The sequence below is a fragment of the Myotis myotis genome, unplaced genomic scaffold (genome assembly GCF_014108235.1).
Source record: "Myotis myotis isolate mMyoMyo1 unplaced genomic scaffold, mMyoMyo1.p scaffold_m19_p_1, whole genome shotgun sequence".
Lineage (NCBI taxonomy): Eukaryota > Metazoa > Chordata > Mammalia > Chiroptera > Vespertilionidae > Myotis > Myotis myotis.
The window spans coordinates 29,353,871-29,786,382 of record NW_023416313.1 but is presented as its reverse complement, the minus strand read 5'-3'; the positions used below and the strand labels follow the sequence as shown (position 1 = coordinate 29,786,382).

Sequence of the window (432,512 nt, the reverse complement as noted above, 5' to 3'; positions counted from 1 at the left end):
CACTTCCAGCCGGTTTGGATTGCTTAAATCAGTGGTTTTAACAAGCTACACATCAGAGTCAACTGGGGAGCTTGATGCCAAGGCCCCACCCAGGCCAATTAAACTGGAATCTCAGGGGGGTGGGGTTCTGGCAATTTCCTTTTTTCTTTTTTTACGCTCCCCAAGTGATTCTAATCTGTAGCATGCGTTGAATCACTGCTTAAGAGGTAAATTGTCTTAAAGCAGTGGTTCTCAACCTTGGCTGCACATTAGAATCACCTGGGAATCTTTAAAATCCTGATTTCTGGGCCCCATCCTCCGGAAATTCTGTTTCTTTGTTACTAATGTTGTGGCCTCACCCCATAACAAAGAAACAGAATTTCCGGAGGATGAGGCCCAGAAATCAGGATTTGAAAAAGATTCCCAGGTGATTCTAATGCGTAGCCAAGGATGAGAACCACTGTCTTAGAGGAACATCTACATTATATTTAAGTAAAACCAAAAATGCACTAGCAGATTATGTGAAACATTTTGAAATCCAACTTATCCTTATATATATTTGTATATTTTAATATGAATGAAGAAAATATGTGGTAAGATACACATCAAAATTGCTTAGTTAGTGTGGAAGCGTGAAAGTGTGAAGGGATATTACTAGCGTCCTATTTGTGTCTGTATCATTTGACTGAACAAAAGGAGTATGTATCCCACGTATGATTTAAATATACCTAATCAAGTTTTAAAAATGAATGCTCTGAATGTCACTGAAAGTAAGCACTATGAAAGTGGGCTTCAGTTTGTTCCTTTTTGCAAATGTTTCTTGAATATCTAACTTTTTTTTTTAAGGGTCACTTCTATTTTCTAACAAAATAAATAAATAAATCCATAAAATCTTTGATTAACACATTAGCTACCAAAATGTAAGTATTAATCCATGCAATCATTGCCAAATTTTTGCAGTTACTTTCTTATAATTTCAGAAATATATTCAATTTTTCATGTACTATCTTCTCATGAAATTTTTAAAAAACTAATATTCAAACTATATCGTATAGATATAAGGAAATTTCATCTTTTCCAAGTGAAAAATTATTTGTAATTAATATCTCAATACTAATAGCTTTATAATTAGTTGCCAGTAGGAAACATGTAACATAGTAGTCAAATATTTAGTTTGATCTGGCTTTAAATCTTAGCTCTGCAAAAGTGTAGATATATGATCTTTGGTACCATCTCTAAGCCCCAGGAATAAGGTGAATCTAATAATGTCTACTTCAGTGTTATTAAAATTACATTAAGCCATGCAGCTAAATTGCTCATGAATGTGTAAAGCAAGTAACAGGTGCTTGATAAGTGATAGTTATCAATTTACTGACTTCTATTTTTTCCTCTCTTTTCTAAAACATACTAAGATAATTAACATGGCAGCAGTGAACTAAAAATTTATTAGAAAACAATTTCATAAAGCAGTAAGCATAATTATCCCTATGACCAATGATACTGCTTATCTAGTGATGAAGAAACATTCTTTCAGGCCACTGCTTCCACATGTAACACATAAAACAATGTTTTGTTTGTTTGCCTCAAAATATTTGACATATACCACTGTTTCCTAAACACTGATATTTTCTAAACACAAGCTGGGTTTTCATGGTTCATAATCAACCATTTTTTCCCCTCTGTATTTATCTTATTGACTTAAGCACAGATGAGGTTATTTCCCAAGATCAGCTTTCTGGTTAACTTTGGACCAAAAAAAGGAAGTAAATGCCTCAAGCAATAAAGGCTTATTACTTATAGATGAACCCTGATTTTAATAGCATCATCACTGCATTTTTTTTCCTCTTTTTTTTCTTGCCTTCATATTTACTGAGCAGTAATAAAACATTTGTATGTCAGGCACTGTTCTTAGTAGTTTACAATTCTTCCCTCATTTCATCCTCTTATCAGAGTAAGGAGTTCTATTTCTCTCTGAAGTTCATATCTTTGGCTACTAGCTCTTGGCCAGGGCGTTATGTTATCAATTATGGCCTCTTTTTTTAAATCACCACTTTGTTGCTTTTCACTGGATTATTCCTCTCAGCCTACACACATTTAATTTAGAGATGACTATATATGTTTTATATACCAACAAGAACAAAGGATAAGAAGAAGAGAGGAACAAAGGAAGGGAGAGAGAGAAAGAAGGAATTTTAGGAAAAGAGGAGAGGAAAAACAAACCTCTCTCTTGATCTCAGTCTTGGTCAATCTCTGGTTTTCTCTTTCTCCCTGCCACATTCCCAACATTTACTAGAACTGTCTGAACGTTTACTAACTCCTTAAGCCTCTGCGGCCTGGTTTCCTACCTTTTCTCCCCTGAAATCTATCAAAGGTCACAATTCCAGCTGTCAGATTTGCTTCTCTCCCATTGCCCATGGTCACAACTGACTTTCATGACCCTTCCCTACACCTGGAGCTCCTCATTGAAGAGTTGCTGGTGTTCTTCCTGATTTTTTCTTTTTTTAAAGACTCCTGGCTCATCTGCTTTTTTGTTTACCTCAGACACAGGTGGTCTTTCCAAGGACTGAGGTAATCTTATTTATTATCCTGGATTTAGTTTTGGTCTCTTGGCTCAAGATTTCCAAATTCCTTTCTGCCCTCTGCTGAGCTTCAGGTGGGCATTTCCAATGCCCGGGAAGCACCTCCTCCTGCTGGCACTGTCATCTTGGTACCTCCAGAGCAATGTGCCCTTCTTTCTATGCCTGTTCCTTCCATTTCTTCTTCCCATTTCCCTGTCAGTCATGTGTAGGCAGGTCTGGAAAACTAGTGGGGCCCTCTACCAGAAGCTAATTAGCATGGGAGACCCAAGAACCTCTTGGGACTTAGGCATTCAAAAACAAAACAAAAACAGGCCGAGTTGATTGGCCCAGTGAAACATCTTACTCCTTGTAGGGGTTGGATGATTCTAAGTGAACATGGTATCTTCCCCTTAGAATTATCTTTGATCCTTTCCCTTAACATATCACCACAGAACCTCAATACCAGCTTGCAAAGTGCTAATAGAATAAATTTTTACAGTGGAGGTATGAATCAGGCATATGGGCATATACAAGAGAGGGAATTAATCCTCCTAATGGTACAGGGGAACTAGCAAGTTTTAGATAGGATTTGTCATTTGAGTGGGCCTTATGACATGACTAGGAATGCCCTGATGGGGAAATAAGGAAATAAAGAAAAGGCCTCTAGCAAAATGCAAAACAACAAACAGATACGAGGAAAAATACAAACACATTGGAGTATATGGCACCTTTGAGAATGTGTTAGTTTTTATGTGACCAGTGCACATCAGAGAAGGAGAGAAAGAAAATTGGGAGTCCACTGTGAAGGTTTTTGAGAAGAAGGACAGTTGTATGAACCCAGAAGCCCAGGGTAGGACAGACACTGCAGAATGAGAATGATGAAATGACGGCCTGAAACGAGGAAGTAGTATGGAAAGGAAGGCATGCATTCCAGAGTCTTTGCAAGGTCAGATCTTCCCTGTTTTGATAAAAACAGAACTGCACCCAACAATAGAGGTTGTGTAGCCTGCAGGAATGTTACTGCCCTGCAGTGATGGGGTCATCAGGGAGGCCTGAGCTCCTCAGAAGAGCCCAAACTGGGCAGGCTGACTGGCAGAATCCTAGCTGCTGCATTTTTGGTCTGACAGGTGATACAGGACTTAAAACGGCGATAGGAAGTGACATTCATTCATTGAGCCTAGTGCAAGTTTCCATGCTGAATGTAGTGATATTCGTGCCATCTACTGGGTCAAGTGCCAATTCTCTTCCTTGAGTGATTTTGCTGATCAAGTGTCTCTATTACCAGGAAAAAAAAACACAATAGAAAAGTCAATATGACCAGGGAGGGGCACTCAGTGGAACTCAAAAGTTCAGAGGATGTTCTATTATTTCTTAAGCTCAATAGTGGTGTATTAGTCAGGATTCTCCAAAGAAATGGAACCTAAAATATGTATAGAAATATACAGAGAGAGAAAGATGGAGAGATTTTTAGGAATTGGTCAAAACAATTGTAGAGATTGGCAAATCCAAAATCCGCAGGCTGAGCGGGCAGGCTGAGACCCAGGGAAGAGCTGGTGCAGCAGTTTGAGTCCACCGGCAGCCCGCTGCCAGAATCCGCCCTCTTTTGAAGGTCAGTCTTTTTCTATCAAGGCTGTCGACCAATTGGGTGAAGCCCACCCGTATTGTGGAAGTTAATCTGCTTTACTCAGAGTCAGCCAATTTAAAGTTAATCGCATCTAAAAAAGTACCTTCCCAGAAGGATAATGTTCAACCAAACATCTGGCTACTGTGACCTACCAAGCTGACAAATAAAATTAACCATCACAGGTGGGTAGATGGGTGGCCTTTAAACTGTTAACATACATTAAACATTAAAACACAGTCAGTATCTTCCTTTCTGCTGGAGATTGAGATTATAATGTGGAATACAAGCTCCCAAGGTTGGCCAAGACAGTTGTGAAAGTCCCCATGAGCAAATAATAAAATAGACTTTAAAAAAAAAAAAAAAAAGATACTCCAAACCAGGGCCCTTGGAATGCAAGGGAGTCAAATATGTCAACAAGCACCTCCACAACAGAAGGCTAGGACAGGCAGGTCTTTCCTGCTCTCACTTGCTTGGTCCTGGCCCACGTTATCATCTCCAATCAATAAGCTCCCAATTGCAAGTTCCGGGCATTTGCTGAAGTGTTTGTTGAAACCTGAAGGGGAGAATCAGAAAATATCCTAGCAATTGCCGTCCTGGATCAGACAAGCAGAATGGAGAGGCAGAAAAGCGAGCTGGCTAGACCCCAAGTGGCTGATTCCCTTGCTGTGCCTAAAACTACTTCTGTTGACACATGCTGGCACTGACTATTCCTCTGAAAACTGTTATTGCTCAAGTCTACCCAGGGCATAATGTTTCATGTTTAGCCTAATTTGGACCATATGTCATCCAGGAGAGACACATGTACTAAATGCACAGTGAGTATAGAGCAAGACAAACATTTATTTTTCTATTTAACCAAAATATGTTTCTTAACATTCATGTGCTTGTTGATGTCCCATAAATCAGATTTTAGTTCACAGGCACTAGAGAAGTTCATCATTAAAGGAGCCTGGTAATGAATCCTTTTATGATGTTAAATTTTGTTATGTCTCTTTTCTTAAAAGAGGGCACTACTTATGTGCAGTGTGCTTCATGGGCCTGCTAAGTTCTGAGTGGTCCTTCACCTGGTCCCCTGGTAGGTTACTAGGGTTTGCATAAGATCCATTTGCTGTCATTGATATAGGGCTCTTATAAGAATTCTTAAAAATGTTATGTGTGTATGCATTCCATTAAATCAGCTCTTACAGATTCTAAGAGGTTTTATGTTATCCTTTTATACAGTCTAAATTTGCCTAGTTTAATTTATACTAACATTTCTTTGATTTTTAAAAAAATAATCTTTCTTTGCACATAGATTAGAATAAAATAGATTGAACAAAAATGAATTTACAAAAGTGTCTGTGTTTTATCTGTGGATTTAAAAAAACTTACCATCTAGAGCAGGCAGGGGTGGGGAACTTTTTGCTGCCAAGGGCCATGTGGATATCCATACCATCATTCGTGGGCCATATAAAATTATCATCCTAAAAATTAGCCTGTTATCTTGGTCAAACAGTTAATTAACTTAGCCCTAATGCCTTGGCAAGGCCAGACCAAATGATTTCACGGGCTTCATATGGCCAACGGGCTGGACGTCCCCCTGATCTAGAGCATACGTTATGACTTCCACTCATCTTTCTCCTTATGTAGCAGCATGTCAATTGGATAACTCTGCTGTACCATAGAAGAGAGTCAGACACGACTGTCTTTACTGAACTGTGTTCTGATGACTTTGATGCTATGGTCAGAGTCTGCGTCGGACTTGACCACTGTGGCTTTAAATCCTGGGAGTTTGTCCCTCTTCTGTAAGAGGAAGTGAGATTAGCTGCCTTCTGAGGCTAAACACTGTAATTGCCTAACTGAGTTCTTGTTTCATCCTGCTCAGCTCTATCATTTAGCAAAAATGCCGACAGTGGGGTCATCTCAGAAAAATCTACTTGCTTTGCTCTGGATCTGAATATTCCTCATAATACTATATACAGAAATTTCTTTTTTGGCATCAAATTTTGATTTACAAATTTGCTCACTTGGGGGTATATTCTGACTTTGGGTTTTATTATCTATCCTGTTGGTTTGTGTGATTCCTTGCCACTGAATTGCTACGCTCATCCTTCCTGCCTATGGGTTTTCAACCCATCTCTCAACCTATCTGCTCATTCCTTCACCACAAGGAGTCAGACTGCCCTGAGAGTGCGTTCCCCTTCCTCCCAACTCCTTGCTTGGGCCTGTCATGGGAACTTTACTTTCATTTTTGTTTTGTTTTGGGAAGTTTGAAAGATCTAGAAAAGTATAAAGAACATAGAGCAAATGTACACTGTCCTACCATGTGGAACCAATCACAGTTGCCATTTTGGATTCTGTGCCTCCAATCTCTTGTTTCTTCAATGAAATATTACAAATATCAATAGAGTCCTTTTTAACACTACTCCAAGTCTTATTTCCAGAAGCTGCCAATATAAGTTGTGTAACTTTCCAGACCTTTTAAAAACATACACATACATATGCTGTGGCTATTTTTTAAAAAATATTTTAACTAATGTACATTGTGGTGATGATTGCATAAATTTAGGAAACCCCAACACACTATACATTAAATGGCAGGATTTTATGATATGTAAATTACAAAGCTATTTAAAAAAAACAAAACAAAAAATGTAGCACATTTAAAGTGAAAAATCATCACTCAAAAATTTCCTGGGGTGACTCTAATGTGCTATCTTCTTGATTAAGAACCACTGGCTGAAATCCTAACAGCTTACAGATGTGGAGTTCTCAGTACAGTGATTAAAAGAGGTGGCAACTGAGTAAAGGGAGGTCTTCTAGGCACAGAACCTTCATCAGAAAGACTAATTGAGCAGTTGACATGCCATTAGAAAAGACAGCCAACCCCTGAGGATACTGTGTAGATTACAATGCATTATGTCTAAAGTCCCAAATTGCAGTTCACTCAAGTATTTCACTTGAACAGAGCAATTTCAGAGCTTTTAAGATGTTGCATTCCTTAGTGGTACACTGAAATAACTTGTGTGCGATCTCTACTGCCCTTTTAAAATCCAAATGTCTGTCTTAAAGATTTATTTAATGGAGAACTCAGATGGCCTGAGATAAAATGTTTTTGATAACAAAATAGGGAATAAAGAGGTGTTAAAAGCATTTCTTAATTAGTACAAAGCTCAGAAAAAGGAGACATAGCCCTTCAGTTTCTTAAGTTTGTTCGCCAGAATGAAATTATTTATGCAACTAACTTTCTAAGAAACTGTTTTTACAGACAAGATCAAACACAATACCTCCCAAATCTTTACAAATTAGCTATTCATAACTTTTTTCAATGCAATAGAACCAAAGCCAATGTAACCTTTAAATATTTCCTGTATGGGGGGGAGGGGGAGGTTAGGGGTTAATGGGGGAGAGGGGGATGAGGACACATTTGTAATACCTTAACTAATAAAAAAAAAAAATATTTCCTGTATGATATACAATACTTTCAACAATAAAGATTTTTTAAAAAATTCCTGTATGGTTATAAGATAATAATAAAACTCATTTAAACTTGAAGGTCCCTGTCTCTCAACAATGTATGAACAAGAATCATTTTACATAGATTGTAATGCAAATCACTAAGCACATCTATATTGTAACATATCTAAGTAAGGTGAACAAATTAGTCAACTTTAAGTCATAACGTAACATGAAAAGCAGGTTTGAAATGACTGAATAGGTGTGAAAAGTCACAGACTATTTCTCTTATTAAAGGATGTCATAAACTCTGAATAATGAATTAATAGCTTTTCCTGATTCCTCCAACATTTGTCAGAAATTATAATGAATGAAACTAATGTGGTCAGTTCATGGGTGAAAGTTGAGAGCTTAGAATTTAGGGACAAAGGAAAGTTATCATTTAAAATTTACTACTAAGACTCAACCCACAATGATGCAGAATAGAAATTCCCAGCGTAACTCTGTGGAAAAGAAGTGTTTCCTAAATCTTGGTCCAGGGTCTATACCAGCGGTTCTCAACCTGTGGGTTGCGACCCCTTTGGCGGTAGAACGACCCTTTCACAGGGGTCGCCTAAGACCATCCTGCATATCAGATACTTACATTACGATTCATAACAGTAGCAACATTACAGTTATGAAGTAGCAACGAAAATAATTTTATGGTTGGGTCCCAACATAAAATTATTTTCGTTGCTACTTCATAACTGTAATGTTGCTACTGTTATGAATTAGCAACGAAAATAATTTTATGGTTGGGTCCCAACATGAGGAACTGTATTTAAAGGGCCAGAAGGTTGAGAACCACTGGGTACGAAACAATAATAAGGGTATATGACATCTGGTGAAAAGGAGAGTCAAAGAAAGTTATTTTTCACAGTTGAGATGAAAGAATGCTTTGCTCTTTCTTTACCCCAAAAATGCCCCTAGAATGAAAATAAATAGTTTATCACAATTTGGAGGGAACATATTTTAGATTTATCATTAAAGTAGTTAACCTACTCCAACCAATACCAAAATTGGTATGAGTGAGAGGCTGCTGAACCATATCCTAAAATACGTAGTTAGTGGTTGGCGGAGGCCTGAAAGCTAGGATTCATGCTACTCAGTGCCTTTGACAATTTGGAAGGCAGAACCGTGCTGAGACTAGTTCTAGACAACAAGGTGGGAAAATAGGTCATTATCACTGAATATTGGTTATTATTGGTTGCATTTAGTAAGATGTTTGAGGAGGAGGAGGGTGAGTTCAGGCAAGGTCTGGCTATTTTTAAAGCAGAAACCAAGGTATTGGCACTATTGGTCCCTTCTGAGGGCTGTGAGAGAAGGGTCTGTTCCAGGCCTCTCTCCTTGGAGAGCCAGGCCTGTGTCTTTTACATCGCTTTCCCTCTGTGTGCATTTCTGTGTCCAAATTTCCTCTTTTTATCAGGACACTGGTCACACTGGATGAGGGCCCATTCTAATATCCTCACATTAACTTGATTACCTCCATAAAGACCCTGTCTCCAAATAAGCTCACGTTTTGAGGTACTGGGGCTCAGGACTTCAACATATGAATTTTAGTTGGGATAGAATTCAAGCTGCAACAAAAGAAGAGATATTGGGGGACAAATGGCAGTTTGTGCCACAATGCCCAAATTATGATGACTCCTAGCTTAAGCTTGGATGATTGGCACAATCCATCTACCCCTGCCCAGGATTTATGGGCGTTCACAGGGATGAATCAGCTCCACTTCTCTCTTCAGCTTTCCTTATCAAGCCACCACTAGCACAGACGTGCTAGCATAGGGTGTATGTGTGTGAATGACTACTGCTACCAGCTAAAAACAATAGCTAAGCTTGACTAAGGGCAACTTACATTCTAGATGCTATGTTAAACACATTGTATGCATTATTCCATTTGAATTTCACCACTTTATTAGGTGGGTGGTAGTTTCTTCCCCATTTCCAGGAAAAAAACAACAACAACAAACAAAATCCCAGAACCAAAACCAAATGAAAAACCCTGAGATACAGAGCATTTACCCAAGGTCATGTGGCTGGTAAATGACAGAGATAGAATTAGAACCCAGGTCTCTCCCAGCTGTGATCGCTGACCTATATTGCCTAAACCAGCCGTGGGCAAACGTACCCTTTTATGTAATGATGTTTACTTTGAATTTATATTAGTTCACACAAACACTCCATCCATGCTTTTGTTCCGGCCCTCCGGTCCAGTTTAAGAACCCATTGTGGCCCTCGAGTCAAAAAGTTTGCCCACCCCTGGCCTAAACAGTACTATAGAGCAGCCTAGATGGGTTTCAGAATCAGATCACATCCTGGGAGCTGAGACTGCCCAACACCCTGCTTTCTGGAACCTACTGATCTTTGGCCAGAAAATAGGAATAAGGACACATAGAAGGGAATCTAATAATGTTTTCTATGTGCCAGGTCAGACTCATTTCAAGAACTTTACATATGTGAACTGACAACGACTGTAAATTCTGTGCTGTCATTATAACCAATTACAGATGAGGAGCCAGAGACACAGAGAGGTGAAACAGCTCGCCTAACATTATTACGTGGGCAGTAATTTGCCAGTCTGGGGTTTGAACTTTAGATTAGCTTCATGTTTTTAACCATCCTTACAAGTAAAATTTGGAGGTTGGGGACTAGAACACTCGCATCAATAGGACTAGAAGAGCCAGAAATATGTTTTGAAAACCTCTTGGATTACACACATAAGAACATCTTCTTACTAATCAAAGCGTAAATAATAAGCTCTCTTTCTCTCTCACTTTGTGAACTATTTAAGCTGTATTTGTTAAAAGTTGAATTCCAAAGAAAAATTCTTGGCACCCAGTGTTGTCTGAAAGTGAAACCAGGACCTAATGCTTCGTCCTCCGACTAACTCTCTTGCCCTGCTTGCTGTGCCTGTTTGCTTTGAGTAACCTGCTGTATGGCATTAGGTAGTCACATCACCTCACAATGCCTTTCCTTCTTCATTAGGGACATGGAGCCTGAAGACTGAGACCACCAGTTCCAGACTCAGACCAGTGACTTCGCAACTACTGCCTATGTGACCTTGTTTCCTCATCTTTAAAGTTGGGATAATACCCACCACACAAGGCTGTAGAGAGGATTAATAAGATAAAATATATAGCCGAAACCGGTTTGGCTCAGTTGATAGAGCGTCAGCCTGCGGACTGAGGGGTCCCGGGTTTGATTCCGGTCAAGGGCATGTACCTTGCCTGCGGGCACATCCCCAGTAGGAGATGTGCAGGAGGCAGCTGATCAATGTTTCTCTCTCATCGATGTTTCTAACTCTCTATCTCTCTCCCTTCCTCTCTGTAAAAAATCAATAAAATATATTTTAAAAAAGAAAAAAGAGATAAAATATATAAATTGCTTGGATATAGCAGATTTTTTTAATTTCAAAGAGACAGAGGGAGGGACAGTGGGAGAAAGGAAGGGAGGGAGGGAAGGAGAGAGAGAGAAAGAGAGAGAGAGAGAGAGAGAGAGAGAGAGAGAGAGAGAGACATTGATCTGTTGCCTCCTATACACACCTAACTGGGGATGGAACCCACAACCTGGGCATGTGCCCTGACCGGAATCTGGTGACCTTTCAGTGTATAGGATGATGCTCCAACCAATTGAATCACACTGGCCAAGGCAGCATATAGTAAATTCCTGATAAATATTATTATTCCAATTATTACAATAGGTAAAATTAGGTTTGTCTTAGGAAATAGACCTTGCCTTCAGTAGACTTATTAACAGATATAAATTAAATAGTTTTCCAGATTCTTCCTCATTTACTAAATATTACTTGGGGGAGCCCTTATGCACAAACACAAAACATCTTAAGACAATTATGTTTCAGTTGGAACAACAGGAGTTGTACATACTTACCTATATTAAGAACTAGAAATATTTTAGGTGAGGGACCGTCATGAAGATTCAGAAGAGGGAGAAACTGCTTTCACCTCCAAGAGTTGGGGCACAGAGTAGAGAAAGGGCATTAGAGCTACACCTTAAAGCATGTCAATAATGAGTAATTCGTCTCTGCATAGCCAACAGACTAAAATAATTACTTCCTCCTCTATGGTATGCTTCATTACTTTGAACTGATTTTTAAAATTAAATGTACATTAGACTGTAATTCCTGCTTCTATGTCCTCCTTATTGTGCACTCTCCTCCTATGGCAGGGACTGTCTTATCACCGCTGAGTTCTAGACCTGAGGCCCTGAACCTAACTGCTCCCTATACCTGGGCTCCTGAGCATTCAAGAGAAAAAAACCAACATGATATAGAAAAATGTTAGTTACATGCAAACAAGTGGTTAGAATAAGTTGGAACTTGGAGACATTGTAGAAAATAGGTCTACCTTTCATCAACCTTTCATCTAGCGCCAATATTCCACCTTTGTGTGGAAATTACCTAAAAATCGGTACAGCAGTCTGGTAGGGTTAAAGGAATAACTGTAATAATGAGAGAAATACAGAAAAGCTGTTGGGTTTTAGGGTTAGTCCAATGTTGAGTGTGGCTCTAGAATCTGATTGATTTTAATGTCATGCTGAGCCTCTTAGCTCAGGTAAGTGACTTCTAGGATTGACAGATAAAAACAGGACACCCAGTTAAATTTGTATTTGAGATAAACAACAATACATTTTTGGTATAAGTGTGCCCCATGCAATCATTATGGCACACTTATAACAAAATATTATCTTGTTATAATATTTTAAGAAGTTAAAATATAAGTTGTTGTTTATACATTTTTGGTATAAGTGTGCCCCATGCAATCATTATGGCACACTTATAACAAAATATTATCCGTTGTTCATCTGAAATTTCTTATTTAACTGGGCACCTGTGCATTTTACTTGCTTAAATATGACATCTCTAGTGGGTCCTGGCCCCGTAGCTCAGTTGGTTAGAGTGTGGTCCCATAAGCCAAGGTTGCAGGTTCTATCCCCAGTCAGGGCACATACAAGAAGCAACCAATGAATGCACAAATAAGTGGAACAACAAAGCTCTCTCTCTCTCTCTCTTCCTGCCCCTCTCTCTCTCAAATCAATAAATAAAATTTTTTAAAAAATGACAACCATAGTGACTTCTCTCTTATCTGTTACTAGGAAATGGGATAATCTTGCCCATATTAAACCCTTAATTCACCTTCCAAATCAGAATACTTTAGTAAGAGATACATATCAAACCTCCAGGACAAATGGGCCCGGTGCAATCCAAATACGGCTTTCTACGGAGTGCAGAAAAAGTTCAGTAAGACTCTCAATGAAGGTGAAAACTGCTTTGAGAGATTTGCAAATTTACCTTCAAAGTAATCATACAACTGTGCTTAAGCAGTGCGGCAGCAGGCAGAAAAGGCTGGGCTGTGACTCTGCGCACGCGCACCAGAGCGCCAGTCACACCGGGCCCCGCCCACCGGGGTCACGCGGGGGAGGAGCGGCCTGGTCTTGTCACGTGATCCGGACGCCTGCTCGCCCAGAGATGGAGTCCGAGGAGGGGACGCCGCTGTGGCGGCTGCAGAAGCTTCCCGCCGAGCGGGGCCCGCAGGTGAGGGGTCAGGCCCGTCCACCCGAGACGCGTTCGCGGGCTGGGCTCGCGGCCCAGGGAAGGGAGGGTCAGGGGCGGGGTTTCGGGTGGCCGGCCCCCTGTTCCTCCGGGGAAGCGGTGGAGGCCGCCACCTCCTCGCCGTGGCCGGGAGTTGCTCCTCGGGGCTTTGAGCTCAGACTCCGCCGGGCCGGCCGCACCCACACCCTGGGGGGGGGGGGGGGGGGAGGCCCTTTGCTCCCTGGGGAGGCCCGTTGCTCCCTGGGGTGGCCCGATGCTCCCTGGGTGGCCCGGAACCCAGTGACCCCGGGGGGTGCGGAGCTGTCACGTAGTCTGGGAAAGCTTACCTCGTGGGCCGATGGTTTGCAGCTTCTCACCTAAGTTTCGTTTCATTCATTCATTCATTCATTCAACATATACCTCCCAAACGCTGCCTCGCTCTAGGCACAGTGCTAAGTGCCGGGAGGAGCATACCTGGGCCCCTTGAGGGAGCAGGAAAAAAATGGGTAAGTGCTGCCAATGACTGGGCGACTGGACTAGGTAGTGTGTCCCAGGGCGGCCTTTCCCGCTGGAGTCTAGAGGACATGCAGGCTGGCACCTCCAGCCTAAGCAGAAAGCCTCACCCATTTGTTCACCCAGCTGTTCCTGACGCCTGCCCCTCGCTGAGTGCCCGGGGGTCAGGCCAAATGGTGACTGAGACCCAGTCTGTGCCCCGGGGAGCTGGCTGTCTAGGAAGGAAACCTGGAGTTATCCAGTCATGCGTTTGCGGAGGGGTAGCAACCCAGATTTGAAGGGGCAGGGGAAGGTTTTCAAAGCAGGAGCATCTAGATTTATTTCTAGGTTCAGTCCTGAAGGATGAGTAGGAACCAGACAGGCTAGAGGGCGGGGGAATGTTTCAGACGGAGGAATAGCAGCTACAGAGGCTGGAGGATGGAAGTCTCCCCCCACCCGCCCAGGGGGGCTTTGAGGACCTGCTGTAATTCTTAGAGCTGAAGTGCAGAGTGAGAAGCAGAGGAGGGTAGCGAAGGCAGGTGAGCAGGAGTCAGAGGCTGAGTCAGTCTGTGCCGTGCTCCTGTGTTTAGCCTTACTACCCAAGGCACTGGCATTTTGAAGTACCTATTGCTTAGGGCAGCAGCAAAACTTTAGTGAGTTTGAAAGATGAGAGAAATGTGGAGACAGTACATATAACGGTATGTTGACTGTGAACTGTGAAAGGAAGAGCGCCCAGTGGTTGCTATAACAGGAAAATCTGACTGAGAAGTAGGGCTTTTTCCCCCCTTGAACTTTCAAGCAAAAAACTTAGCGCCCCAAGTATTAGACCTGAAGGAAATTTGCTGACTGCGAGAGAAAGCAATATATGCGATATGGAGCTTCAGCATTAGCTTTGGGAGCTGTGGTTCTCTTTGCCTACTGACCGCAGTCCACGACTGACACTTGGTGCTGTAATTAACATGGTAATATGTTTACTCCCACCATCTCCGTTCCCCTACAGTTCAGGCCTTGTGAAGTCTTCCTTGAACACAACTTCTTAGCTGGTCCTCCTGCCTCTGGTCTCTCTCCTACTCTGAACTCCTTCAGGGTGGATACGTGTTTTATATCTCCAATTCTTGAGACTTGTGTCTGGCTCAAGGTGGTTCTTAAATCGGTGTTTGTTGAGGACAGTAATCAATTAATGCACATTAAACTCAGCGTTATCATTGGGACAGTCGTCTGGACACCAGTGGTGGGCAGCTTTGCAAAAGTCCCTATTCTGTTCCATTCACTGTGGGTGAAGGGTGGGCATGGGTGCTTAACCTACATATGGTGATAGAGGGGTGTGTGGTAAGTACCTTTTATAAGTTCCAGAGTTTGGCCTGCCTTTTATCTCTATTCCATTTTATAGTGGGGAGAGTGTGGTGGTGGGGTGGGGGTGGGGGTGGGGCAGTGAATAGAAGGGATGAAATTACTTAATTCCTGCCAGGATAAACAACAATAAAATCTTCTTAACCCTTTCCTTTGATTTTACAAATGAAGAAATTCATATGGCGCATTAGCCAGCTTTTGGAAGTGGGGTCACCAGTCGCTCATCTCTGTTCTGATACGTGTGGTGTCACAGAGAAATTATTCCTTAAAATGGAGTCAGTATGATCCAGGGGGAAAGAGTTGAAAGACTTGCTGCTAAAATGCATTTCCAAGTTGTTTGGGTTGAAATACTCTTCGTATAAGACATAAATAGCCCCCGCGGAAGAATACCATGTTAACCATTTGCCTAGAATAGTGCAGACATAGTAGGTACTCAGTTAACATCTTAAAGGCATGGAACATTAGTAGTAGTAGTAACAATAGTGATACTAATAATGATGACGATAATGGCTAGCAATGTTTAAGCATCCTGTATAAGCCAGCCATGTGGCAAGTGATTTGCATGTTTTCTTATTTAATCCTTACAACATTTCGAGGATATGGATATTGTCCTCTTTTATACATCAGAAAACATGCACAGAACTTTTAAATAACTTGACAAAACTAGCTAAGTAGTACAACTAATATTCAGACTAGCCAGTTCATTCCAAAATTTACAGTCTTAATTACTGTGTTCAGTTATGTATGTGTTAGGATTTCCATTCCTGATATTAAGGTAGGATAGAGAAAAAGGAGTGCAAAAAAGAAAAAGATAGGTACTGAGGGCTTTCTTGGATGGACCAAAAGAAGTAAGTATGAATGTTGTGAAAAATGGAGGCAAGGGAAAATGAAGTTGTAGATCTACAGTAAAAGACTTTGCTCTAAGAGTTAAACACTTTTTGTTGTTGTAATTGGTATAAATACAATGTCTAAGGAGTCCCAAGATGAATCCTTTATACTCACCATCTTCCTTTCAGTAACATTGGAAAAACACCAGTGTATCTGTATAACTTTTTAGCTTCTGAACATGGACAAAATGATACTTTGTGTGTGTGTGTGAAGTTCTAACTTTTAATTAATAAAATAATGTTAAAAGTAGGTACACTTCACCCTGGCTCAGGGGTTAGAGCAGGGGTGGGTAAACTTTTTGACTCGAGGGTCACAATGGGTTCTTAAACTGGACCGGAGGGCCGGAACAAAAGCATGGATGGAGTGTGTGTGTGAACTAATACATGTTAACACTGCTGCTGGTGAAGGAGCGGAGGGGAGAGCAAGAGAACCCTCCGCTCTTTCGGCTCCGCGGGCCGGGCCGTAGTTTGCCCACAGCTGGGTTAGAGTGTTGGCCCTCACACCCAAAGGATCACGGTTTTGATTCCCTGTCAAGGGCACATAAACCATTGGGGTGCATGCGGGAAGCAACTAATCAATGTGTCTCTCACATAGATATTTCTCTCTCTCTCTCTCTCTCTCTCTCTCTCTCTCTCTCTCTCTCTCTCTCTCTCTCTGTCTCTGCCCCTTCCTCTCTCCCTTTCACTCTCTCTAAAAATCAATGGAAAAGATATATTCCGTGAAGATTAACAAAAGTAAATAAATAAATAAATAAATAAATAAATAAATAGTTACGTTTCAACCTCAGCTGCTCTTTCAGATGATATGAACTTCTTTCAACAAGAGATGTTCATGTTTGCTGTAAGGGAGATAAATCTGTTTTATAATTTTACTCATAATTACATTTATTTCGTTTTTACTCTCTAGCTTCTTCACAAAATAATTGATGGCATTTGTGGCCGAACTTATCCTCTCTACCAGGATTATCAAAGTGTTTGGGATTCCACAGAATGGATGCATGTTCTGGAAGATATTACCAAATTTTTCAAAGCTGTAGTGGGCAAAAAATTATCTGATGAAGAGGTAACTGTAGTCTAAATTCCTATTTGTTATAATAAATAATAAATAGTGTTCAGAGTTTTTATTAAGTTGGTCTTTAGGACACTATATAATACAAGGGCCATCGTAAGTAGCTAACGAGAAAAACCTCCTTATTGTGAGTAAGTAGAAAATCTGATTGTGGAAGTTCTGGATTTTTGTAGTTTTATTTTGTTTGTTTATATTTTTTAAGTTGTGAAACATTTAAATGTCATAGAAGAAAACTGAAAGTTAAGTAGCTGACACCTACATTCCCATACCACAGTTACACAGTTGTTAACATTTTGATATATTAATATAACTATACCAGCTTTTTTTGGTAGTCTCCAGATGTAATCACTTTCATGCTCTTCATCAGTCAGCCCTTTTCCTTTACTTTCTGTTTTGCAAAAATTTGTTAAAACCTAGTTTTCTGGTTATGCATTCTCACCTTATTCTTTTCATAGTGAGAGAAGTATCTTTTTTTTTTTCATTTACTACCATCTTAAAGTGTATGTGAAAGGAGAGTGGAACTGTGGGTTTACACTTTAGATGGAGAGGTCCTTTCACTTATTTTATAACCATTTATTTTTTATGTTCATAGATATCTCAGCAACTGAATCAGTTGAATTCGTCTCATCAGGAAACTATCATGAAATGCTTGAAAAGTAGAAAAGATGAAATTAAGCAGACTCTGTTAAACGAAATAGTTGGTATTTCCTCTGCACAGCTACAGGATTTTGATTGGCAGTTAAAGGTGAGAATCTGTTTATTTAGGAGTATGGTTTTATTTCAGTTTTTGAATAGGACGAAATGTTTATTTTTTTATAGTACACATCTAAAATTTCATTTTGAGGATGCAATGTTCCATAAAGATATCAAAGATAATTAAAATTATATCTTTTGTATTAATTGGACATCAGTATATTATAAATATCCAAACCAGGTGTAATAACTTTACAATGATAAATTTCATTAACTGGGGCTGTAAATCATTACATGTTTCAAATAGCGCAGCTATATGTATATATTTAACATATATTTCGGGCTGGAATTTTCTAGACCTTATAGTCTTCCCAGTATTGGTAAATGTGTTTCTACCTCCAAGAAAAATCTGTAATGTGTTGTTAAAACAGCATTTAAAAACATTTTTCAAGTAGAGTCATAAAGAATAGTTTTCATATCTTAGATCCATTGGATGCTACTTCTTCCACCTTTCCCTGTACTGGACAGCGAATAGGAGTACTTTTTTTTATAAAATGTGTTGTTCATAAGCTCTGATGCATATTTAACATAGGCCTGTTTAATATCTATTAATTACTGTTTTCCTCATTTTAACCAGCTTGCACTTTCCAGTGACAAGATTGCAACATTACAAATGCCACTTTTAAACCTTCATCTAGATGTAAAAGAAAATGGTGAAGTCAAACCATATTCTATCGAAATGAGTAAAGAAGAGCTACAGAACCTAATAAATTCCTTGGAAGCAGCTAATAAGGTATTTGCTTTAATTTTGTTTTGTGGTTTAAATGTTTAAGTTTTGATAGATACCAATAGAGTCATGTAAGAAAAAACTCAGTTTGCTGTTAATATTTCTTTTCTTCCTGATATTTTATGTCAGGCACAGAAAATACTTTATGTTATATACATGGTATCTTTAGATTTAGACATTAATCTAATTATAACTTATAATTTTAATTACTTTGTTTGGAGCATAATTTATCAAGTAGTTATTTTCGAGAGAATAATAGTGCCGTTCTAACAGCTAGATTTGTTTTGCTCTAGTGCACATTAATGATAAAAATTAATTTTTTTACCTTGGGAATATGATATTAGTTAATTCTGAAGAGCTTTTATGATTTAAAATAGCATAATCTTGAAGAAAAGAGTGTCTTATTTAACTGGACAAATAATAGAAAATTGCTTTAACTATAGGAGACAAAAATATGCCTTATAGTTATGACAAAATCCAGTTGAGACAAGATAGAACTAATGAATGACAGTGACTAACAGCTTTACATTTACAAAGGAAGGGCTAAATAACAGTAACCATTCCCAGTGTTCAATTAATGAGAAAAAGAATATTTAAATTGTAGAAACTGCTGCTGTGAGGAAGAAATAAAAATAATTATCTTTGTTATGTATGTTCCCTTCATTATTGCTCAGCATTTTCTCTAGTGATCAGTCTCAGTGATTAAAGTCAGTTTTTCTTACCAATCTCTTGCCACTAACCAATCTTCTAGTGTCTGTCTTTTTTTAAACCCTGGTATACTTCAGCTTCCCTTCATACTCTGCTGTTATTCAGCCGTTTTGGTGCCTTGATGACTGGTCCACCTGCCCAGTCACCAAACTGGTACTGGCTTGCCTTTGAATGGGGCTGAAGGTCTGATGGGGTGTGTGGTAGAGCCTGGTATAAACGTGAAATGATTCTGAACCATGGACCTGGCAGGCCTGCGCCATCACTTACTGAGCAGTGTATTTGTTTTCAGTTCTTGAGGCACTTCACAGACTATAAAGCATCTCGTACAGCAGATGTTGGCATCGTTCTGGTATAAACTGATTCTCCCCTGTCCTCTTTGTTTTTAAGGTCATTCGGCAGTTCAAATAACTGGAAATGATGAATACCAGCATTATCAGATTCCACTGTTACAACTGATATGACAGGGAAGACTGTGTGTTCAGAAAACCTGCAATATACTATTATGCCACGCTGAGAAAGCAGCCGTGTTGAGATGACAAAGATAAAAATTTATCAAGTTCCCTAAAGAACAGGAAATTACATGGTTGATAGGAAATGCATTAAAAAATTAAAGATAAAAAGCTATAGTAGCAGTTTATATTTTCATAATGACTGTTCTGCTTCATTTATTAAATATTTGACAGGTCTTTATAGATACCGAGTTTTACTGAAATCTAAAAATAGGCTCTAAAGTAATGTTAACATACAAAGCACAAATAAGCTTGAATCTTGCTAAAAGAAGTATGTGAATATCAAAGATGTGTATTATGGATATATATATGACTAATTTGTAATATTTTAAAAATAACTTTTAAAGACTATAAGCTATAAATAACTCAGGAGATTCCATATCTTACTCATACTTCAAAGGAAAGATAAAATGTAAGAATGCTTAGAGAAAGAAGCTCTTCAGACGAATAAGAAAAAACTGTCTGTGGACAATTTTGAGTTTATGAATTCTATAAACTAAAATCTTACACTAGAACATAGGAAAAATGCAATAACACTGCTACTCTTGTATTTCTATGTCTGGGAGAGCATGAGCTGATAAAAAGAATATATGTCATTGTATAGTTTATATATTACTATTCAAATAAGTAAAATTATGTCCATTTTTTATAAACTCAATATTGAATTTAACAGTTTTGGATGTTAACTTTTTTGGCAAACAGATCATTTTTAATTTCAGTTAAGTTTAAAGATAAGCATTCTGAACAAATAAAAACAATTTTATTTGATTGTATTGCTTTATTTCAAATTACTTTCTACATAGTACAATAATACATAATTAATTGGTACCTCCTGTTTGTAAGTTTTATAGCTCATGAGAGCATCAGGCTATTATTTGAGGTGTCCAGAGCAATTATTACTATTCTCATTATATATAGATGAGGGTAGACTTAGAGAGGTTAATACATATCGGAGTGTAATCTAGATGGTGCTCTCAAAATGTATCTTAGACTTCTGCCAGTCAGCTATTTATAGGTTAACTAGAGGCCCGGTGCATGGATTTGTGCACCGGTGGGGTCCCTCACCTGGCCTGCGGGGATCAGGCTGAAACCAGCTCTTTGACATCCCCCGAGGGGTCCCAGTTTGCGAGAGGCTCGTTTTTGGATGACGTACCCCGGAATCGGGCTCTCTCCTCTCTGGTTCCGGGTGCATCACCCAAGAACCGCCACTGCCAAGTGACCGCAGCTAGGCAGCTCCTGTGTTGAGCGTCTGCCCCCTGGTGGTCAGTGTGCAGCCGGTCACTTAGGCTTTTATATATATACTAGTAGACTAGAGGCTCAGTGCACAAAATTCCTCTGCTGGTTGGGTCCCTAGTGGCTGCCGGCTGCTGGCTGGGGCCTCCCTTTCCTCCCCTGGCCAGCCACACCCCGTGGTCAAACTCCCTGTTGAGGGGATAATTTGCATACTATGCTTTTATTATATAGACTAGAGGCCCAGTGCACGAAAATTCATGCACTGGGGGGGTGGGTCCCCTCAGTCCAGCCTGCCCCCTCTCATGGTCCAGGAACCCTCAAGGGATGTCCAACTGATGGAGCGGGCCTAAGCCACAGTCTGGCCTCCCTCTGCGGGAGGTGACCAGACTGATCAGGGGAAGACACTGCCCCCATCACCCCGCTGCTGCTGCCACTGCTTCCCACAGCAGCTGCCAAGGTGTTCTCATCAACACAGACTTCAGTCCCTTCACGAAAAAATTACAACTTTAGGCATTTTCAAGATGTCTCTTTCATAGGATATGACCTTTCTCTTTTTTTTATCTTCACCTGAGGATATTTTTCCATTGATTTTTAGAGAGCGTGGGAGAGAGAGGGAAAGACAGAGAGAAACATCAATGTGAGAGGGACAGGTCAATTGGTTGCCTCCTGGATGAGCCCTGACCTGGGCCCCGGCCAGGGAGGAGCCTGCAACCTAGGTACATGCCCTTGACCAGAATTGAACCCGGACCCTGCGGTCTGCAGGCCAAGGCTCTATCCACTGAGCCAAACCGGCTAGGGCAGGATATGACATTTCTTAGCCCCTCTAGCAGCAGACCTTCATTTTTTCCTCCCGGAGTGAGGTGGAAAAACCCTAGATCACCTTCTTGGAGTGGTGTACCAGGAGCTTAGACAATGAGCGGTCAGAAAAGGTGTTTCCTGTGCAGCTCACATGCAGAGGTGGGACTGCTGGTGCACTGTGGCTGGCAGGCCCTCTTCTCTCCAGTCCTGCGCCATCCGTGGCTTGCCTCACCACACACACAATCCCCTCCTGCCCACCTGCACGTGCAGCCTCCTGCTGAGCGGTCATGACGTTACGACATCCTGGACAATTTGCATATTACCTCTTTATATATATATATATATACTAGAGGCCCAGTGCACAAAAATTTGTGCACTGGGGGGGGGGGGGAGGGGGTCCCTCAGCCCGGCCTGTGCCCTCTCGCAGTCTGGGACCCCTCGGGAGATAATGACCTGCTGGCTTAGGCCTGCTCCCGGGTGGCAGAGGGAAGGCCCAATCCCTAGGTGCAGCCCCTGGTCGGGCTCAGAGCAGGACCGATTGGGGAGTTGGGACGCCGCCCCGTCATGCACAGAGCAGGGCAGATTGGGAGGTTGCGACTCGGTCACGCTCAGGGTAGGGCCGATTGGGGGGTTGGGGCACTGCCCCCTGTCACACTCAAGGCAGGGTCGATAGGGAAGTTGCGGCGCCACCCCCTGTCATGCACAGAGCAGGGTGGATCAGGGGGTTGGGGCGCTGCCCCCTGTCATGCACAGAGCAGGGCCCATCAGGGGGGTTGGGGCTCCGTACCCTGTCACACACAGAGCAGGGCGGATAAGGGGGTTGGGGCGCCACCCTCTATCACCCACAGAGCAGGGCCGATCAGGGGATTGGGGGCGCCACCACTGTCACACTCAGGGCAGGGCCGATGGGGAGGTTATGGCTCTACCCCATCACACACAGAGCAGGGCCCGTGGCGGGGGGGTGGGGGAGGGTTGGGGTGCCACCCTCTATCACCCACAGAGCAGGGCCGATCAGGGGGTTGGGGCGCTGCCCCCTGTCACGCTGATCCCGGTGCCGGGAGGCATATTACCCTTTTACTATATAAAATAGAGGCCTGGTGCACAGGTGGGGGCTGGCTGGTTTGCCCTGAAGGTTGTCCTGGATCAGGGTGGGAGTCCCCACTGGGGTGCCTGGCCATTCTGGCTGAGGGGCTGAGGGCCGTTTTCAGGCTGACGGGTGGCTGAAGCTCCCAACCGCTCCTTTTTTTCTTTATTTCTTTTTTTTTATTCTGGGCCAGCTTTAGCTCTGAGGCCTCGGCTGCTGAAAACAGGTTTCTGGCCTTTGTTTACCGTCTGTATTTGATACAATGTTGCGGTCCGGCTGGCTGAAGCCTGGCTGAGTAAAGCAGGTTTCTGGAGTTTTGTTTAGCTTCTACATTTGCAACATAGTTGCTTAGAGTTGCAGCTGAGAGGCCGGCAAGTCAGGCGGGGAACGTTGGAGTCCTCCGTCACTGAAGCAAGCAAGCCTCATGTTAGTTTCAAGCTGCCTGGCTGCCGGCCGCCATCTTGGCTGACAGTTAATTTGCATATCTCGCTGATTAGCCAATGGGAAGGGTAGTGGTCGTACGCCAATTACCATGTTTCTCTTTTATTAGTGTAGATGATTATAGATGACCTGGTGCCAGAATGTTCATCAATATACTTTCTTCACTGGAAATTTTGATTATGAAAAAATATATATCAGCTGAACTAAACAGTGTACTTAGGGAGGTAGTTGATTGATCTTGTGCAAGTTCCTCATGTCATTATTGAAAGTCCTGAATTTCCACCCTCCATACAGAACTTCCTCTCTGAGAAGAAAAAAAAATCTTGGTCTACTTAGTACCACATTATCACTACATTAGCATATTGAAATCTGACTGATATACTATAAACTGCACATATAAAATCTGACAAGTTTTGATATATGTACACCCAGGCGAGTATCACCTCAATCAAGGTGGTGAACATATCAGTCACTCCTGAAAGTGTCCTATTCCTTTGTAATCCCTGTTCCTGTGCCCTTTCCCCCCAACCAGAGAACTGCTGATCTACTTCCTGTCATGAACGACTCCAATTTATTCACATTTTCAGGGGTTTAATCTAAACAAAATCATGCAGTTGATACTGTCTGTGTGTGATCGGCTCCTTTCAGCATTATTTTGAGCTCATCCATGTTGTTGCATATAGCAATAGTTCACTCCTTATTGTCAAGTATTCTGCTGTAGAAGTCTACCAAGATTTGTTTATCTACCTATTAATGTATATTTTGGTTGTTTAATATACATATATATACCTATAAAATTCTTATACATGTCTTTCTATGGACACTAGAGGCCCAGTACATGAAATTTGTGCATAGGTAGGGCCCTTAGCGGCTGCCAGCCTTGGCCTGGCACCACCCACTCACCTGCTCCACCATCCCGCCATGGTCCTGCTCTTGTCGGGGCCCATCATATTCCACACCACCCCCTGGTGGTCAGGGCACATCTAACTCCTGGTCAGTTGAACTCCTGTCTGGGGGACAATTTGCATATTAGCCTTTTATTATGTAGGATAAGCTTTCCTATGAATACTTAGGAACAAAATGACTGGACGTGTGGTAGGTTTATGTTTTCAAGAAGCTGCTAAACTATTTTCCAAAGTGATTTTAGCATTTTACATTCCATACCAAAATTTATGAAAATTCCTTCTCCACTTCCTTACCAACACTTGTCAGTCAGTCTTTTTAATTTCAGCTATTCTAATAGGTGTGTAGTGGTATCCCATTGTGGTTTTTAATAAAACAATGATATTGAGTGTCTTTTCATGTGCTTATTTGCCATCTGTATATCTTATTGTAAACATTCACAGGTGGGTTTTTATGTGGACACAGGTTTTCAAATTGACTGTTTAGATCTGTTGCCCACTTTTAAATGGGACTGTTTTCTTATTATTGAATTTGGGATGTTCTTTATATAGCCTGGCTATAGTCTTTATCATATGTATGTCTTGTAAGCATGTTTTCCCAATCTGTAGCTTGTTCTTTTCTTTCTGTAAGTAGACTATATTTGTTTAGAACACTTTTAGATTTACAGAACAATTGAGCAGGTAAGTACAGAGAGATCCCATACACCACACATGCATTTTTCCCCAGATTATTAATGTGTAATATTAGTATTGTACATTAATTATAATTAATGACCTAATATAAGTATATTATTTTAAACTAAATTCCATAGTTTATTCAGACTTCATACCTAATGTTCTTTTAATAATATGTTCCAGTGAGGTTGTTTTATATATTTGTAATACAGTTAAGTTTTTTTTTGTTTTGTTTTTATTTATCATTGTCTGTATTCCTTGCAAATTGAAAAATCACCCGGTTTCCTAAGTGATTTTTCAATTTGCGCACATTAAGGTTCACTATGTTGAATAGTGCTGAGTTTTGACAAATGCCTAAGGTCATGTATCCTCTGCACAGAATAGGTCAATTCCCTAGAAATCCCCTGTGCTTTACCTATTCAGCCCTTTACACCTTCCTCTGAACGCCAGACAACAAGTGATTTTTTTTTAAAATATATTTTATTGATTTTTTACAGAGAGGAAGGGAGAGAGATAGAGAGTTAGAAACATCGATGAGAGAGAAACATCGATCAGCCGCCTCCTGCATATCTCCTACTGGGGATGTGCCCGCAACCCAGGTACATGCCCTTCTCCGGAATCGAACCTGGGACCTTTCAGTCCGCAGGCCGATGCTCTATCCACTGAGCCAAACCGGTTTTGGCAACAACCAGTGATTTTTTAAAAAACGTCTATAATAGTTCTACCTTTTCCAGAATGTCATATGGTTGGGATCCTACAGTATGTAGTCTTTCCCAACCGGCTTCTTACACTTAGCAATATGCATTTAAGATTCTTCCATGTCTCTGTGTGGCTTGGTAAATCATTTCTTTTTTCTCTGAATAATATTGCGCTGTATAGTTGTACGGCAGTTTGGTTATCCATTCGTGTATTGAAGGACATTGGTTGTTTTCACTTTTTGCCAATTATTGTAAACATTCACAAGTGGATTTTTATGTGGACACAGGTTTTCACATTAACTGAGTAGTACCTAGGAGTGTGATTGCTGGATTTTATTGCATAATTATTGTAAGAAACTGCCAAACTTTTTCAAAGTCACTGTACCATTTTTTTTTTAACTGTGGCAAAACAAACAAACAAAAACCACACAACAAACCCCACCTAACATGAACCTTACCTTAACAAAACTTTTAGTGTTCAGTACAGTATTAACTATGCACATCATTGTACAGCAGATCTCTCGAACTATTACATCTTGTGTCACTGAAACTACGCATAGCACAGCAGCTCTCCAATTCCATTCCCTAGCCCCTGGCAACCACCATTCTGCTTTCTGCTCCACGAGTCTGTCTACTTTAAATACTTCATATATCGCTTCTCGGCCTTTTGGCTAAGATCAAGTGTAGTATCTGTTCTTATCAGTTTAATACTTCATATGAGTGGAATCATGCCGTATTTTTCCTTTTTTAACGACCTGTGTCCTCCCTACTCTGGAATTTAGACGCTTACCACCAACTAATGGAGAAGAAAGCTTCACACCTTCAATTTGTTAATTATTTTACTGCCAACATATTTCTGAAGGGAGAGAATGAGTTTGGAGGTTGGAAGTTTTCAAATTAGGAAAGGCTGACAAGTAGGCCAACTCTAATGAATATATTTACAGTGAAGATTTGAAAAGAAATTTGCCATAACACACCTCATAAATGGATGTTATTAAAATCTGCTTTAGGCGTCATTTTTTAATATAAGAGGACTTTTTTTTCCTAATTTACCAACTGTCCATTTGTTCAAATGTTTGTAAGGTGTGTTAATATATATACTAGTATAGTTTTTTTTTTTTTTTAAGTCCAAGTGGTACAGAAATAAGCTCCTGGGAAAGTGTTGGTGTTTCCCCCCAATTGTTGGATAATACTGCAAAGAATTTCTTCCAAATATAAGGGTTTTGCTTTGTATTAAATTTTACCATAAAAGCTCTCAAGCCGAAGCCGGTTTGGCTCAGTGGATGGAGCGTTGGCCTGCGGACTGAGGGGTCCCGGGTTCGATTCCGGTCAAGGGCATGTACCTGGGTTGCGGGCACATCCCCGGTGGTGGATGTGCAGGAGGCGGCTGATAGATGTTTCTCTCTCATCGATGTTTCTGACTCTCTATCTCTCTCCCTTCCTCTCTGTAAAAAATCAATAAAATATATTTAAAAAAATAAATAAGTAAAAGCTCTCAAATGATAGATTCAGAATTTTAAACATTTTAAATATTATACAAATATATCTGAAGTTGTGCATGTTTTTAAAATAGTACAAAGTAAACTTTTTACAGGTAGGCATTTTTAATAAAAAATTTTTATTTTAGGAATAAACAAGCGAACATAAATAGTACATATTTACAGCAATAAACTACATTTCAGAAGCTGCACAACGGCTTTCAGAGGAATAGCTGATGGTTTTTGAGATCAGCCTTCAAATATGTTTTCTTTAATTCATTGCAACATTTAAAATCTTAGAGTCCAAAGTAAAGAAAACAGCAACTTAGTTTATAGCAAAGCCACATCGTTAACACAACTATTGAGTGAACTACAGTCCTGTGACTGCTAGGGTATCTGTGAGTCCTGAAATTGAGGGCACAAGTGTGTCTTGTGTCCTTACCTGATTGCATGTAAGTTGATTTTGCATTGTACAAGAATACACGATTACTCAATGAATGATTACGAATAGAAAAAAAGGCCATGAAGGGTAAAAGGGTCAGGAATCAGAGGATGCTGAACAGTTTCTTATTCACTGATTCACTGCTTAGAGGAAAAATCTATTTTTTCTTTCATGTGTATAGATCACAGTCGGCAGGCTTCATGGATTTTGTCCACAGATAGTTTTTGAGATGGCAAAGGCATAACGTCACATATTTTAAGCACATAACAAGGAACAACTGAAACAGCTAGAATAATTTAATCAAATCCCTAACAGAAAGGAGACAATCAAGCACACTTTAGGAAAGTTTGCTTCCAAATGTAAAAAGCAACTACAGAAAATCATACAAGTCTCATTAGACAAAGCCGCAGTTTCAGTCAGAAAATGCTCATAGATGAATACAAAATAGAAACTTGAATTATAAAAGTAAGGAGTCTACCCCTCTTTTCTTGACATTTGTTAAACCTGTCTCCTTTTATTAAAATTTCATAAGTTTCCAGAAATGCTCACTCTTGCCATTTCAGCTTTATTTGGGATCTGGTAGATATACAAAAGTATCTGTTTATATAAGAAGGCAAATGCTTTTATGTCAAAAGAGCAAAAGAACATTAAGATGTTGTGATTTATGTTTCTTTGCAATGAAAGGAGTTCTGCCTGCTGACAAAGAAGGAGAGAGCATTTGCAAGAACTGTGACACCAATCTGATAGGGACGAGCTAAATCATGTTTGGTGGGAGGGTGACTAGATAATTCGGCAAATTGACTAGTGGGGTGTTGAAATCACAAGGAACCAAACAACTAACATTTTCTAACCTATTTGGTGAGTTTAGCATAACGGAACTGGAGAGGCAACGGAAGTTGTGAATTTCTTTCTGTAGATAGGTAGCACCTGCTTTGGAAAGCCCCAGCTACTTAGTACAGGGTGCTGTAAATGAAAATGGCAGGAGTCTGATTTGGAAAGTTTAGCTGATTTTTGGATTTTCCATGACACTGCAGTGAGTTAGAACAATTTTTGGATTTAATCAAGGTTTAGGTGAGGTGGTAGCCAAAGAGGTGTTCCATTGCTGGCAGGATAATAATCTTCTCATTCTTTAGCCTAATAAATCCTGCTTTCTCAAACGCCCAGAATCACCATGCACAGACCTTTGCCAGGTCTCCCCAGATCAAGGAGTGAAATAACCATTCAGGCATGATGGACAGCCAAGAGAATTTTTCAAGCAAGCCACCCTAACCCAGATGCACTACTCTCAGAAACAGTGTTATTTGGATTTATATAATATTAATCTTTCCAAGTTACATTTCCATTGACCTTTTAAATGACATGTCAACATCGTTTCACATTAGTCATTAGGTTCCAATCACAATGGCATAAAATGCTGCCTGGTGGTCATTTAAAGATGTCAAACATGTTTTGCTCCTTGTAAACATTTATATCATTTGGGATTTCCAGAAACTTCATGCAACCTAATGACTTTGTAGTAATGCCACATGGTCGTTTTATCAAGAGGGTTCCTGGTCCTCTCTAAATGGAGAAGTAGAGCAACACAGTCAATGAATATATGCATATCTGGTCACAAGAGTTCCTTACTTAGAAGAGTAGTGGATGTTCTGAATGGGAAATGTCACTTGGATGTATAATTCTGTTTCTATGACACTGCAGTAAGATAAAATAATCAAGACGCTTCCTTAAAAAATGTCTTAGGGGCACTGTTGCAAAATATAAAATATTTCAAGCTTTATCCAATGAGTATTTTTAAAATATGTAGGAAACAGATTAATGTGAGTTCATTAGCTTAAAAAAAAAGAAATTCGGTGTATTTGGGGGAAGATTAAGTAGAAAAATATGCTATCTAGTGAAAGTGGGGTGGCTGGTTGCCACTTTGAGGTAAGGCTTGCAAATGATATATTTCCTATGCTAACGTGTAAATAATATAACAGGAGAACAGGAAAGTTAACTACTGAAAGGGGGGAGAAAATGTATTTTACTGTACATCTATGTATGCAGTCTTGAGGGACAGTGATGAACGTCAAGAACTGCCCATTCCTCTAGATAGTTCTAAACTTCTGTTTATTTCTTGGCAGGACTGAAATTTGGTGTTCAATGCTCTCTGTAAGTATTATCTGAATTCTCAAGTTTCCTAACTAGGCAGTGTACTCCCAGCTTCGAGCACAAACAGCCCCACAGAACCTAGATTTAAAAGGCGTTTAAGAAGGCAAACATGGGGAAATGAGGAAAAATGAATTTTAAGTAAAGATTTCCCTTTTTCCATAAGGGAAAGCAGTAGTTATCAGCACAGAATGTTCCATTCTGCCAGAACTGGTAGAATCTAGAAGGGTGGTATTAGGATTCTGTCTGTTTAGTCATAAGCAATGGGAAAAAAATCTCAGTGACCACTATGCACAGACCCCAGCCTGGGTTCAATGTAACTTTGACTGCAGCTTTTAAACTCACTCAGAGATCTGTAGACATACCAGTAGGCTCTATAGAGCTCAAACAACATGGGGGCGTGTGGAGAAAGCACCTGCCTCACAGAGTAGTACGTGTAATGTTGCAGTATTGCCCCTTAGAGACATGTGTTTTTCTATGGCTGCAATCACCAAGGCGGGTAGTTTAATCAGCATTAACAGACCTTCTACCATGTGCAGAATAATAGATGCTTTGGGCAATACAACAGAATGAGAAAATGGGGCATTCACCCTTCAGGATCTTACACTTTATTTAGGGAGGCAGAGCAGCTATTTGCAATAGTACCGGGAAATGCACAAATGAAGTACCTATTATTAGGACAAAATGGTCATAAGAATTGAGGGAGGACTAGCAGGAGAGTGAACAGAATGTGGGAAGGTTGCGCATGGTTGGCTTTTGGATGATGTTGGCCTGATTTATAACCCTGTTGGGAAGGAGCTAGGAAGAGGGGAGTCTGGGTAATGGGGATAAAGTGTAAAACTTCAAGCATAGCAACAAGAAGCTTTTGGGATGTGTGCCATGGCGGTGGAAGGGTAGGGAAAACCTGAGGATTAGCTTGCTGGATGCTGAGAAGGGGAACAAGGAGAAAGAAGGTGCCCATGAGTGGTGGAGAAGACAGGTCAGACTTCACAAACGATTCCATAGGGAGCCAAGACATACATTTTCTCCAAGGTGTTAACATGAAGTTATTAATATGTCTCATACCCTCCAGGTATGGGAATTATGAGAGCTGATTATTAGTGTGACTCTATAACATCATGTAAATGGACAATTTGGGAGTGAAAGGTGGTTCTGTTGACCATTATGCACCCCTGGGACTGTTTTACTACCTTAGGAAAGCTGGGTCATATGTTCCTTAACAATGTCATCCAAAAAGAACCAGGGCACAATTTAGGCTCTTCAGTTGCTGTGAAAACGATTCCTTCTGGGCTTTCCTTCAAGGGAAGAATGAAAGGCTTTGGCGTGAGGGCTGGGGGAAAAGTGGAGGAGAAGGATAAAAGGAGAACTAGGCAGTTTACTGGGCATGCATAGAGTCTAGCTGTTGGGAGTGGAAATTGTTCTCTTTCCTCCACTCAGTTTTGAACTAATCAAGACAGGGATCATCCAGGCAAAAAGAACACAAGACAGCGATGGGGTCCAGGAACGGGGAGCAGCATTGAAGGGGATTGCAACAGCATTTCTGCTCAGATGTTACCTAGAAGTTAGCTTTTCCACTCATGAGGGGTATTTCTTGGCTTTTCCTGGCTGAGTGACATCTTCTGGAAACCTGAAAGTAGAGACCACCCTGATGTACTTTATCTGAGGGTCTCCAATGCTCTTAAAGGGAAATACTGTAGACCATTACCAAAATAATAAAATAATTTTTTTGCCACTTGCCTGCCAACTTAACTTTATGTTCTATATATTTTTAAAAGGAACATAGAAAAGTATTAAATTCAATTCACTTGACACCTGATGGCTTACTCCCAACGACACGCAATAAGGAACATCATTAAATTTGTGGGGCTATGTTAGCAGAGGCCATGGTCCTCCTATGTATTTCTGGGACTCTCCTATACAAATGAAAACAACTCCCTCTGAAACTTAGTTCTGGAAGGGAGGTTGGAGCTCATCTGATGGCATGTCCAAAGTCACACAATTGGGCGGTGGTAGAGACAGCACAAAGGCCTGGTCACACGGTCTGAATTCCAGGGTGTTGTGTATCCCACTATAATTTCCCTCCGCTGACCATGCAGCTCATTTATTGTTAACTTTTAACGTTGGGTTGCACATTGCTAAGTATAATGTTTAGAGAACTCACTGTTTTCTAAGTATAGAAATGCTATCTAGAGGAAAAAGAAGTTCTACATATTTTATAGGGGAAAATCAGACAGTTTGCATTATGACCTGTCCAATTACTAACTATATTTAGTGTCTGCTAGAAGGTTAAGGCAGAGTAGGTAGGGTGATGCACAGGGGTGAAAATCTGTAATAGGAATAAGATGCAGAAAGGGTAAAATGGGTCAAGTTCCTGGAGGGTGGTTTGTAACTAGTCGTGTGCTACTTGAATGATAAGCTATTCTGGGAGGAATAATAGATTGTTAAATGGTGTACAATTAAGGCTGAAGGAGGGTATGAATAACGAAAAAGAATTGATACTGCATGAATTCACTGTATTACAGCTATAAGGTAAAGAGATGGTATTATCATCAAACATTGGTGTAGATATAAATTTTCCTAGGCTTCAGCTGATGATTTTATTTCCACTTTAGTTTGAATTACACTGGGAGAGAGAAGGTTTATGTAAACACATGTACTCTTCACATCAAGGCTGAAAGCAGAAAAAAGTAACCAAGGCAGTTCAGAGGAGGCTATGTGAGCACACAAGCTGCATCCCAAGACCCCTTAAAGGCAACAGGAGAAGGAATTTGGGAAAATTATTAAAATTTATTATTTTTGTGTGGATTCAATTGAAGACGTGCAATATAAGCCCACAGAAGCTGAAGCTTTCAGGGATTCGTGGGCAGAATAGCTTTTGAGGTTGAAATGAGAAAGAGGAAAAATACACGAATCAGTTTCATTGGGCTAAGGCATGAGGGTTAGGGTTCTATGGCGATGCGAAGGGGTGAACACAAGAGAGGTAATCTATTTCACACAGCCACACCTGCAAAATGCACACACACATCACATTTTAATACTTTTCACTTATAAAAGTTATACTGGAAAATGTTCCCCCCTCCCTCATTTCTCTTCAAAAGGAAGCCCAGGGGAACTACGGGCCAGATAGCAACACTGGCTGCTCGTATTTGTCCTCTGGCTTCCCCTGGGGCTATTTTAAGCTAGTGAATCTGTGACCCTGTATACCTAAGGCAAATGCACCAAGTTATTTGGCCTCTCTGTTAATGATTTATATATTTATTTTTTATTGTATTTGTTTATAATTTATTATGGTGCTTTATATACAAAATGAGTAAAGAAAAGGGTTATCCTCAGCGTTTTTACTAGTAGCTTTGAGTGCTAATAGGAAGTGTACCCTGCCATTACCGAGTGGCTCATCAAAGCACTTACTATTTTTCCCCCTCTTGTATTGTTTATTTGGCCTGCCTCAGTAGGCAGAAATTCGGATAAGTTGAAAGGCTGAAGTGGATGAGTGAGGAGGGGGAAAGACTTTTTCATCTTTTTCCTTCTTGCCCATGCCTGTTAATGATTCATTTTTATTCATTTATTTTCCTATTGTCTGCAGAAAAAATGCAGGCAGAGTTGGAATGGAGTTCTTTCCCAGCTGGCTCAGAACTACTACACCGACTTTTCCCACACTTACTTCCTACTGAAGCCTTTGTGATGAGTGCTGGTTGCTCCAGGATGTGCAAGGTATGTAGGGGCCAATCAGGGACGGTTGTGAGCCCCTTGATGTACCAAGGACTTTTTGATTAGGAAAAACAAAACAAACGTTAGACATCTTGAGTTCCAATCAGGAAATTCTTGCTCCTGGAGAAGTAAAAGCGAACTCCAAACTCTTTCCCGCACCCTACCAGGACCTTAGTATTTTCCGATTTGCAACTCTTGTATTAGAAAGCTTTCCCTTTCAAATGTTTGCTTTTGAGTTGTAAGCTCTAACAATTAATTTTCTGCCAGTGTCATTGATTTCAGTTAACTAGAAAAAGCACGTTTAAAGTAAAAAGCACAATGTAGTTTGAATGTAGAAATTGATTAGCTCTAACAGGATATTTTTCTTATTCAATTGATGGTAGACTCTCATTGGCACATCTTGGAACCAAAAATGTCTCACAGTGATGGCTCCCTGCACCCTTCTGGCACTTAAAATGCTGGCACAAAAAGCCCTGTCTTGCCAAGTTCTGACCTCTGAGAAAGACATTGGACACTCTAAGACATTACTAAGGAAAATACCAATCTATGTCCCTGCTTGCCTGGATATTATGAACTTCTGTGGACACTACCACCCTCTCTGGGACTGCCAGTTTGCATGGAAACACATCTATGGCATCACATCCCACCATTCTGACTGTCTTTTCCAAGCACATCAGGACTGGGGAGAAATACATTTGAGAATACTTAATTATCAAATTCTCTTTTAAGTTTAATTAGCATACATCAAACATATCTTGGGCCCCCCAGTTGTAAAACACCTGTTTTCATTCCCAAGATTTTTCTTTTCCTTTAAAAATAGTGACATGATTCCCTCTGGGTCTTCCAGAAGTGAGTCAGCCAGCTTGTGTTATCAATGTCATTCGCTATCTCTTCCTTTTCTCCTTCCCATCATTTGGACAGTTGACCGTTGACCCTGATGAAATCCATCATCCGCTTCTAGTCTTAGGAAAAGTTCCCGGAAACATTGTGGAAGGGAGAAAGTTCAAAGGTAAAGCATTGGTGCAAATGAAGCTTTGGGTTACCTGTGGGTTTTGATCATCTCTTCCACTCCTCACCCCCTGAAAAGCACAGGTAAGTCGGTCGAATGACTCAGAAACACGTCCACGTTCCAGGACGCATTTCCAGGAGCAGCTGGCTACAGATTCTGTCTCTGCTGGTGCGCTGTCCCCGAGCCCCACAGGGGTGCAGCCTTCCCCGCAGTTACTGTCCCTTCCGGTGGGGGTGGGGCGTGAGGCAGTGGTCACAGACACCTGGCAGTTACACAAGTGCACACAGAACATGGCAGCGAGAGAGCAAGAGCTAAAAAGATTCTGGTTTGGACCCAAATCACTAGTCATTTCACTTCATGGAGAAAAGCAAGTGCCTTGGAAGCTGACATTATTTACAATGCTCAGAGTTTCCAGATGCCCACCCAAAGCCGAGGGCCACCACGCAGCAGAAACAGTTCAATGAACTATGTACAGAATTTACAAGGAAGTTTACATAATAGTCTACATCCCATTACCAAGTGTACCTTCTTGTTTACTTGTCTGCGTTCAGAAAACGGAGATAGTTTTGTTTGTCCTCCGCATCCCAGTAACTGCTGATTGAACCACCATGAACAAATGCTGGCACATGCCTTTTGCTTCCCTCTGGGATAAACAATTACACTTTGATTAGAAAAAAAAAATGTGGCATATCACCCTTTGGTCAGATACTATTCAAAATTGTCCATATAAGAAATCTTGAAGATAGTTTCCTTCTAGCATTATAAATATACCTTATTTTTTTGTTGAACTTGGCAAATTTTAATTGCGCTCTTTTTTGAAATGAATATTTATAAAGTAGTCATTGGTTTTAGAAAGTTGGAATTTAGTCAACATTTCTGTGTGTTGTACATACTGTTTGTCTAAGGAAAGTCTACTCTTGGATCCCTAAACCAAACTTTATTCTCCGCACCGCATTTTTCTCTTGGCACTTTCAAAATTCTTCACTGATTGTAATGCACAATAAGATGGTTTGTATGAAAACACGTATCATTGACTCAGCAGAATGACCATCCAGTCTGCTGTTTCTATTTGGCAATGTAGAGAATGGAGGCAACAGTCCTGGGTAATTCAAGCCAAACGCATCTTTACCTGGGTCTTTGCTTCATGAAGCTGGTAGGTGTAACCCACGTCACCCCTGACATTTTAAGCCAAACAACATGAGTGGAAGGGATGAATGTGTAGTCATCACTGTCCAGTGAAAGATGGGATGCATGCTGGGTTTCACAGGTTACGTTTATGACACAATATATGTCACAGTTTATGGATTGTGAACATGGGGTCCCCTGGACATGACGGTAGCATAAGAGAGTCCATACAATTTTCAGCCTTGCTGCCACTTCAGTAATGAAGGAGATTATGGCTATTTTCATGGCAAAAAAAAAAAAAAAATAAATAACCAAATAATAGTTGAACAGCAGTAACCCCTGTTTTAGGCATGGGTCTGAATCTTTCAGCAACAGGATCCGTGTGAGGGCACTTAAGAATGTCTAACAACTCTCATGTTTTATGTACATCATTTTGGGCAAAACAAGGTAGAGAGGCAGAGAAGGACGGGTATGTTTCCATGCATTTTTCAGCCTGGAGGGAGAGTGGGTGGGGTCCAAGGAGGGGAGGGTTCAGCTGGGAGGCGTCCAGAAGAAAGAAGTGGGAAAAGAGGTCATTAAAGAGAAATATGGCAGCTTCTTTTTTTTTTTTTTTTTTTTTTTTTTGGCTGCCATGGCCTCTAAAATCAGAGCTATTGAACAGGACTTGCATGATGGTGGCTGGGACCCCTTACCATCTGGAGGGCCAGACAGTGACACCATTTCATGCCTGACAGAATAGTCAGGCTTACGAATTTTACAAAGGTTAATATATAAGAATTCAAAATGTTCTTTTTTTTTTTTCCCATTAGAGATACATTTTCATCTACAAGCATAAAATTCTTTAAACTTTTAAGGCAAGATAAAAAAATAATAAAAATATAAATTACCTCAATCTTTTCCAAGAAGAATGATCTAAACGGATAAAGAAAAATTGTTTTGTTAAGGAACATGGATTATGGGTACTCCTTTCTGATTTAGCATTTCACCTCTAAACACTTTTAAAGAGCTTTGACAGCAGAATGATTTATTCCTGTTAGGCATTAGCCAGAAGTCTCCCTTTCTGTGTTTAAAATAGATGGCTACACAGTGGTTCCTGGGCGGTCATTGGAAATATTAACCTTACAGTCATTTGGGGGATTTTTACAATGGCAGAGCATCTCACCTGCCAAGGAACTAATTAGTTTCAAAATATTTATCCCCAGAAGCTAAAGATTTCCTTGACCAGGGGATTGTGAGTATACAACTAAAACCCGAATGAAAATTTGGTCCCCGTAACCTTATTAATTTCTTATGAAACCATTGAGACAATTTTCCCAGTTAAAGCAGAGTTTTTACATTTTTACTAGCGGATATTGACTACAGCCATAACCATTCATTTATTCTGGGATTCTCTTTTCCTCTTGCTTTCTAGAAGAATATCTTACAACTCTCTCTCCTTGGGCTCATCGATAGGAATTCAGCCTTACCTTTCAACGCAGACTATAATTTCTAGCAGCTGATGCTATTGTAAACATGGACCCTCATCACAGCCTTAGGAAGAAAGCCAGGTCTTTAAGTGAGGCAATCATCCTATTATTTCCTCAACCCTTATTTTACACCCAAGGAGTAGGTCCCAATCGCCTCCATAATTCATTGGTAAACTCAGGGTCTCACACAACCATGCAAATAAAGATACAGAATTCTTTGATGCTCAGCTAAAGAAAAAAAAAAAAGCAATGGGTCTTTAATGACATAAATGGTATGAGTCTCATCTGCAGCTGGTTAGAGCGATTTAGAATCATGTGTTGGGCTACTCAGAGACGCCCCTCCTATGATGACCATGACCAAAGCAACCTATGAACAGAGATAAGGCAGAGCAGTGATGACAGCGATTAATGAGTGTAGCTAGGGTCTGGTGTAAATGTTTGAAGGCCCAGTGAGTTTGTCATTGTTGTTATCTGTGGTTTTGCCCTTTTGAAGGTTTCCTTTAAAATAGAAATCTGGCCTCAGAGAAGTCTGACACCAAAATGGGTGCAATGCGCATTTCCTGAAGCAATCGTTTCCTATTTTGGAATGCAGAGCTCAGAGAGCAGAGCCATAAGGGGCCAGTTGACGCTGGTGCAACTAGCCTATCACCATTAGAAACTGCTCTCTGGAAGGCTTAAGAAATATATACTATTTGATTTAAGATTTGGCAGTTCAGGTAACTGCCCAGGCACCCTTTTCACAGCAGATAAGTCTTGCCTTCTTCATGGAAAGAGCAATATTTTTCTGAAGCAAAAATTGCTCACGATCCCCATCTTTGAAGCCCTCTTCTCCCACCCCCCTTCCTCTCACTCTCTCTGGAGCAGGAACCAGGGAAATGTGATGGCATGGCTTCATGTCAGCGTCAAGTGATTCCAGGCTAATGAATGAGTTCAGGGCTGTTCATTTGAAATAGTTAAAAAAAAAAAAAAAAGTCATTAACCCCCAAACTCCTCATTCTCAAGAAGAAAGGAAAAATGTTCTCAATGGTTACCAGGGTGGAGTCTAATGTTAATTTTAAATCAGCCAGGAAGTCTGAGAAAGAATATTTTTCAGAATGTCCGGCTCAATGGGGAGGTGAAACTGGCAAGATTGGGTTTGCATGACCTCCACCAGTGCCTGCCAATCCTCCCCCCTCTTCCTTGAGCTGAGAACCCTGCTGAGAGAATTAGGGGTGGGAGGAGTCTTTCTCTTCTAGGCTCCTCTTTGTTTCCTTCCTGGAAATCTGTAACTGGTCAATGGCTTTGTGTGTTTTTTTCTTCTGAGATCCTGGAAATTGTGTTGTTGTTTTTGGCAGTATGAGACTGTTACAGTTTACCAGGAAGCAGCTTGCACAGAGAACTAGGCCCTCTTTTCATTCTTATTTTAAAAATGAAGCGATAAAATCCAGGGCAACTAGGAAGGACTGCTCAAGAGCTGCCTATCTAACGTCTCTCTTCGAGGGTGTTTGTAAACATGGCAATTATAGAGCTCGAAAGAGCTGATAACCTGGACCACAGTAGACTGGAAAAAAAGAGGGTTGTTGTTTTCCTTTTTTGAAGTAAACATGGTGCAGTAATAAAATTGATATGCAAGACCTAAAACCAATTAGATGGCTGAATCTCTTACCTCAAAAACACAGCAGTCTCGCTGCTGGGGACCTGTGGGGTTAAAACTCAAAAGCGGAAAGCAGTCGTTTCCGAACCCTTAGGACAGACCTTAGTGTACATAGTAAAGCCAATACACGACGTTGAACAGAGAAAAGGTGATGGGGAAAAACATTCGGGACCACTTGTCTATGGAGTTCACATCAGTCAAGTCGGGGATCTTGACTTTGAGCTGCGAGGCGCGCCTGCGGATGCGCCCCTTGCCGTGCGCGTGGCGGTCCAGCGGGTGCCCGTAGGCCTCGCGGGTGGCCCGGGGCTTGCGGTAGTGGATGCTGGCGCTGTCGTAAGAGTACATGGTGGTGTTGGGGTCGCTCATGCCCGTAAGCACTTCCGAGCCGCTCGTCTCGTTCCTGATTTCCAGGGTGCTGAGGATAATGTTGCCGTGGGTGTCGACCTGACGGAGAAAGAACATGCTCAGGCACAACTGCCGGGATATTAGCTTGTTTTCATTAACTTGTAACTGATGACACCACATGCGGTTCATCTAAAACGGTCAAGAAGTCATCTTGCTCTGTGTGCGTCCTGGATCTGAGGATCTATCTATCTATCTATCTATCTATCTATCTATCTATCTATCATCAACTACCTATCATCCGTCTATCTACCATTATCTTTATCCATCCATCCATGGATCTCCACCCACAAAACACATGCATGTGTGTATACATGCATTAACTATATATTTATATTTGAATTTATAGTTACACCAGTGGCCTGGTGCATGAAATTTGTGCACGGGGATGGGGGGGGCGGGGTTCCCTCAGCCCAGCCTGCACCCTCTCCAATCGGACATCCCTCTCACAATCTGGGACTACTGGCTCCTAACTGCTCACCTGCCTGCCTGCCTGCCTGATCGCCCCTAACTGCCTCTGCCTGCCTGCCTGATTGCCCTTAACTGCCCTCCCCTGTTGGCCTGATCACCCCTAACGGCCTCTGCCTCGACCCCCACCACCATGGCTTTGTTCAGAAGGAAATTGAATGTCTGGAAGATGGCTGGTCAACCTGGTCTAATTAGCGTATTACCCTTTTAGTAGTATAGATAGATTATATAGGATAGGATTGCTTAAATGGGGGTGGGGGGGAGCCTTTTTCAGCAGGAGGAGATGCTCTTGGCAGACAAAAATACATAATCCCTGTATCTGGACTGATAGCCAGCCATACTCACTATACCGTCAAACTGGTCATTAAAAAATTGAACCGCTTTCTCACACCTTACACCAAATAGCTGTTGCCCTTAAAACCCCTCCTCAGCCCCCACCTTAGGTTCTGCCTTCACAGTTCACCCAGATTAGGTTCTGATTGGTCGGTTTCTATGCCAGTCAGTGTCAAAAGCTCCACCTCCTAGGCAGCCATTGGCTCCTTGCAGTTCACCCAGATTTGGTTCTGATTGGTCGGTTTCTATACCAGTCAGCGTCAAAAGCTCCACCTCCTAGACAGCCATTGGCTTCTCACACTTCACCCAGATTTGGTTCTGATTAGTCAGTTTCTATGCCAGTCAGCATCTCCGGGCCTATCAACAGGCCTGATCAGAGAGGTGGGACTGATCATCAGCCCCAGCGGAGGCCTGAGAGAAAGAGAGGCATGGCTGCTGGCCAAGCCCAAAGAGAAAGAGAGAGAGGCAAGTGCTGATCAACAGCTGTCACAGAGACTACAGATCATGCCCTGCTTCTCTCCAGGCCTCTCTTCGGGCCTGATCCACAGCCCCCTTGGCAGTCAGTGCTGGTTGGGGGCCTGCAGTGGCGCAGTCAGTCGAGCCTTCAGTCGTTTTGGATGTTACGGACCCTGGGTTTTTATATATTAGGATACTATTTTTGTTGTTAATAACTACCACTTATTAAATCCCTAGAGGTACAGGGTATCCCAAAAAATGTATACATACTTTAACAGCTGATAGCTAAATTTTGAAAATAAGTTGTATTTTAATAAACACTACCTTTATAATTATTCAAAGTGTGAGTATACATTTTGGGGGAACAGCCATATATACATATATTGTTTGTCTATATGTATGTATATACACATATGGTATTTTTTTTTCATTTCACAAAGGTGGCACATAGAAACTTTTGAAACTAGAAACAGGAAACAAAATAAAAAGTAAATATCCATTATATCACCTCAGAGTCCATTATTTTTAACATCTTGCTCACCTCCCACTCTTTTTTTCTGTTCATATATATTTACACACACAGGTTCTCTGGGTGTATTTTGCTTTGCAATCTGCTTTTGTCAGTTAGCAATATAACCTGGTAATCTTTTCATGTTAATAAGTATTCCTGTGATATCATTTATTAATAGCTGATATGGATAAAATATAATTGAATTAATATATTGTTAGATGTCAAGGCTTGTTTTACTTTTGTAGTGTCATGTAACCAAGCCTTCAAGGAACATATTTAAGCTAAATCTTTGTGCAAGTCCATAATTATTTCCTCTGGCTAAAGCTATTAAACCTAACCTTGAGACCTCCTGACTACAGGCGAACCTTGGAGGGGCTCACACATAAAGGAAAGCCTGGGATTTCACTGCATAGACATGGATTAAGGGCCCCTCTCCTTCCTTCCTGCAGTGCATTGCTTATCAACCACAACTGTTGTTTTTAAATTCTGAGGACACATGTCCTGGGAAGATAGTAGTGAACAAAACAGGCAAGTCCTTGAACTGTGGGTGCTTACATTCTTAGGGAGAAAAATGTTATCACATGGGAAACAGTATGGAGGTTCCTCAGAAATTTAAAAATAGAACTACCATATGACCCAGAAATTTCACTTCTGGGTATTTAGCTGAAGAAAATGAAAACAGTAACTCAAAAAGATATCCGTACCCCATGTTCATTTCAACAGTATCCTATCTAATAAAAGACAAACATGTAATTAGCCGTACGTCCACTACCCTTCCCATTGGCTAATCAGCGAGATATGCAAATTAACTGCAGCCAAGATGGCGGCCGGCAGTCAGGCAGCTTGAAGGGAACATGAGGCTTGCTTGCTTCAGTGACGGAGGACTCCAACGTTCCCTGCCTGCCGCCGCCCGGCTCTGAGCTCCTGAAGCAACAGCTCCAAAAGATACAATGTTTCAATTATAGAAGCTAAAAGATGGCAGTTAATTTGCATATACCAGTTGCGAGGGAAGACAGGACAACATGGAGGCAAAGCCGTACAGAAGGGAGCTAAGCAGAGGCCTCTAGGACAGAAACAGAGCCACGGCTGCGGAGGTGGGAGGCGGGAGGTGGGAGGGCAAGCCCAGCCACAGCGGCTGCGAGCTGGAGGGGCAGCGGCTTGGAGGGGAAGGGGCAGTGCCTGGGAGCGGGAGGGGAAACCCAGTAGGAGCGCCTGGGAGCAGGAGGGGAAGCCCAGCTGCAGCGGCTCGGAGTGGGAGCGAAGCCCGCCTCAGCAGGTTTCGCTCCCCTCTCTGCTTCGCTCCAGCCGCTGGAAGCCCTATTCTTGCAGGAATCTTCCTGCAACGGGCCTCTAGTCTATAATAATAAAAGTGTAATATGTTAATTAGACTGGACATCCTTCCAAGGCTGCTGCTGCAAGGGCTGGGGTGGCGGCCGGGGCGGCAGTTGGGGTTGCTGCTGCAAGGGCCGGGCTGCTGCCTCGGCCCTTGGAGCTCCTTGCATGAATTTTGTGCATCAAGCCTCTAGTTTACTATAACAACCTGTGTCCATGGATGGATGGATGAATAAATAAATTATCCCATATAATAAAAGCCTAATATGATAAGTGTCTGACTGTTTGACCAGTTGCTATGACATGCACTGACCACCAGGGGGAAGATGCTATGACCAGTTAGTTAGCTTGCTGGTGGGGTCCGGCTGATTAGGACTGGGCAAGATTGGCTGGACACACCCTGGAGCCCCCCCGCAGTCCCTACCCAGCTGGCCAATCTCCTGTGGTCCCTCCCTGGCCCCTAAAATATTTCTTTTAATTAATTTTCTTTCAATGTGCACAAATCTGTACACTGGGCCTCTAGTGTGTGTGTGTGTGTGTGTGTGTGTGTGTGTGTGTGTATATATTTCAGCCATAAAAAAGAAAGAGCTCTTTCCATTTTCTACAGCATGAATGGGCCTTGAGGGTATTATGCCAGGTGAAATAAGTCAGACAGATACCAAATACCAAATGATTGCACAAAAAACAAAAAGCCAAGAACGCAGAACAACCCAAGCTCACATAAAGAGAAGCAATTGGCAATTGCCAGAGGTGGGGGGATGGGAGGTGGATGAAATGGGTGAAGGGAGTTAAAATATAGACTTCCAGTTATAAATAAACTAGAGGCCTGGTGCATGAAATTTGTGCACTCGTGCAGGGGGTCCTTCAGCTCGGCCTGTGCCCTCTTGCAGTCTGGGAGTCCTCGGAAGGTGTCTAACTGACAGTTTAGGTCCACTCTCCACCTGCTCCCCATGGGGAGCAGGCCTAAGCCAGCAGTCGGAAATCCTTAGTGCTGCCACGGAGGTGGGATAGGCTCCCGCCACTGCCATTGCACTCACCAGCTGTGAGCCCAGCTTGTGGCTGAGCATTGCTCCCTGTGGGAGCTCAATGATCCACCAGGGTGCAGCTCCTGCATTGAGCATCTGCCCCCTGGTGGTCAGTGCGTGTCATAGCAACCAGTCGTTCTGCCGTTTGGTCGATTTGCATATTAGCCTTTTATTATATAGGACTATGGGTCCCTCAGCCTGACCTGCACCCTCTCCAATATGGGAACCCCTTGGGGGATGTCCAACTGCCGGTTTAGGCCCCTTTCTCTGTGGGATTGGGCCTAAACCAACAGTTGGACATCCCTCTCGCAATCCGGGACGACTGGCTCCTAACTACTTGCCTGCCTGCTGGCCTGATTGCCCTAACTGCTCTCCTCTGCCAGCCTGATCGCCCCTAACTGCCTCTGCCTCAGCCCCACCACCATGGCTTTGTCCAGAAGGATGTCCGGACATTTGCCAGGAAGATGTCCGGTCTAATTAGCACATTATCCTTTTATTAGTATAGATAAGTCATGGGGATGAAATGTACAGCATAGCAGCTATGGTTAATAATACTGCATTGCATATTTGAAAGTTGCTATGAGAGATCACAAAAGTTCTTATCACAAGAAAAAAAAGTCTGTAAATATGTCTGGTGATGGATGTTAACTAGATTTGTGATGATTTCATGATATATACAAATATCAAATCATTATTTTATATACTTGAAACTCATACAATGTTGTATGATGATTATACTTCAATAAAAATACAATAAAATAGAAATTATGTGAAACCTTAACATCTTAAATAGAACTGGTCAGAGGAAAAAAATAAAAGCAAAACTGAAGTTGTGCAACGAGAAGAAAGTCTACCTCACAGCTGTAACGTAGAATCCCGCCCCAGTCTCCAGCCTGCCTTACAGATTTTGGACTTGCTGTTTTCCACAACCACATGAGCCAATTCCTTAAAATAAATCTCTTTTTGTGTGTAAGTTTGTTCTGTTTCTGTTGGTTCCCTTTCTCTGGAGAACCCTGAGTGATAGAAAGGCTAGCGTAAAATTCATAAGGGTGATTTAAAATTTTTTTAAATTTATTGATTAAGATATTACATATGTGTCCTTAAATCCCCCATTGCGCCCCCCCCCCCCACTCATTTCCTCACCCCCCTGGTGTCTGTGTCCATTGGTTAGGCTTATATGCATGAATACAAGTCCTTTGGTTGATCTCTCCCCCTTACCCCCACCCTCGTCATAAGGGTGATTTTTAAATGTCTAAAATCCACAAAACATTGATCTGATAGCTGTGTTTTATCCCTCAGTGGAAACCCTATGCAAACATGCAATTCATTTTCTAGCTTGGGTCTATCCTTTCTCCCACCCTCTCACTCTCTGTCTCCCTCATCCTCCCCTCTCTGCCCCAACAATATCCCCTAAACAGTGCCTTAGGCTGTGAAAAATGTTGCCACTCACTGAATATAATTGTTCCAGATATTTCAAATATATAAACATAGCAGAACTCATTTCAGTGTAATTGGAATAAAATATAATCTTGTTTTCAGTGGCAGTTTTAAAGCCCTGTTGAGAAATACCTCCAGGCTCAATCTACTTTGCAAACAGAAAATCATTTCCTTCTTGCTAACCGATTCAATTAGATTCATATTCACTAAGTGGGTCTGAAGCACAGAGCAGGAAGCTGAGGGAAGTGATGCTGGCCACAGACTGAGCTGCCCTCCAGAAGCCTGCAGTCTATGCAGTGCAGCTGTCCAGGGGAATGACTGCTCCCCCTGCAGAGAACCGAGAGCCACACAGCCCAGCTTCCATCTGCCCATCCCACTCCTAAATGCACCACATTTACGCTGTTGCTGTTACTCATTTGTTCTTACCAGGGCTGCCCACCCTCAATCCCTTGGTATCAAATTCCTAAAATTTTTTTTTTTTTGGGGGGGGGTGTGTGTAAAGGGAATCAGAGGCTTTGCAGGAGATGATTTACATGTCTCTTTACTTGTCTTGACAACTACGGGCAGAATTGGAAACTTTAATATTCCTAGAAGCAATAAAAGGTTAAGCATAAACTTACATAAACCTAAACACTGCATATATTCAAGAAACAGAGAAGATAAAAGATGAAGATAAAATGAAACAACTGCCCATTTTCCAGAACATTGCTCAGGTAGACACATTTACCCTGGATCTCTTTATTTCCCTCACTTCTCTCATTCAGTGGATTAGCAGATCCTAATGGCTCTATTTTGGAGAAGTAGATTCTGACCATTTGTCGCCACCGTCAACTCTTGATGCATAATTGATCTCCCTCTTTCCAGGAATGAGCCCTCTGGTCTTTTCTCTGCATAGCAGCTGGAGTTATCCTTTTCAAATGTAATAGAGATCATGTCTCCTCTTTTTGGATCTTCTTGCTACTTCCCAAGAATAAAATAAATAGAATAGAATAAAACCCGTATTTCCCATTTGAATCCACAAAGCACCTGTGATTTGGCTCCTGCAGGCACCTCTGCCTTCCTTTCCTACCACTCTACTCTGCTCCTTGAACTCTCTGCTCCAGTCATACTAACCTTTTGTTGGCTGTCCCTTGATGCCTCAAGTCCTCAGGGTGTTTTTCACCTGCTGTTCCCTCTCTCCTGCAATGCTCTTCCCCGGGTTGTTACCTGGCTAGCTTCCCACCATTTTCTTCACCACAGTTATCATCATCTACCATTAGATCATGTGCCTACACAATTGATGACCTCAACTGAAATGTAAGTTCTAGGAGAACAGCTGCTTTTTTGTTGCTGTTGCTGTTCATCATTGTATATTCCCCTTGCTCTTCCAGAACCACACCTGGGATACTCCAAAAGAGGGGCTGACAAATGTCTGAAGAATATGGAACTCTGAAACTCAGACCTGGAGCCATCTCTCTGAGCTCTGTTTGAGTTTCAATGGCCCAGGACTTCTGCAAAACTGTAGGAGGAGCACCAGCTCAGCCTGAGGCACGAGGGAAAACATCAGTCAAGCGGTGCCTCTGGGCAACAAGCCAAAGCAAAGGTTCCACAGAGTGAAAACATGGCAATTTGGGAAAATTATGTTCTAATTCTGGAGCCCAATGTTGGTGAAGGGGAGAGGGAGAAGAAATGAGGCAAAAGAAGAAAGCAGAATGAAACCATGGTGGACCTTGTATCTCACATTAAGGAGTCTGGATCTTTTTCCTCCAGGCAAAGAGTCTGAGATGGATTATGGTGAATGGCTATTGGTTTGACATACCTGGTACTATCCCACCTTCCTGAAAACATTGCCCTGACAGTCTTTTGGTGCATGTTATTGAGGTAAGCTTCAGGGATCCGCATGCCAACGTGAGCCTTTAATGTTTTTCATCTTCCTGGTCAGAGGAATTAAATTTGTCCTGAGACTATAACTCTCTCCTGAGACTTTTTAAGTGTAATTAAATGATGGAAGAAAGTACTTTTGTGGGATGACCATGTGAGAAGAGTCTACTGTAAATAAAGCCAATATAAAGGAAAGCAGAATTATGAGATGAAGAGAGGTGCTATCTAATGACACTGTTTGAATACCTGGATATAACCACATGTGAACCCATCAGTTATACTGGCTCAAAAATCCTCCTCTCCCTTTCTGTTTCTTAAGCCAGTTAAGTAAGTTTGATTTCTTTCTTGTTTACCAAAATAATCCTAACTGTATGTAGAAGAAAATAAGCAATAGAAAATATGATAGAAAATAGAAAGATACAGAAACTAGATAGAAAATAAGAAAGATAAGAGACAGATGAGATGAGATAGTTGAGGTGTGTGTGTGTGTGTGTGTGTGTGTGTGTGTGTGAGAGAGAGAGAGAGAGAGAGAGAGAGAGAGAGAGAGAGAGAGAGAGACTTGGAAATTATTATTTGACATTTGACTGTCAAAATTAGATAGGATTAAGCAAAGGCTGAACCAAGTCAGATTTGGGCAGGGATTTGAGGACCAAAGGTCATGAACTGTCAACACAGATTTATCTGCAATTCAAGATGCTAGTCAGAATAGCTAAAGTTTCATCAAGGGCTGAGGGAAGTATCCTAGTGGCTTGAGGGCGATGCAGTGATGTGGCCCTGGGCCTAGGCTCAAAGGCTAGTATAGATATCCAGCAGTTGCAAGCTAGACTTAAGGAGAGAGCTGTTTACTTTCATATGCCCTTTGTACCTTAGAATTAGTCATAATACAAAGCTGATTTACATTTACAAATTTGTCTATAAGTGTAGGTGTCTAAAATGGAGATGACTCACCACAGAGAATAAACATCTGGAGAAAACAGTAAAGATTACAGTATCAATATCTAATTTGAAGGGAAAATTCTGTTTTTTTGTTTTTGTTTTTTTACTTCTGGGGTTGCAAATGCACATTTGGTATGAATCTTTGGCAGATCCTACCCATGTCTTCCGTGACTTAAAATGATTTTGAATCAGTCTCTGATCAAGGACCATCCATGTAACAACAATCATTTAATCTTAGGTTGATCTGTTGCCAAATGGGCAGGCAATATGGCCAGTAGATACAACCATATATGTTCCAGGTTAGTATAAAAGTGGCCCAGGACCAGAAGTGGCTTCCTTACAGTCTCATTGTATTATGAAATGTGTCTTTCAAAACTCTAAATACCATCTCTAGTTTCAAATGATGCCCGAGGGGTTCATGAATCTACAGCCGTTATCACCTTGGAGGTTGAAACTCTCCTAATGTCTGGATTCAGCATCTGTACTCATATAAAAAGATGTTTCAGTGTGGCTGGCAGCACAATAAATCAAGACAAAGCAAGCACTTCTGAGGCTTCAGTAGAGCTGCCCCTTGACATGACTGTCCAGCCAAGGCCATCAAAAGTAACGTGTAATAAATGATCAATGCCACTCTATGCTCCAGGGCACCAAGGCAAATATTAGGGAGCCCTCAGATGAACATTCTCTGGGACCACAGCACATATGTAATTTAATTCAACTGTGTACAAGTATCTAAAAGGAAAGACAAGTATCAACCAATCATTAAATGAAAGGAAAAATCAAATTTTTTCTAGTTTTAAAAATTCAACCAGGGGGTAGCATTTTTAAATACCACACAGCTTGCATTATTATCTCCTCTCCTGGAGATGATACACTGAACAGATGAAGTAATACATTTGTGTTGTTATTGGCACACTGTCTGTCTGAGCCCCTGGTTTTAGAAGAGGACAAGGAAGTTGGGATCTGGAAAAGCTGAGCAGCTGCAGGGATGACTATAAGTTGCCTGAGATGGAAACACTGTGTTACTATTCCATACAAATATGAAGAAGGTTACAAAATCTTAGCCATGACACTCCTTTAAAGATTATATCTATCTGAAGTCATATGACACTGTGATTCCCAAAGAATAGCAGAGGTTGATATAAAACATCTTTAGGAAATGTTAAAAATCAAAGTGATAGAAACAGTAAGAAAGGGCAGAAATTAAAGGGGACTATAGTCTCTTTTTCTTACTTTTATGACTATATAAGGATTTTATAAGACATTATGATGTACTACTTAATACCTTGCGTGATATCTAAGAACTCATCTTGAACAATTACTATTTGGTATTTTCTCTGTTCCAGGAAAGAACAATAAACATAATAGAGTGCCTACCCTTGGGAAGCCTATCTATCATAATAAAAGTGTAATATGCAAATTGGCTGAATGATTAAACAGCAGAATGACCGTCCGGACGACCTTCTGGACGACCACGCTATGATATGCACTGGTGCCAGGCCAGCCAAGGCGGGTGTGATGTGATTGGTCAGGGGGCCCTGCCATCGCCCCACAATTGCCCCGCAGAGGAAGGCCCAGGCCACCGGCCAGTAACGCTGTGGTGGGTATGTGGGGCTGGCCAGCGATCGCCCCACAGAGGGAGGCCCAGGCCAGTCAAGTGATCGCACACCACGGCTGTTGTCCACAGAGGGAGGTGACCAGTGGCGGGGGCGGGGGGGGGGGGGGGAGGCAGCGCTGCACAGATGGGAAGCAGTGGCAGTAGCAGGGGCGGAGCCAGCTGCCAGCAGATGGGGGAAGAAAAGCCCCAATAGGCCCTGATCGCCTGCCAGGCCTAGGGACCCTACCTGAAGGGTCCTGGATTGTGAGAGGGCACAGGCCAGGCTGAGGGATACCCTCCCCTGCCCCCATGTGCGAATTTCATGCAACAGGCCTCTAGTACTCTAATAATGAGTTAGGCATTAAAAGATAACTACACAGATAAATATATACTCAATAGAGGTCGGGTACATGAAATTCGTGCACTGGCGGGGGGGGGGGGAGGGTGGTCTCAGCCCAGCCTGCACTCTCTCACAGTCTGAGACCCCTCGCTCCTTACCGCCCACCTGCTCACTGCTCCTTACTGCTCAGCTTGCTGCTCCTCTGCTCCTTAGCACTGCTGTGGAGGCAGAGAGGCTCCTGCCACCGTTGCTGCGCTTGCCAACAGTGAGCCCAAGCCTGGCTTCTGGCTGAGTGGTGCTCTCCCTGTGGAAGGGCACTGACCACCAGGGGGAAGCTCCTGTGTTGAGCGTCTGCCCCCTGGTGATTAGTGTGCATTATAGCGACTGATCATTCTGGTTGTTCTGCTGTAATGGTTGCTTAGGCTTTTATTATTTAGATAATTGTGATAAGTCCCAGGAGGAAGAACACAGGAAGTCATGAGCATAAATAATAAGGGTACCGACTGCAAACTAACAGAAGGTTGTCAGTTAAGGCATCCTTTGAATTAGTAGCATTTATGGAAAGAACTGGTATATTGGAAAAGTTGAGAGAAAGCTAATATTGTCTTCAATTTTACTAATTCTTTCTTCTGCTGTATAAAATCTGGTACTAATCCATCTAATTCTTTTTCAATTCTATAATTTCCATTGCTTCTTTGTTATAGTTTCTTTTATTTTTCTCCTGAGACTCGCCATCTCTTCATGTATTTTATTAATCTTTTCCTTTGGTCTTTATTTTAACCATTAAACAAATATTGTAGATTCCTGAAAAGTTTCAAAAATAGCAGAGAGGTTCCATGTGGCCTTCACCCAATTTCTAACTCCTGGCAACCACTAATCTGTTCTCCATCTTTATAATTTTATTTCAGGAGTGTTAGATAAATAGAACCATACAATATGTAATCATTTAATACTCAGCATAATCCCCTTGAGAGCTATCCAAGTTGATGCATGTATCAATAGTCCATTATTTTTATATTATATATATTATAATATATTTTTATATTATATATATTATACTAGAGAGGGAGGAAAGGAGAGCGAGCAGGAGGGAGAGGGAGAGAAAGAGAGAGAGAGAAACATTGATGTGAGAATAAACATCAATTATTTGCCTCCCGTACATATCCTGACTAAGGATTGAATCTGCAACCTAGAAATGTGCCCTGACCAGGAATTGATCCCACAACCTTTTTGGTGTATAGGAGGATGCTGCAACCAACTGACCCAGCAAGCTTAGCTAGATGGGAACATTTAAATTATTTATTAGCTAGTCAGTAAGTTCTCTTCAGAGCAATATATATTACCTGTATACATCTAGATATGATGATATATTAAGTTTTTTTCCTGTCTTTATTTTTCCCTTAGCACCTTAGAAAATTCTCATATCCTGGTCTGGAATCATGGCAAATGCTCCACAAAACTGGTTAAAATTTGTTTTATAATCTTTTTATTTTATTGAAATAAATAGATTTCAGTTTGCTTGACCTTTCTATTTAATTACTCTCTATAGAACATTGCTTTTCTAGCCAATTGAAAGGGCATTTTCTCCTTTGTAACTTCACAGTTCTACCTATCTTTTAAGTGTCTACCCAGTTCATATCTTCTGAATTTTCCTACCAGTTCTACTCTGCCACTTTATGTAAGGCATTTCTTTATGTTGTATCAGTTAACAGACATTCCAAGCTATACAGAGTACTAGCTAATAGAGTTACGAGACAACTGAGATGGGGATGGGAATAGAAAAGAGGTGGCCTTGAAAACTACGGCTAAAATACTTCTCTAGCTATTAGGGCTGCAATCAGACAGTGGGAAGCTTCTTCCTTTCAGATATATTCCTCAAAATAAATGCCATCCGGCCTCATTTTATAATCCCATCACCTCATAGGAGTATACTTTTCTTTCCCAGCAAGATTAGAGGATTCTTGAGGGCAAGTATCATGCCTATTCCTTCACTATTAGCATCCAGTTTAGTGTTTCACACAAGAATAAAAATTTATTTGAATGCATTGGTTGGAATTTTGACCATGTGGCTGAGTCTGCATGTTTCCTTTGCTTATAACTTTCTGATTATCTGGCAGTGCTTGTCCAAATTTGAGATCCTACGAAAAAGCATGAAGATACACCTTGAAGGCTCATAGTCTGGCTTCTGCCTGATTCTCCAGCCACATTTCTTAGTCTATTTTCTCTCTCATTTACTGTGCTCTCACTACATTGTTTTTTTCTCAGTACTTTACGACATCTAGCAATTCCTGACTCAGAGCCTCGGTACTTACTTCCTTTGCCTACATGGGACAGAGTATGGTTGTTGCTTCTTAACTCTGAGGTCTCAGATCAAATGATAATTCCTCAAAGATGACTTCCTGGTCACCTGATTAAAGTCCCCTATTGCCTCAACCTGAACCAAACCATGCTCATCCCCATTACTGTTTTTACTTTCTTTATAGCACGTACCTGTACCTGAAATTATCCTCTTAGTGCTGATGTGTGTGTATATTGCCTGTCTCCCCACGCTAGACTCTAAACTCCACGAGGGCAAGGAACTTTGTCCCATTCAGAGCAGTGCTCAGAACACTGGTTAAATGGATGGATATTTGAGTTGTCACCTTGTGTGCCGTCTTGAAAACAATTTGTAGTGAACACAGTATTTCAAAGTACATAATTTTAAACTGATTCCAGTAAAAATGGCATAGAAGATGAGACTACAAAGATGTTTTAAAAGAATAAACAGTGCATTAATTTTAATTTAATGCCACCCACTGGGAGTATAAGTCATAAGATTGACTAATAAACAGCAAAAAGAAAAAGAGTGACAATATCTTGTATATAATGATAATAGCTAACACTTACTGAGTACTTACTATGTTCTAGGATTTGTTTTAAATAATGAACTTAAAAAACACCTCATTTAGTTCTTATAACAAGTCTGATATAGGTATGCCATAATTGTCTCCATTTATGGATGATGATATTTAGAACTGACATTAGATGAGGAGTCATATAGGTTGATTGGCCTGAAGTTATAAAGCCAGTGACTGGCAGAGCTGGGAATCTAATACAAGCAATTTGATTCCAATCTGTGTTTATAACCACTGTGCTCTATTGTCTCATTTCCACTTCCAGAGTACAGTGCTTATTCACTTTAGTTCTCATTTATTTATCAAGCAGACCTGGAATTATTCTTTTGCATATAGTTTTACAACTATGTAATTTAGAATAAAGAATAATGAACTTGAGGTTGAATTTTAGGTCCAGGTGTGATATTAATATATGAAAACATCAACCTAACTTCTTCCAGCCTCAGTTCTCAAATACGTAAAATGAAGGAGTATTTGAGCCTTATTAAAGATAAATTAACATTTTTCCCCCCGTGTTGTGGGAGCCCTGAGCACCATGCTGCTGCTAAATTTCAGAATATTGTTAAGAATATTAATCCTCACCCAAGGATATTTTCCCACTGAATTTTTGAGAGAGTGGAAGGGAGAAAGAAAGACACACAGAGAGAAACATCGATGTGAGAGAGACACATGGACTGGCTGCCTCCTGCACACATCCCAACAGACAGAGGCAGGGATGGATCCTGCAACCAAGGTGCATGCCCTTTACCGGAATTCAACCTGTAGGCCGGACTCTCTATCCACTGAGCCAAACCAGTTAAGGCTTAGGAATATTTAATACATTACCTGGACTTTATTCATCTCCAGTTTGTTCTTATCATTGGCACTCTGGTTTTGTTTGCCAGCTCCCTTTTTCCGGGGGCCTTTTCCGAAGAAGATGTAATTTACAAAGGCGTATTCCAGCAGAGCCAGGAACACAAACACAAAGCAACCCATCAGGTAAATATCAATTGCTTTGACATACGGGATCTTTGGCAGGGTCTCCCTGAGGTGAGTGCTGATGGTTGTCATTGTCAGCACCGTGGTGATTCCTAGGAGATGGAAAGATACAGCTTAGCTGAATGCACTTGTTAAGTTGTCCTTTTTAAGATTGAGAAGACAGATGCCATTTCCTTATTGAAGCCCGAGAATGATGGCAGTAATGCAATAAACCACTGGGCAGAAAGGGCAAACATTTTGAAAGACAAAACTGCAGACTCCCTACATAGTCCATGAACAAATCATAGAGTGGGATGTGGCACTAATGGAGAGTTAAAAACCATTAAAAATAATGCACCAAGAAAAAGGACAAGTGGATGGAAAGGCATATCAAAATCCCATTGATATGCCTACTGACTAATGCCCAATACCCCTCATTCTATTATATGTTACATCTTTCTTCTTCTTTCAGCATCTTATCTCCCTTCTAAATCTGTTTTTGTGATACTAATCCCCACAGCAGCCACTACCAAGCTGCAAGTTGGTGACCAGTTTGAGGAAACCTACCTCATTCCATGAATCTGTAATGCACCTAGATCACAAGGTCAGTATTACATTTTAAAATAAACTGATAGAGACAACACTAAAAGAAGAAGCATATAGGAAAGTTATGATTTTCATTAATCACTTGATTTATGTATTTTTTAGCTATAATAAAATCTTGTTGCATTGGATTTTCAAATATTACCTCTAGTTTCTTGATTCCAGAACCTAGAATGAATTAGTTCCTTGGAGCCAAGAAAAGACTTCCTAAAAATTTCAACTTGGCTTTGTTAAAGAAGTTTAAGGCTGTAAGATCTTAAAGGAAAGATTTCACATTACCAACTTTGTTAAATATAGCATTCTTAACCATATAATGTTGTGTGACTGTACAATAAGTATTTGGTATTAATGAAATGGTAATTGGAAAAACTAAGAAGTGCAAAAGAGGTTGGAATCTCATGTACATAGTTTGTGCTGTAATACTAATATTACACATTTGTATAGTGTTTATAGTTGTTTATGAGTTATCTTATTTGGCTGTTATAAGACCTTGCTGAGTGCGATAGGGCAGGTATAGTATTTCCATTTTATAGTTGAATAAAGATAAACTCTGAGATTATTTTGGTGTAGATCACACAGCTAGGGACAAAAAAAAGCAAGGAGCTGTTAAACAAAGGCATTTAAAATAAAAGCAGAGATAAAAAAACAACACCTGAAACTTGATGGCAGTCCTTAAAAATAAAGACAGAAAATATGAGTTGAATATTACAGACAAAGGAAAGCTGGCAACAGGTATGGAAGGTAGAAAATGAAAAGGGAAAAAAATAGTTTAGTAATCATTTGCTAAATAGATTATTCTAGATAGATTCCCTGATTTGACTATTCAACATTAGGAAAACAGATGAAGTATGAAGTCAAGACTACCATACAAAAAGTTAAATTGGCTTAGATGGGTGATGAGCTCAATTGTGCTGCAATGATATGAAATACCATCATGAGTGGTCTTACTTTTGAATAAAATTTTAAGTTTCACCTAATATAATTCTAGCTAATAACAAACAATTCATTTACAAATCCACTAATTGTATTTCTATTTTCACTCCTTGGTTTAAATTTTTAAAGCAAGATGGGTTAGTAAATGAATGTTTTTTCTAGTTAGATAAGTATTAAAATACCACAGGTTTTACATCTCAAAGTACAGGTTAAGTCAGCATATTTATATGCTGATATCTCTAATCAAAATATCATTAACTCTGAGGATAGAAGTGTAGGGAAAACCACAATTTATGGCCTCGGTAGTTGTTATTCCCCACTCTGGACATCATTCAGTGAGTTTTCCTTAACCATAGCATACATATATTCATATGCACATTAAAGTAACATGCAGCTACATACATATGATGTAATAAACTATTAGTTTACTTTTCTTAGTCTTGGAATATTCAAAGGTTAATAAGGGACTGTCAGCACTTGACTTAATAAGGGACTGTCAGTACTTGACTTTATGAGCTTTATGTACCCAGCCGTTAGAAATAAACTGGAGAGATGACAATTAGTCTAGGCATGATAGGGTATCTGATCATCTTACCAGTTCAGTAATCTCGGAAGAGAAGAGATGTGTGTTAGCTTAGCCAGAAATTATGCTCGTGTGTGTGTGTGTGTGTGTGTGTGTGTGTGTGTGTGTGAATAAGCCCCAGAAAGTGGTAATTGAAATGGCTCTATGATAAAACAATGAGACAGATCCACATATTCTCAGATTCATCAAACAGACTATACATTCTAACTTTCCAAGGAACCATTTAAAGTCTCAAATATAGCCTTACAGCTTGCAGCAACTACTCAACCATGGCAAGATTAATTCTGAATTTTTTCCCCCAGGGATGGAAACCATTTTCATTCTGTGCTGATCACAGAATAGAGCTGTGAATGATCTGTGCCCAGCTCATTACTATAGCTGATGAATTATCTGTGCCTTACTCAAGTATGATGAGCTCCATTAAGGGAGACTCAGACCAATAAGATTTAACTTCAGTTAATGTTCGAGAGAGGGTATTTCCCAACATTCAACATAGCTTGGTAATAGTCATGACATCTATCTTTCTTCAAATCCATTTGAGAATAATGCACTGTAAATATTCTCCGCTGCAAAAAGTAGGGACTGAAGAGGAAATCATCACACCGCTAGTAAAAATTAGTCCAATAAGAATTTAAAAAATATACTCTAAGAAACACTTACATAGTATTGAACATACTCCAAGATCCTTTTTTAAGAGCAGTATTTTTAACAAAATGCTGAAAAGGTACGGCATTGTAAAACATTCACTCTGTAAGAGCTTACACTTAGGTGCTTTATCATCAAGGACTCTTATGTTAGTTGCATTCTTTGGATTGCTATGAGAGAAGATCCTTGTCTATAATTCCAAACACTGGTTATTTGTTTAAAGCTAAACCCCACCAGCTCTCTGTGGTGCTAGCAGTGCATTACCTAGTGCGACTCTGGCTGCAGAAGCATCATAGTTGATCCAAAAAGACACCCAGGACAGAATTGTAATCAGTGTGGAAGGCATATAGGTCTGCAAAATGAAGTAACCGATGTTTCTCTTTAGACGGAAACTTAGTGATAGTCGTGGATATGACCCTGAGTTGAAAAAAATAAGAGAAAGAATCAGATCATCACTTGGTTGAAAACATCTTCTTTCGTTCGCAGTGCCCTAGTTTATTTTGGAGGAAACATCCTCACCAGTTGTGAACTCCACCTTCTTGGACACCATCTTGTAGTCGACAATTGAAAACTGAGGAAGCTCAATTTTATTTACTCCGGTTACTGCTCCCTCTCCTCCATTCCAGTAAAACTCGATGTCATCAGTAGTATAGCCATCTGAAACCAAGAATACAGCATAGTTAAATATAGTCCAGTTGGTCTATAGTGGTCGGCAAACTGCAACTCGGCAAACCGCGGCTCTTGAGCCACATGTGGCTCTTTGGCCCCTTGAGTGTGGCTCTTCCACAAAATACCGACTTCTGTGCATGGGCCACGAAGTTTTCAATCGCACTGTACGTGCGTGCCTGCATGTGGTATTTTGTGGAAGAGCCACACTCAAGGGGCCAAAGAGCCGCAGGTGGCTTGCGAGCTGCGGTTTGCCGACCACAGGCTAGGAGTTCATTTGAAGACTGGGAGCTGAAGACACAATTCCCAGCAAGTGATGGTAAGATGACTGTGCTTTAAATCAGGATTCTAAGTAGAGTTGTAGTGAAATGCAAATTTCCCCCAATTCTCATTATTCTACAGCTTAGGCTCATCAGAAGGGACTGAGTGCACTGTGGCCGAGATTCTAGTAGAGATGAGCCATGCCTACGATGCTGTTCTTTTTAGAGAATCGAATGGACATTAGTGTGATGATGTGACTGTGTGATAATGGACGCCCTGGTGGAAGAGGTGGGCCCTGTCAGAAAGGCATAGCCTTAGGAACCAGCAGCTGGGACCAGCCTGTGTTTCTATCCACTTAACTCAGATCCACTGAGTCTGCTCCCTGCCAGGATGAAGGAAATGAGCTTTCAGGATCATTTGGACCTTTCCCTCTTCATAGCCATAGAAGTGCCTTTCTATCACAGAATCAGATCAGTTAAAAAATTCACAGTCCATGAGTTAGAAACAAACCAATTGGCCTGGAAGAAGAAGTGCTGGTGCCAGGCCTGGGGGAAGTTTCTCCCATGGACCTTTTTTGTAGGATGAAAAATGCCCCAGCATCATCCATTTAGGAAGCTGGCATGAGAAATAAGCTTTTTCAAAAAGATGGATGGAATCAACATAGAGTTTAGTTTTAAAAAATCCTTTAAGAAGCCAAGACAATATATCCAAAATTTCAAGTTGTCTTCTTGTCCGGCTTGATCTGAGTGTGGATTTTTCACTAGCCTGTCTCATACCCTTTGCTCACCTGTATGTGGGCCTGGGTGGTCTTTCATTCAGGCAGGTTTTTGGCAGGCTCCTCACCTTGCACAAATGAATAGCTCACCTATTCTGAGCTAGACTGAACACGAGTTTTCTTTTAGTTGACAACATAGAATATTTGAATTACAAGTATTTTTTAGGGAGAAAGTTCTTAAACCCAGTATCTAGCAACTCTCTGTGGAGAGAAACATTATTTATAGATCAAAGCCCAAATACCAACCTTTGCCCTCATCTCAGTTTGGGGCTGGATTCATTCACCTATAGTTTTTGACCTCATTATGCCTGTCATTAGCTTGATGATGATCCTGGGTGTCCCCTCTCTAGTAGGCAGCACACACACAGGGCTGATAGAACACAACTTCTATATGCTTCCCAGGAGAGGCACCTGCTTGCTTACATCCCCTTCCCGCGCCCTCTAATGTGGGCTTTGCTGACTCTTCTATGCTGCCATGGACAACTCTGGACTCAGCCTCTTGTCTTCCTAGACATCCACCAGGACTCCTGCTGAAGCATACAACACCACCACCTTTAAGCTGGCAAGGCAAATGAATGGAAATTATACTCGATATTCCAGTACACATATATTGAGTGCCTACTATGTGTCAAGCACTATCTAGGTACTAAGCATGTAGAGTGTCTAGGAATAGACCTAGTTCTGCTTTCCAGGATCTCATGATCTAACAGCAGTCTCAGCAAATTATCGACCTGAGGGAATTAGAGATGGCTTTGCAGAGGGTTTGGCCAGATGGCTAGAGCAGACCTGCCGGCAGAGAGATTACTTATTACATAGAGTAAATAACATAAAGGAAGCTGATGTCAGTGTCAACCTGATTTACTTCATAAAGTTTATTCAGTAAGCAATTTAATGTTAGCAGGAAAACGGAAACTTGCAGGGCAAAGTTGAATACATACAAACACTGTAACATCCTTAAAGATTTCAGTATGCAAAGGTAAAACTGAGCTGAGAAGGATAAAATAATTAGGTAGCCATTGCCGGGAGCCGGTCCATGCTTGCTGTTTCAAGGGACCTGGCATATATGGCATACTGTTCTTAATATGTTTGCTCACCTTCTTGGCACTATGTGTTTTAACCAAGGTCTCTGAGAAAGGGTGTTTCCCCAGGTAGGGATTTTCCCCTGAAGTTAGGGAGGGAATAAAACCTCTTAACTAAGTGCCAGGTGGGTAATTAATCACTTTAACTACGAACAATCGTGCTTAAGCTACATAATCTTTACTCCCTGGAATGAAGATAAGAAACGCCCTAACCTTTGTAATAGAGATTGGTAGGATTGAATCAACTGGTATAAATACAGATGTAATAAGACAGCAAGACACAGAACTTAGAACACAGAACTTAGAACACAGAACTTAGAACACAGAATTTAGAACACAGAACTTAGAACTCAGAACTTAGTATACAGAGCTTAGAACACAGAACCAAGAGAGACAGAACCTAGGCACAGAACCTACACAGAACGTTCTCTAGAGACAGAAGAACTTCGCTGGAGAGAACATGGCAAAAGTTCCTGGACAGAAACTGGCCTCAGAACCTAGAGACAGAACCTAGCGAGAGAACATGGCAAAAGATCCTGGACTGAACCTGACTACAGAAATTGGCAAGAGAACCCGACTAGAACCTGGTGACTGAACCTGGCTGGAGAACCTGGACAGAACCTGGCTGGAGAACCTAGCAAGAGAACATGGACACAGAACCTGGCTGGAGATCCAAACCAGAACTTCACTGGAGATCCTAAGCAGAACTTCGCTGGAGATCCAGACCAGAACTTGGCTGGAGATCCTGGCTAGAGATCCTGGCTAGGCTGCTGATCAACTGAACGCTGTCTCCGTGTCCTTCCTTCTTCGCCAACTCCGTCCTCACCTATGGGGAACCCCTGGACCTGCTGGGGCTGGACCCCGGCAAGCCATGACGAAGTGTAGGAAGAAGTGTGGACAGATACCCAAGGCAACTAGTCACAGCCCTTCTTGCCCACAATTGCCTTTTATCACTTAGGCAATGTGCTTGCCTTGAACAAAGCACAGAACCGGGATAAAATGGACACATATGTAATACCCTTTGTAATACTTTAAGCAATAAATTAAAAAAAAAAAAAAAGCACAGAACCATGCTGAATTTTACTTGCTTTATCTGTCTTTCACCCACCAGGCTCTGAGTTCCTTGATCAGGGATTGGTTCTCATTCCTTTCTATACCTCAGTGTCTATGTACCAAGCTCCTAGCATATGGTGGTATCCAATAAAAGTATGTAGAATATTGCATTCTTGCTTCTCATCATCAAGACTCCCGGCTTTGTGTTACCAACCTTAACTTTACAACCAGGCACTAACTTATGTACATGTCTCTACTCATTCAACGAGTAGATATTTATTGAGTACTGAGTAAGTGTCAGATGGTGGAAACATCCTGGGAGTATAAAACTGGCCTGGCTCTTGTCCTCTTGGAGCCTGCAAAGAGTATCTTAAATGTTATACATTTCACAAAATTCCTTCCATGGTAGGTATCTGTCTGGACTGGCTTCCGTTAGCATGTTCTCATCTCCTTTAGGAAAGATAAAAACTACAGATTCCCTTGCAACTATGGTTGTGGATATGATTTAGGTTCCCTGGATCATACAGAATTAAATGATGTCAGAGGTGGTGTTGGAGGCACTCATTTGTTGGTGCAACTCCTACAGTATACGTATCTCTGGACCCAGGAATTCTGGTTTTAGCTTTGGTGGTCCACAAGTCAACACCAGCTTCCTGATTGTGATGGAGCTATCCGTAGGACAGTCGGCACTGTGGTCTGGGAGTCATTTCCAGTGGCCCTGCCTGGAGCCTACTACTTTAGTTCTTTAATTTTGTAAGCACTACTTCTCTGTATTAAATCTCTTTCTGCTTAAGCTAGCCAAATGGACTTTCTTTATCTGCAACAGAACTGCATTCTCTCTTCTAGGGAAGAATTATTTGCTCCAGGTTTGGGATTACCAGGGCTTTAAATTGAAACCTCTGTTGTGGGGTGTGCCAGCTATTCATTTGGTGTTTCTGAATCTCATATCTTGCTTTCTACATGTTGCTCTGTACTGTTGGGCCTAGGCTCCCTGTCTCTCCATCTTCATGTTAGGTGCTGTCTTTCAGAAGAACTGGCTGGAGATTAGAAGGTGGAGGGGAGGGAAGGCTCTTGGTTCTGGCTCTGGAAGTAGTGGTGCTGCAGTTGCTTGTGATTGCTGCCAGGGCGGTGGGGTGATTTCAGACTCTCACAGCTGAAGAAGGGGCAGCACCTCTTTTTGCAAGTTCATAGACATCTAGAACAGCATCTCTCATAGGAACACAGCAGATTCAGGCCCATGGGCTCCAGGACAGGGCTATTAGCAGCTTCTGCCCTTTGCACTCTTTTCTCCTCCTTCCTTTTGCTTTTCCAGCCTTTCCTATTTTGTAACCGATTCTCTCAATTAAATTCCCTTTTGAAAAACCTTGAATGGTTTCTGCTTTCCTGATGAGATCCTGTCAAATATACAGTATATCGTAAATGCAAATATTTTATCTGTGTATATAACTGTGTTTACCTCTGCCTTTGTCATCTCTATTGTACTAGTATATTATTATTATACTACTAGAGGCCTGGTGCACAAATTCGTGCACAGGTGGGGTCCCTTGGCCTGGCCGGCGATCAGGGCAGTTGGGGCTGCAGGAGGTTGGCCAGGGGGGAGGGGCCATGAGAGGTTCCGATTAGGGCCGATGGGGCCAGCCGGCTGAAGATATGGAACATGGGAGGTTGGCCAGTTGCGGGAGGTTGGCTATGGGAGCACACTGACCACCAGGGGGCAGCTCCTTCATTGAGTGTCTGCCCCCTGGTGGTGCATGCGCATCATAGTGACCAGTCGACAGGTTGGTCATTGGGTTGTTCTGTTGCTTAGGCTTCTATATATATGTTATATTATAAAGTTTTGAAAGCAAGGACTTTTTTTATTCATTTAAAAAAATTCCTGATGCCTAGAACAGATTTTGTCTATAGTAAGTACCGCATGCATATTTTTGAATCAATGAATTAGTGAATACTCTTTGCTGCTTAGAATTCTAAGTATTGTCCCTAACCACTAACCTGATATAGGTAACTTATTTGGTAGAGTTCATGAGCTACATTTATTTCTTGATAAAGATGATTCTGCTCACAGGGGGCTTATAGGTAGATCTAGACACCAACAAAATGGAAAACCTGCTTGTTAATTTTAGGCTAACTGAGTAACGAAGTGATAAATTACAACCTCAAGCTGGTTTTTGAGATATAGAATCCTAGGGGAGAAACATAAGTGATAATTAGAGTTGAGAGTCCAGAGATGGCTTGCAGTTTGGAGGTGAGAGGGGTGAAAGCAGTGGGTGGGCCAAAATGGCACTCCTCAATGTCTCCCACCTGTGAAGAGTGACAGAACACCTCAAGGCCAGGGACAATCAAAAAGCTGGGCTATGGCTATCAATAAATCAATGCAGATTTTAATAATATTCAGCAGTTTATATGGTCAGTGGTCTGGGTCTAGATTTCCAAGCTCACTTGCACTTTGTTTAACTAAAACGCATTAGGCTTAGTGTTCACGGCACTGAGATAATTGTGGATGATATGGAGGGAAGAAAGAATGCTCACTCCATTTCTGTAGAAGTTTGAGTTCTCCTGGGAGCCATAATGGCAGCTGGATTCAAAGGAAAGAATAAAGGCCTACAAATACACTATTATTCAAAGGTTACACAAGAACATTTGCTACAGAGAGAGAGAACATCAATTTACTCACACCTAAACAACCTATTTACCAAAGGTTTTCCTTTATGAACCAGTGGCTTCACACAGTGTCTCAAAGCTCAAACACTTAGATACCAAGGATGTTGTTTCCTAGCAACAGTAACTACATAGAAGCTCTCAAATTTTCCCCTCAGCCCCCAGGGACTTCTTAGTGATGCAGAAAGTACAGATAAAATTAAGTTGATGTCAGTGGATAAAGATGCATGGAGCTAGTACAAATGCAGAAGTGTCTGGATGTTATTGTTCTTCTTTGCTATTTGAAACACTCTATTTAGAATGCATTTTCTAATCTGGAAATAAAAATTGCTCCCTGCTGTGCTTAATAGAGCTAGGAGGATGGTCTAAAATTGTACTTAACTGAATTTTAGATAATGTAGAAATTTAAGCTTTTAATCCATGAGTGAGCCTAAGTAAAACGTATATCCCTTTGTGGAGCAGCCAGAGCCTCATCTTTGGTTTCATGGTGTGGGGCTTGATTGGCTTAGGCCAATTATCCAAATATCTTCTCTATGGTATTTTGCTATGGTGACTGGCTCATGGTTTGGCAATAGACAAGCCTAAGACAACTAGTTCATAGCAATGCCCTAGCCAAATTAACTGCTTAAAAATAGACATGTGACCCAAGTTGGTCCAGTCCTAGAGAAACCCAGGACTTTTGTCCAAACGTTGGAGGGCAGAGATCTCCCCCTTTCTTTTAGCTATTGGCAAATAAGAAATGCTGAGTGAAGAGTGGCTAAGCTGGTTACAGGGGCCAACATGTTCCCTTCCTGCTTTCATAGTCATTACTAGCACCTAATTGAAGTAAACTTGTGATCAACATTTTCTTTTTTTTTCTTTTTTAATGAATTTATTGGGGTGATATTGGTTAATAAAATTGTTTAGGTTTTAGGTGTACAGTTCAATAATACATCATCTGTATATTGCATTTGTTGCATTGTGTGTTCCTGCCCCAAGTTAAGTCAACTTCTGTGATCAGCATTTCAACTGTGGTTAGAAAATGACCCAGTGAAATAACCTTAGTTGTCTGCTACTCCCCATTTCCTTCTACTCCTCCCACGTGAGGGCAGAAATATTAGAAATTTCTCAGTATCACTGCTCTGTATATGTGCAGATCCTTCCCATGCCAAGATGATTAGATATTTGTAATTGTGCATCTAGACAGAGGATAAGAAATACAACTGGATCAAAGAAAGCCAAGTGGCTCCCTATCTTATAACATTTATTCTAAAGTCTATTTGAGATTCCTTTCTCACCCATATCTCAATCTCCATGATATTCTAAGAAGCAGCAAGCAAACCATGGAAGCCAGATTTGTAAAGTTCTCTAACAGCACTGAAAACCCCTAAGTACAGATCTATTCAACAATCCATAGACTGTTTGTCTTCTACCTGACCACCCACCTTCTGAGTGGTAAGTCATTCAGTTGTTAGAGATGGCCATCTCACTATTTTCTCAATCAACTCAATAGTTGATTAGGATTTTAGGTAATAATTAGAGAGCATGACCGTATAATAAGTAAAAGTTCATCTTCGTGGAGAGCATTCACCACCTGATCCTTGTCTACCCCCAGTTTGCTTTTCTGCTCCTTGAAGTGTGAAGTCCTAAGCTGAGAAGTGGGCATGTCTACCTGTCTCTTCTTCCTTCGGAATTATCTGGCTCCTTTCCCTATCTTGACACTCCCGAGGTTACTCCTGCTCTGGTCACTGAGCCACTTCTGACTGGTTTAGGAATTAAACAGCAACAGATTTGGAATTACTTCATGTCCTTGAGATTTAGAATCTTAGAGTCTAGACATGGTTCCTGGTTTCTTAAGCATCCTCTAAGAGGCCCCCTGATTTCCAGGCAGGCAGGCCTAAGAACTGATTCACCAGGAACTAAGCCAGATTCTCAGGTTTTTCTCATTCTAGGCAAGCCTTGGCATCCCCTATGTTTGATCAACATGTAAATTCTCAGAATGACTTTTCTAGAGTCTGCTACTTCATATCTCTTTGCTTAACACTGTCCCAGCGGTTCTCAACCTGTGGGTCACCAACAATGAAAATACATCCTGCATGTCAGATATTTACATTACGATTCATAACAGTAGCAAAATTACAGTTATGAAGTAGTAACGAAAATAATTTTGTGGCTGGGGGTCACCACAACATGAGGAACTGTATTAAAGGGTCGCGGCATTAGGAAGGTTGAGAACCACTGGAACCTTGACTACCCCAGATTATCCTTATTTAAAGTCTTTTTGCCCCCACGCACTTTTGCTTTTGGATAATAAACCTTTGCACAGTATAACAAACACATTAAAATGCATTCACAGTCATGTTAAATATTATTTACATGTCACTATAAAAGCTTTAGATTGCAGCTGACTTGATATCACAATGTTACATTAGTTTTAACATTGTAGTTTTCTTTATGTATTTTGGAGCCAACAATTTAAGACACTTGAGAAACTCATAGCATGTAGACATTTTGCCTACAGTGCTTGGTGGCAGAATGATTTGGCTGAGCCCCAGATGCCAATAGGACCCTAGTGCACTGCCTAAGATCTCCTTCCAAGCTTTCTTTATTTGGAATACAACCAACTCCTCTTAAATTTCCCACTGGTGGGAATCCTACTGCCATCATCAGATCTCTTGACCTTGACTGTGGCCCATCTTGACTTCTCAATTAGCCAGCTACTTGAAACATCTCAGGATCAAACTGCCTTCCAGGTTGGGCTGCATGTATTAGCTATCTCCTTGGGTTGTCCAGTGCCCTTTCTGAGCCTCTGTCTGATTCTATTCTGACCTTCTCTACCATTTCTCTGGCTTCATGCAGATACATTTTTTAAATGCTTTATGTCATGCCTGCTCTACTCATGATGTTCTTGGCTAGCAAAGATCAGGACTTTTTTTTTTCTAGTCATCGGTTTTCTATTAAAACAGCACAAGTTCAAATTAACTTTTTAACAGTCACATCATTATTTTTCCTTTGGATTCAAATATAAGATCTAATATAGCCCCCAATACATTTTATCTAATTCAATTTGAGTCGCTGTTCTAGCATGTTGATTTTTTTAATCCTTATTTGCTCATCCTCTTAGTTTCATGTTATCTCCAAATTTGACAAACATGCCTTTTATCATTACTTTCTTGATTGAGACAAATGTGGAATGGCAGAGACAAAGACAGAGCGCTGTAACACTCGCTTGGCAATATCCCTGTAGGTTGATATCAAATGTCTGATCAGCATTTTGCACGGTGGCACCATCGTTTATCTATTTAATATCTGTCTAATTGCTTTAGCCTCCAGTCTGTATCTCAGTATTTATCACATTTTCCTGAGTCACTGATTTTGTAATCCTATCAAGTAAGACAGTGAGATACTTGTGTTTAGAGAAATTAAGCTGCCTCCACAGATTATTGATTCCCCTTCTATGGGATCCAGGGCTAGAATCTTGCCCAGACTCAATCTCATCAGCGATAAGTTTCTTAGAGTATACCTTTCTTACCTTCTGGAGCAATGAGATGGTGTATTCCATTCTGTCAACATCAGTGACCATTTGGTATACTAATTTAAGTGTACAGGCTCATGATAATAACCTTCCCTTTACAATACCCAACTTCCTTTAGTAAATGCTAATAGAACTATATTGCATTAATGTATGTAGGTGCAAATGTTTTAGGAAAATTATTGGTCACAGATAAGAAAGCATCAGTGTTTCTCTATGGCCCAAATCAGTGGTGGAGTCAAAGATAATCACACATAGAAGTGCTAAAATCTTATTAATTAAATGTCTTATATAGTGTTTCCAATAAAATTTTCTCAAAACAAACTGCTACCAGCTATCTACATCTGATTTGTCTTAAAAGTCAAGGAGAGAATGGTTTATATCTCAGGAAAAAATCCTTATCGATTTCTTTCCAATTTCTATTAACAATACCAGTAGTTTTTTTCTGGGATATTTATAGTCAGATTATCTTTTCTAGTCTTGAAACCCTCTTACCCTGTTTATAGATTTAATGACCATCTGAACTCCTTGCACCCTTCCTCCTTTAAAAACATAATTTGGGCAAAAGATGGAATAAACTGTAACTATTAAATCTTGTTCCGAAGTTCTGCCAAGATTGAGTACAATTTTCTCAAAAAGATGAACTTCACACTACTGCAACCAAATAAAACCTATATTCATTACAAAGTTGAGTAAGAAATGTCTTCAAAAATTGAGACAGCCTTTTGCTTAATATTGTTATCATGGAGTGGGGAGGTCCTTGATTGTTTAACTCACCTCAGATGAGGTCTTAGAGTTATTGTGATTGAATGTCATCTCTGCCAGTTATTTCTGCATCAGATAAAAAGGAAGATCAAAACCCCTCTCCAGCCCTGGCCAGTATTGCTCAGTAATTAGGCAGGGGTGGGGAACCTTTCTCTGCCAAAGACTATTTGGATATTTATCACATCATTCATGAGCCATACAAAATTATCAACTTAAAAATTAGCCTGCTGTATTTGGTCAAACATTTAATTAACTCATTCCTAATGCTTTGGTAGAGCCATACCAAATGATTCTGGGGACCAGATGGTCCTCACCCCAGATTAGAGCATAGGTCCATGCACCAAAGGGTCATGGGCTCATTCTGGTCAAGGGCACATACCTGGGTTATACGTTTGATCCCCAGCCCCAGTTGGGGCATGTGTAAGAGGTAATAATCGATGTGTCTTTCTCACATAGATGTTTATCTCTCTCATTGATTTCTCTCTCTCTCCCTCTCCTTCTCTTCCACTTTCTATAAAAGTCAATGGGAAAAAATATTCTTGGGTGAGGATTAACAACAACAACAACAACAACAACAACAACACTCTACATGCCAAAACAGTTGCTTGGTTGTGGGCAAAGGCCTTTAAACCTGTATTTTCTAAGCAGTGGAGTAACCATATTCACTTGAACATATAAAGAAAGAACTCCATAAGCAGGGGCTCTAAGTAGTGTGTCAAAATCAGGATGTTGTGTAAGATTGTTTTAAAATCTGCTTTAAGATTATGTATTATTTAAGAATAACTAATCTATTTGGCATCCTTAAAAATGTGCATGACTGCTTTGTTTAAAAGAATAAAAGACAAAGTCAGGCCTAATCTAGATAAACGAGTCAGTCCACTTCTAATTTGGACAAGCACCTAATATGTCCCATTTAGCTTTCTTTTCTAAAGTGTATACTTTGAAGGAGAAAAAAGATAATGAACAAGTATAGTAGAAATCTATGCAATTATCCAGCTAATTCAAATGCAGTATTATTTTAACCTTACTACTCTGGCAATGTTATTGTTGGCCTGAAATCCTAGATTAGTAGTTTGGATGATAACATCAATTACATAGTTTAATTTAATGACCACTTTATATCTGAAATGTAAAAAAATTATTCATAACATCTTTAAGATATTTTTATTTGAAATCCTATCAACTAAGAAAATGAAGCCTGGTTTGAGTTATGTTTAGAGAAATCAAGATACTCCCATGGATTATTGATTTTCCTCCTATGGGATCCACTACTAAGTGGTTATTAAGTTTTATTTTATTTTATTTAAGTTCTTCTCCCCCTCCCCCACCATTTTTTTGGTGGGGGGAAGGATCACTTTTCACTGAGAAATCCTGATGATAAGAAATGATGATTTGGCCTCCCTTTGAGACAGACAGCATGGAGGGACCTGGAGAGTATCATGCTAAGTGAAATAAGTCAGGCAGAGAAAGACAAGTATCAAATAATCTCACTCATATGTGGAATTTAATTAACAAAATAAACTGATGAATGGAGAGGATCCAAAGACATGGACACAATGGAACAGAGTACAGAATCTCAGAGGGAAGGTGAGGAAGGGAGGGAGGGTTGGGGGTGGGAGGGTGGGAGGTAATCAACTAAAGACATTGTATGCATATATGCATAACCCATGGACACAGACAATAGGGTGGAGAAAGCTTGGGGTGGGGCGCTGGAGGGGGTCAATGGGGAAAAGGGGGAACATATGTAATACTTTCAACAATAAGGATTAAAAAAAAAGAAAAAGAAATGATGATTTGTCAATAAAACACATTTTGGAGTAATACCCAAACTAGTCATAGTAAAATATTTACAGTGTGTTTTAAGGTAAAAAAATCCTAAAAATGTATGTGCATGTGTATATTAACCAAGAATATATATGAAAATAGTTAATAGTGGTTATCTCCAAATATTAGAATTAAAGGTATTTTTATTCTAAAAATTTTATGTGGTGAACATGTAATTCTTTTAAAAATAAAACCCAAATAAGTTACTTTTATGTTCTAAAATTACCCAGATATATTTTGGGAGAGTAAACGCCAAATCTGTGAAAATTATTTAGATAACCGGTAGAGGGCAATCAAGATCTTTCAGATTCACAGGCAGAGAGATTCAGGATACTGCCTGAAAATGTATTCCTTTCAGTTGCAGGAGTTTTGGATTTTTTGTGACGATTTTAGCTTTGGATCACTGATTCTCACAAGGTTTTATTTTAAAATTAATTTATATTAAATAACACCAGAACAATTATGATTAGTATACCTTGTCACAAATTCAGATTTCCAGCTAGAAATATGTTTATATACATTCAACTCTAATTGATTACTAAAATAAGTATAAAAAATTGCCTCTTTTGCTATATTTAATGTTTAAGTTACAATCTTTTCACTAACATCTTGAAAAGGACAGTCTATGCCCTTTTAACTAAACATATGAGTTAACAAATATCTATGTGCAGCAAGTGATATGGAATCACTCTTCATATCTCAGTTATTATGATTATGCAGCTGGTAACAATACAATACAATAAATTATAAATTACCATTTTATCAGATCTGAGTTTATTTTCAATTTTTACTAATTTATTTGCCTAGTTTCTGATTTCTTTTAGGTATATGTTTTTTAGTCTCAGATCCCTTATTCACTCACACTTAGATGACATTTATTGAGACCCATTCAATTCAATTTGTAAAGCTGATTGATGCCTTCCGCATTTGGAAGACATCATGTAGTCCCTGGAATTATGTAGTCCCTACCCTGTGTTTTCACAGGTGCACTGCATACAACCTGCAATAATCACATAGTAGCAAGCTTTCATATTTAAAAAAGCTGTATTTTATTTCCCAACAAGATAAATTTTTCTGGCAATTCTCAGCCATCTTAAAATATCCCATATTTTTTAAATGGGGGGGGGGGAGGAGGGGGAAAGGAGACTTATGTAATCCTTTAAACAATAAAGAATTTTAAAAAGTCCCATATTTTTTTGAGTTCCATCTAGGATCAGGTTGGATAACCTTAGCAAAAATTAAGCCATGTACCATTTTATACTTGTTTTTTAATCCTCACCTGAGGATTTTTTTAAATTATTAATATTTTTTAAGAGAGAGAAAAAGAAGCATTGATGTGTGAGAAACATCAATTGGTTGTCTCCTATCTATGCTCTTACCAGGGATCAAACAGCAACCTAGGGATGTACCCTGACTGGGAATTGAACCAGCAACCTTTTAGTGTACGAGACAATGCTCCCACCAACTGAGCCACCTGGACAGAGCTGAAGCCATGTACTTTTGTGACTCACAAACTATTATATGTTCTTGTATAATTTCCTGGCCTTTGAAATCCATGTGAATAGTGTAGTAGAGCCAACAGTTCACAGTTGTTTGTAGCTATAGCCTATCTGCACTCATTCCCAAGTGCTAGATTGGTGTCACAGAGGTTACCATGGTACGCTTGTTGGACACATGAATATCTGTTTTAAAAATTGCATTGTGTCTGGGCATGATGGAAAAAACTATTCGATTATTACTGGTTTTGCTGGAATTGATTTTTCACTCCGTGAAATTTGGCTGTTACATTGATGAAACATGTGCCTTGCTGCCATTTTATTCATGTTGAAGGCTTTATTTCTGATGCTCATGAAATAGGAAGACAGGCAAATATAAATTTATCTTTGAAGCTGCCTGGTGCAGCAGTGTGGGAATCGCAGTTACGAAAGGGCAATTCTCCCTAGTTATTGTTCTACCTGAGGCCAGGGAAGAAAAACAATGATTATCATTTTCATTTTTCAGAGGGGGGAAATTAAAGCCCGGGCTTCCGTGACCTGATTGGAAAGCTGAATGCCTCGAAGGTTCCATCTGTGGAAATTGGGCTAATAATCTGCTACCTGACTCACAGGGAAGATAAAAAAAGGTCGTTTGGCATAGTTATAGCTACAGAGTGCTTCTCAGAAGCACTTTATCATAGAAATACTTAGAAGCATGACACAGGCATCACATGTTGCTTCAGGATGGATTTTTGCAGTGGTTCTCAATCCAGGGTGGTTCCCTCCATCCAGGGGCAGTCAGCAACATCTGGAGACATTTGGGGTCATTATAATTTGGGGATGGGTGCTGCTTAGTATCTAGTGGGCAGAGGCCAGGGATGATCCTAAACCTCTCCAGTGGCCAGGACAGCGTTCTACAAGAATTATCCAGCCCAACATGTCAACAGTGCTGAGGATGAAACACCTGGCTCATAGCTACAGAATGCTGTGGTTGGCAGAAGGGTTCATATTAAAATCATTCGTACGAGTGATGCGACAAGTGGTTCATAATAATACCTAGGTCTCATTCTAAGTAAATAGTACTTTTGGGAAAGGAAGATACAAAATGTACTGTAATAAAATGGTAAGTGGAATTTCTTCACTGATAACCTAAGGGCCTCATCCCCAACTCTGGCCGAGGTAATATGACTGTGATCACACACTACTGGGGGTGGGGATCTAAATAATAAGCATGGCAGGTTCTTGGTTCTTTGGTTTAAGAGATGCTAGTCTGAAAGTCAGATAGAAGGATGTCTACACATGCAAATTTTCTGAAGAATTCTCTTCACCCTGAACTCCAACAACACAAACACTAATTAAAGACACTCCCAGGAAGGAAAGAGGGGAAAGGTAAGTAGACAGGAAGAGAGGAAGGAGTCAGATGTGAATTTGGGAAGCTCTGTGTCTGCCTCTGCCCCTTCAAGCTGGGTTCTGGGGTGCGGGAATAATGCTAGATAGCCTCCTAAAGTTTTGGATATGAGCAGAGCCTGGGCCTTATGCTACAGGTAAGCATAGAGAAGGCTTGTAGAGAAGGCTTTCTATTCCACCATTTGGGACAGGCAGTATGGTCTGTTAAGGCTGCTGAGTGCCAGAGACTACATTGTCTGAGCTTCCTGTGGGTTTATAATAGTGAGGGAGGATTTCAGAGGGTCTCTGGTTACAGACTTGCAGTGGGAGAGAACCCATGGTCCTCTGAGAACTCAGGGTTACCTCATTGAAAGGATGCAGCAGGCACATGACCAGTGCTAGAGATTTGAGTGGGAGCTGAGTCAGCACCATTGCAGTGAGACCCGATTTCACTCGTGGCTGAGTCCCAAACAGGATAACTTACCTCTGAGGTAACTTGAGGTTAGTCAGAGGCCCAGGACCCAACAGACTGAGCATGAGAGATGGACACCTCCTCCTCAACCCACTCCCCTGCTGGGGGAGGGTGTCACAGCTGAAGTATGAATTGGCTAAGGCACATGTCCTCTGTTCTCCTGGTAGCATTTACTTTGTTGCCCTCTGAGCTCACTGTCAAAGCCAGTGGTAACAGCAAGAAGATAAAAAACAATCCTAGTATTACTGCATTTATATATTAAGTGTCTGAGAAATTAATTGGTGAATTTGAGAGTATGTGGAAGTTATTAGGTTGAGCCACACAGTCTAAAATTAAATTGTAGAAGATGAAGAATGCATTTTGACATACTTTAGTTTGTAAACTAAAATTCTTACTCATTTTAGCTGTATCTGTGAGAAAAAAGTACAGACGTCATAAAGTCTATTCTTATATACAATTTCCATATAATATCCAAGGGCATATTAGAATTCTATCAAGAAGACATACAGTTAGATTCCCATGAAACAACATGTTTGGGGATTTAAGAGCAGACTGAACTACTTTATTCTCCCCCAAAGAATCTCCATTTTCAACTTTCTCAATTATATAGCTGGGTGCTCAGTTTCCAGAAACTCATATTACTGAAACATAGATTTTAAAATAAAATAATACTGTTATCATTTTCAGAAACAATTTAGTTTTGTCCACATACTGCTGACCAAGAACTCTGGGAGCGAAGATAATGCTGGATGCTTATCTAGATTGCTTTTGGAGCAGCCATGTCTGGTTATTAATTTTCATTTCAAAAGGAAGATTTTGGCTAGGTTATTTTTCTAGCGCTCAGAGCAGTCAATGCTCCTGAGAATTCTTTGAGAAATTTCATATGAATATTTTTCCTTGAAACCCTACGGCTAAAAGGTATTGCTTGATAGGCAGCTACTTGTTACATGCCTCATATAATGGAACTTTTAATTCTGAGGCAAGTAATATGCATTATCACAAGAAGTTCCAAAGAAACAATATAAAATTTATGTATAGAAAGTTAGAAAATCTCTGAATAGACCCTGGGAATAAATATCAGTGACTAAATAAACACCTTATCTCAAAAGCATCCATGTCCTCTTATGATCATAATTATAGCTGCCATTGATTCAGTGCCACTTCCAGGTCAGGTCTAGAGCTGGGCATTTTATACATCTTCAATCTTTGTAACAGCCATTTTAGAAGAAATTATTATCTCCAATATAATGACTAAGAAACTAGGTTTAAAAAGTTTAGATAACAGGGTTCCAAATCTTTTGATCTATTTCCAAAATCTTTCTTCCCCACCACACTGGTTAGCTTCATACTCATTAATCTGTATTACTAGCTCATACTTGTAGCTTCATACTGTAGAAAGAACTACTCTAGTAAGTTGAATCACATGAAAATGCTGATATTTGAACTTTTTTTTTGGACATAACACAGCAATTTCATAAGGTTAATTTCAATACAGTATTGGCTCAGCCCAGTCACGACTATAGATTTGGGCACTGCGGGAATCTGCCGACTGGTGTTTTTTTTCTCCTTTCCTTTTTTAAATGTTTTTTGTGCTATCCACATCTCGAATTGCACTGTTGATCTTGAATAGAGTGAGGTAGTTGAAAAGCAATGAATAAGTCATTTTGAATCCATCACCCCAGGAGAAAAGATGTCAAGGCAATTCTGTATGATCACGAGAAACAGGCATGGATCCAAAGCCTGGATTTTGGTCTCAGTTCTGCCGCCTACTGCTTGTGACCTTGGGCAAGTTGTAGCTGCCCTGAAGTCTCACCAGCCTCCTCTGTGAAATGAGGCTAATCATAACTATCTCACAACATTGTGAGGATTAAATAATTTAAAAATTTATTGCATGCTCACTATACCCAGGCTTGTGACGAGCTTTTGGTATAAACAGATCAATTAAATCTTTCTCCTGTCTTTATCCCCAAAGAGTGCATTGTCCTAAGAGAGATATGAGGAAGAAATAAACACAATATGATGTTATAAGTGCTAAATTACAGGAATGTACAAAATGTTACAGGAACAGCAAAGAGGAAATGTAATACTCATCCACTAAAACAAAATCTCAAGAGAAGAAAACCCAGGCGTCTTGTTTGCAGCTAGTAAGTCCTTCCTGAATACTGGTGAAATGAACAAGTGATTCCTAGGGTTGAGGAATCAAACTTCACTTTCTTTGCCTCTTCCATTTTCTCACTGCCCTCTCACTGATCAAATCACATCAGCCTAGCTTGTGTCTACTCCTCTCATGAACCTTTTCTGCAATAGCTTCTTCTTCTTCTTTCTTTTTTTTTTTTTGCAATTGAACAAAAAAGAAAAACATATCCCCAGTGTGCTTTTAAACAGGCAAGACTAGGAAATATTTCAAATAGCCAGCAAAGGAAACAATTAAACAATCGATGGAGTGAAAAGGCAACCAATGGGATGGGAGAAAATATCTGCAAACCATTTATCTAATGAGGGATTAATCTCCAGAAGATACAAGAAATTCATGCAATTCTATGACAAAAATCCAAATAACCCAATGAAAATATGAGCAAAGGACCTGAATACACATTTTCCCAAAGAAGACATACAAAATGGCCAACAGGTATATGAAAGGTGCATGGCATCATTAATAATTGGAACTGCAATTCAAAACCACAATGAGCTATTACCTGCTACCTGTTAGAATGACTGTTATCAAAAAATCGAAAGATATGTGTTGGTGAGAATGTGGAAAAAAAAACCCTTGTGCACTGTTGGTGGGAATGTATATTCATACAACCATTATGAAGATTCTTCAAAAACTTAAAAAAGAGAAACACCTTATGATCCAGCAATCTCACTTCTGGGCATAAATGCAAAGGAACTGAAATCATGATCTTGCAGAGATATTAGAAATCCCATGTTCACGATAGCCAAGATATGGAAATAACCGAAATGTCAATGGTTGAATGCATAAAAAAAAATGTAGTACACATACAATGGAATACTATTCAGCTTTTAAAAAGAAGGGAATTTGCCATTTGTGATAACATGGATGAACCTGGAGGACATTGTGCTAAATGAAACAAGTCAGAGAAAAAAGAAAAATACTGCATGATGTCACGTATCTATGAAATTAATGAATTCCTAACTGCCAAGTCAACTGGGCCCTTTCTAGCACCTGACTTATTAGTGTGTTTGTTGTTGCTGATTATGTTTTCTCAGAAACTCTGAAATCATTTTTTTTTTTTAAAAAAATGACACTTCTGGGTACTCTCCTGTCTTCTTTTTGGGGTTTTCGCTCAACTCAAAAATCTGATGTTCCTTAAGGAACATCCTGTTCTTCTTGGATAGTACTCCCACTATTGGTTTTAGGTGTTGATGATGATTCCTAAATCCTATTCCCAGGATTTCATTCTCTTTTAAGAGAGAGACTTTACATTTCCAACAATCTACCTGTCATCCTGAAATGAAAATTCTTTTGGAACATAATTCAAAATTCTCAAAAATGGGAGTCATCATCTCCTCTCCCAAACACTTTGTCCCTCTTCTGGGACTATCGTGCTCCCAGTACATGGTACTACCATTCACATAGTTGCTGGTGAAAAACATCCTTGATGCTTTCTTCTTCAGTTATGATAATGTTATTACTGATATTTGATTTTCCTCCCATTCCCAGGCACATGGAAGGTCACATTTCCAAGACCCCTTGTAATTAGCCCGGGGGTCTAATTCTCGTCAGTGTGCTATAACCAAAGTGACAGGTGTTACTTCAGATCAAACCTACTCTCTAAATCTCCATGTTCTTTTCAAGTTTGTAATGACCCAAGAAGCTCTCTTTTTCAGATAGTGCTGCCAGAATCTTCACCATCTGGATGATCCTGTGGAACAGGACCGCCCTCCCGCCCCGCCCCCCCAATTAACATATGATAGACATTCAGTGTAACAGGGTAGAAACCTTTGTTGTGGTAAACCACTGAAATTTTGGTGTATGTTTGATGTGTGCCTCTGGCCACAACATGACTTAGCTCTCCCACTTATATATTTACCTCATCTATTATGTAGAAGCTCCTTTCAAATTTTTCTTTTTCTCATATCTATTATCTTATTTCTATTCAGGCTTGCTTTTCTGGATTACTTCCACAGCCTCCTGGCTGAGTTCACTAAATACTCAAATTTTTATCCTTTCAAATTTATCTTCTACATATCTACCAGAGTGCTTAATTTAAAATACAAATATAATAATGTCACTCCCAGCTTGAATCTTTTAATGATACCTCATTACCTATAACAGTAATTTTTAAAATTCATTCCCTGGAACAGTTAATTGGTGTTCTGGAAAAAAAACAACAACCCTAAAAGACTAATGTCCCCAGATTCAAAAAGGTTGAACCAATAATGCACAGTGTCTTGGAGGTTTACAAATGCACATCATTAGAATATTAAAATATCATGTGGTAAAAAAAATTAGTAGAACTTGTTTTAAATTGTCTTTCCCTGATTGCTGGACCCCTAACCATTTTTAGAAGAATGGCATTTAGTATCCAAATATCAGAATATTGTCTAAACGCTTCCCTTGTCTCCAAGGCTCTTTATGATCTCCCTCTGTCCATCCCTCCAGCTTCTTCTCCTACTACCTTCTACTTCACAGTTTATGCTTCAGCAACATTAAATGCCTAAAGATCTTGAATACATGGTGCATGGAAGAAATTTGCTTTCAGCAATGCTGTTTATTCCAACTGGAATGCCATGACTTCAAACCCATGCTAATCACTCATACAACTTATGGTCAGTCTTTTAGACCAAGTTCAGATAATGTTTGCTGCAAGAGGCTGTGGTGTAAAACCTAGAATTAAGGCTCAATATGATGTGCTGCCCTGATGTCTAGTGAAGTCAGGTGGGCCTTGACTTGTTCCTGTGGATAACGGCCTATAGACTAATAACCCTCCTTATCAGGGGGACCAGGCACAGGTTCTGCTTCTCCCTAAATAATGGGTTTCAATTCCCTGCCAGCCTTGTTTGAATAATCAAAGAAACCAATCATATCCATACCTCCTCCCTGTGGAAACCAGGGTGCACCTTACTCTCTCGATGCCACAAAGCCTACCTCCCAGACCCTAATTGTTCGTTGTGTGCCCAAGTGCAACCCTTACATGACCTTCATGGACACCTGTATGATTAATAAACTGCTGTTGATGTCTTCCATCTGCAGTCAGGTAGCGCATGTTCAGCCACTCCAGGGCAGGAATCCTTCTCTTGCTAACAGAATGAATAGGCAACTAAATCGGAGATTTTCATAGACATCTTGCCTCACAGTTCCCTTAATTCAACCTGACCTAATAGGCACTTTGTATGTCCTTTTCCTTGCACTTGACACATTTTATTGTAATTATGTCTTTATGTGTCTGTCTCTGTATTAGATTGTGGACTCCTTGATGTCTGACACCAAGCCTCACCTACTCAGTATCTTAAACATTGTTTTCACAATGCTGCTTGTGAATCTAATGGGAATATTAAATAATGTGTCTTAATGAGCATGTTTGTAAGTCATAGCTCAAGGCTCCACAAGGTTGATATGGTCCTTATTGTAGAGGATCTTGATCTTTTATTGAGCAATTTGCCTTAAAACCACACATGTTAAGAGGCAGGGCTGGATTTTTAACGTAGATATATCTCTAAGACTGTGGTCTTTGTATGTAGATGGATGTGCCCAATGACTTGGTGATGTGGGGGTAAAACTCATGGAAATGTGACTTTTCTTTTGCCCCCCAGTTGGTGATGGAATCCAAAATTGGGCAAAAAAAGGTACAAAGAGCCTCACATTCTGAAGATAAGCACAAACAGGGGGGACTACATGTTCCTTCCTGGGTGTACTGAGCAGCAGACACTGCCCTTTCAGTCACCATTCCCACACCAGCCTAAATAAAAAGAATGGAAGAAGAGAGAAAAGAGGGTATGGAGACAGAGAAAGTAAAGGAGGAACGAATCGCTTGAGGTAATTCTCAGGGTGTGAGCTGTCAGCTAGTGGAGAAGGTTACGGCTTTCTTTCCACCTCTTCAGAGGAAGAATAGAGTAAACCACTTAAAAACTTGCAGGAAGAAACACTTTGCACCTCCTTCCTGCAGGGACTCTTTACTTAGCAACAGACTTGTTGATATGCCCCCATGCTGGCAGGGAAAGGGTGCAAGACCAGGTAGAGAGGAAGAGGGAAAACAGGGCAGCAGCCTGTCCTCCACTGTTTAGCAAGGTCAAGTTTCCAGAGGCTCAAGTGGACCCTCTAAGAGGGCTGCCTGTAGGGCAAGTGGACCAGCGGAAAGAGGTTTGGTGATTCTCAGGGCCAGGATATGTGTGTGTGCGCGGGTGTGTGTGTGTGTAGGGGGTGTTGGTGGGAGCATGTTCATTGGTGGTGGTAGCTGTTTACCTTCATATCAGGGAACTGTGTAATGAGGAAGCCCCCATCTCCCCAGAACTTATACCCAAAGAGACAGGCAGTCTTTGGATGCCTGCCATGCAGAGGGCATGCTTGGTCAGACTGGGTAAGCTGGAGAAGCACTGCCATCTGGCACAGGTTGCAGTCACTTGGCCATGAAGCACAGACCATTTTTTTTCTTGGTACACATTCCTCCTTCCAATATCTAGTCCCAGCGAAGAAGGCAGAGTGACAGCACAGACCCCGCCCCTTTTCCCTCCTACTAGGATTATGTGAACTACAGGGTGGGAAAGGGAGAGTTATTGGGAAGCACTTGGAATTTTATTTTATTTTACTACATGAATAAAAGAAGCTTTATATGACAAAGATAGAGACAGAGAATGGGATTGGAATTTTAAACAGGACTGAGTTTTGTTGGTAAGTAACTGAACGTGGACAGAGAGTTATGGAAACAGCTTGAGGCAAAGGGATTGAAAGGGGAGAATCATTAGCATATTGAGGGCCAGGAGCAGAGAAAAAAACACAAACTTCTGTTTGAATCCAACAAGTTCTGGCTGTTTAGTTAACCAGCCACCTGAAGAGACTGTTAAAGTGACAGCCTCCTTGCTTCACACAAAGTGAATTTAGTTCAGACAGTGGAATGTGGGAAAACGTTTTCTATACTTCTCAGGGGAATGCCTAAGAACTCGTTCCTGTCCACTGTAAGGATCCACTTATGAGCCGCTTGGTGGTGTGCCTGATTAAAGGCAACTGCTTGCTTCTTCTGGGAGACCCCGGGAAGACAAGCAGCTGAGCACAGCTGTCCGTCTCTAACGGTCCAGGTGTTAGCCCACCTTGGAGCACAGTAAACACCTGCAGGGCGTGTGGTGTACACAGCAACTGCCCAGAAATTTGGAAGTCACAGGTATCGTGATGTTTCTTTCCTCATAATCCTTAATTTTAGCTTTCAGCGGTTCTCAACCTTCTGGCCCTTTAAATACAGTTCCTCATGTTGGGACCCAACCATAAAATTATTTTCGTTGCTACTTCATAACTGTAATGTTGCTACTGTTATGAATCGTAATGTAAGTATCTGATATGCAGGATGGTCTTAGGCGACCCCTGTGAAAGGGTCGTTCGACCGCCCAAAGGGTCGCGACCCACAGGTTGAGAACCGCTGGCTTAACTGAATCATTATTCTGAGTGTCGCCTAAAGTCTCCCGTAATATATCCTTAAACTGTATATGCATTAGTGGGATACAAAAGATTTGCTTATCAAATCCTAAACGGCCACTACAAACTTTGAGGACAACAATAAAACGATGTACACACATGTGAAGAGTCCAACTCTTCACTGTAATGAATGGGACGCCTGAGGCACGGAAGGGCTATGGTCTGCTCAGGATCTCACAGCTGGTTAAATGGCAGAACAAGGTCTTTTTTTATGACACAGAAAAGCAGGTTTGGGAGAGTTACTTGGAGAACTAAAGAGAAGCATAGCTATGATACTGTCTATATTTAAATTTGATTTTTGCTCTCTGTTTCTCTTAGTGTGGGTTGTAGAGTAAAAAAAGGAAAGCAAGGACTGCAAAGATAAAACCACAAAATACCTACCCTTTGTTGCATGTTCATGGCCAATCTTGAAGTTATCAAACATAAGCCTTTTGCTACTGTTACGTTATGCAATGCCGATGTCTTCACTTGTGAAGGTGATTATGTTTTCATGACACTAATCATCCACACAGGTGTGGGAGGGTGCGAGGTTAGGCTGAAAGAGGTTCTGGGTAGGCAAAGTATATCAGGACTGGAAGGGAATTTGGAAAGTGACTCTCTTACTTTGCCAAGTGGAAGCTAAGGCCCAGAGAGAGTAAAACTTGGCTGAGCTCACACAATTAAGATGGACCACCTACCCACCTCTGAGCTGCTAAACGGGAGAGAAACAAGTGTCTGTGTGAGCCAGTGAATTGTGGGGTTTATTTGTTCTTGCAGCATAGTCTGTGTTCTACCTACATGGCAACATGACAAGATGACCAGCGAGGAGATGAAGGCTGATGACAGGATGGGAACTACAAATTACTGCCCAGCAGCATAGCAAAGGGATTCACTGGACAGAAGAGCCCATGAAAGGTTTCCAGGAAAGCATAACATCTACCTGATTAGACGTTTCCTGCATTCATTGCATGTGGTCAGATAGAAGGTCAATTATCAATATTTTCCTAACAGTTTAGGGTCTCTATGAGCAGATAAGGGATGTACAGTGAAGTTATCCCTTCTCTGTCAGGGTGAGAGGTCTGCCTCCTTAGAGCTGCCTTTCATAGCTAGAGGAAGCTTTGACTTGAGCTATAAATTATTTATTGAGCTTCTATTTTTGGTCAATTCTCGGGGTGGTGTGCTAATGTGGGATAGAGAGAAGTATTAGACAGGGTAGCTCTCTAAAGGCACTTACAGTCTAATCAGGGAACCCTGAGCTATATTAAGAGACATATGCAATAATGTAGTATATGAGAAATTCACCAGTCCGCAGCAAGGTGTCTAGAGAATGATGCCTGAAATGAGTTTTGAATGGAAGGTAATAACAGTAATGCCTACTAATTATTTTGCACATGCCATGTGCCAGCAGTATTTGGATAAGCAGACAGGAACATAAAACATTTCAGGCAAGGGAATAGAAAGGCTCAGAAGGAAGGGAGTCAGATTGCACGTGGTGGGCATGTCCAGGTTTTGCAGAAGGAATGCAGCATTGGGTGTGGGAGACATTACACAATGTTGGTACCCCAGGTGATAACCCACTTACAATGCGACAATCTCATATCACAAAATCTCAGAGAGCATTTTAATAGTCTAAGATGCAGTAGAAATGAAAACGTGATAGCACATAGAATCAGTTAGGTAAACATGAAGTGTAAGTCACATACTTTTTGTCCATGTTGTAGTGTAAACCTTGCAACTTTTCATCATGATAGAAATTAAAATCAAAGAATTATGAAAGCTAGCTCATGGAGGAGTCCACTCCTGCCATGTGACGCTATTCTTCTGTTATTGAAGAATACGACGGGGAAAGAATGGTGGTGGTGTTGAGATTCTTTTCCCTGCCTACGTCATGCTATTCTTCTAATGCTAGGGCTCTCCGATAAAGGGAAGACTTGCTTGAAGCCAGATTGTGAATCTTACATGGTTGAATTTATCCCTCGGACAATGAGAAGCATTTTAAAATCAGTTGGTGGCATAATGAGAATGTCTTTATGGAGAAATTAATGTGTGGGGGACAACACTGAAGAAAAAAATTGTTGTTTTTTTTTCATTTTGCAATGAATAATTCATTGCAATGTAATCTGAGGGCCATTAGGAAACATCCCACTATCAGGGCAACAGATGATTCATTTTCTGGCAGAGACTAGTTACAGGGATTTTCCTGCATGCACACTGAAGATATCTGGGTCTTGGAAAAATGGCTCAATATATAGATACATTTGGATGAAAGAGGAAGTCAGACACATTCTACATGATACAATAGCCCTATAGGCATACCAAATGGGGACCTATGACATAGGATACTGAATGTTATAGTGGAGACCGCCAAAGTTAAATTTGCCTATGACATACTTTTATCTACTGTGTCAATCAGAGTTCCAGCAGAAAACCAAATGGCATACTCAATGTTCAAGAGTTAATAAAAGGGTTATTTACAACCTCAGTGACAGGGCTAAGAGAAACCAGCAAGGGCCAGCCAGTTCAGCATTCCAGGGCCAACGATAGCTGGGGAGCCAGTTACCAACCACTCCTAGGATGGAAGGGTCAAGAGGAGAGAGCAGGTTACCTGTGCTCACAATCCAGAGGTATTGATTCTGTAGAGGAAGACTGCCAGCAGGAGCTGTGTGGCCTTGGTCAAGGGATGGAATCAATCCATGGCAGTGAGGGAACCACAGGAATAAATACACTGATCTCTCTCTCATCTCATTCTCTGATATCCTGCCCATGCCCCCCATTGGTAAAATCAGCCAGAAGGCTGAGGGCAAGCAAGCCATGGACACAGTCCATGAAAGTCAACCTCCCAGAACACTGAGCAGAATGGAGAAGGGTGGAGAGAGATGGGGAGTGGTGGTGGGCGGTGGGGGTGGAACACAGGGAAGACATCTAACATGAAACTTCCTGGTGTTACTAATCACTAAAACCTAGGATGGGAAGAAATGATTCTTAGCCAAAATACCTCTCCAATGGGCCTCCTTTTAAAACACAAGATAACCTGGAAATAGTAGAACTAAATTAAGTGAAACTAAGTGACAATTAAATAATAAATGAATAATAGGTTAAAAAGTAGGAGGATATTGAAAGGATAAACCAATTAAAAAACATAGATTATGTATGTTTTGCAACTTTACCTAGGACTAGCCATACCTAAGCTGTTGAGGTTTTGTCTGTGCTTCTTTTTTATTTTTTAAATATATTTTTATTGATTTCAGAGAGGAAATTGAGAGGGAGAGAGAGATAGAAACATCATTGATGAGAGAGAATCATTCACTGGCTGCCTCCTGCTCGCTCCCTACTGGGGATCAAGTCTTCAAGCCAGACATGTGCCCTTGACCAGAATCAAACCCGGGACCCTTCAGTCTGGAGGCTGACACTCCATCCACTGAGCCAAACCAGCCAGGGCTTATCTGTGTTTCTTTATTGTAAGCAGTTGGAAGGACTGAGTTGAGGATTAGACAACAATAGTATTGGCATACCTCGTTTTATTGCACTTTGCTTTATTGAGCTTTGCAGGCATTGCATTTTCAGCAACACTGGGGCAAGATCTTCCACCAGCAAAAAGATTACAACTCACTGAAGACTCAGGTAATGGTTAACATTTTTTTAACAATAAAATACGTTTAAATTAATGTAGGTTCATTGATTTTTTAATCTAGTGCTATTTGCACACTTAATAGACTATAAACGTAACTTTTATATGTGCTGGGAAACCAAAAATTTCCTGTGACTTGCTTTATTGCAATGATATGGAATCCAACCCACAATATCTCTGCAATATGCTTGTCTTTCTTTCTTTCTTTTCTTTTCATATGAGAATTGAAGAGGTGAAAGGAAGGACAGGAACCAAGGATACGCTTTCAGAGTATGGTTTTCTAGGAGTTCATTTCTTTCCCTTTTTTGGTTTATTGCTTTTATTTCCTATTGCATCAAGAACACGTGCTGACATACAAATCAGCATCTCAATATTTTATAATTTCTTGTTGCCACGGTGTATGCTGATTACTTATTTTCCCCCTCTAGTTCCATTTTAGTTTGTTCTGCTTAATTCTTTAGGATTCTTTTTTTTTCCATTGTCTTCACTTCCTATCTCAGATTCTTTTCTATTTTGTTTTAAGAAAAAAAAAATTGGAAACAATCTTTATTTTATGCTCAACTTGTAAGTATTGCTTTTAACTTGGCTACACTTGTTTTAGCTTTTACTTGTCATCCCTCTGACTTTCATGTTTCTAGTTTTTTATCTCACTGGCTCTAGGTCTTATGTTTTTTTATTTATGCTGGGTTACTTTAAATTTTTATGCCTCTTATTTTTATACCTCTTATATTTTGATATTTAAAAATTACTGGTTTTAGATAATTTTTCCTTCTATTCCTTAGGTTTATCTTTAATAAACTTTAAAGTTTTAGACTAATTTTTTCTGTATTTTGTTATCCTTTAATTTTACTTAGATTTAATTTTATGCTTTTATTTGCTTTTTAAATTTCTTCTCTGCCTTCATCATTCTACTATAACATTCTTGCTCCTCTCCCCTCCTCCACAACCCCTTCTCCTTCTCCTACTTTTTATCCTTATTCTTTCCTTTATTTTATACCTTGTTTTTATCATTTTAAGAAGGGTTTTATAATTTGAAGAAAACCCATAAATTAAATGGAATTTTTGGAGGCCTTCTTCTAGCCACCTGTCCCTCAGCCACTTTTTTACTATCCCCCTAATGACCTCTCAGTTCATTGAAAGATAATTTCCCCAAATCCTCTCTCCAGAATCCTAAAAAACAATCTACATCAATACCAGCTTCTTTTAGCCACTTCTCTGTTGGTTGATTCTCTGACTTAGTCTGTGTAGGCTATTATAACAGAACTAGAGGCCCGGTGCACGAATTTGTGCACCAGTGGAGTCTCTTGGCCTGGCCTGTGGGATCGGGCTGAAACCAGCTCTCCGACATCCCCTGAGGGGTCCCAGATTGCGAGAGAATGCAGGCCAGGCTGAGGGACCCCACCAGTGCATGATTGGGGCTGGGGAGGGACACGGGAGTTTGGCCAGCCGGGGAGGGATCGCGGGAGTGCTCCAGGGCATGTCCGGCCCATCTAGCTCAGTTCCGATAGGCCAGACCCCAGCAGCAAGCTAATCTACTGGTCAGAGCATCTGCCCCCCTTGTGGTCAGTGCACATCATAGCAACTGGTCGACTGGTTTACTGCCCCTTGGTGGTCAGTGTACATCATAGGGAGCAGTTGAGCAGCCTTAGCATATCATTAGCATATTACACTTTGATTGGTTGAATGGATGACCGGACATTTAGCATATTAGTCTTTTATTATATAGGATACCATAGACTGGGTGACTTATAGGCAACAGAACTTGATTCCTCATGGTTCTGGAGGCTGGGAAGTCCAAAGTCAAGATGTCAGCATCTTCCGTGTCTGGTTAAGTCCTGCTTCCTGGTTCATAGAAGGTCCTCTTCTTGCTGTGTCTTTACATAAGACCTCTCTGAGGTTTCTTGCTAAGGACACTAATCTTATTTATACCCTCACACTGGAGATTAGATTTCCATATATGAATTTTGCAGGGACATAAATATCCAGTCCACTGCAGGTCCTATGGATAAGGCTTCTGTGATGCTGCTTTCCCACTGCCTGCAGTTTCCATGGTGCGATTTTAGACCCTTTCTATCTTCAGTCATTAGATAAGAGTAGCATTGGGGATAAGTCAATTAGCCTCTTTCCTCCCTTGACCTTCGGATTGTTACTGAGGTCCTCGGCTCATAAGATAGAATGTTCTTCTCTTCTGATTCAGCATTTCGAAAGCTAGCCACGATTGATCTTGATGTGCACCTTCCCCTGTCAAAGTGAACAGTGCTTCTCTTCTTTGATCTTCTGTTTACTTATTCTTCACAGCCTCGAGTGGTGTTAATCACCTATGTTGCTCTAAGTGCCATGACTGCCAGGTGGTCTGATAGAGCCTAACTTGGAGTCATTAGGGAAAGAGCAGGATTGCTTCCCTGTGAGCTGTTTTTCTCAATATGGGCTTATTAACCTAAATAAAAAATTATCCTCCAGTCCATTCTCACCGAACTTTACTTGAGAATAGACAGAACCTGTTGTTCATTCTGTTTCTATGCTATATTGGTAATGAGAAAACAGAGAAGAGTTAAGATGGAACAATTTTAAGGCCAGTGATCTGTCCTCCCTACTTCCATTATCCCATTGCCAACACACACAAAACTTGGCTAATTTCTAATTTTATGTCATGGCATGGTGGTACAGAAGACAGGCTCTGAAGGAAAACTGGGTTTGAATCCCAACTCTCATACTCATTAGATAGTTCTATCATGAACAAATTACTTAAACACTTTCTGCCTCCACTTCTTTATCTCTAAAATGGGTATAATAACTTGGTTAAGATATAAAGTGCTTACCACTTTACCTGGGACAATATAATTTCTCAATAATGTAACTTGTTGCTATCATTTAAGACTCAGTTCAGGGGATTTTATCTCCATGAAATTGTCCATGACTGAGCCCCATAGGAGCTCACACATGTGCATAATCAGACACATACCCTCTTTTTTTCAGTCTGGTGCTTCACATACCCTTTCAACATAGCATTTTGTGCAAATCTTTTTATGGAATTTTACAGTGTACTAATGGCATCTCTTTACATGTATTCTTCTGTTATTAGATAAATATATTGAGTTCAGGGATTATGTCTTTTCCACTTTGACATTCTCAATAGCAAACATAGCTAGTACATAGTGTGTTTAATAGATATTTAATAAAAATGGTAATGAATGTTTGATGCCTTAAGGTTTTTAATAACTATGCCCTACGTAACTTAAAGGAAAGGTTCTTCCTATTAATTCTTAAGCAACAGATGGATAATAACCTCAACTTCTATATACTCCTTCTTTCTTCCTTTCTTTCTTTCTTTCTTTCTTTCTTTCTTTCTTTCTTTCTTTCTTTCTTTCTTTCTTTCTATTTATTTTTAATTGTTTTATTCTTTTTTTTTTTTTTTTTTTTTTTTTTTTTACAGTGGCTTAGCATTTAATTTCTAGAGACCAGATTTTGCTAGATTATTCCAGCAGCTCAATCTAAGTGCCCAGGACAGAAGTGAGTAGGAGCCTATGGAGATATAGAGGCATGGCACAGCGGTCTGCAAAAGCGCAGAACGGGCAGTGAGGTTTCTAGGGAATAGTTAGGCATTACTTTGTTATTTTGGTATCATGGGAACCAAGAGGCTAGATGGGGAAAGGATGGTAGCAGTTTGTAAATACTTCAGAGGAAATCTTACCCTGCTGAGAAGAAGGGTCAATTTTGAAGGATAGGAGGTTAGATAAAGTAGTCACGGAAGGAAAAGTGAAGGTGGCTCTCTTCACAGTTGGCAGGAAGAGTGGTGGGGAACTTGAGGAAATGTGCATAGATGGGTCCTTATTAGCAACTTTCACTGCAATGCTACCCAGGACTTGTTTTTTTCATAAATGTAAAATGGAATAGTTAGCCAAGTGAGTTAGCCAACTTTATTCTTATCACTACTGATAACATTCAAATCCAATTTACATGACAGCAGTTCTATAAAATAATGTATTCTATTGCAATTTCCTGTAGAAGGAAGATCCCTTCCTGACCTTTCTCCACCACCTTTCAGAGCCCATAACAGCTTCCACCCCAATGCAGGAGCGCTTCACTTGGTCCTGCAGGTCAGGAGAAACTCATCAGGAAGAAGTTTCAATCACCTCGTTGTGATCTTCTGCAATTTTCATTTCTTTACAGCCGGTAATCTTCAGGTGGAGTCCACAATCTTGGGAAAGCCCCTATTTCTTCTTGTGTGTACTCATCTAGACGTTTGGGTACTTTTCGTGGTTGTGGAAGCTCTTCCACTAAATTCTTAAGAATATCTTCTGGTATATCCTCATCTGGGAAAAGATGCAGCCTCTCCATCATGGTCCTCCTGTGAAGGTTTTTTGGGAGCATGCCATAAATAGCTAGTTTTACAATTGCCACTGGATCCTTTCGGTGAAGTTGTGCAGCTGTTACTTGTGTGAATCCACCTGGGTAGCCAGTATGTGAGGAGTATACTTTTTGTTCCCATTTGTTTCCAGAAAATGCTATGTGCCTTGTGTTCATTATGACAACATGATCACCACAGTCACTCAGTTGATGATACACAGGTTTATGCAATCCTTGAAGTTTAATTGATGCCACAGCAGCAAGTTTGCCAGGGGGCTGCATTTTCCCATCTAAGAGATACCAAACTCGAGCAGAAGTGGCCCATTGCTGGGGCGCCCTAGAGAAACTCGACATGCTACCCGACTCGCAGGGCCGTCCTCCAGTCTCCGGAGTCCGGGGCGGTCAGCGGCATCACGGGCCCGGCGGGAAACGCACCCAGCCAAGCAGGACAGTTCCTGGGCCGGCCAGCACTCGGCCGCTTCTCCGCTTTTCCCGGGTCCCCTCCGACCTTCCTACGCCAGCCATTTCGTTACGAAGGATGAAATCATGTGGCTCTCTCAAGAGTAACTCCCAAAATTCACTCTCTGCTGGAAAAGCTGCGGAAAACCAACGGCGAGAACACCATTTCCAGCCGACCTCAACAGAAGGGGTAATTGTTTTATTCTTAAAGTATTACAAATGTCTTCTTTTTCCCCCGTCCTTGACAATCCCCTGGCCTCCCCTACCCCCCAGTGTCTTATGTCCATTGGTTATGCTTATATGCATGCATACAAGTCCTTTGGTTGATCTCTTACCCCCCCCCCCCCATCCCACCCCCAACCCTCCCTGGTCTTCCCGCTGTAGTTTGACAGTCTGTTCGAGGCTGCTCTGCCTCTGTATCTATTTTTGTTCATAAGTTTATAATGGTCTTTATTATCCATAAATGAGTGAGATCATGTGGTATTTTTCCTTCATTGACTGGCTTATTTCACTTAGCTCTCCAGTTCCATCCAAGCTGTTGCAAATGGTAAGAATTCCTTATTTTTTACAGCAGCATAGTATTCCATCATGTAGATGTACCAGTTTTCTAATCCATTCATCTACTGATGATGTTTCCAGATCTTAGCTATGGTGAATTGTGCTGCTATGAACATAGGGGTGCATAGATCCTTTCTGAATGGTGTTTCTGTTTTCTTAGGATATATTACTAGAAGTGGGATCATGGGGTCAAATGGGAATTCCATCTTTAGTTTTTTGAGGAAACTCCATACTGCCTTCCATAGTGGCTGCACCAGTCTGCATTCCCACCAGCAGTGAACGAGTGTTCCTTTTTCTCCACATCCTCTTCAGCACTTGTCGTTTGTTGGTTTGTTGATGATAGCCATTCTGACAGGTGTGAGATGGTACCTCATTATTGTTTTGATTTGCATTTCTTGGATAATTAGTGACTTTGAGCATGTTTCCATATGTCTCTTGGCTTTCTGAATGTCCTCTTTTGAAAAGTGTTTATTTAGGTCCTTTGCCCATTTTTTTTTTTATTGGATTGTTTATCTTCCTTTTGTTAAGTTGTGTGAGTTCCCTATAAATGTTGGAGATTAAACCCTTATCGGTGATAACATTGGCAAATATGTTCTCCCATGCAGTGGGCTTTCTTGTTGTTTTGTTGATGGTTTCTTTTCCTGTGCAGAAGCTTTTTATTTTGATGTAGTCCCATTTGTTTATTTTCTCTTTAGTTTCCAATGCCCTAGGAGCTGTATCGGTGAAGAAATTGCTTTGGCATATGTCTGAGATTTTCTTGCCTTTGGATTCTTCTAGTATTTTTATGGTTTCCCATCGTACATTTAAGTCCTTTATCCATTTTGAGTTTATTTTTGTGTATGGTGTAAGTTGGTGGTCTAGTTTCATTTTTTTGCATGTATCTGTCCAATTTTCCCAACACCATTTATTGAAGAGATTATCTTGACTCCATTCTAAGTTCTTGCCTCCTTTGTCAAATATTAATTGAGCATATTGGTTCGGGTCGATTTCTGGGCTCTATTCTATTCCATTGATCTATATGTCTGTTCTTGTGCCAGTACCAGGCAGTTTTGAGAACAGTGGCTTTGTAATACAGCTTGATATCTGGTATTGAGATCCTTCCTACTTTGTTCTTTCTCAGGATCGCTGCAGCTATTTGGGGTCTTTTTTTATTCCAAATGAATTTTTGGAGAGTTCGTTCTAGGTCTGTGAAATATGCTATTGGTATTTTAATGGGAAGTGCGTTGAATTTATAGATTGCTTTGGGTAGTATGGACATTTTAATGATGTTGATTCTACCAATCCATGAACATGGTATGTTTTTCCATCTGCTTATGTCTTCCTCTATCTCTTTTTTCAGTGTCTTATAGCTTTCTGAGTGCAGGTCTTTTGCCTCCTTAGTTAACTTTATTCCTAGGTATCTTAATTTTTTTGGTGCGATGGTAAGTGGGATTGTTTTTTTAGTCTCTCTTTCTGTAAGTTCATTATTGGTGTATAGAAATGCCATAGATTTCTTGGCGTTAATTTTGTATTCTGCTATATTGCCAAATTCATTTATTAAGTCTAATAGTTTTTTGATGGAGTCTTTAGGGTTTTTTATGTATAATATCATGTTATCTGCAAATAAGGACAGTTTTACTTCTTCTTTTCCAATTTGGATGCCTTTTATTTCTTCTTCTTGTCTAATTACAATGGCTAATACTTCCAGTACTATGTCGAACAGGAGTGGTGAGAGTGGGCATCCCTGTCTTGTTCCTGTTCTTAGGGGAAATGGTGTTAGTTTTTGTCCACTGAGTATGATGTTGGCTGTGGGTTTGTCATATATGGCTTTTATTATGTTGAGGTATGATCCTTCTATTCCCACCTTGCTGAGAGTTTTTTATCAAAAATGGGTGTTGGATTTTGTCAAATGCTTTTTCTGCATCAATTTATATGACTATGTGGTTTTTTTCTTTCAACTTGTTTATGTGATGTATCACATTTATTGATTTGCGGATATTGTACCATCCTTGCATCCCTGGGATAAATCCTACTTGGTCATGGCGTATGATCTTTCTGATGTACTGCTGGATCCGATTTGCTAAGATTTTGTTGAGGATTTTGGCATCTATGTTCATGAGGGATACTGGCCTGTAATTCTCTTTCATTGTGTTGTCTTTACCTGGTTTTGGTATTAGGGTGATTCTGGCTTCATAGAATGAGCTTGGAAGTGTTCCTTCCTCTTGAACTTTTTTGAGTAGTCTGAGGAGGATAGGTTTTAGTTCTTCCTTGAATGTTTGGTAAAACTCCCCTGTGAAGCCATCTGGTCCTGGGCTTTTGTTTGCTGGAAGCTTTTTGATGACTGCTTCAATTTCTTCCATAGTTATTGGCCTGTTGAGATTTTTAGATTCTTCCTGATTGATTTTGGAATGTTGTATTTTTCTAGGAATATGTCCATTTCCTCCAGGTTGTCTACTTTGTTGGATTAGAGTTGTCCATAGTATTTTTTTTTAACAATCATTTGTATTTCTGTGGGGTCTCTTGTTATATCGCCTCTATCATTTCTGAGTTTGGTTATTTGGGTACTCTCTCTTTGCTTCTTGGTGAGCCTGGCTAGAGGTTCATCAATCTTGTTTATCCTTTCAAAGAACCAGCTCTTGGTTTCATTGATTTTATGTATTGTTTTTTTGGTCTCTATGTCATTTATTTCTGCTCTAATCTTTATTGTCTCCTTCCTTCTGCTCACTCTGGGCTTTTTTTGTTGCTCTCTTTCTAATTCTTTTAGATGTAGAGTTAGATGATTTACTACCATTTTTTCTTGTTTTTTGAGATAGGCCTGTAAAGCTATAAACTTCCCTCTCAGGACTGCTTTCATTGTGTCCCATAGGTTTTGGATTGTTGTGTTTTCATTGTCATTAGTTTCCAGGATGTTTTTAATTTCTTCTTTGATCTCATTGGTAATCCAATCAATATTTAATAACATGCTATTCTGCTTCCAAGTGTTTGAGTATTTTGGGTTGTTTTTATTGTAGTTTATTTCTAATATTATGCCATTGTGGTCTGAGAAGACGCTTGGTATGATTTCAATCTTCTTGAATTTGGGAAGACTTTGTTTGTGACCCAATATGTGGTCTATTTTTGAAAATGTCCCATGAGCACTTGAGAAGAACGTATATTCCATGGCTTTGGGGTGAAATGTTCTGAAGATGTCAATTAAGTCCATCTGATCTAGTGAGTCATTTAGGATTGCTGTTTCCTTGCCGATTTTTTGTCTAGAGGATTTATCCAGTGATGTCAGTGGTGTATTAAAGTCCCCTACTATGATTGTATTGTTGTCGATCTCTCCCTTGATATCTTCCAGGAGTTTTTTTTATGTATTTGGGTGCTCCTGCATTGGGTGCATATATGTTTATCAGGGTTATATCCTCTTGTTGTATTGATCCCTTTAGTATTATGAAGTGGCCTTCCTTATCTCTTGTTATGGCCTTCACTTTGAGGTCTATTTTGTCTGATATAAGTATTGCTACCCCAGCTTTTTTTTCATTTCCATTTGCCTGAAAGATATTTTTCCATCCCTTCACTTTCAGTCTGTGTGAGTCCCTTATTCTGTGGTGGGTCTCTTGTAGACAAGCAAATATATGGGTCATGTTATTTTTATCCATTCAGCCACTCGATGTCTTTTGATTGAAGCATTTAGTCCATTTACGTTTAAAGTTATTATTGAAAGGTACTTGTTTGTAGCCATTTCTATTTTTTGTGCCTTTTTTCTTTCTTAGCTTTTTATTTCTTCTTTTTACACCAGTCCCTTTAGCATTTCTTGCATTGCTGGCTTGGTGGTGATAAACTCCCTTAACCTTTTTTTGTCTGTGAAGCTTCTTATTTCCCCTTCAATTTTGACTGATAGCCTTGCTGGATAGAGTATTCTTGGATTCAGTCCTTTGCTTTGCATTACTTTGTAAATTTCCGTCCATTCTTTTCTGGCCTGATGTGTTTCTGTTGAGAAGTCATTTGATAATCTAATGGGAGATCCCTTGTATGTAACTTTCCGTCTCCCTCTTGCAGCCTTTAAGATTCTCTCTTTGTCTTGAACATTTGCCATGGTAATTATGATGTGTCTTGGTGTGGGTCTTTTCGGGTTCAACTTGTTTGGGACTCTCTGTGCTTGTGTGACTTTTTTCTTCCCCACATCAGGGAAGTTTTCTGATATTATTTCTTCAAATAGGCTTTCTAACCCTTGTTCCTCTTTCTGTTGTTCTGGCATCCCTATTATTCGTATGTTGTTTCATTTCATGTTGTCCCATAGCTTCCTTAGGCTCTCCTCCTGTCTTTTAAATTTTTTTCTCCAATTGCAGTTCAGTTTGGGTGTGTTTTGCTTCCCTGTCTTCTAATTCGCTAATTCAGTCCTCCGCTTCTCCTAGTCTACTATTGAAACTTTCAGTGGTGTTTTTTATTGCAGCACATATCACTCTTCATTTCTTCTTGTTTCTTACATAAGTTATTGATTTTTTCATCCATTTCTTTTGGATTCTTACATAAGTTGTTGATTTTTTCATTCGTTTCTTCTTGATTCTTGCATAATTTGTTGATTTTTTCCTCCATCTGGTTTAGGCATTCTAGCACCCTTATTCTGAATTCTTTTTCTGTCATGTTGCATGCCTCTGTTTCACTTAGCTGCTTTTCTCGCAAGCCTTCCTTTTCTTTCCTTTGGGGGTTTCTTTGTCTACCCATGTTTGATCTCACCGACATAACTAGATGTTGAGTCGTTCAGGGGCTGCTCCTTGGGTGGCAGTGGCTCCTCGGGCTGTGGTTGCTCCTTGGTTGGTTGTGGTAGCAGCTGCTCCTCAGCTGGCAGCAGCTCCTCTGGTGGGTGCTGTTCACAGCTTTGGTGGCTCCTCTGGCTGGTGGGGGGAGGCTTCACACACAGCTGCTGTTCCTCAGACAGAGGGTGTGCTGATCACAAGGCTTCTGTTCCTTGGATGGGGGCAGGCTACACATGCAGCTGCTACTCCTTGAACTGGGGCAGACTGCTCACGTGGCTGCTGTTCCTTGAATGGGGGCTGGCTGCATGCTGCTGTTGTTCCTCTGATGTGGTGGGCTGCTTGTGGGGCTACTGCTCCTTGGACTTGGACAGGTTGATTGCAAGTCTGCTGCTCCTCGGACGGAGGTGAGCTGCACGCATGGCTGCTCCTCCTCAGACGGGGACAGGCCACTCACCCGGCTGCTGCTCATTGGACAGGTGCAGGCTGTGTGTGGCTCTGCTCCTCGAACCGGTGCGTGCTGCGCCAGGCTGCTGCTCCTCGGACGTGGGCAGTCTGTTCGTGTGGCTGCTGCTCCTCGGACTGGGGTGGGCTGCTGATGCTCCTCGAATGGGGCGATAGGGACAGATGGGTCCTCTGAGTAGCTGCAGCTGTCTTGGAAGCCCTGGCCTGAGAACCTCCTACAGATACACTGTGCTCAGAATAGGCCTCCACATGATCCCTTTTATGCCAATGCCTATTGACAGAAGTGCAAAGACTTCCAGCATCACATCACAGTACAGATGTCTCTGAGCATCATCAAGGAGCCCCCACTCCTCTTGAGAGAAGGCAATGGCCACGTCCTCAAAGTTCATATCCAGCAGTGAGCTGAAGCCTGTGAGTCCTTGAAGAAACTCTCTTTCTGTCTTCTGAGTATCCAGATGGATAAGACTTTTCTGTAGTCAAAATCATGGCCAGGTTAATGAATCACTATATGAAAGAAAAATAAGACTCACGTCACCCTATATAAATTTGTGATAAATAATAAACTATGAATTTCTTTTAAAGTATTACAATTCTGTGTGTAATCAATAGTCTAGAAATGTGGGCAGATTCTGATATACTGTCATTGGAGATTTGAATTTTATGTGTGAGATCATTCCCTTTATCTAATTATCTCTCTCTTGCCTTCACCCTGATTCCCTTCTCTGTTTCATAGCCAAATTTCTATAGAGTTTTCCACAGTTCCTGCATTTCCTCATTACTTATTTAGTCTACTCCAGTCAGACTTCTGGGAGTTTATGCTAATGTGGCCATGAGTTTTACTCTCATTTTGCTATATTTAAGGTTTCAGTCCCCATTTTACTTGACCTCTCAGCAGCATTTGACCTTGTTGTCCCTGCCTTCCTTCTTAAAACTCTCCTCCATTGGCTTCCCTCACACCATTTTCTCCTGGTCATGCTCCTACTTATCTGAGAGCCCTGTCTTATAATTCTTTTCAGACCTAGGCCTTCCTGTCTTCCCACTCATGTTATGTTTTATCCCCGGATGAGATATCAATGCCATTGGCTTCTGTAATGCTCTCTACCTCTCTACCAAATATATATGCCTTAGGCTAGACCTTGCTTCTGAGCTTCAGACCCATAGTCTCACTGTGAACTTGACAAATTCAGTTGATGACTGAAGCCACATCACGTTCAATATCTTCAACACGACCTCCTGAGTTTCTCATCCAAACCTGTCATCTACACAGTTGCACTAGTCATATATTTGACAGTCATCTTTGACATCTCACTCCAATCTCCAATAACTAATCCCTTCTACTTTTAGAATTTTAACACGGGAGCATCTCTTGAATCAGTTCTGTTTTCTCTATCTCCACTGATAATTCCGATTTCATCACTTTTGACTAATGCTACTGCAATATTTTCTAAGCTGCTCTAGTTGCTACCACTTTATATCTCTCCAAACTGTTTTCCAGAGTGGCAGCCAGTGACCGATTTCAAAGTGCACCTCTGCTCACGTTACCTACCCTGACTAAATTCTCTCATTGGTTTCTCACTCTTTTTAGGTCACAAGACCAAGACCTGTAACAATGTCTACAAAACCCTGAGTGGAAAGCTTCCTCACTTCTCTAACCTCTCCTCCCTCAGGCTGCCCTCACTCTGACTTCAGTCACTCTGACTTCAGCTTCATCTCCTCAAACATCCATGTTTTGTCTTGCCACAGGTCTTTGCATATGCTGCTATTTCTTCCTGAATCTGGAATATTTTTTATTTCATCCCTTTGGCTAGTTTACTATCAGCTCATAAGATATTTTCATAGGCATTGTCTCCAGGAGAAACTTTTTTTTACTATTAAGGCAAAACAAACAAACAAATTAAAAAAAAACAACAAAAACACATCACACAATAGCACTTGAAATTCTCTTGACCTTTTTGTTTTATTTTCTTTTACTATAATATTGCAGACACAATGAACTATGTAATATGCCATGTTTCCTTCTGGCCACCAGCTTCTTGAGTGTCCACACTATATAGCCGTCACTGGCCTGGGCTCTGGATCTAAATTAACTAGGTTTAAATTCTGGTTTCTGTATTCACCAGCTGTTGGATCCTTGTTACCCTTTCTGTGATTTTATTTTCTCATTTATAAAATAGAAATAATAATAATACTTATTCTCAAAGGGTTGACGTGAGAAGTAAATGAATTAACATGTCCAAAGCATTTGGAATGCTGTCTAGTGCCTAATAAGCACTCAATAAAATTTGGTATTATTATTATTTCCCATCTTATCACAGCTTGAATCGCCAGGGAGCTTTACTTGAAAATGACTTTTGGGTCTTACTTATAAGGATTCTTGACTCAAAGCTCCACTTTACTTCGCATGTAATAACACATAACGTATTTGAAGAATAGTTTTGATTACTCAAATTCAGATTCTAAAGAATCACAATAGACTCCCCATTGTAATGATAGATATTTTATATTAAAATAGGGGAGATGCTATTTGTAGGACTAACTGTAAAGGCATTAGGATTTGCTCCAGAGAACTGTATAATCAAATCAATAGCAGAAAGCAGCTTTGAAGCAAGGGTTTATCTGCACTCCCAACTCCACAGAAACATGGCTGCACACCATATTAGAATCCAGGCTTAGAGGCACGTTATGTTATTAACACAGGCAGTGCCTTCCACACTTGCTACATGAAATTAGCTATTTCTTTATATATTTGAAGATGTTGGATTTCATTTTTATTTTTGAACACCAAGTAAACGGGGAAAAATAAATCAAGTCTGAATTGCAGTACTCCTGCAATCGAATCATTTAAAACACATACAAGCAACAAATACAATTGTTTCTTAGATTTTAAACCCTAAGAATGATCTTCTACTTTCTGTACTCTTTGTATTTCAGGAAAAAACACACAAAGATCTTTCTTATCCCACATCACAGATGTCTCCGTGGCTACAGACTCCACCAGCGGAATAATAACAAGAGGATTCTCAAGATTATGCTGCGTGTGCTCAGTATTTTTTTTTTAAGCTTTCCTGCAGAGAGCTGAAACAGCCAACGTCTTTGTTGTACATCGCGTGGTTATATTTGAACAAATTAGGTGATCTCCTCATGCCCCCAAAGTTGGTCAATGTAACAGGCTCCCAGAGTGAAACAAAATGGAAATTCATTTTTACTTCACATCTGATTCAGAGGCACTCAAGCAGAAACGCAGGCCACTATTTCGTTTAAAAAAGAAATCACCATCTGCTTTGTGTAGGGAGAAATGTTCAGGCCTCATATAATTGTGACAAGTATTTTCGGTTTAGGATCTTTTGACCACAAATTGCCCTCTGTGTTTCTTTAAAGGGAATACGTAGGCTTGGATATCAACCGAAAAGCAGAATGGGAACAGAGGCATGCTTTTGTCTGAAAATCTTAACAAGGTAACATTGGACTTAAAAGCTAGCCCCACAGAAAATGGTGTTAAAAAAACAAAGTAAGCTGTAAGAGATTGAAAATCTTGGGAGAATTCCCACAATCCCCTAAGGATTTAACTTGGTAGCTTCACTGTTTGTGAATTTGGGTAATAACGGCGCCTTGATTTTACAGAATGCTTTCAGAGCCATTTCCTCACATTGGGTCATGTGTTTGCAGCTCCTAAAGTGCTCTCTAGGATAGTTAGTCACGTTGGGAAGCTGATTTAACTTTTAGGCCAATCAAGGACCATTTAGGATGAAACGTACTAATGCATGTACAAGCACTTTGGAAGTACAAAGCACTCTACAAATGTAAAGTGGCTTAGTGGCTATTAAATCACTGATGGAAGTGTTGAGGTGTCTTTTCCAAACACTCACCTGCACTGGCAACCACTGAATGACAAATGTACACGTGAAAAAAAAATGACAAATGTTCCTACCATGATGTGCATTGCTAAGAGGTGTACTGCAGACCTCGCAGTGCTGCCTGAGCCCCTTGAGGTTGGAAACCTTTGCAAGGCCTGTGTGGTGATAGCCAAAAGCCATCAGGACTTGAACAAGACTATTTTGAGTATCCCTGTCACTGTGCCATCATGCAGCTTATTTCACTTGATTCTCCCGGTGAGTTAAAGTACTGGAAAACTGTAGTGCAACTAGTTCTTGGACTTTTGGTGGACAACACAATCTAAAATGTCCATGTAGCTGGGCATTATCAGACCTGAGCTATTTAATAAGGACATAGGAGAACTTGGTTACCGATAATATTATGATTACCATTTTGATGGTGGCTATGGGAAGGACTGGGCTTTCAAAACCTGAGCCTCCCTCTCCCCCCGAAAAAAACCAAAACACAAAAAAAGAACACCTCTAGGTATATCACCCATACTCAGAAAATCCTTGAAATTATATTTACATTAGAGTGCTTTCAAAAGTGTTGCATTGAAATTATTATTGTTATAGACTAAATTATGATGTCCCCTTTAAAATTCATATGTTGCAGTGCTAAACCCCAGTACTTCAGAATGTTTTTTTGTAGATTAGGCCTTTACGGAAGTAACTGAGTTAAAATGAAGTCGATGGTGTATCATGATCAATATGACGATGTTCTTAGAAGAAGAGGGAATTTGGATACAGACACCTACAGAGAGAATTCTGCCTCCGGGCTATCTCTGGACTTGAGCTACAAAGTTAATTCTTCCCTGGGTCTCTGGCCTGCTGGCCTGCCCTACAAATTTCACTTTCCAGCCACCACACTTTTGTAAACCATTTCCTTAAAACAAATCTCTTGTTCCACATACTCTATTTGTTCTGTGCCTCTGGAGAACCCTGACTAATACAACTACCTATTGATATTTACATTCTTAAAAAATGTGAGTACAAACTACCCCTAAATTTTATATTCAAGTTTATTGATTAAGTGAATAGATTTCAGAGTCACATTGATGGGTTCAAATCTTGGCTCTGCCAGTTTCTGCAGTATGTTTTTTTTGTTTTTTTGTTTTTTGTTTGTTTGTTTTTTTCATAGCAGTGAGCTTTTATTTTTTTTTATTTTTTATTTTTTTATTGCTTAAAGTATTACAAAGGGTATTACATTGCAGTATGTTTTTGAGCAAGCCATTTAATCCCTCAGTTTTCTCATCTGTAACTTGGGAATAACTGAGTTGCACTGAGAACTTAAAGAGTAAATTTAGCAGAGTGTACTGTCACATCTTAAGCTCTCAAGTTATGCTAGTTATTATTATCATTGCTGATATTTATGCATTGTTTTGGTCAGGATTCTTAGTCATGGGCAGTAAAACTGATGAAGGCTAGTTTAAATACAAAGGCATTTATTAAAAGACTAGAGGCCCGTTGCATGAAGATTCGTGCAATAGGCCTTCTTTCTCCTGGCTGCCAGCACCAGTTTTCCTCTGGCACCCGGGACCCAGACCTTCACTCTGGCAACCGCCTTCCATCTTCGCTCTGGACATAGTCTTTGCTGCGGCTGGAGCCTTCAGTCTTTGCTCCTCGCTCAGGCGGGAGTCTTCAGTCTCCTGCCAGAGCTGCTCCTGTAGCTCCTTCTGCCCCCCACCTCACCCTCATAGCTTGATCGCTGCTTCACCTGCAGACCTCGCCGATAGGCTCCTGGGTTCCAGGGGGCCGCCTTGCCTGCGACCCGGCTTTCTGATCATGATCACGGGCCGCAGGCAAAGTGGCTCCTGGGTCCTGGGGTGCCGCCTTGTCTGTGGCCCAGCTTTCTGATCACAATCACGATCACGGGCCGCAGGCAAGGTGGCTCCTGGGTCCCGGGGGGTTGCCTTGCCTGCAGCTTGGCTTTCTGGCGGCTCCTGGGGTTCACACGGGGGCTTGGATGGCAGTTCCTGGTGTCCCGCCCTGCCTGCAGTATGCAAATTAGCCGCAAAGGGGTAGATTTGATGTTTGCAATGAGCATAAGTTAGTGGTAGGACCAAGGTCTGTCTCATACCCAGGTGCAGGGGGTTCTGGGAAAGTATGAGATATTTTCAATTTTGATAGTGAGACAGGCTCTGCCTTACAAGATGGGGGGATACATAAACGTAGAATGCTGGGTATTCAAAAAGTGACAACTATTCACCATATACATGAATGGACATTTAAAACAATCTGCTCACTTGTCACAGAAACTCTTGTGTTTATCTCTATTTATAACAATTATTTTCTAATTTTTCTGTTTCTTTCTCAACCACTGCTACCTATAATTCCCATACTCTTAACTCTAAACTTCCTAACCTTTCTGTAGATATTGAGTTGGTTTAGGAAATCTGGTGTGACTGGTGTCACATGAAGGTCTAATATTATTTCATTATCTGTGATGATATTTCATTATGATTGCAAGAAAAAAATCCTCATTACAAGAGAGAAAGGTATCAAGAAGCATGAATATTGGAATCAGAAAGAATGGGGTCTATATCTTGACTTTCTGCTTAGCATGATAATGATAACTGGAACGTTTCTTACCTTTGTCTTCATCTCTCCATGAAGGATGGAGAGATCTTCATCTGACCCTGAAGGATGTCTGTGAGAACTGGGCATAATGTATTGTAGGATATCTATACTAATAAAAGAGAAAGATGCAAATTGACCATACCTTCGTAATGCCCACCGGCCAATCAGGAGTGAGTATGCAAATCAACCCAACAAAGACCATGGTGATGATGCAGGCATCAGCACTGCCCCAGCTGCTCCGGGCCTCTGGGCAGCATGGGAAGGTGGAAAGGCGGCTCCAGCCAGAGTGAAGGTGGTGCTGGCAGCCAGAGGAAGGAAGGCCCATTCTTGGACAAATCTTTGTGCATCAGGCCTCTAGTATTTAATACTAATGTATTATATAATGTAATGTGGGACAAAACTAGGACCTACTGCAATCATTCCTAAGCTTAAAGGGACATTAAAAAGACCAAGAAAGCAATATTTTTAATCTCGTGTCATCAGGTTTTATATCTACAGAACAAATAAATGTCAATTATTTTTGCATGGTTCCTTTTTTTCTGGATAAAATTATTAGTGAACAATACATGATAGAAACTTTATGGAAAAAGAACCAGTTTATTTCTTTGTCTAAGGCATTTTTAAGGTATATCGCCTGCCAAAATACACTAACACCCTTGTCACACAAGTAGTATAAGGACCATTTTATCTAGGACAGGTACTTTCCAACTACTAAATACAGCATTTCCCCATTTCTCCTTTTGTCCTTAGTACGAATGCAGCTAGAAAGGGCATGACAGACAAGACTGAGTGAACACCTAGCTGGTCACGGTTAGTCAAAAAATCTTTGCCTAAAATTTGCTCCTTGGAAGAATCTGTTTGGAGATCAATGAGGAACAGAGGGTGTTCTTATAACAGCAAACTGACTTTTCTAAATACATACACTCAATAGTTGTCTTGGAAAAATTAATTTTTGTATCCTGAAAATTAATGTGAACAAGACATATCTATTTGCTCATTCCTTTATTGAAAAAATTTCAATTTGTGTTATGGGCCAGGCACTTTGGCACCAAGATATAAGGAGGAATTACAAAGACAAGATCTCTTTATTAATGGCAGTTTTTAGGCCAGTTGGGGATCCAGGTCTTAATAAAATTCAGTCACATGCAATTCATTCACTGAACAATTATTTATTGAGTGCCTACTAAGTGCAAAACAGTATGCTATATGCTGGTTAATAATAGCTACATTCAAAACATGCTGATATGTATCAGGCCCTATACTCACTGCTTTGCCCACATTTAATCTTCACAACAAACCTGGAAAGCACACATATTTTATAGATGGAGAAACACAGGTTTAGAAGGATTAACTAACTTGATTAAGGCAATACACCTAGAAATTGGAATAGCCATGGGGTCTGTGTGACTGCAGGGCCAAACTCAATGGCTCTTCTACAGCCTCTCAGGAGAAGTCCATTTTGTGACTCACAGAGTTGATGAACCAAATGACTAGATCATTTAAATGTACAGCAGGAGAATTACTGCTCCCTAGGGCCCTTGATGTATGTGCATTAATGGCGCTTACAATTTCTATAAATTAGGAAAATAGCAATTAGGCCCACTGAGTTGATATCAAGAGGCAGAAATGGTATTGTAATAGTTATAGCCACAGATAGAGAGGCAAACGCCAGAGAAAGAAATGTATTGCCTTGCTCAATGACCCCAGGAAATCTTTAGACCATATTGTTTGTATGTTTCAGTCTCTGAAAAAGTAAACAATTCTATTCCCTATCCTTTAATTATGATAATTGTGCTCCTTGGTATTTACCAAAAAGAGTTGAAAACTTATGTTCACAGAAATCTGCACATGGATGTTTATAGCAGCTTTATTCATAATTGCCAAAACCGGGAAGAAACTAAGATGTCCTTTAATAGGCAAATGGATAATCTGTGGTATATCTATAAATGGAATATTATACAGTGCTAAAAAGAAATGAGCTATCAAACCTTTAAGACATGGAAGAAAAAAACCCCTTGACCCTTCTACCAGGTAGGAACATAGCAAGAAGACAGTGATCTATGCACTAAGAAGTGGGTCCTCACCGGACTCTGGATTTGCCAGCGTCATAATATTGGACTTCCCAGCCTCCAGAACTGTGAGAAATAAACTTCTGTTATTTGTAAACCACCCAATCTATCTTATTTCATTAGAGCAGCCCAAATGAACTAAGACACTTATGATTCCAATTATATGACATTCTAAGTGTTTCCAGATTGAAAGTCCTATCCTATCTGGTACCTAACATGATCAAAATGGTTTACCATAAGGCTCACAATGATAACATTTAGAATATTAGGGAGCAAATAGAATAGCCTAAATGTTGAAAAGAAAAAAAATTACATACATATAAAGATTCAAGAATCAGAATAGCATTGGCCCTCTCAACAGCAATATCAGAATCTAGAAGACACTGTAATCTTGCCTTCAAAAGTGAGAGGGGAATTAATTTATTACATAGGAGTTTCTATATGTAAAAATTCAATCAATTGTCAAGAGAGAATAAAGGCATTCTGACACATGCAAGGCATCAAAAATTTATCTTCCCTGTAGCCACTCTCAAGATGTAAATTAAGGAAGATGATACTGTAGGAGTCAGGAAACAGAGACTCCCCAGCAAAAGACAGACAAAAAGTCCCTCAGATGAAGGGAAAGGAGATCCTAAGATGACAGTAGTGTAGGCAGACCTGGAGAGCAATTCATTCCAATGGGAGCCAGAGAACACAGAGTTCTGAGAGCGATGTCCTTCGGAAGATTAATCTTACAGAATACCTCTGTGTTCGAGAAGAGATATACACCTGGAGCAAAGAGTTGGTGGATAATTTAATAATGGGGAAGAGGCAAATTTGCACAGCAAAGTGAATTTAGTCATAATGTACCAAATAGCTCAACTGTGTACAATGTTCTGAGAGTTGTAATAATGTGAACATTGACTATCAGTATAACCAAAATTGTCATATAACCAGAGATTATATTAAAATATTAAATATTTACCAACTGGTCTGGTATGGGCCATAAACGAAGGCATACTGGACACTGGGTAGTGCTGAGGGCATGCTGTTGTGCTAGGCATTACTCAGGTCATTGCCAAATTGTAGGAGGAGACTACCTGGGGGTTCCAGGGGTGGGGTTGGGCTTACAGAGTGAAGGTGTCACTTGGGAACCTCAAAGACATCACTACTTTCCAATATATACAGGATATTTTCAATATGTTAATTCTAGTGAATACTGGTTGATCATTAGCCATCAATATTAGGAGGATGAAGGGGAAAGAAGTGTGTGTGTGTGTGTGTGTGTGTGTGTGTGTGTGTGTACGTGCGCGCACACACGTTAGTTTGGGGATGTGGCAGCATGGGAACATACGTATAATGTGTAGATCTGAAAAACCAAGAAGTAGCATGACCAGTGATGCTATATTTAGAAATGTGAAGGTAAATAACAAATAAACTAAAAGAGTTTTAATCAGTTACTGCTGGTAATGGAAATGAAGGGAGATGGGATATAGAGGGGGACAGGGGACTGCTGTTTTTATAATAGGCATTGGAAAACTACAGTACATGATAAAAATAAAAATAGAAAATGAATGCTGACTATGTACTAGGCTCAGTGGTATTTCAGGATAGGTATTGCCATTCCCATTTTGCTATGAGGAAGCAAAGGTAATTGGTAGAACCTTGAAGGCAAGATGCCAATGTCTTCTAGCTTCTTATATTGTTGTTAAGAAGACCAATGCTATTCTGATTCTTGAATCTTTATATGTTTGTAGTACGTAGTTTTCTTTCTTTACAATATTTCAGGATATTCTATTTGCTCCCTAATTAGTGACTTTTCTCCTGTTAGGGTGGGAAAGGGAATATTCTTTTATATTGGAAGACAAATTCAAGCATTGATAGCAATAAGATTTTCGAAAGCACTAACTTAAATTAATTAAAGATTGATCTTGCTTCACCTTAAAGTTGTCAATAATTAAGTTACGTACTTACTTGTGATAGAAATATCAAAGGGATCACTTAGCATGAACGCCCCTGAAATGTGTCTGATCTCACTTTCAGAGAAAATACTGAAGTGGAAGGACCTATGATGGAATTCATTATTACATTTTAATACTTCTTTAGTAGTCTTAGCTTAATTAAAAACAGTGGAAAGAAACTGGATATAGAAGTATGCCAGAAAAGATTCCTGAGCCTCCTGTACTTTTTCTTCGTTAAACATTCACTACTAGGAAAGAAATAAACAAAATGCAATATAAGCAAAGCCAAATGTGCAAACCAAAAAAAGTGTGATTGTAAAAATATCAACCAAGCAATAGGGAAATTAGAATGTACCTATATGCTCAGAAGCAAACAGTATCATACAGGAGACAAAATTATATGGTGACGTTAAAAGAAGGGGAATCAACAATTTGTTTTGGCATTTGGTTTGAATATTGTTTTGTTGAGGAAGCATAATAGACATAATAGACTTATTTGGCCCAAAATGGAAGGATTAGATGAAGACTAGATGAGGGTTATTACTTTATTTGGCGAGTTTTGGAAATAATCTTGTGATTATCTGGTTCACAATTTTCCTGTCTGGCACTAGGGCAGGGACCTATAGATATGATTCTGTTTTTAACCATCACAACAACTATCTGTTGAGTTAATGAATGACTGTAGAGCCCAGCATAACACCAATTTTCCACAGAGCTGTGAAGTTTGCACAATCAGCATAATCTCTAATTTATACACATTTCCTAAAAATGAGAAAAACTCTACTCATTTCGCTTCATTTATTCATTCACTCAACAAATCATTACTGAAGGAATTCTCTGTGAAAGCCTCTCTGTTGGGCTTTCTTTCCTGATGATGAGTAGAGGAGAAACCATCACTTTCTTCTCTCAAATCGTATGGAAGTGAACTATCCACATTGACCAGGTCATGAAATGTTTCTGCTCACAGGCTATGAGATGACCATAAACACAGAGTCAGTTTGTTATCAATGTTATCAGGGTTCATAGCAGTCTGAATATACTGAAAACCATGTGATGATTTTTCTGGATGGCACATATGTTAGTCAACAGCTTATAAAACAGTCAACTTTTGTTTTACAATTCCAGGTGGCAGTTTTTGCATTTCTGGAGCCTACAGTCCTGGCTTCCTATTATTATTGTGATGTCAAGAAGGTATTAACCTTTACTGAGTAGTTATGTGTCATTGTCTACACATAGAAGCTGCTCCTTACAGCAGCTTCATGAGGTAAGTATAATTGTCTCTATTTCACAGATGAAACAAATGAGGCACAGAGCAAAATGATGATGACCTGCCCTAGTAGCAAAGTTAGGATCAAACCCAGAGATGTTTGATTCTTACTCCCTGCCTTTTCTGCTATGCTATAGCCCTGCCTTTTTTCCTATGCTACAGAGGAGTTGGCCAGTAGGGCTTGTTATCTTTGTAATACATTAAGGCCAGATATATTAACATATACACATAAATTTACTTAAGGAAACATATATTGCAAATCCAGACTTGAACTGATTGAGATATATGTATTCATTAATGAGTGTCTTAAAATCTCATTTTATATGTATATATAATCTAAGCCCCAGAGGAAAATATTTTATTTTTTTAAAAAAAATATATTTTTATTGATTTCAGAGAGGAAGGGAGACAGAGAAAGAGATAGAAATATCAACGATGACAGGGAACCATTGATCAGCTGCCTCTTGTACGCCCCTACTGGGGATCGACCCTGCAACCCAGGCATGTGCCCTTGACCAGAATTGAACCCAGGACCCTTCAGTTCAAAGGCCGATGCTCAATCCACTGAGCCAAAGCAGCTACAGTGGGAAATATTTTAAATAATGAGAAAATAAGAACTGATGTTAAGTAACACATTTTTTCAAGTATTAATTTAGCTGATTGCAGTCACTTTGCAAATGAGCTTCTTATACTTTATGAAGAAATAAACAAAAGTATATTGGAAAATACAGAGTATAATATTCCATCCTAAGTACTTTCATGAACACAAAGTCAGAAAGTATTTTTAAAGCTGATAAAGAACTAACAGAAACAAAGACCACTACATATGAGGGAACAATAAGGTGAGTACCTCGGTTACAGGCTTGATCCCTGGCCCAGTCAGAGTGTGTGCAGGAGGCAACCAATCGATGTGTCTCTCTTGCATCAGTGTTTCTATCTGTCTCCCTCCTCCCTTTCACTCTCTCTAAAAATCAATGGAAAAAAAATATCGTCAGGTGAGGATTAAAAAAAGAAAAAGAAATGTATCACAAAGACTGAGGCTCAAGATGTGAGAATTAGTATCAGAGCTGGGATTCAAACTCCATGCTCTTTCCTTGATTCCATTTTGAGTTTGACTAGAAAGATGTGTAATTTTCCCAATGAGACAGAGACAGACATATAGATACTTGGACCTAGGTTTACTTTATTTTCTTTCCTTGGCCTCTGCAATGCCACATTCCATGGTTTTCTTCCTATTTCTCTGCCCATTCCTTCCTTGTCTCCTGTCCATTCTCATCTTATTCTACCTAATCATTAAATATTGGAGTTCCTAAGGCTTCCTAAACCCTCTTCATCCCTTACTTTGCATCACCTGTTCAGGAAAACTCACCCATCCCTATAGCTATAAGTACCATAAAAATATTTAGATGATTCAGAAATTTGTATCTTCAGGGCAGACCTCTCTCTGTGTTCCATACCTGTATCATACATCAAGAAGTCCAAGATTAAACTTGTGATTCCCCTCCTAGGCCCCCATCCAGAATCGTAAACATCCCTTTCTTTCCATTTTTTGGCAAATGGCATCCTTGTTCATCCACTAATACAAACAAAAAAACTTGGAAACATTGGGGTCATCCTTCATTCCTGTATCTTTATTATTCATATTGAATCCTTTACCAGGTCCCATCTGTTTTTACCTTCTAACTCTCCCATGGGTCCACCAATTTCTTGCCATTTTTATACTGGTTTAAGTTAGCATCCTCTTACCCTGGTCTACTCTGGTATTTTTGATGAAATGGTTTATTTGCTTTCTCCACCTGCATCAATTAATTCTCAACACTGCAGCTATGGAGTGATTGTTCAAACATAAATCTTATCATGTGACCCCTCCTTCTTTCAGCTAGAAAATCTTCAGTGATTCACTGTTCTTAGGATAAAAAAAGAGGAGGGGCCTCTGTCATACTTTCAACAATAAAGATAAATTAAAAAACACACACAACTCTCACAAGACCCTACCCCCCTACCTCTCCAGCTTCAACCCACCCATGGTCTTTTTTTTTCTCTTGCTACTACAACCTCACGTTTGCCAAGATTCCTCTTGCTACAGGTTTGTATTTAATGTTCTCTCTTCCTGAAATGTGCATTTTCTCTTTCTTTGCCTAGTTAACTCCTTACTCATTCTTTAGAGCTTGAAACAATAGACACATTCTCAAGAATACTCTCTTAACCTCCATGAATTCAATCTCGTTAATTTACCCTTGAGTTGCACAATAGCATAATTTACCCCTTAATAGCACTATTAAATGTTTACTGGTTTTTGTTTTTTTGTTTTTTTACAAAATCAAGAGGTTTAATTAAATTCATTATTTTAAAATTCAAACTTATACAAATTTTGTTACTCTTTTTCAATGTTTATCTTTATTGGGATAAGTCTCTGATAAATGTCTGTCTCCCTCCCCTGCCTGGGAGCTCTATGAGAGAGGACAGGGACCTCTTCACTTTGGCTCACCACTGTCCGCTAGCATAGTGCCAGGCACCACCCAGACTACAGAATGGATTACTGAAAGAATTACATCGTTTACCAAACATTTCTGATTATAGGATGCCAATCCTAGAAACTACCTATGTTTCAAGGGAGGATATTTCATTGTTCAGGGAAGGAGGAAGTCACTATTTTGGTAAGATCAGATGTAAATTATAATAGTGTCTTTAAATGACCAGGCACTGAGAGACACTATATAGACTAAGGGGTTCATGCATCAGAATGCTAGAGTAAAAGGCTGGAGATACCCTACTGACACCAGAGATTTCAAGAAAATTTAAATATAATCATGAAATGCTAATGGTGATTGCTGAACTCCAAGGGATGGTGGCCTAAAACAGATCAATGTTTGATTTCAACCAAGTTACATATGACTTTGTATATATGTTGAATTTTTCCCTTCAAATTATAAAAAATCACCCTTTAATATTATCTTGGTCAGGATATTTAACAATGCAGAAACCCAGCTTCTAGTACTCTAACCATATAATACCATGGGTGGCACCGACTGAATATGGTAAAGGGTTTAGGTTCCCTTCTATATACCCAGTTTTTTCTCATACTCTACAATTGTTGACCAGCCCCAGAGAAGACAGTAGGGGGCAGTGTTGAGCACAGTACTGTGAACTGGATGGCCTGATTCTCCATTAACGGGGCTGTTCATGTTTGGTACCTCATATTCAGAATTAGAGGATTGGGGTAAGGATTCCATAGGTCCTCAGTTATCCCTAATAGTCCATGATTATTCTCCTAGGAATTGCTTTTCTTTATAGCGCTTTATACTGTCAACCAAAGTGCTTCAGTAATATAAAGCAACAGCTCCAAAAAGCTGAGAATCTATTTTATGTAGAGTCATAGGTTTAAAAAAATCACTAGCTTTTGAGTTAGAAAGACCTGGATTCAAAGTCCTTGGCATTAATTTTTTTGTAACTTTGAGCAAGTTACTTAAAGTTTCTGAGCCTTTATTATTTTTTAAAAATATATATTTTATTGATTTTTACACAGAGAGGAAGAGAGAGGGATAGAGAGTTAGAAACATCAATCAGCTGCCTCCTGCACACCTCCTACTGGGGATGTGCCCGCAACCAAGGTACATGCCCTTGATCGGAATTGAACCCGGGACCCTTCAGTCCGCAGGCCGACGCTCTATCCACTGAGCCACACCGGTTAGGGCTGAGCCTTTATTATTACACCTAGTGACAGTTCTTCCTTCATGGAGGGGTTGTGAGGATGATATGAATCATGTACTGCCTGCGAAGCACAATACCTGGCACATAGTTCGCCTACAATTAGATATAATGCAATTAAAATTTTATTTATAAAAAGATAGTCCTTATTGCTCCCTCTGTGCCTATGAATGCATTCTGGTAAGCGTAGACATCATTTTTCTGGTATATATGAGACATACCAGGCTCCTAATTTCTGAGCCTCATTGTGGAACCAGAGTCCATCAGACATTGCCAGCCATTCTCTCAATCAGAACAGCTGACGGAATCTTCAGTGAGGTCACTATTTTTAGCTTTGGAGCTGTTAGAAAATCTACAGGGGGTTTACATGGCATTCCACAAATTAGCAAAGGTCATCAAAACAAATCCACTTACTGAATTCATTGGCTGGAAATCCTACCAAATCAGTGTTGTCATATTAAATTAAAGAACTTTTTACTGGAAATATTTCCATAAAAGGATCAAGCTTTCTGTTTAAATTGGATCAGGTTTTCTGTTTAAATTTGCTCCTTTGTCGCTGCATTTTAAGTTCACAAATTTTGGTGGCAAATCTACTTGTCTCCTATCGGCAACCTCCCCACCATGTGTTCATGTGATTTTTTTCCTAGTCTCTCTGTCTGTCCAAGTTTAAGTTCTATCTCTGTCAAAGCCATTCCTAAATTCTCTAACCCCTGATCTCAGGTCTGTTTTACTCTTGACCCAGAATAGTCTCCCCCACATCTTTAATGTTGGGTGGTGTGATTTTGACCTTATCTAGCTCTGAACAAAGGTATTAAACATGACAATTAGGCTCCTACATTTTCACAGATGCCCCTAATGGCACTCATCTCTGCTTGGTTGATTCTCCAAGCTTGTGGAGCAGCCATCAACCAGCATGACAGCCTATCTACACCATAGGCACTTGCCAGATATCGCAATGTAGAGCTCCTCACTTTTCACATTGCCATAAATAATGTTTGGGAGAAATACTTGAGGACAAGTAATTGATCCATTTCTCTCCATACCCTGAAGGATGCCTTTGAATTGAGCCAGACCACAAGGTTGCTGGATCTTTCAGCAACATCATTTTGGATTAAATAGAATTGCTCTACTGAGTTGTATTTTGGTATTATGCCAAGGGACCACACTGATGGATTGTCTAAGAAAGAACTAGAGAAACCTCAGAGTTCTCTTTTTGAATACCTTGTTGGAGGAATAATACTGTAAATTTGGTTTTGTCTTATGAAAAATTTGAATCTTATAAATGGATTGTGCTGACTTTGCATTGGCCATTAAAAAAACTTCATAAATCTGGGGTCCATTTCTTCTAACTGCATAGTTCAGTTAAAAGAAATAACCCCCGATAACAGGTATGGCTTTATTATTCTTTTGCCCATAGTTTTCCTTTGCCCTGGTCACCACACCTGCTTATTTTATTTCTTTTGCATTGAAAGTATTTTTGTAAAGTGCCTCACATCTTTTGTATAATGAGGTGAAGACTAAAAATAAATTCCTTTTTTTTAAAATTTCTTTATTGGTTAAGGTATTACAAATGTTTCCTCATCCCCCAATTAACCCCCAACCCCCCCTCCCCCTGCCCCCCGCACTCATATCTATTCTGTGAATTACAGCAGTTATAGTTTATGCACCATTATTTAGTAATTATTTCCGGCCTTGTGTTCTTCTTTCATTGTTTAATGTCTCCACAATTTGATGTTAAGCCAGAGAATAGTCTTAAAATTTTCTTATATTCTCCCTTCTCCCCCACACGCATCCTGGCAGCACAGTAACTCACTGAACCTTTAAACCAGACTGCGCACAGATCTGCTCCTAAATAACTGGCTGTGTGACTTTGACCTCAGTGTCATGGAGCCTCGCAGGATTTCATTCTCCTCATCTCTCTATGAGAGAACTGGCTTAAGTAAACCCCAGCATCCACTCTTGTTCTAAGATCTGTCTCAAGTGCCTGTGTTTCCTAAAAGGATTTTTGCCAGACACAGATATTTCAAAAACAGATCTGACTTCATAAACTACTTATAGATAAGACTGTGACCAGGTGGCCTATTTATTGCAGAGGGTGTTCATGAAAGGAAGGGCTCTGTCCAAGGGAGATTGGCTTTTTTTTTTTTTTTTTTTTTTTTCATTAAACAAAGAAGAGGACAATTTTAGACTTCTCAGTTCAGAATATAGCTGGAAGAATAATAACAAGTGGGCAATAAAAATGATTTAGAAGGCCAGGGTCTTTTAAATTCTATAATTTCATATATAGCAAGTGCTGGTTCTAGTTCTTTTATTACAAAAGAGACAGTGGGATGCTGTAGAAGGACTCTAAGATGAGAGATAAGGCCTATTTTCAAGTCCAACTTGGTCAATAATTAAATACAAAATTTATTTCCCTTTACTGTGTTCTTAGTGTGTGTGTTTTAGTCCTCACTCAAGGATATGTTCATTGTTTTTTATTTATTTATTTTTATTGATTTCAGAGAGGAAAGGGGAGAGACAGAGATAGAAACATCAATGATGAGAGAGAATCATTGATCGGCTGCCTCCTGTACGCCCCCTATTGGGGATCAAACCTGCAACCCGGGCAATGTGCCCTGACTGGGAATTGAACCTACAACTTTTTGGTGTAGGAGACAATGCTCCAGCCAACTGAGCCACCTGACTGGGACTGTCCTTAATTTTTTATTAATGAATATAGAAAAATTATTTGCCCATATCTGAAAGGTGTTTTGTGAGGGTCAAACAAGACAATGCTAGAGAATATCTTTTAGTAAGTACAAAGTGCTATTACTGGGGATCAAGTCCGCAACCCAGGCAATGTGCAGACTATTATTTTCCTGAGAGTATGGCTGTGAATCAAGAAATGACATTTGATGTCTCAGTGGGTATCTTGGATTGCTTTTCTGACTAAACCAAATGATTTTGCAAAGTTGGTCATTAAGATGGCTGAAGCAATCTTAGACTCTTGAATGTTCCCCAAATTAGTGAGTGACTCCTAGAACATAATTCCCCCCAAAATGAAAATTCATTGGAGTTAAGGACAAAGCTTTATCATGATGTAGGTTCCACAAGGACTTGGTCCATGTCTATTCTTTTAATTTCACATAAAAAGTTCTATCAAACATTTATTGGTTATATGGAAAGAGCAGGATGAATAGTGAGGTATCCTCCCTAGCTATATGGCTTGCTCTTTTACTATGCCAGTTAAGATATAGGATTCTATGCTGTGCTTCAGAAAACTCATAAGTGAGACATGGAATTTTGTGATCACTTTGACATGCCTGTGTTAAATTGTTGTTCACTTGGCATCACCACCCCAAGTACCATTGAAGAGATGTTAAAACAATTTTCCCAGAATCTTCTTCAGCTTGGAGTTTTCCAGAGAGAGGCATTGATATAATGTAATTAAATATACAGATTTAGAAGATGGCAAAGTAAAGGCCAATCTTTACTGTAGGCCATTACTGTCAGATATGTGGGCAGATGTGAAATTTACAGTGACTTGCTGGGGATCTGAGTACCTCTACCTTGCTATCGAAGCAGAGATCACTGGTGGGAGCTTCCCAGAGATGCTTGAGTATTGATGCTGTCCCTGCTCGAGTGCTTCAGGCTGAAGTTGCAGAGGTTCATCTCTTTGACCTCTGCTAGCCAGCTTTTCCAATCTTTGTGTGTGCTCTTAGTTACTCATATTAACGCCTTTAATCACTTGAATATATTGAGTGGCTCTTCTGTTTTCTTGACAGAACCTTGACTAGCAACAAAATCTCAAATGTTAAATTTAGGAATGTTAAGGTTCAACTAAATGCATTTATATGCACAGAGTTATAGGTAGTACTTTGGGGGAAACCATAGAATTTTTTAACAAACCCATTAAGATAATAAACTATTATCTTATTCAACTATTTAATAAACTATTGCTTTCCTTCATTCAGCAAAACCTTTGGAACTAAGAAAGTCCATGAAGTTTTTCAGAGAATCATATATTTTTTTTTCTTTTAGGAAGAACCTGGTGAAATGGGATAAAGTTTCCTATAGGGAAAAGGACAGGTTTTTAAACTCATATAGCCCATAATTTAGTTTGAGCCCAGCCACTCTTTAACCCTGTGTATTTGGCAAATTAATTAAACTTCTTTTGAGTTTGGTAACTGCATCAGCATGATGGGAGTCATGACAACTATCTTGCTTTCTTTTCCTTTAGGTTGCTGTGGGACTCAAATGAAAATGTGTGAAAGCAGCTTGTATATATGTATATTATTATTCCCTAAGTTCACATTCGAAGGCAAGTAATAATGGAGATTGATAAAGATTCAATAAAAGCAACTTTGAGAGCATGGAAGTATAGCTCTCACCCTTGAGGTTAAATGTTGTGGTGGCGCTGTGTGCGTGCCTATCACCCTGAGACCCACCCAGTGTGGCCTGTCATGACAAAGGCCAGTGTCTGAGAGAGGACATTATACTGTGGGGCTGAGCCTCCATGGGACATCAGTGGAAACCTTCATTGCTCCAGTACTGGACGGTTCTCCAACTGCTTACGTCAGGGGTCCTCAAACTTTTTAAACAGGGGGCCAGTTCACTGTCCTCCAGACCGTTGGAGGGCCAGACTATAGTTTAAAAAAAAGCTATGAACAAATTCCTATGCACATTGCACATATTTTATTTTGAAGTACAAAAAAAAAAAAAGGGAACAAATATAATATTTGTATTTGTATGTGGCCTGCGGGCCGTAGTTTGAGGACCCCTGGTTATAGTTCAGATCACAAGGATAGAGGTGTTAACTGCTCTCCACCCAGAAAGTCACTGTTACAATCCCATTTCATCTTGAGGTCATTGTTCAGGAACATCAAGTACACTTCTCAAAGCTATGAAGATAACTTGTAATTCTATATACTCCCTGACAGTGACACTATGGACACTATCCTTAAGTTATTGAATAAACATGGTTAGGATTCCACACATGTGACTTATTTAAAACAGACCTTTTTTGAGAATGTAATCAATAATATTATAATAACTATGTATGGTGCCAAGTGGGTACTATACTTATCAGGGAAATCACTTCGTAATATTTGTAAATGTCTAAACTCTATGCTGTACACTTGAAATAATATTTAATGTCAACTGTAATTGAAAAATAAATATAATTTTAAAAAGGAAAAAAAAAAGAAGACCTTTTAAATTCAGTGCACTGAGGCAAGATGGGGCTATAGACTAGAGCAGTGATGGCGAACCTATGACACGCGTGTCAGAGGTGACACGTGAACTCATTTTTCTGGTTGATTTTTCTTTGTTAAATGGCATTTAAATATATAAAATAAATATCAAAATATAAGTCTTTGTTTTACTGTGGTTGCAAATATCAAAAAATTTCTATATGTGACACGGCACCAGAGTTAAGTTAGGTTTTTCAAAATGCTGACACGCTGAGCTCAAAAGGTTCGCCATCACTGGACTAGAGCAAGGGAAGAAGACAAGAGCTAGTGGTTCAGAACTGCTGAGTGTCCTGGTGGCACTGAACAGATCTTTCTACACCTCAGTGCCTGGTGTTCATGCTCATGAAATGTAGACACACTCTAGCGCAAGCATGTCACACTCTCGGCCCGTGGGCTGCCTGCCTCATTTATGTGGCCCGTGTTAGCCTTTGAGTTTGATGTGCTTGCTCTAGCATATCTTTCCTTGGACACTATTAACGTTATTGGATTTTCATAATTTCCCCATCCAAAACAGTGTGCATGTAAGTCTGCACATACTCACACACCACACACACCTCTCCACTCCTCTACCCAGGCTTTCTTTTCTTCAGCACACTTGCCACAGCATAGGGTACTCCTGCATAATATTTGTTTTGATTAGTTTCTATTCCCCTGTGATAGCTTGTGAGCTATATCGCGGCAGGAGCTTTGTTTTTCCTAGAACAGTTCATAATACATGATAAGGACTCCAGAAACTTTGTGGGTAAATGAATAAAGTATGAGTCTCTGAATTACTATCCAAGGGTTTTTTGTCTTTCACATTCTGCTTGATTCCCCAAACTCTTAGCTACAAACTGAACCGTTAAATCTACAAAGAGGATATATTTTTAAGAATGTCCTAACATTTGGAACCTTCCCCCACATTTTCCACCTTAAGGAAATGGAGGCTTTATCTATAGTTGTGTAGGAGTCACAGTTCTTCAAATGCAACAAATAATAAATATTTCCTTCCTGGAAATTAGCTAGAGAAACCATGGACCAAATTCTTTGTCACCTCACTTCCTTGTCCATAAAGCAAGCTGAGCAATCATCTGCACAGTGCTTCATACAACACACAAAAGAATGTTGAAAAGTAGTCTGCTTAACAATGAGATGCACAGGAATATGCTAAAACCAGTAGCTGCATGTAAGTTGCCAATGATAGGGAGAAAAATGTGCCCCCAATCTCTTCAAGTGATCCCAAGTTAACCTCAGAGGAATTGAGCCACTGCTCTCTGATCCTGATAAGAAAGTGCATTGGACTTTAATGCTAAGATAAAATATCTGTAGCTACTGGTCAATGGCCTAGCTTCTAATAATCTGAAACTCTTGAAAATGGCATTAGTACTTCTGTATAAATGCTACTTTAGGAATGTAGCCTTTGGGGGACTATGATATAGTCATCTTGTCAGACAAGAAGTTCTGATGGTATCGGAAATGGTATCTTCACAATAAACACCTGTATATGATGAAAGGATCAGAAACTTCTGGGAACCTAGAAATAGACAAAAAGAGCCAAGAGCAAGAAAAGTAGTTGCTCCTGGCACTCTGTCATCAGTCAGCTCAAGAGCAGAGGAGAAGAGGGCTTTGATTGCTTGGCGATGTACAGAAAGCTTGGCTTTTTAGGTAAAAGCCAAGAGACATGGGAGGACATGGTTAGAAATGAAGAGGGGAGAGTGATGAGGACATTGACAGCAACAGCGGGTACAGTCGGAGTGATAACAAGTGTGACAAAATGGAGAAAAGCAGCACTTAAAACATGCAGAAGTTGGAGCAGTTCAGAATTTGGGGGAACAAACATCTGATTGCTTTACTTTGATGATAGTTGTGGCCACTATTTATTGAGTAGTTTAAATGTGCTAAGCATAGTACCAGGCACTTTATATGTCATGATGAGATCCCATAAGGATCTATATGTCTATTCTGTTCCCATCTCCCAGCCCTCCATAATCCCCCCACCCCCTATGCCCAAGGAAATGCACAGTCCGGGAGAAGCAAAATCCTCTCTATCCTCAACCTCCTGGTCCTCACCAAAACCTTGCTCTCCCTCACAACACAGCTTACCCAGCAGCCCTCTCAAAATACTGGCTGTTTTTCCTCCTGCATCCCTGGTATTGGGTCTGGAAGCTGCATTAAGTGACTCTGTGCTCCTCATTGTCCCTTCTAGACTATTCTCTCTCCCTTCTTTCTAAAAACCTCTAACTTTGAGTCTCATGTCATCTTAACTGCTGTCATCTGCCAATCCAAGGTTAACGCCTTTTGGCTTCTGTCCACCTACATGCTCCTGTCCTAGTTCTTTGTGAATCCAATATGCATATAGAGTATTTTTCTATACACCAGATTTCAATTATTTGACCTCTTTTCCTGAAATGTTCATTTCCTCCATTTCACCTTACTGAAAAAATTAGATCTCGACTGTGTCTGAGAAAAAACATACAAACAGATGTTTCCCACGTGAATTCTGTTGAGTTGATATATGACTCAGAGCTGGTGTTCTGTGCCATCTTTGTCATGTGTTGAACTTTTTGCATGCATTCATACCTCCATATATATTCAACATATAGCTCACCTTAGACCAGGTAAAGTTCCCCTGACCTGGATGGGTAGGCTTTTCCATGGTCTAAATTTTGGCAATGAGCATAGTATCTGAGACATCCTAGCTCAGCATGGTTTGGCTCAGCATTGCTACTTATGTCCTAGCAATTCTATTATTATTATTACCATCACCATCATTTTTTTATTATTATTATTGTTATTATTTTTCAGCCCCAAATGGAACAAAAGATAGAATTTTTAATATTGTTTATGAATGAAATTCTCTTCAAAGTAAAATTTTAAGAAGAGTAACTATGATTAGAAGTCACAGTAGGAGAAAGATACTTTTCTTCATGCAACATAGGAAGAAAATTTAGTTTTATTAAACTGGCCAGGAAACTGGAAATTCTGAAAATCAGGATTGGCCTTTTGATGATGTTACTAGATAAAAGGTCTGAACTAAATGATCCAGAGGACAATAGGGAGAGTATCATTTCGCATTTCTTGGGGAAGACACTTCTTAATATTTCCAACCTAACAGCAGATGACAATTATGTAAAACTAGAGGCCTGGTGCACAAAAATTTGTGCCTCAGGGGGTGGGGAGTGGGGAGGGGGTCCCTCAGCCCGGCCTGTGCCCTCTTGCAGTCTGGGACCCCTCGGGGGATAACCACCTGCTGGCTCAGGCCCACTCCCCAGGGGATTGGGCCTAAGTTGGCAGTCAGACATCCCTCTGGCAGCCCAGGAGCCCTCAGGGGATGCCCACTTGCCAGCAGGGAACAGGCCTAAGGTGCAGTCGGACATCCTTAGCTCTGCTGAGGAGGCGGGAGAGGCTCCCACCACCACTGCTGTACTGGCAGCCATCAGCCTGGCTTGTGACTGAGCAGAGCTCCCCCTGTGGGAACTCACTGACCGCCAGGGGGCAGCTCTTGCATTGAGCGCCTGCCCCCTGGTGGTCAGTGTGTGTCATAGTGACCAGTCGTTCTGCTGTTAGGGTCAATTTGCATGTTACCCTTTTATTATATAGGATATCTTCCCTCTACAAGGTACTGTTTTGGCATAGGTAGTATGTACAGATTTAAAGAGGAAGAGATAAAATAATGGCAGGAACAGTAAGAGGGGGTATGATATGTAGGAAACCCTTATAACTCAGGTATGGATACTAAGTGAGGGCAGGTGAATTGTGAGCCTGCACCATGGCATTCAGGATCAAGAAGGTGATGAGGAGGTGAACACTGAGGATCTGGACAATGGCTGAGACCTTGAAGCTAACGATTTATGATAGAGCTAATACTGATCCTTAAAGAAGACATTAGATTACTTAAAATGAAAACTATGCCAGGAACACACCTCTGTCGTGGGTTCTAAAAGTGTGCTTAATTGGCTAGAGATAGACATTTTTTGGTTGACATGTTATTTATGTAGATAGGAGCCTTCATCACTCCTTCTAGAAAGACACTCACAAAAAGGCAGGTCTTAAGGTCACCATGGGGATCAGAGTGTAAATCCCTTACATCTGCTTTTGCTTGAGATGAAGCTAGATGAATAATGCTCATAATCCTGAATCATTAAAAAAGAATAAATGGTTTTTAGACTTCTCTATTGAGGAAGATTCACAGCAAAATAGTTAAAGTCTGGGAAACTTGCGTTCTTCCGAATGACTCATTAAATCCCAGATGGCTAGCTAGCTGAGGTGGAGCAACATGCCCCCTCCACTAAAAATCTCTCATTAATGGACATAGAGTCAAGTACAATCATTAGAATACTTTACACTATTTTTTTCTTTATTAAAATTAAATCTTTCTACATATATTCACCCAAGTATTATCTTTAATGTGGACTTCAGAGTACTGATGACATACTGCATTGGAATCTCCCACATATAAAATGGTAAGGCACAGAAGTTGCACACCCAGGTATTTTACAAAAATCTAAAGCTTTTCAAATTCCAGTGCTTTGGAGACATCCAGGTCACCTGAAAATGACTTTTCTGCCTCAGGTAATTTAAAACTCCAAATTCCTGCAACCAGTGAGACAAAGGCTTTAGCTAATTATTTAAATCTCAGTAGGAAGCAAACAGGCTGGGTAGATTGAGGAACATAGGTGAGACAGGCTTGCTTTTTTTTTTTTTCCTTTCTTTTACTGATTCTTACTACTCAGTGTGGTTCATGGACCAATGGCATAGGTACTGCCTGGTAACACATTAGAAATGCCTATTCTTGGGCTCCAGACCCAGCTCATTAAACCAGAATGCATTTTCATAAGATCCCTTTAAGCACATGGACATTTGACAAGCACCACAGGGAGCACATCAGACATGTGATGGGTTTCTACGCTGACAGTTTCTAAGGTAAGAGCAGGCAACCCTTCGGCTCTATTCAGTGACATTTTTTGTCTGAATTGTAGATCTACAGAATCTAAGTACTAAGAATACAATCTGCTTAGAATCAGTGCAGACATCGAATGAGAGCTCTGTGACAAATCTGCCCTTTCGCGCAATCAAATAAGCATAGTCCATGTTTATGGGGCAGAGTGTGGGGAGATAAGAATGATTGTAGAAATTATGATTATATTATTTTTTTATGGGTGAAACAAATAAACTGTGCTTAATTTCAGCTTGGTTAAACTATTCCTGGAAAGCCTGTTGCTATGCAAATGTAAATTTTAACTAGCTTTTTTCTTTACTTAACAGAGTAGAGAATGTTACTAAAAGCATTTGATGTCCTCTCTCTCTAAAGTGGAAAACTCCATTTACCACGGACAGCATCATTATCCAAATTAATGTTTCATTAATTGTGTTCCTATTAATACGTATTCATACTGGGGCTTTTAAAATAGAGTAGTGTCTTATAACAACTTGAGCAATTATGACATGGATTTGAATATCTGGTTGAAGCACTCAGTGCCAATGAAAAGCAGGGTCTACTGGTCTACCTAGTTATTTCAAGGCAGGCACTTTTAAATAGAAAGAAAAAAAATGGAGCCTTCTGTGAGGAAGGATAAAAGAAAGAGTAGTTTAAATTTTCTCCTTTGATCATTTCAGTGATTTCTTTCTTTGAAAATCATGCTATTTTCTGTTCTCTGCTGTACTTTCTTCTCTTATTTCTGTTTCCATTCTGCTTCCCATTTAGAGAACTGGGTCTATCAGAAAAAGAGAGGAGCAAGAATTCAAAGCATGACAGCCTTCAAGCGTGTCTGTCAAACTCGGCTGCATATTGAAATCACCTGGAGGGAGAGCTTAAAAAATGCTTTCAAGGGCACCTTCCACAAATTCTCTTTTTGGTCCAGGGTGGGATCATGGTATCAATATTTTGTAAAAACCCCCTTTGAAAATCTTTGATCTGAAAGAGAAGAATAATGAAATTTAAATGTTGAAATTGATACCTAAATGAAAACTAACATATATATCCTCACATGGTTCCTTTATGAATGTGGTTCACAGAACAATCCAACTCAAGACCCCTCATGGGAATATATCCATTCCCAAGATTATAGATGTCCATGCAATAACATTATGAGAAATAAATGGATTTTGAAACTACAGCACCACTGCAGTCAGTCAGGCCTAGCACAATCCTAAAATGATGTGGGAAATAGTATCTGTAAACATCTAGAAGAGAAAGGATTTCTGACCGTTTTGTGACCTGTTGCAAGTAGAAGTGACCTGGTAAAATAATGGTTATCCTTAAATTATATCAATGTTCAGTTTAGTTGGCAAGAATGTCAGAAAATAAATGCTCATGTAGAAACTGAATTGAGAGAAGGACCAATTAAAACCTGCTTTGTTTTCAGGTGAGATCTTTTCATAATCACCCAAGTCACACACAGTGGGAAAGATGGAGAGAAGAGTTTTATGAAGACACTATGGAGAAGTTTTCTTAAGAGGTTTTCCTCCATCTTTCCTCTAAATCTTAGACTTTCAAGTCAGATTGCTTGAGTTCAAATCCCATTTGGACCACTAATTTTGTGACTTGAAGAAATTACTACTACATTGGTGCTTTGATTTCCTATGTAAAATAGAGTTTTGGAGAAGATTCAATGGGAAATCCTTGTTAAGTGTCTGGTCCATCCTATATAATAAAAGCCTAATATGCTAAGTGTCTGGTCGACCTGTTGGCAGTTCAACCAATCAAAGCTTAATATGCTAATGATATGCTAAGGCTGCTCAACTGCTCACTATGACATGCACTGATCACCAGGGGGTAGACGTTCCGACCAGTAGGTTAGTTTGCTACTGGGGTCTGGCTGATAGGGACTGAGCAAGACGGGCTGGACACACCCTGGAGCCCTCCGGCAGTCCCTCTTGTGGTCCCTCCCCAGCCCCTATCCTGCAGGCCAAGCCGAGGGACCCTACTGGTGCACGAATTTGTGCAGTGGGCCTCTAGTCTATATAATAAAAGCCTAAGCAACCATTATGGCAGAACGACCAGAACAACCAGTCACTATGATGTGCACTGACCACCAGGGGGAAGATGCTCAACTGACCACAGGGAGAGCGCTTCTCAGCCAGAAGCTGGGCTCACAGCTGGTGAGCACAGCAGTGGTGGTGGCAGCCTCTCCTGCCTCCGCAGTAGCGCTAAGGAGCAGCGAACTGAGTGGTAAGGAGCAGTGAGCAGATGGGTGGTAAGGAGTGAAGGGTCCCGTACTGCAAGGGCACAGGCCAGGCTGAGGGATTCCCCTCTGCCCCCAGTGCATGGATTTCATGCACCAGGCCTCTAGTAATATATAATCAATAAATATTAGCTGTCATTATTATCAAGTTTTGACCCCCAGTGAACCAAAGCCCTCAGTTTAACAAGAGTGTCTGTTCTTGAAGATTAAAATTCCATTATAAAATGTCTCTTTACATGTTTGGTTAATATTAAAACCTTTATGTAAAGCAATAGCTTTGTTTTTGACTTCCTCTTAAGAAGTTAGCAGCAAAATGGCCATTCATCAGAGCACCATGGAGAGAAGAAATTTTCAGAAATCCAAATCTGTAAATCTGAGATATCCTCATCAATCTACATAGCCACTTACCCAGGCATGGAAAATAAACTTAAACTGTAATAGGGCTGAAGTGAACAGCTATGAGGCTAACTTTATAGTCAAGTTGATTGCAAAACTAATTTTCATAAAAGGAACTCCATTCCTTCACTGGCTTTTATTTTGTAACTTAAAAAGATCAGAGACTTTTCAGAAAGAGTGTTTTTTCACAGTTTCAAAGAAGCAGTCTAGAAAAAGGAATACATTAATTCAAAAAATATTCCCTCCTTCCCTACACCCACTCCTCTGCTCATCAAAAAAGCTACAGGCGCTAAAATTCATTAACATTTCTATAAACATAAGTGTGAAATACTCATTTTCATTAAGTAGTCTACTGAATATGGCAAAATCAAATTTATCTAAGGAGATATCCAATGCTGCTAATTTCCTTGACAATGGGGACATAAAGCAAGGAAAGCCATGAATCATTCATGAAGTTCAATTTACTTCTGTTATTTTGGTGTTTAGCATCCATGAATAGAAAGTGTGTGGTATGTTGTAGATGCTATTTTTAAATTACTTCAGATCAGAATTAATGATTTGGCAGGCAGAAATAAAGTAAGAATGATTCAAAGGCTTTGCTGGTAATTGTCCTATATTTCATATTTTCTTGTGAGTATTTATATGTTCATGTGTTCATAACATTTTTGCTATATTCTAATATCTTTTATAAATCAGGATTACTTTAGAACCATTATTTTAGGCAAGCACATAAAGTTACTAACTGGAAATGCAACTAAATTGAATAAACTCCCAGAGTTTCAGATTTTAGGGCTGAAAGAGATCTTTAAGGTTATATAATTAACTGGCATCTCAATGAGGAATGTCTTCTACATTAATGCTGGTAGGTGGCCATATCCAATTAGTTGAAGTGTCTCTGATAAGGGAAGTCTTTCATAAAAAGGGACTGATTTCGTGAATGTGTTCCTTGGTTCATTGGAAAGTATTTTTCTTAAATTCAACATCTACCTTCCTGTAACTTCTGCCCACCTGTCTGCCCAGCTGCTGCTGTGACACCAGCACTTAGCATGCAGAGAACATGTAGTTAATAGGTGAGAAATGCTAGTTGAACTGAAGTGAATTGAATGGGTTCGAATCTAGTATTGAGTGGGTTATTTTTATGTATCAATTTGAGTGAGCCACAAAGTGCCTCGATACTGGATCCAGCATTCTTCTTTCTGCTTCTGGGAGGGTGCTTTTGGAAGGGATTAGCCTTTAACTCAGTGGTTCTCAACCTTGGCTGCACATTAGAATCACCTGGGAATCTTTTTAAAATCCTGATTTCTGGGCCTCATCCCGGAGGCCGGAGGTTCAGAAATCAGGATTTTAAAAAGATTCCCAGGGATTCTAATGTGCAGCCAAGGTTGAGAACCACTACTTTAACTAATAAGATAGTAGACTGAGTAAAGTAGATTGCCGTCCCTAAAGTGAGCAGGCCTCATCCAACTAGTTGAGGCTTGAATAAAACAAAAAGACTGACCTTCAGAGTAAGAGAGGATTCCTCCTGTCTGCCTTTCTTTGAACTGGGACAATCAGCTTTTTCCTGCTTCAGACTCAAATAGAAACACGGGTCCTCCCTGGGTCTCAAGCACGCTGGCCTTTGAACTGGACCTACACTGTCAGTGCTCTAGTTTTCCAACTTACTGTGCAGATTTGGGACTTATCAGTCTCTATAATCACATAAGCAATTTCTTTATAAAATTATATATATGTAATTATATATTCATAAATCTCCATCCATCCTACTGGTTATGTTTCTCTGGAGAATCCTAATACACTGGCCAACACCAAACCCAAGATTTTTTTTTTATGTGATAGCATTTAAAGCATTCAGCAATGGCTATTATTCCTTCATAAATTTCCCCCCAAGATAGCTTGGTATCCTCCTCTAAAGGAAATTACTTTAATTCAGCATTAAGAACTGGACACAGTTCTCCACATGTGGCTTTATAAGGGCAGACTTTTGTAAAACTACTCCTGTCTCATATCTGGACATTACACTTATTTTGATCTTATTTCCAAGTGTTGATGTAACACATTATATAAATAGAACTCAGCACTTCAACTGCAAAAATCACATTCTCACAGGAAATTTTCCATAGTTAAGTTATGCCACTGTATTTAGGTAGACACATTTTTCTTATTTCTACTATTTTTGTGAACATGAAAACATTGAAATCAACACAATGACAATATTCTGAGACTAAAAGATAGATTGAGTGGATGATTCACTAAATTGGACACATTAAGACAATGCCTAAGTTAAAAGTTTCCAAACCATTTTTTTAAAAACAAGATACAAATATAAAAATAATCAGGTATCACTAAATGTTACCTTTGTTTGATAAATTGGTTGTGGTTCGGGTGGGAGGGATATAGACAGCCAATGGCTCAAATGAAACAAAAATTAGTGTGGTGAAGGCCTGGGGTGGGGGCAGGAGCAGGGCAGAGTGGGTCAATGGGGAGGGGGAGGGAGGAAAGGGGACATCTGTAATACTTTCAACAATAAAGATATGTTTTTAAAAAATGAAACAAAAAAATCATAGGGACTTATCACATTTGCCAGCACACTGAAATTCCTAAATGTTTCCATATCTGGCTCTTAGTTGACACATTTATAATCTTAAATTCTGAGATAATCTTAAAGCACAAATATAAAATTGTACAAATGAAAGAATATTTTATGGCAAGTAAAAGAACCCATGCCTTAAATCAGGTCTGAGAAAATGAAGACCAGACTTCTATCTTCTAAAATTTAAAAGACTTGAGAAGTTTGGAGCTAAGAAATTTAGCATAAATTCACTCCAAAAATATTCATTATTAAGTACTACCCTAAGTTGTAATTATTCTTGTGAACAAAGTAATGATCTTTTTTTTCCATGGGTTTTATTATAACCCACAGAAGGAAGAAAAAATAAACACACAAGCATATAAATGCTACTAAATGCTATATGGCAAACTAACAGAATTTGGAGATAATAACTCGGGTTCGTAATTTAGATTGGATTCTCAGGAAAGCCTCTTACTGGAGGTGCCATCTTAGGGGAGAACTGAAGGATGAGACGAGAAAAGGCAAAAGAACCATGATGGATAAAAGCAACTCAGCCATTCATTCTACCTTGCAGGTAGAACGAGTGGTATTTGACAATAGATTGGAATGGAGGAGTATAAGGGAAATTTCAACAATTAGTCCAAGGATTCTGGTTGGATACTGAGATTAAGGAGACTGGGAGTAAAACTCATTTGGGAGGGAAAATGATAGTTAACTTTTGAGAAAATTAAGATGCCTCTGAAACATAAAAATAGACATGCCAAGAAGAATGCTATGTACATCGTCTAGGGCTTAGAACATAACTGAGCTGGAGATATATATTTGGGCACTATTGGAATAAAGATGGTATATAAAGAGAGGTGACCTTTCTGAGAACAGTATCAGTGGGGTTGAGAGATGGGTAGACTGGTTCCAAAATACAGTGGGCTGAGAGGAAGTTGAGGCATTGGACAACAGATATAGACCATTATTCCAGGTAGCCTGAAGAAAAGGAGAGTAATTACAGAAAGCTTAAGAGGAGTTGTAGGGGGACAGAAGAAGTGTTTGATAATGAGAAGAGTTTAAACTTGTTTTTAGGCTTTGAATAAAGGGCTAGCCAGAAGGTGAGATTGAGGATCAAAGTGATCAGGGGTGGAGTGTGTGTGAACTTGAAAAAAAATCAATTCTCAGAGGAGGAAGACAGATGGAATCCTGAGCACAGGGGCCAAGGTCAGGCTATAAAAGAAGTGGAGCACCTCCTCCTCTGAAATACGGAGGGCCAGCTTAGAATGGTGAAGACACAAGGAAGTGTAGATCAAGATGGGTGAGCCTGCTGAGAGATTTCAGGCCTGAGACGGCTGCTACTGCTTTGGGTGTAAGTGACAAGTGACACGATCTTCTTGTACTGAGAGGATGAGATTCGGGTCAATATCTTCCTCCATTGTTGCCGCAGAGAATTGGAAAAGGCACCTGAATCCCCCATGATGGTTATCCCAAGTCCTTCTATATCTACATGCAGCTCGTGGCTATCAAACCTTCACATGACAGCTTTATTGATTTCAAATTCCAAATCCTCTTAGTACTAAATTTCTTGATCAATTTTTCTATGTGCCATTAACTGTTTTTATAGCATCCCAGGGCTAGAAAGCTATTGATCTGCTCCAAGTTCAACTAAAATTTCAATTTAACAAGGCTTTATAACCTTTCCAATTTTACTCGATTGGATGACATTTAAAAAAAGCAAAACATCTTTAATTTTTCTCAAAAGACCGAACCAAGCAAAACATTGCCCCATCCTTGGGATTGTGATGGAAGAGAATACAAACTAGTGCATTTTGTAAGGTAGGTAATGTGTCTATTCTATTGTTCGCAAAAGTATAATCGGTTCAACTTTACTTTGGCGGCATGTCTACTTTATCATTCTTATTTCCCAACATACACGACAGCCTCTCATTTGTAATCACTTTAAAGTTCAGTTACAGGCTTCATAAATTCAGGGAGAGCTATTTTAGCAAATAATGCAACACACGCTTCTTCATGAAGAGTTAAAAAAAGATGAATACCAGATTCTGTATTTATTAGTACTTAACAACATATTGATTATGTACTTAGGCAGGGAAAAAGCAAAGCTCATTTGAACTCCACAGTATTGCCATATGATACTTCGTTGCTTGGAATTATTCCTTTTAATATTTAAGATCTCTTAACATTGATTTATCTATTGTTAAGAAGGTATACATTTTAACTAAAATATTAAAGCTAAACAATGTTGTCATTTGAGGCCTTTACGCTTTTTTTTGTTTGTTTGTTTGTTTGTTTGTTTTTTTTAGGTTAACATGAATGGAATCAAGGACTACCTGGCTTCCTGCATCCACAGACTACCCTCTCTGCAGTTGCAATCATTTGACCTTTGACCTGAAAGCCAGTTCTGCCTCAGCTTCCGGGCTCTATTTTAACCTGTATTAGGGATAATGTTCTGCTCCCTTGCTCACCTGTTGATTGCAGGATTCTATGACAGTAAGATTACCTGGGTTTGAAGCCCCACTTCACCACTATCCTTGGCCAGGGTAAGTTATTTCACTTCTCTGAGCCTCTGATACATTATCTCTCAAAAGTTGGTAGAAATATTTATGTTACGGAGCTGTTATATTAATGCCTAGCTTCGGTCTGGCAAGTACAAGGCAGTTCTGTGATTTTTTTCACCCTTTCTCCCAAATTCCTGCCGTTATAAACTCCTCATTACACAGACTCTTACAGACTCGAGTCTCTGCTTTGCTTTAGGTAAATATCTGTAGGGACTGGAGTTCTGTGACCTGCTGTTGGGTCACTTGAATGACGGCCACCATCTGCCTGCAATTCTACCTATTAGCTGACTTGAGGGGTCCAGTTACCTGCTTCATCCATCTGTCCAGACAGCTGATGGCATATTCCTGAATTTCCTCAATGACTCCATATACCTGGGTCACCACCTATTACCTGACACCATATTTTATAATTATTTTGGGGTATCTGGCTGTTGGTGCTTCCCCCAACCCTGCCACATGAAACTTATGTTTAATTTCTTCCTCATTTATAGTTTTGTTTTGGTCATTATATGATATAATAAATGGACTTCAAAGCCATCTATTTCCTAAATATGAATAAATTTAATTGCCTACTTAAAGAAAAGTATAACTTATAATAATATAAAAACTCAATATGTATTATAAAATAAAAATGCATTTTAGGAGACAATAAATCCTGATAATTTTAGCTTGATAATTTACAACACAGAATAAATTTAAGGACTTGTCAAACTCATTACTTCTTTAGGTGACTGATGTAAACCATAAGGTCTTTGAATTTTGAGAGGATGTCATATCCTACTGCTGTCCAGTGAAGTAAAGGTAAAAGATCACAATCCACAGAAGAGATGCCAAGGCTAAAAGGCAATCCGTATGAAGCAACCCATGATGGCCTCTTTCCATGTCCATTCCAAAAGCTAATGGTTTACTTGCTTAGCTCAAGTTCTGCCTTATTTATAAACTATTACTGGCCATTAATAAATGATTGTGTTCATATTTCATTGCTACCTTTTGAATTTGGTTGTCATTTAAATCAAAAGTCATCACATCACATAGTAACACCTATCAACCAGCTTACTTATATAATGCATTTTAAAATTAGAATATTTCTTGTTCTTTCTAGTTTTAGTGGTAGTATATCACCATCTGTGTCTGAATCTATATCTATATCTACAAAAGTATATTTATCTATTTCTATGTTTGTGTTCAGTAAAAGTAGAAAATTAATGCAATCCTATTCTCCTATATAATAGAGGTAATATGCAAATTAATCCTCACGCTGTCACAAGATAGCTGTGCCCACAGCGGAAGTGGGGTTCCCTCAACGAGTGATCAGCAGGGACCTGAGGCTGCGTGGCACTGGGCCGGGGTGGGGGACCTGAGGCTGCAACCCCCCCACCCAGTGGGGCTTGACAGGGGACCTGAGGCTGTGCTCCCCACCCAGCGGGGCTTGACAGGGGTGAGACCGGCCGGGTCTGCATCTCGCCCAATGGGGGTGGGGCCAGCTGGGTCTAGGTCTCATGCGATTTCAAGGCGTGCGCGGGTCGGCAGGGACTTGACTCTGGGTCCTGTGGTGCACCCCAGACTCTGACAGGAGGAAGATTTTCATATACATTTTACTAATTTTCTTTCATCTCTGACATTTCTATTATAGAGAAAGGGCAAATAGCAATATTAAAATATTTCCTCTAATTAATTCCCTTTTAATGTGCACAAACTTTGTGCACTGTGCCACTAGTATACTAATAAAAGCCTAAAATGCTGTGTCCGGTCATCCAGTCATCCATTCAACCAATCAAAGCGTAATATGCTAATGATATGCTAAGGCTGCCCAACTGCTCGCTATGACGTGCACTGAGCACCAGGGGGCAGATGCTCTGACCAGTAGGTTAGCTTGCTGCTGGGGCCCAGCCAATTGAGACTGAGCAAGACAGGCTGGACATGCCCTGGAGCCCTCCCATGGTCCCTCCCTGACTGGCCAAACTCCTGCATCCCTCCCAGGCCCTGATCGTGCACAGGTGGGGTCCCTTGGCCTGGCCTGTGGCCTCTCACAATCCAGGATCCCTCGGGGAATGTCAGAGAGTCAGTTTCGGCCCAATCCCGCTCAACGCAGGGGGAGCGCTGCTCAGCCAGAAGTCAGGCTCATGGTTGGCGAGTGCAGCAGCAGTGGTAGGAGCCTCTCCCGCCTTTGTGGCAGCACTGAGGATGTCTGACAATGGACTTAGCCATCAGTCAAACATCCCTTGAGGACTCCTGGACTGTGAGAGGGCACAGGCTGGGCTGAGAGATCCTGCCCCCCCCCCCCCCGAGTGCATGAATTTCGTGCACTGGGCCTCTAGTTCCTTAATAATCAGATAATTAGGAGTACAGTACTATATTTACTGGTATTCTTTAATAATTCTATGAAGTCACTGAATTTTTCCCATTTTCTTTTACTATTCTGATGCTTAGATCTGGGAAGAATTTCAGATGATTTAAGTGAATATCTGTCTATTTCTCACATTACAATTACAGTAGGTGGCATTATAATGCTCTGAATTTACTACTGCACCTTTCTGTGTCCCTTAAAACCAGGAAATGGCCTAGGCCTGGTATTCACAATAAATGGACTAAATGCCTGCTTGTTGATAGCTATGAAACAATGAAACAAAGTCAATCAAACTAAGTCTCAGTGACTAAAATATTCATATGAAACAATGAAACAAAGTCAATCACATTAAGTATCAGTGACTAAAATATTCAAATTGTTAAGAAAACAATCAATGAAAACAGCCCAAGAAGACAAACCAAAATTACTCACTAGACCTGAAACATGGCAAGTCTTTGGCCCAATGCACGAGCATCATGAAGGTTTATTCTTCCTATGAAGAAAGGCAAAAGCGCACAAGACCCTACCATAGTGTTTTTCTAAAATACAACAATTTACAACCCTCCAGGTGGAGACTATCAAATCAAAAACAATCTCTTAAAGCCTTTACATACTAAAATGTTTTCCCCCCTCTTGTTAATGCAGTTTGGGTGTTAGAACACCTTGGGAGAAACTCCACTCTGAGGAGATAGCAAGAATTGTCCTGCTAAACTAAGTAGACTTTTCCTCATGGTTCAAAAATTTAACCTCATTGAAATGAACTTGGAGCCACCAGTATAAGGAGAAATGTCACTAGAGTGGGAAACCCTTAAAAAGTTGGCAGCATAGTATAGCTGAAAATATCCTAGCAATCATTCAACACAAGGTGGAATTTAATTGAGTCAAGCATGCACCCCCCTTTCCTTTCCCCTGTCCAAGTAACTCACAACTTTCAATCTCCAGAGTGCAGTTTTGTTCATCCAGAGGATATCTTCGGAGATCCATCATACACGCAGCTGTGGTTGTGATTCTGTCAGGATGAGAGAGAGAAAGATAGCATCATAAGTATGATGGCCTCCGGTTCCAGGCTTCCCAGCCCTGGATCATGTTACCAATGGGCATAAAAATTTGGTGGTTAAAATTTTTGAAGGCAGGCAGATTGAATTTGAGTCTTTCTTTGCTGCTAACTAGTCTTATGAGCCTGGGCTATTTAATTGAGCTCCATGAGCCTCAGTCCCCTTATCCATCATAACACCTACTACGTAGGATGAATGGCGGTGAGAATTAAAAGAGATGTGTGCTCCACAAATGCTGGTCATTATTATAGCTATTTTTATCCCATAGCATCCTGGCAATGTCTCTGCCAGTATCTTCAGTAAGTTCTGCCTATGAGTAGGTCATCTACAATATGCATCAAAGCCTACCTTCATCTCCTGCTACAACCTAATAATAAAACACCAAAACAACAACAACAAAACCTGTCCTCTATAACTTTCGGTGCCTAACACTACCCACTATTACAGAGATTTGTCAAATTCATCTCTGAGATCCTGGTCCACCTATACTCAATATAACCAGGAAAGAAACATTACACTACCTTAGGATTGGTGTTCATACCACATAGTCACCAACTCAAGTTGAGCTTATGTTTTTATGCAAGACCCCAAACCCTGACTCTAGATATCTCACCTGGGTTTCCATTATCCCTCCATTTTCATTTGCCTGGGCTATGGAATCTGAGAGTAACTGAAATTCCTAGGCTATCACTCTTACGAATATTGCATATTACTATGGAATTGAGAAAGTACTTTTCTTTGAAAAATGGCATGGTCTTCTCTCACAAAGTAACGTGATTGTAATGTGAAGAATTCAAAATATTCAAATTTAATAATAGAAAGTTTCCTTGCTACTTTAATCCCCACAACATTGGAAATTTTCCATGAATATTCCTTGTGCAAATAGGAGTATGGCTATATCTTCTTAGAGGATAGCTTCTTAGACAGCTGCCTACCTTCTCTGAACCTTTCTTGTTTGCATTAACAATGCATCTTGGAATTGGTTTTATATCCGTAAATAATAAGCTGTCTTAAAAATTTTACTGCAATGTGTTCAGTTGTATGGAAATACCATACTTTATATTCCCAGTCATCTTTTGATGGACATTTACACTGTTCCCTGTCTTTTAGTTTTACAAATGAAGATGCACTGAATATACTGGTACACCCCACTATGTCTCACTATTATCTGTTGGCTATTTCTGGAAAGGGAATGGTTGGAAAAAGGTATATGCATTGTAAGTTTTGCCACATTGCCCTTGGTAGAGATTGTGCCAATTTACGCTCCCACTAACAGAGTATCTAAATTTGACAAAGTACTCTTCATTCCTATGTTTTTTGAGGCTGCCAGGGTGACTTATTGTTTTGGTCATGTGTGTTAACCTAACGGGAACTTTCTTCTTAAAACACTGTTACAAAAGACCCTAATCCTTTCCAATTTCTCACAGGCTTTCCTTATGAAAGATGAGAGTTCACAGGATGAGCATTGGGGCATTCCCTTTGAAGCCTTTCTTAGACAGGATGTTGGTCAATGTAATAAGATTTATTTGAGCAATAGGCAAAAGCAAAAAAAAAAAAAAATTCAGGTTCAATTTATAAAACATTTCTTCCAAGTGTTTTACAAAAATTTTAAAGACTAGTTATAGTCCAGAATTTAGCACATGCAAGGATTTTATTAGATTCTTTCTTGACTCCTGCTCTCATAATTACATGCATTAATTTTTTTACTTAAAAATATATACTGCGTATCTTTTGTTTTCTAAAAATACAATTTCACAAGCCTGTTTTTATGGCCTGCAAGTATTTTAAAACACCCTTAACAAGACAACACAATACATATTTTTAAATGTTTTAAAAATTATCTATCTACCCTACTATAGTAATTGTTTCATAGTTTCTTATAAGTAAAAAGATTGTGAAAATTATCTATAAACTAGAAGCCCAGCACGAGAACTAGCGTGGCCCCACCCACCTGTGTGGCCTCACCGTGCTTGCATCCCCGCACACCCGCTCAGGTCTTTGGTTGTCATGGTGTTAGGGCCATGGGCTTTATATACATACATAGATTACTAAAGTGTGGCAAGTCCTATGATCCTATGACTTAGCCAGCAGATAATTTTCCCCCATAAAGGACATTCGGCAATATCTGTAGACATTTTTGATTGTCAGGCTGGTGGTGGAGGCCTGATACTTTCATCCACTCGGTGGAGGCCAGGGATTCTGCCTAACACCCTGCAATGACCAGGAAAGCCCCCAACAGTAAAGAGTTATCTGTTTCAAAATGTCAGTAGTGCCAAGGTTGAGAAATTTGGCTTAATGGTGGTTTTCAAACCATTTCCTTTGAGGAAAACATTAATGAAGCAAAATCTTAAATAGAAGCTCAATCTATAAAATAGAAATAAAATAAGTAAAAAGAGTATTTTGTTAATATAAAATTATCTTATAAGTTCAATGTTGACATCTATTTTAATGACCACACAAATTTGGAAGCAGGAATTATAATTAGGGCCTTAAATCTCCCTCAGCAGCAATATTTTTTTGTTGTATTTTATTAGTATAGTGTTGAGAAAATCCTGATAATAGTGAAACATTTGTTTCTAAAAATCTTATATGACCAGTTATAGGCTACCCTGAATTGGGTAAAAAAAACCCATACCTGTGTGCCAAGTAACCACCTCTATGATCAATGACACCTTTCTACATGGTTCAGATACATTCACAGGTAGTTGATCTCTAGCAGGAGCTTAATGATGGATTAACAGTGGTTCTCAACCTTCTGGCCCTTTAAATACAGTTCCTCATGTTGTGACCCCCAACCATGAAATTATTTTTGTTGCTACTTCATAACTGTAATTTTGCTACTGTTATGAATCATCATGTAAATATCTGATATGCAGGATGGTCTTAGGCGACCCCTGTGAAAGGGTCATTCGACTCCCAAAGGGGTCGTGACCCACAGGTTGAGAACCGCTGGATTAAAAGGAAGCGTTACTTGCTTCAAAGCAAAAATTCTCCATGCTCTGCGTAAATTAACCTGGCTGCGTAAGTTAATATTGAGGTGGTCTTGAATGCATTAAAATGTACACAGGACACTACATAGTGTACTTGTTTTTTATTATAGTTTTAAATAATTATAACATTTTAACATAAAAATAGAATGAAATATTATTTGTGGGACTGTTAACGAGCCTTAGAGATACTTGAAAATAGCATTTGACTCCCACTGGTCGGCATACCTCACTTAATTGACCTCATTTTCAGACAGGTGTCATCTGGTTAATTAACCGCATCACATCAAAATCAGGACATGCCTTGAAATCTTACGCTGAACCACTGATTCACACGTTGTGAAGCTCTGGAGTTTTTACAAAGCAATTTGAAAAGCTAACAAAGCCTTGTGTGTAAAATGAATAATTAATGTCTCATGTGCATGGATCCTACAGTTGCAATAATAAAAAAACACTCAACTTTTGGAAAGCATAACTGAACTTACTATTGCTGTCTTTATGATCAATCCATTCAGCAATCAATAGATAAAATAAATCTAATTGATATTACCTTGGGAAACCATACATCATACCAGAGACTTGTCCATGACTTCATATTTTTTCAGTTATGATATCCTGGACAAGTTAGTTTCTCTTGCCCCAGATCCTATATGATCCCAAGAAAAGCTGAGTAATCATAACTCAGAAAGGGAGGGAATCAAGGCAGCTCCAGGAAACTGAGCTGTAGGATGTGCCTGGCGACTTCCTCTGGAAATCTCTGACATTAGTGAAACTTCCTTCTTGGGATCTATTTGCTCCTAATGCACAATTCCCCAGAGTATTTCCTTGGTTCACCTCGGATTAGGTGCCAACTCTCCCAAAATTATTTAGTACGAGCTGGAAGGAAAGTCACAGGTGTACAAATATGGTCACCAGGAACCCACAAGGGTCCTGAGAAGGGAGGGATCATTGAGACTTTGACAGGACCCCTATACACGCTGGTTCTCAGAAATTGGTGTTGTGGCCTGTAGAAATTTATGCAACAGAGCATCAGTCTCTGCTAATTTAAGGGATTGCCATTTCTAGATTTTTTTAATGCTTATGGTTAAGTAAGCTGAATGCCTTGGGCTCTCTATGAGGGAAAAAAAATGTTCAGAAAGAATTCCCAGGATCATTAACAAATGATCTGGGTGAGAAGCAACAGTGAACATCTCTAAGAATGAGTCCTCCCTCCCTGTTTTTCCATTTGTTCACCTTGCTGAATGCAATTGCTCAGCAGTAGTGAGTCACCTCTGCAATTAATTAACACTTCCATATGGAAATGTGCTCACATCGTGGTGGAAGCAGCCTGATAATCTATATCTATGGGATCAAAGGTGCCAAAGATTAAAAACACAAAACAAAAAAACAAAACAAAACAACAAACAAACAAACAAAAAAACCCAAAACTGGATGGGTTGAGCATTTCAAGCTTAAAGTGTTTTTTGAAAATTTTTTTAACTTTTCACACTCAAGTCATTCATTTTAAAATTATTATTATTGGCCAATAGCAAATGAAGGTAGCATAGAGTATTACCAGCTAAAGCAAAAACATTAATTCCTGTTTTTCTGAACATAGACTTCCCAGAGGTTCAGATTCATGACAGCATAACATCCATCTGTCTTCTTTCAAAGACATTTAGAATGGCTTACATTATAATCCAATTTATTGACATTTTGAAGGTTAGGTCAGAACACTATAATAGGCTGTTAGAAGCTATGGTCCTGTGATACTTGGGAGTGAATGGAAATCATATTGCTGTAGTATTCATTTATTAAGGTGTATTCTACATGGTCACTGACAGAAAAAGTCACTGTAATTACAAATCATGTATATTTGATGTCTAAGGGCAGTGTGACCCTCACTGCTGGCACAACATAATCCAGGAAGACCTGGCCCGTGAGCAGCTCAAAATCTAAACACACACACCACTTTGCAAATGCTAGTAAGAATGTGAACTTAAGTAAAGGAACAAATAATGTACATATGGTTGGGATTTTAATTTTATAGGGATGAGCTCCCATGTTTTAAACTTAATTTCTGTAGAACATAACTGTACCAACTTAATAGAATCTGTTTTAAGAGACTATGAGAACAGAGAGGGGGAAAGCCTGAACATGCTGAATTCTAATCACACTCATCAGATTGCTGAAATTGATAGTGAGTCACAATTACAAAGTTGATATCAGTATCACTTAGTAAAGTTTATTTGAAGAATTGCTTCTTTGGCCTCAAGGCTGCACCCTCAATCCAGGTGACGTTTATCACCCCAAAAAACTGATGAGAAACTGATGAGCAAGCTTATCCTCAGTTATGACCATTGGGTACATGGATTTTTCCCCCCTTAGCTAACACTTACTGAGTGGTGAAAAGAATATGTATAATCTTCATAATTGGCATCAAGTTTTATTTTTGGTAGGCTATCATGTTTAGGAAAATTCCTTGGTATCTGAAGGTGAAATCCTGAGCTTGTGAGAATAAACAAGTCATCTTTTCTGCCAAAGAACAGCTTGGATAGCCACCATTTTGGACTGCGTGACTTGGCAGCCACCATGTTGGCTGCATGATTTGCAGCTTCCTTGGGGGCCACCATCTTAAAACTTCCAATATGGGGGGTTGAGAACATAGTCACAAAAGACCTGCCAAGGATGGGAAATAGAAATTCTAGGCCTCGGGAATATATTCCCCTGAAATAGTCCATTGGGGAGAATGCTGAGATTCGGGGTGGGGGTGGGGAGGCAGTTCCCAAATCAGGGACAGAAGACATTGCTCTGCTTTAGTGGTTCTTAATGCAGGGGATTCTGTGGTGTAAACTTTTAGTGTGTTGTGTTCACCTGTATAAGAGTTTTTCAGTTGATGTTTTATGTCTCTTTCTTGTTTGTTTAATTTGTTTAAAAATTAAACAAATTAATTGCTTTGGGGAAGCCCAGTTATGTGTGGTGAGGCTGAACACGTGACAGAGACGGCAGGAAAGTCCCAGCAGCTGCCAACAATTTTTTTCTTGGGGACTCTTCCTGCTCTCCCTCTCAGGGTGTTAGCCACCAGAAACTCTTAGCTAGTGAGATTTCTGTCTGTGTATCTGTAATGTAATGTTGGCTTTCTATCTTTTAGGGACTTTAGTTTGCTCTTCCCTGGTTTATGAATATGGGGAAGTAAGCTATGCAGGCTGGGTTGGGCAACAAGGTTAATGCTTCCATGATAATGGGCAGTTCTTGTATGAGGACTGACCACATTACAAGGGTGACTCCCACATCCCGGGGGCATAGGACTCCCAGTCAGGTTGGTATGTCCTTTGTTTGAATGAAAAGGGTAATCATGGTTAACAGCATAATTAATATATCCCCATATATTATATGGTAATATAACCATAACTAGTCCCCAATGTTCTGTTTTTCCCCATAACACTGGGAGGAACAGATCTGTAGACGTACCCTCTAGCAGTAAGCAGGGGCACTCCTGTTCTTACAGAGAAAAATAAAATAGTACATTGAGTTATCCCTCTTACAAAATTGGTCAAGAAAAAGCTTTAGGTAATAATTGGCTTTAAATTCTCAAAGTTGATGTAACGAAAATGAAGGATTTATGATAGAGCTTTTCAGTAATAATTATAAATATGTTAATAATAAAAGTCCAGTCACTCTCTGTTGGAGGAAGGGGCCAGTTGTCCTTCTCCCTGTGAAGGCAGAGAGGCCTAAAAGAGAACAAGGGCAGACAGAGGAGGGGGATCCCTTGCCTTGCCTTCCCCTCCCTATGCGGCCGGGGGACAATCTAAGGGAACATCCAAGATGGCGATTTACAATCCCAGCCTCCCCCTCAGGAGGAGGGCTGTCCTGATAAGGCTCCAACTGGCCCTGAGGCCTCTGTGCCTCCAGGAAACAGCTTTTCTAGGTTGTGAACGGAGTTGGAGCAGTGTAAAAAAAAGAGTTAAGCCCTCTGCTGGAAGACCCATGTGGCCTAGCTGACCACCTAGATGCATTTTGGGGCCCACAGGTGTATACATAGACCTGAGCCCATGGCTGCCTTGGGAATACTGTTCTCGGGAAAAGAAGGGGGAGTGATTTGAAGGTCGGGTATGGCCATCTGGGGAAGGGAGCATATGGGTCACAGAAAAAGAGGAAGGGACTCTCACTGAGCCTTTAGATCCCAAGGCCACATTCTCACCCCCTTCCCAAAGAACATTTCTTTACTTAACAGTCCGGCTACTATCAGAGGCTGAACTCGTCACCCGAACCTTAGCATGTTATCACTAAGGAAAACTGGCAGTTTTGAATCCAAGCAGGTAGAGGTCTGGGAACAGGCTATGGGACCTGCTCCCTTCTCTCTCCACCCCTTTCTCCAGCCTCATATGCCTATACATAATTTTCCGAAGTCTTTGATAACTTAAAGGTTTTGGAGCATTGCTGGGTTAAATGATAAACATATAAATATTTTGAAGTAACAGGATATTGAAACATTAATTAATTTGAATTTGCCTCTTAGGGAAAATACCGGTATAGAGGATGGATTTGAATCTATTAATGAATAAGTCTTGTATTTTATTGGAAATATCTCTTAAAATGTGAATGTATTGCTAATCTGAGGCATATTAATTACTTATATGCCACCTAAAAATTAAAGGTTTCTAAGGGTTAAGAATTCTAAAATTATAAAAAGAAATGGTTTTGGTATTATAGAGAAAGCATGAGACATGAAAATACACTTTGAAGAAGAAAGAAAGTGGTTTCTAAAGCTGATTAGTTCTGAAAATTATAAGGTTTCTAAAGAGAGATTTGTGAAAGTTATAGAATATTTGTAAAAAAAAATGTTTAAAAAAATTGAATAAATGACACAGGCTTATAAGCCAAAATAAATAGAATAGGGAAATTGAAATAATTAAACAGCAATTTGGAGCCATCTAATAAACCCTATATTCCCTAACCAAGGACACTTATGAGTGAATGATTTGCATTTTGCCTCCCTAAACAGAAAGTAAATAGCTTTTATCAATGTACTCAGGGAGACTGATGGCAGAAATCCAATTAGTGTTATTTGCTGACCACACCCAAGGACAAATGAAGTTAGAAAATAAACCTTATTTTGGTTAGTCCTTTTCTGAAGCAAAAGTTCTATAAATTGTTATATATTATATTAATCAGGTATTAAAAAAAGTAATATTAGTTGTGGGAACTAAAGTTTTACTAGGTTATGTTTGTGTTTAATACCCTCTTGTCATTTTGAATACTATGTAATCTTTTGGTAGAATGGGTTTGACAACCTTCCTAGGGTTTAAATTTTAAGAAAAGTTTTTTGGTTTTTTTTTAACCTAGAGTTGACTGTAGGTGATTCCAATAGGCCCTGGAATGCCTCAAGATCTTCCTACAATGGAAACTAGGGAGCAAATTTCTTAAGAACTATGTACTGGGTATGTCTTCTACTTTAATTTCTCTTAGGTAAGAAGGCCTCCTGACCCAAGGCCTTCTTGAGTTTCCGGTTCATCGCCATCAACCAGGAGACCAAGTTTGTTCTAATCAAGACTTGGAGGGGAAGCAAGTTGGAACCCTCCTGGGAAGGACCCTACCTTGTCTTGCTTATCACAGAGACTGCTGTTTGCACTGCAGAGTGGGGTTGGACCCATCACACACGGGTTAAGGGCAGACACACCTCAACTTGAACAGCCATACCACGACATATTCCCTTGAAACTGATGCTAAAAACTGTTAGCTAGCTTAATAACCATCATGTACTGAGTTCTATTTGCTTTAGAGATCTGACAAATTGCAGGGGCTTACAATGTGGGCTGGAGAAAGATATACAATCTGGATCATGCTTACCCAGTTAAGTATTGGTTATAGGTAACTTGAATGACTTGGATATTTCAGCTTTTAGGCCAAAAGATTGGCTAGGACTAGATTTAGGAATAGAAGTCACAGGACAAGATCCCCTAGGCCATTGCCACCACCATGCAAATAGAAGTAGGATATAAGGGAATGAATGCCTGGGTGGAATGGATTAAATATCCTGTATGCACCCTAAATAAAAGCGATATTACGCTTGCGTGGCAGGAAGGCTAGACGCCCAAGTGGTCCCATTTCTGTTCGGATGGACCTCAGACAGTAATGGGATGGAATATGTGCTTGCCTTGTACCAGGAGGAAACTGCCTGGGGAAACACCTCCTGTAAGACTCTTGCCCTGTTGTTCCCATTCAACAGAGGTAAAGAGCAAGGACCCCCCAAAATGATCCAGCCCCCATCCTTGCACGTAAACTATACCTCCTGCCTCCCAAGGGGCAGGGAGGAGAGGGAGTAACAATACTTGGAGTTTATGAGAAATTTATCCGGATGTGTAAATGGCCAAGTGCATCCTGCTGCACTGTCGATACCCGGTGCTGATGTCTGGTGGCGTTATGGAGGACCCTGACTTGGGCCTTGCCCATCAAATGGAGCAGAACTTGTGATCTGATATAATTGGCTATCCCTTTCACTTCGGCATACGTAAACCTTTTCCAATGGACAGACTAGGAAGAGGAAAGAGAGTCCAGAGGGCTCCTTTGATCCCCATATATACATAGGTTCCATTGGAGTTCCAGGAGGAATGCCAAAGGAGTTTAAGGCTAGAAATCAGATTGCTGCAGGATTTGAGTCTGTTCTGTTCTGGTGGCCCACTGTAAACAAGAATGTGGTTAGATTAATTATCTTTACTACTAGAGGCCTAGTATATGAAATTCATGCATTCAGCAAGTGGTCCCTCAGCCCAGCCTGTGCTCTCTTACAGTCTGAGAGCCCTTGGGGGATGTCTGACTGATGGCTTAGGCCCACTGTCCGTGGGAAGCGGGCCTAAGCTGTCAGTTGGACATCCTTAGTGCTGCCTTGGAGGCAGGAGAGGCTCCTGCCACCACCGCTGCGCTCACCAGCCATAAGCCCAGCTCAGGGCTTCTGGTTGAGCGGCACTCCCTCATGGGAGTGCACTGACCACCAAGGGGCAGCTCCTGCTTTGAGTGTCTGCCCCCTGGTGGTCAGTGTGTATCATAGTGACTGGTTGTTACATTGTTTGGTCAATTTGCATATCAGCCTTTTATTATATAGCAGTGGTTCTCAATCTGTGGGTCGTGACCCCTTTGGGGGTTGAACGACCCTTTCACAGGGGTGCCCTAAATACATCCTGCATATCAGATATTTACATTACGATTCATAACAGTAGAAAAATTACAGTTATGAAGTAGCAATGAAAATAATTTTATGGTTGGGGGTCACCACAACACGAGGAACTGTATTGAAGGGTCGCGGCATTAGGAAGGTTGAGAACCACTGTTATATAGGATAACCAGCAAAAGCTTGTTAACTATACTCGAGATGCAGTTAAAGGTATAGCTGAACAACTAGATGCCACCAGCAGAATGACCTCGGAGAATAGGTTGGCCTTGAATATGATTCTGGCAGAAAAAGAAGATATATGTGTAATGTTGGGAGTCAGTGCTGTACATTCATCCCTGACAACACAGCCAGATGGACCATCACTGAGGCCCTGCAGGCATTGGCAGCTTTAGCTAATGAGTGAGCTGGAACCTGGGATTGAGGACCCTTTCTCCAATTCACTAGACAATGGTTTGAAAGCAGAAGGGGGCGATGGCATCCATGTACACCCCTTTGATTAGGAGTTACAGTGATGGGATGTTACATAATCCCATGTATTATCCAAAGGTTAACTGAAACCATATTGACCAAGCAGCAAATTAGTCTCCTAGACACTGCAAGCATGAAAGTCAATGAATGTCAGCTGAGTTTGAAGAAAAGAGTTTAAATAAAGAAAAGGGGGGAATTGTGAGAATAAACAAGCCATCTTTTCTGTCAAAGAAGAGTTTAGACAGCACTATGTTGGCTGCATGACTTACAGCTCCCTTGGGGGCTACCATCTTGAAACAGCAAAGGCCAATCCTCCCTTTGAATTAGCCAATGACGAAAGACTGTGGGCCTGAGCTCCAATCAAGAGTGAGGGACAGGTCACATGCATCAGGATTGAAAAGCCAAGCAGACCGCCTGCTCAGTGTGTGTGTGCTCCCAGACCATGTGTGTGCACACCCTTCTAGATAGAAGTAAAGATATTTGCCTTGCTGCCTGGCTCCCGAGTATGTTTAGTGTTCTACCAGGATCCCTGAATTGGGGCAGGAATGGTGAGAAAACAAAAGGAGATAAACTGCTCTGTAAGATTTAAGAGGAATTTAGATACGGGAAGCAAAATGATGGAGTAGCAAGAAAATTTTAAGAACAGTCATATTGAATAATCAATTTTAAGATTTTTGCATTGCAATGATAATAAATTTTTCTCTATTTACCTAAGCAAGCCTGCCCCCCCCTCCCCAAACAGAGAAAAATCCTTATGTAAATGTTTTATTTTTATTCTTGGAAAGGGGCTGCATTCATATCTTGGCAGTATTCATGGAACAGTATTTTATAAATTGAACCAATTCAGCAAAAACTCAGTTCTGAAACCAATTCAGAGCTTCAAAGTCAGAGATGGCCAAATCATGTAAGCCCCACGGGGAGCCTCAGTAATCAGGGGGAAGGCGCTGAAGTCTCACAAATAATGGATTTGGGTTTTAAGCTATTCTTATCGGGTTTGCAAGGGGCAGAATGCCCTGAGATAATATTACGCTAGGATCTTAAATGAGAAGGCACTGTTCTAAACATCTTAAATACTGTATTAGTTTCCTATTGCTATTGTAACAAGTTACAACACATTTAGTGGCTTAAAACAACACAAATTAATTTTCTTATAGTTCTGGAGGCCAGAAGTCCTTAAATCCAGGTTTCAGCAGGGCTGTGTTCCTTCTGCAGGCTCTCAGCGGGAGTCCATTTTCTTGCCTTTTCTATCTCCCCGAGGCTGCCTGCATTCCTTGTCTCATGGCCTCTTCCTCCATCTTCAAAGAACATCACTCCAGGGTCTGCTTCTGTCCTCACCTCTCCTCACCCTCTGACCACTGGGCCCATCCAGATAATCTCATCTCAAAAATCCTTAAGTTAAATCACATCTGCAAAGTCCCTTTTGACATGTAAAGTGACTTATTCACCGGTCTTGAGAATCAGAACACAGATATCTTTGGAGGACCATTATTCTGACTATGACACATGTATTATTGGATTTAGTATGTAAAATTGCATTTTTATGTTGATGTCATTTTTACACCAAATTCAAAGATAAAGAAACTGACACCTGATGGGATTAAAAAATGTTTCCAAATTTACATAGTCTGTAAATAGTAGCACTGGGATCAAAATTCAGATTATTCTAGACTCAAGAGCTATAATTGAGGTTTATTTTCTTTCCAGTTATCATATTCAGTCCAGTCTAAGCAGGGAACAATTAGTTCAGGAAAATTTCTCCCACAAGCAATACAATAAATTATATATATATATATATATATATATATATATAGATAGATATAGATATAGATATAGATATAGATATAGATATAGATATAGATATAGATATAGATATAGATATTTTAGAGTTCTTCTAGTTATCAGTAATTCAGAACATTCTTTACCTAATAAATAATGTGTATAAAAATGATAGAGGACGTATACTGGAAACCAGGGAATATTGTGAGCATTGAGGCCTTAGCATGTAAAATATCCAACTGCACCTTTATGCTGTCAAATTTATTTTGTTTTTGTCTATTTTATTATTGTCATGTCTCAGAAAATGACAAGATGTCTATTGGTTTCATAAAATGGCCAGGTAGGATATGCTTATCTCTCATTTGGGACAATCTTTGCCATTTTTAAAAATAAAAATACCTTATATCAGAGAAATGTTTACATTGTCAAGAAAGCATGAAATTCTCTCAGGAGAGAGAGTGCAATCCCACACTTACTCAGTTGGTGAAAATTTAGACCAAAGATGCCTTAACCTTGATTTGTGAACAGAGGTATGATACAGGTGGGAAGCAGCATGGAACAAGGAAAGAGAAGAAGGCTATTATATGAACACACCAAGTCAATGCTGGATACACAGTAGTCACTCAATTAACTATAGCTATTATTGTTTTAAAACTATATGCTTCTAAATAAATACATGTAAGATTACTAATACAAATATATTGTAAGATTAATACACAGGCATAGTAAAACATCTAGAAAATACAGAAAAGTTATAGATAAAAGAATAAGAATAACCCATAATTTCATTACTAAATCTTACTATTAATTTCATTTCTTCTAAATATACTAGAGGCCCAGTGCACAAATATTTGTGTACTTGGGGGGGTCCCTCAGCCCGGCCTGTGCCCTCTTGAGGTCTGGGACCCCTCAGGGGATGACCACCTGCTGGTGTAGGCCCGCTCTCCAGGGGATTGGGCCTAAGTTGGCAGTCAGACATCCCTCTGACAGCCAGGGAGGCTTCAGGGGATGTCCACTTGCCAGCGGGGAGCAGGCCTAAACTGCAGTCGGACATCTTTAGCGCTGCTGAGGAGGAAGGAGAGGCTCCCACCACCACTGCTATGCTGGCAGCCGTCAGCCTGGCTTGTGGCTGAGCAGAGCTCCCCCTGTGGGAGCACACTGACCACCAAGGAGGCAGCTCCTGCATTGAGCGTCTGCCCTCTGGTGGTCAGTGTGTGTCATAGTGATCAGTCATTCCCAGTCCTTCTGCTGTTAGGGTCAATTTGCATATTACCCTTTTCTTATATACGATAGAGGCCTGGTGCATGGGTGGGGGCCAGCTGGTTTGCCCTGAAGGGTGTCCCAGATCTGGGTGGGGGTCCGGCTGGGGTGCCTGGCCAGCCTGGGTGAGGGGCTGAGGGCTGTTTGCAGGCTGGCCATGGCCCCCAGCCATCCAAGCTCCCAGTGGAGGCTGGCTGGAAGCAGGTATCTGGGATTTATTTATCTTCTGTAATTGAAACTTTGTTGCCTTGAGCGGAGGCCACAGCCAGCCAGGGCAGGTGGAAGCTTGGCTTCCTCCATCGCCGGGGCAACCAAGCCTCCTGCTTGCTCCAGCTCCATGGCTGCCGGCTGCCATCTTGGTTGGGTTAATTTGCATATAGTTGCTCTGATTGGCTGGTGGGCGTGGCTTGGGTGCATAGCAAAGGTACAATCAATTTGCATGTTTATCTTTTATTAGTGTAGATTGTTTAATAAAGTTGAAATTATAGTGTACTTAACAATTTCATTTGTTGCTTTTGAGGTAACTGTAATGGTAAGAATTTTCTTAAGTCATCATTCTCCATGAGCACAATTTTAATTGAGTCTCAAAATTCTGTTATATAGACACTTCATGATTTACTTACCATTCCTCTATTGTAACACATTAGGTACTCTTTGGTGATTCTTTAAAAAAAAAAACAAAAAACACCCCACACTATGACCAATACTACTCTTATAGTTTTATTTTTTTATTTCAGGTTTCTTCTTTCTTTCCCCCTTCTGTTTGGTACTCTTAGTGCTGAATGTTAATGACACTCTTCTCAGTGCAATTCCAAGCAGTCATTTTCAGGTAATTAGCTACATACCAAACATTGTGTAAATGGGCTCATTTTTTTTAATGGGCTCATTTTTATTCATTTCTGTCTGGATGGGGTGATTCATGAACCACTTTGTGAATATAAGAAGCAGTTCATACATCAGAGTGGCTGGGGGGGGGGGGCAAGAAAAGTAATAATAAGGCAGTAGTAATTAATAGATCCTTGTCAAGGATCTACTGCCAATCTCAGTCATGTTTTACCATAGATGTCTGGCTGAGTTCAAGACAGGCTATTTTTTCCCAAATCATATCACTGTATTCATATATCTGTGAAGTATAAGAGCATGTATTAAATTTCTATTATGTCTAATATTTCCTAATAGTGATTAGCTGAAATACATCCCAGGGGGCAGAAAAAAATAAGGCTTCCTCCTCTAAATCAGAGCATCTTTATTCCCATCATCTTCATCATAAGGAATTTCTATGATGGACAGATCACGAGGAATTAAAATAATAACAAGCCCTTTAATAATAACAATGGGAAGGGACTTGGAAATTGAAGTGAAAGTCAAAATCGAAGTCAAAGGAAATGTTTACCTTGAATTGGATGCCATGATTTGGTAATAAATAAGTACAGGATAATTAAACAAGGACTCAGTCAGAATTAGGAGGTAAAGATATGTCTTCTTTCACGGTTATTTTTTTGGGGGATTATTTGCAAAAATGCTCTATTGCTTTACTACATGATGATTTCTCCCAGAACAAAGAGCTGACACATTTTCTGAAAGGTAATCAGAATAATCTTGAAACTGTATTCCTGAAGGAGCAAAGTAAGATTCAAGAAGGACAGAACATTAAAATACTGCATTGTCTTAGGACATGGCTTTCCCTTGAGAAACAAAACAAAACACAAAACAAATATGAGTCAGGCAGGTGTATAAATTGTGCAAAATTGTGAGCTCCCTATGGAAATGAGAGCAGGGCTTGAGAAGATCTGCTTTTTCTTTTTAAAGAATTACAAATTTTAAACTATTCTGAGAGTAGTGGAGAAATATTACTTCTACCACAACAGCTCCTGTGGTATATTAGCACTGTGGTATATTTATATTCAATGCCCCTTTTGAAGTTATGTTGGATTTTTGCATGTTTGTAACTGTGTTCAAGATTAAATTTTCTGCCCTTTAATTCTTAATCATAATAGTTTCTTCCTTGGCATCAGAGTTGCAATATTTTTTTTGGTAGAACACAATATACCTTACTTTGGATACTTATATAGTTTTCAATTTTATATATTGAAGTTTAAAATAGGTTAAAATCAAACATTTTCATGACTGTATGGCTTTTTCTACATTTTGGATTATTTCTTTAGGATAGAAACAGAATAAGTAGAATTACTATACCCAGATATATAAAAAATTTTTTGGCTTCTTAAAAGATTGTCTGAAATTATAATGCAAAGGAGTACTAATTTTCCTACACTATTGCTTAATTGGATGCTGTACTTTTTTTAATTGATGAAAATTGGCACTTTCAATGTATTTTAATTTTTTATTACTAACATAGTAAGTATTTTTAATAAATTTGCTTACAAATTGTATTTGGAACCATTTTTTTCTCCAGAACTAAAATCATTAGTGGTGTATAATTTTATGATTAAAAGAAGACCAATAATAGAATTTTACCAAATGTCAGGCAAGAGTACAGAGTCCCATTATTGATGAACTTTGCTGCCATCTTGTTCAGTTAATTCGGTGAATAAATTGTATGTTGAATTTAATATGCATTTTCATGGTTTTACTGTTAATTTTTTGAAGTATAATTATAGAAAGAAAAATCTAAAATAAAGCTTATATTGCTTTTTGTAGTTCATAATGAACACCATCAAAATTAAGCTAATTGAGAGGTGATCATGCATTCTAAAATGCAAAAATAGGAAGGGGATTTCATATGTTTCCAAGTTAATGATGAAGCATTCCAGATATTGCAATAATAACAAAAATATTGTTTCTATCTCAGGGCTTTTGTAAAGCAAAAACTTCCAAAATAGAGCTATAATATATAATTATCTTTTCTATTCATTTTTCCAGTACAATGTTAAGTTTTTCAAGTACAGTTCAGCATGACCAAACCAATCCACACTAGAGATGTTTATTCATCAAGCACTCCTGTAATAGCAAATGGGTGAAGGTCCCAACTCTCCAGCAAAGCAAAAATGGATGCCATGGGCTTCTTAAGAGGAGTTAAAATGAATAAACTAGATCTATATGCATCAACATGGGTATGCCTCACAGAGTGTTGTGTGAGAAAACAACAACATAGAAACTATAAAAAACTACATTTATTTAAAATTTTACAAGACTGAATATTTCTTAAGAAATCATGAGTACTTGTGTGCATGTGTGTGTGTGTGTAGTAAAAGACAAAAATCGACATTAAAATGATACACGTAGTGATTTTGGCACAGTAGTTGTGTTGGGGGAGGGAAGGACAAACAGGGTAAGAGGCAGATGGAATTGTAGTGATCTCTGAAAGTTCTCCCTGTCTTCCATTCATCTTTCATTCCCTCCCTCCTTTCCTTCCTGCCTCCCCTCCCTCTCTTCCCTTCCCCTCTTTTCCTTTGTCCATCTTGCTGTCATTCTTTCTTTAAAGAAAGATGAAGAAAATAGGGCAGCACATTAACAGATTTTTAACCTGTCCATTACTCTCCAATTTGATATCCACAGATAAATCCCTAAGTAACCCACTTACACTCTTATTTTAAATGTTGTTCTGAACTGTGTGTAGCCATCTTCCTGTCCTCCATCCCAGAATTACTATTAAAAAAGGAAAGGAATACAACATTTCTATCTCCCTCACATTGACTTTCTACCTAATTGGTATTTAATAGTGGACAGGATTATAATCTTCTGCAATGAGTCCCTTCAGTTAAGAAATCTATCACCTTATACAGATCTCAGTGTTTGAAACTGATATATCTTTCCTCACATTTCTCATCACAATTTGCAATTATACATTTATTTATTTGAGTACTTGTTTCTTCTGTGAGTGACCACTTGAGTGGATGGTAAGTGCCAGCAGCATTAATGACTCACTTACCAGCTTCCAGCCCAGTGTCTGGCACAGAATTGAAGTGTAAAATAATGGAATTAATATGTAACTTAAGGAAACACTGAAACCATCACTTCTCTAAAAAAAGACAGAAAAAGGCCAGCATGCTGTCTTTATTTAAAAAACGATGCCAATGTTGTTTGGAATATAGGTTCAGGATAAAGATCCTTTCCCCCCATCCCTATTCAATTTCGTATTAGAAATCATCTTGTGTGCATTTGCTAAATACACAGCCACAGGATCTAGTCAGTTAGATAATTTCTAGGACCACGAAGCTGCTGAAAGCATGCTTAAATGAAGCCAGCTGTCATGGACCTTCATCTGTTACCATTCTTAGATGCTATATAGCTTAAGAGAAAAGTGGTTATAATCCTGGCACTTGCATAAGATAGTCCAACTGTCAGTATAGGTTCAGGGATTCTTCCTTCCCTTACTTTTGAGAAAACAGATAGGTTAGGGCCTCAAGGTACAGAAAATTGGTTTCCATTCCAGGAGCAAAATAAGGATTGTCCTTGCCAAGAAGATGAAAGGAAAGGGCTTTTAGTGGTTAAATTAGTCCCTCTCACGTTAGGCTGGACTTTTCTATGTGAAAAGCAAATATTTACAAAGCATGAGAGTATTTTAGAAAATCATTAAAACATCAAATTTGCATCAGCATTATTAGAATGCTAACTTCACAAGTGGTTAATAACTAATAATTCATGTTGACTCGATTTTTTAATTTATAAGTGAAGAAAAATGAAGGACCCTTTAGATAATCTAAAGGATAACCTAGATAATCTAGGAGCTGAAACATAAATGGACATAAAGAACAACTTAAAAATATCCTGTAACAGGAAGTAACATTTTCACACATGTAAAAAAATATATAAATAGCACACCTTCAACATTTTAAGTATAAATTTAATGATCATCAGTACTCTCCATTGAATATTAATAATGCAAATTTATCTATATTTATATCCATTTATACACAAATACATAATTTATACCTCAAGAAGGCTATGATTAGCTTATTAAAAGACAAGTACAAGTAAACTGCATAATTCACAGAAGTTCCATGAATTTCCTGCCCTTTCAGGGTAGACCTTATTTTTAAAACAAGTTTTAGTTTCTAGAAATTTAGAGAAAATGAATATATATTCTAGTGCCAGGTTGGTACTAGCCTTATTTGGGAGATCACTTAGTAAGTTATATAAACGTCTAACCACTATGCTGTAGAGCTGAAACTAATATATTGAATGTCAACTGTAATTTAAGAAAATAAAAAATAAATTAAAAAATAAAAAGCATGAAATAAAAGAAAAAAACACACACCAAAAACAGCAACCACAAACAAACAAAAAAACCTCAGCTCTTGCCCATGCTTTTCCCTAGCTTCTCGGCCTCCTCACTAACCCCGGTGCTTCCCCATGTGGCCCTGTGTGCCCTTCTTCTTGGGAACTGTGAGAAGAGATTCTTTTTTCAATAGCGATTGTCTCCTGATCTGTTGGCCTCATTAGACTTGAATATAAAGAAAATCCCAACTATCTCTAAAAACAGAAAAAAAGCTTAATCAAAGAACTTATATGCATATATGCATTGCCCGTGGACATAGACAATAAGGTGGTAAAGGCCTGGGGTGGGAACTAGGTGGAGGGGGGCAATGAAGAAATATAGGGGGGGCATCTGTAATGCCCTCAACAATAAAGATAAGTTAAAAAACACACACACACAGAAAATAGCCAAACGTGCGCTTCTTCTTATCTTCCCTTTTTACTAACATTCTCAAATTAAATCACAGAACAAGAAACCCCTAAATACACTTTATTCATAAATGACACATGAGCACATATATGGATTGCTAAAGTTCTATTTAAAATATGTTCCATTTAACAGGGGAAATTATATGTTACATTAAACATAAAGTTATTGTTGCCTATGTTACATTAAACATAAAGTTATTTCTCTGCTATTACCCTTGAGAATAATAAAATTCATAGGGACCACTTTTAGGTTGATGGAAACCTGAATGTTCCCATTAACTCTGGTAATTATTACTCAGAATAAAAGACTGTTTTAGCACCTTGTCCATTTAAATGAATAAACAAATGGTGCAATCTTATTATTCAATGAAAAAAAACTGCATAAGTCAGAACTAAATTTTGGTGAAAACCATTATCTTACGAAACAAATTCGAAATGCTGTATCCAATAAATCTTATTCTTAAATTGTAATTATTTATAAAGAAAATGTTGTGCAATATACATATTGAACTTAATTTTGAATATCCCTATACATAATAATTTGGGTTTAAAAAACATGCTGCTTTGTAGTAAAGGATTCCTGAATTTTGAATATTTTAAAATATTTGAATGAAGTTTATTAGTTTAATATTTATGAATAATGTACTAATTAATCACCAATAATCTTACAGCAACTGGTATATTTGACAGTATTCCAAACTTATAATATCACTTATGTAAATAGAAAGTATTAATGATAGAAGTGTAAATAACATCTCTATCTTAAAAATTGAGTCTTAAAATTTCACAAATTTTCTACAAATAAATTGCTTTATGTAATAGAGAAATTTACATGCTACATCTAATACAGCAAATAGAAAACTGAGAGTGGAAGGAATAGTGTTTGGTACTTTGCATATATTCTCTTCCCAAATCATCAGTATCTCCCCATGCTGAGAATTGTTTGGTCCGAAGAGAAATCTGTTATATCAAAACAGGGGAAGATATCATGACCCACTAGTTCTATGTTTCTATATTTACTTTTGACCTGTGGCAAAGCATAGAGCTGAATTTATCAACACTCTGTTTCTTTGAATCTATAATTCAGGAAGGCCTTTCTCATTTCATAGAGAAACTTGTGAAAGATTTTGAAATGAACCAGAAAGTTTACTAGATGTCTTTGTCTAGTGGTCAGGGCAATCTCCTCTTTCATTGTCTAAGACATGCTTTGCAACTCTGTACATCCTAGAAAAATGATAGTAATATAAGTGATTCTTACCACAGAATTGCAATGGTTACTGATTATTGCCTTGCAGGCATTGGCCAATTTTGCCAGTTTGCGTCTATGCATAATTCTCTTCCATATGCTATGTCTTTTCAGTGTATCTGTCCTTGGATTTCCCTTTGAACTGATTGTAACATCTTACCAGTTCTCTCATTAATGAGTAAGTTGAAATCTCCGATACGTTTTTGTTCTATATTTTTACATCATTTTTATCTTTTTAAAATGATTGCCCTTTTACAGCATTGGCGGTAGTCCATCAAGATGACTAATGGACTTACCTAACAGAGACAGGTAACATGTGTTCCCAGAAAAGTGCACCTCATTGGCAGCGTAAGCTCAGGCATGACTTTCCTTGGTTCCCAGAGGTGAACTATGTATATATTGATTCATCTTAAGGTGAAACACAAAAATGTAACTTTGCTGACTCTGTGGCTCTCTTTTCTTTCCCTCTACTGATTTTTTGTTTTTGTTTCTGGTTTGCCTTGCAGCCAATATGTTATTTCCTGTTGGTGACAGCAATGATTGAGAATTGGTTTCATGGTCTGAACATGTAATGATTTCTGTAAGTAGGTTAATGGATTATAGAGTTAGAGTTCTGCACTCTGTTGGATAAGAGACAACAGAGAGTCTCATTTGTTAGTCTTCTTTGTTTGTTTTATCTATTTGATCAATTTGAGCTCAAGACAATTAAGAATCTTGTGGTCAGTGGAATGGAAAGCAGCTGTTTGATATCTGGATCATGAATTTTTGTGTTTCTATATTTACTTTTGACCTGTGGCAAAGTGTAGGTCTGAATTCATAAGCAGTCTAAGTGTCTTTGTACCTAGAATTCAACAAGGACTTTACTTCTCATTGTGAGAGTATTAATAAATGAGATTATAAAGTCTTAATATAAAGGGCTCTCTCCTGATTGGTTTATTTAGGTAAATAAATCCTAATGTAAAGAAAATATTTCTAAATTCCCCCCAAATAAAAAACAACAACAACTGTATTTTTAACATTTTAAATGTTTCAGACTTAAATGTTTTCTTTATCAAAACCAACATAGGAACATTTCTGGATCCACGTTCGCCCAGTTAAGATAAATCTTTGGTAAATGGACCTAGTTTAATAATTTTGGTTTAATGTGAAACAGCTGCATCTTTTCTGATTTATCAATATTAGATGTAATGAAAGCATACTTTTTGCTCTACTTTGATTTGCTTTCCCTAAACTTCTAAGCATTTTCTAATCAACTGTACTAACATTAATACTTACTCTATAATACGTAAGATTTTGGAAAATGTGAATTTGTGTTCAAATAAATTGAATCATTATTCTGACAGACTTTATTCCAACAGCAATTCTGTTTTGTAATACGTCATCTTGAAGATAATTTTCCTGATATCTAGCTTAAACCTTGGACTAATATTAAATTGAATGAATTAATAAATAATCAGTATTTATGTAGATTTATTTTAACATTTTGATAGTTGCATTTTTTCCCTTTTTTCCTTTATTGATTAAAGTATTACATATGTGTCCTTATCTGGCCATTCCCACCCGCCTCCCCGCTGGCTCATGCCCTCACTCACCCTCCTGGTGTCTGTGTCCATTGGTTATGCTTATATGCATGCATACAAGTCCTTTGGTTGATCTCTCCCCTTTATCCCCACCCTCCCCTACCTTCCCTCTGAGGTTTGATGGTCTGATCGATGCTTCTCTGTCTCTGGATCTGTTTTTGTTCATCAGTTTATGTTGTTCATTATATTCCACAAATGATTGAGATCATGTGATATTTATCTTTCTGACTGGCTTATTTCGCTTAGCATAATGCTCTCCAGTTCCATCCATGCTGTTGCAAATGGTAAGAATTCCCTCTTTTTTTATCACAGCATAGTATTCCATTTTGTACATGTGCCACAGTTTTTTAATCCACTCATCTGCTGATGGGCACTTAGGCTATTTCCAAATCTTAGCTATGGTGAATTGTGCTGCTATGAACATAGGGATGCATATATCCTTTCTGATTGGTGTTTCTTATTTCTTGGGATATAAGCCTAGAAGTGGGATTACTGGGTCAAATGGGAGTTCCATTTTTAGTTTTTTGTGCAAACTCCATACTGTTCTCCACAGTGGCTGCACCAGTCTGCATTCCTACCAGCAGTGCACAAGGGTTCCTTTTTCTCCACATCCTCGCCAGCCCTTGTCATTTGTTGATTTGTTGATGATAACCATTCTGACAGGTGTGAGATGGTACCGCATTGTCATTTTGACTTGCATCTCTCAGATGATTAGTGACTTTGAGCATGTTTTCATATGTCTCTTAGCCTTCCTTATGTCCTCTTTCGAAAAGTATCTATTTAGGTCTGTTGCCCATTTTTCGATTGGGTTGTTTACCTTCTTTTTTTTAAAAAAATATATTTTATTGATTTTTTACAGAGAGGAAGGGAGAGGTATAGAGAGTTAGAAACATCGATGAGAGAGAAACATCAATCAGCTGCCTCCTGCACGTCCCCTACTGGGGATGTGCCCGCAACCAAGGTACATGCCCTTGATCGGAATCGAACCCGAGACCCTCCAGTCCGCAGGCCAACGCTCTATCCACTGAGCCAAACCGGCCAGGGCTGTTTACCTTCTTTGTGTTAAGTTGTATGAGTTCCCTGTAAATGTTGGAGATTAAACCCTTATCGAAGATAATATTGGCAAATATATTCTCCTATGCAGTGGGCTTTCTTGTTGTTTTGTTGATGGTTTCTTTTGCTGTGCAGAAGGTTTTTATTTTGATGTAGTCCCATTTGTTCATTTTTTCTTTGGTTCCCATTGCCCTAGGAGCTGTATCAGTGACGATATTGCTTCAGCATATGTCTGAGATTTTGCTGCCTGTGGATTCCTCTAGTATTTTTATGATTTCCCATCTTATGTTTAAGTCCTTTATCCATTTTGAGTTTATTTTTGTGTATGGTGTAAGTTTGTGGTCTAGTTTCATTTTTTTTTGCATCTATCTGTCCAATTTTCCCAACACTATTTACTGAAGAGGCTGTCTTGACTCCATTGTATGCTCTTGCATCCTTTGTCAAATATTAATTGGGCATAGTGGTTTGGGTCAAATTCTGGGGTCTCTATTCTATTGCATTGGTCTATATGTCTATTCTTGTGCCAGTACCAGACAGTTTTGAGAACAGTGGCTTTGTAATACAGCTTGATATCTGGTATTGAGATCCTTCTTACTTTGTTCTTCTTTCTCAGGATTGCTGCAGCTATTGGTTTTTGTTTTTTTTTTTATTCCAGATGAATTTTTGGAGAGTTCATTCTAGGTCTGTGAAATATCATATTGGTATTTTAATGGGGAGTGCATTGAATCTATAGATTGCTTTAGGTAGAATGGACATTTTAATGATGTTGATTCTACCAATCCATGAACATGGTATGTTTTTCCATCTGTTTATGTCTTCCTCTATCTCTTTTTTCAGTGTCTTATAGTTTTCTGAGTACAGGTCTTTTGCCTCCTTAGCTAACTTTATTCCTAGGTATCTTAATTTTTTTTGTGTGCGATGGTAAACGGGATTTTTTCTCTCTCTCTTTCTGTAAGTTCACTATTGGTGTATAAAAATAAGATAGATTTCTTGGCATTAATTTTGTATCCTGCTACATTGCCAAATTCATTTATTAAGCCTAGTAATTTTTTGATGGAGTCTTTAGGGTTTTCTATGTACCGTATCATGTCATCTGAGAATAATGACAGTTTTACCCCCCCCCCCCCCCATTTAGATGCCTTTTATTTCTTCTTCTTGTCTAATTGCTATGGGTAGCACTTCTAGTACTATGTTGAACAAGAGTGGTGAAAGTGGTCATCCTTGTCTTGTTCCTGTTCTTAGGGGAAATGGTTTTAGTTTTTGCCCATTGAGTATGATGTTGGCTATAGGTTTGTCTTCCAAGGCTTTTATTATGTTGAGGCATTATTCCTCAATTTCCACTTTGCTGAGGGTTTTTATCAAGAAAGGGTATTGGATTTGGTTTTAAAGTAAATGTTATACTTTAACATTTATTTTTTAAAAAGTGAAAAAACTCATGGACATGGAAAACATTGTGGTGACTGCAGGGGGAGGAGGGGGGTTGATGGATGTGGAAGAGGGTATAGGGGAGATAAATGATGATGGAAAAAATAAAGATAAATAAGAAAATAAATAAATAAATAAAATTTATATACCTTTGCTTTTTTTTTTTTAAGCTATGGAGTGGCTATAACTTTGGGCTGTGTTAATCAATGTGTTTATTTTTGGCACTTTAGAGAAGATGTTGAAAGGATGAATGGGTATGTCTGTAAAAAGGTGGGTTAAGTGTGTTCATGCATTTTGCTAGTCTGCTGCAATACTTACATATGAGAGATTTTTCAATTTTCCTCTCTCTAGTTTTCTTTGTGAGATACAAGTTCATTTCTTCGACTAGAAGTTATAATTAATAGGACTGGCTGAGACTATTCTAGGAGTAATGGTGACAAAGAAATATAGCTGTATATGTGTGCTTTATTATTCAAGTAAAAAGGAATAGTTTTATTCTAAAGTCATGATTCTCAAATTTTTGGTCTCCGGATCCATTTATACTCATATCCCATGAATGTTTACCATGTTTAAAATTAAAACTGATAAAAAATTAACATGTACTTATTGATTCATTTTAAGAGAGCATGATGATTATATTGCATGTTAACATCTTAGTGTTATTATGAAAATAGTTTTTACCACATAGATTGCTGGATAAAGAAGCATTGCACTGAGCAAGGTGAAGCTTATGTATGGTCCAGAATATGAAAAAACATGATGGACAAACACTGAAAGTAAATTTTATTTGCATTTATTTCTAATACCCGAGGCTGACAAGCTATGAAAAGCATTACAATTTTAGCAAAGTTTGACTAAATCATGGTGGGTTCGCTTACTTGATTTACTGACTAATGCCTTTTCCTACAGTATGAGAGATTATTCTTTACCTTCTGTGTAATCAGTTACTTAGAAAGCAAAGACTCTATCTCTTAATTTTCTGTGCTTTATTTTGACATTATTATGTTCTGGATTATTTAAGAAATATGGACAACAAAGCTTGCACCCATGACCCTATCTTAATCAAATGTTCAAATCTCTAGCAACTTATTTGATTTTGCAATTCTTTTTAAAAAATATATTTTTATTGATTTTAGTGAGAGAGGGAGGGAGGGAGAGAGGGAGAGCGAGAGGGAGAGCGAGAGAGAGAGAGAGAGAGAGAGAGAGAGAGAGAGAGAGAGAGAGAGACATTGGTTTGCTGCCTCCTGCAGGCCTCTTACTGGAGATTGAGCCTGCATTCTCAACATGTGCCCTGAGTGGGAAGCAAAGCAAACGGGTGACCTCTTGGTGCATGCGACAACACTCAGCCAACTGAGCCACACTGGCCAAGGTTGATTTTGCAATTCTTAAATCAGATCATATATATCTACATCTATATCTAAGAATCCTTTACATATAAAAATATATTTTAATTTTCCCAGAGGGCCTCTGAAATATCACATAGTCATTTTGTAAGAACTGCATGTGAAGAGTTGTCAAGTAGGAAGATATGCTCAGCCTGCCCCCAATTAAGTTTACATAGGTAAGATGTTATTACTATAAATGTTTCAGACAGTGTGGGCCTCATGGGAAGTCCCTGAAAATGTGTCAGTGTCCTTGCTTTTCATAAGTATTAACCTCAGAGAAACACTGTTCAAAAGTCTTACTAAATAGTTCTCTCTAGTTTCCCCATGTTTACCATATATTTTCTATATTTATCTGAGTCCTGATGGGGTGTTTTGCCTGAAGATGTTAAGCAACAAGAGTATAATGGTTTGTCATAATTTCAGTTAACTTTTAAAAGTGGATACTTTTCCACAGTCTTACTTCATTAATTTTAATCTAGACAGAAAGGTCCCTGTCTGGCTCCACCTGTGCTGTTGAGATTTATTTCTAGAAAAAATTGCAAAATAGATAGTCATACAGTATTTCCTGCTGCATTTGGGGGCCATATACCTCATCTGCTAAATCTTCTGAATTTCAGCATAACTGAGTCCCATTCCCTGAAGGTTCCTATGATGCATTGCTATCTCATTGCTATTTCTGGGTCTTGTAATGCTTCCCACAACAGTCTCAAGGCTAAAAAATGGTAGAGACCCTGGTGGGGGTCAGGTTTTTGGCTCATCTGTCCCTTGTTATGGCTTAACTTCCGACCTAATCTATGTGTAGAGGCAGAAAGGCTGATACACTGTCCTGGAACTTCCCCTGCTTACCCAGTGGTCTTCTATGGATTTGACAAAATAATCTACTAATTGGTAGACTAAACTTCTAAAAATAAGGCACATACTATTTAGGGAGTGGCCAATCTACCATAGTGAGCACAGATAAAAGACCAATAAAAAAAGAAATTTCCTGTGGTGGGGTTTAATTTCCCAGAGGCAGGCTGATGGTTGAGAACAGAACAGACAGGTGTTCACAGCATTTGGTCTGTTATAATCTACGAGTAATCTCTCCCCACCCCCAACAGCAATAGCTGCGAAGTCTTCGGTTTGTGATTACCACATTTCAGGTTTGACTTGTAACGGTGATGTAATGAGATTGCTATATGCCAGTTGGATCTCATTTCAAAGAGATAATGCACTTTATTTTTTGAGTGAGCTCATTTAAAATAACAGTTTCAAAATACAAAATGGAGAAAAAAACGGTAGAAGAAAAAATATGATTCTTGAAAATGTGGCATTTTTTGGTTTGTTTTAGTTTTCAGTCAGACAGAATGGGGAATTGAAAAGGTCTCTGTGGACTGACAGTCTCTGTTTCACATCATCACAGATGATAATAGGTCCTCAGGGAAGAGTCAGAGAATTCCTCCATTGCCGATGTGCATATCTTTTTCACTCTGAAGATAAAAACTCAGCTAAAAAAAAATCTCTGATGCTTATTCTTCACTCACTCACTCACATATCTTGTATTTATCAATCCTCTCCATGGCACTATGCTGATGAATGCATGCAAAGCAAAACATATTCAATGTACTAGTACATACGGTGCATATGATATTATAAATATAAGATATGAATGTAATCCTTTTCATTTAAGAATGTGAGCTTTAGATAGTCCATTCACAGCCAAGCTTCTTTAGATATTGACCTTGGGCTAGTTACCTGATTTCTCTGTGACTCAATTTCCTTCTTTCCAAAATGAGTTGATATTAAGATTACATAAAAGTATACCTATAAAGCATTTCTAAAATTGCCTTGAAGGGCAAGAACTCAATAACCACTTGCTTTGTTATTAAGATTAGATTACCACAAGGAGTCTTCAAATCACTAAACATCTCAGACACGAACCTCATACATTCCAGGAGCTTTTAGACCCTAGGAACACATCACTAGAATAGAATTCTTATCTTTAAGGTGCAAGTAATCTCATGGGTTGCACAGACATAACACATCAGTGCTCTGTGATTAGCGTTAGAGTAGAAGTGTATCTAGGGAATGTATGGACTATTGTTGGTGTATAAAAATTAACCCCCAAACTTAGCAGCTTACAACAATAAAACATTTGTTATCGCACATATTTTGTGGGCAAGGAATCTGGGCTTAATGTAGTTTGGTGCCTTTGTCTCAAGGCCTTTCACAAGGTTGCAATGAAGGTGTTGGCTGAGACTGTGATTTTATCTGAAGGTTCAAGAAGCAGGACCCACTCCCAAGCTCAGGCACATGGATGTTGTTAGTAGGACTCAGTTCCTTGCTGGTTGTTGGCTGGAGCTCGTCCTTTTTTTTTTTTGTTAGACAGGCATTTCCATAGGGCAACTCTCAACTGGCTTCCAATGAGAACAAGTGAGAAATAGCAAGAAAAGGCCAGCCAGACAGAAATAAGCGTCTTCTCTTGGCTATGCCCCCTGTTCAAGCTATTGCCTTCCCTTTTTTCTTCTTTCCTTGGAACTTCTTGGAATAGTGTCTGCATGCTTCTTTTACCACAAAGATCAATGACTGCACTTAGCCTTCTGCACTCAGAGATCATCACTGACTGTCACACTGTCAAATTCAATGGCCACCTTTCCGTTCTTACCTTACTGAATGTCTCTGAAGCACAAGACACTGCTGATGACTTACTGCTTCATAAAACTCAATTTTCTTGGTTTATATTCTACTGCTTGTTTTTCTTGTTTGTTTTCATGCCTCTCCTTGATTTTCCCATTTCTTCTTTGTTAATGGACTGCCTCTGATTTGTCTGTCCCTTAAGTAATGGCATTGCTCTCAGTGTTCTCTTTAGCCCACTGCTCCTCCTGTAAATATATGCACTGCTAGATTCAATTGTGTACTTGCTCTCCCCTCCTCTGCACTCAACTATTTTTCCTGAGTACTCGCCATATTGACCAATAGTGGCTATAATGCCACCAATTGATGCTTGGCTATGGACCTACAGAAGTGATAGCTCAGCAGAAACAGCACATTTTTATTGACTTTTCACCAGTTCCCCTTCATTGTCTCCCACTGGTTGCTGAAAGTACCTGGTTTCCCAGGTATCCCTGTAATTTCCAACTTGTCTACTCACACCACTGCTCTAGAAGACTTTGTTAGAGACTGCTCTCTGATGCTCCAGAATCCCTATCAGGACTGTAACTTCCCAGACTCGCCTTTAAATGAAGAAGGTCTTATTTCTTTAATAAATCCATTATCTACATATATATATAAAAGGCTAAGTGACTGACTATCCATCCATCTAACCGACCGACCGACCAGCTAGTACATATGACACACACTGGCAATTTAAAAACAAAAGTTGATTCGCGCATGTGCAATACATATAAAGCTCTCGCTGGCGCCAATTGCACGTGTGTATTTCGATCTGTCATTGTCGACCGTGAATTTGGTTGACACTTTTATTATTGCGAAAGGGCGAATAATGATATTAAAATATTTCTTCTAATTAATTTCCTTTCAATGTGCACGAATCCATGCACTGGGACACTAGTGTAGTAATATTTTCAGAGGTTTGGTAGATTTCCCTCTGATAGAAAATTATGATAGTTCTGTTCTGATTGTTCTCTCTTTCTTAGTGAAGTGTTGGCAAGAACAATTGTTAAAAGTGAGAAGATGGTGTGGGTAGAAAAGACTTGAGAAGAAAATACGTGAAATAGTCTCAGAGCATCAAATAGTCAGTTGATTAAGAAAATGTAGTAGGATTGCTGGGCAGTGGTTAGGGCTCCGTAAAGTTTGATTATACATTTGTAATTTGATCCAAGGTTATTTGATCCCAGAGAGTCTGGCTCTGTCTGTCCTAACTAGCATGCATATGACCTCCTAATATTTTTACCCTGTGTTTTAATTTTCTCATTATTTTCCTGTTGTAGACTCATTACATTAACACATTTTAATAAAAAAAATTAACACCACTACTATGTAAATAACAAAAGATAAGTATAAAATGATCATAAAATATAAAGCAATATTATTAAATTATAGCTAGTCATTACTGCATGCCAGAGGCTCTGAGAGGGGGCTTACTCTCCATTTATTACAAAAAAGATTAGGAATAGTTGGAGGGAAATAAGAGACTTGCACTAGTTGGGAAAAATTATGAAAGAGTTTGAAATGGACCAAAAAGATAACCCTTCTATGTTATCTCAGCTTTTCATTGTTCTCTGAGTCAAGTTGTAGAAAATGATGATAATGCAAATAATTCTATCCATGGAAACACAAATCAGTTGTGTCAAATGAATTGAAACTGATTATTGTCCTGTGATTAGGCCCATTTTGCACCTAATTAGAATTTTATTTCAGCACTTCTTATTCATCTAGATGTGGGTGTCCTTTGAACCTCCCTTTGACCTGCTTGCTACATCTTACTGGTTTCCTTCTTAGCCAATGAGTTCAATCTTTCACACGTGTTCATTTTATATTGATATGAGTCATAATTTTACTTTTTAAAAAAACCCCTATCCTTTAACATACCAAACAGATTTTTCTCCCTTTTATAATCAGAAGGATGGGTAAGATTTGCAAAGGGAATAATTTCCTCATTGTATGATTCAATGCTATTTAATGTTTTTGTCATTTAATGCCCATTAGTCCACTCTTTAAACAAAAGTTATCTTAGTAAGCATATCACAATTTGACCACACTGAATTAGATTATTGTTTCTGTGGTTTGTCTGCTCTTCACAACTACAAAATTGATCATACATAATTGTGATTTCAAAAGCATATAGTTGAAAACAGTATGAAGGTTCCTCAACAAATGAAGAATAGAGTTACTTATGACCTAGCAATCCCTCTTCTGGATACCCCATAAATTTGAAAACATTTATTTTGGAAAGATATATATATATATATATCCCTATGTTCATTGTAGCAGTATTCACAGTGGCCAAGTCATGGAAACAACCAGTGTCCTTTAACAGATGATTGGATAAAGATGTGGTACATATATACAATGGAATACCACTCAGCCATAAGAAACGATGAAATACTGCCATTTGTCACAACATGGACGGATCTTGAGAATATCATCCTAAGCAAAATAAATCAATGAAAAAAGTCAAGAACCATATAGCTTCACTCATACTTGGAATATAAAACTGAAAGCAACAAACAAACAAATAAGACTAACAAACCACAAAAAATCATAGGTACAGACAAGAGCATGGTGGTTACCAGCGGGAAAATGAGTTGGAAGGGAGGTTGAAAAGGGTAAAGGGGGTCAAATATATGGTGATGGTAAGAGACTTAACTTTGGGTGATGAGCACACAATGAAATTTACAAATGACGTGTTACAGACTGTACATGTGAAACCTATATAATTTTATCAACCAATGTCATCCCAATACATTTAATAAATTTTAAAAAAGAACATATAGTTGGAACAATAATATCAGTTAAAATATATGTGTGTGCTAGGACCCATAAGAGTTTTATAAGGGATATCACTTAAATGTATATCTCTAAATACTGCACAACTGCAATTATATCACATTCCAGAAAAGGCAAAACCACAATGAGAAGAAATATTAGTGGTTGCTAGGGCCTGGGAGGTGAAGGGAAGCATGGATAAGGATAGGACAGGGGGTTTACAGGACAGTGAAACTATTTTGTATGATACTGTAATAGTAGATACATATCATTATACATTTGTCAAAACCCATAGAACTGTACAGTACAAAGAGTGAATGCTGCTGTAAACTATGGACCTTAATTAGTAATAATGCATCAATATTGCTTCATCAATTATAACTAATGTTCTACACTAATTCAAGATGTTAATAATAGAGGCACCTGTGTGTGGAGAGAAAAAAGAGAATATAGTTGAAAAGATGAAAGATATTATTAGTATACTAGAGACCCGGTGCACAAAAATTTGTGCACTCGGGGGGGAGGGGGGTCCCTTAGCCCGGCCTGTGCCTTCTTGCAGTCTGGAACCCCTCAGGAGATAACGACCTGCTGGCTTAGGCCTGCTCCCAGGTGGCAGAGGGCAGGCCCAATCCCTAGGTGCAGCCCCTGGTCGGGCTCAGAGCAGGGCCGATTGGGAGGTTGCGATGCCACCCTCAGTCACACTCAGGGTAGGGCCATTTGGGGGGTTGGGGCACCGCCCCCATCACACTCAAGGCAGGGTCGATGGGGAGGTTGCAGTGCCACCCTCTGTCATGCACAGAGCAGGGCCAATCAGGGGGTTGGGGCGCTGCCCCCTGTCACTCACAGAGCAGGGCCCATCAGGGGGGTTGGGGCTCTGTACCCTGTCATGCACAGAGCAGGGCGGATCAGGGGGTTGGGGCACTGCCCTCTGTCACACACAGAGCAGGGCGGATCAAGGGGGTTGGGGCCCCGCCCCCGTCACACACAGAGCCGCAGGGCGATCAGGGGGTTTGGGCGCTGCCCCCTGTCACGCTGATCCCAGTGCCGGGAGGCATATTACCCTTTTACTATATAGGGTAGAGGCCTGGTGCATGGGTGGGGCCGGCTGGTTTGCCCTGAAGGGTGTCCTGGATCAGGGTAGGGGTCCCCACTGGGTTGCCTGGCCAGTCTGGGTGAGGGGCTGAGGGCTGTTTTCAGGCTGGGAGTGACTGAAGTTCCCAACCTCTCCTTTTTTTCTTTTTTTTTTTCTTATTCTGGGCCAGCTTTACCTTGAGGCTTGGCTCCAGCTCTTAGGTCTCCGCTGCTGAAAGTAGGTTTCTGGCCTTTGCTTACAATGTTGCGAATCTGCTGGCTGAAGTCCGGCGGTATTTGTTACAATGTTTCTTAAACTGCCCGCTCAGAGGCCTGCAGCCGCAGGCGCAGAACGTTGGTTTCCTCCAACGATCCTCCCTCACTGAGGCAAGCAAGCCTCATGTTAGTTTCAAGCTGCCTGGCTGCCGGCCGCCATCTTGGCTGACAGTTAATTTGCATATCTTGATGATTAGCCAATGAAAAGGGTAGAGGTCGTACGCCAATTACCATGTTTCTCTTTTATTAGTGTAGACTATATATATATATATATATATATATATATATATATATATATATATATATATATATATATATATATATATATATGCTAGGATCCATAAGGGGCTTATAAGCTGCTAGAAGGATACTCAAGCTAGGTTGATGGGGTGAGAAAAGCTTCCTGAAGGTGCTAGAGGTAGGCCAAAGGGCAGTGAGGCAGGCAGTATTGTAGGAGAGCGTAAGAGTGCTGTGTGCAAGGGTCAGAGCCACAAGAGAATGTGTGCTTTTGGAGAAATGAAGCACTGCAGCGTGATTAGATGAATTTCTAATGCAGCATTTGGAGATAGGGTTGGAGGTCAGTAAAAGGGCCTTTGTTGCCAGTGGCTTTCAAACTTTTTCTTAACTTCACTCTCTAAGTCAGTGATGGTGAACCTTTTGAGCTCGGCGTGTCAGCATTTTGAAAAACACTAACTTAACTCTGGTGCCGTGTCACATATAGAATTTTTTTTATATTTGCAACCATAGCAAAACAAAGATTTAAATTTTGGTATTTATTATATATATATTAAATGCCATTTAACAAAGAAAAATCAACCAAAAAAATGAGTTCGTGTGTCACCTCTGACATGCGTGTCATAGCTTCGCCATCACTGCTCTAAGACAACCTGCGTTTAGCTTTCTGACCTACGTTTTAGTTTTCAACTCAATACAACATACTGAGAATATTTAAGAAAAGATTCATGAGGCAACATTTACCCTAAATACTTAGAATTCATTTTTCTCTATTCTATTCTATTCTATTCTATTCTATTCTATTCTATTCTATTCTATTCTATTCTATTTTTCATTTGTAAAAATGCTTGTCACTATCCACAAAATTGATTTTATCCATTAATAAGGGGCTGCAGAATAAACAGCATTGAATTTTGTTTGTTTACTTTCTACACTAAAGAACTTGGACTATCCTGAAATATTTAAGCATGGAAGTGACATGATGTTTACATTCTCAATATTTGTCTGTTAACTGATTGAATGAATGATTATATCCATCCATTCATCCATCCATCCATCCATCCATCCATCCATCCATCCACCCATCCATTCCTCAGGAACAAAGTGAAATAAAGACTTTTCTATGCACAGATCCTACTGCAGTTTGGTTTCCCAAGTGATTCAGAAGGGAAGATGCAAATAAGAATAATGAATAATGAGCAATATAGTACCCAGGGCTCTGGCTCAAGGAACACTAGTACAGCTTGTGCTTGCTGACCCCCAGAGGCCATCTCTAATGAGCAGTGAGACAGTTCATCTAAGTCACGAATTGTCACCATAGCTTCTGTTTCCTTAGAAACAGGGCAACTGGTGAAGCTCTTGGCTCTGAAAACCACATAAAATATCCAGTAGCCAGATGGTCTGGCAATCGAAATTGTCATGCCTTTGTGAGCATTTATCATGAATTGGCGTCACACGAGAAAAGAAATTCTTTCAAGTGAGAACTGAGCAGGGGTGGAAAGGTGTGACCACCAGGAGTCTGTTGGTAATTGGCACTGAGGGGCAGGCAAAAGGCAGAAACCTGGGGATTGAAACTGCACCCAGTCCGACAATTCCCAGTTTACTTCTGTTGTCATTGTTCCTACTGCTTTCTCACCCACTGAGCACAGCACTGTGAAATAAATGCTGTCTCCATCCCCACAGTGTCTAGGAGCAAATGGAATTTTGAACACATTTAAATACCTCTTCAAATAAATCAATTTTTTGTATGTCTCCTGCAAATAGAAAATACTAACCACCACTAGGAGAGACTAATGTAAGTATTTTATTATTCCCTGGCATATATTTCAGAGACTTCTGTGGTTCATCAATGCCACTGCTGTTGGTAAAATACTTGCTGGACAATTATATCTGAACTTTCCCATATTATAAGACACTAAAGAAGTAATAATAATAACTTCCAGTTATTAAGTGTTTACTATGTGCCAGGCACTGTACTAAACACTGTTAGGAGAACTGGTATGAGGTAGGTACTAATGTTATTCTCATTTTACAGATGAAGAAACTGAGGCTTAGAGAGTTATTTAATGTGGTTAAGGTTATATTCAGTAATTTAAGTGCCTATGGAGTAGAGACTGTGCTTTTAGCCACTTATTAGGTGTACCAGTTGATAATGTGGATTTTTTTTCAATCGGTGGAGTTACACATATGTTGATATATATGCGATTTGATATGTATGCTGCCGAAAGCCGGTCCATCCTTGCTGCTTGACACAGTCGCTGCAGGGAAGAAACATCTGCACAGCATATGTTTCAAGGGACCTGGTGTATATGGCATACTGTTCTTAATATGTTTGCTCCCCTTCTTGGCGCTATGTGTTTTAACCAAGGTCACCTCTCCGAGAAAGGTTGTTTCCCCAGGTAGGGATTTTCCCCTGAAGTTAGGGAGGGAATAAAACCCCTTAACTAAATGCCAGGTGGGTAGTTAATCACTTTAACTACGAACAATCACCCTTAAGCTACATAATCTTTACTCCCTGGAATGGAGATAAGAAATGCCCTAACCTTTGCAATAGAAATTGACAGGATTAAAATCAACTGGTATAAATACAGATGTAACAAGACAATAAAAGACAGAACCTGGTTGGAGAACCTAGCGAGAGAACATGGCAAGAGAACCTAAACAGAACCTGGCTAGAGATCCTGGCTAGGCTGCTGATCAACTGAACGCTGTCTCCGTGTCATTCCTTCTTCGCCGACTCCGTCCACACCTATGGGAACCTCTGGACCTGCTGGGGCTGGACCCCAACAGTATGCTATTTTGTTGTATTGAAAGCAAGTTTCTATGTCAAATTTGCTGAAGGTGTTAACATCATAGATATTTTACACTTAAAAATGTCGAATTTCGTGCCCAAAAAAGATCATTTTCAGGAAGTTTTAATTCATCACTTTATTTTGAAGAAAAAGTTATCATATACTTCAGGAAGCTTATGGTGAATATGCTCCATCTCAAGATACTTATGAAAGCTGGTTTAAACACTTTAAAAGTGATGATTTTGATGTGAAAGACAAAGAACGTCCAGGTCAACCAAAAAAGTTTGAAGACCAACAATTACAAGCATTATTGGATGAAGATATATGTCAAACTCAAAAACAACTTGCAGAAAGATTAAACCTTGCTCAGCAAACAATTTCCGATTGTTTGCAAGCAATGGGAAAGGTTTTAAAGGAAGATAAATGGGTGTCACATCAACTGAATGAAAGACAAATGGAAAACCAAAAAGTCATCAGTAAAATGTCACTTCAACGGCATGAAAGAAAGTCTTCTTTGCATAGAATTGTGACTGGCGATGAAAAGTGGATTTATTTTGAGAATCCCAAACACACTATCAACTGGTACACCACATTATCAACTGGTACACCTAATAAGTGGCTAAAAGCACAGTCTCTACTCCATAGGCACTGCCTTTTGCCTGCCCCTGTGTTGATCCAGGTCAACCATCAACATTGACTGCAAGGCCAAATCGCTTCGGAAAGAAGACAATGCTCTGTGTTTGGTGGGATCAGGAAGGTGTGGTGTTTTATGAGCTTCTAATTTCTTCCTTGATCTCATTGGTAACCCAATCAATATTTAATAACATGCTATTCAGCTTCCAAGTTTTATGAGCTTCTAAAGCCAGGTGAAACCGTTAATACTGATCGCTACAGACAACAAATAATCAATTTGAACCACACTTTGATTGTGAAATGACCAGAATGGGCCAGAAGACACGGCAAAGTCATTTTGCTTCATGATAATGCACCATCACACACTTCAAAACCAGTTAAAGACATGTTAAAAGATCTTGCCTGGGAAGCATTAACCCACCCGCCGTATTCGCCAGACCTTGCTCCTTCAGATACCACTTGTTCTGATTGATGGCACATGCACTTTCTGGGCAGCACTTCAAAACGTACGAAGAAGTGCAAAATTGGGTCTCTGAATGGTTTGCCTCAAAACAAGAAAAGTTCTATTGGGACGGTATCCACAAATTACCTGAAAGATGGGGAAATGTGTAGCTAGCAATGGGCATTACTTTGATGAAAGCACTTTTGATGTTTCTTTTGAAATTAGCGTGTTTTCTTTGATTACAAAATCTGCATTATTAACCAGTACACCTAGTAACAACTTTACCAATGGTCTCCCCGAAGCATTAAGGTCATAAGCTATAAGAGCTTTAGAACAAGGCTTTGAAAACTTTTTGCATCACTTGTCCCTTTTCACAGTCAAATTAAACCTAGGAATGCCTTCTCCAAAAATGTATAGAAGCAAAAAAAGTAAAGAATTACAAAGGAAAATAATAATTTTAAAATACTGCTAACAAAATTTAAGAAATATTAAGATGATTCATCCTTATATATCTTAAGAAATACACATGCTTCTTTAGTAATGTCTTGAATAAGATCAGACAGTGTGTCAAATAGCTGCCATAATTTTGAGGTAGTAATTAGAGTCATTTACCCTAATTTTCAATGATATATTGAAATATGTGCAATAACTGGAATCAGATATAAAATCTGGTATTTAGGAGATTTTTATTGGTTGAAAGTCATAAGTACTGATAATTCACAGTTGCCCACATTTATCATGGAAAAAAATATTAAATTCCCCTTTCCCATTCCAACACAAGGACACCTAGAATCCTGTCCATCCCTCCGGGGTTCCATGGATTTCAGAACAAGAGCCCTGATTCTCCAGCTGGTACCATTTTCACTCCCTGCCCCAGTCCAGGGAACCTTTGGTAATATCTGAGACACTTTTGGTTGTCAGTTCAGGGGTGATATAGTACTGGCTTCTAGTGGGTAGAGGCCAAAGATGCAGTTAAATATCTTATGATGCTCAGGTCAGCACCAGAGAACAAAGATTATCCAGCTGAAAACATCAATAACGACAACATTAAAAAACCCTGCTTTAGAGCAAGAAGATTTGGGTTTGAGTTCAAATGCTAACACTCAAACGTTGAGTGATCTTGGGAAATATTTCACTTCTGAATCTTGGTTTTTCTTTTTAAAGAAGAGTGTTAAGATTAGAGGGCTTTTGTGAAGATAAAATAAAATGGTCTGAAAGTACATAGTAACGCCCTAACCAGTTTGGCTCATTGGAAAGAACATCGGCCTGTGGACTGAAAGGTCCCAGGTTCGATTCCGGTCAAGTGCATGTACCTTGGTTGAGGGCACATCTCCAGGAGGAGGTGTGCAGGAAGCAGCTGATCGATGTTTCTCTCATTGATGTTTCTAACTCTCTATCCCTCTCCCTTCCTCTCTGTAAAAAAATCAATAAAAAATATATATTTTTAAAAAGAAAGTACATAGTAAAGTAATGCATTACACAGTTGTTTTCAAACTATGTTGCTTTGAGTCCTTGGATTGCTAGTACACAAGGTCATTCAGGGGCAATTTCTTATGAGTGATGGGAAGGTTATAAGGTTCAGGTATCTAACCTACACCGTTAGCAGACACTTCTGCTTTTCATTTATTATATAAATTAATCTTCTGTGAAAGATACAGAAAAAGGAAACATGCTGTCCGATATAATGCTATTTAAATATTATATAACTATTGTTTTAAGTATGCCATGGTAGCCAAACAGAAGAAAATGATTCTGACCCCTTTATCTCTGAGCATTTCATCCCTTGAATGCCCACATTATTGAAGGGGTTATGCTGGCTAGCATTACTTTTCTTCAAAGTTTGGGCAGCAACTGGCAAAGAAAGATGCACACTCCACTCAGTTGGCTTCCACGTGTCCTATTTTAGTGATCAGTTTCTTTATTGAAGCACTGAAAACACATCCAATAGAAGCAGTGAGACGCTCATTTTCCACAACCACCTTTCCTCCTCCTGCCGACACAGAGCAGAACTTTCTCTTTCTCAGTTTCATGCATATGGAGATCAGTTTGCTTTCCTTTGAACTAGATAATTGTAAGAATCACAGAACACCCAAAGCCTGTCCATGTATATTTATGTTCACTAACACGGTTACACAAGGGATCAGTAGAAATACTACTGGTTCTGTTGGTTTAAATTAAATTCCTTAATCAATCCCCTGAGAAGTGTTATCCAGGAGGTAACTGCCGAATGTGCATGAATCTTTTATGTGCTTCATTCTATAACAGTTTCTGGGAGGCCTGCAAAATGTGAATTTTGTACAACAAAAATGATCTGCTGACATCAGACAAGGCATCAAGTGGTTTCCTCATCTCGAAAACTAATAATACAGGCCTGATACAGCAGAACACAGATAACATGGTGTTGTGCTTTTCTTTTCTTTCTTTCTTTCTTTAGTTAAATTTTTTTTACTTAAACCTTCCTCCACCCATCTCCCTTAAAGGTAGCAGAAGATATTTCTTCTACTTCTATATGCCCAAACTTTATTATTATTTAGTTTCTAAAATAATCAGTGAAGTCAGATCTATCATTATCATCCACTTTATCAACCGAGGAGGCCAAGGCTCAGAGAGGTTGAGTAAGTCCATTAACCCAAGTCACTTAGCTTATATAAGTAGCTGAAGGAAGATAAGAACCAAAGCTATTTTTATTATTATTATTCAAGAGTATATGGTTTTCCATCTAGTTATATCTTTTTTCGATTTCTTCCTTCAGTATATTAAAATTTTTCGAGTTCAGTATCTTATAATTTTACATCCTTAGTTAAATTTATTTCTAGATTTTTTTATGCACTTATAAATGAGATTGTTTTCTTAGCTTCCCTTTATGATAGTTTATTATTAGTGTATAAAAATGCAACTGTTTTTGAAAATTTATTTTGTATCTTGCTACTTTACTGAATTCAGCCATACTCCCCAAAGCAATCTATAAATTCACCACAATTCCTATCAAGATACCAATGGCGTCTTTCACAGAAGTAGAAAAAATATTCCAAAAAGTTATGTGGAATTGTTACCAAAGAGAGGTTCTCAGGGTACTGCTGAAATACGAATTTCAGAAGTCCCATGGGAGAATGAGATGTGGTAAAAGGCTTTACTTGCATGGGGTTACATTTCTCAGGCTCCAGGGTCCCATCCCCCTTAAGCCAGTCCTGGAAAAGGAGCATCTGGGGTTCAGCAGAGCCCAAAGCAAGGTCAGTGTCCAGAGTTTCCTTTCCATGGTGCAGCTGGGTGTAGTTCAGCATTCAGGCCAGATTAAAGTCCATTAGTCTGTTGTGTACCACATGGCCATGAGCCATGGGGCCCAGGGGAGTGCCTCCTGCCACAGGAGAGCCAGGAACCCGGCGCACCAGAGAGAGGAGAGAGAGCCTGCTTCTTTGTCTAGAAGTTTACATATTCAGGTTTTGAGTGCTTGTAGTGGCCACACCCATTCTGGCCGCTGGTGTGACTGGCAGACAGGTAGGTACCTGCCCACCTCACTCAGACCTTACTGGGCATGCATCAACTGTCTTTATCCAGTGCCTTCCCCTACTGAGCAGTGGGGAACAGACTTGGAGAGAGTTAAATGCAGCTTTTTGGCAAAACCATATAAATGACATGCCTATATTATCTAGTGTTCCCTTTCCTCCTTTCCTGTTAAATAATAACCAGGTTATTACAAAGGCATCAGAACCACAAAAGACCCTGGATAGCCACAGCAATCTTGTGAAAGAAGAACAAAGTTGGAGTAATCACGCTACCTGATATCAAACCATACTACAATGCCACAGTAATCAAAGCAGTATGGTGCTGGCATAAAAACAGACATTTAGATCAATAGAACAGAATAGAAAGCTCAGAAATAAACCCACACTTTATGGCCAATTTATATATGACAATGGAGGAAAGAACATACAGTGGGGTAAAAACAGTCTACTCAATAAAGGCTGTTGGGGAAAGTGGACAGATACATGCAAAGAATAAAACCAGACAACCTTCTTAAACCATACATAAGAAAAAATTCCAAATAGAATATAGATTTAAATGTCAGACTTGAAAATCCTAGAAGAAAACATAGGCTGTAAAATCCAGACATTTCTTGCAGCAATATTTTTCTGATATAGATCATTGGGCAAGGGAAACAAACAAAAATAAACAAAGGGGAATATATAAAACTAAAAATATTTTTGCACAGGTAAGGAAACCATCAACAAAATAAAAGGTCAACTCACTGGATAGGAGAACATATTTGCCAATGATACATCTGATAAGGGGTTAATATCCAAAATTTATAAATAACTTATACAACACCAAAAAAAACAAAACCCCAAACAATCCAATTTAAAAATTGGGCAAAGGACCTGAATAGACACTTCTCCAAAGAAGACCAATAGATGGCTAATAGATAGAAGAAAAGATGCTTAACATCACTAATCATCAGAGAACTGAAAATTAGAATCACAATGCAATATCACTTTACACCTGCCAGAATAGCTATCATCAATAAATCAACAAAAATGTGTTGGCAAGGTTGCGGAGAAAAGGGAACCCTCATGCACTGTTAGTGGGAATGCAGACTGGTGCAGTCACTGTGGAAAACAGTATGGAGTTTCCTCAGAAAACTAAACATGGTACTGCCGTATGACCTAGCAATTCCACCTCTGGGAATATACCTGAAAAAACACACACACAAAAAAACAGAAACACTAATTCGAAAGAATATATGCACCCCTGTGTTCATTGCAGTGCTATTCATAATAGCCAAAATTTGGAAGCATCCCAAGCACCCATCATTAGGTTAGTGCATAAAAAAGCTGTGGTATATTTACACAATGAAATACTACTCGGCTGTAAAAAAGAAGGAAATCTTACCTTTTGCAACAACATAGATGAACCTGGAGAGTATTATGCTAAGTGAAATACCAGTAAGCCAGTCAGGGAGGGACAAGTACCACATGATTTTGCTTACATGTGGAATCTAGTAAACAAAATAGAAAGACTCATAGATACAGCTGACAGCTGTCAGAAGGGTTGGGGGTTGAGGGGCTGAATGAGAAAGGTGAAGGGATTAAGAAAAAAAACACTCAGAGGCATGGACAACAGTATAATGATTACCAGAGGGAGAGGAAGGTGGAGGTGAGTAGAAATGGGTAAAGGGGGGATAAAGGGTGATGGAAGGAGGCTTGACTTTGGGTGGTGAACACACAATACAATATACAAATGATGTGTTATAGAATTGTACACTTGAAATTGATACAATTTCATGAACCAATGCAACCCCAATAAATTCAATAATTTTTTTTAAAAAAGTATATGGTCTTGACTACTGCTAGAGACTGCCTTTCTTCATCTAACCCTTCACCTCTTCCCTGTGTTGGCAGTAATGAGGTGATTATTTAAGCACTTTATTTGCAATTGAACTAGGAGTGGGGTTAGTTTCAAGGGACTTGACCACTCTGTGGTGCTTGCTCCTCTATTGCTTTCTTACCAAGGCTAACTGGTGGAGGATGCAGAGAGGAAATGTATTGTGCACCCTCTGTGGTTTTCCTCCTTCCATGCTTCATTGAATTGTGCCCTGAAGTCCTCCCTAACTCCTTTGGCCAGGTGGCTGGATGTGAAGCCCTCATTGGCTTAAAAGAAAGTTGTCAAAATAGATCCAGGGAACAAAGTTGTCAAAATTTCAGATGCTGAACTTTCAAAGGCTTTATTTCAAGCATGGCATGAAAACAATTTGAAAACGGATTTAATCCAGTTGTTGACCTCTTTCCCTCAACTGAAAAGGCAATCTCCTTTAGCCATGGGAACAGCCATGCGGACAGCAGGTAAGTCCAAAAAGAAAGATTTCCCAAGCTCCACACAGCAGGTATAGTCAGCCAGTAGCAGGTGGGATGTCACACCATGGCCTCCTGAACAAGCATGGACAAAGCCCATGCTTTCACTTCTCCATCTTATGGCCCACCGGTGAGAATTCTGCATGGAGGGTAGCCAATGTGTTGTCTTTTCAATTTCCTGCAGAAGCAATGCTTGCCTATGTGCCTAAGACATTGTTCAGTGCTCCATTTGGCTTACTTGTATGGGTAGCAACCTTCTCCACATGCTGGAATTGAACACTGGGGGCATGTGACACTTACAGGAGGTGTGAGCATGTGTGGAGAAAAGAGTTCTATCTAGGCAACATGCAGAAATTGGAACCAGCCTACTGTATCCAACAGTTCATAGACAGCCAAGGAAAATATATATATTTTTTACTTTAAGCAACATATTTTTATTGATTTCAGAGCAGAAGGGAGAGGGAGAGAGAGATGGAAACATCAATGATGAGAGAGAATTATTGATTAGCTTCCTCCTGCACACCCCACACTGGGGACTGAACCTGCAACTTGGGCATATGCCCTGACTGGGAAGTGAACCGTGACCTCCCAGTTTATAGGTCAATGCTCAACAACGGAGCCATGACAGCTAGGCTAGCCAATGAAAATAATCCCTTTCACGCACAGACACTTTTATATTTCCTACAAGTGTTCAATAAAATGGTCTTTAATAGTTATAAGCTCCCAGAGGGAGGGTATTGATGAGCTCCAAGTCCATGGATGAGCCTTATATTGACTGAGGTAGTTTAAGTACTAATTGTAAAGCAACTAACATTTATGGAATTCTTAACTATGTGCCTGGAACTATATTTAACGTTTTATATCCACTATCATTTGTAACCTGCATAAATCCCTATAGAATCATATTGTTTCATCTTCATTTTACAGATGAAGAAACTGAGGTTTAGCAAATATGAGGGTTAGCAAGTAAACTCGGCAGAGGTCAGAAAACTGGCAAGAGATAAAATTTGGATTTGAGCCGGTACTCCTAGCTGAGCAAGAAGGAAAACAAAACAAAACAATGAATAATAAGGCCAAATAGTAAAGGGAGATGGAGGCAGCATGCATCCATTTTTTCCTAAGGAGAAAAAGACATATTTATGTATGTATGTATGTAAATGTTTGTATGTAAATGTGTGTGTGTGTGGGCATGAGGGAATCTATCTTTGAGAAAGAGAAACTCTAACTTCAATGTTTGTGTACCACGGTATCTATGGTACACTTCAAAGAATTGAATCTTCTATGGGAGATGACAATCAATCTCAATAATAAAATAATGGCAACTGGTAGATATACTGAGGTTGGATGGGATCCTTGATTTGACTCTGGTCTAAACTATAAGTTTCCACCAGGGCAGGCACTAAAACTTGTTTATTGTTTTACCCCAGAGCCTAGTGCAGCTCCTACCTAGCCCAGGGTCACAGCCAATGGGATTCAAACTCAGGCAGTCTAGCAACAGAGCCAAACTCTAAACCATGACTTGGCTCTGTCTCTAACAGAACAATCCTCTCCCTAATACTCTACACTGTGATTTTAGGACAGGACTGCTTCCTTGGTGTGGGTGTTGTATCAGATTCTCCTTACATTTTACATGCAAGTTTAGTAGAAAATAAACTATCCAGGGAAATGTTGCCTGACTCTGAGCTTAAGAACAAAGCTGAATATCCATAGCCTCTTGCATCATTTTGCCAATTTCTTATTCAGCGTGTGCATCGAAACATGAATAAATATAGAAGATTAGGATGCCCCAGATGACTAGGAGCTGCCTGGGAGGATTTTATTCTGCAAAGCTTCTGCATAACATGATAGATGGAAATGTTCAAGAAGTCTGCACATAAATAATAGATGCATCTAAAAAAAGAGAGATACTTGAGGCTTTTTAAAGCTACTGCACCATAAGATTTTTTGGTTTCTTGTTTCTGTGTTGTTTTTTTTTCCAGGATGCTGTAGGTAGGTCATATAAATTATGGACACTCAGCTTGTGGATAACTAACTATTGAATAAGCTGGAGTTCACTACATTGATGTGTCACATCCGCTAGGTGGTGGATAATCCATCGTGGTGCTACTGCTCCACTTTTTGGCCCTGTTAATGCCTAACCAGTCCCATAAAATCACACTGAGGCAAAGTCAGAAAGCAGGAATAACATTTGTACAGAGATATTCAATAAAGCATTACTTATAATAGCAAAATCTGGAAACAATCTCATTATCCAAAATTAGATTAATTGTTGAATTTTGGCATATCTGGATAAAGGAATGTTATTATTGTAGAATAGTGTTTATATTAAAAATATTAAATGCTTAAAATATGATAGATAATGGGACATCTAGAGTACTTGATATTTTAAATACCCCTTCCTCATTTATAAAACCAGATTATTTTCAGTAATAATCATGAAATGTAGCAAACTGTAATAATGGGTCAGAAGAGAAATATGAACAGTAAAATATTTCCAATGTTAAACTTTTTATATGATTCCATGCCAATGAAGAAACAGACTACAGTAGATTTAAAAAGTAAACATTATAATATCAAAAACAGAAAAAGTAACCAATTAATATTTTTATAGTAATTTTTTGGAAGGAAGGGGGGAAGTGCATGGGGAAATACTACCAAAAGGCTGAATTCCCTTTTTCAGTAAGCTATTTGCACATCTAATGACAGACTGAAGTAACTCAAGTGCTGTTTCTTAATTTTTACAACCACTATGCTAACACTATTTATTTCAAACCTACTGGTTAAGTAAAGAAACGTACAGAGCATAGTTGAATACATGAGCTGCACCCAACATGAGCTGGGATGATTCCAAACCTTCTGGAATGAACTTTTAAGAGGGAGGAATATGCCCTAGCCCATTTGCTCAGTGGTTAGCATCAGCCCACGGACTGAAGGTTCATGGATTCGATTCAGGTCAAGGGCACGTACTTTAGTTGCAGGCTAAATCCCTGGCACTGGATGGGGTGTGTGAGGGAGGCAACAAATCAATGTGTCTCTTTCACATCGATGTTTCTCTATCTCTGTTTCTCTCCCTCTCCCTTCCAATTCTGACTAAAAAATCAATAAAAACAATATCCTTGGGTGAGGATTAACAACAACAACAACAACAAAATAACAACAAAAAGAGGGAGGAATATCTATAGCTGGTTCTTTGTGTCATGGACCACACAGGGAGTCCTTTGAATTAACTCCCATGCAGATTATTAAAGTGTAAATAACTAAACTGTGGTGATTTGAAGCTTAAATATATACTATAGTAGAGGCCTGATGCATAAAATTCATGCAAGGGCCTTAGCCCTGGCCCCCACCTCCCACCGCCACGGCTTTGTATGGAAGGAAGGACGTCCAGAAGGATGTCCAGTCTAATTGGCATATTAGCTAAAAATTATTATAGACTAGAGGCCCGGTGCACAAAAATTTATGCACTCGGGGGTGGGGGAGGGTGGGGGGGTCCCTCAGCCCAGTCTGTGCCCTCTCGCAGTCTGGGACCCCTCAGGGGATGACCACCTGCTGGCTTAGGCCCGCTCCCAGGGGATTGGGCCTAAGATGGAAATCAGACATCCCTCTGGCAGCCCAGCAGCCCTCGGGGGATGTCCACTTGCCAGCGGAGAGCAGGCCTAAACTACAGTCGGACATCCTTAGTGCTGCTGAGGAGGCAGGAGAGGCTCCCGCCACCACTGCTGTACTGGCAGCCATCAGCCTTGCTTGTGGCTGAGCAGAGCTCCTCCCATGTGAGAGAGCCCTGACCACCAGAGGGCAGCTTCTCCATTGAGCGTCTGCCCCCTGGTGGTCAGTGTGTGTCATAGTGATCAGTCATTCCCAGTCCTTCTGCTGTTAGGGTCAGTTTGCATATTACCCTTTTACTATATAGGATAGAGGCCTGGTGCATGGGAGGGGGCCAGCTGGTTTGCTCTGAAGGGTGTCCCGGATCAGAGTGGGGGTCCTGCTTGGGTGCCTGGCCAGCCTGGATGATGGGATGATGGCTGTTTGCAGCTGGTCACACCCTCTTCAGGGTGGGGGTCCCCACTGGGGTGCCTGGCCAGCCTGGATGAGGGGATGATGGCTGTTTGCAGCTGGTCACACCCTCTTCAGGGTGGGGGTCCCGCTTGGGTGCCTGGCCAGCCTGGATTAGGGGATGATGGCTGTTTGCAGCTGGTCACACCCCCTTCAGGGTGGCGGTCCCCACTGGGGTGCCTGGCCAGTCTGGGTGAGGGGCTGAGGGCTGTTTTCAGGCTGGTGGTCGACTGAACCTCCCAGCCTCTTCTTTTTCCTTTTTTTTTTTTTAATTCTGGCATTAATTTACCTTCTATAGCTGTCACTGGAGCTGAGAGCAGGCTCCAGCTCTGAGGCCGTTGCTGGCTGAAAGCAGGTACCTGGGTTTGTTTAGATTCTATAATTGAAACTCTGTTGCCATCACTGGCCGCTCTAAGCTCTGAGGCCCCGCTGCCTGAAAGCAGGTTTCTGGGGTTTGTTTAGATTCTATAATTGCAACATTGTTTCATCCGGAGCTCAGAGCTGAGCTGCGTCAGGCGGGGAACGTTGACTTCCTCCATCACTGGAGTAAGCAAGCCTCGTGTTCATGTTCGCTTCAGCTGCCTGGCTTCCAGCTGCCATCTTGGCTGGCAGTTAATTTGCATATCTCACTGATTAGCCAATGGGAAGGGTAGCGAAGTTATGGCTAAGTACCATGTTTCTCTATTATTAGATAGGATTAGTAAAATCCATCAGTGCTTTCACTAAATGTTTATAATTTAGATTAGCAAAAGAATAAAAGAAAAAAAAACAATTTGGAGGAGTATTTTATTTCTGACCTTTAGAATGTGGTAATACAAAGCAGGCTGAATTTTAGTTGGTTTTATTTATTAATTACTGCTTTTAATTTTTCTCTAATCACCCTCTTGCTGCCCACACCTGGGATGACTACTCCTACTGTCCCAACCCTGAAACATCCTTGATGATGATAAATCTCTGGGGGAAAAACATATAAGATTGTATATCCGGTATACTTGTTTAGGCTTACTATGTACAAAGAACCTTTGAGACTTCATTCTGCACAAGGTAGGATGGAATGGACTGGCGAGATTTCTGCCATTTTGACACCTGAAACTAAACGGGTCACCTAGGCACACACTGAGTAAGCCAGGAAAAGAGATGCTCCCTGCTGGATGAAGGTCAGCAGACCAATCAGAGCCCCTTTCTGGAAAAATATAAATGCCAAATGCACACACGAGGGAGGTTAATTACACTTGAGTACTCGTTAAGTTCAATGAATATTCATTTGGTTCTTCATGAAGTCAGTCTAGTATGTTTGGTTTTTGTTTTTGTTTTTGCACTAAACCCTCCATTATCCAAGCTTATCTCTGTGGGTGCAACTTAAAGAATGGTTTAGCTTAAAAGAAAATGAGCAAAAAATAGAGGTACGATATAAACACTAGTAGGAAATACAAACATTTTATCTATATAATTGTGAGATAATGGATGCTTTTTTATTTTCTTAGCTTTTTTTTTTCTATATATCTACCATGAGCATGTGATGCTGGCTTTTCAGGAAATTTTTTAATGAGATAACTGTATTTCTATTTTCAACTTGATTGGCTTTAAAAGGAGGGAAAAAAACCTTTTATATGTATAATTTCTTGCGTTGGAGAATTTCCCTTTTCTCTGGAAAAACAAATGAGGGCAGAAAGGAAAAGGGCTATAACCTGCTGGGATAAAGCCCAGTTTATTCTGGGCCTAGTTACCCGAATTTTTATTTCTATGCTGGTGGGGTAAAAGGACCATTTGAAATTTTTCCGCAGTAGGAAGAGACCGAGATAATGGTCAGATAGTTACCTTGGGTTGGGAAGGTGAGGTGGGTTAGCGATTTAACAATCTCTTGCTTACACCGAAAGGTTATTTTTGAAGATAAGAGTACTGAATGTTCCCAGTTTCCACAGTTGTCATGGAAACCTTTTAGCTAGCTGAATAGGTTAGCAGGATTTTATGTTCCTCACTTTGACAAATACAAGAAGACATGATCCCAGCTTTGCATTGCTAATCAGAAAACTTCTGTTTTCCAGTCTTCTAGAGCTTGATTAGTAACCTTTTCTTAATATTTATCTTCTTCTTCACAACATAAAGCAACAGGCGAGTTCTCTTTCAAAAATCATTCCCACTTTAGACGCGGAGCCAAAATCGTGACTGGGCTGACCTTGTTGTGTTTGGGAGCAATGCTGCTTGCAGCGCTGAAAGGCTCCTGCAGGTTAATTTAGGCTCCTGCCGAAACTCTTTGATTTCACTGACTTTCAGTGGTTTCCTGGAGGTAAACTCACTTGCTAATAGGCAGGAATTATTCCTCATTTTAGGAGCAACAGTCTGCCCACTCCAGCTTATAAAGCATAGGTAAGCTTTCTGAATAAGGCACCCTGAGGCTAAAACCAAAACAGCCATGTCACATGGGTGAATGCATATCCAGCAAATCTTTTTCTTCCTATTTTTCTGTAACAACACTCCACATTGCTTTGGAAGGTGGACATGGTCTGAGAATCCAAAGGCAAATGGGAAAACTAACAACTGCATTGCAGGCAAAAGTCTGACAAATTTGAATAAACTAGTTGAAGATGGAATTTGTTGGGTTTCGTTAAGAACAAAGCCTTGTGTGTGTATGCGGGAGCACGTTGAGAAGGGCACCTCAAAGCCTGTGGTTTGTGAAGCAGTGTGCAACTAACAGTTAAGTACAATGTAACCATTAAGAACATGGGCTTTCCAGCTATGTGAATCTGGGGAGTTCGTTTTGTGTCTCAGTTTATCAGCATATTAGAAATAACGCCCATCTCATAGGTGGCAGTGAGGATTACTGAGTTAGTATGTACATGCTGCTTATATATCAACCCTGATATAAAACACATGCTATTTGGCTCAAAAACTGCCTGAGGGAGTCAGGAGTGATGGGAAACAAAGAAGAGTGAAAAGACAGAATAGAGAGAAAACCAATAAAGGGAAAAGGACCATGAAAGAAGAAGGCACATCTTGGCTTGAGGGTAGTGCCATTACCAGCTGCATCAACTGTTGGATGTCGCCCAAATGTCCACCCCAGCCCCACATCCCACTGAGCCTCATTTTTCACTGGTTGCAACTGAGATGATTTTACAGAATTCGTTGGGCTAACACAATGCTTCTCCTGATCTGATTATGCCCCAATGGAATCCTGCTTTCTTTTGTTAAATGTTCCAATGTCTGTTCTGCTCTAATGCAATGATGCTTGTCTAAGAAACCTCTAGTTAATAATAATATAAAAAAGTGCATTTCCAAAGGGGTTTGGGATGAGGGGTTTCAGCCTTGCCATAGCAGAGTTATATTTTTTTCTGGGAAATTCAATAATTAAAAAAATGCACCCATACATTCTTCTTGCAAGCTGAAAGTAATAAATGTATGGATGCAAATGAATATAAAAAAGAAACAAACCCAAACTTCATTGCGTAAACCCTGAACAGTGTATAGCACCAGGCCAAAAATCAATGATCTGAAGACCATCAAAACAAACTGTAGCACAGGTCACAATTCCGATATTAAAAAGTTGATGCCAAATGAGAAGCCAGGCATGAAAATAAAACATCTTGGGTTCATGTTTTATATGAAAAGTGGGCTTTCCTATACTCACAAAATGACTTTTCATATACATTATGATAAATTTGGAGGACTTTTGTGCAATAATAAGTGATAATATGTATGATGCAAATTGCATTCTCTATTTAATCAATCATGTTATTCAAAAATATGTTATAAAATCTTATTTTGTAGATAGAAAAAATATCTATTTCTGCCACTTGATAATGATATATTATAGTATATATTACTCTGCATTTATTCTTTCACTTTTTTCATGTGGCTCTTTTCAATCCTACTTCACATTCCAAAAGTCTTTTTATTCCCACTGAGCACAGAATGTGAGATGCTTAATAAATATGGGCCAAATAAATGAGTGAGTTATGACTTAATAATGGGCATTATGATTTGGAGAATTTAGTAAATAATAAATTGATACTCTCACCTCTTGAAATGAATTAAATCTTATTTAAAATCAAACTTCATTTTTACCAATGTAATACATGCACATAGTAAAAAAGTTTAAAAGATCTTAAGAAAATAAAGCAGCTCCTGCCCACTCTTGTCTACCCTTTAATCTGGCTCTCTAGAGAAAATAACTTTGAACCATTTTAGATTTTTCTTCTGGTACTAACTTTCATATTTCAAACATTATACTTTTATTTTTTAAATCTTTATTGTTGAAAGTATTACATAGGTCCTCTTTTTTCCCCCATTGATCCCTTCTAGCCCACCCTGGCCCTCCACCCCAGGCCTTCACCACACTATTGTGGCCATGGATTATGCATATATGCATACAAGTTCTTTGATTGATCTCTTCTCACCTAACCACCCCCACCTTCCCTCTAAGATTCCACAGTCTGTTCCATGCTTCTATGTCTCTTGATCTATTTTGTTTATCAGTTTATTTTGTTCATTAGATTCCACATATGAGTGAGATCATGTGATACTTATCTTCCTCTGACTGGCTTATTTTGCTTAGCATAACACTCTCCAGGTCCCTCCATGCTATCTCAAAGGGTAAGAGATCCTTCTTTTTCCTTTCTTTTTTACAACTGAGTAGTATTCCATGGTGCAAATGTACCACAACTTTTTTATCCACTTATCTACTGATGGGCACTTGGGCTGTTTCCAGATCTTAGCCATTGTAAATTGCACTTCAATGAACATAGAGGTGCTTACATTTTTTCTAATTGGTGTTTTGGTTTCTTAGGATATATTCCTAGAAGTGGGATCACTGGGCCAAATGGCAGTTCCATTTTTAATTTTTTGAGGAAACTCCATACTGTTTCCCATAATGGCTGCACCAGTCTGCACTCCCATCAGCAGTATACAGGGTCCCCTTTTCTCCACATCCTCACCAGCGCTTGTCATTTGTTGATTTGTTGATGGTAGCCATTCTGACAAGTTGTGAGGTGATACCTCATTGTTGTTTTAATTTGCATCGCTCTGATGATTAGTGACTTTGAGCATTTTAGGGTACTTATGAATAAACTTAACCAAGGAAGTGAAAGACTTGTACTCTGAAAACTACAGGACATTGAAAAAAGAGATAGAGAAAGATATAAACAAGTGGAAGAATATACTGTGTTCATGGTATAATTAATATCATTAAAATGTCCATATTACCCAAAGCAATCTATAGATTCAGTCCAATCCCTATTAAAATACCAACAGCATATTTCACAGATCTAAAACAAATACTCCAAAAATTTATATGGAATCAAAAAAGAACTTGAATAGCTGTAGCAATTTTGAGAAAGAAGAACAAAGTTGGAGGATCACAACGCCAGATATCAAGTTATACTACACAGCCACTATAATCAAAACAGCCTGGTACTGGTACAAAAACAGGCATATAGATCAATGGAACAGATCAGAGACCAACCCAAGCCATTCAGCTCAACTGCTATCTGACAAAGGAGGCAAGAACATACAAGGGAGCCGAACAGTCTCTTCAATAAATGCTGTTGGGAAAATTGGAGAGATACATACAAAAAAATAAAAAATAAAACTAGTCAACCAATTTATACCATACACAAAAATAAACACAAAATGGATAAAGGACTTAAATGTCAGCCGTGAAACCATAAAAATCCTAGAAGAAATCATAGGCAGCAAAATCTCAAGCATCTCTCATAGCAATATGTTTGTGGATACATCTAGGATAAGGAAAACCAAGGAGAAAATAAACAAATGAGACTACATCAAAATAAAAAGCTTCTGCACAGCAAAAGGAACAATCAACAAAACAACAAGAAAGCCTACTGCGTGGGAGAATATAGTTGGCAATGATACATCTGATAAAGGGTCAATATCCAAAATATATAAGGAACTCATACAACTTAACAACAGGAAGACAAACAATCCAATTGAAAAATAGGCAAAGGACCTTAATAGACACTTCTCCAAAGTGGACATACCAGTAGAAATGGCCAAGAGACATAACATTACGCTTTTGCAACTGCTTTGCCACATCCAATTCTCTGACACTTAGTGTCTCACAAGTCAATTATAACTAGAGTTAGTTCCAACCCGAGTCCCAAATGTCTGTTCCTAATGCAGATCCAGCTGTGAGTCCTGGATTTCCCCAAGCCACCTGCACTTCTATCTTGACTGTAAATTTGTTAGTTCCAACAATTCCCTTTCAGGTTGGATAATTTGCTATCACAACTCACAGAACTTTCTAAAAGCACTTACAATTACAGTTTTATTATAAAGAACACAACTCAGGAACAGCCACATGAAAAAGATGCCTAGGTCTTGGTGAGAGCGGGGAGTGGGGGGGCGCAGAGCTTCCGTGCCCACTCCTAGTGGAATCTGGGCATGCCACCCTCCCAGCACACTGCTGTGCTCACCAGCCTAGAAGCTCCCTGAGCCTCACTGTCCAGCTTTTTAACCAAGGTTTCATTATGTAGGCAGGACCGGTCAATATCATTGGCTCCATGATTGAACTCCATCTCTGCAGGTTGTGAGAAGGGCTTAAAATTCCAATGCTGTGGTCACCTGATTTTTTATTTCTGTCGACCGACCCTCAGTCTTAAGCTATGTAGGGACCCACTTCATTAGAATAAACTCAAGTATGGTGGGAAAAGGCTTCTGATGAATAACAACAACCATTCCCATCACTTAGGAAATTCCGAGGGTTTTTGGAGCTGGGTGCCAGGAACTAAACAAATGTTATGTTTATGATTATATAGATGGTGAATCATCTCATTATTAACCTTAGAATTTGGGGGCAACTGTCTAGTAGGAAAACCTACTGCCCAATGTGAGGGTCACACTTGTCTGTGGCTGAAAGTAAATCGACAGAGGCATGCTGACATTGTTAAATGTGGCTGTCTCAAAGATGGATGTCTGTTGCTGCGTGTACAATTTGGCTGTGAAGACTGAATTGATCACATCAATGGCAGCAACGAAGGTTCCAATCAAGGCTGCAATCCACTTACATCAGCTCCATATGGGCATGACCTGGAATAGATGCACTTGATTAAATCCAAAGGAGCAGACAGAAAGTTGGGTACGGGCATGGGAACTAAGACATTTTGTTAATAGTTTTTGTGCAATTCATTAGAATAGAAATTTACTAAAGTAATAATAACCCTGGGATTAGAGGCCAGAGATCTAGATTTCACAGTGAACTGGTGTTCTACTCATTCCCAATTTAACAAGACAGTTTCTGGGGGAAAAACTGAACTGTCTCTGACCATATACGCATTGAATGTAAACATTCCAGTGGTTTTATAAAATATCGCATGTTATTTTGTGCACATAAATAAACTATGTTGAATATTGTAATTCATTAGGAAATCAGTTCTTGATCAGTAAGTTATCATTCTTCTAAATTCTGAATTTTTAAAACTCTTGTATTATATATGTATTTGTTGTCACTTTACAATTTTCTAGAAAAAAACAAGTGTGCTACCTCTAGTAACTTTCATTTGTTCTCCATTTCTCAAGTTTATTATTTTCTCAACAGTGATCACATTGCCATGTTTTCAATATATTACATTTAATTTTATAACAACATCCCCCTAGGTTTTGACTTCTTAATTAAGGACATAACATATTTAAATGTAAAATGGCAAGTGCATAGCTTAAACTTATCTATGGGTAAGACAGGGATTGGTGGCGATGCATCGTTACAAAAACGAACACAAGCACATGGAACTGGCATCTTGGCTGTGACTGCACCCTTCTCTGAACTCAGATTAACAATTCTAATCAGTTCTGGAAAGTTGAACATCCATCTGTTTTCTGATGATTTCATATATAGTTTTCTTTACCTTCATATAACTGTCTATAGCACTATCCATGACACTCTATAATCAGGAGTATGATAGCACACACTGCAAGAAATTAGCTCTTTTAACAGGATATGAATATGAAAAGATAAAGCAGCATTATTGGGAATGCTGCTTTTCATTCTCTAACTCTGTTTTCATCGTTGAACAAAGGTCATCTACATCCTTTGATGAGGTTGTTAGTTTAAATGGCCTCTTCAGAAACCTCACAGAAACTTAAACTCCATCCTGTGTCATTTGTTCGCCACACCATTTTAATTGCTGTCTTGCTGATGGAAGGGGCAGGCACTGGAGTGAGGTATGAGAATGAGAAAACCAAGGGTTGCCACTTAATATCGTCATAATGACGGGGCTTTAGACTCTATCTGTTTTTAAACAGACTGTTGCTGTCATATAAAGGTGTTGAGGGCTGGGTAGAGAGTCTTTTTTCTTTCCCAATTAGGGTGAACTGGTCAAGGGGCCAGAGAATGGATTTTCATTAGTCTTTTTCAACCTCTTAGCTTTTCTTGATTTCTAGAAATCCATTTAACTAGATGCGCATTCTTTGCCTTTCTCTGCATTCAGTTCCAAAATATAGAAGAGAAGATCTTCCTATCAAACCTTCTATTCCCCCCTCCAGCTCCCCTCTTCCCCACCCAGTACTCTAAAAGCATGGAATCAGTTTGTGGGATTCAAATCCCTGCTTCTTCTACCGTTTAGCTGTGTTCTGTGATTGCTCAAAGTAGCATAATTTGATAAGAATTTCATAAAGGGACTAATTTTAAAACTGTAAACAGTTCATAAGGAAACTATGAAGGCTGTTGTGCAGTGTCCTAGTTTCAGTAACCAAAGAGCTGTTACTACACCTACACCTTAAGGGACATGGGGAAGAATTGGTTCCTGGAACCAGGAAGGAGAAAGCTGTGTTGACAGGGCCACTTTCAGAGGATCTGTGACACTTGGCTGTGGAACACAGTCAGTGTGATAGGACATGCAAGAAGGGAATAAAACTTGACATACTCTGTTGCTCCCTCTGGTCTCCTGCCCATTTCTCCCACTTGGAAGCTTGTCCACACAGGTCAACTTCTTGGGGCAGAAAACAGATGGAAAAGAATGGGGAGTGGATTTGGAGGGTCAAATGGGAGATATCTGAAACAGCAAAGGACTTAACCTGTGAGCATGGTTTCCTCTTCTGTAAAGCAGGGCTAACTATAGTACCCATTTTGTATAGTGTGTTGAGAATGAAGTAAATACTAAGAGCAGTGTATGCAGAATAGTTCCTAGTGCAGAGCAAGCACTGAATGCACATTACCTATCATTATTATTTTTGGGGAATTGTTTACCAAATGGATAAAGATTGTCAAAGTGGTCAGTAGTTGGGTGGAACCTACTAAGTTCTTTCAAACCAGTTCTATTTTATTATGAATTTAAATATATAAAATAATTCAAAATGATATTGACATACAATTAAAACTATTATGGTTAATATAGTTTATTATAGTGAGTCCTCAAAGAGCATCTTCAACTAAGTTCCTTCCATTTGACCTCATATATCAAGTTCTATTTTATCTTTATCACTACTCTAACTTAACTCAAGCCCCTATCATCTCTCTCTAGGTTTATTACACCAACTCCTCAACTAACCAACCAGATTGCAGGCTTCCCAATCCCAGATTTATCCCTACAGCACTGATGCTTCCACAGTGGTCCTCAGACTAAGCTTATACCCCTCATAGTAGATTCCTTGGTTGTTCCATGACCTGAGTCATTTCTTTCTCTTCAGGCCCATATCTGGTATGTGCTCATTGCATTATTTAATCAATGACAAACCCTAGTCCTTGCAATCCCCGAATACATTATCCTATTCCAATGGTTCTCAAAGTGTGCCCAAACTGACATCATTAGGTCAACTACAGTCTGTTAGAGTGGTAAATTATTAGGCTTTATCTGAAACCTATTAAACCAGAAACTTGGGGGATGAGGCCCAGCTATTTGTTTTCAAAAGCCCTCCAAGTGATTCTGTTGTACACTCAAGTTCCAGATCTACTCACTGCCTCTGAGTCGTGGGGTCATGCTAATAATCTCTTTCTGGAATGTCCGTTGCATTTAATTCATCTTCAAGACTCATTTCAGGCATCAAAGACTCCAGGATTGATTTGCTGATTGGTTTTTAACAAATTAATGTTAGCTTCATTGAATCCGAGTAATTATTTGTTCAGAGAACTCTCACGTTTGAAAAAAGAAACCTATCTCTTATGATAACTTTTTGGGAAAATAGTTTTGTACAAATATTTATTCAGAAGGTTGATGCATTTGTTAGGAGAAAGGAGGGAGCTTTTATGTAATCAGATTTCTGCTGAAAACATGCCAATGATAAGAAACTATTCTTTCTCCTACTAATAACAGTTAATGGTTCAAACTCGATTTAATTGGCCTCATTTTATAGATGAAGAAATTGAGGCTCAAAGGGGTTTTGTAACTTGTTCAGAATTACAAATCCAGCAAGTAGAAGAGCCAAACTGGAACTCAGGTCTGTCTGACTTCCAAATCAGATACTTAAACACTGTGCTATCTTTGAAACACTGAGAAAGCAATTAATTATATGTTGTTTTTTTCAAGGATTCACTTTTTAATTCAAGCTAGGTAGAAAGAGAGGAGAACAGTGCTCTCTTGTAGGCAATGTAATTTAGTTCCAGTTGGTCACGAGGCAAATGGAAGACTTGCTACTATATGTCAGTTCTCTCCCATATTGTTGTGACAAACTACTTTTTCCTCAAAAACTGATTAGGTATAAGATTTGCTACAAGTAATATTTAAAATAATAGATTTTCTTTATGATTATTTTTGCATACACTAATAAGGATTCAAGATTATTTATATAATAACGTCTCTCCCAGATTCTTGAATATTAATACACTTTTGTCAAAGGAAGAGAAAGAGCCTGGCAATATAGTTATTGGAAAAGAAATTGCACAAAAATTACAACCTATTTTGTGGGAGGGGAACATCATTGATCATGTATATTCCAGTAAGAGAAAATGTAATTTATGATTTTATAGAACTGCTAAGTATATAATGGAGTGGACATAGGGGTTATCAGGATTATTGAGAAAGCTTCTTCCAATTTTATTTCTCACTAAAAGCAGGGGTATTCTCTACAGTAGGTTCTCTGGTGCAGACATTCAAGAAGACTCAATCTTCTTGATTATGGGCCCTACACACAACTAGAAGAGAAAATGATCTATCACATTTACAAAATAGCCACTTTATAACTTCTACTTTCTTTCTTTCTTTCCAAAATAAGGTGCCTCGCATTGTCAGTATAATAGCCTATATTTTTTACTTGTAAGCATTGTCAGCTCATTTGCTACTCTAATCTTAACAAAGTCAGAGACAGAATTCATTTAATGGACCACATTACTGATGAGTACCAGCATATTCAATAAAGTATACAATTATCAGTCCATTAGCAATTTTACTAAAGAAGTTTAATTATGACATTAAAAAAAATAGCTGACTACTTTGGCCTTTTCTTTATGTACTGGAAAAATGTGTCCTAAAAAAAGTGAGCTTCAAAAATCTCTTTATTAGTTTTCCTGCACATACTCCACATAGACTACTTTAATGATTTATGTTTTATTCAATTGTCATAATTTCATCCTTGCAAGAGTAATGGGACCAATCAATGAAAGTTACTTCTATAAAAAGGATGGGTAGGGTTCAAGATAGTATCCCTTAAGGCACTAGAATATACTTAATCGTGGAAGAAGAAAGACTAAGGAAATGGAAGTAGAGGATGAGAGACCTTGCATCACAAAGGAGAAATGGTAATGGTGAGTATAGAACATTCAATTACCATAATTACTCTACAGAGGCATTTTTAATAATTTTTAAAAAGCCAAGCCATATTTTCAAAGCCACCCTCCTGGTTTGCCATTCCAGAGTCTCTTCAACTGACAGTCAAGTTCATTTGTACATAAAATTCCATTTATTTCTGTTTTAATACAAGCTCATGTATTACAAATGGGGTTCTCTGTAGACACAAACAAACTAATAAACTCTTCCCCACCCTGGCTGGTGTGGCTCAGTTGGTTGGAGTGTCATCCTGTGCACCAAAGGGTCAGAGCACATACTCAAAACCCATGCCAGGAGGCAACCAACAGATTGTTTCTCTCTCTCCCTTTCTCTCTAAAATCAATGAAAACATGACCTGGGTGAGGATTAAAACAAACAAACAAACAAAACTTTCTCTTCCCTTTTGAATTTCTCATGAGAATAAAATTTACACCATCTCTATATTCTTCCTTTAACTTTATTACTTTACTTGTGATCCAGCATGTGAAATGGCACGAGACCCGGACCCCAGACCCCACTACCCTATGGAACTCCACCGAGTCCCACCTGCCGAGGGACTCCACCGAGTCCTGCCGATCCACGAGACCCAGAGTCAAGTCCCCACCCACCTGTGCACAGCCCCGCCCATCCACATACCAGCTTCCTGGTGACCAGTCTCTGGTTGTTATGGTGTTAGGGGCCAGCTGGTTTTTATAATATAGACTAGAGGCGTGGTGCACAAAAATTTGTGCACTCGGGGGGGAGGAGGGCCCCTCAGCCCGGCCTGTGCCCTCTTGCAGTCTGGGACCCCTCAGGGGATGACCACCTGCTGGCTTAGGCCCGCTCCCCAGGGGATTGGGCCTAAGATGGCAATCAGACATCTCTCTGGCAGCCCAGCAGCCCTCGGGGGATGTCCACTTGCCAGCAGAGAGCAGGCCTAAACTGCAGTTGGACATCCTTAGTGCTGCTGAGGAGGCAGGAGAGGCTCCCACCACCACTGCTGTACTGGCAGCCATCAGCCTGGCTTGTGGCTGAGCAGAGCTCCTCCCATGTGAGAGCGCCCTGACCACCAGGGGGCAGCTCCTGCATTGAGCATCTGCCCTCTGGTGGTCAGTGTGTGTCATAGTGACCAGTCATTCCCAGTCCTTCTGCTGTTAAGATCAGTTTGCATATTACCCTTTTACTATATAGAGGCCTGGTGCATGGGTGGGGGCCAGCTGCTTTGCCCTGAAGGGTGTCCCAGATCAGGGTGGGGGTCCCACTTAGGTGCTTGGCCAGCCTGGATGAGGGGATGATGGCTGTTTGCAGCTGGTCACACCCCCTTCAGGGTGGGGGTCCCCACTGTGGTGCCTGGCCAGTCTGGGTGAGGGGCTGAGGGCCATTTTCAGGCTGGCGGGTGACTGAAGCTCCCAACCTCTCCTTTTTTTCTTTTTTTTTAATTCTGGGATTTATTTACCTTCTATGGCTGTCACTGGGACTGAGAGCCAGCTTTAGCTCTGAGGCTCAGCTCCAGCTCTGAGACCTCGGCTGCTGAAAGCAGGTATCTGGGTTTGTTTGGCTTCTGTAATTGAAAAACTGTTGCAGCTCCAGCTCTGATGGCTGAAAGCAGGTTTCTGGGGTTTGTTTAGCTTCTATAATTGCAACATTGTTTCTTAGAGTGCAAGCTCAGAGCCCAGCAGTGGCAGGCGGGAAACCTTGTCTTCCTTCTTCACTGGAGCAAGCAAGCCTCCTGTTCGCTTCAGCTGTCTGGCTGCCGGCCGCCATCTTGGTTGGCAGTTAATTTGCATATCTTGCTGATTAGCCAATGGGAAGGGTAGTGAAGTTACAGTTAATTACCATGTTTCTCTATTATTAGATATGATAGTATATTTGGCTAAGAGCCCAGAACCTGGAGTGACACTGCCTTGCTTCAAATCAAGGTTTCCCAGTTCCCGGAGGTGTGACCTGGGGCAAGTTATTTGGCCTCTTTGTGCATCACTTTGATCATCTGTAAATTGGGAAAAATGATTGTTTCTACTTCTTTAAGATTATAATGAGGATTAAGTAATCAATGTATATTAAGTTCTTAGAGTAGTGTCTGAGACATACTAAGCACTATAAAAGTATTTTCTGTTATTATTGTTGTTAACACATTGTTGTTGAATTTCTCCAAGTATATTTAAAGATCTCTCATTTATTTTCTTAAAAATAGTATGCAGACATGGTAAGAAATCTGAACAATAAAGGAATGTATGTGTTCAATTAAACAGCAAAGACATCTACTGGCAATAGATTCTCAGATATTCTTTCTAAGTGTTTCTAAGCAGCCTTTTTCTTTTTATTCTTTCAATGAAGAGACAGGTGCATGCACAATGCTCCTCAGTCTCCTAAATGTAATAACATGGTGATTAAACCTGAGCACAGTGCTCCAGAAGCACAGTCTAACTAGTTAGGAATATTGTATTATCATCTTTTTTACCTCACCAGCTGCTTTCCTTGTGGTTCACCATAGCTTTCTACCAGGTCTCACAGAACAGTGCCATAATGTTGACACCTATGTTTGCTGATTGTTGTCTGGTGAATGTCAACTTCCCTGCTTTCCTGGATATGTGTGCATCTTGCTCACTCCTCCTGTCTAATCACGAAATAAAGTCCAGATTCCCTAAAATGTTTTCCAGGGAGCAAAGATAATGGTCAGTTCTTTCTGTGACTGCTTGACATGAGGGATAATTGAACATCAGAACTCCCTGCTCTTTCTCTGAGTAACTGAGAACTTTGTATTCATAGAGCAAAACTGATAGGCTATCTGAAAAATTCCAATACTGGCCACTCGGTACATCTTTATTACTAGTTACATCAAGAAATTGCCCATTTTACATTTTAACATACTGGATGCAGGAAAGAAATTACAAAAAAACAAAAAGAACCTAAGTTATGAAATCTCTCACAGAGAATACTAGGTTTAAAACTCTTAAGGAGCCAGACCCATGCTTTCTGTCCCTTTGTGTGATCAAAGGAAACAAAAGAGATGTTAAGTAAATATTAACTAGTGTCTCCATAGCTCCCATTTTATGGGCTGAAAGTGAGAGTTGGAGGTCAAGTTCAGCAACTCTTGGGCATTGCCTGTGGATGAGCATGTGACCTTTCTGGAGGAGGGTTTCTTTCCTGCAAGTAGGGGAGAAAGGTAGGCAAATGTTTGTCAACACTGCTGTAAGGCACTGAGCAGATTGTTGGTGAAAGTTCCTCTGATGTAAGCCTGAAGTATATGAACAGTCCTGGTGAGATTATACCCACAGTGCGCTAGGCTGCTACCCTCACCATCAGTTAGGTACAGACATCCTGCTCACTAGCCAGCACGAAAACACAATAACCACTTACATGCTGTAAGGGGAGGGGGATGGAGAATGAAAGCAACCATTCCATCCTACAACATTTTAGCACTTTCTCTTGAGCCCAAATTATCTTCAGGGAAAAGAAGTCATTTTCAGCATGAAATTTGTATTGTTGCCACCCACCACAAGAAATCAATGTGCACAAAATCTCAGTTTCTTTCACTGGAAAAATGACCTGTGAAACTATAAATGATGCTGTGGAGCTCAAACACAGGAAGGAAAGTAACAGCTTTCTGCACTGCAAAGATCTGAAACTTGTCTGCAAGTGACAGGAGGAATGCTGATTCATTACATACAAAAAGGGGCTCGAGTCTACAGATTGGGACTTTCTGTGGCTCTTCTAGCCACATAGGGCATTTTAACGAGAATGTACAATTTGTGATTTTTCTATGTAGGAATTGGAGGGCAGAGGAGGAGGAAGAGGAAGGGGATGATGGAGAAGGAAAAGAAACGCAATGATAATTGTCACAATAATAATGATGGTGATGTTGAATGATGTAAGTGCCAGGTACCACACTATGCCCTGGGAAGGCCTGATCCCCCTAATCTCCACCAAAGTCCTATAAGGTTGGCATTATTGTGATGCCCATCTTACATGTGAGAAGAAAACAAGCCACGAAAATGTAAGGCTCTCTGTGCATTCTGATGCTGTGAAAGGAAAAGCACATTTACTTTCTAGCTCCTGATGGTTCCGTATTCAGCTCTGTCCAGAGCTGCGGCATATCTTTAGGCACGAAGGAGGTGAGGCATACCTGTGCCCCTCTCATTTGGTACAGACAGCCAGAGATCTTGCCTCTTCCCTGGCTGCAGCCTTAGAGCAATGCAATGTTTATATCTCCACTCTTGAAAAACTGAATTGCCCATTTACTCATATGCAAGCACAGTGTTAGATATAGTCTGTTGGAAAACACAGCTCTTGCCTCTCAGAGAAATAGCCTGATGAGCAACTTGGCAAAAATAGGGACTTGGAGAGGTGTTTCATGATCAGTCAAGATTTCGACATTTTAGCCTACTTTTTAAAACTTCTACCTTTTATTCTCTTGCTCCCCCTCTTGCTCTTAAACTAGCTCAGGAAAGTTTAGACTCTGGAAACTATCTCCTAGTTGCTGCCTGCAAAAGTGAGAATAATCATTCTAAATAATATGTAATCACAAACATGTTATTGAGACAGAGCGGCAGGGTGGGATGATGGCAACTCCTAACAAGGCCAACAACTGAATAAATTGCCTCTTGATCTCTCCACTGAGAATAAATTCATGTAAATCCGGGGAGGCCGAGCTGCTGCCGCTGCTGCTAATCCACCATGTGTAGTGACTAATTTTACTAAGTGAAATACAAGAAAAGGAAAGAGACTTGCAGGGGGAATGTGTGCAGAAATGATTGCCTTGGCCTCAGCGCGGACCCTGTGGCAGTGCAGAGGAGCAAGGCCAATTAGGCTGGCTCAGCAGGCAGTGCCAGAGCACAGCCAGCGAGGATGGTGCCGAGCTGTTGCAGGAAGGCCCAAGGCTCGGAGCACACGACTGCATCCACTCTGAGCATCACTGGGAATGTGAAAGACAGTGATTGCTCTTGACTTTGAGGTAACCTTGCTCCTGAGAGGAATGGTTCACTGTCCTTGGAAAAGTTCACCTTTCTTTAACTGAAATACTTAAAAGCCATTGCTACTGAAAATCCGATGCTTTTAATTTCAGGCGAGCCAATGTGCTAAGTTCTTTTACTATTAGGACTTGCAAACTCAAACAAAGCCTTTCTGAACCAGACCAAACAAGACTATAAGTAAATAATATAAATAAATAAGGCTGCAGAAGTGATGAGACCCATTGCTAACTGGAGAGGCCCACAGCTACTTCAGTTTTTCTGCCTTAGACAATGTGCCGGTATCTACTAAAGCAAGATATACACCTAGCCTTCATCTCAGCCATTCTCCTCCTATGCACATTCTCAGTACATATATACCCAAGAGATATGACTTTATGTTCACCAAGAGATGTTTATAAGCAAACCTGGACCTAACGCAAAGAAGTTCACAAATAGGAAAATAAATAATTAAAATGTGGTATATGTACACACTGGAATATTACATGCAAAAAAAAAAAAAAAGAATGAACGGATACATTCAACAACATAAATGACTTTCACTGATATATGTTGACTTAAAAGAAAGCAGATGCAAAGGGTTAACGGCTGTATAATTCCATATGTGTAAACTTTCTTTAAAAAGCAATACAGTAGATGCTGAGAGAAGTCAGAATAGTGGTTACTTCCTTGGGTGGGGTATTGTTTGAGAAGGGTTACAATGAGTCATCTAGAGTGTTGAAAACATTCAATATCTTGATCTGGGGATAGATACATGGATGTACACATTTGTGAAACTACCTCAAGATGGACATTTAATTTTGGTTTTACTGTATGTATCAATGAAGAAGTTAAAAAATACAACACAACAGAAAAAATACAAAAGAAAATAAAAGCTGTCCCAAATAAAATGGTCTGAGCTACAAATTTGTTTGCTGTCCATGAACTTATATCCTTAACTAATGTTTCTAATGATCTTCCTACCACAGTTGAAGACTTTATGTCTCATCTGTTAGCTCATGTTTTCTCTTTTTGGAAAATAATTAAGACAGCAAAAAAGGTGATATCTATTTAATATTTATATTGAGTTTTTTTTCATTTTTTTGTTTGCATTTTGTTTAGTTGCCATATATTTGTGAATTTTCCAGTTTTCTTCTTGTTATTGATTTCTAGTTTCATACCATTGTGGTTAGAAAAGATGCTTGTTATAATGTCAATCTTCTTAAATTTATTAAGACTTGTTTTGTGGTGTCATATGTATTCTATCCTGGAGAATGTTCCATATGTACTTGAGAAGAATGTGTATTCAGTTACTTTTGGATGAAATGTCATATAAACATATAAATATATAAATATATTTATATATTCGTGCACGGGTGCGGTCCAGCTGGCCTGCCCCCATCAGGGCCAATCAGGCTGGGCCAGCCTGGGGAGGGGGGCGGAAGGGGACGCAGGAAGTTGGTCAGTTGGCCCCACCCCCTGGTTGAACTCTCCTGTCGAACTCCTGGTGGAGGGGACAATTTGAATATTAGCCTTTTATTATATAGGATATGTGTATACATATGTATATATATATGAAATGACACATATATGTTAAGATCTTCTTATATGGTGAAATTTTACTTTTTTCCTAAAATATAGTTTTATTGATTTTAGAGAGAAGAAGGGAAAGGGATAAAGAGATAGAAACATTGATGAGAAACATCAATCAGTTGCCTCTTGCATGTCCCCTACTGGGGATGGAGCCTGCAACCTGGGCATGTGCCCTGACCAGGAATCAAACCATGACCTCCTGGTTCATGGGCTGATGCTCAATCTTTGAACCACACTGACCAGGCTTTACTTATAATATAATTTTACTAGAGGCCCGATGCATGGAAATTTGTGCACTGGGGGGAGGGGTCCCTCAGCCCGACCTGCATCCTCTCACAGTCTGGGAGCCCTCAGGGGATGTCCGACTGATGGCTTAGGCCTGCATCCTTAGTACTGCCAAGGAGATGGGAGAGACTCCTGCCAACACTGCTGCGCTCGGAGCCATCAGCCTGCTTGTGGCTGAATGGAGCTCCCTCTGTGGGAGCACACTGACCACCAGGGGGCAGCTCCTGCATTGAACGTCTGCCCTCTGGTGGTCAGGGCACATCATAGCATGCCATTCAGCCTTTACGGTCAATTTGCATATTACCCTTTCATTATATAGGATGTTAACATTTCCTAGCATTGCCACAGTTCACATACTTATTTCATGCATTACATTAGTATTTTATTAGTAGACTCAACAATTTTACTATTTTTTAGAACTTACAGTATTTTTCAATTTTTTATTCAAAATAAATGGATCCTCTTGGTTTTCCATTCTCAGCTTATTTCCTGAGATAGATTCCTTGAAGTGGAACTATTTAGACAGAGGTCATGAGTGGATTCTCAGAGCCTATTTTCATGCCATATTACTTCTAAAGGGCTGGCTTCATTCATGGTGTCAAATGCCGCTATAAGACTATCTGTTTGTTCCATCTTCCCCCAAAGTCATTGTTTAAAAATCAAAATGAAATGACTCTTTATTTACAGGAACTTAATTTTTAGTGGAATGTGGCTAGTTTCCCCCAACTAGCTAACTTCCTATATTTCTCCATTTGTGTGCTATTTTTTATCATTTATTAAACAGAATTAATGTAGTAACTATATATATTAACCTCATTTTTCTCTATATTTCAATAGCAAAAGTTTATCAATTGTGTTCATCTGTTATGTCTTCCTCATTCTGCTCTTTTATTTTACAGCAATTTGCCTTGCAAAAAGTTACCTTCATACATTCAGGCAAATTTTGTCTCTAATAACTTTCATTTCTTGAATTGCCTTCAGGGTTTCCCTTTCTTCTGTATCATTTAAAAATGTTAGTGTAGCCCTAGCCAGTTTGGCTCAGTGGATAAAACATTGACCTGCAGACTGAAGGGTCCCAGGTTTGATTCTGGTCAAGGGCACATGCCTGGGTTGTGGGCTCAATCCCCAGTGTGGGGCATGCAGAAGGCAACTGATCAATGTGTATGTCTCACATCAGTGTTTCTCTCTCCCTCTTCCTTCCAGTCTCTCTAAAAATAAATGGAAAAAAATATCCTCAGGTGAAGATTAAAAAAGAAAAAGCCTTACAGAAAAAGAAAAGCAAATAAAAATCTTGTAAAAGAAGTAGAAAATAGACTTCTATCATAAAATGAAGACAAGGTAATGAACTAGAGTGCTTACAAATGTTTTTGAACTCAGGGAAGCATAGCAAACCTTAAGTGATGGAATTGTGGCCATATTTTTAGAGTGAGAAACCATTGCCTTATGCTTTAGAACTTTAGAACTTTAACTTTTATTAAATTCTTATGATTAACTTCATAGTTTGCATTCTAAGGAAATCTTCTGTTTAAACCAATGGAGATGATGTTATATGGTTAATATGATCTTATTACTAGAGGCCTGTTGCACAGAGAGATTCGTGCAATAGGCCATCCTTTCCCCTGGCTGCTGGCACTGGTTTTCCTCCAGCACCCGGACCCAGGCCTTTGCTGCTCCACCGGCCCCGGCGCCGTGAGGCTTCGCTGCTCAGGCCTGGCCATTGCTGCTCCGGCCCCCAGGCCATCAGGCTTCATTCCACCACTTGGAGCCTACAAGTCCTTTGGTTGCTCTCTAACACCCCCTCCCCTACCATTTGTCTCTGGATCTATTCTTGTTCATCAAATTATGTTGATCATTATATGCCACATATGAGTGAGATCATGTGATATTTATCTTTCTCTGACTGGCTTATTTTGCTTAGCATAATGCTCTCCAGTTCCATCCATGCTGTTGCAAATGGTAAGAATTGCTTCTTTTTTACTGCAGCATCGTATTCCATTGAGTAGATGTACCATAATTTTAAAACACCATAAAATGAAATTAGTATGTCATTTGTAAAATGTACTGCATATCAAATTTCACTTTTTAGATTTGTTAAAAATCTTGTACATAGAAAGTGATACATTAATACAGTCTGTTGATGTGAACTGACATAAACGGAGAAATTTTAGTACAATTAGGTAAGTTGGCACTTAAATATATAAAAACTAAAAGGTCTGAGAACTTAGACCAGGAGCTACTAACCATTCTTCAGATAATAAGAAAAGGCTTTATTATGAAGTAAAATACATCGTGAACAAAAAATGCGTTTAAAAAGTAGAATCCTGAAAAGGTTTGGATATGAAGAGAGAGTTAAAGATGTTCAATGTCAGTGGTACTAAGTGTTTGGCAAAGAGCAGCAAAAGATAATGAAAGAGGTTGGGTCCAGGTTGTAAACCCCCTCACATGTCAAGTACAGACGTTAGAATTTTATTCCAAATAGCTGGGGTTCTTGGGGTTCAGTGAGGTTTCTGGGTAAGAGAGTAATGTAATTAAGCTCCATTTTGTGACAATGGGACTTTGGCAGGAGTGTGGAGAATAGTCAAGAGTAGAGAGAGACAATGGGAAGAAAAGAACTGTGATAGAAACAAAAAAGGAGGTGATAATCTGAATTATGGCAGAGGAAGTAGAGATGGAGACAAGACAGAAAACTGAGAAGGGCATTTTTGAGGTAGAATCTGAAGGACTTAATGACCCATTGGATACACTATGAGGAGTTGAGTCTGTCCAATTAAGATGTATGAAAAATAGGATAGATGCAGGTACTAACAGCAGAAGTGTATTGTGTTGAGATGGAATAGGTTTGCAGAAGATTATGAGTTCTATCTTGGAATTTAAACTATGCGTTAAGTATTAAATCTGAAATCCAGTTGGGGGTATGTGTAATCAGATTTGGGATTCAGAGGATAGATCAGAGTTTTCAGCCAAATGGTGATTACTGAAGTCACAAAAGTGGGTGATCATGGGTGGCCCAAATGAAAAAAGGGTTGATTTACAAACCTGGGGAAGATTAATAGATCAAAGACTGTTAGAGGATGAGGAACAGGCCAATAAATTAAAGAGGAGAAGTAGGGAAGTTCTACCTTAAGGCCAAAGAATGGTAAAAATAGATAAATATGTATGTAAATATATAAAACTTGAGGCCCAGTGCATGACATTTGTGCACTGGGGGTTTGGGGGAGTCCCTTAGCCAGCCTGTGCCCTCCTGCAGTCAGACATCCCCTGAGGGGTCCTTAGCGCTGCTGTGGAGTCGAGAAAGGTTCCTGCCACTGCCGCTGCGCTTTCCAGCCATGAGCCTCTGAGGCAGCACTAAGGAGAAACCAGCCCGGCTTCTGGCTGAGCGGCGCTCCCCCTGTGGGAGCACACTGACCACCAGGGGGCAGCTCCTGCATTAAGCGTCTGTCCCCTGGTGGTCAGTGCACGTCATAGCGACTGGCTGTTCTGCCTTTCAGGTGATTTGCATATTAGTCTTTTATTATATAGAATATGCCTAATAGAATAAAATTTAAAAATTGCAATTATGAGTCCCTGGTTATCTCAGTGAAAGATACCAGAAGTCAGTTTATCACCTTTGAGGGCCAAGCTGATGACTTCTATGTTTGAAAGGTAGAAAAAAATGACTCTGGCTGTGGGGCTTTAGAGTTGGACACTGTTCCAAGCACCAGGAGGGACTTTGGCCCTAATGCTGTTGTGACAGGTGAGAGACAACTTAATTTTAATACCATGGACAAAAGCCAGATTTATAGTCAAGTTTACGGTTTGCTTCCTCCATTTTTTTTTAGACTAGAAAAATAATACCTACTAGTTTGTAGGCAATTGTTAGAAAAATATGCTCTACACAAAGGGCTTAAAGATACTTGGAACCCTGAATATAATACTTTAAAAAATACAATATGCTAATTATAATTATGGCCATCATCAGTTTGTTGCCATGGAAAACTTTTATTTAAACTCCAACAGAGTCTTGAACATGGACACAATACTCCAAGTTCATCAGTAATTATCATTTTCTCATCATGCCTGCATCTGGTAATAAAGGTCTCACAATTGGCTTTTCCAGTGAACATGAGCACCCCTATTATGTCCCAAGCCTGGTGTAAGCATAGTACATGTACTCAAAGAGCTCACGGTATTTCTCTGGTCAATATGAAAAGCTAATCTGCTCTCCCAAATAATGGAATTTGTCTGTCTCCAGGGTTTACACTTTCCAGGTAGCCATCCCATTGTCACTTTGTGTTGTCCAATAATGAAAAGCACCATATAACAGACTAATTTCCACTTCCATCCAGGAAATTTTTTATTGTCTTCTAAGTACATTTACAGCAGTAAGGAAGTGATTTATCATCATAGAAGTAGAACATTTCCAGTTTTTAGTGATTGAGTCATAGGTTGCAAGACCATTGGCAACATGACATAGCTATAATTATATTTTCAACCTCCTCATTTTACAGATGAAAGAACTGAGGCCCAATGAAGCCAAATGACTAACACAGAGCACGAATATGATTTAAGCGCATGACATTTCTATTTGTTCTATTCCTATTTGATTCTCTTGAAATAGCTAATTATTTTAAACTTATCTTATAAAAAAAATCAATTTTACTAACATCATGTATTTTTTAGTGCAAAAGGTCTTGCTAGTAAATTGATATGAATCTTCCAGTAGCTCTTGAAGTCTTGCCAGTGCCCATGTAGCTTTAGAAAGGAACAAGGGATGGGAACTCAAGGACTTTGCTTCTGGTCCAGCATTTTGACACCAATTCTCAGCCCCAGAGTTTCTTTTCTCTGTCTCTAAAGCCTTGTACCTTACAAATCCGGCTCTGACAAGAGTCCCAAGTGTGTTATAACATATTACTACACATTTGGTGGCTTAAAACAACACAAATTTATTCTCTTATAGTTCTGGAGGCCAGAATCCAAAAATCAGGGTCTTGGATTTGGGTTATATTATTATACAGATACTACCTCCTGAGACTCTAGAAACCCTCTCTCATCTCTTCCAGTTTCAGGTGGCTCCCTAAATTAAGCTTTCCTTAATTGGTGATCATATCACTCCAATATCTGTCCCTGTCTTCACACTGCCTTCTCTGCTGTGTGTGTCTGTATCAAACTCCCCCTGCCTCTCTCTTATAAGGGATCATGTGGCTGCACATCAGGCTCACCTAGATAATCTAAAATAAACTCTTTCCCTTGACATCTTTAATTTAGTTACATTGTTTGAAAAATAAGATAATACACTCTCTTTCCATATAAGATAATATTCCCAGCTTCAAGGGATTAGGGCGTGACTATATCATTGAGGGGGCATTATTTTCAGCCTATCATAGACAGTATTGTCACCAAAAGTCCATTTTTCTTGGATATATTAATTTTCTTGCCAGCAATCAACATAGAATTATCTGACACTTGGATGTCACACAAACTAGTCAATATGCTGCACAGATCTAATTCATGTGGTACAGTCAGAGCCAAATAAGTAGTATATTTTCTCTATCCACTTCCTTTGTCAGAAATTGGGCTGTTTTAATTGAAATGAACTATAAAAATACTGGATGGGCATTCAGCATGAGTTTCAATCATTCATTCAAATTCTTACAGCAAACATGCATTGAACATCACACACATGGAAGTTCTGAGTCAGACGCTTCAAATAATTTAGCTCACTTCATTTTCCAAAAGCCATTAAGCTAGAGCTTAGTATAGTAATTAAGATCTAGAGTTTTTGAGGGAGAACCAAGATGGCGGCATAGGTTAACGCCAGAGTTTGCTGCTCTGAACAATTACTTCAAAAGTGAAACCAAAAAACGGAAGGGACATCACCCAGAACCACAGGAACGCTGGCTGAGTGGAAGTCCTACAACTAGGAGGAAAGAGAAACGCATACGGACACTCAGAGGAGGCGCAGTGCTGAAGTCAAATTCTGAGGTGCGGAGTGCAAGGAGCGGGCTGGCGGCGGAGGGCGTGGTTGGCGTTTTCAATCCGGAGGGAGTCGCAGACTCTGAGCTCCAGATCCGGGCGAGTCTTTAGGGACCCAGACTCAAACGGGAGAAGCGGGACTGTCTGGCTTCGGTCAGAGCGAGTGCAGCTTTCTCTCTGAGCTTTGCAGCGGGTGCTGGGACTCAGAGAGGCAGAGCCCCTGGGGACAGGACTGAGAGCCGCCATAACTGCTCTCTCTGGCCCACCCTGTTGATCCTGTGCGACCCGCCCCGCCCAAGCCCTGCACACAGGCATTTGCCGGATAGCCTCAGGCAAAGGCTAGATTAGCACCTCCCTAGAGGACAGAAGTTCTCTCACTGCTGACACAGCTGATTCTCATAGCCACTTGGCCTGGAGGTCAAACCCTCCCTGGAATTAACTACAACAATCAAGATTTAACTATAAGACTGCGAACAAAGACCACTAGGGGGTGCACCAAGGAAGCATAACAAAATGCGGAGACAAAGAAACAGGACAAAATTGTCAATGGAAGATATAGAGTTCAGAACCACACTTTTAAGGTCTCTCAAAAACTGTTTAGAAGCCGCCAATAAACTTAATGAGATCTACAAGAAAACTAATAAGACCCTCGATCTTATATTGGGGAACCAACTAGAAATTAAGCATACACGGACTGAAATAACGAATATTATACAGACTCCCGACAGCAGACCAGAGGAGCGCAAGAATCAAGTCAATGATTTGAAATGCGAGGAAGCAAAAAACACCCAACCGGAAAAGCAAAATGAAAAAAGAATCCAAAAATGCGAGGATAGTGTAAGGAGCCTCTGGGACAGCTTCAAGCGTACCAACATCAGAATTATAGGGGTGCCAGAAGATGAGAGAGAGCAAGATATTGAAAACCTATTTGAAGAAATAATGACAGAAAACTTCCCCCACCTGGTGAAAGAAATGGACTTACAGGTCCAAGAAGCGCGGAGAACCCCAAACAAAAGGAATCCAAAGAGGACCACACCAAGACACATCATAATTAAAATGCCAAGAGCAAAAGATAAAGAGAGAATCTTAAAAACAGCAAGAGAAAGAAACTCAGTTACCTACAAGGGAATACCCATACGACTGTCAGCTGATTTCTCAACAGAAACTTTGCAGGCCAGAAGGGAGTGGCAAGAAATATTCAAAGTGATGAATACCAAGAACCTACAACCAAGATTACTTTATCCAGCAAAGCTATCATTCAGAATTGAAGGTCAGATAAAGAGCTTCACAGATAAGGAAAAGCTAAAGGAGTTCATCACCACCAAACCAGGATTATATGAAATGCTGAAGGTATCCTTTAAGAAGAGGAAGAGGAAGAAAAAGGTAAAGATACAAATTATGAACAACAAATATGCATCTATCAACAAGTGAATCTAAGAATCAAGTGAATAAATAATCTGATGAACAGAATGAACTGTTGATTACAAATAGAATCAGGGACATAGAAAGGGAATGGACTGACTATTCCTGGGGGGGAAAGGGGTGTGGGAGATGCGGGAAGAGACTGGACAAAAATCGTGCACCTATGGATGAGGACAGTGGGTGGGGAGTGAGGGCGGAGGGTGGGGCGGGAACTGGGAGGAGGGGAGTTATGGGGGGAAAAAAAAGAGGAACAAATGTAATAATCTGAACAATAAAGATTTAATTAAAAAAAAAAAGATAATAAAGAGGCTTAAAAAAAGGCTGCATACTTAAATGACTTCCAATCAATAACCATTGTTTGAATGAATAAACAACATTCTGTTAAAGGAAAATATTCTATTCTCTTTGTAACTGTAGTCTAAAAAATCTAAATGAAAGAAACATCTTTTAAAAAGTTACTCTAGTCCTGGCCAGTTGTTCAGTGGTTAGAGCATCAGCCCGAGGACCAAAGGGTCTCGGGTTCGATTCTCAGTCAAGGACACATGTCTCGGTTACAGGCTTGATCTGCAGTCAGGGCATGTGGGGGAGGCAACCAATCGATGTCTCTCTCTCTCCCCCTCATTCCTCCCTTCCACTCTCTCTAAAAAAAAAAAAAAAAAAATCAATGGGAAAAATATCCTCGGGTGTGAATTAAAAAAACACACACTCTATAAGTAAAATAAATAAGTGATTAACAGATCCTTTAAAACACAATGCAGAATCATAGTTTTTCACAAGTTAGTGGGCTCTGAGTTCACTAAGATTCACTTCAATGTTAAGTTCCTTTTGTTATATGCAAATACCTTAGAAAGGTTAGCGAGTTTTTGTCATCACCTCAGTTTACTTAAACAGAATTTCGCTATCTTGAGAGAGTGAGTTTTGGTACTGTGGAGTAGATGGAAGAGGAGAGGAAGGAGACAACTTTAGACCAGGAAGCACTTCTAGAGGAAGTGTATGGGGAATACCTCACAGTACCTATGTGAGCAGTCAGGGAACAAACTACGAAAACTGAGAATTAGGGGATGGGGGGAAAAAAAAAATCTAGAGTTTTGAAGTCAGGCAAATTAGATTCAAATCTTAGGTCCACCATTTACTAGCCGTGGAAAAACTATTTCACCTAAGTGTCAGTTTCCTTATCTGTGTAATGGACACATTAACACCTGCTACACCACTCTATAAAACAGTGCTGTTTAATTATACTCATTGGGAGCAGAAATTGAACTTACTTCAGGGGTTATATATTTGCCCAATTTCACACAGATGAGTTTGCCTCAAAACCTTGGTCTGTCCACTGCATCATTCTAGAAGGATCTCTTTATAACTCAATCTCACTGATAAGGGTATTGCTGTGGGTTGCAATCCAAGGACAAAAAAACTATATCACACAATATTATACAGTTACATAAATATCTCTGGTCAAGGAAAATTCCATTAAAAATACTACAATAAACATTTTCTTGCATTTCTTTTTAAACATGTGTCAGAATATAAACTTAAGGCTAGGATTCCTGAGTAGAAGAATATACAAATCCAGTTTATTATATATGACTTAGTTGTTTATCAAACCGGTTATTCCAGCCCAGCTGGTGTGGCTCAGTGGTTGAGCATTGACCAAGAGGTCATGGTTCAATTCTGAGTCATGTCACATGCCCAGGTTGTGGGCTCAATCCCCAGGTAGGGGGTGTGCAGGAGGCAGCCAATTGATGATGTTTCTCTCTCATCCATGTTTCTGTCTCTCTATCCCTCTCCCTTCCTCTCTGAAATCAATAAAAACTTTTTTTTAAGTGGTTGTTCCAAATGTATAGTCCCTTTAGTAACGCATGAGAATTCCTATTGCCAACATGTCACTGACAGGCTTTATTAAAACTTTTTCAATCTAATGGGTATGACATGCTAACTCACCAATTACTAGCAAAGTTATTTTATCATAAGTCCATTTGCCATTGGACTTCTCTTATTCTTGTTGGACAGCTATCAGTGATTATTTTCTTGGCCAGGAATCAAACCCAAAACCCTTTTGGTGTACAGGACAATGCTCCAACCAACTGACCCACCAGGGTATAAGGCTGAAAGTGGTTTTGCACTCTTAGTCCAGATATTACTCTGACCATAGTTTTCATTATAATAAATCCTTCAGAGGAATGGAAATGGCAGCAAAGAGTGGTTCATTACAAAGAGCCCTGATGCTGAAAGTCAACAATATCATTGGGGTTAATTCTGGGGAAAAGATAAGGGATTACTTTCCCATCACATGTTTCCTACAATCACCATGACTTTTTTCTAAGTGGAATATAAAACAACAATATGTCATTTTATGTTTGGTCTCAGACACAGGCCATAGACACCCTTTCCTTTTCTCTAGAGCATTCTCGAAAGATTAGATATAATAAAGTTATATTATCAATATGATTTGATATAATATAATAAACTTCAAATAAGTTGAAGAGTGAAAAACAATCGACTCACACTGAAAAGACTTATTTGATGCTAAAAAAGAGACATTTTTCCCCATAAAATCAAGCATTTTTTTCTCTCTCCTCAAATGGTGATATTTATTCATTTTTTCCCCTATTTATTTTCATTTTTTAACTCGGAGAGACTATTTTTCTTTGTGAGTAATATATTTCACTCCAATTTGTCAATTTCAGACAGCCACACCAGCCATTTATTTAAGGTAACAGATTTCATAGAATGTGATATCAGCCACTTGAAATAATTTATGCAGTTATAAAGCTCTTTTGTGAATAATTTGAGAGGAGCTGTGTCATCCAATATGAATGAAGAATTTGACTCGCTGGCTTCTAAAGAGGTGATATTCATTCTTACTCAGGTAACTTCTTAGAGTATTTGAGCATCTATTTAGTGTGAACAAAATTTCTAAACTAGGCTAATTTCCTGTAAATAAGTTATTGCAATGACTTAAATGAATTCCAAAAATTAATTTGATCAGCATATTAAAATATCTGGGGAATTAAAAGTAATGGTTCTTCTAAGGGTATGACTGATTCTTTTTATTCTCATCCTCATTTATAATAACAGAGAACAATATCTTATAGTATATCAAAGTATATTAGCTTTTTACTGATTCAGGTTAAATCTTATTTACTTATCCATATTTTTATTTTCTCCCTCCTTAACCTAACATAGTCTTTTGAACTGGGTGTGACTCAGTAAAGAACTGAATTTGCAATGATATTTATATCACTGAACACTTTAAACACAACTGAGTTATTTACAAGCAAACTTTTAGAATTAATATGAGAGTTCAAGAAGGTAGCTAGATACAGAATCAACTTTTTCAAATCAACGGCAGTACTGAATATAACTAAATATAAAATAAGAGCTGAAAAAGAAATTAATTTTCAATAGAAACATAAACTGTAAGGTATCTAAGACTCAATCTTACAAAATATGCATTAGCTTTTTAAAGAAACAAAGTTAGGAGAAATTATGGTAATTGTAAGTTAAATATCATAGATCAAGTGTCATAATATAGGATCAATTACATCAACAAGAAGATGAAAGAAGTATATATATATATATATGTATACATATATATACATGTATACATATATATACACATATACATATAACAGTTCAATGCATAGATGAAACATTATTCTTGGTTATTCCAAACTGAACTACACTTATCTGAGCCATTTATATAAGGTGATGTTAGTGCCAAATTTAGAAGCTACAGTTTATACAGAAGCAGTTGTTTAATCTGCAGTTATCCCCAATTCCTGGATGAAAAGGAAAGAAAACCTCAAATAACAATGCACTAAAAATCACATATATTAGTACTCTCTTTCTTAAATGAAATCTGGAATTTAGCATTCCTGAAATGATATGGCCCATACTATTTCTGTCTTTTTGCTCTTCCATCTTGAACATGTGGGAATTCCACATGTTTAAGACAGCTCCTTGAGCTCCAGTCATTATGTTGGTATTACATTCAATAAAAATAAAGAAGGGTGAATAAGGGTGCACCTATTCCTCTTAGGGATCCTTACAGAAATCTCACCATGACACTTTTGGGTACATATCATTAATCAGTACATGTTCTATGTCGATACTTTGCAATAAGGGAAGCTAAATCATCTTTACTTAGGGAAATCACACGCCTACCTAAAACTTAGTGTTCTATTTTTTAATATAAAGGGAGGAACAGACATTTGGGGACCTCTGTAAGTCTCTATCACAACATTAATTAGCCTTCTCTCATGAGGAAATTCTGTTGACTGGTGACTTGGAAGCAAAATGAAGGTTGAGGCGGATACTGTTGTTGATGTCACTGGCTTTTAGGACGAGATCAATTTTGAGGGAAGAGTTTTTAAATTTAATAATAAAAATGAGGTAATACAGCCTGGCCAGTGTTGCTCAGTGGTTGAGCATCAACCTATGAATCAGGTTCGATTCTGGGTCAGGGCATATGCCTGGGTTGTGGGTTTGGTTTCCAGTGTGGGGCGTGCAGGAGGCAGCCAATCAATGATTCTCCTTCATCATTGATGTTTCTGTCTCACTCTCTCTCTTCCTCTCTGAAATCAATAAAAATATGTTTTAAAAATGTGGCAATATAATATATGACACTTGAATACTTTATAGCCATATTTTGCATGAAAATTATTTCTACATCGGTGGAGCCAGCTACAGTTTCCATGCTGGAGCTCGGTGTCAGGTGGAGACTACAGAGAAGGGAGAAGCGGGCAAGGGTGATAGAACACACACCCTATTAAGTCCAGACAAAAGGTGTCCTATTATCAGAGGGGAAGCAATGAGCACAGGATTAAGATTTTCAGGCCAAGCACTGGAGGGAAGGGGATTGCAAGTGCACAGAACCAGAGGTTGCAGTCCCATAAGACACAATTTCTGCAGATGAGGAACAAACTTGAGGCTTGGTGATAAAGAGAAAAAAAGGTAAAAAGTTGTGAAAATTAAGATTCTCACTGAAGTAGAAAAGAATCACAAAATAAGAGGATAACTCAACATCTCTAAAGAACAAAAGAAGGCACTAATGATTTTCAAAACGGTATGCCTTTTTTTCTGTGACTGACAGAAAAAAGCTCTCTTCAGCTAAGAAGTTTTGTAAGCCACACACAACACTACATGCAATTGTTATTGCTGGCCCAGAAAAATATAAGATATTTCACAATGATCAGAAGATGACAACCAATGCTTATATAAGAAGAGAGGAATGAGAATCACAGAATGTCAGCTAATAAACAGTCTTCACCAAATTCACCGTGAAGCAGAGGAAAACAGTAAGAAAATTTTCTAGCCTCAGTTAAGCATTGCTAAACATTTTCAGACATCAAAATACATTTTGAATTATAGATAAAAATTTTAGAACATAAATTGTTCAAAGAGAGAGAAAAAGAGAGGGAAGTAGAGGAAAATGAGGGAGGAGGAAAGATCAAGAGCAAGTAAGTCAGAGAGAGAGAGAGAGAGAGAGAGAGAGAGAGAGAGAGAGAGAGAGAGAATAAGTGAGAGCATAAATGATTAGGTCTCTGTCATTATCTTCATCTTTGCTAATCAAATATTGGAAGTATCTATTTCCTCGCCTGTCTCCCACCACTACACTGTAAGTTCTTTTAGGACAGACTATGTGCATTCTGTCTGTCCTTCAGACCTGGCATGGTGTCTGATTCATAATAGTCTCAACAAATATTTAATTAATTAATCATGAATGAATGAGTAATATGCAACAAGTAAAGTTAAATCTGCATCATTTTGTATGAAGACATCACTACTCATAGTATTAAATTGAATCTAATCCAGGAGTTGAAATTAATAGCTTTTTATAGTGTGCAGTAGACAAAAATAATGCAGGGAAAATGCTACAATGCAAAAATAGTTACCTTAAATGGAACAGCCAGACACCAATACAAATGTTCATATGAAATCGAAAATCTGTAGGTCCCCGAGAGATTCCTTTCTGCTATCTAAATTTAATGTGGATAATTTATCATTTTATAAATTTCAACTTTGGTCATTTATATGCTTCACAGCCTCTGTGTGCATTTCAGCTCTTTGCTTTCGTGATTATACAGGCTGTAAGGTTAAATAAATTACATTGATTTTTCTATTGGAATCAAGTCAAGCATTGGGTCAAAAATCTGGAGCACACATTTAATATGCATTATTTCTTAGAAAAAAGTGACGGGATTTTACTATTAATAGACGATCTATTGGAAGGTCTGCATGCTCCCCTTCCTGGTGCTGGCGCATCAACTGAGTTACAGTCTGAGTAAGTAAACAGAGAACGCTCTGGAACTGGAAAACACAGTTAGCCAGGCTTGGATCCATTTCTGTCATGGAATCTACAAGCAGGAAATTATGCTTGTTGATAAAGGCAATGTCTTGCTCTTCTTTCATAAGACTTCAAATTTTGGACTGTAAACATACATCACAACCAGTAAGGAAAGGGTTTTTATAGTTACAGAGGCTGCTAGGGTGGTGGGAAGGCTTATCTGTACATTTCTACATACTTTATTGATGACTGACCCACTAAATTTTCTACTAGTCACAAAACTGGACACTTTTTTTCACTCCCATAGTCTGTCCTAAAAGAACTTACAGTGTAGTGGTGGGAGACAGGCGAGGAAATAGATACTTCCAATATTTGATTAGCAAAGATGAAGATAATGACAGAGGGCTAATAATTTGTGCTCTCATTTATTCTCTCTCTCTCTCTGACTTACTCGCTCTTGCTCTTTCCTCCTCCCTCATTTTTCTCTACCTCCCTCTCTTTTTCTCTCTCTTTGAACATTTATGTTCTAAATTTTTTATTTATAATTCAAAATGTACTTTGATGTCTGAAAATGTTTAACAATGCTTCTTTTTTTTTTTAAAAAATCAGTGAAGAATTTATTTTACCTACAGGGTTCTTCAATGCTATTCATTATGATCCATTCTTTCATTCACTGATTCATTGACTTTGTGTGTGTGTGTCTATGACAGGCCAGTCATTGTGGTTGTAGTGAGGAGATAAATAGCACAGGGTCCTTGCCATGGGAAATTCATAGTCTACTAGGGGAGCTGACAATATAACCAAAAGAAAATAACAAGCTTTTAAGTTATCAAGTATCTAGGGACATTTCAGTTCGGGGAGAAATGGAAAGGTCTAAAAATAATTTAATAATTAATGCTTTCAAGGTTCAGATGTGGTGGGCAACCCTGTCTGTGATGTGAAGTGATATCTGCGTAACTGAAGGGGAAGGCAGGCAAATTTGAGCAATATCATCTTCAGCTTAGTACAGTCACATTCATAAGGACAAGTGTTGCCAATATCTAGCCTATCCCTCAATTCTTTTTTTTTTTAAAATATATTTTATTGATTTTTTACAGAGCGGAAGGGAGAGAGATAGAGAGTCAGAAACATCAATGAGAGAGAAACATTGATCAGCTGCCTCTTGCACATCCCCCACTGGAGATGTGCCCGCAACCCAGGTACATGCCCTTGACCGGAATCGAACCTGGGACCTTTCAGTCCGCAGGCCGACGCTCTATCCACTGAGCCAAACCAGTTTTGGCATCAATTCTTAATAAGAGATAACGTGGACAGCACCAAGGCCTTAACAAAGTACTTGGTTTAAAGCCATTGGGTCATGTCTGGACCCATCTATAGGGTAGAAACGAAAATACCACTAGAGTATAAAGCATTCCCAGCAGGAAAAGGATCAGAGGCAAACCTGAGAATTCATGGGAGCACAACAGTGTCAGCTCTCACTCCTATACCACACCAACCACTCTGTGTAGACCCTAAGTCCTTCTCCCCTCCTCATGTGTACAGTTACTGCTGTCCACGTGAACATCAGAATATATTTTTGTGTTTTTTAAACAGCTTTATTGACATGTAATTCACGTACCATACAATTCACTCAGTTGAAGTATATAATTTGATGTCTTTGACATATAACATTATTCATTGAAATTGTTTGTTTAATCCTCACCTGAGGATATGTTTTTTTTAATTAATTTTTTTTGAGAGAGAGAGAGAGAGAGAGAGAGAGAGAGAGAGAGAGAGAGAGAGAGATCAGTTGCCTCCCATTGGAGTCCCAACTGGGGACTGGACCTGCAACCTAGGTATGTGCCCTGACCATGAATCAAACCCGCAACCATTTGGTGTATGTGACCATGTTCCAACCATCTGAGCCATCCAGCCAGGGTTACATTATTCATTTAAAAAATTTTGGTAAATATATAACATAAAATTTGACATTTGACACCTTTTTGAATGTATAATTCAGTGGCATGAAATGCATGCACAATGTTGTACAACAATCACCATTATTTATTTCCTAAGTTTTAAAATCATCCTGTGTCAGCCTCTGGTAACATCTAATCTATTTTCTGTCTCTATGAATTTGCCTAATCTAGATAATTCACATAATTGGAATTATAAAATATTTGTCTTTTGTGCCTGGTTAATTTTACTTAGCATAATGCTTTCAAGACCAATCATGTCGTAGAATGTATCAGATCATTCTTTCTATAGCTCAATACTATTCCATTAAATTCATGTACCACTTTTTGTTTATCCATTCATTTGTTGATGGACACTTGGGTTGTGACTATTATGACTGATGCTACTATGAATATTGCTGTACACATCAGAAAAGTTCTTTGATATAGTTATTATTCAATTTCTCTAAGTAAATCCAAAGACTTAACAGATTAAGAGTAAAGTAATTCTCCCAAGGTCTATGAAGAAGTCATAGCCAGGAATTATCTACCAACTATATTTTCACTGAACTATATTTTCTAAAACAGAGTGACTTCTCTAGATTAAATATATAATTACAACTCACCTGAGTACATTTTGGACTAAAATGAATTGGAGTTCCATGTGCTACAGAGGCATGACATAGAACGGAAACTTGCATAAATGTAACAAACAGCTGGCCATGTGGGTGAGGAGGAGGCAATTCTATCTATCAGCATCATCAGTATATATATCATCTGTGCATATAATAGGCTGCTGTGAATGCTTTCATAATATTCTGTAAAAATACTGCATATTTGAAATCACTGGATCAAAACATCAGCATTATACTTTCAATACCTGCAATACTCATCTTTTCTAACAAAGGTTGACTACTAGCTAACTTCTAGTCAGTTTTGTATACAGAGCTAAAAGGGAGTAAGAGTATGAGAGTTGTGGATACTACATCCAATTGTATGGTACTTTTCTGAAAGTCAATTTCAACAGAAGTCAATTCTGATGCATCTGCTTTTGTCATTGGCATAAAATGCAGAATCTTAAAGCAAACGTAAATAACCAGGACAATCATTATGTTGGCATAGTTTTCTATTCCTATCGTCTAATTAGAGTTCACATACTAATAAGTAAACAAAATCAGAACTTGGAATTTTAAAGAAAATAGAAAGAGAGAAGTTCAAGTGAAATGTAATGTTATAGATTAAACGCTTATCTGAGATAGCATTGGCAAGTATGTTCTCCCATGCAGTGGGCTTTCTTGTTTTGTTGATGGTTTCTTTTGCTGCGCGATAGCTTTTTATTTTGATGTAGTCCCATTTGTTTATCTTCTCCTTAGTTTCCATTGCCCTAGGAGCTGTATAGGTAAAGATATTGCTATGACTTATGTCTGATATTTTGCTGCCTATGGAGTCTTCTAGGATTTTTATGGTTTCTCATCTTACATTTAATTTCTTAACCATTTTGAGTTTATTTTTGTGTTTGGTGTAAGTTGGTGGTCTAGTTTCATTTTTTTGCATGTATCTGACCAATTTTCCCAGCACCATTTATTGAAAAGACTGTCTTGACTCTATTGTATGTTCTTGCCTCCTTTGACAAATATTAATTGAGCATAATGGCTTGGGTCAATTTCTGGGTTCTCTCTTCTGTTCCATTGGTCTATATGTCTGTTCTTGTGCCAGTACCAGGCAGTTTTGAGAACGGTGGCTTTGTAGTATAGCTTGATATCTGGTATTGTGATACCTCCAACTTTGTTCTTCTTTCTCAGGATTGCTGTGGCTATTTGGGGTCTTTTTTAAATTCCAGATGAATTTTTGGATAGTTTTTTCTAGGTCTATGAAATAGGCCTTTGGTATTTTAATGGGAATTGCATTGGATCTATAAATTGCTTTGGGTAGTATGGACATTTTAATGATGTTGATTCTACCAATCCATGAACACGGTATGTTCTTCCATTTGTTTATGTCTTCTTCTATCTCTTTTTTCAATGCCCTGTAGTTTTCTGAGTACAGGTATTTTACCTCAATAGTTAAGTTTATTCTTAGGTATCTTAATTTTTTTGGTGCAATGGTAAATGGGATTGTTTTTTTGTTGCTCTTTCTGTGAGTTCATTATTGTTATATAAAAATAAGATAGATTTCTGGGTATTAATTTTGTATCCTGCTACATTGCCAAATTCATTTATTAAGTCTAGTAGTTTTTTAATGGAGCCTTTGGGGGGGGGGGTTCTATGTACAATATCATGTCATCTGCGAATAATGGCAATTTTTACTTCTTTTCCAATTTGGATTCCTTTTATTTCTTCTTCTTGTCTGATCGCTATGACTAGCACTTCCAGTACTATGTTGAACAGGAGTGGTGAAAGTGGGCATTCCTATCTTGTTCCTGTTCTTAGGGGAAATGGTTTTAGTTTTTGCCCATTGGGTATGATGTTGGCTATAGGTTTGTCATATAATGCTTTTATCATGTTGAGATATGATGCCTCTATTCCCACTTTTCTGAGAGTTTTTATCAGGAAAGGGTGTTGGATTTTTTTCAAATGCTTTTTCTGCATCAATTGATATGATTATGTGATTTTTGTCTCTCAGTTTGTTTATGTGATGTATCACATTTATTGATTTCCAAGAGATGTAAATCAAAACAACAATGAGTTATCATCTCACACCTGTCAGAATGGCTATCATCAACAAATCAACAAATGACAAGTGCTGGCGAGGATGTGGAGAAAAAGGAACCCTCATGCACTGCTGGTGGGAATTCAGACTGGTGCAGCCACTGTGGAAAACAGTATGGAGTTTCCTCAAAAAGTTAAAAATGGAACTCCCATTCGACCCAATAATCCCACTCCTAGGAATATATCCCAAAGAAAACAGAAACAACAATCAGAAAGGATATATGCACCCCTATGTTCATAGCAGCACAATTTACAATAGCTAAGATTTGGAAACAGCCTAAGCGCCCATCAGCAGATGAGTGGATTAAAATACTGTGGTACATCACTCATATATAGGATATAATGAATAATATAAACTGATGAACAAAAATAGATCCAGAGACAAGGTAACTCTGAACAGACTGTTCAATCTCAGAGAGAAGGCAGGGGAGAGGGGTGTTAAAGATCGACCAAAGGACTTGTATGCGTGCATATGAGCATAATCAATGGACACCGACACTGGGGCGGTGTGGGCTTGTCCTGGGGATGGAAGGGGCCGGGGAGGGTCAATTGGGGAAAAGGAGACATATGTAATACTTTAGACAATTAAAAAAATAAAAAAATAAAAATATTTTTAAAAAAGAAATGTAATGTTACATTAGAATCAAGTTGATGGATGGACTAGGTAGATAAGTAAGCTCACCTTACATCAAGTTTGTGCAAGTTGTGCCATGATGCTACAAGTTTTGACATGTCCTGTCAAAGTCATTGATATACACTAGTAAATTCTAATCCTTTCTCTATGTAAAAGCCTAAGGAACCGAACAACCGAACAGCAGGTCGCTATGACACTGCCTCCTGATGGTCAGTGGGCTCCCACTGCTGGAGCGCCACTCAGCTGACTGATAGGTGCCAAACACCTGGCTCACTGCTGGTGAGCACAGCTGCGGTGGCACGAGCCTCTCCCGCCTCCGTGGCAGTGTGCTACCGAGCGGCGGTGGAAGGCGCAGCAGAGCCAGGGTGAGCGGGGGCAGTGCTGTGCCCAGCTGCCTGCTGTTTTACACACTACTACATCCCTTGGGGGATGTCAGCACTGGGGATTGGGACAAAACCGGCAGTCCGACATCCCCTGAGGGGTCCGGATTGCAAGAGGTGCAGAGGTGCAGGCCAGTCTGAGGGACCCCACCAGTACACGAATCCATGCACCAGGCCTCTAGTCTCTTTATAAACATCTGGTCCCTTTCTTCTGTGTCAAGGAGTTAGGTTTGAGTTTATCTATAGATTGCTGGGAAAATGGAAAATCAACTCACAGAAGGCACTGTCATGGTGGCTTAATGCCTTTTAGACTTCTGAACAGGATTTTAAATTCAGGAAATATTTTTTCTGTTGTAATCTGGGACATAATAGTAATTTAATAAAATGAAACCTAGTCTCTAAATGCACTAAAATCTATACTATTTAGCCCTATGTTTACATGTTGACTGCATGTTTGAGTTAGACTGTATGGGTTATATATTTAACTACTCTTTGCTAGTTCTGTGACTTCAGATGAGTTACCTCCATTCTTTGATTTCCTCGGCAAAATAAGAAAAATAATAAAACCAGATTTTTAGTGTGGTAAGAGTTAAGCGAAATGATGAAACTTAGATGCAAAACAATGTTAGCTATTATATTTATTTTTCAATGATAATATTCATTATGTTTTAAAATAAGGATAAAACATATAAACTTTAGGTATTTTATTGGCTATTTTCTGGAGATGCTGTTGCAAAAATTGAGTAGGACTAGGTATAGCTTTGAAAAAGATGTGAGACCATCCGATATTTAAGGAGATCATAAACCATCCAGCTCCCATGTGAAACGCATTGCTACCCTTAGCATTCTTTACTAAGGAGAGATTAAGCAAATAACAACAACACATATATACGTAACACATAGACATAGACAACAGTGTGGTGTTAGCCAGAAGGAAAGGAGGGTGGGGAGTAGGAGGAGGTGGGCAGAGAGGGGGGATGGGGATGGAAAGAGACTTTGCTTGAGGCAATGGGCACACAATGCAGTGTGCAGATGATGTTTTATTGAGTTGTACACTTGAAACATGTACGTTTATGAACCAATGTCACCCCAATAAATTAAAAAATAAATAAATAAAATAATTTATAGACTGTGATAGAATTTAGAGCCTCCATAAATTTTAAAACAATGAGCAAACAAATAAAAAAACCCCTAGCACCAAGTATTTTCCCCATAGGTTTTAGCCGCCGCCAGATTAACTAATTCTTCTTTCTTAACTATGTTTTCCCACCAGAGTGTCTGAATAAAAAAATATAAAAAAGCCTCATCCTGGCAAAGAGAAAGCCTACAGCCTCAAGGTCAATTCATAATTTAAAGAAATTCAGTGGGGTTGTGTGTGTGTGTGTGTGTGTGTTGGCATTTTTTTTCATTACTTTATAAGGTCATTTTAAGTCATGTTTGCTATGTCATGTCTATTGGCACATCTGGATCCATGAGTTCACATGCCTCAGAGTCTAGAGAGCTGTAGAACAGTATCCTTAATTCCCCTTCTCACCCCCGGCTTGCTCCTCATTTGTCCCTGTTTTTAGTAGAAGGGCCTTAATAGAAATGAACTGAGAGAGACAGCTCTGGTACAGGTTTATATGGATACTATACATTACATTTCCTAAACACTCAGTTCATAGTATAGCACACACATGCAGCGTAGGCTAAAGGAATCTGGGAAATTAGACCCAATTTTTAGTATATAGAAAATCCTGATTCCTAGCAACTGGATATATAGTAGGTCGTACCAATTATTTTTCTGATAATTTTTCTAGGTAAATTGTTGGATCCTTCTACCTTTACATTTATGTACACCTCAATCTTAAACTTAGTAGTTATTGTCTCCCTTCTGTTACATTTAAGAAAGTTTAAGAGGGTTACTCTTAATAAGGCTTTTGTTGTGAGTTAGAATTTTCTGCCCTAGTTACTTTCAGTTTCTCTCATTAGGCATTTTTTTCCTTCGGCTTTTTTTTTCTTTATTGATTAAGGTATTACATATGTGTCCTTATTTCCCCATTGACCCCCCCTACTCATGCCCTCAACCCCCTGCTGTCTGTGTCCATTGGTTAGGCTTATATGCATGCATACAAGTCCTTTGGTTGATCTCTCCCCTTTATACCCACCCTCCTCTACCTTCCCTCTGAGGTTTGACAGTCTGATCAATGCTTCTCTGTTTCTGGATCTGTTTTTGTTCATCAGTTTATGTTGTTCATTATATTCCATAAATGAGTGAGATCATGTGATATTCATCTTTCTCTGACTGGCTTGCTTCGCTTAGCATAATGCTCTCCAGTCCCATCCATGCTGTTGTATGCTGATGGGCACTTAGGCTATTTCCAAATCTTAGCTATGGTGAATTGTGCTGCTATGAACATTTTGGCATTTTTGTTTGGTTTGGTTTTATCCTGTGACCCTAATGCTCAAAAGTGAAGTATTTTGTTAAGAAAATACCAATGGTTCTTTAGTAGTTAAGCCTATAAAGCCTTAGTTAACTCCGAGAATTTACAGATAAGTTGAACAAAATGTTGGAGAATGGTAAAGATGCCTCTGGAAAAAAATCAGTAAAATTACTTCTCCCTCCCAAATACATTATATTTAGGAAAAGTCTCTTCAAGAGATTGGTTGAGCACTACATAGACGATATTTTCTTCTCTTCTATTACTTTTCCTTTATTTAATAATTGCAGAAGCTCAAAGGAAAAAGAGGGGATGGAGGATAATGAATAAAGCAAAATGTTAGCCTCTGTTCTAGATAGTAACTGGAATTGGAAAACCTTCAAGAGCAGTGGTTCTCAACCTTCTGGCCCTTTAAATATAGTTCCTCATGTTGTGACCCAACCATAAAATTATTTTCGTTGCTACTTCATAACTGTAGTGTTGCTACTGTTATGAATCATAATGTAAATATCTGGTATGCAGGATGGTCTTAGGTAACCCCTGTGAAAGGGTCGTTTGACCGTCAAAGGGGTCGCGACCCCCAGGTTGAGAACTGCTGTCCAAGAGGCTGTAATACCAAAATTTCAGAGCATGACCTTTAGAACCATCCCAGCACAGCTTTTTATAGAATTTCAGAAGGTATTTCAGAACATACATTCACATAAACCTTAAATGAGATTGCTTTTAAAATGTGAAGTGAAATCAAGATATGTTGAAGTGTTTGCTTCGGACAAAATTAATTTAGAAGAAATAAAGTCAAGGAAAAAGGTAATACTTTGACATCAAAGGTGTCCCATAAATTCTTACAAGCCAACATGTTTTATGTGGGTGACATAAACCAAATCTCAACATGTGACTTCATCATAATTCCTTTGAACTGAATACATCCTAAAAAATTGAGAAATAGACAGCTCTTATCTCCCCTGCCACATTTTTCTCTCCATCTCATTATAATCCTAGGACCTTCTTTCTATAAAAAAACAATTCTCACGAAAGAATCTGTTATCAGTCAGTATAAATTTACATTCTCTCTCAGGAGTATTTGGAGGTTAAGCCTTGGCATTAAAAGTAGAGTTTATTATGACAGGAATTTCATACACCAGCAAGCTGATAAGACTGCTTTTGTGTGCACACATCTGTATCTGTGTGCATGTGAAATGGTGAGTGAAGCAGATACAGGGAAGCTGCCCTGAAACCCACCAGAAACTCATTTACTTCACGTGTGTGAGGCTGTTGACTTATCAACAGATTAAAGCCCTAGATAAGCCAAGGGAATTGTGTTTGATTAGATGAGCAGTTTTGGTTTTTTTTTTTTATGTGTATGCTAGGGGACTTCTCATGGGAGGAGAGTGAGAACAAGAATTAGCTTTCAAGATCACCTCTAATCAGATTAAATTACTCAAACAATAATATTTGACCTGTGATCTAAGATCTAGGCATCACAGTGATTTAGGAGCCCTGGACATGCTAAAACATCTGTCCAATCGGTGCTATTTGGCACCATATTCCCTGCCCGTGGTTCTAATTTTGAAAACTCACAACGTGCAGCCAGTTGTGAGCAGACACCGGACTCGTGTGTGCCAAGCATGTAACCACAAATCCCAGGCCCAGTGTGTCAGCATGCTAATTATGCAAGCACCCAGCTCGGATGATTTAATCACCTCCTAAAGAGGACCACCGTGATTTCCCACTTAAAGTTAGATTCATCTCCTGCCTTGAAAGCTCAAGGCCAGATGCCATTTTTCTCTTTCTCTCAGCATCTTGCACAGTCATAGTTTCAGAGAAGGAGAGTGCCAAGCGCGGAGAAATTACTGAGGTGGTTTTAACCCGGCTGTTTTATTTTTTATTCTTCAGGATTGCCTAAGGTCCTCTGAGGTCCTTGCTTTCATTTTCTGAACCCCAGAAGGAGCAAAAGGAAAAGGCTCAGAGCAGCATGGGAGTTGTTCCAAGAGCAGTGCTGTGAGCATACACTTGTCCTGCTCAGGAGGGAGGCTTTGCCTCCACCTACGCTCTGAGGGGGCCGCTGTGATGTCTCGATGGAATGAGAGGAAAACCAATATGCATGGCAGTCTGGCGCTGTGCCCGTGGGACCATGCAGGAAAAATATGCTGTGTGCCACCGGTGTGTGACACTGAGGGTTGCCATCAGCAACCAGAGCACCTCTGTGCTAAAATGACAGGAAGGAGTGATGGTTGTAACAGCAGAAATAGATATTCTCACTTCTTTCTGTCTCCCTTTTTTCACTTGCTTCAAACGTTCCTACTCATGCTTCAGCTCCTACCCCATCATCGTTTGTGTGATATGTTGGGGGATTCAGCAAAGTGGAATAGAGGGTGGAGAAATTAAAATGCTGACTGAAAGAATGCAAGTGATAGACTCCCCTGCTCAGATGTAGGAAGAGGCATTAGTGGCATTCGGTCAGAGAATGTGAAACATAACAATGCCTTGCACATTGCAAAATGAAGGCATACAAACCATTCCCTGTGGTGAAAGGGCAGGAGGTAGATTTTAGTCATTGAATGCCTGAGGGTGGGGAGGCAGGGAAAGTACTTTCTTTGTAGTTACAAGTGCTTGGGATTGTTTATTTTCTTAATCTATGCAGTCTGACGAGGAGTGAATATGGATGATATACTTAAAAGCCAAAGAAACCAGCATTTTTCTTCAGGGAAACCTGCCTACAGGGTGTCCACATGGGAGGTGGAGGCGGCAGAGGCCTCATGTTTTTTTCTCTTTCAAGCCTCGCATGCCCACTTCATAGACCCAGGACACTGTGTCCCTTTAGACTAGAGAGTGAATGAGTGCAACAGCCGACCCGCAGAGCCATGATATTGAGTGCTGATGAACACTGGGCTTCTGTTTACATGGGCAGACACCCAATCAGGCAGCCAGTGTCTGCTTCTCTTTCTGTAAAAGCCTGGTCAGTTCAAAAGAACTAGTTTTAATATAGTACTGATTGTTCCTGGGAGATTTCTAAGATAGGATTTTTCTATTACTGGGAAAGAGTTCTTTTTCACACTAGTGAAGAAGGCTGTGTAGACCACTTCTGGGAACATAAGTGCTTGCCCCAGTCAAAGAAAATGACCTCATTGAGACAGTCATGTCAAGTCTGTGCTTGTTTTTCCTTTCACTAGCTCTGTTCTCAGGAAGTATTCCAGTTGTCCCCTTTCTCCATAGGAACCAGTTGACTACTAAAAGAGATTATGTGTTTGTGAAACCCAATGTGGATTATTCACATAGGATAGAAAGGATCTCAAAAGTTATGATTCCTTAACCATACAATATATTCAACAAATACTTATTAAATGAACGAAGGCTAGTTTGAAGTCAGGATGGTGAGGGTGTAGAGACAAGAGACAGAGCATTATTTGTGGAGTGAGGGCAGTACATGGTGGATTAGAATGGGAGGTCCCATATCAATTCCTTCATGGCTACAGGTTTACCCTTTTATGCCACTTATAAAATAGAATGAAACTTATATCCTTCCAAAAATTTGGAATAGACAGAAAGGAAACATGCCACTGAAAATAAGCACATGTGCTCTTTTGAGTTGGTATTGTTCCTCTTTGATCTATTATATATAGACTAGAGGCCCGGTGCATGAAATTCATGCACTGGGGAGTGGGGGTCCTTCAGCCCAGCCTGCCCCTTCTTACAGTCCAGGAGCCCTCAGGGGATGTCCTACTGATGGCTTAGGCCTGCTCCCCATGGAGGCTCAGAGCAGGAGCCTCGTGTGTGTGTGTGTGTGTGTGTGTGTGTGTGTGTGTGTCTGCTGGGGGCCTGCCCCAGCTGCACCACGGAGGGTTGGAGCAGGCGCCCTGTGTTTGTGTCCATTGGGGGCCTGCCCCCAGCCACGTCGGAGGCTCAGAGTAGGCACCCCGTGTGTGTGTGTGTGTGTGTGTGTGTGTGTGTGTGTGTGTGCCCCCAGCCGCTCCATGGTGGCTCGGAGCAGGCGCCCCTCTGTGTTGATCTCTCAGGCTCCAGGCCACGCCTTTGTGTTATTCTCTCAGGCTTGGGTCCATGCCCGCACCTTCCTACTGAGCTGGTTGTGACCATTATGGAGTCCCAACCTCATTTGCATATTATATATATATATAATTTTTGTTTTTATAATTTATATTATAAACTACTTCATAAATTTAAAGTAGTTGCAATAAATTCATACATTTTAAGCATAATAACAAAACACATGTGATCCAGGTTAAAAAACAACACATTTTCAATATGGCTGAATCCAACTGTGTGAAAACAATGGAATTAGAAATGGACATCTTTTGCGGGGGGGAGGCATTATTCAGCATACCATAGCCAACCCTCTGGCCCACAAAGATTCATGCTCATCCCAGATGTAAAATACATTACCTCATCTCAAGTTTCCTAAAAGTCTCAACTCATTTCAACATCAACTCAAGACCAAAAATCTTACTGAGGTCTCATGAGCTCAAAAATTCATCACTAATTATCTAAATTTCCTAAGTTTTTATGGGTAAGACTCTGGGTATAATCCATCTTTGATTAAAAAAAATTCTTCTCCATCTGTGCAACTGTGAAACTAAAAAACAAGTTACCTGCTCCAAAAAATAACAATGGTGAGACATGCATAAGAAAACAGTTGTAGATATTTCCATTCAAAAAGTGAGAAAATGGAGGGAAACAAGTAGTCACTGGACCTAAGAAATTTAGGAATATAACCAAAGCAAACTCCATTAGGGTTTAAAGCTTGGGAATAATCACTGGTGGCTCCAGGTTCCACAATTTGGAGCAAAGGTCCTACCCCAACAATCATCCTTCACTTATGAAAGGTAGCATGTGGTTGCAATTGACAATTAGCCTGTTCCTTGCCTTAGACTTTAGGAAGCTAAGAGCCTTTTTTTTCATTTTGTAATGTCTTTCCCTTTCAGTCCAAGCAGGTAATGTGTCTGCTTATATAATATTCTTAAAAACGTCGTGGCTCTCTTGTGTATGTCATGGGAATTCACTTCATTAGACAAGAAGCTCTTGCAGGCTCTGAACTAACTGACCAGAAAGGATATTAGTTTGTGTAATACTTCATTTGATCTGCTGAGGCCTGGCAATATTACAGACCCCAAGCCAAATTCTCCCCAATACTTCCTCATAATATTCAGTTTTACCTAGGTGGGGGTAAGGCAGGGAACAAGGGGGAAGGGGATTTGGGATATACTGTGATTAAAGAGTCTTTATAGTGATTTTTATATTGGGAATGTATAGTGGCATTTTACAGAATTCAGGTGGTACAGACTGGCATAGTGAGTGACATACACAGAATGGAAAAATAGCATAGGTGCTTTTATAAATAAAATTATTCAAAAGATCACAAAAGGCTCATATATTGAATTACAATGCAAATGAGCAAAATAGTAATATATTATTATTTTTCTTCAACAAACATGTATTGAATATATGTTACAGGCTAGCTACTCACTAGGACTTAGAAATAATAAGGTAGACAGGATGTGGCTTCTTATCTCAAGAAGCCTATATTCCCATGGGAGATCATAGCTTTTATATTCACACATTTTATAATATGACTTGGAAAGCACTATAATAGAGTTATGGGCTTGGATTCCACAATATAACAACAGCACTATTGATTCACCTGGGGAAATGGACAATTTAGCACTATTTGCCTTTATCATATTTAGTTCTGGATATTTAAAAAAATCAACAGTTCTAATGAGTCATTTGATTAGGTCAACAAAAATGGGCCAGCAGATGGGTTTTATTTATTATGCCACATTGCCATTAATTAATTGGGGGCAGAATGGAAGAGATCAGACCCTGGAAAATACAATTAATAAAAAGGAGTAATCCATGAAAAATAAAATCCAATGAACAAATTTACTCAAATGACACAAAACCAACTGTAGATTAATGCACACATAGGAGGTCCTGGGCTTTGTAGCAAAACCAAGCTCTGTTGAATAAGACACATCACTTTCCACATTGATCATGCTAGATGCCTGGGAACTGCAGTAGTTCTCAGTGCTGTCTGGCCACCTCCAGAGGACACCTGGCTGTTACTGCAGTTTATGAAGAGAGCCTTAGCCAAGAACTCATGGACTTTGTCCTAATTCTGTTTCTGCCACTGATTTGTTACTATACCTAACTTACTCAAATCTCACTGTGCCTCACTGTCTTGTCTATACTCAACCCATACACACTGAGAGAGCCTATGTGTGAAGCACATAAGGGCTACAAATATGAATGAATTGTAAATATTGCCCTCAAGGAGCTCACATTCTAGTGGTGGGAAGACAAGAAACTGGTGAAATTCTCTATAATGCACATAAGGTAAAATGTTTGTACAAAAGCACAGAAATATAATGAGAGCATGTTGATTCTGGCTACACCATAATTCCACAGATGGAAAGTACCAGCATTTTTATTTTACAAAAACACCATGCTGATAAGAGTTTATCTATATATTTTCCTAGATGCTAACTTGTCTGAACTTTGTTCTAGTCCCTATTTATGTACCCTTTGTCCCCAAGACACCTCTATCTGTTGGTAAACCATAACTCTAGGGGATCATTGGGGATTATTTGGACCTATTTGTGGAGAGAGATGAACTCTTTTCTGATTTTTTGTACCCATCTTGCTTGTTTGCCTGTGCACAGAGACCTCAGTGCTTTACCTGGTCTGCCCTTGAGGTGACATTCAAGATTCTAGGCTCAATCAGTGCCAGATCTCCCTGGTGCTTCCACCATGGGGATGAGATGACAGAGTATGAAACCAGTGAAGACTCGGGCCCCAATAGATAGACTCTGAACACTTCTGAAAGTCCTTGAAAAGGAATTGTTAGAAAAGCTGACCATTTATCTTAGTCCATGAGCATTCACTTATATTTCATGTATGAGTTGTTCATTCTGACAAATAATCTACTCTCTGCTCAAGAATGATCTGTCAGGAGACTATTTGAGAATTCATTGAATCACTGAAACAGATCCACAGATCCATAGCCCTTGCTTACCAAGATTATGTTCATATATATGTGTGTGTGTGTGGGGGGGGGGGGCGGGGACCGCTTTCGACACAGTGTTTGGTGAATAAATAGCTGTTACTGCCACTGATTTTGTTCTAAAAGTCTTAAAATTTTCACTACTATAACATGTGTTTTGAGCTCTCAGCAAAACTCTGAATGTTTATCATGGTCTGCCTTTACTTTTCTTATTCACTTTAAACCACAGAAACAGTACTGCATTTGGGCCAGAGAAGGGATGACTATATAGTCTTTGACATTAAACAAAAGAGTTTGTTATAGAATCATTGGTGATCTTAGGCAAATTACCTAAACTGTTTAAGTCTTAATTTCTCAATAATAAAAATTTTAAGAATCATGTTTCTTTCCCTTTTGCTAAGAGAATTAAATAAAAGAATTCAGAAGTCTTGAAGACAGTGCCTGAACCTAGTCAATGCTTAATTTAGCACTATTGACAAAGATAAATGAGTGAATGAATGAATGAATGGATACATAAATATTGTTCAGTATTTGGAGGTATGAGATTTTGTGGACATAAAGTTCTATCAGAATTGTAATCCTCATGAACATTTACACAGTTTTAATTTTGAGACTGAGGTGGTGGGACTATTTTAAAACTAGAAATCATAATTTGGGATATTGATTTATGTCGGTAGGGCACCATCACCAGCCACCTCACCCACCTCTGCCTACATAATGTCAAGAGGTAAATCACTGTGAAATTAATGAAACTTCAATTTCAAGGCCTCTCATTTTTACTGAACCCTTTGTAAGATCCTAGAAGGAGCCTTGCAACTATGTATTAAACTGTACATCTCTTGGCTTCTAAAGCCTTGATATGCCTCTGTCCTGGTCCCAAGTTACTTCTTAATATGTGGCTGGGTTCTTTAAGGAGCTTTATATTCTTCACAGGCTAAGTGCGCCACATCTTAAAGAATCAAGGCTCAAGTTCTCACTGACACCAAATCTTCTCTCTTTAGAGTATATTCATTGAGTCCCGCAGTTACTGTTTGGAATACCCTCACTGAGAAGGTCTTCAATAAAATATCTTATTAAGTGTTTAAGAATAGCCCTAACCGGTTTGGCTCAGTGGATAGAGCGTCGGCCTGCGGACTGAAGGGTCCCAGGTTTGATTCCGGTCAAGGGCATGTACCTTGGTTGTGGGCACATCCCCAGTAGGGGGTGTGCAGGAGGCAGCTGATTGATGTTTCTCTCTCATCGATGTTTCTAACTATCTATCCCTCTCCCTTCCTCTCTGTAAAAAATCAATAAAGTATATTAAAAAAGAATATACTTCTATTTAGTAACCTTTGTACATTGAATAACACCCACCTGATGACTCATCGTGGGCAAAACCATATTTGTCGTAAGAATATAGAACTCTCAGTATATTATTAAAATAAAGCAAGCAAAAGATAAATGTGAATTTTAATACAACAGTTCTGGGATGAGGAGAAGAGATAAAATAACCCCACGAGGTATCATTATGTATTTTTCCTCGTTTTTAATAACAGAAATGGCAGATGGAAAAGGCATAACAAGAAGACTGGCAGAAACAACTACTCATTATAAATAGAATTTAGCCATTGAAAAAAAAATGTAAGGTGGTTAAAAAGAGTATGTGTATTATTATGTGGTCCTTAGGCTGACTAAAGAAACACATTCCACATTTGGAATACATGGCTCAGGCTGCTTTCTGATTCTAGGCAAGGAGACCATCTGACAAAATGATGTCAATTCTTTTCCGCACTGTTGCATTTATGTCCTGGTTTAATCAGCTTGACATGAGTTTTGTAAAACAGAAAAGCAGTATATTAATGATGTTGAGATGAGAGTGCTAGAGTCAAAGCATAAGCCATTTTACAGTTAATGAAACTGGTGAAAATTTAAAGAGAAGCAGAGTGTAGTTTAATGCTGTCATTTTCAGAATAATCATCTGTTGTCTCTCATTCTTGAATACTGTATCTGAAATAATGCATTTTGCATGGAATTTAGATAAAAAAGAAGCTGCTGATTTTTTCTTGGTCATAAAAATGGCACTCAGATATCAATCATATTTTGCATAATTTTACTTTATCACTGTCAAGTAATGAAGATTCCAAATCTTTAATGAAGAATTGTATAATGAGGCAATATTTTAATTTAAATCCACTATACAAACACACACACACACACACACACACACACAGACATATACTTCATCCCATTTCTGCACAAAATTGTATTGATAAAGTAGGTTTAGGCTCAATATAAATTATTTTATTATGGAAAAAACTTAGATTAATTTTTAAACAAGCAAGGAAGACTTAATTCAAGACACACAGTAGGAGAGACACAAAAGATGGAAGAGTTTTTAAAGCCCTGAATGTTAGTGGAAATGTATTAGGGAACCTTATGGGTGAGATTGCTCAATGTGATTAGGCCATCTGTTTGCTAATTGGCATTGTGGAAGTTAGGGTCTTACCCTCCCTTGGAGCCTGGGAGATAAGGCCCTTGTTTTTCTTGATGATTACATTTCAAAGTAATGCCTCCAAGGTCCTTGAGAAAGACATTCCTGGAGGACAGACTTAGGAAACACTCTTTATAAAAAGCCACACCTGTAGAATCTATCACTTCAGATATATGTTTTATTTTAATTCCCCCCCGCCGCCCCCAACTAGGAGATATTTGATGTTGACCCTTTTTACAAGTGAGAAATTTGAGCCTTAAAGAGATTAAGTAAATTGTCAGTGCTCACAGATTGCACGGAGCCCAGCTCTAAGTTCCAATGTGTTTATTTGTAAAATGGATCACACCACATATCTCAGAGAGCTGTGAGAAGGATTAAAAGCTTGTGTTTGTTTATAAAGTGAGTGCTCCACGTGGATCAAAACATCCTCCTTATGTGAACAGCCTCGTGGGCTCTGGTGCCTGAGCACCTTGGCTGGAATTTCTACCTTCTCTACTTGTTAGACATGTAAAGTTGAAGTTACTTACCTGCTCTATATCTTAGCTTCCTCATCTATTAAAATGGGGCTAAAAATAATACAGCTTATGATTGTTTTAAGGATTAAATGAGCCAATACATGTAAGTCAATTAGAACAGTACTTTAGGACTTCATAAAGTTAAGCTATAATTAATATTGATATGGTCTCCTGACAACTGAATCAATGATTAATTTTATATTCCTCAACTTTGATTTTTTAAATGTTTACCATTAAGTAAATACAGGATGGGGCAAAACTAGGTTTACAGTTGTGAGTACACAAAACACAGTTTATTATTGTATTATTATTGTATTATTAATTAGTGTATTATTTCCCATACAAACAACAGCAAACCTACTTTTGCCCCCCCCCCCGTATATTGCAGAATCTACTGTTTGTGGGACTATAGCATATAGTTGGAGAGTATAATCTTTTATTTCAAGGTGTCTGTCAGGTGGAGGGAGATATATAACACATTTATTATAAACAAGTAATTCAAAATTGTTCTATATATTTTTTAAAAATGATTTGTTATCTTAAGATAAAATCTGTTCTGCTTTATTTTTAAAATTGTGCAAACTTTATTTTAATCCAGAAGCCATTTAAAAACCTTTTGGAAATAGGTAGTATGAACATCTTAAATAATCAGTGATAAAATAAGGAAAAAGCATATAATGGCTCATAATTAAATTACAGACTGAAATGTATTTTTGAAATATCCTTTTCATTTTTTTACTCTGCTCAAATTTGAGCTGAACTAAATTGTTTTTCCCTTTTTTTTTTTTTCACAAAAGAATATATTCGCCGTGCTTGGATGTCAGGTGATTCAAAAGCCTTAGAGAACAGGTGCAGTGGCTTTCAAAAGCTTATAGAGAGGGACAGCCACCAGCATAGGTGCTACACTCAATGCAGACACATTCTGGCATTCACACCATTTGCCATCAGGCTGGGATTGAAGTACTGGTAGGCATTAAAGACACAGGGACACAGTGTGTCTTTTTCAAGAACCTCTCTCAAGCATCCAGTTACATCTTACCCTGATTCTGGTGTGGTCACCCTTGAGCCTTAAAATAAAAAGGAAGGAACTCAAGGATGACAAAAAGAAAATGTGAATTATAGCGTGGTGCTATCACAGGTTTATTGAATAATTTAGGATTTTAAGTGCTTCGAAGTCGTTAAATGACTACTTGTCATAATTCGTCATTTTTCAGTTTGTAAATCTGCATTTTCTCTATGTGTTTGGGGGTCTCTTTGCTTCATTTGTTTGGGTTTTCACTTAAATAACTGAAATTCCATTTTGTTATTTATTCTATAGTTTAACTCTTTTGTCTGTTGCATTTTTAGTTTCTCACATGCTGTGGACCCTTTCTCTTTTCTTCACAGAAACATTCAAATATGTAGGACACTAAATCTCCTCCCCTTACTCCCTACCTGGTTCTTTCCTCATAATTACTCTTCCTGTCATGGCCAATCTTCTAAAAAGCACATAAATTAAATTAATTTCCATCAAAGTATTCTTTCACTTCCACAGCCTTAGTGAAACCACTCTTACCCAAGGGTGATAACAATTTATTTACTAATTATCAAATACACTGGCATTTTCTTAGTCTCATCCTGCTCAGCTTTCATTTGGGTATTTAACAAATAGTTGTGAACTCTGTTCCATGAGCTATGCATTTCACTAATGATTGAGGGTGACTGAGATTGGTGAGCAAGGAAGAAGGGAATTCCTGCATTTATGGATATTGGGGGATTGCTTAGGGTGGGCAAAATAAAGGTGGGGGATTTATTTTCGGTAAAATGGTCTTTTCTGTTGGAGGTGATATTTGAGTTCAAAACTGAAAGAAATTGACCAGGTGATTTGGGGAAAGAGAATCCCAGAAAAGTGATGGACAAATGGCCCTGAGGTGTGGAAGAGCTGGGCATTTTGTAGTAACTACAAGAAGAAAACTTCTGGAGCTATTTGTCTTTCTTGGCCTTGTGAAATCTTGTCAACATTGGTTTAGGGACTTAGATCTCTGCAGGTTCTCTGACTCTCTGATCATATTTTTCTTTCATTCTCCAACTTGACTTCCATGCGGGCGTTTTCCTTCCAGATGAGGGGAAGAATAAGAAGTGGACCATACTAACATCAACGTGTTTTTTAATTCATGCTCTCCCTGTGCCCTCAGAATAAATCATCCATAAAGACAGAGGGGGGAAAAAAAGAAGTGGATCATAAATACTTTGCTGGGAGTTTAATGTCTCAAAAAGACCTGAATTTTATTTTAAAAAATTGGAAAATTCAAGGAATAAAATGTACAATGTTAGGCCAAGGAAAAATTCAATGTTTGAGTAAGACTGGGTCCTACACTCACAGGGCTTACAGTGAAACATCTGTCACTGTCATTGGCCCAGGTTGAGTTTTCCATGCTCAGAGCCCAGTGCAGTGGGTTAGAACCACAGTGGTTGAATACTTATACTTAAAATGTGGTCCTGGAATCTCAGGATCCACCGTAGACACATAGCACAACAAACTCAAAATACGCATTTTTACAAGATCCCAAGATGATTCACACACACACAAAGCAAACCCACTGGAATCGATAACAAATTTGTGGTTGCCAAATTTGTGTGATGAAGGTGAGGGAAATGGATGAAGGTGGTCAATTGGTGGAAACTTCTAGCTATAAAATAAGTAAATACTGAGGATGTAATGTTCAATACTGTATGTTTGAACATTGCTATGAGAGTAGATCTTAAAAGTTCTTATCACAAGAAGAAAAATTGTAACTATGTAAGTAATGAATGTCAACTAAATTTATCATAGTAATTATTTTACAATATATACACATATCAAATCATTATTTAGTATGCCTTAAACTAATACAATGTTATATGTCAATTGTATCTCAGTAAAAATGAAAAAAACAACAACAACACTAAAGTTTGAGAACTAGTGGAATTGGGAATCACACTAGCTGGGGTTCCATTTCTTATTAAATTTGTGGCCTTGCTCAGCTTAATATCTCAGAATTTTAGTTCCATATCTTTTCTCTTTTATTCTCAAAAGAATATATTCACTGTGCTCTCAAGTTGGGAGATTTAAAAGCCTTTGGAAATTGTTGTGATGACTTTCATAAGTACATATGGAGGAAAATGCTGACTATGATCCGGTTTGTTGGAAAGATTAAAAAAGATATGTCACAAGCTATTAGCACATATTATATATTGGTTTATAGTATTGTACAGTATGTGATAGGTATGCTTCTCTTGTTTCCCAAATCCATTACAAATTCACCATCAATTGAACTAATTTGTATAAAGTGGAACAGGGTTAGCAGGGAATATGTGGGCAGTACTAACTACCTTAGCTGTTGAGTAAGCTGCCGGAAGATGCTCCATATGACACATTCAATTATTTTCATAACTAAATTTCCCCAAAGATGGCACCAAATGCTTTTTTTTCCCAGAGAAATATTACCAAGTATCTTCACACTATTCTACTTACTGAACCTAGTAAAGGTAGCATATCAAGTAGAAATTCAAAGTTACCTCTAATTGAACCATTTGTTATGGCTTTATCCTGCTGGGGAGGGAGAACAGACCAAGGTGGCCTGAAGTGCTTTCTTGTATTTTCCAATGCAATTTTCTTAGATCATGAATTCCAGCATAGCTGCTTCTTATCAAAGATGGGCTACTGGGCAGCAGTGAAAGGCTTAAGGATGTCTCCATCTTTGTGTAACAGTGTCGTGTAACAGTGCCTGGGATCTCACTGCATTAATAAAACAACACAACAGGCCAGGCTGATTCAAGGAAAAAATTATTTATTGAGTACCTACAGTTCCAGAAACTCTGCTAGGTCCTGGGGAAAGAAAGATGAATAAGACCAGCTATTGCACCTCCAGGAACTCATAATCTAAGGTAGTACAAAAGGCAGACTCTGAGTACATGGAGGAAAATGCCTAGCTCCTTAACAACATTCTTGTTTCCAAGTATGCATCAGCTACTAGAAATCCAAAACAGCCTCAGCCTTCCTGTACTCCATCCTGCACATTGTTCCCAGGAAGCGCCTTGTTGAAATAGATATGAGCCTATTTTCTAAACTTGGATTGCTCATCACTTCCATAACATTATGTATAAGGACCCCACTAGGCTTATAGGTTTGATTCCTGTACCTGGCATACATGCACTATTTTCTTCATCCACTGCAAGACTGACTCCCCCAGCTTTGCTCTAGTGATGTGTTTTATTTTAAACACTCGTACCAATTAGTTCTTTACTTTGTAAAAAATGAATAGAATCAACAAGGTCCCTATTAAAATACCAATGGCATATTTTACAGACCTAGAAAAATATTCCAAAAACTTATGTGTAACAGAAAAGACCCCCAATAGCCTCAGCAACCTAGAGAAAGAAGAATGAAGTTGGAAGGATCATAATGATATCAAACTAATACTAGGAGGCCATTATAATCAAAACAGCTTGGTACTGCCATAAGAACAGGCATATAGATCAATGGAATAGAACAGAGAGCCCAGAAATCAATCCATGCCTATATGGTCAATTAATATTTGACAAAGGAGGCAAAAGTATTCAATGGAGTGAAGACAGTTTATTCAATAAATGGTGCTGGGAAAATTAGACAGGTACATGAATAAAAATGAAACTAGACTACCAACTTACACCACACACAGGAATAAACTCAAAATAGATAAAAGATTTAAATGTAAGTCACAAAACCATAAAAATCCTAGAATAAGACATAGGTAGTAAAATCTCAGACATATCTCGTGGCAATATTTTTGCCAATATATCTCCTAGAGCAAGGAATACAAAGGGGAAAAAATAAAAAGATGGGACCACATCAAAATAAAAAACTTTTGCGCAGAAAAAGAAACCATAAAAAAAATGAAAAGGAAACCCACTTATGGGAGAATATATTTGTCAGTGATACATCTGTTAAGGGGTTAATTGCCAAAATATATAAAGAACTTGTACAACTCAACATCAGGAACACAAACAATCCAATTGAATAATGGGCAAAGGACTTGAGTAAACACCTTTCCAAAGAGGACATACTAGTACAGATGGCCAACAGACATATAAAAACTGCTCAGACCTGGTTGGCATGGCTCAGTTGGTTAGATGTCATTCCGTGCACTGAGAAGTTGCTGGTATTATTCTCAGTTGGGACAAATGCCCAGGTTGCAGGCTCAATCTCCAGTAGGAGGCATGCATGGGGCAATGGATTTATATTTTGCTTTCTCATGGATGTTTCTCTCTTTTCCCTTTCCCTCCCTCTCTCTCTAAAAATCAATATATATATATATATTTAAAAAATTCTCAACATCACTAATCATCAGAGAGATGCAAATTGAAACCACAATGAGATATCACTTCACACCTGCCAGAATGGCTACCATCAACAAATCAACAAACAGCAAGTGCTGGAGAGGATGTGGAGAAAAGGGAACCCTAGTGCACTGTTGGTGGGAGTGCAGACTGGTGCAGCCACTGGAAAATAGTATCAAGTTTCCTCAAAATATTAAAAATGAAACTGCCTTTTGACCCAGCGATCCCACTTCTGGAAATATATACTTAGAACACCAAAACACCAATCACAAGGAATACATGCACCCCTATGTTCATAGCAGCATTGTTCACAATAACCAAGCTCTGAAAACAGCCAAGTGCCCATCAGTACATAGGTGGATAAAAAAGCTGTGGTACATTTACACAATGGAATACTACATGGCTGTAATCAGGAAGGAACTCTAACCTTTTATGACAGCATGGATGGATCTGGAGATTATAACACTAAGTGAAATAAGCCAGTCAGAGAAAGACAAATACCATATGATCTCACTAATATGTGGAATCTAATGAACAAAATAAACTGACGAACAAATTAGAACCAGAGACATGGATACATGGTACAGACTGACAGATGTCAGAGGGGAGATGGGTGGGGCAGATGGGATAGAAGAAGGTGAAGAGAATATCCAAAGAACATATATGCATAGCCTATGGGCACAGACAACAACGTGGTGAGGGTCAGAGGGTGGGATCTGGGTGGAGGGGAGCAAAAGGGAGGAAAATGGGGAACATCTATAATAATAAAAGTGTAATATACTAATTAGACCGGACAGCTGAACGACCTTCTAGACGTCCTTCCAGATGACCTTCTAGACCAGTGGTTCTCAACCTTCCTAATGCCGCAACCCTTTAATACAGTTCCTCATGTTGTGGTGACCCCCAACCATAAAACTATTTTCATTGCCACTTCATAACTGTAATTTTGCTACTGTTATGAATCATAATGTAAATATCTGATATGTAGGATGTATTTTCATTGTTACAAATTGAACATAATTAAAGCATAGTGATTAATCACAAAAACAATATGTAATTATATATGTGTTTTCCAATGGTCTTAGGCGACCCCTGTGAAAGGGTCATTTGACCCGCAAAGGGATCACGACCCACAAGTTTAGAACCACTGTTCTAGACCAAGCCACGGCTGCGAGGGCTGAACCCCTTGCACAAATTTCATGTATCGGGCCTCTAGTCTTTAACAATGTCAACAATGAAAATAAAATTTAAAAAGTTTTGAAAGATGTGTTTGGTTTTGGTGCCATATTTTGGATTCACACAGAAAGGAGTTGAGAAGACATTCAATTAAGCACATGGGAACCTTCTGGAAAAGCTATATATAACCAGCTATGACCACTTTGAGCATCATTTGATGGTTTCACTTGGATAAGTACAGTATAGCATGCATGGCACTCCTCCATGAGATATCTGAACAGAAGGACCATGTTCCAAAGAAAAGACAATCTGTTGCTATTAGCTTAAAGGAATTCTTCCCCAGGACTAAAGAGCTGGGAATTGCATTCCAATATTTGATCACTGTTTCTATCTGTTGAGATAACTTATTTATAAAATGGGGTCCATAACTACCATTATCGAACTTTTACTGTTTGCTAGATGTAACATACAATACATATTATAGAAATCCTGTGACATAATTGGTGTCATTAGCGTCTTCAGATGAGAAAACTGAAGTGCTATAAGATTTATTCTGAAGTTTCACAGGTAATAAGAACTACAATTTGAGTGCACTTGTGTATGATTCCATTGTTCCACTCACGAATACTATTTTTTACAAGGGAAGTGAGCAGTGGATGGTTCTATATATCTTATGTCAGGAAGTTTAAATCTTGACCTTTAGATTTGAAGCTGAAATTTAATTCATTCCATTATATGACTGATTTCACATAAGCTGTGACCTTTTACTTCATGGTGTGGAGGTGGTATAAACAATTTTCCAAGAGCAGTAGTTTTAGTTCTTTCTAAGAATTTATTTTGAGGGGAGCAAAAGGACTAAGAGAAGGAAGGTCACCTTTTTCTGGGAAGACCAGAGGAGAGCTATGGTAACCTACTGCCTGTGAATAATCTCCTGAGGAGGTGTGTAGTGGAAAACAAAAGATTTTGTTAACTTTTATGTTCCAAGGACTGGACATTTTAATAAAAGCACAGAGATGAGCTATGAGAAAATAACTCCATTGCAAAAATATTACAAATATAAGCAGAACTATCCTGAGGCACCATAAAAATAAAGTAAATTAAAAATAAATCTAATACCTATTTTAGAGGAGGGAAAGCAAATATGGTAGGTCTGTTGCCCTATAACCCAAGCCATGGCTCAGAATGAAATGAAAAGTGAGACACATAATCATGGTATAGCAAAGTAATAACTTTGTGGTAACAAGGTGGACCTCTAAGTCCTGACCTACTCTTCAACTACTCTAAAAGATGTGATGTTCAAAAATCCTGCATGTCTGGACGCTCTGATCTCATAATTACCTCCCCCAGTCAGGACCATCAAGGCCACCAAACTGCAGATGTATCATTGTGAAGGTTAAGGGAGGCCTCTGGGAGCCATGGCCACTCATGCCATCTTGTATCCCTAAGTGTTGTAGATCAAGGAGCAAAGCCAAGTCAAAGTAACCACAGCTGAGTTATCATTGTATCTGACCCTTGAACCTGAATTCCTGAATTGGCTTCTGTAGTCTGATGTAGCTCATAGGAGTACAACAGAAGTTGTTAAAAGGAAGCCAATTAAATTGGCAAAGGACTGAGCTGAGCAGGGCTTGGCATTGCTTCAGTGTAGTGTTCAAATGATGTTCTACCACTACTGCTTATGACTTACAGTGGGGTGAAGTAAGGCAGGATGAAAAAACAAAGTTTTTATTGATTTTTAAGGAAATCCAATCATTCCTCTATCCATCCAACCATTCATTCATTTATTCATCTAGCCATTCACTTATTCAAAAACAATATTACATGTTTACAATAAATATATCCATTCTTTTAAAAAAAATTTTGTTTTATTGCTTAAAGTATTACAAAGAGTATTAAATATGTCTCCTTCCCCTTCCGCACCCTTGACATCCCCCTGGCCTCCCCTACCCCCCAGTGTCTTATGTCCCAATATATCCATTCTTAAAGAGATAGAGAAATGTATAGTAGAGTCTTTGCCCTTACAAATCTGATAATCTAGTTCAGTGGTTCTCAACCTTCCTAATGCCGCAACCTTTTAATACAGTTCCTCATGTTGTGGTGACCCCCAACCATAAAATTATTTTCGTTGCTACTTCATAACTGTAATTTTGCTACTGTTATGAATTGTAATGTCAATATCTGATATGGTCTTAGGCGACCCCTGTGAAAGGGTAGTTCGACCCCCAAAGGGGTCGCGACCCACAGGTTGAGAACCGCTGATCTAGTTGGAGACATAAAACATCCTCACAAGACAGATGAAAGGGGTGGTAGTTATAAGATGACTAATGACTAAAACAATGACTGTTTTGGTAGAGTGATGGGCTTATAGAGAGAGTGAATGATGAAGAGTGCTTTTCTCCAATGTTATCTTCTGTCCACGAATGGAAAAAAAGCAAGTAGATTATTAGAGTGATCAAGGGTAGACACTAGCCTCCTGGAAATGAGAGAAGCTCTTAAAGTATACTGGGAACCACATATTTGTAGCCAACCATCACATCCTGACTGAATAGGATTCTAATGTGGGTGAACTGGGAAGGGACTAAGACCTGGAATAACTATTGAGAACTTGTGGAGGATAGATGATGATATTAAAATAAAAAAAGCAGGTAGACCAAGCGTACAGTTTCTTGTATGCTTTTGATATAAATGAAGCAGGAGGTCAAGGAACTAAAAAGTTAAGTGCCCCATACTATTATTTATTTAGATGCAGAATTCATTTAATTGCAGGTAAAATAAGATGAGAAAAAAATGGAGTTATGTGATTGTATAGAAAGGCAGCTATCACCTCTTGGCGATGCGAGGCAACAGCAGCAGTGATTGAAAGAGGGAGGAATAGATAGATATCAAAATTTCACTCACATGTGGAATATAAAACTGAGCCTTGTGGACACAAGCAACAGTGTGTGGTTGCCGAGGAAAGTGGGTGGGGCTACTGGGTGATGAGTGCCTAACATATGCCTAACATATGGTGATGGAAGATAATTTGATTTTGGGTGATGGGCATATGATGCAATATACAGATGATGTATCATAGAAATGTACACTTGAAACTTGTGTGATCCTATTAACCAATGTCAATTTAATAAAAAACAAAAGCTATAAACAAAACAAAAGAACAGAGCGATTTGTTTAGAAGCAGCAATTGAGAAAAAGGATGATATTTACATAGCACTTCACTTCCAAAGGTTGGTAGAAGTCATAGTAGGGCTCCGTGGTAGAAATAAATGGATAGAGCATGCTTTTAGATGCATAGAAGATCACAGGTCCAGAAAGAATGTGGATGAGAAAAAACAACTGACATTTTTTGCAAAAACTTTTGTATTATGTATAAGAACAACATTAAAAGTTTAACAAGCAAGAACCAGAGAATTATAACAGAATTCCACATTAAATCTACACAGTATGGAATGAAATAAGATTTTATTTTCTGAGTCAAATAATGTCCCCTATGAATATAAGCAACAAAATGTCTTTCTTTCTAAATATCAAAGGAACTCTATAACATGGGTGTTACCACTTGGTAAATATGAGATTTTACTAAAGCATTTGCTTATAATAAAAAAAGGAAATATTTCTGATTCTTTATTTGAAAATCTTAATGTCATGCTTTATTTTCTGTAGAGTGGAACCATAAATCTCTACTTCTCATGCGTTCCTGCATCATACTAACCTGGAGTTTAAAAGGCATTACATTAATAGTAATCAATAGCATACATGATTATCACCCTCCCACCCCCCAAAATACTCGAGAAATCTCTTTCACAATTTTCAGGGATATGCTAGGAAAAGTCTCACATGTTACCTATGAACCAGTTCTTTTAACCTCCAACACAACAAGGTCACTCACTTTTGGATGCCAAGTTACTAGTCTTCTAGTCATAGGATCTAAGCAAATATGGGGGCTCAAACTCAGCCTTCTGTGCTCCCAATTTACACGTGTGTGCCATGTTACTGCTCTGTTTGGGGCCACCATCCTAGGTTGCCTTATGCTGTAGAGTCAAGGAAAAAGGTTGGAACCTTGGCCATCCAATCAGGGTCAGAACTAAATATCTTTATACAAGATATGGGTATAACCATTCCCCTCTGCAGGTTTGAGGCTGAAGCTTTCACAATCCTGCCCTACAAGGAGGTCATAGACGCTTGCATTATCTCAGAATGTTTGTAGGAGTAATTTTCCCTGGAAGATGAGCTAATAAACAAAATTTACCAAACACACAAGAGAAAATAAATACTGTGAAATCTTACACTTGAGAAAACAGTAATCATAATAATAACAGTCATAATAGCAGCTATTCATAAGCACCAATTATGTACCAGGCATTGTACTAAATGCTTCACATATATGTCTCATTACTGTCCTAACAACCCTAAGAGATAGACGCTATTATTTTTGCCTTCTTATGACTGAGGAAACTGAAAGACTGCTACATTAAGTAACTATTCAAGAGAAGAAAGGCAGTAGGCTATGCAGCCAGAATTAGAACTCCAGCATCCATTTCAGTGTTCATGCTCTTTGTCTCCTATGCTGCTGGGTGATAGATGGAGTGGAACACAAGAAACAAGACACTTCACTCTTTTTGTCCAAATAGTAGCAGCTTCCTCTTTTTTTATTTAGTGATCTTTACATTTTTGGTTGCAACAGCATTTTGTCGTAACAGTACGTTGTATGTAGTGGTTTCTCAATAGTATTTCTAGAGTGAAGGATTATTTCAGGCTCTTTGCAATAAGCAGGGGCATGGTCACCTCAGAGGCCAAAATCATTTAATTAGAATGACCTCACCCTCTTTGGTGTGGCTCAGCTGTTGGAGCATTGGCTCATACACCAAAAGGTGGCAGGTTCAATTCCTGGTCAGGGCACATACCCAGGTAGGTAGCAGTTTCGATGCCTTGTTGGGGCACGTGCAATGTTTCTCTCTCACATCAATGTCTGTCTATCTATCTGTCTATCTATCTATCTATCTATCTATCTATCTATCTATCTATCTATCTATCATCTATCTATCTATCTATCTATCTATCATCTATCTATCTATCTATCTATCATCTGTCTCTATTTCCTTCTTTCCTTCCCTCCCTCTCCCTTCTTCAATAAAATAAAATAATAAAATAAAATAATAAAATAAAATAATAAAATAAAATAAATAAATTACCCCTGACTTTGCCCGGCATACTAGTAGAGGTGGCCTGGTATTCTAATCCCAGAAGCAGTCCCACCACCAGTTTTATTATCTGTGATTCCTGATTTTGTTTCTAACTCCCTGCTAGCACAATAAGGAGCTTCCATTCTTGCAGTGGAGGGAAAATACAGGATATACAAAAGTAAGACAACACAACCTATATTTCAGATACTCATCAGTGTCTCTGGTTTATAGAGGAGAATTAATATCCCCTTATATCCCAAACCTTAATTTGAATTCATAATCTTATCTTAATGGATGGATCCCAAAGTCCCAGTGGATGCCCCATGATTTGGAGTCCAGGGTTCTTTGATTCCAATGCCCATTCTTGTCCCCCAGTAGAGTTAGGAAAAGGGAATAGGTAAGTGCCTAGACTAGTGAGCACTTAGGTGACTCTTCCCAAATTTGTTGCTGCAGCTGCTAAAGGTCAGGAGAGAGACATTCCTCCAGCACCTTTCAGACTCTGGGGTATTCCAGAGATAGATGGCCCTCTTAGCACCACGCTTGTTTGGTTGGACATTAGTTATCCACTTTCTTTGAAATATACCATGTAAACTAATTATTTCGCTATTGTTTCCTTTTGATTTTTCTCAGATATTGAAAACAAGTAAAACATCCATTTTGGAAAAAGTAAATGACTTAAGAGTACGGCTCATCATCCTCACAGTCATGAAGTAGTAATATTTCAAATTTTTTTACAATAAAGATGAAGATGAAAACAACTTGAAAGTAGAACCTGGAAAAAAACCCACTCATTATACTCTATTTTCTCAATATTAAACCATAAATGCTGCATTCAGCTGTAGTCCCTAATTTTCTTAAGCTTCGCAGCAGAAACCAAACCTCTCAGCATCTCATTTGGCATGTGTATTTCTAGATAAAAGGCACAAAGGAGGCTGATCTTCAAAGACTGTCTTTTTCTAAAAATGGCATTCCTCATTGCCCTTTTTATAGGAGGTGAATAAAAATGATTCTATATTTTTTGCTTATATGGTTTCCTTGGTACAGAATTATCCTGTGACACAAAGGACAAAAGTACATAATACTTCAAAATAATGAGCAATAACAGAGTCTCCTGTACCAAGATAATGGCTTTATTCTTCTCTGGCCCCAATAATCCAATGACTCAAAAAACTCAGAGCACAGAAAAGAATGAAATTCTTCTTCATTGTCCAGCTTGAACAAACCTAGGGAGATTCTAAAGGGCTAGGAGCAGATATCATCAAAGGTAATCCAAGTGATTCTAAAGAGGTGATGAAAGAGCCTCCCATTTGATCTTGAAAGTAGCAACACCTCCCAAGGAAGTGCAGTACCACTTTAAAGAGATAAATACTAGCCTACAGAGCACTCCCTAAGACTAGAAATAGCTACCATTTACTGAGTGCTTACTATGTGACAGGCACTTTGCTATGCATTTTAAATGCACTTTTTCATGTATTTATCTCAATAATCATGCTCCATTGGTCCTATTATGATACTTTCTCAGATACTCAAGCATAGACAGGTAAATTGACATGTGCAAGGTCAGATAGCTGACACACTGAAGAATTTTATGATTATTTACAAGGATGATCTACCTCCAACATCTATGATTTTAATCTTTATGAATAACATTTATGTTAGCTATATGGTAATGTGGTATTATAATACACCTAATAATCCATTTAATCAACCTCACACTCAGGGCCAGAATCCCATTTGCAGCATCTTTGACATCTGTGCTCATCTAAGCTCTGTCTAAACATTCTGAATAGTGGAGAGACTGATGTGAGAAAAAAAACAAGACAAAATGAACAAATGAAGAAAACACGGCTCTTTCACTTAACACACATTAATTCTTACAAAAACCTGAAAGAAAGATGGATATCACTATAGGCATTTTATTAATGAGGAAACTGAGGTTCAGAGAAGTTGAGTAACTGGTCCTAAGGCATGAAACCAGCAAGTGGTGGGGCCTGTTCTTCTGATTCTAAAGCTCAAGTTTACTTCTTTCCATCAGCCTACCTCTCTCCAAAGAGGCACTAGTAACAAGGTAGTCACTCCATTTTTGAATGTAAGATGACTATTTATAGTGTACTCTTTTCACGTTAGATTCACAAAGATCAGCAAATGGAACTGATGTGTTCCCTGAAAGTTCCACATGTTTGTCATTGATCCTCTATTGGAAGCAACACAAAGTAAGCATAAGCTTTCTTTGAAATTGGAGACTTTCAAATATTTCAGGTGAGTTATATTTCTCCAAGGTAAATGAGTTCCTTCTACATATTGCTCCTGTTTTCTTTAAATAGTATTTAAACCCATAGCTTCTGTTTTTCTTACATTTTTAAACATAAGCGACTATATTGGAGATCCAAGAGGGATAATCTTCAGAGCTTCATTACCTGGATATGACAGAGTTCCAAGTTCTTTGTTATTTTAGTAGTGCTTCTTTGGATTTTCAATGTTCTCACAATGTGAAATCCACAACTGAGAAAAATATTGTTGCTGAGATCTGACCTTGTGTGGAATCCTGTACGTATCTTAAAATACTCAGATTGCTTCATTTCAAATTCTGTCTCAGCCACTTAAGTTATTTAGCTTGTTGGTACCTCCATTTCCCCATTTTAAAATGAAAAAATAAAAAGGAACACCTATCTTAAGAAGTCATTGTGATGCTTAAACGCTACCATCACAGTTACCTGAGTATACACCCACATGAATGAACTGCTCATGCTTTTAAGGCTAAGCCTCCACTTGTGCAGTAGATCCCATATCTTCTTGCCCCATATCTCTTCACTCTCTCTCCTAAATGATCAAATTGCTCTTCTCGAATGTATTTTTCTAAAGAGAACACTAATCTGCCCTTTTTTACAATTCCACTCCTCCGTTTCTCTCCTGAATCTATTCCAGTTAATAAGCTTTCCTCTGCTCTTCACTATTGCACCCAATGTGGTCATGTCAAAGTCACCAAGAACCCTCACGTTATTTGTCCGATCAGCAACACTTGAGACAATGGATTCCTCTCACTTCCTTGAAGCATTGTCTTCATTGGGCTTCAAAGAAACCACATTTTCCTGGTTTTCCTCCTACATTCACTGGCTGCTTCTTTTTAATTTCCTGTGTTGTTGTTTTTTCTCTCCCTACCTCTAAATGTTGGAGGGACTTCTCCTTTCTCCTGTTGTGCCTCATCTCCATTCTTTCTATGCTAATTCCCTTGGTGATAGTATCTAGTCACATGACTCTAAAGGCCATCTATATACTAATGACTCTGAATCCAGATCTCCCTCCTGGACTTCAAGTTTTTGAATCCAACTGCCAATCAACCTCTCCAATTGCATGTGTACAACCATTTCACATATAATATCCCTCAAAGAATGCTTAACTTCTTCCTAAAATTATATTGTCCATAGTTTCCCCAACTCTGTACTTTCAGTTCCTCAGGTCAAAAATATTAGAATCATTATTGACTAGTTTTTTTATTGTATATCCTAAATCCAAACTGAGCACTGATTTAACTAAATGTCCTCTGAATAAGTAAATGTTCTCTGAGTAAGTTAATGTCCTCCTATAATTTGTTAATTATCTCATTTTCAGTAATTTCTAAATGATGTTTGTTTTAATCATTTCCAAAAGAATACGATTCTCCTTACCTGAGAGGGTGGAAGTAAGATAGAAGTTGAATTGTTCTTCTATTTGACTCTAGTATGTTAATGTTACACCATCTGAACTAAGCAATAAGTATAAAAAATACAAATAAGATTAGAGTGCTAAAGTGATGCCATTGAGGAGACAAGAAATTATTTCATTTGTGTGTTTCCTTGGCTAAAGTATTTTTCAACTCTCATTTATAATACGTATTATTTATATAATTATATAATTATTTAATGAAACATAAAAAATTGTGTGTGTGTGTGTTGAAATCAGTTTTTGATCAACAAATTTGTTCACAAGTTCATTTCCCACACTTATTTATTTCCAATAATCACCTTCAAGCTAACAATTTGCCACCATCTTGAATATTTAAACATATGGCCAAAGGTTCAAATGTAATTCTTAAAGAGAAGTTGTCAAAATATTTTGAAGAATAAGCATATATTTTTCAGAGGGAATTGCTTTAAAGATGAGTAATCCTATATAATTAAAGGGTAATATGCAAATTGACCAAACAGTGGGATGACTAGTTGTTATGGCATGCACTGACCACCAGGGGGCAGATGCTCAATGCAGAAGCTGTCCCATGGTAGTCAGTGCACTCCCACATGGGGAGCACTGCTCAGCCAGAAGCCCTGAGCCGGGCTCACAGCTGGTGAGTGCAGCAGCAGTGGCAGGAACCTCTCCCCATGGTGAGCAGGCCTAAGCCATCAGTTGGACATCCCCCAAGGGCTCCAGACTGTGAGAAGGCACAGGCCCGGCTGAGGGGCCCCCTCTGAGTGCACAGGTTTCGTTCATAAGGCCTCTAATTAAAGATAAAGCCCTCTACCCATGAACTACAGAAAAATCTTAAGCATTTAAGATCAATTATTTGCATGTAAGGGTTCCATTTTCATATAGGTTTTATTTTCATATAAGGGGTAAGCTTTCTCCTTAATATTGAGCAAATCTAAGTACAAAAGAGAGATAGTCAGGGAGATATGGTTAAAAGCAAGACTGAAGTTTGAAAGTAAATAAGTAAAATGCTAAGTGTGCCATTTGCCTTGAATGTGCTAACTGTGGTACACACTGTGGGGAAATGAGTATAAGAACTGTATTCTATTCTCAAAAAGATTCTATTGTTTTGGGGATGATGATACTAACATATATTGGAGAAGACATTTTATAATTAAGTGCTAAATTGTAAAAATTTCCAAGTGCTATGTCATTACAGAGAGGGAGAACTATGTGGGTTGAAATAGTTATAGGAGATTTTCAGAGGTGATCTCTAAGTTGGGTCTTGGAATCTGAGCAATGTACAGTTCAAAAGAAAGGGGAAGACTTTTCATTGCTGAGTGAAAAAGAAAGGGAATGACAGTGGAGACTAGGAAATAAGAATCAGTGAAGTAATTAGGAAAAGTAAAAGGAAGCCCACACTGGTGGTGTAAGGCTTCATGGTTGAGCAAAGTCTTAAATGAGGCTGCGTAAAAAGGGTCGATCTAATTGTGAAGTGCCATGACTGTCTGGAGAGAAGTTTCCACTTGATGTGATGAGAAATTGAGAGTCAATAGTTTCCTGAGCAAGAAAGAGACATGATGAAATACTGCTTTCTTAAAACAAATCTGCTTGTAGGTTGCAGGATAGAACTGAAAGAGGAAAGACTAGAAGGGAAAAGGTAGAAAACTCCAAAGTAATTGAGGCATAAGTGAGGTGCTTGTGAGCATTCACATGGCCTAAGGCATTCCTGTGCAAATGCAGTACATATAAATTTTAATGTAATGCTTATAATTTTGTTTTATCTTTTTTTTTTAAAAAATCTCCAGGTAACTTGAAGATATAATGTCACATTTGGAGAAATTGAATTAATAATTATAATTTTAATCTCAGAATTTTCTTTCTTATCTTGGAGCCACTAATTTTTCCTTTTCATGTCTCAAATGTTTTTATAAAACACTGAAAAGCTGGCAAGCCCTGGGGCCCATGGCTATCATTCCTGAGAGTAAAATATTCTTGAACCTAAAGAGATAATCTTTCCTGTTATTGTCCATTTTTTAATGGAGAAGCTAGAAATTTGTAAATAACATTTATAACTGTTGCTCATTTATTTTTAAGATTTCACTTTAGTTATTGAAATGTAATACAGTAATCTAGATACTAGAGCAATACATTTCTCCATCTTCAGTAATCCTTTGATGTTTAGGAAGAACAAAGAACTCTGCTTTAAACAACTTTATACAAGTTCAAAAACATAACAGTAAGAATGTGAAGATTTAATTAAAAAATAAAAATCATATTTACATTATTCTAGTGACCTGGTGCATGGATTCATGCACATTGAAAGGAAATTAATTAGAAGGTGGCTGGTGGGGCAGAACTGGGCGACATGAGCTGGACAAGGCCTGGAGTGAAACTTCCGCGGTCCCTCCCCAGTGTCTGCTGAGTGAGTGGGGTCCCTCTGGCTGGTGGAGTCCCTTGGCCTGGCCTGTGGGATCAGGCCGAAAATGGCTCTCCAACATCTCCCGAGGGGTCCCAGAGTGTAAGAGGGCACTCTGCAAAGTTGCTGTTGTACAGGGTGTGGAACACAAACGCAAGTGTGCAGTAAACCAGATTTGGGGCCGATAGTGCCCCAGCAGCAACATAACCTACGGCTGAAGATGGAATCACGCAGCCCTGCGAGGAATCAGGCTCCCTCCTCTCTGGTTCGTCACCTGAGAACCACCACTGCCAAGTCACTGCAGCTTAGCAGCTCCTGCAGTGAGTGTCTGCCCCCTGGTGGTCAGTGCACATCATAGTGACCAGTCAGACAGTAGGAGGGACACTTAGCATATTAGCCTTTTATATATGTAGACTAGAGGCCCGTGCACAAAATTCGTGCACAGGAGGGTCAGTATTCCTGGCTGGTGATCAGGGCTGATCAGGGCCTTCCGGCTGCCGGCTAGGGCCTTCCTTCCCCAGGCTGCTGGCTGTCAGCTGGGGCCTTCCTTCAGTCCACACCACCCCCTGGTGGTCAGTGCATGTCATAGTGAGTGGTCAAACTGGTCAGTCAAACTCCTAAGAGGACCATTTGCATATTAGCCTTTTATATAGGATTGTTATTGAACTGTCTACCACTTTCCAATTAGAGAAACAATGGATCAGGCAGCTCTATTAGCTCCAAGCTTTGTGTGATTTCATTACAGGTTGGCTTTCATTATAGGTTGGCTTTATGCCAATAGCTGCATTCTTGTTTTTATTAAAAAGAAGAAAAAGGTTTAGAAAAGACAAAATTAAAATTTTCCTAGAAAAAGCAAGTACTAATTCTCTGGACAAAAATCTGCTCCTTTGATAGAACTATTTATGTCCTGGAAAGAACAAAGCATGCTTTACTTGTATAAACAGTATTCACTGTTCCAAACTGGGGGGTGGGGGTGGGGGGTAGATAAGGAGGGGGTATTATGTAGGAAACACATTTTTTTCTCCAAAATGTTTTGTGGGTTGAGACACTCAAAAGAATGGGGCATTAATTCTAGTAAATTATGGTACTTATTATTCCATTAGGTTTTTTTTAGATACAATAAAACAATATTAGATTTACTGCAAAAATATACTATTAACACCAATTAGTTTACTTGGGTTGATATAAAAAATAAGTTAATATTTTTCTAAAACCTCTACTAGTAGCCTTAAAAAATATGGTTTTTATTGTATTTTTAAAAAATACATTTTTATTGATATAAGAGAAAGAGGAAAGAGAGAGAGAGAGAAATATTGATGTGATTGGCTGCTTCGGATGCACCCCCCTTCACCCCAACCACCCTCCCAGGAATTAAGCCCATAGCCTAGGCAAGTGCCCTGACCGGAAATTGAACTTTCCATGCATTGGAGAATGTTCAACCAACTGAGCAACACAGGCTAGGGATTTCTTACTGTATTCAATGGCACATATCTTTCCAGAAATCCTCTGTGATATTTCTGTTCTAAAGCAGACTATTGCTTTCAAAATGGTGATGGGATACTGAATGATCCATAAGCATCATATTCCATCGACTGCTCCACATCTGAAAGTTATGATGTCATAGTACTTAATAATAAGAAGTAGCAGCAGGTTTAGTATTATCTCGAAAAGAGAAACCAATCTGAAATTTTAGGTCTGAGAAACAGTCTCTGGTGTTCCTTTGGTATATAATATTAGATGTTGAATCACAATATAGCCAACTGGTGGCTTTTAAGGTAGCTAATTCACAATCTAGGATACCTAATGCTAAAAAGTATATTAATTTTTACTTGGTACCCCAAAAGGTTAGTAAAGAAAATTTGGGCCTTTATTTTTATAATGCTCATTATTATGTCATTAGCACGTATTTATTATCTATAGTACATATACCACAAGTTTTAGAGAATATAAGTCAATGTTCATCAGACCCTTACAATGTGTCAAGAATGTTGAAAGGAGCCCTAACCAGTTTGGCTCAGTGGATAGAGCATCGGCCTGCGCACTGAAGGGTCCCAGGTTCGATTCTGGTCAAGGGCATGTACCTTAGTTGTGGGCACATCCCCAGTGGGGAGTGTGCAGGAGGCAGCTGATCGATGTGTCTCTCTCATTGATGTTTCTAACTCTCTATCCTTCTTCCTTCCTCTCTGTAAAAAATCAATAAAATATACTTAAAAAAAAAAAAAAGAATGTTGTAAGGATTCCAAGATGGTGGCCTGGAGGATGGCAGTGAGGGAGAGAGTGTGAGTGAGGGAGGGAGCGAAAGGGGTGTGTGTGGACATGTGGTGTGTGTGTGTGTGTGTGTGTGTGTGTGTGTGTGTGTGTGTGTGTGTCTGAATGAGGGACAGCTAGATCACGCAGGACCTTCAGGGGCTGGTGGACTAGGCTTGCATAGCCAGGCAGCCTCTGCTCCTGCTGTAATATCTCCTGGAGCGCCGGCTCTGCCACAGAGGCCATGCCATCTTGAAGGAAAGATCAGCTGTGATTGGGAACTCAGCCTCACCTCCACCCAGGAGGCCCTCAGACACCACCTGGGATCCTACAGCCACTCTGGCCAGGGACCTGCTGCTGACCCACGGACACCGGGACTCACAGATGACATGATATTGTACATAGAAAACCCCAAAGATTCCATCAAAAACTACTAGGCTTAATAAATAAATTTGGCAATGTAGCAAAATTAACTCAGAAATCTATGGCTTTTTTTATATACCAATAATGAACTCACAGAAAACGAAACTAAAAAACAACCACCACATTTACCACTGCAACAAAAAATTAAGATACCTAGGAGTAAATTTAACTAAGGAAGTATAGGACCTGTACTCAGAAAATTAAAGGATGCTGAAAAAAGAGATAGAGGTAGACATAAACAAAGGAAGAATATACTGTGTTCAAGGATTGGTAGAATCAACATCATTAAAATGTCCATACTACCCAAAGCAATCCATAGATTCAATGTAATCCCCATTAAAATACCAATGGCATACTTCAAAGACCTGGAACTAATTCTCCAAATATTCATCTTGAATAAAAAAAGAACCCAAATAGCTGCAGCAATCTTGAGAAAGAAGAACAAAGTTGGAGGGATCACAATACCAGATATCAAGCTATCCTAAAAAGCCACGGTTCTCAAAACTGCCTGGTACTGGCACAAGAACAGACATAGACCAGTGGAACAGAACAGAGAACCCAGAAGTCAACCCAAGCCACTATGCTCAATTAATATTTGACAAAGGAGGCAAGAGCATTCAATGGAGTCAAGATAGTCTTTTTAATAAATAGTGTTGGGAAAATTGGACAGATTCACCCCCCCCCACAAAAAAAAAAAAAATGAAGCTAGACCACCAACTTACACCATACACAAAAATAAACTCAAAATGGATAAAGGACTTAAATGTAAGACGGGAAATGATAAAAGTGTTAGAAGAAGTCATAGGAAGCAAAGTAGCAGACATCTGTAGTAGCAAAATCTTTACGGATGCCGTTTCTAAGGCAATGGTAACTAAGAAGAAAATATACAAATGGGACTACATCAAAATAAAAGGCTTCTGCACAGCAAAAGAAACCATCAACAAAACAATAAGAAAGCCCACTGCATGGGAGAACATATTTGCTAATGTTATCTCCAATAAGGGTTTAATCTCCAAAGTTTATAAGGAACTCATACAACTTCACAACGGAAGATAAACAATCCAATCAAAAAATTGACAAAGGACCTCAATAGACACTTTTCAAAAGATGACCTACAGAAGGCCCAGAGACATATGAAAACATGCTCAAAGTCACTAATCATCTAAGAGATGCAAATCAAAACAACAATGAGGTACCATCTCACACCTGTCAGAATGGCTATCATCAACAAATCAACAAATGTCAAGTACTGGAGAGGATGTGGAGAAAAAGGAACCCTCCTTCACTGCTGGTGGAAATGCAGATTGGTGTGGCCACTGTGGAAAACAGTATGGTGCTTCCTCAAAAAACTAAAAGTGGAACTCCCATTTGACCCAGTAATCCCACTCCTAGGAATATATCCCAAGAAAACAGAAACAGCAATAAGAATGGATATATGCACCCCTATGTTCATAGCTGCACAATTTACAATAGCCAAGATTTGAAAACAGCCTAAGTGCCCATCAGCAGATGAGTGGATTAGAAAACTGTGATACATCTACACAATGGAATACTACGCCGCTATAAAAAAGAAGGAATTCTTACCATTTTCAACAGCATGGATGGAACTGGAGAGCATTATGCTAAGCAAAGCAAGCCAGTCAGAGAAAGATAAATATCACATGATCTCACTCATTTGTGGAATATAATGGACAACATAAACTGATAACAAAAATAGAACCAGAGTCATAGAAGCATAGAATAGACTGTCTAACCTATGAGGGAAGGTGGGGGGTGAGGGGATAAGAGATCAACCAAAAAACATGTATGCATGCATATGAGCATAACCAAAGAACACAGATGGGGGGTAGGGGTGAGGGCATGTGTTGTGGGGTGGGAAAGGCCAAGGAGATGTCAATGGGGGAAAAAGGAGACTTATGTAATACTGTAAACCAGTGGTCGACAAACTGCGGCTCGCGAGCCACATGCGGTTCTTTGGCCCCTTGAGTGTGGCTCTTCCACAAAATACAACATGCGGCACACACACACAGTGCGATTGAAACTTCGTGGCCCGTGCGCAGAAGTCAGTATTTTGTGGAAGAGCCACACTCAAGGGGCCAAAGAGCCGCATGTGGCTCGCGAGCCGCAGTTTGCCGACCACTGCTTTAAACAATAAAGAGTTTAAATTAAAAAAAAAGAATACTGTAAATCCTTTGTTGTTATTAACTTATTTAATATCCTATAACAAGAATCAACATTATTATCTCAATTCTACAAATAAGGAAAGATCACTGTAGATAGAACATGGATAATCATTTTTACATTTTAATAAAATTTCTAGCTTAGATGCACTTTAATCTCTATTTTTTTTAAATAATGTTTTTTTCATGTACAAGACTAATAAAATCTTCCTTTAAAATTTTATATGCATTTATATACACACATGCATATATACTTAAGTAAAAAAATAAATCAATATTTTAGATAATATACAGTTGTGGCAAAAACTCATGACAGCAGTGCTAAAATACCAAAGTTGAAAATGATGGTTTAATGGAATGAATTGAGAATCATGGAGTAGAATACTTTTAAAATCCACAAACGGTTGTCAAAACCTAATACACCTTTTTGGAAGTAGTGTCCTTTGTAATACTATAACTAGGTTCTAAGATTCACAGCACATTATCTAACATATTTGATTTTCCTTTCCTTCATTGTTCTTTCCTTCCTTTCATCTTCCTTCTTCTTTCAGTTTTGCCCTCCTGTTATTTACTTCTATCCTGAGAGTTCACATTGGTGTTATTCCACAGACTCATGAAGGTTATGAACTTGAGGGGCTGTGGCTGCTTTTCAGATAAATTATGGTCCATCTTTTACTTAATTAATTTAATTGTACTTACACAGCCACGGATCACATAATCACACAATAGCTATAGTACCTGCATAATTATTTAAAAATGCTCATTTAGCAGTTAAAGTAATCATAATATTATAATGATCAAAAAGAATACCCTAACAAGCATCGTTTTGTAATAAACCTTTTCATATATAAATAGATGAATAAGAAATATGTATAATAATAAAAGCACAACATGCTAATTAGACCAGGTGTCCTTCCAGATGACCTTCAGGACTAAGCCGTGTAGCAGGGGCCGAGGCAGAGGCGGCCACCATGCCATCCGGGGCTGAGCCCCTTGCACAAATTTCGTGCATCGGGCCTCTATTAAAAAATATATATCTTTGAGAGACAAAAGTATAGCCCTTTCACTGGAGAACATTTTAAATAGCTCTTTCTGTACTCCACTGATGAAACTCTAGCATATAAGCCAACCACAGTGTGAGAGGAATAACAATACTGTGCTCTTTGGTGGGGGAAGTGTCTCCAGGCAGTCTTTCTAATAAAGTGAGCTATCTATTCTTTATGCAGGGCCTGTTTTTCCCCCCTCTTCCATTTGAAGTAAAAGTTTCTTTCTCTTAACAGGATGCATTTATCAATATCAGCCAGCCCTCCTCTGCAAACACTGCACCAGCCCCCATATTTATTCTCTACAATCAACAATATTTTTGCCCAACATCTGAAAGTAAGCCCTATGTGATCTGATCAGAACTATTGAATATAATAGTAACTGCTTCTATACAGGGAAAGTCTGTAGGGAGAGAGAATAACTTTTTTCAGGGTGTACAATCAATGTAGAAAGCTAACATAAACACTTAGGAACCCCCAAACTACCTTTAAAATCAACACTGCAGGCTTCCTTTTGGATCTGTATTCTCAAAATCATTGTTTTTACTTTTTTATTTTGCTTTATCATGAAAACCAAGACAGGAGGAGATGATCCTCCAAGGAATAGTGGAAAACTCTCTCTTTCTTTTATATTCAATAAACGTAGCCATTGGTTTTGTTCTCCTGTACAACCCATAGTCAGGCACTGTCAAGAACATCAAAAAATTGATTCAGAGTAGAGCTCAGTAAGCAAATGCGGTAGGGAGTTCTCACACCCATCAGGCCACAGGTTTCTGGTAAACATTAGATACATTTCTGAAGCAGAAGCTTAGAGGAGTCTCTTTGGAATCTGGAGTCATGAGTACGTGCTAGCAAACCTGACACAGTTGTGTACATTTTTAAAAAACTCACCCACTTGGCAGAGCTAGCTCCATTCATGCTGTGCACCTTCTGCAATTACTTTCATTTCTATAATAGTGATAAGCGAAAGCATCCACAAGAACAACTGTCTTCCTAGAAATGAACTTCAGCGAAAGAAACACTCACACAGGACAGTAATAGGCTGCTTTGTGCAAGTGCAAAGGGTGTGAGCTGAAATGAGAAGATCTGGGTTAAAACTCTGCTTCCAACATTTATGGTGGCTTTGCAAAATCAGTTTACAAAGTAAAGACTAGTGGGTGTACAATGCTACCTTCTAGCAAAGATGGGAATAGACATATGTGTCTGTTAAAATGGAGGGAAAATCCCAAAACAAATGAAAATGCTTACCTTTGGGGAAGGAAAGGAATGGGAGAAGGGTGGGGACAGCAAAGGCGGTAAGACTTTGTTTTACGTTTTGACTTTAGAGCCATGCAAATGTTTTACATAATTATGAAATTAAGTTAATTTTAAAAATCAAAAGCAAAATGAAGTAAACTAGTAGACTAACCCTGCAGGAAGGAACTGTTCTAAACTGAAACCTAAAATATAACTTCAACATAGTAATTCTACTCAATATCTGTAACATGATATATCCTAAAGACAAAAAAAAAAAAAGAGACTGCAGAGAAATCTTAACCCCCTTCTGGTAGTCACATCATTAGTAACAATAATGTTGCTACTATTATTTAAAAGCTATTATGAATAATATATATATATATATATATATATATATATGCTCATGCATATATTATGCATATTTAATAGGATAAAGTAAGTAAATAAGATCTTAATATATTAAGAATCAATATTTTTAATGGAAAAGAAACAAAAATTAATTCAAAGAAGTTGACTAAAGCTCTGTAATTCTAAACTTGCGTTGGAAACATCAGTATGAACTCATGATGTATCTTCTCCATTTCTGGGACAAAGAGTGTGCAAGTTGGTGTAACAGAAGACAAGGAAGCTATCAGAGACAACTGGGGACATGTTGAAAGAACTCAGGAGCCAATTTAAAGGGTCTGCCCCTGGCCAATTGTTAGACAAAATGAGAATCAAAAATAACAATAGCTACAGTGGATGGAAACAGACATACCTGTTTATAACATGTGACTTCATGATGATAAACACACAAACAACAAAATGCCAAACCTGAGTGATCACATTTGGGGGTTTTCGGGAAACAACTTGCTAATTTGAAAACTGCTAAATGAGGAAGAACAATCAAATACGGATCCTACCTTCATTGTACCAACTTTACCTCAGGATTACCCAATAGTTGATGAGGGAGAGTTCTTCTTTAGAGAATAATTTAGTTAATAAGTAAAGAAGGAGTGATAGAACAATATCATTTTGCAAACTCTAAATAAATTTAGGGAAAGGTTATCAGAGACTGCTAAAATTTGTTACTGTTACGGCCTGAATTGTGTCCCACGAAATTCATACATCGAAGTCCTGACCTCCAGTACCTTAGAATGTGACCTTATTTGGAGATATGGTCTTTGCAGTGGTAACCAAGTTAAGGTGAAATCATTAGCATAGGCCTACTATGACTGGTGTCCTTATAAAAAGGTGACACAGAGATACACACAGAAGGAAGGAGATCTGAAGAGACACAGGGAGAGGCCATCTACAGGGCAAGGAGAGAGGCCTGGAACAGATCCTTCCCTCATGGCCTTCAAAAGAAACCAACCTGGCAGCCTCCAGAGCTATACATTGTGTGATACTTTGTTACAGCAGCCATAGCAAACTAATACAATTACATATAAATTAATGGGATTATTACAGTAGCTATATCAGATTGCCAAAGCCTAAATCTGCTCATCAAGTTTCAGATCACAAAAAGAGATCTCCGGGCATTTGTGTCTCCTGATAGAGGTACACAATATGGCTTGGGAAGCCGCCTTGCCAAAACACAACATAATAACTAATATACGCCTGTCCAAGCCTCAGCTGTGGGAAATAAAGGAACACATTTACAACAAGGAGATGTAATCATAAAAATAACATGATTTAAAAATAATTACCAGGGGGAATAAAGGAATAGAACACATTTAGAGTAAAAGAGATTTCAGGTAATTCATCAGACAATTGTAATGTGTATATCAGCTTGGACCTATCTCAGAGGGAAAGCGGGGGTTGGTGGGTGGGTAGGAAGAGATCAACCAAAGAACTTGTATGCATATGTGCATAACCCATGGACTCAGACATAAGGTGGTGAGGGCCTGGGCTGGGGAGGGCAGGCTAGAAGGGGTCATTGGGGAGAAAAAGGGAGCATATGTAATACTTTCAACAATAAATATTTAAAAAATTTTACAAATGGAAAGTAAATAATAAAATATGAGAAAGGTAAAGTTACTTCAGTTCTCCTAGTATTGGTATCTATAAAAGTAGCATAAAAATAGTATACAGTTCAGTGTTATGGTAACGATTAAATACAACAGTATCAGAAGAGTACTTAGCATAATGCCTGAGGCATTGTGTAGTTTCAATTATTTATTTAGGTGTTAGTTAAAATGATGTGATAAGAACATCTTACTGTGTCTGCTTACAGTGTGTGGACACAAGTCCACATGCATACTCTGCAACACACTTACTGAGTACCAGTGTGAGCTAGTATTTGGCTGGAAGATTTTTACTACCAATTCCACTGCCCAGTCTCACCTATACCCTCAAGCCATCTGGCTCTGGGCTCACATTTGCTAGAAGCTGCAAAAAAGAAGCATTATGGGACTCTGAAAGAAAAGCCAAGGCCATGGTTAGGAGGGAAATGCAAACAAAAGGGTAATTTAAGGAGGTTAAATATGCCACTAAATGTCTTCCCAGAATTAAGTCATTCCATGCCTGCCATTTTCATGGAAAGATAAACACAGTCTTTCAGCACCCACAGGGCTAGGCCTTGGAGAAAATCGGGGTTTGCAGCCAGCTGGATCATGTTTGGACAAGAGGCAGAACACATCTGGTCATTAACAGCAGTGATTCTATTTTATTAAAAGTCATCATTTAGATATCAGAAATGTTGTAGCTGATAACTATCTTGAGTTGGGGGACATATCCTATACATTTTCATTTCAATTTTTCCAACATTGATTTGGTTTGAGAGAGGGTATACAAAGGTTAAGGAAATAGAGTTCACATTTCAACAAATACAATTTTGTTTGCATCACAGAAAAATAACTCTAAGACAGAAAGATAGAGTATTATAAGAGAGTTACAAACAAATCTCAAGGGCCTTTATGAGATTAAAGTGAAGTAAGGTATCAAATGAGAGAGTTTTTATCTGGTTAGGAAGATTGCAAAAGTCCTCAAGGAGGAAATGGAATTTGAGAAAGGCTTAAAAAGATAGTAAGGAGAAAGTAGTGAAGTAGGGGGAAGTCTCTGGGGGTAGAGAAGAGAGTGCGTTTCCGTAGGGCTATAAGGTTGCCAGATAAAATACAACATGCTCAGTTAAATCTGAATTTCAAATAAATAGCAATAGTCCTTTGTTCTTTTTTTGTTTTTTAGTATAGATATGATTCATGCAATATTTGGGACATATTTAATTTAAAATGTCCTGGATGTGTTCAGAAAAAATAGTAAGTTGTTTTTAAAGGCCTTAGAGGAAGAAAATGGGCAATAATGTGGGAAAGAACTTTGGTTATACATAGAGGGTCTTAGATTCGACACAGAAGACTGAAAACATACTTTTTATGGGGACTGTGGAAAACTTTTTTTAATGTGGGAGTGATATGATCTGACACACACTGTAGGAAAAAATAAGATAGCAGTGATGAAAAGGGGAAAAACTGAGACAAGAAATTGGCCAGAAAGTGACATATAGTGAGGATATTGATTTATTTGGTGATGGGAACGGTTTGGAAATAGAGATGGTTGAGATAGAGTAAAAGCAGCAGATTGGATCTCAGGGACAAAAGAGATGTAAAGTCAAAGATGCTGCATTTATGCCTATTGACTAGGGTGATGATGATTTTGTTAGCAGGTAGGAAAGGAGTAGGACGGAAAAACAGATAATATGAAATAAGGGTCATGTCAGGAGGACCTGGCAGGGTATCCAGATACAGATGCTCAGTAAGCAATTACAAATATTTTTCTGTACTCAGTGATTTTGAGATTTTAGATACTTAAGCTGTTAAATTCAATGAGTTGGGCACTATTAGAAACGAAAGAGGAAGAAGTGATTGAATAGCGAAGAGACAGAACAAGAGTAATGAAATAATTGTGTTGGGTCTTGGAATTCCTGAAGTCAAGGTCAGTCATCACTCTTCAATTATTCAGAGAAGTCAAGAGTGTAGATTGAAATTGGTGCTGGGAATTTTTGAAAGAGCTATTTTAGGAAGGTCACATGGATGAGGGCCACCATGGTTTTGGAGATTGAGGAGTAAATGAGTGATGAAGAAGTAGAAGAAACCAAAGGAGGGGTGCTCCAAGAGAACACGGGGTGGGGGTGGGGGGGTAGAGCCAATAGAGAGGGAAGACTGGGGAATTTAATAAAAGAATGGAGCAAAGTCTGAAAAGAATATGCAGCAATAAGATTAAAGATAACCAACCACTAGGTTAAGTTCACAAGTTTTATCAAGATTTATTTTTTCCACTTGCATATTGTTAGGGGGTATGGGTGAACATACAGACATTAATTGTAGGATTATGACCCATAATAAAGGTTTTAGCTCAAAGTCAATGGTGTGAGGAAGAATTTTTAAGGAGGCTGATAAACACTCTAAAATAGTAGGGAAGTTTGAGGCTGAATGAGCCTCTGGATGTATAGCTTTGATCAGCTTTTCAAAGGGATCACAAAAGGTGACAAAAAGAATTTAAAAAACACTATTCTACATTTCCTACAATAATAATAGTATGTCATAATTTTGATATTCATAAAACTGACAGCTAATTTAAATTTTAGCCTAAAACTGTAGCCTAAAAGGACCCCTACTACATGAGGGTTAATAATAGACCTCTAGGGGAGAAACCAAGATGGCAGCATAGGTAAACACTGGAAATTGATGCCTCGCACAACCACTTCAAAAATACAACTAAAAGACAAAACAGACATCACCCAGAACCACAGGAAGGCTGGCTGAGTGGAAATTCTACAACTAGAAGGAAAGAGAAAAGCACACTGAGACTCAGAGGAGGTGCAGAAGTAAAGTGCAGAGGTATGGAAGCACACGTGGAAAGGGCTGGCAACGGAGGACGCTGGTGTCTTTTTCAATCGAGAGGGAGTCTCAAGCTCCCGACTGCTCTGAACTCCAGTTCCGGGCGAGTCTCTAGGGACCCAGACTCGTATGGGGAGAAACTGGACTGTCTGGCATCGGTCGGAACTTGTGGGTGGCTTTCTCTCAGAGGTGCTTGCAGCGATTACCGAGACACTGAGACACGGGGCCTCTTAGGGTAGGACTGAGGGGCAGCCATAGCTGCTTGCTCCACCTTGTTAATTCCCTGAGACCCCGCCCCACCCAAGACATACACAGAGGCTTTTGCATATGAAAGGCTTGGCCCTTTGCAATCTGAAAATTACCTAACAAACTGCAGCTGGGTTAGAGAGACCCAGAACTTCCAAAAGAAGGCCCAAGGCCCCACAGCAGCTTGCATTGCTTCACAGCTGGGCCTCATCTGGGCACCTCCAAACCCCAAACAAAGAAGAGGAATCTTCATATCTCTCCATAGCTCCTGCTGGGTAGCCTCAGGAAGAGGCTAAATTAGCACCTCCTTAGAGATCCAAGAGCCAGTGTACCTAGTGGTCAGATTGGGACCATCCAGATTACAACTCCTCAGATCCATAATGGACACACTAAGGGGGCAGACTCAGTGAGCACCAAAGCCCCACAGAAGCAAGTCTTTCCCCAGAAGGGTGTCTCCAGCACAGAAATTCTCCCACTGCAAGCACAGCTGATTCTCACAGACAATTGGCCTAGAGGTCAATTCCTCCCAGTGATACCTACAACAATCAAGGCTTAACCACAACAAGACTGTGCACAAAGCCCACAAAGGGGTGCACCAAGAGTGTCCACCTCAGGTAATTGGGGAGGCTGAGCCACTGGGCCCTATAGGACACCTAGCACAGAAAGCCACTCTATCAACACAGGCAATCATAAAAAATACGAAGACAAAGAAACAGGTCACAAATGACAGCAATGGAGGAAAGAAAACTACTGGATATAGATTTCAAAACCACACTTATAAGATTTTTCAAGAATTTTCTAGAAACCGCTGATAAATTTAGTGAGACCCTCAAGAAATCTAGTGAGACCCTCAAGGATATGAAAAAGGACCAACTAGAAATTAAGCATACACTGACTGAAATAATATTATACAGAGTTCCAACAGCAGACTAGAGGATCGAAAGAATCAAGTCAAAGATTTGAAATACGAAGAAGCAAAAACCACCCAACCAGAAAAACAAAAAGAAAAAAGAACCCAAAAATATGAAGATAGTGTAAGGAGTCTCTGGGACAACTTCAAGCGAACCAACATCCGAATTATAGGGGTGCCAGAAGATGAGAGAGAGCAAGATATTGAAAACATATTTAAAGAAATAATGACAGAAAACTTCCCCTACTTGGTGAAAGAAATAGACTTACAAGTCCAGGAAGCACAGAGAACCCCAAACAAAAGGAATCCAAAGAGGACCACACCAATACACATAATAATTAAAATGCCAAGAGCAAAAGACAAAGAGAGAATCTTAGAAGCAGTAAGAGAAAGAAAGTCAGTTACCAACAAGGAAGTACCCATACGACTGTCAGCTGAATTCTCAACAGAAACTTTGCAGGCCAGAAGGGAGTGGCAAGAAATATTCAAAGTGATGAATACCAAGAACCTACAACCAAGATTACTTTATCCAGCAAAACTATCATTCAGAATTGAAGGTCAGATAAAGAGCTTCACAGATAAGAAAAGGCTAAAAGAGTTCATCACCACCAAACCAGTATTATATGAAATGCTGAAAGGTATCTTTTAAGAAGAGGAAGAAGAAGACAAAGGTAAAGATACAAATTATGAACAACAAATACACATCTATCAACAAGTGAATCTAAAAATCCAGTGAATAAATAATCTGATGAACAGAATAAACTGGTGAATATAATAGAATCAGGGGCATAGAAAGGGGGTTAACTGACTATTCTCAGGGGGTAAAGAGGTGTGGGGGGTGCGGGAAGAGACTGGACAAAAATAATACACCTATGGATGAGGACAGTGGGTGGGGGAGGTAAGGGCAGAGGGTGGGTAGGAACCGGGTGGAGGGGAGCTATAGGGGGAAAAAAGAGGAACAAATGTAATAATCTGAACAATAAAGATTTAATTTAAAAATAAAATAAAATAATAGACCTCTATAAGTGTATGATACCTCTTTTCTACTTGATTCTCAAAGATGCAAAGAATTAAAACAAAATCCACTATGGTGTAAAACATTGCTGATATAAATTAAGCATAAACTAACTAAATGTAGATATATTATGTTCATTGATTAAAAGACTTTATAATTTTAACATGTCAATTCTCCCTAAACTGACCTACAGATTCAATGCAATCTTGATTATAATCTCAGTAATCTCTTTTGGTAGGCAGATGCAAAGGACCTTTAATATCCAAAACAATATTAAACAGTAAGTACAAAGTTGTGGGACTTGACTTGGTAATTTAACAGAGTTATGGCAATTAAAGTATTGTGAAACTGCCTAAGGATGGACAAGTAGAACAATAGAAGAGAAGAGAGCCTAGGAATAGACTCCTACTTATTCAGTCAAAGGCACCAATAAGTGTTGCTGGAATAACTAGATAGCCATATGGAAAAACTGAACCTCAATCCCTACCTCACATGTAATAAAAATTAATTCAATATGAATCATATGCCTAAATATACAAGGTAAAACATAGATATTTCAGGTAATAAAACCATGTTGGGCATGTGCTGGGGGGTGAGGGTGGCTGGGGAGAGGTCAATGGGGGAAAAAGAAGACATATGTAATACTATATGTAATACTTTAAACAATCAAGAATTAAAAAAAAACAAACACTTTGGATCTTCTCAAAGTCACCACAAATATTGTCCTACTTCTTTAAAATATTGTTACCCAATTCCCTTTTATAATTAAGTAGTTATACTGAATACTTAGAACACAGTTCAGTCTGGGTGGCTCTAAGATAATTAAGCAATTGGTTAAAAAAAATAGATAACTTCTACAATAACCTAGATGTGAATTCTGTCTGGCAGACATTTTCTTACTACTGTTTATTATTTAAAGTTTAAGGCAAATAATTCACTCACCTTCAATGGAAAAAGTTGCCTAGATTTAGCTCAAATGGTTCCAAAAGAGATTTTCTGGTTTTTAATATAATTGCATTATACAGATAAAAGATTCTAGATATTTTCTTACTTGCTTCTCTCCCCTCTGCCCACTTCCTCAAGAAAGAAACATAAAACACAACAACAACAGTAAAACATGCAACACAAGCCACTCACCGGAGCCCATACAGAACTGTTCCATCAGGATGCAGCCGGATCATTCGGTTTTTCACTGTAACCCCATGCACGAATGATTTCTTGTCATTCAGAAAGTACGTATCTGGTACCCAGAGTTGGTCGGCTACCCTGTTGTCTAGTGTGAGGTTTAGCGGGACTCCAGAATAAGAAAGCCTTTTGTCTTTCCAAGACTGCTGGAAATACATGGTGAGTGTATAATCCTGTGAAATAAAGGAAACAAACAACAAAAAAGAATTTACTGTCATCGTCATTATCATCGTCATTATCATCATCATCATCATCATCATCATCATCATCATCTGAGGACTTTTGTTAAGAAGGTGATAGCTTGTGGTATTGTGAATGCCCAGAGACACATGGTCCCGTCCTGCTGTCCCTTAAGGGGATACATTTGAGTGAGTATATTGACATCTGCACCTCTAAGCACAAGGCAACCAATAGGTTAGAGGTGCTACAGCAATAATTAGATGCATGCACAGCCATTCCCACCAACATAGAAAAAAACAGTTAATTGAATTTTAATATTTGACGTTAAGGTGATGATATCACAGGAAAGGTCAAAAAGGAAAATTATACCAAGCCATGTTCACAAAAATTGACCTCTGGATATTATATTTACTACATATTTGGAGGGAATGTTTGCTAAGTAATAACTAAAAATGTATGCATGTAAAAGGAGAGGGTGTTTTGCAAACTGTGAATGCCTTTTGAATGAATACTGTTGTTTGCCCTATGAAGATTATTAATACCATTATCTGAATCTTTCTAGAGATGACAACTTGTCTAATAGTCCTGAAAGGTAGTTTATAAAGCATTGGATGGAGATGTTTATTTGGCCTGAGAACGACAACAGTGGTGGAACTGCTCATCAGTTCTTCTCTTACCCTCATCCCTGCTTTGTTTCAGGAATTTGTTTGAGGTCAGAGATAGGTTTGTACTTGAGTTTGCTTTCTCACCTCCTATAAAAGGTTACACTAAAAATTATAGAATGATTATTTTAGATCTGTAATTGTCTGTTTTTGTATTTTCTGGTTTTATTATTTTTTTTTAATTTCAGTGAGAGGAAAGGAGAAAGGAGAGAGAGAGAGAGAGAGAGAGAGAGAGAGAGAGAGAGAGAGAGAGAGATGTGTGAGAGAGAAGTATCGTTCAGCTGCCTTCTGCAGTGCCCCAACTGGGGATCAAATCTGCAACCAGGTATGTGCCCTGACTGGAAATCAAACCTACCACCCTTTAGTGTATGGAACAATGCTCCAACCAAATGAGCCACATCAGACAGGGTTAAAGAAATCCAATAATACAAATGATTGTTGTCCATTAAAAAAAAATAAATGGTAGCAATGACATCACAATGTTGGTGCAATGCCATTGCTTTACAGAGTGGTATGTACACTACATACCACTCACTAGTTGAGAAACATTGACTCACATCATGCCTCACATGTGGGCAAACTGCGCTTTATCTAGATCTCTGGATGGATATTTATGCATTTCTTAAGAATAACACAATATTCAGTCTGGATAATGAGTTTCAGTGCCCTTTAACCATTATATTCAAGAATGCTTACACTATTTACTCAGAAACCATCTTGCAATAATTCAAAGCTTATTATTTCTTGTTCAATGACAAGGATATATGCTATTTGCTATTAATCATGCAATATTCCCTTTAAATGTCTAAAACTTCCTTCCACCTTACCTTCAATTACAAAGGAACCCACAGGTTTATACACAATTCTCTTGTTAATTGTTACCATTCTTATCTGTGTTCTCTTTAAATTAACATCATACCTTTTCAGAGGGAAATGAATTAGAAAAATTCTGGATCTTTAGATTCCAAAATACCTTGATTCCAAGATCTACCACATGCAGAGCTATGTAACCATGACCAACTAACTTAACCCCTTATATTTCGAATGCCTCATTTTAGAAATAATAGCATTTTACTGGCTTACTGTGAGCATTACTTGGGAAAATTATGGTGAAGGTACTTTAGAAACTATAACATGCTACACAAATATTATCTTCAAAATTGTTCATTGCTATTTAAAGATTTATATCATACTTCCAAATTACATATTCATTTTCATAAGCATTTCTATTTTTAAAGAGATGCTTATTAAAGTACTTGTAGGCAGAGGACCTCTTTGACCATGAAAATAAGCAACCAACTGTGATCACTTGTAAGTTTTGGTGTTGGTTTCTTATTTGTAATTCAGCCAGTGTAAGATAAGTAATAACTAGCCAAAGACATGTTATTGTAAATTCTGCCATAGGAATCAGCATGATCAGCAATAGAATACATGTTTCAATGTGGGGGGGGATGGTGGTGAGGGGAGGTGGAGAAGGGTATAGGGGTATAAATGGTGATGGACAGAGACTTGACAGTGTACAGATAATGTGTTGTAGAATTGTGCACCTGAAACCTGTATAATTTTGTTAACCAGTGTCACCCCAATAAATTCAATAAATAGGAAAAAATACTCATGTTGAATACCCATAAACTTCCAGAATCTCATGAGTGCTACGAAGGATTTCCTCAGAATAAGACCATGAAGTGAAATTCTTACTCCATATTCTCCTCAATAGTTTTAATGTGTACTGGGAAAACATTTATTATTGTCAAGTATGAAAGATTATAATGACAAAATAAAACTGTAATAATATACACTATAATTAAAATATGAGTTTGTGGTAAGTAAACATTGGAGAGTGAAAAGGAGAAAATAATGTAAGCAGGAGTAATCTCTGCATACATTTGAATGTGTGTGTTGGGGGGAGGTGGGGTTGTGGGTGTGTGATTTTTCCCTTCTCTTTCTGGAAACTGTTTTGTTTCCCGTAGAGAAAGAACTATACACATGCAGTAAGATCTTTTCTCTACACAACTCACACTATTTTCAATAAACATTGACTAAAAGTCACATCATGGTTTTAAATTAGAGCAATAACTTACTCTATTTTCAATAAGAAGTAATTCAGTGAAAATTTATGCTCCAAAGTTACATTTGGAAATGGGTGATGTGGGACAAGTACCTTTCAGAGTGTTTCTTCCTAAGCATGTCTAGGGTTATTATTTTAATCTATAACCTGATTATATGATAAATGAAATATAGACATATGAGATTCCTAACCTTAATAAAAACTTTTTGAAGTTAATGATAATGATAAACATTTTGGAAAGACCTAAAGCACAGCAATCTCTTCTTTTAGGACCATCTACATTGTACCTTACTCAAGACAATAATCTCTTTCTCCCAGAGGGTGCACTGTGGTTTTTATAACCCTTCATATCTACTATCACCATTCTTCTCCAAACCTTGTGAGACCGGCAAATTCTCTATGATAGACATTATGATCTACGTGTCTGAGAGATGACAAACTGTGCCTTAAATGCATTATTCTTTCCCTCTAAAGCTTAATATAAATATTAACAGTGACATCTGAATATAAAAAAGCCTATGACATCATTTTGGTGTATCCTATTTTTATATAGAAATGAAAAGATTAAAATTATTGTATTTTTTTTCCTCATACAACAGATTTTCTATTAATTCTTCATTAGTCCAAAGTGCAAGCACTCCAGGGAGAATGAAAGTTCAGGGAAAAAAAATCAAAGGTATTAATAATTTGGTGGGAACCACTAAAATAATTTTTCTTCCCAAGTATATTTACAAGTCTCCAATCTGCTTTCTCAGGTTTGCAAGCTACTCCTTAAATGGAAGTGGGACATATTTAGAAACTACAGGCCGTAGGGGATTCTTTGATACTGAGGCAAATTAATGGGATTAATGGGTATGAGAGAGCTAATGAAATTGGTCAGGCTAACTCAGGCATGACAAAATTCAGTTCATTGAGGAAAAGGAAGATAGATGATAGCAAATTGGAGTACTCAATCGAGCTCCAGAAGGGCATACTTTTTAAATCTAAAAATGTTTAAAGAAATAAGAAAATACTTACAACAAATGAAAGTCATTCTTTTGAAGAATAGAAATTACACTTGTTTTAATAGCAGTTTAAATTCAGGGCAATTTTGACACCCCCCCCCCCCCCCCGAGCACATTAGGAACATCTGGAGGCAGTTTCGTTGTGACAGCTGGGAGTAATGCTGTGTGCTACTCGCATCTGTGGGGAGAGCCAGGGACGCCCCTATATATTGCACTGCACAGTACAGTTACCTCAGCACAGAATTATTTGATTCAAAATGCCAGTAGTGCCAGGGTTAAGAAACCCTACATTAGATGAATATATCTTTCTTTTTAGTATCATGAAAAAATATCAAAATCTTCTATCATTATTTATTATGAAAAGTATGTACTCTAATATGTCTACCCCAAGACTTTAATATACCCCTTGACACTTTGTGAGTGGTGGCATTAGATCATGTATAATTTGCCACTTTACCATGAGAAATCATTTGATAAAAATCCATTAATTATCTAGCACCCAAATAGAGGAAAAGAGTTATGTGTTAGGCAAATATATTGAGGTATGCATTTTACCAGTATGAGCTCTAAGAAGACTTCATAGTGGGTTGGAAAAGTGAGCATCCCTTATTCGCTGCCTCCACAATCAGCACATTTCAGTCTAATTTGTTAGTAAAGAGACAAAATAGTGCTTTAACATCCTACAATATTGCATCCATTCATAAGGCCCATGCGAGCAACCCCTCCTTTTTAAATTATTTCAAAAAAGGCCACATAGGGGGTTATGGTGGGATAAGGACATATATGTAATACCTTAATCAATAAAGAAATTTTAAAAAAATTAAAAATTTTCTTTTTTAAAAAGGCCACATATATAATCAGGATATATATATATATATATATATATATATATATATATATATATATATATATGTATTCCCAGGGTTCTTGCACACGTTTGTATTTTATCTTTCATCATGTGAATATACATTATAAGGGGTCCCAAATACAAATCCCTCTTTCCTGAAAATTATTTTTCCATTGTACATGAACTCAATATCTGCTCTTTCCAAAGCTAAGGTTGTTTTCTCCCAAAGGAGGACTGTAGTAGAGCTGTGCATTGTTGTTTACCACTTTTACAGTCCCTTTGTGATAGAAACTGCCCTGTCTACAGCCCTTGCTGGTTGAGCAAGGCCAAGTTCTATATCATTTAATATTGTCCCCATCCACCTTGAAAATGGAGAGTAGATATCTTGCTTAAGAGCACTTGATCCACAGGCAGGCAATAAACTTGTGCCTGGCTCAAAAAGATGAGACGGATCAATCAGAGTCCTCTCCCAGAAATTTGCTATTGGATAAAGGATCTGAGACAATAGATGTATGACCAGTGCAAAGGTCATGATAGTAACTAGGGTTGCACTGCTATTATGAGGTTTGGAGATGGGAGAGATTCTGAATGAAAAGAAGAAGCCAGCCTACAAAGGAAGAAAGAAAATAAAGATGCAGAAAATAGCCATCAGAGGAAGGGTCTGATATTGTTATAGAATGAACAACCAAGTTCACAGAGACTTTCTACTTTTATTTCTAGTTCTTACGAGGTCTGGACATGTTCAATAATTCAACCTCTAATGAGTGCTCTTGTCTCATTATGACAAACTCCACTTTCCTTGTGCTAAGTTGATTCCATCTTTATTTCCTCTAATCAGAAAGAGCCATATTAATGATGCTGATCAACATCCATATTAGAATCTCATTAAACAATAATTATACACATTAAGGAAACTCAGGAAAAACAATCATCTGGTCCATCTCCTGATTTAAAAAAAAGAAAGAGGTATTATGAGAAATCTGAGACCCAGAGCTACTAAATGACTGAATAAAAAGGGGTGGAGAAGACATATTAGTTTTATTAACCAAGAGAACAAGGAGAGAGGGAAAACATTTACTTCTATCAAGACAATTCTCTGTCAACCACAATGAAGAAGTAACCTGGAGACTAAGTGTAATAACTAATACCTCCTGCAAAGATAGGACAAAGAAAACCATACAATTTGCATCTCATGAAAACGAAGTATAGTAATAAATGGCCTGACAAATAAACCAATATAAGCTGTAATTGAAATGAACCACACAACATCTGTTTCTAATGGAACCTCCAGTTTAAATTAATGTTTTGCATATTACTGTCACCATTATGTACATCTGCAACAGAAATTCATCATTGTATCTGTAGATAGGCTGTTAATTTCTAAACTTTTATCTTACCATCATTTAGTATTATGTTAATATTCATTCTGCATATGTTTGTTGTGCTTACTTCTTCGTCATGTTCTGTTGTATCTTTAAAATACAGGCATTCTTATTGTTGCCAAAGCCCACATTCTTATTTATTATTGGTATTTTTTTTATTTTTATTTTTTTACCAACTGTAGCCTCATGCTATGCCTCAGAGATCATAATCTTTTTTTTACCTTTGTCTCATCCTAAATAACCCCATTTGGTTCATCCATCTGTGTAGTCAGATATTTTTGTCAGTCTTGCATTGTGTTCTGAACAATTTCGTAATTAACCAACGTTGTCAGTGAATAAAAACATTAAGAGTTATAGGCCTATACCAAATGAGAGTCACATGGGCACATTGTGATATATGAAACACATATGACATTGGCATGACAACTAAAGTATGTACTTGTGTTCTGAAGTAAAGACCTACATGAGAGTCTCACTAGATGAAGCTGAGATGACATCAATATAAGAAGTTCGGCATTTGTAATTTAATATCTATTGTAGAAACTATAAATATTCATTTTCTTTAAAAATATAACATTTTTCTATACAAGGAATCCAATTTCTTAAAATGGAATGATAAAATATTTGTTTCATTTGGTAACAGTTTAAATGTCTTATGTTCTAGAATCTAAAGACTCAAATTCTCAAATAATTAGAGTTGTTTCCATGGTAAGATATATTGAAATGGGCCTGAAGCAGGGATAGTTTTCTAGAAACTTCTCAGTCAAAAAGATCTTAGGTTCTTAGAGTAATTAATTCATTTTGTCAACATTTAATGATTATTGACTATACAGGGGTGAGCAAAAATAGGTGTATAGCTGTGAGTACACAAATCATGAATTTATTCTTGAATTATTATTAATCAATTATTGCATTATGTATTATTATTATTATTAAGCTACTTTTGCCTACCCCTGTATTTAAATAATTGTATTATACCAGATGCCTGGGAGAAAAAGTTGAATACATTTCCCCTGCCTGCCTCAAGTAACTCATAGGCCAGTGGGTGAGACTCAGCATTGCTTGTTTCCAAGCTGGCCCGCTGCCCTCCGTAGGCTTCTTAGTTCTTCCATCACCCGTGTAACCAAATTCCTGCATGAAATTCCCTCCAATCGACATACTCAGAGAACTTGGAGTGGTTCCACTTTTCTTTATTGGCAGCTACCTACTCAAGGAGACAAAATTATTAAGTAGGAGAATATCAGTTTTACAAGCTCTGGTATTAACCTGCAGAATAGATAAATAAGTCAGCGTTGAGTTATCCCTGACAGGGGAGTGAAGAAGAGGAAACAGTGTGCGAAACACTGAAAGGCAGAATTTGGTGACCCTTTGATCGGGGGATTAGAAGGAAGCATCAAAGATGACCACTTGGTTTCTGACCTTAGTGAGTAAGATAACAATGAGAACTGAAGATTTGGAGCTGAGGATGACTAATGTATTTTGGGCTGGTTTGTTTTGTGGGTGTCTGTGGCATTTGAACGCAGAGGTACCAAGTAAGCCCTTATGGGCCAGAACAGGACTCGGGGATAACAAACAGCTATGTGAGTCACGTTGATAGATGAAGCCCTGGAAATGGATTAGCTCACCATGGAGACAGTGCAAGGTGAGAAGAGGACAGAACCCCTGGGAAATATGATTCTAAGATTAGTCACTCACTCCTTTGAGTTCCCACAACACTCTTCTACTTTGACTGTAGCACTTATTTTGTAATTACTTCTCAGTCCCACTAGATTTTGAACTCCTTAAGGACACAAGTTTCTATATTTAGGCCCTAGCATAGTGGACAGTGGATAGCAGCTGCTCAGATATGTTAGCTAAGTGTGACTTAGGTAATGCTGTGTGTTTTGGGTCACCTTATATCAGCACTAAGCATGTTAGTGCAAATTCATCTTAAATTCTGAAAAACTGGTCACCCTTAGATAATATACATAAGGACTTTCAGTTAACTAAAAAATTAATAATCCAGAATTCTATTTTCTAACCACTCAAGATTAATGAGTCTATAACTCCCACTAATATAGAAAATTGATAAATTTCTGGGAGATGGTAAAAACACCTGGCATTAAAAGCAAAGTTACTCTTTAGGAATGAATTCACAGTGACTTTCAACATTTTTAAGTATATCAAATGAAATTTCATTGATAGTTCCAAAACCTTGGAAGTATAAGCCTATTTATACTAAAGCTTTAAAAATGGATCTCTATTCAGTGAAACTTTCAAGCTCATTTACAAGTTAGTCAATATTCAAAACTATAAATAAAATAATATTAGATTGATGATTAATTTATCAGGAAAATGATTCATAAACTTCACTGACATTTTAAACAATATAATTAATTATATATGACACACTAGATTATTTTCAAAGTTCCTTAGTTCTAGAGGATCATAAAAAATTAGTGTTTCTATTTTCCCCAATACCTAAATAAGAGCAGAAATCAAATCAGCTACATGGAGGATCTAGTGAAATATTCAGAATGTGGCGGTTGACAATTGAGTTGAGCTATGAATATATGACCTGAAGGGTAAGCAGTATATGGAACTCAGGGCAACTCGAAAAAGCCAACTAGGCAGTGAGTTAAGCTGGGATAGGATATGAGAATCAGAATTAAACCAAGATTCTATCAAAACACACACACACACACTGCTTAGAAGAGACGGAAAATAAATGTCATAATTTTCTAGCCCAGGAACATAGTTTTCTCTTGTGATTTGTGATCTTGCAATGTGTATAGAGTAGTCAACAGCAAGGATTTTAGGTCTGGAACTGTTTTGTTGGAGGAGAATAAGACCTTAGGAATGCTTAACAAAATTAATGGGGTGGCCCTGGTGGACACGGCTCAGTTGGTTGAGTGTTGTCCCATGCACCAAGAGGTCACCAGCTTGATTCATGGTCAGGTCACTGCTTGATTCCCAGTAGGGGGTGTGCTGGAGGCAGCCAATCATTGGTTCTCTCTCCTCGATGTTTCTCTCTCTCTCCTCTCTCTCCTCTCGTTCTCTCTCTTCTCTCTCTCTCTCTTTCTCTCTCTCTCTCTCTCTCTCTCTCTCTTTTTAAAAAGTTATAGGGTGGAAAAGGAGGGATTGTTAATGGATGCAGTAATCTCTCTTTTAGTAATCAAATATTTCTGATAATCTCTTAGAACTTTTAAATACCTTCCCAGGAAGAAATCCTTAGCTAACTCTGAGGAATCTTATTTTCAGACTTTCAAAGGGGAAGATGGATTTCCACCAAATTATTAATTCTAGGAGACTGTGGGTAATGATCTCTTAGACACCAAGGAACTCTCCAAATAGAATGGGTAGCAAATTATAATACCCAAATTTCAACTTTATCATGCTCTCTTAATAAAAGTTTGGTGACTACCTATTCTTTCTATCTACTTAAATAAATAAAAAAGTCTTCTATATATACTACTTTTTTAATCATGAAAATTGTTACCTTTTCCACAGCTATTTATTTATTCACTGTTTTTTATTTGTTTATTGCTTATCAACCTCTCTTCCTCCATCCCATTTTTTTTTTGTCACCAGCCAATTGGTATTTTGGTGGGCAACACTTTGTGTGTTGCTCATGCTCATACAGTTATATAGGAACACATACACATATAGATGGAGCTTTTGTCATTACTTTTAAAATATATCTGGCATGGCTCAGTGGCTGAGTTTGACCTATGAACCAGCAGGTCACGGTACAATTCCCCCCCCTGAGCACATGCCCAAGTTGCAGGCTCGACTCCCAATGTGGGGCATCCAGGAGGCAGCTGATCAATGATTCTCTTTCCCTCTCTCTTCCTCTCTGAAATCAATAAAAATATTTTTAAAATAAAATATAGCATTATATTCAGTTCTGTGACTCTTTCCTTAATGGTACAGCACAGAAACTCCTCCAAATCAATGGGTAGAGATATAGCTTCTTCCATTTAATGGCTACAAAGACACTATCATATGGAAATTAATCATAATTATATTAATGTTCATTGAAGTTTCAAAATTTTTACAACTATAAATAATTCTGCAATAAAGCGCTGTTTTTCAATAGATAGATGATAGATAGATAGATATCAAATACTGGTATTTATTGCATCTTTTGCCTAGTATAATACTATTCTCAGGAGTTTAATATGATAACTTGCTAAAGTAAATAAAAATGAAGCCACAGTCTGCTCCTTTGGTAGCACCATTTTCTAAATATGGAGCTAAATTCAAATTTATAAAAAACATGGTCAGGTTTACAGAACCAAAGAGCTACATAAATATCCATATTGGCCATCTCCAGTGGCTCAAACTCATTTTGAGCATCTGCTCAAATTTCTGTTGGTCTTCTATTGGATCTGGCTAAAAAGTGACTTGGCAGACTGCTGCAGGGAAGGATCTTGGCAATGTTATGCTATATAATGAGAGAGGAAGGGAAAAAAAAATCAAACTCTAGAAATTTCTTTGGAAGCATGGAAAGAATGGTTTGTAAATTCTGAAGCTAATAGTTCTGATAAATTTAATTTCCCTCTCATGTAACTTCATAGTCATCCTTGGTTCATTATCAAACATGCATATTTAAGTACAGACTGGACCCAGCGAGGAATAAGACCTCCATGCTAACACCATGCCAAAACAAACTGAGTCATCAACTAAGTTTTAATATATATATATATATATATATATATATATATATATATATATATATATATTATTGAATTCAGAGAAGAAGGAAGAGGGAGAGATAGAAATATCAATGATGAGAGAGAATCACTGACTGGCTGCCTCCTGCATTCCTCCCTGGGGATCAAGCCTGCAACCCAGGCATGTGTCCTGACTGTGAATGAACCGAGACTTCCCAGTTCATAGGTTGACGCTCAACCACTGAGCCACACTGGCTGGGCTCAACTAGGTGTCTGGCTAAAATAGAAAGTTGAAATCTAGTTTAAGATTCATTGTTCATTACTTCTGTGATCTTGAAGCAAATTTGTCAACTAGTCTGAAAAATCAATCTTCTTATATATGTGATGGGCAGGAAAATGATCAGCAAGTCTGCTGGAATAATAACTTGAAATAAGGTACGTAATAGTCTAAAAAACTTTGAAAATTATAGTTGAATAAATAAGGAAAACCAAGTAGCTTAACACATTACATAACAAGTTAGTACATAACATATTTTTTTATTCTCTTTAGCTATCAAGTTTAATGAGAGCTGCCTATTACTGAAGGTTTAATTATATGGCAAGTAGTTTATTAGGTGTTTCCTATATATTATTTAAACGTTGCAACAACTCTATGAAGTTGAATTTAACATTTCCTTTTTATAGATGAAACTGAGGTTTAGGAATGCCCAAAGCAACTCTGCTGGGAAATGCCAGAGCTGCAATTCTGAACCCAACTCTGTTTTACTTTAAATTCCTAGTTCTTCCCACTGTGTCACATAACAAGCAATGTCCTAAGTTTGTATTACAAGCACAAAAGGTTTTCATCCTAGGGCATGGCTTTTATCTCTTAAGACTGACTTCTTTGCTTTTTTATGGATGCCAATTAATCATTAACATTCAGTTCTAATGTAGACTTTTCAGTCCTCTCTGATGTGTTACCCATGAACTCCCCTTCATCAGCTGGTGGTGACAATGGAGGCCACTGCCATGCTCTTATCCGTGGGCCGCAGCATCCCCGCGGAATGCTAAACACAATCAGTTGTTCATCACTGCTCTGGATGATTCTTCAGATGTTAGCTGAGGGAAAGATGACATTTTTGTTCCATAATAATCCTCGAGGAGTACAGAAAGGAGAATGATTTTCTGATGGTAGAATGTCTTTCACATTAAAAAATATTTTACCACTTCCAAGTAAAAGCCTCCTTAATCATTAGTTAAGGCAGCAACTATATTTCCCTTGCTAGAAATTATTTCTAAGTGACAGACTAAAAGCAAACTTGGCACATGCCTACAGGTTAAGAATCTCTTCCTTTAGATTGTGTTTATTTTGCCTAACACTCTAGAAGAAGCGGGTGAGCATTCTTTGGTTGAAGGTAGGGGCTACTATATTCTACATCCATGCCTCTAACACCAAGATGATGGAATGCTAAAAGAAGGAACTATCCATGCCCCAAACATAATCATGACCACTGACCCTGAAATCACCTTCTCCATTTCCACCCCCATTCTCAGTGAATGAAACAATCACCCACCCTATTGATCAAATCAGAAACTGAGAGTCTTTCTTGACTCTCTTCTCTTCTTTACCTTTCACATTAAATAAATCAATAAAACCTGGCACTTCTATTCATAAAAATATCTCTTTATTCTATTTACAGCTACTATAATCTAGTTGGGCCTTTATCATTTCTCACCTGATTTACGGGGTTTAGGCTCCTAACTAGCCTTCTGCTTTCAGTCTTGCTCTTCCCTAATCTATTTGTTGTGGCAGATAAAGTGTTATTTCAATTTTTTAAATTGCAAATATGATTATGTTGCCCCAAAGTTTCAACTTTCAATGGGCCCACAATGTTATGAGGTTAAAAATACAATCTCCCTCGGGGCAAGCAATGTGCTCTCTCTGCTTCTGTCTCTCCAGCTGCACTTCTTACTTGATTCCATTTTTCACTCTGTCATCCAGCCACCCTGGTCTCTTCTCAGTTACTCAAACACAATGTATTTTCTATGGTTGTGAAGTCTTGGCCTAGAACACTCATTCATCCTCTCCTGACCTTTTGCCTGGTTATCCCTTACTGATGGAGGCCTCAAATTGAAAGCCAAATTGTAACTTTTTCCCCTCATCAGAAGCTAGGGGGTCTGGGTTTGGCCCCTCATATGCTCCCACAGCGCCTTCTCATCATAGCCTGTACAGGGCAGTCTGCTGGGTGCTCTTCTGTTTCCTCCACGGTACTGTGAACTCCATGAGGGTGCATCTGTTTTGTGATTCCCAAGTGCTCAGCACAGGGCCTGCAGTCTAGTGAAGGCCCAAAGCCTACTTGTCCAATCAATGGACTAGAGTATGAGAAAAATCCCTAGGCTGCTGGCCCAGTTAAAAAACAATTTAAAATTACAGTATGTTACTATTACTAACATACTATTAGTCTGAATGGGGGCAGAAAAACAGGGGTCATATAAAGGGAAAAGAAAGATAAAAATAGCAAGGAAAGAGAATAGATTTAAATTGATTGCTGTAAGTATGGGAGAGGAAGAAAAGAATGCAGGTGCTAGAAAAGTACAAAATTTAGAAAAACACCGATGCTTTTGGTTTGGATATTAATTTGAAGTGCTTAAAGTAGAGATATAAATACTATAGATGATATAAGGGAGTGGAGAGATCAGGGGTACAGATTAATGAGTCCTTATCGACACTAAGGATACCAGATTAAATAAAATTATCAAAGTATTAAGGCAAGACAAGGGCCCTGGACAGAAGCTTAGTGCGTATCAGTGTTTCTTTTTCCACTGACTGAGAACCAAAATGCTGTTTCAGTGTGTGAATGCAAGGCATTTCATCTGTCATCACTCAAGCGATGGAGTATTGCTGAGGATGAAGAGCATAAGTATCCAAATCTATAGATAATGCTCCAAACACATATTAACAAACTCCAATTTTTAGCTGAGAAAAGTGTTTTCTCATGTAAAGTGCAAGATGTAAAGGACAAGTAAAGCTCACTTTTTAAAGCATATTATTATTTTTTTAGTGGGCCCTATCCACCCACTAAGGGAGGTGGGTGGATGTTTCAAAGTTAGACATCAGCTACAAAAATGGATCAGAATATTGTACCACCCAGCCAATCAAATTTCTAGTTAAATTGTGGAGTCACATTCCAACACATTCCTTTTAAGCATATTTAAAAGGTATTAATTTAGTCATTTTCTAACCTTTGTAGCACTTAAAATTATTTTCTAAATATGTTACCTTTAAAAAAAAAAATCCATGTGGCAAACTTGGTTTGCTAAAGAGAATAATCTAAGGGTCTGGAGAAGTGAATTTTAAGCATATGGATAATCTTTGGCAAGTCGAATTCCCAGACAGGGAGCTCTTTCATCTGATAAAGCGAGTACATTGCTTAGATCAATGATTCTCACACTCAGTGTACGTAATTTCCACCAGGACTACTTGGGCCACTAAGTATGATTCTGAGGAGAACTGTTCTGAAATTTAAATTTTTTGATAGATGCTTCCAAGGAGAGTAGTATGCTATTAATTTTCAGAATATAATTTGAGAAACAGTGACCTGGGTATTCCCTAAGTGTTCTTCAGGTTCCTAAATGAGCAATGACTATGCTTTCATTCATCCTATAAAATCTGCTCCTGTCTCCACTTATGTCATTTTCAATTTTATCAGTTTCCTTTTACACTCTCTTTCCATTGCAGCCAAAGGAACTGTAGGCCTGAAAATGTCTTAGTGTCACCTATAAAAATGACATTTTCACGAATACAAAAAGAGGAAAAGGGGGAGACTGAGAAAGAGAAAGTTCTATTACTTTCTGGTACTATGAGTTTTCCTGTACCTCCAACTTACTTCTGGTTTTGCACATTTATTTTTAAAACATGTAACGCTGAAGCAAACTGAAAATCGAATCCCCTGGTCAGATGTGAGGAGAAATCAAGAATCAGCAAACGGTGTGGCCACTAAAGTAATATCTTCAATCATAATGCTGAATTTTATTTCCTAATAGCAACTTGAGTTCCTTCCAATATTCCACACTTACTCTCGAGCTACTTCCCCATCCTGAACATGGGAGAGACTGGAGGACAGGAGAGCTCTCATATAAAAATGTCAGAAAGAGCCTTTGAGAGAAAAAAAAAAGGCTATGCTGATGTATTTTCTCATCTGCATTGAGCAATGTGTATTTTGGTACCGCGTTAAAATTCCTCAAGCAATTTCTCTCATATCACAAGTTTAAGGAGTTCTCTATGAATGAGTCAGCCTTGGAGTTGCCATGGTAACAATTTTCATCCCTTTGGAGTCAGTCCCCTTCTGATGTTGTCACTGAAATGCCTTAATTTCAGGAGGATCTGAGGTTCCCATTACATTTAAATATTCATTATGTTATATATGCATTCCCTGATTTTACAAGATCACCTGAATAGAAATGGTTTTTAGAGATCTATGAATAGACATGCTGCATCATGCTCATTTCTTCCACAAGATGAAAGACAAGTCAATAAAAATCCTTTCTGTTCTCACAGTACAATCTCTCTCTCCCTCGATCCATCCCCTTTCTTGGGTGTAAGTGTGTGCATGTATGTGTGTAATCAGTGTCCTTCATATTTGAAATATTTGAAGAGGAAACTCTGCATAGCCATCATGAGCCCCAGTTTTCAGGAGCGTGGTGGAAAATTCATGCTGGCTTGCCACCCTGCAGCTGCACATGAATGCAAATGATGGCTATAGTCAAGTATGGAGTCACTATGGGCAGCATTTTTGTGGTTTCCTGATTTGTATTTTAGGGAAGATTCACTTGGAAGAATACAATTGTTTGTACTTGCTGTACCTCCAAAAAGAGATGACCAGACGCCTCTTTGACAAGCAAGGTTCTCAACAATCTTCTCAACTTACTTTTCCAACATTTTCCCCCCTTAACTACCTGCTCACTTAGGTGTACCCTGCTATAGACACAAAGGGTTGCTTATTATTTCATTAACATTCTTGTATTTTTCCTTATCTATGCCTTTGGTTGTATTTTCCTCTTCTTGGAAGTCAAAATTCTACTTACCCACTAAACTAAACTGGTTTAGTCCAGTTTCCTCAAAGACCTTCCAATCCTCGATTTAAGCCAAATTAATCTTTCCCTTACCCTGGCCTTTGTTATCTTGTTAAGGTCTCTACTATAACATTTACCCATTCCACTTGTAATGGTCATGATTAAGCTATTCACTTATCTCCTACTTTATGTTTTTGAGGCTGTGGTCCATGTCTCATTTATCTTTGTATGCCCGCAAAATCTAGAACATAGACACAATAGATGTTAAGTAGATTTAAATATGTTGATATAAACTGAATAAATCATTGTCACCATGGCCAGGGAAACAGCCAACTGAGGAGATTTGGGGATCTGATTGTTCATAACATGACAAAGCAGTCATATGCACATAGGTCGGTCTTCTCTCTAATACATTATACATGAGCACTCCTTTCTTAGTTGAGCATGATGTGCTGTTAGCTGTGATAGTACCCCTAAAATCCACTGTGGAGCTGCACTTTTAGAAACTGTAATCAAATAGTATCACAATTGGAGGATAGAATTTGGAGTCAACAAGAACTGAATTCAAAGCTTTGCCTTTTACTAGCTCTGTTACCAAGTCACTTAATCTTTCTGAGGTCCAGTTTCCTCGTCACTTAATCTTTCTGAGGTCCAGTTTCCTCATCATTTTATTGGAATTCATTGAGATAATGTAATAAAGACTTAGCATAGCACTTACTATATAATTACATATTTAACAAATAGTAGTTCTTACTACTGCAAGTGTAACTCAGGGATACCCCAAGAGGTTGCTTTATTTCCATTGTTCTCACAATACTACTGGCATCCCCTTTGTGGTTGTTATATAGTACAGGAAATAGTTCTCTGAGGGTGTGCCATGTCCACAGTAATTAATTTTATACATATTTGACCATACTGTGGTCAAATGACTTCCCCTGGCTAGCCACAACTCTAATTAAAAGATAGGCCTATAAAGACTGGGCAGTGGGCTATAAATTGTCCATGAATATTCATTCTGCACATTATGTTTGCTCTGTACTGAACAGAGACTCTTAAAAGTAAAGACACACAGAAGGGAACATAGTTAGGAGCATGGAGCAGAAACAAAGACACACAGAGAAGATGCAGTATGTAGAAAAAAGGGAGACTAGCAAGGGTTGCTGCCAAAAGCAGGGGAATCAGATGTGTTTACTGGTAAAGCAAAGACAAGTAGCTGAGTCATTTGAATGGTACTGCTGAGGATCTCTAGAGCTAATCCTGAATCTTAAATCCTATTATTCAGTGAAGCCCAGCTATTAGGGTGCTAAGACTATTGTGGGTGCTGACTCATCCATGTATTAGCAACTCAAATAATCGTAACAGGGCTATTCTCTTTATAAGCTGAAAGTGCCTAGCTTAGGATCTTACTATTTTTGACTTAGACATGTCTACTGTTTGAAACCTACCCCAAGGTAATCTCTTATTCACCTACCAACTATTTTTGAGTTGTTACTATTATCTAGGCATTCTCCTAAGCATTGGAACCTCAGGGGATTTACTTCTTCCCTCCTCTATGCTACTCCTATGCCTTAGTATTAAACTGAGCATGCCACATTGCATTTATCTAGTTACATGTCTGTACTCCTTCCTGGACTCTGCCTTATAGGAAGGAAGTGTTTATGCGTTGTTGTTTTTTACCATGTTATGCACAATATCCAGAGTATAATACACATTTATCAACACTCTTGGATGTTTGCATTGATGAATAAATTGATCAAACAATGCCCTCATTCAGACACATAGTATGTTCAACTTCTACTGTAAATTTAATTTCTAGCTATGAAACGGTGAACACCTGCCCCATCCAAGCTTACGTTAATTTATTTGGCATATAAATAAGGATTTTTTGAAGTTCACATGTCGAAAAGTTCTAGATTTTGTTCCTTTATTGAAATCTTTAATTTCATTAATCCTCTAATTTTGCCCTAAGTACAGTCTATCTCAGAGATTTTTGGCATTGCCAAAATAAGGACTTGAGGTAAGCATCTCTGGTATTTCACAGATACTTTTTTTTTTTGATACAGTGTCATAGAAGACACAGTGATATATTTATGAGCCATTTAATTACCCCTCCCAAGGAAAATCACCAATCCCCTTTATTTGTAACTACCTCCATATATCTAAAAATAAATATTGATTGCAAACTCTTAAGGACAGAAGCTTAGTTGTAATTTTTAAAGACGTTTTGTTGTATTTAGTCTTGAGTATATTTTTTAATTGGTTTGATTACGAGATTCCACAGAAGAATAATTCCTGAGAAGACTTTGACAAGAGAAGTAGCCAATAAAATACTGTGAAAGTTATAACTGGTATTCAGAAGAAAGCCTTAAACTAATTAAGTTCCTTCACTAAAGTCCATAGAAAGTGAGAAGGAAGGGAATATTTATTTTTTATTTTTTATTTTTAAATCATCACCTGAGGACATGTTTCTTGATTTTAGAGAGAGAGGAAAGGAGAGGGAGAGAGAAAAACATCAATGTGAGAGAGAAACATGAACCTATTGCTTCTCTCACTCACCCCAACTGAGGCTTGAACCTGCAACTTAGGTATGTGCCTTGATCGGGAATCAAACCCACAACCTCTTGGTGTATAGCACAACACTCCAACCGAGTCACGCAGCCACAGTGGATGGGAACATATCTTGAGCATTTACAATGGACCAGATATTTTTCTATTCACTTTCTATACATTATCACACATAGTATTCTTAGCAATTCATAAAAGCAGGTGTAGTGATAAAACAACATATTGAGAGATATTTAAAGGTCTAGTGGTAAATGTCTAAGCTGGGTTTTGAATCCAGCTATGCCCAACTCCAAGACTGTAGTATACTCCCTGGTATACCACATACCTCCTATAAGGTGTTGAATGTTGGCCCACAAAAGATATGTCCTTGTCTTAATCCCCAGAATCTATGAATGTAAAGTTATTTGGGAATAAGGTAGATTGCAGATGTAATTAACTTAAGGATTTTGAAATCATTCTGGATTATTCAGTGATCCCTAAAGCGAATGACAAGTGTCCTTATAAGCGACATACATGGAGGATACAGTTGACAGAAGAGGCAAAAGTGATGTGAACACAAAAGCCAAGCTTGAGTTGTGTAGCCCCAAACCAAGGAAGCCGGGAGCCACCAGAAGCTGGGAGAAACAAAGATGGGTTCTTTCTTAGAGTCTTCAGAGGGAGCACAGCCCTGCTGATACCTTGATCTCAAATTTCTGGCCTCCAGAACTCTGAGAGAAAAATTATATTGTTTTAAGCCACTTGGCTTGTGTACTTTATTATGGCTGGTATAGGAAACTAACACACCTCCTAAAGTGTCTTTGTTGTATATATGTTTTTGGTATTCAGTAACATAAATCTATCATTCAGTCAGATTTACCAGTACAGTGGGGCCTTGACTTACGAGTTTAATTCGTTCTGAGACCGAGCTCGTTAAGGAGCTCCTTAACTCAAATTACTCGGTCAACTCAATGCAAAAAGACATCTGGTATCTCAAAAAACTCGTTAGTCTGGACACTCGTAAGTCAAGGCCCCACTGTAATATTTTATTTTTATTTTTTTAAAATATATTTTATTGATTTTTTACAGAGAGGAGGGGAGAAGGATAGAGAGCTAGAAACATCAAGAGAGAAACATCAATCAGCTGCCTCCTGCACCCTCCCCACTGGGGATGCGCCCGAAACCAAGGTACATGCTCTTGACCAGAATCGAACCTGGGACCCTTCAGTCCGCAAGCCAACGCTCTATCCACTGAGCCAAACCAGTCAGGGCACCATAATATTTTAGTACTCAGAATTTTCAGTTCTAGAATTTTAGGTCCTATGTGAGATATGGAATTTATCATGTCTCTGTCTTTAGTATGGGCAAGGAGAAAATACAAATATACATAAAACAATTAATGAGCAGTATTTATTCATATACTTAGAGAAGTTTATTCAGTGCATATTATGCAGCAAAGATGGTTTTAGTTGCTGAGAAAGCAACAATGAACAAGATATAAAACTTCTCCATTCTCAGTGCGATTCAGAGAGAAATAAGAGATAGTTCTAGGCCCTATGACAGGAACAAGTTTGTTGGACATTAGGTACGTAAGAAGACCTAGCATGTATTAAGCCTTTCAATGCATGTGAGCTGACATTATTATTATTATTCGCCTAACTAGCATATAACTGTATATTTAGAATTTATTGTCTGAAAGACAAGTATCTATGCAACTACAAAGCCCAAGATACAAGGTCAATCTGACCCAGCAATGAAGAAGGTAATTGCATGTAGAGTCTGATATCACAAGCGCCTCCAAAATGTTTTCTCCATCCATATACCATTAGTATCCACAGGATATGTAAAATCCTAGGGAGGCCACACTAAAAATGAATGTATTATGCCTGTCTGTCCCTATGGTATATGGTTTACTTTAAAATCTATATCTAGAAGTATTTGTGTGCATGTGTACCTCCTGTCAAGATAGAGCAATCAGTAGAAACCCTTGACATTTTCAAACACGATGCCCTAAAAGGGAAGGAAAACAACGCAGGTGAAGAAAATGAGAGTATCCATGGAAGAGCACATTTTATACAATTCACAGTGTGCCCGGGGTCAGCACTGCTGGACGGGCATTGCTCACTCGATTGACAAGTTAAAATAAGGGAGAGAAAATACTTGTTTTTTGGTGACATCCTCCTAGCCTCCTGTTTTCACCTGCCAGCCACAAGGTGGGAAAAGCATTTTAGCTTGCTGCTCTTATTCCATAACATCATAGAAAAGTCATCCCAGGGTACTGCTGCTAAAGGTATTGGTACAAACTTTCTAGTGCAGTTAACAGCATATTTTTAGTTTATAATGACAAATACATCTGCAATTCTGGCCCCCGGCAAGGTCAAAGAAATCATGCTTTCCAAGAGGACACGGGGAATATGAAGTGGCGGTCATTTTAATAAAAGGAAAGTGACAAAGAAGTAATAAATTTAACCTATAATATATATACAAATCCTAATAAAAGAGACTGAAAATCACTCAATTACGTGGTAATTCTTTACCTTTTCCATTCCAAGCACCATCTTGGTTGTCAATTTACTTGGATGTCATCCTTGACTTTGTCTTATCTTCTTTTACCTCCAACCTCCCATCCAATCAATGACCAGTATCCTTCATTTATAACTTCTTTTTTTTTTTCATTGTTGGTAGATTATTTTTTTAAATTTTGTTTTATTGCTTAAAGTATTACAAAGAGTATTACATATGTCTCCTCCCCCCCCTTTGACCTTACCCCAGCCTCCCCTACCCCCCAGTGTCTTGTGTCCATTGGTTATGCTTATATGCATTCATACAAGTCCTTCGGTTGATCTCTCCCCACCCCTACCCCCCTTTCCCCAACCGTCCCCGGCCTTCCTGCTGTAGTTTGACAATCTGTTCAATGCTACTCTGCCTATGTATCTATTTTTGTTCATCAGTTTATAATGTTCTTTATTATCCATAAATGAGTGAGATCATGTGGTACTTTTCTTTCATTGACTGGCTTATTTCACTTAGCATAATGCTCTCCAGTTCTAACCATGCTGTTGCAAATGGTAAGAAATCCTTATATTTTACAGGAGCGTAGTATTCCATTGTGTAGATGTACCACAGTTTTATAATCCATTCATCTGCTGATGGGCACTTAGGCTGTTTCCAAATCTTAGCTATGGTAAATTGTGCTGCTATGAACATAGGGATGCATATATCCTTTCTGAATGGTGTTTCTGGTTTCTTGGGATATATTCCTAGAAGTGGGATTACTGGGTCAAATGGGAGTTCCATTTTTAACTTTTTGAGGAAACTCCATACTGTCTTCCATAGTGGCTGCACCAGTCTGCATTCCCACCAGTAGTGCATGAGTGTTCCTTATTCTCCGAATCCTCTCCAGCACTTGTCGTTTGTTGATTTGTTGATGATAGCCATTCTGACAGGTGTGAGATGGTACCTCATTGTTGTTTTGGTTTGCATCTCTTGGATGATTAGTGCTTTGAGCATGTTTTCATATGTCTCTCTGCCTTCTGTATGTCCTCTTTCGAAAAGTGTCTGTTTAGGTCCTTCGCCCATTTTTTTATTGGATTGTTTATCTTCCTTTTGTTAAGCTGTATGAGTTCTTTGTAAATTTTGGAGATTAAACCCTTATCTGAAATATCATTGGCAAATATGTTCTCCCATGCAGTGGGCTTTCTTGTTGTTTTGTTGATGGTTTCTTTTGCTGTGCAGAAGGTTTTTATTTTGATGTAGTCCCATTTGTTTATTTTCCCTTTAGTTTCCAATGCCCTAGGAGCTGTATCAGTGAAGAAATTGCTTTGGCATATGTCTGAGATTTTGTTGCCTTTGGATTCCTCTAGTATTTTTATGGTTTCCCATCTTACATTTAAGTTCTTTATCCATTTTGAGTTTATTTTTGTGTATGGTGTAAGTTGGTGGTCTAGTTTCATTTTTTTTGCATGTATCTGTCCAATTTTCCCAACACCATTTATTGAAGCGACTGTCTTGACTCCATTGTATGTTCTTGACTCCTTTGTCAAATATTAATTGTGCATATTGGTTCGGGTTGACTTCTGGGTTCTCTATTCTATTCCATTGATCTATATGTCTGTTCTTGTGCCAGTACCAGGCAGTTTTGAGAACAGTGGCTTTGTAATACAGCTTGATATCTGGTATTGAGATCCCACTTACTTTGTTCTTCTTTCTAAGGATCACTGTTGCTATTCTGGGTCTTTTTTATTCCTGATGAATTTTTGGAGAGTTCGTTCTAGGTCTGTGAAATATACTGTTGGTATTTTAATTGGGAGTACGTTGAATTTATAGATTGCTTTAGGTGGTATGGACATTTTAATGATGTTGATTCTACCAATCTATGAACATGGTATGTTCTTCCATCTGTTTATGTCTTCCTCTATCTCTTTTTTCAATGTCCTGTAGTTTTCTGAGTAGAGGTCTTTTACCTCTTTAGTTAAGTTTATTCCTAGATATCTTAATTTTTTTGGTGTGATGGTAAATGGGATTGTTTTTTAGTCTCTCTTTCTGTAAGTTCATTATTGGTGTATAGAAATGCCATAGATATCTTGGCGTTAATTTTGTATCCTGCTACATTGCCGAATTCATTTATTAAGTCTAATTGCTTTTTGATGGAGTCTTTAGGGTTTTTTATGTACAATATCATGTTATCTGCGAATAAGGACAGTTTTACTTCTTTTCCAATTTGGATGCCTTTTATTTCTTCTTCTTGTCTAATTGCTATGGCTAATACTTTCAGTACTATGTCGAACAGGAGTGGTGAGAGTGGGCATCCCTGTCTTGTTCCTGTTCTTAAGGGAAATGGTTTTAGTTTTTGTCCATTGAGTATGATGTTGGCTATGGGTTTGTCATATATGGCTTTTATTATGTTGAGGTATGATCCTTCTATTCCCACCTTGTTGAGAGTTTTTTATCAAGAAAGGATGTTGGATTTTGTTAAATGCTTTTTCTGCATCAATTGATATGACTATGTGGGTGTTTTCCCCCTCTCAATTTGTTTCATTTATAACTTCTAAATCTTATCTGACAGGTGTGAGATGGTACCTCATTGTTGTTTTGATTTGCATCTCTTGGATGATTTATCTCCTTCTCTCCTACTTACTGTCAAGATCTATCTTCAGACTAGAATTTTCTTTCTTCTCTGATTATCTTTATTTTCCATTTATCACAGTCATTTATATTACCTGTTTCCTTAATGCCTTCCCTTTATAATGTAAGCTTCCCTAGGGATGGAATTCTATTTTATTCATCCATTCTTTCTAGCATCTAACTGATGCTTAGCTTACAGTTATTGTCCTCAAGGAATATAGTCTGACTTAATTATATATGAGTCAGAAAAATAAAAAAGTCATTTCAAGGGGGGTATGTTATGGAGCCTGTGTCTATAGAGGCAGAACCATCTTTAAAAGGGTAGTCACATATTAACACATGGTCTCGGGATGTTGTTCAGCATAATAGATGCTTATATTTACTTGAATTCCTATTGAAGTTAATGAGGATCATGAGTCTCTTTAGAAAAAAAACAGGTATCCAAGCTAACGGGGTCTTTAGTCATAGCTTAAAAACCATTAATAAAAATATGGAGTGTTTCTGAGAAATGATTACCAACTTCAGAAAAAATAAGGAAGATTGTTGAATTTTATAAAATAATAATATAGCATATAAATGAATCAAGATAAGAGGAGTAAACAAAAATAGGGCAAGAAATACATTTCATGGTACATAAAATACAATATGCATAATGACCACTTGAGTCCCTAGCAGGCATTTTAATAGAATATGATTCAGCACTCCTAGCCACAGTTGACTGGACTAGGAGGAAATAATCTGACCAGCTGCTTTCTCCGGAAAATTCTGAATTTGAATTAAGAAATTACAATTCTGTGCTGAGACCTTGTACATGCTCGTCATCTACTTATCATGCAGACTAAGAAGCAGAACCTTATTCACAGAGAGAAGAATGAAGCAGGCAGGTAGACAGAAGCAACTGTAGGAAATGGAGGAGTCCTGATACATTTTCTTTATTATTATTATTAAAAATTTTTATTGTTGAAAGTATTACATACGACCCCTTTCTTTCCACTTTGACCTCTTCTAGCCCACCCCTGGCCCCCGTCCCAGGCCTTTACCAACTATTCTCTGTGCCCATTGATTATTCATATATATAATATAATATAATATAATATAATATAATATAATATAATATAATATAATATAATATAATATATGTATATTATATATATTCTTTGGTTGATCTCTCCCCATCCACCCACACCCATCTTCCCTCTGAGGTTTGACAGACAGTCTGTTAAATGCTTCTGTCTCTGGATCTATTTTGTTCATCAGTTTATTTTGTTCATTAGATTCCACATATGAGTGAGATCATGTGATACTTGTCTTTCTCTGACTGACTTATTCCACTTAGCAGATTTTTAATGCCAGTTTCTATTCCTTTCCTGAGGCTCACTACAGCTCTAGCCTTGGTTAGCATTTTACATCCCTATACAGGACTGGGATTCAGCTGAATATCGGTTTGTTTATAACTGTAGCTCATTCAAACTGATTGGCACCGAAGTTGCATTAGTTTTTAAGTGTTTCTACCTCCCATCTTGCTCTTCTTAGAGCCACTGGTAGTAAAATCCAATTTTTAACTTACCTTTCTTACAGACACCCTGAGGGATTGAACATGAGATATTTGATTCACAACTGAAGGGATACTTAGGCTCTTGGCAAAAAAGTCTGTTAAATAATTTGTATATCAGATGTGCCTCTATATCCACATAGAATATACCTCCTGCTTGATGAGCTAGTTTAAGTCAGTTCTATTTTGTTTTAGAACCAAAGATCTCTTAATCTTAAAGAACAAATCAAAGAAATAATGGACTAATGTATACATGGCCCAAGGTCAAGGAAAGGGAAGGTGTTCTTTCTCTTGATGGGAGTTAAGGGGGTGGGAGGGAAGGGTAACAGCAAACATGAATGTCAGAGCTAAATAACTAATAGATCATGTGATCAGGTTACCCATTTTGTTTTGCATGTCAATGTACTATTTTTACCTCACACCTGACAAATGTGATCATTGTTAAGACAATTCTGTCCTTTTCTCCAAGGTAGGAACAAAGAGTTTAAGAGCCCTTTGGGAATTTCTAGATTTCCCTGTCATCCAACCTGATTAGAAGGCATCCCATTCCATTTATCTATCTTTACAAATTTTACATTGATACCAAGCAAAGCCATCAGAGAGTTGCATATTTTGATCTGAATTTTTTGGCTCCAAGAGAATTAGTGTTTCTTTTTTAAAAAATAATGTATTTCTTTGATTGATTTCAGAGAGGAAGGGAGAGGGAGAGAGAGATAGAAACACCAATGATGACAGAGAAACATTGGTTGGCTGCCTCCTGCACACCACCCACTGGGAATCAAGCACACAACCCGAGCATGTGCCCTTGGCCGGAATCGAACATGGGGCCCTTCAGTCTGCAGGCCGACGCTCAATCCACTGAGCCAAACCAGCTAGGGCAAGAACTGGTGTTTCTTAATGATAATTCCCTGTTATGATAAGAGAAATAAAGTAAGAAAAAGTCAGGCAAATTATCTATAACACTAAAAGCATAATATGCTAATAGACACCGGACAGCCGAACAACCTTCCACACATCCTTCCGGACAAAGCCAGGGCTGTGAGGGCTGAGCCCCTTGCATGAATTTTGTGCATCAGGCCTCTAGTTTAATTATAAAATTATAATATATATTACTTTTCACAGTGTTCACAGAATTTGTGCTTCTCCTTAAGGCTTATTTTGCATGTTTTTGTTATTGTTTTAAGCATCCCGGGACCTTGTAAGAGTGTGCTATTTCTTATTTGATTTGGCTGCCAGGCAAATTGTAGTCTTCTTATACAACTCTATAATGTCAAGCAACCTGGGTGCCCATGTGACATTTGTATCAGTGTTGTCCTACTTTAATTTTTCCACAGCCCAGATTTATGATTTACTTAATCTTTTAAGTATAGTGGTTCCCCCCCCTTACCCATGGGGCAAATGTTCCAAGACAACCCACACCCCATCCCCCAACAGTGGATGCGTGAGACTGCAGATTGTACCAAACCCTATACATACTATGTTTTATCCTATACATACATACATACCAGTGATCAAGTTTACTTTATAAATTAGGAATAGTAAGATATTAACAATCATAACTAATAATAAAATAGAATAATTATAACTATACTGTAACAAAAGCTATATGATTGTGGCCTCTCTGTCTCCAGTAAACTTTATATTTTTCAGTCCAAAGCTATTTTGAATCTGTGTAAATATCCCTCACTTGCAGCAAATGTCTTAATGTCTCAAGTTTCATGGAATTTCTTGCTGATATCTTCCATAAGCTCAATACTTTTTGGTGCAACATATTGCTGTCAATCAAAACCTGTTTTCTGTTCGTGTCTTCTACCCACAAATTGAATGCCTTTTCCACCTTAACTTAGCATTTATCACACACTTTGGTCATAAATTTTGCTGTTTGAGGTGTGAGAGCAAATTTAAAACACTTTTTTTTTTCCTTCTTGAAAATCTCACAGATAGAAGATTCTTTCTTACCATAAATCTTAGCAGCCTCAGCATATAATCTTTTTTCTCTCCTTGTTAAGTCAAAAACTTCCACTTTTCACTTAAAGGAAGCACGTTACAGCTTTTTTTTGGCACATCTGAATTGCCAGCATCACTACTCTTACCTTTTGGGTGCATTATTAAGTAAAATATGGATTACTTGAACACAAGCACTGTGATACCACCAAAGTGGATCTGATAACCAATAGCTACTAAATGAGTAATGGGTTGGTAGCATATACAATGTGGATACACTGGACAAAGGGATAATTCATGTCCTGGATAGGATGGAGTGAGATTTCTGGAATTTTCTATTTAATATTTTGGACCACAGTAAGGGAGGGGGCTATTGTATATGTATTCTTATTGATTTTTTCATAGCCTTTGTGTAGTGCACTAAAGCTGCCCTATTCGAAATGCAGTACACAGACCTAAAACATCAGAATTACTTGGTAGCTTGTTGGAAATGCAGAATCTCAGGCCCTACCTTAGATCTACTCAATGTGCATTTTGAACAGACTCAGATGATTCATACTAACATTAATGTTAGAGAAGGGTGCAGTAGAGCATTAAGAATAACTTAACATAAATTCATCTAAGTTATTGGGTAAAATTATGTACTGGCTTCAATTCTGTAATGTCCAATTATGGACTTAAGCCAACTGGTGAGTTGGTTAAAAATGAAATTTCCTAGATCTCTTCCTCAGAGGCTTTGACCCAACAGAACTAGCATGAGACCCTGGAGTCTGTATTTTGTCAAGTTCCCCAGATGATCAGGATGCAAATAACAGGTGTAAGCCGTAGAGATCTTCACTTTCTCAAAGACATGATTTCAAAATATCTGTACTGACTTCCCCATGTAATCTCTGTCCTACCCAATATAAGCAGCGGCTTATGGGGTAGTGCAGAGCAGATTTTCCTGCTGCTCTCATACTGCTGGCATTATTGAAATAAACACTCATATACAGCCCAACCCTCTCTCTGCTTAATTGGCTCAAGTAGTGACAGGCAGCCCAAAACCATTGGTTGTCTGGTTATAGTACTGCCATCTTCTTCTTATTTAACTGTGCCTGCATTATTATCATGAACTTCAAACTGAGATTACTTTGCAGAAAACTTTTGAAATTACATGCCAATTTGTTAGAGTTAGTTTAATTAAAACTATGTAATATAATCCATAGATCCGCTGAATTCAACACTTCTCCTTAAATAAATTCAATTTTTCTTAAATCACCATCTGAGATGACTAATAAGCCTGCCTGCGCCACACCACCATGTTCACCTTTCAAATACCATATGTCTCAATATGTTGCAAGCAAATCAAAATGTGGGAACCCATTGTCAACTGCTCAATCGCATGGACCCTCTCCTCTTCCCCCATAGCACCTCCCATACTGTGACTCTTCTGCTCAAAATATCAGTACCTCATGTCAACCACTATAAAGCTTCCTTCGTTGCTCAAAGGAGTATAAATAATGTAAATGCATAAGTTGGTGGTAAGTTAAAAGCAAAAAGATTGAGATGATGTGGACCCTACAAGCAATAGAGCCTACTGTCTGGAAGCCTTTGTTATATGTCTGCTTGGCTGAGGTCTGAGGACTACTGGCAATGAGGTGATTATTGACTGTTGGAAACTGTTTCAGAAGCACCTTCTCTCTCAGCCTGTCTTATGCCAGTGATATACTTTCTAGGTCTGCATGAAGGATTAAGAGTCTGCAGGGAGAGTGGTAGAAAGATTCACAATCCTGATCAATTCAAAAAAGTTCAGCTATCTTTGTAGGGAAATGGATGCACCAGGGAATGAGGAAAATTGAGAGATAGTCTATTATGTAGCTTGTCTGCCTCCTAAAAAATGTCAAGGTCATGAAAGACAAAGACAGACCGATGAACTAGTCCATGTTAAAGTGGCATGATGCAATCTGTGATCCTCGATTAGATACTGAACTGGGAAAAATAGAGCTAACTATAAAAGTCATTATGCAACAATTAAGGAAATATGAATGTGAACTTTGGAATAGATAATAGCAAAGTGTCAATGTTAAATTTCCTGACTTTGATAACTGTACTGTAATTATGTAAGGGTATGTCCTTGTTCTTAACAAATCCTCACTGATATATTTAGGAATAAAAGAGCATAATGTCTGCGATTTAGTCTCAAATGGTTCAGAAAAAAATATGAGAGAATGTGTGTGTGTATGTGTGTCTGTAAGCAACAAATATTTAATGGAGGAAATGGGAAAATGTAAACAAAAGGGAAATTTTGGGTATAATTCTTGCAACTTTTCTGTAAATTTGCACTTACATCAAAATAAAAAGCTACAAAATATACCTCTTTTTTTTTTTATAACTTTTTCTTTTTAAAGTAATGCTCACTCATTCTAATATTTTGGCACTTGATGAAAAGGTCCTTGAATTTTTTTACTTTTTTGTCTTTGCACATTTTTTAAAAAACTTTAATTAGAATTTATCAAAAAAAATCAATGTGCATTTTTAAAATACTAAAATAATAGAGAAGGAGTATCCCTATTCTGTTGCATCTCAAACTTTCTCTTTTTAAGAAACGAGAGGAAGCCTTAGCCAGTTTGGCTCAGTGGATAGAGAGTTGGCCTGCGGACTGAAAGGTCCCAGGTTTGAATCCGGTAAGGGCATGTACCTTGGTTGCGGGCACATCCCCAGTAGGGAGTGTGCAGGAGGCAGCTGATCAATGTTTCTCTCTCATCGATGTTTCTAACTTTCTATCCCTCTCCCCTGCTCCCTGTAAAAAAATCAATAAAATATATTTAAAAAAAAAAAAAAAGAAAGAAACGAGAGGAGGAGGATAGAAAGTCCCAGCAGAACAGGGCGGGTTGACAAAAAAAAAAGAGAAACATTGATGTGAGAAGAAGTCATCGAACAGCTGCCTCCTGTATACCTCCTACTGGGGATAGAGCCTGCAACCTGGGCATGTGTCCCAACCGGGAATCAAACTAGCAACCCGTTGGTGCATAGGGCGATTCCGAACCAACTGAGCCACACCAGCCAGGGCTCTGCTCAAACTTTTAAACATTTCTATTTTTAGTTTTGGTAGATGCTATCATAATTCTCAATAATATACCTAATTTCTCCCATAATTTATAAATTCTAACACTATCTAAGACTTTCTGCTCTTATAGATTAAGATTTAGCTCACATACATCTTCCCTTCTCTGCAATCTAATTGTGGCATTGTTTTCTTCTATTAGCAATCTTTGAAATTAAAATATTTTCTTCTGTTTCTAGAACTTATTTTCTACAGACTTTCTCTTGACTCCCCACTTTGTAAAATGAGGATGTTTACACACTGTGTTTTTCTTCATGTCACTTTGGTTTTTTTTTGTTTTTTTTTTAAATATATTTTATTGATTTTTCACAGAGAGGAAGGGAAAGAGATAGAAAGTTAGAAACATCGATGAGAGAGAAACATCGATCAGCTGCCTCCTGCACACTCCCTACTGGGGATGTGCCCGCAACCCAGGTACATGCCCTTGACGGGAATCGAACCCGGGACCTTTCAGTCCACAGGCCGACGCTCTATCCACTGAGCCAAACCGGTTTCGGCATTCTTCATGTCACTTTGTATCCACCTCCCAATTTTTGTCAGCTTTAGTTTTGCTCTCCTTCATAAGGACTGATTTGATAACATTTCACTCAATAGACACAATTAAATCTTTTGTACTTTGCCTACAGATTTAGTCTATAATTAAAAAACCAAGGAATAGCATCCTTTTCTCATGACTATGAAGACAGTTCAATGCAGAGCCAAGTAGTGCACTGTGATTATACTTCCTTACCTCCTTTTCCAGGGTCAGTCTTCAAAGCTCAAAGGAAGGCTATATGGGCATTCCTTTTTTAATGCTGCACCAGTAATGCCAAATTTTAATTTGCTTCATATTAGGATGTACCTTTGTGTGTATCTTCCCCCATCTTCCAAACACATGCCTGCATGTGTGTTTGGAAGATGGGGGAAGAAATCATATTCCTAATATGGTTTCTTCCTTAATTGCTTGAAATCCATTCCTTTTTCTGAGAAACATTGACTTTAACTTAATTTTTTTTAGAGTTTTTACATTTCTATTTTTTTACTTATATTCTGTGCTTTTAACTTAATCTTAAATTATTTCAAAATTTCAAATGACTTTATTTTTCTCTAACACCATTCCCTTTTAACCCCAAAGAACTGTTCTTAAAAATTTTTCAATTACAGTTTACAGTCAATGTTATTTTGTATTAGTTTCAGATGTAAAATACAGTGGTGAGACAATCATATACTTTACAAAGTGTTCCCCTGATATTTCCAGTACCCACCTGACACAATACATAGTTATCACAATATTGTTGAGTATACTAGAGGCCCTGTGCATGAAATTTGTGCACTGGAGGGAGGGGGTCCCTCAGCCCGGCCTGTGCCCTCTCTGAGTCTGGGAGCCCTCGGGGGATGTCTGACTGCTGGATTAGGCTTGCTCCCTGACTAAGCTGTCAGTAGGACATCCTTAGTGCTGCCACTGAGGTGGAGAGGCTCCACCTCCACTGCACTTGCCAGCCGTGAGCCCAGCTTCTGGCTGAGTGGCACTCTCCCTGTGGGAGCTTACAGACCACCAGTGGGCAGCTCCTGCATTGAGCATCTGCCCCCTGGTGGTCAATGCGCATCATAGCGCCCAGTCATTCCATTGTTCAGTCAATTTGCATATTAGCCTTTTATTATATAGGATTCCCTATGCTGTTTTTACATTGCCATGACTACCTTGTAACTACCAATTTATATTTCTCAATTCCTTCAACACTTTCACCCAGTCCCACAATGCTCTTCCCCTCTGGCATCCATCAGTCTGTTGTCTGTATCCATGAGTCTGTTTCTGTTTTGTTTGTTCATTTATATTGTTCTTTTAGATTTCACATATAAAAAAATTATATGGTATTTGTCTTTCTCTGACTGACTTATTTCACTTAGCATAATAGCCAGTAGGTCCATCCATGCTGTTACAAATGGTAAGATTTCATTCTTTCTTTATGGCTGAGTAATATTCCATTGCATATATGTATGAGTGGTTTTTATCCACTTGTCTATTATCAGGCACTTGGGTTACTTCCATTTCTTGGCTATTGTAAATAATGTTGCAATTGATGTAGGGGTGCATATATTCTTCTGAACTAGTGTTCTAGATACCAGAATTGAATCAGGTCTTCCAGAGGCTTGATCCCATGTAAGTTCATTTCTCTTTACATTTACCACAGAGATTTCTTTATGGGATTTTTCTTTACTGCTTTTGCTAACCCAGGGATCCCAAGTATTTCTATCTTTTTTAAAATTTACCTTCTTGATTTTCTGATAAACATTCTCAAGTGATTTTCTAAGTAAACTTTGAGCCTCTGAAAATCTTGAAATGTCTTTACTTGACTCTTAATTTACTGATAAATTGCTGGATTTTAGATTTTAAACCATTTTCTGTCAAGACTTTGAACTCAATTATCTATGTATGCTAAAATGCTGTTGAAGATAAATTTATGCCAACGTGATTCTCATTCATTATTGGTGAAGAATTTTTTAAAATTACTGTTGTTTGTTTATTTTTTCTGCTTCACTGGGGTCTTTTCAAATATTTCCTTTATCTTTAGTGGTCTGCAGTTTCATAATGATTTTCCTATATGTGGTATTTTTGTCATTTATTCTTTTTTATATTTACTAGGCCCTTTGAATTTCAAAATCCATGCTTTTCTTCATTTCTAGGAAATGATATTTAGTTGTTTTATTGATAATCTCCTACCTTTCTTTTTCTCTTTCTGGAACCCCTAATAGTTATATCTTAGACCTCCTGGGCTTTAATTCTGTTTGTTCTGCTTGATCTTTGTCATCCCACATGCTTTCTTCATTATATGGCAAATCTCGATTGATCATTGTGTTTATGGATGAGGCAAATATACTGACTGGAAGTCTGTAGACTTTGGTAAATTGATAGGAAGCCAGCCATTATATTGGGGAACCCTCTGCCCAAAGCACTAACATCTACATTAGTTGCTGCAGTTTCTTTGGGCCCGTTATTTATTCTTTAGATAACTTCCTTTCCTCACACTGCCAAATTGGGAGTAAATATCTAGGTACTAGTTATTATAAATATTGTAGTAGGGAAGTGTGCAGTTGGGGTGAAGGTCATCTACAGAAGTTCATATTCACATTTCAATCATTCATTCACTTAATCAATCCACAAATTGTTATTAATGGTTTACAAATTTGTCAACCAAACAGACAAATTCTTAGGAAGGTTACTTGCTTTTACAAGAGAGATATTGAACAAATTAAAACATGAAAATATAATATGTTAGGTATTATGAAGAAAATTAAAGCCAAGTGATGGTTTTGAGGGGAAAGGGAGAAATAGTCTTTGTTTGAATAAAGTGGTTCAGTGTTTGATAGATGGTATTTGAACAGGTACTTGAAAGAAATGAGGTAGAAAGATATAGAGAGGGTAAAAGGAAGCATGTTACAAGCAGAGGAATCAGACATGCAAGGCAAGATGAGTTTTTTCCTGAAGGAATTAGAGATACTTCTAATTCTTACATGGAGTCTCTCTGGGGGTCTGCAGGCATGCTGACTCCTTACTCAGGGGCAGGGTCTTCAGAACATATTCTAAATGGTGACTATGTCCATCTAACTTCAACAGGCTACCCTTATCCATGTACTTTCCTACAATCCAGAAATTTGTTGATATTTCTAGCTCATTAATGGCTCTATTCTTTGTTCACTGTCATGACATCTTACTTACAAAATCTTCTTTCTAATTGACTCTTCAAGAGCAGAGGACATAAATGACTGGGCTCAGGTCATCAACTTAAACTACATAAAAAATATTCTTCCCAACATGATCGCTCAGCTTTTTAAAAGCAATTTTAATGTAAACCTAAAAGGGATAACTTTTTCATAGAGGTTCTAAAACACCATAAGGGCATAGGAGGATTTTAATAGTAATACTAAGATGAGGATATGTGTTGTTATGTTATCTCTCACATCAAGAGGGAAATAGCAAGATGAAGTTAGCATATAGCATATAAACAATGACTCATATTGCTAAAAAGAAAATAAAACTGTAAAAAAAGAAAGAAATTAAACCTGAATGGTACTTTCCCAATGAAATCTGCCCAATGCAATGTTTTATGAATTGACTTTCACTCTTCTTCAATATCACCATAGTTAAATATCTAATAAAATATGATTTAATAAAACAAAGCAAATAAACCTAGTTCTCAATATATGAAAACTCATTAAACTTCTTTTCTTTCTGGAGTAGTAGCCAAGAGGCTATTTTCAAGTTAAATTGCATTTTTTAAGGAAAATATATTTAAATATGGTATTCTGATTCTATGAGCTATTAAATATTGTTTTCATCTGCCAGAGAAATCGTGATGGTCCTTAGGTACAGTTCTTTTCAGCTAGAAGACACTCAGAGTCTTTAAACCAATAGTTTGCACAAATTCATGGAGAGTTGGTAACAAATAGAAATATAAACTAGGCTGTCAAACTCCAGGTATTCATTCTTTCATTGTATTATAACACTGAATAGCTCATTTGAAAATTAGAAATATTTCCTATATCCAAATCTGGCAAATTTTCCCACTGCTTCCTAGTATTGCAGGGCAGGCAATGATGAAATCTAAAGTGAGGGCTACATTATATAAAACTGACTTACATTCAGAAATAACAAGATTCTCCAAAAGGAATATTGAACTCAAGCTAGCAGAAAATGACCTCTTCAGTTTTCTTCCAGGTCAAAGAACAACACAATTTTTTTTGTGAATATTAGCACACAGAAGCTATGAATCATGGCAGTGTGACATAAGTGGAGATGGTTTTGCAAAAGCATAGACACACCTTCAGCTTTGGTTTTATGCTACTTGTTAGTCTGACCACCAGTCAATCTTCAATAGATCTGTTCTCTGTAATTTTACCTAAAGGACGTTAAAAACTTGCCTTGATACTAGCTCTCTCAAAGATAAAATATTTTCTTTAATCAAAAAATATTTAGTGAGTTCTTCTGTGTGCCAATCCCAGTGCTGAGATCTGGGGATATAGTAGTGAGTAAAACAAAAAAGTTCTCATCCTTTTGGGTCTTTGAGCATATGGAGTCCCTGTTCTCATTATGATAATGACCTACTGAAGGAGACAGGCACTAATCTAATAATTATAGAATTAAATATATAAATAAAATGTTAATTAGTGTTATAAGAGAGATTCCCTGCCTCTATAAAAGAATGTAATACAAGGATTGGGCTACTCCTGATTGGGGGGTGGGGGGAAGTGATCAGAAAGGATTCACAAAGAAGCATATTTGAGAAGAACCAATTAAATAAAATAAAAGGCAGGAGTGGGCTTCAAGTGAAGAGGACAATTTGTTCAAAGGCCCTGGTTCAGACAGGGAGCACTGTATTTTCCAGGAACTGACAGAAAAGCCATGATAGCTGAACCAGACATCATGGAGGAGTGTGCAAGGACACAAACACGCAAAGATGAGAAGGGGCTGACCCACCCAGCTTTGGATAAGGTTTGTGGCCTTTATCTTGAGAGCAGTGGAGAGACTGAAGGGTTTAAGCAAGGGAGTGACAAGAAAAAAACTGCATTTTGGAATGAAAACCCCTGGTTTGGTGTGGAGAGCAAGAGCTGTGGGGATCAGTTAGAAAATTATTACAGGTAATTATCATCTAGGCGAGAAATGTGAGGACATGCAGTCTCCTGGGAAAATTGTAGCAGACTTTCCAATATACTTTTCAGAAGCTGGATGCTAAAAAGAAAAGGAAAAAATAACAGTTGGATGCTTAAAAATTAACTTGAAAAGTAAAGCCGGATTATCTATATGTATCTACCTACCTATCTATTTATACATCTAACTTCCTGCTTTTTAACCATTGTCTTCTACACAGACCTCCTTTCTATTCCTGGCAGTTTGATTCTCTCCCCTCAACTGGAATTTTGAAGGCTTCATGCATCCTCTTTTGGGGAGTAGTCTTCTTTGCCCTTTCTTCTACTCAGCCTGAGTAGGTTAATCCTAATAATTCTTTGGCCTTATTCCAAGAAGTCTTAAATTGACTCCAGTGAAATCCAGGGCAGCTATGTTCATAGTGGCTCCCATTGCAGCAGAGGGCTCATGGCCCTTAATTACCTATTCACAGTTGCTTATCTAACTCTATGTTTCTCTCACTCAACTATAAATGCCTTGAAGGCAGGAACTGTGTCTATCATATCACCTTTTTATATTATGTAATATCATGTCAACAGAAAAAGTATTTACCAATTAAATGAATGCATTAAAATAAAACTTACTTGGCAAGACTAACTCCACATTTATATTATTTATATTTGAAATACCTGGGTTCTTTTTAGGGTGACAGTACATGTTGGTTTATGTTATTTGGTGATGATGGGGAGAACATCTCATTTATTTCAGATTTGTGCTTGCATTGCTAGTGATTGTCCATCATGCCTCTTTTGCAATGATTGCTTTAGAGAGCAGATTCTGTTATGGGCCTGCAGTTAATTGAGAGAACATTTAATTTCTGTACCTTTGGATAGGGATGCGGAGAGAGAGGTATGTGGAGAGGTGAAAAGAAATGACATATTTGGAAATAAATTATGTCAGAAATTCACTGCCTATGAAGTGATTTTGACAACTGCGAGTTGCCTTTTGGTAAAGATACTAGTATTTTCATGGCAAATCCAATCACTACTAATAGCTCTTCTTAGGACTCTGATTAAGGTTATGGGATGTATTAGCTTATCTAGAGCTATTCTACCTTTAATTGTCACACTCTAGCACTGCTGCTATGCTGCATTTATGATTCCACAGCAATGGATGACTGCGCTGTGAGTTGAAATTTAGCGATAGAGCCTACAGAGTCACACTCTATTGAAGTGAGACAAATTTCATTCACATGCATTTCCTCTGAAAAAAATATGAGAAACCAGTCTCTCTCTCTCTCTATCTCTCTCTCTCTCTCTCAAAGCCATCCCATCAATAGTGAATAAATATTTATGAGAGATGAGAGAAATAGAGAAATAGACTATAATATTTTAGTTACCCATTAAAAGCATGTTCTTTGCCTGGGGACGTCCATGACCAGCATCAGGAAATCATGAATTCAATGGCTGATATATAAAAGATTGCTGCAATCTCTTTTCCTAAATGCCAAGAGAAAATTCACAGCAGCATTTTTGAGGAGCATTAGTACAATCTTGGTCAAATACATATATTTATATTGCTGAGAGTATTTTATTTTTCATTAATTCCTACAAATAGGTGGCCAGTAGGTCACCAATTTTGTACTTAAGCAATTTATCTGATCCAGTCAATATAATCAAGCCCATACTGGAGCGATGCAGACTGAAAACAACAGAATAGAAGGCAGAGCCTGGCAAGATCAAGAGAGAAAGAAAAGGCAGGAGTCCCACATAGTGACATCGAGAACTAAGTCATGGCACTACTCACCTTCCCCAGGAAGTAAAGGTCTTTGCCCGCCCCTGAGAGTTATGTCTAAATATACAGAAGGAAAAAACTCTGAAGCATGATAACTGAAATTCAATAAAGTAAGAAACCTATACATTAAATCAGCTACAAAACATGCTCTTTATATTCTAAATCTGCCTTTTCCAGAATTTCATATAAATAGAATTATACAATATCCAGTCTTTTGTGTCCTGCTCAGCACAGTTTTTGAAGTGAAGTTACAACTCTTCTTTTATTAATGATATTGATAATGTGTCTTATCTTTTTATTTTGATTAGCCTAGCTATATTAGTTTAGGTAGAAGTTTTTCTATTACATTGAATTTTCTCTCCTATCTTTATTAATTTTCTGTCTTATACATAATTTGATTTAATTCTTTTGCTCTTTCTAGCTCCTTATGATGGAAGGCTAGATCACTGATGCAAGAACATTTTTTAATACAAGCATTTAAAGCTTCAATTTTCCTCTCAACACTACTTTAGCTAAATTTCACACTTTTGATTTGTGGGATCTTCATTTTCATTTAGTTCGAAATATAATTTCTTTGGCTTTCTTATTAGTGTTTAAAGCATGCATCTTTGCACTATTCTAACTTATTTGCATCTTTATACCCCAAATGGATTACTTATAGACATTATTCTGACACTCTGCCTTTTCTTGGCGTGTCTACATACAGTTCATATTTAATGTAATCAATGATATGGTTAGATTTAAATCAACCTTATGCTATCTGTTTTCTATCCGTCCTCTTTTTTTTTTTTTTTGCCCTTTTCTGCTTCCTTTTAGATTATATAAATGTTTAGTATTTTATCTTATGTCTACTATTGAGTTACTAACTACTTACCTTCATTTACCTGTTTGAGTGGTTGCTTTAGAGTTTAAAATAAACATCTTTAATTCATCGCAGTGGGAAGCAATCTTTTAAATCTCATTTTACAGAAGAAATAACTTGCAGCACAGAGGCTTTATATCCCTGCCCAAGACTTTATATCAGCTTGTAAGAGGCAAAGAAAAATAGCAAAAGGCAAACCTGGACTTTAGCCCAGCTGAGGTAGCTTATGTGAAGAGCAGAAAATGAGCAAAGGGATAGTGAGAAAACATGCATGAAAGGGAGGAGAAAAAGACTAGATGCCAAATCTCTTTAATGGCTGATGAATTAATTTATGAAGAAAAAGACAGGGTTTTAGAAAATGTGGTAGCAGTAAACAAAGAAAAAACGTAATTTTTCTAAACATTTTCCTATTTATTTCCATGGGCATTATGGCCATAGAAACTAGTTGAGGCTAATTTAATTTGTATATCCAAATATTCTAATACTAAATAATTTCATTTATGTATGTATATTTGTATGTATGTGTGTATATATGTATATATGTGTATATATATATGTGTGTGTGTATATGTATGCTTGTTTGTTATAGTCTTTTTCACAATCCTAGTCCTTTATATAGCATGTTGATCTCATACCTATATGCTTGACCTCAATAAAGTTCTTTAGTCCACTACTCTTCTAATTAATATGATCAATATTCAATCCATACAAGATGCTATAACTAGGAAATGAGATTTAGTATAAGGAGCTATTCTTATGATTTTTAAAAATTCCAACTATATCTGATTTTGGCCTATTTTTATAATTCTTCCAAATAACATGGAAAGGGACAGCTGTGTATTATGAGTGTGGAAGCAGAGGATAACCACCTACATAGAAAACACTTTTAGCGCCACGTCCAGCCTATGCAGAAATGAAGGCTTACTGTAGGAAAAAAAAAGATGGGAAGATACATATATTTTGCTCAAGTCCCTTATTCCCTCTTTTCTATTGGTTCGGCTTCATTACTGATCTTTCTCAATATTTGGCAGTATGTCTCTCTCCCCTGACTCAGCCTTCACATCGCCATTAGCTTACCCTTGTGACTTTTTCTCTATTTGCTCAAAATTTTCCAGTAGCATTTTTGTCATTTTTAAATATATATTTTATTTTCCTGCAAGCCCAGATTTAATATGCCATTCTCCCTATCTGTAAAGCCCTGCTAATGCCAACATCCAATTTTAAATCCCACCAATTCTTTAAGACCACAAGGTCTCTGCAATAAATTATTTTAGAAATAATTCCTTGGCCTTTTGATCTCCTCTACCAATTAGTTTAAAGAATTGATAGAACTATCTGAAGCCCTTGCGACCTCAGTCTGTATAGTTGGATTACATGGCTTTTTATTCTCCTAGTGATTTATACAAATGTTTTCATTTTGCTTTTTAGGTTTTGAAATTCTTTGAAGAAAGAAACCAAGTTTATTTCATCTTTAGCTCAGAATAGTACTTTTGTTAAATGGTTGTCAAGAAATTTCATTTTAAAAAATGAACAAAAGATACTGGATTTATTGAATAAATAATCACCAGGGATGTATATGATGTCAAAAAGAGGATTTGCAGACATCAGGAAAATTCTGGGCTGTACATAGATCTGCCTCAGACTGTAGAATGATAGCCTCTTAATTTTGTACATTAATATAGGCAATATGACAGCTGTTAAATTATTTCTGTTTCAGCCTCCACTTTCTGTCCTGAGACTATATGGAACTCCATTAAACAACTTTCAGGGTTGCCAGTTCACATCTTAGGATCTGCCAATAGAAGGAGTTAGAGGGAGGAGCTAGAGCAGTGGTTCTCAACCTTCCTAATGCTGCGACCCTTTAATACAGTTCCTCATGTTGTGGTGACCCCCAATTTCATTGTTACAAATTGAATGTAAGTAAAGCATAGTGATTAATCACAAAAACAATATGTAATTATATCTGTGTTTTCCGATGGTCTTAGGCGACTCCTGTGAAAGGGTCCTTCGACCCCCAAAGGGGTCGCGACCCACAGGTTGAGAACCGCTGAGCTAGAGGGAGGATGCAAGGCTGGAGAAGAGGGAAGGCGCTCTTTCTTATGGGTGTCCTGCGAGCTACTGCACAATAAGGTTCCTGTGAGCCTGACTTCAGCAAGGCTTCTTCCCCCCAGCAAGGCTGTCCTGTGACAGCCGCTGTTGCCCTTTTTCCAGCACTTACAGAACCAGCTCCATCCTGGTCCCCTTAGCGACACCAGCTTCTGCTTAGCAGTGCCCACCCCTCCAAGGCCCGAGTTTCAGTTCCAGGTGTCTGAGTATTAATAATTTTAACTTTTTCCCATAATTTATCCAGCCATAGGGATAGTAGCTGTTTTCTGAAATTGCTACTTTCGTGATATTTTATAATTGTCCTTTGACTCTTGCAGTTGCCTAGTATATCAAATGCAAAAGGAAGACTTTTCCTGGAAAAAAGGAAGAAGAACCAGTCTGCAAGTTATTTCACCCCAGATGAGTTCAGCAAGTTGAGATTCAACATTGTCAACTAAAATTTTAAACCTCTCTGCAGAATAATATTTCCTTGACCGCTAAGGATTCCAAATTTTCAAGCATAAATCCAGTTATGTGATTTTGGAAGTACAGCTCTGGGCAATATTACGGTGACAGGATGATCACATATTAAATGCTGACAAGGTTTCCCCAGAGGCTCCGCTCAAGGCTGTTTGTGGAGTCTGAGAGCCCAAACAGTACTCTGGAGAGGAGTTAAAGGTCTAGACATTGTAGGAATGGATTTCCAAACCAATGAATAAAAGTATCTATCTTTTTACTCACAAGATTTTGATTAACAAATTCATAGTATTTTTTTAAGAATGAAATCTGAATAAATTAAATCGTTTGAGATGTATTGAAATCAAAGAACATTGTTTAATTATACATATTTGGTGTTTATTTAGCATGATCATTTATTTTGTAATTTCCTACTATAAGAAAAGCACCTCAAAATTCCAAACTAATGTTTTCTTTCACTTACATAAAATAATTTAAATGTCTGCACTTAATGAAAATTAGTTTGCATATACATTCTTTGAGATGGAATCCATTTTTATATGCAAGATACATTTTTATAGACAAATGTCTAAGTATATCTCAGTTTAATGGTATTTATATGTATTTATATGTTATATAGTGTAGGAGAGGAAATTTTTTCTTGTACCCTTCTAGGATTTTTGTTATGGCTGGTCTAATTATTAAATTGACATCAAGATAGCACAATTTTACTGTAGAGGGAACCCAAAGATATGAGGCCCAAAGGAGTGATCAAAGCAGGAAGCTTTTAGATCCTTTAGATAAAGAAACAAGTATTTGTGATGGTTGACAAAACAAAGGGGTTTTACTTGCGGTCGCAAATTAATGGAGAAGTAACAAAGTTGTTTATGCAGCTTTCTCAGCCTTGAATTCCCTATCTCTGGTCATAAGGATGCCTTCTATCCTCCTGGTTTAGGAAGGATAACTTCACATGGGAGATCTACTTCCTGCTTTCAAGGGGACAAAGGAGGGTCAGAGTGTTCTTGTGCCACTGTTTTTTAAGTAACTTTAATTCAAAATAATCAACATGCCGAAGTGGCATTTTTGGTGCGCCATATTTTGCTCTTCCTCATAGTATATATTTATGTGTATAATTTTTGAAAATCAAAATGTTAAACCATCTAATCAACATTAATATTTAAAGGGAATGCAATAAGATCTTTTTAAAGAGAATGCATTTTTAACTATCAACTATTTTTAAAGTTACAGAATATTAGAGTGGATGATGTACATTGAAAACTTAACCAGCCTTATTAATAAATCTTACCAGTTTGCAATATATAATTTTGAATTTTTAGAATTAATAATAACCAATATGGTTGAAGAATCTTGCATGCCCCCAGAATCCATTCCCAAATTTCATTGCCAAAGTAGCTATGAGGTGATTTTGATGTTTAACTTTTATATGTATGCTTTTATTGCTTCATGTATATGTATATATAATTCTTTGTATAAAGTAGATACAATTCTTTTGCAACTTTTCAAACATTATACAAGCTATAACATACATGTTACTTGCAACATATTTTTTGTTCAAAATTAAATTTCTGAGATTTTTATATGTTGATATAAGGTAGTTCTAGTTCACTCACTCTGACTTCAAGCATTTAATTTTGAGTATGCCACTTTGCTTATCCATTCTTCTATGATAAACATGACAGCTGTTTTCAGTATTTTCTTAAACGAGGCTGCAATGAACATTCTAGAACATATCCACTTGTGCTTATGAGTTCAAGTTATCTTGATTAGGTATCTGGAAGTGAGATCCTTTGGGTCAAATGTTATATACATCTTAAACCATACTAAATATTATCAGTACAAGGCTTCTACCACTTAACACTCCTTACCGAAGGGCATGAGTGTTCCTAATCAATATCCATTGACTCCTTAATTTATACCTGCATGATGGATAGTTAATAATGTGTCATTGTTTATTTTACATGTCCTCATTAGTTGCATTGAACCTCTTCCTAGGTATGTATTGGCTACATGAGTTTTCCTTTCTGCAAATTAGCTTTTTATATTTTTTACCTAATTTTCTAATGAGTAGTAGCTTTATATGTTATAGCTAGTAATGCTATGTGTTTATACACACTTTAAAAATTTTCCCTCAGTATGAATTTTGTGTATTAACTTTGTTCTTGGTGTCTTAGGTTGAAATTAAAGGTTTAGTTTTGAGGTGGTCTGGTCAAATTCAGCAAACGTTTATTTTGTTAAAAATATTTTCTTTCATAAAGTCATATATATTTGCCTCTATTTTCTTCTAAATTTGAATGTTTTACTTTTGGTTTTATGTATATCTGAAATTTATTTAAGGTATAATATTAATAAAATAGAATGTTCTATTATTGCATATGTATAATTAAATTGTCAACACCTTTTATTGAATAGACAATCTTTTCTCCTCTGATTTGTAAAGCTATTATATACTAAATTTTCATGCATGTATAGGTAAATATATTTATATATACATAAACTTTTTTTCTCTTCTCATATCAATATCACACTGTCTTAATTACAATAACTTTATAAGTTTTAAAATCTGGTAGAGCATGTTTTCTTATGCATGTATAGCTTGCAAGTGTTACTGGAAAAAAATGAAGTTTTGTGTTTTATTGAACTCTTATTAATTTATTTTATCTCCAAATAATTCCACATCTAGTTTAATTAACCCTCTTCTTTCTTTTCTCTCAGTGTATGTGACAACCACCTGCATTGCACCTTGTGGTTGCTAATAGAAGGGGAAGGTGTTTGGCTTAGAAATTCATCATCCAGTTGGTATGAATTTCTAGTCAATCTGTTGGCAGTCTCTGATGCTTATTTCTGAAGGTATATGTACATTTGTATACTTGCATATTTACATTAGCGTGTGTGGAGTGTGTTGTGTGACTATATGTACATGCATCTCTGAGGTTACTCTTCAATAATTACATCATATCTATTCCTAAGGAAGATTGAAGGACTTCATCAGGGGTCACATATACATAACCAAGTCAATATATGGAATTCTGAATATTGCTTTTATTATGGGTAAAGTGTTTTCTATTACATTTGAGAGGCTAATATAATTACTGGCAAGTCAACAGAACTTTTGACAGAATTTCAATTCATATTTAGAAACTGAAAATAATATAAAATACTTTATCACATAAAAAAGAGTGAAATCATTGATATAGTTACATGAAACCTAGCTTTTTATGACTTTAGACTGAATCTTTCTGGTCAATGAATTTCATATTGATTCCATGAATGTCTTTTTAGTTACATTCACTGAAATTAATAGGCAAAAATGAAAGCAAACTAATATTTTAAAGGGCTAAATGTCCTTTAAACTCACTGGCATTTGAACTCTATGACTTTTACTATGAACTAATCTTCATCCTTATTACCATAGGTTTTAACACTTAGACTAAATTCAAAAGATCTCTTTTTGGACCCATTCCACCAATCAGTAATAAAAAGTTAACTATTTACATCATAATATTTTATATCCTATATATTTTATTTTAATAAATATTTATTAAGCACCACCTGGGTGCCAGAATCTATTCTATGTGTGGGGAATATATAGGTGAATAAGTTTTAGAACCTGTCTTTAAGAATTTTATTTGAAAAGGGCAATAAAAACTTAGACTGTGTGGTAGGTGATTTTGTAATAGTGACCATTCACTTACTGTCTCTTATGTGCCAGAAACTTTATTTAAAACTAGAGTCCCGGTGCACGAAATTCATGCACAGGTGCAGTCCCTAGGCCTGGCCGGTGATCGAAGTGTGAGTGTCTGGCATGGAAGGGCAGGTCCCAGCTGATCTCTAGTCCCCGGGAAGCAGCTGGGCCCACGGGACCCCACGTGACCCCTCTGCCTGAGTCACGGCACCCAAGTCCCCATGTGGAGATGCAGTGAGTGTGGCCAGAAGCCTTGGGCCAGGGCACAGTGTGGGCCTCTGGGCCGCCCAGCTGCGCACACAGAGGCCAAGCAGGCAGCACACTCTTTCCCAGCCGGCCTCACAGACTGGTTCCTGTACGAACCCACAAGGAGCCCTGCCGGGGTCCAACCCCAGCAGGTCCAGGGGTCCCCAAAGGTGTGGATGGAGTCGGCGAAGAAGGAAGGACACGGAGACAGTGTTCAGTTGATCAGCAGCCTAGCCAGGATCTCCCCCCAGGATCTCCAGCCAAGTTCTGGTCTGGATCTCCAGCGAAGTTCTGCTGTTTATTGTCTTGTTACATCCGTATTTATACCAGTTGATTTTAATCCTGTCAATTTCTATTACAAAGGTTAGGGCGTTTCTTATCTCCATTCCAGGGAGTAAAGATTATGTAGTTTAAGCATGATTGTTTGTAGTGATTAACTGCCCGCCTGGCACTTAGTTAAGGAGTTTCATCCCCTCCCTGACTTCAGGGAAAAATTCCTACCTGGGGAAACAACCTTTCTAGGAAAGGCATCCCCTCCCTGACTTCAGGGAAAAATTCCTACCTGGGGAAACAACCTTTCTCGGAGAGGTGACCTTGGTTAAAACACACAGCGCTAAGGGGAGCAAACATATTAAGAACAGTATGCTATATACGCCAGGTCCCTTGAAACATATGCTGTGAAGATGTTTCTTTCCTGCAGCGACTGTGTCAAGCAGCAAGGATGGACTGGCTTCCGGCAGAGCCCAACTGGCCCCTGCGGTCCAGGTGGCTACAGCCTGGCTCACCCAGAAGAGGCTACACAGGTGTGGGATAGGCTCCTTGTGGGTGCCCGGCACCTGAGCACAGTGGCTTCCCTGGAGCATGAGCCCTGGCACCCTGGGGAAGGGTAGCAGGGGGAGTGAGAGAGAGCTTGGATTCTCACCAAACCTCTGTCCCATCACCCCCGCCCCCAGGTAGCTGGCGAGAGGTCGCAGCGCACTGTAGTCGCCCGCCATTTTCCTCACTGCCCCCGAGTGGTCAGCACACATTATAGTGAATGGTTGAACTCTCGGTTTCTCAGTTGAACGACCGCCCAAGGGGACAATTAGCATATTAGGCTTTTATTATATAGGATGTTTCTAGTATTTTTAAAAAAATAAAATGTTCCTAATCATATTATTTATATATTTCTCCTTATCATACAAATGAGAAAACTTGAGCTTATGTAGTCTAAACAATTTTCTCCCAACATATTTCATAATCTAACCTTATTATATACAAAAAGGTTATTTTATAACCAGAGTAATTTATAAGCAAATCTTCTATGAGAATTTTCAGTTGATTCTTTAACAAGGATATTTTCTAGAGCCTAACACCAAAAAGTAACCCTGTAGCTGATAACTCCTAGTCACATTAAATGGTAGAACCAGAGATATTGCAAAAGTATTATCTTTTCCTGAGTTCTACTCTATTAGGGTTTGAAAGAATGCCAACTATGAGTGTGAGGTTTGAGATGTGCGATGATAAAGAGATACTGTTGCTTTCGAGGATTTCAGAGAGAAGGATGTGCCAGAACTGAATCCTGACAAATGGCTCAAGTGGAAACCAGAACCCTCACTAGCAATTGGAAAGGCTGCAGAGGGTGTTTAGAGCGGAAGCATACTCGTGCAAAGACCCGGAGGCCTCATGGTGCTTGCCATGGAGACGCTAGGTATTTTCACATGGCTGAACCCCATCTCTAACATGCATACTTTGATGCCATGGTCTTCAGAAATAACTCACCTATCTTCTAAAAACTCAGAGGACCTGCTTCTCTTATAACATAAAAATCTTTAGTGACCCTATTGTACATAAAGTTGGTAGTTTCTTAGCTTTACCGCAGTTTACATTTTATTCTGCTTGCCCCCTGAAAGCTCCAGAGCATCATCATCACAACAGTAAAAACATAGGACCAGTGAACCAAATATCTAATCAGATATTCCAATGAAAAATTAATGTACACGTCCAACTCTCCCGGCGAGTTGAACAGCCAAACTAATTTACTACTACATGTTCCAAATATTTAGCCATGACAATTCTGCTGATTTAGGAGACCAGATAAGTAGAGAGAGTAAATGAAGATAAATCATAACACTGAACATTACTGTATAGTGGTATTCTCTGTGTGTCCATAATTTGAAGTGGTTTTGACACATCTTTACTGCCAGGTTGAGCACTGGCAGATGTGTCTGCAGCAACTATTTTGTAAGTGAATGATATTCCATATTAAGGGCTATCTGCAGGGAGCTGATTCAAATAATTGCGATGAATGTCCTGGGCTAGGAATGAACTTCTAAATACTTCAACAGCACAACAGACAAATAATTCTCAGGGAAGCAAAATGAAACAAACCTTTAGGTAACTAGCTATAGACCAACCTTGGCAATTTGTTTTGTTATAAAATGCTCAGATAAAACTAACAGTTAAAAATCACAGGCTATTTGCAAAAAATATTTTTGAAGGCTGAAGCTTATTTTCCCTCAAATTAACATAAATGCTATGAATGGCTTATACTGGTTAAATGTAGAAAATGTTCTGAGGTTGTCCTTGGCAAAATGACATAGTCCCATGAATGTGGTCATTGACAGTAAGAATAAAATGAGGCAAACAAAATGGGAATCTGTGAAGTATAATACAAATAAAAGCACAGCACCATATGGTTTGTTTCAGCATTCATGTGAAATTGGATTAAGTTTACAGAGGTAAGAAATGATATTTTTATTTCGAATAATCAGAGAAACTTCTTATTGCTGTAAATTTGTTTTATGACATCTTGTTAACACAGTTCTTTTGATTTAAAAATCTTGATATGCCAGGAAAAGTCTTCCAATTCATTATTTATATACTATAAAAGTTGTTTTTTTTCTCTTTTTAGAATAAAAAAGCATTATATGAAAATAATTATCAGTTCATTTTTAAGTAGGATAGCTTCTAAAATTTAAATCAAGTGTATGAAAATCAAGTGTATCACCCATGATTTAAAGATGCTATAAGTTTATGTGGTGATTATTTTGCAATATATACAAATATTAAATCATGGTGTCATACACTTCAAACTAATATGTTATATGGCAAGTATAGTTCAATGTAAAATTGAGAAACATCCTCTAAAAAAAAACTAGCCTGAAATCTTCACAAATGTCCATGTCTTAAAAGACAAAAAAAGGCTGAAAATTGTTCCAGTTAAAAGAATAAAGAAATATGACAACTGAATGAAGTTCATGATTCTTTAGTAGATAGATCCTGTACTAAGAAAAAAATATACATAGATATGTTATAAAATACAATATTGGATCAATTGATGAAATTAAAATGGGAATTTTGGACTAGATAAAACCATATACAATGTTGTGTGTCCTGAAATGGATAACTAAATTACAATTACGTAAGCCATTATACTTTTTCTTAGAAAATACACAATGAAATACTAAAAAATAAAGGGTTATTATGTCTGTAAATTATTCTCTAATGTTTCAGAAAAATATAGGGATAATGTAAGCTGAACATACCCTTAATAAACAGTATTATTGATGTTTTCATTTTAACCTATTTTTCCATGTCTTTTTTGTCGAGATATTACTTATTTATGCTGTCTTAATCCCCCCACCAAAAATAAAAGAGATTAAAAGTACTTAAAGCATTCAGGCAATGTGACAAGAAAGAGTAAGTGAAAAAAAAATCAGAAAATATTAAGTTAGTGCCCAAATTTAAGAAAAAAATCAAAGGTTAATTATTACTTAGATTTGTGAAGCCAAGGGAAGGAAATATTCAGAACCAGAGTAAATAAAATTCATATGAAGGAATCAGTTTGAGAGATAAGATGAAGGGCCCATTATAGGCATATCAACTGTCAGTATAAATGTCTGTTTGTAATTAGAAATTTGTATCTCAAACTTATGAGAATCACAAAAGCTGGAGATATTAAGCTTAGAATCATCCTCAGCAAAGAGTGATTGAAATCATTGATTTAGTTTATGTTTCTGAGGATTACATGGGAGAAAAATAATGTCAGTGCACTAAGGATATAATCTTGATCTACCCATATTTAGGGAACTTAAGGAAGACAAGGAGTGAAGTCAATCAATGAGAAGAGAAGCTCTAGGAGAGAGAAAAGAAACATCAAGAGACAACAGCGGCATCAAACCCAAAGCTGGAGAGAATTTTAAGCAATGTCAGCTTCATGGGCATGTGACCTTTGCGAGTGCACAGAACCTAGCACTGAGGAGGCTCCATGTTTGATTTAATACTCTGTGTCCATAGTCTCTTTTCAAGAATTTTGGAAAAGAGGCCTTGCATTTTTATTTTGCACTGGGCTTCTCAAGTTATGTTGCTTGTGCTGGCTTCAAAAATGGAAGTTGGAGTAACTTCCCAGCCAACCTGGAGGTGAATTGATAAATGTCTTCCAGGATTCTCATTAAAATACCTGTGAAATAAAACTGGCAATAATGCCACAAACTAATAAAGAAAAAGAGCCACATGCCAAAAATCTGGGCAGGCATTCAATTACCTGCCTCCTTGATGAAGATGACTGGGTAAGCAAATTCTTGGACAGTATAGCTAATATCGCATGCCCAGAATCATGGTCAGGCAGATGGCCACAAAATATACAGGTAGGGATGAGGATGAACATTTTGATTCATTGACACTTTTAGTACTTAAATTTGGTATGGAGGGACTGTCAAGAACAGAGAAAAACAGGCTGTCCTACCTTAAATATTTAGAAACTTTTTAAAATGAACCAAAACCAGAGTTCCACACCTTCTGTTACAACCATTTCTTCTCAACCACTGTATGTATTTAGAAACTACTCTGAGAATGACCTGTGCAGGAAGTAGAGGGAGATAAAAGAGTGAAGACACCTCTCTTGGCACACCCTGGAATGCTTAGCTGCCTAACGAAACCGCTGCAGATAGAAAGAGAGAGGGATGGCGGAGAACAATGCATGCTGCTGGTGAGGAGGGGTAGAGCATTTTAGAACCAAAGGAGGACTGCAAGCTGCATCTGCATCTCTAACTCAGACAACCCTAACTTTTTTTTAAAAAAACTGCCTTTATTTTTTATTTCATTTTCAGTTACATACTTTTAAACAGGGATGTGTTTCATTATTCAGACATTCAGGCAATGTTGACTCATTAGTGTTGACAGAAAAGAAGCATGAAAAAGCAAAACGTTGTTGGCTTAACCTGAACATACGTGCATTACCTATTACTGACCAGTCTGACAACCCTAACTTTGAAGTAGAGGGAACTGAGTCCTGATAGGCATAATAGATTCCCAAAAAGCTGTGGACACACACCTTACCATCTGGCCTAGGTGGTAGAGGATGGCGGACCTTCCTACCTGATCATAGACGGCCTAAGGACACTATGTATGTATGCTCTTTGTTATTGAAAAGCATAACTGTAGGGATCTCTCTCCCTTATAGCTGAATAAATTGAATAATGAAAGATTACACCTGGAAAATTTGAATTTATTAATGAAGCCAACAAAAATCTTTTGGTTCCAGGTTGTGCCTTCTTAAATCGACAAGGCGTTTTATGAAAAGGAAATCTGGAACAACTAGGGTAAAAATATTAATTAAGGACCTGGGCATTCAGAGCTGAGAGAGAGAGAAAAGAAAAAAGTTACCCATATATGACTGTTTTCTCCATCTCCATGCATCTAAAATTTACCAATCCTTTCACGTTGTCTTAAATTGCATCTCCTTTTTGAAGTTCATTTTGACTAATTGTATTGACTTATTTCTCCCTTTTCTGAATGCTCATTGGTTATACTGGTGCTTATCATCTAACATGTAACTATGTTTTATGTTTTATCACATGGATTGAACTATTATTTCTAATTATGTGGTTTCTTTCCTTGTTATAACATTCAGTTTCTCGAGGTTACATATAAATTCTTACTTTTGTATACCCTCCTCACCAACCCTCCAACTCCATCCAAGCTTAATATAGAGGAAGATATGAAATTGTATTGTAGTTAGAAGGGAAGACAGAAAGGGCTTAATTTAGAAAAAGAAGTAAGAGATGAAAGAAAGATTTAGAGAGGAATTTTTAGTTTCAATAATTTTATAATTACATACATTTATACTTTCAGAGGCAAGCGCATGACTAATTTTCTTAATAAATATGCAATTACATTTCACCACACACAAAAATAAGTGCCATAGGGGCAGGGCTTTTTTGTTTGTTTGTTTGTTTGTTTTATTTCACTGCTGCCTCCCCAATACGGGTGTCTGGCCCAAAGTAGATGCTCAGCATTCATTGATTGAACTAAATTCCTTAGTTGAATAAATAAATGAGTGGATGAATTATGGATACGGGATACTTAACACAGAAAAGGAAATAAACTGAGAGGCACTGTGTACATTCTATACGTTATTTCATTTTCATCCTCAGGCTTATGCAGTTTTTAAAACAAATGAAAATCCAAAAATTTAAATAACTGCACCAAGGTCACATAAAGCATTATGGGGTGGACATGATAATCAAACTAAGAACTGCCTGACTCCCTCCAAAGGTCCTGTATATATAACATAACATTTTCTGCTATAAAATAACAAAATACTACTTTTTTTAAAAATCCTTACCTGAGGCTGAGAACTCAAAACCTAGGTATACGCCGTGACTGGGAGTATGTACAGCACCATACTCCAACCAACTGAGTTACATGGCCAGGGAAATATTACTTTTTTTCACTGAGGAAATCAAGAGAAAGAAGGACATCCAATATGCCAAATGGTTTTTCAAATTAGACATAAGTAAAACACTCCCTAGGATTATTGGATTGCACAGGATTTCTAATACTAATAGATCTTTCTCAGGCAATGAAATGGCAGCCTAGGCACCAATTTCAAGTTAATAATTCTATTACTCTCCAACTCCTAAAGTGACACTAAGGAAGATTAATCTTAATTTAAAATAACTTCTGATTAAAAGCCTGAATTTGTATCTCTCTGAAATTTAGTTTTCTGTTTTGGACCTCATATCTAATATCTTTTTAAAAATATGTTTTTATTGATTTTTTAGAGAGAGATAGGAGAGGGAGAGAGATAGAAACATCAATGCCCTGACCTGAATCAAACCAGCAACCACTCAGTTCCTGGTTAGAATCTCAACTGCTGAGCCATACCTGTCAGGCCTCACACGTAATTTCTTAATTGGACACATGCTACTTCTGTCCATCCTTCCCCAGAATCTTAATAATACCAGAATTTGTACGAAGTTATGAAAAGTGTTCTTTAACTGCCAATTGTACCCTCATATTTTATGTCATATAATAAAAGCCTAATATGCTAAGTGTCCGGTTGACCAGTTGACCATTCAACCAATGAAAGCGTAATATGCTAATGATATGCTAAGGCCACTCAACCACTCGCTATGACATGCACTGACCACCAGGGGACAGATAGTCAACCAGTCTCTATGACGTGCACTGACCACCAGGGACAGACGCTCTGACCAGTAGGTTAGCTCACTGCTGGGGGTCTGGCAGATTGGGACTGAGCAAGATGGGCTAGACATGCCTTGGAGCCCTCCCACGGTCCCTCCTCGGCTGGCCAACCTCCCGTGTCTCTCCCCAGCCCTGATCATGCACTGGTGGGGTCCCTCAGCCTGGCCTGCTCCCTCTCATAATCCAGGACCCCATGGGGGATATCAGAGAGCCGGTTTTGGCCCAACCCCACAAGCCAGGCCAAGGGACCCCACAGGTGCGTGAATTTGTGCACTGGGCCTCTAGTCTAGTAGAGCTATAAAATGACATAACACTGAAACTAATTTTTACCTGGAAGTTCTAGTTTAGTACTAAGAGATAGCAAACACTTGAACAACTGAAAATGAGTACATCATTATTTTCCCTAAATCATAGTTTAAAATATCTGTAACTAGATCCAACTCAATTTTGGAGGAGTGACAGATTCTTGCTTAACATAATAAGATCTTTTTATTGTAAACCTTATTTACACTTATAATCTGAAGTTGCTTGCCTCATAGTTGAAACTCACCCAGTTTCTTAAAGAAATCTAGGTTAAAAACTCCTTGGCATATGGTAAGAGCTCAGTAAATATTTGTTGAATAAATTGAAGCTCACATACTTCCACATTTTGGCAATTGATTCTCTAAATAAGGAATTAATGTTGCTTCATATTTTAGATTCCACTGACAGAATTGATGGTGTTTAGTAAACCTTCACTCTACCAGTATCAAAGCAGATAGGATTCTCAAACTTGTCTTTCATGAATGTATTAAAATAGTTTAATTGAGTGAAAATCAAATCCAATCTTATTTACTATGAATAAAAATGTTTTTCACTTGTAAAACAGATTCTTTTATATGTATTTTGGAATAAAACATATATATGATTTATTACTACTGATTATATTAAATTTGCTTAACTAACACATGGTTTGAAAAAAATAATTTGACAGAGAATCATTGATTGGCTGTCTCTTGCACAGCTCACACTGGGGATTGAGCCTGAAACCCAGGCATGTGCCCTGATCTGGTTAAGCAAAGATTTAACAAAGATATACCCAAAATAGCACTATTCAGAAGATGTACACTTTGGCTTGCAAATCTTTTCATTGTAATTCAATTAAGAAAAGATAGCTTTGTGTTCAGGAAAATGAAGTTGCCACTATTTATGGAAGAAGGCTTTATCTAATGATAAGAACAGATAAAATTAGGAGATTTGTACATGGTTAAAAATCTATTTAAGGGAGATAATGAAGAGAAAAAAGGTGAAGATGAAAGAACAGCTGATTATCTGGGTAAATATTTCCAACTATCAAATTTGGACCAATATATTTAAAAGAAATTCCTGACAACTTGTTATATTCTCAGAAATGGTCCAGAACCACTAACCTCATCCAATTCACCTCTCAAGTTCCCATTTTTTCCTGAACGAATTCATTTCATTTTTTCCCTCCTTGGCAAATGATAGTTTCCTTCTTGACTATAAGCATCACTCTGTTGATCCTTAACCTCTGATCCCTTGCTTCCTTCTTCCACCACAATATTAACCCCTTCATTTTCTTATTCTGCTTGTACCATTTTAATTCACAGGCCTTACACATTGACACTAGCTTTGGGACTGTGCTTCACATATACTAAAGAAATGTATAACCAATGATAAGCACCTGGAAATGCACATCCAAAGCCCTAGTTTAATTTTTTTAAATATATTTTTATTGATTTCATAGAAGAAGGGAGAGGGAGAGATAGAAACATCAACGATGAGAGAGAATCATTGATTGGCTGCCTCTTGCACAGCTCACACTGGGGACTGAGACTGGAATCCAGGCATGTGGCCTGACCAGGAATCGAACAGTGACCTCCTGATTCAGAGGCTGAAGCTCAACAGTTGAAGCCATGCCAGCCAGGTCCTAGTTTAATTCCTGGTATTAAATAAACAAACCACTCTAGGTTTCAAATCCCAGCATTCATCTTCTGTATGCAGATAACTTCCAAAGTTAGAGTTAACTTTCTAAATCTACCACTTTCATGAGCTTCAGGACCCCAAGCAAGACACCTGATAGATTATCTGCCCTTATATAGCCTGTTAGCCTCTAAAATTAAAAATATCTAAAACCTAACTGATCATATTTTCCCTAGCTTCCACCCCAAGTCTATGCACACCCTCACCTATAAGTCCCTTTTGTAGTCCCTGATTTTATTAAGACATGATCATTTTTCCAAATCAATCCACAGCCAAACCTCTACACTATCTAGCATTTGCCACTCTCTCCCACTCTACATAGAGATGTTTATAGATTTCAGATAAATCATATAAAATTGTGTGTATATGGATGGCAAGGCATAATTTTTTTAAATCATTCTAATCATGAGTGTCAATATTCAAAGAAACTTTAATGATCACTTAAATTATTCACATCTCTATTCGTCCTGTCTTTTCCTTTCCCACTGATTCACTCACAGGCCAATAATCTCTATTGAAAATAGCCTTCTATCCGGTCACCTAGCCTGTAGTCTCTCCTCACTGTAGGCCATCCATCAGACCATATTCATATTAATCATCCTAAAATAAATCTGATTATGTTAGTACTCTGCTAAAAGTATTAGTGATATACCATAACCTCCCAAAGATATATAATTGTAGAGTGCTTTAATACTTCAAAAAACTTTCACATATTATTTTATTTGAATCCTCACAACAATCTCAATACTCTAAAAATAGCTCAAAGTCATAAACAGTTTTGTAACCCCTGACACTTCAGGAACCAAATGCCTTTTAACAAGTCCATCAAGCTTTACTCCAGCAGCTGAGTTAATCTCTCCAGATAATAGATAATTTAAAGTCTGTGAAAAATAATGTTTATTTTTTATGATCCACTTTAATATCCTGGCTATTAGGGATGGATCCAGTTTGTCAGAAAAAAGACTTTGTCTTTTTTATTTGTCAAAAAAGAAGACTCTTAAGATAACACATGTAAGTAAATTATGCCATTGTTTTACTACTTCCTATAATGAAAACTAGTACTCGCTAAATAGGCTCTTCATACAAGCCAAAAGCAATAATCACAAAGATTATACCATGTAATTCTAAACAAATTAATATGATAATATGGATGAAGAGTAATAGATTATTTGTTAAAACTTAATTAGATGAAAGTTCTCTTAGATTTTGTTTGTGATTAATAGTTATTACTCTGGATGAATCTCTGAAATTCAGAGCCATAAACTAATGCTTTTTTATTAAACAAGTAATGAAATGTTAAAAATCCATGATGTACTGTTTACATCAATGTGATTCTAACAAGATTTGTATTTACCTGACAACTTTAGAACTACTTCCGCATAAATTTTATGCCATAAAACCATAAGGCAGCTAATTCCCGAAAGTTTTTCAAAGTTTCCTCCTCTCTATTGATCCTTTCTCAGTTCTTTCATGGATATACTTATGATTTAAAAAGTGGTAATAAGTCTGGATATTAACTCAGATGACCACTGAGATCTAAACTAAAAGTGTCCTTTAAAAATTTCAATGGCCTCCTCAACCTTTTCAGAATTAATTTTAAAGTGTCTGAAATTTATCTGAGGGGATTCTGATTGTTGGTGTAGCAAGGCAAGTTCAGAGGAAATGAATAGTGTGTCATGAATATAAAATTATAAAACCATGCATCTGAAGTGAATTCAAAGTGGCATCATTTAAATTGGAAAAGGGAGGAGATTTGGGTTATTGTAAACACAATTGCTGGCTTCCAGATAATGGAAAGTGAGAACACACACTAATATAAATGATCAAAAATGTCCACCTTTATCAGATTTTATTAATTTCTTCTAGGCTTTTCTTTTAACTATATATATATATATATATATATATATATATATATATATATATAGTACTCTTTTATGAAAGACTATGTTTTCTGAAAATTCTAAGTTTTAAGAAAATTCCATGAATATTTGGGATCACGGATAGAAAGCTACTTTTATTTTTTAATTTAAATTCTTCATTGTTTAAAGTATTACATAAGTCTCCTTTTTCCCCCATTGACCTCTCCCTGGCTGCCCCCACAACCAGCACATGCCCTCACCACCACCAACCCCCATTTGCCTGTGTCCGTTGGTTATGCTCATACGCATGCATACAAGTCCTTTGTGATTGATCTCTTATCCCCTCACCCCCGCCTTCCCTCATAGGTTGGACAGTCTGTTTGATGCTTCTATGACTGATTCTATTTTTGTTCATCAGTTTATGTTGTTCATTATATTCCACAAATGAGTGAGATCATGTGATATTTATCTTTCTCTGACTGGCTTATTTCCCTTAACATAATGCTTTCCAGTTTCATCCATGCTGTTGCAAATGGTAAGAATGCCTTCTTTTTTATAGCAGGGTGGTATTCCACAGTTTTTTAATTCACTCATCTGCTGATGGGCACTTAGGCTGTTTCCAAATCTTAGCTATTGTAAACTGCTGCTATGAACACAAGGGTGCATATATCCTTTTTGATTGCTGTTTCTGTTTTCTTAGGATATATTCCTAGAAGTGGGATTAGTGGGTCAAATGGAAGTTCCATTTTTAATTTTTTGAGGAAGCACCATACTGTTTTTCACAGTGGCCGCACAAGTCTGCATTCCCACCAGCAGTGCAAGAGGGTTCTTTTTCTCTGCATCCTCTCCAGCACTTGTCATTTGTTGATTTGATGATGACAGCCATTCTGACAGGTGTGATATGGTACCTCATTGTTGTTTTGACTTGCATCTCTCAGATGATTAGTGACTTTGAGCATGTTTTCATATGTCTCTTGGCCTTCCTTATGTCCTCTTTCAAAAAGTATCTATTTAGGTCCTTTGTCAATTTGTTTTATTGGATTGTTTATATTACTTTTGTTAAGTTGCATGAATTCCCTATAAATTTCGGAGACTAAACCCTTATCAGAGATAATATTGGCAAATATGTTCTCCCATGCAGTGGGCTTTCTTGTTGTTTTATTGATGTTTTCTTTTGCTGTGCAAACGCTTCTTATTTTGATTTAGTCCCATTTTTTTATTTTCTCCTTAGTTTCCATTGCCCTAGGAGCTGTTTCGGTCAAGATATTGCTACGACAAATATCTGTTATTTTGCTGCCTATGGCTTCTTCTTAGATTTTTATGGTTTTCCATATTACATTTAAATCCTTTATCCATTTAGAGTTTATTTTTGTGTATGGTGTAAGTTGGTGGTCTAGTTTCATTACTTTGCATGTGTCTGTCCAATTTTCCCAACACCATTTATTTAAGAGACTATCTTGTGGCAAATCAATAAATGTGATACATCACATAAACAGACTGAGAGACAAAAATCACATAATCATATCAATTGATGCAAAAAAGGCATTTGACAAAATCCAACACTCTTTCCTGATTAAAAACTCTCAGCAAAGTGGGAATAGAGGGATCATACCTCAACATAATAAAAGCCTCATATGACAAAGCTATAGCCAACATCATACTCAATGGGAAAAAACTAAAACCATTTCCCCTAAGAACAGGAGCAAGACAGGGATGGCCACTTTCACCACTCCTGTTCAACATAGTACTGGAAGTGCTAGCCATAGCAATCAGACAAGAAGAAGAAATAAAAAGCATCCAAATTGGAAAAGAAGAAGTAAAATTGTCACTATTCACAGATAACATGATATTGTACATAAAAAATCTAAATACTCCATCAAAAAACTACTAGAATTAACAAATGAATTTGGCAATGTAGCAGGATAAAAATTTAACACCCAGAAATCTGTGGCTTTTTTTATACACCAATAATGAACTCACAGAAAGAGAAACTAAAAAAACAATCCTATTTACCACTGCTACAAAAAAATTAAGATTCCTAGGAATAAATTTAACCAAGGAGGTAAAGGACCTTGACTCAGAAAATCACAGGATGCTGAAAAAAGAGATAGAGGAAGACATAAACAAATGGAAGAATATACCATGTCCATGGATTGGTAGAATCAACATTATTAAAATGTCCTTACTACCCAAAGCAATCTATAGATTCAATGCAATCCCCATTAAAATACCAATGGCAAACTTCAAAGATCTAGAACAAACTCTCCAAAAATTCAACTGGAATAAAAAAAGACCTCAAATAGCTGCAGTAATCTTGAGAAAGAAGAACAAAGTTGGAGGGATCACAATACTAGATATCAAGCTATACTAGAAAGCCACTGTTCTCAAAACTGCCTGGTACTGGCACAAGAACAGACATATCAATCAATGGAACAGAACAGATAACCCAGAAATCGATCCAAGCTATTATGATTAATTAATATTTGACAAAGGAGGCAAGAGCTACTTTCATTTTTTCTCCAGATTGATTTTCTTCCTACCTCACAAATATTAGTAATTCTTATAAATCACTACGCGCCAAATATTGTTACTAGTCTAAGGACTGTACTTATGTTAACTCATTTAATTCCTACAGCAACCCTAATGGTTATTATAGGAATTGAACTAATATCATTGGCACTATTTTAAAGATGAGTAAACAGAGGTTCAGAGAGGTTAAGTAAGAGAGATAAGTAATTTTTTATGAGATAATTAATAAATTTGACACAGTTAAAATAAATCTGTGAAATTGAACATAGATTAAGAAAATTTATTCAAAAGGAAAAGGAGATAAAAGAGTGAAATAACAACAGAAAATGAACAGAACATCTAAGAGCTATGGGAAAATAAAAAGTGGACTAGTGTACATGTATTATAAATCCAAAAGAGAGAGAGAGAGAGAAGGATACAGCAGGAAAAAAATTTGATGACATAATGACGAATAATGAGATTTTTCCAAAGTTAATGAAAGTTACAGAGCTTAAAGAAGAAGTAATAAATAAATAAAAACAAAAAAGTAGACACAAATATATTTACACAACTGCAAACTAAATATAAAGAAAAAAATCATGATGGCAGACGTAGAAAAAGATATATTACATGCAGAAGAACAAAGATGAGAATGATGATATATTTTTCATTAGAAACCATGTTTATCAGAAGAAAATGAAGTGAAAGCTTTAAGATGCTAAAGGGGAGTGGGCTGTCACCCAAGATTCTATATCCAGTGAGAATATCTTTCAAAAATTAAGAGAAAATGAAATTTTTGGTACAAATATAAATAGAATTCATTACCAGTATTCTTGCACTAAAAGACATTTTTTAAAAAGTTCTTAATATGTAAAGAATCAGATACCAGAAACTTGAAATTTTAAGAAGTAAAGAGTGCTAGAAAGGTACAAATGGAAGCAAATATAAGATTTATCTTTTCTTATTTTTTTATTTCTCTTTCCATTGATTTTCTTATTTTTAACTGTCTAAGCAAAATATACTGACAATTCCAAATGTTAAGAATGCAAGCCATTTGAACTCTCATAGATTATTGATATTAATACAAAATGGTACAGTCAACTGGGTTGTTTTTCCTCATAAAATGGTACAGTCAAAAGGGATGTTTTTCCTCATAAAAATAAATATATACTTGTCACTCAACCAACAATCCCAGTCACAGGTATTTACCCAAATGAAATGAACATTTATCTTCACACTATGCTCTGTATATGACTGTTTATAGCCACAATGCATGAACCAAAAATAATCCAAATATTGCTCAATTAGGGAATGATAAACTATAGTACATTCATACAATGGAATAAACTCAGCAATAAAAAGGAACAGAATAAGGGCACACAAAACAACATCAATGAATCACAAATAGATTATGATTAGTGAAAGAAGTCAGAGTCAAAAGGCTGCATACTATATGCTTCCATTTATATGAAAAATTCCTAAAGCCAGAAAATAGACCAGAGGTTGCCAAGGGCTGAGGGTTGGGGAAGAACTTGACTGTAAAAGGGCACAGGATTAGTTTGGGGAATGATGTATTTTCTTCTCTTTCTTGACTGTAGTGGTTACATACCTCTATGTACCTGCCAAAACTTTCAGAATTATGTAGTACAAAGGGTGAATCTTACTACATATAATTATACATAATAAAAAATTTAACCAAATATTTTTCTATCACATAAACTATAGCAACACAAACACACACACACCAGAAAATAAAGAAATGCAGGATAAACACCATGATCTCTAGGATATAGTTGGTACTTGACAAATGTTAACTCCAAGCACATTATATAAAAATTATTTTACTATTAATCCAATTTAATTAATTGATTCATGTGGTTTTAGCCATTGACTAGTTTATATAAGTAAATATAAAATATAATCTGAATTTTACTGGAAACAACTTGAACTGGTTTAAACTTTCTTGTGTTGAAAAATATATACATTACAGAAGATAATTTCTTCAACTGCATATCCCGTGGTCGGAAAACTGCAGCTCACGATCCACATGGGGTTCTTTGGCCCCTTGAGTGTGGCTCTTCCACAAAATACCACGTGGGGGCGCATGTACAGTGCGATTGAAACTTCATGGCCTATGCACAGAAGTTGGTTTTCGGCCTGGGCAAGTCTATTTTGAAGAAGTACTGTTGATATTTGGCTCTGTTGACTAATGAGTTTGCCGACCACTGGTACCATGATATAGCTAAATAGAATAATATGTATTAATCTAATAACAAAAGTATTTCTAAATCTAAGTATAAAACTAACTATGCAACAGTTTTTACAAAGAAAACTATGCATTAAATAAAATCATTTGGGTTCCAATAGGTTTTACCTCATAATTTTTCAACTATAGAAAACTACCATTTTGGAAAAGTTTTCCAGGAAAAGACTGTAAAATCTCTCTTTAATATTCATGACGTCCATAGGTCTGGTTTTCACATTGTTATAGTGAAAGATGAGTAATAATAATGATTATAGGATATAAAGAACAGAAGGCTTTTTCCTACATTATTTCTATATATTCATAACTCTTGTGTAAAATTCTTAAACTCAATGTTTGATCTTCTTCATTGGTATCCCACAGATACGGAAAACTCAACTTATCCTCTCCTTCCTCATTTCTACCAACCCCTTACACCAGCCTCCATACTCATCCTTCATGATCCAGATTTCAAAGAATGTTCAATCGCTCATCAGTGTCCACATGGGCAGTTAGAAGTCATCTTTAAGTTCTCTTCTCCCTCACCTCCAGGTAATCACTAAGTACTATTCATTTGCCTCCCTTACACTTTTTGTATCTCTCCACCTTTGATGTGACAGAGGCCCAGCATTCTACATCAAGACTGTTGGAATAACCTCATGGCTCTCCTTGTCTCCAGTCTTAGCCTTTTCAACCCAGTCTTATGAATGCAGCTAAAGTACCCATCTGATTACGTTACTCTTATGTTTTACGTTTCCTGTCCTCCATGTACTGAACCCTGCTTTTTCCTCCATCCTCATCTCTCAGCACTTTGTAGATCTTTATGTTTCAGCCACATTATACAATTTGAAGTTCTCAGAGCTTGAATTTTCTTGCTCATTTCTGCTATTTTGTTTCTCACCCTCTTTAAATAAGTAACGCCCAACTGTCTTCAGGACTCAACTTAGACTTTACTTTTTTGGAATCTTACCCTGCCTCCTTAATCCCAGATTAGTTAAGGTAACTCAACTCTTCACAGCAACTCCTATGGTCCTCTATCTCTTTTAGTGCACACTCATACTATTCTACTTACTTGTTCACCTTTAAAACAATCCCTAAACTTTTAAGAGTAGGGGCAAGATCATTTTCATTCTTAGATTCATATCTCTTAGAACAGTGATTTTCAACCTGTTTCATCTCATGGCACATATAAATTAATTACTAAAATCTGTGGCACACAGAAAATATATTTTTTGCCCCATCTGACATACTTTTGCTTCATTCACACCAAACAACTATTGTTGTATTGGCTCTTGTCATTTTTTTTATTAAACAATCTAAGGGAAAAGAGATCAGCGAGTCTGACTAAATAGTCAGGTATTGCATGTTTTAAAAATTCTTGTGGCACACCAGTGTGCCTCTTGCTGCACATCGGTTGAAAATCCCTTAGAAGGGTGTCCTTAAGGGTATATTTGTGTGTTGGTAATGGTTTGTGTTTGAATAACACACAACAAAAGAAAAATATACCTTGATTTTAAATCCCAGCTTAAACTCAAACTTCCCTCTCTCTTTGGTACTCTAAACCTATCGACTCTGTTTATAAATAGGTTAGTAAGGCCTGTGAAACTGTGACTTTCCTTTGTCCTGTACCTTCACAGTCAAGTCCTTTTGAGGACTTGCTGAATGTTGGTCCACTCTTGATCATTTCATTTTTCAATTTTTCAACTAGAATCTACTTAAAATGGCAGAATGGAGTTTATTAGCGCTTCCTACCAAAAAAAAAAAATGACACTTTCCCTCTTCTTATTTAGAAATACACTTCAGCGTTAAAGGAGGTGTTTTTATAAAAATGCCTTTCTAACTTCAAAGAAATAATGGACACCCATCTGCCATTTTACTCTGTTTCTGAAATAAGCACTCCACATATAAGAACCAAATTTTCAAACCCATAATATAAAATACTCTATATCTGTGCATTTCACCATCATTTAGTTGCTTTGGCTCTTAAAATAAAAATGTATTTTCATCTTGCTGTGATATTTACAGCTATGTCATCAACATGGTTTTTCACAAAAAGCACTTAGAGAGAGCCCAGCATAAACAATACCTGCAAAGCATCACAGGATGGGGGTCAGCAGAGATGATCTCAAGCAAAAGTGATATTTTTTATCTTCTCTTTAGTTCTACTGTTAAAAGGAGCTATTGGTTCAGTGGCAGTAAGGAATTTGGCTCAAAAGCAAAGTGGTTAAGATAAAGGTACTAATTATATGGATCTTATAAATATTGGATATTGTATATATCCCACCAAGCTGAAGCAAAGTCATAGTAATTTATATATGAAGTGCTTTTTATAATGATCCTTTTTTTCATATTTAAAAATCATTTACAAGGCAAAGCTGCCTTTGAACTCTGCATTTCTGTTCCCCTTGTTCTGAGGCTACTGCATGGCACATTTCTTTCAGCATCATAGCCTTTGATTATATCGTAATAATCTGGTTTCATGCATGACTCATGCTCATATATTCATTCAACAAGTATTTACAGGGCTATACCAGTTAGCTCAAAAACATGTGAATGCAGATAAACCCCTTCCTAAGAAAATCTACTCCAGTGAAGGTGGATATCATGTAAAACTTCTAATATATGGAGGATTAAGTCTAACCTTCTTAGCAGGGCATACCAAATTGTTCACAATTTCACTGCAACCTAACTTTCAAGCCTCGTATGTCCATCCCCCATATGCACCCTTACGTTAAAAAAAGTGTCTGATTTTCTAATGTCACTCATATGTATTCTCTTCTATACCTTCATAATTTTACTTAAGCTGACATCTCAGAAGTACCTGCAAGTCCCTTCTATCAAACTTTAAGACCTTCTATCAACTCTATTTCCTTCTTTGAGTCTGATCTTTGGGCTGAGTTGGCTTTTCATAGGTTTCCATATAAGTATTTTATAGGCTTTTCATATAAATATTTTCATAGCTAAGGATAGATCCTTCCTACTTTTTACTTTTACTGTAAGTCCAGTATTGAATATACTTTTTTATTGCTTCTCTCCCTTACCCTTCCCATCCCATCTCTCCACAACATATGGTGGCAAAAACATAGTGCAGTGCTGACTAATACATTATTTAAATCGATGAAATGCTATGGGAGCTAAGAAAGGAATAATTGATTCTAACTGAGGAATCAGGAGAGGCTTCTAGAAGAAAAGGGTCTATTTCACTTATAATTGCACATAAATTCAAAAATAAGTCCAGCCCAGCTGTCATGACTCAGTGATTGAGCATCTACCCATGAACCAGGAGCTCATGGTTCAATTTCTTGTCAGAGCACATGCCCAGGTTGTGGGCTCGATCCCCAGTGGGGGGCATGCAGGAGGCAGCCAATCAATGATTCTCTCTCATCATTGATGTTTCTATCTCTCTCTCCCTCTCTGAAAACAATAAAAATATATTTTTAAATAAGTCCAAATTATTTGTATATAAAAATAATCAAAACATCTCAGATTCACTTATAATACTACTAAAAAGACCAAGAAAATGATACTATCTTGCTCCTTTTCTTTAGGAAAATCTAACTAGCTTTTCTTCGATGACCTTTTCCTGCTCAGACCCTGTATCCAAAGGAACCAAAGAGCTTCCTGCAATAAAAACACATTTGAAATCTGTATCAGCAGTTTTAGGCTCTTAGTTATAATTTTATAAATTAATATTATACAACAAACATGTTCCTGAATGAGTTATTATTTTTAATATGTTATTAAAGAAACATTTTTCGTAACAAAATTTATTTTAGAATTAATTTTCTAGTTATTTGATTTTTATTGCACTTAAGTTAGAAATAGGTCCCCATCCTCTGAATATATAAAACAAAATAGCAGTCTCTTGAACTGTCTCTTAAGTATTTAAAACTTGGAGCATTTACCTTAAATATAAAAAGTAACTAAAGTAAATATGTATCATCTGATTGCTTTATTATATTTCTCTTGGGATAATCTCTGAATGTTGTTTTCTGAGTAAAATAGAATATAAATGTTCTTAAATCATGTAAGCAAATTTACAACTAAGTGCCTTTTCTATAATCACTAAATAAGGCATTTAACTTGTTTACAGAAAAGTGTTTGGTTGGCTCTTTTATCATGAATTTTATGCTCATTAAAGCAGAGCATTGATAACACTAGACATCTTAGTCTTGGATACACTTGCAGAAGCATGCACAATTCCTTTTTCATCCTGTAGTTATTCTGCCTAACTTTCTTGCTTGAAAATCATCCAGCAGCCCTAAAGGCACATCTCTGCAGGTGTGTTGTGTGGGGGGAAAATATCCAGCTCTAAATATTTCTTGCTTCTGTGGGACTTAAAGAAAAAGCAGTTTTGAGGCAGTGGAAATTGAGCAATCCATTCACTCAGAAATGCTTTTTCATATATTTTTTTTATCATGAACTTTATTTGTATTTAGGAGAGCTATAGTTGTTATGGTCACTATGAATTTCCATTAGCAGGTAGACATCATTGTTAGATGTAGCTCAAGGAATGAACAAGGAACCAGGTAGATTTATCTTGCCATTGGGAGAATTCATAACATATGTCTGCCAGAGCTCAAAAGTGGAGGAATAAAGAGTTGAATATATCTCATATATTCTCCTTAGAGAGATGACGATCATTTCCTACAGCACTTACTCTCAATCTTTCATCTCTTTAATACACTTGGGTCATATGATCAAAATTCTATGACCAGATACTGTGGTTCCCTGAGGTCATAATGTTGGCATTTTCCCACTAAACTCTGTTCTGTAACTTATTTTAATGTTTTCTTCCTTTAGTGAAATTGTCACAACAAAGATGTAGATTCTATACCAGAGTTGTAACTATATAGTTATATCAAATGTGGAGAAGAATAGAAAGTACCCTGGGCTTCTAGTCAAGATGGTGGTATTGATAAAAATATGGTACTCTCATCCTCCCACAACCACATCAAAATTACAACTAAACTACAGAACCATTGTCATTAAGAACCACCTGAAATCTAGCTGAACAGGAGTCCTACAACTAAGGATATAAAGAAGCCACAGTGAGACTGGTAGGAGGGGTGGAGACATGGAATGGGCTGGTACTACAAGAATGTGTGGTGGATAAAAGTTGGGAGGGATGTCTAAGCTGCAGAGGTCTCTCTGAGGAGCAAGGGATCCCATCCCCACCCCAAGCCCCCAACCCTAGAGTTCTAGTGCCAGGAAAAGAAGTACCCATAACTTCTGGCAGCAAAAACCAGAGGAGATTTTGACTTAAGACTTAGGAGACAAATAAACATGTCCCAAATGTAAAACACACACACACACACACACACACACAAAACAAACAACAACAACAAAAAGGACAAAACTCCAGCAAAAGAACTAAACAAAAGGGAGACAATTAATCTACTAGATGCAGAGTTTGAAACACTGGTTATAAGGATGCTCAAATGAGCTTAGGAAAAGAATAGAGGAACTGAATGAGAATTTCAAAAAATAGAGAGGGAACATAAAAAGAGATAGAAAATATAAAACAACCAGTCAGAAATGAAGAATACATTACAGGGAATCAACAGTGGAGTAGTTGAAGCATAGGGTCAAAATAGAAATTTGGAAGATAAGGAGGCAGAAAACACCCAATCAAAGCAGCAAAAAGAAAAAACGAATTTAAAAAATGAGGAAAGTATAAGAAGTCTTTGGAACAACTTCAAGATTACCAACATTGGCATCATGGGGTGCCAGAAGGAGAAGAGAGAGCAAGAAATTGAAAACCTATGTAAAAAAATGATGAAAAACTTCCCTAACCTGCTGAAGGAAATAGATATACAACTCCAGAAGTGCAGGGAGTCCAAACATGATGAACCCAGAGGCCCACACCAAGACACATCATAATCAAAATGGCAAAGATTGAAGACAAAGAGAGAATCTTAAAAGTAGCAAGAGAAAAGCAGTTAGTTAACTACAAGGGAGCTCTCATAAGACTGTCAGCTGATTTCTCAACAGGAACTTTGCAGGCCAGAAGGGATTGGCAAGAAATATCCAAATTGATGAAAAGCAAAGACCTACAACCAAGATTACTCTACCCAGCAAAGCTATCATTTAGAATTGAAGGTCAGATAGAGAACTTCACAGACAAGAAAAAGCTAAAAGAATTCATCACCACCAAATCAGTATTATAAGAAATGTAAAAGGATCTTCTTTAAGAATAAAAAGAAAAAAATATCAAAATATGAATAAAATGGCAATAAATACATATCTATCAATAACTGAACCTAAAAAACAAAGTAAATAAACAAGTAGAACAAAGACTCATAGATATGGAGAACATTTTGAAGGTTGCCATATGGGAGGGGCATTGGGAGGATGGGTGAAAAGGTGAAGGGGTTAAATGTACAAATAGGTAATCACAAAATAGTCATGGAGATATAAAGTATAGCTTAAGAAATATAGTCAATAATATACTAATAACTATGTATGGTTTCAGATAGGTGGGAGATTAATTAGAATGATCACTTAGTAAGTTATATGATGTCTAATCACTGGGTTGTACCCTTGAAGCTAATATTATATATGAACTGTAATTGAAAAAAATTAAATTATTTAAAGTAATAAAACAACAACTCATAGACAGTAGACTGAAAAAATAAAAGTTTGACTGCATGCAAATTATACCTAAAAATAAAAAAACACAACACACAATTTTTTAAAACTTAAATAAATAAATAAAAGAATAAAGTACTTTGTGTTGCTTCAGAAACCAGAACTAGAACCAATGGATGGAAGTCACTGTAATGTAGATTCTTCTTCCCCTGGATACAAGAGCTCTCTAACAATAAGACACAACCAATAATGGAATGAGTTGCTTCTAAAAAGTTGCATTTTCTTTCAGTGAAAATACATAAGCACAAACTTGTGGCATCTACCTGGAATTATTATAGAACAAAGAACATGGCCCCCTGGGAAGGCTCCAGATTGGCATCACAATACTAGCCATCACAATACAGTGTAACACCATAGTATAACTCCCTGCCTCAGATTCTTATACAATTATTTAATTGTAGACAATTTATATAAACCTGAGTCGTAGTGAGTCAGTCAAATTTAACCCTACACATGCCTCTATACTGTTGTGAGATTCAAATGAGATAATGGATGTTTAATGCTAATTTTAAAACCTAGTCTTATTGGATGCTGTGAAATATAAAGCATATTCAGTCTTAGGTTATAAATCAGTCTCAATACCCAACTATATCAAGACTCTTATTTGGAAAAAAAAATAAACAAAAGAATAACATTTGGTAGAAATCTTAATTAGAAAAAGAAACAGTCCCAAATGGCAGACAGCAGAAGGGTTTAGAGTTATTCCTTTGTGAAAATGACAACATTCCCTTGTAAAGTTTCATGATAAAATGCCAACACAGTAATGAGCTCTTTAAACCAGGTACAGTGAATCAATAAACCCCCAAAGTAAATGATAGCTATATTGATTTGGGGTGATACAGTGAGACCTGACTCCAGGGAAGGCTTGGCAAATTTTAATGAAGTTAAAATGGAAATAAAGGGAGAAGGAAGAAAGAAATGCAATTGAAAAACACTTTTTAAAGTGTGTACAGACAAACTACATTCCAGGTTACCATGCTAATTGTTAATGATAAAGAAATCAGTTACAACCACTGTGTCCAATGCACTTGAATTTAATAAGAGGCTGTGGAAAGAAAACACATACAGCTAAGTATGTCCCAGTTTGACAAGGCCAATTAGTGATACAAACAGGTGCCATGGCAAATTTCATAATCACAGACATGCATATATTGTACCAAGGCTAAGGAGCTAAGTTTTAAGAAATAAGCTGGAAGAATTGAGATATCTTAGAGAAAGACTAACTGTGAGCATAAGTAACCCCAAGATAAACTATGAAATTCCTGGTATGTATAGAGACTCATATTGTTTTTAAAAAATGTATACTGGAGTCACACTAAATATAACTGTTTGTATGACATCAAGAAGGCAATAAACACCCAAGGTTATTTCCTCTTTTAATGCTAATGTGATTTTTATTTATTTATTCAACAAATATATAGTAAGCACAAATTACGTTCAAGGCAATATTCTAGATATTGAAGAGTCAGCAATGAATAAAATAGAAAAAGCTCTGTACCTTAATGGGCCTTCCATTCTAATGGAGGGAGAAAGATAAACAACAATATAAATAAGTAAAATATAAGTAAAATGGTGTTACGTAATATGTGTAAAAGGCTTTGTGACCAAAGAACATAACTCAAGAAAAGTGAATACATAATATAGGAGTAAAAATTAGGGATAATTACAACATATCTGTGGTCATGGAAGATTGGGTTGATGGATATCATTGGAACAAAGACCTAAGAAGGTGTCTGAGAAAAGAGGTTTTGGGTTATAGATATACCAGTCTCAAAATCCTAAGATCAGATGAGTTCTAGAAACTGCAAAGTGGTCAGTGTGGCTGGAACAGAGTGAGAGGAAGAAGGGTAGGATGGTGTAGTGCTTTGGTGGCCATTATGAGGCCTTTTGTTTTTATTACGACTGAGGTGGGAAGCCACTGGAGAATTTTAAGCAATAAAATTCAATTGTATCGCCCTTCTTGCATCTCAGTATTCTTCCATAGGCACGTCTGCCTCTGACTCTGACCGTTCACCCTTCTTATAACATCCGGGAAAGGTTCTTCATTGTTAAGGATGTGTGTGATTAGATAGTATCTACCTGGGTAATCCAGGACAATCTCTCCCTCTCAAGGTCTTCAAACTTATGACATCTGCAAAGTTTCTAACAAATTCACAGATTCCAAGCATTAAGACATAGGCATCAGTAAGAAACAGGAGCATTATTCTGCCTACCACACAGATTTACCACAAAATAAATATCTTACTTATATTACTTTTATTTGTGCATGTGCCTTGTTCCCGTTACAAAATCACTAATTCTCCACAGGAATGGATGGGTGGGTCTACTTCACTTCGGTGGCCATGTCTTGTTTCTACTGCCCTTTCTCCCCAAGTGCGGCCTGTGTCACAAACTATTCCTCCTGGAATGTCCATTCTCATCAGTGGGAAAGCAAAACAGAGGAATAACAGAATACCAAAAAGACTTCCAGGATCTAAAAGCAATACAGGGTATAGGAGGCTGTGTTTTCTCTCCGCACAGGGGAAGTTTTACTATTGACACTGGCCTGAGCAGAGCGAGAAGGGATCCCTGAAGATATATTGAAGTATGCTAGACCACCATCTGTGTGAAGGCGGGAGGACAGATTATACGACATATGGAGGTGTTTTCAGTTCTATGACTCCATGACAAAAGTCCTTTAAAAAGAATAAAAATAGGCTCAATAAAAGCAAAGTGAAATATTTGTCATTACTCTAAGCATTGCTTATTTGGAAAGACTTTGCATTATTCCTCAAACATATGGTTAGTCTATCAGATGATTCCTTCCCCCAAGATAAAGTTTAAGTTAATATAAAGTAATGATTCTCATTTAAATTCTAGGTAAGGATGACACATGGCTTATGGAATCTGATGCAGGGGATTGCTCTTTGGAATGAAATTTCTCATTAAATTATCAAAATACTAGTCCTTTCCATTGAAGAATAAGCACAATTTTCAAAGACTACATTAATATCCACATCTGTGATATTTCAAGAGAGTAACTCAGCAGTGGCAGCTAATGAAAGTAACTGAAGAATGTGAAGATTAAAAGATGAGTATGAATCACGAATACATTTATGAAATTCATGAGTCACAAGTGTTCCCAGTGTTTTCCCCAGACCTCACCAGGCTGCAGGTACAAATGGTGCGGCATACACACTAGTCATCATGTTCCGAAGGCTCCTGGGCCCCGATGCATGTGCACAAATCTGAAGTTCTCATAAAGTTCTTACACATGCCCTGTGAACCAGGCTCCTCACCTGTAGCCATTATTTGCCAAGCACAGTACTTTTCCTCTTTTCTTGCCCTGGTCCTTTTTTTTCTGGGAACTGCATATCATTCACATGTTGCTGCATCCAGAGTGCTGTTGCCCTTGTCAGGAAATGCCACGTCAGCCAGGTGCCTGTGGTACTTCTGCTTGGTCTGTCGCATTTCCTAGCCCCTGCCTAGCACCACCATCATCACTTCTGGGCAGCTAAGTTCCCCGAGTTGTTCAGAGTTTTCTCACAATGAGTAATTGCATTTATTTCTCTTTCTATATAAAATCTGTTAAATACCCTGTTAAAGGGGTTCCAAAGCATTGTGCCCCATGTCTCACTACATTGTAGTGGAATAAGTTTTAATTCGCATTGAGCAGCTCTACCCCTACCAAATCCTCAAAACTAGGCTGTAAGGCTGTATCAGGGTTTTTTTTGTTGTTGCTGTTGTCATTGTTGTTTTTAAGCCAGAGTTTTTCTGCCAGCTCTCTCTCTCTTTCTCCTACCCCCACCCCCCCACTCTGCCCCCTAGTCGGCATGGTTCACCAGTTCCACAGGTGCACTCCAGAAGTCTTAATCCTTATAGGAGATACAGTTTAAGCTAAAACTCAGGCCCCTCTAGACATGTAAAACACTTAGACTTACATATATATATATGGCTAATATGAAAAGTGATCCCTCGGGAGTTCAACTGAGAGACCAGTTCAATTGCTTGCTATGACATGTGCTGACCACCAAGGGGAGGCCTGGAACATGGTGGATGACCAGAGGCAGTGGCAGGGTGCTGAGGGAGCGAGGAAAGGAAGAGGCGGGGAGGCAGGGAACTTGATTGGCCCTGATCGCCAACCAGGCCTAGGACCCTACCCGTGCACAAATTTTGTGCACCGGGCCGCTAGTTAAACAATAAAATCTTAACAGTATGTGATTAGAATTATTATAATTATTTTTTTGCATTTTGACCTTTTATAACAATAGTTTAAACATTTTAACCACAGCCCAAGAAGCTTCTCTGGTTGAGGTAAGGCTGGACAGAAGTCTTACCTGTCTAGCTGTGCTAGCCCACCCTCCCTCTATAGCACTCCTCTGCCCATACCCACAGTCACTAAAAGGACACTACAGAGCACTAGGGGCAGATGGAAAGCAGTGTGATCACTACTTTTCTAAAGCTCCTAAATAAGGTGGAAATGGTAGCAAATGTATAAAGTTGTTCTCTCTATTGGACGATACATATAAAGAAAAAGTACATAAAAAACGTATTTATTACAATTAGGTAATTTTAGAGCATAAAATGGTCCTTTAGAATTACTTAATCTCATATTTTTTAAAAAGATATATTTTATTGAATTTTTACCGAGAGGAAGGGAGAGGGACAGAGAGTTAGAAACATCGATGAGAGAGAAACATCGATCAGCTGCCTACTGGGGATTTGCCCACAACCAAGGTACATGCCCTTGACCGGAATTGAACCTGGGACCCTTCAGTCCACAGGTCGACACTCTATCCACTGAGCCAAACTGGCTAGGGCCTTAATCTCATATTTTAAGAGAGATTGTACCATGGTCATCAGTGCACATTTGTGACATTACAAAATATTTTCAACTCTTAAGGTTCTGATATACATATACATTAAAAGATAGAAATTACTTTCCCTCCAATGTTTTACTTACACTTTGATTAGGAAGTTGTTTTTGAATCTCAGATTACCTTGCTATTTCAATTAAGTGATAATCTGGAACTCTGGTAGGTAAATAGGAGATAAGATATTTTTCCTTCTGTCTTCAGAAAAAAATGATGGTGTAAATAATTGCTGCCTACAACTTTGTAATTTCCCACAATCAAGCAAATCACAATACCAAGGAGTTAAAATAAAAAGACAAGCTTGTGGTTTTGGTATTTCTGGTTTTGTTTTTATTTGGAGTGAGGGGTGACAGTATTGATTATAGGGACCATTGCCCATTGATTACTCTGGAGATTAATAGGTGACCTGAAAAGTAATGTGAAAATAATGGGCAACTGTAACAAAATATAATAAATGAAAACGACAACTTTTACTACCTTATGGCAGAGATACTCTAAGAAGATTCATATTTAAAGGCAATTTTGATTAAAGGACAGGTAATTTTATAGAATCTATTACTAACATGCATCAAAAAGTAATACAGGTAAATTATTACACCATTTTCTTAACACCAGGAACAAGAAACAATTCTACTTCTCTCCCATGGAATCCAAACATGTATCTTTCTAAGGAAAAGTTCTCCAAAAACTTCCTTATGTGAATTAATCAAACTTGAAAAAGAGAAAAATTTCCTATAAAACCAATTATTTAAGAAGTTATACAATAATGTTAAGACCTGTGTTGTGTTGCTAGTTTCCTTTTGTATTTATCGTTATTTGAAATAATTGAGCAGTGACTGTGGGTCAACTATGAATAATGTCAGAAACTGTTATTGCCAACTGGTATCTGTAGCATGACCTCAGACCAAGGCGATTTCTAGACTTGAGGAAAGTAAATGGATGGCTGCACCACACACTAGGCCAAGAGGCTGGTTGTAGGCCAGAGTCTCAAGAATGGTTTCTGCTTGAAACCATGAATATGGAGATGGAGACAGCTATGTAAACAAATAACTCAACCCTGTTGTCTTGCTATTTATCTCTCCCTTCTGAACCTAGCACAAGTTCTAATATTTAGTGAGAGCTTAACAATGAGCTATTATAAGGCTTCTAAAGCTTAGCACTATCGACTTTCTGAGCAGGACAGTTCTTTGTGGAGGGGGGCTGTGCTGTGCATTGTAAGATGTTTAGCAGCATCCCTGGTTCTGTCCCACAAAATGATGGTAGCAAGCAGCCTTCTCCTTAAATGTCACAACCAAAAATATTTCCAGACACTACCCAGTGTCCCCTGGGGGGTACAATTGCCTCTAGGATAAACGAGCTGATCATATTAAAATGTGGTGAGTGTTCTTACTGAGTTATGCACAATGGGAGCAGAGTATTAGAAGCCTATATTCTTTAGGAAGATAGGAGGCATTGTTTGAAAAAGTCTCCTAGAAGAGGTGATGCTTGAGTGGCCCGTGAAGAAAGAGTAGGAGAGTGCTAGGTAGGAAAAAGCTGTCCCAAGCCAGGCGCACCTGCCTCACACTGCACAGCAGGGGCAGGACGGACAGAGAGCTCATCCTCTGCTGCAAAGGTCCAGACGTTCTAGTCCAGCCTCACTCACATGTCCGAAGTTTCTTGGTAAAGTTTGCTTGTTTCCACACTTTTATTTTAGCAGGTTCTCTAATCCTCATCAGTTAGTAAGGTAGAACTGCTTTTTATTTCCCAGTACCTTGAGATCAATAGAAAGGGTCAGCCTAAGCCAGTGTTTCTGTCCTTAATTCTGGAGGGTAGAAAAGGTAAGGAGGAGGAAGACTGAAAAACCTCCAAAATAGTCCAATATGCTATTGTTACCACCTCAATGGCTTCTCCAAAGCTGTGCTTGTCTCCTCAGGCACCAGGAAAATCTCATTAGTCAGTTTGACTGATTTCCACCCACTTCCTCATTTTACCTTTTCTTCCTACCATCAGATTTCAGTTTTACACAACTTCTGGATTTGAACATTTCAGATGACTAAAAGGAACCACTGTAGCATGGCTTTGTATAACCATTTTTGTGCAATTTTGTAATCTAAAATAGATGGGATGGGATAAGTCTCTTGCAGAAAAGGCTGGTTACAATTGATTGTATTAGACATTTTCTATTTTGTGACATTAATAGAATGTCATTCAAACTTCTTTGCTAACAGGATATAAAAGTAAACAAACTTATTTTCAATTTCTTATCCCTCAGATGGGTCATATATGGCATTAATAACTTCCTCAATCAGAATAGTAATTATTTTTATATTGAACAAAAAAAGTCTGATAACATTAGCAGTTTACTGATTAGACAATCTACTGAAGAAAGAACAGTCACAGATGAGATAGAACTAAAATGACATTGGCCAGATATTATTATCTAGAATTATCAAAAGAAAAGTATGGTTTCTGCCCTAAATCTGCTATTTGCAAATAATGTGAAAACAACTGGTATATTCTCAATTGCTCTTATTGTGGTTGAAAGAGCCTAGAATTTATTTTGTTAAATATAATTACTAATATAAATTATTTTTTATAATACCTACTTCCATATAGTTTCTGTTATCTTCCCAGATTTTAACAGTATAAATGGTAGCCCTGGTCGGTTTTGATCAGTAGTTAGAATTTCAGCCCCCAGACTGAAGGGTTTGGGGTTTGATTCACAGTCAAGGGCATGTACCTCGGTTGCAGGTTCCACAGCTCCAGTGAAGGCACGTGTGGGAGGACACCAATGAATATCTCTCTCACGTCAATGTTTCTCTATCTCTCTCTCCCCCCTCCTACCTCCCTTCCACTCTCTTGAGAAATCAATATGGGGAAAAAAGACAAAAACAAAAAGCATAGTATAAAAGGTAACCTTAGTATCCTACCTAATAAAAGGGTAATATGCAAATTAACCAAATGGCGGAAGGACTAGTCGCTATGATGCGCACGGATCACCAGGGAGCAGATGCTCAACACAGAAGCTGCCCCCTCCCGGGTGGTCAGTGCGCTCCCACAAGGGAAGCCCCGCTCAACCAGAAGCCGGGCTGACGGCTGGCGAGCACAGTGGCAGTGGCCGGAGCCTCCCCAGCCCCTGTGGCAGCGCTAAGAATGCCTGACTGACAGCTTAGGCCCACTCCTCATGGGCCTAAGCCATCAGTCAGATATCCCCAGAGGGCTCCCAGACTGCAAAAGGGCACAAGCCGAGCTGAGGGTCCCCTCCCTCCCCCAACTGCACAAATGCCGTGCACTGGGCCTCTAGTATATTAATAATTTTTTTCTATTGACCAGACAAAATTGATCTCATCTTATTATTGATCAGATCATACCCATCATCTAGGCTTGAGAAACACTTCAGCAGGGGAGAAAAATGGTCAATGGGGACAATAGCCTGTCTTCATCACTGTAATGATTAGTTTTATGTGTCAACTTGTCTGGATGCTCAGATAACTGCAAAAACATCGTTTCTGGGTGTGTCTGTGAGGGTGTTTCTGGAAGAGATCAGCATTTGATTCAGTAGTCTAAGTAAAAAGATCTATCCTCAGCAATGGGAGTGGGCATGGTCATACCCTATGAGGGGCCCAAGAGAACAACAAATCAAAGGAATGGTGAGTTCGTTCTCTCTCTCTCTCTCTCTCTCTCTCTCTCTCTCTCTCTCTCTCTCTCTTCATCCTCCCCCCATCCCCCTTCTCCCTCCCCCTCTCTCTGTCCTCTTGAGCTGGGTCATCTATATCCTGCTCTCAGACATCGGAGCTCTTGACTTTTGAGCCTCTGAACTCTGGGACTTACACTCATAACTCCCTTAGTTCTTTGCCTTTGGAATTAATTATATCACTGACTTTCTTGATTCTCCAGTTTGAAGGCAGAAGATTGTGTGACTTCCTGACCTCCATAACTGTGTGAGCCAGTTCCTATAATAAATCTCTTCTAGCATATATCTACATATACCCTCTATTGGTTCTGTCTCTCTGGAGAACCTTAACTAAAACAATTACTCCATGCCATCCTCATGGATAATGCAGATAATGCAGGCACAGGTTGAAGTGACTTTGCAAATACATGAAGTGCTTTGTGAGATATGTGAGTATAATAAGTAGAGCCTAAGGGCAAAGTTGAAAAATTGTGGCACAAAACAGGGGAGAAAGCAACATTCCCCAAATTCCATATTCTATAGCATCGTGAGGACATAGGGAAATCTAGCAACATTTAGGAGAAACAGAGTGACCACTCCCATGGCAGCGTCAGAAGCAGTACTGAGCACCACACCCCAGTAGCCTCCCAGGCACTGAAAACAAATTTGTGGATGCCTTAGCAGAAATGACAGCCCTATTTTAGTGATCACAAGAGACACTCCTGCAGACTGCAAGTCATCCTGTGACACAGGTCAGGGTAATAGGTCAACAAATTAAGAGTGCTATAATCTGACATGCACAGGCACATTTGTATTTATTCCACAGAGCCATGCTATGAGTTTTGTTCTAGTTTTCAGCTCGGTTTAGCATACCCCGTTATTGATTCTTCAATGACTGTGTACTTCCTCACTGATGAGATTCTAAGTTCAGATCACCTGAGTGCTTGTCATTTCTCTTTATAAACCAAGTAGAGGCCCTGTGCACAAAATTCTTGCACGGGTAGGGTCACTAGGCCTGGCCAGCAATCAGGGCCGATCTGTGGGGTGACCAGCATGGCAATTGGGGGGCCACCACTAGCACCTGCCTTGGCTGGCCTGGGGCCTGTGGGCTGGGGGAAGCTCCTGCATTGAGCATCTGCCCCCTGGTGGTCAGTGCGCATAATAGTGACTAGTCGTTCTGCCGGTCATTCGGCTGTTTGGTTATATTGCATATTGGGCTTTTATTATATAGGATACTTTGCAATAATATTATCCTTTCTCTAGCTTTTGCATTTTTCATGTTTATTACAAATCTTCTAATATAAAAGACTGTGCTAAAGATTTAGTTTTTTGTTTTTAACGTGGGTTGCTTTAGGTAAACTATCATAAGAATTATGTAGCCAATAACTTCCTTGAAAGAAAATAAAAAGATTTTTGGTAAGGAAATTCCATTTCAAATTCAAAAGAACCATTAACTATTTCCCATAGACTATAAATTTACCTTTAATCAGATGAATGTTTGACCAAGAATCCTCAACATTTGGAAAGTAGTTATCTATCCAAAATTCTTCATACTATTCTCTATTTAATTGTAGAAACTCTTCTTCATTTAATACAGTATTTAAAATCAAGAATGTTAAGACTATGAGGATTTACATTGTCTTTATGGAAACAGAGTGTTGACATGGCAGATTGTTATAATAAATCACTCCTCCCTGTTTCAAACCTTTTGCAATGTGATTTTGCTATTCTTCCCATCAAAAGCTGGAGTCTATTTCTTCACCTTGTATCTGAGATGCTTTGAGCAATAGAATGTTGCAGAAATGATGCTGCAAACTCTTCTTAAACCTTAAGAGACCTTGCAGGTCCAACTCTGGCCCGCTTGCAACCTTGGATTACCATGATGTGGAAGTGAGAATCCAGCTGGAGGTGGCGGCATAGCCAGTCTGTATTGCCAGATGTGAATAAAGCCATCCTCCACCGAGTTGCCAGATGACTGCAGCCACATCAGTGACTTCAAATTAGACTACCAAAAAAATTGCCCCATTACCAACCCAAAGAATCATGCAAAAATTTAAAATATATTATTTTAAGACTAAATTTTGGACTGGATTGTTATGTAGCAACAACAAACTAAAGTAATTCAATATAATATTTTCTTTCCTTGAAGAATAAGGTCTCTTGAAAGGTGTGACTTTTTTCTTTTTTGCAAAAACCTCCTGTTCTAAATTTTTTTTTTTTGGGGGGGGGCGGGTTGTTGTGTTTTTTTTTTTTTTTTAAATATATATTTATTGATTTCAGAGAGGAAGGGAGAGGGGGAGAGAGAGATAGTGTGACAAGCTGGCACGGCCATGGCATACTCAGCCCCACTTTGGGCACTTTATGTGCCACGCCAGCTCAGCCAGGTTCGGTGACCCTGAGAGGGGGCAGTGAAGAATTGAGAAAAGACAGACAAGAGAAAAAGCTGGGTCTGGGTGGGACGCTGTCCTCTCTGATGGAGAGCCTCTCTGATGGAGAGCTAGCGACAGCGCCATGGACTACAAGCCCTGTCTTTATTTTATAGCCAGATTCCTCAAGGCAAAGTAAGAGCGTGGTCAAGATGTTTACAACATTCTCTTGGGTTGGAGCCTGCTCAATTACATGCACCTGAACTCTATCAAGCCCACATCACTCAGGCAAGTGGGGCCACGTGTTCGGACCACAGGTTCAAGCTTACAACTATAGCCTCTGGCTATAATTGTTCTGGGACTTGTACGTGGCCATGAGAGGAATGTGCCCTCTCATTAGTCCGAGGCTGGAACCTGTCCAAACACTGCCGCTCTCCACAAGATAGAAACATCAATGATGAGAGAGAATTGTTGATTGGCTGCCTCCTGCATGCCCCCCATTGGGGTGCAAGCCTGCAACCCTGGTATGTGCCCTTGACCAGAATTGAACCTGGGACCCTTCAAGTCTGCAGACCAGCACTCTTTCCACTGAGCCAAACCAGCTAGGGCTAAATTTGTTTTTTTTACTGTAGCTTAATATACTGCTTCAATCTCTCTGTCAAATGCCAATATAGAAAGGAGCTCTATTGTCATAGACAATCTGTGAATTGATGAATACAGAAAATTAAGTGTTACATCAATACGAACTGAATTTTGTTTACTTGTGAATCTCATTTTCCCTTGTTTTGGGAGCAAAAAAAAAAAGTGTTTTATAGATTAAAACACAGACAAAAGCCACAAAATCTTATGTAGAACAATTTATATACCATAGATTCTCTTCATCAAGGCTTCAGTGTCATAAGGGGGGAATGCTATGTAACTAGTTGACAAGTATTTATCACAGGTATATATTTTTAAATTATCTGACAATGAATAAAAATAATAGACTAGCCCTGGCTGATTTTGTTCAGTGGATAGAGCTTCCACTTGTGGACTGAAGGGTCCCAGGTTTGATCCCTAGTAGGGGGAGTGCAGGAGGCAGCCAATCAATGATTCTCTCTCATAATTGATGTTTCTAATTCTCCCTCTCCCTTCCTCTCTGAAATCAATAAAAATATATTTTAAATATATTTAAATAGACTAAATAGAATTTTAGAGATTACCTAGTGATGACAAGAGCAAGGTCTTCATTTTAGGGATGAGAAAACTGAAGATGAGCTGTCTTACTCAAAATTATGTAGTAAGTTACTGATAGCCCTCTCAAATGAAGAGAACAGAATAGCAGGTAAAATAACTTGCCCACTGTCCCACAGTAAGTGGTAGTTCCAGCTGTCACCTTTCTCAACTTCAGCCCAAAGATTCCCAAGGATTGTACAAAATTAAAGTTTAAAAAGGGGGTAATTTTAGAATATACCCAAGAGAGAAATAAGAAATTGGTTTTGATGATGTAGAATTCAAGTGCACAGTGCAATCTGGAGGTAGTAACAACTTAAATGCTCATTTGTAAGGAGCCTCATCTTAGCTTTGTCAGGGAACACTGTGGGCACCTGAGCTATGTTTTTATGACTCATTCTGAACTCCTTAGAACCTGAAGCAGAATTGAGCCTGAGGGATGAATCAAGCAGTATGAGAAGCCCCAAACTAATACTTACCATTACAGAATTCTATTTTGTGCCAAGTTATGCCTTCATAAATAGTATAAACAAATTCTAGGGAAGGATTACTGATCTCTATGCTGGTTATTCAAAGAATCTGAAGAGAGAGAGAGGGAGGGAGGGAGAGGGAGAGAGAGAAATATTGCCCGCATCAAAGATGCTTTAATAATCTTTTCTTTATTTTAATTGGGTTGACCTTGAACTTCAGGGATAAGTAAGCTTGGTTTGAAGACATATGTAAAGGTAGACAATAATCAAGTTTAACCAATTAAATGGTGATAGGTTATACTGATTACCAGTTGAAGATCTAGAAGACAAAAAAAATAGCTTCTCCTATGTTTGCCTTGCAAAGCCAAAACCACATATTGGCAGGAGCATTCCCACAGAAAGCTGAAATATAAATGGAGTGGCATTTCAGTTCTACACATTCTACTTATTTAAATTGTTATTGATGTTGGTCCTTGAGACTTTTAATTTAATTTATCATCCATGAAAGAAACAATTGCTACTTTACATTCATATTGATGACTTACTTTAAGAATTCCTTTAGATTGAAAAATAATTAGTATTAATTTAGAGGAATCAAACTGTCTTTTCTTATTTTTTACCCTTCACAGCTGTGATATTTTTCCCTATGAGGCAATACAAAGTTAATGTCCATATTCAGGGGCTGGAAGACTTGGGCTGGGAGACAGTGAGCTGGTTGGGAACCTACAGCAAGTGGCTGATTGTGCAAACGCTCTAGTGAGGTATGTCTTTTATCAGAATATGGAATAGATGAGTAGAGCCTAGAGGAACCAGAATAATTTAGTGGTAAAGTAAAGGTAAATCATGGTGGCATCATTAACAGATGCAAGAATTCCAGAGTAGGAACCACAATTCTAAAGGAGATGTAAGCTAGGTATTAGATGACATTGGTGTGGGGCAAGGAGATGAAGGATCTTGGCATGGGAGGAGTAGCTAGCAATATGATAGAACTGTATGTGATAGAATTCACCTGAGCAAGCCCCTAATCTCAGGCCTTAAATGTAAAGCTTTTGATGGACATTTGTTACTTTATTGTGGTAACCAATGGGAAAATTGGATAGTACAGTCATTGGCTTTATGAGAACATATGTTTAATAAAATAAAACTTTACAGAAAGCTGCAAGTTCCCCAAAATTGAAAGGAATTCAAATAAAATTTGCCTACCTTGTATTAATATATAATACATATGGGTACAACATGTGTGTAACAACTGTCTCAAGAAAGCAAAGTCTAAAATATGTGATGGAGAGCATAGGTCACTGTCACCCACCAACTTAAACAACCTGCTTTGCAGAGCTGAAGACATTATCAAAGCCTGAGTTTCAAGTCATCATTAAATCAATGAGAACCCATGTAATACAAGACTAATGGCCTCCTTAATTCATCTAGTGCTGTATTTATTTCAGTTTGTTGGAAGTGGGTTAATCTGTCCTTTCAGAAACATACTATTAATCAAGACATTTTTGTAGCTCTTTAGCAGGAGAGGTCACGATATCCTATTTTTCATAAATATCTGATAATTTCACATACTCTTGCATATAATCTTCCATTAAAGTAAATTCCCTGATTTCCTCATAAATTGGCATTCTCTTAAATTGGGGATGCCAATAGAAATTCAGAATGACCTTTCTCATAAAGATGGAACATTGTGATGAACAAGATTGTTCTTCTAGAAATGAGAATTCAGATATTTTCAGGCATTTACTAAATGAGGTGCTATCTCTTTTGCATGTACAAATAAAATAGACCACAGAGTATTTTGGGGAAAGAATCACTCTTTTTTTTAAATTAAATTTATTGGGCATTTATCCCAAAATTTTGAAAACACTTACTTGTAAAGATATATGCAATCTTATGTTCATTGCAGCATTACTCACAATAGCCAAGATATGGACACAACCTAAGTGTCATTCAACTCATGATTACATAAAGAAATACTACTCAGCCATAAAAAACTACAAGAAATATTACCATTGTGACAACATGGATGGATCCTGAGAGTACCATGCTAAGTGAAATAAGTCAGATGGAAAAGGACTAGAAACACTATATCTTAACATCCTTACTTGAAATTAAGAAACTAAGGATCATGGACATTGGTGACATGCCAAGGTCTGGGGTAGAATACAGACTCCCAGCACTGATCTCCCTCCAAGTCAGGGACATGTCCTACAGATAGTAGGCAAGATAATTTTAAGTTATTAAAGAAATAACAGAGGCCGAAACCGGTTTGGCTCAGTGGATAGAGCGTCGGCCTGCGGACTGAAAGGTCCCAGGTTCGATTCCGGTCAAGGGCATGTACCTGGGTTGCGGGCATATCCCCAGTGGGAGATGTGCAGGAAGCAGCTGATCGATGTTTCTCTCTCATCGGTGCTTCTAACTCTCTATCTCTCTCCCTTCCTCTCTGTAAAAAATCAATAAAATATATATTTAAAAAAAAAAAAAAGAAATAACAGAGAATGATACAGTGAGAAAATTATTCTCTTCTTAAATGTCTTTCAGTACTTCTGATTTACATACAGTAGAAAGCCTTGGTATAAAACAAATGTAATTTGTAATGCCTCTGTAATATCTACTAGTCTCTGATTTTAACAGGGTAACAAAAGGTTGGAAGCATAGCAGGTGGCAGCACCAAACTAGAATTTAATGGCATTTTAAAAATTAAATTTATTTGTAAAGTTTACTTCTATTTTCCAAAATGGCATTGCTTTTCATTTGCAAGAGTGATATAAAGTTTATCTTGAAAATAAATTAATTTTGTTACCAAAATAGAGTTGATATAAAATACTATGTAAGTCAGAGCTCAATCCTTACCAATCACAAAAAATCATAAAAACCATAAAGGCGGCTTCAGATGACTAAAGTTGAATAAAACCAAATATAGAATGACAATTATAACACTGATTGTAACTTCATAAATTGTGATTTTTTTATATAACTCACATATTATCTAGTTATTTGCAGCTACTTAATAATTTCATGAAATAAGCAGAGCAAGCAATACCATCCCTATTTTACGGTGGAAGATAATAAAGCCAAGAAAAATAAACCTTTCATATGGTCACAAAACAAGTAAATAATAGAAGTTAAATTCATTTTCTCCAGAGGTTATTCTGCCTGTTAGTCAGGACACTTGTCCCATCAGTCAATGAAAATGGAAAATTTGCTATACACAATAGCCAGTAGGTATTGAAAGGGTTTTCATGGGTTCTAAAACCATCCCTTAGGGAAAAGCCATTATTGTGTCCCCTATATAAAACATTCAATATATTAAAATTGAATAAATTGAAATTCATTAACCATTAAGTATGAGAAAAAAATGAAGGAAATGTATTTTTAAAGGTATAAAACTATGATCTATGAACACAAAAATAGCACAACTTATTTAAATGTTTATAGCACTGCACAGAGAGAATATATTGCATGAAATTCAGAGAGAGAAAAAACACATATGTGAATTGAACTAATCACCTCCATTGTGTCAAGTTGATTTATGCTACTTTAATATGCATTTTCTCATTGAACCTTCAAAACAATCAAGGGGTTTAGGTTATCTTAATTCTGTACAAGAAGAAAGTGAGGATCTAAGAATTTAAATGCCAGGCCTAAGGTCTCTTGAGTAGTGTCTCTCTATTTGCATAAACATGCCTTCATTGCTCTCTCCCCATAATGATTTGGGAAAAGAAAAATCTGATTTTGTGGTTATGATTGATCCATTAAGTACTTTTGGGTCTTAGTTTTGGACAGTTTTTCAGAAATATCAAAGGCTGCATTATGCCATCTTAAGCGGAGATGATTTTTAATTCACAATGTTTCATTCCTCAGGATTACCATTCATTGTAAAACATAATCTTAGAGAATTAGATTTAAGTCCCCTTCTTTTTCATCCCAGCTTCTGGACACTGTTCAAAGCATAAAGATGCGTCCACCTGATGCACTGATATTGAATATTGAGTAGGTTACACAGTATTGTTAAGTATAGCTAAAGCAGTTTGATCTATAAAGACACAAATCTTTAAAAAAATCTGCATTTTGCTTACAAAACTGTGGAGTACAACTGGAGAGGTGCCATAACGCTCCTCTCATCGCCCGGACATCTCTCCACCAGACTGGCAGAGTATTCACAAGACCTTCAGGGTCACTGTTTTCGATTAAGACATTTGTCTCTTGAAGTTCTTATTAAAAAGAACAGGAATACCTAAGAGAAATTATACAGCAGTCTATGCTAATGTGTTCATTTATCATAATACACTACATTTCTATGACACTCAATAATTCACACTCACTCTTCCCGCTCATCCTCCTAACTCCTAACCTTTCACAACTGATGGAATACTATTATTAGTCCAATTTTGCACAGAAGCAGAGAAGGAAATGTCTGCCATTTGCCATGCATGTGGAAGTCATGCATGCGTAATGGGAAGGGCCCTACTTATTTACTATACAGAAAGTAGGGCCCTGCAGAAGAGGACTGTGAACCCTTAGGATAGAAAAGATGAACTGAAGGATAAAAAGGTCTGGGAGTAGCTTTTTGGCCAGGGCCAATGGCCAACAATAAGTCATTGCTATAAGAAAAGCTAGATACTGGATGACAAGGAGGAGGGGTCCAGAAATGAAATTATAGTATTGTTAGGGTATTAGAGTTCAAAAATATCCTCAGGATCACTGATCTCTCACTCTCATTTTACAGATGCTCAAAGTGAAGGCTTTAAGAAAGACTAAGAAGCAAACAAATCAAGGTGACATACAGGAAGGAAAAAACAGAGCTGAAATAAAAGTCAGGCCTCCTCACTTCATATGTTGTTCTCTTTCACTCAACTTCCAAGGTTGCTGAATGGTTGTATTTTAGAAAGAATTTAAATTAAGTAATTATTTTCAATGTAAATAGCAAAAACTTATGGTGTGGAAGTGGCAAGTTGGATAGAAAGGTAAGAAGTTAGGGAAAGTGAAGTGTAAAGAAGGAAAAAAGAGAGAACAGCCTATACCTTCAATTAGCCATGCATCTGTTGAATGTGGCTATATTTCTAATCCTATTAATAAAAGCCTAATATGCTAAGTGTCCAACTGTTTGTTCAACCATTCTGCCAGTTGCTATGACATGAACTTACCACTAGGGGGCATACACTCCGACCAGTAGGTTAGCTTGCTGCTGGGGTCCGGCTGATTGGGACTGGGCAAGATGGGTCAGACACACCCTTGAGCCCTCCCGTGGTCCCTCCCTGGCCCCGATCGTGCACTGGTGGGGTCCCTCAGCCTGGCCTGCGCCCTCTTGCAACCAGGGACCCCTCGGGGGATGTCAGAGAGCCGGTTTCAGCCCAATCCCTGCAGGCCAGGCCAAGGAACCCCACCAGTGCACGAATTCATGCACCAGGCCTCTAGTCAATAATAAAAACATGAGTCTCCCTGGCATGGTGGCTCAGTTGGTTGGAGTGGCATTCTGTACACTAAATGGTTCTGAATTCCATTCCTAGTCAGGGCACATACCTACGTTTTAGGTGCAATACCCTGTTGAGTTGTGTACAAGACACAACTGATTGATGTTTCACTTTCATATCAATGTTTCTTTCTCACACTGCCTCGCTCTCTCTCTCTCTCCCTTCCTCTCTCTAAAAAAAAAATGTAAAGCACACACACACACACACAAAAAAAAACACAACAAAAAACCATGAGATAATGAGACTTGTAAAAAAAGGACTCGGCAGGTCATTAATAATCCCATTTTTAGCAAAACATGAAAGTGGAGCAAAGTATCTCATGTGGTTTCCCTCAAACTTTATTTAGAAGGTGTGATATTCTGTAGGCAAACTCTTCCTTGAGTGATTGTGTCTTTTTAACATGATTGAGAGAATATGAAGTATTTTTAGGAAGTGTTTTGACAGTATATACTTAGTAATTTGTAAATAATAGAAAATTTGCTGATTGTACATTCTATTCAAAATATATTTGCCTCAAAGGCATTTTTAAGGTACATCATACAGATGACATGGAATAAGAAAAAAAAAGCTATTTTATTGATATTGCATGTACCACTTCAGTTCATTATTTTTCTGCCATGCTCCAGGTGGATGGTAAAGAGGTGATGGGTACCAGGTGAGTGGCTTAATGCATATTGTGTGTAAAGCTTCTTAAAATGGTTGTGACATAATGTTTTTAAATAACCACTCTATTGAAAACAGAAATGTAGCCCGCAACAAGCCAACCAAGAAGGGAGTAAATATTAACCTCCAGAAACTCAGATTTTTTTTTCTATTAGGATCCAGTGGTGCCAATGATAAAGTGGCTTTCAGGACTTGGGTACATTTTAGTTTCTGATAGAGTTCCATTGTACTTCCAGGTTTATGCAACAAACTGTGTTATGCAAGGTTTTCTTGCAGGAAGGGTAGAGAGAATGTGATGCTCAGGGGCTGGCTGTGGGAGTTAAGGAGACAAAGAAGCAGGCTGAGTACAGGTATGCTTGGCTTGGCAGATGATGTGTCGCACTGAGGTGATTTTATAGCCCAACTTATGGCATGAGAGGTGGTTAACTCATGATTTGGTCACAAGCCCTGGAATCTCAGCAGTGAGCCAAAGAGAAAGAAAAGCTGTCTTTGGTCTGCTCCCTTAGAAGCAGAGCCTAAAATGGGGCTTCTTGGGAAAGGCATTTATTAAGGGAATGCCGTCAGAAAGGAAGCAATAGGAGTGGGAACCCGATAGGGAAAATAGCTAAGCAAGTATGTGATCTCTGGTGGAGAAAGTCCTGTCTATCCCACACCCTGGAATACAAATCTCACCACAGAGTTGGTCCCACCTTGAATCCAGGAGGCTGCCCTTTTTATGTCATTGACTGCTAGCTCCTGGGAGGGTGGTAGGTAACCTCTCAGGGAAGAATCCCATTGGACTAAAGGCAATTCTCTAGAGAACAGCAGTACTCCTGGGAGTCTTAACATCAACACTCATAGCTGGCTAGAAATGAATTCACCAGCCTCTAAGGCAGCGGTTCTCAACCTGTGGGTCGCGACCCCTTTGGGGGTTGAACGACCCTTTCACAGGGGTCGCCTAAGACCATCGGAAAACACATATATAATTACATATTGTTTTTGTGATTAATCACTATGCTTTAATTATGTTCAATTTGTAACAGTGAAATTGGGGGTCACCGCAACATGAGGAACTATATTAAAGGGTCGCGGCATTAGGAAGGTTGAGAACCACTGCTCTAAGGGTTCTAGGCTGGCCACCAACAGCCCAGACTGGGGCTAGTCAACCAGTTCACCTTCAGGAATGACTCACAAAGGGGGCAGACAGAAGTCCATTTTTAAAGCATCTAAAAGATGAATGGATAAAAAAGCTGTGGTACATTTACACGATGGAATACTATGCTATGAAAAACAAAGAACTCTTACCATTTGCAACAACATGGATTGACCTGGAGAGTATATGCTAAGCAAAATAAACCAGTCAGAGAAAGATAAGTATCGCGTGATCTCACTCATATGTGGAATCTAATGAACAAAATAAACAAAATAGGACAAGAGACATATAAGCTTGGAATAGACTTTTGAACTTTAGAGGGAAGGCAGGTGATGGTGGGTGGGTGGGAAGAGATCAACCAAAGAACTTGTATGCATAACCTATGGACACAGACAATAGGATGGTGAAGGTCTGGCGTGGGGGCAGGGGTGGGCTAGAAGAGGTCAATGGGGGAAAAGGGGACATATATAATACTTTCAATAATAAAGATTTTTTAAAAGAATGCTCTATATATCACAAACATGCTGGCTAGAAGATGAAATGCAAGCTTCATTCTCCCCTTCATTATTTTTGGAGAAAAGATTTAACATTTGACTCACATGTTGTGACAGAAAGACTAAGCACTTTCTTGCCTATTCATGAGAACAGCTCTAGTTGGAATGCAGGCTTTATTTCTAAATGCATCACTAAATTATTTACTGTAATAGCACCAAGCATGCGTCTCCAATTACGTATATTGCAGTGTAAGTTAACATGCTCATAACATTTGCAAAAGCTAATGCACCTAGGACCTGTGGAACTTTCTGGGTGCTGCTTTTGTTAGGCTAGAAACTGCAGGGGGAAAATCACAGGATTTTTCTGATTTGCTGCTGCAACAGAAACAATCCCTGCAGCTTTCCCTTCTCTCTGAACTCAACTGATTTAATTCTGAGCTAGTGGCTCCTCAGTGAAACAGAAATGACTTGTACAGCCTCAAATTGGCAGTGAAAATCCACATGGAGGCCCTTTTTAATTTTGGAAGAAACTTCCCCTAAAAATATCTCTTTCTCACCAGACCTTGGCAAGAAAGGAAGGAAATTCCTCCATTTCAGTAGCATAGATATTTTAAGTGATCTGCCCTTAAATGCTGAGATAATCCTTAGATTTTCCTAGTACCACATCTAGTTACTTTTGGTGCTTTGTAGAGAAAAAAAATAAGTGGTTTGAAATTGAATTAAGAATTGCAACCTCATTGGTAATTACATTTCTTCCAACTTCATCTCCTTTCCATTTTTACAGAACGACTGCATAGTCATGTTCTAGATAAGGCTCATATATCACCTCTTCTAAGTTTTTCCTGTTAGTTACTCCTGCCTCTGGATCTAGCGTGCTGTGTATTACCTAGTAATAACAGTAATAATGTCACAATAGCTAAACTAACATTTCTGGAGCACTTCTTATGCACCAAGTACCATGCTAAGCACTTTATAGCCATTGTAACATTTAATCATTGTAATAATTCTTAATATTAGTATCCCTGTTATACAAGTAAAGATGTCCTGCCTTCAACATCTCTGCCCAGGCAATCGCCTGGCTCTTTATTGAGTGCATCTCAGGAAGTATTTCATAAAGTTTAATCTGAGAAAAATCAAACATTAGCCTTGCATGCTACAAGGGGGAATCAATTTTCAAAGACCAAAACACAGACTCTTTAATTGCTCACCACTTTTAGACACAAACCTCAGTGATACATTTGAGCACATTGCATTTGTTTTTAATCTGCTTCCTTTTTATACAGGCATTTTTAAATACAGGCATACTTGTTTTATTGTGCTTCAAATATATTACTTTATTTTTTTCAAATTGAAGGTTTGTGGCAACCCTGTGTGGAGCAAATCTATTGGCAGGCACCATTTTCCAACAGCATTTGCTCAGTTGGTGTCTCTGTATGACATCTGAGTAATTTTCACAATATTTCAAATATTATCATAATTATATTTGTTATGGTGATCTGTGGTCAGTGATCTTTGATGTTACTATTATAATTGTTTGGGGACTCCATGAACCACAACTATATAAGATGGTGAACTTAATCAATAAGTATGAGTATTCTGATTGCTCCACTGATCGGCCATTCCCCAGTCTCCCCCTCCACAGTCCTTCCTATTCCCTGAGACCCAACAATATTAATATTAGACTTGTTATTAACCTTACAATGGCTTCTAAGTGTTCAAATAAAAGAAAGAATCAGATATCTCTCACTTTAAATCAAAAGCTAGAAATCATTAAGCATAGTGAAGAAGGCATGTCAAATCTGAGATAGGCCAAATGCTAGGCCTCTTGTGTCAAATGGTTGGTCAAGTTGTGAATGCAAAAGAAAAAAGTTATTGAAGGGAATTTAAAGTGATAATTCAGTGAACACATGAATAAGAAAGTGAAGTGGCCATAGTGCTGGAATGGAGAAAGTTTTAGAAGGATAGAAGATCAAACCAGCCACAACACTCCCTTAAGCTAAAGCCTAAGTCAGAGCAAGGCCCCAACACTTTTCATTTCTATGAAGGCTGAGAGAGGTGAGGAAGCCAGCAGAGGTTGTTTGATGAGGTTTAAGGAAAGAAGTCATCTCTATAACTTAAAAGTCCAAGGTGAAGCAGCAAGTGCTGTTGTAGAAGCTGCAGTAAGTTATCCAGAAGTTCTATCTGAGATGATTAATGAAGTTGGATACACTGAGAAACAGATTTTCAATAGATGAACCAGCCTTATACATACCAGGAGAAGATGTCATCTAGGACTTTCATAGCTAGAGATGATAAGTCAATGCCTGGTTTTAATGATTCAAAGGACAGGCTGACTTTCTTGTTAGGCGTTAATGCTGCTGATGACTTGAACTTGAAGCCAATGCTGATTTATCATTCTGAAAATCCCAGGCCCTTAAGAGTTATGCTAAATCTATTCTGCCTGTGCTCTATAAATAGAATAGCAAAGACTAGATGACAGTATATTTGTGTATACCATGGCTTACTAAATATTTTAAGCTCACTGTTGAGAACTGGTGCTCAGAAAAAAAGATTCTTTCAAAATATTACTGTTCATTGACAGTGCACCTGGTCACCCAACAGCTCTGATCACGATGTACAATGAGATTAATATTGTTTTCATGATTGTTAACACAACATCCATTCTGCAGGTTATGGTTCAAGGAGTAATTTTAAGTCTTATGAAATGCATTTTGTAAAGCAATAGTTACCATAGATTGTAATTCCTGTGATGGATCTGGGCAAAGTAAATTGAAAACCTTCTGAACGGATTCCCCATTCTAGATGTCATTAAGAACATTCAAGATTGATGGGAAGAGTTCAACATATCAACATTAATGTGAGTTTGGAAGATGTTGACTCCACCCCCTCCTGGATGACTTTTAGGAATTCAAGACTTCTGTGGAGGAAGTAAAGGCAGATGTGGTAAAAATAGCAAGAGAACTAGAAACAGAAGTGGAACCTAAAGATGTGATTTAATTGTTACAATCCCATGATAAAACTTTAATGGAGAAGAGTTGCTTCTTATGGATGAGCAAATAAAGTGGTTTCTTTCTTTTCTTTTCTTTTCTTTTCTTTTTAATCTTGAAATATAACCCATTTACTTTATTTCTTTTCTTTATTGATTAAGGTATTACATATGTGACCTTATCTCCCCTCTGCCCCTCACCCCCACCCCCACTCATGCCCTCACCCTCCTGGTGTCTGTGTCCATTGGTTAGGCTTATATGCATGCATACAAGTCCTTTGGTTGATCTCTCCCCCTAACTCCCACCCTCCCCTACCTTCCCTCTTAGGTTTGGCGGTCTGATAGATTCTTCTCTGACTCTGGATCTGTTTTTGTTCATCAGTTTATGTTGTTCATTATATTCCATAAATGAGTGAGATCATGTGATATTTATCTTTCTCTGACTGGCTTATTTCGCTTAGCATAATGCTCTCCAGTTCCATCCATGCTGTAAAGTGGTTTCTTGAGATGGAATCTACTCCTGGTTAAGATGCTGTGAAGTTTGTTGAATGATAACAAGGGATTTAGAATATTACATAAATTTAGTAGATAAAGCAGCAGCAGAGTATGAGAGGATTGACTCCAATTTTGAAATAAGTTCTACTGTGGGGAAAATGCTATCAAACAGCATTGCATGCTAAGAGAAATCATTTGCAAAAGGAAGAGTCAATCAAGGTGGTAAACTTTATTGCTGTCTTATTTTAAGAAATTTCCATAGCCACGCCAACCTTCAGCAACCACCACCCTGATCAATCAGCAGACATCAACATCAAGGCAAGGTCCTCTACCGACAAAAAGATTATGACTCACTGAAGACTCAGATGATAGTTAACATATTTTAGCAAGAAAGTATATTCAATTAAGGTATTTGCATTGTTTTTCTAAGCATAATGCTATTACCCACTTAATAGACTACAGTATAATGTAAATATAACTTTTATATGCACTGGGCAACCAAAACATTCATGTGACTTTCTTTAACTTATATAACAGGTATTTATTGCTCACAGTTCTGGAGGTGGGAAGTTCAAGATCAAAACGATGGAAGATTCAGTTCTTGGTGAGGGCCCTTTCTTGGCTTAGATGGTCACCTTCTCTCTGTGTGTTCACGTGGCAGAGAGAGCGAGTTCTGGCATCTCTTTCTCTTCTTATCAGGACCGAATCCTATCATGGGGCTCCATCATCACGAGCTCATCTACAGCCAATTACTTCTCAAAGTCACACCTCTAAATACCATCACATTGAGGTTTGGGACTTTGGCATATGAATTTGGGGGAACACAAACATGGAGGGTGACCTGCTATATGGCACTGTTTGAGGGAGCCTCTTTCATATCCCAGGATGGGATTGGCCCTCTTAGCCTGTTGTCCTGCTGCTGTGACATCATATCAGTGTCAGATTTCTTTTCAGAGCCCAAATTTAAACAGACAGGGAAGCTTCTCTTCAGAAATCAGGTATTGTAAAAGTAGCCTCACTAAACCCCAAACAGAAAGCACCATGGCTCTGTAAGCTGAAGCTCAACAGGCTGACCTAGGAAAGCAGAAATGGTTAAAATGTTTAAGCAAGATTTCTTGTTCCTTCACCCCCTTTAGCAGCCATTGCTGTTGTTTTCTGACCCTAAATGGTTATCCTCAGGGTTTCTGAGATCACCATAGGGCAAGGGCCTCAGTCCTGTGACTTGTTTTATTACAAGTGGTCTGGAATCTGACTTATAATATCTCTGAGGTATGCCTGTGTACTTTAAGCATATTTTCTTGTAAGGTTGTTTTACTTTATGAAAATCAGTCCTATTTTTCCAGAAAAACCATTAAAAAATACTTGGCAAGAGCAACATTGTTTATGAAATTATATCTGAGGAAATTGTATTTTTCTTATACATGTTCTGTTATTTAGAAATAATCTAATAATAGTTTAAAATTAATGATAATCCAAAGAAAATAATGGGAGTTAGAGATTCCTATTAATCTGTGTCTTTTCTATCAACCCACAAAAAACTCATCCCATGATATCCAGTGACATTTCTATTTATATTCTGGCTGCTTGCTGACCTCATAGCAGATAAATAGTGTGTGAAGTCACCTATTTTTAAGTAACAGAAAGAGAGCCTTCCCACTTCTGTGGCAAAAGGACTCCTGTCACTAACAGGACACTCTAGGTGGTACCTGGGTGCCAGAAGAGATGAATTATTTTTCCCTGAGCATTAAGCTTTCAAATTTATATACTGGTAGTTTAAATGCAAGAGAACTTGGTTGAATAGAAAGACAAAAATAACGACTGAAAACAAAGAGATTGTTTGAAATGTAGATAGATAAAAGACCACAATTTCCAACTTTCCCTTAGTCTTTGAGTAATCTTAAAGCCTCCCTTTTACTTGTTTGACCTTCTGTTACTGAGTTTACATCTACAATTCCACTCACTTTTGTACTATGCCCACTTAGAATATTGGATTATCTGGTATATGTTTGCATACTCAATATAGCATTGAAGGAGCTTAACCTAAAGTATTTTCTCAAATGAATGGGAGAAACAAGAAAAAAAACTGTTTCAAATTAACAGTTTGTCTTAATATGCCTGTTATAGAACATACCCATTTTTTATAAAGAGAGCTCTAAGTACTTCCAGGCCTTTGAATGGTAGAAGGGCTATGACATTTTTTTCTTTCCTACAATACCAAGGATAAGCTTATTTTCCTTGACCCTTTATAATTTTCAAAGCAGGTAAGAAGAAGAGAAGCTGCCTAGGCAGTTAAAATAGCTCTTGCCATTGAGAGTCTGTATTTAATCCAATCCTGGACACTCATTGAAATTAACTGTATCTGTGTTTCAATAGCCTTTTTTGATAAGTACAGACTTTTAATAATAACTATCTAATTTAAAGAGACAAAACATTGTAAGTGTGCTGAGTAACAGAAATATTCAGTAAATACTCAATAATGCTGACAGTGTCAGCATTTAAAATCACATTAACAATGCCAGATAAATTACTGCATTAACTTAAAGTACCACCAAATTGGCTGTATAATTTCTGAATGTTAATTAAATTAAATTAGTGACAACACATAAATAATAGGGATTTCAAGAAATCTATCACAAGAGAAAATAGAAACCAGCTTACTAAATCAATCTGTATTTTTTATGTGATACAATATATAACCAAGTGCTGCAAAAATATCATACTTAAGAAGCAAGACCCCTAGCTGGTGTGGCTCAGTTGGTTGGGTGCTGGCCAGTTCACCAAAAGGTTGCTGTTTATATACTCCATTGGGGCACACGCTTGTGTTATAGGCTCAATTCCTGGTTGGGGATGTGCAGGAGGCAACGGGTCAATGTTCTGCTCTCACATCAATGTTTCTCTCTCTCTCTCTCTCTCTCTCTCTCTCTCTCTCTCTCTATCTCTTTTCAAATCAATGTTTAAAAATCTTTTTAAAAAAGGAAGCAAGAATATATGAGTAGATTACATTTATAGCACTGCCTGATCATTATGCAATTTATGTTTTCAGCTGTACATTAGAGGAGCATTATCAAACGTGATTCCATGTAGTAAAAAGTTGTATTTAGCTCAATATTATAGGACTAAAATAGCAGATTCCTTTATAATGCTGCTTGTATAGTATAAACTAACATTTCCTTTTCCTCTAGTAGCAATGGCCTTTGGTAGCTTGAAGAATTTCAGCTAAAACATATTTAGTTTGAATGTGTAACCTGCTGTGAGTTATAAAATATTAAATTCTAACTTTTTTCTTAGACTGTGAAACCAAAAGAAATGCTCAACAATATATTCTCCAGAACTGTAATCCATGTATATCTCTATGGTAAATGTCATCAGTTCATTAAATGGTAAAGCCACTAGAACTCACTACCTCTAAACACTGCAATGTAATATTAATTTTCCTGATTGAATAAATATACTTGAGAGTCAAAGTTTGCTTGAGAGGGCATAACTTAAAGGATATTTTGAAGCTTTTTCAAAGCAGGAAAATATTGTTTCCATTCAGTTAACATGTCTTTTTCCATTGTATCACATCTACTTGTTGTTTTTGCTGATGACTGAGAGAATACAATGATTTCATTTCCCCTGTAAATCATAGAGATTTTTAAAGGAATTTACAATCACATAATGGCTCTCAAGATATTCTAATCTCAGCTTCATCATCTCATCACCTCATCACCCAATTAAAATAGAACAGGAATTCTATGCTTTGCTGAAACTTGGTTATTTATGTATTATATTTCCACTAGTTAGCTTGAGAGTTAAGAATTTTTAAAAAAAGGAAAAGAGCTTATTCAATGCATATCTATCAAATGCCTTCCATATGCTTTGCACTGTTCTAGACACTGGAAATAAAGTATAACCCAGTATATTAAAGTCTCTGCCCTTTTAGACATAGCATTGTCTATTGAAGAGAGATGGGAAAACACAAAAATGAGAAAATATGTAATAAGTTGACAAGTTTAATTGATAAAATAAAAATAAGGTAATGAGGGTAAGGAGTGCTAGAAGGGGGCCCTGTTAAGGGAGTGTGTGCTATTTTATACAGGATACTCAGGGAGGTCCTCACTGAGAAAATAATATTTGAGCAGAGGCCTGAAGGAAGGGAGACAGAAAAATCATCCAGGAATCTGAATAAATATATTCCAGGCAGAGAAAACTACTAGAAAGACTTTGTCAAGGGAATGCTTGTAATGTTTGGGAACAGAAAGAAAGCATGTGTGGCTGGGTTCATAGGAGTATAGATAGGGAAGATTGGGGAAAAGTCAAATCAGAAGAGTAGCTAGGGCCAGAAAGATTTTATAGACTACATTTAGGTCTGGAATTTTATTTTGAGTGAAAAGGAAAGTCATTGAAATGTGTGAGCCAAGAAGAAACATGGTCTGACTTGGGATTTATAAGTAGCACTCTGGCTGCTCTGTTGAATATAGATTATGGAGGTTTAGTACAGAAGGAAAAAAAATAGCTCAAAAGCTTTTGCTAAAATCCAGGACTCACAGTAGCAGTTGTGAGAAGTGTAAACATAGTAGAAAGCTGGAGCATTTAGGGCTTGCTAATAGATCTGATATGGGATCTTAAAGAAAGTCATCAAGAATGATCCCATTAAATGGATGATAAGATGTGAACAATTACAAAGATGCATTTTCTTCTCGTTAAAAAAGAAAAATTTGTGGGAGAAGTCTAGGTCAGAGAGAGAAGGTTGGGAATCAGGATTTTGGCTTTGGACATGTTACATTTGAGATGCACATTAGACATCTAAATGAAATGTCAAGTAGGTAGTTGGATAAATAGCCTGGAATCCATTCTTGAAATTTCTGACTTTGAGAGTTCTTAAAGTGAAGGTGGTATTTAAAGCCATTTGACTGGATGAAGTTATTCAGGCAGTGGGGTGAAAAGAGCAAAGATCTGAAAAATAGACCCAAAGATTAGAAGTTGAGAGAGAATGAATAACCAGCAAAGGGAACTGGGAAGAATTCATTGACAAAGAAAGAAGAAACCTAAAATGAGTGGCATCCTGAAAGGCAAATGAAAAAAATATTTCAAGAAGGAAATATGCAATATCCTCACTGAGTAAGATGACTGGGAATTGAGCACTGGTTATAGTAATGGGAAGGTTTCCATTGATCCAGGTATGAGTTGTCTTGGTGGAATAGTGAGGATGAAGTCTAATTTCAATGAGTTCAATGAGTTCAAAGGGAAATGTGTGAAGAGAAATTGGAAGTAGGGAGTATAATTAACATGTTTAAGAATTTTTGTTGGGAAGAGAAAGAGAGAAGTGGAACTGTACTAGAGATGGGAAATTTAAAAAAAGGGGAAGAATGGTTTTTCTAAGGAGAAAGTTGAAGGCTCTAAAGAGGTGGCAGTGTAAAGGATTTTGATGGACAGGCATGAGAAAAAGAACTTTCTAGTCAGAAAAGCATATTTAAAGCTCAGAAGTATTGAGAAGTGTGGCTGAAGAGTGTGGTTCCTGAAGGCATAACCTGGAGTGAAGAAGAAAATGCAACCACGAAAGTTAGTGAAGGTCAAAAAAGGGAAGCTATTGATTGTTAGTTGCAGAGTTAAGAATGTACATGATATCACATAAACCAGCAGAGGTTTTCAACAAATATGTGTTATGGTAACTCTAGCAGAACGTTTGGGTTGGAGAGTCCACTGGAGGATTGAACTGAATGGATGGAGATAACTAAAAAAAAATAATTTCATTTTTTAAGAGGAAGAATGGAGGCCTGAATTAGGAGGTTAAAAATAGGACAGATCTGAGAAACATCTCAAAAATAGATAATCAGTAGCCCATGGACACAGACAATAGGATGGTGAAGGCCTGGGGCTGGGTTTGGGGGCTGGCCAGAATGAGTCAATGGGGAGAAAAGGGGACATATACAATATTTTCAACAATAAATATTTTTTAAAATAAATAAATAAAATTTAAAACAACAACAACAACAAATAGATAATCAGTAACTAAGGGGAAAAGGATTTGAAGGCAACATCAAGGTTTCCAGAGGGTTTAGGAAGACTGGTGATGCTTCCTAACCTGGGTAACAAAAGAGGAAATTATTGATTTGGGGTCAGTGGTCTTCTGTTCCATCTTAGGTTTCCTGGCTCAAAGATAAATTAATCCTGTGTAAGGGAGATTCTATGAGTCCTCCAAAAATGGGGATGGGAGGAAAGAAGGCAAAATTTTTTAAAAAAAGAGATTCAATTAGAATAAAAACCCAGAGTGAAAAAAGGCCACGTTGGTGAAATCATTACTTTCTGGAGGAAGCCATGGCTTGGCATCTCTCCCTGCTGTTAATTGCTTCACCTCCTGAACCAGGTTTCTTTGTTCTGGGCACCTAGGCAACTGTTCTCAGGACCTTGACAGCTGATTCATGCATTTTACAGCTGATTCATTAAGTTGATTGACTCAAAATAGAAGACACTTTGATGAGTTATAAATCTCCACCTCTTAACATACTTACCCTAACACACAGGAAGGACACGTAATTGTAATTAACACATTTGGAACCTATAATCCAAAATCAGTGGACACATATCTAACTCATTATTTAGAACCTATTATCCAAATTTAGTGGAGAGCCCCACTAAATTTCTTTTTCAGGAATTAAATCAACAAATGCTGCTTTTCAATGTCAATTTTTGTTAAGGTTAACCTAGCTTTTCCAGACTTAAGAAACTCTTTGATCCCAGGTTTATGAATGGTTTCATTCTTCTATGAATTTTGGAGAGAGGCCATCCTTTCATCCCTCATTTTCTAACATACGGAGAGAAAATTAGAACAACCATCAATTCTTCAATCTGTAGGAGTTTTCAGTGTTTGGCTAATCCAAAGCCTGACAACTTTTGGTGACACCCAATAATCTGAAGTTGTTATATCAAGAATAATTGAAAACAGGGACATTTCAAGATATTGCCATTCACCACTCATTGGGATTCTATTCCAAAGTATTCAAATGGTTTATTTTTCCCTTGTCTTAAAGTTCTTTGCACAATACTTCCTTCACGTTTTCATGATGTCAGTTCGTTATTGGAGCACCTTGTGAGTGACGAGCTGGCTAGCTATCCTGGGAAAACAGAGAAATTGCATAGCTTCAACAAGGAGGCAGTTTTACAATTTTTGTTAAAGAGGGGAAAATCCCATGTCTGCCTGAAAGAGACAATGTGCATTTGGGTTGGAAGGAAGAACCTTTATTATGCGTGAGATGAAACATTGCTTTTATTAAGAAGTGTTGTTATTGGTTTTAGGGAGCATGGCACATTGGTGTGTGGGTTTTAATATGCCATTTGTCTTTCCAACGTCGACTGCCATTTAAAATGTCACCAGTTTTTCCCAGCGGTGAGGTAAAACCATGGGAACGGCATTCAAATCACTTCACAGAGTACAAGCCAATTTTAACAAATTCGTAATTAAAACCCAGCCAAATCTCTCGTTGCACTGCCAAAATCCTTCCTGTGTATTTCCCAATTAAATATCCTGTCTGTGAAGAAGCAGGCTTCTAGAGATGCCGAAACCAAATCACTAATGTCTTTATAACAATGAGACCTTACTGTTCTCATACCACATTGGCTTTCACAAACATCTGCAAGATAATGCATCCATTAATTCATTCAATAGATATTTATTAAACACCTATTACATACCAAAAACTCTTCTAGGCTTTGAGGATGCACCATTGAGCAAAACAATGTCCTTGCAATGACAACGTGCTGCCATTCTAGCAGGAGAAGCAAACAATAAATTAATAGAGATGTTTATTAACTGGAGGGGAGGGTTCCTCAGCCCAGCCTGCACCCTCTCACAGTCCAAAAGTCCTCAGGGGATGTCCTACTAACAGCTTGGGCCCAAGCGGGCCTAAGCCACAGTCCAGCCTCCCTCTGCGGGAGGCGAACTGGCAGCCAATCACGGGATGGCACCGCCACCATCACTCCACCACTGCAGCCCAGCCTTCCTCTGTGGGAGGTGACTGGACGGGCCAATCAGGGGACAGTGCCGCCCCCCCCCCCATCGCCCCTCCACTGCCACTGGTCGTCACACCCGCCATCACCGTTCCCTCCCTCTGCCCACTGGCACGTGCCTTGGCTGGCCTGGTGCTGCCTGCTCCCTGGCCCTGCCCCCTGCCGACTGGTCGTTCTGCCATTCGGTCAATTTGCATATTACACTCTTATTATATAGGATAATATAAATTATAGATAATATAATATTAGGTCGATAATTGCTATAATTACAGGGTACAGGAAGGGCAGAGAGAGTGACAGCACAGGCTGCTTTAATTAGAACATACAAGAAAGGCCTCATTAAAGAAGGGATGTTTAAATAGAGAACCAAATGGGGGCATAATAATCCAGGAAGAGAAAAAGCAAATGCACAGGCCAGAGGCAGACCCACCTTGATGCTAAGGAAGCTGAAGCTTTCAGGCTCCTCATTTGATCAGACTCCTGCCAAGGCTCTGGGATGGGCCCTTGCCTTGTGTTCACAGGGTCACTTTTTAAAAAATAAAATTTGCACCAGAAGGAACTTGAACCACAATTGGTTATGGTTGCTACCTCTTTTCACAGCTACTTCTATTTCCACTGCACTTCCCTCCTTCCTGACAGGTAGTGATGGAGTGGCCAGTGTCATTGTTGGAATATTGAGAAAATACATGTTGTCAGGTGCTAGTGGGTTTATGTGGTTTGCAGTCACTTTTGATCTCAGCTATTGCTGGCTTCCCAGTGTAGGAATCCAAGAATGCTCCTACACCCACTCTGCCGAGGTGCAGAGGGCAGTAACTTAATGATATTATGCTGTCAGCTTATTCAAATTTGTAAATTGCCGTGACTTATTTTCTTATTCTAAATATGCCCTTTTATATCCAATGTTTATATTCTCTTCCCTAAACCATGTCTCCTAAATAGTATATGCATCAGGCTCATAGCACCTGTTGGGCCCTGACTGGGGAGTATGTTTATCATGTTCAGTGCCTACACGGGGGGTGAGGGGGGGTCAATAGGGCTTGAGGAAACTGAGTACCAGGGAGAGGAATGGAAGTAAGCTTGGGGAGTTGCCAGGGAGAGATTGCTCAGGGCCTTAAGAGCTAGCAGAATGTCTTTGGGTTTTATTCTAGGTAAGTGAGGAAGCCATTAGAGGGTTTTAAATAGAGAAGTGATATACTCCAAGTGGTGTTTTAGAAATAACCCCCCTGACTTCTAATGGAGAACAAATTTGAAGGTGGAAATACTGGAAGCTGAAAGACTATTTTGATGATTCAGGGAGAAGGGAATATGGCTTGAATTTGGGTGGTGGCACCGAACTTGGTGAGGGTGATCAAATTTGGGATATATTTAAAGGCATGTCTGTCAGGATTTGTTGATGGGTGGGATATGACGTGTAAGACAGTTACCAATTTGTCACCTAGGTCATTGAGTTAATGGTGGCACCATGTTTTAAAATGGAAAGCACTGAGAGAACTGGTTTAGAATAAATGTTTTGGATGCATAAAATCTGAGGTTTTTCACACATCCCATCACAGACATTGAGTACATAAATTTTAGTCATCAATGAATTACTGTTAGTATTTAAAGACATCAACTGGGTAAGACCACCACTGGGTGAGCAAACCAAGACAGAAGGAATGTAAGAGATATGTTGAAGGACCCATTACTTCCTATGACAAGGCTGAGTCTCCTGACTTTGAGTGTTTTCCATTACAAGATTTCTAAGAGAATCAGAAAGTAATAAAGAAATCGCCTGAGCGTTAGGCAAAGAGTTAGAAAATTCTGCTTTTGGAGAAGAAAAGTAAATTATTGTATCGCCCTAAAATATATTTAAATATTCAAGTCATGTCACTAATTTAAAATAAATTAGCAACTAACTTAAAATAAAATGCCTTACCTATTTTACAAATAGGAGTTTTCACAAATTATCATTTAAAATATATATACCATCAAAGAACATTTTAGAAAAGCCAAATCATCCAGAGAAAGTCTTAGTATTTTTCTGGTGGAAACAGGTTTCCACTGTGTCAGCAAAAGAACCAAGAAATAAATTATTCTCTGGCTTGTCAAAAAAAGACATCGCTTCAAGCTTGACCTGAAGGAGTCACTGGAAATCTGATGGGAATAGCTCAGGACTGAAAAAATCCTTTTGAGAAAATGACCCTGTCTGGTTTTCCTCTGTTCTTAGTGGAATCTGGTATAAATGGCTTACAAGTGCCCCTTTAATGATGCAGTTCAAATGCTATCAGCTGTGTCACATCAGATTGGAAGTGGGCTCACCAGGACTTTGGGACCCAATAAGGCACAAAGCAGCATAAATGAAAAGACCTCATGATACTAAATAATGCAATAAGTTCTCCAAGGAGAAGATAAATATGAGTCTGATCTACCTTGGCAGCACCATATCTGTCACTATTACAGAATGCAGAACTCAATGTGGGAATGAAAAATAAGAATGGATATTACCATGTGAGAGTTGAGAAGGGCTAAACTGAAACAAGGCTGATGTGACAAATTCACCAGAGGAAAAAAGCACACACTACCAAATGAATCAAATGAAAACATTGCTAAGGCAGTCGCACAGTGATGAGAATTTAGGGGAGAAACTAGGGATGGATAAATTTGATTCTAAGAAGACCACCTCCCCAGAGTAATGACTTTGAAGATAAGACATTTTCCTGCAATCATTTACATACTTTCTTTTTTGTAATCTCTATAGTTGGAACTATTACATAAATCCACTTTTTTTCTCCCCCACTGACATCTTCTAACCCACCTCAAACCTTCCCCTGCCCCCCACCCCACGCCCTGGGCCTTCACCACTTCACCACCCTATTGTCTGTGTCTATAGGTTATGCATATACTCATACAAGTCCTTTGGGTGATCTCTTCCTGCCCACCCCCTCCCCCCGTAGCCCCGCAACCTACAGCACCTTCCCTCTGAGATTCCACAATCTGTTCCATGCTTCTATGTCTCTGGATCTATTTTGTAGCTTCTGTGGGAAGCAAAGGCATTTTGAACTTTGCCTTGCTCACTAACATGACTTATTTCTTTAGTTCAGTTTTTTCTTCAAAACGCTGTTTGGGTAAGTGCAGGTAATCCACCCAGCTAGTTGCATAAAAGCAAGTTATTTTCTTAGTTGGATTAACTAAGGAAGCACCGTGCCTCAGTATCCCAGCCTATTCCCCTTTCCCTCACTGTCTTGAGTCTAGCAAACAAGTAACAGTTTTAGCCAACTCTTTATTTTGCCTACATGACTCCTCAAACTTTAACTGAATTATTTTCATAGAGGAGACCAATAATTTAAGGGGGGAAAATACCATACATGGAGTTCACTTTTGTTAGCTTCCTTAGAATGAATGGCTAGGTGAAAATAAAAAGTCATTTTAGAATTGAGTTTTTCTCTGGGAGAGTTGGCAGCTCAATTACAGATGTACAGATTTCCAACCTGAAGGGAAATTCAAATCACATATTAAAACCTTTTGAAAAATAGAAGCATATGGAGCATGATTATATTCTTAGCAAAATATTTTTAAACAAATGGATTTGAAAGCTATTTTTTAGTAATATTGTATTTCATAATGATGGGAGGGAAGATTAAATATGTTTATTGTAGATTCGCCATGGGACATTAATTCTTCAATTAAAATCATAAAATCCTGGAATTGGACACTTACTTTTAATAGCAAAATGCTTAAGATGAATAATGGTATGATTTATCCAACCAACTCTGAATAATGTAATGAAGAACAAAAGGGGAGATGGTGGGGGTCAACGCTCCACATTCATCTTAAAGTGCCACCTTTCTTGTGGGGCTTACATGACTCATTCTAAGGCTATTTCCATACTAGAAATTAAAGTGAAGCTGCTGAATCCAGTAATACCAGCCACCAATCTGTCCCTTGCAGAGATGGCTGTTAAAGTGGGAAACTCTGGGAGGTACCAGGCATGCCACTGGCTTCAGCAGAGACCACAATGGGGTTTTTACTACATATAAAGTCAAAATAAGAAAATCCCTAGTATGCTTTCTACCAAATTTCAAACTCTTTATAATTCTTTGCTTGTATTTACTATAACTGAAAATGACCTATGGAAGTTAATTCTACTGAGAGAAAAACAAATAATTCTCACCAATGCAAATGCAAATATGTTCATTCTGCAGTCATAAGGCAAACCTCTGGAAAGCTGAGATATTTCTGTGGGTTTTCCCTCCACTTATGGATAACATTACAGCTGTACTTGCTATGAGATTCAGTGATGATGACCTTAAGAGGGTCGTACATTCAGAGTCTGGCGGGCCTGTGTTTACACTCCAGTTCCATTAGTTTCTGTGTTAGATCGTATATAGTTTATGAAATATCAGCTAGGTAGAATATAGGGTATCCCCCCAAAATATATACATACACTTTGAATAATTATAAAGGCAGTGTTTATTAAAATACATTTCATTTTCAAAATTGAGCTATCAGCTGCTAAATTGTGTATACATTTTTGGGGGACACCCTGTATATGTTAGAATTTACCATGGAAGGTCATATACATGCTTTGAATCCTGTTCTGAGAAAAATCTATGAATGATAAAGCATGGAAAGAGATTGTGAACCACTTCCTATGCGGCTGACACCAGAGACTTGTCATTCAAGTGCATTTGTTTGGAGACAGTATAAAACAGTAGCAAGAACGTAAGTGAGGAGTCAAAGATGACTCCACATATTGGTGCTTACATAGTGTCATTCACAGAAACTGAGAATACTAGAAGTGTTGGTTTGGGGGAGGGAAGGGTTATAAATCTAGTTTTGAGATAATGGTGTTTAAGAATTGGTCCTTTTTTATAATAAGAATGGACTGGCAGGCAGTTGAATAAGGCACTAAACGTGTGGAGGAAGGCTCAGGGCCAGAGCTATGTATTTGGAAGTCACCAGCACTCAGGTTATGTTCAAAGTAATTAAGTTGGATACAATCTCTAACATACATATTTTAGGGGGAAGATTTGGCCTTCCATGGCCATTTTTGACGATCAGAGACAGAACACTGGGCTCGATGGATGACAGGTTTATTTAGCATAGAATTTCTTATTTTTTTCCTTAGGATTTTATGTTATACTAAAAAATATATTTAGAATGACACAAAGCCTCTATTATTAAAAAGCATTTAGGTCTAAGATGTTAATTACTCCTCAGACACCAGGAAACCACATTAATAGAAATAACATCTATGAACTTGTCATATGAAATAGAGAAGTCAAAGGGCTTTGTCTTACCACAGGATGCCACACAGCACAAAGCAAGGCCAGGGGTGAACAGTATGCCTTTTCACCCCTTACTCACGGGTGAGTGAAACTGGGATATGACTATTTGGAGGCGTCTTAAATCTCCCATGGTGCAGAGAACTTACTCTAAGACAGAATTAGTTCATAGCACTCCTCCTCAATTTTGCTTAGCATAAATATTAGAGTAATATTTGTGCCAAACGAATTGACATTTTTCCCAAGATAAATTAGACTCAGCTGCAAAACTGGATATTGCAGCCTTCTCACTGACTACAAGTTAATTAGTTAATCAATTAATAAGATGGACCTCAGTATTGGTTTTCAGTAGGCCCCAGCATTTTATTTATTTTCTAACTAGAAAATGTGTCATTTATCGCTATGGTGCTGTGTGGGGTTTTTTCATGTATTAAACTTACTCAAGTTCTTTGGTGAATAAAACTTTATATGCACTGGAGTAAACCAGAATGATAATTACAGTCTTTATAAAAGTAGAAGAGATTTCAAAGGTAATTTGATGGAGTTGTTGTCAAGCCATTCAAATGAAACCTTACTAGGAACTTCAACATGTAAAATAAATATGGAACTGCCTTATTGAAGCCAGTCCCTTATCAGCTCCGTTGGCCATCCATGGCCCTCAGGGCTCATCTGTGAATGTCCAAGGAGCACAATTTGAAAATTCCTGTGTGATATGACCTCTATTGGACACATGAACACATCTCTCAACATGGATGCATGAATATCCAGCCTTTTGAAAGTCCCTCTAATGACATATCTCCTGAGGTTTACCTTGTCAAAGGCTTTCTCCGTGTCTAATTAAATTACTTCCATTGGCAGTTCCTTGTCTACAAGGCATTTGTCTATTTTATAAAAGACCTGTTCACGCCTGAGTGGATTCAGGTTGTTTAATCAGGCATGATTTCCACTTATAGAAACCATATAGACTTTTCCCCAATAGATTCTGTTTACTTATTTGTTCAATGACCTGCCTCTCTGTACAGGTCAGTGATTAATAAGGGCTTCTTGAGTGATGACAGACCATTCTGCACATAAATGAATGTTGTGTTCTCTAAATAGAAAGTCTAGGTACTATCAGCGACTCATGAATCCTTGGCATTCTTCAACCTCACAGGCTACACAAAACTGTGTTCTGAATGAATCACCTGCCTATCACGACTACAGCTTTGTGTGCCTTTTTCAGATGGTAGTTTTTACAACTGCACATTTTTATATGACATCTGTGTTATGCATTATGCAGTCTCCAGACTCTAGTCTCTTGCTCGGAGTTGGGCCCTTTATCACTATTTTGTCACTTTGCCATCCTAGCTAAAGTCACTCCCTATCAGGAACCTACTTAATCCCATTTCTGTCCTAGATATTTTGTATAAAATCTCCGTTAGGTGGCATACTTGTATTAAAAAAAAAAAAATCCATGCATAGCTTAGTGGTTGAGACTATTCCACATGTACCTTGCTGAGTTAGACCATTACCAAATAGCTGTCCATATTTGCACCAAGTAAACATACTCCTCTAGGAGATGTCTCAGACTTGCAACTCATTTAAGCAATGAGGAGAAAATGTGGATTGATTCTGTAAAGTGCATTATGATGTCACTAGCCAGGGTGGATGTGTGAGATGGTGACAGATTACATAACTAAGCTATTGTTCATTGGACTTCAGTTGTACTGGATGTACACTGTATAACCTACCTTCTCGGGGAAAAAATTCAATTGTTTTACTTTGTAAAGAAACTCATCTTTAGTGTAAGCATTAAATGTTCTAGAATTGTCTTCTCCAGGTTCTTTTCTAATGGTTTCTAAATTTGTGGGAACTTTTCATATTTAATCGCAACACTGGAGAAATTCTTTTAAAACAATATTAATCATTATCTTAATAATCCAATGAGTCACATAGTATTAAAAAGCTCAAAAATGTCTGCTATTTAATAGAAAAATGCATGTGCCATAATCCTTAAAGAGATCATTCCTTTTTTACTAGATTGAAGGCTCAATCAGAGACACCACCATGAGAAAGATCTGATTTAAAGATTTCTGAGAGAATGATTTTTCTCATGTTTCTATGGCTTTGTGTTTAATCAATTTAAGCTCTATTTTCAATAAGGATTCATGTTGAATAAAAATAATGACACTATTGTCTCTCAGATTGGGTCATGGGTAGAACAAGAGTTGGGATCTAGAATATCAACAGAGCATCATGGATGCCATCCAAATGGAAGATACTAAATAGATGTTCATTGATGATTGAATGCCTTGGCCTAGGACTCACCAATGCTAGAAATTTCACTATTAAAAACCCATTATTGGAATTCAGTCTTTGCATTTTGTATGAGCACAATGCGTCTAAACAGGTTCAGATTAAGCCTTCTCAATGGATTGAATATGATTGAAAATAGGTTTTAAATCTAATCTTGAAGGCAGGCTTTTTATTTTTTCTTTGTAGAGTAACTATGGTATAAAAACTATGAAAACACTGGGTACCCAGAGTGGGCTGGGAAGGGCAAAGCTTAGGTAACAGTAGGTGTGAAAAGACAAGGCGGATCTATGGCTGGTAATTTCCCCAGCTGGCAAATGGTGTCAGTTTGAGTGTCCAGCTCTGTCACCATGAGACATCTCACCTTCCACCCAGCATTTCTGTCTCTGCTAAGGAGGGGCTTGTTTAATTTAAGATCAGCCAAATATAAAAAAATAAGTCATTCCATTTAGAGAATGTAATTAGCATTGCAAACAATGTTTAGACAGAGTGCGTGCCTATGTAAATGGTGTCTGCTTGGTTACCACTACCAGGAGAGTGCTTTCCACACGAAAACAGGTAATTAAAAAGGCCACTACTGAGACCCTTCAATCTTAATGCAATGGATAATTGCATTAATGGAGAACATTTAATTCCAACCCATAATTAAGTTTGGCAGTCTGAAATTATTGAAGGTTAACCTTTCTTCCCTGAATATTTTGAAGTTCTTCCGAACCATCTCTGTTCCAGATTCTATGCTACATGTACATCTATAGTATCTTTCTTCCCACTAACAATTAAATCACTTTGTTAGACACAGGAAGTATCCATATCATACTTCCCCTGGTTAATGAAAATGTTGGTTTGAAAGATGCCAATTTATGAAGTTTAGTATATAAACATATATGAGAAATCACATTAATTACCCAGCCCTCGCTTTGAAAAAAGAATCTAGAAGCCAATGTAACAATTCAGGGTCTTCCATTATGAATAAAGTATATTTCTTCTATTATTGTTACTGGTTACTTTTTTAAAATCAGTTTTTAATTACTATATACAATACAATTTGTGAAATTAAAATTTTAAGAAATTTCATTTTACACTAATAATAAGACTATTCTTGAACTGCTTTTTAGACCTCAAACATATCAAACAAGCACCAGGCATTACCCATTGATCCTTATCACAATCCTTCTACCCAATATCCACTGCTATTCAGGAAGGTAAAGCACACAAAATCGTGCCTAATCATTACAGGAAGAAAGAAGTGTCTCAGAGAGTTCAATTGATTTTTTTCAAGGTCACATGGTAAGCGACAGGATATCAAGAAACAGAGGCTGGTCCTTAGACTCCAGCCAAGTGTTCTTTCCACTGAAGCAAGTAGATTCTCACTTTCCCACATATATCCCTTGGTGTTCCTTACCTTCTCTTTAGAATTTTTAAGCAACTGGACTGCCTGTTACAGAGCCAGTTCACTCAGAAGACATTTATATGCATGCATGACAGAAAAAAAGGAAAGAAAGGGAAAAAAACTTGATCAATGTAAAGTCTTTTATGTCTTCTCAAAATATGAGTTTTTATTATTTCAGTATCATATTACCACATAAACAATGAACCCGTTTTTCTATCTATTTGAGATTTGGCCAATTACTCAGCCAAAAAAAGTATTAAAGGGTAAAATATATATATATTATGATAGTGGTACTCAAAGAGTTTAAAGTTTAGGTAAGAGATAAGACCAATGCACATAAAATAGTGAATAGTATGAGACTAAACTCCAGGGTTTCTGAGAGAAATTCACTACTTCTGGTCCACATTTTCACCTGTGTTCTGACTGCAGGGGTGTGTGAGAGATGCTGTGAAGCCCAGCCCAGACCTCACACCCCTTTTAGGACTGAAACACTGATTCTTCCACCTGCTGGGAGTGGTGGCTGGTAATTCTCAGCTGAGTTTCTGTCTAAAATTGCTTCGACTGAGGCACTCGCTCTGCTCAGGGTCACAGCTCTTTCTCAGGGATAGCCTACATCACCTGGCTGGTTGATACTGAAGCTACTAGGTGGAGGTGGAGTGTTAAGACCCAGGCTATATGCCTCAATGCCAAATAATTCTGCAGGGTCATTTTTTTAAATATATTTTATTGATTCTTTACAGAGAGGAAAGGAAAGGGATAGAGTTAGAAACATCGATGAGAGAGAAACATCCATCAGCTGCTTCCTGCACACTCCCTACTGGGGATGTGCCCGCAACTGGTATATGCCCTTGACTGGAATCAAACCTGGGACCCCTGAGTCCGCAGGCTGACGCTCTATCCACTGAGCCAAACTGGTTAGGGCTGCAGGGTCATTTTATCTGCAGAGTTCTGCTTGGGGTTAGAGACACATTGACAAAAACTAAATCTTGATTTCACTTCTCCTTTTGACTAGTGCTGTTCCACTCACTTCCTGAGAATGTTCTCCAATATAACCTGATAAACAGAAATTTCAAACTCAGAGGTTCAGGGGAACCCAACCTGCAACTGTGTCCCAACCTACATACTCTTCCCTTTTCTCTTAATTTGAATTTTTTCTCTGATTTCCACAAGCATTAACTGTACTCACTAAATTCACACTAGCCCCAGCCCAGCACACTTGCTTGTGTGTTCATTCTATCTCCCTCCTCCGCCTCGCATCCTCCTTTCTTTTGCTTTCTATGCTTATTTCACATATGCGATTGTTCTGTCTGGTTCTCTCATTTACTTCCCTGGATTTATCTTAACATTATGCAGCTTTCTGTCAACATGCCTATCCCTTTATGAACTACCCAGTTGTTTGATCCTAAACAGTGTGCCAAATAGAGGAGCCCAGCTAGGGACCTCCATGCTCAGGAACAAAGGTGGCACAGGGCAGCTTCTATCTGCTTCCATCAGGACAGCTGGTTTAAAGCATATGTTTAAATCCACTGAATGCTTTGGAAGCTAATCCACAGAGGGATATATACTAGGTATACCGGTTAATAATGAGGATTTTTTCAATAGCTGGAGCTACACATATATATATGTTGATATATATGCGATTTGATATGTATGCTATTTTGTTGTATTGACAACAAGCTTCAAAACTTCATATGTCAGAACCAAGATGGCAGCATAGGTTAACGCTAGAGTTTGCTACCTCAAACAACCACTTCAAAAATACAACTAAAAGACGGAATGGACATCATCCAGAACCACAGGAAGGCTGGCTGAGTGGAAGTTCTACAACTAGGAGGAAAGAGAAAAGCATACCGAGACTCAGAGGAAGCACAGTGCTGAAATAAAATACTAAGGTGTGGAGTGCATGCGGAGTGGGCTGGCGGCTGAGGGCGCGGTTGTCTGTTTCAATCGGGAGGGAGTCTCAGACTCTGAGCTCCAGATCCGGGCGATCTCTAGGGACCCAGACTCAAACGGGAGAAGCGGAACTGTCTGGCTTCGGTGGGGAACTCGAAGGCAGCTTTCTCTCCGAGGTTGGCAGTGGTGGCTGGGACTCTGAGAGGCAGAGCTCCTGGGGACGGGACTGAGAGCAGCCATAACTGCTCACTCCACCCACCCTGTAGATCCCCTGGGACCCGCCCCACCCAAGCCCTGCACAGAGGCATTTGCCGGATAGCCTCAGGCAAAGGCTAGATTGGCACCTCTATAGAGGACAGAAGTTCTCCCACTGCAGAAACAGCTGATTCTCACAGCAAGTTGGCCTGGAGGTCAAATCCCCCCCAGTAAAACCTACAACAATCAAGGCTTAACTACAACAAGACTGTGCACAAAGACCACTAGGGGGTGCACCAAGAAAGCATAAAAAATGCAGAGACAAAGAAACAGGACACAAATGTCAGAATTGGAGGATATAGAGCTCAAAACCACACTTTTAAGGTTTTTCAAGAATTTTCTAGAAACCGCCGATAAATTTAGTGAGACCCTCAAGAAATCTAATGAGACCCTCGATGTTGTGATAAAGAACCAACTAGAAATTAAGCATACACTGACTGAAATAAATAATATTATACAGACACCCATCAGCAGACCAGAGGAGTGCAAGAATCAAGTCAAAGATTTGAAATGCAAAGAAGCAAAAAACACCCAACCGGAAAAGCAAAATGAAAAAAAAATCCGAAAATACGAAGATAGTGTAAGGAGCCTCTGGGACAGCTTCAAGCGTACCAACATCAGAATTATAGGGGTGCCAGAAGATGAGAGAGAGCAAGATATTGAAAACCTATTTGAAGAAATAATGATAGAAAACTTCCCCCACCTGGTGAAAGAAATAGACTTGCAGGTCCAGGAAGCGCAGAGAACCCCAAACAAAAGAATCCAAAGAGGACCACACCAAGACACGTCATAATTAAAATGCCAAGAGCAAAAGACAAAGAGAGAATCTTAAAAGCAGCAATAGAAAGAAACTCAGTTACCTACAAGGGAGTACCCATACGACTGTCAGCGGATTTCTCAACAGAAACTTTGCAGGCCAGAAGGGAGTGGCAAGAAATATTCAAAGTGATGAATACCAAGAACCTACAACTAAGATTACTTTATCCAGCAAAACTATCATTCAGAATTGAAGGTCAGATAAAGAACTTCACAGTTAAGGAAAAGCTAAAGGAGTTCATCACCACCAAACCAGTATTATATGAAATGCTGAAAGGTATCTTTTAAGAAGAGGAAGAAGAAGAAAAAGGTAAAGATACAAATTATGAACAACAAATATGCATCTATCAACAAGTGAATCTAAGAATCAAGTGAATAAATAATCTGATGTACAGAATGAACTGGTGATTACAATAGAATCAGGGACATAGAAACGGAATGGACTGACTATTCTTGGGGGGTAAAGGGGTGTGGGAGATGCAGGAAGAGACTGGACAAAACTCGTGCACCTATGGATGAGGACAGTGGGTGGGGAGTGAGTGTGGAAGGTGGGGTGGGAACTGGGAGGAGGGGAGTTATGGGGGGAAAAAAGAGGAACAAATGTAATAATCTGAACAATAAAGATTTAATTTAAAAAAAAACTTCATATGTCAAATTTGCTGAAGGTGTTAACATCATAGTTATTTTTACGCTTAAAAATGTCAAATTTCACGCCAAAAAAAGAGCATTTGCAGGAAGTTATAATTCATTACTTTATTTTGAAGAAAAGTGCTGCTGAAAGTTATCGTATACTTCGGGAAGCTTATGGCGAACATGCTCCATCTCAAGATACTTGTGAATGCTGGTTTAAACACTTTAAAAGTGATGATTTTGATGTGAAAGACAAAGAACGTCCAGGTCAACCAAAAAAGTTTGAAGGCCAACAATTACAAGCATTATTGGATGAAGGTGCGTGTCAAACTCAAAAACAACTTGCAGAAAGATTAAACGTTGCTCAGCAAACAATTTTTGATCATTTCCAAGCAATGGAAAAGGTTTTAAAGGAAGAAAAATGGGTGCCACATCAACTGAATTAAAGACAAATGGTAAACCGAAAAGTCTTCAGTAAAATGTTGCTTCAATGGCACAAAAGTCTTTTTTGCATTGAATTGTGACTGGCAATGAAAAGTGGATTTATTTTGAGAATCCCAAACGCACAAAATCATGGGTTAATCCAGGTCAGTCATCAACATCGACTGCAAGGCCAAATCTCTTTGGAAAGAAGACACTGCTCTGCGTTTGGTGGGATCAGGAAGGTGTGGTGTATTATGAGCTTTTAAAACCAGGTGAAACCATTAATACTGATCGCTACTGATAACAAATAATCAATTTGAACCATGCTTTGATTGTGAAATGACCAGAATGTTCCAGAAGACATGGCAAAGTAATTTTGCTTCATGATGATGCACCATCACACACTTCAAAACCAGTTAAAGACACATTAAAAGATCTTGCCTGGGAAGCATTAACCCTCCAGCCATATTCACCAGACCTTGCTCCTTCAGATTACCACTTGTTCTGATGGATGGCACACACAGTTTCTGAGCAGCACTTCAAAATGTATGAAGAAGTGGAAAATTGGGTCTCTGAGTGGTTTGCCTCAAAACAAAAAAAATTCTATTGGGATGGTATCCACAAATTACCTGAAATATGGGGAAATGTGTAGCTAGCGATGGACATTACTTTGAATAAAGCACTTTTGATGTTTCTCTTGAAATTACTGTGTTTTCTTTGATTACAAAACCCACCATTATTAACCAGTACACCTAGTACATTGACAGAAAGACTCATAATGCTAAGATAAAGTCAGAGAGAACAATGAGAGAATTGCACAGCAAGTTAGAAAGCACAGGATATACACAGAAGGATCAGCAGAGCCAGCAAGAGGAACAGTATATGTGCCTCTAATGAGTTTAAAGCATTGCTTTGGAATTTGGGGCTGAAGTACCTCTCATATTTAAAAGGCTGAAACACAAACTGGGTCTTAAGGCACATTGTGGCTATAGTAGCTCTGTCTTAAGGCACTCTGTGGCTGTAATAGCTCTGTCCTTGTGATTCTGTTTGCAAAACAACTTTATTTATTTTTAAATGTATTCTTTATTGTTGACAGTATTATAAAAATCTCCCATTCCTCCCCCCTCCTCCCCTTTCCTCCAAGCCCCTCCCCATCCCCAGGTCTTCACTAACCTATTGCCCATGTCCATGAGCTATGTATACAAGTATATAAAATAACTTTAACTGGGTGGTCCATATGCTTTTAAATAATTGTACATATACTATGGGACTAATAGCCAGATGGCCCCTCTCCCCACCCCTTCAGCCCCGTATCTGCATATGGATATCAACAGTCACCCAGGAGGTTCTGTACCTCTGTGGGAGGTCTGGTAGGAAATCATAGAAGGAAGCAATGATGATACATTACTGCCCTGGGCTGTCTTTCTGTGCCCTCAATTCAAGTCTTCCCATATCCCTTTCCTATAGCAGCAGAGCCTCCATATTATTTCTGTGAAAAGAAGGAGTTCCAGGTTTATTTAGCATCTTCTAGACACCAAGTTTTCTGCTTCCCATATGGTGGCATTAATGTTTTATACATAACCAGATGTCAGTTGGCATCCTTTGAGACTGAAATCAATTAACCGAAGCCCTTTATCATGTACTATTGTAAGCCTAAAGGACAGCCCTGGCCCCGCTCGCACCCGCTGACAACGCGGAGTGAGTGGGGCTGGTGCCAGCAGGGGGTGTGAGCGGGCCAGCGCCATCAGTGGGTGCGAAGGGCAGCTGCTGCCCCAATCGCCCCACAGGAGCAGGGGGAGGTGGAGAAGCCCTGAGGGGCGATTGGGGCCGACAGCACGGGGCGCCGGCAGCGGGTGTGAGCACCAGGCAGGACTGCAGCGCATGGGAGCAAAAAATTTTCAGTAACCACCAGAGGCTCACCCTGATGACAGCGACCAGCTCCCCGCCTTGGTCTGGCGCCCCTGCTCACCTGCTCCACCATCCCGCCATGGCCAACACCCGCCATGTTCCATGCTCTGCCACTTGCTGCCAACACCTGCCATGTTCCACACGTGCCCTTTGGTGGTCAGCGCACGTCACAGCGACCTGTTGTTCGGTTGTTCCACAGTTTACTCTATTTTCATATTAGCCTTTTATTATATAGGCTGGTCTTAAGTACACTGCTCTCTTCCCTAAACTCCATGCTGACCCATATGTGAAACTCAGCACCTCAGAAATATTCCAACAAAGCAACTGCACCAATAACAGACTTTTTGAAAAAGTAGAGATTCAGTGATGTTTTATATCACAGCAAAGAAAATAACATAATACTAAATAATGAAATCCCTGTTTTAAATTCTTTCAGTCACTCTAACACTGGGCATTGTTTGCTGAGAACTTCCACTTCGTATCTAGTTTCTTAGCTCTTTTTGTTTCTAGTTTTCCTCTTTACCCTAGCCCTCTATTTTATATTCTGGCCTTGCCTCCCCTATATTATTACCCACAGAATTCCCCCTCTTTTGCCCTTCGTAACTCTGCACATATTTTGTGTTTCCAAAAGCTCATTAACATACCTCCTAAACAAAGGCCCACTTATTCTGGGTCTTCCACCACAGAGGAAATGGCAGGGCCTTTGAAATCATCTCTTTCTTCCTCTCTGCTATTCTCAGCAAGTGGAAGGGACACCCCAAAGATTTATTTTCCTACTGATATAAACTATGCCCTGCTGCTTGAGAAAAAAGAAGCAAGCTCTGAGAGTTTGAATGACATTTGTTTTTCTTGCCCCAACACTCAGAGACAAGGAAATGAACAGAGAGGACTCACAAAGGGCGCCAGAACCCAAGGTGGGCCAAGTACGAACCCATTCGTTTTCTACCGTGCTGGTTCCCCAGAACAGACGGTAGCCAAAGAGTCTCCATTAACTACTAAATTAAGGAAACAGAGGGGGAAAGATGGTATAAAGGATGGAAAGATAGAAGAGAGAAGAATTATCAATGATATTGAAATTGAGTTTGTAATTGAAGTTTTTCTTTCATTCATGTAAAGTGAGGAAGAGAGAATGTGAAGAGTCATGAGATGGTATTGAACATTTGCTGTTAATTTGCTTCTGAATGCAAAGGAGATAATTTGTGGGAAAATAGTCCTTCTCTCAGTGCTGAATGTCTACTTATAGCAAGCCATCTGCAAAGCAGCTGTCCAACAAAGATAATAAGCAGGTATCTATAAACTGTTATTCATCAAAATTAGTCTTTGCTTCCCTGAACTGTTTGCAATTGGCCTTTATTTTCCTCTTTGTATCTAGAATTTCAGCGCATACAAAAAACAACTTCTTGGGAATTTCTAACTTTCATCTCATATATATATTTATATCATATATAGTTATATCATATACAGTCATATGGGTTATTACATATATATGTATATATGTTTACTGGCTGACAGGATTTTTCTTTTCTAGTAACTCTCCAATAAAATCAGAAGGTAAAGGGCTTTAGAAGTTACAAAATAATATACTGGTCTGATGATTTCAATTATGAAAGTCATTCTGAAATGGCATAATTTCATACCTCAGTAAAACCCACAAAGCATTATGCCTAAAATTATAACTCTTCCTGAATTCCATCTTGTGCTGCACCCACTCCACCCCACCTCCCAGGAACTTAGCAATATCCTTGACCTGTGCATGCCCAAACCTGCATGGGGCTGCCACCTGCAGTGAGAGCACATACGTAGTTAAGCCTGTCCTTGCTACTGTCCCCAGTGAGACAAAAGAGCAGATATTATTCTTTAGCTGTAAGGGATGAACAAAGATAGAAAGATCTGTATTGGTGAGTAGCAGTACTATGCTTTATTTAATACCAAAAAAAAAAAAAAAGGTAAATGTGAAAGTCTGGAATGGCTTTAGCACAATTTAGAAGTCTCTCGAATAGCCTAACTTTGCATTTTTGAAATACAGAAACAACAGTTTATTTCAAGCAAGTCGTTTTTCTTTTAACCGTGTTCTATGAATGTCTCCTCCTTCATAAATATACTGTTCTTCTACAGTAAATCCTTTTGGTTTTTATTTCTGTAGAAGCAAGCTAAGTGATTGTCATATTTCCACTGTCATCATTTAGATCAAGCCAAAAGACACGGAAGTGTTTTAAATTGTTTAGTGCCTATTATTCTAGGAGGCAGAAATTTGAAAAAACACCTCCTGTAAGCTACGTGGGTAATAATAACTTGCTATTTTAACCTCCAGTTGCCATCTGCATTTCTTAATGTGATTTCCCAGTTCTGAAAGGACAGTGATGAGATGATCTGACCTTTACATTTTCCTGTTTGATTTCTCTCCCAGTTGTTCAGTGGGAAAAATAAAAACAGCTAAATATACCTGAGCCTTTTCTGTCTTCTGGTCCCAGAAATGGGTCGTCTAATTAGCTTCCCTACTCTCCTCACCAAGAATCAGTTGCCATGCTTCTCCATCTTGTTGTTGGAGCCTGCCCACCCCACCCCCCATCAGAGAATCCTGCCCCGGTTAGAGAGCAGTTCTTTCTGTCTACTGGCAGGAAATCTTGTGAATTGGAAAATAACAGATTTTAGATTTTCTGAGTCTTCATGTTGGACTCAAACAAACAAATCCTCCTTGCAAGCGAACCCAACAGGAAAAATGTTATGCTGCCTGTGTCATGAGCCATGACAAGGACCATGACAAAGACGCCAATGGAGGGAGAAACAGCAACCTGGGTTCCCACCAAACAACCCTCTCCTCGGGTGAGAGGCGTTTTTTTTTTAATGTTTCTGATCGCAAGATTAAGAGGTAAGGCTCCGTCCAGGAAATTAATCCAGTTGAATCTGAGCAAGAACACCAACTATTCCCCATGCTAATGCTCCTTTGTGGCCTGAAATTCAAACCTCAATGCTTTGGGAGGGATTCTGACTGACCCTTCACTTACAGAAATAAAAGATCTGTTGCTCTTAATAACACAATTCAGAGTAAACTCCAAAATAGAAGAAAAAAAAGATTGTTGGATAAAATGAGAAAGGGATCATAATATTGTGATTTATAAGAAATACAGATTTAGTCGTCTTCTCCTCTATCCTTCCTCTTTTTTGGCACAGAAATCCTAAAACCCTTGGAATTTCCCAAGTACTGTGAGTGATAAAGTAGTCTTCTGTTATGTTAATGAGGTGACTTTTGGAAGGTTGCCAGGTTACCACCCAAAGGATTAGAGGATTGGAAGTTTCAGTCTCACCCCCTGACCTCCAGGCAGGGGAGAGGAGCTGAAGATGGGGTTCAATCACCAATGGCCAATGATATAATCCATCATGCCTATGCAATGAAGCTCCATCCATCAAACTCAAAAGGATGGGGTTTGGAGAGATTCCAGGTTGGTGAACACGTGGAAGTGCTGGCAGAGTGGCGTTCATGGTGAGGGCCTGGAAGCTCTGCACCCCTTCCCCATACCTTGCCCTCTGCATCTCTTCCATCTGACTGTTCTCAGTGATATCCTTTTATAATAAACCAATGATCTAGTAAGTAAAATGTTTCTCTGAGTTCTGTGAGCTGCTCTAGCAAAAAAGAATTGAACCCTAAAAGGAGGTCATGGAAACCTCTGATTTACAGTTGGTTATATAAGTGCAAGCAACCTGGGCTTGCAAGTAGCATCGAAAGTGGGGGGCAGTCCTATAGAACTGAACCTTTAACCTGTGGAACCTGATAGGATCGATCACTGGATAAGTAGTGTCAGAACTGAGTTGAACTGTAGGACACCCATTTGCTTGGTGTATATGTGAGAAATATCCTCCCCCCCACACACAGAAACAACCACATTGCAATTGGGTCCCAGAACCCAAAAGAGGGGGTTAAATGTCTGGTTCTGAAATCAAACAGGCCTGCGTTTTCCACACAACTCCAACACAAATCAACCTACCTGGATTCAGTTCTTTATCTGTGAAATTGGGAAGTTAAATATTCCTCTATCTGATGGATCTTGTAAAAACTGATCTCAAGTATTTATTCTGGTACCAAATAAATGGTACATATTAATTATATTTTAATAACTATTTCTATACTTAACATTATGGGTTGTCTTTCTTTTTCCTGGACTGCATACAGAAGTATACACAGATTTGAGTTGAATGCATTACATTATAAATTTAATTCAACATGTTTAACTCAGCCTGCCCTGTGTGAAAGACACTGGCAAAGTTTTCAATAAGCTCTCATTACAGGAGACCCTTGGCATTTGAGTATTTAATGTCTCCTGCATCTTTTCTTTATTAACTACCCTAATGGTTAGTGACATGCAACTTTTTCTGAGATATAAGTGTGAGTACTGTGCACCATAAGGTCAATAAATTAGTTGTTCAGAAAGAGCAACTGAATTAATGACAACCCAGCCAAGTGCCCTGACACTGCCTCTGAGTGTTGCTGTAATCCTGAATTATATATACTATAAAGGTGATCAAAATGTGGTAATTATACAAGATCTTACAATGGACTTTTTATAAGTATCAAGTAAAAAAAAAATCTTAGAAAATAAAATTCCTTCATCAGGAAGGGTCCTAAAAAAATAATATTTCTTGTCTTGTCCTCTTGGCTTTGGATAGAAGAGCTGTATAAGCCAACTAGGACAGACATAATTATCTTTTCTTGTTCTGAAGCTTTTTAAGGAAGGACATTTCCCAACTACTCTTGGTAGCTCCTTCCAGCATCTTCTTACTCATCTCAGTTAAGATGTTCTTCCTTATGTCTAATCTAAACTTTGCTTCTTTCTTTAAGAGTTCTCTCAGAAGGGGCATCAAATCTATTCTTTCTTCCTATTTCCAATAAATTCCTAACACAGCTCTTTAAGTAATACCTTGTATACAATCGTTCCAATGTGATTTCAATCAGGGACTAGATCATACATTTTCATAAACCTGAAGACATTAATCAAGCCACAACTTAATATTTATAATGTTTAATTCTGGGGTAAATAATAGCAATTGCTAATGCATTTTGCTAAATATTGACCATATTTCCTAATCTTTGAAACTTCTCTACCTTTCAATGTTACTAGAAGTAATGATGTTTTATGATCTAACTGGTTTAGTAACCTAACTTCTACACATAGACTCTGAAGTCAATCCACCTTGGTGCAAGTCACAGCTCTATCACTTCATGGTTGTGTCACTTAGGGCAAGTTACTTAACTTTTCTACATCTCAGTTTCCTTATTAATAAAATAGAGATAATAATATATGCTTCATAATGCTTCATTATGGATTATGTGGATTAATATTTTTAAGGTACTTAGAATAGAACCGGCTTTGTAACAGTGTTCAGTAAGTACTGTATTATTATAGAGACTACAGGATAAATCTCCAGACCTTGTAATCTTATCTCTAGAGACTTCTTAGTACCATTTTCTCTGCCTGGACTAGCTATCATCTTCCTACCTACATTATTCTCCTCTTAAACATCTCAGCTTGGTTGCACTCTCTTATCTACCATGTAATGAGTTGTGATCTCATCTTCAGGATCCCTTTATTAGTACTACTTTTGCTCTAGTATGATATCATGAAGACAGTTATCTTTTCATAACTTATCTTCTCAGTGAAATTCTTGGCTGTTCCTTGAAGGAATAAACTAAATCCTACAATTTTTTAATATAATTGTTTAATCCTCACCAGAGGATATATTTTTTTAAATATATTTTTTATTCATTTCTGAGAGGAAGGGAAAGGGAGAGAAAGATAGAAACATCAATGATGAGAGAGAATCATTGATTGGCTGCCTCCTGCACACCCCCTACTGGGGATAGAGCCTGCAACCCAGGCATGTGCCCTGAACGGGAATGGAACCATGACTCGTGGTTCATAGGTTGACACTCAACCACTGAGCCATGCTGGTCAGGCAAATCCTATAATTTTTAATAACTCATAATTCTTAGCAAGTTTCTTTGCTCTTATGAAGTACTTGGTGAGCAAAGGTGAGCTGATAGATAATGTTTTTATTAGTTTGATTATCTCAAACTTTAGTGAAAAGATTCTTATTAGGTGATCTCATAATCCACCTAATTATATTTTGATACCCTATATAATAAAAGGATAAAATGCAAATTGACCCTAACAGTGGAACTACAGGGAATGACTGGTCGCTATAACACACACTGACCACCAGGGGGCAGACACTCAATGCAGGAGCTGTCCCCTGGTAGTCAGTGTGCTCCCACAGGGGGAGCTCTGCTCAGCCACAAGCTGGGCTGACGGCTGCGAGCACAGCGGCTGTGGTGGGAACCTCTCCTGCCTCCTCAGCAGTGCTAAGGATGTCTGACTGTGGTTTAAGCTGTTAGCTGGACATCCCCCTAGGACTCTCGGGCTGCCAGAGGGATGTCAGAATGCCAGTTTAGGCCCAATCCCCCAGGGAGCGGGCCTAAGCCGGCAAGGGGATATCCCCCAAGGAGTCCTGGACTGTGAGAGGGTGCAGGCCAGGCTGAGGGAGCCCCCAAGTGCACAATTTTCATACATCGGGCCTCTAATTTACATATAAAGAACTGATAACAGTTCTTGGTACACAATAATGAAGAATAAGGAGGAGAAGAAAGAGGAGGGGGAGGTGGAGAAGAAGAAAAAGTCTTTTCCCCAAGTCAGACAACACATTATCTTATTTTTCATTCAATGACTTAAGAAAAAAGTATCATTTTTCCCCATTTTAAAGATGAAAAAATTCAAGCTTTGTGTGGCATAGGATGATCATAAACCTAGCTTTCCCAAGACAGTATTGGTTTACACTTCTTGTACCAGGTAATATTAATGGTGTTCCCATTCATTATCAAAAGTGCATATCAGGACAATAAATTACATGATTACCCTAGACTAAATTAATGCCAAAGTAACATATCTTGCAACTAAGGGTTATAAGTAAATTATATAACTAAGTCAATGCCAGAGCTCTAATCCCTAGATGAATCCCATTGAAAACCATGTATTTCATTTCTTCCACATAATTGGGAGTAATACAAAATATGAAATTCAGAGAGCTTTGGGAGGTCCCTTTACAGGCTGAAACTTTATGTTTGAGAGACCCCAGAGAGCCAAGAGTACCAAGAAAACATGATCAGGAGGAAAAGTGGGGGAAATTCTTTCCATTTTTTTCTGTCATCTCACAGAAAAATTTCACAATTAGAAGTATTGTGAATTTCAACTGCACAATGAAAAGATCATATAAAATATTATTATATTTGAATATGCATGATATAAATGTTACTCCTGATGTCTTGGCATTAAAAAGAGAGAAATTTGGACTTGGAAGATGGCAACTGGGAGGATAGCAGTGAGGAAGAGAGTGTGAATGAGTGAGGAAGCAAAAGAGGAGTGTGTGGACGTATGGTGTGTGTGTGTGTGTGTGTGTGTGTGTGTGTGTGTGTCTGTGTGTGTGTGATGGTTAGATCCTGCAGGACTTCCAGGGGCTGGTGGACTGAGCTTGCCTAGCCAGGCAGTCCCTGCTAATGCTGAAATCACTCCTGGAGCAGCTGGCTCTGCTGCAGAGGCCATGCCATCTTGAAGGGGAGAGCTGCTGTGACTGGGAGCCCAGCTCACTTCCACCCAGGGTGTCCTCAGAAACCACCCAGGACCCTACAGCCACTCTAAACAGGGACCTGCTGCCTCAGCTTCAGACCGACAGACACCAGGACTCCAGTCTCCCCAGCTGCAGGCTCCTGTGAGTTCCAAAGTATGCTCTCCTCCCACCAGCCCAATGCTTTAGCCCCGGAAACCACAACTGCATGAGGAGTTGCTGCTGCAAACATGCCAGCCAAGCCTGACGCATCGACCCCAGAAGCCAGGACCATGCAACCATCTGCCAACCCTGCCACTTCGACCCTGGGACTGGTGACCACAAGACCTGCCACCAAACCCATCACTGCAGTCACAGGCCCTACGCGACTCAACACTGAGATCCCTCCAGGAGAGCAAAAATGGGGAGACAAAGAAACAACCCACAAAGGAAAGGTAAGGCGGAATCCTCAGAAAATGAACTAAATAAAATGGAGGCATGCAATATGTCAGAAAAAGAATTAAAAACAATGGTCCTAGAGTTCATAAACTGGATGGATGAGAAAATCAAAAACTTATGTAAGAATCAAGGGGAAATAAAGAGTGATACAGATTCAATAAAAAACATTATGGAAGGTTTCAACAGTGTACCACAAGAAGCGGAGGACTGAATTAGTGAATTAGAAGACAGGGCAACAAAATACACCCAATTGGAACTGAAATTAGAGAAAAAAATGAAAAGGCAGGAGAGACTAAGGGAGCTTTGGGACAACATGAAACAAAGCAAAATACTTGTAATAGGGGTTTCAGAACAACAAGAGCAAGGGTTAGAAAACCTATTTGAAGAAATGTCAGGAAACTTCCCCGATTTGGGGAAGAAAAAAGTCACACAAGCAAAGAGTTCCAAACAATGTGAAACCAAAAAGACCCACACAAAGACACTTTGTAATTATTATGGTAAACATTAGTGACAAAGAGAGACTCTTAAAGGCTGCAAGAGAGACACAGAGAGTTACCTACAAGGGATCTCCCATTAGATTATCAAATGATTTCTCAACAGAAATACATCAGGCCAGAAAGAAATGGAAGGAAGTATGCAAAGTGATGCAAAGCAAGGGACTGAATCCAAGAATACTCTATCCAGCAAGACTATCATTCAAAATTGGAGGGGAAATCAGGAGCTTCACAGGCAAAAAAAAGGCTAAGGAAGTTTATCACTACCAAGACACCAATGCAAGAAATGCTAAAGGGACTGGTGTAAAAAAAAAGAAATAAAAAGAGAAGAAGGAACACAGGTACAAAAAATAAAAATGGCTACAAACAACTACCTATCAGTAATAACTTTAAACATAAATGCTTCAATCAAATGACATCTAGTGGCTGAATGGATAAGAAAACATGACCCATACATATGCTGCCTACAAGAGACCCACCTCAGAACAAGGGACGCACACAGGCTGAAAGTGAAGGGATGGAAAAATACCTTTCAGGCAAATGGAAATGAAAAAAAAAGCTGGGGTAGCAATATTTATATCTGACAAAATAGACCTCAGAGTGAAAGCCATAACAAGAGCTAAGGCCACTTCATAATACTAAAGGGATTGATACAACAAGAGGATATAGCTCTGGTAAACATATATGCCCCAATGCAGGAGCACCCAAATACATAAAAAACTTCTTGAAGATATCAAGGGTGACAACAATACAATCATAGTAGGGGACTTTAATACCCCATTGATAAATCCTCTAGACCAGTGGATCTCAACCTGTGGGTCGCGACCCTTTTGGCGGTCGAACGACCCTTTCACAGGGTTTGCCTAAGACCATCCTGTATATCAGATATTTACATTATGATTCATAACAGTAACAACATTACAGTTATGAAGTAGCAACGAAAATAATTTTATGGTTGGGTCACAACATGAGGAACTGCATTTAAAGGGCCAGAAGGTTGAGAACCACTGCTCTAGACAAAAAATGAGCAAAAAAACAGCAATCCTAAATGACTCACTAGTCAGATGGACTTAATTGACATCTTCAGAACATTTCACCCCAAAGCTATGTTATATACATTCTTCTCAAGTTCACGTGGGACATTTTCAAAGTTAGATCACATATTGGGTCATGGGCAAAGTCTCTCCAAATTCAAGGAGACTGAAATCATATCAAGCATCTTCTCAGACCACAATGGCATAATATTAGAAATCAACTACAATAAAAAAATTCAAACACTTGGAGCCTGAATAGCATGCTATTAAAAAATAATTGGGTTACCAAAGAGATCAAAGAAGAAATTAAAAAACATCTTGCAAACGAATGAGAATGAAAATCCAAATTCTATGAGACATAGTGAAAGCAGTCCTGAGAGGGAAGTTCATAGCATTACAGGCCTACCTCAAAAAACAAGAAAAACTGATAATTAATTATCTAACTCTACAACTTAAAGAATTAGAAAGAGAGCAATAAAAAAAGCCCAGAGTGAGCAGAAGGAAGGAGATAATAAAGATCGGAGCAGAAATAAATGACATAGAGTCCCCCCCAACCCCCCACAAAAAAAGAAAAAGAAAAGAAAAGAAAACAAGAGCTGGTTCTTTGAAAGGATAAACAAGATTGATGAACCTCTAGCCAGGCTCAACAAGAAGCACAGAGAGAGGACCTATATAAAGAAAATCAGAAATGAAAGAGGTGAAATAACAACAGACCCCACAGAAATACAAAGCATTATAAAAAATTACTATGAGCAACTCTTTTCCAACAAACTAGACAACCTAGAGGAAATGGACATTTTCATAGAAAAATACGATTTCCCAAAACTCAATCAGGAAGAATCAAATAATCTCAATAGGCCAATAACTATGGAGGAAATTGAATCAGTAATCAAAAAACTTTCAGCAAACAAAAGCCCTGGGACAGACAGTCTCACAGGGGAGTTTTACTAAACATTCAAAGAAGAACTAAACTTAACCTCCTCAGACTATTCCAAAAAATGCAAGAGGAAGGAACACTTGCAAGCTCTTTCTATGAAGCCAGCATTACCCTAATCCCAAAACCATATAAAGACAATACAAAGACAGAGAATTACAGACCAATATCCCTCATGAACATAGATGCCAAAATCCTCAACAAAATTCTAGCAAATCAGTTCCAACATTACATTAGAAAGATCATACACCATGACCAAGTTGGATTTATTCCGGGGATGCAAGGATGGTACAATATCTGCAAACCAATAAATGTGATACATAACAAACAAATTGGAAGATAAAAGTCACATAGTCATATAAATTGATTCAGAAAAAGCATTTGACAAAATCAAACACCCTTTCTTGATAAAAACCCTCAGCAAAGTAGCAATGGAGGGATCATACCTCAACATAATAAAAGTCTTGTATGACAAACATCATACTCAATGTTTTAGGCTAAAACTAAAACCATTTCACCTAAGAACAGGAACAAGACAGGATGCCCACTCTCACCACTCCTGTTTGACACAGTATTAGAAGTGCTAGCCATAGCGATTAAACAAGAAGAAGAAATAAAAGGGATTCAAATTGGAAAAAAGGAAGTAAAACTGTCATTATTCACAGATGACATGATACTGTACATAGAAAACCCTAAAGACTCCATCAAAAATTCTTAGACTTAATAAATGAATTCAGCAATGGAGCAGGATATAAACTTAATACCCAGAAATCTTTGGCATTTTTATACACCAATAGTGAACTTACAAAAGAGAGATTTTTTAAAAATCCCATTTACCATTGCAACAAAGAAATTAAGATACCTAGGGATAAACTTAACTAAGGAGGTAAAAGACCTATACTTGGAAACATACAGGATGTTTAAAAAAAGACATAGAGGAAGACATAAACAAATGGAAGAACATACCATGTTCATGGATTGGTAGAATCAACATCATTAAAATGTCCATACTACCCAAAGCAATCTATGGATTCAATGCAATCCCCATTAAAATACCAGTGGCATATTTCACAGACCTAGAACAAACTCTCCAAAAATTCATCTATATCCTATATAATAAAAGGCTAATATGCAAATTGACCAAACAGCAGAACGACCAGCTGCTATGATGCGCATTGACCACCAGGGGGTAGACACTCAATGCAGGAGCTGCACCCTGGTGGTCAGTGTGCTCACAAAGGGGGAGTGCCACTCAGCCAGAAGCCAGGCTGACGGCTGGCTAGCGCAGCGGTGGTGGCAGGAGCCTCTCCTACCTCTGTGGCAGCACTAAGGATGTCCAACTGATGGCTTAGTCCCACTCTCTGTGGGGAGCGGGCTTAAGCCATCAGTCGGACATCCCCTGAGGGCTCCCAGACTGTGAAAGGGCACAGGTCTGGCTGAAGGGAACCCCCCTCTGCCTCCAGTGCACAAATGTAGTGCACCGGACCTCTAGTGTGTGTATATATATATATATATATATATATATATATATATATATATATATCAGCCTAAGCAACCAGAACGACTGGAACCACCAGTTGCTATAACACGCACTGACCACTAGGGGCCAGGTGCTCAACACAGGAGCTGCCCCCTGGTGGTCAGTACACTCCCACAGCCAACCTACCCCGGCTGGCCAACCTCCTGCGGTCCCTCCCCATGACTGGCCAACCTCCCATGCCCTGTCCCTCTCTCAGGCCAGCAGCCCCAATCGGCCTGCTGCCTGCCCACTGTCGTGGTGGCCTGGTGGCGAGGGAAGAAGGAGTGGGGGAGGCAGAGAACCACGCAGTGGAAGGGTGCTGACAATGGCAGTGGTGGCATCCAGCATCCATTCCTTCCACACCCGGCCCGGCGACCATCACCTCCTCTCCGACCCAGCCCTGATTGGCATGGCCTCGATCAGCCCTGATCACCGGCCAGGCCTAGGGACACCACCCATACATGAATTTTGTGCACCAGGCCTCTAGTATGGAATAAAAAAAGACCCCAAGTGGCCGCAGCTATTCCCAAATCCTGAGAAAGAAGTACAAAGTAGGAAGAATCTCAATACCAGATGTCAAGCTATACTAAAACACCACGGTTCTCAAAACTGCCTGGTACTAGCACAAGAACAGACATATACACCAATGGAACAGAACAGAGAACCCAGAAATCAACCCAAGCCTCTATGCTCAATTAATATTTGACAAAGAAGGCAAAAGCATACACTAGAGTCAAGACAGTCTCTTCAATAAATGGTGTTGGAAAAATTGGACAGATATGTGCAAAAAAATGAAACTAGACCACCAACTTACACCATACACCATACACAAAAATAAACTCAAAATGGATAAAGGGCTTAAATGTAAGATGGGAAATCATAAAAATCTTAGAGGATCCACAGGCAGCAAAATACCAGACATATGTTGTAGCAATATCTTTACTGATATAGCTCCTAGGGCAATTGGAAACAAATGAAAAAATAAACAAATATGACTACATCAAGGTAGAGAAGGCTTCTGCACAGAAAAAAAAATCAATGAAACAACAGGAGAGCCTACTGCATGGGAGAACATACTTGCGAATGTGATCTCTGATAAGGTTTTAATCTCCAAAATTTACAGGGAGCTCATACAACTTAAAAAAAGGAAGATAAACAATCCAATAAAAAAAATGGACAAAGGACCTAAATAGACACTTTTCAAAAGAGGACATATAGAAGGCCAAGAGACATATTAAAACATGCTCAAAGTCACTAATCATCCAAGAGATGCAAGTCAAAACGACAATGAGGTACCATCTCACACCTGTCAGAATGGCTATTATCAACAAATCAACAAACGACAAGTGCTAGTAAGGATGTGGAGAAAGAGGAACACTCATGAACTGCTGGTGAAAATGCAGGCTGGTGCAGCCACTGTGGAGTTCCCTCAAAAAACTAAAATTGGAACTCCCATTTGACCCAATAATCCCACATTTAGGAATATATCCCAAGAAATCAGAAAAAGCAATCAGAAAGGATATATGCACCCCTATGTTCATAGCAGCACAATTCATCATAGCTAAGATTTGGAATCAGCCTAAATGCCCATCAGCAGATGAGTGGATTAAAAACTGAGTACATCTTCACAATGGAATATATGTTGCTGTAAAAAAGAAACAACTCCTACCATTTGCAACAGTATGGATGGACCTGGAGAGCATTATGCTAAGTGAAATAAGCCAGTCAGAGAAAGATAAATATCGCATGATCTCACTCATTTGTGGAATATAACTAACAACATAAACTGAAGGACAAAAATAGATCCAGAGACAGAGAAGTATCGAACAGACCATCAAACCTCAGAGGGAAGGCAGGGGAGAGTGGGGAAGGGGTTAGAGATCAACCAAAGGACTTGCATGCATAAGCATAACCAATGGACACAGACACTAGAGCGGTGAGACCATGTGCGGGGGGGGGGGGGGGGGGGCGGGCAATGGAGGGAAAAAGAGACATATGTAATGCCTTAATGAATAAAGAAAAATAGATAAATTCATTCAAAATCTGAAATATAATAGAAAAATAATAAAAATACCAACACTTAAAATTTATATAGCAATTTAAAGATTATACATCACATGTACAGAACATATTTGTACATGACTTCTCTCTTTTAATTCTCACAGCTCCCTGGAATACGTGGAACAGAAATTATTATTTCTATTTTACATGGAACTAAAAACAAAAGGACTTAAGCATGTCATTAGATTTATACTTCAGAGTATAAATTAGGATACAACATCATTCAGACATTTCAAAGTGATTTAAAATTATTGAAACAGAACCTGACAGAAGCACATTCAAGGGGAACATACTTAAGGGAAAACACCAAAATTATATTTGCCAGATAGGGAGTGTCTGGACTTAAAAAATTGCCTGTGTGCTGCCTGCTAGACACTGATTTTAACTATGAGATTCATCAGGTTTTTTAATCTACAAGACATTATCGTTATCTTGCCCAGTCAGCATGGATGCTACACCTAGAGAGAATAGAGGTGAATTTGTTCATTTCACATCTTAGGCTACAAAATATTGGGCATCACTGTCAAATCCAGCCAAATGCCTTTCAAATCAGGGATCAGCGTGAACAATGCTGTCTCAGCACACCTGAGCCATTTTTTTCTAGCAGTTTCATCTCAGGTCCCAAAGTCAGGAAACTGCTGATTCTGGGCAAAAGTATAAAATAACTCGTTTTCCCTCTCTCCTCATGTCCTTTTCTCATCTCTGTCCCTTAAACAAACCTGTTTGCTCATTCAACCATTCATTCACACTCTGGTTTAAATACAGGAAATGAAAACTACAATCATTGTTGACTCTCTCAGGGTTATTTGTATTTCAGTATAGTCAAAGCTGAAGATATTGAGATCTGACGGAGGCATTTCAAGCGGGTCACTTCCCAATTAACCTGAAATCACCTTCAGTAGATGCCCCCTACATACACTACCAACAGAAGCCCATATTTTGACTCAAAAACAAACCTCCACTCAGTAAGACTGAATAGTACTGAAAAGGAATAATGGCGTTTGGTTTGTTTGACTTTGGATTCATATATCTCTGTCCATTTTGCAGAATCACACAAGTGAAAATTTAAATGTGGAATAGCTGCATAGGTGCCAAGGCAAAACCAATTCATCAAGATATGCTTACATTGTACGACACTGATTTTGAACACAGTAAGGCAGATACCACCTGTTGATCCTGAAAGTCATTCTCTTCCACAAATTCAGAGAACCAGGTTATGAAATCCCCTTCAAACTTCATGACGACACAGCTTGTGGGTATCTCCCGAAGTGGCATCTGCATTGACTTAGGAGATTTGCACCAACAACTCAACAAGGACTGAATATGATGTTTCAGTTTTGTGAATACATCCTACTCTCCAAATTTTTCATCCTGTCTTTCTCTTATTCCCAACTTCAAAACTTCTAAAAATCAGATCTCAACACACTAAGCCAAAGTGTTCAACTGACCAACATTATTAACCTTTATAGTGAATCTTTTTCTCTCCTCTCATCTGCCTCAACTCAGGAGTCAGTTTGAACTGGAGTTTTTATTTCCTCAGTTGTTTATTTGAGATGTACTGACTTGTGTGTGTTTTGGGGATGGAGTAGGGGACAGGGCAGAGGGGTTGTGATGTCAGTGGAAAGAATATTTTATCATTATGTAATGTGGTAGTTGATTTAACACACTAGCTATAACAAATTACTGTGTGGATGTGAGAGTTTCAGACAAAAGTTGACATTTTAAAGCAAACATACCATGTAATTGCAAGGACACAATTGGAAGCAAAAATGACTAGATATAGATAGACAGACATAGACAGAGGTAAATATATATATATATATATATATATATATATATATATAGGCACATATACTTATATATTAAATATATAATTCTGGATTAGACATATTTTTTACTTTACACAGTATTTTAAAATTTTAAGTTTCTTGGTTATCTTTTAAAATTTAACTTATCTGATCCAAAACGTCTCGAGATTGGCTAAAGAACCCCTTTTCCATACTATATTTTTTGGTTGATTTTCCTTATTTTTAAATGCCATTCATTTTGTAGTCATTAATCAATTTATTCTTTAATAATCTCTTAAATGTGTCCAGAAATAGTGACAGTCCAGGTGCCCGTATGGAAATAACATTTTGAAAGTGAAAAGCAGTCATTATTTCTAAAGCTGATAAAAGTCATGTGTGTGTGGCCTGGCCAGTGTGGCTCAGTGGTTGAACATCAACCTATGAACCTGGTGGTCATGATTCGATTCCTGGTCAGGGCACAGGAAGGGGTTGCAGGCTTGATCCCCAGTAGGGGGCATGCAAGATGCAGCTGATCAGATCAGTGATTCTCATCATTGATGTTTCAATCTCTCTCTCCCTCTCCCTTCCTCTTTGATCTCAATAAAAACATATTTTAAAATAAAGTTGTATGCATGTAAGTATATACATGCATAAGTATAGAGGACTCCAACCTACCATGCCTTGACTTAGAATTTTCCAACTTTAAAATGTTGCAAAATTGATACCTAGCCAGTAGAAATATGAAGTCAGTGCTTCAAATTTTGAATTTTGACTTTTCACCAGGCTAGTGACATGATTATGATACTCTTTCCTGGCGCTGGGCAGCGGCAGTGAATCACAGGACAAACAATCCATACTCTAAAGTGTATCATGTTGCCAGCATTTTCTGGATACTGTGTACTGTGTTTTCGCATCCCATCACGTCTATGAAACACCCATCTGTGTTTCCTGCTGCTGAGAAGAGGAAGGCAATGAGTCTTGAGATGAAACTCAACATAATTTCCCAAGTGCAGGCTAATATAAGTGTTCTGAGCACATGTAAGACAGGCTAGGCTGAGCTGTGATGTTCGGGAGGTTAGGTGCATTAAATGCATTTTTTACTTAATGCTATTTTCAGTGGAGGATGGGTTTGTCAGAACATACCCCCACTGTAAGTCAAGAAGCTCGCCGAAGTGCGCGCGCGCGCGCGCGCACACACACACACACACACACACACACACACACACACACACAGGCAAGCATTGATATTTGTATGAAGTGACTTTGTGTCTGTGAAACTAGCTATGCCATGTGATGAAGTTGTTTCTATGGAAACAGCTCATGATTCATGATCAACATAAAAGAAAATTACAGATGAAGGTATAAGGTAGGCCTGACAGAGAAACTATTAATTCCAGAATTAAAATTTTAAATGCCATTATTACTCTTTTTTATGACTAGAAAAATTCTTTTATAATCATAACAAATGTTATTTGTTATTAAGTCCCTGTAATATGCAAGGAGTTACATAAAAAGCATAAAAAATACAATCCGAAACTTCCTGGAGCTTATATAGTGTGAGAGAAAAGGACGAGGTTAATAAGTAAAAACCTTCTGCATGCTGAAAGATGATCATTGCTTATATTGGGTCTTTTGTCTTTTCAGGGTCTTGATTTTTTATCTGCCCAATACCTGTTCTCCAGCAGAATTCTCTCTAGTGTGGCTACAGAAAAGGCTCTGCAGAAGCAAGATGACTTCCGGTGGGTTTTGAAGTAGCTCTAGGTGCATTTGGGTGGGAGAGGATTGCTAGGAGGGAGAAATGATGGCCTCTGACATGAAAAAACATTCTAGGCACAGGAAGGATTTCAGATAAATGTCATTGAACTGTCTCTCTGAAAACCACAAAACTGTTTCTCTTGATCAGAGAATTGTATATCATCACCCTGAAAATAATAGATCAGAAGAAGAAAAACCTTCCCATGAGTCACAGAGGGTTAGAGTAGGCAGAGGCCCTAGTGTTCAACAAATCTATTCCTCCCCTTTCATTCCCCCCATAGTGTTCAACAAATCTACTCCCCCAAACAAACCCTCTCATTCAAGCAGGATATACTCCTAGCAACTTGCCTGATGAATCCTTTCAGCGACAGGAGCCAGGCATCTAGCCTCTGACTTTTCACTTATATTCAAGGGGCCTTAAACCTGTGCTCCTTTTCAGTTGAGGTAGGGCTGGAATAGCTGATTGCTAATGGCTACCTTTATTTGAACCCTCTTTATTTGAATATATTCCCTGAGCTGCTTCTCTGCCTCTTCCTCTAAACTAAATAAAAAAATCTCTGAACATGCCTTTGTTTAAATAGATATCCTCTTTCTAGGAGACCATTTGTGGGGGGGAGGGTGAATTCTTATTTAAAATCATCCCCACCAGGCTTTTCAATTGTTTCAGTTCTTCTGCAAAGCTCCTGGGAGCCCCTCTTTAACTGCCTAGAAGCTAGGCTTCATTTCTCCGGGCACACTATGGGCCGCACTTGTGCTGTCTGTTATACCCAGTTTCATCACATCCCAAATACGATTTATATGAGAACTCACACTGATTTCGCTGCTTGGAATCATTTTAGGGACACCATGGAGAAGAGAGCAGGTGCTACGTAAGTGGGCTCCCCACACATCTATTTTCCCCACCTCTATGGTTTTATAAAGGCAACTGAAACAGAATATAAAGATCACTTCTCTGGGGGAATTTGAAAAGTTTGGTCTCAATCCTGTCAGGGCCCAGGTCTTCCTAGATAAAGAACAATGTTGCTAGAGATTAAAGTTGACTGCACTGTAGTCGCTGCCTTTGGCCAGCACCCTTTCTCCACATCTCTAACCAGCCCATTTCTGCCACCACGTCTATGGGCCCCAGGATTTCTCTCTGGACAATTTGCCTTATTTGTGAACAGAACTGTAAGAGTTACCAAGAAACTAGTCTTTTCCGGGATAGTTCCAATTTTTACTATTCTACCTCAATGTTCCCAGAAGTATCTTATTCAAAAACAGAGAAGGGTAGAACAGATCGATGAATCTCAGAAAGCAGGTGAGGGTGGGTGGGTGAGTGGGAAGTGATTAACATATATGGGGGGTCCGTGGACAGACTATAGTATGGTGAAGGCCTGGGAGGGGCGGGTGCAGGGTGGAGGGGGTCAGCATAATATTTTTTAAGCAAAAAATTCAAAAGGATATATAAAGAACTATAAGTATCCCTCCAACTCATTCTCCTAGTCCTGGGTCCACTTCTAAGAGAAACCCTGTTACTCATTTCTTGTGTATTCTTCCAGATACTGCCAGTGCCTATACAAATATATAAATATATATGTTTCTAGAGAGGCTTCTTTTTATATAAGTGAGAACATTCACTAACATTGTTTTACTCTGCTTTTAGAATTCTGTCTTATCTCTTGACAATCTTCCCAATGCCCTTTAAGTTCTCACCATGGTGAATTACCTGTAGTTCCCAGAACACTCCATGCTGTTTTCAGGCACACCTGCTAATGCCTATGCCCTTCCTTTGGTTTGGAAGGTTTTTCTATTCATTTGCAGCCTATACATGGTACGGACTAACCAGCCTCTTTAAGATTCATGTCAAGCATTAGCCCTTCACCATGCCTGAGAAACCACCCTTCCGTGCACCCACAGGATCCTGGACTTGTCTGTCTCTATCACAGCATCTACCACATTGTCCTAAAATAACTTCATGTATATATAGTTTTGTACTCTTTAAAATACTTGAAAGTAGGGAATATGACCAAGACATGCTTGTATTTGTCATATAATTCAATATAATGATGAATTATATGACAAATACAAGCATGTCTTGGTCATATTTCCATCCTTAGAGCCCAGTTTAGACCATGAAAAAAGACTAATTGTCTAGGTTGGCCAGCCAGCCCCGATCAGCCTGACTGGCACCGGCTGGCCAACCTCTCGTGGTCCCTCCCCAGCCAGCTGGCCCCCATTGGCCCCTATTGGCCCCGATCACCAGCCAGGCCAAGGGACCCCACCCGTGCACAAAATTGTGCACCAGGCCTGTAGTTGTCTATAAGCATATGTTGGGCCCAAACACCCAAGACCATGTTAACTATGGATGTTTCAAAATCTTTCAAAGGGGTAAAATCTTCACTCTGGAATAGAAGATTTAAATATATATATATTTTTAAAGAGTGTAAATGCCACAGGACATCTCATCGGCTTTATTCACAAGAGTAGTTGAAGGAATGCTCTTGGAAAAATGGCCTTTAATCTTAAATATACAATATAATGATGGGTTTTATTGGAGCTGCAAGGGTGGGAATACCCTAGGCATAAGGGGTAGCAGAAATAATTACTGGCAGAAAAAATACTATGAAAATGAGGTAACTAGGCTCATGAAAGAAACCCACACATCCTTTTTGTGGCCAGCCTTCTTTCTAAGTTATCACCTCTGGTAGAATTAATTATAAACCCTTTCTTGAGCATTTCTTCCAAGTGCCATGTAATAGATTGTTATTTACTACTGACTATTGACTTCTTTCAGTAGATAGCAGTTAAGAGATTTCATGAAATGCAAAATCTGCTGAAAACAGGAGTATTCTAAAATACAGAAACTTGGTGGATGGTGATTTTATGAAAAATAGGATTCAGTGCTCTGAAAAACTTTATGGGGAAATTCTGTACTAACATGTAATCAATTATAAGCATATATTCATCCATCTTCCTATTATCCTCAAGGATAATAATGCCATTTGATTTATGAAACTAAATCACTTGGAAAAATTTAATACCATTTTTCTTTTAAAATGCTTTACCATCCTTGAGAATGCAAGTTTTCTTTCTTTTTAATATATATATTAGAGGCCTGGTGCACAAAAATGTGTGCACTCGGGGGGTCCCTCAGCCCAGCCTGTGCCCTCTCGCAGTCTGGGACCCCTCGGGGGATGTCCACCTGCTGGCTTAGGCCCACTCCCCAGGGGAGCGGGCCCAAACTGCCCGTCAGACATCCCTCTGGTAGCCCGGGACCCCTTGGGGGATGTCCACTTGCCAGCAGGGAGCAGACCTAAGCTGCAGTCGGACATCCTTAGCACTGCTGAGGAGGCAGGAGAGGCTCCCACCACCACCGCTGTACTGGCAGCCATCAGCCTGGCTTGTGGCTGAGCAGAGCTCCCCCTGTGGGAGCGCACTGACCGCCAGGGGGCAGCTCCTGCATTGAGTGTCTGCCCCCTGGTGGTCAGTGTGTGTCATAGTGACCAGTCATTCCCAGTTGTTCTGCTGTTAGGGTCAATTTGCATATTACCCTTTTATTATATAGGATAGAGGCCTGGTGCACGGGTGGAGGCCGGCTGGTTTGCCCTGAAGGATGTCCCGGATCAGGATGGGGGTCTGGCTGGGGTGCCTGGCCAGCCTGAGTGAGGGGCTGATGGCTATTTGCAGGCTGGCCACAGGCCCTTCAGGGAGGGGGGTCCTGCTGGGGTGCCTGGCCAGTTTGGGTGAGGGGCTGAGGGCGGTTTTCAGGCTGGCTAAGCCCCCCAGTGGGGACCCTCACCCCACGAGGGTGTGGCCAGCCTGTGTGAGGGGCTGAGGGCCGTATCCAGGCTAGCCACACACCCCGGTGACCCAAGCTCCCAGCCACTCCTTTTTTTCTTTTCTTTTTTTCCCAGCACCTCTTTGAGCGAAGGGCAGGGCAGGCTGGAAGCAGGTATCTGGGATTTATTTATCTTCTATAATTGAAACTTTGTAGCCTTGAGCAGAGCCCAGGGCCGGCCAGGGCAAGTGGGAAGCTTGGCTTCCTCCATCGCTGGGGGCAACCCAAGCCTCCTGCTCGCTCCAGCTCCATGGCCCCCGCCATCTTAGTTGGGTTAATTTGCATATTCTCTCCTGATTGGCTGGTGGGCGTGGCTTGTGGGTGTAGAGGAGTGGCAGAGTGACAGAGTGATGGTTAATTTGCATCTTTCTCTTTTACTAGTGTAGACTAGAGGCCCCTCAACGTGACCTGCAGGGATCGGGCCAAAACCGGCAGTCCAACATCCCCAGAGGGATATAGCAGTGTGTAAAGCAGCAGGCAGCCAGGAGGAGCCTGAGCCCGGGCCAGGTGCCACACTGCTCCCACTCATCCTGGGCCTGCTGCACCTGCCGCAATCACTAGGTAGGCTCTCTACTGCTCTGCTGTGGTCTCCACATCCGTCCTAGGGAGATATCCGCGTGCCCATGAGAAGCAGCTGTAGGCTCGCACCCAGTCAGTCCCAATCCTGGTACCAGTCCAGATGGGGGAGGGGTATACAGGGGGAGTGTCTGTAGGAGAGGCTCATGACACCGCACCTGTGCTCACCAGCGCTGAGCCTGGCGCCTGGGCCCATCAGTCAGATGAGCGGCGCTCCCACTGTGGGAGTGCAATTACCGCCAGGTGGCAGCACCTGCATTGAGTGTCTGTCCCCTGGTGGTCAGTGCGTGTCATAGCAACTGGTCAAATGGTTGAACAGTTGCTTAGGCTTTTATATGTATAGATTTTTATTGATTTCAGAAAGGAAGGGGGAGGAGAGAGAGATAGAAACATCGATGAGAGAGAATCATTGATCAGCTGCCTCCTGCACACCCCCCCACTGGGGATCGAGCCTGCAACCTGGGCATGTGCCCTGACAGGGAATTTAACCATGACCTCCTGGTTCATAGATCAGCACTCAACCACTAAGCCATGCCGGCTGGGCAATGCAAATTTTCACTTATGTGTGTTTTGAGGGTGCTATTAAGACTTTGGGAGGCATGCCAAAACAGAAAGCATCAGACATAAGTGATATTCAGTTGAGATAAACACCCTTGCTACCAGACCACCTGATGGAAAGATTTTAGGTGCAATAGGTAAATCCTTTAGGATATTTCAGTCCTAGAAAATAACAGTTTCCTTCTGTTTCACATTGAGTGTTGAAAAAAGTATTAGTTTGGCAGTAGTGGAACAATGTTCCCAGTTTGAATACAATGGACAGTATCAGACAGAAATATTTCTAATTTGGTCCTGGTTCCAATATTCAATACAATATAAACCAAGCATCAGTCAAGTCTCATTTTGAAGACTATTGAGCCAACATTTCTCATTTCTGTCTTTGGGGATCTGTTTAAGTAGGTGAAAAAAGGAAGATAATGCCATGACCAACTAAAATGATGATTCAAGAAGCCTGAATTGCCTGCAGTAATTGCTGCTATGTTCCCAGGAGACTATCATCGTTTGTACTCAGTGGGAATTCAATAAATACTTGTTGGTTGACACATATAACGGGAAAATAAAATTTACAGATGGACTAGAGAATAAGATGGAGAGGAAGAATCTTGATTTTGATAATCTGAACTCTTTAATGGTCTAAGTTTATATCATTGAATATCTGAATTATAAATAGGTTTAGCCATCATGTCATTTACCTTCATTTTACAGAGGAGACACCTGAGGCCCAGAGAAGTCAAATGACTCACTCAAGGTTCCAAAGCTAAATTCCAGGGATAATTTTTGAGTTACCTAGCAGATAGGAACCAGCCCCTGGAGTCAGGCTGCCTGATTTCAAATTCTGGCTCTGCTATTTGCCAGCTATATATCTTCTGAACAACTCTTTACCCTCTCTCAACCAAAGTCTTCCTCTCTCAACCTCATAATTACTGCATAGCCTTAAACAGAGGATTAAATGAGCTACTAATACAAAAAGGAAAAACTATTTAATAACCATACTGGATACATAGGATATGTTCAATAAATGTTACTATTGTATTACACATTTTAATACCCAGTGTGGCCTTGTGATCCTAAAAACAAAGACTTTCAAATGTGAACTCAAACTCTTAAAAATCTGGATAGGATTGCTTAGAAGTGGCTTGAGGCATAAAAAGATCTTTATGCTCTCTCCAAACAGAGAGGCAAAGGGAAGTTTTTCCTCTGTCAGCTTTTCCAGATGGTAGAATATTGTAACCCAGCACCTAAAAGTGAGACCTGATCAATTACTCATATAAGACAAAATTTTATTTATGTCTTTATTTAACTGCTGATATCTTTTCCTCCCTTTAAATGGTACTGACCTATTTCCTCTATTTGCAAAGGAATTCTGTTATAACCTCAGAGAATTTACTGACAGCAGCAAGAGTATGTTGAGGCTATTTTACAAAGCTATTGCAAGCGCCTCAATAGGGGCAAAAACAGTTTGCACTGTTCTCTATTCTGAAGAAGAGAAGTCATTGGTGTTCTGTAAAGCAGCAGGATGGCAGTGTCAGAATGACAGTGCTTGGCAATATTTTCACAGCCATCATTTAAGGTTGGCTGACTCATAAGTATTGACACAGTGAGGAGGGCTGCTTATTAGGGTAAGTCAAGCCCTGTTATCCAGGCTCTTGCCTTTATTCTGTTGCTTATCATCAATTACTAAACTAAATTTTCCTCTTGAACACAGCTACCTGTTTAAACTACCTGGAAATTAACTTGAGACTTAATTTGGAAACTTGGAATAATACTATTCCTAGAGAAACTTAACAGAAAAAAAAGACGTTCATTTGTTAATAATGCTAAATCTTAGAATGATGTACTGCAGCCTTTGCTGCTCAGAGTGTGTCCCATATCAGTGATTGGCATCACTGGGAGTTGTTAAAAATGCACTGTCCAACCCCATCCCAGACCTCTGATTTAGAATTTGCATTTTAATATTTTAAAGTTCAGAGTGATTCCGATACACTTAAAAGATAGAGAAACACTGATTTGAAGAAATAGGTGGGGAGAGGAGTGATTCTGACAGGTGGTTACTATTTTGTGTTACCAAGATGATGGTAAATAGAGATAAATTGAAGGGAGTAACAGAACCTGGAATCAAATATTAAAATAACAACAGCAACAACAGTGGACTTTAGCAACACTGATGTTTAGTGAATTATATTTGCTTTTCTTTTAGGCATTATTTATACAGTTGACTTATTTTAGTTCTTTTTTTTTTTCTTTTGGTTGTTTTTATTATTTATAATGTATATAAGAAAATTCACAGTTGCATCCATCCATGCATGAAGGAAGGAAAGAAAATAAATACTTGTCAGTCATCTATTACTGGGAATGGCTACTTTAAATCAGGACTCAATAGATGTAAAGTCTTCTGGGAGTGGTCACGTGGGCCATGGTGTCTTTAGATCAGGGAGCTCTGTGGTTGGAACTCCTACTTGTTCAAAAGAAGCCACCTCTTTAAAAGTCCTTGAAATATGAAATACAAGAGTTCACCCACTTGTTTGCATGTAGTTAATATCATGTTTCCCAAGTCTACTACAGCTACTACAAAGAGAAGACTTGCTTATTGTTATCTGTTTCACTGGGCTTATATTAGGAGATGTTAGTGGTTACTTTAAGGCAATTTCTGGAGGCTACTGTCTCTTTTTGTCCCAACTGCCTCCTGTCCATTTTTAATCATCCTAGAAAGTGTGTGTGTGTGTGTGTGTGTGTGTGTGTGTGTGTGTGAGTGTGTGTGTGTGTGTGTGTGTATGTGTGTGTGTAGGGCTTGACAGAAATTGTTGAGAGGTTAATATAACAATAAATGGAAATCACAGTGGTTTATAGTCACTGGCACATACACAATATATCACATGATGTCAGAAGAAAATCCTTCTTAATTCAATCAATAATATTATTTCCTGAAAAGAAAAGCCTTGCTCTTAAGTATCTATTTTTTTCTGCATTAGTATTATTCTACAGAGGCTTTGCATTCACTGTTCAGTAACTATGATTCTGGATAGCAGAGATCATTGACTATAAAAGCTGTCTATTTTACTTTTTTATTTGGGAAAAATATTTTCTATCCTGAAGTATATAAATCAGAAAATATTTTTGATATTATGCTAGTCTTTAAAACAAACAATCCCATAAACCAATATGGAATTATATTATAATTTAAAAAATAACAAAATTAACATAACCTAGTTTCAAACCCATTAATGTAATGTATGATTATCATGTCATTTTCCCAGCTATGGATGGGTGGATAATAGCAATAATGAATAAGAATATAAAAATGAGCAATGCTTTAGTAATGAATTTTTGTCTGAATTTTCCTTAAAGCTATGTTATTATATTATTTGTCCATTCTTATTTTTTAAATTAATTTTGGTGAACATTTCCTATTACATAACTTCAAAAGTTACTGTCCATCAGGCTACTAAAGCATGATTAATAAAATAAGCAATGGTGTTATTTCCCATAGACATTTCCCCCCTACTTACATTATCTAAAAACCAAAGCATATTATAGACCATTCTCTTAACCAGGATAAACTATCCAGGCTGTGTTTATACAGAACCCTCAATCCTAAAATTCCTCTTTGTTTTCCATTTTTCTTGGAGTTATTTCCAATCTATTCACTTCAATGTTTTGTCAGAGAAAATATTAAATAAACCTCAGGTCTTGTTGGTAGCTATCATTAAAAGGAGAAACAAAGAAGAATAAGCAAGTCAAGTTTTATTATTTTTTCAGTGCTAGTGCTTTTTATTTTCCCATATAGCTCTAACACTTTTGTGGAAAGGTAATTCATATTTTAGTAGAAGGTATTTTTCATTGATTTATCGGCTCAGTGAATATTTTTTTAAAGCAAGTACATATACACATCGCGGAGTGAGTAAATAGATTGTATTATTCCATCATTAGGAGCTATTTCCAGTGGCACCGCAATTAAATTATTTTTCTGAGCTTATATATGAAATTCAATACAGAGCTTTTTTTGTTGTGGTGGTTGTTTGGGTTAATAGAAACTTCCCAATTCAAATTAAAAAAAAAAAAACTGAAAAGGTGTTTGTAAATATAGTCAACAGAATTATACATTTTTTACAATTCTAAAAAGTATAATGTGCCAAACAGAATACTTACTACTGGCAAAGGCATTGATTCCCTTTGAGCTCTCCTAATCTCCTATTTTATAAATTACTTATGTGGGTACTTACAAGAGACCAAAATAAAAGGATAAAAATGTTATTATTTATCTACATGATACATATTACTTGTTTTTTTCTAATTTGTTTAGCTGCAATAGCATAGATTGAGCATGATTTGCATATGTACATGTTATTATGCTACCCAGTGTTTGTAAATATTGTGTTTTGGGTTGCTTTGTTTTAGTGACATGTATGTGAACAAAATATTTTAAATAAGTCAGTCTATTAAAAATCATTTTCACATCAGAAAATATTCATTGTGCATTACTTTTTAAAAATTGTTTTTCTTTTTCTAATACAATAATTAGATGACTTATTTTGAAATAGTATTTTAAATAAGCTATTTAAATCTGGGTAGATTACTATTGGGGTGAGCACTTCCTAAGGTATGTAAATGCCTAATCACAATGTTACTAATATGACATAATTACAGTATGTCAACTGTAATTGACAAATCAATTTAAAAAATAAAGTTGGGTAAGTTACAACTATAAAATACAGAAATGTAATAGTCATACTTTTTATTATAATCATATTCAATAGATTATAAACGTATTTCCCCCTTCCTGTCCAAATCTTTAAAAAATTCTTAAACCTTAGCATGTTAAAATAGAATGGCACACTAGTAATGAAATGAAAAGACAATTCAATAGGCTTTACAACTATAAACGGATAAAATCCCTAAAGGTTATAGTCTTTAAATTATTCAGGCTCTCTAAATTTCTACGGCCACAATATTTTTTTCGCAAGCGGAAAAAAAATGACATGTTGCTCACCTAGATCTAGCTGTTCCCTAGGTGGTTTGTTCTAGAAAAGCAACAGGCTTTCCCGCCTGCCTTGCCGGAAGCAACAGTTAGAAACTCTAACAACTAGAAAACTGCTACCCCTCAGTGGTTGGAACCAGCCAATAGAGAAACTGTCAGATATGATTTCAATCCATTTTTGCAATAGCTTCAGAAAGGGAGGAGAGAAAAAACACACAATAGAATGTTAACCCTTGGAAATGAAAAGACTGCGCTGTTAACTCTCGCCCCCTTCCTTCCACCATCCTTTTAACCAGCAGGCTTTGGCAGCACGCTTAAGTTTCCAGGGCAAAACAAAGCAATAACCGGAGTCATTCTGTTTCATCTTAGATTTGCAAAATGCAACAAGGCAAATTCATCAACACCCCCCCCCCCCCCCCCCACCCCCCCCCACACACACACGGGAACAACACGAGCCTGCCCAGAAGCTGGCTTGAGCACTTTCGCATTAGCAAGCATGGACTATTGTCTCAGCCTGTTGCTCCTGCCACGGGGTGTGCTGGAGCCTGGACGGAGGGCGGGGACACCGAAACCTCCTCCGTGTGCTTGTGTACTCGGTGCTGGGACTGGGTCTGTCCGGCTCCAGACTGCGGGGAACCGACCTGGAGAAAAGGAGGCTGCGGACCTGGGTCCGAACACCCAAGTGCAGGCCGCCTGCTGCCGGCAGATGGTGCCCTCGGCATCGGAACACCAAAGGAAACCCTGCTCGAGTCCCGCTCAGACTCCGCCCCACCCGTCTTTCCCCAAATAGTGCCGCGCACGTTTCCTCCGGAACACCGCAGTAGCCCGAGTGTGTGTGTGTGTGTGTGTGTGTGTGTGTGTGTGTGTGTGTGTGTGTCCCCCAAATACGATGCAAACCAGGGGCCACAGGGAGTGTGTGTGTGCCAGAGCGGGGAGCGCACGCGGACTGGGACTCCCGCGGCCGGGGCGAGATGACCGCCAATGAAACGCAGAGGACGCGGGGACCGGTCCATTTCGTATCTGCGTAAGCCCAGCCGCGAGCCCGTCCTGAGACCACTCACCATGTTCACTTCGGAAACCATGTCTATGCTGGCGACATCGATCCGCATCCCGACGTCCACGGGGGGCCCTGCCGGGGAGATGGGACGTATTATGGGCATATTCTCAGAGTGGCGACAGACTGGGGAGGGGACAGGGGCTTCCTTGGCACTTCCTACATTCTGAATGGGCTCCCTGTACTCCCATCCCTCCGGGGGGGGGGGGGGGGGGGGGAGACAGCTTGGGAAAACAGGTGTGGGCACACGCGTGATGCAGTGACTATGCAGAGGGTGTGTCGGGCCGGGGTAAGGTTGGCTCTGCCTGGGGTTTCATCCACCTGCTACTGGGGGGATCCTGTGTGTGTGCGTGTGTGTGTGCGCGTGCGTGTGTGTGTGCGTGTGTGTGCGTGTGTGTGCGTGTGTGTGTGTGTGTGTGTGTGTGTGCCCAAGGCGTAGGGCATAGTGCACGCTTACGAAAATTACATGCTTTTTATTTTTTCTGACATTTATCTTTGTCAGGAAAAGAGAACTAGGTGTGGGTTACAGGTTGAAAAAAGATGAAGCTTTACCTCCAAAGTCCGGCCGCAAGCGAATGTCATATCCTTTGAGCAATCTGTCCACTGTCTCTTTCACGTATGACATGTTGCTGGGCTCATTGGCGCTGAAGGGAAGAAGTAGGGACCGTATTCAGAATGAGCACAAACTGCGAGCAGACATAAAAATAGATAGGCACACCTACCCCCAAATAACAAGCTACATGATCCAGCAAGCATGTAACAAGAAAAACACTCAGGAAGGAAAAAAAAAATAGCTCACCTGTGTGCACAACAGACCATGGCAATCATCACAGGGAAAGAGAGAAGCCCCAGACTCTCTCGATTATGCACTGTCCACATTACTAACTCTGATTAAAGAATTGTCTTTTCGGCGAAGATTCAAGGAATGCAACTTAGTCGGCGGCAGGGCAGTAATTCCCGAATGGACCTGCGCATGCGCAGAGGGTGCTCTCGACCAAAAGACACCTTGTGCCTTGCAAACAATATTCCTAGTGGAACAGGCAACAGATTTCAATCCCTTTAAAGTTCCTGTTTGTGGTGCTCTGCGTCCTCGGAGTAGTCGGAGATTTCCTGCTGTCTGCTTGCTGGGAATCCTAAGTGCATGTGTTTTGGGATTGGAGGTTGCTATGATCTTTTTCCTCTATGCCCTCAACCTGCCTTTTTTTTTTTTTTTTAACTCAACTCGCAGGCATCTGGCTAAGGCTGCCTGTGATTGGAACCTTTCGGTAACAGTCACAGCGGTCCCAGAACTGGGAGTTTAGAGAGAGGGCGGTTCTCTGGTCGCCAGTGTGTGTGTGTGTGTGTGTGTGTGTGTGTGTGTGTGATGGGAAGGGGGAGGGAGGAAAGCTTGGCGGTGGGTGGGGTGGAGAATGAAGTGAATTGAAGAGGGAAAGCCAGAGAAGAAGGGAAAAGGCAGAGGAAACCCAGGAATATTTGAGGCCTCCAAGAATCTGGTCCCCCTGGGAGGCTTTTTAAGACTTCCCTGTTAGAGTAGCCCATCTCTGTGGGAGGGAGGGGAGGGGCGGGTCAGTTCCTCCCCCGCCCCCGCTTCCTTTCTTCCCTCCCCCTTTTAGTCTCTGCAGCCTAGGACGGAGGCAGGAGCGGGGACAAGCAATGAGACAGCATCTCTGGGCAGGCTATCCTTTTTCTATGGCCACTGGGCCCAAGTTCCACTTTTCTTCTAGGTTCTAGTGAGGAAAATCTCTTTCATAAATTGCCAGTATGTTAGCTGGTATATAGTAACCCAGAAGGGGCTCTGAAACACCCAGAGGGTCTAACCTCTGTTTGCAAGCAGATTGGGGTTCTGTAGGAGCAACAGTTGTGTGAATTAAAATAAATTCAAACAATGCAATTTGATAAATGTCACTGAGCACAAGTTAGGAGGGAAGCCCTGGGCTAGGGGTTGGTTCATTAAAGAGGATTCCTGTCCTAGACAAATTCACAAATCAGACAGAGGGGTAAAAATATAGGCATATTAAATATAGATCTCTAGACAGTGTTATGGTGACAGGAAGGCTGTTAATTCTACCAGGGAGAAGTAGGATATGGTTTCAGAAGAGAAATCTTTTTTGCCAGAGCAGGGAGAGAGGGGTATTCCAGAAGGAGGGAACAACATCTGCCAAATCCTAGAGACTTAAAATACTGGTCTGCTTGAATAGCTACACCCTGAAAAAACTGAGCAGAATATAAACCAAGGAGGTAGGGATGGTAGGTGATGAAGGTGTAAAGGGAAACTGAAGCCAGACTATAAATAAAATTACATACAGAACTATGCAGATATGAGCTTCTGGAAATCACTGGAGGTTTTAAGTAGGAATGGTCAAGGTCAGATTTAGGCTTTAGACAGAATGTTCTGGTAGAATAATCATAAGAACAATTAACATTTGTCATTTGCTGACTATTTACTGGTTATTGTGTATACATTACCTATTACCTCTTTTAACTTTATAATAATATAAATGTGATATATATTATTCTCATTTTATAGATAATGATGCTAGGAATGAATTAGGGTAATGTAACTAGTTTAATATCAAACAGCTAATAAATGGTGGAATCTGTGTTTCAACCCAGAATTTATGAACCTAACTACCCTATGTTTTGAAATATAGACCCCAAAAGAGGAAACAGACAGGGAAAATGAGAAGAAAGAAGGGTTATTATTACAACCCCAAGCAAAGGGAACTGCAGCATGGAGAGGTCATAGACTAGTGCAAGGTTTCTAAAGTATAATGGGAGCATCAAATAATTGGGGAGCTCAGGGCTTGGAAACTTTCAGAAGGTGCTAATGAACTGTACAAACATTTATAAAAATGTAGATCTTGAAACTATTCATATAAATTAATTTTATTTTCTCATTTGAGCCTCATACCAACCCTAAACTATGAGGCTACTTCTTCTGGGGACAATGTTAGCTCTTAATCTGTTTTCTTAATTTTCTTAAAAGTATGTGAAGTCTACCTCTTTAATTTATATGGATCCTCTTTAATGGGTAAAGAGAATATTTGTTATTCAGGTTCTCACTGAAGCAAAGAACCTCTCTATACTGCACAGCTCTTTGCAAAAGCCAGGCTGTAGAAAATTAGATCTGTGGACATTTACTTTATTTGTTCACTCATTTATTCCTCAAGTATGTATTGAACATCAACTGTCAGGCACTATGCTAAAAGCTGGTGATACAACAGTGAAAAAGACAGCATACAGAGTCCCTTTGCACATGGAATTTGTCAATTGATCTATCTATGAGTGGTTGCAAATTGTCAGCCTTGCTAGCCAAATTCTATTCATAAAAAGAAGCATTTAGTTTGGTGTTTACTGTGTTTGTGTAACTTATAAAACTTTTACTGGGATATATGTTTTCCAGTTGGTCATACATCCCCAAAGCTCCTTTTGAACAACCACCAGGATTTTATTTAACAATGTCTGTTAAAGAGCCAAGATTTTATTCTAGCATTAAGAAAGAATATCACTGACTTTGTATACTTGAATTCTAATGTTTAGCATTCCCCAGTTCAGATCAATTTCACTGAATTTGGCTTTTAAATTATGCCTTCCACCTACATGGAAGCACACTACAAGAACTCATAAGATATTCATTATCACATCTATTATTGGGATGCTATTGAGGATAAAGCCCAGTGTATCACTTAGTATCTTATGTATGAGACCTAGTATTCTGAAAATGTTTTCACTTCCTAAATAGCTTTTATCTTATGGGCAATATGAATCTTATAATTCATTAATTTCCCTATTTTCTTTGGCCACTGAGAATATTAGATTTATAGGTACAATTCAGCTTTAATAATGATGTAAGATCTTAATGACCTGAATTTTGATATATTACATTTCTCCATGATGACTTGGAATTCTAAATTTGTTTTTCCTTTTTCACACTTTACTAACTTAAAAACAGTATGTTGCACTGAATATATATAGTGTGTAAGTTGCCTTGAATAATTTCTGGCACTAATTGGGAAAGAAATAAATTTAAAATAAGAAATAAGTAATTAATTTAAAAAATTAAAAATCACCAGATCCAGAAACAGTGTGGGATTTATTGTGGCTTGAAAAAGCCAATACTTACGTTCTCTGTGAAGTTGCTTGTCTTTCCCCAAAACCAACGCTCTTAATTAAGAGCTTCCCTCCTTCAAGATTCAAATCAATTTCCACTTTCTGTTCAAGCTATTCCTACAACTATTATCTTCTGATAACTCTTAGAAGGACTGAAGGAGGATCCTAAAAATAATCACCCAACTAAGATGGAAGTGTCTGAAGATCAAGACATATTCTTACATACTCTTAGTGAATATGCTTATTGATTAGAATATAGAATAAGCAGCTTTAAATTCTGTTTTGAATTGGGATCAAACTTGGAAATGATGGTTTCACTTACAAATTAGTCCGGCTTATTTATTTATTCTTGTAAATACTGAATCCAGACAAATAATGTATAGGCTAAAGCTCTCTTTAATAAGCTATATCAATGACACTGTGTAGCTCTAATGTAGATGAAACACCCTAAAAGGAGTACTACAGAATTTGTTAAAACAAAATAATAAGTATTTAATTTTATAATTTAAGATTATAACTAAAGTTCACTGCAGTCAGTATGGCTTCTTTTTATTGAGCATCTATTATGTGCCTAGCAAGTATGCAACTCTGCAGTCATAATTAGTCCATTATTATTTGTCCTCAACTTAGTTTAAAATCTTATGTGAATGGATATATTAGCTTGGATGTATGTGAAAGAAAGGTGATAATAATTGTTTGGAAGTACTATAAAGGAGGTTCTTAAACATAAATAAAGAATAAAGAAGTGCCCATCCTAATTCAATCCTGCATTTTCCAGATATTAACTTCAGTATAAAAAATTAAGCATTTGGTTAAATTAATGTTTCAAATTAGTGGATAAATAACATGTTTTCTAATGAATAATAGAAAAAATATCGCTTTGAAAAAATAATTAATATTATAAAAGCATTTCCTTATAGTTTTTATTAAAATAAGTTTCAGATGAAGGAAGGACTTAAAGGTAAAAAATGAAATCATAGAAATAATAGATAGGTACATGCATAATAACCATTCATCATATAATAAGTGAATATAGAACATATTTTCTCTTTGACAAATGCTGGTCAAAGGAGAAAAAATTTTAAAAAACTGTATATTGATATGAATACAATTATAAAATTGTTTTTAAATCATATACCTGAAAAATAATTAATTGTGATAGAGGCACTTCCATGAAAATATGAATATTCAACATTTTACCAGAGGTATGATATTTCAATGAGACAAATAAAATTGGGGGGAAAATCATAGAAAAATAAAAAAGGAACTAAGATTTCCTTATTTCCACATGGTAAGTCTGCCTAGAAAGAAAATCTAACAGCATCTCCATACATATAAGACTACAATAAGAGAGTTAGGCCAGCTGGCTGGAATGAAGATCAAACAACATTTAAATACATGTTACCAGCATTACTATCCACAGCAGTTACCAACAAGAAAACATAATGGGAAAACTTACTTCATTACAATAATAGCAAAAACTTCAATGTACCCAAGAATAACTAAAACAGAGATGTTGCAGAGCTTTAGAGAGAATCTATATAACATTATGGATGGACATAAAGTAAGACCTAGCCAAAGGAAAATGTACCATATTTGAGACGGGAGACTCAATAACTAAAGATGTCAATTGTACCCACTCTAAGAAATATCATCCATTTGAATCAAAGTTCAAACATTTGCAGTGGGAATTAAGAAACCAACCCTAAAACTCAAATGCAAGATTAAACCGGAAGAGAAAAAGGACAAGAAATTTTTGAAGAAAAAAAAAGAGGGAGGTTAAGGGACACTTATCTTTGAGATACCAGGACCTATTGAACTATAGAAATTGAAGCAGTGAGTGTTCAGTTCATGAAACAGTGGGATTCACACAGAGACAAGAAAAGATAGTACAACCAAATAAAGAGCATAAATATATCCCTCTCTTTTAGGTAAAAATAAACTATTCGATAAATGCTGTGGAGACAATTTATGACCTGTCAGGGACAAAAAAAGTAAACCTTTACCTAATTACATGCACAAAAAGGTATTATAGATGGATACATAGCACCTTAGTTTTCGGTTTTAAAAAGGTTTAACACCAAGTATTACGAATACTGTGGAAAATATAATTTCAGAAACTTTGGAGATAATATATATTACCACAATTTATCTTAAGAACAATTTTTAATATTAATAGCCATGCATTATACTATTTATTAAATCTATATGTGGAATTTTCATTCTGTTTCATTGATCATGTTTTCTGATTTAACCTAGTATTATTTATATATAAAATATGCAATATGTAACATGTAACACATAATGTCATTGAAAATAACATACTCAATTATATAATACATATAATGATGCTTCAATATACATTGTGAAATGTTACCACAGTCAAATTAATTAACATGTCCATCACCTCACATAGTTATCATTGTGTGTGTGATCAGAATACTTAAGATCTACTTTCCTTGCAAATTTCAAGTATGCAATATAGTATTTTTATTTATAATCATGCTGTGCATTAGATCTCAAGAATTTATTCATTTTATAATTGATCAAGGTACACACTTTCATTTATGACATGATATATTTTTATCACTATCACTATTAGTAAAATTTTAATTTTGGCAAGGTAGCCACACTATTATTACCTTTTAAAATGTTTACATATCCTTTGTTATGTTTTAACACTTTATTTTATAGATTAAGCACTGTATTATTTTATTGATTATAAAATCTTGTGAAACTGTTATTATAGTAAACCTACTAATTAACTTAAGTGGTATTGTTTCTGTGTTAATGAAAATGGTCTCACTTAATTTTTCCATATGAATGTATTATCTATGGGTTTATTATATTCTTTTAAAAAGTCTCTTGTGTTTCAGGCTACATAAAAGCCAGTTATTTAACAGATTTTTAGCTGCTAATATGAAAAAATGTCTTCCTTTTTTTTTTTACTTGGTATTTTTCAGCTCTTCTAATTTATATAATATAATGTGGACTTTTGAGACTAAAAGTTATATCATGTCATATATCCAAGTACATTTTAATTTATTTTTACTTTTTAAGCATCATGCTATAGCATTTTTGTAAATTATGTTATCTTCAATAAATGAATTCATATTTTATTATTTTTATATATTTATACTTCTTTTGAATTACTTCTCAAATTACTATGTCCAGGAACTCTATTTCCAGTATTTTTCTTTACTGATTAATGTATTACATATGTGACCTTATCCCCACTTTGCCCCTCACCCTCCCCCCCCACACTCATGCCCTCACCCTCCTGGTGTCTGTGTCCATTGGTTAGGCTTATATGCATGCATACAGGTCCTTTAGTTGATCTCTCCCCCTAACTCTCACCCTCCCCTACCTTCCCTCTGAGGTCTGGCGTTCTGATTGATTCTTCTCTGACCCTGGATATGTTTTTGTTCATCAGTTTATGTTGTTCATTATATTCCACAAATGAGTGAGATCATGCGATATTTATCTTTCTCTTACTGGCTTATTTCACTTAGCATAATCTCTCCAGTTCCATCCATGCTGTTGCAAATGGTAAGAATTCCTTCTTTTTTACTGCAACATAGTATTCCATTGTGTAGATATACCACAGTTTTTTAATCCACTCATTTGCTGATGGGCACTGCTGTTTCCAAATCTTAGCCATGGTAAATTGTGCTGCTATGAACATAGGGGTGCATATATCATTTCTGATTGCTATTTCTAGTTTATTGGGATATATTCCTAGAAGAGGGATCACTGGGTCAAATGGGAGTTCCATTTTTACTTTTTTGAGGAAACAACTCCTAGGGCAATGGAAACTAAAGAGAAAGTAAACAAATGGGACTACATCAAAATAAAAAGCTTCTGCACAGCAAAAGAAACCATCAACAAAACAACAAGAAAGCCCACTGCATGGGAGAACATATTTGCCAATGTTATCACTGATAAGGGTTTAATCTCCAACATTTACAGGGAACTCATACAAAAGGAAGATAAACAACCCAATCAAAAAATGGGCAACGGACCTAAATAGATACTTTTTGAAAGAGAACATATAGAAGGCCAAGAGACATATGAAAACACACTCAAAGTCACTAATCATTCGAGATATGCAAATCAAAACAACAATGCGGTACCATCTTACACCTGTCAGACTGGCTATCATCAACAAATCAACAAACAAGGGCTGGAGAGGATGTGGAGAAAAAGGACCCCTTGTGCACTGCTGGTGGGAATGCAGACTGGTGCAGCCACTGTGGAGAACAGTATGGAGTTTTCTCAAAAAACTAAAAATGGAACTCCACTATTTTTTAGTGATTACAAGGGTATTATTTTCTTGTTTAAGGAGAATTCTACCTAAACGAATATATGATTCCTTGTTTTAAAATATATACTGTGTCTTATTAATAGATTTCAAGTTAGTGCTTTTATTAAAAATGCCAATACTGATTAGTAAGAATAATAAACATTTTATAAGCTTATTATTTACCAATAATTTTTTAAACACTTAACATAATTAGTGCTTATAATACCTTATGAAGTGTGATACTATAATTAGTTGTGTTTTACTGATGAGGGCGCTGAGACACAGAAAGTTCATTAATTTACCCAGTATCAAAAATTAAATGACAGAGACAGAATCCAAATTCATGCAATCTAATGGCAGTCTATACTCTTTTACCAGTACGCTATTAATTATGAAAAAAATTTTGCCACCACCAAATACTTATTAACCTCTACTGAGGTAATTATGTGATTTTTGTAAAGCCTATGTAATTAAATGCCTTTAGATTTATCTGTGTTACGAGTTATTTGCATTTTCAGAACAAGCCAGAATTTGAGATTTTTTTTTTTTCTTTAAGCACAATAGGCCTCTGCTCCCCAAACAGAATCTTATAAAGGGTCACCTGAAAGCTGGCTGACCAATGTGGTGCCACGGGAAGGAGAATGTCAAAGACAATGGCTGCTAAGGGTGCTACCAGTGACATGATGCTGTCAACTGTCACTTAAAAATGCTGCCATTCACAACCGTCCATGTGCGGAGATTTTACTGGTATTTTTTTTTTTTTTTTTTTTTTAGTAGAAATTATTTACACTTTTCATCTCACTGGCTTCACAGACTAAACTTTTAGTACCTGGGATTAACCGGGTAACAAAAATGTTACAAATAGCCAGGTGAGTATCCGGGGGAACATTTTTTTGCCTAGACCAATGGTTCTCAACCTTCCTAATGCCGCGACCCTTTAATACAGTTCCTCATGTTGTGGTGACCCCCAATTTCATTGTTACAAATTGAACATAATTAAAGCACAGTGATTAATCACAAAAACAATATGTAATTATAGATGTATTTTCTGATGGTCTTAGGAGAACCCTGTGAAAGGGTCGTTCGACCCCCAGGTTGAGAACCACTGGTCTATAGTGGTCGGCAAACTGTGGCTCTCGAGCCACATGCGGCTCTTTGGCCCCTGGAGTGTGGCTCTTCCTAAGCCTTAGGAGTACCCTAATTAAGTTAATAACAATGTACCTACCTGTATAGTTTAAGTTTAAAAAATTTGGCTCTCAAAAGAAATTTTAATCGTTGTACTGTTGATATTTGGCTCTGTTGACTAATGTATTTGCCGACCACTAGCCTCTGGGCTCATTCATTGACTCAAAAAGATGTTCAGGATTACACAAAAATAAAAGATAAACACCTGGGTAAACACATCCGCACACCCCGCTTATAATGCAAAACATGCTAGAAACCAGAACTTCCTAGCTTACCCTGCAGTGTCAGGGAAGGCCCCCAAGGGAGTCCATACTTGGTGCCAGACCGTGAATTCGCAGAGGTCAGACCTTGGAGGGAACATAGGCCACGGCTTCTGGCTACACAGTGGAGCCCGTGGTGACAAGATGGTGGTACTTCAGGGAGAACTGAGCAAAACTGAGTTCGCAGGGGCGATGGACTGGGGTGATGGAGGAGGACAGGAGGGACTAACATGAAGAAGAGAGTAAGTCCTGCTGTGAGGAGACAGGAGGAGGCCAGGTGCATAGCGGAGGGACCACAGAAAAGGAATAGAACCAGGAGCCCCAGTAAGGTCCCCAGACTGGGGGAAGGGAGGGCACGCCCACCGGCATGAACTTTAAAATGTATGGGTAGTGCCAAGACAGGCAGCCTGCCGATGACCAATCACAAAGCAGCTGGGCGTGTAAACCAATCCAAAGGCTATTGCTAAGGCAGAATTCTTTGAAAAGACCAATAAGGAGCTAGCAAGACTACCTGCCCCTAAGTTAAAGGGCGTGCCCTTCCCTCCGCTCTCTTCCATGGGTGGTGGCTGGGCACGTCCTTGCGCCCAGGTGGCCTGTGGGCCTCCACACCTGGGCTTAGGCTAATTAGCTCGGATGCTAAGCTACTCCCAACTATGACAGGGAAAGGAAACTCCAGGCACTGCCTACTCTTGCAACCCCAGCTATTAGTGCACCTTTTCCGGGACTGGCTTCTAATACACTTTGGTTTCATTCATTGTTTTTGTCCGCAATTTCGTTCTTCCATTTTCATGAGACAAGAACTGGGACTCAAGCAACATCCACATTTTTGGGTATCAGCTGTCAGCTAAACAAGAATTAAACTGGAGAAAGGAAGTAGGAAATCTGGTTGGAAAATAAACAAGTTTTTCTTGCCCTATATTAAATACATGTTCACCATAACTAAGTGGAGATCATAACATTACTAGCTGGTCATTTTTATCTTGTTGTCATTGAAATTTTTCTAATTATTTTAGGCGGGATTTGAAGAAAATTTTGGAAAACCTAGAAATTTGAACGGTGTGCTTAAATGATACAGTGACAGAGCAATTCATTAATTAAAAAAATAATAATTTCTGAGTAAAGAAAGTAAATGTATAAAACCATCCTCCCTCTTGGAGATAAAACATTTAGCTAAATGTTTTAGCTAAATCCTAAAACATTTTAAGCAACCAAATATTTTTTTCAGTCATAAAGTCACTTCTATATATTAAAGCTGAATAGATATGGGGAAGAATATTCACAAGTTACAGGTTCCTTCCCTTCCAGAATCAGAAATGTAATAACCATAACATAAAACAATTCTAATTTGGGTTTAAGAAATGAAATACTGTTTAATATGAATATACATACAGGTCACCATAAGTAGCAAATATTTAAGGAAAACCAATTCATGAAGGAATGGGAATAAATTCCACAAGCAGAAAACTAAATCCTTATGGAAAGTAAGACTACTTTAATAGCTTGAGAAAAATTCAAGTATATACAGAGTTCCTTATAAAGAGAACAAATTGTTAGGCAAAAACAAACAACAACGACAAAAAATAAAAAAATTAAAAAAATGGTGTCCTAGCATACTTCACAGATCTAGAAGGAACTCTCCAAAAATTCATCTGGAATAAAAAAAGACCCCGAATAGCTGCAGCAATCCTGAAAAAGAACAAAGTAGGTGGGATCTCAATACCAGATATCAAGATGTATTACAAAGCCACTGTTCTCAAAACTGCCTGGTACTGGCACAAGAACAGGTATATAGATCAATGGAATAGATTAGAGAGCCCAGAAATCGGCCCGAACCAATATGCTCAATTAATATTTGACAAAGGAGGCAAGAACATACAATGGAGCCAAGATAGTCTCTTCAATAAATGGTGTTGGGAAAATTGGACAGATATATGCAAGAAAATGAAACTAGACCACCAGCTTACACCATACACAAAAATAAACTCAAAATGGATAAAGGACTTAAATGTACAACAGGAAACCATAAAAATTCTAGAAGAATCCAAAGGCAACAAAATCTCAGACATATGCCGAAGCAATTTCTTCACTGATACAGCTCCTAGGGCACTTGAAACGAAAGAGAAAATGAACAAATGGGACTACATCAAAATAAAAAGCTTCTGCACAGCAAAAGAAACCATCAACAAAACAACAAGAAAACCCACTGTGTGGGAAAACGTATTTGCCAATGTCATATCTGATAAGGGCCTAATCTCCAAAATTTATAGGGAGCTCATACAACTTAACAAAAGGAAGATAAACAATCCAATCAAAAAATGGGCAAAGGACCTAAATAGACACCTTTCAAAAGAGGACATTCAGAAAGCCAAGAGACATATGAAAACATGCTCAAAGTCACTAATCATCCAAGAGATGCAAATCAAAACAACAATGAGGTACCATCTCACACCTGTCAGAATGGCTATCATCAACAAATCAACAAACGACAAGTGCTGGAGAGGATGTGGAGAAAAAGGAACACTCGTGCACTGCTGGTGGGAATGCAGACTGGTGCAGCCACTATGGAAGCCAGTATGGAGTGTCCTCAAAAAACTGAAAATGGAACTCCCACTTGACCCTGTGATCCCACTTCTAGGAATATATCCCAAAAAACCAGAAACACCAATCAGAAAGGATATATGCACCCCTATGTTCATAGGAGCACAATTCATCATAGCTAAGATCTGGAAACAGCCTAAGTGCCCATCAGTAGATGAATGGACTGTGGTACATCTACACGATGGAATACTATGCTGCTCTAAAAAGGAAGGAACTCTTACCATTTGCAACAGCATGGATGGAACTGGAGAGCATTAGGCTAAGTGAAATAAGCCAGTCAATGAAGGAAAAATACCACATGATCTCACTCATTCACGGATAATAGAGACCATTATAAACTTTTGAACAATAATAGATACAGAGGCAGAGCTGCCTCAAACAGATTGTCAAACTGCAGCGGGAAGGCTGGGGAGGGTTGAGGGGCGGGAGGGAGGGGGGTAAGAGATCAACCGAAAGACTTGTATGCAAGCATATAAGCATAACCAATGGACATAAGACACTGGGGGGTAGGGAGGCTAGGGGACTGTCGGGGGGGGGGGAGGACACATATGTAATACCCTTTGTAATACTTTAAGCAAAAAAATAAATAAATAAATAAATAAATAAATAAATAAATAAATAAATAAATAAATAAGGAGGGGGAAAAAATGGTGTCCTAGGATATCAAAATGTAATGGAAAATTTTAAAAGAAAATTTGATAGGTGAATTGAATGACAGAAATGAAAATTTTATTAGTGAGGCAGATGATAAAATTAAGTAATTATCAAAATTGCATTACAAAGGACAAAATAGTCATTGAAAAGAGATCCTGAAGTTTCATAAGAAGGAAAAGAAGGGGAGATAATAAAAGAAATAGAAATGTCCCAGAAATGACAAAAGTTATTAGTTTTATGATTGAACAAGCTCATTGAATGTTAAACAGCATTAATTAGTCATATTCTGGTGAATTTCCAGAGCACCCTGGATAAAGAAAAAAAAAATCCGAAATTCTCTTGAGAAAAAGAAATCGTATTATCCACATAGAAAAGGGAATAATTTGTCATTTTTACAGCAATTTAGTCCAGAATTTTTTTTTTGTTGTTAGCGAGAGAAAAACAAACACAAGTTTAATAACCTGTGCATCAGACAAATCAATGAAGCACTGTTTGTAAAATTCTGAGCTAAAGTGACTTTGAAGTGCTAATTCTATACTCTCACAAACTAGCATTCAGTTGTTTTGGCAAAACAAAGTCATTTTTAGACATAAAAGGACTGCGAACGATTTGCCCCCATAGTTCCTTTCAGCAGAATTGCCTAAAGATTATTACAGCAAAACAAAACATCAACACAAGGAAGAGAAAATTAAGACATAAAATGAAGTGATAAGCCAGCACAGCAAATTCTTCTCTAATTTTTATGTTAAAGTCAGTGAAATGGAAGGTAATTGTTAAGAAATTATTCTGCAGCCATAGGCAAAAAGTCCAGAAATTATTCTGCAGCCACAGGCAATAAGCCCAGAACTTAAACATTTATGAGTTAGAGGGGGTGCCATGAAGTTGACAGGTTCTCATAACGCAGGAAGAAAGAAGCATATCCTTTGAATAAACCATACTTCTTAAGTAGAAACTATGAATTAAAAACGAAAACAATAATTTATTTAGTGCTTACTATATGCCAAGCACTGTTTTAAGTCTTTTTTTTTTTCATACATTAGGACATTTATAAATATCAACTCTAAACTTTGCTAATGTTGTATTCAGTTTCCAGGATTTTTCAAAAGAACAACAGATGGAAAGGGCAACCTGTTATTGGTCACATAGTTTAGATGGGACAGAGCCAGGTTCCTGCTCACAAAGTAAAAACCCAAAGCCAGTATTATTAACCACTGTGCTACACTGCTTCTGATGGAGAAAAGGTGGAGGGTGAGATATCCAAATGCTGGTGAACAGATAATAGAGAATTCCCCCCGCAGGCAGAAGTAACTGGGATAGTAGTTGAGATAATGATAGGGTAGAACCCTGGGGTGAAGACCACACATGACTGAAGATCTCCGCACCTGGAGAGGAGCCCAAAATAGAGACGCTTGTGGGCTGCCATGAATGACTTCCATTTCCATTTCCAACTTCATGATATCTGTTATCCCTAGTGGCTCAGCATTTCCTGTGTCTGAGACTTCTGTGCTTTTTACTCTCATATGCATCTCTCTATATAAAAGCCTAGGCGACTGGCCAACTGGCTGACTGACCAACAGCTATGACAAGCACTGACCACTAGGGGGCAGATGCTCAACGCAGGAGCAGAAACTACAGGCATGGAAACATGGAATAGACTGATGAATCTCAGAGGGAAGGGGGAAGAGATTAACCAAAGATTTTATATGCATACTAGAGGCCCAGTGCACGGATTCCTATACTGGTGGGGTCCCTCGGCCTGGCCTGCAGGGATCTGGCTGAAACCAGCCCGGTGCACGAATTCATGCATGTGCTCTCTGAAATCCCCCAAGGGGTCCCGGATTGTGAGAGGGCACAGGCCAGGCTGAGGGACCCCAGCAGTGCACGAATCCATGCACTGGGCCTCTAGTTCTTACAATAAAACTACAAAGTTGAAGCTCTGTAAGGGAAATAAACTTTTACTTTAGCTCACCTTTGCATACCTCTTATCTATAATTGTGTCTGCCACAGATTATATATACAATAAATACTCATTGAATTATTGGTAAATACATAAATAAATCCAGCAATATTTATTGAATGTCTAATATGATCCAAGCACTATTCTAAATACTGAGTATACAGCAGTGACCAAAACAGATAAAAAACCATTCTTGTCATTATGGAGTTTATATTCCAGTAAGGGAGAGGGACCTTAAGCAAGGTAATACGTAAAGCATACTATATATTAAGATAGTGGTAGGAGGGGAAAAAAGGGCAAACCAGAGAATAGAAATAGGATGTGGGCAACAGGGGGTGAGGGTGAGGGCAGGATTGGGGAGATGAGAGGACATTGGGGGGGCAAGGACACATTTGTAATATCTTAATCAATAAAGGGAAAAAGCTAAAAAAAAAAAAAGAGAGTAGGGGTATTGTATCATCTTTGTATCCTTAACCACCTGATATAGGTGCTTATTTAGGTGTCTATTAAATAATGTCAAAAAAGAATAAATTAATGACAAAAAATGACCCCCCTCCCCCTAAAAAAGAAAAAGAAAAAAAAGAAATAGGAATCTGAGAAGGAATGTTTGTTAAAGCTTTAAAAATAGTGGTCAGGGAAGATCTCATTGAAAAGTTAATATTTGAGTGAAGAGCTATGGACAGTCATGGAGTGGTCCATGTTGATCTATGAGGAAGAAGAACATTGCCAACAGAAAACAGCAAGTGTATAGAAACTTAAGTAGGAATGGATCTGGTATATTTAAGGAGGCCAGTGATGCTAGGGAAGAGTGAGAGGCAGATAAAGCAATAGGAGATGCGTTAGAGAGTTAAAGGATTTATTCTAAGTAAGATAAAAAGCCACTGCAAAAATTTGATATGCAGAATAGCATAATCTGGCATGCTTTTTTTAACAGAATCACTGTAGCTACTCTAGAATATAGATTGTTAAAGGGTAAAGGTGGAAGGAGTTAGGCCCTAAACCAGGTGGGAAATCATAGGAGTAGGGAAGGGATGAGAAGTGGTCATTTCCTGGTTATATTTTGAAGCTAGCGTTACTAGCGCTCTTGGACAGACTGGATATGGGTGTGAGCGCAGGAAAGAGAGAAATTAAGGATGACTGTGCAGTCTCTGAGTTGAGCAGATGCAGGGTTGCCACTGTCTGAGGAGTTGAGGATGTGAAGAAACAGTTTGGGAAAGGGGGTTTATGTTTTCAGTTTGGGACATGTAAATTGGATCTATGTGGAAAACTCCATTTCAAAAAAGAGGTCTTGGCTGGAGATATAAAATAAAAAGTCATCCACATGCAGATGATTTGTTATGGACTTAATTGTGTGTTCCCCCAAATTCATATTTTGAAGCCTTACCCTCAATGTGACTGTATTTGAGATAGGCCCTTTAAGGGGTAAAGTTAAATGAAGTCATATGGGTATTTACAGTTATGTTTTTTATTTTATATTTTCCTATTTGTTTCCAATTGTTTCTTATGTATTTATTTGGGGTTAGGTGTTAGGTGGCTTCCTACACTAGTTGCCACAGTACAATTTTCCTACAAGTCTATCTCATTTTCTCAATATTTCTCTGAAGTTATACTGTATATAGTACTCAGTTAAGAAAATGTTCATTTTAAATTTTCTGAGGAGTATCAGTAAATGAGTGAATAATGCAATCATCAGCAAAGCATCATGCTTATGGTGTATAATGTCACATCATTGTCAGAGTTATAATACTTTTTATGACAGTTATATCAAAAGCATGTTGCCAAACATTTTTTTTTAATATATATTTTATTGATTTTTCACAGAGAGGAAGGGAGAGGGATAGAGAGTTAGAAACATCGATCAGCTGCCTCCTGCACACTCCCTACTGGGGATGTGCCCGCAACCAAGATACATGCCCTTGACCGGAATCGAACCTGGGACCCTTGAGTTCGCAGGCCAATGCTCTATCCATTGAGCCAAACCGGTTAGGGCGCCAAACACTTCTTTAGACTTATTGAATGATAACATCAGCAGGAAATTTAACATTCTTATCCAACACTCGCATTTTGAGGTGAGAAATAGTGAGATACATAGAAACAATACGATGTGAAGAAGGCCACACACCTAGTACATGTAATTTCTGGTCAGCTAACTCCAAATATCTCTGTTTCTATATAACTCATTAGCCCTTTCTCCAGTCCAAAAAAATTTAAAAAAATGCATTAATTCTGTTATTCTCTATCTCTTCTTTTAAAACAAACCATGATATTTATGAAAAGTTAAATTTTCTAATAAAATAAGTCAGGCATTTTTAGGACCTAGTTCAAAAACTGTTTCTACACTCATTTCAACCAAAAAACATCATTTTGTTCATTAAATTGTCTGCATAATAAAAATGTTGACACCTAGAGGACAGTAAAGAACATTTCTGGATGTGATTATTATTTTTTTTTTCAGAAAATCATTAATCAATTTTATAATTCACTAAAATGTCACTAAACTACAACTCAAATGATTGAAGTTTACCAAAATTTTTCTATTAAATTATTATTAAAGACCTGGAACATTTTTAATTATGGGAAAGAAAAATAATCAAAAATAACAGATTTTACTTTTTATTTTGTACACAAGAATGTTAATTTTTATATGGCAAAGAGTTAAGCATTTTTAAAGAACCTTTGGCTTTTGCAGCCTGGTTCATATTTTGTCCCAAGGGACATAAGAAACCATGCCTTATAATTTATATTATTTCTATTGTTTTCCTTCATTAAACTCCTCCGCATTACAAGGTACTTGATATTCAACACTGAACTGCTCCGATTTTCTGTATAAAGAGGAGCAAGCATTTTACATGCTGGATTCTAGTTCTACAGTGCTTCTCTGCCCATGTCATCCCTGGGAAATTCAAGGTATAGTTATGCCTAATATTCTAGCTGCTGCAGCATTTGGTTAAAACTTCTATTTGAACATTTTCCCACAGTTCTGTAGTTAGCTGGATATATTTCCCCCCGACACACACACCACACACACACACACACACACACACACACACACACACCCGTCCCAGCTTGTGTCCTCCTCTAGGAATTCTCTTGTCTGTCTTTTCTAATCCTTCACCGCCCACCCCGCCTAAGGTTCACCCATGGCCATGCTGAGTGCAGCACATCTGCCCATTACTTATGTAGTACACTGATATACCACAGACAAATCTCTACAAATTAAATTAGACAATTAATGGCACCACTTTGTAATTAATGTTATGAAACCATTTGGTGTTGTTTTTGCATCTCAGAAACTCCCTTGCAGTTAGAGTGACCGTGGGGCATGTTCCAAGCAATAGAAAAATGTCATGAGAAATATGAGTTACTTTTTAGCCAACATGGTTAAATACCTAGTGTATTCTCCCTACTTTTCCTCTTTTTCCCACTTCAGTGACTAGGGGGAGGGGAGTCTAAGAGGAGCCATGGGATGGAAGACGCTCAGATCTGTGAATCATTTATTGGAGGAACTCTATTAGGGATTTTATGGGAGTAAACAGCCTTGGATTTTACATGAAAGAGAAATACCATTTTTATCTTATTTTGCTATTTGTTGTATAAGCTAGGGTTAATTACCATGATGTGAACAAAAATAAGGAATTTCAAAAACATAAAGTTAATTTAAAAAGAAAATTGCATGATGATACTGTATATAAAAATATTAAAAGCATGATAAATAGCCTGGCCAGTGTGGCTCAGTGGTTGAGTGACAACCTATGAACTAAGAGGTCACCGTTTGATTCCAGGTCAGGGCACATGCCTAGGTTCTGGGTTGCAGGCTCAATCACAGTGTGCAGGAGGCAGCTGATCAATGATTCTATCTCATCATTGATGTATCTATCTCTCTCTCTCCCTTCCTCTCTGAAATCAATAAAAATATATTTTTTAAAAAGCCTGATAATGCTATTGATTTTGAATACATACATATGCAATGATAATATGTAAATACTAGAGGCCTGGTGCACAAATTCCTGCAGGGGTGGGGTCCCTCGGGGTGGCCTGTGGGGATTGGGCCCCAACTTGTGCCCCCAGCCTCGCAGCCCTGCCTGGCACCCCACTGTGGCCTGATGCTGCCCCCTCACCTGCTCCACCATCTCGCTTGCAGGGCAATCGATCAGGGCTGGAACCCCCACCTGGCTCCCTCAGCACTAAGGAGACAGATGGCAGCCCCACGCCCTCCCCCCCTCCCCCACTGCCACCACCGGTCGCCATTTGTGGGGTGATCAGCGGGACAATCGGGCCCCCACTCGCACCCGCTGCCTGCTCACATACTTTACCATCCCACCCCGGTCCCGCTCTCATTGGGGCCCACTGGGGCCAGCAATGCCTCTACTGCTGCCCACTGCCAGCGCCATGTTCCATGCCTCTCCTTGATGGTCAGCGCACATCATAGTGAGCGGTCGAACTTCTGTTCAAACTCCCAGTTAAACATTTTGCATATTAGGCTTTTATTATATAGGATGCATGGAAAAAGAATGACCAAGTTCAATATGATGGTTACTTTTAGAGATGGAAGGGCAGTTTTGGTAGAGTACTCAGGAAATTTCAATAGTATCTGTAATGTTTTGTTTCTATGAAATAGATTCTGAGTCAATTTTGACGAAATGTTAGAATTTAATAAAGCTGAATGTGGAGCCTCTGGATGTGTGTTATATCGTTCTCTGTTTTGGGTGGGTGTTTGGTTTTTTGCCTGTATTTTGAAATATTTTAAAAAATGAACATTAATGATAGGTAGATGTTTAGATAGAAGCTTACAAATCATAAATAGCTGGGGAGAAAATGTTGATATATTCATCAAACATGTAAAATTAGATTGAAGCACAAATCATAAAACTTGAAAAGGGGAAGCGTTTTTCCCTGTCCAGAGAAATGTATTTTGCTTAGAGAGTATAAACATATGAGCTGCCCCGGAGTTGGAACAGTTTGAAAAACACAAAGTGAAGCCTGGATTAGTCATATTCATAAACCCCACCGCAAGGGATTGGACCACACTCACCGCGGAGAGCAGGTCCGCGCGCCCACAGACAGATCTCCGTGGGAACAGTCTGGCGCGCGTCTGGTACGTGCTGCACTTTCCCGGCAAGCATGACCATTTGGCCCCATGTAGGACCTCACTTCCATCCATCCATCCCTGCACCTGGTTTTTAGCCCCAGGCAAGCAGTACAAAATGTAGATGTCCTTGGCTCAGCCCCACAGCCATCTCGCTGCCAGTTTTCTTAGTATTGGCTGCCCAGACAGTTCACAGCTGGGCTTGATGCCTATTGCGCCCCCTCAACCTAGAGCGGGATCCCTGTTGCAGGCTCCGTGTGTGTCCACAGTCAATCAGGAAAGACAGGCGTACCCTGATCACACAGTGGAATTCACTCCAGCAGCAGCAATAACAGGAGGCCTTCAGGACAACATTGTGTTGATTCGCATACTGGCTCCTTGTCGGTTGCAGAGGAATGGTATATCTCTGCCCATGCCCGCTAGAATCTTGTAAAGTAACAGGGAGGCTTAAGGTCTCAACAACACCTTATTCTCTCACGCCTATGTCCTTGAAACAGCTCCTGGTGTAGGGGATGGTGGGCCCACGGTAGATTCCAAAAGTGGGTGAGGAGCCTCCAAAAGTCAGGATCACTGGTCAACTGAAAGCCACTTCCTCTCCAAGACCTGCTCCAACCAATTGCAAAATCTTTACAGTTTGACTCTGAGCCACCAGTATCCTCTTTCGCTAACTTTCCCCACTCAGTTGCACTTCCTTTCATTTTCCAGGTACCTTGACCTTGGTATTCCATCCGCCATTAAAACTGCAAATTGTCTCATGCCTTCATTTTCACCTGAACTAAAACTTATTCGCACCGAATTGTTAACTCCCTAATGTTTTAACACTTTTGAGTTTATTTTACCTCTAGCCATAGAAAGACGTTCTCTCCATCAGTGGCAATGAGGTTTTTTTGTTTTTTTTTAAAAAGTGCCAGTTTTAAAAATCTAATGTCTTAGTTACTAATATAACTAACACTTTGTTAGCACTCACCATGTTCCAGGCACTCTTGGGATTCTTTTTAACATATATTAACACATTTAATCCTTGTTAACAGTTCTAGAAAACAGGTACTATCATAGTCCTTATTTTGCAAATGATGAAAATGAATCCCAGAGCAGTGAAGAGATGTTCCCGAAAAGCAACAGCTGGAAATTGGGGGAGCCAATAGAATAGGTCAGAGCCCATAAAAATTCAAGCTTTGGGGAGGAGGATGCAAGAACATTGCTACATTATAAGTGTAATATAGAGATGGCATGATACTTCACAACAATAAAAGTTGTCAGGGAAATGAGCCAACATTTCAATTAATCATATTTACTTGTACTAACAAAATAAACTAATCTCTGCATTGCTTACCGTATTACCTTCATTTGTATGCAACACAGTAATTACAATGTAATCATTAAAGGAAAACCAGAGTAGGAAACAGAGAATTGATTTAAATAATTTTTAAAGTTCTTTATGTTTAACTAGAGGCCCAGTACACAAAATTCATACACCGGTTGGGGGGTTGTCCCTCAGCCCAGCCTGCACCCTCTCCAATCTGGGACTGCTGGCTGCCTGCCAGCCTGATCACCCCCTAACCACTCCCCTGCCAGCCTGATGACGCCTAACTGCTCCCCTGCTGGCCTGATCGCCCTCAACTGCCCTCCCCTGCTGGCCATCTTGTGACCACATGGGGGCTGCCATCTTGTGCGAGGGTGTGATGGCCAATTTGCATATTACCTCTTTATTATATAGGATTATTATATAGGATAGTCTATGACAAGGTCTGGACTGGATAGTGTTTTGGCAATGTTTTATTATAGAATGATGCTCTGTTAATATGATCATCTAATCATGCCTTAAACATTAAAAAGAAAAGAAAGGAAAAGAAATACTTTGTTTTTGTTGTCCAATGTTCTGTGTCTTCGTTTTGAACCCTATTATTCAGCTGATTGTGAACTGACTCGTGAGTCCTCATACCTGTTGAATACTTGAGACTTGAAATCCATTGCTGATTCAGTTCTGGAGACAGTAGTGTGTGTTTTCAGATGTGAGGCAGAGGAGGGAAAGGCTAAGAATAGCCCAGCCAGTATCAATCATGTGGAAGAGCCTAGAAGACACTGGGAAGTGGAGGTAGGCTTTGGGAGAGCTTAAGTCTGGAAGAAACCCAGATACTGGGAGGAGAACATGGAAATCAGGAAATGTAGACAACAAGTCTGTCTCAGTGAAGACTGGTACCAAGCAGCTTAGTGAAATCTAACATAAAGAACAGTGTGTTCAGACAAATAAGATTAGGGCACATCCTTATGAGGATGAAGAGCACCAAGCAGTCAAATGTCCAAGTTGACATATGGAGAGTTGTACCAGGGAAATATATAAGAATGGGAACTCCAACCCAGGATTTCACTACCTGGGCAAAGAGAATAACAACAGGATTCAGATTCAAGTCTAAGCTACCAGTGAGACTGAGTCTCAGGGAATAAGGAGCAAGTTCTGAATCATATAAATTGCAAGGGTAAGTTGAAGTCTAGTCTTAGACTGTTCTGATGAAACTGCTTGAACATGACTCTTGCCTCTGATATTCTTTCAATAAGAGATTTTTGACCTCATTAATTCTTCCAGACTTAAGCACTCCTTTTTTTTTCTTTCTAGTTCATATTGTGAGAGCCCAGAAAACATAAATTTCTATAGTAGCCATTATGTCAGAGGCAGGGATGTGAACTTGATGTTTGTGGGGCTTATGGAAGAGAAATACCAATGCAGTTTTTGCTACATTGCCTTGTTATTTATCAAAGAGAGGTCAAGACATTGTGTACCACTCACTGAGAAAGCTTCCTTGAATATGCACCACAGCTGAGACTGGCTGAGAATCTGGGACAGAACAGCCACCTTTCACCAGAGCTGAGCAGAAACCTGGTTTAATTGTCAGCTTTGGCAGACTAAGAATTCTTAGTTTATCTGCAAGAGCTTGGACGGCCCATCCAAATCTCTTGTTTTTAACATGTTATTATTTTTTAATTTATCTTTATTATTGAAAGTATTACAAATGTTCCCTTTTTCCTCCCTCTTGGCCCCCTCCTCTCCCTCCCATCCCCTCCCCGGGCCTTCACCCCACACCACTGTTGTCTGTGTCCATGGGTTATGTGTATAAGTTCTTTCTTTGGTTGATCTCTTCCCTCCCCACTCCCTCTTCCTTCTGAGGATTCTCAGTCTGTTGCATGTTTCCATGTCTCTGGATCTATTTTGTTTGTCATTTTATTTTGTTCATTAGATTCCACATATGAGTGGTATCATGTGATATTTGTCTTTCTCTCACTAGTTTATTTTGCTTAGCATAATACTCTTTAGGTCCCAACTTGCTGCCTCAAAGGCAGTAAAATCTCTGACATTTCTCCTAGCAATATTTATTCTGACATATTTTCTCAGGCAAGGGAAACAAAAGGAAAAAATAAACAAATGGGACTACATCAAACTAAAACGTTTTTGCATAGCACAGAAATCATCAACAAAACATAAAGATAACCTGAATCAATGAAAATATTTGCCAATGATGCATCTGATAAGGGGTTAATATCCAAAATGTATAAAGAACTCGACATCAAAAAAACAAATAACTCAATTAAAAAGTGAGCAGAGGACCTGAATAGATACTTCTCCTAAGAAGACATACGTATACATGGCCAATAGACATATAAAAAGATGCTCAACATAACTATCCATCAGAGAAATGCAAATTAAAACCTCAATAAGATAACACCCCACACTTGCCTGAAAGGCTATCATGATAAATCAACAAACAAGTGTTGGCGCTTAATCAATAAACAACAAGTGTGGGTGAGAATGTAGAGAAAAAGAAACACGCAGGCACTGTTGGTGGAAATGCAGACTGGTGCAGCCACTGTGGGAAACAGTGTGGAGGTTCCTCAAAAATCAAAAAATGGAATTGCCTTATGACCCAGTGATTCCACTTCTGGGCATATATTTGAAAAACCTAAAAGACTAATTAATTTGAAAGAATATATGCACCCCAGTGTTAATTGTAGTATTATTTATAACTAGAGGCCTGGTACATGATATTCAAGCACTCGAGGGGAGGGGAGGGTCCTTCAGCCCGGCCTGTGCCCTCTCACAGTCCAGGAGCCCTCCAGGGATGTCTGACAGTCAGACATTTGTCTGAGAAGGGGACCTAAGCTATTAGTTGGACATCCTTAGTGCTGCCACAGAGGTGGGAGTGGCTTCCGCCACCGCTGCTGCACTCGCCAGCCGTGAGCCTGGCTTCTTGCTGAGCGCACTGACCACCAAGGGGCAGTTCCTGCATTGAGCATCTGCCCCCTGGGGGTCAGTGCATGTCATAGCTATCAGTCGTTCCACCATTCGGTCAATTTGCATATTAGCCTTTTATTATATAGGATAGCAATGATATGGATGCAGCCCAAGTTCCCAACAGAAGATGAGTGGATTAAAAAAAATGGTGGTACATTTACACAATAGAATACTATTCAGCCATAAAAAAAGAATGAAATCTTACTATTTGCTAAAGCATGGATGGACCTGGAGAGTCTTATGCTAAAGAAAATAAGCCAGACATAAAAAGACAAATACCACCTGATTCTACTTATATGGGAATCTAACAACCTAAATGAACCAAGTAAAACCAGGCTTAAAGATATAGAGAATTGCCCTAACCGGTCTGGCTCAGTGGATAGAGCGTCGGCCTGTGGACTGAAAGGTCCCAGGTTCGATTCCGGTCAAGGGCATGTACCTTGGTTGTGGGCACATCCCCAGTAGGAGGTGTGCAGGAGGCAGCTGATTGATGTGTCTCTCTCATCGGTGTTTCTAACTCTCTATCCCTTTCCCTTCCTCTCTGTAAAAAAATCAATTAAAAAAAAAAGATATAGAGAATAGATTGATGGATGCCAGAGAGGAGGGGATTTGGGGGGCTGGATGAAAGAAGTGCAGAGATTAAGAAGTACAGATTTCTTGGGTTCTACTGGTGCTTTGCAATTCTATGATGCAAGTGGGAAATGTGAAAGCTTACTATCAACATTTACTTTCTCCAAAACCTAACTATCTCTGTTCTTGTTTCACTGTCTGGTTAGCCTGAAATGTGAAAAGTTTCCTTTGATTTAAATTTCCTAAGAAACAGTGAACCTCCTGAATTCATTCCTTGCATAAATACTAAATGCTTATAAGAATGAATATGACACTTTCCCCACCCTTGAGAAACTCCGTTGTAATAAAAAGAAACCATCAGGCAAATGATCTGCAGATAATGCAACAATAATCTGGAGGGATGACTAGCAGGACCTTTAGCCAGAGGGCACAGATAGCAAGGCACCATGTAAACTAAAATTTTAAGGACATGTAAGTGCTTACCAGGTAAATAAAATAGAAAAGGGTATTTCTTGGCAAATGGCATGTGAAATATATGTATGACTAAATGATTTAGTAAATCCAGAAAAAGGGTTACATCTAATTTATCAATAAAATAAAAAGAATTGCAATGTCTTTTTTATGTTATAAAACAAATAGTTATGATTTGGAAAACATGCTATTCAGATATCATATTTATCAGACATTCAACTTTCATCAATTGTAAAATGTTCCCAATAAATAGCTTTTTCTGGTGCACATTTTATTGTAAAGGAAGTCCCAAATTCCTCTTTGGTTTCGATTTTACCTCACACATTTTTAGTATTCATCAGTAATAGGTTCTCCTCTCTGTTCTTAAGTATGACATTCAGTTCCTTTAACTCTCGTTTATAATTATGGTTAATGCCACTCCATGCAGTTGCCACCAGATGGTAATGAAGAGCAGTCTGGCTCCGGAATCTTCTGAGGACCAAATATATTACCGTTGTGTCGTGTTGAGTCTTCACGGGAAAATTTAGTTGCAAATGTTGTGTGGGCTTGATGGCAGACAGTGTACACCTGTGATACTTTGATTATTTACTTTGTGTAACTCTGATCTGTGAATCAGTATTGAGAATCTTAAAATACTGGAAAAGTCACACAAATATCTGCCATTATGATTTTCTTTAAATATTTCTGTTATTTAAATATTTTGAAGAGCCGAATATATGTATCTAGAATAATTAGTAAAAATAAATATATCCTTTAGGCTAATTTAGTCTTCTTCTATTTATGTACATATTTGAATAGGAATCTCAATATCACTAGTAAAAAAACTGATAAAATGAAAAGATCTAATGAAAATATGTATAATAAAATATACAATACATTCCACATCTTTGCTTCTTGGGCTTATTTAATTGCCAAATATGTGCATGCACTATTATTTTCCCGAAAGCTTATAAATAAAATGGTGCTATTTCTTTCAAGGCTTAGCCCTGCCCCCATTTTTTAAAGAAAGAGTCAAGAATAGTTTTAGTTGAATAATTGCACTATACACAATTTGTTTTATTTTTTTGCTGGTGTTTCATAATCTCCAAAATTCCTATAATAAACATGTATTATTTAACTGATTAAAAAAAACAAAAATATAAAATTAAAATATAGTGATTAATTTAGAACCAAAATTATGGCTCATGTGTATTAACATTTATAAATGCTCACATGAGTCCTTACCTCTGTCACAAATTATAGGCCACAATGACAATAAGCTTTTATAAAATAAGATTCAAAATTCTATAATAATTTCATACCACTTTTGGGGGAACAATTTATTGGCATTTGAAAGAAAAGAGAACATTTTTAACTTGTTGAATGGACATAGTGATTAAATTTTACTTTACCTAAAAGATTCGATAAACAGTCTTGTATCTCCACACTACTTGTGCTAAATTAGGGTTCTTCTAAGAAACTGAACCAATAGGGAGGAGGAAACAGAGAAGTGAGGGGGAGAGAGAGAGAGAGATCACGTATTTTAAGAAATTGACTCACAGAATAATGGAGACTGGCATGTCCAAGATCTGAACTCTAGGGTGGGTCAGCAGACTGGCAAATCAGGAAAGAGTTCCAGTTCAAGTCTGAAGGTGGTCCAATGGCAGAATTCCCCCTTCCTCTGGGTAGGTCAGTCTTTTTTCTATCAAGGCCTTCAACTGGTTGGATGAGGCCCACCCACGTCATGGAGCATAATCTACTTTATTCAAATCTTCAGGTTTAAATATTAACCTCATCTAAAAAAATTCCTTCACAGGAGCATCTAGAACAATGTTTGACCATATATCTGTGTACTGTGGCCAAGCCAAGCTGACACATAAAATTTTCCATCACACCATTTTTATAAAATGTTCTTGACTTTTTCTATGAATATTACAGGCATATAAAAAGTATATATGGCCACCCAATAAGCCATGTCTCCCAGTAACCTGACCTTGTGCATCCCCTCTATATGGACCTGATTGGGTCCTGCAACTTAATTTGACCAGTAGAATGCAAGAGTGGTGTCACTCTATGACTTCTATGACTTTCAGTCAAACCTTCTGATAACTGCACCTGTACCCACCATCTAACCACCCAGGGTGAGGAATTTCCAAGGAGAACAGCCAAATGAGCCTTGTCTAGCCATGAATACCGAGAGATCATCATAAATTGTTGTTTTAAGCTAGTTTTTAATGTTTTGTTATATACGGCAAAAGATAATCAGAAAAATATGAAAAAGTAATATAATGAAAACCCAAGTGTCTATTACCAGATTTGTCAAGATTTAACATTTTGTCATATTTGCTTCAGATTTTAAAAAATGAGATAAAGCATTAAATAAAAAGTTGTAGTAACCAACGTTCCTTATCCCATTTCTTTCTTCCTCTCCACAGATGCTCATTATCTCTAATTTGGTGTTAACTTTTCCAAGCAGCTTTCAGATCACTACAAATGTACCATTAAACAATGTACGTTATCTTTTATGCTTTAAATTTTGTATGAATAATAATTTACTGAAGGTATTATTCCACCACTTGCATTTTATTTACATTATATTCCTGACATATACCATATTAATACATATACCTGATTTCTTTCATTTTAATTGCTTAATAGTACTCAATTTATACCACAATATTATGTATCCATTTCCCTGCTAAAGAACATTTAATTTGTTTCAAATTGTCCACTATTACAAATATACTGTTGTAAGTTTGGGAGTTTCTATGGCCTATAAAACAGGCATGTGATGGCTTGATCATAGGGTATGATCATAATTAACTTTAATATTTTGCCAAATGGCTTTCCAAATTGGTGGTATTAGTCCCATATCACTCTTGAAACAAGACAATATAGAAAGAGAACTAATATGTATAATCTAAAAATGCTAAACTCATAGAAACAGAGTAATTAGTGTTTGCCAAGGGTTGGGGGTGTGGGAGATGTTGGTCAAAGGGTACACATTTTCAATTACAGGGTGCAGAAGTTCTAGGAATCTAAAATATAGCAAGGTGAATACAGTTGACAATACTGTGTTGTATACTTGAAATTTGCTGAGAGAATAGATCTTAAATGTTCATACTACACATACAGATAAAGGCAACTATATAATGGGATGGATGTGTTAACTAACCTTATTGTGCTAATCATTTCACAATACATACACATATCAAATTAAAAAACAAAACGAAAAAAATTCTTCCAAAGTAATTCTCCAGAGAAACTGAATAAAATTTTGACCTTTCTATTTTTTGGTCATGTAACTAACTATGAGCAAATTAGTTAACATTTCTAAGGTTCAGTTTCTTTACAAAATTTGGAAATGAATATCTAACTACTTGTGTTTTTCTGAACATTTAAATTATATTAGCTATGAATAAATAAGAATTGGTATTATTACAATAATAAAGATCATCATCATTACTAGACATAATAATAACAAGTATAGCTTTTATGGCTTAATGAACTTACAAACTCATATGTATATTAGTTTCATTTTTTTATATAGTTGAAGCTTCAGCACTGTTATAGACTGAATTATGTTTCCCCAATCAAATTCATATTCTTTTAAAAAAAATATATGTTTTTATTGGTTTCAGAAGGGAAGGGAGAGGGAGAGAGAGAAATATCAATGATGAGAAAGAATCATTGACCAGCTGCCTCCTGCACGCCCCACACTGGAGATTGAGCCCGCAACCCTGGCATGTGCTCTGATGGAGAATAAAACTATAACCTCTTGGTTCATAGGTCGACATTCAACCACTGAGCTGGCCAAGCACCAAAT

At 38.7% G+C, this 432,512-nt stretch overlaps 3 protein-coding genes and 1 non-coding gene across 4 annotated transcripts; 2 read left to right on the top strand and 2 right to left on the bottom strand.

The window, feature by feature from the left end:
- Window positions 1–13,030: 13,030 nt before the first annotated feature.
- COMMD8 (COMM domain containing 8) lies at window positions 13,031–20,447 on the top strand. Its single transcript, XM_036332934.1, has 5 exons — window positions 13,031–13,186; window positions 16,820–16,975; window positions 17,574–17,726; window positions 18,312–18,467; window positions 19,557–20,447. Exons 1-5 carry the CDS (start codon window positions 13,121–13,123, stop codon window positions 19,575–19,577), a joined length of 552 nt encoding a protein of 183 aa, XP_036188827.1. The 5' UTR covers window positions 13,031–13,120; the 3' UTR covers window positions 19,578–20,447.
- A 5,713-nt stretch (window positions 20,448–26,160) lies between these two features.
- Window positions 26,161–26,349, top strand: LOC118660817. Its single transcript, XR_004969031.1, has one exon. It is a non-coding gene; the product is annotated as a U2 spliceosomal RNA (small nuclear RNA).
- Window positions 26,350–36,671: 10,322 nt separating this feature from the next.
- On the bottom strand, window positions 36,672–404,218 carry GABRB1 (gamma-aminobutyric acid type A receptor subunit beta1). The gene is made up of 9 exons (XM_036332902.1): window positions 404,028–404,218; window positions 403,781–403,872; window positions 403,236–403,303; window positions 260,336–260,556; window positions 130,184–130,266; window positions 56,347–56,484; window positions 56,092–56,244; window positions 52,932–53,176; window positions 36,672–38,959 (listed from the first exon to the last, which is right to left on the bottom strand). The coding sequence occupies exons 1-9, from the start codon at window positions 404,105–404,107 to the stop codon at window positions 38,618–38,620; spliced, it is 1,422 nt and encodes a 473-aa protein (XP_036188795.1). The 5' UTR covers window positions 404,108–404,218; the 3' UTR covers window positions 36,672–38,617.
- On the bottom strand, window positions 86,913–87,909 carry LOC118668280 (39S ribosomal protein L13, mitochondrial-like). Its single transcript, XM_036332918.1, has one exon. It carries the CDS (start codon window positions 87,706–87,708, stop codon window positions 87,172–87,174), a length of 537 nt encoding a protein of 178 aa, XP_036188811.1. The 5' UTR covers window positions 87,709–87,909; the 3' UTR covers window positions 86,913–87,171.
- Window positions 404,219–432,512: the final 28,294 nt, after the last annotated feature.

Excerpts from the sequence above, each read along its gene's own strand:
- LOC118668280 (XM_036332918.1), bottom strand. The coding sequence starts at position 87,708 with ATGTCGAGTTTCTCTAGGGCGCCCCAGCAATGGGCCACTTCTGCTCGA.
- GABRB1 (XM_036332902.1), bottom strand. The coding sequence starts at position 404,107 with ATGTGGACAGTGCATAATCGAGAGAGTCTGGGGCTTCTCTCTTTCCCT. Across the intron at positions 403,304-403,780 it reads CTTGCGGCCGGACTTTGGAG|GGCCCCCCGTGGACGTCGGG; the intron begins GTAAAGCTTCAT and ends TCTCCCCGGCAG. Across the intron at positions 130,267-260,335 it reads ACAGTTCTGTATGGGCTCCG|AATCACAACCACAGCTGCGT; the intron begins GTGAGTGGCTTG and ends TCATCCTGACAG.
- COMMD8 (XM_036332934.1), top strand. The coding sequence starts at position 13,121 with ATGGAGTCCGAGGAGGGGACGCCGCTGTGGCGGCTGCAGAAGCTTCCC. Across the intron at positions 13,187-16,819 it reads CCGCCGAGCGGGGCCCGCAG|CTTCTTCACAAAATAATTGA; the intron begins GTGAGGGGTCAG and ends TTTACTCTCTAG. Across the intron at positions 17,727-18,311 it reads ATTTTGATTGGCAGTTAAAG|CTTGCACTTTCCAGTGACAA; the intron begins GTGAGAATCTGT and ends CATTTTAACCAG.